At 43.8% G+C, this 576,716-nt stretch overlaps 7 protein-coding genes, 1 long non-coding RNA gene and 4 pseudogenes across 13 annotated transcripts; 7 read left to right on the plus strand and 5 right to left on the minus strand.

The window, feature by feature from the left end:
- The first annotated feature begins 30,408 nt into the window (after nucleotides 1–30,408).
- On the plus strand, nucleotides 30,409–76,826 carry ST8SIA6 (ST8 alpha-N-acetyl-neuraminide alpha-2,8-sialyltransferase 6). Its single transcript, XM_066628752.1, has 9 exons — nucleotides 30,409–30,532; nucleotides 30,826–30,945; nucleotides 45,982–46,080; nucleotides 57,706–57,792; nucleotides 68,364–68,508; nucleotides 69,583–69,692; nucleotides 71,191–71,283; nucleotides 73,468–73,942; nucleotides 75,515–76,826. The coding sequence occupies exons 1-8, from the start codon at nucleotides 30,456–30,458 to the stop codon at nucleotides 73,934–73,936; spliced, it is 1,200 nt and encodes a 399-aa protein (XP_066484849.1). The 5' UTR covers nucleotides 30,409–30,455; the 3' UTR covers nucleotides 73,937–73,942; nucleotides 75,515–76,826.
- On the minus strand, nucleotides 50,456–50,574 carry LOC136655113 (5S ribosomal RNA; annotated as a pseudogene).
- A 20,313-nt stretch (nucleotides 76,827–97,139) lies between the features above and the next one.
- Nucleotides 97,140–110,985, minus strand: VIM (vimentin). Its single transcript, XM_066631019.1, has 9 exons — nucleotides 110,333–110,985; nucleotides 108,789–108,849; nucleotides 103,231–103,326; nucleotides 102,425–102,586; nucleotides 100,474–100,599; nucleotides 99,712–99,932; nucleotides 99,474–99,517; nucleotides 98,954–99,039; nucleotides 97,140–97,483 (listed from the first exon to the last, which is right to left on the minus strand). Exons 1-9 carry the CDS (start codon nucleotides 110,884–110,886, stop codon nucleotides 97,445–97,447), a joined length of 1,389 nt encoding a protein of 462 aa, XP_066487116.1. The 5' UTR covers nucleotides 110,887–110,985; the 3' UTR covers nucleotides 97,140–97,444.
- A 29,154-nt stretch (nucleotides 110,986–140,139) lies between these two features.
- On the plus strand, nucleotides 140,140–167,733 carry TRDMT1 (tRNA aspartic acid methyltransferase 1). 2 transcript variants are annotated; one of them, XM_066628154.1, is made up of 11 exons: nucleotides 140,140–140,208; nucleotides 150,031–150,140; nucleotides 151,244–151,320; nucleotides 152,954–153,025; nucleotides 156,155–156,220; nucleotides 158,408–158,477; nucleotides 159,837–159,920; nucleotides 161,718–162,076; nucleotides 164,929–164,986; nucleotides 165,587–165,716; nucleotides 167,338–167,733. In XM_066628154.1, exons 1-11 carry the CDS (start codon nucleotides 140,145–140,147, stop codon nucleotides 167,436–167,438), a joined length of 1,191 nt encoding a protein of 396 aa, XP_066484251.1. In that variant the 5' UTR covers nucleotides 140,140–140,144; the 3' UTR covers nucleotides 167,439–167,733. The 2 variants fall into 2 exon arrangements, with proteins under 2 accessions (XP_066484251.1, XP_066484252.1); XM_066628155.1 differs by lacking the exon at nucleotides 140,140–140,208 and adding an exon at nucleotides 144,624–144,683.
- An 11,725-nt stretch (nucleotides 167,734–179,458) lies between these two features.
- On the plus strand, nucleotides 179,459–344,659 carry CUBN (cubilin). Its single transcript, XM_066629121.1, has 67 exons — nucleotides 179,459–179,577; nucleotides 179,731–179,860; nucleotides 183,014–183,106; nucleotides 185,092–185,130; nucleotides 186,730–186,831; nucleotides 188,153–188,256; nucleotides 190,428–190,554; nucleotides 193,413–193,581; nucleotides 194,573–194,704; nucleotides 195,409–195,504; nucleotides 195,589–195,710; nucleotides 196,987–197,173; nucleotides 198,253–198,368; nucleotides 200,940–201,174; nucleotides 202,908–203,089; nucleotides 205,764–205,926; nucleotides 206,037–206,227; nucleotides 209,503–209,659; nucleotides 211,117–211,295; nucleotides 211,945–212,107; nucleotides 213,072–213,288; nucleotides 213,914–214,044; nucleotides 221,823–222,006; nucleotides 222,931–223,091; nucleotides 224,369–224,550; nucleotides 227,863–228,019; nucleotides 229,530–229,717; nucleotides 243,644–243,803; nucleotides 254,440–254,621; nucleotides 264,888–265,056; nucleotides 267,554–267,735; nucleotides 272,422–272,578; nucleotides 274,327–274,443; nucleotides 277,506–277,619; nucleotides 278,748–278,876; nucleotides 279,249–279,381; nucleotides 282,574–282,779; nucleotides 284,549–284,730; nucleotides 288,095–288,287; nucleotides 289,035–289,232; nucleotides 290,207–290,353; nucleotides 292,389–292,579; nucleotides 294,415–294,598; nucleotides 296,012–296,186; nucleotides 299,023–299,201; nucleotides 300,120–300,329; nucleotides 301,069–301,209; nucleotides 301,886–302,067; nucleotides 302,607–302,778; nucleotides 304,220–304,426; nucleotides 307,946–308,095; nucleotides 309,437–309,558; nucleotides 311,135–311,360; nucleotides 312,609–312,796; nucleotides 317,206–317,365; nucleotides 318,053–318,202; nucleotides 321,588–321,788; nucleotides 324,393–324,522; nucleotides 325,733–325,950; nucleotides 334,968–335,173; nucleotides 335,626–335,788; nucleotides 337,371–337,579; nucleotides 339,525–339,681; nucleotides 339,797–339,975; nucleotides 340,194–340,359; nucleotides 342,006–342,241; nucleotides 344,552–344,659. Exons 1-67 carry the CDS (start codon nucleotides 179,459–179,461, stop codon nucleotides 344,657–344,659), a joined length of 10,905 nt encoding a protein of 3,634 aa, XP_066485218.1.
- Nucleotides 184,530–184,649, plus strand: LOC136654594 (5S ribosomal RNA; annotated as a pseudogene).
- On the minus strand, nucleotides 200,327–200,443 carry LOC136654736 (5S ribosomal RNA; annotated as a pseudogene).
- Nucleotides 344,660–347,382: 2,723 nt separating the features above from the next.
- On the plus strand, nucleotides 347,383–435,736 carry RSU1 (Ras suppressor protein 1). Its single transcript, XM_066628262.1, has 9 exons — nucleotides 347,383–347,487; nucleotides 349,469–349,585; nucleotides 361,082–361,132; nucleotides 377,233–377,353; nucleotides 378,726–378,844; nucleotides 379,719–379,801; nucleotides 380,167–380,281; nucleotides 392,801–392,933; nucleotides 434,945–435,736. Exons 2-9 carry the CDS (start codon nucleotides 349,477–349,479, stop codon nucleotides 435,045–435,047), a joined length of 834 nt encoding a protein of 277 aa, XP_066484359.1. The 5' UTR covers nucleotides 347,383–347,487; nucleotides 349,469–349,476; the 3' UTR covers nucleotides 435,048–435,736.
- On the minus strand, nucleotides 428,734–428,853 carry LOC136654588 (5S ribosomal RNA; annotated as a pseudogene).
- A 205-nt stretch (nucleotides 435,737–435,941) lies between the features above and the next one.
- On the plus strand, nucleotides 435,942–456,007 carry LOC136654358 (uncharacterized). Of its 2 annotated transcripts, none has more exons than XR_010794599.1 (4): nucleotides 435,942–436,065; nucleotides 451,838–451,929; nucleotides 452,443–452,686; nucleotides 455,887–456,007. It is a non-coding gene; the product is annotated as an uncharacterized lncRNA (long non-coding RNA). The 2 variants fall into 2 exon arrangements; XR_010794600.1 differs by having other exon boundaries at nucleotides 455,891–456,007.
- A 15,093-nt stretch (nucleotides 456,008–471,100) lies between these two features.
- On the plus strand, nucleotides 471,101–480,563 carry C1QL3 (complement C1q like 3). Its single transcript, XM_066631254.1, has 2 exons — nucleotides 471,101–471,709; nucleotides 479,927–480,563. Exons 1-2 carry the CDS (start codon nucleotides 471,122–471,124, stop codon nucleotides 480,104–480,106), a joined length of 768 nt encoding a protein of 255 aa, XP_066487351.1. The 5' UTR covers nucleotides 471,101–471,121; the 3' UTR covers nucleotides 480,107–480,563.
- Nucleotides 480,564–487,044: 6,481 nt separating this feature from the next.
- PTER (phosphotriesterase related) lies at nucleotides 487,045–519,014 on the minus strand. Of its 4 annotated transcripts, none has more exons than XM_066628599.1 (5): nucleotides 518,939–519,014; nucleotides 498,847–499,309; nucleotides 497,044–497,309; nucleotides 492,440–492,580; nucleotides 487,045–488,285 (listed from the first exon to the last, which is right to left on the minus strand). In XM_066628599.1, exons 2-5 carry the CDS (start codon nucleotides 499,276–499,278, stop codon nucleotides 488,075–488,077), a joined length of 1,050 nt encoding a protein of 349 aa, XP_066484696.1. In that variant the 5' UTR covers nucleotides 499,279–499,309; nucleotides 518,939–519,014; the 3' UTR covers nucleotides 487,045–488,074. The 4 variants fall into 4 exon arrangements, with proteins under 4 accessions (XP_066484696.1, XP_066484698.1, XP_066484697.1 ...); XM_066628601.1 differs by lacking the exon at nucleotides 518,939–519,014 and adding an exon at nucleotides 518,131–518,189; XM_066628600.1 differs by lacking the exon at nucleotides 518,939–519,014 and adding an exon at nucleotides 502,321–502,405.
- Between the last annotated feature and the right edge of the window lie 57,702 nt (nucleotides 519,015–576,716).

Consider the following 576,716-nt stretch of genomic DNA (forward strand, 5'->3'; position numbering starts at 1 on the left):
TTTTTTATTTTGGGAGGAGCAAGGCAACGTGGGAAATCTGAAAAAGGAGAGAATTTTCTCAAAATCTTCCCCCTCCCAAAAAAGAAGAAAATAAAAGGCAGGATAAAAACATCATCAGTTCTAAAGCTATTTCCCCCCCCCCCCAAGGTGAAATGTGCCTATTTAGATGAGCCATAGTATAATCTGACCACACAAAATCAGCATCACTTTATTGCCTTCCATGTTCTGAATGGCCACAGCAAATGCATTGCTCTGACACACATCTGCCCTAAAAGTAATGGGTTTAATCCGCTGGCTGGAAATGCCAAGAAGCTCAATTAAATTAATTTCTTTACATCCTAAAGACGTATATTCAGTTGATGTTACCTGCAAGCAAATGATGGCATTCCTAGAGAGGTCAATGATCTGCACTCATTTCCAGGCTCAGAGAAGTAGTAGCCATCACAAGCCATATATAATCCTTGCTAAAAGGGAAAGGGAGCTTTGAAAAGGGATACTTGATCATTCTCTTTTCACAAGTGCACCCATTACTGCTGGAGTCCATCAAGGAAGGAGACACTGAACTATTGTTTTGGACTGCAGGGCACAATGTTGAGATCAAGAAGTGGTGCAACCAGCCCATGAAACAGTAGCTTACCAGTAATTTCATTCAGTCTTTCGACTACAGGCAACCCAATCCTTTCCTTCCCAACAGCGCTGGGTGCTGTGGCGCCAAAATGGTATCCAGTGGGGTCAGGGAGGCCACCAAGGTCTCTTTGGGGGAAGTAGTTACTTTCCCCAATTACTTTCAATGTAAGTTAAGTGTAAAGTCAAGCACATTGGGGCAAAGAATCAAAGCTTTATGTATAGGGTAATGGGTTCTGAGCTGTCTGTGACAGATCAGGAGAGAGATCTTTGGGTGGTGGTGGACAGCTCGACGAAAGTGTCGACCCAATGAGCAGCGACAGTAAAGAAGGTCAGTTCTATGCTTGGGTTCATTAGAAAAGGTATTGAGAACAAAACAGCTAATATTATAATGCCATTGTACAAATCGATGGTAAGGCCACACCTGGAGTATTGCGTCCAGTTCTGGTTGCCACATCTCAAAAAGGACATAGTGGAAATGGAAAAGGTGCAAAAGAGAGCGACTGAGGGCACAATCCTAACCAGGCATATTCAGAAGTAAGTCCTATTTTGTTCAATGCGGCTTACTCTCAGGAAAGCGTGCTTAGGATTGCAGCCTAAGATGATTGCAGGGCTGGGGCACCTTCCTTATGAGGAAAAGCTACAGTGTTTGGGCCTCTTTTCAGCCTAGAAAAGAGGCGCCTGAGGGGAGACATGATTGAGAAATACAAAATTATGCACGGGAAGGATAGAGTGGATAGAGAGAAGCTCTTTACACTCTCTCATAACACCAGAACCAGGGGACATCAACTGAACGTGAGTGTTGGGAGAGTTAGGACAGACAAAAGAAAATATTTCTTTACTCATTGTGTGGTTGGTCTGTGGAACTCCTTGCCACAGGATGTGGGTGATGGCATCTGGCCTTTGTATTATTGTATTGGCAACCTTCAGTCTCAAAAGACTATGGTATCGCGCTCTGAAAGGTGGTTCTGGAACAGCGTCTAGTGTGGCTGAAAAGGCCAATCCGGGAGTGACAATCCCTTCCACACCGGGAGCAAGTGCAGTCTGTCCTGGTCTATGGGCCTTCCTTCTTTGCCTCTTTGCCTCAGACTGTTGGCAAAATGTCTCTTCAAACTGGGAAAGGCCATGCTGTACAGCCTGCCTCCAAGCGGGCCGCTCAGAGGCCAGGGTTTCCCACTTGTTGAGGTCCATTCCTAAGGCCTTCAGATCCCTCTTGCAGATGTCCTTGTATCGCAGCTGTGGTCTACCTGTAGGGCGCTTTCCTTGCACGAGTTCTCCATAGAGGAGATCCTTTGGGATCCAGCCATCATCCATTCTCACGACATGACCGAGCCAACGCAGGCATCTGTTTCAGCAGTGCATACATGCTAGGGATTCCAGCACGTTCCAGGACTGCGTTAGGATCTTTGTCCTGCCAGGTGATGCCGAGAATGCATCGGAGGCAGCGCATGTGGAAAGCGTTTAGTTTCCTCTCCTGTTGTGAGCGGAGAGTCCATGACTCGCTGCAGTACAGAAGTGTACTCAGGACACAAGCTCTGTAGACCTAGATCTTGGTATGTTCCGTCAGCTTCTTGTTGGACCAGACTCTCTTTGTGAGTCTGGAAAACGTGGTAGCTGCTTTACCGATGCGTTTGTTTAGCTCGGTATCGAGAGAAAGAGTGTCGGAGATCGTTGAGCCAAGGTACACAAAGTCATGGACAACCTCCAGTTCATGCGCAGAGATTGTGGGGAGGTGAGTCCACATCCTGAACCATGACCTGTGTTTTCTTTAGGCTGATCGTCAGTCCAAAATCTTGGCAGGCCTTGCTAAAACAATCCATGAGCTGCTGGAGATCTTTGGCAGAGTAGGTAGTGACAGCTGTATCGTCGGCAAAGAGGAAGTCACACAGACATTTCAGCTGGACTTTGGACTTTGCTCTCAGTCTGGAGAAGATGAAGAGCTTTCCGTCTGATCTGGTCCAGAGATAGATGCCTTCTGTATGGAAGAAAAATCCATTACGGGTTACAAGCCATGAAGTGTATGGGCAACCTCCTGATTTTAGAAATGGGCTATGTCAGAATGCCACTGCAAAGAAGGGTACCAGGATGCAGGTCTTGTGTTATCTGGTGTGCTCCCTGGGGCATTTGGTGGGCTGCTGTGAGATACAGGAAGCTGGACTAGATGGGCCTATGGCCTGATCCAGCAGGGCTGTTCTTTTATTCTTTTGAGGGAACTCTCCTCCCTTTATGCCAAATAACACCCCGAACCACAAAATGGGGCTATTCAGTCCTGTGCCAGCTATTTTGATGGCCAGCTATTTTCAGGTTTTGCAGCCCGATGCAGGGCACAGCATCAAGTGGAGGAGGTCTCTGCCTGTCCCACTCCCTTCTCCCACCCTCCGTTCTACCCTTCCTCACTCCAAAAAGCTGCACCACCACCCAGCAGTGCTGCTTGCAGTCTGTGGCGCTGGCCCAGCACTGGTGCTCTCTCCCTGCCGGATGTGCTTTACTACATATCTGTGACACCTTCACTTTGAAGTGATACAGTCTGAGGTACCTAAGGAGTCTACCCCTTTATTCTCATGCATGTGTAGTTCCACCTCCACTTACCTTAAGCCTGAAATTTAAGTCAGTGAAAATCTGAATTTGCCATCTATTGAAAAATATCTGAGGGCGATTAAAGGTCATCTACAAAAAAGGCCTGCTTTTCTCCATCTTCTTTAAAATATATTTCTTCATAATTGTACGAGTCAACTCTCTCCTTTTAACACAGCTAGGAGCACATCAGTGCCCAAAGCAGTTTAAAAGGAACCCAATAATTCAAGTGGAGGGACCTAAGGACCACTCAAAGAACACTCACAACAGCAAATCGTTAATTTAAAAACCTTGCTGCCACTTTAATTTATCACACTGCAAACTCCAAGTGATGATCTCATCCTTTGGCAAGTCAGCATCAAGCCGAAAAGTGGGAAAGGCAGCAATACTTATAAGATGATAGACGGAAGATTTGGGACCATTTAACAACATGAGCAAAGCCTGCAGCAATCTGCCAATGTCAGAAAGAAGCTGGATATATGTAATATTAATGCCCATCGAAAATGGAGTCGTCTTCCTAGATTAAGTCATGATGTAATTCTCTTTGAAAAAGTCACCCGGCCCTTTTAAGCTTCCTTCAGGTAGAGTTTCAAAGTACAGTTGCTTTGCCAGCAGCCTGTGACTTAGAGCAAACAGGCAAGTGGAGAGGAAATTAAAACAAAGTGCAATTAAAACAGCAGCTTTTCAAACATCTTTGTCCGTCTGTATTCCTTCTGAAAGAAACCTGCCCTTGCTTTATGTTTCTCTTGGTGGCTGGAATTAAGCTTACATTTGGACTGAGTTTTTAATTCTGTTTCAATTTTGGGGACAATGTACCTTCAGAGTCAGAAGAGCTCTTATTTCAGATGTATGCTGTCCTATTTTCTGCATGAAGAATATATGTTTCCTCAGCATACTGAGTATACACTGACAGGCCAATGCCTGGGCGCTGATGAGTCTACTGATTGTATTAACTATCAGAGCAGCGGTTCTCAAACATTTTATCACCTGACTGCACTTTTGAGAATGACAATCTGTCAGGACCCACCGAAAGTGATGTAATTAATCTGGAAGTGATGTCATGGCTGGAAGTGAAACCATCAATTTAGGCTTCATACCTAAGCTGCGATCAACCAAAGGTCTCATTGCACAGCGTGCTTGTGCTCTTATTTTGCATAGCTCAGAATCCAAACATTCCAGATCAGAAGTCAAAGCAGACTTGGATCCTTTTCTAAACACACAAGCCCACCCCCCTTTCCAAGCATCCCATCTTCCCACCTATTCAGGGGGCCTCTGTCCCACAGGGAGCCTGTCCTGCACAGCAGCGCTATACCCTGTATTTTCAGCACTGTATTTTCAATGGTGGCTGAGCTAGGTGCTATGAGATCCACCTGAAATTAGCTCACAGCCCACCTTCTGGGTCTTGACCCCCAGTTTGAGAGATGCTATCTTAGAATATCTGAAATACACTCCTAAAAGGCACAATGCACAAAATGGCTTTTGGATGACTGATCACAACTTTAATTGAGATATACAGGTCCAGCCTTTTTATACACGGATTTTTTATACACCGGATTTGACTCAACAGAATGGCCCCTGCAAATGAGAAGGAATGTGCTGATCCCTGGAGAAGGGGGAAAATGCATCCCTTTAAAATCAGTTTAAAAAACTGAACAGTCCTTTAACAATAGCCTCCTTAATGAGAGAGAGAGAGAGAGGGCAGCTGGCTGATAATCCATCAGTCCTCTTCTCTCCAGTGGGGGCCCCTCCCTTCCCCCTGAGCACCTGGAAAAAAGGTGATCACTTTGCATTGGTGAAGGGAGGGGTTGAGTGAAGTGCCTTTGTAAGCACTTGTAGGAGGACTGATGGATGGATTGTCTTCTTAATGATTCTTATCTAACATCACAAAGGTCAGCAAGGCTGTTTTAAATCATCGGAGCAAAGCAACTTTGTTTTTTAAATTGATTTGCTATAGTGCAGTTTTTTTGCCATCTAGGTGAGTGCTTGGTACAGAACCAATGTGAATAATGAGGCTCAACCTGTATATTAATAGGGTCAAACCTCATCGGCATAGGGAGGTTATGCTTCAGTTATTCATGCACATGTCTTGTTCACATTAAAGGAAGAGAGTTTGGCCTTTTTAATGTTAATGTGTGATCTCAGCCAATCAGATCACAGTCACCATGATGACAATGACATAACAAATCAGATTTGATCATATGATTGATAGGAGGTGGCAGAATGACCATGGTGACATGCCATTTGAGCCAATAGCTTAATAGCCACACTGCTAAAGCATAGCAACACAGAAATGGTAAAAAGCTGCTTGGCTTTATTAAAGAGCAATATTGCTAGTCTAACTGAAGCTACTTGGGCCTCATAGTGTAAACACTTTGGAATGTAGCTTAGATAACATGTAGCTTAGAGGTACCAGGCAACTGTTGGAAAGGACTTGGCACAGGTTATTAACACACACTGATTTATGCCTGTATCCACCAGAGAGACCCTGCAGCCTTTATACTCTTATACTTTTAGAGTAAAAGACACACATAGGCAGAATTAAGACAAAGCAGTCCTTGCCCCAGATTGTAACCCGCATATAGGGGACATAGTAGTCACTAGAAGCAGGCCATAGGGAACCAAAGTTGCTTGATTTTAGAAAAACTTCTAAGACACTTAATAAAGACACAAACCTTAGCTGTAGAGAAGGCCTCTCAATGTTTATATTAGCACATGGGAAAGGAATGCAGATAAGATAAGGATGTGTTAGGAACAGACGGGCTGAATCTGCTGTACTATTCTAAACCCTGTCAAAACAATCGTATAATTGGCTTGCATAATGATCAGGTTATTGAGTACTGGATAAATGGTATTATAGCGCACTCTGCTGTTTTTGAAAACTTTGTAATTTAATATGTTTTAATGCTTAATTTTACCTTTTATGGAAACCTGTAGCCTGAAGCACACCTATCAGATACAAACTCACTTTATCTGTAACCTATTAGGTGTTTGCCCCATCTCTGATGAAAAATTTCAGCCAATGAGATATCTAGATCAGGAAACAAAGAACCAGGAATTGTATAAAAATTGAAATTACTATTGGAAAATGTGCTTATTTGCTTTGGACTGAAGCCCCGTGAGTACCCATTGCTTGCAATGAAATAAAATCCTGCAAACCTAAATTGTTTTCTTTCAACAATGCAACATGACGACATCAGAAACTCAATTCAGAGAGGAAGAAATGTTTTCATCTACACTCTAAATGAGATACTATGCACTACATCAGGGGCGTCCAAACATTTTGGCAGGAGGGCCACATCATCTCTCTGACACTGTGTTGGGGACTGGGGGGGGAAAATTAATTTACATTTAAAATTTGAATAAATTTACATAAATGAATATATTAGAGATGGAACTTATATGAATGAATGAAGGTCTTGCAGTAGCTCAAGGCCTATAAAAGGCCTTGCACAAAGAAAGGCCAGCCTTTTCTTCACTGCCACTGCTGCATCACAAATGTGAAACACCAAGTAGTGGAGGGAGCCCTTGTCCCACACCTCAGGTGAGAGGTTGAACAGTTGTCCTAACACTGAGAGCAGTTGCGTTGGGCCAGCATGTCTCTGGAGGGCCAGAGGCTCATTGGAGACTGGGGACTCCCCACAGGCCGGATTGGGAGCCCCCAAGGGCCTCAAGTGGCCCCTGGGCCAGGGCTTGGGCACCCCTGCACTACTTGATAATCCTGACACTATTTTCTTTCTTTTCACTGAAGTATTTTCATGTGTTTGGCTCAATGGTTTCGAATGCAATCATCTGCATTGCCTCTTGGTTTGGAACAGTAACCATGCCATCTAGTGTTTACTTGATCTTATTTATCAATGATCTGCAAGGCAGCAAAGTCATCATATAGCTATGGTTTGATCTGGTGACACATTCAGAGTCGTGTAGTATTCTTTGGAAAACAGTTCAACATGGCTAGAGAAGGAGATAGTGGAAAACATCTGCTTTGGTTGCAGAAGGTTCCAGAAGGTTCCAGATTCAATCCCCACCATTAACAAGTAGGGTACAGAAAGAATTCCTCTCTGAACCTGGGACAACTAGCCACTGTTAGCAACCAATGGCCCAATTTGGTTTAAGGCAGCTTCCTATGCTACTAGATAGGTCGGGCAAGGAGGGCTGAGATAAAAATTGTGGAACCCTAAAGAGAATAGATCAGTGGTTCTCACACTTTTAGCACCAGGACCCACTCTTTGAATGAGAATCTGTCAGAACCTACCAAAAGTGATGTCACGACCAGAAGTGACATGATCAAACAAGAAAATTTCTAACAATCCTAGGCTGCAATCCTACCCACACTTACGCAGAAGTAAGTCCCATTGACTGTTATTGTAAAAAGCATATACTGTACATAGTAGCCTGTTAAAAGTACTGATCTGTAACATTTCCCCAAATGCAGTCACATCCCATGGTAGCATCAAGTCTAATATGTTAAAAATAAAAAAATTAAAATGAATGGGGACCAACCCGAAGTTGGCTTACAACCCACCTAGTGGATCCTGACCCACAGTTTGAGAAACACTGGAATAGCTTATCAAATCTGAGTTCAGCTATAAACTGAAGCAGTTATCTCCTACTTAGTTTTTTTTCTACAGAGGCTATGCTAAAAAAATGAATGTTATGGATGTACAAATAGTTAAACCATTTTCCACCATGAGTACCAAGAACTTCCTAATCTATGTATGCGTCTATGGCAGAAATCACATTTCCTTCATCTTTTACCTATTATTAAATGCATGGTTTTTGTCTTACAATTAAAATTAATCTCTAGTGAGAAAGTCTAGCCATTAAGTCAATGGTCACATTGGTTTATCATTGATTCAAAAAGGACACAGCAAAAAGATAACATACAAAGAGTCTCTTGCTTCAGTATTTGGTCCAGTTCAGCTTTTCTCAACTAGTGGTACTTGTACCACCAATGGTACTTGAGGTGGTATATGCAGGACCCCCAAACACCCACCACCTGGCAGCAAGACCAGCAATGCAAGGTGACAAGCAGCAGTAGAAGGCTCAGTTTGGCAGGCAGAGCTCTAGAACGCGCTTTTCGCTCTCAAGAAAGTGAGAGTGTCCACCCTGAGCCTCTTACTGGTGCTTGTCACATTGAGTCTGGTCTCCCAATCCAGAAGGAACTGGTGATGTCATCATTGCCAGTTACTTCCAGTGGTACTTCCAATTGGTGGACCATGTGAAGTGGTATGGGGGGGGGACAAATGTTGAGAAATGCTGGCCTAGTTACTCACTTTCAGTTGTCACTTGGGTATCCAGGGACCAGTAGTATGCCAAGTTGCAGATATGGTCATCAAGATTTGCAAACCCCATCCAAAACAGGATAACACACCATTATTGTATCAGCAAGTTTTCTAAACAGGAGAAAATGTTGCTCTTCGCCACCACTGCCAGTGAGCTGTGTTGTAGGTAACTATAATCTCAGAACCCTGCTGAAGTCTACCAGCCAAATCTCACCTCAGCTATATATTCACTAGATGGCCTTAAGTAAAGCTCAGCCTCTCTCAGCTGCAACATGGGCATATTAATGCTTCCCTTACAGGGCTTTTATTCTGACTAACAAGATACCAACGTGAACTGGTTTTAGCACTCCAAGGTGCTATACAAATGTTAACAAATTATCACATCATCAGCTCAGCAAGGGGCAGGTCTCTCAAGAAGCCAGGAAGGCTCTACCCAGTTCTGAAATGCTTCTAGCCCAGTTCCCCATCTCGCTTACAACGCTCAGTGAAAAATGAATCTCTCCCTTTCAAAAAGATTGATAGGTGCTGCAATGATAGGTGCTTCCCTCTCTATGAATTAACTGTTGCAACTGAATGCACATTCATTCAAGATTCAGTCATACAGTCAGCCTGTGTGATGTACAGCTGCCAGCTTCCTAAGTAGCCCTGTCCTGGTGTTTGCCCTGCAGCAATTAGCAGGTGATTATATTTAGCTCTAAACCCTAATAAGCCTCACCTGCTAATTTCTACTAATTGAAATCATGTTAAAGCAAGCTTGGCCAGTTTTCTTCTGGCTAACAGCATACTGAGTATAGCTGTAGTCCAGATAACAAGCTGTACTGGCTGAAATTCCCTCCTCTGCACAATTGTTAAAGGTCCAGGAGCCCTAAAGGTGAAAGGCTGGCTGACCCCTGCTATAGCCCAGAGCTCCTAAGGAGAGTTGCCAAATGCCATCCCTTTATCCTTTCCTTCCATCTTCTTCCTACAGCTTGCCTTTCATTTCTCTCCTTAACTTTTCAACTTCATGCACTCCATGTAGACACTTCTACAGTTCCTCTTTTTCACTCACCTCCTCCTTCTAGTGAAGGAGTTCCTTAGAGCTAGGGTTCTCAACCTGTGGTCCGTGGACCACTGGTGGTCCACAGCACCCCCCCAGGTGGTCTGTGATCTCTGGTGGAAAAAAAAGTCTTTCCAGGAAGAAAAAGAGTCTCTGCAGCACCTGCAGCTGCTCAGAGCAGATCAGAGCATAGCCTCTCCATCTCCTGCCTCCACCTCCTTTCCCTCCTTGTCTGTGAGTGCCCAGACAAGTAAAAAAGTGAAGCACAGGTGCCTTGTAAGGTACGCATGCGTTTGTGCAGCCTTGTGGCTCAGCTGCATGCAGAGGAGAGGTGCCGTGCCACCCACTGCCTCCAGCCTACTGCTTCCATTCCTTGACCCTGTGCCTTCAGGTGAGCCCTGGCACCCTGGTTTCTCAGGAGTCAGATCAGGACTCCAGCCAGCCTGGGAAGTCCCTTTGGGGGGGGGGGTAGCCTATAGGTAGGCTGCAGCCACAAAACTTTCACAGCTAGTGAAGCTAATGCAAGCACAACCATCACATTAATTATTAAATAATCTTCTTATGTATTACAAATTTAATTGTATTTTTTGTGCACGAGTGTGGGGGGGGGGTTGCATGTGGCCCCCACTGTCTCCAAATTTTGCCTTAGTGGTCCCTGAGCTCCTAAAGGTTGGGAACCACTGCCTTAGAGTATCAGGGCCAAATCCTATCCAACTTTTCAGCCCTCGTATAGTCATGTCAATGGGGTGTGCGCTGCATCTTGTAGTGGGAGGGTAGTTATGGAGGCCTCTACAAGGTAAGAGGACATTTGTTCCCTTGTCTCAGGGCTGCATTGCAGCTGCACCAGTGCTGGAAAGTTGGATAGAATTGAGCCCTCAGTCACTTCTCCACTACTTTATATTTTGGAAGGAGAGTGAAGAACCACAGTAGGGGCAGCTACAGTGGGGGCGGAAAACACTTGGATCAGATCATGCCCCGAGGGAAGAGAGGGAGAGGTCTGATATGGGGGGGAGGCTTTAGTAGCCATGGTGATGGTGGGCAGATAAATGAGTGATGGCCCAATCCTATCCAATTTTCCAGTGCTGGTGCTGCTGTATTAATAGGGTGTACGCTGTGTCCTGTGGTGAGGAGGCAGTCACAGGGGCCTCTTGGAGGTAGGGGAACATTTGTTCCTTTACCTTGGGGCTGCACTAGTGCTGGAAAGTTAGATAGGATTGCCCCCCCCCCCAGCAAGTTGGAGTAGACAAGGGTGAGGAGTGGTAGAGACTGCTATCCCTCTTGGCTAGCTTTAAATCTGACCATGCAGAGATTGTTCCAATGGGGGGGGGGGGGAATCATTTCTCTGAAATCTCAGTGATGTGGTGTTGAGGACTGGAGCTTTATTGCAAGTGATCCAAAATAGATGACACCTGACAAAGAGCTCTTTCCAGGCTAGTATTGCCACCTCATTACTTGGGTCCTGCACTTTAACAGCAACCTGACGGACTGAGATATAGCAGCTGAAGCCTGAAGTTGCATGGAGATACCCCATGGGGAAAATCGTTCACCTGTTTTGTTTCTTCATGTCAGGTTACAGTTAAAGACACAGAGACAGAGAAGGAGGAAGGGAAGCCGCAAACCTACTGAACAGGGCTGAATTGAAAGCTTCCTTTTGTTCGGAATGATGGGAAGGACTCAAAAAGAGCAGAAAAGGGCTGTAATCCATTTGTTGGGCAATAGGTAATATGGCTGTCCTGAATGCACTGCAACCAGCTTTATGCAGAATAAATTCTCTCCTGTCAGCTTCATCTGTGTAATGATTCATGGCATTTCACCCTTCTCTCCGTTTGGATGATTTGCAATACTCTTGGCTTTCATCATAAGTCTTTCTATGCCCCTTTCTTCTTCTTGTATCTTTGTGAAAGCTAGAATGTTCCTTCATATGGCAGTGGGGGAGGGTAAGCCAAATGAACAGAAACTGCTGGACCTATAAATAATTCTTCTCTTATGAGGGCTTCTTTGTGCGAGTGTTGCTAGTACTTTTGAAAGCACAGTTGTTACTCGGTGCACCTTTAAGATGCACGTAATGTGCGCAAGGGGGAAATCTTTTTGCATGCGCAGGCAATAAGTGGCTCACGGCACAGCTCAGTGGAAAGGCAGGAAAAGAGGAGGAAGGTAGTTAGTTGGCAACCGTCAGTCTCGAAAGACTATGGTATCACGCTCTGAATGGTGGTTCTAGAACAGTGTCTAGTGTGGCTGAAAAGGCCAATTCGGGAGTGACAATCCCTTCCACACTGGGAGCAAGTGCAGTCTGTCCCTGGTCTGTCTGCCTGGCTATGGGCCTTCCTTCTTTGCCTCTTTGCCTCAGACTGTTGGCCAAGTGTCTCTTCAAACTGGGAAAGGCCATGCTGCACAGCCTGCTTCCAAGCGGGCCGCTCAGAGGCCAAGGTTTCCCACCTGTTGAGGTCCACTCCTAATGCCTTCAGATCCCTCTTGCAGATGTCCTTGTATAGCAAGGTAAAGTTACAGGTGCCACAACAGGCAACTTTTATTGTGTCCATAAAAATACAATAAGGGTGGGGGGATGTATCTAGCAATCACTCACACAACGAGGCCCTAAAAGTTCATGGTTTCTAAGTAGAAAGAAGAAATCCTTAAAGGTCGTTGAGTAGGCTCAAAGGAAAGATAGGAGAAAGGAGGGGGAGGAGAATCCAGGGAAATCAAGAGAGTTACCCAAGAGGAACAGGTAACTGAGGGCTGAAAAACTCAGAAAAACTTCAGGTAACTGAAGGCTGAAAAACTGAGGCTACGGGCAAGGAGCGAACCCTTTGGCAGGCCCTGAAACCACATCACTCCCTTGTGGTGGGCTACACGGTTCCTGATCGCCAGCACTATAGGTGCTCAAAGGGAACTTACCACAGTGTCCCAGTTGCTTTAAGTAGCTGCAGTGATGGGCAGGGGGATCTGCCTGAGAAGGAGGCCAGCAGCTGATTTTCAGGCCCCCTTCTAAATGCTTGTACAGTGAGGAAGCCTACAGCCCAGTCCTACCTAAATCCCCACACTGCAGTGCTGCTGCATTCTGTGGGGGACTTTTGGCTGCTGGAGTTCTCCTTGGGGTAAAGGGATATTTGTCTTCTTGCCTCAGGGTAAGCCTCAGCAACTTAGTCACCTCGAACTTGTGCCTGCAATATTGTTCCATCTATTTTAAAGCACCACACACACTGATGGCATCATATTATCCTATTAGTTATTATTATCAATAACAGTTGATGACTGTTAATACATTCTGCTGTTCTTGTTGGTATCCCACTCCACCCCTCCTATATTTCCCTATGGATTCTCCTCCAATTCTTTCATGTTTATGAGCCCATCTTGTTTTTACTCCCCATGTGATTGAGCCAGTTAAAAGAAAGCAAGAAAGATGTTTCCATTTTAAGAAGAATATCGTACTATTCTTTCCAGAGCACCTCTTAGGGCTAGACTTCCTAGCACTGCCTCCAAGACCAGGGGTAGGCAAACCTCTGGCCCGTCAGAGACAAAGCCCATGCTGGCCCGTGACTGCCAGTCGCGACCACCAGACGTGAGCTGCGGGCCCAGTTAGAGTAAGTCCTTTTACATGTGTTTTCTCTTTTCCCTGGGCATTATTTTAAACCCCCCCCCCCCATTGGCTCTGAATTGTTTCCATGTGTTTCTGGCTTGGTCTGTATGTTTTCACTGTGCAAGAGGTGTGTGGCAAACAGTTCACAGTTCTCATGTGTATTATAAATAAGCTTAGTAAAATTCATTCATTCGTATAAGTTCCATCTCCAATGTATTCATTTATGTAAATGTATTCACATTTGAAATGTAAATTATTTTTTTCCAATCAGCTGGGTAATGTGGGTACCCAACTGATTGAACGATACCGAGAGTACAAGATGCCGCTTATACTGACGTTCGTGGACTACAAAAAGGCCTTCGACTCGGTAGAAGTCAACGCCGTCCTCAACTCTCTCCTGCATGCCGGAACGAACCCGTTGTACATCAACATCCTAGAACAATGCAACAGCGGGACATCAACAACCATCCAATTGTTTGACCGAAAGCTGTGCATCCCCATTGAAAAAGGAGTCCGACAGGGTGACACCATCGAAGCTCTTCACCTCAGCCCTCCAGTATGCCATGAACCAACTTGATTGGGACCATAAGGGTCTGTAGATCAATGGAAAGAACTTGCGGTTCTCTCAGACTTGCGGTTCGCAGACAACATTGTGCTTATCAGCAACAATGCAACAGAGATAAATGAGATGCTGAATGAGCTGAGTAAAGTAGGCAAAGCTATCGGCTTGGAGATGAATATGAAGAAAACACAGACGATGACCAACCAATGGTGTGACAATGGCAACGTGCAGCTCTGTGGTGCTGTATTGGAATCGTGGAAGATCTGGCGAGGAGGTAGATGTGGTGTCAACAGTGGCCCCTTTAAGGGTAAGGCTTGGGCATCCAGCAGAGTGTGCTGCACAGCTGCAGCCACTCAAAGGCAATAGGGCCCTCAGGGATATAAGGAGCACCTGAGGCAGGAAGGGTTTGTGGGTTGTAGAAGGAGTGCAGGTTGGAGGTAGGAGAGGAGTCTGACTGGCTTGGCTTGTTGACTTTGGAATCTGATCTCGGACTGTGACTTGGCTTATTGACTTTGGACTTTGCCCTGGATACTCTGACTGACTTTGTGACTAATGGACTGACTAACGGGCTACTCGATTAGGCTGCGGAGAGCTGAGGTGTGCTGCTATACTGGGAAGGACTGCTGCCTTAGGAACTGGGTCCCTGCAGTTTAACAGGCAAGCTATCCTGGTGGTGGAGTCTAGCAGTGCTGCTGTAGAGAACTGAGGCCATTGTTGGGAAACGAAAGGGGAGCTAATTAGCTTAGAGTGGGCATAAGTTCCCTAAGTGAGGCTTGGAGTGGGAATCTGGCAGAACAGGTGCCACCCTGGATAAAGTGGACAGCTACAGCTACTTGGGGTGTGAAATGAACATGGCCAATGATCTAACAATTGAGATCAGGAGACAAAGGAAAGCTCAATGGGCCGCCATGGGATCAATCCGAGAAGTCACCAGTCAGATCCAGGATCTGCAGCTGAGAGCCCACCTGTTTGACTCTGTAGTACTTCCGGCTTTCTGCTATGCCACAGAAACATGGGTCGATAACAAGACCATAGTTACTGCCGTGTGAACCACCCACCAGGCACTTGAAAGATGCCTCCTTGGGATGAACCGTTGAAAGCAATGGCAACATGGTCTCAGAAGTCAAGATCTCCGGCAAGAATCCAAGATCCGCGACCTGCTCAAGTACATGGCTTCTGCAAAGCACAGATGGGCAGGACATGTCATCTGCCGAACAGACGACCAATGGAGCACCAGAATCATGTACTGGATCCCATACCATGTCAAAAGAACCTGCGGCCAACCAGCTACTCGCTGGTCAGATACCTTTACCATGTCATTTAAACAACAGGGACTGCCGCACTGGACAACAGTCGCACTAGACCAAAAAACATGAAGCGAGTGTGGGCCACATTGGAAAGATTGCCAATGAGGATGGACCATCAATGTATGTAATTTTTTTTTCCCCGGCCCCCAACACTATGTCAGAGACATGATGTGGCCCTTCTGCCAAAATGTTTGCCTACCCCTGTCCAAGACCAACAACATCTACCTTATTTGGTCAATAGATCAAACACCATCTTCCTTATCTGGTTAGTAGATGTGAAGAGTGCTGAAAATCTGCTGCAGCAAGAGACTTCTTTGTGGATAGGCTGGTGCTGCTTGCACAGCACTGAATCTCCTTCTGCATCCCACAGCTTAAATACATGAATTCCTTTCCCCCTTGACCCACTGCAGTTTTGCTTAGTAAACTGCTTCACCAGCCACCACAACAATTAAGGTGACGGTACTGTCTCCTCTTGGGCCTCTTGTCTCTTGTTCCAGCATCAACTTCAGGGCAACTATTAGACCTTGCCTGGGAATGCCAGCTTTTCAGGACATGTCCTCTTTGCTTCATCCTTTTCCTGCATAGAAGATGATCAGCATTATCCATCTGATGTTCAAGAAGAAACCAGAGGAAGCCAACAGAGGCAAATGGTTCACACTTCTTCACACATTCTTATACACCACAGCACTTCAGTGATGTCCTTTTATTCATGAAGCAGTTGTTGAACATGGGAAGTTATAAATTGTACAGCAGTTTTAACATCGGAGTCTAATTAATTCAGATGAGTAGAGCTGTCCATGTGATGAGCGGATGGGACACAGGCAATTAAGCTCTAGTTGTATGATGCAGGCTACAGCATAGTGAAGAATAAAATTTATTCGCTTCAGCTGAATCTTCAGTTCACAGTTAGGGCTAACATGGGAAGCCCCTCAAATGCACTTGTTAGCATAAGTATTTCAGCTCTAAGCATTGTAGGGAATATCCTAATCAATGTACAGGTCCAGCCTATTTATACACAGATTTTTTATACACAGATTTGACTCAACACGAATGGCCACTGCAAATGAGAGAATGTGCTGATCCCTGGAGAAAGGGAAAAATGCATCCCTTTAAAATCAGTTTAAAAAACTGAACAGTCCTTTAACAGTAGCCTCCTTAATGAGAGAGAGAGAGAGAGAGAGAGAGAGGGCAGCTGGCTGACAATCCATCAATCCTCCTCTCTCCAGGTGACCCCTCCCTTCCGCCTGAGCACAAGGTGATCACTTTGCATTGGTGAAGGGAGGGGCTGAGTGGAGCACCTTTGTAAGCGCTTGGAGGAGGGCTGATTGATGGATTGTCTTCTTAATGACTCTTATCTTACATCACAAAGGTCAGCAAGGCTGTTTTCAAATCACCAGAGCAAAGAAACTTTGTTTTTTAAATTGATTTGCTAAAGTGATTTTTTGCCATCAGGGTGAGTGCTTGGAGTGCTGGGGGGGGGGGATTGTTCCAGGCACCAGAAGCCCCAGGAACACCTCTGTATACGGTGATGTTTATGATCTTATTTAAAACACCTTGAATGACCCCATCAAGAAAGAAGGGAGATAAATGTTTTCAAATATATATATGAAAAATCAAAGTATATCCTTTTAAACACGAGTCATTTATGACAGGGAAGGCAGTTGCACAAAATGGTATTTTGGGTGGTGCTTATGCTGTTCATGAATATGTTTATGGAGCTGAATTAAATGAATCACATTCGGACAGTAGCATAGCTAGAGGGGGTGCAAAGCACTAAGTTTTGCAAGGAGCCTCACCATGCCATGCAAGCGACCCCTCCCCTTCAGAGTCATTCTGGGCTACTAGAGCAAAAAGGAGGCATAGGACTCTGAAGAGGAGGGGAAGGGTTTGCTTGCATGGCGTGGTGAGGCTCCCTGCAAAACTTAGTGCTTTGCACCCCCTCTAGCTACACTATTGCATTTGGAGTAAACAAATAACCCCCCTCCCCTCTAATAAATGCTTAACTGCTATAGGAGCAACTTCCCCTAGAAGTTGTGGTTGATTGAAATAGTAGTTAAGTGGACCGCACTAGCTGAGACCCATTCATAGGCATTTAAGCTTCAGTGCTGATACGTTGAAAACATTTCCAGCTACAGGCAGACAATGTTCTCCCAATGACAGGGAGGATCTGCATGTAGGGAACTTTTCCAGCTGTAGAGGCTCTATGCAGCACCTGCTTGCCTTTGAGTAGGCTGGCTTTTTATACTCCTCTTTGTTGGGCAGGAGTTATCTGTCGAAATCACCTTGCGTATTCACAGCTTGGTGCAAATCCTAATAGCAGTCCTCCCTTTGCATTGACTGGCATGTTCCCAGTTAGATAACTTGCACCTGGAATAAATCATAGTGGGAGGTCCGCTGCTGCTTGGATGTGCTGTGGCAGTCTGGTGAAGAAACTGTCTGTCAAGCACTTGCGCCCAAGAATTAGCAAACACCCGGTGCTGGCAGACCCGATAGATAGCCTGCTGGCCTCTTGCAGAAGCAAGTTATCTAGATCAGTGGTTCTCACGCTTTTAGCACTGGGACCCACTTCTTTAGAATGAGAATTTGTCAGGACCCACCGGAAGTGATGTCATGACCAGAAGTGACAACATCAAGCAGGAAAATTTTTTTAACAGTCCTAGGCCAAGCAACAGTGACAGGGAGCTGGCTTTCTGGGATCACCTGATTCCCAGGACCAGTAAGTGGTGTGCCAGCTGAAATTCTTTGCAGTTGCTCTCTCTGATCAGTCCTTCAGGGAGTGGAGAAATGGACTCTAGGGCTCCTGGTTGGAGTTGAGCAGCACTGGACACAGTCTTGGACTGGATTGACAAGGCCCTTCCCGCAGAAAGGAAGATAAACAGGCTCGAATAAGCAGTGCCGGACTTGCCACACAGAAACATGAAACAGTTGTGTGGAGTGGCAGCCTTGGGGGAGAGCTGCAAAGGGAAAGCCCCTACTCCATCTGTGCCCTCTCTAGCCTGCCACTCCACCTGGGCAAGTCAAAAGAGGATTGCAGCAACTGCAGCAGCCTCCTTACTGCTGGAGGTAAAAAGAAAACTGTCACAGCTCCAGATCACTTCTCCCACAAGGGAGGAGGAGTCAAGGAAAAGCAATTGCAGCCCAACCCTTTGCTTTCTTGCAGCAAGTGCAGTTCATTCCCAGCATCCCCTGCTCCTATGCCTTCCAAATAGAAGCAAAGTAGAGAGACTGTACACCACGGTTATTGTTAAGCGAAGGAGATGGGGACATGGCCACGTGTTTGCCTGTCCATTCTCCTCTCTTTCTGTGGGGGGCTTGCGCACATGCTCAGAAGCAACATTTAGGGTGAGATTTAGGTAGCATGAGTGCATTCACTGCCCTGCAAGTGGGGTACCCTAATGCTTACCATGTGGAGGGGGGGATTCAGTGCCACCATGGTTGTGTGAAATAGCTCTTTTCTGTGCAAGCTCTTTGCTGAACATACATTTGCGATCACCTTGGCTCAAACAAGGGTAACCATAATCATGACACAATTGAAGTGTCTGCGCAGACATTGTGCTCTGAAGCTGACCAGATGCCAGGGATGAGTCACTGAGAGGCTGAAATGCTACAATCTGTCCATTACATGCTGAGGTTTTCCAGGTGGGGAAAGGATCACATGGTGGAGAGAGTAAAGCACCTAGTTTGCTTGTCTCAGTTGCCAGCTAAAACTGCAACTCTATCTCTCAGAGTGATCGTGTTGACTTGGCAAGCTGGAGTTCTATACATTCTGCTTGACCATGTATAGAACTGCATAATTAAGCAGGGAAGGCCTGTTTTTGACAGTTCTCTTCAATTTGAGTTTTGCCTTATCTAAACTATACTGTGATAAATTGTGTCAGACTCAGCTCTGTGTTTACAGATAAAAGTTATGGGCTTGCAGCTCAGGGCTTGCTACACCAGCAGGCAGTCAGTCAGGACAAATTGTCAAATTGACCCAAACGCTTGGAAATGACAGTAGTCTTCTGATATCCAACCACTCACTATACCAGGGGTCTCTAAACTTTTTGACCGAAGGGCCGCGTCAAATATCTGGCACAGTGTTGAGGACCAGAAAAAAAAAAATTAAATATAAAATTTAAATACATTAGAGATGGAACTTAGATGAATGAATGAATGGGCTCAAATGTCCAGGATTTCTCCAAACACCAACACAGCCCAAGAAACAAAGAACACTTTTAACTGGACCCCCATCCCCCCACCCCACAAGCACAACTCTGATTGTGTTTGGTCAACTGGGCCAGAGGCTCTCAGGGGGTCAGAGGCTGGCTGCGGGCCAGATAGAGGCTCTCTGTGGGAGAGAGCATCAGATAGAGGCATCTGGCCCCTGGGCCAGGGTTTGGAGACCCCTGCACTATACAGACTGGGATTTCCCCCTTTTAGATTGGCTAATCTAGAAGCAAAAACCTGGGGTCAGCCCTTTAACCCTCCCCTTGGTCATTGTCAGGTGGATGGCTTAGTCCCATGGACAGATGTGATTAAAATCCAGCAAAATATGCTTTGCATGGCTTATTGTTTCAACTGGGCTAGAATCACACACTCTGGCGTGCCTGATACACCTTCAAGGTTAAAACTGGATGTACAAGTTATTGAGATCAAAGTAGAGAAGTTGGCCAAGTTTATGCAACCAACCCAGCACCATGTTACACATGTAGGTGTAACAGGACCAGGACCAGGACCAGCAGAACCCAATGTGAGGTCGTTGTGTGGAGTCCCCCACTCGCCAGGCAGCCATGCCAACTGCAGCCACTATGAGCCAGATCCTTGTGGCACTATGAACAACGTATGGCACCCAGAAATAGTTGATAGTGATATAACGTCACCATCAATGTAACATCACTGCCAACTACTTCTGGGAGGCCCATATCAGACCAAACAGTCCCAGGGGAGGGCAAGCAAGCCACACTTCGCTCGTCGTGTGCCCTCCGAGGCTGCCAGATGCTGGCCGCAGCAGTGGGAGAACTGCCTGCCACCCCAGTGTGGGTACGCTAGAGAGCAGGACCCAAAGTCATGACTTCGGCCACATTGCCGTAAGGCTGGCCCTGCACATAGTGGTTTGTCGTAGATCCTCATTGCAACTGCCCCAAATGTTAACTGATAATTACACTCTATCCTCTCCACTGGAAAAAAGTGTAGAATGAATATTGCTTCATTTTTGATCATTAGGCTGTTGGATTGACTGCAATTAAATGTTATTTTTATTTCCCCCAATAAGCATAGAGAGGAGTAATACAGCCTACTTCACCTATGCACAACTCCTGAAATTTGGGTGCCCTTCTACGCCTTATAATAAAATTGGTATGTTGAAAAGAATTAATAAGACAGTCCTATGCATGCCTGCTCAGAATTAAGCACCACTGAGTTTAATGGGACTTACTCCCACGTTAGCGTTTCTAGGATTGCAGCCTAATTTGAATTGTCTTGTTTCAAAATGGATTTTATCACGTCGATTTAAGTTTGTACTCGAGCAGCAGCGTTCAGACTAATTGCTCTGCCTGCGATCGCCGTCATGTCACTGGCCTGCTAGGAGCAGTTGGGAGTGTTAGGCGGTTTCAGCTTCATTTGCATTCACCGTAGGCCTCATAATAATTCCTTGAGAATTCACACTGCGAGCATGTATGAACAGAAGAACAGATTGGGAGGCTGTGTTGTAAATGCTCACATGCAAATCAATGCTTTACTACCCAGGCGAGTTTAGAATTTCCAGATAATAAATTGTACCTGCTCCGTGAAGATTATTGTACTGTACTGTAATGTAATATCCGTAGATGGAGTGAAATGGCCCATTAGAACAAGGAGGAATGTTGTGTTCAGAGCCAGCCTAAGACCTATTATCATCTGTGGCAGGGGTGTCCAAAGTTTTTGGCAGGAGGCCACATCATCTCTCTGAAACTGCGTCTGGGGCTGGGGAAAGAAAGAATTAATTTACATTTAAAATTTGAATAGATTTACATAAGTTTACATAAATGTATTAGATGAACTTATATGAATGAATGAAGGTCTTGCAATAGCTCAAGGCCTATAAAAGGCCTTGCACAAAGCAAGGCTGGCCTTTCCTTTGCTGCCACTACTGCATCACAGACATGAAACAGCAAGCAGTGGAGGAAGCCCTCATCCCACAGCTCACGCAAAGAGATCAAACAGTTGCCTTCACGCTGAGAGCAGTTGTGTCAGGCCAGTGCGGGCTGCAACAAATCTCTGGAGGGCCAGAGGCTCATTGGAGACTGGGGGCTCCCTGAAGGCCTCATTGAGAGGCCTCGAGGGCTGCATGTGGCCCCAGGGCCGGGGTTTGGGCACCCCTGATCTATGGCGACATGTCAAATGTTGCTTCCCTTACCCAATGTCATGCCAGCCTCTTTTCCTCCCACTGCCCAATGTTCTAGCTCAGCACTCTTCACCCCTCCCTGTTTTCCCTTCCTCTTCTCCCCTCCTCTTACTTTTCCAGTCCAGGAACTGAAAGGAGAAGGAGGAGCAGCGGAGGGAGAAGTAGGAAGACAGAGATGGGAGCACCCACCGATCTGCTTCATGTTTGGTAGCTCTACACTTCTGTCCTCCATTAGAATTCCCCTCCATGCTTTCATAGGTCTCCATATGTTAACTGATTGGATGTTGGCTTTAAAGGCTGACCTCTAGGCGCTAAGCGTGATGGGGTAGGACTGGCGTGGCTTGCAAGGAGCTGGGTCAAACAGTACAAATTGTTGGGCCAGCAACTGCCCAACAGTTCAGGATTGACTTAGGAAACCCTCTTCCTGTTGGCCTCCTGTCTCATTTCCAATGGTAAGAGTACCCTGAAAAGACAAAGAACACAATCCTATGTTTGTCTACTCAGAAGTAAGTACAATTGTTGTCAATGGGGCTTACTCTCTGGAAAGTATACATAGGATTGCAGCCAAAGATCTTAATATCTGGGCAGTTTCATATGGACAACACTTCTGGTCCCAACACTTTAAAGGTTAAAACCAGCACTATCAATTAATTAAAATATTATTAAAATATTATTGTGGCCAGAAACAAACAGAAAGCCAGTATACCTCTTTCTGCTCTTTATGGATGGGACATAAGGCATGGCAAAAACTTTCCAAAGACCACAGAAGTAGTAAACATATAATTTGTGTCAAATTTCCTGTTCTCCTAAACATGTGCTTAAGAGATGTGCTTAATATAGAAATGTTCTCTTCTTTGATCAGTGCTAGTTGCTCACATGAATGGAGAGAAGAATCAACAAACGCCTCAGGTCCTCAGACTGCACAATCTTCCTATTTACATAGTGCCATCTCTCAGAGCATCTCTGAGACAATGTTCTGTAGATCACTGATGGCCCATTGAGCCTAGTCTGTGGAAAAATGAATGGCAACTGTGATGCAGTGTTCTCTCTTGTTCCCCCCCCCCCCGTCAAATGACAGCTTATGCTGCCCTGAATGTTTTCCAAACAGTTCCTCAGAGGGTGAGCAATTTGGCTGTCAAGGAGATGAAAGGAAGCAACAGTGGTCCAAACAACTGAAAACAGGAAAGTGGTTTATTCAGTCTGTTCCATCAGAGTAGAGAATCCACTGGCCTGCTGATCCTGTGATCCCACTTTTGCGGCCATTGTGAAAGCAGTCAGTGCAGCTAAATTGCCACTCAATGTTAGGCAATGAAGGGTACTTCCAGTTTAAGGGAGGGCAAGGTTGCACATGGAGTATACAGTCAATAGTTATACAGATTCCACTCTATTAGCCAAGCTAGTGTACCTACAAGGCAAAATCACTTATTCTGGAACTTAAACCTCAGCAAGAGATAGGGTTGTCACAATTTTTGTTTGTATTCTTGGGAGCTGTTTTATATTTGTTGGAAGCAATCCAAGGCAGTAAATGCACCAGAGAAGAAATTCGTCTCTGTTTTGCAAAGAGAGAATTGTGCTTCTGATCAAAGTCTGATCCAGAAGTGGCCCAAGGACTTTGGGTGCTTGAGATAAAGTGCCTAAGGTCATCCCACACCCTGCCTCCTCTTCCTCACCTACAGCATGCTGCTGCCACCCTCATGAACTTCTTCCTTCTCCTCCACCACCTGGCTTGGTAACAGTGAAGAACTGTTCTTCTCAATGAATTGTCTATATTTAAAAAAAAAGAAAAGAAAAGAAAAGAAAGGAGGACGATAGAGAAGAGGGAGGAAAAGGGAGGAGATGCTGGAGCCCACCATTCTCTTTTTCTCTACTTTTGCACCTGCTCTGTTCTCTTCCTTTCCAGATTCCTGTACCACTATAGGGGGTGTGGGAGTGTCAAAGAGAAATGGCAACAAATTTGGATGGATGAAATCTCTGCCCTCTTCTCCCCCGTGGATTCACTGCTTGGGACAACCGCCTGGCTTCAGTCAGTCATGTCTTCAGTGTCATGATATGTGTAGGAAGAGGAAAATGAGCTTCTTAGCAGCACGCAGGCTATTAAATAGATGTGGCATTTGTTGGGAAAGCACTGTGGTGTTTAATCTGTACACTATACCCTGTTTAAAAATAGAAACTGCTGTGTCATTTAATAAGCGGCTATAATGAGCATAATGCATTAATGATCTGTTTTCTAAGTCCATTTGTAATAAGTAAAATAATTAAAACTATGTGACCAGATAAACATTATGATAGTTATGGTTTCTCCCTCACTGGAGATCATCAAGCAGAGTTTGATAAGCACCTGCTGGAGATTTTCTAGGGGGATTTTCTGCTATAGGCAGGGGGTTGGACTAGATGACCTTGTGAGGTCCTTCCAACTCTATGATTCTGTGATTCTATGATGATGTCAGGACGCTTCTTTCTGTTCTGCTTGTTTTTCACTGACACAACGAAGGGTGAGATTGTCTATAATTTTCTAGATGGCATTCGTTGTGGGAAAATGTGATTCCCAAATGTTAATGTCGTGTGAAGCCTTGTCTGTGCCCGCAGGCCTGCTCTTGTTTACAATCTCTGCAATGAACACTTTGGTCTGTTTCAGCAAGGAGGTTTTTTTTTTTTTTAATGTTCTTACATTCTTATTCTCACCCTGGCTTCATTTTTTCTTTTGGTGACTGCGATATGACTATTTCAAAGTTACAGTGCAATAGCTTTAATATTCCAGCACAGTATCTGCATTACAAACAGCCTGGTCTTAAAGAAATCCCAGTGAGTTGATGCAGGTGCGCTGGTGCAAGCTGTGCTAAATCCCACAGGGGGTTTTCAGCTGCTAGAGGTCTCTCTGGGGTAAGGGACTGCAACTGACCAACTCGAACCTGCACCAGCAACATTCCTGTCACAAGTCAGCATTAATCCATGTAGGTGCATCAGGCCTGCGAGGAGGACTGGGATTTGATGCGTACCACCGCCGCCGAACCCACCTCCTCCCATGCCCAATCCACCCACTCCCCCACATTCATCTTCTCCCTGTTCTGTCCTTTCCCTGCCTCATTCCGCACCCCCTTGTCAGGCTTACCTACCTCAGCAGCCCACCGTTGTTCTGCCGGGGAAGCCTCCAGGCCAGCGTCCGGCTCCCTGCGCTGCTGCACATGCTTTGCGATGCTTTTGCAGCAGCCTTCGCCTGCAGAACACACGTTCCACTGGCTCAGGACTTGGTTGGGATTGCGCCGTAAGTTATGTCCAGGTTTAATTTGAAATATTACTAAGGGCACAATCCTAACCAACTTTCCAGCACTGACCTAAGGGCAATGCAGCTCCAAAGTAAGGGAACAAACATTACCTTACCTTGAGGAGGCCTCTGTGACTGCTATACATCCAACTATGGGATGCAGCATTGGCACGGCTCTGTCATTGTGGGAAAGTTGGTTAGGATTTGGACCAAAGCCTTCCATCTTTCAGTGCTGCAAACCCTTGCTGTCTGCTACTCCAAATTCACACGCATGCATGCAAAAATGTCTTCTTGGTAGATTCTGCCTAGGAGGAGGACTTGTGTGTGTGTGTGTGTGTGTGTGTGTGTGTGTGTGAGAGAGAGAGAGAGAGAGAGAGAGAGAGAGAGAGACTTCCTTGTCAAGAGATTCCTAATTTATGACAGGCTAAAAATAGATGTTCACTGGAGCATCAGACCTTAGGGTTTTCACATATTGTACCAGCACCTCTGAAGGACAGAAATAAAACAAAGATTACTGGACTATCTTTATGGATATCTATTGTGCAATGACAGCACTTTATTGCAAAGAATGTTAAAATATTGTCACTAATAGAAGTGGACTAGTACATTGCTTACATACCAAATGTATGCATTACTTCAACCCACCCACAGGCCGTACAGCAATCATGGCTTCCGTGTGAGGAACTCTGGGAACTGGAGATAGGTTAGTGAAGATGCTCAGTGTGTTCATCAGAATGCTATCGTGAACACTTCACCCAACTCCAGTTTTCAGGACGTTCTGGGGAAGCCCTGACAGAGGCATGTTTTCACACATGTGGTTTAAATCACCTTTGAGTCTCTCTTGTGCTTTTTAAATGAATGCCCCCAGTCCAAAGCAAGAGTGATTCTTTAAGCTGGCATCACCGTGGTCCTAAATTATCAACTTTTGATGACTTTATGCAGGATCAACCATGATCTTAAATGAAGCATTAGCCTAGTATGCATTGTGGATTTTTTCTTCTCGGGGGACCAACAGAGCCACCTATGAATAACAATAATCTGGCATAAGTAGGAAGCAGAAGGGAAGCATTTGTAAAAGTGAATTAGCATTCTGACCTAGGTATAAGTGAACAAAAAATAAAACTGCTCTAATCGTCCTGTAATGCTTTGCAGTCATGCCTGCCAGATACAAGATAGTTGGCCTGTTAACTTAATTCTGATTGCTTCAAGGCAGCTTTCTCGTTCATGCCTTGCTTTCTTCTTCCAGACTCTGATGTTCAGGGCATTGATGGCTAGCCAACCATCCGACAAGCCAAATTTTATTCCAGAAACTGCAAGTAGAAAAAACTGGATGGAAGGGTGAGAAATTGGATGTCTCTATCTTTACACATTTTGCCTTTCCTCCTCAAATATTAGATCTGCAGAAAGGCAGGCAGGTTGCCATGAAAGGTTTCAGAATGAGATAGGGAAGATTTCAGTGAGATTCAGATGCTGATGAAAATGGATGGAGGCACCTTAGAGCATGCCAGAACCACCCAGGCTGTTGGAGGGCTGTTTGAGATCAGGAGAGGGAGTATCTTGGATCCTATACCCCTTTCCTTGCTCCAATCTGACCCCTTCCTATTTTCAAACATAGGGCAGCAAAATAGTTGGTGACGGTCCAGGGAGATCCATTGGCGATCATGCTGCCTACCAAAAAAAGAGATATCTTTAATTACCTCTCACTGGCCATCTGCTTACCGTACCCACAATAGCATGCAGCATGCACTCCGTTGGTGAAGCTTCACTCTCTTGACTGGCAGGGGATAGGACTGGGCTGTTTGTCCATTGCTGCCAAAACAACAAAGGCTCAAGTTTATTCTAATGTGCAGCTGGACACATTTTCTGTTTATTTCAGAGTTCAGTGTGAGGTAATAAACAGTGGGAAATACAGGGTTTAATAAGGAACAAAGTTGTTTCTTAAAAAGAAATAAATGAGGAAAAAACTTAAATAGAAAATTAGGATGATTACTGCTTCTTTTCAATATTCATACTAGCAGTATATTATTGGACCAACCACTTGAATAATTCAAGAACATTTATTAACTCACATTGAAGTCTCTTATAAGCCAGTATATTCAGGTATAGAACAGTGACACAGAAATACAAACACAGGAATGAAGACCACAAGGATGATGATGATGATGATGATGAATACTTATACACTGCTTTTCCACAAAAGTAGTTCACAAAGTGGTTTATGTATTGAAATAAATCAGTAAATAATTCCCTGTTCCCAAAGGGCTCACAATTAAAAAAAAAAATACAGGAGAGACACCAGCAGTAGCCGCTGGAAAAGACACCTTGCTGGGGTGAATAGGGTCAGCTAAATATCAGAGGACACCAATTTAAAAGGTGCCTCTTTGCCCAGTTAGCAGGGGTTGGTGTCATGCCATATATCATACCTGCTCCCACATTGTACCAATCACATCAAACAGTATTTTGTTTCAGGATGGTCTGATCATTACCATCTTAGACTGGGTGACATGAGCAGTGCTGCAAGTCTCTGTGAATATCCCTTTAAACCACACCTGCTCTCTTGTCCTCTTGCTTCTCTGTTGGTGCTCTTGTTTAGTCATCCATAGCAGCACTGATGCCCTGGGTGTGAGGATCTCCCTCAATGTGTGGCAGAATATTATAATACAGATGCATTTTCTGACTGAGTCTGTTTCTGTTTCTGGCTTCATCTTGATCTCGTGCTGATGAGATGTTCAACATCAACATGATGAGGCTTAGCTGTTAGAAGATGTGTCGTGGGTGTTATTCCATTTCTGTATGCTTTGAATAACGCATACCCAAAAGATGGACCTAATGGGAAGAATCTCATCTTGCAAACATCACTGGTGTTATCATGCTGACATATCTCCTAATATTCTATTAGATCGAGGTCTGGACCGAGCATCTTAAGAACCACTTCCAGATTTACTGAAGGGTACAATGGGGCACAAGGCTCCATAGCCAACAAGTTCAGTGTTGATTTAAGAACTCTAAAAGAGAGTCATCTACTTACTGCAGACAGCACCAACATCTCTCCCATGTATCTCCTGTCAGATACATATTTGTATGTTCCTTGCATCATGTGCTCTGTTGCCAGTTGAATTTCTTTCACTATCATTGTTCCATTTAGCTGCATCATAGCTTTATCCTTGAAAGCCTTGACCCAGCTACCAAGCAAATATTATTCTTTCAGTGCCAGCAGGTTTGAGTTGAACCACACTGTCAGCTTCTGTGTATGGAGGATGGTGACCCCATCTCCTTGTGGCTACTTCTGTAGCGAATGAACAGTTAAGTAATGTACTGTAAGTACTGTACTGTAAGTACAGTACATTAGTCAGAAAGAAAGGACGTTAGAGCTCATTTTCATCAAGGAGGAATATAAGAAACCCACATGCAAACCAGACTTCTCACCTATGTTGACAGATGTTCTGACTGTGACCAGGATTCATACAGGAAGATATGCCTAGCTGCGTTGTGTCTACTGTTTAACTGTGTCTAGAACTCTGTCTGCATTGCAGTTGCAGGATTTGAGTCCTAGTAGAGAGTACCACTTTTCATGAACAGATTTGGTCAGTTCTAGTTTAGTCCACAGTGCTGTCACACTTCAGAGACAATGCCAATGTATCTAAAGAAATTATTAATATTAATATAAAGAAAGTATTACTTTAGCCAGCATGTAATTTAGCCAGCATGTGGAACCTCTTGCCACAGGATGTGGTGATGGCACCTGACTTAGAAGACTTTTAAAGGGTTTTGGATAGATTTCTGGAGGAAAAGTCCATCACAGGTTACAAGCCACAATGGGTATATGCAGCCTCCTGATTCTAGAAGGAAGTTACATCTCAATGCCAAGGCAAGGGAGTGGCAACAGAATGCAGCTATCTTGTTGTCTTAAGTGCTCCCTGAGGCATCTGGTAGGCCACAGTGAGATGTAGGAAGCTGGGCTAAATGGGCCTTTGGCCTGATCCAGCTGGGCTCTTCCTATGTTTTTATGCATGTGGGTAACAGTAAACAAAATGTCTTGTGGGCCACATGTAGAACTCTGAAAGGCTGCATATGGTCCTCAGGCTGCACATTGCACCCCAATACTCTGTTCTGTGACAGATGAACCTTTTATCCCTGGTATACCAAACAGAATCTTCAACATATTTTGGAGGAAAACCACCATCTTGTCACATTGTTGTCAACTACAATTATAATCAGTTGAGGGGCTTCACTCAGTTATATTTTTTGTGGGGAAGGGTCTGACTCCTCAGCTGTAATTTAGGGAAGGAAGATGCCCCTCACCCATTCTTTGCAAGAAATCTTCATTTCTTAATTCATTCTAATTTTCCCTCCTCTCTTTCATTGTTTTCTTCTTTTTTTCAGTTTTTAAAAGTTTGGGAGGGATTCATAGATTGAAGTGGGGTGCATAGATTGAAGTGCTTATTTTGCAGGGGGGGGGGGCTTACCTGGGATCTTATAACACCTTAAAGCAGGGGTGTCAAACTCGTTTCATACAGAGGGCCGAAGTTAGCATTCAGGGCTCCAGCTGAGAGCCGGAAGTGATGTCATTAAGCAGAAAGTGACATCATTAAGCAGCTAATGGCCAGAAATCAGATGCTGTTCTCATATAGAAACTCATTAACTGCAAATGACAGAAAAGAAAGTACACAAATCTTGATCATATTTCAAGATTTGGGAACGCCCAGTTTTCATGTGGGCTGCCATTTCAGCTGTAACACCTCAGCAGCTGAAAGCCTGAGGACCAGAAAAAAAGCTTCTGGGGACTGCATCTGGCCCCGGGCCTTATGTTTGACACCCCTGTCTTAGAGACCAACTAATAGTCAGGGAAGTGGCACAGAGGGAAAGGATTAAAACTCCTCTCCCAGTGCTAAGAGAGAATCAAATCCTCCCTGCAAGAAGATGCCAGCAACTCAGATCACGGATCTGTCACCTCAAATCTAGTCTGGCCTTCCAAGGAAGGCTAAAACCCTGTTGCTTCAGGGTCATCAAACCCTGGCAGTCTAAGGGCCCAATCCTATCCAGCTTTCCAGCACTGATGCAGCCATGCCAATGGGGGTGTGCTGCATCCTGCAAGGGGGGGGGGCGGTCATGGAGGCCTCTTCAAGGTAAGGGAATGTTTGTTCCCTTATCTTAGGGGTGCATTGCGGCCGCATTGGTGCTGGAAAGTTGGGCCCTAAGGCTGCAAATCCTATCCACACTTTCCTCATTGAACACAGTGAGACTTACTTCGGAGTAGGCATGCATAGGCTTGTGCTGTTACTCTGCTCTCCCCTTCACACACCCCCTCCCCATTACCAAATCTGGCAATTTCTGGAGCAGATTCAAGCCTGGCTGCTAGTTGCCAACTCCTGCTCCATCTTCCCAAGCCTCCCTCCCTCCCTCCCCGCCTTAACCTTTCCCACTTCCCCCTTCTCTCCGGCTGCCATGCATCTCCACTGCCTGCGGGGAAAGCAGAAAGCAGCATCCTGCTTCCCAGGGGAGAGAAAGCTGCCGCCTGCCCAGGGGGTGCTCTGGCAGGGGGCTGGGCTGCAGCGGGGGGATGGGCGTTGCGCTCCCCATCTGCCTTGGTGGAGCCAGCAGAGGGGGGAAGGAGGGGGATCTTGGGGGGGATGCGAGCCTGATGTCAGTAGCCAGGGGGTGGCGGCAGCAGAAGCAGCGGCTGGGGGGCGGAGAGAGAAAGCGGGGAGGGGACGAGCCCCCGTGCTGGCTCCTCCGCCTCGCCGCGGCTGCCGTGGGGCGGGGGCAGCAGAGGGGCGCTGCTTCCATTGAGACGCCGGCCAGCCAGCCAGCCAGCCAGCCAGGCAGCAGCTGCTCCCGGTTCGCCGGGCAGGCAGGCAGGCAGGCGCGCCATGCGGGCGATCCTCGCCCTCCTGGCCGCGCTGGGCAGCCTGCTGCTCTTGCTGTGCCTCGCGTCTCGGAGCGCCAGGTAGCGCAGCCCGGGCAGCGAGGGAGGGGCAGGTGGCAGGGCGGCTGGCACCCTCCCCCCCCTCGGGGGACTCCAGCTCCCACCGCCTGGAGGATGCTCTGCCGGAGTGATGAGCCTCCAGACCCAGCCGGTCTGCTGCCCTCGAGGAGGAAGAGGGGCAGCCCTCCGGGGCAGGCTGCGGTGCTGCTCTTGGTCCTGGGGGGTTGGATGTGCCTGGTGGTGGGGGCTCTCTGGTCCCTCCCGGAACAGCGCTCCTTGACTGTCTTCTTGGACAACTTTCCTTTGCTTGCCAGGGGCTGGGAGAAGGAGGTCCCGAGGACAACCGACGGGACCCCCAGGGGGATGATGACGACGAGGAGGACCCTCCGCTCTTCAGCATCAGTCCAGCTCGCCCCCCAGGTGGCCACCAACAGGTAAAGGCTGTGCGTTTCTTGACCCCTTGGAAACATGGTGCCCACAGTAGGGCGATGCTCTCTTGCAGTTCCAACCATCTATATACTGTATCACTTTTGAACACAAAGTTAACAAAGGGTTAATCAAGGACCAGCCCCAAAGCATCACCTATTTTGAACTGTGTACCTGCCTCCTAACAGACCAGTTATTTTCAACCAATGAGCCATGGCACATTGGTGTGCCGCGCATGGTCTGCAGGTGTGCCGCAGGAGTTTGGGGGAGGGCTATTTATTAGTGTGAGCCCCCCCCCACCAGCACCATGATGTGCCTTGTCAATTGTCAAAAAAAGATGATGCGCCTTGACAATTGTAGCGCCTTGCCAGTGTGCCCTGAGACGTAAAAGGTTGAAATCGCTGTAACAGATCAATGCTTCTAATGAACCTTCCAGTGTTGTGACTGGAAGCACAATCTGCTCTCTATTGCGTTTGGCCAGAAGAGATAGTTTGGCTGATCTTGCTCGTTCATGAGGACCACTGGAGATCAGCAACCAGAACATATACAGTGTGGGTTATTGGTGGCTGACCGACCAGTGCTGGGTTCACAAGCTGTCAGTGCCTCTTAGCTTCACAAACTGTCAGGCAAAGGTGTTTTATTGCTGCTAGGTGTTTTTGTGACTCTGTTTTTAAAAACATGCATTGGGGATTTTGGAGGATAAATGATTTGGTAGTGTACAATAACAACAGGAGACTAGCAGCCATGCATTTGTTTTTGATTTTTAAATTGTATTTTTTAGTAACGATTGTACACTGCTTTGGGACTCTTTTAAGGTGATAAGTAGCATATAAAATGTTGGTATAACTAAATAAATGTAGTTCCACATGTGTTACTATGGACAAGTTATAGTCAAGAAAAATAAAACCAGGGTTGTGTTGAGGCTAGGAGCTGGGAATTGATCTGCTCAGATTTTTTGCGTTCATTCTTGTTTTCTTGTTATCTCAGCCTTCCTTGGGCTTTCCCACACTCTTTTCAACTGTATGCCACCATCCTGAAGTTTAGGTACTTCTCTTTCTTCTGCAAACACTTTAGATGTGTTTGCAAATCACGTTTTAGGTGATTACCAAGAGCCACCAATTTTTTTGCTCCAACAAAACCGGTTGCTGAACTCCCCCCCCCCGACTTAAAAACAAACAAACAAAAAACCATCAGTTTTGGGATTGGCATGAGAACTTTTTGCAAGGAAATGTCAGCAGAGGACCTTTCAGTTTCCCAATTTCCCTTTTGAAACACTTTCCCTTCCTGCTTTTTGGGTATTGTGAGAATGAAGAGTTGTTTATCGGTTCAGATTTGTGTGTGTTGAGGTGAGATGGGGATGGCAGTTGGCAGTTGGCATCCTTCAGTCTCAGAAGACTATGGTATCACATTCTGAATGGTGGTTCTGGAACAGAGTGTCCTCTCCAGTGCGCGAAGCCTGGGTAAAGTAGGTATGGAGGATAGGCTGTTACCCATGCAGCAAATCCCCCCTCTCCACGTTGCTGAAATGGTCCAATAGAAAGGCAGAGGCCAATATGGTTGGTTGGATGGGGATGGTGTACTCAAAAAATCAGGGGAGGGGGAATCAGGCACACATTTTTTGATGTGCACCTACATCTCTTTGGAGCACAGGTTTTGAGTTTGTTTTTTTCTGGTTATTCTTTTCACATGTTGTTGTTGTTATTAATAAGAATATTTGAATACCCCTTTTCAACAAAAGTAGTTCACAAAGCACTTCACACAGCAAAATAAATCAATGTCAGATATTACTTAGCTGCTGCTTCTCTTACTTTGTGATATTCTCTTGCCTCTCAAGCTTTGTGTGTTAAACTTTGGAGCTAAACTAAATTTAAATATTGCCAGGCCACAAAAGAAAATCGAGTCTCATTCACACAGCCTTCGATCAGCAAGTATTGGATCACTGTCACTAAAGAGGACAGATTTGCCTCCCGTTCTGTCCCAGCCCAGCAGGGTTCCCAGAGGGCACAAGGCAAGGCCCAGAGGAGAGTGGGTCAGATAACAGGGTCATACCAACAGATAACATACTATACCAGGCAGGGACAAGGATTTATCTGCTTGGAAAAGGCATGGTGAGCTCTTACATCTTAGTTTAGGCCTGAGAACAGCTGAAGCTCTATTCCTGTACTGATAGCTGGAGGGAATTTAAGGACCAATCTCACAGTCAGTGGGCTGTAGTTGTGCATTCTGTAGTTTCAAACAGGGGCTTAGAAAGGAGTGAATAGCCTTGGATGGTTGATGTGTTAATGTGCTACAACAACACATTTTGGTACAAACAGCTATCTCAATGTGTGTGTGTTTGGTGGGAAGACGGAGCAGGGGAAAAAGTCAGGATTCCCCTCCCTTCCTTCGTAGCTTAGACTTGAGCCAGATTCTTACCCCTACAATTATTTTTTAAGGAAAAAAAAAACTGCAAGAGCTTTTTGTGCTTTGATGCATGGGTTGGCTCTCAGCCTCCCCACTAGAAAGTTCTGAAGCCAGCAACATGCCCTCTTCCTGAGGGAACTCTGGAAATTGTCCTCCCTCAGACTTTCGGGATGTTCACACATTATGCTTTCCCTAGGCAGAGAATGTCTGTCTCGGGGGACAGCGGTCTGACACCTTTGCTATGAATGTAACTGGGTTCATTTGCAAAGTGATCATAGAAACAGGGACCCTCAAAAGCAGACAGAATCTGGGGACAGCTTTCTCCAAAGAGACTGTATCCAGGGATGAGCATCTGCATCATTCTAAACCCCATCTGTACTCTCCCCACAGACAAGTGGTGGCAGAGGCCATTTGGGGCACTTGCCCTAACCTCACCTGAGCAGGCACAAATGTCTGTCAGCCATCTGCCTGCTCTTTCTCTTCAGGGAATGGCTAATGCAGTGGTTCCCAAACTTTCTGGACTGGCAACAACCTTGACCTCCTGGGCCATTTGCCACGGCTCCCCATTAGGGCTGCAATCCTATACATTGTATAGGGTGGTGGGTTTTTTGCGAGGATTCCTTGGCTCTTTCCATGCCAACCTCTCTGAAGCATAAAGTGAGAGAGGGAAGGGCAGAATGACCAGTTTTCTAAATACCCATACTAGGTATTTGTAAGCTACTCAGCATTAGCTTGCTATATTAACACTGGACCACATTGCAGGGTTGTTGTAAGCAATATTCTCAGCCTCTGCCTGATCCTCAATTGGCAATATTAGCACAGGACTACATTGCAGGATTGTCATAAGTACTCCCTCAGTTTTTGTCTGACATGCAGTATTACACTGCCTGGACTACATCACAGAGCCCTTACAAGGACTAATTTTAAAGGTTTAGAAGTTCAAAGCTCTTCACATTTTCATATGAAATAAGACTGGTGTTGGAAAGACCAGAGGCTCATCTCTTGGTTAGCACAGTTTGTTTCCCAGAGGGATACATAGCTGAAATCACAACTATGATGAAACCATTGATTTCTATGGGCACTTCTCCCTTCTAGCCCACGGGACCCTTTACAATGGCTGCTTTAATTTGGACAAGGAATTGGCCTATTCGAATATTGGAATCCTACTCTCTGATGCTTTCCTATCTCTGTGCGAGCCAATGAGAGAATATTGAGAAGGGCAAAAGGATGCTGGGATATGATCTGAAAATGCCCTGTAATGACACACTCCATTATGAGTGAATAACTGTACCTGGACACAGAGATTGTACTTGCATTGAATAGAATGTGTGAATAACTGTCCCCTTGTACCGATTGTACCTAGTGATGCAGATGGGCTAAGGGGCAGCTTGTGTGTTGAACAGTTCTTATGTTTTCAGGAGGCTTAGGGATTGTCTTATAGGTGTATAAGACATAATTCTTTCTAGCCCAACATTTTGTGTTGCTCTGCAGGATTTTGAGTTTCAAATGAAGGAGAGCTGCTTTTCATATATAGGTATTTTCTAAGCTAATGTATGCCTTTGGAGAATACTTTTCTCAGCGCTCCGCTGACGTTTTCCAATTACTAATGTCATTGCATTACAGAACTGCCAAAACACCATCTCAAAAGGGCCTTCCTACCTAGAATTTGATACAGATTAAAGGCACAACCAAAGACTTGAAGACTGTCATTTTGTGGCAATGAATACAGGATTTTCTGGGTTGGGCGGAAAGTGGTTTTCCTTTAAGAAAACACTGGATAAGAGAATATATCATTTTGACCGTTTTGTTTTATTTGAGCAGCTTCATGGTCAAGATGAATTTCTTTATGTCTCTCTAGCCTTCTGCCATTTTGTGTTTTTTCTAGAAAATTGATTTCGTTCTAGAATGCAGTTCTTCAAAAAATCGGAATGGTTTGCTGTGAGCTACTCCTTTGGGGATAATTGCCAATCAATTTAGAAAGCCTGCTTTTAAAGTTATTTTAGTTTGCTTACATTTACTGTAACTTCAAATTGTGTGTTAGCAATGATAAGAAAGTGCTCTGCACAACACACACACACACACACACACCCTTCCTGGAGAGCATTCTCCTGTCACGATACCAAGCACAGAAGTTGTAGACACATAAATAGATGCAGAGCTGCTTACTTGTTACTCAGACAAGTTGTTGGCTTCGCCATAGTTTTTCATAAATGTCTGTAACACACATATAGAAACTGCTGTCCAAATGTGGGTAAAGAGATTAGATGAGCCATAAGGAGGGAAATGAATGGTCTGTAGTGATGACAACAGTACATCAGTATATTGTATAAGAGAATCCAGGTTCATTCTGGAGGTGTGGGTAGGCTGATTGGGCCTGGGAAGGGTGCAGGATCAGTAGTGCCACTGTGTGCCATATACTGTACTATTCCCTTTCCCAGGCCTGATCTGCCTACATGGATTCACTTGGACTTACGCCAGCGTTTTTGCCTGCATGGGTCTTACATCCACTGCGCTGGCTAGGGCTTTCCCCAGAGCAAGGGAACGAATATCCGCTTACCTTGAGGAGACCTCCAGCATGCAAAATTCACCTGCAGGATGCAGCCCAAGCTGTGCTGGCACCACTACATCAGTGCAGGGGAATTTAGTTGGAACTGGGCTGTAAGTATATCTATGGGCGCAATCCTAACCCCTTATGTCAGTGCTTTCCAGCACTAACATAAGGGCAATGCAGCTCTGGGGGAAGGAAAGAAACATTCCCTTACTTTGAGGAGGACTCCGTGAGTGACTACAGGATGCAACACACGTCCCATTGGCACTTCTATGCTAGTGCTGCAAAGTACTGACATAAGGGGATAGGATTGCCCCCTATGTGAAATAGTATATTTTTCTGCCATTTACCCAGGCACCATTTCTATGGTCTGTTAGTGTCTATTTCAAGGTTTGGATCTCCTTCTGGCAGGGACTTGTCTTCTCTTCTGTTGTAAAGAGCCATTCACACTGATGGCGTTCTACAGATATAGCAGTGGCAATGTAAAACCTGTATCACAGCTAAAGATTAACATTATTATCACTATTTTGCAATCTCATTTTGGGTAAAGGAGCTGTATCAGTTCTAAATACATTTACAGGGAAGTAATTCCCAGTGAGTTCACAAAGGACTTACAACCAAGTAAACATGTTTATGACTGGACTGGAACAATGGCTTCTGTTTGGTTTGAAGTTCACTGTATTTGGGCAGCAGCTTGCATGAAAGATCATTTCCTTCAGACATATCAGATCTATCATGGACACCCCAGAAAGGTCCTTTCACAACATTTCTTCAAGAAAGACTCTGGAAAGAAATAACAATATTAATGACAACTGTCAGTGTAGCACAGCTGCCATGCTGGCTGAATAATTGTAAACTGCAGTCTGTTACTTATGTGTTAAGTAACTTCCTATTCTTTGGAATAAGAATTTCACCCTCAGTGATGTAATAGTCTGACAAAAAACAACAACACAGAGGTCTTTGTAATATCACTGATAATTAATTAGAAACAGTTAATTATTCCACAGCTTTGCTTTGCAAAAAGATCTATTGCTGTAGACAGGAGCAATGAAGACAATAACAATTTCATCATTATATGCTGAAATAACCCTATCCCATTCCTTGTCTCCCACACACATTCATAATCCGAGCTGACACTTGTGGAGCTGCTGTGATGTCATAGAATGTCCATGCGCATTATGTAATCTTGAAAAACTGAGGGCAACTACTTTGAAGGAGCCACAATATCAGACTGGAAGGAAAACTTCACATGGGGCCTGATGATTGGAGGGGTGATGTTGTGTTTGCCTCACAAACCTTTTAAAATTCTTTGAAAGGGTCAACAGGCATGTGGATGTGAAAGAACCCGTGGACATTATATATCTGGACTTTCAGAAGGCGTTCAATACGGTCCTTCACCAAAGGCTACTGAGAAAACTGCATAGTCAGGGAATTAGAGGGCAGGTCCTCTCATGGATTGGGAACTGGTTGAAGACCAGGAAACAGAGAGTGGGTGTCAATGGACAATTTTCACAATGGAGAGGTGAAAAGCGGTGTGCCCCAAGGATCTGTCCTGGGATTGGTGCTTTTCAACCTCTTCATAAATGACCTGGAAGCAGGGTTGAGCAGTGAGGTGGCTAAGTTTGCAGATGACACCAAGCTTTTCCGAGTGGTGAAGCCCAGAAGCAATTGTGAGGAGCTCCAGAAGGATCTCTCCAAACTGGCAGAATGGACAGCAAAATGGCAGCTGCATTTCAATGTAAGCAAGTGTAAAGTCATGCACATTGGGGCAAAAAATCAAAACTTCACTTATAGGCTAATAGGTTCTGAGCTGTCTGTGACAGAACAGGAGAGGGATCTTGGGGTGGTGGTGGACAGGTCTATGAAAGTGTCAACCCAATTTGCGGCGTCAGTAAAGAAGGCCAATTCTATGCTTGGGATCATTAGAAAAGGACCTGAAACCTGTGCTTATGTGCCACACCACATTTATGACAGTTTGCACTGGCAGAATGCATATTCCGCCAGTAGGGGGATAGGATTGTCCCATTAGATTGTGGTTCAACTCTTCCTAATGGCTAATTGGGTAGAACCTACCCATCTAACCCCTAGAACCGAGGCTTATTTGGAAGCAGCACTTAGCCACAATCCAGTGTTATATCTTACTCTTAGAATTTGTAAGCACATCATCAAGTGCATTTAACTATGTGCAGTCTGTTTAACCCACCACAACCTGGTCCTGCACAGCTGGGTAAGGGCTTTCATAGCTGGGCTCATCACGGACTTGCTGTCTGATGAACACAGAGCTATCATCAATGCACTCAGGAATCAGTATTGTTATCACCCCTCCAGCCAAAGTGCTTGCACTTGATTTGATGTGGCTTCTTATTTGCTGAGCCAGCTCACATCAGATTGCGCCACCTGAATTGTACATAAAAAGAACAGTGCAATATTGGTGTTTGGTTTGAAGAGCTGAACTCATAGACCTGGAGCTTCTCTGCTCTGTTTCACAGTACCCCTGAATGAACATAGCCTTTTACTGAGATTCCCAGGCACAGGCTACTTGTTGGTCACTTCTCTCTTGAAGAATAGGCTCTTGTTTGTTGTTCCAAATTCTGATTTCTTCTAAGAGATGAACTCTGCTCCTTGACCTGTACGGGTGTGGTAGGGAAACTGCTTTATTAACAAAGTTATATTCAACATCTTTTACTTGACCAAAACATTAGTGGCAATTCCCTTTCCATGAAAAAGAGTGTTAGACCATCTCCCACACATTTACCGTGATTAATGTTATAAGACAAATTGTTACTCCTGCAGTTAAAGGTTTTACAGTCCATTTCACCAGGCATTTAGATTGCATATTACTGTATTAATCAAAGTGTCATGAACCCTAAAACTGCAATCTGTCTCATTATCTAATTCAACCAAATTGGTGGCAGGATGCTTAAGTTAAGAGCTTGTATCCTACTTGGTTTCATCTAATGGCAATAGAGTAGAGCCAACTTAATAAAGAGTGAGAGAATGAAACATGAACAAAGTGATACAATGACATAGAAGGTCATTGTCAAATGCAATGCATTATGCCCCTTTTATGGCATGTCCAAAATCTGAGTAGCTGATGAGTCTTGATATGGGGGAGGAGCTTTGGAGCATCTGCGTGATGGGCTCTCCAATTCTACACTCTATTCTGTATTAGTCAGACTTTACCTGGAACACTGCCCCAGTTTTGGGCACCAGATATTAAACACCTCAACTAGCCAAAGTGGGGTCAGAGGAGGGCCTTAAGGATGACGAGGGGTCTGGAAAACTATGGGAAACTGTTGAAGAAGCTTGATATATTTAACCTGGAGAAGAAGAGAGGGACAGCCTGATCCTAGGCTGCCCTATTGCTGGTGCTGCAGCCCCAGTGCTGGCGGTGGGTACAGCAAAAGTGCTGTAAGACACATTTGTGCCACCCTGGCAGGAAGCAGCACTGGCAAGGAAGCCTATGCCATCCCATCAATGCTGCAGAGCAACTCCAGCCGCCAGTGGCGAGGATGTAAATACTGAATGGCATGGGGACGTGGGGAGGCATTTCTGGGTAAGGGAAGATGGAAAAGGGCAAACAGGCCCAAGAGGGGGTGGGACTGGTGAAGACTTCCTCCACTGAATTTTATCCCCTGTGTTGCACTTGGAAGCCTGACACAGAGCTTCTTGAATCTGCACCAGCAATTCAGCTGATGCACACTCGAAAAGCCCCATTGAATAGGCTCAGAAGCATAGCTAGGTCATTTGACACCCCGGGGCCCATAAATTTTTGTCACCCCATGTGACTTAATTAATTAATACAATACAATATACTACAATATGATTAATAATTAATTATTAATAAATTATTAATAATTAATTAATATTAATTATATTGTTTAATTAATTAATTAATTATATTGTTTAATTAATTAATTCACTTTTTATACCACCCTTCCTCTAAGCAGCTCAGGGTGGTGTACATGGTTCCTCCCCTTATTTTGTTCTCACAACAACCCTGTGAGGTAGGTGAGACTGAGAGATAGTAATAGTCATGACTTGAAATGAATAATAATAATGGCCAGAAAATAAATGCAGTGAATGTTTCCCCACAAGCAATGGATGAAATTCTGCATCAAATGGTATATAACATGGTGGTATTATTCCTAAAAGCCACAATTTCCAGAATTTTGTCCACCCCCCACCCCCCAAGCTTCATTGGCCTGTTTTGAGTTAAGGCAGTGGTTGTCAAACTGGGACACTGGGACCCACTTTTTAGAATGACAATCTGTCCAGGACCCACCAGAAGTGATGTCATGGCTGGAAGTGACATCATCAAGCAAAATAAAATAATTATAAATCAATTAAAGAAAAACAGATAAATGAGGGGAAGCCAGCCCTGTTTCACCAAGTGAATTTTCTCTGTACCCTGCCTGCAATAACACCCCCCCCACACACACACAGATAAAGCAGTGAGATTTTAAACCCTCCCCAGTGCCCACCTTACCAGCTCAAGCCTCTGGTTTATTCTTTTGGGAGGGGGTTGCTGCCTGCAATAACACCCCCCCACAAATAAAGCAGTGAGATTTTCAGCCCTCCCCAGTGCCCACCTTACCAGCTCAAGCCTCTGGTTTATACTTGGGGGGGGGGCTAACTTCTGGAGCATTTGTTGAGCTCAACTTTCATTAGATGGGGACTGTGCAGCCAGCCTTGCATTCCTCTTTGCCTGACTTGACCAGGAGCCAAGGCACATTTGCCTACTCGTGAGTAAACGCAACCGTGTGGCTTACTTTCGCTTTCCATAGGGCTCAATACATTCATCTGCTTGGAGGGAGGGACTTCTTTCTTGCGTGTTTTTTGGGGGGGCTGCTTTCATTGGATAGGAACCATTCTGGTGTCATTGGATTCCTCTCGGCCTGTCCTTTCCGACGAACTATGGCAAGTTCGCCTACTCACGAGTAAACACGCGATATGGCTCGGTTTCATTTTCCATAGGGTTCCATGCATTTTTTTTTGTTTCTGGTTTTTTGGCCTTAACTTTTGATGGTAAGGTGATATTTCAATCTGGTGTGTTTGCATTGCATTCCGCTGGAAATTCCGCACCCAATGGTATGTGGCATGATGGGGTTACTCCTAATCTTCGTGATGTTAGCAATGTTGGGGCATTTGCGGTGTTACACCCCCCAAGGGTGGTACCTGGGGTGGACCGCCCCCGCCCCCCACTAGCTATACCACTGAATAGGCTGGGGTTTTACTTGGGTTAAAGGTCCAACACAGGATCCATCGGTGGCCATTTGGAGCCGGTGTTCCTGTGCTGGATAGGATTGGGCCCTAAGGGAGATACGATAGCCTTCTTCAAATATCTTCTTCAAATATCTGAAGGGCTGTCATGTAGAAGAAGGCGAGGACTTACTCTCTGTGGCTCCTGAAGGCAGGACTAGAACCAATGTATCAAGAACTTCTCAACTAATTTTAAGAGCTTTCCAGCTCTGGAACAGTCTGTTCCTTGCAGTTGTGGGCGCTCCTTTATGGGAGGTTTTCAGGTAGTGGCTGGACATCCAGCCATTAAGGATGCTGTAGCAGTTGCCTGCACAGAGAAGGGGATTGGACTAGATAACTTCCAAGATCCCTTCCGACTCTGTGATTGTATGATTCTGTGTGCCTAGAACCGGATGGGGAAGAAACATTGGTGTCATGTGAGCAAAAGCAGCAGGCACTTGGTGAGACAATGTCAGGGATGGAGAGGCAACCATAACATGATCAGGGAACCTGTCATCTTTTTCTGATGGTTTTTGAAAAAGGAGGGGGGAAAAGAGTATTTGTTGTGTATTTGTTGTGTGGAGCTGTTCTTAGTTTCCTAGTTAAAAACTGCTTAGCAAGACTAGATATTATGAACTCCAGAATTCTGGCAGCTCTGGGAAAAATGGAAAGTTATCATACAGAAAAGTTTAAAAGTTATTCAAATATCTGAAAGCTGGAAATCATATTTTAAGTGGCCAAAAAGGCAGGAAGTAAGTTCAAAAAATCTAGTACACTAGTTGCCAAGTTTTTGTCACTCAGTGTTGAATCAGTGACTGCTGTAGAGGAATTTGAATTGCAACACAAAGGTCTGGTCCACCTTTGTGTGTGTGTTGGGGGGGGGGTTTGCGGCAATGGAAGTCACTTGCACCTCCATAAACCAACATATAAAGGTAAAAGCTGTATAACTTTTACTCTACATGATTTCCAAACATACAGTAGCAGGAATGACTTCTGGATCTCAAAAAGCCGTAATGCAACCCAACATCAGTTGGCTCAGAGACTAGAGTAGAGCTGAGTTGTGTTACTCTAAGCTATTTGCTCTTGAACTATAAATAATCACTGATTTTATTAAAAACATGCAGCTGTTATTGGGATGCAATACAGCCTGTGGCTGTGGTAGCTGGAATTGCTTGCTTTAGTACTATTTACTGTGTTGCATCATCATCCAAAAATATTTGAGCTGATGTGAGCTAAGGGTAAATAAGTTTGGGGAGGAATAAATCCTCATGTGAAACAATAGACAGTTGTCTTCTTGCATATGTGGAAGAACTAGGGGAGATTGATGGAAGCTTATCCTTTGCTCCATCCGTCCGTATGTCCTGTCTCATTTGTCTCTGAGGAAATCCAATTGCTTAAAGGGAGGGCAGGGGAGAGTACTGCCACTGTGTGTCGTTCATTTGAGTGACTCATGCCACTGCTGCTTGCCAGCTGCCAGAGGGCTCCAGAGGTCAGCTCCTGGGCCTGTGGGTAGTCTTAGGCCCTTGGCCAGCACCCAGCCTGGCTCCCTAGAAGAGGGAATTTTGGCAGGTGAAGCTCAACATGAAAGGGTTTAAAAAACTGCACCTGCCAAAATTCCCTCTTCTAGAAAATGGATAAAGGTAGAGCCACCCTGTTCCCCTTTGTATCTGGTAACCCTAAATATCTACAACAAGGACTGGAAGGGATGCTGTGTTGGAATGACGATGGACATTTGCTCTTCCTCTGCTAAACATAAAAGTGATACCCCTTTAAAGCAGTGGTGTACCTGAGGGAGGGCAAGGGGGACAAATGCCCTGGGCGCCAGGCTGGGCGGCAACGCAGCACAACCATTCACACACCCCCAATAGCACCCCCGTGCCATCCAGAGCCTTTCACCCAGAGGTGTTCTGAGGGTTGGGGAAGCAGGACGCTGCCTCCCAACCCTCTGAAGGCCTTCTAAAGGCCTCAGAGAGCCAAAAAACACAGAGGGAAGAGACCCTCTGAAGGCCCTCAGAATGCCATGTAAGGGCTTAAAAAAGTCACTTCCCGTTTCCTTTGTGAAACCGGAAATGATGTTTTTCAGCCCTCCGAAGCTTTTAGAAGGCCCTTGGAGGGTCAGGGAGGGTGTGTGCTGCCTCCCTGGGCCTCTGGAAGGGAGGCAGGGGGTTGCAGCCTACAAGGGGGATCAGCAACTTGGTGGGGGGGCAGCAGCCTGAGGTCTTGGTCCTGGGTGTTACCGGGGCCAGGATCACCACTGCTTTTGCCTAGTTGGTGGCACACAAATTACCCTGTTCATACGATTTAATATGGCAACAGTCACTGTATACAGAGAGGCTTATGTTGGCATCTGATAGAATGTGACAATAGAACCTGTTCCCAGTTAGCATTTGCCCTCAGAGAGGAGTTGTGAGCACAACTTTAACAGGAAGCAGACAGTGAGAGAAAGTCAGGAAACAGCAACAGGAGTCCTGCAAACAAGGGAGATGAGTCCTGAGCATTGGTGAGCCGCGCCCCAGAATGCTTTACGGTGCTACCGTAAGTACTGTGTAGGGTTTGCTGCTGTCCGCAGATTTGGCAGTAGGATATGGGTTGGGGGGTGGACTACCGTATTTCCTTTTTATATTCTATCTTACTCTCCTAACATTCAATTGTGCTTTAGTGTGACCAACAAACAGGACCCTGTGTGGTGCTATACAGATAGGAGCAAGCTGAATCCTTAAGGCAGAGGTTCCCAAACTGGGGCATCACAATGCCCAGCTAGGGCAGCCCTGTCTCTGCCCCTTTAAGGGGTGGGGGAGGGCAAAGGCAAGAACATGATTCCCAGGATCCCTGCTGAGCCCTTTGTGAGGCTCCCCAAGCCTTTGAAAGTCTAAAAATAAAAATTGGAACCCACTTCTGGTTTTCAATTGTGAAACTGGAAGTGAGTTCCAATCTCTATTTTTAGACTTCCCAAGGCTTGGGGCTCCCTATACCCCCAGAGGCCAACACCATGAAAACCCCCCCTTTCATCCCCAGCAGTGGCATGATCCTGGGGATCGTTCCTGCCTTTGCTCCTCCCCTCAAAGACTTAACCTGGTTCCCAAACTTCCAGGTTTGGGTGCAACCATTTATGTCATCTAAGTAACACAGCATGGAGCCGCATCTCAGACCTCAGGATCAGGCTGTAAGTCATTCACTGCTAGGGAAAAAGTTAAATTGTACTTGGAGACACAGTTGCAGTTGGTTAAATCTTGCCCATCACTATAAAAACCAAGTGAACTAGCCTCCACCGATAGGGACAGTTTGAGGAACCACTATCTCTGCTTCTCTCTTGGGTTGCAGGAGAGGAGAAACTGTTTTCAAAGCCTTACCCCAGAAAGTCAAGAAGTGGTTCATAGGAAAGGAGGGTTAGAAGGAAGACAATGTGTGGTCAATTGAGGGTATTAGGAGGTAGGACCATGGGGCAAGGCCCATGCCAATCATTTCCGTGATAATTGTGAGGCCAAAAGATTAGTGGAAAAAGAACTTGTTACTCCTCACTACTCCATTTTCCACTACAGCTGTTGCCATTGTAACGGTTGGCGCAAAAATTGAGGTTTAGTTAGCTTCTTTGCTTGGGGGTGTGTGTGTAATGAGGGATTTAAATCAGCTGAGGAAAAGACTGGGAAGGAACACACACAAACCCCATCACCAACATAGTTGTGGATCTTTAGCTAGTAAGTAGTAAGTATCTGTTTCATAACTTGGTCTTACAGTGTGTTGTGCATGCATCAGAAGTTCAGTGTAGGGTGTATAGAGACCCAGGGTGCAATCCAAAGTTCTGATTGGGCCAGTGCAAATCACTTGAGCAGTCCCAGAAGTGTCACAAAAGTGCCATTTTGTGCCACCATGGGAAGAGGCAGGCCAACACACAGGTGTGCACTGGGATCTGGAGGCCAAATATGGCCTCCTGTGTGCCAGCACCAGGTAAGTTTGCGCTGGCCTGCCTCGGTTGGTGCAGGCATCTGGGGAAGGTGGGGAGTGGTGGTCTGGGGGCATTCCAGAGATGGAACATGGGTGGCAAGTGTATCCGTGGGTGGACCGGGCCCAGGATGGGGTGGAACCAGGATACGGCATTTAGGCCAGATCCTAACCCCTCTCCTGGGCAACCCAGCCTAGTGTCAGGCTGCTTGAATCTGTGCCACCTCTTTAGGTGGCACAGATCTGGCTAGTTCAATTTGGGCCCCTGCCGTGTTACCCAGGGTAAGGGGAATCGATTCCCCTTGCTCCGGTTGCGTCGCAGCCAGCCCCAGCCCTGTGCTAGATATAGTCAGCCTGCTTCTTCCAGCACAGGATAGGATTGGGCTGCCAGTGTCTCTTCTCTGCCCTACAGGCCTCTTCATTTTTCACTCATTCTCACCAGCCCACAGCAGACTGGAGGCCACCTACTCACAGCCGAATGTATCAGTGCCTGAGGCATGATATGGCTCAGGGGCTTCCTTTTCAATGCGTAGGAGGAGCAGTGGCGAGTGGAGCTACTTAGAAACAGTTCTGTAAATACCATTTTTGTTCAAATGTTCAAATCTAGTTTTGAAATGTATTTTTGTTGAATCTAGCTGCAAATCCCCCTCCCATTTCAAAAATTACATTTCTGATTTCCATCAGAATCGACACATTGCACCAAACGAGACACGCTAAGCTTGTCTGGTGGCAACCTCAAGCACTCATGCTCAAACCTGGAACCACTTCATAAAAAGTGAAACAAATGTCACTAGCATTCTTTCCTCTCCCCAACTCTAGCTGTTGCTTATCTTAGCCTCACAGCAATCCATTGTGCTGCTGCCAAGACCATTTTTATTCTCTCAAAGATGGATTTTCCTTTGTATTTAAACAGAACGATGCCTAATCAAACTGGAATTCAGAAGTCTGAACAACCCTCAAAGTGTAAAGAGTTGTGGAACAACAATTGGTCTTCCTCTATCAAGAAGAAAAGGTAGATGTCTCTGCTTTTGCTTAAAATGATTGCTTTACCTTAATGCAAGTGACCACAATCTAGAAAGGCTACAGGTGTGTGCATGCAATGATGTCATCGTCAGTTACTTCTGGTGGTACTTCGAATTGGTGGTCCATGTGTAGTGGTACAGCAGATGACAAATGTTGAAAAACACTAGCCTATCTGATTGAGAATGATGCTTTGGTTCACAGTCTGAATTGTATTATACATACAACTTGGCTTACTGTGTGGCACTCTACTAGGATTTTATCTTCCTAGGTTGAATTTCAGTCTTTTTTCTCTATTGTGTGTGTGTGTTGTTTTTTTTTTTTACAATGACCTTTAGTTTCAGCAAATAATGTTCTGATGGACTTAACACATAATCCTTCTTCCCCTGCCATGCTGCTTTGGTGCCAGATAGCTTTGTTTTTGCCAGACTAAAGCAGAGCTCTTCTAACCATCCCATTCAGAGGTTTTATGCTGAGCCCTAGAACAACTGGCTTTGTATACTCTTTGTGCACATAATGCTCATGAATGTTAATGCAGCCATGTACAGTGACAATCCACAAGCAAACCACCTCCATTTTGTCAAATTTTCTGCTGTCTGTATTGATTTTTATATTACAGGTTTAAGCAAGCAAAAATTACCATAACCTATTTCAGTAAGAGGGTTAAAAAAAAAAATTGCAGCTGAAAATGCTTATGATAACTCTTGTTTTCTTCAGCCCTCAGGCTTTTCTAAAGGCATCATTATGACAAAAATGCCAAGGAAAGCATATTTTCATTTTCATTCAGCCAATTTCATGTCTCGGTCCACCTGCATTCTTCAAAGGCAAGCAAATCATTAAAATGAGAGGCTGCCAGTTCAGGTCACACATTCAAAATGCTTACATGACTCTCCATGCAATGAGATGCCACAAACACCATTTGTAGAAGCAGTTGGCCAGGCCACAGTGTGTGCCACAATTTCTCGCTACCATGGTGAGGGAGGGGGAGGGGCTGTAGCTTTCTATGGAAGCTTGTGATAGCCATACAAACAAACCCTAGCTCCACCCCAGGTATTTCCAGGTAGGACTGGGAGAGAGATCAGGTGAGTCGCTGCCTGCAAGTCAGTGGCGTAGCTAAGGAGGGCAGGGGTTACATTGCCCTGGGTACCACACCTTGAGGGAGTGCCAACCCACTTACCCAATTGCAGTCCTGAGGTGAAAAAAGTGGTTGGCCATTCAGAGTGGCTTCACATAGTCTCCCTCGTCCTCAGAAGGCCTCCTGGAGGTCTTAGAAAGGCACTTCTGGTTTTCACAAAAACCAGAAGTGCCTTTTTAAGGCCCCCAGGAGGCCTTCTGAGGCTCATGGAGTTTGCGCAACTCAGACCACCTCCCAGACTCGACAAGGGGATTGTTAAATCTGATTTTGATGTATGGATAAGTGTTAAAAAATTTTGTACCCCTGGGCGACCGATGTTTTAGCTATGCCACTGCTGCAAGTGTAGGCAATGCCTACAGGCCAATAATCTGAGTGAAAGGCATCTTCATATGAGACTGGAGGCTGATTAATATAATTAGGCAAGGTGGAGCCCCTAGGGTAACTACTGAAGAGGTTCGTTAGTTGGAAGCACTGGAAGCACCTCATAATGGGGTGATTGGAGAAATGAATTCCCACCTGTGTGCAAAAGTGCTGAACAGTGGCAAGGGTCTCTCACTAACTGCATGTGGTTGTTGACTGGATAGGTGATCCTAACAGTCAGCAAGGACACCTGTTTGCAGATGCATGGTTTCTGGTGCTGAGAGAGGTGTTCCCTGCCTCCACTACCATCTTCTGTCACTTACAGGTATCAGTGAAAATCCTCCTTCATCCTGGATCTCCCTGCAGCGGTTACCACTGGTATAATCTAAAAGGATGCAAAAATTTTTTTAAAAAAAAAAATAAATAGCTAACATGGGAAAAGACACCATACTGGAGTGCAAAGGGGCAGTTCCTTCCCCTCCTCGAAATATAAGAGGGCTCCACTTTAAATGGTCCCTTTTAGCCCAGGTAGCAAGTAATTCATCCCTTTATCCTGTTTATCCTCTTGTGTGCTTCCCCTTCTTGACAGCAGTCAGGCATGATGTGGAATGGTGTTGTGAAAACAGCTTGATGACATTGGGTCGTGGGTATGTTGTACTCTATAACAGAGTGGTTGAGGAGAACACAACACCAGGCCACCATTTTTTTTTTTTTTTTTACAACCAGCCCATGTTTCTGGTAAAGGTTTGTTCCTCCCTAAGCTATACCTGTTCAGAGTCCCCTGGCAGTCAGCATCATCACTCTGCAGTCAGTACTGGAAGATGGGGATTGAATTGCCCACCACTACGAATTTCTCATAATTACCCTGCATGGCTTTCATATAGAGAATAGTTACCTCTACCTATGATGCAATCCCTGGAGTATGTCCCACTGAACTCAGTGAGACATACTTCTGAGTAGGGCTGTCAAGAAGAGGCAATGGTCTTTGGTGACCAATGGTAACAGTTTCCCACCTTTAGATTATCATGATGATGGCTTATCATATGGAATAAGCACAGATGTGTTAATGCTCAGTGTGAGGCTTAGAAATATGCACTTGTAGTGTTGTTGCTTTACTTCTTTCAAGGGCTGACATGCTGTCACTTTAAAACATACTGATCAAAAAAATATACCAGACTGGGAATGTTTGCCTTGCTGTTGGTGCACAGCTGTTGCTGCACTCCATGGACTGAGCTAGGACCCTAGACTAGACTGTAAATTGCCTGTAGGTGAAAGCCTGACTCAATAAATGGGAAAGCTCTAGTAATTAGAATTCTGGCTGCCAAAATTTCCTTCCCCATAGGCTAGTCTCAGTTCCTAGAGTTGTAACCCATCTGGTTTATCTGGTAGTGGTCAGGTAGTGAGGGCTGGTTTTTATAAAAATACGTTATAGGCTGCACAATGTAGCATTCACTAAAGTGGTGCTCCTTTGTGCACGGCAGGTCTCTCTATTGTAAAGAATATTTGGATGATGAGGATGGGACATATATGCTGCAGAGACACCATGAAAACTGCCTACTTTCTTCCAGACTATTCATTTTTCCCTTGTTGCATAAGGTACTTGAGGTGTGCTTCATAATGCAAGTGAAGCACAGACTAAATTGAGAGTGTAATGGAAAGCTCTGTCCCATTTAACTGGACTAACAGAATCAAGGAATCAATGCTGCGGTTTGGTTTCCATCGTTGGGAGAGAGACACAATCAATGCTTCTTTGCTGTTGTCTCCACTTGTGATTAACTGGCAAGGCAACCAACATCTTAATCAACATCACCACATATGTAGCACTGCCACTGCGCAAAAGTACGATTTCAATTGCATATGAATTTCTCAGCACCCTTGTCTGGTAGGCCATTAGTGTTCCCATTTCATTTTGCAGAGAGGGACACTGAAGCTACAATTTAGTTTCCCATTGTGCTACCTGTAGCTTTGTGGCTGAAGCACAATTAGAACGCAAGTCTCTGTTTAATATCTGTCCACTATTCGCATTAGGAATGGACCACAATTCAGGGCTAAGTCACATGAAGAAGGTCCCCAGTTTCAATACCTCGTATCTCCAGTGAAGGCTAGTCCTTAAAATTGAGAGTTCACTAAATATAAGGAAATTACTTTTATGGAATCAGATCCCAAATCATCTACCCCATCACTGCATACTTTCATTGGCATTGTATCCTGGACCTCTGACAGAAGTCTTTACCAGCCCTCTTCCTAAAGATTCTTTTAGCTAGAGCAGCAATTTTCAACCAGTGTGCCGCAGTACATTGTTGTGCCATGAGAAGTCCGCAGATGTGCCGTGGGAATTTGGGGCACAGTGGTTGAGAATAACTGAAAAATGATCTTCAGGGTTCTGTGGCTCTATTTCTAGGGCAATTGGTAATAAATTGTCTTTCCCTCTTCCTCCACTGACTCACTGGTAGAGGAAGAGGTACAGACAATTTGTTACTATAGACCAGTGATTTTCAATCTTTTCCATCTCATGGCGCACTGACAAGGTACTAAAATGGTCAAGTCACACCATCAGTTTTTTGACCATTGTTAAGCCACACCATGCTGCTGGTAGGGGGCTCACACACCCCAATTTCCCTGCTAATAAATGACCCTCCCCAAACTCCAGTGGCACACCTGCAGACCATCTGTGGCACACCAGTGTGCCATGGCACCGTGGTTAAAAATCACTGCTATAGACAGTTGCCCTAGAAACAGAGTTGCCGAACCCTGAAGAGTCTCCCAGAAGTGACATCACAAAAGGCGAAGACCATAGAGAAGATCATAGAATTTTGTGTGCCATGAGAAGAGTAATGGTTGGCAACCTTCGGTCTTGAAAGACTATGGTATAAACCTACGGCACCCAGTATTCCCATGCGGTCTCCCATCCAAGTACTAACCAGGTCTGACCCTGCTTAGCTTCCGAGATCAGACGAGATCAGGCATGTGCAGAGAAAACTGGCCCTGATAAGAATAATACTGAAAATGCTGACCTAGAGATTTCAGGGATTGAATGTGGGGCTTGCAAAACATATGCTTTGAGTTATGTCCTCTTCACTTAATTTGGATTACTTTTGTATATTCAAAATTCCTTATCTGGATTCATTATAAGTTCTTCATGTGGGCCTAGTCAGTGTAGATGGAATTCACATCAGTTAAAATCTATGGTTATCCAGTAAACTGTGCTGTCTTCTAAGCTATATAAACTATATAATTATATGGGCGCATGTTGTAATCTGTTATTGCCTTGAGGTATTCTCCATCTTCCCTTGTGTAGCATTTGGTGGGGGCTACAGATGGAGACAGGATACTGGTCCAGCCACGTTGTATTTCTTGTTCATGTTATTGTAACTAGGCTGGCATGTCTCTGAGGTGCTTAGGAGTTAGGCAATGAACAATTCGTGGGCAGAACAAAAGTCTATAAATGTGATAACTGTTCTGCGTCCAGGCTGTGCAATTTACCCAGATTAAAGCACAACACATAACGTAGTCTGTCCAATTAGCACGGGGCTGGATATTGAATATATTTGTAATCTCTTGAGCACTAAAAGAATTGAGTGAATGTCATCTTGTAAAAAAATAAGCTGCCCCGGGGGGCCCTTATGAAAGGCCAAATGACAGGAAATAAATGCAAAAATATTAAATTTTTTAAAGGAAAGAAAGTCGAGACAGCAAAAAAATCAGTGGGGAACAGAATGACAAATGAAATGCCATCCGCCATCTTGGATTCATTCCATCTAAACAGAGCGGCCCCAGGGCCTCTTTGGGAAGCAGACAGGCATTTAAAGTTAAAAAGGAAACTATTTTGCAATCCAAAACTAAAAGTAGCAAATGGAAGTTTCATTAAACTGTGGTCGGGTCTGGACGTCATGCAGCGCAGCACGTTATTAAGGCTTTGTTCCAACCCCGCCTCAATAAACTCTGGCTCAAACAAACCCCCTCCCAACTCTGCCCTATTTGGAGGTTTCCTATATTCCAAGGAAGTTTGTGGCTTGACAACAAGGCTCTCAAAGCAACGCAGTGCTTAAAGGTGTCTGCTTCATAGCACCGCACTGTCTGCTGGTGTCTGTCTAACCACCCCCTAGAGACAAATAGACACTTGTTTGGATCAAAAGGTGTGTAAAAATAAGGAGCTAGCCATGCATCTGTTGTTGCAAATAGCTTGGATCTGGAGCTTGGCCATTTGTTTCATCCCTCTTTTATGGCACAAGGAAAAGACAAAGCAGCTAAAAGTTTCCATGAGAATGTTGCTGGAACTGGAAACTGTATGTGGAGATGGAATTAAATGGGGCACATGTTGATTGGGATACAACATGTCAAGAGGAGAGCCCTAAGCAATATCACTTCCAATTCCATACATGCTGTATTAAGGCCCTGATCCTAACCTTTCTCACCCCTGCCAATGTGACTGTGCCTCCAGCATGTCTGTTGCATCCTGTGGGGAGGGGGGCAGTCCTGGAGGTCTCCTCTGGGTAAGAGAACATTCGTTCCCTTGCATGCGGAAAGTCTCTAGTGCTGGAATGGGTCTACTCAGACCTGTGCCAGTGATTTCCTTGGTGCAAGTCCAAGTGCAAGACCTGGGAAGACAGATTGAGGCCCAGAAGGGGGATATCGGTGGCACTGCTCCTGCTGATACTGCCTCCTCCCAGCCCCTGTTCTGCCCCATTCCACTGTAGCTCCTCCCCTCCTCCCTGCCTCCTCTCCACCTCCCTCCTGCCCCCTGCACTGGCATACCAGCACTGAGAGCCTTGGAGGTTCTACTGGCAGGGTGCCACCACCACTCACCGACTGCAGTGGCAGCCCAGCTGTTCCCAACAGTGTGCCACATTTGTGATAGCCATAAAGTGCCTTACGCCACCTGAACACTAGTTCTGGCAGCATAATGGCAGCTTAGGCATGGGCTATGAGAGAGAGAGAGAGTTGCAGCATAGTCCTATGCATGTCTACTCAAAAGTAAGTGTCATTGAGTAAAATGGAACCTACTCTTGGTTAGGTTTGTACAGGGTTGCAGCCTTGCTGCCCAAGGAAAACTGTTCCAAAACCCTTCAAGATGAAGACTGCAATCCTATGCGCACTTTTCTGGGAGTAAGCTCCATAGTGGGAGTGCCTAGTCCCTCTCCTGTGCTTCAGTGCTCAGAATGTATCTATTATGGTTGCTGGGCTGTGTGCAAGTATCGTACACAACACCCTCATACAGCCATGAGAACGAGTGCTTTGATGTTCCTTGAAGCCTAAGTCATTTCCCTGTGGCTTTCAACTATGTTGCCAATCCAGTGACATCTCTTCCAGCGTTTGACAGTCGTTCTCATTTTCCGGTGTCCAACTAGTGCATGTCCTTAGGCAGCTGATTGCTTTTAGATCTTCACAGGAGTTTTCCCCAGACAACAGAATTGCCCCAAGTCACTTTTCTCGTTCTGTGCTCTCAACTTTATAGTCTTCCCATTAATTTATAGATTTTCCCCCCTCAGGCTTCAGAGGAAAATCATTTTGTGGTGTATGATGATATTCTGCACCAAAGAATGGAACTGGTGGGTGCTTTTCCCCACAGCCACCTAATGTTTTTTGTCCACTTGGCTGAACTATAATCTCTAAAACTAACATTACCATATTTTTATGGAAGTGTTAGCCTAGTAACTTCATAATTTAGTTAGCTTTCAGTCCTCATATAAAGAGCATCTATCCACTGCACTTTGTCAAGGCTCATTACATGGGTATACTTATGTCAAGGCCAAAGGTGATCTGCTTCCCTCATTCCAGCTTTGGTGCAAGGATAAACTGAAAAGTGCAAGTGTAAACGGGGAGTTCCAAGAATGGAAAAAGACCATTACAAACATGAGGCTCCCCTCTTGATGTGGAACACAGGCAAAGACCCACTGAAAATGAATTTGAACAGGGCAGGAATTTAAATTTGATCAAATTAAAATTTGATCCTGAAGCATTGCATGTTTTTCATTTTGAAATGGATAGTAATGTTACTGTCACAAAGCAAAGATGACAGTGGGACCACAGGGGATCACAACCGTTCCTAACTTTATCATATTCCGGGCTTGATTTATACTGTATTCAGTGCAGAATTCAGGTCCCTGAGAACCTGAGCTCCCTTTTTAAAAACGGAGCAAGGTTCTAGTCCTTATAGATGCAAAGATGCATTTGGAAGTAGGTGGGCAATGTCTGATGAAATCTCAAGTGCCAAAGGGGGAAATGAGTGAAAAGACTCAGAAAAACAGCCAGCCAAGTCTCTTCCCCTTTGACTACCAGAAGCAGACTAAGGGCACAATCCTAACCAGGTCTACTCAGAAGTAAGTGTACAATGGGACTTACTCCCAGGAAAGTGAGGTTAGGATTGCAGCCCAAGAGTCCAATCCTATGCCTGTCTACTCAGAAGTAAGTTCCATTATAGCCAATGGAGCTTACTCCCAGGATAGGATAGGATTGCAGCCTAAAAGTCCAATCCTCTCCCCCACCTTTGCCAATGATACAACCATGCTGATGGAGAATGCGCTGCATCCAATGGTAGGGAAATGATCAGGATGCCTGCCAGAGATAAGTCTATTTTTCACAAACCTCTGGATAGCCCTCCTGGTGGCCAAATGGATCCATGTCAGCTATGTAGCTTGTACACAACTGGGGAGAGAAAGGGTATGAGGCAGCCTGGGAAAGAGGGAATAAGGTCCTACACAAGTTGCTGTTCCACCGCTCCCTCCCCCTCCCCACCCAGAACATGTCCCCACCACTAATCTACCGACACAGATGGACACTCCAGGAGCCGCTACTGCACGTGCCATGCTGCTAGCCATTTGTGGCAATGGCCCAGAGGTGCGTTCTGGCAGCACAAGGCCCAGATAGGATTGGGTTAACAATTGCCCAAAAGAAGCCATAGGTCACAGGTTCTTCTTGGCAGAAAATATTGATTTCATAGTAAGCAGTATAAGTTAGGCAGAACTCTGTGCTTCAGTATGATAGATAGACATCTATCTGCTAATGAACATAGTTTATACTCCCTTTTAAAAGCAACCTTTACTCAAGGCAGTGATGAAGAATGACACCAAAGTAAGAAATTACCTTTTATAGGCTGCCAGGAGTACTAGTCAAAACACTTGCAAACAGCACACACAGAATTCCCATCAAAACTAGCATTGTGTGTCAGTCAGTTGAAAGCCAAGCACAATAAAAACATTTTAAAGCCTGGAGTGTTGGCCTGATGGCTTTCCCTTGGGAAGAAATACCACAGTTGCAGTGATGTCACTGCTTCCTGCCAACTGAATCTAAACAGATGACCAGATAACATGGCCTAAGGGGATGTGTGTGTGTTTGCTTTGTGTATGTGCAGCTTCCTGCAGGATTCCCATGACTTCGGAGTGCAAGGACAGTACTGTTGCAAAAAAGAAGTGCAAAAGCTCAATACGTGCAGGTGACCTATTGTTCCGTACCATGTTCGGTCAGATGTACAATCATCTACCTGTACTGATTAGGAGATGCAACGAAGATTAGTTAGCATGTTGTCTCGGGTCTCTAGCATGATTTCTTGGACCTAGGATACTTGGAGAACAATCTAGGCTGCACAAATGAAGATCCCCACTAGGCTCTGCCCTGTCTGCCACTTTGGGATCATGTAACCCACCCCCATCTGCATTGCAGCCCAACTGTACCTTCCAAGCCAGCAACCAAACATGCCAATACAACGAGTCAAGAAAGAGCTTGTGTGCTTCACATCAAGAACCATATTTCCTCTGAAAGCCTTAACCTGTTCTCCAACGATTATGGAACTATTGTATCTTTTTCCAGAAAAGGACAATATTCCGACTGCTGTGAGCTAACAAAGTAGCAAACATACAGAGAATGTGGAGCATTCTAGTTATGGAATGTTTATAATGAAATGTTTATAATGAAAGAAGGATCCTCAGTTATGGTGTAGGAAGGTCTATTTTCAACCTTGGGCTTGGCAAGGTATTATAAACATCCCACACCAGTGGCATCACTGGGGGGGGGTACGGAGGTGCAGGTTGCACCAGGTGATGAGCATGGGGAGGTGACACCATTACTGGCCAAAATGTTGAAAATTTTTGCATTTTCAAATATACCATCACGTTATATATTGAATTGTGTGTAATTCAATGTGTATTTTCATGCAGAATGTAATGGAACAAACAGCTTTGAAATATCTCTCTTCTATAAATATCCTAGCGGAGGGTGGGACTATGGAGCTTCACCATACCAGGGCATTGCCCTGCCTACTGCATGGGAAGAGGTCCATCATGAAGGTGATGGGCTGGTTTCCCACATCGGGTGTCACAAACCGTAGTGACACCACTGTCCCACACTGTAATTTTTTCCCCCCTGCCTTGTGCTGAGACATTTCACCTTGCCTCCGAAGTAAGATTCTAAATTTCAAAGCAAAATAGAGAATATAACCATCGCTGTTTCAGTCTAGGAATCCAGCACCCAGGTTGAAATGACCATTAATGGCTTGAGAAAGCCTTGAGGTTACTGCAGGCAAGGTTGAGCTGTGACAGTGAAGGCAACTTGGTGGGCTAAGTCCTGGTCAATGACTTTTGCAAGCCTGGCCAATCTTCATTTTGAGTTTTGTTATCACATATGAAGAACAGCACTTATGTTACCACTTCCAGTCTGGCAAGCTTTATGTGCTTATGTTTATTTGAAGCTTAGGAAACATGCTATTAAAGAACCACAAATGTGATGTGGAAAGGGGGCAGAAGATTGTTATATGACGTTTGAAGTTATTTAGAAGGCAGAAATGGGATTAGTAGTGCCAGCAAACACTATCGTATTTATGTGTTTTTTTTCAAATCTGGATTAAATCCCTTTGAAAGACTCTTTATCGAAAGGCGGGGGGGGGGGGAATTGGTTTTCCTCTTTGTAACCTTTGCTGTTGTAGCTTATTGCATATGAATGTGACATTCTGCTTAAATGCTTCTCTCTCCAGACAAATGTTCATTTGAAAAATATTGAACAACAACCTTGAAACTGAACGTGAAGCTTTAGAAAGAGCCCAAGAAATAAATAAATGAGAATTCATGGTGGTGCACCAGTGCTGTAGGTTGCTTTGCAAAGGTTGTCTCTCAAAACATCATTAATGTTTAAAAACTTGATTCAACAAGAGAGATGATCCTCGGTACAAATTCTGGGAGAGATCTGTATGTCATAATCCTTTTCAAGGACTCTCAGATTCTTCTTCAGATGAGTATCCCCATGGGATCAGTGGTAGGGAGACACTTCTGCCCCACTCCATAGGAAATGCCTCCCATATGGGAAAGGCTTTTGTTACTTGCCACCTTGTAAACTCTTTACTGAGGTTCCAAACCACAGAGATGTGGATTACGGCATTCAGAAAACTGCGTAGGCAGGTAGAGACAAGAGCTTTGGAAGGGGAGGGGGATCGAGGGACCTCCCACTCTAGGTAAGAGTGTTCATAACCACAGCCTGACCCAGAAGGAGCATCTGCAGAAAAGGAAGATGAGTCAACATGGCCTTTGTAGCTGCAATAAGAATTGCAGTTTCAGCTGTGGAAACGAACTAAACCCTGGCCCCAGTAGCAATGGAGGCTGGGGGAATTGAACACCCTAATGGAACTCTCGCTTATTAGTACTAGGAGAGACCACACTCGGGGAGTCTGCAGAGTTAAATGATTTGAATCACCTTGACCCTCTTTCTTGGGACTTCAGGATCAGAAGTAGCTATGAAACTGACAACCTAATCCTAACTTGCGCTGATACAGGCAGGCCATGTGGCCTGCACTGGTTCCAGTGCAAGGTAGGTGCCAGCTGGAAGGCGATTCGGAGTAAGGGGATATTTTCCCCCTTACCCTGAGTAACACCCGAGCCACCCATGTGGGGCTACTTGGATCTGTGCCAGCGAAATCACTGGCACAAATCCAAGCAGCCCACGTCAGGCTGTTTGGGCCAGGGATGGGTGTTAGGATTTGGCCTGTGCTGTCGTGGACAGTCCCTTACCCCTCCTGGGCCTTAGCCACCTCCCAGTCTGCCCTCCTCCACCCTAAGAAAACTAGAAGGAAAAAAATGGTTGATAACCCACATGTTAATGCATGCTGATGCCTTTCCTCTGTTATGCGAATCCTTTCAGGTATTCTGAAGACTACTATTTGCAAATAGTTGGAAAACTGCAGAACTGCACATGGAAGAAGAGGCCACAGGAATATGCCAAATTTAAGTAAGTTTGTTGCCTGAATTCTATAAAGCCATCTGCACAGAAGCTATGACAACGTGATAGACTGAAATAATCAAACTATTAGAAAAGAAGCCTTTTTCCTACAAAGCAGGCTGCTGCTTGTTTCTGACTTCTTTGGGAATACAGTGCTGTTTTAAGGCAATTTTCAGTGATATGAAAGCTAAAGAAGTTATCAGCAATACAGCTTTATCGGCATTCGCTCCACATTTATTGACAAATAGTGGAATTCGCCAGAAATAGCTCAGCAGGTTCAATGTTTGAAGTAGAAAAATTGGCACCTCAGTCGCAGCATCGAAAATGCTGTCTGTGTGCAAGGCATTTCCTAATACATATGTTCTGGTTACAGGATGCTCAAACTGTAGATTGTGACCCCACTGGATTGGGACCCAATGTGTTGTTGGTACATGCTGCGCCACAAACAGGGGCGGACCTCCCATGCCCTGCGCCCTGGGGCAAAGGTCCATGATGGCGCCCAACCGCAGGATGCTGCCAGCCCCCCAAGCAAATCTGCACCCCCCACTTACCTGGAGTGCATGGAGCCTCGTGTGACTCCAGGACGCATTGGGGAAGCCTACTGAAGCTTCCCCAGGCTGTTAAACTGTGTTTCTGGGAAACCAGTATAATAATAATAATAATAATAATAGCAACAACCATAAGCACAGTTTTCAACCGTTTCGGGAGTCTCTAAAGGCTTCCCGCACAGTACTAGAGTATTAGAGGATTTCTCAGAAATCCTAATTAAGATTGTTTATATACACATGGACATTATAGTTCCCATCCTTTGTACCTATAGCATCAGAAATGCTATGTTCTGATTTAAGGCACAGTGTCACTGGGACAATGTACTGAGTTTTATGAGCTTTGGATCTTGTCCCTACACTCTGAAATGCAACTGTGCAACAAGAACAAACATTAAACAAAACCAGATATATAGGTTTCAGTCTCATTCCATCATAACTCCTTTGAGTGGGAATGGCGTTTTCCTTGCAGTAGAGTCATAAACCACAGGTATGTGCTGCATAGTAATGTTCTGGAGAATGAATGACTGCATAACTGATGGTGGCCCCACTGAACTCACTGGGCTAGCTTCTCATTGGCCTATTTAGGGTATGGCGTGGCAGAGCATTAGCCCTGGGCTCCACTTGGGTTGCCAGGCACAGACTTACAGTGCAGATGAGCAGGCACGGCAGCACAGCCCCCTGTCCATGTTTCTCGCAGTGTTGCACAGCATCTAAATTGGGCCTGCCCTTCCTCCCGAGGGTCCGTAAGCACAGGGGCAACATGATGACATAGAAAGGTCACATTGCCATGTGCTCCCACAGCTGTAGCTTCTTTCCCTCCTTCTTTGCCAGCTCAAACAACTAACCTGCTCTTTTCTAACTGTGCACACTTTTGCCAGCTAGCTATCTTCTTCCTGCTTTCCCACCCACAGAAGGAATTCTGGGACATTACAGAGCTGCCTCAAGGCATTCTGGAGCATGACCCAGCTGCCTTTAGTGGTTGTTTGGGCAACAATCGATATTCTCAATTAAGGGGTTTGCAGAACATATCCCCGTCGTTAAGTGGCACTTACCTGTATTATTTTATTTTATTTTTTGCAAAAACAACCAACAGATCTAAAAATTTTCTCTTTAAAATAAACTTGGGTTCTGGATTCTGTAACTGGAGTAAAATATGAAAATTAGGCAGAATTGCATGTTAGAAATGTCATCTTTATCCAGATCCAAGGTTTTGGTTTATGCTCTGTGACAAAATTAATGAAATATCTGCATATTTTGCCAGAAGCTCTGAAGGAATAATGTATCTTTAACAAGTTCATGTTTTTCATGTAACTTTTTCTTCAGTATCGCTCTTTTTTTTGCAATTTTCAGAAACAGGATATTAAATTTTTACAGAGATCCTGCTGTCACAACATATCAGAGGCTGGCAAGATCTCTGATCTTTTAGGGCATCTAAGAAAACAGACTTTTTTCTGTTAGCTTGACTACACTGCCTGCTTTTTTTTTTTTGTTTAAATATGAGGGCACATCATGTATTGCTGCACATGTTCCCATGCATGGGGCCAGATATATCATAGAGGCAAACCAAGCTACTTCCTCTGGTGCCAGAATTCCAAGGGAGTATATTTCAACTATGTGACAGCTTCTAACCACACTTTTGGAGAAAGCCCATAGAGACGAAGGGGCAACACCAGGACAAATATGGGGGCACAGGAGGGGCAAAATGCATTTTGCAGTGAGATGCAAGTATCCTATTGTCTTGTCTACTCCCCGAGGCATCTGATGGGCCGCTATGAGATACAGAAAGCTGGATTAGTTGAGCCTTTGGCTTGATCCAACAGGGCTTTTCTTATGTTCATTTCAGGGATGGAGCTTTATTCTGGGTTTCTAAAATAGAAATACATCAACACCTTGACTTTCATCCACTTGACTTTCATAGCTTTGCTCTTTCAACCATTTTCAATTATAAACACATTTTAGATTTAATCCACATGCTTTCCTCTTCCATCCTATCTCACCCAACCATCCATGACATTTGTTGATGTTCTTATCCTCCTCTTCCTCCCTCTCCTAAATTCAGAGAATACACTTGCCTTCTCCTTCTCTTCCTCCCTCTTCTCGCACAGATGCTAAACTCAATCTGTCTTACCTTGGCATTTTGTTCCAGGAGGCACTTCGTTCCAGGAGGCCAAGCGTGCTTCATGTGCACCAGGAAGTGGTGATGGCATCAGGCCTAGATGCCTTTAAAGGGGGATTGGACAAATTTCTGGAGAAAAAAAACCCATCACAGGTTATAAGCCATGATGTGTATGTGCAACCTCCTGATTTTAGAAATGGGCTATGTCAGAATGCCAGATGCAAGGGAGGGCACCAGGATGCAGGTCTCTTGTTGTCTGGTGTGCTCCCTGATGCATTTGGTGGGCAGCTGTGAGATACAGGAAGCTGGACTAGATGGGCCTATGGCCTGATCCAGTGGGGCTGTTCTTATGTTTATTTTTCTTTTTGTTTATTTTTGTTTTACTGGCTAAAATAAATCTACAAGCTAAATAAAGCTATGCTTTGACATTTATCCAATTTGGACTTTCATCAGTGCTCTGCAGTCTGGTCCCTAAGCATAAGAAAGTGTAAGGTTTTGCTATACAGGTGTGCGCCACTTAACAACCGTTCACTTAATGATGGACCGCATATATGACGGTGGTCAAAGCACAATAAAGATGCTCTTAATGAGGAAATCACATCTCCCATAGCCTGCAGCAGAGTGTCTGTTTACACAACAGAGAGCCTCTTAATTCAAAGAAGAGGCAATCTATCTCCAGGAGCCTGTGCAGCCAGCTAGTGTCTGGCAGGGAGTGTTTGTTTACACAACAAAGGCAATAGATTGGACTGGATGTTCACTTATTGACCTAATCACATAACAACAAGGATAGGCGAACATATCCCCATTGTTAAGTGGCACACACTTGCAATTGCATACTTCACATTACCATTCCCATCCTAAGTGGAACTGAGCCTATAGGGAACTGCTCTGTATACAGTGACTGATGATGAACTTTCAGTTTGTGAAAAGTGCCTTTCCTTGAAGTAATCACCAAGCAATGGGGGGGGGGCAGAATGAGCTACTTTTCAAGGGATACTTACCCCCCCAACTGTAAAGACAGTTTAGCAGCATGTTGGCTCATTGTATCTGGGGTCATAATGGAGACGTTTCTGGTTTCTGTTGGCCAGTAAGAGCATGTACATAATCAAGAAGGGAAGAAAATAGAGAAGTGACTATCACTAAAATTGAAAAACAGGATGGAATGTGCCGGTCAACTCACAATCACTGAAAATGCTGTTGCAACACTGCTTAGTATATAAGACAGCAGGTTCAAGGCAGCAAAGAAATCTTTGGGCCAGAGTTTCTGGTACATGAAGTCAGGTGCCAGTAAAGCTACCAGAAAGGAGTTACATCTTTGTTTCCTAATTGTTTGTCCTTGGCATTTGACAACAGGTATTGACACATACAGTTATGAACATCAGTGTAGGGTTTGTGCTTTCATATATAGTAAAAAAAACAAACAAAAAACTACCTCAAGACCTAAAAGGAATAAGAATATGATATATCTTATTAGATAGATCCAGGTCTACAGAGCTTGCGTCCTGAGTACACTTCTGTACTGCAGCGAGTCATGGACTCTCCGCTCACAACAGAAGAGGAAACTGAACGCTTTCCACATGCGCTGCCTCCGGCGCATTCTCAGCATCACCTGGCAGGACAAGGTTCCTAACAACACAGTCCTGGAACCTGCTGGACTCCCTAGCATGTATGCACTGCTGAAACAGAGACGCCTGCGTTGGCTCGGTCATGTTGTGAGAATGGATGATGGCCGAATCCCAAAGGATCTCCTCTATGGAGAACTCGTGCAAGGAAAGCGCCCTACAGGTAGACCACAGCTGCGATTCAAGGACATCTGCAAGAGGGATCTGAAGGCCTCAGGGATGGACCTCAACAAGTGGGAAACCCTGGCCTCTGAGCGGCCCGCTTGGAGGAAGGCTGTGCAGCATGGCCTTTCCCAGTTTGAAGAGACACTTTGCCAGCAGTCTGAGGCAAAGAGGCAAAGAAGGAAGGCCCATAGCCAGGGAGACAGACCAGGGACAGACTGCACTTGCTCCCGATGTGGAAGGGATTGTCACTCCCGGATTGGCCTTTTCAGCCACACTAGACGCTGTGCCAGAACCACCTTTCAGAGCGCGATACCATAGTCTTTCGAGACTGAAGGTTGCCAATACAATGATATATCTATACTAGAGCAGATTTCAAAGGACCAATAAGAATAGTCAAGATAGTAGACAACTGTAATAATTTCATCAATATCTACATAAAGATTAAACTAAACTTGAAACTAGGAATCAACCCTATTTATTGTTCCTTCTAAATATTAATAGGGGTAATGGTAATTATTGATGAATAATTTCATCAACATCTATATAAAGATTAAACTGAACTTGAAACTAGAAATCAACCCCATTTATTGTTCCTTCTAAATATTAATAGGGGGTAACTGGACTGAAAAGCTTTTATCTCTATGTTATTGATTTGGTTTGTTAAGTTCTTTCTGTCACTCATTTTGGTCTATTATTTGACTCCACATCTAAGATTCAAGATGACCGATATTAATTAATGAACAGCTTGAAGTGGTAAGCACTCAGAGAGTGCTTGACATCCATCACCAGCCAATGTTCGCTGACACATCATTTAAAGCTAAAAGTTTGAAATGAGGGGGAAATGTCAATCACAGACCGCAGCCACAAATCAATTCTCTTTGGCTGCTCAGTGAACCACACAGAAATACTAATTAGCCTACATTTTAGTGCAAACTGCTGCCTTTGCAATTCTAGGCTGAACCCACTGCTGAAAGGAAAAGAAGAGCATCTCAAAGCAGAGATACATGTTACAGGCAAACACATAAGGAAAAAGCAGCAAGGGAGTAAGCAACTGTGAGAGACGTGGCAGGGAGAGGGGTAATTCTCTCCAGTCTCACATCTCTTTAAAACTGTGCCCAGTTGTCTCTCCCACCTCCCCTCTGACCTTAGGAGTTCCAGAAGCATTTAGCACATTTTTTTTTAATTATGGGATGGAGTTGATTGAGCTGGTTAGGGAGAAAGGGATTAAGCACTTTCTCTGCCAGTGGAGGAAGAAGGACAGACAATGTGTCACAGGCCATAGTAGCAGATTCTAGAGCCGGTGCCCTAGAAACAGAGCCACTGAACCTGTATGAGTTTCTGGAAGCAAAAAGTGACATCACATAGTGGTCAGTGAGAAGAACAACATTGAAAATGGCTGGTGTACAGATTTCAATAAGGTCTTCTAAGCTAAGTAAGGTCAAGAGCTACTCCCCCTTTTTACATAGGTCAGTTTGGACCCAGTATTCCCAGTGTCTGTGCTTCAAAGGAGGCCAGGAGTACTTTCAAATATGTCATTAGCACAAATAAATGGTGTGGCTGAGATGGAGAAAGTAGCTGGAATGGAGAAATGAAAGTTAGTGGAGGTAAACTAATGAAACTTCATCCGACCATGAATTTGTTCTAGTGGGAAATCCAGTTCATTTCTGGAGTAATGTTCAAGGTGTTTAATATTACCATGCTCACAGTGCACTTCTTTCACAGTGGGGCACGGGGCCCCATTGCAGAAGCAAATGCATGACATCTTGCATAATCTTGGCCCGGCCAAGATGGCAGCACCTGGGAGAGCTGGAAAGAAAAAGCTGCCAGGGACACACCCCTGTGAGTTTGCCATGGCACTGTGGGGTGCCACAGTGCGCATTTTGGAAGCCACTGCCTTAAACCAGATCGGTGTGTCTTTGGGATGCACCTTTAATCACAATTATAATGAAATCTGAGAATTTCCCTAGTAGCAAATCTATAACACAGCACTGGCATGGAAAGCCTTTGGCATTAATGTCCACAAAGAGAAATAACAAAAGTTTCCGTATAATAAACCAAGTTATTTAGGTCTTCATCAGAAACTTAAGGAATATGAATACGCAGAATTTGCAAAAAAAAAAATCAATCATGACATTTGAATACAACTTTTAGAGAGAGTAATATGAAAAAGAGAGTATTAAATGTCAAGACACATAAATGTGTGTACCTTCTCTTAGTGATGGATGGACCGGCTTTGGCTTGCTTTGAAAAATATCTGTGAATACTTGGAGAAACAACTCTTGCCTGGGCTTTTTTAATATTCTCAAGGCAACTTGGAAAAAAAATAAGTGGGTGACACACAGCCGACAAAGATTCACCCTCTGAAAAATCCATCTCTTCTTTCTCAAAGCTTACCTTTGAGAGAATACTGTAAGTAATCATGCTTCATAGCCGGCAATGCCCGGGAGCATCATTTCTGATACAGGATTGGCTTGGAGAACAAGCCATCTCTACGGCCAATTATTCCCCCTACCCCAACACCATTTTCTCAGAGGTAAGCAGGGTCTTTGTTTGTTTGGAAAGCACTGGAGAACTGTAAGAGAGGGTAGGCTAGCAGCAAACTTTATTTTTACCTGAATTCCACAGGATCAGGGCCCATCCCAGGAATGGTGTGAGGCTTTTAAATCTAGATGAGTTCATATTACAGACTCTGCCAACTGTTCTATCATTTCTTTTCCCACTAGTTTTATATTTTTACAAAATGCAGGCATGGAAACTGCAAGTTGCTTTGTGAGATCCATGTGGAGAGGAGGGGCATCTTAATCTCCCCCCACCTGAATGTTTTCTTTTACAATCCCCCTGCTGCTTCCTCTCCCCCCAGCCCAGCCAGAACAGATGGAGGAAGTGCAGCCCAGTGCCAGTCAAAAGATATTAACTGGTGATGTCAGCCTAGCCGAGCTGAACCAGTTAGCTGTCCCCTATCTGTCCAGAACAGAATTACACTTCATTTGCTCTGGCACCAAGCATAACTTGCACTGTTGCATCCAAAGCTAAAAAATCAGCCCATCATCCTCAGTCTGAGTCTATGAAAGAAGAGCCAGGAAAGCAGTATTAGGATATCACAAAAGACATTTGCTCGTTAGATAATGCTGATGTTTTGTAAGCCTAAAGCTGTATCATGCAGCCTGGGTAGTCCAGACAGCTTGTCATTGGGCAGAAATGTTTCTGTTTAATAAGCCATCTCAGAAAAGGTAATGTTATGAGTTTGAGCCTATTTTAAGGAAATCTCACTGTGGCTGGCTTTATGTGCTCTGTGTGCATTTGCTCTAAATAGGTATGTTGTTTTTATGATGTTTGATTGCACGTTGCACTGAGAGTTTAATTAGTAGAAAAACCATGCGTAAGTTTTGTGAAGTTTATAAATAATAATCTCTGACAGGATCTATGGTATAAGGTACATGGGTGTTTCTTGTTGGATGATGGGGACCTGGATTGGAAGACCTGATCACTGGATGTAATGTCAATATAATTAAACCTGAATCTGAAGACCCTGAAACATACCATCAATTTGTCATTTAAAACTAAATTCAGCAATGTTTCTGGGAGAAAAAAGAGATCATTTCAAAGAACTATTTTGTTGTGTCCCTTCTTTCACGGGGGCACTGCATTAATAGTACTGTGTCTGGTTGTTTTTTTTATCACATTAGCTGAACCATAACATTAATTAGAAACTATTCTATTCTCCTGAGTTGCAAAATCCTTCTTTTTCTTCTTTTTTAATGCCAGGCCATTTCTGGTTATATTGAAGCATTCCTTTTTATGCCGGGAGTAATAAAAAGGAAGTGTACACTATCTCTACTAATGAATGTTATCCATCACAAAGGCATTTCATTTCGGATCTTTGTAGAAATCATGGACTTGTGCCGTAAAGCCCTGTAGTTCTCTCCCAACTAGAAGCAAATACTCTAGATTTTTGTTTTTAATGGAAGCAAGCCAAAAATGATTTTAACAACAAGGGTTTGTGTTAAGGGTGTATCCAAAGTGGTCCACTTCCTAGGTCCAGCTTCATGGCCACTACCACATCTCCATAATGGAGAGCCTGGTGGTCAGCGTCAATTTCAACATAAGGCACAATTTTATCCTCTCTGGGAGCTCAGCAAAAGCTTTTCAATGGCGCCATTTTATTATTAATTATTAACAGTATTTATATACCGCTTTTCAACAAAAATCGGTATATTTTGCTTGCATAATTTATGCTGCAATTGGGCACACACCTGGATAGACACACATCCTTCTGGATAATATCAAAGGTCCTTCTTATCAGCATTCCGTTTCTCACCAGGACCAGCCAGATACTTCTGGAAAGTTCAGAAGCCAGACATGAGGGTAATCCCTGGGCATCTTGGCAATGGGATGCCATTATTGCAGGAAAAGAAAAGCTGAAGCAGTATTGCTGTTCAAAGTTGGGTTATTTATTGACTTAGGAACTATGGCTTTGTGTTTGGAAGTATCATTGAAAGAAGAATTCCTCCTACGGGCTTTAAGACCACGTTCGTTAAGTTTGGCTCTTTCTAACATTTCGCTTTAATTTTGTAGGGCATTGTCAAAGGACTAAAATATCACCTAAGATTCTGAAATCACTAAGAGCAAAGATGAAAAAACTCCACCAAAACTCTCTCTTGTTTGCATTTTAGTGAAGTTTTTAAAAATCTTTACTCCTTGGGATTTCAGTGTGTTAGGTCAGTGGTTCTCAAACTGTGGGTCGAGACCCACTACGTGGGTCACGAGCAAATTTCAGGTGGGTCCCCATTCATTTCAATATTTTATTTTTAATATGTTAGACTTGATGCTACCATGGTTTGTGACTGCATTTGGGGAAATGTTACGGACCTGTACTTTGAACAAGCTACAATGTATATTCTTTTCACAATGATAGTCAATGGGACTTACTCCTGGGTAAGTGTGGGTAGGAAAGCAGCCTAGGATTGTTAAAAATTTTCCTGCTTGATGATGTCACTTCCAGTCTTGACATCACTTCTGGTGGGTACTGACAGATTCTCATTCTAAAAAGTGGGTCCCAGGGCTAAATGTTTGAGAACCACTGTCTTAAGTGATATTTTAGTCCTTTCACAATCCTCTACAAAGTTAAGACAAAACATTAGGAAGAGCTAAACTTGATGAATGTGGTCTTAAAACCCATAGAAGGAATTCTTTATTCTGTGATATTTATTGACTGTTTGAATTCATCATCATCTCACCATCTGGCCTTCCATTTTCCTGCTCTTCCCTTTCCTCTCTCTCCCATGTATTTCCTTCTCTCTTTTCTCTGTTCTCCTTCTTTCCTCCTCTCTAGCCTTTCCTCCCTTGTCTTCTCCACCCCCCTTTAGTGCCTCACCAGGCTGTGTTTAAAGGCTGACTCCAGGCCCACCTCTGTGCTCCAACTTACCATTGTCAGCAGGATTTGACTGCAGCCAGGAGTGGGTGGTGACCAGTGATGTCACTGGCTGCCATTCCACTTTCCAGCTGATTGTGGCACTTCTCCAACCCAGCAGGGTGTCTCAGTCAACCATGTACATCACAGTCCCTCTAAACATGGAAGTTCCATTTACTACCATGGCTAATAGGCATTGGCAGACCCATCTTCCATGACATTCTTTTTCTGTGTTAAGAATACACACCTAGACATAAGAATCCCAAATCTTGGGATTGCTAGGAAGTCTGAAGACTTTTGAACAAGCCCAAACTGGATGAAGAGTGTGACCCAAGGAAGCATAATCACACAGAGCATTTGTATTGTGCTTCCAAAGGTTCAAAGCACTGCACATGAATTATTTTGTTGCAAGCCTCACAACAACCCTGTTGCAAACCTCAGGTAAGTATTATTCCTGTATCGTAGCTCAATCTGAGAGAGAGACTTGCCTAAGGCCACCTAGTGAGTTTATGACTGTGGTGAAATAAGTAAGATTTACACTGGGGACACATTAATTCATAGCTCTGTTTCTTTGCCATTGCGCTACACTGGCTCCCAACAAGGAGTTCACATTGTTCTCTTATTACCAACGTTAATAAAAAACAGATTCCGTTTTCCATTTCCTTGCCACCTCCACTGCCTTCATTATCTCAATCTTATTTCTCTCTGTAATTTTGCAGGTCAGAGCTTGCCTCCTGCTGTGATGCGGTTCACAACTTTATCGCTTCTCAAAACAACACCCCGCTGGGAATCAACATGAGTTATGAAGTGGACAATAAAAAGACCATCCACATTACAGAGGAAATATTCAGAATGCTGCCTGAGGTCAGGAGAGCTCCTTAATTGCCATAGATATATCTTTGTTTTTGTTTAATTGTAGTGCTTGAAACCCTTTGGTGTTCCAAATTTGTACTTTCTTAGACCAAGCTTTGTAATCTTTTTCAAACTGGTTCTCAAAAAATGGTTTCTTTGGCATCTGTCTCTCTGTAGCCCTTAGGTAAGATGATGTGGACCAGCATTTCTAAATGTTTGTCCTCCACCACAGCAGTCAGCCTTTAAACATTTTGCATGTTGTTTCCACCTATTGGAAAGACCACCAGAAGTAACTGGCGGTGATGTAATTGCCAATAACTTCTGAGCTGGGAAGCCAGATGCAATGCAGCAAACATTAGTAAGAGACTCAGGGCAGATGGGAGGAATTTTTTTTTTTTTTGAGTGTGTGAAAAGCACACACTGGAGCTCTGCCGGCCAAGCCAAGCCTCCTATGACTGCTTGTCATTTTGCATTGCTGGTCTTGCTATCCTGTGTGTACCACCAGACACCACTTCAAGTAACATCAGTGGTACAAATACCACTAGCTAAGGCAGCACCCAAGCCCTTGTGCTGATGATATTACTGCCTCTGCAGTAAAAGAAATCCTGGAACCACTCTCCCCTCTCCAACATTCCCCCTCGATTATACCCCTGCTTCTGGGGAAAATAGCAATTCTGGGAGCTCTGATCTCAATTAGAACCATTGCAGAGAGAAGGGGTTAAGCATCCCTCCATCCCAGCCATACCCCCGGGTTGGATCTCTCCCCCTCCGCAGCTGATTTTAACAAAAGACATAAAAGGGAACAAATTATGTGTTTGATGCAATGTGTAGTTTAGTCCTGCGATATCCAGGGAGGCGTATTCAACATTCAACAGCTGGTATGTGCAGACAACACTACCTCATGAATTTCACTTAATAGGTATACTTTTCAAAACAAATAATAAAAAGGAATTCATTTCTAATGAATAGAAATATTGTTTTACTTACATTTCACATCTACTACCCCAGCAATAACATCAATTAATATGTTAACTGATAATATTAATATTAACAGCAGTAACATCTATTAACTGGTTTTCTTTTCAGTCGCAACCTTTGGAGTATCCCTTCAAGCACTGTGCCGTGGTTGGAAACGGAGGGATTCTGAAGAACTCCAGTTGTGGAGCAGAAATCGATAAATCTGACTTTGTATTTCGGTGAGAAATTTTAAACCATAATGCAATTAAAATGCATGAGAGAGAGAGAGAGAAAGAGAGAGAATATCGTAAGGTATTATGTCCCTTTATTATCCAGCCCTTCCTCTCTCTCACACATACACACACACACCATGCCCTTTTGCCTGTTTTTCATTGATCATGCCAACAAAATATTCAACATTTCTCCTTAAAGACAGGTGCCTGCTTTGAAGGATTGCACTACCTACTTAGAAATACGGATTTTGTTTGTACAAGTAGGCTCATAGGGCAAGTTTCAAAATAGCATTTCTTTTTTTCTTAGATTTGCTTTCTTAGTGTTCCCTTGAGTCAGGATCATTCATATGGATATCCCCAATCACATCATATTGGAGAGATGTGCAGAGAAAGATGTGCAGGTGTGCAGAGAAAGATGAGTCTACCTTTAGTAGTTTCCAGGAGAGATAATTTGTTATGTGTAGATTTTTCCACCTTTGCAGAATATACCACTCCTGCCAAAATTTCTTCTTCCGCAAAACAAGGAGTTCCATCACCAGATGTCAGCCTGGTCACTCAGGAATTGACCTCTGTCCCCTTTGCATTTGGTCACCCTAAAGGTCTGTTATATGGGAATTGTTACTTTTCCTAAACATACCTTCAAGTACAAAGGGTTGAATCCAAATAATCCCTTATTCCAGCGGGAGTTCTTTTTCCTCAGAGGAAGTGAACCTTTGGATCCAATATTTGGATTAATGCTTTGGATTCAAAGTATTAATTCTAATTCTTCATGAGTTGTGTGAATCTTCAGCCTCCTTGTGAAAGGTGCTTAGGGCTGAAATTAAGAACATAAGAACAGCCCTGCTGGAGTAGATGAAAGGTCCACCTAGTTAACAGTAGGGTATAACATGAGTAGCCCTGCCCTACTATTCTGCCCCAGCAACTGGTATTTAGTAGCATTCAGATTTTGAACCTGGAGGTTGTCATGCCCAATAGCCATTGATACTCCTATCTCATATGAATGTAATTAATTCTCTTTTAAAGTCCCCTTGGAAAGCAACCATCCTGTGAAATTCCAGTTTTGTGGATTGTAACTTAATTATGAGGCATACCTTTGAAGCTTAATTATGTGTGTATGGTATTTAGACGCCACACTAAACTTGCAATCCAATGTAGACTTACACTTATTGATTCCCGTTAAATACAGCAGCACTTATTTCTCTGCACAAATCTTTCAGATTGTGCCCTAAGTGATAATACTGTAATTGCCAGGGACAGTTTTAATTGCTCTTTTATTTTAGTGCTTATTTAGTGTGCTTATTTTTAAACTTGATTTATTGGTGGTGTGTTTTTATCCATTTTATTGTTCTTGTTCGTATTTATAGATTTTTTTTAAAATAAACCACTTTGCAGATCTCGATTTAAATGCAGGTTAGACGGGATTTAAATAATACAGTCAATCTGAATGTTATGTCAACAGAATATTTGGAGTGGACCTTAAATATAGGTTCTTGCAAAATTCCAGGTGCAACCTTCCCCCAACCATAGGAAGTGTCAGTCAAGATGTTGGCAACAAAACAAATCTTGTGACCATTAACCCGAGTATTATAGCACAGAAGTGAGTATGACTGCAAGCTTGTTGTGACTCATGTTAAATTGCTGAATTATCCATTTATGAAACTGATTGCCATGTCACCACAATGGCCAGTGAATTCCAATTGCTTCATTAGAGATCCCAAGCTCCTTCTTAACCCATTTTTGCCCAACCAACAGGTGTACACATTTGGTCCCTGTTGCATATATGCAACGTTGGGCAAAAATGACTTGGGGCCCAATCCTATCCAACTTTCCAGCAGCGGTGTAGCTGCAATGCAGTCCCAAGGTAAGGAAACAAATATTCCCTTACCTTGAGGAGGCCTCTGTGATTGCCTCCCCACCACAGGATGCAGCACACACCCCATTGGCACGGCATCACTGGCACTGGAAAACTGGATAGGATTTGGCCCTTAAAGGGCAACCTAAGGCACATCAAAAGCCCTATTTGTACTTTTGGAAAGAGCTGAACTTTCAGTGAAATAAGTAGAATAGCCTCGTGTTGTTTGGTTCCACCAGTATTCAGTTACAAGACAAGGGCAGTACAGGTCCAGCCTATTTATACACAGATTTTTTTATACACGAATTTGACTCAACACGAATGGCCCCTGCAAATGAGAAAGAATGTGCTGATCCCTGGAGAAGGGAGAAAATGCATCCCTTTAAAATCAGTTTTAAAAACTGTTTTAAAAACTGAACAGTCCTTTAACAACAGCCTCCTTAATGAGACAGAGAGAGAGAGAGAGAGGGCAGCAGGCTAAAAATCCATCAATCCTTCCCTCTCCTAAGGACCCCTCCCTTCCCCCAGCAGAAAGAAAGGCGATCATTTTGCATTGCTGAGTGAAGTGCTGATGGGTTGTCTTCTTAATTACTCTTATCCTAGATTCAAAAGGTCAGCAAGGCTGTTTTTCAATCACTGGAGCAAAGGAACTTAGTTTTTTTTAATTGATTTGCTATAGTGCGTTTTTTTAAATCCAAGTGAGTGCTTGGAATGGAACCCATAATTAGTCTCAACCTGTATTTCTAAAATTATAGCCCCTGCCTAAACAGCAGGGTTCATTACTGGGCTTCCAACATCTCAAGGTTTTGCATCATGTTCAGCCTGCTTTCAAGATCCTGCCATGGCTCCGTACTGTCTCTGGAGCTATTTTTATGCTATGGGCATTTACTAAATATATGCCAAACAAGCAGAAAAGGAGCAATTGTCTTCTTAGCAATCTCCATTTGCCTGGTCATTGCCTTACAAAAGTGTGTTGCAAGCTTGCAGAACTGGAAAGCAATTCCATGTATATCTATTAGTATGCCAGTTCTGCGCATGTCAAAATGTTTCCCTTAAAACAAAAATTCCTTGCACCACTTCTTGTAATTACAGAACATTAATTGATTAGTTCTTTCATTATTATAGTCTCAACTCCAGTAACCGATACTAAAAGAAGTCCATTTTGTTTAAAGAGCCACATTTATACATTGTCCTTTTCTTTTTCTTACAATGCCCAATAATTTGTTCAAATGTTCTTATCCAGGACTGGGCAACCCAATCCTGAGCTGCCTGGAGTGTGGGGCGGCTGTGGCACCAAAATGGCTACCATGGCATCCTGAATGCAACCGGGCAGCCCACAGCAGCTCCTCGGGGGAAGGGGACTTTGGTCCCCTTCCCCTGGGTAAGGGAAGTAGCCCCACAATGGGGCTGCTTGATTCTGCGGAGGTTCTTCAGCTGGTACAGAATTGGAGAGTCCTGTGTCAGGCTGCGCAGCCCCACTTGGGGCTCAGGATATGATGGAGCTGAGCTGCACTGGTCCTGCCCTCTTCCTGCCCCGCTCCATCCCCATCACACTTTCCCTCACCCTCCCCTGGCTTCCCCACCCCAGAAAGTCTCCTCCGTGCCAAACCCCACACACCCACTCACCTCTCTGCCGCCCAGTGTTCTGGGCATCCGCTGGGCGGTGGACTGCCAGCCTCTCACCAGCACTGGCCCACCACAGGCTCAGTGCTCTGGTGCTCAGCCACCGCTAACCCTCACAAACATACTTTATGGCACGTTTGTGATGGTGTGCACCAGCAGTAAGCCAGCACGCTGAGCTCAGGATTGGGCTCTCAAGAGTGGCGTAGCTAAGGGGGTGCAGGGGGTAGCAGTTGCACCAGGCATAAAGCTTTAGGGGGGTAACAAGCTGAGCTTGACACTACTGACCAAAATTTTGCATGTTTACAGATATAACAAGCTGAATGAAAAGAAGGCCACTTTCCTGGAAAACATTGCCAGCTACGGAGATGCTTTTCTCCTGCTACCAGCCTTTTCCTTCAGGGGCAACACTGCCACTTCTTTCAAAGTCCACCACACTCTGAGAGAATTCCATGCCAAGCAGAAGGCCATCTTCTTCTACCCCAAATACCTCAAAAGTCTTGCCCAGTACTGGAGGACTAAGGGCGTCAAAGCCTACCGGTTGTCTTCTGGCTTTATGATCACTAGTGCTGCTGTGGAACTGTGTGAGAATGTGAAGCTGTACGGCTTCTGGCCCTTCTCAAAAAACATAGACGGCACCCCAATCAGCCACCATTATTATGACAACCAGCTCCCCAAACCCGGCTTCCATGCAATGCCCAAAGAGTATAATCAGATCCTTCAGCTTCATGGAAGAGGTATCCTCAAGCTGCAGTTGGGCAAATGTCTGACTGACTAGTCCAAGGTAAGTCTACTGATTTGAATGCCCAGCATTGATTAAGCAAGGACAGCCCTAAACTTTATACAAATGCTTCAGTACTACACATGAATTGTTAAGTGAAGTTGGCATATCTACATCTCAGTCAATTGCAAATCCAGGAGCAATATAAACAAGGGAAACAACTTAACCCTGAAGGCCCATCTGAATAAGGACTTCACCAAGGCTAACACAGAAAGGATCAGATGGGCTTTCCAAGGGAGGGGGTCTAGTTGTTGCTATTGAAAGGGCTCACACCAACCATATGTGAGTGGGAAGTGGGGCAAAGCCTCACCTAAGGAATTTAATAGGTGGGCAGGATCATGTGGGAACAGGTGACCTTTTAAATACCCTGGTTCAGAACAGTTGAGGGCTTTAAATGTGATGACCAACACTTTCAATGGGGTCAGAATCAAACCAGGAGCCAGTACTCATCATATAATAATGGGGGGGGGGATGTTATCATCAGTACCACAATGGCAACATTTTACCCCAGCTGCTGTTCCTGAGCGGTCTTCACAGGCAATCTCACATCTTGCAGAAGTTCAGCCCAGCTATGACCATGGCCAGATCTGTGTTCTTCAGAAAGTGTTTCAACTGGCACAGGAAGCAAGCAAGGCTGTGTAAAAGCATTCTTGGCCACAGCCACACCCTGGACATCTAGGAATAATACTGAGTTCAGAAGCACTCGCAAGCTGCAAATTCCATTCTTCAGAAGAAGGGCAACCACATCCCCTACCGGCTGAATACCCAGTTCCAGACAGATTATCCCACTGACCAAAAGCACTTTGATCTCTTCTGGATTAGGGCCCCAATCCTATCCAAACCCACCATGACCAATGCACAAATACCAAGGAGGCACACTGCTATGGTGGTGGTGAGTTGCAGAGGTCTCAGGGTAAGGGAGTGTTCACACCGTTACCATGGGATAGCCTCTGCTTTCCCTATGGATCTGTTTTGCTGGCACAGAACCAAGGAGAGTAAGGGAGAAGGGCAGGGGATATAACCTCTCATGGGAGTGCTGCCAAACCAGGCACCTCCTCCTGGATCCTGACGCTTCAATGGCAGAGTACACATGCCACCAGCATGGCCTTTTGAATAGGATTGGTCAGTAAGTGCCTGGTTAGCCTGCTCCAAGGCCATCATAGCCTCTAGGCACTAATTTCAAAACCTCTACAACCTCACTGGAATCTGGTGATAAGGAAACATTTCCAGTAATTATATCTGCTACATTTACATACGTGACCCTATAAGGGGAAAATGGAGCATTTTCCCGGAGGGCAAAAAAAGAGAAGGCGTTTCAATTAAAGTGGTCAAAATGAATGACATTAAATTATATCTGATTAGTTACCGAATGTCAAGGAAGCAATAATGGGTTTTAAATTGAGACAAAGCTGAAGTGACATGGCCAATTTTTCTTTCATCAGTAAGCTGATGCCAACTGATCTATTAATTTGCACTTTTTAAGCTGCCCCCGCCCCCTTTAACCCAAATGCCATGGGTTATTTTGTGTATTGGCTGATTTGCTTGCAGATAAATAACGACACTGTCTTGTTTCAGTTTCAGAGCAAGGGTTGCCAAGCAGAGAAAAGTTGTGCACCTGTCCAGTTCAGTGTTGGATTTGATCAAAAGTCAACTTGTGCGATTAAACTGTGTTATTATAATTCAAAAGTATTTTGCATTTAAGGATGGCAGTCTTTTTGTTTTAACGTAGTGATGTGTGTGATTCTAGATTCTTGTAATCTGCCTTTTTACATAAACAAGATTTTCAAAACCCAGAATATTCACTCTAGTTAACAAAGCACAATCTCAGGGTGAGAGCAGTCGATGTTTGTAAGGTTCTAGCTTTCCAAAATTGTTATATTTTCTAGGTACGTCTTATTTTATTACTGCCGTCTAAGAGGATCAACAGCTATCTACCTTAGTAACTTGGTATTATATGACTGCCCCCCCCTTTTTTGCTAACCTGGAAACAAGTCTACACGGTTGTACATATTTAGCTATGTGATCCTTCTCTAGCAGGCTAAAGTAGTCCAGCGGTACAGTTTTACCACCCTGTTTATTATTGTGTGAACTAGACTGTGTTCTAAATAATGAGTTTTTTGTTTTAAAACACGTTGTCCAAAGATTAATTTAAAAGTAGAGAAGTGGGTTGATTAGGCAGCTGGTCCACCTGCCCATAAATTCTAGTATCTAGTATTACTTGACAGTATTTGGTCTGTTCGTTTAACCCGTTTTTTCCCAGCCCACAGGTGTACACATTTTATTAGTGTTGCGTATATGCAACATTGAGCAGAAATGGCTTTTAAAGCTAGATCTGCTCCAATTGCAGAAAGCAAAGGGTTGGAGATCTTTAAGCAGAGGCTAAACAGGGATGTTGTAGTTGAGTACTGCCTGCAGTGGCAAGGGGTTGAGCTAAATGATCTTGTAGGTCCCTTCAAACTCTGTGATTATACAACCTAATTCAAAGGTCAAAGCAGGCGTGTGGGTAAGGATGGCATTACCCTCCCCTTCGCTCACCACTCTGAAGCTTAGCTTTGGTGTGATCTGTTCCCAAGGCAAATTTTTCTCAACTTGGGCTCTGACACTGAAAGTGAGCCCAGTGCGGAGAAAATTTCCTTGGAGGAGAGATAGCAGCAAGGTAAACCATAAACTAGGGGAGGATCCTGCTTTCCTTTCTGCTTGAGGAATTTACGCACATTCTTTACACACAAGACAAGCAAAAATTAATTTCTTAAGGTACATGAGTGACTACAATTGTCTAAGCAACAAATGTACTGCAAAGGTCTTTAAACCATAAGGTCCCATGGTCTCAGGCCCCATCTTGTATTCCTGTGAACTGAGACATGTTTAAGAAGATATATCTATATCTAGTTTATACATATTTTATAGATCTTCAAATCTGGCCTTCTAAGTTTAAATTCTTAATGTTCATTTCATCAAAATACCTATTAGAATTAAATTATTTAAACGCCTTGATTAAATTTTTTCCTATTAACGCGAGGCAAGGGAAAATAAGTTACGTATCATTATCTAATAAAAACGGTGCTAAGGCCCTTGGGCGGCAGTTTTAGACCATTTGCAAAATTCTATTAATCTAGGAAGGAACACCTCCCCAGCAACCAAGGAAATCACTTTCCAGATTGACTTTCTCTAAAAAAGAATGACTGAGGTGGCCCTTGTTTATATTGTCATCAGTATGGATATAAGAATTTCAGAAGTGGAGGTTAGTTATACAGTATTGATCTACAGTAGTTATTTGATTTTTCTCTGTAAACCGCTTTGTGAACTTTTAGTTGAAAAGCGGTATATAAATACTGTTAATAAATAATAATACAGTATGTGACTTCAGCCACCAAATGGAATATTGTACCAACCATATATGGCAACCAACCAGGAACTCAATAAACTAATTTTATTTGGAGGGATTATCAGATTGGGATTGCAAGAACAGGTGGATTGTTATACATCCCAAAGCATTGAGTTCAACCTCAGAGGCCCTTCTTCTGGTCTCATCTTGAGGTGAAATTTCTTTGGCAGACACAGTGGTGGCATTCTGGAATGCTCTGTAGCAGGGGTGTCCAAACTTTTTGGCAGGAGGGCCACATCATCTCTCTGAAACTGTGTTGGGGGCCGAATTAATTTACATTTCAAATTTGAATAAATTTCCATAAATGAATATATTAGAGATGGAACTTGTATGAGTGATTGAAGGTCTTGCAATAATAGCTCAAGGCCTATAAAAGTTCTTGCACAAAGCAAAGCCAGCCTTTCCTTCACTGCCACTGCTGTATCACAAATGTGAAACAGCAAGCAGTGGAGGAACCCTTGTCCCACAGCTCATGCGGGAGGTCAAACAGCCATCTTTACACTGAGAGCAATTGCGTCGGGCCAGCGCAGGCTCCAGCAAGTCTGCAGAGGGCCGGGTGCTCATTGAAGACTGGGAGCTCCCCACGGGCCGAATTGTGAGTCCCTGAGGGCCGCAAGTGGCCCCCGGGCCAAGGTTTGGGCACCCCTGCTCTGTAGGGAAAGGTTTGGATTTGGGCACTAGGGAAAGACCTGCTTTTCACTGCTGACACTGGACGGTCTGTACCCCATTGACAAAAATCCCACATGCAAAGTGTGTTTCTGTGGGGTGGGGGAAGGGGCAAACACACATATGCACAACATGGTAGGAGGTCCTTTTCCAGGCTATTCTGCGCAAATCCCACCTGTCATAGTGGCAGGTACGTTGCAGTTACATATAGTTGTGTTATTTTAAAAATCATCCTATATACCACAATGAGCAGTTTCACACAGCTTGGTTTGCCTTTCCTTTTGGTATAAGTGTCTGCTGAAAGGGGTTTGTGTGTGTGAATGTACACGCATGCATCATATGTCACTGAACCCTCAATCCAGCAGCAAATGGCCCTCTTTACCCAGCAATGCATCAGCTACTACCTCCCCTTCTCCATCAGCCCCAAAGCATCAGCCCCTTCTCCTCCCACTGCCTGCATTAGGAAAGGAAATGGAGTAGAAGAGGAAGTGTAAAGGAGGGGAGTAGGCCAGAGTGGGTTTGAATCCAGGAAGTGGGATGAGGAGGAATGGATGGATACAGGCAGCCCCTGCCTAGCTAGCCCTTGGGATGACCCACTTCATCAGCCTTTTGGAAGGGACAGCCCTACAGAGGCTGTGATGAATTCATCACAGCCCCTGAATTCCTACAGCCGAACAGAACCTGTACTGAATACAAAATTCAGTAGCAGTTACTTCTGAAAAAAGTCTCTCTTAAATGAATTGCCACTCAGCATTTGATGCTTTAAAAGCTCATTGTTGTCCATTTTCAAATATGTGTCTGACTATAATCCTGTAGGAATAACCTCTCTTTCGGTGTGACGTATTGGGAGGGGTACAGTACCACTTTTTGGTTTCCAGTTTTTGCTTTACTAGGAGGACAAGTGTCGGTCATCAGCCTGACAAAGTCACTGATGCTTTGCACTGAAGTGCCTCTGTGTCAAAGGCTGTTTTGCTTTTCATGGTTCTGATGTATCTGTTGGATGTTGCACCAATTAGATGTGAACTGAAATATTTTTGCAATTTTTATTTGGAAATAAAAAAACTTGTGATATTCATTATTTCTACTGGATAGTTCACATACCAACACCCCCTATACCTCTTGAATCATCAACCCTTGTCTAAAGGTTGTCTGCCCTGATCCTGAACACTTGTAATGCCAAATGTTGCTGTCCCCCAGTGTGGCGCTTTGCCTTACCCAATGCCACCTCTCTACCTGGAGGGACAGGCTGCCTCCATTTGTCCTCCTGTTCTTCTGACACTCTAGCCCAGTGCTCTCTTCTTCTCCATATATCCTTTCTTTTCAAATCCAGGGAGTGGATGGAGGAGAAGTGGGGGATACAAATGAGCAGGAGGATGGAGGCAGATGGTAGTGTCCCTGCTGCACAAGGCAATGATATCAGTTGGCCTCATAGACAGGCCAGCCCTGATTAACAGTGAGTATTTTTGATTCCTGCCCATAGGGGAGCACTTGTAAGATGGAACTGGAAAGAACAGTGTTTTCAATACTGAATGCGTATTTGTTGGATATGCTAATTGAGCCACTGGTCCATTAATCATCCTGCCTTTATATAATTAACTGAAGAATTAGGAAGCTAAAACAAACTTTACACCAACTCTGTGCAGGAGGCCATCTAAAAAAACTGATTTCATAAAAATGTTTCTCTTGTTCAAACAGCACAGAGATGTTAAACCGTTCTTGAGAAAATTCTCCTAAGCGCATCCTGAATCTTGAGATGCAAATCAATTGTTTACCATGCCATCAGCACTGAATACCCTTTTCACAGGAGATGTCGCTGATTAAAATCTGCGGGAAAATATTCATTTGCATGGCTTAATTAATTAATGCTTGCTCTCAGTAATAGTGGGGGGGAAATTGATAAGAGCATCTGCTTTGATGGTTTTAAAAAAATATGTTCTCTATGCATTAGTAGTCTCAGTTTGGTATTAAAATAGTTTGGGGTGATACAGAAACCTGGGCCCACAATCCAGAGGACCCAGAAGAAGTTTGATGTGGTGTTTTGGCTTGAGCACCAGCCACTCACTCCCTTGCGCTGCACGGCAAATTACATCTAAGTTAATAAATTATAAGCTTTCTTTCCATGCTGTGCTTGATTGCAATCAACTTCCAAAAGAGACTGGCTGTGACATTAGATCAATCAAATGGAGTGCATTCATGGGGTAAACTTCAGAAGATGAGACCGGCTGAATCAGACCAAAAGTCAACAATTTCCAGCAGTAGCCTGACAGATGCAGCATTGAGCCTCTGAACCTGGAGATTCCATTGAGCTGTTATGGCAGAGCCATTGGTAATCATTTCCTTCTCCTTTCAAAGATGTCTAAGCAGAAGCCATCACACCTTGAGTCACTGAGGATGCAATCCTAACCAACTCTCCAGCACTGGCATAGCTGTGCCAGTGGGGCATGTGCTGCATCCTGCTGTATCTTCTAAACAAAGAACTGAACTTGCCCAGGTCTGTTTCAACCAGGACAGTGGATTAGGGGTGAAATGCCTGATGATCCTGATTCAGGAGTTTACCGTGGATTTGAATGTACCGATGCACATTCAGAGCACTCCCACAAGGTCAGCCCCATTAATTTCAATAGAAGAGGCAATTTTCCATGTGCATCAATACACATGAACTGTGCAACGGTCCCTTCATTTCGAGCTAATGTGGAAACTCAGACCTCAGTGATAAATTCTGAATCAAGACATAATTGGTTCTTCTTGTTGAGAACTAATGACCCCATTACATTATTATGGAACAGCCTTCAGTAGAGTGGAAAAGACACTCAACTTCAACTCCACGCATAGCTAATGAAACGTCTTTCTCATGTACATGGAACATCTAGCTATGGGAGTCTGCCAGTCGCTAGGAAAGCAAAATTATACTAGTACTCTTTTCATCAAAAGACACTATTTGGAATAATTGCAATTATCAAAAATGTTTATTTGATGAGGTGCAGTTTGACTCAGGGTCTATTGCACTGTTACTAATATAAGAATACTGCAAGGAATTTGCCACTAACTGTGTTAATATGAAATAATTGCCAAATATTCAGAAGTGCAGGTGTTGTATTTCATGCGATTGATGAGTCAGACCTGCATTAAAGCAGTTGCTTGGAACAGAAGCAAAAGGCTCAGAGGACAAGGAGAAGCCTTGTGGCAGACAAGGGAAGCCTTCTTTTTCACAGATTATGCGGGAGGATTTGAGAAAGGACGTGGTCTTGGTTCCTCCAATTGCAGCACCCATCACCAGTAATTATTTTTACAGCCCAGTCCTATCCAACGCTAGTGCAGTGGGGCCACTGGACCCATGCTGTATCCAGTGCTGGAATTGAGCAGGCTGGAGGTAAAGGAACATTTGTTCCCTTACCCCATGTCGAGCTTGAGCCTGCTCAGTGAAGCTACTCAGATCTCTGCTAGCTATTTAGCCCCATTGGGTTTCTGGGTCTGCAACAGGTGTTAGGAAATGGGGAAATCCTCCTCCACCATACCTGCCACCTGGGCCTAAACCACCCCCTCCCTCGCTTCATTTTACCTCTTCCCTGCCTTTGTTCTGCCCTCCTCCTGCACCTCTGCTGCCTAGTGAGCACTTACCTGCCCCAGCAACTGTTGGGTGGGATGCAGTGACCGCAGGACAGCGCAGTGCCACTTTACAGGAGTCAAAAAGTACTTTAAGGCCATTTTATGATAGCCAGCACGTGTGCCGCAGTGCTGGTGCTCACAGGGCATTCAGGAGCCTCCAAAACTTAGTGCTCTGCACCCCCTCTAGCTACACCACTGGTGCACAGAGTGAGAAAATAGAGACAATAGCAGATAGAGACAGTAGGATGGTATACTCAGGAGTAACAGATTTCAGGTATGCAACCATGCCCTATATTTCCGAATGCCGGCTGGATGTGAGACTACATCATGAAGAGTGAACAGGATACAGTACATGAAACAGCTGAAATCAGTCTTCCATTCAAATGCTCAAGCAACCCTGCACAGTTTAAGCATCTTTAAATTTTTTTAAAGATTTGTAAATTATTTTACAAATATTGTTTTTAAAATATATTTGTCCTCAATTTGTGCTCAAGGCAGCTTAAAAGATTAAATGTAAAACAAAAATAATTATTAAAAATAATCAGTACAATTAATCATCTAAGTGAAAATTATAAAAAATAATCAGTTCAATTAACCAGCTAATTGAAAATAGCAGTTGAGCAGCAAAAGAAGGTCAAAAGGGAACACAGTGATGCATCAAAAGGCAATTACAACATAATCCTATGCAGGGCTACTCAGAAGGAAGCCCCATTGTGTTCAATAGGGTGGACAGCCCAATTCTGAGCTGCTTGGAGTGCAGGTAGCCCAAATGGCTATCGTGGAATCCTGAGCGCAACCAGGCAGCCCACCGTGGCTCTTCAGGGGAAGGGGACTTTTGTCTCCTTTTCCCAGGTAAGGGAAGTAGCCCCGCAATGGGGCTACTTGATTCTGCGCGGCTCTGGAACCGCATGGCCCAAGCTCCACCAGTCCCACCCTCCTCCCACCCCACCTTCCTAATCCCTGAAATTGGAAGCATCCAGAATAGGGCCTCAGGGGTCTCCAAACCTTTCAGCAGGAGGGTCACATCATATATTTTACACAGCTTTGTGGGTCGAAAAAAAAAAAATCACTTTTAGATAGGAGGAGGCGAGCGATGTGTAGCAATTCTCTCCATCGAATCCATTGTGAAACACCGTTAGTTATGATTGTCTATGCATGCACATAAATGATGCTGTTCCTCACTGCTTTGTTCTATGGTGGTGTTGAAAAGTCAACATGTGGAAACCTGATTTGTTTTATTGGCGGGGCGGGTGGGGAGGTTAACATTGAATAATTATGGTTCAAGGGTCTTCAAGTATATGGCTCAGGTGAGTGAAATGAGGGTTAACCAGGCTGACAGCACTATGGCCGTATGGAAAGGAGTACAGTGGACAGAACTGCATGTGTTAACTGTCTGACTGTGTGGTTAGGGAAAAACATTTAAGGCCCAAATCCTAACCAACTTTCTAGCACTGGCACAGTGGTGCCAATGGGACGTGTGCTGCATCCTGCAGTTGGGCAGCAGAGATGGAGGCCTTCTCATAGTAAGGGAATGCTTGTTCCCTTACCTTGGAGTTGTATTGCCCTTATGTCAGTGCTAGAAAGTGGGTTAGGATTACACCCTAAGTTGCTGAGGGTCTGATAAAATCTTGTGATGGGCCACATCGGGCTATAGTTTGGAGACCCCTGATCTAAATGAACAGCCAGTTTTGTATTGGAGAAAATGGTCCTTCAGGTACTCTGGTCCCACATGCATCAGATATGTCATTCCTAGATGTGTTATACAATGTGCAAGCAAATCCACATGTGCATTCACAGCTAGTCTGCACACAGAGTCCCCATCCAGCGAGATGACCTTCCTCTGGAAGCTGCTTCTTTGCACAGATCTTTGGGCAGAAAGCTGCACAGCAACAAACTAAAGGCATGAAGTGAAAAACTACATGGACATTAGAGAATTGCACATGGAATTGCTATATTCTGGATCTGGGTTCTGGTCTCATCTTGCATGTAAAAAACACATTATTTGGAGTTTGAGGGTGCAATCCTAACCAACTTTCCAGCACTGACTTAGCCACAGTGCAGACCCAAGGAAGGTAACAAATATGCCCTTACATTGACTGCCTCCCCACTTCAGGATGCAGTGCACGCCACATTGGCACAGCTTTGTCAGTGCTGGAAAGTTGATTAGGATTATGCCCTGACTTGTTTATTGATTTTACTTAACATTTTGCTCTTCCTTTTTCAGTAAGCTCAGAGCACTTTACATTATGTTTAATCTCTGCTTTCCATTTAAAAAAAATTCCCAAGGTGATTCACAAAATAAAATCAAAATGCAATAAAATACATTGCAAAACTACAAAGCAAAAGCAAATGGAAAGTCTAATCAATGCAAAACAATCTCAGCTAAAACAAAAAGGTGCCATGGAAACATAGCTTCTAGAGAGGGGTGGTTCTAGAGAGCACATGATTTGCATGCAGAAGACCCAGGTTCAAGTTCCGGCAACTCCATAAAGATCCATGCCTGAAACCCTGGAGAGTTTCTGATGCCACTCAGGGTTCACAATACTGAGCTAAATGGATCAATGGGAAGGCTTGATACAAGGTCACTTCTCCCTGTCTTCTAACCTTAACCTTACCTTTAAAGCAACCTTAAATCAAAATTGAAAGTTAGCACCTAAGGGAGGTACATAGGGCTACTTTGAGCAGGAGCAGAGTCCTACTCGTGAGTAAGAGCAGAGTCCTACTCGTGAGTAAGTGCCCAAGGGTCAGGCATTTAAATCAAAATTGAAAGTTAGCTGCACCTAAGGTAGCACTTAATCGAAGAAAGGGAGGAGGATAAAGTGAAAAGCAGGTTTTCTACTTGCTTAAATTAAACCTATACTTAACCCAGGTTAAACCTAATCTAAGTTAGAACATAACCTAAACAGGTCAGTAAATTGGGACACAGGATCTAGAGAGCAATAAATAATTAAACAAACCCAAATAAAAACTAGCTTGAGGTTACAAAAACAGTCCAGCCTAAGAGAACAGAACTAGGAGGGAAAGGACCTAGGAAGGGCCAATTCCCAACCCATTAAGAGCCCCAGTAGGCTAATCCAAGCAGTCCATTCAGGAGCCTGCAGAGTAGGTCACGCCCATCAGCAGCCATTTGCCTTCCTGAGCTTTTGTAAACTCACCTGGGAAGGCCAGCCCCCTTTCAATCAGGAAGGAAGGAGGGAGGAGGAGCCAGCCAGGAGTATAAAGCTAGGCAGGCCATCGAGTGAGGCTCTCTGCAGACGCGTGTGGCCTCTGGGACACCAAGTGCCTCTGGGAACTAAGTGCCAGGTAAGGCACAAGAGTTTAGCATCTGGGCGAGTTCAGCAGCAGGGCGAGGAGGCCAGGGCCCCAGACGCTGCCCTTCCTCTTCCCTAGAGAAAAGGGCTGCTATCCAGTGTACGGTTTTTAAAAGGACCCCTAAATAAAACAACAACAACAACAAAAAAGCTATGCAGTCAGACAGCCAGCAGCAGGGTGGGGGCTATCCAGTGTTCTGCATCGAGTGCCACATGTATGATTATATGCCTCTTGGGCATAAGTCATGGGTGTGTCCTCGGTGCAAGGAGCTCCAGGCTCTCAGGGAACGCGTCCGCTCCCTTGAAGCCTTGGTGGCCGACCTGGAGAAGCGCAGGCAGCCAGAGGAGGACCGTGGGGAGACTTCCGGGGACGATCAGGCTTCGTCCCAACCTCAGGCGTGCAGCTCCTCGGCTGCCCGGGTGGGAAGTCTCGGGACTGGAGGACGTCATCCTGGAGAGGAGGGAAACAATCCCCTAGGGGGGATCCCTTCTCCAGGGGATGGGCCCGTATCCGAGCGCACTCGGGATACTCCTCGGTGGGAGGGGGGTCGGGGGCTTCTTGTAGTGGGGGATTCGATTATTAGAAACATAGAGAGGGGGGTTTGCGACGGATGTGAGGACCGCATGGTGACTTGCCTGCCTGGTGCGAAGGTTGCGGACATCACTTCTCGTCTAGACAGGCTAGTAGACAGTGCTGGGGGAGAGGTAGCGGCTGTGGTGCATGTCGGCACCAACGACGTGGGCAAGTGTAGCTGGGAGGTCCTGGAGGCCAAATTTAGGCTTTTAGGCAGGAAGCTGAAAGCCAGGACCTCAAAGGTAGCGTTCTCTGAAGTGCTACCTGTTCCACGCGCAGGGCCAGCTAGGCAGGCGGAGATCAGGGGTCTCAATGCGTGGATGAGACGGTGGTGTAGGGAGGAGGGGTTTAGATTCGTTAGGCACTGGGGAACGTTTTGGGACAAGCGGGGCCTGTACAAGACGGACGGGCTCCATTTGAACCAGAATGGAACCAGACTGCTGGCGCATAACATTAAAAAGGTGGCAGAGCAGCTTTTAAACTGATCCCTGGGGGAAGGCCGACAGGAGCCGAGGGGCATCCGGTTCGGGACTCCTCATCCCTATGGGATGAGGATGGGGAGGTTAGAGAACAACAAGACAAAGGCAGGGTAGGAGAAGAAATTGGGAAAGGTAGGGTGATGGGATGTGATAAACGGTTTGGCACAATGAGAGGATGCAGGGACAAAGGAGCGAATAAGCAGCCCATCCTGGGGCATTCCGTGTATAAATGCTTTTATGCGAATGCCCGAAGTCTACGAGCAAAGGTGGGAGAACTGGAATGTCTGGTGACAAGGGAAAACATTGACATAGTGGGCATAACGGAAACCTGGTGGAATGCGGAGAATCAGTGGGATACCGCAATCCCGGGCTATAAACTCTACAGGAGGGACAGGCAGGGGCGTGTTGGAGGTGGGGTGGCCCTTTATGTTAAGGAAGGGATAGAATCCAGCAAAGTAGAGATTGAAGGTGGGTCCGACTCCACCGTAGAATCTCTGTGGGTTAAATTACCAGGCTTGTGCAGCGATGTAATACTGGGGGTGTGCTATCGTCCTCCAGACCAGAAATCTGATGGGGACCTTGAAATAAGGAAACAGATCAGGGAGGTGACAAGGAAGGACAGGGTTGTAATCATGGGGGACTTCAATTATCCTCATATTGACTGGGTCAATTTGTGTTCTGGTCACGATAAGGAAACCGGATTTCTTGACGTGCTAAATGACTGTGGCTTAGATCAGCTAGTCAAGGAGCCCACCAGAGGACAGGTGACTCTGGATTTAATTTTGTGCGGTACGCAGGACCTGGTTAGAGATGTAAACGTTACTGAGCCGTTGGGGAACAGTGATCATGCTGCGATCCGTTTTGACGTGCACGTTGGGGGAAGAATACCAGGCAAATCTCTAACAAAAACCCTTGACTTCCGACGGGCGGACTTCCCTCAAATGAGGAGGCTGGTTAGAAGGAGGTTGAAAGGGAGGGTAAAAAGAGTCCAGTCTCTCCAGAGTGCATGGAGGCTGCTTAAAACAACAGTAATAGAGGCCCAGCAGAGGTGTATACCGCAAAGAAAGAAGGGTTCCACTAAAACCAGGAGAGTGCCCGCATGGCTAACCAGCCAAGTTAGAGAGGCTGTGAAGGGCAAGGAAGCTTCCTTCCGTAAATGGAAGTCTTGCCCTAATGAAGAGAATAAAAAGGAACATAAACTGTGGCAAAAGAAATGTAAGAAGGTGATAGGGGAGGCCAAGCGAGACTATGAGGAACGCATGGCCAGCAACATTAAGGGGAATAATAAAAGCTTCTTCAAATATGTTAGAAGCAGGAAACCCGCCAGAGCAGCGGTTGGCCCTCTGGATGGTGAGGGAGGGAAAGGGGAGATAAAAGGAGACTTAGAGATGGCAGAGAAATTAAATGAGTTCTTTGCATCTGTCTTCACGGCAGAAGACCTCGGGCAGATACCGCTGCCCAAACGGCCCCTCCTGACCGAGGAGTTAAGTCAGATAGAGGTTAAAAGAGAAGATGTTTCAGACCTCATTGATAAATTAAAGATCAATAAGTCACCGGGCCCTGATGGCATACACCCAAGGGTTATTAAGGAATTGAAGAATGAAGTTGCAGATCTCTTGACTAAGGTATGCAACTTGTCCCTCAAAACGGCCACGGTACCAGAAGATTGGAGGATAGCAAATGTCACGCCTATTTTTAAAAAGGGAAAGAGGGGGGACCCGGGAAACTATAGGCCGGTCAGCCTAACATCCATACCGGGTAAGATGGTGGAATGCCTCATCAAAGATAGGATCTCAAAACACATAGACGAACAGGCCTTGCTGAGGGAGAGTCAGCATGGCTTCTGTAAGGGTAAGTCTTGCCTCACGAACCTTATAGAATTCTTTGAAAAGGTCAACAGGCATGTGGATGCGGGAGAACCCGTGGACATTATATATCTGGACTTTCAGAAGGCATTTGACACGGTCCCTCACCAAAGGCTACTGAAAAAACTCCACAGTCAGGGAATTAGAGGACAGGTCCTCTCATGGATTGAGAACTGGTTGGAGGCCAGGAAGCAGAGAGTGGGTGTCAATGGGCAATTTTCACAATGGAGAGAGGTGAAAAGCGGTGTGCCCCAAGGATCTGTCCTGGGACCGGTGCTTTTCAACCTCTTCATAAATGACCTGGAGACAGGGTTGAGCAGTGAAGTGGCAAAGTTTGCAGACGACACCAAACTTTTCCGAGTGGTAAAGACCAGAAGTGATTGTGAGGAGCTCCAGAAGGATCTCTCCAGACTGGCAGAATGGGCAGCAAAATGGCAGATGCGCTTCAATGTCAGTAAGTGTAAAGTCATGCACATTGGGGCAAAAAATCAAAACTTTAGATATAGGCTGATGGGTTCTGAGCTGTCTGTGACAGATCAGGAGAGAGATCTTGGGGTGGTGGTGGACAGGTCGATGAAAGTGTCGACCCAATGTGCGGCGGCAGTGAAGAAGGCCAATTCTATGCTTGGGATCATTAGGAAGGGTATTGAGAACAAAACGGCTAATATTATAATGCCGTTGTACAAATCGATGGTAAGGCCACACCTGGAGTATTGTGTCCAGTTCTGGTCGCCGCATCTCAAAAAAGACATAGTGGAAATGGAAAAGGTGCAAAAGAGAGCGACTAAGCTGATTACGGGGCTGGGGCACCTTCCTTATGAGGAAAGGCTACGGCGTTTGGGCCTCTTCAGCCTAGAAAAGAGACGCTTGAGGGGGGACATGATTGAGACATACAAAATTATGCAGGGGATGGACAGAGTGGATAGGGAGATGCTCTTTACACTCTCACATAATACCAGAACCAGGGGACATCCACTAAAATTGAGTGTTGGGCGGGTTAGGACAGACAAAAGAAAATATTTCTTTACTCAGCGCGTGGTCGGTCTGTGGAACTCCTTGCCACAGGATGTGGTGCTGGCGTCTAGCCTAGACGCCTTTAAAAGGGGATTGGACGAGTTTCTGGAGGAAAAATCCATTATGGGGTACAAGCCATGATGTGTATGCGCAACCTCCTGATTTTAGGAATGGGTTAAGTCAGAATGCCAGATGTAGGGGAGAGCACCAGGACGAGGTATCTTGTTATCTGGTGTGCTCCCTGGGGCATTTGGTGGGCCGCTGTGAGATACAGGAAGCTGGACTAGATGGGCCTATGGCCTGATCCAGTGGGGCTGTTCTTATGTTCTTATGTTCTTATGCTACAAATGGAAAGCTTAGCAGCAAAGCAAGTCTCCTGAGCTTGATGGGATGGATGGTTCACTGGATGCAGGCATGGAAAAGATCCATGGGGCTGTCAGTAGTCTCCCATTCAGCTCCATAGATCCAATAATGCATTGTTGGGTGCTCACCACACCACCCACATTCATTTGTCAGTTTTGTCATTTCTCCTGTGCCGAGGGAGGAAAAAATACATTTAATTGACTTCACTTGGTTTCTCGGCTTTGGCAGTAAGAATGACAGTAACCCTTTCCACAACTTATTTGCTAATCCCCTTTCTTGATGCAAGCCTAGAATCAGCGTGGTTGGAAGCACAGCTGTGGGCGGACTGGAAAATACAAAAATATCCGTGCTTGGAATTTGGAAAACCAGGCAAAGAACGAAGGAAGGTCTTCTCTATAATCGATGAAGGTGCATGGAATGATTAAGCACCACCATAAATAGGGATAAGGCAGTTACAGTCTTGTTTTAGGCACCACACCCATAATGCTGTTTAAACAAATTACATTTTTCTATACATTTGCACCACTATTATCAAACCATTTTCTACAAATGGATGATTAATGCATGACATTAAAGTTAATGTTATTAAGTCCAAACATATGGTTCTGGAAATTTTGAAACAAAATTCCGAAATGTATGGTTTGGAAAAAGAATTGCTTGATAAGAGATGAAATGCTAATGATAAAGAAAACAAACTGTGTCTTTATAGAGATTGTGAGATGTGTCACTTTCAACAAACAGAAAATGGAATAACTAGGTGGACTAAGCAATTATGAAGTCTCAGTTATTAGGTTCCACTCATTTTGATTTGTGAAATTAATGGATTATCATAATTGTGATGCATTCTGGGGTGAACCTGGGAGAAGAAAGGAACTTCTGTGTGTCCCGGAAGTGGATCTTTCAGGGCTAAAAACAGCTCTACAAGTTTGGAAACGCTGCAGTTTGGCGGGGAAAAGGTAACAACCCTGGTTTTGTGCTTTTTTTTTGTTTTCAAAGGGATTTAAATTTGGACCCTGGTACCTGCAGGGAGTGGGGTGGCTTCTAGAACAAATGTATTGATCTGCCATAAATGGCTTTGTAACAGCACAAACACCATGCCACTGTCACTCATGATGGAACCACTGGTGGATATGACCAGTTGCTCCATGCACCAGACTGACCTGGACGCTCTGCTGGCCCAGGTAAAGTGGCAAAGGGAGCTGTTTGTGGGTGGTTTGTGGTGGGGCAGGGAGCAGAAACCCAGCTGGAGGGGGTGGATCTTGGCATCAAAGGTGCACACCAGATCCTATCCCCGATTTTTCAAACTTCCCAAACCCTTTCCTCTTCTCGAACTTACACCAACAAAATAGGCATGGGTCCAAGGAAACCCATAGCCATCAGACAGTCTACTGGGAGGTAAACAAAAAAGATGTTTACTTACCTCCTCCACCATACAGCACACACTCCATCAGTGCGGCTGCATGTTGGGAAATGGTGGGGCAAGGCTCAGGCTGTTAGTCAATACATAGTTTTGTTGCCTTTTGGAGGCTGGAAAGGCTGTGTGATTGTCTGCACTGTAAGATCATACATAAGTGTCTTGCAGCCCAATCCTATGCATGTCTACTCAGAAGTAAATCCCATTAGATTCAGTGGGGCTTACTCCCAGGAAAGTGTGGCTAGGATTGGGCTGTTGGTTGGCTGGCTGGCTGGTGTTATATCATGGGGAATATCTGTTGTGGACAATTGTGCATTCAGAAATGTTCTCTTCTGAATTGTATAGCTATTCTGGAATAACACCTCAGAGGTAAAACAGCAGTTTTAAATTGGTTTCACTCTCCCTCCTCTTTCCCCTGTTACTAGTGATGTCCAAGCAGGAGTAAGGAGAGGCCTTGCTTTGATTATACAGTAATAAATTTTCTGGAACTTCTTAAACTGAGTGCTTGCAGACTCATCACAGCTTGTGCAGTTGTGTAACCTGTGCCTACCCCAAAGCAACCAGGGATGGGGTCCCTATGTTAAAAAAACATAAAGATGGCCAATTCAAACAGAGCAGGCAACACATTGCACATTAGCCGTCTTCATTACCACTCCATCCCTTCCCATCAGTAGCCAAATTGAGTAATGTCTAACAGCACTTGCAAATGATACCATAGCAGACTTCTGGGCTCCGCTGGTAAAAGGAATAATGATCTCCAGTTATTTTTTCTGAAAGAGTTAAGAGCTGCTAGGGATCAACGAGTTCTCCGACTGAAGCTATGAGAACGCCAATCTGTCATTCTGCCCGATTTCAGCTGAGCTGCCGTCCGTCCGCAGAACTGAACAAGACAGACCTGTGGTGGGAACTGAAGTGTAACCAAAAGTGATGATTAAACTGCCACTGCTAGTGGTGATTCACTGTTGGAATGGAGCAGAAAGAATTTCACAGGTGATCACAGATAGCATTTTCAAAGCCAGCTGAAAAGTGTGCAAGGCACCAGGGTAGCAGTGGGGTGAAGAAAGATGACCGCATTCCCCAAATAAGCAGAAAGGAGGAAGCTTCAAACACTGCGGTTGAGCTACTAAAGAGGTACTTGGAGGCAAAGAAAGTATGAGGTGAGATTGCAAAGTCTTCTAAGCCAATGTCAGGTGGCCAGGGATGCTGGCTGCCCCCTGATGGCACACGGGGTGCCACCACTACTGCTAAGGTTTCAGAGGTCAGTTCAGCTAGGCAGGCCCTCTGATGGGTGCAGAATCTCAGCCTGTGCCCAAAATGGCCAACCCCTGATGCCACCATGGTCCAAATGTTCTGGGGCAGGGGGAGGTAAAGGGCAGGTGGGGGGGAGGAACCAGGGTGGGAGGGGGACAAGACCAGTGGAGCTCTGCTGGATCCTAGACTCTGTGTTGAGCTAGAAGGTCCAATATGGAGTCTCTCAAGTCTGTGCTAGTAAAATAGCCAGCACAGGCTTGAGGAACCTCATTGTGGGGTCTTAAGGGCTTTCCCTGCAGGAAGGGGTGAAAGTCTCCTCCTCCTGAGAAGACCTCTGGTGACTGCTGTGGGCCTGCATGACTTAGCTGCTTTGGTGCCACTTGACCTGGCAGCGATGATGGCACCTTTAGCATTGGGGTGCCCAAATGGTACTTCTGGTTTTTGCAAAACCTAGGAGTGCCTTTCTAAGACCTCCAGGCGGCCTTCTGAGGTGCAAGGAGGCCATATATTGCCTCCCCATGCCTCAGACCACTCCCTGACAAGTTCCAGAAATGACCAGCGGGGTGTTAAATTTGATTTTGTTCAGACTGGGGGTTGTTAAAAGAGAAGTATTAAAAACTTTTGTACTCCAAGGTGTCAGATGCCTTAGCGACATCACTGCCTGGTGGTATGCTCCTCCCTTGCACTCCTTGTATTGGAAAAAGAAGAGGTGGCGCACTCACTTCTGTTTCTTCTGTCCTGCTATCTCTTTTCCAAAATCAGGAGTGGGAGAAGAAAAAAGATGTGAAGGCAAGTGGATAGAGGGAGGTTGATGCCCTTCCCCCCATGCTTGAGTGACTGCTTCAGTTGGTCTCATGGATAGGCCAACCCTAGGGCCAAAGAAGTGCATTGCTGGTTTAGGCTAAGGTGCCACATTCTCTGCATGGATGCTGGCAATCAGCAGTCAGCAAGTGGTCCCCCTATTGATTGCCCCTCTGTCAGGAATATAAGTACATTACACCCAGCTATTGCATCCACTCCTGCAAGCACAGTTATCACTTTCCATCACCAGATGACTACATCTCAGGTCATCTACTTCCTGATTTATGCTTGCTCTTCTAAAACAGGCCACTTCTCCATATACGGAATCTCAACCTTGTGTAGTCAATACTTTCTCGGATCAAAAATCTAAGCGTGTTTGCACTAAACGAACAGCAAATGTCTGCAATGTGCTTGCAAACTTAGTTCTGTCTAGGAAAACATAAGAAGTTGATTCAGAGTAATTTACTTTGGCCTTGTAAAGGGCTGTTCCACCCTACTGTAATTGTAGGAATAGCGACACCTTGTGGCACATTCAGCTAATTACACGCTGAAAAAAATTTGAGCTGTGCAACTAGGGTTGGACTTCTATGGAACTCACAGAGGTCTCCCCAAAAACCTCACTCTTGTAACTCTCAGCTGTCAGCAAACTACAGCTACATGCTGGAAGAAGACACATGCTGTAGAGCTAATGACCACAATGTTAAGACAGGAGCCATATTCTCTACCTTCAGAGTGACCAGCTACAAGAGGACAGAGTGCCTATACCTTTAACCATTGAATAGAAGAGGGAATTTCCAGCTCAGCAGGGAAAGGTTTAAAAAGCTACACATGCCAAAATTCCCTCTTCTGTCCAATGGTTAAAGGTATAGGCATTCTGTCCTCCATTGGATCTGGTCAACTTGTCTACCTTACATAGGGTATCCAAAAACCAGCAATGCTATCTATATATATGAACTTAAATACAAATTCCCATGCTTATTTACTTGCGCGGCTCATTCCACATAGCAATTGCCTTCTCTTTCTTGCTAGTTCCCCTTAGCACCATCTCTGTATCAAAATGTAGCTGTTAAATTTCTGCCAACTATTACACTTTTAAAGGCACACTGTTTGCTCAAAAAGTAAAATCTGTGCAGTTAGCTGTTTGCAACAGCAAGACAAACAGGAATTAATATTGTTCTTGCACTGTTCAAATATTGTAATAATATCTTGTAATAATTAAAATGTTTTAATATTTTGTGTATAGAACATGAGGGCTTCTTAAGAGGTAGAAAGAGAGTATACCAAAACACCAACAGAGTAGGCCCTCCTTATCTGTCAGACTGGCATCTGCAGATGCCGAGCCTGTAGCTGGAAGGCCTGAGAGGACTCCCCTGAAGTGGCTTCCAGTTATATCCAAAGCCACTTCCAGTTGCATCCGGAAGGTCCTCTGAGGGGCCCCTTGGATTTAATTATTTACAGAATTCAATATCTGTGTGGGGTTCTAGAATGGATCACCCACTGATACCAAGGGCCCACTGTGTGTCATTCTGCTAGACAAGTGGTTCCCAAACTGTGGGTTGGGATTCACTGGTGAATTGCAACCTCATTTTGGGTGGGTCACCAAAGGGTGCCGGAAAGATCAGATAACTACATGCTTACATTTGAGGATGGCATCACTGCATTCCTTCCTCCCCTGCAAAGACTTATAGTGCCTCCCAAACTCCCAGAGAGTTTGGGAACTACTGCCTTATATTTACACATGCTTACAAACTGCAAGAGCTCGGCTCCTTTCAGGGCAGTTAGCAGCTACAGTATGTGATTTTTGAACAGCTTCAGGGCTTGAGGCAAGTAATTATCTGATGACACCACTGTAGGTTTAACTTCCAGGAGAAAAACTAGGAATTGACTGCATGGTGCCACAGTACCAAAGTCTGCAGGGAGGGCATGACTTTCATCTCCAGTCATCCAGGCACCACTGCCGCTGGGGAACAACCTGTGTTTCACAGACAAAGCCGCTGTAAGAAAAACAAGAGCTCAGCTGCAGGAACAAATTAACAGAAGCCAAATCAACCATGGAGACTGTCGCACACATGCTGGGCTAGCTAATTTATAGTTTTTTTTCCCTGTTAAATTAGGACCCACCAGCAGCTATGGTAGCATATATGATTATTTTTTATCTGTTCACGTGTCACATTTGAAGTTGCACATAATCTATGGATGGATGGATGGATGGAAATATGCTAACCTTAGATGCCCTCTCAAACTGTAGGTCACATAGGTAAGTATCCAAGTACCAAAATAATCATGACTATTAGGATTGCAATTAAGGATGCAGATGCAGCAATTGACAACCCATCAGAAACTTTTTTTAATCAACTAAGGAAGTGCTCCCATTTGATAACATACCAGATCCTCTCCCTCATATGCTCAAACAGCATATAAACATGTCTTTAGAAGGCATTGTTGTCCAACACACACACAAAACAAGTGTGGTAGAAAATATGCATGCATCACACAAAGTGGTCTTTTTGTTACATGTCTATTAAGTCTTACTCATATTCAAGTTTAAATAATTCAACTAGGATGTCCTTTCATCAAGCAACAACCCACATTATATTGCTCTCATTTCTCCTTTTCTAGACATTTTAGAACCCTTTTGCATTCCAGGTGGGTGCTGAAGAATCATACTTCAAAAGGCCAAGTGCAAGGAAGTGGCACCAGGATGCTGGTCTCTTGTCTTGTGTGCTCCCTAAAGCATCTGGTAGGCCACTGAGAGATACAGGAAACTGGACTCGATGGGCCATCAGAGAGTTCTTCTTATGTTCTTATAGACAGGGCAGCTAACAAGCAGGTGACTTGAGCAATTAAAGTCAGTCTAGGGAGGCAGTCAAGTTACAGTAGTATTGTAGAGACAGAGGGCAAATACCCACTCAGCAACCAAAATGCCAGGCCAAACAGGTACCTTTTGAACCTTCGCTGAAAAGCCTTGAGAGAAGTAGTTCTCAATTCCCCTAGGAGGGAATTCCATAGTTGTGGTGCCACTACAGAGAAGCCTTGCCCCCAAGATGCCACCCCTCTCACTTGGGACAAATTTGGCTCTTGTAGAAGAGCCCCATCAGTCAACCTCAGAGGGTGGGCTGGAATGTATGGCAGGACACGGTCTTTCAGATGGTCTGGACCCCGATCATGGAGGGCCTTAAAACTAACACCATGAATTTAGATTCTGAATAGTCTAAATTTAGACTATTTTAAATATTCTACTATTTAGATACAACCTAAGAAACAGAAAAATATACAGCTTTAGAAGAGTTGTTAATGGTAATTATAAAAGGGCAGGAACAGCCATAAAGAGACAGGATTGCCTTTCTGATTTTTACTTCTTACTAAGAGCATTGCCCACCACCACCACCAAGTCAAGCTCCCTACATTAAGGGTTCTTGAAGGATATCAAATGCATTCCATGTTGACATCACTACTGAAGCTAGGAACATTGCCAGGGTTCAAGAGGGATAAGTGCGTAAATACCCCACCAACTCACATACACGCTCATCGCAAGACATTCCTAAGCTTCACTGACATTTATGAAGTCTTTGAGAACTTTCAGCGAGGCCTGAAGACCCTTCTGTTTAAACAAGCCTTCTGAGTTCTCTGCCTTTTTAACATCTTTTAATATTTTTTACAAGCCTGATTCTTTTATGATTTGCTGCTGCTTTGTGCTCTTTTTACCTATTTTTTATCTGACTGCTGTTTTTATGATATGTGTTAATATGTTTTTATTTGTTTTAAATTATGTTTTTTAATCTGTTGTAAGCCACCTTGAGTCCCTTCGGGGAGAAAGGCGGGGTAAAAATAAAGTTATTATTATTATTATTATCATAAGGTGTCGATACTTCCTTGATGTTGATTATTGCAAGAGCAGCATCCCAAGAACGCAGTTTAAAGGCCAGTTGGTACCACACCAAGAATTCCAGATTCAGCTAGTATTATGCAGAGTGCTTGGGTGTCTTGTATTCTAGTTAGGAGAGGCATGGCATCCTCCATACTTACTACCAGTAGGTATTTTTGGGGCTGAAAGAAGATGTGACAGAGCCTCAATGGGGAAAGCAGTAGTATCAGATTTCAGAATGTGCTTGTGAAAAATTCATCCCATTTCGAGAAACAATAGCCAAGTTCATCCCAGGTTGAGCTGATTCAAGTTTACCAATTGCAAGAGATGCTCAACCCATTTAGGATGAAGGAACCAATTTCCTCCCAGTAATAGCCTATTGCTTCAAGTGCTAAAAAGCTTTGATGATATTTTGCCTAAAAGAGGAATGATTTTCGCCTCATCCCTTGAATATACTTATTGCATAAGAGCCAAGCTGACCAGGTACTGATTTTATGGAGCCAGACGTGTGTATGTGCAATTTTCACAAAGGAAGCCTTTGCCAAGTCACAATGAAAATAGGTTCAATGTGTTTTAAAACTTGCCACAAATCAGAACACATTAGAATGCCATTTCCCAAATGTTTATTGAAGCATTGAGAGGTTGCTCATATTGTGCTGAAAAAAAGCAGTTTTATTCAATTCAGAAACTTAAAAAAAACAGTACTGAGGCAAAAGATATTGCTATCTGAACTAGACTCCTCTAAGCTCTAACCCAAGGAGAGAGTCAGTCTGCAAGATCTAAGACCTATTCTCTTCTAGCATAACCACCTTGCGCTCTTGGAAAAAACTGCAGAAAGGCACTTGAAAGCTGTTTTCTTTTAAGTCTTGCTGGTAAGAATTCATTTCTGCACGAGAAGTGTGCCCTTCTCTTCACTCCAGATCATCATGGTGGGAAGTTTCATTGATAACCTATGAAACAATTGGAAAGGAAGCATTAGAATGTTAGTCAAATGACACTCATCTTCTTACAACTTCACTAGTAAGGAAACCACTATCTTACAATATCTTCTTCCTTTGGACTGATAACTAGAGAACTATATGAACTATTTAACTTGCAACAAATATGCTGCTCTGCAACAGAAGAGGACGACAATTGTTCCTCTCCTCAGAAGAGGTCGACAATTATTGCTCTTCTTCCTAGCCTCATCTCTGCTGGACCCAAAGCACACCAAGCACACACCAATGTCTCCTCTAGACTTTCCGCTTTGAGCCAGACTGTCAAGAGTGGGTGGGGCAGTGGTTCACAAACTTTTTAGCACCATGACCCACTTTTTCAAATGTGAATCTGTTGAGATCCACTGAAAGTGATGTCATGGCCAGAAATGACTCATCGAGAAAAGTTTCTAACACCCCCATATGTCAAAATCAACTGACTAAGTAAGTAAATTAAAAGTGTAAGTTTATTTTAAATAAAATTTTAGAACTCTCCTAAGCAGTTGCTGTTCAATCCCCAAAATGCAATCACATACCATGGTAGCCTCTTTGAAATGGAGACTTACGAGGAATGGGCTTGTGACCCCACCTAGTGGGTCCTGACCCGCAGTTTGAGAAATAGTTTCTCAACATAAAACAACTCTACAGTTCAGTCAGTTCACCTGCACTCCATTCAACCTGCCAACACTCTTTACCAGCTGTTGCATCAGAGCAATCTTTTAAACTGCTCTAACACATACATGAAGCATCTAGTATGAAATACTTTCATACTGGAAAAATGTCTGGACTCAGCAGTTTGACAAGGGCTAAGAAAAGCAAGCTTAAATGACTCTACCATGGTAGCACATTGGATTTCTACACAACCCCAGGTTGTCCTTCCTAGAGCTTTACCAACTACCAGCATACTACTACTATGGCCTCCATTACCTCATCATCCACTCTTTCCCTTCTCTCTGTTACCTAAACCACTGCAACACCTCCATGGAGGTTCTTAATAAACTTCCATTCTGAAGGAGACATTTGACAATATTGATTCACCTATATGCATCCTGTTATAGACAGAATTATAACCGATTGCCAAATACACACCTCAAAACAACCTTCAAAAAGTTAGAGGCCAACTAGAGCAGTACGACAACACTAAACTCCAGTACCTCCTGATCCCCAACCCAGTCCATATAGATGGTAGTTAGCAAATTCAAACCTTGACTAGCTTCTACTCTACTAGTACTTCACTCTACTGTCCCCAGCCAATGGTCTGTGTCAATGAGCGGGGAAACCTGCTGAGACTCTACTTGAGGCACAAGCAACTAGAAGGGCCAAGTGCTCAAGGAAGTTTGACCCTCTTCCCCTCACCAAGTTGCATAAACCCAGCCCTCGTGTCAGCAGAAAGACAAAAAGGTAAAGCTTCTTCTCAACATCTGTAAGAAACATTGCTTCACTTACTTGTCCATCTCTAGTTTCAACAGTCTTGATTAGGAGTGTTCTCTTTGAGTGGGTATCCGTGATTGGAATTGACTCAAGGTTTGTTTCTGCAGATGGAATACCATGGTTAACATCACTGAATGTGTGGCTCACTTGTGTTCAAAACATTTTTTTAATGACAGTAACATTGGTGCTAGGCTCAAACAAGTCACAATACAGCTCCCCAAAACTTATTACGTCTACAGATCTTGAAAGAAGTCAACTACCTACAGGCAGGACTGCAATCACCCACAAAGTATGCTAGAGAAGGTATAACATAGAAGAACTTCTTCCATATCAGTGCCATAGATTACACATTTGATACAAGGCAGGTAGGACTACCATATATAAGTGATCGATTCTAGGGTAGTGCAACCATCAGGGCCAACACTAAGATCCTCTAGTACGAAATTAAAATTCAGAGGCACATAATAAAGTGAAAATTGCTAGTATAAATGATACAGTTGCCTTACACTATTGGCAAGCTAATGCAGCTACTTACCTCTCAGATTCAGGGAAGCAAAAGTATGGACAGGCACAGTAATTCTGTAAAAAAAGAAAAGATGAAAACCCATATTTAGGCAATAGTAATTGTGACTGTTGACTGCTATATTTTCCTTACCTATTGTTTATGAATTCTGTTATTGTAATATTTCATGATTGCTGCTTTGGGCAGTTTTCAACCAGCCAGAAACAGCAAAAGTATTTCATAAAACAAATAAGCTGGACGTTTCCAATACCTGCTTTCCTCTCCCTCCAGCAGTTTCCTGTAGGTGGCAATCTCAATATCAAGAGCCATCTTTACATTCAGCAGTTCTTGGTACTCGCGAAGATGGCGAGACATTTCATCCTTCATGTTGTGGATCTCCTCCTGGAGACGGTTAATAGTGTCTTGGTAATTAGCAGCTTCAAGAGCAAAGTTCTCTTCCATCTCCCGCATCTGGCGTTCCAGGGATTCATTCTGTGGGGTTTTTCAAAAGAATACATTGAGATATTAAGCAGTACATCTCTTGTGCAATGCTTAGCTAATACTGCATGCAGTAAAAAAAAAATCAACTCTATGGCTTGTACTATTCATGATAAAGTTGCCATTTCTACTTCAGCTGAAATATCCTAAGTTTCAGGATTAGATTTTTTATACATGTAAACAGAAGTCACTGTTTTGCATGTGCAGCTAAGAGTCCCAGTGCAGTGCCCAGCATTTCCAGTTAAAGGTGATGTATCTCAGTTGCACAGCTGAGATATTGCTCTGCCCAAAACATTGGGAAATTGCTATTAGTCACAGTAGTAATACATGATTGATTGACTACATAAAATCTGTTTATTCATTACATTACACTCCTCTTTCAGAAGGACTTCTGTACTACTTCACAATACTTATGTTACTGCTTTGCTTCTGAGAACGTCAATATAATTGCTGTCCACATAGCACAATGCAGTCCTATAATGTAACTATAAGAGAAATGACCAGGTATAGCCCCCAAGTGACAGCTTTCACTTACAGTTCCTTTAAGAGCATCCACTTCACAGGTGAGAGACTGGATTTGCCTGCGGTACTCAGTAACTTCTTGTTTGGCCTGGCGCAAGGCATCATTGTTCCTGTTAGCGGCCTCAGAGAGATCTGCAAACTATCAGAACAACATGTTAAGTGTACAAGATCCATCACTACATGATTCCAAAATGTTTTAAGGACCAAAAAGCTTCATTCTTGGACTTCATCAATAGAACTCAATTGTCGATTCAAACCATTACAAACTACTTAAATACTTGCACAATATTATCTGTCCTTCCATCTTATGCAAGGGTTATGTTCTAGTGTCAGTGCCTAAAGCAAAAATTGCATATATTCAAGACTACCTTGAAAATCCCTTACAGCTAAAAAAATACATAAAATCTCTAGCAGAACTATGAGAGGCAAGTGGAAACGGGGAGAGACTTAACAGCAGCTTCACTCTGAGCTCACACTCACTCTGGACATTGTATTTAGCAAGTGGAATCACCTGCAAAACTGTTGCTTTTGTTCTTTTTAACTGAGCACATGTGGTTGCATTTGCAGAAGTAACGTGCACTAAGATATGGGCCAACTACACTAATTCAATTCAGTTTTCATTGAAGGCTGCTGTGTTTTAACAAGTTGTTTTCATTCCTAAGTACAGCCTGGAACCTGCTTTCTTGATATTTGTCTGGTAGGGCACTTGTTTACTGTGCAGACATCTCCCAATAGAATTTCAACTGCCAACAGAAGAATCTACTATTTCAAATGAGTACCGGTGATGTAGTTTTGTGGTATTAAAGCCTACTCTAGATTCATAAATTTCCCCACATACCTTAGAACCTAGTGCAATACCTCAACTTTTATTTCTTGCTTTGACTCTAGCAAAATCACATCGCTCTGTTCCCCTATTCTCGATCTATGCCTTGAAAGAAAGGTATACGTTTCCAGCAAAGACTGGATTGTGTTAACTTTATAAACTAAATTTCCAAAATGGAACCTTTTTTAGCTTCTTTTGCTTAAGCAGCCCTTTGTGTGCCAAAAAGCATCTTACACTTTTTGGAACCCAATTCCAATCTGCAGAAAATCCTCCTTAAGGAGGTGTGGTCTGATGGTTGAGCTGCTGGTACTGCCTGAAGAGCTAAGCAAGAGAACCAGTGGTCATGTTTCTGGGTGGGAGATTGAATGTCAGGCTGTGACAACCTGTTGTGGCAGGACGGAGTCCCTAATGAACTGATTACCACAATGAGTGTAGGGACACGCGTAAAGGCCAGCTGGCAAGAACAGAAAAAACCTTGAGGACCTGTCCAGACTTGTGATTTATGATTTCTGCTGAAGCTCAGGGGCATGCAGCCAGAAAAGATCACCACACTGTGAAGACAACTTCTGGTGACTGAGGGGACTGAATCTTCACAGAACATATTGTAAACACTCAGTTGAAAAATGGTGGTTTAGACTAGCCTGCCCATATAAACCACCTTGAAAGCCATCTAAAAACAGAGAAAAGTGGTATATAAATACACACACACACACACACACACACACACACACACACACACACACACACACACACGTCAACAGATTGCTTGGGAACCATCAATATATTCCTACTATTCCCCCCTACCCCCTTCTCTTGTCTTATCATATAGCATGATTAAGTATTTCTATAGCATTCAAAATCTTGTTTGATGCTTTTACCATTGGGAAGGTCTAAATAAAAAAATTTGAATTTAACACTCTTCACTAGAGTTATGAAATTGTAATAAACTGCTGAATTATGAGTTATGTCCTATTAAAAACATATTGAGGAATTGTGGGATATAATGCTTTCTAATACACATAGTGAGTCACAACCAAGTCCCACGAAAATTCATGGAAGTTAATCAGCACTAACTTCCTTAGTTACAAATAACTAAGCTAAAGATGCAACTCATGGGAGCTCAGGCAAACCATTCACTTACTTTGGATTTGTACCACTCTTCAGCTTCTTGAAGGTTCTTGGAAGCAACACTTTCATATTGCTGGCGTACATCACGAAGGGCAGCAGTGAGATCAGGTTTAGCAACATCCATATCGATCTGGATGTGTTGGTCCTGGATTTGGGCTTGCAGCTCACGAATTTCCTTCAAGACAAAAAAAAAAAATTACAGATCCAGCCTATTTATACACAGTTTTTTTATACACTGATTTGACTCAACAGGAATGGCCACTGCAAATGAGAAGGAATGTGCTGATTCCTGAAGAAGGGGGAAAATGCATCCCTTTAAAATCAGTTTAAAAAACTGAACAGTCCTTTAACAATAGCCTCCTTAATGAGAATGAGAGAGAGAGAGAGAGAGAGAGAGAGAGAGAGAGAGAAGAGAGAGAGAGAGAGAGAGAGAGAGAGAGAGAGCGAACGCACGCAGGCAGCTGGTTGACAATCCATCAATCCTTTTCTCTCCAGCAGCCTCTCCCTTCCCCCCCAGCAGTTTGCATTGGTGAATGGAGGGGCTGAGAGAAGGTTGGAGGAGGACTGATTGATGGATTGTCTTCTTAATGACTCTTATCTTAGAGTCAAAAGGTCAGCAAGGCTATTTTTCATCACCAGAGCAAAGAAACTTTGTTTTTTAAATTTATTTGCTATAGTGCAGTTCTTAGCCATCCACATGAGTGCTTGGAAAGGAACCCACAAATAATTAGTCTCAACCTGTATATCCAGGAGTTCCATCATTCAGCAGCATTATTCATGCCCAAATACTGGCACACAAAGACACAAACCCCCACTCACTTCCTCGTGAAGCTTCTTCAAGAATACAATCTCTTCTTGCAAGGACTCAACTTTGCGTTCTAGATCCAGGCGTGCCAGAGAAGCATTGTCGACATCCTACAAAACAAAACACACACACAGCTTAGTCTGTGACATGTCAAGCTTCTGCCCATTTGCTTACAGACAGCACAACTGTACCTGCTGTATACTTTTCCCTACCAATGTAAACACCATGGTGGGGAGAGCTGCACCTGCAGTAGCCATGAGGAATGAAGGTGTGTCACCTCAGAAGGCAAGTGGTAACACTTCAAGTCCCACTGCTCATATAGGTCAAACATTCACACAAGAAACAAACTCAAAGCAGGTAGATATGAAAGGACGGAAGATTAGCACATAATACAATTGAAGCAGTTGATTGCTGGAAGATGGTCGGAAATAAGTACTGGAGTTCTAAGAAACTAAGTTTTATGCCTCAAGCAGGAGTGTTCCAAGGTTCTTTGCCCATCTGGACCTTCCCAAAAACTAAGAACAGATCTAGAAAAGGCCTACTCTCAGGCATGTCTCCATTTGAAATACAAAGGGCACTATCAGGGGCCAGCCAGGTTGGGTACATGCCAAAAGGGTCCATGCCCATTGTAAAGCCCACACAGCCAACCTCAAATCATCTTTTGCCCAACTCCAGGCAATAAACCTCTTCATCAAGCCCCAGTTTGCCAAGGCCTAGTGGGCAGCCACAGCACCTGCTGCCACTACCCACCATTATTCAGAAAGCCAGGCCTAATGGGGAGGCTGACCTGGCAACAAAGTTTGTTCAGTACCACTATGGTGAAGGAGAAAGATCATCTTTCCATTCCCCTTTAGCAATCCTAGGCAGCCAGTCACCAGTGTGGAACAGTACACATTTCAGGGGGGCAGGGAGCCAACCCTGGACTTTTCCCAGAACCTGCTGGAACATGGTACAGACACTGGAAGATACAGCTGGCAGCCACCAAGGGCAGGGGCTCTCCTGTTTGTAACACCCTATATGGGATGGTTCAATAGATCCCTGTTTTTAGGCTGTGGGTAACCTGTTGGTTTATCTTATAATTGTTGCTTTTATGCTCTTGGCTTTTCTGTTTTATTGGTTGCACTGTTTGTAAATGCTGGCATTGCTCTTAATATTTGCGTATGTTCACATTTTATGTAGAAGAGCAAGATGGTAATCACAGTCGACTAGATTGAGGGAGTGCAATCCCCCACCCCCATTTGTAGGAATTCCTACTAACTGGGCAAAGAGGCACTTTTTCAAGCAGCGTTACTCTTATATTAAGCAGGGAGAAAAACAGTTCACCCCACCACGGTGTCTTTTCTAGCAGTTGTTTAGTGTTCTGCATCTTTTTAGATTATAAGCCCTTTTGAGACAGGGAGCCATAGTTCTTTGATTTTTTTTTTTCTTGTAAACAGCTTTGTGAAGTTTGTTGAAAAGCAGTATATAAATATTCTTAATTCTATACACCTGTTGCAGATTTAAATCAGAGTTTCAGCTACAGATATCCAGATGAAAAAAAACAAACTTAGACCTTTCTAAAAAGCAACAGTTCAGCTATTCCTTTCAAGCATCATTTCAGACTTCAAAGAACACAGCAGTTCACAATGGGGATTTCCGTTTGAAACATTCCAATCAGAAACAAGCTTTGCGCACAGCCACATCAGAGACATTTTAATTCTGTTAATTGCAACCTTAAAATCCTGCTTGGGAAGACACAATCAAGTGATAGGCTAAGTCAAAACCAGCAGAGCTCTTGGCAACATCACTGATGCATGGAGGAGCTGCAGTTGAGTTAATTAGATCTAGGCAGTGATTTCCCCATTCCCTCATTTGCCAGTCTTACCTAGGCCAACTGGAAGGAAAATCTTGCTGGTAGCTATTTAAAGATCTGCTACAGTTAAACCATTTCTTAACTATAGTTCTGCAGTCGTTCTGCTACAGTTAAGCCATTTCATATTGCAACAGGGACCAAACGTGTACACTTGTGGGCCAGGCAAAAATGGGTTAAGCACATCAGCCTTAACCTGGCTCAACTTTGAGTAACCATGGAGCAGGAATGAATCTGGAGGAGTCATTTAATGACCATTTCCATAGGGCAGCTTGATCATATGGAAATCTTTTTTTACAAATCAACTCACCTATGCCACTATTGTGACTGGCAACTGCTCTAGGGCTGAGAACTTTCCCAGCCTTGCAACCAAGCAGCCTTTCAACTGTAGGTACTAGAAACAGTACCCAGAGCTTTCCAAATGCAAGGTTCATAGTCATGAGCGCAACCCACTCCCACAATAGATTAATATCTCCTCCAGAATGTATGAGCCAGAACTTGAATTCCACACTTTCCTACAATATTTGTGCCTCTCCTTTCTTGAAGGGTACCTAAAGCATAAACAGGAATGAGAGCGGGCTGGTAGCTAAGAAGTGGGAGACTGGGAGTCAGCTCAAAGCATTTTAGGTAAAGACCTCTTTCCTTGTGCAATTTGCATATGGGGGCATCCCAATATGACTACCCTGGACTAAAATCCTCTTCATGTCAGAAACCTTACTATTAAAGCACCAAAGGCTTGCCAATTCGAAAATGTATTCTCTCTCTCTCTCTCTCTCTCTCTCTCTCACACACACACACACACACACACACACACACACACACTTAAAAACTTAACTTTTCATTACAAGTGTTAAGACTTGCAACAAAGTAACCACCATAAAGAATCCTGCTTTTCATCTGCCAATGTCAACATTGTTTTGCAGCTACAACCCCTAAGAAGGCTCCATTAACTAGGCTCCCTACATGGTAATGCAGTGATTTTCAACCTTCCGTCTCATGGCACACTGAGAAAAGACACTAAAATTGTCAAGGCACACCACCTGCTGGTGGGGGGCTCACATTCCCTAATGGCCCAACTAATAAAGGACCTTAGCCCAAACTCCTGCAGCACACTTGTGGACCATTTGCAGCACACTGGTTGAAAATTATTACGATATTGGTTTTAATTTTACCAGATCAGGCAGTCTATTAAAATTTCGTGGCCTACTGTGGCCTTCACCCATATCAGACCAATGGTATTAAATTCAACATGTCTTCAAGGAATCTACTACCAAATCTACTTCAAGTTATTGGTATCACACAGATAAAATCAAGGATTATCTATTCTTATAGTGTTCATCCACACCATGCTCTGGTTTAAACAATCCCTGAACATAGCACATTGGCAGATGGGCCAAGCTAGACTTATGGAGCATCCATGTGCACCACATCCATGGTAAAGCAGAAATGGAAGTGATCTACATAACCTTTAACCTGCTGCATTCAAAGCTTTAAGCAATTTTTACCCGCACTTGTAATGCACCAGTTTGAGAGAAACAGCTTTAAAAATAGACGAGAGCAGTAAGGCAAGGCAGAGTTTGTGGCCCTCTTCCATGTGCTCCTTTTTCTATAAAAGCAGACTGTCCACTGAGCCACATGGCGCACACACACTCCTCATTTGGCCCCAATACAACCGAAGGCCAGTTTGATAGTTCCTTCAGTCATATGGCTCAGGACTTGAACCTTGTTTTGTTGCAAGTGCCCACTGGCATGGCAGCATGCATCAGGCAGGGAGTTTGCCTCACGGTTGGTGCTTTGTATACTCTTTCCACAAATTATGGCACTTCTGAAGGGCATGCCTCTACCCATCTTCCCCACTAGTGCACCACTGCCCCAACAGGGTTGGGTGAGGCGCTGAGGCCCCCAAGTATCATATGCCATACTGTGAAGTATTTACAGTAGTACTACTATCACTGCTGCAAGAGTACTGATCTATGTCATTCAAAACCAGCCAAGGCAGTACGTGTACCAACAAGGCCCAGACAGTTCTACATCCTTGGTTGGCAGACACAGAATATTGCAGCACACCATCTGGACCACATTAAGCATCTTGGGTAAAGACCTCTTTCCTTGGGATGTCCCCATATGCAAGAGGTCATGGAAATTGCACAACATGACCACCCAGGACTGAAAACCCTCTTCATGTCAGAAACCTTACTATTAAAGCACAAAAACAGCATGCTGATCCTCAAATTTAGAGTCATCTGGATACCACCTTGGGAGTTCACTGCCAGAAAGTGAGCAGATACACAAGCCACAAGTTTTACTCCTGCTGCACATCCAATTATCTCCTCTACAGCCACCCGCTTCCTCTGTTCCACGAGAGGCTCAAACCAAAGGTATTTCTTCCATATCAATTGTGGAATCTTCAAGATTAAGTTTCTATGCCATGTTCTTCTTCAAAGCAAAAAATTGAGAACTGGTTACTGAAAATGATGTTGCCCAAAACCAAGTTTAACCCAAACCAAAAGTTCAATTTTTCTAAACCAGCAAATTGGGTAACTATTTTAAATTGAGGAAGAGCCAAGTTGCTTCATAAAAACAAAAGCTGTTGCTCCAAGTGACTTATACATGCATTAAAAATGCAGAGGTGCTACACTTGTTTGTGCTCCATGCTAAAAAAGTTAGTTTCAGTTGACTGACATCTTTCACTCATTGACCGGTGGTAGTAAGGAAAACAGTATCTTAACTATAAGCCCTAAATATAATATTTTGCCAGAGAAGAATGCTAAAAAGTTAGTTGTTGCATCAGAAATATAATCAGCTAAAAACCTGGCTCAAGACCCGCTTTAAGGAGACTGGACCAGCCGGAGCGGCCAATGCTTGAATGCAGAAGTTTCTCAAATATGCCTGCAACATTACGCATTCACTAAGAATGCAGACTGCTATAAGCGCCCCCAGAACACAAAGGCTTCTATTATTTCAATCTGCTGCCACCAAACTAGCCGTAATGCGGCAACTACATTCCATAGTGAATCCCATAGAAACCATTCATACCTTTCAGCCAAGCTAACAGATGGCTCCCTTTCACCCTTAACAATCAGAAAAACCAATTCCACAGAACTTCTCTGTTTAACAGGCTAGACTTGGATAAAACAGAAACAATACTTGGCCTCTGGAGAGTCTGAGAACACAGATTTAAGATTTAAGTGTTCCACATGCTTACGAGTGCTGCTGCTAAATCTAGGCACAGATCAGAATGTTGCTTCACAATTGGTGCCATGTTTGAATGCCTGAGCTGTAAGATTCATGTACAAGTCTTTCCTAGCCATCAACTCTAGAGATCCATTGGATTCACTACCATGTCTAGTATAACAATAATGGTCTGCCTTACAGGGCTAAAGAAATATGTGAAACACAAGAAGCTATATAAATGCTAAATACTAATGACTGCTACCCTACAAGTAGTACTAGAACTGCCATTACAAGGCACTTAAGATGTATACAAATACAAGTTTTGCTCAGCACTTTTGAACAGCTTCAGAACAAAGTGCAATTATGTTAGCTACAAAATCAAAGAAATGTAAGGCCTCTTCATTCATTTGTGGAAAACCCATTCATACCAAAGAACATCCATTTTCAGCCACTAGGTGGCCTTTGCACTTCAATAAGCCCTTGACCTAAATTTAAAAAGTTTAGCACACACTTCTCAAAACTTTTTAGCAGCAAAAGACTATTACAAACCTGTCTGAAAGACTGCAAAGTGTTTTCAGCTTCTTCTCTCTGAAGCATCTCATCTTGAAGTCTACAAAAAAAGGATATGTTCAGAAGGGAGGAACAGTCAAGCCAAGAGACGGCCATGCTGAAGCAGCCACACCCATGAAATCCATAGAGAAGATGGTGGAGAAGCTCTCCAGACAAGCAGCACCCCAATTCCCCCTTTGGACAATAGCATTACATCCAGGTACAACCCCTATAAAATTCTGCACCAAGAATTTTACCCCTTTAACCAAGTAATGAGTCCTTAACCTGCACAGTGGATGGTTTGCTTAGCTCTGCAAACTCACATTGCATTAAATCTGAAAGTTCTACCAGTCAACCAAGGCAGTTAATTCAGAGTATGTCAGTTCTGACATATCATTTAGCTTAAATCTGCCTCAAACTTTCCCAGCAAGACACCCAGAAAAAGAAACACAGAATCGTTACCAAAGGAAATACCAAAATAAGGAAAGTTGTAACTTCATCACGTGTTTTGTGCAACAGAGGTTAGAAAGAATTACAGAAGTATGTAAGGGGGGGGAGGAGATTCTTTTGAATAGAGCTTCTGCTACATTGGGGCTGCCACATTTTCTCACAAGCTCTTCTATGGAAAAGTTTTATGAACTTTTTTACAATGAACTTCTAGAGTCACAGTTCCATGTGAGAGGATTAGTCTGAAATCAGCCCATGTGACAAAACTCATCTGGGCTTTTGAATTAAATGAATGACCCCCTGGAATTTTGTTTTTGTCTAGGACAGTGGTTCCCAAACTGTGGGTCGGGACCCACTAGTGGGTGGCAACCCAATTTTTGGCAAGTTGCCAAAGGGTGATGGAAACATCAAATAGTAATTGCCTTAAGCCCTGAGGCTACTGAAACATCAGATACCATTGCTGCTAACTGCCCTGCAAGGAGTTGAGCACCTGCAGTTTTGAAGCATATGTAAATATAGGGAAATAAATGTTTGAGGGTCTATCTTTATGGTTATTATTACTTATAAAGAAATAAAATATTGCTTCTTTCTATATCTCCTTTTCTTGCAGTGGCCCAGATCACCAAAAAGTAGCTTCCAAAAAGTTTGACTTGTGGGGCAAAGTTTGAAGCCCCACTTGGGTGCACACCTCACCTCTCCCCTTCCCTCCCCCCCATGCTACTTAGAGCAGGGGTGGACAACTCAACTTTAGGGTTCCTGAACATTTAACAATTGTCACAGATGACAAGTTGCACCTGCTGAAATTCTCTCTCCTACACAATTGTCAAAGGTTCAGGTGCCCTTAAGTTGAAAGTTTGCCCACTGCGACTTAGAGGTTCAGGAGCCCAATCCTAGGCATATCTACTCAGAAGTAAATCCCATTACAGTCAATGGGGCTTACTCCCAGGGAAGTGTGGATAGGATTGCAGCCTCAGAGCCCAAGCCTAGCCACGTCTACTCAGTAGTAAACGCCATTAAAGTCAATGAGACTTACTCCCAGGAAAATGTGGCTAGGACAGGAAAGTGCGCAGCCTAAGCCCAGCGCCCCAGCCCCTTACTTCTCTCGGAGGCGCAGGATGTCGTCGGCCAGGTTGTCGCGCTCCACCTCCACGTGCGCCTTCTCGTTGGTGAGCTGGTCCACCTGCCTGCGGAGCTCGCGCATCTCCTCCTCGTAGAGGTCGCCCAGGCGGGAGGTGCCCTTGCCCTTCAGCTGCTCCAGCTCGGCCAGCAGGATCTTGTTCTGCTGCTCGAGGAAGCGCACCTTGTCGATGTAGTTGGCGAAGCGGTCGTTCAGCTCCTGCAGCTCCGCCTTCTCGTTGGTGCGGTTCGCCTTGAACTCGGTGTTGATGGCATCGGCCAGGGAGAAGTCCACGCCGGCGTCGGACAGGAGGCGCATGGACGGCATGCTGCTGCGCAGCCGGACCGAGGAGGCCCGGGTGACATAGCCTCCCCCGGGCGAGGAGGACACCAGGCGCACGCTGCTGGGCCGGATGGCGCTGCCCAGAGAGTAGCGGCTGGAAGAGGTGACATAGCGGGTGCCAGAGGTGCTGGGCCGACTGGCGCCCCCGAACATTCGGCGGTAGGAGGAGGTGCGGGTGCTGGTGGTGCTCATCTCTGCGTAATCCAAAGGGGGGCGCGCAGTCCCAGCCGCGACTCGGAGAGCTCGGAGCGGTGCGCTGCGGGAGCGAAAGGGCGCTGGAGAGAGGCGTGGGGCGCCCCGCGCTCCCCTTTATATGCCAGCCACGCCCTCCGCCCCCCGCCCCTCCAATCGCCAGCCGGACTCAGAGGCGGGGCTGCTCCGGGGTGGAGCGCAGTGAGCAGAGATGGAGGGGACCTGGAGGGGAACGCAGAGGCTCGCTATCGACGGTCCCAGGCAGTGCGCGCTGGCTGGGCTGGCACAGGAAAGGAGTCCGGGCGCCTGGCCAAGGGGTGGGCAGCGTGCCCGCCCGCCCGCTGGAGTCCTCCCATCCTCTTCCAACCAGCCCCAAACTTCTCGCTGCGCTGCTGGAGGAGTCGGTGGGCAGGGGAACAAACACCCCCTCCTCTGGCTTCGAGCCCTGTCCTCAGAAGTAAGTGCCATTATAGCCAACGGGGCTTACTCCCAGGAAAGTGTGGCTAGGACTGCAGGCTTAGGCGCTTGCACTGTGGGGTGACCGAGTGCCAGGAACTTCCTCAGCCCCAGCTCAGTCCTTCCTAGTCCAGCTCCGGGGGTTGAGGCTGCAATCCTAGCCACACTTTCCCAAGAGTAAGCCCCGCTGACTATAATGGGGCTTACTTCTGAGTAGACATGGCTAGGCTTGGGCTCTAAGCAAGCAGACGCCGCTTTCGCCTGGCTACGCTTGCGAGGAGGCGCAAGCCGGCATGGAGCGAGCTGCCTTTGGGCAAGCAGCCACCGGGGGGGGGGGGGGGACTGGGCGGAAACCGCAGGGGGGCGAGCTGGCCCTCTCTGCCCGGGCAGTACCGCATTCACCACAGCAAGAGGTCCCAGAGAGGGGAGCAGAAGTAGCTGCTTCCTCATCCTCCTCCTGCGCTCCCCGAGAGACCCCCGTACCTTACAAGGCCGCTCACTTAATCCAGTTTTGTGGGCAAGCAAACAACCACTGCCTTGTTCTACCTGTCCTCGGAGCCGGATGGGGGCACAGGGGCCACACCTGAGACGTTGGCCTCAGCAGCAGCAGCTGCAGCTGCACAGTCCTTGGCACCCCGTGAGCTCTCCTGAGGCTCTGGGGCCCCTGCAGCTGCTCTGCTATGGTGCTGCCCCCTCTGACCCTGCAGGGAGTAGAAGGGATGATGATGGTGGAGTACTGCTGTTCAACAAAAGGTCGCTCACACTTTTACACAACATCTGGACACACACTGACAGAACAGCCCAACAGGATCCACGAACAGCCCACGCCTATGCATGCTTACTCAGAAGTAAGCTCCGTTATAGTCAATAGGGCTTACTCCCAGGTAAATGTGCCTGGGATAGTAACCTAAGGAAGCTAAACACCCCGACAGATAAGTAGCATGCTCTCTCCATCGCTGGACCTTTGTGGCTACCTGTAGGAAAGGCATTTTTCACATGCTCAGAAACCCTTCGCCTCACTGTCGTCTGTCGGGGACAGAACTAGGGCGGGGAGGAGAACTTTGGACTATCAGAACCACCCATACCCAGAAATGATTTTATGCTGTATTTACTTTATATTAACTTTATTTTTTGTGTGTGTTTCTGATTGGTGTCGCCCCCCCCTTTTTTTTGTGGTGTCGCCACTGGCTCAACTTCTGTGGCAACGAGGAGGAGAATGGAAACAGATGGGGAGGGGAGGGGAGGGGCAGGCCCGGAGGAGATGCAACTGGCTTTGGCTGCAGGAGGAGAGGAAGAGCGGGGAAGCCCAATTGAAAGCAGATGGGAAACAGCCTTGGAAGTTAGGGGTGGGAGGCTGCAGGAAGCGGGAGAGGAGGGGTGCGGGGGGAGATCAACTAACGATGCAATGGGAAGGGAAAGCGCGCGGGTTTCCAAGCTAGCAGCAGTGGCGTAGCTAGAGGGGGGGCAAGGCACCAAGTCTCGCAGGGAGCCTCCCCTTCAGAGTGTACAGCTCCGTTTTGCTTCCCCCGCCGGGAGTGGCTCCTAGGGGGAGGGGTCCCTTGCACGCGGTGAGGCTCCCTGCAAGACTTACAGCCCAATCCTATCCACACTTTCCTGGGAGTAAGCCCCACTGACACTAATGGGACTTACTTCTGAGTAGACAAGTATAGGATTGGGCTCTTAGTGCTTTGCTCCTCGCCTGGAGTGGCTCCGAAGGGGAGGGGCCCCTTGCACCCTGCGATGAGGCTCCCTACAAGACTAAGTGTTTTGCACCCCCTCTGGCTACGCCACTGGCTAGCAGTGAATGAGAAGCGCCCCGTCCTGTCGCCCTTGTTCAGTGTGGGGGAGGTGGCTGCAGAGGTACGTCCTCCTCCTGCTGTGGGGAGCCCCCGCCTGCCGGAGGGGAGAGTCGCCTTGGGCCACGTCCTCTGTTGGGTCTTTCCAGGCATGCAGCTGCCCCTGCTGCGACGCCAGCGAGAGAGCGCGCGGTTATCGGCCTCCTCCAGATGGCCGCTTGGCTGGAACTGGGCTGGTCTGCCTCGTGCGCGCGGCTCAGCAGGGCTCTTGCCGGGGAAAGGGGAAGGAAAGCGCTGAGGAAACCAGGCCAGCCTGGCGCGGAACGACTGGAACCTCCCAGCCTGCGACCCACCCACATGCCTGCGTCTGGGGAAGCAGCCCCAGTCACTCAGCAGGGACCTGCCCTGGGTGGGGAGGCAGGTGAGGCAGAGCCTCCTGGCCATAGCCCTTCGAAAAGTGCCACTGCTGTCCTGTGAAGTGTACAGGCACTCACAACCCACGCGCAGAGTGCAGGGCACATGGGTTGTGAAGTGCTTGCACACCTCACAGGGTGTGGTGGTGGCACTTCTTGAAGGTCTAGGAAGGGGAGGCTCTTCAAAGGTGAGGCTCTGCCTCACCTGCCTCCCCATCCACCTCACATCCCTATTACTCAGTGGCAAATCACAGCCCGACCCTAGGCACGCTTTCTCACCAGCAAATCCTGCCAAGTGGCTTTCTTTCACATCAGCGTGCACTGCACAGGATTGCAGCCCAAGGGCAGTGCCCAACGCACTTCACCAGGCAAGCAGGGAAAGGCCCCTACCCTTGATCCTCTAGGCTTTGGCAGGAATGATCTGCAGAGACCACTCCTTCTATGGAAGCTTAAGGCACTGTTTCCCAAACTGTGGTTCTGGACCCACCAGTGGGCCGCAAGCCGATTTTTGGTGCATCAAGAAAAGTTTTTGAAATTTTTCTGAAAAAAATCTTTGCAAGCACACTTGCCTAGTTTGCAGAAGAAAATCCTGTTGGAATGCTAATCTGTGGTATGAGGTACATAAGAAGAGCTGAGCTGGATCAGGCCAAGGGCCCATCTAGTCCAGCTTCCTGTATCTCACAGTGGCCCACCAAATGCTTCCGGGAGCGCACAGGATGGCAAGACACAACCTACTTGCTGGTGCTCTCCCCTGCACCTGGCATTCTGAGATATCCCACTTCTAAAATCAGGAGCTTGCACATATCTATCATGACTTGTAACCCATGATGGACTTTTCCTCCAGAAAATCTTCATGTTCCCAAATTGATACCTACACATCTTGCTCTAACTGCACATCTTGCTCTCCAGTTCAGTCTTCTAAGTACCCCTGGAATGACTGTAAAGTTTTGGGGGAACAGCTCTTATGGAGTTCCTTGGGGTTCCATTTGTAGGAAGAGTCTAGCAAATGTCTAGAGCATACACACACACACACACACACACACACACACACAAAATAAGGTTTCTAGCAGCCTCAGAAGCACAGGACCCCAATTATTCTTAATTAATAATTTATTTATTATTTATTAATAACATTTTTCTTTCTATATTTTTTTTTTTTGTCTAGTAGGTCACAATAGGCTGTTGTTTTAAAAAGTGGGTCTGGGTACTAAAAATTTTGGGAAGCGCTGGCTTAGGGCATGATAGATTTAGGCCTGAATCCTAACCAACTTCCCAGTTCTGACATAGCAGCACCCATTGGCACAGCTGCAGTTGGGGGGGCAGTCGCAGAGGCCTCCTCAAAGTAAGGGAATGTTTGTTCCTTTGCCTCGGAGCTGCATTGCCTTTACCTCAGTGCTGGAAAGCTGGTTAATTTTACACCCTTTTTAAAAAAAAAAAAGATTTCTGTACTGCTTTTCCTATGCTCAAAGAAGCGTACAACAATAAAAATTCAAATTATTAACCTTTAAGGTCCAGAACTGCCTTATAGTTTTTGCTGTCTCTTTTTTTTTACATCGTACAATTCAAACTTCTTTATTATTATTAATGCTAATAATTAAAACTGTGTAATGTCTTCTATAAGTAATGTCTTATATTCTTAATTATGCTACAAATATTTAACATATTACAATTATAACAGCTCCCTCTTCCTTTAAAGCCTTCAAAGCAGCATTTCTTGTTGTTCAGTCCTTAAGTCATGTCCAACTCTTTTTGACCCTATGGACCACAGCATGCCAGGCCCCCCTGTCTACCACTAACTACTGGAGTGTGTCCAAATTCATGTTGATTACCTCTGTGACACTATCTAACCATCTCACCCCCAGACATCCCTTTCTCCTTTTGCCTTCAATTTTTCCCAGGATCAGGGTCTTTTCTAAAGAGTCCTCTCTTCTCATTAGATGACCAAAGTATTTAAGCTTCAGCTTTATCATCTGTCCTTCCAATGAACAGTCAGGGTTGATTTCCTGTAGGATTGACTGATTTGATCTCCTTGCAGTCCAGGGGACTCTCAAAAGTCTTCTCCAACACCATAATTCAAAAGCATCTGTTCTTTGGAGCTCAGCCCTCCTTATGGTACAGCTCTCACAGCTTGCATGGTTAATTTTTCTCCTTGGTACAGACTCTGTATAGAGACATAGGTGCTGCCAGAATGGGGTGGCAGGTACCCCAGACAAATATCTTACCCTGTCCCATTTCCCTATTGCTGAACTCCGTGTGATAACTGGAAGGAAGGAAATGATAGGTGGCACACATACACAGCATCACTACCTCATTTAGGGCAGCATTAATGTGTTACCAGGCATACTTTATTGTATGCAACATGTAAAGCATGTAATGTGCTTATGGAGAAGTCTAATTTATGTCAGTATAGTGGCCAGTGTCACCTATTTGGGACAGCACAGAAGGACAAGGGAGACGAGGGTGAAAGGTGCAACAAAACAAATTTATTGGAAGGGGGTAATTAAGAAGGAAAACTTACTGGGCAGCATATGTGAAATATGCCTTTTTTTTTTCTTTGCGAAATCGAACATGTGAGACAAAGCTCATCACCCTTGAAATGTACTTGCCGGCCTTCAGTGTCTTCCAATATTTCTTTTTTTCCAGTGCCACCACTGATGACCTCTGAAGTCAAAGCTAAATTATAACTACCATTGTTGCCTGGGGTTAAATATAGTTTTTAGTGGATGCTGCTGCTGCTGCTTTAGCTACAGTACTTGCCAGAATCCTCCTGGATCAGCTTTTGTCATCCCCCAGCAGCTGTAGCTTGTGACTGTATCCAGAAAAATGAGCCAATAGATACATAAAGGAAATAAAAAACAGGAATATTTGCAAAAACAGGAATATTTGAAAACCTTTTTCAGTCACAGGAAATGATTGTGTGTAGCTGTTCTGCTGGGAGGAGCAAAATCAAATTTGGTCTAGAAATCTAGAAATGGAATTGGTCATAATTCCTTGCTAATTTCAATTCAAATTACTCTCATTAGTAAGAGACTAGTACTATTAATTTAAATTCCTTGTGTTTACAACTGAAGGCAGGTAAAGGTTTCAGATCCCAGTTTAGCACACCACCACAATGCACAAGAAAAAGAGATGTGTTTCCTGTGACAACACATACTGTTAGGATGCAGGCCTCCGTAGAGGAATAGATCACATGTCATCTCTTTCATATGATGACCGACCACCATATAGTCAAAGTGAATCCCAGTGTTATGGTCACAGAGGGATCACTGGCCATCAGGCAATCATTTTCAGAAGCACATTCATGGTAATGTGTGATCTTCCCAACAGGGTCTTAAAACAAAGGTCAGTCATTTATTTAAAGATAATGGCCTGTTGGGCAGCGCAGACTTGAGAGATTGTGTCGGGCCCTCCAGCCTGACACGGAGATCAGGATCCCACCTGGTTCCTCCCTCTACCCCGCTTTCCTCCACTCTTGTTCCAACTTCCACCCTCCCCCCCACACTGCCACCTGGCTGTTGTACTTACCCCCAGCGGTGCCACATCCTCTTCCTACTGGTGCTGAACCAGGTGCCTGACTGGTGCTTTATGGCACATTTATAGTACCAGTAGTAGTAGCACTGGGTAGTAGAAGTAGTAGTAGCACTGGGTAGTGCTGGGACTAGAGCTCAGCGCTGGTGCTGGGTCAGTTTAGGATTAGGCCCTTTCTGTTTTCTTTTCTGACTCCATTCTGCAACATAGTTAACTTGTTCCCAAACAATTGCTCAGACATCCTTGAGAGACAATCTCAGGCTAGATAGAAGCCAGTGCCCCTTGTGAATGGGGGCAATCTGGAATTCCAGCTCCACTTGATTATTTAACAAACAGTAGGCAAATTTCTCCCAGTCCAGGATCTCACATTTCTCACTGTTCGCCAATTTTGTCTTCCCTTGTTGATTACAACACTCGCCCCAGCCTAAAACAGGTGGAGCTGGGGGCAGAGATTGAACGACCTTGTGCAGTACTTCCAGCTGGGCGAGAATAATATTAAGTTGCTTACAAACATAGAGGATTGTATGTCCTATGATGATGTTATGGTCTCCCGTCATAAATAAGAAACAATTGTCTTTCTCCAAGGAAAGCAACGGCTTATCTTGTGGGGAGGCAGCTGGGGAGGAAAGGGATGAAGAAGGATATACTGAAGCCGCGTCCTTAAGACCGAAACAGACCAGCTATGCTCTTCCTTGTTCAGGGTCATGAATATCAGAAACATGGGGAGCTACAGGGCCGTTAGGGGAAGTAAGATTTATAAGCTCACCTACAGAGTCCTACCAGGCTGGTAAGTCCTGTTGTTCTGCAGCCTTGGTAGGCGAGTTGCCTAGACCTGGGGAGTGTCTATGCCTTCTCTTCTTCCCCATGTAGCTGCTGGAGAATCCTTCTTAATCCACAATTGGGAGTAGAAAATAAATACAACTAAGGTATTACTATACTCCCCAAAGACTCATAGAATATCCAATGAAGAAATAAATCCAGAAATCCCAGAGGGGCAAATATATTAAGATTTGTATCTGGAGCTCAACAGCAACAGGTAATCACTCTGGTGGCCATCTTGTGTCTTGTTTCCATATTGAAATCGACAAGGAAATGTATTGAGACCTATTGAAACTGAAATGGAGCAGCAGGTGCACCTTTATTCAAGAGTAGGCAACCATGCCTCAGTTCATTTCAAAGGGCAGGCCAAGGGGGTGTGCCTTGTTAATTGCCCAAAAAACGATTGTGTGCCATTTTAGGGTCTGAGTCCCTGTGTGTGTGTGTTCTTGTTTACTTTTCTTAAAATCTCAGCCGATCAGCTGGGTGACAAGGAGCAGGTACCCAGATATGCCTGCTCCAAGGTGACTGGCCCAGCTGATCAGTGGCAATTCAAGGCACCACAGGCAGACTCCGAATTTGTCTCAGAGACTTGACACTCAGAAGACTAGAGACTCAAGAGACTTGGACTCGAGACTCAACACAAGAATTTGAGCAAGGACCTGAGACTTGAGGGTACAGACTTGACTCGAGACTTGGGGTTAGGGACATCACTGGGGATGGGAGCATTGGACCATCATAGCTATATAATAGCATAAATGCAGTGCAGTGGTTAGAGTATTAGGGCGTAATCCTAATCCCTTATGGCAGTGCTTTCCAGCACTGGCATAGTGATGCCAATGGGACATGTGCTGTATCTTGCAGTTGTGTGTCACTCACGGAGGCCTCCTCAAAGTAAGGGAATGTTTGTTCCCTTTCCTCAGAGCTGCATTGCCCTTATGTCAGTGCTGGAAAGGGGTTAGGATTGCACCCTTAGGCTAGAAACAGGGAGGTACAGGCTTGCTCTACTGCATAGGGTTCTTTAGATGATATATTGGGGTGAGATCCAAGAAGAATATGATAAATATGTAATAAATGAACACGTTGGGCCATATTATCTTGCTTTATCCCTTTCTAGGGTAGTTCTGAACTGAAAGAACCTCAGGCTAGCAAATAGTGCCTCCACAGCCCTGAAGTGCCATCCAAAATGCTCTCAGTTGCATTAGGACCATAAGCAGAGGCTTCTGTGGTCCAAAGCTGTGACCACAGGGGGAATTTTGTAGGAGAGGAGCTGCCAGATTTTCACTTCAGAAGGCAGTAAAGTGAGAGCTGCTTCTGTCTTCTGTAGAAGAAAATATTAGTAGAGAACTGCTTTGGCAATGGGAAGTGCTATCATTTAATTCTAGATGGGACACTGAAATTAAATACTGTAATGCCAGTTGGAGCTAAATAAAGGGATTTGCTTTAGACTTCTGGACTAACTTATTCTAAGCCTTATTTTGCTTTATTCATGCAGAATATTCAGGAAAATGACATGGATGTGCCAGAATTGCATGTCTTGAAAATACAAGTTTGGGATGTGCAGTCCATTTTGTTCACTTATTCAGTGGGGGTGAGAGGTTGCACAAACAGAGAACTGTACTGGCATCCAGGGCTTCTGGATTTTGTTGAGCTATCCAGTTTTTTGAGAGCTCTTTAGTTAAGCTATTGAGTTTGAGCTATAATCCTTTGTGAGTCTTCCAAAAATCCTGGCGCAGACAAAATAACTACTCCTGCCCTCATATTGGAGCACAAAATGAACAAAGTCTTGGATTAGATATGTTGTACTTGGTAATTGCTTATAATTTGGCACTATTTTTTATTGTTAAGATTGCTTACAGTACCTAGCCAAGGTTTACCATTACAGACAGAAGACCATTTATGCATTGTGAGTTTCAACACCCTATGGATCCTCAGTGTTCTTCCAGCTTTGAGCGGTTGTTTTTCCAAACATCCACAAAGTTTTAGCTTAAGCCAATATGATGTTTGTTTTTTCCCCCCAAATGATTTGGGCCACTTTGTAGGTCAGCTGTCACAATGCAATTTCATCTTGCAGAACTTCCTAGGTGTGTATTTTCAACATGCAATATTTCAGAAGTGTGTATTTTTTTAAGGTGATAGCACAAACGTTGCACATGGGAACCACAATTTCACATGAAGGACAAGTACCCAAATGTTTGCACTATGTGATACTGATGAATTGGATGTGCCGGGTGATTCACTTGCAACGGGATGGAAGTTGTGGGTAGATTCATTTGTAGGCATGGTGAAAAACCTATAGTTGGAAAACTCTCTTACTTGGCATGAAATCCTGCCCTCACCAGCCCAAAAATAACTCCCAACTATTATTGGTGCTACAATTCATAGGGATAAGATTGAGTCTGGAGTGCAAAGTACCAGATAGTTAAAATTTTGCCCAATCGTTCACCTCCAATTGTTCCCTTATTGATACTTTTCCCCTCTCTCCATGGGATTTCCAAAGTGTGTTGATGAAAGGGTTAAGCACCCTTTCCTCCTCACCTCCTCCTCTGCTTCCCCAAGCACCCCTCTTCTGAAGTAGTTCTTGATTTTATAAAGGACGTCAGAGTTGATGCTACATGCATTTGCCTGTAATGTCTAGTTTGGTCCTGAAGAAAGGCAGAATGAATGGTGTGGCTGTGAGTTCTTGAATCCAAGAGCAGTAGTAGGGATTGCTACCTAGTAACAGGCTTGTTAGTTTCTTCTATTCAAGAACATTCCTAGGGCTGAAGGCCTATGTAAATGGTGATGAGGCATGGTGACCCTTGACCCTAGACTGTAAAGTCACTGGATGGATAGCCCAGTATAAGCATAGCAACATAAGATAGTGAAAAAAAACTGCTTGGTGTTTAGAATCATTTTGCAAGACTGAAGCACAGAGAATAGTTAAAGCTGTTTGACTTCATTTAAAGAGCAAAATTGCTAGTCTGACCGAAAGAAGCTGGCTGAAGCCTTAGCCCAGGGAATTTACACTTTGTAGCTCAAGAGATAGCAGGTGCTAGGCAACTTCTGAAGAGGAATGAGGTCACTCCTTAGCAAAGCAAGGGATAAAGACAAGAGTTAAAAAGCTTTCATAGTTTATGCTTTTAGGGCAAAAGACACATGGAAACCAAGTGACCCTTGATACCAAACCAAAGTATGTACTCAAGGTAACTGGTCACAATAGTTATATAGAATTAAGACATAGAAGTCAACTTGCTTGATTTTAGTGAAACTGTTAAAAGAAGTTTAAAAGTCTTTGCTTTGCAGAGGTTTGCAGAACACATAGAAAAGAAATGTAGAAGAGATAAGACAGGTCGCTCAAACAAGGCCATCTAATTAGGATGAGTCTGAAGGGGATGTATGCCAAGAAACGGGTCTGAAGTTCTGCCAAAGATGAGGTCTTCACACCTGTGTTTAAGTATTTTTGTACCCTCTTTAATGAGGATAGTACGGAGACCTGTCAAGGAAGTCCTAACTGAATCGATGGATGTGAATAAGGTTCAATACTAGGTCAAAACTGAGTAAATGGTAATATAGCGTACCCTGCTGGTTTCTGAAAACTTTTGGAAATTGTGTAATTTTGGCTAAGTTTTAAGGTGAAACCCCACCTGTATGTAAATCAGAGCCAATCAATGGTTTTGCCCACTTATTGCCCACCTATTTTCTATCTTTAATGCAAATGGTATCCTATTTATATCCTATTAGGAATTAGCCCCATTTATGATGTCAAATTTCAGCCAATGGGAAATCTAGATTTTCAAACAAAGAGGTGAGAAATTTATAAAAACTCTGGATTTATAACTCTCGCCACAGGATGTGGTGATGGCGTCTAGCCTGGATGCCTTTAAAAGGGGATTGGACAAGTTTCTGGAGGAAAAATCCATTATGGGGTACAAGCCATGATGTGTATGCGCAACCTCCTGATTTTAGAAATGGGTTATGTCAGAATGCCAGATGCAAGGGAGGGCACCAGGATGAGGTCTCTTGTTATCTGGTGTGCTCCCTGGGGCATTTGGTGGGCCACTGTGAGATACAGGAAGCTGGACTAGATGGGCCTATGGCCTGATCCAGTGGGGCTGTTCTTATGTTCTTATGGACATCATTGGGTTGATGTCCATGCTTTGGACATGAGTCTCGTGGACAAATTGTATACAATTCAAATAAATGCTGAGAACCTTCATCCCTGTGTACCGAGTTGTTCTTGAGTTGCTTTTCAGCCTTGCAACATTTGGGCCATAGCAGTTTGTCTATGTATGTGTGTCTAGGAGACGCTAAAGCAGCCTCAACTTAAATGTGAAAATCTAGAAAACGACACCTAGCATTCCTTTCATTTGAGCTTTTTTGATGCTTAATCATGGCCACCAAACTCTTCTGGAAAGAGTGCCTTGCTTAAAAAAAAATGCAAAACTCCATACCAAACTATTTTTTTCCAGTTGCCATGTGAACTCACCAAAACACACAAAACTAAAATGAACAGAAACTAGTGATTTAGAAAGGAAATGACTGTGGTTTTTTGAAATCCTACCGCTAGTGTCATGGGTTTTTTTTTTGCTCTAATACGTGAAGGATTTTTTTTAGTGTTGTTCAGATGATTCATACTATGCAAACCAGATGAGTTCTGCTTCCAAAGTGAATGTACTTAGTTTTCTTGCATTCAGTGTCTCTGTTCTTTTGAAAGTTTTTTTCCCTAGTTTAAAGAGGTACAGAAAACATTGCAGGTTGGCATCCACTCTCTTTTTATTTTACTCCTCATTTTTTTTCCTGATCAACAGCTCTTAAAAAAAAAGTAGGCACAAGAAGTTTCAGAGCTGCGTGATCGAAGATTCTGATCCATACTTCAGATGAGTCCAGTCATCTTGCATAGTCTTACTCAAGAGTCCAGTGGCCCAATTTTGTGAGTCACTTATGTCGGATAAAGAGCAAAGTTTCACCACAATTGCAATGTTGTACACTGAGATGTTGCACAAGTTGACTCAGGCCGTTATGCCAATACAGAGCATATGTTCATATTGATCTGCCTAAAACTGCTATTATTATTGATCACTTTTATTATTGATTCCATGCCATCAATGTAAATGTTGTTTTATAAAGTAATATGAGCAAAAAACTGTACCCCCTGTTCCAAAGGGCTTTAAAATCTATAGATGGACAGTGGGGAGAGAGGATAAACAATACAAAGGAGAAGGCAAGAGGAAGAAAATAATCTAGGGCAGCGATTTTCAACCAGTGTGTCACGGCACATTGGTGTGTTGTAAATGGTCCTTAGGAGTTTGGGGGAAGGTAATTTTTTAGGAGGGCCTTTGGGAATGTGAGTCCTTCACCAGTAGCTGGGTGTACCTTGTCAATTGTCTAATAGGTTATGGTGTGCCCTGAAAATTTTTGCACTTGTCAGTGTACTGTGCAATGAAAAAGGTCGAAAATCTCCGATATAAGAAGATGGCAGAGAGGCAAGAGTAACTAGGAACACATATGAGCAAGTGCAGTTATACAAACTTCAACTTGGTTTCAGTTGGGAAAGAGGATTTGAGGTTAAGGAAGGGTTTCACAGAAGAGTTTTAGTAGAGATTTGAAGGAAAAGTGAGAGATATGAATAAAATGTGACATGTCGTGTTCAAGAAGGGAAATAGGCAGAAGGGTAGCAAGGGAGTCATTTATCTTTGCCAAGCAACTATTGCTAGAGATGCATTATAATTGCAGGACACTGACTAGGCTGTTGATGACTCAGCTACAAGATATCCTGAGATCTTTTAGCTGCTATAGAACAGGATGTGGTAGTTTGCAACTAACTGCATATATGGATTTGGAACAGAACTACTCATTGAATGTCAATCCGTTATGTTTTTTTCAATTTTTTATAACAGTTCTGTACTGTGAAGCAGAAAATCAATATGAGTAGAAAGGATGATCCTTGAACGCTCACCCCCTTCAGGGCTGGCCCAAGCTCCCTCCACCTAGAGATTAGGAAAGACACCACTGCCACCTCCACTTGGTTTCATGTGCAAACATGCAATCCTTGCTGCCACTAAGGTAATTTTAAAAGCAGTAACAGGAAAACTGCTTGTGTGTGGGGAGAACATGTGGCGACCTAGTGTGGTTCCAAAGAGGTACTCTAGGCAAGCAGTTCTCAAACTTTTTGGTCTCCAGAGCTCTTTAAACCTCTAAGCAGAGTCTCAGATAATCTTGCTGGCACAAGAACCCCAGAGAACCAGTGCATGCACAGAGTGGTGCAGTGCCAAGTGGAAAGTGGCTACTTATGGTGTGCTTGTGGAGTCCTGATGGGGTCTGAGGGACCCACACGGCTTCTTAGAGCATGCTTTGAGAAATACTGCTCTAGGCCTGCTCTGCTCTGACTCACTTATCCCACACACTTCTGCTTTCTTCTTCCTCCTTAGTAGCAGGAAATGGAGAAAGCAGTGGAGGCTGTATGGGAGACATGCAGGAGACTAGCAGCTGTCCTGTATAACTCCCATGCAGCAATTCAGTGGTGCTAATGTGGCCTCTGCTGTATCTTGCAGGGGAGTTTTGGCCTCTGGAGGTCTCATCAGGCTAAGGGAACATTAGTTCCCTTCCCCCAGCAGCTGCCATGAGTCAATTTGGACCTGTGCCAGCTATATAACTGGTCCATGTTGATCCAGGATCAGTGGATCAGGCCCTGGAAGAGGGCGTAAAAGAGGTGCTGCTGCAACCATCCCCTTCCTGGAATTAATCCACTCTCCTCCCCGCCCCATTGCCTCCCTGTTCCGTCCACCACTGTCCCATTCCACCCCCTCCCACCTCCCTTCCCTGCGTGTGCTTGCCTGCTTGGGCAGGTGTACACTACCTGCTGTCGCGTGGACCTGTTTCTCATTGCTTGTGGCAACGTCCAGGCCACATGTGCTGGTACTCTCACATTTGTGACAGCTGTAAAGGGGTTTACACTGCAGGCACGCTCATTCTGGCAGCATAAGGTCCCTCTAAGTTTGGGCTGTAGCTGATACAGCAGGTGGGCTCAGCAAGTTCAGGGCACCCCCCGCCCCACACTAATTCACCACTTCACCAGGCCCTGTGGTAGGCTACCTCTGATCCCTTTTGTGCCATTTTTCCCCCTCTGAAAATCACTCCTGTAGCTGTTTTTACCCCACCAAGGAAAAGTTATGGGTTCTTGCAAGCCCCAAGCACATTATAATGTGGGTTCTCTTCTCTCCCAGACACATACCATGATTCACATTCCATACATACAATCTCAGAAGTCATGAAAGATTCATTTCTATTTTAATTCTGAAATTACATTTCCTACATTTCTGAAATTACACCACAGCACACACTGGGGATTTATCGCAGTGCCCCCAACCCCTTTTGCTGTTTTTGCTTAGCAGATCCTCCAGCCCACAGATGACTGAGGCTTGCGGACTATTTTGTAACTTTTTGGTTGGTCCTCGTAAGTTATTATACACATCAGTGTTTAATTTTTTTTTTAATTATGATGGACTAAAGCGGCTGCAAACATTGTTAATAAATAAATTCACTTTAAAGCTTCATCTTTCTGGCCCTTTCATTACCAAATTTTAAATCTTTGTATTTCTAGTCACCAGATAATGCAGCATGGTGCACATACAGATGTAAACTAAACATTTGCATGCACATATTTTTTACCTATAACTTCTACCAAAAGCATTAGCTTCCATTGTCCCTGGGCTAAATAACTTTAGTTATTATAGTGCCTATGAACAAGGAATTATCGGACTGGTAGTTCATTTTTAGAGCATGTTGCATGAGAAAGTACACATCTCTCTGCCCCTCAAGACCTACATGACCTCATTTCTATGCTGCACAAATAGACATCTCTGTATACTAGAGAAAAATGAGCCCTAACACTGCTTCTGAGTGGCTCTAGCAAATCTCACAAGATCTGGACAACAGCTACATAGTACAGGGAATAAGTTTCCATAAATATTCCCCTTTTCCCCATGGTAATAAGGTTGAAGCCAGGCCAGGCTTCCTTTGATCTCTGGACCCTAGAAAGTGTACTCTTCCCTTCCACACCCCCTTTATGCTTTGGGTGCTTTGTAGCTGTCCTTAGCCTGCTCCTGTGGCAACAGTGGTTCAAGATAGTGCCACAGCTATGTGCCCCTATAGGATTAAAATCTGAGACCTGCTGCTGGATACTCGGCCCATAGCGCTTCTGTTTCTATGGCTACAACCCCCAGGAGACTTGCATCATCCTATTGCAATCAATAGGACCTCAAAGTAAATGATTTTAAAGTGTGCAACTGAATGTGTCCCCAGTGGAGTACACCTGATTCTTTAGGTCTTTCATGAAGTTAAAATTGTAGCCTTCAGCTTTTTGGGATAATTGCTAAGGGCCATGTCACCAGCACACGCATGTAAGATTTCCCCAATGTTTGTTGTGTTTTAAATGAGAAGCATTTCATTCGATTACATGCACCTGAAAAACAGGCTTGAAAGGCTGTGATTGCAAGTGGAAGCAGAACGGGGGAGTCCTTCACTCTTTCCCTGTCTACAACTTTCTGTTCAAAAACTTGTTTGTTTCAGTTGTCTGCTAGTGCATGTGTGTGGCTGCTTGTAGCTTTTGACCCGCAAAGGGGAAAGCAGCTGCAGGTTTGTTTGTTTTTAAACCAAAAAACCCCCCAAATCCTGTTTGTGGGGCAAGGATTAGGGATTCTCTCCCATGCTCTTCTGAACACAACCTCTTAAGGATACTTTTCATTTTAAAAAGACATTCAGGGAATGATACACACATTTGCACATAATGTTTAGTTTGCCTTCCAACTGCTTCTAGATTGTTGGGAGGGTTTCCAACTCTCCAGGGTTGCAGAATGTGTCACCAGCCATACCTGGAGATGACAAAGATTTAATCTGGACCTTCTGTACAGAAGGCATTTGCTCCCAGTCAGTTATAGTCCTATCCCATGCGTGCAAACAACTTTTCTGAATGAGTAGGAACTAGAGCTGGCGCTAGGAAATCCAGAGCTGGAGTTGGGAACTGAGTAGGAACTAGGATCAGTTCTTGATGGAACCTTGCTCTAATTCCTACTCATTCAGAAAAGGTGTTTGCACAAATGGGATGGCACTGTAGCTCAGTGGGAGCAAATGCTCTCTGTCTAGAACAGGGGTGCCCAAACCCCGGTCCTGGGGCCACTTGCGGCCCTCCCAATCAGACCCTTGGGGAGCCCCCAGTCTCCAATGAGCCTCTGGCCCTCCGGAGACTTGCTGGAGCCCATTCTGGCCTGACACAACTGCTCTCAGTGTGACAGTCAACTGTTCGACCTCTTATGTGAGCTGTGGGATGAGGGCTCCCTCCACTGCTTGCTGTTTCACATCTGTAATGCAGCAACGGCAGCAAAGGAAAGGCCTTTTATAGACCTTGAGCTATTGCAAGACCTTTGTTCATTTGTAAAAGTTCCATCTCTAATATATTCATTTATGTAAATTTATTCAAATTTGAAATGTAAATTAATTCTTTTTTTTCCTAGCCCCCAACGTAGTGTCAGAGAGATGTTGTGGCCCTCCTGCCAAAAAGTTGGGACACCCCTGGTCTAGAAGATCCAGGTTAAATCTTGACATCACCAGGTATGGCTGGATAATGATCCTCATCTGAAACCCTGGAGAATTGGAACTAAGCTAGACAGATACTGAGCTTGATGGATCAATGGACTGAACACAATAGTGGTCAATCTCTCTCCTCCAGGATCTTTCCCACAGACAGTAGCAGGTTTAGAGCCAGCAGAGAAGGTAGACGGTTCTTTTCCAAAGTGTTCCCTGAAAGGAGAATGTCTAGGAAAGGGATTCACCATAGTGGTGACTTTCTCCAGCCTTGCTTCAGCTCAGGAATGTCAAACTCATGTTTCATACAGTGGACCAAAGTTAGTATTCATGGTGCCTGCTGAGGGCTAGAAGTGACATCATTAAGCAGAAAGTGATGTCATTAAGCAGATGATGACCAGAAATAAGCACTTTTATTCTCGCATAGAAACTCATTAGATGCAAATGACAGAAAAGAAAAATGTGCAAATCTTGTTTATATTTTCAAGATATGAGAGAGCTCAATTATCAAGCTGGATGAGTCCAATTATAACAGGGGCTGGATAAATTGCATCTGGGGCTGCATTCAGCCCATGGAAATTATGTTTGACAGCACTGCTTTAGCTGGGGACACTAGAGAAGGAGAGAAGCCTCCTTTTCTATTCCCTGCAAGTAGAAGATGGGCAGTGCCTGGGCAGGCAATGGGCATTTCAATTGGCATCATTGCTGGGCTGCTCCAGGCATGTTTCAATACAATCTTCTTAAAACAACAGTCCTTTAGTCGTCTGGAGATGGACTTTGGTGATAGGTGCTCACACTGGTCATGTGTCTCCCAAGGGATGCATTTCATCTTTGCTCCTCCATGTTTTCTAAGAGTAGAGAAAAAAAACATCCTTCCACCCATAGCTGTTTAAATTCTAAGGCGGGCAGTCCTTTCAAAGAGACTTGGAATGGGACCGTGTTAGTTTTTTCTCTTGGCAAACTGTTTTTAACAGTGCCGCGCACAGCAATTGTAGAAACCATATGCCTCATTCATGAGTACTGGCAGTCATTTGCTGGTTCGTTCCATTTTGGATGGGTAACAGAAAACTGCTTCAAGGGGGTGGTTATGCCATGATCCAATACGTATCTTAGAAAAGGTTTTTAGACCTGTCCCTCCCTCCATTACCTATATTAAACATTATAGCTGGCTGTTTTTGTTAGGTGGTAGGAAATCATGATGCAATTCCTGAGTCTGAGGCATGGAATGGCTTATCTGGCAAACATGACTGTCTCTTCCTGTGAGATGCCCAAGGCAGCCAGAACAGCGTTAACCACTGGCCAGCTCTGGAGGTGCCAATTTAGGATGCCAAGTTTTCAAGCCAAATCCTCTATGCTAAGAGGACTAGGAAACTGGCTGCAAGCTGAGTTGGTTATTTTTGGGTTGTTTGGCTCAGTAAACAAAGGGAGGTGGGGAGGCATATACGCCCCACTGTGGAGGCATGCCAATATTGCTGGCCAACAAACCACGAGCTGAACTGCTGCAGCTCCATTTCATCCTTTTTTGCTAGTGGTAGACTTTCAACGTTTGAGTATGGAAGTCCATGCAAAGCAGCAATTTTTATGCAGATTCCTACTGTACAATAATTCTAACAGCGGAAAGTGAACAGGTCCAAGTTTAGTCACTATCATCAGCCCCAATTGTTTGGGTTTTTGTTTTTTTTTTAAAGCAAAACTTTCACTAAGGTGCCAATCAACAGAGTGGGACTTCTGTCCAAACCTGAATAGGGTTGTGCTATACCAGTGTTTCTCAAGCAGTGGTATGGGTGCCACCAGTGGTACTTGAGGAGGTGTCTGGTGGTACTTATGGGACCCCCAGACATGTGCTGCCCTGCAGCAAGGCAAGTGACATGACATGACATGACAAACATCAGTAGGAGGCATGGCTCGGCGGCAGAGCTCCAAATCATGTTTTTCATGCACTCTAAAGAGTCCTCCTGTCCACTTTGAGCCTCTTACTGGTGTTTGTCATGCTACATCTGGCCTCTCAACCCAGAAGTAGCTGGTGATGATGTCATCACCAATTACTTCCGGTGGTACTTCCAATAGGTGGACTATGTGAAGTGGCACTGCAAGGGATAAATGTTGAGAAATGCTGTGCTACACTGTTGTCTGATTTGCTAAGCAATAAAAGAAGGAGATATCAGCTAGGAAGAGATGGAGTGGGGAAGATAAATCCTTTTTTAAAGCTCCCAACAGTTCAGTTCACAAAGGGTGAATCAATTTACTTGCTGTATTTGACTGTGCAGATTTCTGATATTTATTTAGTATATAACCCATGTCTGGAGCACAGAGTTCAATGACATGGATAGAAGTTTCCATAAACATAGATCCTCAAGCAGCTGCATGTGAGTAGGATCCTGATTTTATGAAATGACTGGAAACCTCATCCAAGGCCTGATGCATACCTGAACTAACTTGTTTGAAAAGAATCCTCAGAATGGGAAAGAAACATGTTCAAAACCCCAGTTTTTCAGGAGATGTGCCCACAGATTAATGGCCAGAAGTTTTAAAACGATCACATAAAGTAACCGGTTGTTCCATTCCACACTCCATGACAGCCTGGTTAGAGTCACTGAGATGTAGTGCAGTGTAATGAAGCCCCTGCTACCTAGGCAAAGAGGCACCTTCAGTGGTAGTTTTCCTTTTATGTACTGGGGGAGATCAACTGTTTTTCAATGGCTGTTTGCTGGCACATCTTATGTCTGTAGATTGTGAGCCTGTTTGAGACAAGAACCATCTTTTCACCCATGGAATGATATTGGGCCTGTCATTCTCTCCCAGCCTAGCCTACCCCACAGGTTCAGGTGAGGATAAAAGTGGGTATTTGACTGACCGCACTCATGAATAGGGCATATGGTTCTACAATTGCAGTGCATGGCACCATTAACCACAGTTTACCAAGAGAAAAATTAGCATAGTGCAATTCCGGTTTCTAAGCTCTTTTGGAGAAAGGGTGGGATAGAAATGTAATACAAACATACCAGATATCCAACTTGGAATACACAAATGATTCTCCCTACCATTCTGTGCCCCCAACCCATATAATTATTGTAACGATTACCTCCTGGTCCAAATCTACCAAAATACACATTACCCCCATGCCTGTTAAGTGAAGGCAGCTGAACTAAGCAATGTAGCTTCATCAGCTATGTTTGTTGCTACTCTACTAGAAGGATGGTGTCTGTTCTGTACTGTTGTGCTTCTTGTCTAATTACTGGCAGAGAGCTCTAATTACTGATATTCTTCCAAACTGCATGTTGCATATGTATGAAAAAAGACCTTTTTCTTTTTAGAGCTTAAAAAACAAGAATCCAGGAGCTATGATTTATATTTCTGCTGCTTGCTTTTTGCATTCATCTCCGACCTTTCTTTTAAGCAAGGCTTATGTTTGCTTGCTATGGCACATATAACTGCCAGGCGCGTTTTAAAAATAAGTCAGACATTGCACAGCAAAGAGCACAATTCTGCCTTTTAGGGAGTGTGGCTTCCAAGCTCCCCTTGGAACCCCACTGCTACAGCAAACAAATATTTGGTTTAGTGAGGAAAGCAACTTTGAAGTATTTCTTTGAGATCGGTGTGTTGCTCTCACTGACATTCCTGGAAGTGTTTGGGAAACGGCTTCACAGCAAATAGTGTGGATCTAGGTTTTGTGAAGGAGAGGCTCCAGAAAAAAAAAAAAAGATACTTGCAATAGCCCGTCTTCCATGGCAAGAGCATCCTGTTCACCCTTTTGTGTGATCCTTATCCACTCTTTCCCATCAGAGTGTCACAAGGCTTACAGGGATAGTAGATTTTTAATTGGGCCAAGCTCAATGCTGAGTTTGGTGGGCCCTTCAAACATCAGAGAAGACCACTACCTAAACTATCTGACCATATCTAATACTGGTGCCAGTTGTATGTTCAAGTTACTATCTGCCTACAAGGTGAATTGCTTTAGTCACCCATTAATAAGAGGATCCAGTTAATTCTGGATTAATTCAGCAATTAAATCTGGATTATTGTCACAGAGACTGGAAACTGCAATTGTTTGGTCTGGTTTCTTGCAAAGAGCTGATTTGTTTAAACTTTATAACAGAACTGTATTTTTGTAAGGCAATGTCACATTTTGCAGTGTTGCAAATGCATTAGCGAAAAAGAGTAAGATAAATGAACACCGGGCCTATGCAGGCCTTTGGTACAATCAAAAATGGCATCTTTTAATATGGTTGTGACGGGATCACAGATAAGCTGCTCACCTAATAAGCCAGGGTTGTCTTTTTAAGCAGCTCTGCCTTTTGGGAAAGCAGCAATTCGAAGAATGGCTGAAAAAGTGTCTCCTAGAGGAGTTTCAGCTCAGCCTTTACATCCTGTAATGGGACATGAGAATGTCCTTGGAAAAAGCACATTCTGATTCTTGGGGGAAGGGAGAGGCATCAGATGCACAGAAAAGGAACAAAGTAGAAGCCAAATAGGGTTGAGGCCAAGAGGAATGATCTTATAGTGAGAGGTCTAAATGTGTTCATTGCCGAAAAGCCTTTTTCTCCAGTATCCAGCATGGGGTTGGGGCTGGCCTGCCCTGTATCCAGCGTGGGGTTGGGGCTGACTCAACCCAGGGCAAGGAAAATTGATGCCCCTTACCCTGGGTAATGTGGCAGCAGTCCCAATGGGGCTACTCGGATCTGTGCAATCTAAAGAGGTGGTACAGATCTGAGCAGCCCAGTGCTGCACTGGGTCGCCCTGGAGTGGGACTGGGATCTGGCCCAAGTGCCAGATCCTGGCTCCACCCCCTCCCAGGCATGGTCCCTCCACTGCCCACCCTCCCCAGACTCCTACGCCGGCCTGACTCGGTTGGCACATATTTACGGTCCACTGGCACAATGGCACTGAGCTCTGGAGGCCGGCACATGTCCATGTTCTGGCCACCAAACTCCTGAGGTGGTGCAAAAGTGCCTTACAGCACTTTTGCAACACCTCCGGGCCCAGGCTTGTGCCAGTCCAATGGTGAATATGGATTGTTTCCTGCAGCTTAAGGAAGCACATTCTGAGGAACTGGCCTTCTAATTGTCAGATTGTATAGCTCAGTATTGTCAACACTGACTTGCTGTGGCTCTCCAGGGCTCCAGACAGGACTTTTTCTCTGCCCTACCTGGAGACACCAGGAGTTCAACCTGGGGCCTTCTGCATGCAAAGCAGTGGCTCCACCACTGAACTACAGCCCGGAGTGGATCAGGCCCAGGAAGGAGGCCAGGATTTGGCATGCACTGCTGCCAACCATGCCCTTTTCCCAGGCCTGTTTCACCTTCCTCCTCACCCCTATTTCAGCCCACTTCCACCCCATTCAATCCCCTTCCCACCTCCCTCCAACCCCCTGCACAGGCTTACCTGCCTTGGTGGGTTTTTGTGGGTCCACCGGTGTGCAGGAGAATGCTCTGGCCTCCCCGACTGTGGGCCTGCAGAATATGCCAGTAAAGTTGCTTTGTATATGCTGTAAAGCAGCCTCCATCAGTGCAACATTAAATACACCAGCAGGAGAGGGGGATAGGATCGAGCTGTCAGTGTGCTGTTGCACAGGTAAACCCTATAAGTACGAATTCTAGAGAGAAGGATGAACTGGGATCTATCACTAAAGAAAGTGGAATAGAGAAGAGGTTACTGAGGCTACATAAAGCCTGGGAATACAGAGACTGCACAAATAGAAGAGTGGTGGCTAAAGAGGTAAGACTCGTTCCCATTTAAGCTAGGTTTAAAGGTCTCTGCTACCAGATGGCCTAATAACTAGTCAAATGATATGGTATGTTTTCTAACCCACTGATTTCTAAGCCCATACAATGATATTAAGGTTGCAACTATGATCTTTAGAATTTTCAGTTACCATCTGCAGGATTCTAAATTACTGGTTGAGAGTGGGACAGTCTGCTAAAGAGTTGTAATATAGATACACTTCCCCACCAACACACTCCCAGAAATCTGTTTCAATTTATCAGGCCCCTGTACTTCCCAACAAACTTATGACTTCAGATCAGTAGCCTCAATCCAATATGCTCATACAAAATACTATGCAAATCATGCCAGACATAAGCAAAATACAACATAAATGAACTGCAGCCTTCTAGCTAAAGACTTGTTGTCGAAGTGGCACTTGGTGATAAGGAAGCTGCCTAGTTGTTAACATTTCTGCCCCATGTTGCATATATGCAACAGGGATCAAATGTGTACACCAATGAGTTGGGCAGAAATGGGTTAAACTGTTTTTTCCTTGCCTCTAAGCATGTGTGATTTGCATTGCTCCTCATTTCAATCTTCAATTACAGAACTTCCCTTTTACAGAATTCTTAGAAGAAGTGGGCAACTCTTAATGACAGCTCCGGATGTGAAAGCACCTAGCCTAATTTTAAAAACATGTGTTTATCTCAGTTAACCTTGAAAGCTGCAAGATGGTTCCTCTTTGAATTGTGAAAAAGATAACATTTTAATTGCATGGCCAATTGTAGAGTTGACAGTGGCAATTCTCCCTTTTTTCTCCACCCCCACCAAAGTCCTTTCTTAGATTACTTTATGTCTCTGCAGCTGTTGAAAGAAAGCTTTTTTACCCCCAAAACAAGAAGTCTCCAGTTTCTAGTTCAGAGTTCCATTCTTAAAATATCATAGACTTGTCTTAGTTACATGCTATGACGGGAACCCATTTCAGAAACTTCAGCTAGTAGGAAGATTGCAGAAATTATTTTTCATGCTAGGTGCTGATCATCTATGGAATCTTTAACCCATTTCTTCTCAGCCCACCAGGTGTACACATTTGATCACTGTTTTGCATATGCAACATTGGGCAGAAATGGCTTAAAATGTATTAGGGATGGGGTGGTGCTATGCCCCTAGATAAACCTCTGTAAGATATATGGCTTTTTGCAGGATTGGAGACTTCTGGGGAGGACCTAGAATTTCTGATGCATTTCCAAACCTGTCCCAGAGACATGTGGTAAGTGGGTAAGTTGACTCCTCCTTGCTCCTCCTATGTCCCTCATGTGTCATAGTCCAATCTCCCTGTTTTGGCTACTGGCAGAGTTGTGGAGGTGTCCAAGTGACTTATGAACTATCTCAGCATGGCTTTTTTTTTTTTTTGGTGCTGCACCTGTATTCATGGTGAATCCAGTGGCAAGCAGGCTTTGACATTGTTGTGATGTTGGTGCACGTGGAGTTACCCTGGTGTGGAGTTACCCTGGTGTATCTTGAGGATAGGGGTTGGGTCTTTAGTGACGTGGACAGGAGGGGACAAGCACAGCATAGGTGAAAGCTGCTTGTGCTCCTGGGCTGCACATATTGGTAGGGCCATGATTACTTTGCACTAAAAATATAAGTCAAAATTCCATGCCAAAGTATTGCAAATTCTGCACCAGGACATTAATTTCTACAACCTGTAACAACTACACAAATGTCCACACATTTGCTCATTTTGCATTACAGTGCTTTGTTTCTTCTAGTTCTACTAGTTATCAATCTTGCTCAGACCCTCTTCAAAGATTTGATATGAATCAAAGGATTCATATCCTTTCAAGCCTGATTTTACAACTTTAAGGACTAGACACATATATGCCTAATTTTTGTATGATGCCTAATTTGTGCATGCACATATGACTGTAGTATTGCAGAACATACACTGACCTGGGTCACTGAAACAGTTCCTGATCTCTGAAATTGCAATCATCCAGCTGCAACATTAGGAATAATGTCAGAAACCTAATAAGCATCATACCATCTAGCCTCTGCCCTTTCTGCTCAGCTGATCAAATAATGTAATTTTATCCTCAGCATCATCACTTCCACTATGCATGTGTAATCAAATGGGGGACTGTGTAATGTCAATATTCTGTGTTAACGAAAATGACAGGTGAACAAGAGCAGGTGCAAACAGAGGGGCCAGCTAGAATAACAGAGATGCTCCAGATTAATAGACACCAGATGCGGAAAGAGAAAGGGTTGGGAGAATTCAAAAGCAGCCCACAGGGAATAGGAGGCCCCCTCTGCAAATAGATGGATGTGTATGTACTTGGATACCATAATTATTTCACCCTCCCAAGGTAAAGAAGGAATATACTGTATGAAAAAAGCATATTACTTTAATACTGCAGTAAAATGCAGTTCACCTATCATGGTTTATTGATGCATGAGGTATTCCCATGGCTGGGCGCTTAAGGAAGCATAATTTGTGAATTTATAACATGACTCACAAACAGATCTATAAAATCTGGGACTGTAAAACAGGCTCCGGGTTTGCTTCCAATGCCACTGAAGCAGTGGTTTGCAAACTCTCTGGGAGAGTTTGGGCCGCTGCAAATGCTTGCAGGGGTGGGGTGATGATGGTGGCAATCACACCACCGTTGGGGACAGAAAGGTGGTTTTTTTTTTTTTTAGAATCACCTGGGGATCAGTATGGCTTTCCAGAGGGTCCAGGCAGCCCATGACTCCCAATGCAGGGTTCCCTGTACCTCAGAACCGCTAAATAGCAGGTGCAAGTCTAAGCAGCCCCATGTAATGCCAGGCCAGGACAGGGGTTAGGATGCGGTGAAGGCCTGCTCCATCGGTTCTGCAAACTCCTGAGCCCAATCTGCCCGTTCCACCCTCTGCCCTGCCCAAAAACGACCCCTTCCCAACCCTGCCCAGTGCATCTTATCTCTGCCAGCCACTGTTGTTGTGGAAGCAGTGTCAGCCATGTGGCACAGGCCTCTCTGCTGGCATTGCTTGCTCTCTGGGTGGTCTGAATGTGCTTTATGGAATGTTTATGACACCCTCAGCTGGTAGAATGGCTGCTGCGCTAGCAGAAAGGTAAGTTAGGATTGCATTCTGTTAATCAGTAGAGATAAAATTCTAGTATGGATTTGGGACAACAGCCAATTCTTTTAAGAAAACATTACTTGTCTATGTCTAGACCCCGGGTAGATGGGACTAGTCAGCCTGGGAAGGCAGCTCATCTGAGAGAAGGAAAACTCTGATCCCATAACTCCACTGCCTTGTGGCTACATCCAGTTATGGAAAAGGCTTCAGGAGTCAACCTCGAGGCAAAATCAGGAGCCAGAGTCCCTGAGGCAGTTCATGGCTGAACACAGTCACGTTCTGGCAACTCCTGCCACGCCGCTGGAACCAACCGTATTGGCCTCTGCCTTTCCATTGGACCATTTCAGCGACGTGGAGAGGGGGCATTTGCTACATGGGTAACAGCCTATCCTCCATACCTACTTTACCCAGGTTTCGTGCACTGGAGAGGACACTCTGTTCCAGAACCACCATTCAGAGCGTGACACCATAGTCTTCCGAGACTGAAGGATGCCAACAAACTTGTCTGTGACAATATTTAGCAGGGTAAGAATGAAACCATATTCTTACATTGGTTGTACTGCAAATAATAATCAGTTATAAGCAAACTGATCATAGTGAACACAAGTGGACAAAATGCACTAGATTGAAAGTAAATGAACAGTTCTTGTGCAGTTTGCAGGCTGCAAACAGTTTGCAGGATTGGATAAAGGTGTTTCAGTACATGTGATGTATCTACCTTGATTTGCAATGAAAATCCATTTTCAAGTCTCACCTCTTTAGTAGACTTTGGTAATCCTTGTATCAAATCACAGGAAACAAACACAGTTTCACCACTTCCTCCCCTACTTCACAATACATTTACATTCTTTATTTAAAACCATACTTCAAAATGTTACTCAGTAAAACCATTGCTATAAAAAGATGTTGATTGCAACATTGTTTCCAATAATCAGAGGAGGGGCAGACTGTTTCCAATAATCAGAGGAGGGGCCTACATTTTCCAATCATGCTAATGTGGGAACAGCTGTGCTTGGATAATTCAATTGTTTTCAGAGCTACAAATGCATGCAATTTACCAGGAGCAGGCTCCCTTGAATAAAATTGGGCTTACTTGAGTGTAAACATGCATAGGACTTGGTAGTACAATTCAATACAGCTGTTTTCAAGTTTAGTGTATGCTAATTAAGGACCCAGTCCTATCCAATTTTCCAGTGCCAGTGCAACCATGCCAATAGGACATGCACTGCCTCCTACGGTGGGCAGGTGGTCACAGAGGCCTCTTCTAGGCATGGGAACATTTGTTCCCTTGCCTTGAGACTGCATTGTGGGTGCACTGGTGCTGGAAATTTGGATAGGATTGGGTCCTAAGCCATTTCTGCCCAGTGTTGCTTATATGTAACATGGATAAAACATGTACACCTGTGGGCTGGGCAGAAATGGGTTCAGCTGAGACAGTTAATAATAATAATAATAATAACTTTATTTCTACCCCGCCTTTATCCCCGAAGGGACTCAAGGCGGCTTACAACATATTAAAAACAATTTAAAAACAAATAAAAACATATTAACACATACTAAAAACAGCAGTCAGAGTAAAAAAAAAATAGGTAAAAAGAGCATAGAGCAGCAGCAAGTTATAAAAGAATCAGGCCTGTAAAAAAATATTAAAAGATGTTAAAAAGATGTTAAAAAGCCAAGAACTCAGAAGGCCTGTTTAAACAGAAGGGTCTTCAGGCCTTGCCGAAAGGTCTCAAGAGAGGGAGTTCCCACTATTCTTAGCACTTCTGATTGAGGAGCTCTGTGTTATGTCTTGGACACTGATTTTTTGTTTTTTGCAATGTTTTGCTTTCCCAGTTACTAGTCCTTGAGTTTTCTAGACTCATCCCATTGTTTGTCTTTCTTTTGCCCAGACCAAGGACAAAAGTGAGCACTTCCACCAGAGCCTGTCATCATAATCTCATCATAACTATATTTTATTAAAAACGAATAAAAAGAAAAATTAAAAAATGAAGATACTGCAAGTTGTGTGCCAAGTGCAGAGATCTTAATCTACATTTTTGTTCTACTAAATCCTACAAAATATATTACCAAATCTTAAACAGTCTACTACTTACTGAAAAATACGTTTTCAACACTAAAGAAAAATGAGGAAAAAATAAAAATTAAGTCGCTTATCTACTCATTGAATCCATAGGTTATTTGGCCCATTTTCCTCTCAAAGTGCAGGAAGTCCATGAATCATTTCCAAATGTCCATAAAAGTTTTTACTGACTGGTCTTTAAGAAGAATTATAAGTTTATCCATTTCTGCCTCTTAGAAATAAATTTCAATGAATTCAATGCTCAGCTGAATTTAAATTGGTTGCAATCTTATACATGCTTACCTGGGCATAAAACCCTGATGAGCTCAGTGGGCTTTACTCCTTGGTAAACATGTATAAGATTGGGATGTATGAATTTAGGAATAGTACTATCTTATGTATATTCCACTGGATTATAACAGATCTACCCATTTTAATTTTTAAATAATTAGCTCTATTCCTGACCTTTTAACAGTTGCTCCACACACAGAAATTGAGCAGGTGAAGCCACTGTGAATGCATTTTATTCAGAAAGGCAGGAAATTAACAAACCAAACTTTCCCACCACTTTTGTTTGTTAGATCACTTTCCCTCCACTTATCTCCACATTAGAAAAAAAAGTTTCATTTGTTTGATTTCCTGTCTGCCAGGCAGCTTCTAAACACAGCCACTAAGCACAGAAGCAGGGCCAGTCAAGAAAAGCGTTGGCAGTCATCACTGCATTTGTTGCCACCACATTGCTTTTTTTGGTGTGTGACCTTGGTGCCTCCATTAACAGGCAGAAACTTCTGGTGAAGTTTCATCCCCCAGTATGGAGCTTCAGAGAAACAGTCTGATTGCACTTTTGTCCACTTGCCTGCAGGGACCATGAGAGGGGAGTAAAGGGGGTAATTTGTACTGGGGCCCAGGATCAAAAAGGGGGCCCAGGAGCCAAAGGAGGGGGCCCAGAAATTTCCTGGCATCTTATATTTTCTAATCTCACCCAGACTCGCTTCCCATGTGGGAGGCTGGGGGCTGCCACAAACTGGAAGCACTGGGCCAAGGAATGCATGCATGAGACTTTCTAACACAGTGTCAGATCTGGGAAGAAACTGACCTGCTACAAGTAGCTCTTTGACTTGTGGATCCACTTACCAGGGAGGAGGCTACAGCTGCTGCAGAAGTCAGTTTTGGGATACTTTCCATTCTAGTGTCAGCCTAAATATGATGATGCTAATTTTCTGCAATGATTTTCTATATTTCAAAGATTTTAGAGAGGCTTGAGGCTGTCCATACTTACCTGGGAGTAAGCCCCATTGACTAGAATGTGATTTACTTCTGAGTAGACATGCATAGGCTGGGGCTCTGAGTGGGTTTGGTTTTCTGTACTCCCACTTCTAGCTGCTGATGCTGCCTGGGTGGGTAGATCTGGGCTCTGCAGCAGGAAGCCTGGCAGACTTGGGCTCCAGAGACTGCTGGCTGTTGCCGCCCCCACCCCCTGCCCTGCTTTGACCCCTCAACCAGCCCCATAACCACCCTCCTCCCACACTGCTTGAGCCCTGCCCTCTCCCCTCCCTTGGAAGGGGGCCCCTGAGAAACTTTGCACCCCCTGATAAGATGCCTCTCCGAGGCCCTGCGTGCCCCTGTTGCAGGGCCAGGGGGTTTGCAGCGGGTGCATCTGAACCACCGAGGAGGGCAGCTTCAATGCATCTGGGCGAGGCAGTGGGAACCGAAGAGCACCGGAACAAATGGGTGCCTGCAGAGGGAGGCTGTCGGTGGAGAAGCCGCCTCGGCACCAGTGCCTGCTGCTGCAGGAGGGACATGGAGCGCGTGCGGGTACTGGAGCTCTACAGCGGCATCGGAGGGATGCACCAGGCGCTGCGAGGTACGTGGCGCGCGCCCCTTTCCGCTGCTGCGCCTCGCGCCGCCCCTGCGCCCTGGGAAAGCCGGGGGGGGGCAAGGAGGAGGCTGTGCGCGCAGCTGCTCCAGCCAGCCAAGGGGCGAGGCGCGCGCCGCCCCAGAGCTGCTGCAGGAGCCAGAGCCAGCCAGCCACAGTGGAGGCTGCAGCCAGGGCTGATGTCCCTCGGCGTGGCAGGCTCTGGGAAGAAGCTCTCCACCTCCTCCTTCCCCCGCAGGGACTGTTGCTGAGAGGCCCAAAGCCGAGCTGGGAACTGGGCATTCAGCTGACTGACAGCCCAGTCCTCTGCATGTCTACTCAGAAGTCAGTCCCCTTTGAGTCTATGGGGCTTACTCCCAGGAAAGTGTGGAGAGGACTGGGCTGTGAGACTGCTGGCCTAGCCACGCTTCCCTGGGAGCAAGCCCTGTGGACCAAGGCCTCTGAGAGGAATTTTCTCAGGGGTTGCAAAGTTTCTTTTAGGCCCCTTTGCAAAGGGGGAGGGTGGTGATGGGGGGCACAATAGGGGCAGGTGGGTGAAGCAGGTTGAGGGGAGGGTAGAGACAGCTGGAAAAGTCTTTGGAGCCCACATCACCCACCCATGTGGCATCCGTAGTGTCCCCAGCATCCCCAGTCATGGTAGTGTCCCCAGTCTGAGTAGATAGGAAAATGTCAGATCCCAGGAAATTTCTGGGCCCCCTCCTTTGGCTCCTGGGCCTCCCTTTTGACCCTGGGTCCGGGAACAATCCATTACGGGGTACAAGCCATGATGTGTATGCGTTACCTCCTGATTTTAGAAATGGGCTATGTCAGAATGCCAGATGCGAGGGAGGGCACCAGGATGAGGTCTCTTGTTATCTGGTGTGCTCCCTGGGGCATTTGGTGGGCCGCTGTGAGATACAGGAAGCTGGACTAGATGGGCCTATGGCCTGATCCAGTGGGGCTGTTCTTATGTTCTTATGAACAATTACCCCCTTTACCCCCCCTCTCCTAGGCCCTGCTGTTGACTATAATGGGGCTTGCTTGCCTCTGAGTAGGCTTGCAGGGTTGGGCTCTGAGGCACTCTGCACACCTTTCTCAGTGCTTGTTCCAAACCTAGCAGTGGGGGGGGGGAAGGGAGGCTCAAGCCCCTTACCCCTCATCATGGGTGCAGCCCCCCAATAAACAATACAAGTGAAGCCAAGTCCAAGTGTGCCAAGTCCAATCCTAAGCCTCCCCAGGGCCCAGGGATGCAGCAGCACTGAAGTGGCGAATGCTGCATCCAATGGGTCATGGAAGCGCCACCAGGGCTCCTCAGGGTAAGGGAATTGTGCAAGACCCAGGCAGCACCAATGGGGGCTACTGAGCGGGCGCAGATTCGAGGAGACCCATGTCCCAGCCTGCCCGCTCATCACCTCCCCTGCCCTGTTCTGACCCCTGCCCCAGAACACCCTGTTGCTGGCCAGCAGCAAAACTTACCACTGGGAGCCCTCACCATCTATCCTCCAGCACTGTGGTCCCGCACTGACTGCCACTGGGCCTGCACCAGATGTGTGCTTCTACCTCCAGCATGAAAGTGCCTTATGGCACTTTTCATAAGGTACTGGTGGAGCACTGGTGCCAGGCCCAATAGGATCAGTCCCAGAATCAGCTGGTGGGTGTTAGACCTGGCTTTGTGCTTGGATGGTCATGTGGCATTCTTTACCCAAAGTCCCTTTGGTTCCTCAGAAGCCCTCATTTCGCCACGCACATCTGTGCTTTGACAATGTCCCTGTTTGGTGACTAGATCTAGAGATTTGTTGCTGGATTGCCAGCTCTGGCTGATGTTGTTCCTGAAAACATTCCCCCTCAACATAGTGTGTAATATCATCAAGCTTGTAGAAATCCTGTTAAAACCTTCAAAATTGCTTTTAGTAGTCACAGAGATCACTGTTGATTCTGGAAGACTCCACGTTGGTCCGGGAAGGTTGGCAACTGTAATTCGATAAATCTGAGCTTAAAACTGGAGACAAAGCCTTTTTTGTTGTTGTTGCAGTACAAAGTCTTTCAAACTTGCTGCATTCAACAGGCATCTACGGTATGAACATCTCAGTCCCAGTTAAATACTTTTATGGCTGCCCTGTTCTTTGTTGATAAGTATCTGAAAACATATACTGTAGTTTTTCTTTGGGTGAACTAGGCATTTGTGGAATTTGGTTAGGTTGATTCATCTGAGCAATTCTGCACAGGTAGTTTGCTTATTTTTTAACTATTTTTATTAATTTTTTAAACTATTTACAGGTGCAGCCTATTTATCCATGGATTTTTTATCTGCTGATTTGTCTCAACCCGAATGGGGTGGGGGTACTGAAAGTCACACACACTTTTGCCTCCTTTGCCCTGCACTGGTGTCTTGATTCATTTCCAGGCAGCCCAAAACACTGCAAAAAGGCTCTGCCTCATCCAGGCAGGGAAATAGCCCTGGAAGAGGTTCCCCTTGCAAAGGAAGAGTAACACTCCTGAAGCCCCTGAGACAGCAAAGAGGCTGAAGAGGGGAAGGGAGGACCAAAAATCTATGTAGCCAGAACATGTGCAGTGCTCGCTCGCTCGCGCCTCCCATTGAGATGGTGCAGGTAATCACCGACACAAGCAACCCCCCTCCCCCCATGGTGCAGGCTATCACTGACACAAGCAAGCCTTCCCACCAAGCAAAGCATGAGATATAGCCTACAATCCTTTCCACACTTTCCTGGGAGTAAGCCTCATTGACTACAATGGGGCTTACTTCTGAGTAGAAACGCATAGGGCTGGATTCTTAAAAGATCATCTTCCCAACTGTGAAAGAAGCCGGGCAGCTGGCAACGGGGAGGGCTGAGAACAGAGCAGAGGAGAGGGGATTGATAACAGCTGCCTTAGTTTCCTTCCATCCGGAAGTGTCAGGCTGCAGTGTATTTGCGTAACTCTATGGCATTTAGCACAACATGTTTTTGTTAATCACGCTGAGTCACTAACATGGATAAATAGGCTCCACCTGTATACTGGTTTTTAAAAAATTCTATGCTGTGAGCTGCCTTGGAGAAGCTGGTAGGGCCAAAAGGCAGACTAGAAATCTTTAAATAAACAAATTTGGTATATCCCACTGATTGATTGGTTGCAGGGTGTAGAGAGAGATGAGCTGCTTCTTTTTGTGATTCTTGCCAAATCTGCAGAGCTTGGGCAATTGGCTTGTGAGGATTATGCAATAAGCATGGCTGATTCCTTGAATCCCTGTAATTAGGGGAACCATGCCCTAGTGGGAAAAGGGGCTGCCTTTTCTTAATATGTATATTTCTGCATAGTTGGGTACTATGGCATCCAGCTGGAGAGGCATACATGATCCAGGGCCCAATCCTATTGAACTTAACACTGCTGATGCAGCCCCAAAGTAAGGGAGCACACATTCCCTTGCTTTGAGGAGATCTCCATGACACCCCCCCCCCCCAAGATGCAGCGCACATACTATTGTCGTGGCTGCATCAGCACTGGAAAGTTGGACAGGACTGGGCCCCCAAGTCAAGAACATACTATGCCTGGAAGCTGATGAAAGTGAATCTACTTAGCAGGATGGGGGGGGGGGGAGGCTTACTCTAAGTCACTAATTAAGAATAACATTTTAAAATGTTGGCTATAATTAACTTTAATTAGTAATCTGCTTTATCAACAAATTCAATAATAAAAACCCCTTTCTAATATGTTTTCTGACATTCTGATTTGATTGGATACACAATCTACTTACCTGATTGTTCTCATTTTTGGCTCCAGATACTGATTTTTTTTTTTTAATGGAGAATGAACCAAATGAAAAAAAAAAAAGATCCACTGGATATCTTTCCTTCTCTTTTTGTGTTTGAGTGAAATCATTTCATCTTATTCTAATACAGTGATGTATTTTACATTGCATCTAACTTCTCTCGGATCATAACAAATGTTTTCTGTGAGTGATATACAATTCTCAAGAGCCTGATTTTTCAATGCCTGCCATATGTTTACAGAGCATTGATGGGGCAATCCACATCTCATATAATTATCCAGATTTCATTTATATGAATTTTTAAAGTGATAATATAACTATTTTTAGCCCATTTACAAAAATGATCTAAATTCAAATCTGATGTGCTAAACATTGATTTGTGTCCACCTTGAGCATAGTAAAAGGAAATCCCAGCTGAGTATGTTATCACTTGTAAACTGACATGTCAATGCAGTATAAAAACATGACTTGAGATATTTCTGTAGATAAGAGAATCAGTTCCTGAATTTGAATATTGTGCAGTAAAATGAAAATGTCCACTTACTACCTGTTTAATGTATGGTGTGAAAATACATGCAGGCAATGATGAGATCATCCCAAATAATCCAAAAAGTGAAACTTTGCTTTTTGCTTTTGGGTTCCTGTGAAAATGATTAACAACCTGATCTTATACAAGTTTACTTGGAAGCTGGAGCCATGGACTTACTTCTAGGTAAAAGTAGGTACATTTTTGTTACCTAGAGGTACATTGGATTACTGCCTTAATATGCTGAATATATGCCTAATGTACTGAACCAGTTGCCCTCAAATGAAATGGTAAATTTGGCAGTAAGAGTTCATTATTAGCTGTTCACGTCTATGAATGTGCAACTACACCATCTAAATAACTGTTGGTATCCGAGAATGCAGGAGTACAATGTTATTCATGTCTAAAATGTTCATTTTTTCAGTTCATTAGTGGAGATAATGAACAATTGCTGCCCTGGCTGCAAACACTATAATTTACATTTCTCTTCTTGCAGATTAGCATCAAATGAACCAGCTGCAATAAATTCTAGCATTAAGGCTGAGATCTTTTTGTAGTTGTACTAACTGCAGCAGATACATAGATCTGTGTCTTTAAAGAAATTTGCTGTCTTATGTTCTTGGTTGACTCCAGAGATGCTCAGAGAGTTCAGTGACTCTTTAAATTTACATATCGAATGGCTACAGCATAATAATTTGAACCAGATTTGTATTCTGGTCTCTGTGGGAAATGTATGGTAAACTGAAAAAAGGAGCATGAAGGTACTGGATGTTTTTAAAACTTTATAATGTGTAGATATTAAACATACAGTTCAAGTTTCTTTTGAACATCTAAAAGGTGGAAAGTGTGCGAAAAGTAAAAAACTTGTGAGCCTGAGCAATATGTATGAATCTGTCAAGAAACAGATCTTTCTGACTCGATTATTGTGATTGTTTTCATAACCATCTGGCTCTGGTTTCTTTCCTTTCGTCTTATAATCAAGAAAACTAAGACATAAGTAAGTGTTTACATTTTTACTTTGTGGGAAAGGGGGGGAGGGTGGATCCTTGTAATTTCTCATAAGAAGAGCAAAGTTCCAGATCATTTACTCTGAACAAGTCTCAATAAAGTTGATGGGACATGAGTGTACCAGGATTAGGAACTCACAACTTGACTGAATCTTGAAAGTCTGGGCCTGGCCTAGTTTGACATACAAACTGTCTCTCTCACAGCCTTGTTCCAATATTAAATGCAAAGCTAGGGGGTCAACTAGATTCTCTATTGTTGAGAAGACAGCAATCCACCTCTCTGCTGATCGGCTGCCTGCTGCCTGTCCCTTGATGACGTGGCAATGAGGTTAATGGGATTTCTTCACAGTACAGTGTGCTTTTGGAGAATGAGCTAGCCTCATTTGAGTACCACCCAGGCAGGGCTAATGCTGCTTCTCCTGCCTTAAGAGTAAAGCAGTCTTAACTGTATTTATGTTAAAAGTAAAGCTTACTGTAATGTGCCAAACCAAGAAGTTTGGCAAGAGTTTGGTTTGTTTGTTTTTGAACTTTTGCCATGACCAGTCTTTGGGAAAGCTAAAACAGCTACAAGCGTTTCTTTGTACTCCAAAATTATATGGCATCATTTTTTCCGCTAATGGCATTTTTAAAAACTGTTTGGCTCTTAAAAATGTTTTCCACCCAAGCAAAAATGGCTAAATTTCTATCTTGGAGTATGATAGATGTACTCCATAAATGTATTTAGATGTAAATAAATAAATGTATTTATTGCTTTAGAAACCATAAGAGAAAATGTAGTAGGATGTATAGCACATGAAATGTTATCTCATGCTTGTGTCTTGTTAACTATCAACTTTACCACATGGGCTTTGTATATGATGGCGTTTAGATTTGAATTTGCATGCCTCACCAGCCTTTAATGTGAATTGAAGTCTAGATGCCAACTGTAGATGCCACAAATATGTGATCCATTTGCACATTTTTCATTGATAACATGAATAGTTGATAACAGGAAGCTACACCTACTGGCAAAGTCTCTTCAGGGTTCAAGACAAGTGTGTTTCAATACAAGATATTGAACTTGAGACTTTTGCATGCAAAGTGCGCAATCTACCACTGAGCTATGACCCCTCCCCAAATAAGTCACAGCAGTTGATGTGGCAGATTCTACATCAAGGAGGTGCTTCCGTACCCCATTGCTTGTAAAACGTACAAGCCAAGGCTGTGTTGAATTGGACCAACATGAACTTCCTTGCAGGGGAAAAAATGTGTGTCCACAAATGTGCACAAGTTGCACAAGTAACTCTTTATCATTTTATAAAAAATATTTATTATTATTATTATTAACAACAACAACAACAGTATTTATATACCACTTTTCAACAAAAAAGTTCACAAAGCAGTTTACAGAGAAAAAACAAATGGCTCCCTGACCCAAAAGGGCTCACAATCTAAGAAGATGCAAAAGAACACCAGCAGATAGTCATTAGAAAAGACACTGCTGGGATTAGGCAGGCCAGTTAATCTCCCCCTTCTAAAAAGAGGCGCGAACACTTGAAAAAGTGCCTCTTACCCAATTAGCAGGGGTATAATGCAAGATATTTTCATGTTAACAGTGCTACCCATTCAATAAAGTGTTCTATTTTACCCTCCAAAAAGGACAAAGGAATTGACAGAATCTGCTAGTTGGGTCTTCATGACTTCATTGGAATTTGCCAGCTCATGGTCCTTGATTAAAACACCCTAGCTGAGAAGCATGATCACATTGTAGTTCCTGCTATTGAAAAATCACATGGTTATGTACATTACAAGTAGCAACATACTCCATGCAATTAAAAATAATCCTATGATTAATTTTGTAGATAACTCTTATCGTTCATTTTCCTCCTTTATAGAACTATTTTCTGGCTTGTTAAAGGTTTGTCACCCTTTCCCCCTAATTGTGTTCTTAAAAGCATATATAGGAAAATGCCCATAGATGTGGCTTTGTTGTGTATGATTGTACATTGGGTTACAAAGCATCTGGACTAGATAAATAAAACAGATAAAAGAAAATATACTTTCCTGTGTACTGTAATTGAACTATTACTGTTGTAACAGTGTTGGATATCAGATTTTAGATTTTTGCAGTTGGTTTTATATTGGGAATTGGTCTGTTGAAGCGGCTTTATTACCCTACACTAGATGTCAGTGTTAACTTACCTGATTAGTAATCTCAGGTATTGGTTATCCCCACAGCAAACAAGGTGTATACATGTGATTAATACAAGTACAAAGTACTGTTATTGCCATTTATTTGGAAAGTTAAGGAAATCAGTATGATGCATTTATTTTAGAAATGTTTATTCAAGTGGAGCCTTTATATTAGGTCGTATACAGTGTCTTACCCATTTGATTTATATCATGTTTGCTACTGAATATTATAAGCAAAACTTTTCATGCTTTCAAAGGTAACTCTGTTTGAGTTGAGAACTTCTTTCAGAGTCCTCAGATACATTTTATATTTGCCTCTGTGCAAATATAGCTATGGCTACTGGAGAACAGATGAACCAGTGGCATCGCTAGGTGGCGCGGAGGGTGCAGACTGCAGTGGCTGATGTGCATGGGGGGGGGGTGACACCACTACTGGCCAAAATTTTTAAAATCTTGGTATTTTTGAAAAATGCCATCATGTTATATATCAATCAATGCACAATTTCCTGCAGAACGCAATGAATGAAACTGCATTGAAATATCTACATTCTGTCAAAATTTATAGCCAAAGAACTACCAGGGGAGGGGCAATCAACGTGCTCACCACCTGTTGCCCCACCCACTGCATGGGAGGAGGGCCATCAGCAGTGATGTGCTGGCCTCCCGTACTGGGTGACAAACCCTAGTGATGCCACTGAGAAGGACTGATATGTGTGAGGGTGCAGTGGCAACTTTTTTCTCCTTTCCCTCTCCTTTTCTGAGTAAGTGTGAGGCAGGCAGGCAAAGTTTATAAAATGATGCACAATTAAAGGGTAGTAGATCTTGCTGAACTTGGTGGGAACAGGCTGTAACTAACATCATGATTCAGCTGGGACTAGGCTGCCCTTTGCAATAGCAGAACACAGTTCTACTGTTGTAAATGGTCACACGCATACACAGCATGCTGGTGACCATTTTGGGTCTTCCACCACAATCAGAAGCAGCAGAGGTAAGCTGGCGGCAAAGGCAGGGAGTGGCCAGGGAGGTGGGCAGAACAGGGTGGGAAGAGAGAAGAATAGGGGTGTTTGGGGGCAGAACAGACAAGGGGAGCAGATCTCAGTGGCAGTGGTGTGTGCCAGATCTTTTCTTGAACCCTTTTCTTGTCCCCCTCCCTCTTCCTTACTCTCCTTGGACTTGTGCCATCAATAGACAAAGTCTTTAAATGCATCTTTAAAAGCAGGAACAAATTAAACATTAACAAATCACTGGAGCTGGATGGTACTCATCCAAAAGTCCTTAAGGAACTCAAAGATATAAAATTCCTGATCTTCTAACAAAAATATGTATGTAACTTGTCTTTTAAATCAGCCTCCATGCCAGATGACTGGCAGCTAGCCAAAGCAACACTGATATTTTAAAAAGGATGGGGGGGGGGATTTAAATAATTACAGGCCAGTCAGCTTCACATCTGTTTCCACAACTGGTGGAAATCATAATTAAAGATAACATTATTAAGTATCATGATGAAAGGGAATCAACATGGTTTCTGCATAGATACATCCTGCCTCACTAACCTTCTAGAGCTCTTTGAGAGAGTTCACAGGCATGTGGACAGAGCCAGTCCAGTTGTGCACTTGACCTTTCAAAAATGTTTTCACAAAGTCCTTTGTAGGGTATTGAGTAAATGTAGTAGTTATGGAATAAGAGGACTGGTCCTTTTTCTTAATTGCTAACTGGTTAATGACCAGAAAGCTGTGGATAGGAATTGGAGGGGAGCAAGATGTAGGGTTCTCCATAAGTACTGGGACCAGTGCTTTTTAATTTGTTTGCACATGAGGAGTTAGGGGTGATCAAGTTTGTAAATCACATCAGCTGTTCAGGACAGTTTAAAAAAAAAAAACATCAACCCAGATTAGATTCATCCCAACTGTAAATAAAAGCTCTGCTGTTCTTTGAGTGAATACAGCAGTGCAGAAAGTGCCAATCGGTTCTTTGCAAACCCCAGCAACGAACCTACCCAGTCCCATTCACATTGCAACTTCTGATTCCGCCCTCAGAAAGAGCGCCAAGCAAGGACAGACCTACAGGGAGGGTGTCCCAGTTCAGAAAGGCAGGAGGGGACAGGCAGCGCAAGCAAGGGGAAAGAAGCGGTGAGCAAATTTCCAAGTCTCCGCTTGTTCCCAAGAAAAACTCCCGAGTCACTTCTGGTTTCAAAACACACATGACTCAAGTCCGGGAAAACTTGTGTTTAGCAACTTGAGTCCAATTCTTATGAGTCGAGTCGCCAATCCCTGCTCTAAAGTAAATAGCTTTTAAGCAACAAAGATGGTTCCGTCTGATTCTCTTCCCCCATCTCTACATTGTCTCCTTTGCAATTCTAGCAAGTGGGATCCCTTCAGAAGTTGTTGTAGCTGTTGATGTGAATACAGTGGCCAATGACGTTTACATGCAAAACTTCCCCACCACGCCATTGTGGCCCAAGACCATTGAGGTGAGTGATACTGCTGTAGACCACTGCTGTTTGGGGATCTTATCTCTGGCGATGTATAGACTTATCTCTCCTTGTTTAGTCAGTTCCTTAATTCTGCTTGCTTTTTGGTGACTGTATAATTTGTGGAGGGGGGGCATTTCTGTCACAACCAAAGGCAATGAATGACTTTGGGGACTGTGGAAGCTGAAGGACTTTTGACCTAGCCTGTTAGAACAAGAGGCACTACAGAATCATTTCTGAAGCCTTCTAGAGTTTGCAAAGCACTTGCCATGTGGACCCTGGAGAGGGGGTGGGTGAGGAGAGGAGAGTTGAGCAATGGGAGGTTCATGGGTGAGTGATAGGGCCCATACTTTGCATGAATAAGGCCTCCTATTTCATCTCTGCTATCTTCAGCTCAAGGATTTCTGATAAAAAGCCTGAGAAAGTCCTCTGCCCGAGGTATTGGGAAGCTAACCCCACACTAATAATACTGGGCCAAGTATGAGGCATCTTCATATATTGTAATCATATGCTTGGGTTGGGATTGGAGAAGAATCAAAAGTCCTGCTGGCTGGGTGCCTGCAGTCCTATAGTTCTCTGCATTGTGGCTGTTCTGTTTTGAAGAAGGAAAAAAATTCTGGATAATTAGCAAAGGTGGCTCACTTGTAAGTCAAGCATTGCTGCTTAAACATCACTAGCAATTCTAAAAGTACCATATATTTTGAAGGGGTTGGTGTATTGAAATATTACTCTGTTAATTCAACACTTTTGTCAGGGTTTGTCCTGTGAAATTCATTGAAAGAACTGGGAGCTGGTCCTGCTGCGCTGTTAAAGCGATTAGCTAATAAAACCCTGGGCTGTGCTCATTCTTGTTGACATCACTGTGGTGGCTGGCCCTTTGACAAGACTGAGGCATAAGGCTTTGAAAGACCTGCAAAAAACACTGTGTGTGTCTTAGAGAGAGAGAGAGAGAGACTGTTATGTCCATCATCTGGAATGGGTAGTATTCATTTTTCAAGCTAAGATTATATGTGCTGGAATATGACCAAAATGATTTATAACTCAAAAACAAGGACTGACAACCAGTTTGAAATGGAAAATGTCTCGTTAATCTTTTCATTCAGGGCATATCACTGAAGGAGTTTGACAGATTATCTTTTGATATGATTTTGATGAGTCCTCCTTGTCAACCCTTTACAAGGTAGGCATTTTAAATGTCCTGTTTAAAAAGAAAGGGAAAATTACAGTGGTTGTACACAATTATAGTTGATTAAACATTTTTTATGGCCATTTCCATTTTATCTAATTTAGGCTTGTCTGGGCATAAGCGCCGTTGAACACAAACGGGAATTACTTCTGAGTAGACATGCACAGAATTGAGCTGTTAAAGTGTGCGCATGCATATATTTGTAAAATTGAACTACAGGTGTGCGCCACTTAACAACTGGGGATATGTTATCCGATTCCTGTTGTTATGCAATTAGGTCATTAAGTGAACATTCAGCCTAATTTATTGCCTTTGTATAGACAGAAACTCCCTGCCAGACACTAGCTGGTTGCACAGACTAATGGAGTTAGATTGCCCCTTCTTTGCATTAAGAGCCTCTTTGTTGTGTAAACAGACTCTGCAGGCTATGGGAGACCTGATTGCCTCATTAAGACAGCCTCTTTGTTGTACTTTGATCACCATCATATATGCAATCCATTGGAGCATGCCTGTATTTGAAGATATTAAATAAAACAGTTCATTACTGATGTGTGTGTAAACAGTGCAGACTGTCTATTAGGATGGGAGGAGGAAGGCAGAATGGACACCATATTCAGCCTGGATTCCTTGCTAGCTAGCAGCTGATTGGTGTTGATCACCTGAATTTACAGCTGCTGAGTCTTTATAATGTTAATGCCTGACTAGTTTTATTATACTGTTTTTCTATTTCAGGTCAATGGCAGGCAGTAAATGGAAAATAGTAAGAGGCAGGTGAAAAGGGAACATCAGCCTGTAGTAGCTGCCTCTTGTTTGCTAAATTGTACAAGATGGAAGAAACAAATTTCCAGAACTCTTCAACTCTAAACAAAACCTTACAAATACAAAAACGCTTCAGATTTGCTTGTAGGTGCACTCATGAGAATGAAGGTCATAATATGTGGAAACCATATAGTACAACAGTTCCCAAAGTAGTGGGTCACAGCCCACCACGGAAACCAGAAATGGGTACCCCATGGAGCCACAGCGGTTATGGTGCCATGGGGACCCAGAGGCTTGTATCCTTACCTGGGGAGGTTGTGGTGGCTTTGGGGATGGTCTGGGAGGCTTGCAGCCCCCTTTGCACATCTCCTTACTGCTTGTAATCTCGCTGATCAATGATCAGAGTGCACTTCCGGTTTTTGCATGAAAACCAGAAATGGGCTCTGATTACAGATCAGGGCGATTAGGAGTAGCATGCTATGGCCCTCCTGGACCCTTCCCAAAGCCAGAGTGACCCCCTCTCCAGGTAAGGATACAAACCCCTGGGTTTCTGCGGTGCTGCAATCACTGTGGCACCACGGGGCACCCCCCACCCCAGTCCTCACCCTCACTTTGTGAACCACTGATGTAATAGATGGCTCATATGAATGAAACTACAAGCTTGGGGGTAAGTACTACTGAACCCAGTTAGACTTGTTTCCGAGGAAACCTGCTTAGGATTGTGCTATATTTGCATAACTCTTGCCAGGCTTAGAATTTGAGGGAAACTTCTTGTAGCTCTAGTCTAAATCAAGAGTTTATATGTTAATAAAAGTTACACTTATTACGCTCTCTACCTTTCAATCTGAACTCCTTCCCTCCCTCACAGAATTGGCCGACAGGGTGATATTTCTGATCCTAGGACCAGGAGTTTTCTCTACATTCTTGATATTCTTCCAAGGTAATCATTTTAACTTCTAGAGTAATTCTTATCCGCCATCAGATAACAGCAAGGTATTGTTATTAAATCAAAGCAGAGATAGCTGTCATCTGTGTGGGGGAAAATTTTTAAAAGTCTGTTCGCACTCTTTGGTATCTGATTTCTTGTTTTACACTTTGTCTCTTATTCTGTGTGCTTGTATATTTGTATCTTGGGAGGTTTTGTTTTATATTTTCATGTAAATGCCTTTGTCAAAAGCGGTGAAGGACTGATGAAGATGATGATGAACTTGGCATGGGTTGGAAATTAATATGCATAGCCTTTTGTCCTAATTACCACACTCCTAAATACTAAGCCTTTATTCAGCAGCACAACCACATAAATGACGGCACCATTTATCCCATTGAGCAATTCTGTCTGGATTTGCCTTTTTTTTTTTACTTACTTACAGGAAGATCATCACAAGTTGGAGAAAAAGGTTGCATATTACCACTGATTGCTTTCCGGCATAGTGTGTGTGGAGCAATCAATGGGAAGAATGCATGAGACACAGTTCTGTCAGCGACCTTGTTTCCCTGTGAGAAGGCTCACCAACATGTCGAATGGATTGCTCAATTTCTGGATTAAAAAAGAAAACTTTTTTTGTTGGTTCTCATGCATTTTGGCATTGTCATGGGGCCTGCAGCTCAGATGACCACTCTTGTCACATGTAGTCACACTTTGTGACTGATAGTGTAGCACAATCTGCTCTGACCCACTGTAACCCCACACGCAACTTCTCTTTGAAGAGAAATACTTTTTTCTGGGTTTTGGATTTCCCTTTCTATGACTAAGAGATAACTCCCTATTATCCCTTACAATAAACCATGAAAGCTGGAGATCAAATCTGGTATGAGTTGCATGCCTTGAGAGTTAGAATTACTTTGCATCCTTTAGCTGCTTAGACTGTAAAATGTAAAACATTAGTACAGTTGTCAATGAAGCAATAATGCCTGGCTTATGTGTTTTAGCCACAGATGCCAAAATCAACAATGTATTTTGGAGATCTTCTATCCAGATTATCCCTTTCAGGAGTGGAAGAACTTCTCATGGTGCACAGAAAATGATTTTAGTCAATTCCCTCTTTTCAGCTTGTTGCCCATTAAAATCCCCCCAAGGGTTGGGGACTTTGAGAGCAAATTAGTATGCCATCATAAAGGAAAGGGGCAAAACTTTCCATCCTTTCCATAGTCATACATTCTTCTGCTTCTGGTGAAGGTTTGGATACAATTTGTTGTCATCAAGGATTTTCCTTATCCCTTGAATAATGCAGAAGCAAGTTCCTGAACTCAGACTATTTGTAATCTAAAGAGAAAGAGAGAGAGCAGCAGCAGTAGCAAAAGTAATCCATTACTTCAGTAAGGCTGATGTACTGTATTCAGGGGCAGATCCAGTGTTTGGGGGGGAACATGAGCACTACCTTAGCTCCAGAACCCAGGACAACCAGGTGGGTAGACCTGGGCTCCCAGTTGAACTTTGTGGCCAAGGTTTGCTGGGTGGGTAGACCTGGGCTCCCATCCAGACTTGAAGCCCAGATCTGCCTGTTGGGTAGACCTGGGCTCCCATTCTGACTGCCATCTGGAGCTGCCTTTTCCAGCCAGTGTTGATCAGTATGATTTTGCTGAGACATCTCTGCCAACTGGACGTTCCCTGGTGCCCAGCTTCACTCCCAGTCCCAGAGGATGCCCTTCCCTGCTGACATGACAGTTTTTTGGGAGGGGCACGCACCCCTTGTCCCCCCCTTGGGACCACCCCTGTATATTTTGACCTGGAATTTACCTGCTTGCTTGCTTGTTTCCTGCTTTTCCATACTGAAGCCAAAACTTGGCACCGTATTTCAGAGAATGTTAAATACTTGAGTTAGTAGTCTTATTATTTCTTCATAATCAATTAATAAGAATGAATTCCAAGTGACAGATATAGGATGTGTAACCAATGAACTCCCAAAGCAAGTGTGTGTAAGTTTGGAGCATGAGCCAATTTCCGTATCATTTTCTGCTTTGTAAATTTTTAAGAAAATGTAATTGAAAGATTGTTGTTTATTTAAAGAAGAAGAAGCAGGGACATATGTAACTTTAATGCCACTACATGTAGAACAAATGTATCCAGAAAAGTGACTGAAAATTGTGACTATAACAAGAACTGCTTCCAGCTGCTTGATGCTGGACACTACCTTGTTATAAATAATCTTAGAACCAACTCCTAACCAACTTTATAGAGCAAATGTTCCCTTGCTTTGAGGAAGCCTCCATGACTGCCGCCCCAGCGAAGAATGCATTGCACACCCCATTGCCATGCACCCCATGGCTGCATCAGCACTGCAACATTAGGTAGGATTGCGCCCTCAGAAGCATAGCCCAAGCCACTGCAAGGTATTTATTTTTCTTCTTGAGAAGAGTCTGGGATGGAAAACGTTATCTTAAACTCCAGAAGACACACATGTGCCTGAGTGAATCAGTCCTGAGTCTTTCTACGGTCTTCCCCCCCCACCTCCACCACTTCAGTAGATTTGTGTTTTGCTGAGATAGTACTCACATGCTGTTGGGAATAACATGTGTTTAAAGAGGCAAGCCTTGATGGGGAAACTTTCTCAGAACACATTACCAACACACACACGATAAAATCAACTTGTGCATGACCCAGTGTGACTGCAGGAATTGGCAACAACAACAGAAATCATCCTTCCTGCAATAATATTATCATCGCTATCAAGGATAATTTGTTTACATTGTACTTGGCACTTCAGCTTATCTACATACCACGGAGTCCTCTGCAAAGTTCAGGAGTTCTGCAGAGCATGGATTCATGTGGCAAGGTTTCCTTGAGGTTAGGAAGTTTGAAGTCCACTGATGCAAAAGGACCTTGCATGCACAAGGACAGTAATTACAGGGCACTGGTTCTCTGTGCCTACTGCAAGGTAAATTTTCCGCAGTAGCCAAGTTGGGTCTCCTGACTCTAGGCACATTGAAAGGTTTTTCACGTTTTCTAATGGGAGGGAATGACACTGAGGTACTGTTTGGATGACTAATGTAGAATGCAACTAAGCTTGGTAATTATTTTGATCCAGCAGTACCTGGTTTATGACAATAATCCAAACAAATTGTTTTGCAGGCTTACAAAGCTACCAAAATATATCCTTTTAGAAAATGTCAAAGGCTTTGAAACATCCACTGCCAGGTATGGTGCAATCCATGTGTAATTTTGTTCTTATTCTTTTGGCAGGAACATTACAGAAATAAGGCAAGAAGGCATTGTAAGGCTGGAAAATATGCCATTTTTAAAGGAAGGATTTGACAACAGCTTGGTTTTGAACCATGTGTGTGTTTTGGTGTTAGGATAGAAAGATAAAGTCAATATTCAAGTAATTCAGGTTACATTATCAAAAATTCCTTGAGTTGGTTTTTTTTAGTGATGAATAGATGCCAGAGGAAGCCTCTCTGATTTGAGACTTATAGATTGTATCCAAAGAAAGTGAATTCTGATCAACCATAATTGAAATCAGTGATACAAGTTAGTCGTGACTAAATCTAACCCCATTGATTTTGATGGAACTGAGCTAGGAATTGCTTTCTTAGGGTACAGCCCATGATTACTATTAAGAATATTTAGGTAAGCAATTTTTCAACCAGAGTGCTGCAGCACATTGGTGTGCCATGAATGGTCTGCAGGTGTGCCGTGGAAGTTTTGGTGGTGGTCATTTAGGGCTGTTGGGGGATGTGAGACCTCCTATCAGCAGTGCAATGTGCCTTGTCAATTGTAAAAAATAACAAACAAAACGGTGTGCCTTGACAATTTTAGTACTTTGTCAGTGCACCATGAGATGAGCAAGGTTGGAAATTGCTTTTAAATTCCGAAACTTGTATTTTTTACCCCTGCTAACTGGGTAAGAGGCACTTTTTAAGTGGGTGTTTGTTGTAAACTTAGGGGGGTTTGGGGTGCTCAGAATTCTTGGTTCTCGAACCCTAAAGCCCTCAAGACCCCTCTGTTTAGTAGTACTGCCACCACCCTGTATGTGCCAGTGCCTCAGTCCAGGGACACTGAAACCCTCTAGGCTTAACTCTATCCCTTGCAGGCACTGAGCTCTTTCTCCAATTAAAGCTTCAGTTCTCAGGTTACTAGACCTCAATGAGCACTTGGTAGCTTGCTGAACGGCTAGGCAGGATTCTGAACCTTTGTCCCCAACAGACAATGAAACAACTTCATAAAAGAGATTTTAGTTTATTAAGTACAGAAGGTTACATAAGGCAGCAAATGCTAGAGGCATGAACATCTAGGAAACATATCAGCAATAAAATAATAAAGCTAGCTGGCTATCTCTATTAATACCTATCTCTCACCTGGGTCAGTTACTCCTGTAGATCTGTTAGCCCCAAGGCTACCTATGAGGCCAGATGCCCATGGTAGACAATGGAGCTTGCAGCGTGCAGGATGTTGCACCCAAAAACTCTGTTCAAGAAGAACCGGACACACCCCTTGGGGCACTCATTATTATACTTCTTATGCTAATAGTACTGAGGTGACTTCATACTTATTTAGACTGTCCAGTCAGAAACTTTTGAGGACAGAACCTTCTCGGAGTGGGTCTGGTTGCTAGCCCTCCTAGTTCTTACCCCTCCCAACTGGAGATCCACAGCTGTACTTCATCATTTTGATAAAGCTCCTTTCTGTCTGCAGAGGTGCTAACATTCCAATGGGTTGTAATTCTTGTTGTCTGTCCTTTCTGGCCAGCAAAGGAGAGACAACAATCCTTTTGTTTGTTTACTCACATTCTTGCAGCTAGGAGCTGCTAGCCACTTCTCTGTTACTGACTTAGTTTGGTTCAGGCTTCACACGCTAACCTAGGCCTAAACTGTACATATTCATGACAGTGCTCTTCTTTTATTTAGCGGGGGGGGGGGGGGAGTAACTGGCCCTCCTCACCCCAGCACTGTCTTTTCTAGTGGCTGTCTGCTGGTGTGCTTTTGCATCCTTTTAGATTGTGAGCTCTTTTGGGACAGGGAGCCATTAGTTGTTTGGTTTTCTCTGTAAACCACTCTGTGAACTTTCCGTTGAAAAGCAGTATATAAATACTGATAATAGTAATAATAATAATAATATTTTAAGAAATAGCCTCAACAATTCTCTCACTCACATGCACCTTTGAGGAAGATGCTGCAGGGATGTCACCTATGCACTCTCTCCCATCCTCCACAAGCACTGGCAGCTAGGGATGTAATTGGTGAATCAGTTATCTTGATGAGCATAATTTACCAATGCCTAGTGACTCAGTGTAACTGTTGTATAGCAGAATTAGGAGGAGAGCTTGCACACGCACTTACCACGATGAAACTCATGGTTTTCTTGTATTTTTTTTTGTGCTGTCAGAGATGAATTAATTCGAACACTAGAAAAATGTGAATATACATATCAAGAATTCCTCTTGTCTCCAACTTGTGTGAGTAATGGCACTGTTAGAAATGAATCAAAATTGTAAGTGTGCTGAGAATCAAGCCAGTTTGTCATTTATTTACTTGCTTATTTAATTAATAGATTTTTATACCTCCTTACCAAAAAAAAATTTCCAGGGTGGCTTACAAAAAAAGGAAAAAGGCAACATAAAGTTTCCAATCAAATACCAGATAAAACACCAACAGTGTTGTAATTGAGATTTAATAGGCCTAGAAAAATAATAAGATCAGCTAGCACTGAAACGATCTCCATATAGCTCCAGACAAGCTTTCTTGGGGAATGAATGCTTCATGTGCTGCTACAGCTGAGAAGTCCCCCTTCACAGTGATGAGTAGCCTCACTCCTGACAGCGCAGGCACTTTGCTTCAGTGATCAGACCAGTTAATGTGGAAATGCCATTGGTTTTTACATCTGGTATCCAGAACTCACTCCAAATTTAATGCCCAGCATCAGGACTTTGAATTGTGCTTGGAAATGGACTGGGAACCAGTGCAGCATCACTGATGTCCCACTGCCAGTGCAGCATCTCTCCCACCCCAATCACTACTGAAAACCTTGGAAATTGCAGTTTTCTGATGTTGTGGAGAGTTTTCTCTCTAAGATGCAGACCCCATCCCTAACCTCCCCAATTTGAATCTGTAGCATTGGTTGGCAACCTTCAGTCTCGAAAGACTATGGTATAAGCCTACAGCAGCCAGTATTCCCAGGCGGTCTCCCATCCAAGTACTAACCAGGCCTGACCCTACTTAGCTTCCAAGATCAGACGAGATCGGGCATGTGCAGGGTAACAGTTGCTGTCATTAATTGTTATTAAATAATATAGATAGAGGTGGGTGAAAACAGTTTTATTTTTTCGTGGATTTTGGTGATTTCCAAAGTTAGAAGTGAAGTCAGTGGTGTTACGTGTTTTTATTCCTAGGGCACATTTTTATAAATTATAATTATAAATTACTCATTTTAAAAGTGTACTAGGTAGGTGATATAGGTGGTATAGTGTCAGCAGATGCAGTCACATGCATGTAGAGGTGTTAGAGAATATGCAGAGGTTTTTTTGTATGTTTGTGTGTTTGTTTAAAAAATGAGAAGTACAGAAAATGGTGTTATGTGTTTTTAATTTTGTTATCACTGAAAAACTCACCTCTCAGTATGGCATTTCCATCTGAGCATGGCTATTATTCAAGTTACACTGAAACATACCATGGTAGCATGAGAGCAGTGCTTGGAGGGTCACGCCCTGGTCAGCCTGACAATGTTATTGATTACTTGCATCATTTGTTTTTATTATAACCTGTTCATTTTTCTGCATGCAGCGTACATTGACTTTTCATTGGGGTTTTGCTTACAGCTTGGCATTCCAAACTCAAGGCTGAGATATTTCCTTATTGCACGACTCCAATCAGAGCCTTTTACCTTTCAAGTTCCTGGCAGGGTGAGTTTGTCTTGTTAATCATGGCATCTTCTGGTTAGAATGCCTGAAACATCAAGTTTATACATAAAAACAACTAATGTGTTGCTTAGTTAATGCTAAAGGATTTGGGCAGGTGAAATAACATTTAGCAGCAGTACCCAACCCAGTCAATGTGTGACATAAAGCAAATATCCCATTCATTATACTGAACTGGCTTAAATGACTTGCTATATGAGATCCAGTCTAAAAGAGCAACTACTTTTTTGGCTTAACGTATACAACATATGTAAACAGCACTCTTTGCAGTGGACTGTCCTCTTGGAAGATGCTTTGGAAGATCACTTTTCAGCATGTAGATCAGCCTGCAGGCATGAAAGAAAACTGCAAATTATCTAGTGCCTGCTCAAGATTGCAGCAAAAGTGTAATCTGTGTGTGAAAAAGAAAATGTGAAAATAGTTGTGGCTGATGAGTACCAAAGCAAACATTGTCTTTTAGAGCAGCGTTTTTCAAACTGTGGGTCAGGACCCACTAGGTAGGTCGCAGTCCAATTTCAGGTGGGTCCCCATTCATTTCAATGTGTATTTTATTTCTAATATATTAGGGATTTGGGCCCTATTTACTTAATTCAGTCATAGGGGTCTACTAAAAATTTTCCTGCTTGATGATGTCACTTCTGGCCATGACATCTCTTCTAGGTTAATGACATCACTTCTGGTGGGTCCTGACAGATTGTCATTCTAAAAAGTGGGTCCTGCTGCTAAAAAGTTTGAAATGTGCCCACCACAGGAGTGGCTCCAATTGCATGAACTCTTCAAGACCGTGGTGTCCAGCAGCAAACATCAAATCTCCAAATGATGAAGTGCACCTCAGTAGATTTCAAATATGATGTGCCTCCTCCAAATGTGGAATGCTGCTCCATAGAAGTGTGTTTGTGCAATTCATAGATGGGAGTGCATGTGTGCCTAACATTTGAATAAGCTCTCTGGTCCAGTCCAAGTTCTGCAGGGCTTCAGAAGCTATTGGAAAACGTTCCCAGGAAAGCAGAGCAATTCTGTTGTGTTAGGAGGCATTGATGCCTCACACATTCCTCCCTTGTATTGGCTCTGGAACGGTACTTTTTCTTGGTTCTAATTTGCATGTGCCTTTAATTACTTAGTACACTGTTTCTCAAGCTCTCTGGGAGTTGGAGAACCAGGGTAAGTCTTCGAGGGGGTGGGGTTGAAAGCAGCAACATGATCCCCAGAATTGCACTGCTGCAGGGGAAGGGGGGGCTGTTTTTAACTTGACTTACTTGCTGCTGGGGTCTGGGGGGGTGGTGCAGGGAGCCCTGTGGAGTCCTCTGCAGGGCTCCCCGCAGCTTGTAGAAAGTAAAAAAAGATCACAACCCACTTCTGGTTTTGCTATCACAATCCAGAAGTGGGTCACAATCTTTTTTTTTTATGTTCCTCAAGCCACGGGGAGCCCTTCAGAGACCCCAGCAGCAGGTATGTTAAGTTAAAAACACCCCCCTTCCCCCTGCAGCAGCCTGATCCTGGGAACTGCGTTGCTGCTTGCTCCCGCCCCTTAAAGGGATAGGGGCAGTGGTTCTTCAGCTGGTTGGTCGTGACCCACCAGTTTGAGAACCGCTGACTTGGGGGTTAATTATTCAAGAACAGAACCCTAACCAAATTTTTACATGAATATTGATGCAGTTAATTTTGCACGAAATGACATTAATCACATAGAGCAGCTCTGCATGGCAGTCATCAAAAGTGTAGTTTTATCTGAATCCTGGAGTTTGTAATCTGCTTTAATCATTTGCATATTTTTTTTGTTAGATATTGACTGATTTCCCAAGCCTGGACCCTGCAAATTCAAGGAAGTTTGAAGGCTCTATTTGCTTGAAAGAATTCCACTCCTTGGTATCTTCCAAAGATTCAGCCTCTGGCTCCAACGATAATGGCAGACAATGCCCTCAGAAGGAAGACTTCCTTTATAAGCTTGAAACTGCAGAAGAATTGGAAAGGAAGCAGCAGCAAGACAATGATCTCTCTTTGCAAATGCTAAAAGATTTTCTCCAAGATGATGGAGAAGAACTAAGCCAGTTCTTTCTACCCCCGAAATCCTTACTGCGTTATGCTTTCCTTCTGGACATTGTTACACCCTCTTGCAGGAGATCGACATGCTTCACAAAAGGGTAAGGCTCAAGAATAAATGTGTTAATGAATGTTATCCAGTCATCGGAATACAAGCTTTCCTTTGTCGCTTTCTTAAAAGGGTGAAAAGATCCAAGAGTTAGTCAATACGCCAGACTGTTCTGGAACATATTTCTCCTAATTGCATTCTTCCTGGTCTAATAAAATACTAGCCTGCAAGAACATCCAGCCCAAAGCAGCACTCACAAAAGACAATACTGTTTGTTGAACAACTTTCAAAGAAGTTGTGTTGGAACAAGGGAAGCCATGTTGGCACACTACATTTGTTAATGCAGTCCATATAGCTCATTCAGGACTAGAACACTTTGTGCAGGGATGTGCATCAAGTCTTCATTACAACAGCCACTTTTATTCAGCTAAGTCATCAGGTTGCAGAAATCAAAACCACATTGTGAATTTCTTTGTAGTCATCTATATTTTACAGCTGAAGATCAGGATGGTTCCAAAATTGAGCTCCCCTCCAATGATAGCAGCTGCATACTTAGAAGCAAAACAAAAATTACAAGCACAATCCAATGCTTGTCTACTCAGAAAGAAGTCCCATTGTCTTCAATAGGGCATACTCTCAGGAAAGTGTGTACAAATGTGCAGCCTACCTCTTATAGAAAGGGGTGCTTATTCAGAGCCTTCACTTATCTTGCTGGATAAGATCAAATTCTAAGTAGTCCAGTATTTTGTCTTTAACAGTGACACAATGGCACAGTGTATAATGGCTTCACTCACACCACTCTTTTGGTATGTTTGGACTAGCCATGGTCAGCACCGAGATTGGCACAGTTGATGTCCAGCTTCTGCATTTCCTGACATATAGATAAAATGGTGGGAAGAGCTTTCCCTGCTAAATTTCTGTATCAGATCAGAGTGATCTGTATCAGGATTCACAGCCAGGAAGTAGGAGGTAAGCTTATTGGGAATGATTTACTGGTATGGCAGTATGAATTGATTTTGTGACAGAGGCAGCAGTCATTATTGTCATGTATGATATAGGGCCAGCATGCCTATTATAGAGAAAAATGTACTGGAAGGGATATAGTGGTGGTAGCGCAGGGATTAATGATTTGGATGATTTGTACACCATGCAAAATGACTTTTAGCCATTAGAAAGCCAAGTAAATAGGCTCACTCTAGCTTACTTAGGATACTGTAGGAAGGCTGCAATCCTAACCACACTTTCCTGAGAGTAAGCCCCATTGAACAAAAGTAAGTCTACTTACTTCTGAGTAGACCTGGTTAGGATTGTGCCTGAAGTCATAAAGCAGAATGGTTCTTATTAAAAAATTTTATGGCTGTATATGTAACTAAGGGCACAATCCTAACCAGGTCTACTCAGAAGTAAGTCCTGTTTTGTTCAGTGGGGCTTGTTCTCCGGAAAGAGTCGTTAGGATTGCAGCCTAAGTTTGTGCACATCACGGTATGTCCAAAGGATCAGGTAGTTAATCTTGGGACTCTTTTATTTTGAAAGGAAATAAATTTGAGAAGAGTCTAATTTTTGTCTTAAAGGAACTTCTCTTTTGAAGAAAAGTTCCACCACATATGTCATCCAGAATTAATCCACCTTCTTCATAGATTTTAGACTCTGGTTCCCATTTTAGCAGAGATTCTTAATGAGTTCAGCTACCCTACCAGTCTTCATACTCTTGCTGGGCATTTTCTAACTTCAGGTTACTAAGGCATCCATATGCTGTCTGATCACAGTGGAGAGGGATTTTCGGATTGAAATCCGAAATATTTCCAATGCTCTTGCAGCTGTGCCAATGGGGTGTGTGCTGCATCCTGTGGTGGTGGTGGGGCAGTCACAGAGGCTTCCTCAAGGTAAAGGGATGTTTGTTCTTGCTTCAGGGCTGCATTGCGGCTGCGTCAACACTGGAAAGTTGGATAGCATTGAGCCCTAAAACCATTGCCTTACATTTGTCTCCCCCCACTCCCACTTTTGAAATATTAAGTTGCAAGTTTTGACTGTACAAGAGTGCACTTTCTAAAGCTTCTTTATTTGGCCTCTGCTCGCACAACAGTAATCAAGCAAACCGAACTTAGATTTTGGTTCTGTTATAATTAACATTAAATGATAGCCTGCAAGAGACTGCTGAGTAAATGTGTTTACATAGTAAACCACATTGGCTCCACTGAAAAGATACTGTCTCAAAAAAAAAAAAAATAAACTCTTGCAATTAATGGTGGGCATATTTTTTTTACTTGTCATTTTAAAATGAACACATTCAGTATATACAAACTTTAGATTTTTTTTAAAAAAACTTTCTGTTTATTGGAATGAAAATGTGTCTTTGCTTATGCTAATATTTCTAAATAATATTAGCTCAGTTTTCTTTAGTAGCCCCTCTCTCTATGCATAGGATGAGAAATCCATTTTGTATGTTGGTAAACTCATACAGAAGATGAGGAATTGCCAGGGTGCAGTTTAGAAGAGCAAATCACAACATGCACACAAGAGCTACATCTTCATTTTAGAAGTCTCCTATCAAACCATTTTTGGTGGTTTGGTTGACAAGCAGTCTAAAGAAGAGGGAATGCTGCATTATGTTTTTGGCTTAGTGCATGTTTGCACCATCTCACTTGCAAATTCCTGCTTAGGCCTCAAGAGTAATGTCCTCCATAATGTAATTATGGCTATGGGAATGTAACCCTTTTGTCTACTTCAGATCTTTTCAGTCACAGTGGCTAATCTTGCAATCCCCAAATTGAGTGTATTGAATAAAAATGGGTTGTGTAGAGCCTTTTAGGAGGCCATTTGTAAGCCCTGCCACCTTAACCTCTGCACTCATCAATACTGGAAATCTCAAAGGAATCTTAATGTTTGGCTCTTAATTGATTTAAGGTATGGGCACTATGTAGAAGGGACAGGCTCCGTGCTGCAGATGGCGGAGGATATTCAGGTACAGTGATCTCCTTTATATGTTTCTTGGTTGTTTTTTAAGATGCATTTTCTTTGTTTCTTTTATATAAAAAACAAAAGTTTCTCCAGAAATAATAACAGCAACAGCAATTTATTATTATTTAATAATACTTATATAATGCTTTTTAACTGAAAAGTTCACAAAGCAGGTCATATATCTGAATAAATAAGAGATTCCCTGTCCATTAAGGGCTCATTATCTTCAAAAAATGCAAACACAATCAGTGTAAAAGACCTCATGCTGCAGTGGATAAGGGGTAGTTAGACAGTAACTACCCCTGCTAAAAGATGCCTCTTTTAAAAGATGTCTGCTAAAAGATGCCTCTTTGCCCACCTAGCCAAGATTCCAGACCTAGCCGAATGCAAGGCTGGACAGCCTTTATATATCTTGTTTACGTGTCCTTCTACAGTCTATGTGACTGCCGTAGTCCACCCCAGCCATAGTCAGATCTGTACAGTTTCAGCACAGTTGTACTGAAGATGCTTTCCATAGGTCTCGGGATATGCACTTGCATAAGAAGTAATGCATTTAGAGAAAGATATTCTGAAGCAATTCTTAATCTTTGTCTATTATCCGCAGCTTGAATCTGTTTTTAAATTCTTTGAAGCACTGTCTGAAGAAGAGAAGCTTCTGAAGCTGTCAACCCTGAAACTGCGATACTTCACTCCAAGAGAAATAGCAAATCTGCATGGGTTCCCTCCTGAATTTGGTATGTGCCTGGTTTTAGGAGGCAGAATTGAAAAAGCAAAAGGGTTTTCTGCCCTCTGTGAAAAGAGATCTCATGTAGCTTTCCTCAAAAGTCTCCCATGATTATGCAGATGACTGGTATTCCACTCGTGTTTCAGCTCAACAAGTTCTGATGCTTTTTCTTAACTCAAAATGGTAAAGATAGTTGTAGCAGTTACAGATTACTGCTTATGTTGCAATAAATTTTAAAACGCATAAAGTGGTCTGCAATTGCAATTTGTATTCTCTTTAGGTTCTGGGGATGAATTATTAGTGCTCCTTCCTTTTTGAATGTGGGAGAAGCAGTTAGGATATGGAGCCATAAACTCTCCTAATTGTTTTGATTGTCGTCAATATAATAGGTCTCTTAAGATTGCTGAAACGTTGTTATGATTGATCAGGACATTCTTGCACCTGCGACTTGCTTTCAAAGAAATGACATCAGATTATTCAGAAGCCTTTTCTCCTCTTAATTTTTCAGCCAGCCCAAGAGCTAGGAAGGGGAGGGAAGCTCAAAAGGGACATTACTTCATTTTTCCATTTTACAATCTAGAGATATTTCAGAGCATAACTGTAAGGACTGGAATCACGTGAATTTTTCCTCTGCAGTCACTGAATGACTATAGCAGGGAGAAAAAAACGACTCCAGGCAGCCATAGGTGGTGTTTGCCAAACAGCAACACAAGCTTTTTCTCTGAAATAGGAACATTATTGAGAGAACCTCTTTAGCAAAGACCAGCATTGGATAGTAGATAGGCTAGTCGATAGGATAGCAAATGAAAAATCATAACGTAAATACTGTAAGCCTAATCAGAGTGCTCACAGGGTTTCCATTCTTTGTAGGTCAGATCATGCATAGTTAATGTACATTAATCATAAAGCACCAGGAATGCAAAACTCATAACAATTGTGCATTCAGCAGGGCCAGCTTAAGGTCTACCCAATTAAAGAATGTTTTTTCCCCTAATAAATGTGGTAGCTTATGGAGCAGACCAAGAAAATGGAATGGATATGATCTGTAGTTACCAGTAACTGCATTCAGAATTTTTAGCAAATTCTTTTGATGGGGAGTGTAAAGCAGGGGTGTCCAAAGTTTTTGGCAGGAGGACCACATAATCTCTCTGACACTGTGTTGGGGGCTGGGGGGGGGGAAAAGAATTAATTTACATTTACAATTTGAATAAATTTGAATAAATTTACATAAATGAACATATTACAGATGAACTTATATGAATGAATGAAGGTCTTGCAATAGCTCAAGGTCTATAAAAGGCCTTGTACAAAGCAAGGCTGGCCTTTCCTTTGCTGCCACTGCTGCATCACAGACATGAAACAACAAGCAGTGGAGGGAGCCCTCATCCCACAACTCACACAAGAAGTCAAACAGTTGCCCTCAAGTTGACAGCAGTTGCGTCGGACCAGTGCGGGCTTCAACAAATCTCCAAAGGGCCAGAGGCTCATTGAAGACTGGGGGCTCCCTGAGGGCCGCATTGAGAGGGCTCGAGGGCCGCATGTGGCCCCAGGGCCGGGGTTTGGGCACCCCGGTGTAAAGTACTGTATAGACCGCCTTTTTGTGTTTTCTCATGGATTGTGCTTGTTTTTAGGCTTTCCTGACAAAGTAACCATAAAACAGCGTTATCGGCTTCTGGGAAACAGTCTCAATGTGCAAGTAGTCGCTAAATTAATCTTGCTTCTGGTTGGATAATACTGGATTACAACCTGATCAAGACGATCTACATCTTGTTACACCTAGTGATGGATTTCTTCTTCAGAAACAGAGTAAAACTGACCACTCTGGTGTATTTGTATAGCTGCTAAGGTTTAACGTCCATTACAGATGGAAGTTAAGAATAATCTCTTTCAATTCATGTGGTTATCTTGTGGGTTTTGGAGATAGAGATTATTATTAAAAATCGAAGTTGAATTTTATTTTGTAGTTGGCAAACAGTGAAACGTGTTTGTCAATAAAAAAGGAAATTGATTGAATTTCTGTGTTTTATTACTAATCAATTAAAATATAATTTCTGAATAATTTATATTGGTTTTGATAATACTGTACTTATTATTATGCTACTTTAATAAACTATTTTATAAGAAAAGCCAGACCTATTTGCAATGACTTGGTTCAACTTCATAAATATGTGTTGGTTTTATACTGCTTTATACTGTGGCCCTCCCCAGAATCTTGGGAATTGTAGTTTGCTGCAATGCAATGCTTTGATAGAGATGCCTAGCTGCCACCACCCCAGCTCCAAACTACAGTAGTTAGGCTTCCATGGAAAGAGTTAATGCCTGTAAACCCAATTTCAATTTGTATTGTAAGTCTATGCCAAGTCCTTATCGAAGAGGGGTGGCCAAACTTAGTTAACATAAGAACCACATACAATAAACTTCAGATGTTTGGCAGCTGCAGCAGAGATGTTTGAGAGCCACAATATTTAAATTCTTAAATATATTTACTCATTGTGAACATTAACCTTATGTTTTAATCCAGCGGACTCTCAATTTATAGCCGGCAAATAATTGTAAACCTTGAAATTCTTTTTATCTTTTATATTAATTGTGATACAAAAAGGAGCTCAGTCAACATATTTCTGCAAGCCACATATTATATATCAAAGCGTGGCATGTCACTTGTGAGCTGTGGTTTGGCCACCCATGTTACAGACTTTACTATTCAAGTGAGAGATACAAGAACTGGACCTTAATTAGTGCAGTGATTTTCAACCAGTGTGCCGTGGCGCATTGGTGTGCTGCAAATGGTCTGCAGGTGTGCTGTAGGAGTTTGGGGGAAGGTCATATTATTAGGGCTGTTGGGGTATGTGAGCCCCCTACCAGCAGTGCAGTGTGCCTTGCCAATTGTCAAAAAACTGATGGTGTGCCTTGATAATTTTAGCACCTTGTCAGTGTGCCATGAGATGGAAAAGGTTGAAAATCACTATCTAGTGTATATTAGATTTGGTTCAAGGCTAAATCATCTTGTGTTCATATATTCAGGGCAGTAGCCAGGGCAGAGTCAGTGGGTACACCACCCCACCTATGATTTTTTTCTGGGAAAAAGTTCAAGGCCTCCATTTGCCTTGTCCATGCATTTTCTCATCTGCTTCTCGCCCCCCCCCCCAATCTTTTTAAAATCATGGAAGTGGGAACAGGAAGAAGTGCAGCTGCAGCAGTTGTGACTGTGCTGGTGCAATTCAGATCTGGACAAAGGGGGCATCCCCACCAATCCATCGCATCCCACCAATCTACTGCCAAATCGCCACATTATAGTAGCGGGCTGCTTGTGGTCCATCTGGCAAGGACAGCTGGCTATTGCCTTGCATGTGTGTCATCTTTTTGCAGACTAGAATTCCTGACAATTAGTTACAGCTTTCCTGGCTGCTTTCCGCTTTGCTTCTATTACTTTCCCTAACATTAGATTTTTCATCCTGTAGGAGTCTAGCCTCTGGATATTGAGTTCAGCTCAGTTTCCTGTGTCAGTTTGTTTAAACTCAAAACCCATTAGATTTCCAATATATCTTACTTCCCAGATACATGAAACCACCTAAGTGCTCTTGTGGTTTCTCTGCTTTATATGCTCTGATTCAATAAAGATTCTATCTTCTGTCATTGGTGGGGTGTGCCATGCCCTAGGGCCTAGTAGGTATTCTTAGACAAAGAGTATTTTAGTAACAGTATTTTATTTTTGAGTTTAGTATGCAAAGAACTTGTCAACAAGATAAATGGTAATTGAATGCAACTCTTAGATAAAGAGCTGATGGCACCACATTGTGTCCTTTGTCTCACCCATATAAGTGATGGATTTGGCACACATGCTCTGATATGGATTCACTAGATAACATCTTTCTGGGAGGGAGAGAGGGAACAACAGGAAGTATCTAATAGGAAATGGTGAAATGCTGGTTTAAATATTGCTACTTTCCCAGACAAATATGCCTTCATAGCATCTCTGAGTTATGAACATTTACCTTTGTAGGTTTTGTTTTTTTAAGGTTTCCCTGTAACCTATGTGAAGTTCAGTACAATCTTATTTATTCAAACAGTCCAGAGAACATTACAAATCTTAGAACAATAATAAAGTTTAAACGTTTAAAAGCCTGCTGGCTACAACTATGTCCTGCACATACCCGATCTTGTCTGATTTCGGAAGCTAAGCAGGGTCAGGCCTGGTTATTACTTGGATGGGAGACCGCTTGGGAATACTGAGTGCTGTAGGCTTATACCATAGTCTTTCGAGACTGAAGGTTGCCAACCAACCATATTGGTTGGGATAGGCATCTGTGCCTGGATAAGGCCTGCACCTTCCACTGATGCTCCTTGGATATGGATAATACAAGAGGAGAAGCTATCACACACTTCTGATAGCAGGAAGAATGTAGAGTGTTGTGGGAAGAGTCCACCATGGACCCATTTCTGCTGAGTGTCATTATGAAAGAAATAAATACATATCCTACTTTATCTACATTCTAACCTACACTGCCTGTCTGGTTAAGTCAGGGGTCTCTAAACTTTTTGGCTGAAGGTGCACATCAAATATCTGGCACAGTGTCGAGGGCCAGAAATAAAATTAAATATAAAATTTAAATAAATACATTAGAGATGGAACTTAGATGAATGAATAAATGAATGGGCTCAAATGTCCAGGACTTCTCCAAGCACTAATACAGCCCAAGAAATAAAGCACATACTTAAAAGGATCCCCGTTCCCCCACCCCACAAGCACTACTCTGGTTGTGTTTGGTCAACTGGGCCAGAGCTCTCAGGGGATCAGAGGCTGGCTGTGGGCCACATCTGGCCCCTGGGCCAGGGTTTGGAGACCCCTGGGTTAAGTGAATACATGACCATAGGTGATGATTATTATTCACATTTTTAATACCACCCTTAGTGCAAGATGCTCAGGGCGGTATATGTCGTTCCTCCCTTCCTTTGGTCCTCACAACAACCCTGCAAGATAGATACAGAGAGATAATGGCTGAAACTTCATGGCTGCGCTGGAATTTGAACCTGGATCTTCTAGGTCTAAGTCCAACTCCCAAATCATGATTGGGTTTTCCACAACGTTTTCATGGTTGTGATATATTTATGACATGTCTTAGGGGAAAAACAGAATATTTAGTTTTAAAGAACAATATCAGTTCAAGTATCAGAACTAGTGGGTTTTGTGTAGTTCTGCAACTCTGTACATGCATTTGCTGCAGGAATATTTGCAAATATCCTGAATTTAGTCCTGGTATAACAATGTAAAAAGAGGAAATATTGCTAGAGAAAATTCAGAGAGGAGTTACTCAAGTGATTAAAAAATATCCCTGCAAAGTGTGACTCCCCAGAAGTTGCTGAAGGAAGTAAACATTTACTTTAATGAAGAATAAACAAAAAGAAGATGGAATCTGTTATTCTTAGGCTGCAATCTTAACCACACTTTCCTGAGAGTAAGCCCCATTGAACAAAATAGGACTTACTTCTGAGTAGACCTGGTTAGGATTGTGCCCTTAGTGAATCTTCTGCTTAGCATTTCTTTAGCAGCAGCCATAAATAAGGTAAAGAAAAACATATGACCCAGTGTAATGGTGTGTTGAGGCAAAGAGGGAAGGGAACTATCAGAAGCTTAAATATCAGATAAATATGAGATTAGTGATATTTTTATAAGTTATTTTCAGTTAATTTGGCACTTGTGCATGAAGCTCTGCTGCATGATGGGATGAAATTCTGCATCTTTCAGCATCGAGAGGACTTTTTAATCCAGTGCTCATGAAAATGTTGGCATGAGATTCATCTGCTTTTTGTGTGGGTTATTAATGCTTCACTGTTTTACTGGATCAGGAGTTGAACAGGGGAGCAAGACTGGTAGCGGTATCTTGACCAGTGGTGTAGCTAAGGTGGTGTAGGGGGCAGCAATTGCATTGGGCAACAAGCTTAAGGGGCAACAAGTTGGGTCTAAGTTGGCATTTTGACAGCAGGCCTCTTGTACACAGTAGCACAGAATTGGCAAGTTGATTCTGGCCTCCAATTCCTCCCAGTCGAGGGTGGAGGCATCTCCCAGAACTGTGGGCCTTTCTCAGACGTAGAGAGACTAAAAATACTTATTTATTGTGCTTATGCATTCCTGAGCAATTGCTTCACATTCGTATTTGCACAAATCAGAAAGCAAGTTTGGAATAACCCAAAAGGGAATTGGTACACCAACAGTTTTGTGTTATTTTTATATAGAGCCACCTCAAATTTTTAATTGTATGGTTAGACACACTTTTGTTGCATTTCTTCCATTCCAAAGAGTACTGAGACCCACAGTATATCAATGCAGTTAGAACAGTGTTCTGTTAATTTGACTTAAATGATGATTGATCTATTTGTGGCTCTCCAAGTTGGCATCAGCACTGTTTGCTAATATTGTAAGAGGTTTGGGTAAGAAAAAAAGGGGCGGAAATTCTGTTGCATATTTAGTTAAAAGCAACTAAAAATAAACCCACCCAAGACAATTAAAAATTGACTGGCGGCAGCCCTGGATTTAACATTTTATCTATCATATTTGCAGCCCAGCTTTCCACTGAAGAGGTCAGGGTGGCATATATATAGTTTGCTTGTTTCAGCTTCTCAAAGCCCATACGAAATAGACTGAAAGATAACTTGATGGCAAGAGTTGAGCTTCGCTTCCTCTGGTCCTTTAGTTCCATACACTGTATGCTATGTTGTCTCTCATTTAATGCCTAGAGACCAACTTTCTCTCAATTAGGAGGTTTCTCTCCAGGTTTCTCTCTCCAGACGCATGTGGCCTCTGGGAACCAAGTGCCTCGGGAACTAAGTGCCAGGTAAGGCATGAGAGTTTAGCATCTGGGCGAGTTCAGCAGCAGGGCGAGGAAGCCAGGGCCCCATACACTGCCATTCCTCTTCCCTTGAGAAGAGGGCTGCTATCCAGTGTAGGGTTTATAAAAGGACCCCTAAATAAAACAACAACAACAACAAAAAGCTATGCAGTCAGACAGCCAGCAGCAGGGTGGGGGCTATCCAGTGTTCTGCATCGAGTGCCACATATATGATTATATGCCTCTGGGGCATAAGTCATGGGTGTGTCCTCAGTGCAAGGAGCTCCAGGGTCTCAGGGAACGTGTCCGCTCCCTTGAAGCCTTGGTGGCTGACCTGGAGAAGCACAGGCAGGCAGAGGAGGACCGTGGGGAGACTTCTGGGGACGATCTGGCTTCGTCCCAACCTCAGGCGTGCAGCTCCTCGGCTGCCCGGTTGGGAAGTCTCGGGACTGGAGGATGTCATCCTGGAGAGGAGGGAAACAATCCCCTAGGGGGGACCCCTTCTCCAGGGGATGGGCCCGTATCCGAACGCACTCGGGATACTCCTCGGCGGGAGGGGGTTGGGGGCTTCTTGTAGTGGGGGATTCGATTATTAGAAACATAGAGAGGGGGGTTTGCGACGGATGTGAGGACTGCATGGTGACTTGCCTGCCTGGTGCGAAGGTTGCGGACATCACTTCTCGTCTAGACAGGCTAGTAGACAGTGCTGGGGGAGAGGTAGCGGCTGTGGTGCATGTCGGCACCAACGACATGGGCAAGTGTAGCTGGGAGGTCCTGGAGGCCAAATTTAGGCTTTTAGGCAGGAAGCTGAAAGCCAGGACCTCAAAGGTAGCGTTCTCTGAAGTGCTACCTGTTCCACGCGCAGGGCCAGCTAGGCAAGCGGAGATCAGGGGTCTCAATGCGTGGATGAGACGGTGGTGTAGGGAGGAGGGGTTAGATTCGTAAGGCACTGGGGAACGTTTTGGGACAAGTGGGGCCTGTACAAGAGGGATGGGCTCCACTTGAACCAGAATGGAACCAGACTGCTGGCGCATAGCATTAAAAAGGTGGCAGAGCAGCTTTTAAACTGATCCCTGGGGGAAGGCCGACAGGAGCCGAGGGGCATCCGGTTCGGGACTCCTCATCCCTATGGGATGAGGATGGGGAGGTTAGAGAACAACAAGACAAAGGCAGAGTAGGAGAAGAAATTGGGAAAGGTAGGGTGATGGGATGTGATAGACGGTTTGGCACAATGAGAAGATGCGGGGACAAAGGAGCGAATAAGCAGCGCATCCTGGGGCATTCTGTGTACAAATGCTTTTATGCGAATGCCCGAAGTCTACGAGCAAAGGTGGGAGAACTGGAATGTCTGGTGACAAGGGAAAATATTGACATAGTGGGCATAACGGAAACCTGGTGGAATGCGGAGAATCAGTGGGATACCGCAATCCCGGGCTATAAGCTCTACAGGAGGGACAGGCAGGGGCGTGTTGGAGGTGGGGTGGCCGTTTATGTTAAGGAAGGGATAGAATCCAGCAAAGTAGAGATTGAAAGTGGGTCCGACTCCACCGTAGAATCTCTGTGGGTTAAATTACCAGGCTTGTGCAGCGATGTAATACTGGGGGCGTGCTATCATCCTCCAGACCAGAAATCGGATGGGGACCTTGAAATGAGGAAACAGATCAGGGAAGTGACAAGGAGGGACAGGGTTGTAATCATGGGGGACTTAAATTATCCTCATATTGACTGGGTCAATTTGTGTTCTGGTCACGATAAGGAAACCGGATTTCTTGACGTGCTAAATGACTGTGGCTTAGATCAGCTAGTCACGGAGCCCACCAGAGGACAGGTGACTCTGGATTTAATATTGTGCGGTACGCAGGACCTGGTTAGAGATGTAAACGTTACTGAGCCATTGGGGAACAGTGATCATGCTGCGATCCGTTTTGACGTACACGTTGGGGGAAGAATACCAGGCAAATCTCTAACAAAAACCCTTGACTTCCGGCGGGCGGACTTCCCTCAAATGAGGAGGCTGGTTAGAAGGAGGTTGAAAGGGAGGGTAAAAAGAGTCCAGTCTCTCCAGAGTGCATGGAGGCTGCTTAAAACAACAGTAATAGAGGCCCAGCAGAGGTGTATACCGCAAAGAAAGAAGGGTTCCACTAAATCCAGGAGGGTGCCCGCATGGCTAACCAGCCAAGTTAGAGAGGCTGTGAAGGGCAAGGAAGCTTCCTTCCATAAATGGAAGTCTTGCCCTAATGAGGAGAATAAAAAGGAACATAAACTGTGGCAAAAGAAATGTAAGAAGGTGATACTGGAGGCCAAGCGAGACTATGAGGAACGCATGGCCAGCAACATTAAGGGGAATAATAAAAGCTTCTTCAAATATGTTAGAAGCAGGAAACCCACGAGAGAAGCAGTTGGCCCTCTGGATGGTGAGGGAGGGAAAGGGGAGATAAAAGGAGACTTAGAGATGGCAGAGAAATTAAATGAGTTCTTTGCATCTGTCTTCACGGCAGAAGACCTCGGGCAGATACCGCTGCCCAAACGGCCCCACCTGACCAAGGAATTAAGTCAGATAGAGGTTAAAAGAGAAGATGTTTCAGACCTCATTGATAAATTAAAGATCAATAAGTCACCGGGCCCTGATGGCATCCACCCAAGAGTTATTAAGGAATTGAAGAATGAAGTTGCAGACCTCTTGACTAAGGTATGCAACTTGTCCCTCAAAACGGCCATGGTGCCAGAAGATTGGAGGATAGCAAATGTCACGCCTATTTTTAAAAAGGGAAAGAGGGGGGACCCGGGAAACTATAGGCCGGTCAGCCTAACATCCATACCGGGTAAGATGGTGGAATGCCTCATCAAAGATAGGATCTCAAGACACATAGACGAACAGGTCTTGCTGAGGGAGAGTCAGCATGGCTTCTGTAAGGGTAAGTCTTGCCTCACGAACCTTATAGAATTCTTTGAAAAGCTCTACAGGCATGTGGATGCGGGAGAACCCGTGGACATTATATATCTGGACTTTCAGAAGGCGTTTGACACGGTCCCTCACCAAAGGCTACTGAAAAACTCCACAGGGAATTAGAGGACAGGTCCTCTCATGGATTGAGAACTGGTTGGAGGCCAGGAAGCAGAGAGTGGGTGTCAATGGGCAATTTTCACAATGGAGAGAGGTGAAAAGCAGTGTGCCCCAAGGATCTGTCCTGGGACCGGTGCTTTTCAACCTCTTCATAAATGACCTGGAGACAGGGTTGAGCAGTGAAGTGGCTAAGTTTGCAGACGACACCAAACATTTCCGAGTGGTGAAGACCAGAAGTGATTGTGAGGAGCTCCAGAAGGATCTCTCCAGACTGGCAGAATGGGCAGCAAAATGGCAGATGCGCTTCAATGTCAGTAAGTGTAAAGTCATGCACATTGGGGCAAAAAATCAAAACTTTAGATATAGGCTGATGGGTTCTGAGCTGTCTGTGACAGATCAGGAGAGAGATCTTGGGGTGGTGGTGGACAGGTCGATGAAAGTGTCGACCCAATGTGCGGCGGCAGTGAAGAAGGCCAATTCTATGCTTGGGATCATTAGGAAGGGTATTGAGAACAAAATGGCTAGTATTATAATGCCGTTGTACAAATCGATGGTAAGGCCACACCTGGAGTATTGTGTCCAGTTCTGGTCGCCGCATCTCAAAAAAGACATAGTGGAAATGGAAAAGGTGCAAAAGAGAGCGACTAAGATGATTACGGGGCTGGGGCACCTTCCTTATGAGGAAAGGCTACGGCGTTTGGGCCTCTTCAGCCTAGAAAAGAGACGCCTGAGGGGGGACATGATTGAGACATACAAAATTATGCAGGGGATGGACAGAGTGGATAGGGAGATGCTCTTTACACTCTCACATAATACCAGAACCAGGGGACATCCACTAAAATTGAGTGTTGGGCGGGTTAGGACAGACAAAAGAAAATATTTCTTTACTCAGCGTGTGGCTGGTCTGTGGAACTCCTTGCCACAGGATGTGGTGATGGCGTCTAGCCTAGACCCCTTTAAAAGGGGATTGGACAAGTTTCTGGAGGAAAAATCCATTATGGGGTACAAGCCATGATGTGTATGCGCAATCTCCTGATTTTAGAAATGGGTTATGTCAGAATGCCAGATGCAAGGGAGGGCACCAGGATGAGGTCTCTTGTTATCTGGTGTGCTCCCTGGGGCATTTGGTGGGCCGCTGTGAGATACAGGAAGCTGGACTAGATGGGCCTATGGCCTGATCCAGTGGGGCTGTTCTTATGTTCTTATGAGGTTTTGGGTTGGTTCACACAAGTATGCTCATTATTTGATCATTGTAACATGCAAACCAATTGTCACAGATCTGATGCCTAGAACACGTGTGCATATAGAGACTTAATAGCTAGCCGAACCTCTCTGGCTTCTTTTGTGTTTGTGCTGTTTTTGCTTCTACTCATGGTTTGTTTGAAATTAAGTGGATTGTATCGCATTTTATTATTGTTGCATAAGCCTTCTTGTGGAAACCGATCTCTGAAAAGCAGGGTATAAATAAATAGAAATAGATTAAAAATATTGGCCAGGACTTGGTTCATTTAACATGCAAACCACATGGAAAAATAGTGCTATTTTCCCCATTGATCTCAATGGTTGTCAATACATGTTTGCCTCTGCAGTTATTCAGGGCTACTATATAGAGTAGATCTGTAGCCTGATTCATGCAAAGATTTGTTTCAGGGACTTCTGGGGATTCCAACGCCCAAATTTCTGGCCTCCCCCAAAACGGTCATTTACTATGTAAGATGGTCAATGGCTAGCAGACTTGGCAAAGTTCAGATCTCTGAACCGATGCCAGCAATCTTTCTTGTGGGTGAAGCAGCAATTTAGTGCAGCATAGTTCTGGTTCATCTGTCGAGTCAGCGGCATTCATGGAGATGCTTTGGCATGCCACAGTGTTTCATTGTTGCAAAGGTCAAAGAGGGAATGCAGAAACAATGGAATGTTCAGTGGCAGGGCCTTTCTGCACTTGAAAAATGTTCCTTAAATCTGTTTATCTAGGGCTATATAGGCACACAGTTGTCCCCCCTGACCCCCCCAGCTCTTTTGACTGTTCAACTCTCTTCCCACTAACAATGTATTGTCCTTCATCTAATTAGACTGAGTAAGGCAGACTCAGGTTTTTGTTCTTGGCGCCTTCTTCCCTCAAATCTACAGCAGTGCCAAATGTTTGCAACGTGAATGTTTTGACACAAAGGGGATGTGAAATGTTTTCCCCAACCACAAGATATATATTTCTTCAATGCTGTTTGCACTCTGTCTCGGCTGGCAAGATTTCCCTACCCCATCCCTTTCAAACACTTGTGTTCTTTTTCTTGCTTGCTATGTGGTCCACCCAATAAGGAATGGTGAACGCAGCATTATGGTTTCGTGATATCATGTTATCAATCAGATTCAGCTACATGACAGTGTCATGAAGCTAAACCAGAGTTAAGGCAATGCTCCATCCTCTCACTCCAAATAGCTGTTGGGGAGGGTGGAACACTTTGCCCTTCTTCAATTTCCTTCTGCAGTTGCTGAAATGAGAACACTTGTCAAAGCAGGCAAAAATGTTTGTGAAAGTATGTCCATCATCATGGCTGATCTTCACTCAAAGCAATCTCTGTACTATGTGAGGGCCACTTTGCCTATACAGTTGAACCCCCTTATCTGTGGATTCAGTTTCCACGGTTTCAGTCACCTGTAGTTTTTGGAAAACTGAAAATATTAAATGAAAAATTCCAAAAATAAACTATTCATGAGTTTCAGACTGTGCACATGATGAAACCATCATGAGGAACATGGTGAAACCATCCTGCCCTTTTGGGTTCATGACTCATCTCTCTTTGTCCTCCACATTGGCCTGCTTTACTCATGACCAGTGAGCCTCTAGCATTCTTGCTGTCTGCATTCATTGCCACATTATTGCAGTGTTGTGAAAATAACTGTATCATAGGTCTGTGTGTCAATGAAAAATGTCTTATATATAGGATTTGCTACTATCCACAGTTTTGGGCATTCACAGTAGGTCTTGGAACATATCACCCATAGATACGGGGGGACTACTGAATTTTCAGTATTTATTGCTCATCCTTCTACCTGGAACTCATGATCCTGTGACTCTTGGACACTCTTTCCACTCATTTTTCAATTTATCTTCATTGCTTTCCCAGCCCTTCTACTCTTTCTGCTAACAGCACACACTCATTCCTGTTCCTGGGCTCTGTTTTTTAGTATTCCCAGTACAATTGGTCATAAGCTCAGGACTGTTTCCTATGCAATACGTATTTCTAGTCATGGGATAACAAGACAGAGAAGCAGCTACTCTTCCAAGCCAATTTCTCTTCACAGAATCATCAGAGGTCAATTCTCTCATGTGGACTAGTCACACAACATGTATGTGATTGCATGGGAGTTCAATTATGGGGAAGTCACAGAATTATCTTGCAACTGGAAAACCATGTTGCATTGATGAGTCTTCACTTAATGTCTAATTAGATTGAATGTCATGTATGCACCAAAACATGCATGTATGCACCAGCTGGGGAAAACAAGAACTCTTGGAAAAAGAACTTTTTCAAAAGAATTCTTCAAGAAAATTTTGAAAATATTAAGCAGAATCTGAATCAAGGGGATTTTCTGCCCTGATCTTACAAAATGCCTTTTGATAAGCCCTGAGAATTTCTCTTTCAAAATCTCAGTGGCAGGCAAATTGTCTTTTCTGGCAAATAAATTCTCTCTTGCTCTGCTGATTGAGTGATAGGACACAGGCCAGAAAGCTGAATAGGCACCTCTGTGGCTATGCAAAGACTCCTCCAAGAGCAAAGTACACCTGACACTGGGTTAATCCTTGAAGACAGTGGGGATTTCACTTTAACTCATTGCACAGTCCAGGAAGATTGGCAATGAGCAATGGTGTGTCCAGCTTTTCTTCTTGGGATTTTGCTGGCATTCCTTATTAATTCTGGGTCAAACTATGGAGCTGCATCTCCTGAGAAAAATAGACAGAAAAGGGACATCTATCTGGATCAGTAAGTATCACTCTTGGATATGTATGTGTGTATACATGTTAACTAGGACCTAGGTATGCTCATTTTTGTAGACACCTGATATAGATTCAGAATAGACTGTCGTCTTTGGAAGGTTTGTCATTGTGTGCCATCTTCTTCCCTTTGACACACTAGGCCTCGCATGACCTCCGAGAGTGGCAATTTAGTCTTCCACACTGGCTCAGCCAAAAATATTGAATTCAGAACAGGATCACAGGGCAGAATAAGAGTCAATGAAGAAGATCTCGCTGAGGCCTTTAGCCAGGTAACACTTTTGGTTTTGCAATTATGTTTTCATATCTGAAGCCCGTCCTCAAAATAGCTCTTGAAGTGGATTTGGAAAGTTGCATCTATGTGAAATAAGAGCAGGTTCCCTCTCCAATAGTCATTGGTATCATTAGGATGTTAATAGTGTTGTGACACTACAGTTAATAGTCATGAGTTAGACCTTTTCAGGAACCCTCTTATAGGCTGGACTTCCCTACATACCTCCCTACGACACTTGCAAAAGTCATTAGCTAACAGAGAAGAGGTGCCTGTTGTATTAAGGGCACTTATGAGTTGTCATGTTACCAAGGAAACTGTCCAGTTCAAGCCATGAGTGCTTCTCTGGTCCTGTAGCCCAACTGTGCTTCAGTTCATATCAATTTATCATAGTTTCCCCCTTTTCATACCTCTAACCCTACCAGGAAATATGTTAGAACAGCCACATCACACTTTTGAGAAGCTGCCTTCTCTTACTGCAACTGCTATGTGAATCTCAAGCTACACCCACAAGGAGGGAAGGAAGTGCTGGTGGATTGCTAGGTTTCTGGGGTAAGGCCCTACACAGGATCCCCATGGCATTCCCTGCCTGCTCCCCCAATGGCAGATTGGGTACTACCACTGCCTCTGGTACTTTCAGTTCAAAGGTTGGCCCAATCAAATAGGTCCACTGATGGACATGAGCTCTTCTTCTTTTTTTCCCCCCTCCAATCCCAAGGAACCAGCCCTGGTCTGCTTCCCACTCTTGTCCCTGTGTGGAGGTGCAAAACTACCTTTGGTGAAAAAAGCAGCATTATTTCCTCGGGGTTTAAAGGGGAAGCAACTAGAGTTCTCTCATTAGTACTCCCCAAACTCCTAAAGAGGAGAAAACAGGAAATGAGCATACTCCACTGTTTTCTTTCCTACACATTGAAGTTCAGGAGGCAGCTGAAGTGAGAAGAAGGGAGAGCCTTCTTTTTTTTTCCCCCTCTAAGACACTTAATTGCAAATGAGAGCAGTAGGTACCACTTAGATCAGAGTGAAGTGGTCTCAGAGCACTTGAAAACATAGATGTATGTTCAGGCTCTTCTATTTTGAATCTCTTCCCACCATTTCCCCCCCCCCCCCCACTTAAGAGCTGCTGTCTGTCTCAGGAGGAGATGAATAGGACTGATTACAGGGCCATAAATTGCAAGTTGATGTAAAAATTAAAAGATAAGTCCTTTATAGTATGTAATTAGTCATGAGCTCCTTGAACTTTCATTACCTCATGAACAGTTCAGTTCCGTAAGACCTTTATTGGCATAAAATACAGAGAAGAACAAAACAAAACAAAAATATACAAAGAAAACACAACATAAACATCAGTCTTTTCCTCACACACTGCCCAGAGTCCCAGGGCTCTGCCTGGCTATTACCCCAGATAAGAAGGAAGCGACATTATCCAGGGCCTCAGGTGTGGAAAGGAGAGACTGAAGCATGATTGAGTCCTCCCAGCCCTGCATCCTAGCTAACAATGGGCCTAGATATTTCCTGCGTGAAGCATCATGTAGCGGGCAGTAGAAAAAGGTATGTATTAGAGTCTCAATGCAATCCCTACCACACTTGCATTTCCTCTCTTAGGGAATGCCACTGAACCTGCCCGTTAACAAGGCTAATGGAAGAGCATTACATCTCGCAAGTGTGAATGCTCTCTGAGCCTGTGGGCACTCCAGGTGGTAAAAGAAGGAGTCCAGTTTCCCGAAACTGACCATCTCATGAACAGAACATGCTTTAGATGAGATGCCAAGGCAGGCTGTGGCAGCAAAACCATGGGAATGCTGCAGCTCTTTGCAAACTTTCTGTGTGATCAAGGTTGGGCACACTGGTTATTCATTCATTTGTTGGTTAACGCATGTTCCCCGGAGGTGACACTTCTGTCGCGGGGATATCCCAGCACTGCAAATATCCAGTATTCACACTGAAATGTTTTGTATATTGGGAAATGCCCTTCTCCCAGGCAGTAGCATAGCTATGGCTGGGTAGAGTCAGTAAGTATTGCAGGTGCTGCAATGCGCTGTGTAAACGGCCCCTCCCACTTGCCATTGGAGCCATTCTGGGAGGGGCAGCTTACATGGTGCACTGCGGCACCTTCAGTACTTACTGTGCCACCCCACTCTGGCTACGCTACTGCTCCCAGGTAACCTCTTTATTGCAAAAGTACAAGTCTGAGAGTGGACAAGTTTTGCTTCAATATCACTTGAGATGCTTATGACAACTCTTTTCACCATGGCCAAGAATTCAAACAATGATTTTTTTAAAAATATCCTTCGCTGTGCCAAGCTGTGCTGGTGTACTCACCCGGCTTGTTGAAGTGTGGGAGAACACTGCAGCTGTGCCCCCAAACTCATTAGATTTGAACAAAACATGTATTGAAAACGCCACTGAGAAAGGCAGGACAAGAGAAAAAACTTCATTGCACGGGTATACAAATATAGCCCTTTGGAGAGGTAGTGTAGCCAGGGCTGCTTCTGACTTGCAGGGGCCCTTGGCAAGCTTCTCTTCATGGGCTCATACTTACTTGGGTGTGCCAACCACTGTGCAAAGACAATGAATGCAGGGACTGTCTCAAGGATCGGCAGTGGAGAGGGGCTCTGGGCCATCAGCAGCTTCCCAATGATGCTGTCCCCTGACAACAGCCTAGGCTGTAACTCAGTGGTAAAGCATCTGATTTGCTTGCAGGAGGCTCCAAATTCAGTCCCTGCTATCCCCAGGTAGGGCTGGGAAAGACCTCAGTCTTAAACCCTGCTCCCAGCCGAGTGTTCACATGGCATTGCGCAGGAAATTCTACTGAAGGTCCCAAGAAGCTGTACATGCCCAAAGATATCTCATAAGGGCCAAACTTCATACATCCTTGGGAGCTATCTCCTCCTCACCTGGGGACAGGACATTGTGTGCTGACTCTGTTACAGAAATGTAGCATAAAGCAATAAATGCAGTGGTATTCATAATGTTATAATATAGACGCTAAAACTTCTTATGGGCAAACTGCTTTACTTGATATAAAGGTTTTGTGGCCTTCGGTGCAGGCTTGTTTTGTGTTTACTGTTCTGCTTATATCTCCCTTAAATATCTGCAAAACTGTGTTTATTTCCTGTTTAAGAACAAGAGAACAATCCTTTTCTTTAAACTTTAGGTAAGAAAGAATAAGGCTGAGATTCTAGAACTGAAAAGGCTCACAAGCGTCCCTCAAAATGTTTCCAGTCAAATCACACAGCTTCATTCCAAGGTAAATCTTAATTCAATGTTATAAACGTATTAATAGTGATGATGGTTCCTTCCTTCCTACTTTATTCACATGTTCAAATGTGCTGCGCAAGCAAGGTACAGCCAGTCATAAAATTTTCCTAAAAGAAGCTAAAGAAAGACAAGGCTTCTCTTAAGGCAGCCAGCAACAGTCTGGGGATATTTGCTCTGACAAAATTTGGCCTTCTTTAAGACCCGTGAGATCTGAAGCCTCTTGCCATCAGCCCAGCTTAAATGTCACTAGATTGGCCTGGGTCATGCTCTCCAGGCAAGCAGCCAACACCATGTATGTGTGTAAACCAACATCATGCATCGCAAATACATGAAAACTTGTCAGGCAACAGTCATGCTATTTTTAATGGAAAACAAGTTCCATTGACTTTGATGGTTCTCTTTGAAATGGGGAGGTGCTTGGGCAGCTTGAAAAGTCCAAGTCCTTTAAATTTTAACTAAGTCCTGTGAACTATTGTGTGAGTGTAGCTCATAGAGGAGCCAATTCTAAGAGATTTAAGTGCAAAAATTCAACCTGATTGTATTGTTACAGCTGCCGGCCTGCCTATTCTTTTACTTACATTAATGTCCGAAAATGGTTGGCTGGTATCTCTTAATGAGAGCAAATTGTTAGGAGCTCATCTTCTGATACTTATAGATTTCTTGATTCTTTTGAAGGAGACTGTAGCCAACAGAGCTTGGAGGAGGTGATACCACTCCAGCTCAGGGAATGCAGCAGATAAAGAGGGTACGAAAATCAATCTCTTTCCAGGTTAGGAAGTGGCAAGTGGGTCAAATTAGACCATGTGGAAGTTCCATGATTGGAAATTTCAACCTCTTTTTTGATTTCAAAAATCAGATGTGGTGATGTCCATGATATCCAAAATTTGGATTCCAAATTATTATTATTAAGAATATTAATATATTGCTTTTCAACAATAAACAAAAAAGTTCTCAAAACATTTTACAGACAACATCAAATATTCAAATGGGCTAAGAGTCCGAAAAAGATACAAAAGAACACCAGCGAACAGCCACTAGAAAAGACACAGTGCTGGGGTGAAGAGGGACAGTTACTCTCCCTCTTCTTGTACGTTTTTTTCTTTTTTTAAAGAACAAGATGTCAGAAGCTGGCCCATCCATGAGGCCAACTGAGGTGGTTGCTTCAGGTGGAAGATGAGTGGGCGTGGGGGGGCCCTAATGCCATTCATCAATCCTCCACCACCACATCCCCTCCTCCTTCTACTCTCTGGATTTGATCATCCTCATCTAGGATGCTCCATCCTACCATTGTCCTCTTCTCCACAATTCCTCTTCTGTTTTTCTCTCCTTTTTTGAATCCAGGGAGTGGGAGGAAGAGGAAAAGGAGAGGTTGTGTTGGTGGTGACTGGTGTGACATCAGGTATGGAGAGGTGGCATGTAGCAACTGTTATCCTGCACATGCCTGATCTTGTCTGATCTTGGAAGCTAAGCAGGGTCAGGCCTGGTTAGTACTTGGATGGGAGACCGCCTGGGAATGCCGGGTGCTGTAGGCTTATACCATAGTCTTTCCAGACTGAAGGTTGCCAACCAAATATTTGGTGCAGTTCCTCTGGCACTGATGCTTCTCCTAGCTCATAGCTAGTTTGCCTTGCAGAGAGTTGACTGAGGTTTCCTTGATAGTGTGGAGGCTCTCTCTGGGGATCTGATGGGGGCTACTGATTCCGTGGTCTTGCGGTAGCACTTCGCATCCCATTGGCTGTATTTGTAAATCAAGCAAATATTGCAAAAATATAACAGCCTCCACTGTTTTCTTTCCCAAACAAACCATACTAGCACTGTCCCTGGAATTCTCACTGCTTAAGGAAGTGAGCAGTGACAATATTGATAATATTTTCTATTTGAAAATCCACCCATTATTCTTAGCCTGTTTTATGTGCCCAAATACAATATGCATCTATTATTCTAATTCCCACAATGTTTGCCTTTCTGTTGCAGATTGTGAATATTGAAGGCAGACTTCAAGGCCTTGAGCAGGTGAGTCATTTTATGGAACAAGACAGAACGTTATGCATTTAGATTTACATTTTTAAAAAAACCTAGATAATATGGCAGGATAGAATGCATTTTGCCTTTGAGAACAGCATCCATGCTTGTATCTTCAAAAAGACAGCTTTTTTGTCAGAATAAAGGTTGTGCAGATGAAATGAAATGTTCTGTCATTTTGAGAATTGTGGCGTCAACTATCAGGGTAATAGGAGAACTTCATTATTCAGTCTAGGGCCAGCCCAAGAAATCCTAGCACCTGGGGCGGCCCGCCAAATGCTACCAAATCCAAGAGGGATGCAGCAAATGAGATTTCTCTCCTCCATAAGTGGCGGGCCTGGAGGATGGCAGGGACAGGGAAAAAACCCCAGAAGCCGCACAGCCCCGCTTACCCATTGGAGCCATTCCGCCATTAGTTTTTAAAGTGCCAACTTTAAAAGGGGAAGCCCTGCACGGTGCTCCAAAGCCCACGAAAACCCTTCTGAGGCTTCCAGCACAATCTTAATGGGTATTTAAGATTTCGTTGGGAAATCAGAAGAACCCTTTACAGCCACACCAGAAGCTTCAGAAGTCTTCTTGAGCTCATCAGAGCATCACATGAGGGTCCATGCAGTCCAGTGAGTATCCCCAGTGGGGGGGGGGGTGGTGGCGACATGAGCAGACCTGGCTCCAAGGCGCCATAGGACCAGGTCCACTACTGCCTCCATACTTCCTCTTCTACTTCATCTTCCTTTTCCAATCCAGATTGTGAAAGGAAAAGCAGTGGAGGCAAGTGGATGCAAAGCGGTGGACACCTCTCACCAGTCTGCTGCTTGAGGCAACTACCTCCGTTGGCCTCATGGATGGGCTAGTCCTACATTCCTATATTTCAGGAGTGTCCAAACTTTTAGGCAGGAGGGCCACCTCACTTCTCTGACACTGTGTTGGGGGCTGGGAAAAAATAATTAATTGACATTTAAAATTTGAATAAATTTTAATATATTAGAGCTGGAAATTATATGAATGAATGGAGGTCTCGTGATAGATAAAAGACCTTGATAAAAGATCTTGTGCAAAGCAAGGTGAGGCTTTCCTTTGCTGCCGCTTCACAAATGTGAAACAGCAAGCAGTGGAGGGAGCCCTCGGCCTGCAGCTCACGCAAGAGGTCAAACAGTTTGCCTTTGCGCTGAGAGTAGTTGCGTTGGGCCAGTGTGGGCTCCAGCAAGTCTCTGGAGGGCCAGAGGTTCAATGAAGACTGGGGGCTCCCGCGGGCTGGATTGGGGGTCCCCAAGGGCCACAAATTGCCCCCGGGCCGGGATTTGGGCACCCCTGCTATATTTGAACATATGAAGCTGTTTTATTGTGTCAGGCAGTTGGTCTGACGGGCAGCAGGTCCCCAGAGTTTCAGACAAAGGTCTTTCTCAGTCCTACTCGCAGGTAAAACACCGGCTTTTCCAGGGAGCTACAGCTTCTCCCTAATCTAGTCTCTGTTGCAGTTACTCAGGCAGAGCCAAGACCTTTATGTATTTTGGATGGTATCGAACAATTATCACCCCACAGAAGCGATAACTGCAAGCTGATCATCATGATTTCTCGTTGCCCTTGTTTCAGACCTTCTTACGCAAAGCCTGCAACAGCAACCCCTGCCAGAATTCCGGAACCTGCATCAATTTGCTGGATGCTTTCTTTTGTCTATGTCCCAACAACTGGCAGGTAAAAAAAAGGTGTTTTAGCACCTTCCAATGTATGCAATCTGTACAGGGCTGCACCCACCACCATAGTCTACAAAGGAGTGAGTTCTAGCACTCTGACTTCCATACCAGCGTCATCAGTGTTGTGACTAACAGAAAAGAATAGCCAGTTTACCAACTTCTGTAAATGTCTCCTTCACTGAGAAGTGGGGGGTGCTGCAGCTGCCACTGTACAAGCACATGGTTGCTCAGTGGATGGTTGTCTGCTCTGCTTGTGCTGGGGCTGCTATCCACTCAGCAGAGGCAACTGTCCTCTCAACAACCAAATAGCACCCCCGCCTTCTCTGCTATCTTTTGGTGTGAGAAGGCAAGGGCAGGAATTGTCCTCTCTCCTCACTCGCTACCCCACAGCAGTGGGGTGTCTCAACCATCTCGCCAATCACGGCTCCTCCTTTAAACTACTAAAACAACCTCTCCAGCTCAGATTCAGTCACAATCTCTCTCTCTTCCAGAAAGTCCAGCTCCCACTATCAAGGAAGGGGGAGGTTCACTTTACACCTTAGCCCTTGCTCTCAGGTAGCTATGCTTGAGGGTCCTTAGAGCCCCAATGGAGACTCCCATTCAGGGAGTTGTGAAGAACCATTAACTAGCATCCTGGTTTATTCATTTATGAAAAGTGCTGGCTGCCTAGTATTCCTGACTGCTGTTATACAGTATTTATTAAGGGAAGCGTTGTTGCAAGCTAACCAAATAAGAAGAACCTTGCTGGATTGGGCCAAGGGCTCATCTAATCTAGTTTTCTGTATCTCACCAGGGCCCACCAAATGCCTCAGGGAGCACACTCCCTTGCACCTGGCATTCTGAGGTAGCCTACTTCTAAAACTAGGAGTTTGCACATACCCATCATGGCTTGTAACCTGTGATGGACTTTTCCCCCACAACCTGTCCAATCTCCTTTTAAAGGCCTCTAGGACAGGTGCCATCAAAACATCCTGTGGCAAGGGGTTCCACAGATTACATACACTCTATGTAAAGAAATATTTCCCTTTGTCTGTTCTAACTCTCCTGATAATTTTAGTGAATGTTCCCTGATTCTGGTGTGATGCCCGAGGGAAAAGAACGTCCCTCTACCAACTCTGTCCATCCCATGCATAATTTTGTATGTCTCAGTTGAGTTGTTCCCGGCTCCTTCTTTCTAGACTGACGAGTCCCAAATATAGTAAACTTTCCTTATAATGGTGGTGTCCCAGCCCTCTAATCATTTTGATTCTTCTGCACAGATGCAGACGCCATTTTGTTCCTGTTTTATTTGCAAACTAAACCATGTCTCTCTGTCTTCGTAGGGACCATTGTGTTCTGACGATGTTAATGAGTGCCAGATTTATGCCGGGACACCGCTAGGCTGCCAGAATGGAGCAACCTGTGTAAATACCCCTGGAAGTTACAGGTAATGTTCTTTACATGGATGGCTTTTCTAGTGTCACTGAGAGCAGCACACAAGTTATAACAATATTATTAAGAATATTTAAATGTGTGCCCTTGCACATGCCACAATGTGTGAGGTGGGCACATCAGAGGCCTGTATACAACAGATCTACACAGTCTTTTGCATGAATCAGCCCTCCATGCAAACAGCTCTCCACACTACCTCATATACCCTGCGCATGCCCGATCTTGTCTGATCTCAGAAGCTAAGCAGGGTCAGGCCTGGTTAGTACTTGGATAGGAGACCACCAGGGAATACCGGCTGCTGTAGGCTTATACCATAGTCTTTTGAGACTGAAGGTTGCCAACCATCTGTGTGGTGAATAGGAAAGATGCATGCATCCTATACCACATAAAGAAATCACCAGCCCAGGACATGTATGTATCAGGCCAAAGTCTCTCCTTTTCTAGCCTGTCACTCTCATACCACTCCAGAGTCCTTTTTGGAGAGCCCTCTTCGCTCCAAGCAAGAGATCTTATTTGAAAATCCTGGTTCTTGTTTTTCTTAAAGGAGGCTAGCTGGTAAAAATAATAATAATTTCCTGACCAAGCTCTCCCAGTGAGATAAGATCATGTGCCAGAATCCTTTGCCAACCATTTTGGTTTGGGAATTTAAAAAACCATTCCTCTGCAAATATTTTATTTGGCATTCTTCTGGCATTGACCTGCTCTGTTTTTGCCTGCAAGCTTATACAGTATATATGAATTGCTTGTATGTAATTCAGAGCGACTCAGTTTCTTCTCAGTTCCTGCAGTATAGTCTAGAGGCCCTTTTCTGAATAACTCTGAGGCTCGAATTGGATGCTACATTGCTGTGTTATTGGCCCTGATCCAGTTGTTTTCTCTTGCTTAAACAAGAGCTGGAGGAGAAGATATCTGGATCAAGACTGTCACATAGGGCGGCTCATTGCCCCTGCTACAGTTCAGAGCCCGATCAGGAGCTCCTGTAATCACCATCTCCTCTGGAGGGAAGCAGTTGAAAAACTGTTGCCAAGAAACTATATATTTATTGCCCAGCTGGGACTCTTATGACACTGGTTCTGTTGCATCTCCTGCTTTGCATCAAAAGTCCTGATCTGAACAATTACAAGCAGCAACAGGGTAATATTTGACTAGAATACATACAATTCAATAGCATCTTTTCCTTTCCAGAGAGTTTTAGCCCTGCAGGGGTCTCAGGTACTTAACTAGCTGCTTGAGCCACTTGGTTTGTTTTTAAAGTGCCAACTCACGTCCTCTTTTGAACTGGGCAATTTTACTTTATTTGATCTGCCTGAGGTTGAAGGATGGGAGGAAGGCATTTGGGAGATACCATATGTTTACAGAAACTACTGCTCTAATCCTAAACACATTTAAGAGGTAATCAGTCCTGCTATCTTAAATCAACTATCTGTTAGGAGACATGCTGTTATTTTTATTACACTGGGATCAGCCAAGCATTAAAGCTTTGAAATCTGAGTTAATGAGTACCACTTCACTGGAGGCAGTGCTCCGTAACCCAAGTTAGCTTGCATTTAATTTACCAAGTCAACCAGCTAATGGAATATGGAACACACAGAAAAGGTAATAATCCAGCATTCTGCCAACTGGTGGAAACTGGGCTCTGCAAATGAACAATTCAAGCAAAAAATTGTCTAGTACTTTATGCATTTTGGTTTCTCCTTATGCTAAGAGTTCACAACTGTTTGGTGTCTATCTTGATACAAATATATAGGCCCCCATGAGTCAGGAACCAGATACCCCAATGCTGGGCTGTACCTTGGTGAGCTGGACCCTAGGAAGTCTCAGAACTTTCTTCTGAAGGAATAGGGGTAGGCAACATCAACCTCTGCTTTTGGTCAACAGTAGGAGATATCTAAATTGAATTGCCTATGCTGATCTAGATACTGAGAGTATGACCTTCTTACCTTTTCCTGGTATGGTACATTCTCTTCAGGTTCTAGCTTCTCCACACTTCTTGTAGATTGTAAGCACCTTGGTCAGAGACCTTTTTCACAGGGTAAAGTGCCTTGTACATTGAAGGCACAACAGCAACATATACAGCATGAAGCCGGCTTATGTTGGATAAATCAAGGGCAGATGGCAGACAAATGAAAAGACAAGTCACACGGTTGCTTTGCTTTTTCTTCCAAGCTGCCGCTGTACACCAGAAACCTATGGACCTCACTGTGCATCGAAATTTGATGACTGCCAAAGAGGATCTCCTGCTCTATGCGAACACGGCCTTTGCATTGATGGCACAAGACAGCAACCTAACCAGGTAAGCAGGAGGAGCCTCATAGCATAGACCAGCAATTTTCTACTTCTTTCATCTCATGGCACACTGACAAGATGCTAAAATTATCAAGGCATACATACCATCAGTGTTTTGACAATTGACAAAGCACGCCATACCGATGGGAGGGGGCTCACATCCGCCAATGGTCCTACTGATAAATGACCTTCCCCCAAACTCCTGCAGCACAAATGCAGACTCTTCATGGCACATCAGTGTGTCGTGGTGGGGTGTGCCGGGGGAAGGAGCAGGGTGAGAGGGAGATGGGACTGGTGGAACTTTGCTCCACCAGATCCTAAGCCTCCTGAGCCCTTAGGTCACCACAGAATCAAGTAGCCACATTGTGAGGCTACTAGCCTTACCCAGAGGAAGGGTATGAAAGTCCCCTTCTCCCGAGGAGCTGCCGGCGCTGCCTGGGTTGCACTCAGGATGCAGTGGCAGCCATTTTCAGCTACAGCCCCTTGCACTGGGCAGCTGAGGATTGGACTGCCTGTCTTTTATGTGCATAGGCACTCCTTCCCATTTGGGAGCACTGCAAAAAAAGGTACAAATGTATACGCGTATGCCTGTTGCCGACATGCAACAGAATGCATGTAGAGCAGAGGGCGGAGACTGTCATTCTATAACCCAAAGGGCACTGTTGATGTAAAGAAAAAATTTTGCAAAATTATCTGAGAATAAAGAGTTTGAAATTAAAATGTTTTCTCCAAAAGCTAATTGAAAGACTCTGGTCTTGACCTGCTTATGCAAGGCCATCAGTGTTCTGAGCCTGTGGATTTCATAGATGGAGCAGAGTATTCCATAAATGAGGTGCTACTACTGAAAAGGGTCTGCTGCAAGTAGATGCCAACAGTAGATATAAACACAGGCAGAACACCTAGCATGGTCCCATGGTACACTTTCACTGCCCTTGTAAATTGCCCTTGTACTCTCTGAGCAAGGGTGAGATCAGGGAGTAGCCAGGTCAGCTCCTGAACCATCAGTACCAATAGCAGGGGTAGCACCTGATGCACTATCAAGAGACAGTGGGGGCACCATGGGGAGGTGGGTTCCATGCAGGGCTATGCCCCAGCAGCTTGCACCTACACCAGCCTTGTTTCAGGCATTTTGTAAACTTAGGCACTGTCCACTCTTACAGAACTGCTGAGAACGTGTTGATAAGCTACAATCCATTGCCGTATTCCATAACCCCATCCCCACTGCTGCCGTGGTCTGTAGCCCCATTCAACCCCCCCCCCACACACTCACACACATGCACTTTCTTCTTTTTTTGTGTGTGCATGGTCAAATGCTTTTTCCAGGGGGAATTTATCCCCATGTTTGTGAACTGCTAATTTTCGCCTGTGCATAAAAATACTGCCCAATGGGAGAATGGGGAGGTTGGGCTACAGTGGAGGGGGTGGAGCTTGCCAGCATGCACATACTGCCCACGAACACATATTCCAGCTCTATGGAGAAGGAAATATATGATGAGAGCTACTGTCTCTGACATATCCTTAACTCAGACTATTCATGGCTTCTCTCAGTCCAAACAAGCATCCTGAATTCATGTGGTGACAGCATCTGGCCTAGATGCCTTTAAAAGGGGATTGGACAAGTTTCTGGAGGCAAAATCCATTACAGGTTACAAGCCACGATATGTATGTGCAACCTTCTGATTTTAGAAATGGACTGTGTCGGAGTGCCAGATGCAAGAGAGGGCACCAGGATGAGGTCTCTTGTTATCTGGTGTGCTCCCTGGGGCATTTGGTGGGCCGCTGTGGGATATAGGAAGCTGGACTCGATGGGCCTATGGCCTGATCCATTGGGGCTGTTCTTATGTTCTTATTCTGCATGTGTGTGTATGTGAACCTTTTCTGTATACAGATTCAGGGCTTCAAGTCTGTGATATTCATCATCCTTTATTTACGGTTACAGACCCAACATAAGTCTGTGATATTGCCCAGAGCAACACATACAGCCTTATGTATGTCTTCCCACTCCTCTCCCTTTCCCACAGCTTCTATTGTGTGTTCCACTCTGCCCTCTTGCCTGCTTATCTCCAAGCTCAGTTCTGCTCCATTTTAGTTCACTGGCACCCTCGCCCTTGTCAAAGAAAAATATCAAACGATTTGACAGCCTCAGCTTTGGAAGCAATGAAATGCAGGCAAAAATAATGGAATTCAGAGAGAAACATTCTTATTAGGCATGATGTATGGTATTCCAAGAAGACAATGTTGATGGCCTAACTGCAGAATTTAAATTATTTTGGTGCAGAGCACACATGTCTCTGAATGCATTTTCATATTTGAACAGGTTATCTTTCTGATTATACTTTCCCAGCCTATAACACAGTTTGCCAAAGGGGGGACGGGACATCCCAAGTTTATTTACAGATGGCTTGCAAAAAAAGAAGAAAAAAACCCAGTTTTTTCTCTTAAACACAGAGCAGGCTGTGCTAATAGCTTTTACTGTATTTAGGCTTATTTCATGATTACTGGTCATTCTTTAACTATTCTGAGTAAATTGCAGGTTTCCCTTGCTTAATATGCTAACAGTACCTCCAGCTGCTAATGCACATTACATCTCTATTTGCTTGTGAAGGAAAAACTTACATCTCTATTTGCTTGGGAAAGAAGCAAATCTATTTGCTAATGCACATTGCATCTCTATTTGCTTGTGAAGGAACAACTGGGGAAATGATTCCAGTAATAATGGTAATGGGACTGTGTAAAGGCAAATCACTGCGTATTGGGTCTGGCTGGAAGTTAGTAGTTCAAGAGGCTTACTAAGAAGAGCTGCTTTTGTGGCATTCCCAGTCATCCTCACAATTGTCCTAATTCCCTGTGCTTTTAACCTGGCAGCCAAAGTACAGCTGTATCTGTGAAGCTGGCTGGATGTCTCCACCTGGGAGCCCTGTCTGCAGTGCTGATATTGATGAGTGTAGCCTCCCCAAACCTCCCTGCTCGCTGAATCCACCAGTACAGTGCTACAACACACCAGGCTCTTATTTATGTGGCCCTTGTCCTACAGGTGAGTAGTTCTTCAGGCATATCCATTGAACAATTCTGAGAGCTCTAGGTGCATCCCTCTCATTCATTCATTCATTCATTCATTCATTCATTCAAGGAGTACAGGTAGCATGTACAAAGTCATTACTAGATTCAAGAGTACAGGGTCTTCCCCTGGGAAGTTTACAGTCTAAAATTCAGCACAAGACAATGGAGGAAAGGGAGGGAGATGTAGGTGGAGCAGGGATGTACGATGGGTGGGGAGGCAGGTGAGGCAGAGCCTCCCCACCAGCGTCCTTCAAAAAGCACCATCACTGTGGAAGGCGTCCCACGGTGGCAGTGCTTTTCAAAGGACTCCAGTGAGGAGGTTCTGCCTCACCTGCCTCACCTCCCATGGTGGTGGTGCTTTTTGTCCCTGAGATGGAGTGTCAGGAGATGAGTGTGCTTTTGTCACTAGGTGGACTATGTCGCCTCAGAGACTGAATAGGTTATAGCCTACATCACTTTGACCTGGCAGGAGGATTCAGTCACTTAAATAATCCTATGCTTGGGGGGGGGGGGGAGCCATTGATAGACCCATCCTCTTTGAAGGTGTCCAATGTGGCTCCATCTTGAAGTAATGAAGTCCATAGGATTAAGATATCATTAAGTTAATGGAACCTCATTAGGCTAGCACAGTGCTCTTTCCTTGCAACATTTCTCATCTCTTTGAAGCTGGATAAACTCACAGTGATTTTTGCATCCTGCAGAAATAGCTGCTATAGTATTGTTACCTGCACACACCTCTCCAATCCGGAATGTGTTAGGAGAAGCAGCACATGCCAGTGAAGTAGTGTACATATCATACCACCCTCCAACATACCCATGGGCCATTGAGAATTGATCTTGCTAAGCAGTCAGGTGGCATATTGTAGCTGGGGCTGTTTGTTAACTGAGGATAGAAGGTGGCATCTTACAGGTCACCTCTCCTCTTTCTCCTTTTCTTGTAATGTTTGTTGTGCATTTTTCCACAGGTTGGCAAGGCAATGGCTACAGTTGCCAAGATGTGAATGAATGTGAGACAGATAATGGAGGTTGTTCAGTGGCCCCAATGGTGCCATGCATCAACACAATGGGATCCTTCTACTGCGGTCATTGCCCACCAGGTAAAACAATAGGCTGACTCTGCATTGCCTGATCACTTGGCACACAAAAAGGGGCAATCATTTTTCCCCTAGTTGTAATAATTTCCTTCACTATGAAACAAGACTGGGCAAACGCAAAGTTTGCCGGGTCACAAGACAGAGAATCTTCCTCTCCTGTGTTACCAGGTCCCAAGATAAAGAATGTGCCCATACCTTTAAACATTCAGCTCCATGGTTGTTGCAGAGGCAGGAATTGATAGGGAGTGACAATAGAACAGGGAAGGAAGAAGGACAATTTTTTATCAAGTGCTTTGTTACTGGTTCAGCTGTTCAGATCTTGAACATTATGAATGCCAGTAGGCTACTGTAGTGGTGCTGTGAAACCTTTTGTATCTTGGGGTGCCTCCAGGCTTGCAGTCCCATGGCATAGAACCAGCAAAATCACATATGTATAAAGTGCAACCGTAAATACAGCTGAGGTTATAAGACTTGGTTCTGACCAACCAAATTATCATAAATAGTTTGTGCTGATGTCACTGAATTTGAAATATGCTTCCTAGATAAAACTGAACAAGAATTTGTCTCTGGCAAAGGATGGCTTCTTTCATTGCTGCTCTCTCTCCCTTCCTCTCCTCAATCACACGCAATACAATGGAGTGTTTCACACTTCACTGTCATATGAGCCCCCCCCCCCCGCCTGAAATCCGTTTTCTTTTTATAACCAGGCTATGAAGGAGATGGGAAAGTGTGCACCCAGGTTAACATCTGCTCAGTAAACAATGGAGGCTGCCACCCCCTGGCCACATGTGCCAGTGAATCAGGTAAAGCTGTTTCTAAAAACAAACTAGAAACTTGGTTCATGGGAGAGCTGGAGTTTGACCTGCTTGATCTGTCTTCTCCTGCAGGTCCTATACCTAGTTGTGTCTGCCCAGTTGGATACACGGGGGATGGCTACGGGCCAAATGGATGTCTTGCTTTGAGCACCATCTGCCAAAATCAAAACCCATGTGTGCACGGCCAGTGTCTTGTAAGTGTTTGATGTTGTGTTTGCAGTGGTGACCTTTGCTTGGTTGTTAGAAAAATATGGAACTGCAATCGGTGGCGTTCCCAGAGGGCGAGCAAAATAGTAAGTTTCGCAGGCACCTCAACATGCCATGTACATGACCCCTTCCCCTTGCCTCCAAAGGCATTTCAGGAGTTGAGAGCAACATAGAGGAGACGCCTCTGCATTGCTCTCACCACCCAGAATGGTCCTGAAAGCAAGGGACAGGGGCCGCTTACATGGTGCATTGAGGCTCCTGCTTACCCATTTTGCCCCCCACCCACTCTGGAAATGCTACTGACTGCAAAAGAACCAAATTATGGGTTGACTCATCCCTTCTAAGACTTTACTGTCAACTTTTAAATGAATGTCTATGAATAATTATGGATTGGATGCAACAGTTCTCTTCCTCCAGAGGAAGAAGTCCTTCCGCGGAGAAAGGCTTTCCATCGGAAGAAAGGAACATTTGCATCGAACCCCTTGTTAATTTTTCTTCTGGAGAGTTGGCTGGACCCGAGAAGCCTTTCATATGAGAATAGAAGATATTCACTGGTTCATGACTGAAATTTTTTCATACTGAATACTTCCTAGAAAAGCCAATTTAAAGTTACTGATAGTTACTGACTATTATGTGAGGCATGATGACCAACTCGGGTGTTATGCCACACCTGACTGCATTCCTGAAAGTGGATGGTTTAATTCTTTTTAAGGGATAACTAACATGCCGTGTGCAGTGATGTAGCCAGGCACCGTGGCACCCAGGGTGGCAACATCATGACGTCATAACATCATGGAATGTTGGGATATCATGTGATGCCACTTCTGGGTTCTCCCAGAGGAGGCAGCCTCCTCTTCTTCATGTTTGGCAAATGCAAAGAGGAGAAGCCTGTTTAAAATAGCTGCTACTGCCGCTCTGAGTGCGCACGTGCTTCAGCTGCTTCCTAACTGAGGCAGTGACTGCAGTACATGCACACCAATAGCAGCAGCTGGGGTAATACATCTGACCCCTCCAAGCTTTCCCATGTCCCTGCTTCCTGTTCTCACAAGTGCACACGGGAACAGGTGACTCGATTGGGAACAGGTGGCTCAGTGACTCAATTGGTTGCTTCTCCGAGCTGCTCAGTGGCACCCCCCTTCAAGTGGTGTCCCAAAAGCCTGGTCAAAGGTGACTTTAGCCATAGGTATAAGAAGATATCACAGGCTGGGTTATGTGGGTAGTTGATTAGTGTTTGCTTCTGTTTTGTCTTACGATGGCCTGCAGGCGACACCTTCCGATTACAACTGTGTGTGTGATCCTGGCTGGACTGGCAGAAATTGCACAGAAAATATTGATGAGTGCTCCAGCAATCCTTGTCTCCATGGGGGAAGTTGCACTGATGGGGTGAATGGCTACTCTTGTGAATGTACAAGCGCTTGGACTGGGCCTCAGTGTCAGAGACCACAACAAGGTAAATGATGGTAACATCATAGGGGCTGTGGCCTCATAGTGGAGATTGTAGAAGCAGGGCCCAAGTAGTACCTTACTCTCTGCACCATTTTAACAGTCTGGAGATGGAAGTAGAAGCTGCTAACTCTACAGTACCCCTATTTCAGGTGAACAGAGAGTAGCATTGCAGCCATCAGCAGGAACCTTGTGACACACAAGCCAACAGGAGTTGATCTGCTGGACTCACAAAGTTGCTCACCATCAGTCTCAACATATTGTTACTTGTATATAACTGAAGCTCCTTTGGGGCTCAGCCCTAACATGCACAAGACAGAAAGCGAGAGCAACTTTCTCTGGGTGTGCCCTTTTGCTCTGTTGGTTCACTCCAAATGCTATCCTTCACACACATGGAGGTAGGATAAATAGTTAGATGGAGTTTTCATTGGCAGTGTTCCCTTCCAGTGTGATGGTAACATATTTTTTCCCCACATACATTGCTATTGCCATTGTTTCCCATGCCTTAGATACCTCACATATAGACTATTGTGAGGTGCTGTACATGGGGCTGCCCATGAAAACCATCTAGGAACTTCAGATGGTGCAAAAATGCAGCTACTTAGGTACTAATGGGCACCCAACTTTATTATCATGTGACACCATTGTTGAGGTTACCAGTGTGTTTTCATGTACCATTCAAGGTATTAGGCATTATTTTTAAAGCCCTAAGTGGCTTAGGACCACAGTATCTCAAGGACCAGTTCCTCCATGCTTTAAGTTCTTTTAGATAACCCTTTGCTACACCTTCTTTGTCTGAAGTGTGTTAGGCAAAGACCCACAAAAGGGCCTTCTCTGTGATGGCCCCTATTCTGTGGCATTCCCTGACCAGTTAGGTGCACCAGTTCTCTTCATTTCAATTTTACAGCTGTTGCTGAAGGCTCACCTCTCTCTGCAGACCTTTATTGGTCTGCTATAATGCTTCATGGGTTTATGGTTTAAGCTGTCTCTTGTTCCTTTGTTTTTGCTACTGGTTGTTGTTTCTGTGATTTCTATGTTAATAAAAATTAATTAATTAAATTTTTCATTCTCTTCCACACATGACAGTTTGTGGAGGACAACTTTCAGGCCTCTCTGGGTCATTCAGTTACCCTAACAATCCAGGAACTCAGCAGTACAATCGGGTTAGCTGTGCTTGGATTATCCGGACCCACTACGACAAGGTAAAAGGAAATTGAAATTGCAATGAAAGCAGATGACTGCAGGCCTACAAATATTAGTAAATCATTATGGGAAGTTTAAAGAACAAGCTTCTTTAAGGGTGGTGATGTGTGAGCACAAACAGAATAATTTGAGTGGTCATAAGTAGAAGCAAACAGAAAAGCCACCCAGGATTAACTTCAATGGTGTAGTGCAGTGGTTCTCAAACTTTTAGTACCAGGACCCACTTTTTAGAACAAGAATCTGTCAGGGCCCACCTGCCATGACTGGAAGTGATGTCATGACCGGAAGTGATACTATCAAACAGAAATTTTTTTAGCAAGCAACTATTACCCTGCACATGCCCAATCTTGTCTGATCTCGGAAGCTAAGCAGGGTCAGGCCTGGTTAGTACTTGTATGGGAGACCGCTTGGGAATACTGGATGCTGTAGGCTTATACCATAGTCTTTTGAGACTGAAGGTTGCCAACCTAGGCTACAATCCTACCCACATCAAGTATGATATATTAAAAATAAAATATTGAAATTAATGGGGACCCATCTGAAAGTGGTTTGTGTGGGTCCTGACCCACAGTTTGAGAAAGATTGGGTCATGCTTCTGCCGTTGGACTTAGACCTGTAAGATCTAGGTTCAAATCCCTGCTCAGCCGTGAAGCTTTCTGGGTGTCCTTGGATCAGTCACTATCACTCAGCCTCACCTACCTCACAAGGCTGTTGTAAGAACAAAAGGAGAGAAGGAACCATGTACACCACACCGAGCTCCTTGGAGGGAGGGCGGTATAAACATGTGAAAAATAAATAAATAAATCTCATGCACATCTAAACCGTTACTGATAGACTGCTAGCATTCTACTGACTACTTCAGAAATGTGAATCGCATCCGCTGTGCTGAATATTAAGCACATTCTGGGGTACATGCTCCAAAGGACTTAGCCACAAAGGACTGACACATATCTAGAGAAAGTAAATTGACATGACAGGGTTCAAATTCCTTTGGTGATGCAACAAAATTGTCAAATGATGTCCGCTCATACTCCCAGATAGTGATGGTGCGAATATTTGGGAGAGGGAAGCTCAAAAAGCAAATTGTCTCCCTCTTGAATGGGTCGGCCCAAATGGGTCCAGACATTCCACCATGTGTTGCTCCTCACCCAAAAATTCTTATCTTGGTGAGTGTGGAGATTAGGTAAGAGGTAGTGGAGGTCTCCCCACAGACAAGAGAGGCCCTCCACTGCAAAGTATGATTAGTGTGTCCTTGGTTGCAGTTTATGCTTGGTTGCAGTTGGTATCAATTCAGTCTAGGGGAGGTCCTCTGGGGCATATTATGCCTGGAAGTAACCCTCTGTGCCACCTGTTACTCTTTTCCGCAAGATAAGCTTTTTTGTTTTGGCTTGAGTGAGGAGGCATCTAGCAGGGTAGTGATAGCAGCAGCTCCACTGCTATTCTGGAGTGTTTCAGTAACACATTCAAGAAAACCCCTTGGGGCTTTTTAAAGAGTTCAGTTAGACAACTCAAAAAGTCCAACCCGTTTTCATGATGAGCCAGCAGGAGCATTTGTTTCCCTCCAAACAGATTCCAATTTGTTTATTCTGTGTAGTCAGTTTGCCTTGATACAAGCCAGTTCACATTCTAGTGCTCTGCAGCAGTATGGTAAATTAAAATCGTGCTCCACTTTGGGCACAATCGCTCCGCATTCACTTTCCCTGCTGTGGGGCTCCCCGCACCCCAGGGAGGCTGCAGGAGGCTTGGGTAAGTGCACCCAAGCCCCTGCAGCCCCTTGAGTGGCACGATCCTGGGGATCGCGCCGTTTCCTTCCCCCTGTCCCCGCTGCCTCCTCCCCCCACCCCTGCAAAGACTTACTGGCTCTCAAACTCTCCCAGAGAGTTTGAGAACCACTGCCAGAGGGTATAGTGCCTGAACTAATGGTTGGCAACCTTCAGTCTTGAAAGACTGTGGTATAAGCCTACAGCACCAGGTATTCCCAGGTGGTCTCCCATCCAGGTACTAACCAGGCCTGACCCTGCTTAGCTTCCAAGATCAGATGAGATCGGGCATGTGCAGGGTAACAGTTGCTAGTGCCTGAACTAGATGTGAGAGATTATTACTTGCCCCAAACCATGAAAGAACCCAACATAAGACTCCCGGGTTCCCCAAAGCTGATGCTTTGACCATTAGACTATACTCTCTGCAGGTATTTCTCAAGTCTTCAGTGGGATATCAACACATTCCTACTGAGGATATTTGAAATGGAATAACATCTAATCCTGAATAGGTATCTGGTTACTGAAATAATTAGGAGGATTTGGGATTAGGTCTCTCTGCTCAGCTGTTCATCTAGGATTCTCTCTCTTTATCTCTTTTCCCTTCCTTTGACCTTTAGTATTAGCTAATCCCCCTGCCTGCTCTGTGATTTCTCAGGAAATTATAGCGCACCTCCACATTTCTGGCAAGCATATGGCAGTGTGGATAGGTGTTATCTGATCTGCACAGAGCAAGTGTATAAACAATACCTAATCATCTCTAGCCGAGGTTTTCTCAAGTAAATTAAATGAATCTCTGCTCTTTCCTATTAGATCCTGCGAATTACTTTTCCATTCTTCCGACTGGTGGAAAGTAGCAGCTGCAGGGCTGGCTTTCTTCAGATCCATGATGGAGAATCACCATCGGCACACTTGTTGGGGAAATACTGTGGGTCCTCTCACCCTGAGGAGCTTCTCAGCAGCCATAACTCTTTGTATTTCTGGTTCTACTCGAGCAGCAGGAATAATGAAGGAGGGTTTACAGTTCATTGGGAGTCTCGGCAGCCTGGTAAGGCTTTGTTGTATGCAAAAAAGAAGGGCAGTAATTTGCTCCTTAAAAGCCTTTGGCTGAGTTCAGACATGGAACCATGGTTTGTGTTGACCCTTGGTTATTAATTCACACCATGATTTGAGCTTCTAGGTGGGCAGACCGTGTGCAACAGGCAAACCAGCCACGCTTGTCTGCTTTTGTTTTGTACCTGCTCAGGATTCAGCTTTGTAAATTCTTTCCCAGTTTCATGGTGCAGCTTGAAGCAGACCAGTGGCTACAACTGTGGTTTCTCAGTGATTTGCGAATTCAGGAAAACCACAGTTAGCACAAATTGTGGTTTGCAAATCAACTTAAAACTGTTGTTTCAGATCTTCGTCTGCGAGCCTCAAACAAACCACAGTTTGTGGGCAGGCTCATGTTCAGATATAATGTGAAGCCATGGTTTAGCTAAACTATGGCTTTGCATTATGTCTGAACCCAGCCACTGAGTTTGAAAGCTTTGTTTGAAAGCTTCAAAAGCTTAAGTGTGCCCGTGTGCAAGTATTCGTAAGTAGAAATTCACAACAGTTTTAGCTACAGTTTTAAACAAATAATATAATCTTGTAGATAAAGAAGCTAATAGTTCAAAGCTCAAACCATGCTTTCTAATAACACTCCCTTATAGAAGCTTTACACATGGCATTTCCTATGTGGGAAGTACTTCTGTGTAGGAAAGCGCATAACATTCATCTGATGTTTGTCATATACGATAAGCATGAATTTTATTGCATGTCCAAACGTCTACATATATAGCGTTGGTAAAACTCCTTTCATGTACTTTTGGAGCTGGCAGCCGCTAATACAAGTTATTTTCCTAAAACTTCAAAACAACCAGAAAATACAACATAAATTCTAACATTCTGTCATGCTTCCATTGACACCATTGGGAATGCAGCAGGGCTTGAGCACCTCCCCTACCCCTTGTAAGATCCACAAGTAATCCTTCACCTTGATTTTCTTTCTTCTTCAAGCCCTCTTAACATTTTTAAGAGTTGAACATTGCTTTGAAGATTAAATTGTTTCAATGGGCACACTTCACAGGCAGATCTTCTTTACTCAAGCTATGCTGTGTTGAAAATCTGCGCAACTGTTTTTTTAAAAACTCACTTTAGAGCAGCAGTGCACCTGTTTACAAAGCTGCTCAATGGCCTTTGCCGCTGATCTACATTTGTACACACAGTGAGCTCTCCTTATTCATAGACATGGCATCTGGGGATTTGCAGTCTCCTTATGCCTTAGAACACCTCCCAGATGTGACTGGAAGTTGTTGGCGAGAATCAAAAGTGACTTCTGGTCACATCTGAGGGGACTTCTGCAGAGGCTGGGAGGCCAGCACAACCTCTGGAGTGGTGGGCATGGCATCTAGGTGAGTAATTGCAGTGCCACACCGCTGCCAAACCCCCCCCCCCCCATGGATTCAAATTTCTGTGTATTTCAGTATTTGCAGAGGGTCCTGGAACAGATCCTCTGTGGATAAATGCTGCCCTTTTAGTTGTGATTAACTTCAATCCTGTAGGATTCAATTAGATTTAGTCATGACAGACTACTGCTGGATTATGGCCATGTTCTCCACCCATTCCAATTTTCCATATCTTTTCCATGTCAAAACATGGGTGAAAGAAAAGTTGTGTTTTCTTATCAAATCAAGCAGCAGCACACAGTGCATACTGGAGGAAAAATACACATTTGTTACAGTTCATTTCTCTTTTTAGAGTGTGGTGGTGACCTGAATACCACTTATGGCTCAATTAACTCGCCTGGCTACCCTGGTAATTACCCTCCCAACAGAGATTGTTACTGGACCATCACAACCAAACCCGGACTTCTCGTCACATTTGCCTTTGGCACCCTGAGTCTTGAACACCACGATAATTGCAGCCAGGACTATTTGGAGGTAAAAATCTACTAAAGAAATGTCTTATGGTTCTTATTGCAATGTATACTCCATATTGAAATGTATTATCCATTGGATGGACAAAGGATGAAGGGGGGAGGATGTGTTCAGTTCTCCGAACCACCAAAGAGGTGATTGATACTCTCAAAGCTGCCAGTGCAGGCCATCCATTTTATGCTGCGGAGGCAGCCCCAATTCATCAACACAACCCTTGTGTGTAGTTTCACTGGGAGATGCAGGATCCTGCCACCTTCGCGACTGTAGGTATATACACAACTTTTCTGTGTGCAGTTCTTGACTTAATGCATATATCATCCTTGCTGGGTCAGGACAAAACTCTAAAAAATATACTACAGTAAATAACACAAATAATTTAGTGCATATCAAGTGGATTAAATGTTTGTCATCTGCTTCCCCTCTGTTTCCCCACCACCACCACTGTTCAAACCATTTAGTTTGAACTCCTTTTTTTCCTACTTCATCCTGTTGCTCAATTTTTTTTTTTCCACTAAAGCAATGTTATTCAAACTGTGGGTTGGGACCTACTAGGTGAGTCGCAAGCCAATTTCAGGTGGGTTCCCATTCATTTCAATATTTTATTTTTAATAGGTTAGACTTGATGCTACCTTGGTAGGATTGCAGCCTAGGATGGTTAAAATTTTTCCTGCTTAAACCAAAATTATTTAGTTAAATAATTTTAACTAAAAAAGAGCTAGCTCAAACAAAAACAAGTCTTGCAAAGCTTCAGGAAGTTTTTTCACTTGGCACTCTTTTTCCTCACATATATTCACAGATTGTGTTTCCTGCCACAAGATTCCTCCTGCAAATATTTCCCAGTCCTAGATAAACATGTGGATATACTGTGTAAATACGTTAGACAAATGAACCACTTCCTCATAAACCTGTCAATTTGAGAGACTTATAGGATACAAGCTCAAAAAGACACTATTTTGTGTGGGTGCGTTCACATTATATTTTCATTGAGTTCACAGGACTGATTCCTTAGCAGGAAAATGTAATAAAATAATTGGATTTAAGAGCCAGCTGCACTGAACAGGGAAACATGCTACACAGATAAGCTATTGAACAAAGACATTACTCAGACACTATAGTGAGGACTAACCTTGGTCTCTAGCGTACCAGAACCTTGAGGGGATACTCAGTGATATTGCCAGTGTTAACAGAACTCTATAGACAAGTGATTCCTGTTATTTCAACTAAAAATATAAAATAAAACCTGAGGTATGATATATGCACATTTCTTGAAAATGTTGACTAATTTGGGAGCTTCCATCCTGAATAGGAACAACTATGTCAGGCCAGATAGAAATATTTTAGAAAAAAATAATCTAGACAATAAGTACTTATCTTTGTCTGCAGGGGAAAAAAACCCATCAAGTTGTGTCTGGAAAACTTCCTATGAGATTAACTTTAGTGTGTGAAAGTTCTGTTAAGAGCTGTAACACATGACACTTGCTGTTTAACAAGAAAGGACTAAACAGGCCCTCTGTTTGTGAGAAGAGTATCTAGAGAAGAGTTAAAAGCAACACATCCTTTTAAATAACCTATTTTTATCCAAGATTTTGTAATCAAGACAGTTACTCTGTTCTTTCATAGTTGCCCGTTGCAGAAATTCTTTGGTATTTGTCATTAGAAGTACAGTACTTTTAATATACTAGTAGTAGCTGCCTAAGGTAAATGGATTGGCATTAACAACTCTTGCTGCGATCTAGCAAGGTGATAACACACTTGTACCAACAAAACACGCACACCAGTTTTCTTTTCAGCAGCTCTTGCATCCAACTCTTACAGCTCCTTGTAAAGTAATTAAAATAGGAAGATTAAAAAGCAGCATGGGAAATGGGCAGCCCAATCTTACCAAAATTCTCTGCTGGCAGAATGCATGTTCTGCCAGTGGAGCTGGCAGAATCCCTGCAGAAGTGACTTGATCCTGCTGGAAGTCACATGATGGTGTCACGTGCTCCAGCGCCACCAGCCAGCACAGCAAGGTCACCCGTGCTGTTGCTGGTGGTCACAAATGGAGGCCAGGTCATTGTCCACTAGTGAAGGGTAAGATGGCAGTGGAGGCAGGTGGAATGGGGCAGGTAGGGGGAGGATTAGGGGAGTTTCTAGGTGGGGAGGGAGGTGTTGAAAAGGAGGGAGAAGGTGAGTTTGGCAGCATGAGCATGTGGCAGAATCCCCTTCCTCTTTCTCTTTACCTTATCTTGGTCCAGCAGTAGCAAAATAGCTCACACAGAACTGAAAAGTCCCATAGGGGTCCCATGGAGACTATGAGAGCTTTCCCCAGGGCAAGTAACAAAAGTTCACTTACCCTAAGGAGACCTCTCCAACTGCCCCTCATCATAGGATTGGGCTGTTAGTGTGTGACTGTCTATTTTAGAGTTGCTAGAAATGACCCTGTTCCTCCAATGTTTTTGCTTCTTGCTCAAGTGGACAGATGCCAAAGGTTAATCTCTGGCCATTTTCTCGCTGTCATTCTGTTGGGCCTCCCTTTGGTACCAGATTTGCTTCCCATTTTTCATGCAGTCTTGTGATACCACCAGGCTCCACTGTAGACATCTCAGGTCTTTTGGATGCATTGAACCTGGCAACCCTAATGTCTTTGTATATATAATATATTATGGATACGAATATGAATTATTTTTTTTTTAAGATTCGAGATGGTCTGCTCACTGAAGATCCTCTCCTTGGGAAATATTGCAGCACAGGGTCACCACCTCCTCTTCAAACCAGTGGCCCCTATGCCTTGGTTCACTTTCATTCCAACTCTGTCGGTAGTGATAAAGGCTTCCATATCACATACATCACATCACCTGGTAAGTGCATTTGCACATGTCTTGTCTACAATCATAGCCATATACAGAGTGATCCAAGTAGATATGCAGCATTGACACTACAAGCACCAATTTCTTTTTCTTTCATGTAGCACATCCCAATTGTGGAGGAAACTATACAGACAGCCAGGGAGTTATCATGTCCCCTTACTGGCCTAATCCTTACCTTAATGACAGACAATGCATCTACATCATTCGACAGCCACCCGGTGAAAAAATCTACCTCAATTTTGTACAACTGGAGACAGAAAGTCAACCTGGCTGCTCTCGGAACTATATTGAGGTGATGTTTTGTTTAAGTTACTTTGCTATTGTGAAATATCTACAGGTCAAGCTAGGTGACACACTGGACATAATCATCCAGTCTTTCATCTCTTCATATTTCTTCTAAAAACAGCCACAAAAGAATTTGATTTGAATTTGGATTGTGACACTGGGGGAATGGGGCTTAACTCCCCCCTCCCCCGCCTTATTCCTGATGTTGGACACACACACACACCCCAAACTGCTATTTGCCCTGGTAGGAAAAACATCCTGGAACTTGTATGTAATGTGGCACAGAATATCTTGGGGACCCGACTGACACTAGGAAAATGGTTGGAGGAAGGTTTAACACCCTCTCCTCCAGCACCACCATTCTGATTCAATTCAGAGGGGCCCATAGCTGCTTTTTTAAAAAGACATTCACAGAGTCAGAGGACCTGATCACAGATGTACAACCTCTCATCTTGTTTTGCTCTACTGCTCTGTGTTCAAAATTTATGGAAGAAAATGCCTACCCAAAGATATACACAGGAATAGATATTCCATTTGATTAGTGTCATAATCAAAAGTCATAGAGGACAATGAACAGTAGCTGTGTAATCAACCACAGGCAATAAGTAAGTAAGGCCCAAATCCTAACCCACTTTCCGGTACTGGCATAGCGGTGCCAATGGGATGTGTGCTGCATTCTGGAGTTGGGGTGCACTCATGGAGGCCTCCTCAAGGTAAGGGAATGTTTCGTTACCTAGAAGCTGCATTGCCCTTATGTCAGTGCTGGAAAGTGGGTTAGGATTGCACCCTAAGTGTTTTTACTTATCTCTGGCTGGCCTCCTGATAGCTCCCCCCACCCTCCCCACATTCTGTCAGTGCAGCTGCATCATTGATAACGGTGGGGGATAGGACTGGGCAGTAAGTAACTTTTTGGATCTCAGCTATTGTCTAGGAGTCACATGACTAGTTTGTTTAGTTTGAAACTTGTTTTCTGAGAATGGAGAAAGGTTCTTTTGCTACAGAAGGTTTGTCATGGTAATAACATAGCTCCTTCCTTCCTTTGGGAATGAAGTGTAATTAATTTCCAAAATCAGAAGGAAGCCTGGTGTGTAATGAAACAAGACAGCTTTGTTTGCATGGGCTCATAATTCCCTTCTCTAATTGCTGGCAAAACAGCAATGAAATTCACAGCGGCAAAAAGAACAGAACCATGTGCGTTGGGTACAATCAGTTCATGTTAGTTCAGTAGGTATTTGTGGAGGGGAGGGTTAGTTCTAGGAAGTAAAGTTTTGCTCTGATCTGTCTGTATTCTTCAGTCCCACTTTGTCCACTCTTCCCTGCCCCCCAACAGCTAATCTACGTACATTCACTCAGATGGGGAATGGAAACACAGAATGTCTTGCAGAAATGAGCAACCTCATATTGTTACATTATAGTTTCCTTGCAAGGGTATTGGGAGGCTATTAAATAATCATTTAAATCCTCAAACATCTTTAAAAAAAAAAAAAAAGGATTACCTGCAGGATTGCAGGATTACTTTCTATGGTTAACTCAAAAGTTATTGAGAGAGAGAGAGAGAGAGAGATTGTATTTTTAATTACACACTGAAAAGACACAGAGTACTTGCATGTATTGCAGTTACACAGGATACTGTTGCCATAGCATCCGGATATACAGTTTACCACATTAACAGTAGAAGGGCGTAGGAGATACTTAGTGTTTAAATAAGAAAGTAAAAGCCTGGAACCTCTGACAGCAGCAGAGTTGGTGACAGACTTGATAGCAGCAGGCTGCTAGACTGCCAAGGTGATCATGGTGGTGGACCTTTTCTTGGTGACCATGAATGGGGTGGTAGAGGACTTTATGGGGAACTTGGTGAGTGCAAGTTCTGTAGAGGCAGCTCTGATACTGAACACTCCACATTAGTGGGCAGCCTGGAAAAACAGGATCTCATTCACAAGGAATACATAGGCAGGGCCCATTTCTCATAAAAGCCAAACATAAGTCTGCAGGGGGACATAGCTTGAAAGTGTGTTAACTTTAAAGTATGTGGCTAAGAAAAATAGTCTGTCCATCCCCCTTCATTCAGTAACTGCAGAAGAGAGAAGAGAGCTTGACTTCTCCTGGTAACATTTATGCATCTGTCATTTTTATATATGTCCCTCTACCTGGCACCGAGTCTCACACAGAAGTCCACATGTTATGGGTAGTATGGTACGCTGCTTGCACATGATGTACACCTGCCATTTTCAACCACCCTGCCATGGCACATTGGTGTGTTGTGAATGGTCTGCAGGTGTGCCATGGGAGTTTGAAGTAGAGCCATTAGGGGGAAGTGAGCTTCTGGGCAGCAATGCGATCTGCCTTGTCAATTGCCAAAAAGCTGATGGTGTGCCTTGACAATTGTAGCATCTTCTCAGTGTGTCGTGAGATGAAAGAGGTTGAAAACAGCCTGTGCGCACCAACACACATGAAATATACACTATCAGGGACATATCTTGTATACAGTCCCAACTGCCGAGGCTAATTGCATTTCCATACTGCATACACACTCAGTGAAATGGATGCATGCGGGTGTTTCAGTAATGCGTCAGTGCACATTTTTAGTTGACAGCACATGAAACAAACCTTAATGCCTTGAATCCAGCTAAGACGGCCCTGTTCAGACCTCTTTCCACGACAGCAGTATATTATATGAGGACAGATAAGTGCATAGGTAGATTAATCCCTGGCCATGCAGGGGTTTATAGGTCACTAAAATAGCATTAAAAAAATCAGAAGCCAACTGGCAATTGGAGCACACTGTGAAATGAGATTAAGGTCATCTAATACATCCGCTGCTCTCGAGCAAGATGTATTGCCTAAGGCAGAGGTTTAGTACACTTACAGTGTTATGGTGTCAGGTAGAGCTTTTAACCTCTACAGCACTCAATCAAGTGTCATCATTTTTTTTTTTTTTGGTCTACTTTTAGGAACAGGTGGATTTGCATCATCTGGGCTACAGCAATTCTTACAGGATGTAGGAGCCAGATTAGGGACTAAGGAAGTAAGTATGGGAGTGTCTAGAGTCTGCAAATAGTTCATATGAAAAGAGCAAAAGAGAGCATCTTCTTGCCCTCTTCAGAAACCAAGTTGTCAGGACCATTTTAGGTGGAGAGTAAACTCTTAGATCTTTGCATGTTCACCATGCATACCACATGTGTCTTTCCAGGTCAAACCCAGGCATTCAACATAAGCCATGGTTCTGAAAAGTTTCCAATTGTGATCTGATAATCAGATTTTATCATTTCATTTGTGGGTTAGGTCCGAGACGGAGACACTGAGCTGGCTCCCTTAATCAACAAGTTCTGTGGGAATTTGCTTCCTTCCGCCATCACTTCCAACAGCAACAGCCTCTGGGTCAGGTTTAAGTCTGACATCTCAGCAAGCAAGTCTAGCTTCAAGGCTCTTTTTGAAGTTGGTAAGAGAAACTTGGTAATTAGTTTTCTGACTTCTTACTTGGAGACAACTGACCAATGCACTGCCCATCTCTGGGGTACACTGTACTTGTTTAATCTCATAGAAGTCAATGATGTCGACACATGATCTATAGTAGGTGACACAGCTGAGGTGGGCTTTCCTCACTGCCTCAGGCACAGGTGAACCCAGTTTGGGGGGAGATTTCCCCCTCCCACTTCAACAGCTTCCTGACTGCAACTCTAAAGTAACTGTCAGAAATCAGTTTGGTCCCGCAGAGACTCCACTCTATCATATCTTACAATACATGGAAGTGCTCCTGGTCACTATATTTAGGCTGCAATTCTAATCACACTTTCCTGAGAGTAAGCCCCATTAAACAAAATGGGACATACTTCTGAGTAGACCTGGTTAGGATTGTGCCCTTGGTCATTCCCTGCTATTTTCAGCCCTTGGGGGGTCATGCCATCAACATATAACTTGGCAGTGACATTGAAACAAAACTGATACTTCTCCAATACTTACGTCTTAATCCTAACTAAAACCCTCCTGTAAATGCAGCCATGCCAACGGAGTGTGCACAGTTTCCTGCAGTGAGGGTGGTTGCAGAGGTCTCCTTGAAGTAAGGGAGCCTTTATCCTGGAGCAAATCTCTGCTGCCTCAATGTGTCACCTTGGAACTGCACCAACCATTCTTTGCAGAACTGAGGAGACTAAGGGAGAGGGAACAGGGGAAGGGACAGGAATAGGAACCTGGTGTATACCAGTGCTGCTGGGATCCACCCCCTCCCTGCCCCATTCCACCTGCTGCATGCCCCCTCCCCACCCAGACACTTCCCCATTCCTTCCCCCACTCTTCCTCCCCAACCTGCCCCTGTTGCCAACTTACTGGAAGTCAGTGGCTCTTTTGTTGGCATGTGCATGCATCTGGCAGCCATGTGTGTTGGTGGTCTTGTCACGTGCACCACTGCAGTGGCACGTCTGCTGGTGGAACACACATTCTGCAGATGGAATGCTTAGTTAGGATCAGTCCCTTAGAGACTCTATTCTTAAGATCAATCAATTCAAAAGTGAGCACTGAAGTGACCCTTGGACTTTTGTTGTCATGTACTGCAGCAACCCTTTTCTTCTTCCTTCTCGTTTCTATGTTCTCTCAGCTAGATATGCATCAGCTCCCTAATCCCTTCTTCCCCAGCCTACACAGCAAAGGCAAGGATAGCAGGTTTTCCCTCCCCAATGAATCATTCATGGTACTGGATTTGTTTATACATTTACAACTGTAAACTGAACTGACAATTTTTGGAAACAATAAAAAACTTGCCATCTACGTATTTGCTTCTGCAGTTTGCTTTTTATGGATAGGACACATTTCTTAGCAAGAACAGTCTCCTTACACTAAAGGAGAACATTAAGCACCACCTGAGATGCATCTTCATTACTATTTCTCAATTTCTTTTGGCAGCCTGTGGGGGTGTCTTGTCTGGTGACGGTGTGATCCGATCTCCCTATTACCCCAGGGCATTGTCTCAGGACAAGATTTGTGAATGGACCATCTCCCAGCCGGAAGGCCATGTGGTCATTCTTAATTTCACTGACTTTCGGATCTTTAATATCACAACCTGTAACTCGGATTTTGTTGAGGTAAAATATTTATCACACATTAAAGTTTATGCATGTAACAGAGAGCTTTGAGACGCAATGAATGCCATTAATTATTATTTATTTCAGTAGTTATGGGGTCAAACTAGATGAGTGCCTAATTTTGCATGGTGGTAGGGGGTTAGTTTTATTTAGAAATAGCAAGTGGGGATCTGTGGAACATGGCAAAACCAAGGGGCAAGTGGAGGCGGAGTGCTTGAGTACTTTTCCCCCAACATCATGCTCCACCTACATGCTATTTTTAATTGAAGAACAAGAAAAACTTCAGTTGAAAGTCATGTTGCTGAATTAGACACACGTTTAGTTTGACCTTAGGCCACATCCCTAAGCATACTTACTTGGATGAAAGTCCTTTTGAAATTGATGGAACTTTAAAAATAAGAAATCATATTTAAGATTGAAAAGTGTGTGTCTGTGTGCATGCAAAAGTTCAGTAGTGGACAGCTGGGCTTAATTTTTTTGTATGGTGGCTCTTTGTGAAAACACATCTCTTTTGAGATGCTACAGGAGGAAGGCTTCAAATTTGTATACTGGAATCTGTATCTCTAGCGCCTTATAGCTAAATTGCAACTTTGGACATATTATTGAAACACATACATGTTCATGGAATTTGTGCATTTTCCCCCATCAGATCAGAAATGGTAACAATGGAAATTCTCCTTCTTTGGGGAAATATTGTGGCACGAATGTACCATCAATAGTTCAGTCTACACAGAACTATCTCTATGTGAAATTTAGTGCTTCATCTGTAACCAACCTTGGTTTCATGGCTGTGTACAAGTCTTTGGATGCAGGTACTGTAAATGTTCTTTGAGTTCTCTTTGGTCACCAAAACTTCAAACATGATTTAAATTAATAATATTTCTACTGGAATTCATATCTTTTATAAAATACTATAATAGGCACTACCATCTCTCTTGTATATATCTTGACAAGTTTAAGAAGAAAAAAGGTATGTATTTATTTGCCCTGGAACGTAGTATCTAGACAAATGGGAGCCATTTAGTTATTCGATTTTTCTCTGTAAACCGCTTTGTGAACATTTAGTTGAAAAGTGGTATATAAATACTGTTATTATTATTATTATTATTATTATTATTATTATTATTATTATTATTATTATTAAATTGCAACAAGGGAATTTCAATAAAACATCAAGAAAACTTCTTGATGGTGGGAATTGTTCAGTTGTGGCCTAAGGGGGTAGACTTTCCAATGTTGGAAGTCTTTCAGTGAAGGCTGGATAGCCATTTATTAGGGATATTGTAATGGCGGAGTGCCTGCATTGGTAGGGGATTGACTCGATGATCTTATAGGTTCCCTCCACTCTGTGATTCCATGATTTTATTTTTATTTTTTTTAAATCATACCTGATACTTCCATTGTACAACATTGTATTTTTATGTATAAAAATGACATAAAATATTATAAAAGCTGCAACATAGCATAATCAGCAGTGTTTTGATTAAAAAAACATCAAAGTCCTGGGAAAATTATAAGGTTTTTGCTGGGTGTCTGAAAGGTTTGGGATTCAGCCTCAGGAGAGCCTACCAGTAGAAGCCCATTATACAAGGGAAGTCATCGCAGCTGAGAAGTCTGGTGGCCTTCTGAAGGCAGGGGACATCCAGAGAAGGCTCTTAGAAGATGACCTTAGCATTCATGCAGGTTCCTGTGGAAGCAGGCAGTTCTTCACTATAATTGAAAATATCACTTTAAGGGCTTATGCACCAGTTAATGTGCTATTTCCATGTGTTGTAGCATGTGGAGGGACTCTCACAGAACCAGGTGGAAGCATCGCCAGTCCCAGCTATCTAACCACATATCCACATGGTGTCAAATGTATATGGACCATCTTAGTCCAGCCTGGTTATCTGATCCGTCTGACCTTCACATCTTTTAACTTGGAATTTGACTACAACTGCAATAAAGATTATCTTGAAATCTATGACAACATCACTATGACAAGACTGGGGAGGTATGTGTATATTTTATTGTATGCTTGCTATATCGGTATGATCACTTTTACCTGGATCAGATCTTTTAAAGCCTCTTATTGCATGTTGCTCCATTTTATTTTCCATTTTTCACATTCCTTCCTCCATGGAGCTCCATAGTCTCTTCCCTTCTTTTGTCCTCACAGCAATGCTATGAAGTAGGTATGGCTGAGAGGTAATGACTAGCCCAAGTTCACCCAGGAGGCTTCATGGTTGAATGGGCATTTGAACCTGGATCTTCCAGGTCTAAGTCCAACTCCAAAACTACTGCACCGTCATGGCTCTCATTTTAATCAATATACAACCTCTCATATATCACATATCCGGCACTCCTCTCCACTTGATACATGATTCAATTTATGAACAGTCCCATTGCTTAATTCCTTATTATTTTAAAGGCTAGGAAATTAGTTAAATTTTAGTTAAATTAGTTAAATGTTAAATGTATTGTGGTATCCTTGCTTACATTCTGCAGATTTTTGATTTATACATTTGTTCACCTCACTCTTACAAATTCTGTATTCTATAAAGTTGGAAGTTGAAATGTATATATAAAATGAGGGTTATGTGACATATAAGCAAATTTGTATCATTGATTTGGTACAGATACTGTGGAAGGTCAGTTCCACCGTCCATGACCAGCAGTGGGAACACATTGATGTTGTATTTTGTGACAAATCACAATATTGCCTCAGAGGGATTCTCGGTTGATTACACTTCACTGAATGCATCCACAGGTATAAATTTATATTCATTATGTCCCATATTTTTTTTTTCTTCAGTCAAATGATTTAAAGTCCTGAATGGTGGAATCTTCACTTCTCCCACTGCCCTATTGTGAGTCAATAGCTCTGAGTAACATACTATATTAGATTGAGACAATTTCCCCAATTGTCTGTTTAGAAATGAATGAGAAATAATATAGCAGTGCTTAAGAATTCATTCCTTTGGGCAGTGTATAGGTCAGTTTTTGTTAATGTCCTTAAGGCTTTTATGTCATCTTAGCAGTTTCAGGACATCTTGACACTTCACTTACCAATTGTGTTGCTTGCTTCCAGTATGGTGGTGTTATACCAGTTTCCCCATGACAAATACATATATCGTAGACAGCTTACAATGTTTTGTAACTCAGACTGGGTTGTTGTATTCTTGTTCATAACTCTCAAATTTCCTAACTGTGTCTCTCTCCTCCAGTCTGTTCTTGTAAACTAACTTCCTGACTTTGTTTTAATTTCTCTGCAAAACATTCCCTCTTGTCGTCAACAGCCAAAAACTATTCTATGGTCAGAGCTGCTTTTTCATCATTGGAAAAAGTATGTGGGTGGACGTGGCAGACATTTTTCCTTTTGCCATTGCTTTCTCTTCACCCCAGCCAGCTTCTGCAACCAAATTATTCATTTTTAGAGCAGACTTTCAGCAATAGAATACAGAACTGGCAAGATGACTAACAAACAGATTTTTTATGGGAAACAGTCCTGCCTAGGCCAAAAGACCAGCCTGAGAGTAAGATATTATCATTGCCTAACAAAATGTGTACACTGACTTTGCTTTGAATAAATTGACACATTTGCATGGGTTTGCATAGCTAAGTGTATTTAAAGTAACATGTATTTTGATTTGTTCAGAATACACGTATAACAAATTGTGAAGCCTTGAAATATTTATTTATTTTTGTTCTAAGAATCTGTCTTATATCTCAAGGAGGCTTGCAGGCCCATCCTGTCTTCTTCTCCTTCCACTGATGCAGCTGCACCAAATATAGGTGCGCTATATACAGCGGAGGTGGGGGGGTAGGATTGGGAGGCTTCAGATATGAAAGGGGCATTCTTTCCCCTTAGCCCTCCATAAATCTCCGGCTCTGCAGTGGGTCTGCAGCCCTGTATCTGGCCCAAGTCTGAGGAGAAAGGACAGGGAGGCTGCCATCACTACTGGATACACCCCCTCTTGCAGCCTCCTCACCCTTTGTTTCTCCTACCTCCCCATTCAGTCCTCCCACTCCAGAGATATTTTGGGTGGCTGCTGCAGAGGTATGAACTTGGAACCATTTCCTGTAGACCAGTGGTTCCCAACCTGTGGTTCGGGGAACACAGGTGGTCCGTGAGACCCTGAGAAGTAGTCCCCGAGGTCTCAGGAAAAAAAGATAATCACCACTGATCACTTTTAGTGTCTCGCCAAGTGAGAGCTCCCTCACAGATCACTGAAGTGTCAGCGATGGCTGTGTGTAGTCCATTCTCTACCCTCTCTGATGGTCCAATGCTTGCTGAAGTGCCAGCTGTGGGAGGGTCCATTCTCCACCCTTTCTGGTAGTCTGTGGAGGAGCACTCACTTGGTAAAATGCTTCCCCATGGACCATTACAGAGGGTGAAGAATGGACTCCCCACATTCAGTGTCTCACTGAGTGTTCCCCAAGGACTACCAAATTGAATTGTATTTTTTTGGTGTTGTGGGGATGGAAGGGTTTCACGTGGTCCATGACAATTTCAATGTTTGCCTCAGTGGTCCATGGGCTTCTAAAGGTTGAGAACCAAGACTGTAGACCAAGGCCCAAGCATACTGCAAGCCCTCTCATTTCGACTTGGATTTCATGCAAGAGTTTTCTGTCTTTACTATGTGGTTACACACAGCAAGATTTAAATGAGTTACTTTTAAATGAGTCAATCTGACAACTCAAACTTGAAAATAAGAATCTGCCCTACTGAGTCAGACCATTGGTCCACCTAGCTCCATACCCTGATTGCAGTGGCTCTTCAGGGTTTCAGTTTGGGGTCTTTCCCATACATGCATTCAGAGATGCCAGGATTGAGACATCTTGCATACAAGTCATGTGTTCTACTACTAAGCTACTATCCCTCCTTTGGTAAGCATGGACTCTGACATCTTTTTTTCTTAAGGGATTAAGCATCACATCTCTGTTCCATGCAAAGCAAAAATATCCCTGTGACTTTTTCTCCCTACTGTTGTCTTGAATCTTCCATTCTTTCCATTCTGTAGAAGTGTCTTGGTTCATTACACTTCTCATTGTTAATCCACCAGTGATGAAAGTTCTCTTGGATACCATTTGATATTTTGCCATCCAAGCTGTCTTTGCCAGTTCCTGTTCAACTTAGCTTTGAGGGATAGATCACACTGTACTTAAGTCTGTACTGGATTGTTATGTGCACATTCATAGTATTTAATGAAGCTGAACGCCACAAAAAAGCATTATTCACTACTTTGGGGTATTCCAGGAAACAAGGGTCTAGCCCTTGACACAGCCGAGAGTTTGGCTGAGGAATAAGGTGAAAAGAATGGGACATAGATTCAGGACACGGCACTCCACATTATGATTCCCTTCTGTGCATAGAGGATATATATACAGCATGTGAATCACATTTAATCACCCCATGGCTGTTTACTTGGGCTTGCCCCCTTGGTCTTTTCTCTGCATATGCCACCTCTGAGTGATCTTGTCAAATCTCATGGACCACATGTATGCTGAGAATAGCAGACTATGGGCGCAATCCTAACCAACTTTCCAGCACTGGCATAGCTATGCCTGTGGGGCATGTGCTGCAATCAGGGGACAGTCATGGAGGCCTCCTCAAGGTAAGGAAATGTTTGCTCTCTTAACTCGGAGCTGCACTGCCCTTATGTCAGTGCTGGAAAGTTGGTTAGGACTGTGGCCTACATGCACAAATGTAGGAATGTCCATGCATAATTAATATTAGAGCTTGGTGGTGCAGGAACCAATTGAATTTGTTTTGTGATTTAAGTAGTGTTTGTCGCACACGATATCTTTCTCCCTTCTCCACAAAGAGTTAAATTTATTTGTTGTTTGTGGAAAAAGGTGAGGCTCAAGAAAACCAGGACCCACTTAGCTCTAAACAGAGACATCTTCAGTCGTGGCAGGGAATTGCCACACAGCTCCATGCAACTGGTAATCCTGTGTCAGGCAGCAGCAGAAGGTTAAGCTTCAACGAGCCTCTTTCTGGGTAATAAAATCACAGCTGAAACTCACTGTAAGCACAGTTGCCTATTCCACTTTTAAACAGTCTTTGACATGTAGGATTTAACACTTCCTTTCTCCTGTGGAGCACCCAAAGTTCCTACAGCACGGCCCCAGTCCCTGTGATCTTCATCTGTTGTTGGGCCTTGCAACAGTGTTGACTGACTGACTATATGACAGTTATGAATGAGTTAGGAAGTGCAAGCAAAGAAATTGAAACATAACTGAGCAGCTTCAACACATTGCACATAATTTTTTTAAAAATGATTTTTACCTGTGTTTATAACAAGAAAACTAGATGGCAGTTTCTGTTGGAACATGTACATTTTAAAACATTTTTTCCAAAGATCTCAGTGACTTTCTCTGCTCTTTTTTTAAATCTTTTTATTCTTGTTGAATTTGGAACAGAGTTTCAAAGCGTTATCTGTGTATCGTGTCCAGACTTCCTTTAAGAAGCATGGGGTGACTTGCACAGTTTTCTGTCAGACATCTGTGCAGTGTGAAACCACCCCATCTCATAGTTCTTACTACTTTAGATTTCTATGTTTGGGATTTTTTAAGGTGTATGTACATTTATTGAAGTATTTATTTATTTTATTTTTTAAATGTGTACTACCCTTCTACTCATATGGGGCACTCAGGCAGTTAACAACAAAAAGAAAAAAGAAAACCACAATATCAAAAATCAATTAAACAATAACTAGACAAGCCAACAGAATAAATAAAACTCCAGTTCCAAACTGAACCACACAGAGAAATTATTATAATATGAAGAATTCCCTCAATCACTTTTATACTAGGCTATCCATGTTGGCATCCTTCAGTCTTGGAAGACTATGGTATCGCGCTCTGAATGGTGGGTCTGAAACAGAGTGTCCTCTCCAGTGCGCGAAGCCTGGGTAAAGTAGGTATGGAGGTATGGAGGATAGACTGTTACCCATGCAGCAAATCCCCCCTCTCCACGTCACTGAAATGGTCCAATGGAAAGGCAGAAGCCAATACAGTTGGTTCCAGCAGCATCGCAGGAGTTGCCAGAACGTGACTGTGTTCAGCCATGAACTGCCTCAGGGACTCCGGCTCCGGATTTTGCCTCGAGGTTGACTCCTGAACATTTGTTCCCTTACCTTGGGACTACATTTTGGTGCATCAGTGCTGGAAAGTTGAACTGGGCCCTTAGTGATCATGTAGCAGGAAACAGTAGGGGAGGTCAGGAGGACCCCACAGGGAAGGAAATTCCACAGTGTTGGTACCACCACAGAGAAGACCTTGTCCTGGATTCCAGCCAGCATTACACCTGCTTGTACTGGAACCTGGAGCTGGGCATTCCCAGCTTACTTTAGTGAGTCGGAAGTCTTATATGGTGTCAGCTGTTCTCTCAGATTCAATGAATTAACATTAATCCCCACAACTTTCATTGGGCTTATATAGAAAGCTGTGTTACAGATAACTCCTAAGGATGGAATATCACGAATAATGCCAAACTTAGACCTCCCTGGGCTGTATCAGTAATAACTTCAAGAGAAATGATGACCTGTCTTAGTCCCTGGGGTTTTGAGTGAGTAAAGTTTGGAATTTAATGTCACCTTTGGACAATCCAGGCACCTCAGGCTGGAGACAGGCTCAAGATGCCATTTGAATGGCTGGAGCTAAATGTTTCTAAACAAGCTTGCCTTTGAACTTCTTCACAAAAGATCATTGTTTAAGCCCTTTCTCTTCTCCAAGTTTGGTAGAATTAAGTCAGTTAATTATGTCGCTCTGTGCCAGCAGCAGCAGGACTTCAAGTGCAGATATTTTCTTCCACTGCCTGCAAAAAAGAATAGATTCTGAATGGGGTGCGGGGTGAGTTGGAGGTTGCAAATACAGCTACAAAAGGAACAAGCTTCCTCTCAGGGAAACTGCAAATCTCTTCTGACAGCAAGTGATCAAATTTAAAGGCAAAATCATACATGAGGCAAGGCTCTTCATTTGGCTTTTAAAAATAAGAATCTTGGCGAATGTTGAATCTTACTCTTTTGAGAAAATGTCCTGCATTTCATTTTGTTGTTTTGTGCAGCGGTGCATGACCAAGAGACATTTTCATTAAAGACATATTTTAATCTTCTGTTGACTGGAAGCTGGACAGTCCAGCTTCCAGCAGTTTATACTGTCCTTTCCATCAGAACAACACTGACTGCTGGGGCTGGCTGGAGTCTGAACCAGATCGTTCTTGCAGCCGTAACACACCAGCAAATAGTCATGCGTAATTGAAAATAGATAGAAAGGAACATACGTTTCACCACATTTTCATTCATTAACAGCAGAACACTCAGCCACTTCTTGGTTTTGACAAAATAGAACTTTTGTGTGTACTTGCACAGCATTTTGCTGATAAAGATGCTGGTGTCTGTTCTGACTTGGGACTATAGGTTATTTGCAATGGCAGAAGTGATGCCCCAGGCTTGTTCTGTTGTCTTATAAGTTACATAATATACACAAGGTGTTTACTACCAAAGCTGCAACTGAGTTACAAAATGATACACCAGTATTAACTAATTAGCATGAGTACAGGTGGGAACTACGGCAATGAAGTGTTCCCACCCAGCTGTGACTTGGACACAGCTGGACCATACTTCTGATATGACTAAGGTTGATTACATACTTTGCAGGGGCTATCTCTATAATTGCATACACCGGAATGTGGGCTCATTAGTTCATAAGCTAAAACAATCAACAATTGAGCTGCGTGCATGTCTTTTGACCCATTTTACCCTCTGAGTCCTGATTCTGCTTAAAGGCACAGAGGCCACGGAAATAAGATGGAGGAAGCCCCCAGGGCAGGGCAATACAATTACCCTGTCAGTCTTTGAGTACTTGAGAGAATCATGCCAAACAGATAATTGTTGAATCTATAGTTAATTGATTCCTTCCAGAAAAGCAGAGAGGAAACCTGAACCATATTTTTCCTTAATTATATGCACATGTTACTGAAAGGGATTTTTAGATTACAAGAAAAAGTGTTTTCACACTATAATCTTTATTTTACATTTGTAATTATCAGCGAGCTGGAGCACCTTCCTTAAGGCTATAGCACTTGGAAGCTATTAACACAGAAAAAAGGTGACTAAGAGGGAATATGATTGAGACTTCTATGCAGAGAGAGTGGTTTGAGAGAAGTGAGGTTTTTCTCACACACAGGAGTCATCCAACGAAACTAATTGGTTGGAGATTTAGGATTGACAGAAGAATGTACTTCTCACAAAGCACATCATTGTTCTGTGGAATTTTTTTGCTACAGAATGTGGTGTTGTCGACTTGGTTGGATGGCTTTAAAAGATGAATGAACAAATTCATGGAGGACTATCACTATCACTGGCTACTAATAATGATTATGTACTACCTCCTGGTTTAGTGGCTGTGTGCTTCTGGATGCCTGTTGCAGAGAACTAATCACGGGATAGAGTCTACTCACAGTACTCTAAACCAGTGGTTCTCATTTAGCACCGGGACCCACTTTTTAGAATGCGACTCTGTCAGGGCCCGCCGGAAGTGATGTCATGACCGGAAGTGACATCTTCAAGCAGGAAAAATTTTAACTGTCCTAGGCTGCAATCCTACCCACACTTTCCTAGGAGTAAGTCCCATTATTTATTTATTTATTGGATTTGTATGCCGCCTTTCTCCCCGAAGGGCACCCAAGGTGTGCCCAAGTATCATAGTTAAAAGAATATACATAGCAGCTTATTACCAGGTCTGTAACATTTCCCCAAATACAATCACATACCATGGTAGCATCAAGTCTAATATATTAAAAATAAAATATTGAAATGAATGGGGACCCACCTGAAATTGGCGCATGACCCACCTAGTGGGTCCTGGTCCATGGTTTGAGAAACACTGCTCTAAACCAAAGCTCACTGTGTACAGGAAATAGCATATCCTATCATCATTACAGTGTGCTATACGTGATATTTCCCATGTCCAATAGCAAGACACATCACAGACTTCATGCCTCCCTCAAGGTAACCTGTATCAGTAAATCCAGCATTTTTATCCAATATGGAAAGAAATTATTTTAAATTTTATTTTAGGTATTTATACCCTGCTCTTCAACCTACTACATTCACATTGCTCAGTTAACCCAGTCAAAACTGTTTCCATATAAGAGTTGGGCTTTTGTTTTGTTTTTTAAATAATGGAGGAATTTGAAGTTGTCCCTCTGATAGCAGGAGCTCTGTGGCATGAGAAAGCCACGTACCATGTAGTTCCTGCCGCTTGAATTGCTGAGATTGCTTGTTAAGTCCTTTTCTCTTTGCTCCCTACCTGTGAACCTCTGAGGTTTCCTACCTGAGTACCTTCTCCAAATAGAAAACCTAAACAGAACTTGGTTGGAGATGGGATGGAAGAGTTTGCAATACCCTGTTTTCTTTTTGTTTGTTAGTAATAATTAAGGTAGGAGAAAAGGCATACTCATTTGTTGAGCTACTGCTTTATCATAGGTCTCACCATTGAATTCCATCCAGCCCAGAATAATTGGTTTTCTTTCTTCTCCAGTATGTTCACATGACTACACAGAGGCTTCTGGTGTGTTGACGTCTCCAAACTACCCCAACCACTATCCTAACAGGATGTCATGCATTTACCGGATCACTGTGGGGAATAACAAACAGATTGCTCTTCATTTCACCAACTTCTCTCTGGAGGGTGGAGTTTGTTCAAGTGATTATGTAGAAATCAGGCAAGTGTGTTTGTTTTTCTTACCTTTGCAATAGTAACTGCAAAGTTCAAACATCTACTTTGTAGAACTGCAGAACAGGGAGGTACATGTGAATGCATGAGAAGCTGCCCCATACTGTCAGATTATTTCTTCTCTCCCCATATTAGCCCAGTATTGTCTCCACTGACAGTAGCTTGCAAGGGATTAATTCTAATCCTTCTACCTGAGATTGTTTTAGTTGGAGATGCCTGGAATTATAGCTGGGATCTGGTCCATTCAGATCACATGTTGATGTTTGGTCCAGTGAGGCCCTGTTTTTCAGCCCTGTGTTCTAGCCCCCTATTCCCCAATAATCTTTACATAAATATATGAGGATAGATAATCTTTATCCTAAATAAGGACAATCTTTACCTAAATGTATGAGCAAGTGTGTTAGCAAAAGTAGAGATGATCCTGCCTTCAGACACATTAGGGAAGCCTGGAGCGGACATGGAAGAAATAGTGTCTAGTGTTTACAGCATCCCAAAGGGGCTCTGGAGGTCTAGAACAGTGATTTTCAATTTTTTTCATCTCATGGCACACTGTCAAGGCACTAAAATGGTCAAGGCACACCACCAGGTTTTTGACAATTGACAAGGCACACCATGCTGCCTGTGGGCGCTCACATCTCCCATTGGCCCTATTAATAAATGACCTTCCCCCAAATTCCTGTGGCACACCTGTGGACCACTCACGGCACACCAGTGTGCCATGGCACAGTGGTTGAAAATGGCTGATCTAAGGAAAAGAAGAAAGAAGGTATTTATCACAATGTAATAAGTTGGAAGGCTCAGAGCAGAGGGCATCTCAGCTACTCTTAGAACACAGGATTTCGTGTTATATATTGAAGCATCTGTGATGTACCATTGCAGTTTTAACCATTAATATGTGTGATTCCAATTGTAGAGATGGTGGTTATGAGACCTCACCAGTTCTTGGGAAATATTGTGGCTCATCATTGCCTCCAGTTACCATTTCCCATAGTAACAAACTGTGGATAAAGTTTGTAAGCGATGTGTATATTACAAGTACTGGATTTTCAGCTTCCTGGGATGGAACATCAACAGGTAAAATCAGAATGCCAACATAGGGCCCAATCCTATCCAACTTTCCAGCACCGGTGCAGCCGGAATGCAGCTCCGAGGGAACAAATGTTTCCATACCTTGAGGAGGCTTCTGTGACTCTCTGCCCACCACAGGATGCAGTGCACGCCCCATGGGCACAGCTGCACTGGCACTGGAAAATTGGATAGGATTGGACCCATAGCCATTTCTCTACTAATCAGATCAGAAGGAAGGCTATTTATTTCCCCGTAAAGATTGCTTGTGGAGCTCTTGTGGCATAAGCATTTGCACATTTCATTAGATACCCTAAATGTTATCCTCAGTTGGAAGACAGAGATATCCACATTGGTACAGAGGAGGAAAAAGTTATAAATGGTGTGGCAAAAAGATCCCCAAATGCTAGTAGCAACAGAAGGTTTATGTGACATTTCTATGCCGAGCCAAAAATAAGAACAGTGATGCAGCGAAGAACCAATCTGAGCTAATCCAGGAGAGAACAGTAAAACCACCAGAGAACAAATCAATTCTTATTAAGCATTTTTTGAACAGAATTTTAAGGGCTATCTGAAAGCCTATGAGTGGGGGCTTGGCAGATCTCTCTAGTAGAGAGAGTTTCATAGCTGTTGTATCACCACAGAAAAGTCTCTGTCTGTGTTATCTGCCCATTGAAACTGAATTGATGGCAGGCCATAAAGCAGCATCTGTGATTTTAAAGTTCTAAAAGGCTGATATCGGCAAAGGTGATTCTTAAGATAACTTGGTCTTGGGCCTTTTAGGTCTTTAAAAGCTAATGCCTGCACTTCCAGTTGGTTCCAGAAACAAATTGTTAACTGTGTAAGTAGTATAAAATTTAAATGTAAAATATAAGATATCCAACCAGCAGGGGGATGGACTGGATGACATCCAAGACTCCTTGCCACTCTAAAATTCTTAGGGCGCAATCCTAACCCACTTTGCAGCACCGATATGAGGGCAATGCAGCTCCGAGGTAAGGGAACAAACATTCCCTTACTTTGAGGAGGCCTCCATGAGTACCACCCAACTGCAGGATGCAGCACATGTCCCATTGGCACTGCTATGCCAATGCTTGAAAGTTGGTTAGGATTTGGGCCTTAGTTTTGATTCTGTTCAGATTGGAGTTAAACAGAATAGTGGGTTTCTTTCCTGCTTTACTGTTAGACAGCATAATATAGAAAAGAAGACATCATCACTGGGCATGCATTAGGGAACAGAACAGATGTTGCCCAGTGCAATTGAAATCTCCTTTTTATGTTTTCAGGCTGTGGTGGAACCCTCACTACTTCTTCTGGAATCTTCATGTCTCCCAACTATCCTATGCCCTACTACCACAATGCAGAATGCTACTGGCTGCTCAGAGCTAGTCGTGGAAGCCCATTTGAAATCCGGTTTGATCAGTTCCACCTCGAGTCACATTCAAGATGTCAATATGATTACATTGCTGTATGTAGAGTGGTTTATTTTTCCTCAATGAGGGCCCAATCATATCCAGCTTTCCAGCACTAATGTAGTTGCAATGCAGCCAAATGTTCTCTTACCTCAAGGGTTCCCAAACTGTGATCTGTGGCTCCCCAGGAAGTTGCAGAAACCAGCCAGGGGAGCAGCAGAATCATTGTGAAGAACTAGCCACCCTATACAATGTATAGGGATTGTAGGAGCCATGGCCCATGGCCCAGCAGATCAAGGGAGCTGCTAGTTGAAAAGTTTGGGAACCACTTTCTTACCTTGAGGAGGCTTCCGTGACTGTCCCCCACCACAGAATGCAGCTCACGCCATGCTGGCACAGTTGCATCCATTTTCAAAAGTTGGATAGGATTGGGCCCATACGTTAATTATTATACAGATAAGATGAAGGTGTAAACAGAGAGGCCTAGAAGCATGTCAACAATCCTTGATGAAGGATTAGGCCAGTTCATGCAATATCTTTTCTACCCAGTAGTGATTCAAACCACCCCAGGCCTGGCATTCCTGAAACACAGATATAGCAGCTAGAAATTCCCATTATTCCTTAGGAATCATGCTGCTGTCCAATGCCCATTTGTTTGGCCCCAGAAGCTACCACTTTGCATTTGTAATGGCTGCAAGCAACCAAATACCCAAATAGTTAAAGAGTGTTTCTATAGCGTCAGGCAAGCTAGCATTCCATACATAGGCCTCTAGCTGTATTTTAACTTTTCTGGGAAAGGAGGAGTCAAATGGAGTCTCCCTCTAGTTGCTTCCAAACTCTTAGCTGCTTCTCATGGTCCAGCTGAGCCCCTGGCAGAGATGATCTATAGAAGAAGCTAGAGCTTCAGTCACCCTATCTGTAACTGCTCCCTCATATAAGAATACAAGAATTGCCTTTCTGGATCAGGCCAAGGACTCATCCCATCTAGCACCTATGGGCCAGATGCTTCTGGAAACACGCAAGACAAGAATCCTGTTGCCACTTCCTTTCTTCTGGCAACTGCTTCTGGCACGGCCAGGCCCAAGTTGGGATGGCTACTAGGGCAGTTGCTGAGATAGGGGATAGGGAAAAGGCTGCCCCACTCTTGCACTGGGGAACAACCTGCTGGAACTGTGACCTGCCTCTTCCTCTCCACACACCATCAACTGTTGTTTTCCCTTAGTCCTTCTTAACCTCTTTCCTAGAACTGGAACAAACTGCAGGAGCTGCCATTATGGACTGCTACCAGTAATGTAGCTGACCAGGGGCTGGAGGGCAATGCGCCCCTCACAGTGGAGAGGCAGTTTTCTGCCATTTCCACCGGCAGAGTGGGGGTGACACCTCCTACCTTTTGGCACACGGACGCACTGCAAAATTGGCCCACCTATCCGCCCTGGCTCCGGTGCAGCTTCAAATGGGCCATTTCTGGGGTCAGGGCCACACATGTGTGGAAGAGGGGAGGTGTCTGCACAGGCGAGAGGGTGTGATGCGATGACACGGGGGAATGTCACAGGCTCAGAGTTCCCACTTCCACCCCAGTTACACTACTGACTACTAGTGTACCTCTAGAAATTCCAGCTGGGCCAGTTGGAGTGGGAAATAGTGGTTGTGGTTCCCTGCACCGTGACTTCTCAGTTGACATGACGCTTTTCTCCATGTGAGTCCAGGGCCCCAAGGTCAGGAATGGACCTGTTTTAAATTACACCAGAGGGTTTTGTGGCCCCCACCCGAAGGCTCTCTAGAATATATTCTGCCTTTTATGTTTTGATTCCACAGAGAATATCTTTGTATAAGAATGATCATGTTGCAGCCTGAGCCCAAATGAAGAGAAGTCAATGGGAGTCTTGCACATCAGGCTATTAGGAAAATGTTTTCTTGAATCAGAAGAACAAAGGCAGGGCAGTGAGTTGCCTGACAAGATCTCCATTGTCTGTCCAGATATCCATATTCAAAAGTGTTGTATAAATGACCTGAATATATTTTTTTAATAATCAGAGCTTCAATGAATACCCATTTAAACACTCAAAGTTATTAAAATGCAGAACACTGCAGCTGTTTCTGTTGTTCCTGAAAAAGCAGACCAGGCTACTGGATATCTGAACCATTAACATGATCCTGAATGTGCTTCAGGGTAGCACCATGTCATGTTTTTACAGTTTTCTAAAATTGCTATTTCAAAATGCTCCATCTTGAAAAGTATCACTGCTTGCCTATGCAGTGTGGCAAGAAAGGAAGCATAAGCGCATTTCTTCTGTGCTGTTTTCTGACTTTTGGCAGCCATTGTTTCTCCAGTCCTTTGGCATTTGGGTACTTAAAAAAAAAAAAAAAATCCAAAAGGTCATTTTGACTATGTATCCCTGTCAACCAGATAGTAATGACATCATGGACCAAACAGCCAATCAAATTTGACTATAAGATGGTATCACAGAGGGCAAAAAATAATGTCTTTCTGTAGCATTCACTCTGAATTGGTGGGGACATATCCCTGTTGCCCAGACAATTTGGCTTATGCTCCCTGTCTTGAGGAATAGCACTTGAAATTTCATTGTCTACCAGTGCGGCAAGACAGGAAGCAGAAGCTCAGTTGCCTGAGAAACAGGATCCCTCTCCAGCCAAACAGTGTGGGGAGTGCCCAATTTTAGTTGCATAGTGACACATTATTTATTGTTATTATTATTAAGACTATTTATATGCCACTTTTCAACAAATAGTAGTTCACAAAGCAGATAAATAAATAAAAAAAAGACTAGGTTGGAGCAACATGTGGATGAGGTTCAAGTGCACACCCCAAATTGTTTCTCATTGAAAGTAATGCAGTTGGAATGCACATTCAGATGCACAATGTTCATCTATCTGCCCCGTATTACTTTTGGTGAGATATCAACTGAATGGACATCTCTGTACCTGCTCCAAGTAGCTCACTATTTGTGACTGAAATGAAACAAGGAAGTATTGGCCTTGTTGCTTCAGCACCCGGGACTCATTTCCTCTGCCAATATCCTTCCTCTCCAGATCAGTTTCACATTCTTTTACAAAGGCATGCAAAAAATCATTGGGCAAACTATTACCCCCCCCCCCCCCCCAATTTCAGTTCAGTATTTCTTCTGAGACTTAAGTAACAATTTAATGTCAGGTGTACGTCAGGGAGAGTTTCACTTGTTTCAGATATGGTAGCACCAGTCGCTGAAGTGTGGAGGTATTATCAGGTACTCATTTTGATAAATGCTTCATGAAATACCAGGTTTACTCCCATTGCACACTGTTCCCATACAAGAATGACAGAGATGTGATCAATTGAATGTTCGCTGTAATATTTTATTTCCCTACAGGTTTATGATGGCAACTCTACCAATGCTAAAATGCTGGGTAAATTTTGTGGTAACGAGATACCACCCTCAGTCCGCTCTACTGGAGACAGTTTATATGTCAAGCTAAGGACAGATTACTCTTTGGGAGGTGGAGGTTTCCTTGCTAGTTATGAGCAGAGTAAGTACTAACAATGACATGAATAACATACTCAAGTTCAAATAGTTCTGTATACATAGATTGTGAAAAAGGAAGATTTCTGGCTGAGATAATGATCAAGCTGGGTTGACAAAGGCTGGAACATTTTTGCAAGCAATTGTTGTATCCCTTCTTGTAAAAGGTGCAAATGTTAAACTCATCCTGTGCCTTTGGCTGCAGAGGTTGTTATAAGTGTAGCTTTCCTTCCTAGATTTAGGGTCCAATCCTGTCCAACTTTCCAATGCCAATGCATCCACCATGCAACCCTGAGGTAAGAGAACAAGTTTCCTTACCATAAGGAGAACTCACCCCCTCCACTGCAGGATGCAGTGCATGTCCTATTGGCACAGCTGCATCAGTGCTAGACAGTTGGATAAGATGGGACCCGGGCAGCCCAATTCTATCCTTTCCTGGTGCCCAGGGCTACAGCAGCACAAAATGACAACTGCTATATCCTATGGGCAGCACCAGGTCTCCTCAGGAGCTCCTCAGGAGATCAAATATTCTCTTACCCCGTGTAACACCCAGGCAGCCCCAATGGATATCCTTGGATCTGCACCCTCTATTGAATGGGCACAAATCAAGGAGACCCATGTCAGGTTTCCCGACCAGGGAAGGGGGGTTAGGATATAGTGGCAGAGCCTGCCGCCATTTCCACCCCCCTCCCAGGCCTGCTCTTCCCTCCACCCTCCCCCTGCTCAGTTCTGTCCCGTTGCCTCCCTCCCCCTGCTCCCAAAAGCAATGCTGCCAGCTGTACTCATCACTGAGAGCTCTCCATGTCTGTCTTCAGGACCTGAGGTCCCGCACCAACTGGTTGTTAACCTTACAGCACTTTTGTGGCAGCCCAGATAGGTAGCTCTGGCAGAGTGCCAGCACTGTGGCTTATAGGATTGGGCCCTTAATCTCCAGCCTCCACTTAATAACACTCCAGCATTCAACTTTTTAATTCCTGTCAATTTTTAACTGTTCTCCAGTCACACACACTTGGTGACACATTTATATCCCTCTGAAATCCACTGGGTTAACATGTAAATGAGAATTGTTCACATATTCTCTTCATTTCTCATGGCATGACAATTAGCATTGATGAATTGCAGTTGAATGTGTGAATCTACTCCTGATAGTGTATGTTCTAGGTCAACTCTGTCCGGTGTTTCATGCAGACCTGCTGCTGTCATCCAGTGATGAACGTGCATGTGTAAATCAGCCATATGTGCTGAATTCTGCTATTGTATGATGCTCCTTTTTCAATGGCAGGCTCATTTCCCTTTCAAGCATTTCTTTGAAACCTTGGTCTATTTTTTATCATGTACTTTGGGGCTACAAAATGTTCTTTTAGCTGGCTGCAGGACAAGGTCACAGGTTCACTGAGGCATTTATTCAGCCCCCGACAGCACTTGTTTCAGTTATTAGTGCTGGCTGATGCTTTGAACAATAGACAACAGTGTAAAATTATGTCTAACTTTTCTTTTTTTTATGCTTTCCACCCAAGTTTGCCAGGGGGTTGTAATTGCCAACCGTAGCCAAGGCATCCTGGAGAGCTTAAACTACCCAAATAATTATCCTCGAAATGCATATTGCAACTGGACCATTCAGACCACAGCCGGCAACACCCTCAACTACAGCTTTACAGATTTTAGCACGAGAGGAGGAGCAAACTGTGAACGTGACAGTTTAAAGGTATGGAGGAAAGATGTTCTGATTTGTGACAGTTTAAGGGTATGGAAAAATTGTCCTGATTTTGCAGTATGATGTATAAGCAGTTTACCCAAAAGGGAACAAGGGCTAATCAGCAAGGAACTTCTTAAACCATTTCTGCTCAACCCACAGGTGTCTACATTTGGTTCCTGTGGCAAAATACTGTAATGTTGGTCATTCATAGAATTATGGTGGAAGAAGGGAGAGATTGTCACTTGATACAAGCTCACTAAGATTTGCTTCACACTTTATGTGGCAACCCATGATGGCTTGGTGTTTTTGTGTACAAAGCATATAAGTTGAACATATGAAGTTGCTATATGCCAAGTCAGCCCATTGGACCATCTGTATACCAGATTGTATACCAATCTGTATACCAATCAGTTTTCTACACTGATTGGTATAATGTGGTTTACTATTGAACTAAAGCTCTTCCCCTTTGGAAGATTCATAATATTTACCCCTTCACTTCATAACATGGTACACAAATAATGAATGAAGAAAAAATGTGTACCTCAAATGATGGCCAATCAGAGATATCACCAGAACAGGCCCAATACCTCCTGCTGCCTCATGTAGAATGTCAAATGCTACCCCCCTTACCTGGTGATACCCGAGCTTCTGTCCCTCCTAGCTGCTGGATTGGAAAAGGAAAAAGAGAATGATGAGGAAGTATGGTCTAGAGCAGTGTTTCTCAAACTGTGGGTCGGGACCCACTAGGTGGGTCACGAACCAATTTCAAGTGGGTCCCTATTCATTACAATTTTTTTATTTTTAATATATTAGACTTGATGCTCCTATGATTTGTGACTGCATTTGGGGAAATGTTACAGACCTGTACTTTTAACAGGCTACTCTGTATATGCTTCAAACAATGACAGTCAATGGGGCTTACTCCTGGGTGAGTGTGGGTAGGATTGCAGCTTAGGATTGTTAAAAATGTTCCTGCTTGATGATGTAACTTCCGGTCATGACATCACTTCTGGCGGGTCCTGACAAATTCTTATTCTGAAAAGTGGGTCCTGGTACTAAAAGTGTGAGAACCACTGGTCTAGAGCCCTGTGGCATTACTGATGTGCTAGTCTAGACTAGCACTCTCCTCTCCTTGACACTTCCTCTTCCACTCCATCCTTCTCTTCCTTTTCAAATCCAGGATTGGGAGAAGGAGGAGCAGAGGTAAATGGGTGGATGGACCTATTTGCTGCCTGAGGTGACTGCCTAAGTTGGCTGCATGGATGGGCCAGCCCTGTCCCACTCTCTAGATTAGAAAAGGAAGAGGAGGATGGAACAGAAGAGGAGAGGACAACTAGAGTTCCCGATGCTCTAGCCCAGTACTCTCCTCTCCTCTCCTCTCCTCTGTTCCAATCAGTGGAAGTGAATGGGCGTCAGTGGTATGAGCGAATGGGAGATGGCCAGTCTACTACTAGAGACAATCACTTCATTCAGTCTCCTGATTGGCCATCTCTGGATATCACAAAGTAACTGGAAACGTGTTTCCCTTCATATTTTACATACTTATCACAGTAAATATTCAGGCTGCTTTGTAAAATGTGTAGCAGGGTGAAAAGCTACACAATATTGAAATGGTGTGATGAAATTAGTGTGTCACTGTACCGTTCTGTGTATACTATAATACTCTTTTATCACCTTAAACCTTGAAGTTATGGAATAAAACTGTTCTGAATTTGCAATGAAAGCAAAATGTCCATTAGTATAATGTCCTGTAATAACACAGATGGAACAGAAGGTACAGCATTGCCAGAAGCTACTCTTATCACTATCCTCTTGCAAGGAGTCCTTGAAAGTGAGATGCCCAGGCACACCAAGATGAAATACAATCCAATGCATTTTAAAAATCAGGTTTATAGTTCCACTTGTAAAGGTGGGCCTTGTAATTATTTGAAGTGACTGAGGGACATTCTGTGAAGTGACAAAGACAGGGAAAAAAGGGTCTATCAATACTGATGTTTCTTTGGTCACAGGCTCCATTGAGATGCACCACTATCCCTGGAAACCCAGATATACTCCATCTTGTGAAACATTTGCAGCCTCTTTGGTCATATTCAGATCAAACAGACATAGTTCACACCTGCAAGCTAAGTCTGAACCAAAAGTTATCTCTTGAGGACTTGAATTTAGGCAAGATGGGTGATGAAACACACTTTCCTCTTTGACCTGTGTTTGCCACCATTACCTGGAGAGTCCTCTCAGCAGCCACCATTCCCCCCCCCCCCAAAAAAAACAACAACTTTGGGATGATACTACATCATGATGTAGGATTATTCCAGGGTTTCTTGGGGGAAAAATAGGAAGTTTCCTTGGACCATTGGTCCATCTAGGTTAGTATTGTCTATGCTGACTAGCAGTGACTCCCAACAGTTCCAGACAAAGTTTTTTTCCAGAGCCAGAGATTGAACCCAGGACCTTCGGCATTCAAAACATGTGCATTCCCACTGTACTACAGCTCTTCCCAGCTGATAGCTGCCAGAAAAAATACTACTGCTAAGACTGCTATTGGTCTCTTTTCATGTTCTGTGAAATAGCTGAAATTGCCTCTGCAATTTCACTGCCTGCAACTTGGGTGGTGGAATATGGAAAGCCATTTCAAGTCTGCCATACTTCAAGCATGAATTACCATAGTGCACTCTTTACCAGGCTGCCCTTGAGAATTATTCAGAAAATGGCAGAGATGAATCACAGGAACTGACTGCATGCTGCCTCTACCAAGGCAAACTGCCACTACACTCCTGCTTTCACTCTGTGCAGATTTTCTGCGACAGAAGAATAAAACTCTGAGATAGTCAATTGATTTAGAGCTTGACTTTGGAAATTCCTGAGGCCATCCTTCCCCTAGAAGTAGGCTTCTGATCTTTAAATGATTAAGGAGTTTGATTTCATGCCACCCGAAAGCAGAACTCAAACCACAGTAGTAACGTAAATGGCGCAAGAAAAAGATGGCTTCTAATTATAATAAACCTCAGATGACTAGCTGCGCCAAATGCTTCAAGATGCCCACCATAGGATGACTTAGTCATAGACATGCGAAGCCCACAATGAATGAGTAATCGTTATTTTTAGTTGTATATTTCCCTCAGCAGTTGCCACACCCTGTCAGCTCAGAGCAATGTGACTTCTTTTGTGCCTCAGGAAAGCAACTACACACAACTGAACAACTGTGAAATATTGGCATATCTAATTCAGTTGCGCTCATTTTTGTTTTTTACAAATGGGACCCTTTATGTCCCGTGAGCCTTAGCCATAAGAGGCTCAGTGTTTATAAGACCAAAGACATTGCAGCATGCAATGTCTCCAAACGTGTCACTAAGGCTGCAATCCTATCCACACTTATCTGAGAGTAAGTCCCATTGATTATAATGAGACTTACTTCTGAGTAGAGATGCATAGGATTGGGCTCTAAATCCTTGAATGCTCCTGCAGAGAAATTGGGTCCACTGTTACTCCAGTCTTTCTCACCTCTGGTCTTTTCCTGCAGGAGCCTTCAGCCAGCTATACTTACAGGAAGATTTTCATTTTTAAGGTCTTTTTAGGAATATTTATGAAACATGTTCAACTGACATTCCTTAACATTGACTCACAGACTTCTTTCACAGTGGGTAGCAAAACAGAACTGTTAAATTCGGCCAATCTTTAAAAGATAACAGAGCTGATACTGATCTGCTAGCAAGCACTGAACTCAATACAAATCAAAGTCAAATGTTTCTGCCTTTTGGGCTGGCAAAACTCTGTGCCCAGTTGGAGTCTTGTTGCAGGAAATACCACAGATAGCCATCTCATAGTTTCAAAAGGAAACTGCATTTTTAGGTGATGCTTTCATCCTTGGATGGGTAAAGGCATGGATGAATAATAAGCAGTCCATTCGCTTTGGCTGTCTAGTTTTTCTCCTCATATTTTGTTTTAAAACACACTTCATATCTCAGCGGGAAGGAATAATATCAGTGGCTTGTTGCCATTCAGTCATAGTCTATGTGAAAAGTGTTTCATCTACCGCTCCAAAACTGTATGTGACTTTTAAGTTGTTCCAAGGGTACCTCCTAAACAAAGATGTTGTTGCTGGTTTCCATTACGGATCATCGAAGGCCCTAGAAAAGTTCCCAGCACAGGTTCTTGCTGGTTGTGCAGAAGTGCTCTCTTATTTGAGAACAAACATGTGCACGTCCTGCGTCGTGAAACTTCTGTGTCTAATCCCCTTTACTGTCAGAGTATAAGATGGACAACAGTGCATCAATTAGAAAATAGCAAATGTATCAGTCACTGTGCCAGTAATGCTCATTTATGCACCATGGAGAGTCATACTTGAAGCAGAGAAACCACCTGCTCCTAATGTTTCCGTGAGTGCAACACAACAGGTTGCTCTGGATTTGGAAAGAGATCAAGGGCACACATGGTAGCAGAGGTTACCATAATACGGGCTAAATATCCCTTATCTGGACTGCTTAAGACGGGAAGGTGACTGGATTTCGGATTTGTCTGGACTTCAGTTTAACTGCATTAATATAATGAGAAATTCTTACCCTTACTCTTTTCATTTTTACCCATACCTGCTGGTCTCTGTGAGAGTTTTCAGCACTTTCTGTACAGGTATATACCACAGAGTAGAGAACAGAACTTGCAGCCTGTGCCTGCGCTGTACATGGGAATGAGCCCAAGACCTTCTAATGTTCACACTACAGAAAGTTTTTTGGGTTTTTTTTAAACTTGGACAAAAATGTCTGGATTTTGGAACAGTCTGGATTTTGAATGTCTGGATAAGGGGTAATCTACCTATACCAGTAGAATGGGCTACCACCTTTAGATGCAGTGAAACAGGCCTGCTGACATATTGTCAGTGCTGGATGACAAGCAGCCGAATATGCAGAAGCTGAAATATCAATCCCAACAGGATCGCTACCAGCTCCAGATTGGGACTCAGGGTAGATGCATATTGCACAGAGACAGAAGCAGCTGCAACCCAAACCTCAACCAAAAAATGTATCTGGAAAAGACTGCATCCTTTCACAGACTGGGAAAGGATACATAGACAGGGAGATGGTGCAGGAACAGCTAAGCCAGGTGGTAGAAATCCTTGTGAAGTAGCTGGCATAAGCTCTGAAATAAGATCATACTCTGTTTTCCAGACCTGAAACTATTTATAAGGACAAAGAAACAATGGGCTGCTTAAAGGAAGTGAAAACACGTTGGGATCTAGGAGAGGAAGTGTCCTCTCTTTCTCCACTTGGTAACCCTGATTAGCTTATCACAACAGACCCCAGTGCACAGACCAGGAGGATTCCAGTCTGAATATTGGCATGCAGGGAAATGGCAGGACTGGACACTGGAAAGACACAAGTAGTATTTCTACACTTTGAGCAGTCACAAGGCTACTTACATTGCTAAAGCCCATATATTTTAAGTTAGCACCCAGTTTGCAATTGAGCAGTCTTGTGCCATGTGCTTTATGCTGGATAGTGAGGTCAGCAAATGATAATTTTACATTGTTATAGTTGCACCAGTCTATAGGGTCAGGGTGCTAGTGCAACAAACCTTCAGGTGGTTCAAGATGCAACCTTCAGCCCACCTATTTTGGAGTACCAAAGCAATTGGTCTACTGTACTGCAACTGTTTTAACAACCAGAAGATGGAGGTGATGGCTCTTGTGCACTGTGCTTTTGAATGAATGGTGTCCTCTTTATCTATGATATCATGTTTCTCCACTTGGGGAAGCCCTTCTATATGAAAGTTCCTGTTAGGCAGCAAGCCATCCCATTGAATTCCTCTGCTCAAGTTTTTCCCTGAACTGGGAATTGTCTATCGAAAGGAGAAAGGAGCTGAAGTATAGTGTTTTTTTTAGTTAATCCCAAGAGTTAATCCATGTTGCCATCTGGAGCAAGTTCAGAAAGCTCGGGGACCTCACTTGGAAGCATAGCACCCATCAAATGTAGCCAGAACACTTACAACTGAAGCTGCCACTGAAATCATGCTTAGGACAAAACTTCAAGCGAGTTTGGTGACTCTTCTTCAAGGCAAATAACTGAAGAATCTCAGAGGAAGCCAAAGAAGTTTCAATGAGGCTAGCAAAATGTGTTGGCTGAGTGGAGGGTGGGAGGGGAAAGGGGGCAACTGCACATCCCTAGGTTGTCAATGCATTTCACTTAAAGTGGATTTCAAAGCAAACTGGGGAGTTCCTTTTCAGTCGAAACTTCTGAGTCATTTAAAGGGAAATTTTTTTGGATGATGTCTCGATTTTGTTGTCTGTCATCATGTCAGTGCTTTTCATTATCAGTTTTAACTCAGCTTTGGGGGAGGAAAGCAGCAGCAGCAGGAATACTGCTGGAAAGGCAGGCATATGGATGTTTTAAGTGTATTTAAAAATGCAGGATCTAGCAAAGCTTGCCATGACACACACACATTCATGGGACTGTTAAAACAAGTCCCTAGACCCACGTAAACTTGATGTGCCTCATGCAGTCACTGACTGTACTTTTGGTGGATGGTGAATCTACAGTGTGTTTGGATTGCACCCATAGAGAGTTTGTACTGATGGCAGGATCTGGCATCAGATCGGGTTGCAGCCAACACTGAGGCACAGGCTGGATCTGGGTCCTTTCATGCAGTTGCAAAACATACACACATACACAAGGGCCCACAATGCATGTGTGCCCTCCCTGTTTGCTTCTCCTTCCCTTTTCCCTTGGCTTCTCTCCTCTTTCCCCACTATCCCAGCTTACTTCTCCCTGGAGGTTGCCAATGGCCCCAGTTGCAGGGATTATGCCTGTGAAAGTAATGCTTATGAAACTCTTTGAACATTCAGAAGTACTGAATGGAAAAAAAGTATTTCATCAAACACAGGCTCACTAACTCCTCAGATCAGACTCTGCAGAATCCCTCTCTGCCATTAACATGAATGCACAGGCGACCGCTAAACTCCACCCCCTCCATTCTTTGTTGTACTCTCTGCTACAGCTAACCAGTCAGCCACTACCCTTGTGCAGCCTGTGTGCCTCCCTGGTCTCTTCCTTTCCTTCTTCCTCCTCGTGCTCATGCCCTACCCAACTGCCAGTCAATCAATCAGCCAGCCAGCTGCTGCCCCCTCTCTTTCGTTCACATACAAGGCTGTTGCAGGCTTGATCTGCGGGCTGGGGAAGTGCGCACACGCAGTCTCAACTGAGCAGTGAGAACCAGAAGTGGCAGAGTCAGAGCCCTGCTATTATAATCTGAATGTTGTTCCTGGTGTTGGGATAGAGTTAGGGTGGGTGGCAGCTGTGGTAGCAAGTCAGAGAGGATTGTCACTGGTTTTGGCCAAACTGGCTGGGCTCTCGGGTGTATAAGGTCTTGGCCAGTCCTGACCTTTCTGACTTCTGATACTGCCCAAGACTGACAGTCCAATGAACATGCATAAGTCAGGGAATGGGCTTGCCACTGTGATCCCATTCCACCCAGGCATGATCAGCACACAGACTTTGTAAAAGCTGTAAACTAGTTTCTACAGCAAGCAAGAAGAAAAGACTCTATTTCGCATAAACAGTCTACCTTTTACAGTGAATATGTGGACCTCTGTCTCTTTCTACTTTTAAGCAGAAAATGAGCTTCCTCTCTTTGAGTAGTCTTCTATTGCTGTACTTTTTTATGGAACATTACTATAGGTCTGAATTATCCCATGCAAAATTCCCACTAATGTGATATGTGTTATGGAAATAGGGTTGCTAACCAACCTGAAAAAAGCATCCTGGTTGTGTTTTTTGTTTTCAAGAAATTGCAAGAACAACATGGGTGAGGCTTTTCCCCTTTCATGTTTTGGTTTCAGCTGTACCCCTTCAGCTGTAGACAGACAACTGTTGCACTGGGCTCTGCCCCATTTGCACTGAAATTACTGGGCTCTATTCAGTACAGAAAAAAAATTAGAGGGAACATTGGTGGCAGGTATGGCAGCAGCACAGGAAAAATATAGAAGCCCACACAGTCACAACCACCACTAAGATAAGGAAAGGAGTGCCTACTAAAGAAAGAGAGGGCCCTCTCAAACTGGGATCTAGCTCTGCCTTGTAACATCTGAACTAGGCAACTAAATTGTTGGCATCCTTCAGTCTCGGAAGACTATGGTATCGCGCTCTGAATGGTGGTTCTGGAACAGAGTGTCCTCTCCAGTGCACGAAGCCTGGGTAAATAGATATGGAGGATAGGCTGCTACCCATGCAGCAAATCCCCCCTCTCCACGTCACTGAAATGGTCCAATGGAAAGGCAGAGGCCAATACAGTTGGTTCCAGCGGCGTCTCAGGAGTTGCCAAAACGTGACTGTGTTCAGCCATTAACTGCCTCAGGGACTCCGGCTCCGGATTTTGCCTCGAGGTTGACTCCTGAAGCCTTTTTCATAACTGGATGTAGCCACAAGGCAGTGGAGGTTTGGGAACAGAGTTTTCCTTCTCTCAGATGAGCTGCCTTCCCAGGCTGACGAGTCCCATCTACCTGGTGGCTGTTTAGTTGCCTCTTACGACAAGTACAGCCAAACCGAGGGCCTATTCTTATCCCCCAGCCCCCAAGGGGAAGGCAACTAAATTAGGGGCAAAATAATTGTAAAGGTCTGAGGTTCATTGAACCTAATAGAAGGGGACCAGATGCAAAGAAGGGAAGGACTCCAGTACCATTAATAGTCTTGGAGGTGAAGGAATTTCAGCAGGTGTGAAACTTCTGTAGCGCTATGATCTGTGACCTGCTGAATTCCCCCCTTCTACCCATGTCTCCTGCTCTTGTCTCCCCAAGAAGTAGCTGACTCAGGCAAATGATTTAGAATGGCTGGAAAGGGCATTAGATGGTCAATTATGCAACATATGATTCTATTTTACCAGAGTCATTTGGATTTTGCCTTCAAGGTGCTAAAACCATTTGCACCAGCCTGAAAGGCCCTTAGGAAAAAGGGAAGATAAACTAATATTTACTTTCCCTTTCTTCAGGGCAGTTCCAGTCTGTGGGTAGGGCTGATATAGAGAACCTGACACTTTATAGATAAATTTTAAACAACATTGTTGTGCTGTTGTTGGTCAAGCCAACCTGATGCTGGCTAATGTTTTTGAAATATCAAGTCCTTCCCAAGGAAGGACCTAGAATTTTTAGAGATATTTGCCTGAAATGTGTGTACGAGTTCCAACTCCTCGTAGTTCCAAGGAGAGCTGCTTTTTGCCGTTCCTATTTTGCAGTTTATTATTATATCAATTTATTATTATTATTAAAAATTACTTGCTTTCACAAGAAGGATAATTATTTATCCTACTTCATGTTGTACAACATAAATCAATCAGAGGCTCACCAGTGAACCAAGAAAGATGTAAAAATTGCATGGATTTTTATATGAATAACATTCCATTAGATCTAAACTTGGTTGTTCATTCTTGGCCGGGATCTTCTAAGGCTGTGCTCCTCTAACCGCCCGAGATGTTCAAAATTCTTGAAGGAAACACACAGCTGCTCTTTTCTTTATAAGAGTCAGACAGCTTTCCAAATGCCTGTAACTTTAGCTGTAGCCTTGCTTTCGAACACTTCCAGCTGTTGCACTGCTTTGAATTTCCTGTGAATAATTTCTTTTCTGAGAACCAATCTGTGAGCAGTACCACATGGAGTGGTTTCTATGGCAACCATTATTTGTGTATGTGAAAAAAAAAATGGCCAGAAATGTGAAGTTACTTGCAGTCTGCTGAGTAAAAAAGAAAAAAAAAATAGCAAAAAACCTCCCACTTGACAAAATCAAGTTTAGGAAAGAATCATGCAGGAGGGCTTTCCCCCGAAAACAAAATGAGTAGTTTTGATACTATGACTGAGAATGTTTGTTGTCTTGGCAACTGTTTAATATCTACCCACAGTGATCAATTTATTCATTTATTACGATTTGGATTCGTACCCTGCTTTTCTGTAGGCGAGAGTTCAAGGTTGCTTACAACAGTAATCCAGGGGGAAAAAATGCCAACTAAGAAACTCCAAACACTCACTAATCTCTGCTATCAAGATAAAATAATGCTTAACAGTAGTTGGTAAGAGGCAGGAAAATAAAGCATAACCCCTGGTTATGCAGCACGTGTGCCATTTTCATTCACACAGGGCAGGTGGAGTGGTGCAAACGGTGGGACGCACTTTTGAAGATAAATCTGAATACACATTTCCATCCTGCTTGTGGGCTCTAGTGGGTGTACCCACTGCCCCCTTCCAGGAGGAAGTTTACGTCACAGTGGCATGGGAAGACTTATAGGACAATGGCACACAGACAGGTGCTTCAGGGAAGGATTTATGATTGAGTTGACTAATACATAGATGCCTCAAAGTGAAGTAGAGGCGGTTTGTCTGATGGTCTGGATCTCAGGTCGTGGTTCTCTTGGCCTTGACCCACACTGATCGCCACCTGGGGCTGGGAGCCCAGGGTTGGATGTCCCTCCCATCTAAGGGATGCCTCTGGCCTTGTGGGATTGTAAGCCAACTGGGGGCTGGGACAGGCTCTGCATTGGCTGAGCCCACTTGGATTACCCGTGTCTCTTCTCCTCTTTCCAGTGTTCACCACTTGATTGTCCTCCCCCTCCAGCCATCTCCACCTTCCCCTCACTTCTTGCACTCCTTTGCCCTTCTGTCTCTGTTGTTTCTCTCCCATTTCCACCACTGCTTTCTTCCTTTCTTTGCCCCATTCCTTCTTCTTGCGCCATTCCCTCTCATAACCCCTGCTGTGCTTCTCCTGCCCAACTTGACCACCCTTGTTGACTCACTCCCTGCCTCCCTCTTTATCCTTTCATCTTGTTCTCCACATCTGTTTTGTTTTTGTCCTCTTCATCAACACTCCACTCATGCCTTCTGTACCTGCTTGCTTCCCTTTTGTTGGTCCCATCCGGACCCTGCCATCTCCATCAGTGAAGGCCATGCTGGCTGCATTGCAGGCTGTATTGCTCTCACGATACCTCACTGCCAAGCAATGTCATCATTACCAAGTGAGACACCCAGAAGCCCAGCCCTGCCACAGTCACTCATGGTGTTCTGGCAGGTGACAGCTCATACTACTGGAACAAGGCAAAAATGAACAGACTAAGCAGGCTTGCCTCAGCCAAGGAGCCACCTGCCCCTCCTTCCACAAATGTCTGCCCTTTGAGATCACCATTGTAATCTTTTAGAAAGGGATGCAAACATCAGAAAAAAAGGAGTGGAGAGAAAGCATATTTAACAGTGGGGAGAAAAGCTTTGCATGTGTCTGTCTTGGCTTACCACTATTCTAAACTGACAGGCACAAAGCAGGAGAGGCATCTGTTGAAATTTGCAAAAGGAACATGCCAGTATCTTGGTGATGGAGATGTTCACTTATGATTTCCATGCCAAGTGTTTGCAAGACAGAAAGAAATGTTCTGCATGATTCAGATAATCAGATGAGTACCACACTAGGGGCAAATTTACAACAGTTAGTGAAGTTTTCTCCAAAACTCAAGTACAAATATTAACTAATCTAGAACTATATTCTACCAGTATTTAACAATACAAAAGTGTATGCATAAAATAGAATTTGGAGAGTTGTGAATGCACCAGATAAAAATATTGTATATTTTGATGGGTGGGGAGCACAAAATATGCAACATGCATTTAATGGGGAGCTCACATCCCACACAGTAGATCTATGTCCTTTGCCCCCCTCCCCCCCATCACTAGGTTGGATGTACTGAACTGCTTCATTTGTTATCAAACTAGTTGTCAAAGTTTATTTCCCCCCTGTATTTATAATAGCAGCACTCCTGTATGCAGGAGAGACTGTGCTGTACAGCAATGGAATGATGTGTTTGTGTTGCGAGTTTCCCAGAGACACAGGACTCTTGCAGACAGAATTCTGAGTGAGATGGGCCCTTGGTCTGACCCAGCACGGCAATCCTTATGGTTCTCAAATGGAAGACTTCCAAAAGTACTTCTTTGCCAAATGCTTAACTGACATAATGAACTCATTCCTGTTGTCTATCATGATAACCACCAGCACAGCTGACTATACAGCAGATAAGATACATGTATGGAGCATACAGTCAGTTGGTGGCAAAAAGCTACAAAAGCCGAAAGGGAAGCCTCTGTGTTCAGAGACTGCTAAGGACTGGGCATAAACAGGGGGTGGATGTTATATAGTGGGTCCATGCGAATAAAGCAGGGGTGTCCAAAGTTTTTGGCAGGAGGGCCACATCGTATCTCAGACACTGTGTCGGGGGCCGGGGGGGGGGAAAGAATTAATTTATATTTAAAATTTGAATAAATTTACATTACATAAATGAATATATTAAAGATGAACTTATATGAATGAATGAAGGTCTTGCAATAGCTCAAGGCCTATAAAAGGCCTTGCACATAGTAAGGCCAGCCTTTCCTTTGCTGCCACTGTTGCATCACAGACGTGAAACAGCAAGCAGTGGAAGGAGCCCTCATTCCACAGCTCACGTGAGAGGTCAAACAGTCTCCCTCAAGCTGAGAGCAGTTGTGTCGGGCCAGTGTGGGCTCAAACAAATCTCCGGAGGGCCAGAGGCTCATTGTAGACTGGGGGCTCCCTGAGGGCCGCATTGAGAGGCCTCGAGGGCCGCAAGTGGCCCCAGGGCCGGGGTTTGGGCACCCCTGGAATAAAGGAAGGCATAGAGATAACAGCTCAATACGTTTATTCCATCTTCAGAACAGAACCTGGCAATGAAACAGAAGGCAAACACCCCTGGCTTTTATACCCTTTAGCTCCGCCCAGACTCCCCATGATTGGTGCAGTTGAAACATTAACTAGGGGGCCAATCGGACGGTAGGATTTCGATCCATCACCTAATTGGCCAACTATAAGTCTGGGCCAATCAGTTATGCAGGATTTTGATCCTGCATAACTTACATACATAACAGTGGATATCACCATTATGCCATACTTGTGAGCTTCTCAAAGGCACTTGCATGGCCATCTTTCATATGCAGAATACTGAACTAGATGTATACTAGATTAGTGTGTTGTTAAAATCAACTGTGTTCAGTGTAACACTTTTGTAGAATGTGAGTTTGTAGAGTCACATCTTACGCATTTGTAGAGTCACATCTTACACAGCAGTTACGTTCAGTCAGTACGCAAAACAAAAAATGGGTATGGTCAAAATCACTGTAGTCTATTTCAGTGGTGTCCAAAGTTTTGAGAAGGAGGGCCACATCATATCTCTGACACTGTGTCGGGGGCGGGGGGGGAAATAAGTAATTTACATTTAAAATTTGAATAGATTTACATAAATTAATATACCAGAGGTGGAACTTATATGAATGAATGAAGGTCTTGCAATAGCTGAAGGCCTTGAACAAAGCAAGGCTGGTTTTTCCTTCACTGCTGCTGCATCTCAGATGTGAAACAGCAAGCACTGGAGGGAGCCCTCATCCCACAGCTCACGTGAGAGTTCAAACAGTCGCCCTCACGCTGAGAGCAGTTGTGTCGGGCCAGTGTGGGCTCCAGCAAGTTTCCGGAGGGCCAGAGTCCCATTGGAGACTGGGTTCTCCCTGAGGGCCACATTGGGAGTCCTCTAGGGCTGCAATTGGCCCCAGGGCCAGGGTTTGGGCACCCCTAGTCTATACAGTACTATCTTTAGACATGATGAAAGGCACAGGAGAACAGAGCCTGACTGAGGCTACAGCAGATGCACATCTCATGCTCATTCTAGGGCATAGTGGAATGGCATGCAGAATCAGCCACACTATTTAAATTGTTGTTTTTATCTTGTTTGTTCATTTTGCCAAGTGTGTATAGTTGAATCCATGTATGTTAAATGCATGTACGATGTGACTCTGATATAATTCCTGAGAGAGACCAAGCAGAAAATCATTGCTCCCTTTAAATGTCTCAGTCAAAAGTGTCAATGTCTAGTAGTTAATGCTGTCTTTCCATTACATTTCCTTCTGCTTCATTTCAGCTTTATGATGGGCCGAATGCCCAGTCCACCCTGATAGGCACTTTCTGTGGTAACACTGAGCTGCCATCTGGAGGTACTAGTGGTTCCAGTCTTCATGTGGTGTTTTTCTCTGATGGAGTAGATGAATCTACTGGATTCCAGATGCTCTGGCTAATGAATGGTAAGTCACCTAGAATGTCCCTCATTTGTTGTTAATACAAGTGTACTTTCTGTATGGTTTTGTGCCACAATAGAGCAATCTCATAAAGCTTGAATTATGGCTGCAATCCTAGACATACTTTCCTGGGAGTAAACCCCACATCATAATGAGATTTACTTCTGAGTAGACATGTTTAGGATTGTAGTGTGTGTGTTAGTAAGAAGCTGAGATTTGACAAATCTCTCAAAACCATGGTTGCAAACTATGGTAATAAAATATCTTCTGTGGCATTGGACAATCGCACATTCTTCACCTTAACTAATCTCACATGGTTGTAGCGTGAGGTTGGGTTACTAGTTGGGTTCCTCCTATATATATTTAAGAGCAATAGAAGACAGGGTGAATCCTACCTGTTTCCTTCAGATTGGGTGGAAGACAACTATAAAATAATAAAATTTAAGAAGCATTTTCCCTGTTTGAGGGCCCAATCCTGTCCAACGTTCCAGCACTAGTGCAGCCATAATGGAGCCCTACAGTAAGGGAACAATATTCCCATACCTGGAGGATGCCTCTATGACTGCCTCCCCACCACAGGATGCAGTGTGTGCCCCATTGGCACAACTGCACCGGCACTGGAAAATTGGATAGGATTGGGCCCTCAATCTCTAGCGGTCTCATATCTTCCCTATCTGAAATAGAAATATCCGCGTCAGTACTATTAGCACTTTTGTAAAGAAAGTCCTGAATGTCTAATTCTTCCTGCCATAGTAATACTACTCTGTTCCTTATCCAATTCCGAAGCAAGGCTTGGTGCCTCTGTTGGCGCGGAGACTTGTTCCAGCCTCCACAAGCTGGTGTGCCTCTGTGCGTCGGCCTAGCCAACTCCTGAGGAGGCACAAACGTGCCTTATGTCATGTTTGCGACCCTCCTGGGCCAGCGCAAGGGACTTGCACTGGCCCAAGTGAAGGGCAGGATTGTGCCCTTATTTTACCTGGCACCGCACACTTTTGGCTGTGTCCATATGAGCACAAAGTTCATGCCACACACACACACTGATTGATGAAGCAAACATGTTTGCTGCTCACTAACTCAATGTGTAGATAACCATGTTAAGATAAATAGCGTTTGCCTTTTTTTGCATCTTGGAAAAAATGGCTTGCAAATGTGGCTTTGTTGTGTGACCTATTTAACAACAACATTGCAAGCAAGGAGATTAAAACCTGGTGCATTGCACATCACTTCAGAAAGAATAAGGGCCTGGAAAAATAATTAAATAGCCACAGTGGCCTTGTCTGCCTAATCAGTTCACACTATTCAGTTTCTGACAGCACAGTGAGGCAGCTGAAATCCGCTCCTGGGGCCCTGGCTTGGGTTGCTTAGTTGTATGGCTTGATATGCATTGTTTGAATGGGAATTCCTCCGCACAGGTTTACAAACTGCAGTCATTTCCCAAAGGACTCTCTCTTTGGCTAGACTTTTGAGGAGTCGAGAGTACAATGGGAGAGGGGGGCCATGCAACATTACCAAGAAGAAGAGAGTGACTTATGTAAAGGAAGAGAGAGCTCTTCAGCTGAAAACCCCCACAGGGGAAGTGTAACTGAACAACAGGAGTAAGATCTCAGGACTACGAGGTGATGTCATCGCAGAGCTAGACAAAGGAAGGAGAAAAGTGCCTTTTCTGTGGAGACCGATGACATCACCCTCCTCCTTGAAGCTGATCTTTCTTTTCTGCACTTCTAAATAGTTTCTAAAGTCTCTCTGGTCAGAGAACACCATTCCCTATTCTTCCTGCAGCCCTTGCTGAATTCTTTAAACTCAAGGGTAGATTTTCCCCTCTTCTTCATTTCTTCTTCCTTCACCCACCTTTAACATTCACTCTTTCTGAATTGTACCTGCAAAAATACCCCCCCCCCCAAAAAAAAAAAACCAGGGCCATCAACTAACCTGATTTCCTTGCCCTGTGCTTACTGTTTTGGTGACAAAGTATAGATGATCTTTAGTCTTTTCAGAAGCAGGTTTGGAAGTGTTATAAAGGAGCTAGAAATAGGCCTAAACCTCCAGACAGTAGCCAAGCTGTACATAAAATTCAAATAAAGACCTGCATAAAGTGCTAATACACCACTTAACTCCTTGTTAAGTGGTATTGTCACTCCAAGTTAAGTATTGTCACTCCTTCAAGCCCTAGCCTTGTACCTTTCCACATGCAAAATGCATACCAGTTGCAAAATCTCCCAGCTTTCCTAGCCTAAGTTGCCATGTGCTATTCTTTTTGACTGCCACTACTGAGCAGCATTTGTGTGAGGGTGGTTGGGGCCAGGGGGAGAATTCTAAACACCTGAAGCAAATTGCTTTTCATATTCCATCTTGGCTTGTTGCCAGTTTTTATTTGCTTTGTCGTGGTCTATTTTGGGTAAGAGTAATCTTTACTTTGGTCATTTCCATTATGAACTAGTTCAAAGCAGGGGCGGTCTCAGTAGATCTGCTTCCTGAATTTGTGCAGATCTGCGGACACACATACGCACACCCTGTAACCCCCACCCTATTTTTTTAAAAACTGGCACGCCCTCTAGTGGACATGCATCTTACCACTGCTGCCTCCTCATCTGCTCAGGGAAGGAGCCCGGCAGGAAAGAGGGGAGAGGAACAGTGCACAGAGAAGTGTCGGTGCTCCCCTCTCCTTCCTTTATCTTTTGGGGCTGTCTGTCCACCTCTGCCGCCACCTCGTTCTGGGGCTGGGTGAGAGGCGAGCAGAGGGGAGGAGGTGTTGCTGCCACCTCCTGTTCTCTCTCAGGGATGAAGTGGCAGGCAGCCAGCCATGGGAGGAGGCTTTGCTGCTTCGAGGACTCAGATGCAGGGTGTTTTCCAGGAGAAGGAAGTAACAGCAGCAGTCATGAGGGAGTCGTCACTCACTCCTGCTTCTGGCTGAGAATGAAATGCCTGCAGCCAGGCACCGGAAGGAACACAGACTCTTCCTGGTGTCTGATGCTTCATTCCCCAACAGGCAGTGGCACCTGTGGCAGGTTAATCAGTGGTTGTAGCACACTGCATTACTCAGTTTGCCAATATGCTACAACCATATATTCATGGCCCTTGGCCCTTTGACAACCACAGATACAGAATCTGTTCATGTTCAGCTTAATTCAGCTCAGCAGCTAATTCCTGTAATAGGTCAAAGGTCTTTCTAAATCGTAATCTGCAATGATCAAGACTCCAGCCAAAGCATGACCACTGAATCATAGGTTTCTTGATATTTCTATTTATTGTACAGTATCCAAGCAACTAGAACTAAGGGTAGGCAGACACGCTACGTACTTTCTAGGGGAACTCCAAACCTCTACGAGCTATTAAAAAAAAAACAAAAAACTGATCTCCCCCCTCCTTTTTTCTCATGATTTTTAAAATATATGGTAGACATTTCCAAAAATGACTACAAGGAACTTTGACCAAACTGGGTATGTAATTCAATCCCTGGAGACACATCCTGAGTGCAGCTGTTTATTTGTGCAGCCACCCAAGGATTTCAGGCCTAAATATTCCTTAGTCTTAAAAGCCCCTTGCAACATTTTTTGCTATAAACCCAAGCTCCTGAAACATGTGAAAGTTCACTGGGTGATCCCTGTATGTCTTCAAATAATTTGTGTCTTTATTTGTGCTTGCTGTCTAAAGACCAGACCTTTCTTCTGTGACAGCAAATGGCAAATTCCCTTCTATTTTTAATGACAGAAAAATCAGATCTTTCTGTCTGTCTGTCTGTAGTCCAAATGCAAAACTGATTTAAGGGGACAGTGCCCCCCACAAAAGTAGACTCTCAACCAATGCAACAGTCTGTTGACAGGGGCTTTTCAGTAAATGTTTGGGCATTGTCACCCAGAGAGTGGATTAAGGCAAATGGCATTTTAAAACTGACAGATTTCAAAACTCCAATTTTGCAGATAAGTAGAGAAATATATTTTAAAATCATTTGTATACAGTATTTAGTGTTTTTCATCATTTCCTTCCCCAAGGGAAATGCAGTCAGTGTGCAAAAATAAGATTACCTTAACATCTGGCTGCAGTTTCCTGTCTCGATAAGCTGGGTGCAAGCATTAAGTGGCTCTTTAAGAAATGAAGGAAGAAATTCTGTGGGCAGTTGAGCACATGCTAGGGAGTAATTAATGTAAGCTGCGCCTAGCTTACATATGTAATGCAGAGCACATACCTGGTGCACCCTTCCAGAGAAAAAAATATTTTAATACATAAACCCCCACCCCCAGCAACTTGGCTGCACCACCTGAATGAGAAGCGGTTTGAATCAGGGAAATCCTGTCTTTGTAGCTCAGTTTCTTACAGCACAATCCTCAGCATATTTAATCAGAAGTGTCTCACTGAGTTGAGTGGGCCTTACTCCCTAGGTAGGTGTGTATAAGATTGCAGTTTTTGTCACAATGCTACTCCAGTTTACAGATGCTCGCAATTACAGTAAAATGCTTTTTGCCCCCAAAAAGCACCAGTTGTCCTATGGATTTTGATGGTAAGTCAGGAATGCAGTATAATCTCCTATGTGATGAATCCAGAAAGAGTCATGCAACAGAGTGTAGTAGTAGTAGTAGTAGTAGTAGTAGTAATAAACTTTATTTATATCCCAGGGCAGCTTACAACATATTAAAAACAGATTAAAAACATAATTTAACCGCAAATTAAAACATATTAAAACACATTAACAAATACCCATAAAAACAGTAGTAGTGGTACAACAGGAAAAATCTGCAGGGGAGTATTAGGCAGAATCTGTTTTCCACCAGTCTGCCCATTCCACGCTTCAGTAAAACATGTTTTTGTGGCTGGTAGGAAGGAGTCAGCAGGAGAAGTTTAGTCATAAGTGCCTGTTTATGTTGAAATGTTCCCAGTTTCTTCAGCCCCAGACATGAAGCATATTTGCTGCCAGTGTCGTTTGCAAAGTCCCGAAGAGTAAGGCCAAATAAAAGCTGCATCCATTTCCAAACGCCATCGCATTTGTTTCGCTACTGTAAAAAATGTCTCCTGTGTGCCCATTTTTGTTCTGCAGAGCTCAGGCTGAGGGTTTGCCAAACCTGAGAACATGGATGGGAGACCCAGAGAAACTGTGTTTGGTAAAAGACCATCAGGGTGTAGTTCAAATACCCACCCTTTGTTCAAGAGAGCTTGGAGGCATCGCAGACTATCTACATAGGCAATCCAGACCTTTACCATAGGGAAACTGGGGCAAGGTGCAGACATAAATTTTTGAATAGTTCACTTAGCATTTGAGCTAACTTTGTACATTTAGGCTAAGATTGTCACAGTGAAATTATTTAGGGTTCTGGATGGATTTTTTTTTAAATTTTGCATCTCTTTACACAAGAGATCTATTTCTAGTCAAATGCAAGGCGTAAACACTTTTGTAATGATTTTTATGAGAAGGCCAAGCTAACAATTGGCTTTATAATCTTTGTGTATAAGCATGTCCACTGCATCTACTGTGTTTCCTTTTGATAAGGAACTAGGGACCCAATCCTATCCAACTTTCCAGCACCAGTGCAGCCACAATGAGTCCCAAAATGTTCCCATACCTTAATGAAGCATCCATGACTGCCTTCCTACCACAGGATGCAATGCATGCCCCATTGGCACAGCTGCACCAGCACTGCAAAATTGGATAGGATTTGGCCCTAGATCCATAACATGATCAACAGAAACCAGAAGGAAAATAAAATTATATATCTACATATAGATAGCCATTGTGGAACCTTGATACATTTTGCAAGGGATGAATCTATGAAAACAGGAAATGTAGGATGGGACATAGTGTAAAAGAACATTCTTAAAAGTACTAGCACTAAGCCACTGTTTGGACAGTAGCCCTATGATATTATTATAAGTTTATAGATGCCTGGACCTGCTGATTCTTATCATGTGGTGATAGCAGATCTTGAGAAAAGTTTTGTCACTGACTTTTTCCCTGCTTGTTGCTGGCTGTCACCAAGATGTAGGCACTGACTATTTTCTAAGGTTTACTTCTTAATGGTCAGCCAATCTCATCAAGGAGAGAGGTCATATTTAGGAAGATTGTAGAACTCCAAATGATGCGGAAAAGGACGATAGTCCAAAACCAGCTGGACTATCAGCTGGTTTGAACATAGCGATAGATGAGAGATAAGGATGAAGAATATAAATGGAATACTGAGAGGTTTGACGCATGGCCATGATCAAGCATGTTGTTGCTGATTTGATTTTCCCACTGTCTTAGATTGTACTTGCGCATTCTTTGACATGTATTCACATCATAATGCAGTTCAGCAAGCCCTGAAAAGCATTGAAAAGTTGATTGGATTAAGATTCCATTTTCATGTTCTAGACCAGGGGTGCCCAAACCCCGGCCCTGGGGCCACTTGCGGCCCTCGAGGCCTCTCAATGCGGCCGCAGGGAGCTCCCAGTCTCCAATGAGCCTCTGGCCCTCCGGAGATTTGTTGGAGCCTGCACTGGCCCGATGCAACTGCTCTCAGCTTGAGGGCAACTGTTTGACCTCTTGCATGAGCTGTGGGATGAGGGCTTCCTCCACTGCTTACCATTTCACGTCTGTGAAGCAGTAGCAGCAGCAAAGGAAAGGCCAGCCTTGCTTTGTGCAAGGCCTTTTATAGGCCTTGAGCTATTTCAAGACCTTCATTCACTCATATAAGTTCATCTTTAATATATTCATTCATGTAAACTTATGTAAATTTATTCAAATTTAAAATGTAAATTAATTCTTTTTTCCCCGGCCCCTGACACAGTGTCAGAGAGATGATGTGGCCCTCCTGCCAAAAACTTTGGACACCCCTGTTCTAGACACAGAGTGGCTCGCTTCTATATACTTAGGGGCCAAGAACTCAGCCTTTGAAGGGATTGAGAGACACACATTATAAGGCTCAGTCAGAATGTTTGCTGTTTTTAGCTTATCAGTTATTAGTCATGATTGGCATATTACCAGTATATTGTATGCGTTTTGTCATTTTATTGCTTTTTAAGAAAAAGACAAAATGATAACTTTTGACTTCTGAATACTCACTGTGCATGTACATGGTAGACACAGCCACCTGTTGCTACCCATTTTTGTGTTTTTCATGAGCACATGTGCATGTACGGGAGTGGGGAAGGGCATTGGGTAGTTGTTCACTGTGGCTCTCACTCAGTTTACAACTCAGTTAAGTTACCATTAAGAAGCAAATATTTTGCACAATATTCATTTTGTCAATCACCTAGAGATATTGCTTTTCCCCAAGAAAACACAGGATGAGAGGGAGAGGCAAGAACCACATGTAGCCCAAGGGGCACCAGTTGGCCATCACTGCTCTAAATAAATATCAAAATCTTGCACTTATGTCTGCATGGTTGCTAGTTAGTCTTAAGAACTGGAGCCAACAAGCAAAGCCTAACAAAGGTCTGCTGAAAATCTGGATCACTGTACAAAAGGCTGGTTGCAATAAATCTCAAAGAAGGTAAAATTGTCAAGTGGTGTACACTCAAGAACGGCCCAAACCTAAATGTCATATACGAGGTCTGATTAATGAAGTTACAGACCACCATGATCCTGTCAGGGACATTCTGAAAGAGTCAGGGCGCAATCCTGACTGCACCCTAGGCCGGCGCAAGTCTCTTGCACTGGCCCTGGAGGGTCGCAAATGTGCCGTAAAGCACGTTTGTGCCTCCTTGACAGTTGGCTAGGCTGGTGCAGGGGCGCACACTGGCCTGCAAAGGCTGAATCCAGCCTCCACGACAACTTGGGAAGGGAGGGTTGCGCTGACCGAGCTTGGCTGTTGCAGGGGTCTGGGGAGGGCAGGGAGGAGGCGGGAGGGAGGTGTTCTGGGGTGGGGGAGGGCAGGCAGAGAGTAGTCTCAGGGATAGGTGGGGAGCAAGAGGCAGGGCTGGGACCTGGCTGATATGCCAGATTCCAACCCTGTTCCCTGACCAATGCAGAGCAGCTGCAAGCCACTCCATTCTCTTCAGACTTATGTTACCTCCTGAGGTAATGCAAGTCCAAGGGGACCCAATGGGGCCATGGTGGCTTATGCAGGGGTAAGGGGAAGAGTTTCCCCTTGTCTCTGGCTGAGCCCCTTCTGGCCCCAATCTTGTGCTGGATACAGCACAGGCCTCCTGGCCTGCCTGTTCCAGTGCAAGACAGGATTGTGCTGTCAGTAGTTCTCTTCCTTCAAATTCCTCTGCATTCAATCAACACTTGGAAAGGCACTGGATTGCATTGACTATCCCTGCTGACATGCATATAGTTGCAGGTGTGTAGTACAAATTCTTACCTTTGGCCCAATGCACAAATGTGATGCCAACCACCACTAGCAAATCAGGAGCACTCCGTATATTGATTATGTGTATGGCAGGGAGTGTGAGAATAGGTCTGTTCTTATCAAACTTCAATGAGAATCTGTATTCTGCTGTTCAATGGTTGATCTGAGTAGTGTTAAAGTTGAGCTTCTACAATTTTCTTGGAAGGATGTAAAAATCAGTAAGGCTTTTCATTCCAAATAAATGTATTTAGGATCAGAGTACCAATTGGGTGAATCAGCAGACATTGGCATAAACTCTGCTATCACTGATGTAGTGCAAGTGCTTCTTATCAGTTCTGTTTTGCAGGGGGGAAAATGTGATCCAGAGAAAATAATAATAATGTCAGATGAACTGGGGAATACAGAAATGAGCTGCAGGAGATTTTCTGTGTGATTGGTCTTGCTGGCAGCAATAGTGATGCAGGCATAGATGATTTCACAAAAATATCCTTCTTGTGTGGATAGAACATTAATTGGATTTTCTAAATGCACTAACTGAAGTAAATGAAAACCATAAGAATTTTTAGCAGAGCAGATGTGCAGTGTGAAAATACATCAGCTGAAAAAGAACTTGGCTGTCATGAGGGACTAGCAGTTGGCACCCGATTCCCCCCCCCACCCACAAAGAATGGAGTAGAAGCCACAATATCCTAGGAACACCTATTAGTGGCTTCCTTGACCATTATCTTTCCTGCCTTTAGCTATGTGTGTTTAATGAATCAGGATGGATGGGTCATCTGTTGTTTTTCGGGAGCATGGATCTCAGCCAACCCTATTAAATCCTTGCAGAGATAAGAGTAATAGTAAAAGATTAAATTAAAAACTTTTGTCTCCCAAGTTGACCATATGTGAAATAAATACAGTGAAATAAAGGAAATGATTCATTTTTTTTTTCCTTATGAGAAGACCAGCTGCAATTGTTATGCAGAAGTCTGGCATTTCTGCATTCATGATGACTCACTGCAAAATCTAAAGGAAGAAATTTTGTGGCATTTCCAGGGGGATCTTTTGCATGCTTTCCCAAGAAAGTGCTTTGTTTCATATGTTTCCCTCATGATGGTTGTGATGGTCTATATCTGAATGCAGGGTAGATTATCTGGGTGTTGTTGAAGAAAGCATCCATTTTTACTAGACGAACAGGCAGCATGGGAAAAATAGAGGAAGTGGAACTAGGGTTTCAGAAGAAGTGATGCCATATCCTAAAACTATTACAAATTCATCTAGTAAGACATTGGTCAATCTGTTGTTAAATGATTGATTCAGGAAGAATTTGCATACTGATGTCTATTGACCAAGTTAGTAAGAGATGCAAGAGCAGTTCGTAAGAGCATCTTTATGCATGTTCCAAAACTGAAATCAAATGAAAATACACTGTGAACACAAGGAGTGTTTACCATTCTCTGCAAACTTTTTAGCACAGTGTTTCTCAAACTGTGGGTTGGGACCCACCAGATGGGTCGCAGGCCAATTTCAGATGGGTACCCATTCATTTCAATATTTTACTTTTAATGTATTAGACTTGATGCTCCCATGGTGTGCGACTGCATTTGGGGAAATGCTACAGGCCTGTAATTTTTACAAGCTACTATGTATATTCTTTTAACAATGGTAGTAAATGGAACTTACTCCTGAATAAGTGTGGGTGGGATTGCAGCCTAGGATTGTTAAAAATGTTCCTACTTGATGATGTCATTTCTGGTCATGACATCACTTCCAGTGGGTCCTGACAGATTCTCATTCTAAAAAGTGGGTCCTGGTGCTAAATGTGTGAGAACCACTTCCTCAAAGGCATTGTCAGAAGAGCAAGTTTCACTGAGCCAAGGAACTTGCAGTTCCTTGTAAGTTTTACCAGGGAGAAGTTTTATCAGAGGGGAGTTTTATTTCAGAGCATGGATCAGTAGTGACAGACAAGCTTCCCCAAAAGACGGCTTACTGAGCATTACTGATTATTTTTTCTTATAATGTGCAGCCAGATGCCAGTTTTAGTAGGTTCTAGGGTGCATCACATGGAGTGGTAGAGAGGTAAACCAAACTAGAAAACCACTTTGAACCATGGTTTCCAATTCTGGTTGGGATGACAAAACAAACCACAGTATGCCAGTGCAGATGTAAAAATAAACTATGGTTTACCTGAACAAAGATGTCAGGGAGAGAATTGAATTGTGTGAGCCCGAGGACAATCACACTATAATTTGGCAATTACCTGTAACCTGACCCATTATTATCCTCTAGGAAAGGTAAATGAAGCTGTCCTAACTCTCATATACTATTAGTGTAAGCTTCTCCTGCATTCAAATGGTTTTTTCCCCCTCTACGATTCTTAATTGGGTTTCCTACTTTTTCAGGATGTGGTGGAGAGCTGTCTGGGACTTCTGGATCATTCCATAGCCCTGGATACCCAGCAAGGTACCCACACAATAGGGAATGTCACTGGTTTATTCATACAACCCCAGGGAGCAGCATTCAACTCACCATTGTGGAATTTGATGTTGAATACCATTCAAGTTGCAACTATGACGTTTTGGAGGTAGGTGTTTTTCTTTTGCTATTTGCAGGTTGTGTATGCTGGATGCACCAAGATTCACATTGTTTTCAATAACTAGAGAAAAATAACTCCATCTAACTCAAAACCATTCATTCATTCATTCATCTGGAGACTTATGTTCTGCCTTTCCCTCTATATCAAAACTTGGCACTCAAGGTGGTTTATCGCATAAAAGATAAAAACGCGCATAATGATACATCCAGGGAATTCTCCATATCCACAAATTTACTTGCCTCCCCTTGCCTCTCCTCTGGAGAGTATTCTGAGCGCCGCAGAGTCTACACACACCTGCCTGCGGCCTCTGTGGGCCTCAGAATGACTATTTAAAGAAAAAAAAAACATGACTTCTGATTTTTCGTCAAAACCAGAAGTGACTTTTTCAATGTCGTTCTGAGGCCCGCTGAGGCCTCAGACAGACTCACAATGGCCTCTGCGGTGTTCGGAATACTCTCTGAAGGCAAGGGTAGCACAACTTCCCTTCCTTTGGAGGGCAGGGGTGGGGTGTCCCCAGTATCCACAATTTCGTGTAACCGTGGGGGGGGGGTTCCAGAATGGAACCCCCCCCCCAAGGTAAAATGTCTCTTGTTATCCATACCAAGTGGAGCTGCTTGAGGCCTTACTCTATAAGAGTTTTGGTAGGAGGATGGAGGACACAGAGAACATGCAAAGCCAAGGTTGGAAGGCATACCAGGCTCTGGCTGTGGGCAAGTACACTTTTGGGCAGTACAGTAACTAGAGGTGAGTCTATGCAGCACTTACAGGAGCCAGGAAAATGCTTTTCTGCTGGTGTACAAAACAGCTGTGGAAACTAATGGGGACAGGGATAGGCTGGAACAGGGGCAACTCATCACATACATGTACCTGTTGCACATTTGTCAGTCTGAACATGATGCGTAATTACACAGAAGGTTTGTTTTTCTTGGCTGAAGGGAATTCACCGTAGGCATTTGAAAACCAGTTCTTATCTGTAAGAGTTTATGTCATGTTCTTGTGGCTTTCTTGATTAGAAATCACATGTGTCTAAAGTGGTCCATGAAATCTGATTGAGCTACAAGATGTGACTATCTTAGATGAAACAGAACATGTCAATTAACTATTATCTGAGGTTGAACTGAAAGAAGCAGTTGTGGTTTTATTTTCCTGCTGTGCCTTATGGAAGTGTTCTAGTACATCATAGCACAATGAAGCTTTTGTTTTGGGGAACATAAGAGTTCAGTCATATATTATTGTAGCAGTTTGTGGTATAACAAAGACTGGGATCTACAATATTTATACTGAAATATTGTTTGTAAGCCGCCTTGAGGGCCTTTAAGTGGGGTGGAAAGGCAGGGTATAAATCACTTTAAATAAATAAATAAACAGTGCAGAGTTGGAGATTCCTGCTGTTATATGCTCACCTGCCCTCTTTTGTATAGCAAATGTGCCCACCTCTCATCAGATTGGTATTCCCTGCCCCTTTGAGTGTTGGGCGCTATTAAATAGCACCCATCCTCAAAGTGCTGTACTCTCACAAGTGAAATTAAAGCCAATAGGATCTGCATTGACTGGTTGGCAACCTTCAGTCTCGAAAGACTATGTTATAAGCCTACAGCACCCGGTATTCTCAGGTGGTCTCACATCCAAATACTAACCATGCCTGACCCTCCTTAGCTTCCGAGATCAGGCGAGATCGGGCATGTGCAGGGTAACAGTTGCTGCACAGTGAATGAGAATTTTGGTACCAAGATTGCAAATCTGAGAACCAGGATGGTGTAGAGAAGCATTTCTACATTTGTCACCCATGGTACCACTTTGCATAGTCCACCTATTGGAAATACCACCAGAAGTAATTGGTGATGATGTCCTCACCAGTTACTTCTGGATTGGGAGACTAGATACAATACAGTAAACTCCGGTATAAACACAGGGCAGATAGAAAGGCTTTTTTTAGCTCGTGAAAAGTGTGTACTGGAGCCCTGCCTGCCGAACCTAGTCTCCTACTGGTGCTTGTCACATTGCGTTGCTGGTCTTGCTACCAGGCAGTGGGGATCTGAGGGTCCTCCAGTACCAATGGATACCACCTCATGTATCACCGGTGGTACAAGTACCTCTGGTTGAGAAACACTAGTGTAGTGGTTTGGGAGTTGGACTTATACCTGGAAGATCCAGGATCAAATCCCTGCTGTGCCTTGGAGCTTCTTGGTTGACTTTGGGCCCGTCACTCTCTGCTGGCAATCCTGGCTTGTGCCACCTGGGGCCAGGGCCACAGAACACCTCCCCTCACTGGCAGCCTTCTCTAAACATCACTTCAGGTTTTTGGGCTGATGTTGTAAGCCGTATTTTTATGTGCAACAGGGGTTTTATTTTATTTATCTAATACAGGGGTGCTCACACTTTTTTGGCTCGAGAGCTACTTTGAAACCCAGCAAGGCCCAGAGATCTACCAGAGTTTTTTTTTACAATGTTCGCGCCATCATAACATATAACATTTATGTGTAGAATGTATGTTGGTGTACCTTGAGCCCCACTGAGTATAACAGGACTTATTCCTGAGTAGACATGCCTAGGATTAGGCTGTGAGGCTGCAATCCTAGCCACACTTACCTGGGAGTAAGCCCCATTGAGTACAATGGGCCTTACCCCCGGCGTTTCCTCCCAGAGGCACCTGAAGGGGGGGGGTCGGCACTCCGCAATCTACTCATTTTGCCTCGCGATCTACCGGTAGATCGCGATCCACCTATTGAGCACCCCTGATCTAATACTTTGGGAGATGTGATGACCACCTTGGTGGGAAGGAGAGAAAGGTCTGCCAGCTACTACCAGAGAAGAAGGAGAAGCAGATTCTAGTTCCTACATTTTGAAAGGGGTTTCAAGAAGTGGGGTGACTCTATGTGTGTGTGTGTGTGTGTGTGTGTGTGTGTGTGTGTGTGTGTGTGTGTGTGTGTTCAAAGAAATACACATCCTGTAACAATCACTAAACCAGTTGTAATTCTGACAAATTAAGCAATTACCACAATGTCTTACAGGGCTTAGGAGCCTGTGGCCAATTTCCCCACATACAAGTTACGGACCTTGCTGATCCTGGGCTGATGTAATACATTTGAACAGTTCATTCCCCTGCAACTCGCTTTTCACAAGATGTGCATTGGGAGCTCAACCTGCAACAGTCAGGATTCTCATCCACAGTCACTGACTCTTCCCCTGCTTCTAGTAACCCCAGTGCCAGGGCAAAATCACCCATATCTGTCACAATTACGACGCTGTAATACTTGAGATAACATTTGCAAATAGTTGAGCATTTCCCAATCTTCCAGGCTGCAATATCGTGATGACAGCACAGTTTGGAAATGGAAGACCTTTACTGCATTGTTCAGCCTCTCTCTTCCTCCTCCCTTCTATAAATCACATTCTTTTGCCCCTTCCACACATGTTGATTAGCTTGTAATGCCCTTAATTCGCAAAGCAAGGCAGCCTGATAGTCATTTCTCCGGCTAAATGCCTCCTTTTCTCTCAGCAAGTGGTCACATCTCAACAGGGGCCAGATTTTTTTTTTTTCACTGAAATCTGTGCCATGAGGATGGGCAGCCACATAAAACAGCCTTTCTGTTACTCATAACTTTGGAATGCCGATTTGATTGTTCCCAATAAACGGAGCTAACAGAGCAGAAGCAAATGGCCAAAACAGATTAAGACTACGGGGCTTATTGGAGCTGCACTGCATCTGTCGGGAGGGCACCCTCTTCCTCAGTTGTGTGTTCCAATTGAGTGCTGTTTTTCATTTCAGGCTTCCAGTACTTCTGTATGAACCACACCCTGACTTTTGTTCCACTCCGCTCTGCTTAAAGTTCTTTCTTTTCTTTTTTTTTAATTTCAAAGCGGATTCATGTGGTAATAATTGGCTTTTTTCTTTATAGCCAAAAGTAACCTTTCCCCCCCTTAAATTTCTGTCATGGAAAGTTTGCTTCTTTCTGCTCCAACCTTTGTGAAAGCGTCTGATTAGCTAAACCAAGGAAAGGAAAAACCACTCCTCCCTTGCTTGGTTTTGGAACGGCCCTTTGATTTTGAAACTCTACAAAAGGCCATTGTGGAACTGGCTGGCAATAGAAAAGGGCACTGAACAAATGAAGTGTTGGCTCCGTAATGTGGGCCCAATCCTATCCAGCTTTCCAGGCCTGAAGCAGCTGTGCCAATGGGGCATGGGCTGCATCCTGTGGTGGGGACCAGTCAGGGAGGCCTCTTCAAGGTAAGGGAACAGTTGTTCCCTTGCCTCGGAGCCAGGGCCTATGAGATGAATTTTATCAGGGGGTACAAAGTTTCTTCAGGGCCCCTTCCCAAAGGGGATGGGGCAATGGGGGGCAGAACAGGGGGCAAAATAAGGCAGGGGAAGGGTACTGACAGCCACAATAGTCTTTGGAGCCCGGGTCTACTAGGCTTCTTGATGCAGAGCCCAGGTCTACCTGATCATGTGGCATTGGCAAACGCACTCCTAAGTCTCTCTAAAATCTTTGAAATATAGAAAATCGATTGCAAAAAATTAGCATCATTGTATTTAGGCTCACACTGGAATGGACCAAAATGAACCTCTGCAGCAGCAGTAGCCCTGCACCTGGGTCCCTGAGCTTCTACGAGAAGCTTCTACAAGCTTCTACACTCCTTCATGGTTATGGGATCCACAAGCCAAAGAGCTACTGTAACAAGCTGGTTTCCTCCCAGATTTGACTCTGTGTTCAGAAGGGTCATGGATGCATTCCTGAGCCCGGTGTGTATGGCTTGCAGCAGCAGTTGACACTGCATGCACGTGGTTGCACCTGAGCATCATGCGCAGGCAACGAGCTCAGGTGAGATAGGAAAATGTCAGATCCCAGGAACTTTCTGGGCCCCCTCCTTTGGGTCCTGGGTCCCCTTTCTGACCCCGGGCCCGTGTACAAATTACCCCCTTTACCCCCCTCTCCTAGGCCCTGCTCAGAACCACATTGTGGCTTCATCAACACTGGGAAGTTGGGTAGGATTTGACCCTGTGTTTCTTGCCTGTCTTTTTGGGCTTGCAAACATACTGAGATTGCTTTAGCACCCCTCTCTTCAAAGGACCTTAGGGCTGAAAACCCATGCCATTTTGAGGGCGGGGGCTTGAATCCAAAGAAGGAAATGCAGATTTCTGCTTGTGTCATGAATGTTCCACACCTCCTCCTTCTGGTTACATCCTTGTTTACAGCCCAGAAAGCTGCTCCTGGGTCTGGAGAACCCTACTGATTGCTGTGGAATATGGTGAAGGAGCAGTAAGTGGAGGGGGGAGAATCAACAGATATTTTGTGTTTGAAGAACTCGGCAACTGTTTCAGGCTGCCATACAGGTGCTAGTAACTTACCGGATTTATTTGCTAGATGTAATTCCTAGCCAAAGGAAGAGAGGAAGCAAGAGTCTACAGGTAGGTTTCTACTCACAAGGACAGTGTACATTTAATTCACTGTGACTTAATACACAGAGATTCATTGCATGAGTGGATGTGCCACACTCAGGGCCAGCCTTGCCATGAAGTGACCTGAAACCTTCATGTGGAGCTGCATCCTCAGAGGGATGGTGAACAGAAGAGCCGTCCAGTCCATCTGTCTGCTGCCCTCTCAGCCTGTTGTTCCACTGGGGGCTCTGATATTCTTCCAATTTTCTCCCTCCAGCAGTGCTGGAGGGAGAAGAAAAAGCTGTAGCAGCACCAGATCGCTTCTCTCTGTCCATCTGGTGCTTATGAAGCACCAAGTAGACAGGGAGAAGTGATATGGGGCCCACCTCCTTCCCCTCCCTTTAATTACCAGAGTGAAGAATGCAGCCTCTCTCCCTCCTCCATTCCGCTTCTGATATGAATGGGAGCAACTTATGCTTCAAAGCACATGCTGCTTCTATTCATTTCAGATAGAAGTGGTGCAGAGGAGGGAGCAAAGTTGTGGTAAGTGGGACGAGGGTGCTTCTCTCATCCCTCCCTAAGCCATGGGTGCTTACTGGCCTCCCTCCTTGCTTGTTTGCTGGTCTGCCCATCTTCCTCATTGCAGGGGATATGTGTGCAAGTGAGAGTGGGGGCAGCAAAATAGGGGAGGGAATTCAGGCGGCACTGGGGCACAGGTAGCCACTGAACAAACTCTTTGCATTTCAACCAGGATTTGTGGCTGTGACAGACCCAAGATGACGTCTCTGCTCAGCCTTCAGCCAGCCATTATCTTTCGGTCTCAGTTTAGCCAGGGTTGGAATTCTGAAGCATTTTGTTTTTATTAACAATAGTTTAAACCTGTGTCTTTCAAACTTTACACTCCCGGAAGGAGTCTTGGGAAGCTCTCCATGCAGTCTTGGGGAGCTCCAGAGTGCTAGCGCACATTGAGCGGGGGGGGGGGCAGATGGCAACCATTTATGGTGTGCTGATGGAGACCCTGAAGGGGTCTCAGAGAGCACATTTTGAGAAGGCTAGTTGAGAGAGTGGTGTGCACCACTTAACAACATTCCACTTAATGATGGACCATTAAGTGGTCAACCATTAAGCAGTTTGTTGTGGTCAAAGCACAACAAAGAGGCTCTTAATGAGGCAGTCAGTTCTCCCATAGCCTGCTATGGAGTGTCTGTTTACACAACAAAGAGGATCTTAATGCAAAGAAGAGGCAATCTGTTTCCAGTACACAGCTAGTTTTGGCAGGGAGTGTCTGTTTGCACAACAAAGACACTAGATTGGGCTGAATGTTCACTTAAAGAGCTAATTTCATAATGAGGGATTAGAGGACATGTCCTCCTTGTTAAGTGCACATATTTCTACATTCATTTGACACCCAGTACGGAAAGGTGGTTCATACAGCCATGCTCTTGCTGTTTAGAAACTTGAGTGGTGAACAGGGGAGCCCAATCTCTTAATGACTCATCCTTTAGCCACCATATGAACAGACAACCTTTCCTCTTTATCCTGATTGGCTGAAAAGCAAGGGTGGGAATGAAAGCCCTGGCTTTGATCATTAGAGGGGAGCTCCAACCAGGAAGACTGAAACCAGAAATTCTTGGAATGGGTCTCTGGCTAGCTCAACTGTGTGTATAAAGCTTAACCATTGGTACAGGAAAGAAATGTCATGTATGAAACAACCTTGGGCTTCAAGCACAGAGACTCACTTTCTGTTTCCTAAACAGGCATTTCATTTTAACAGCAAATCCATTCATTTTAATATATCCAGAACATCTTTTAAGCATGAATAGGACAGAAGAGCAATTGGAATCACATGTCTTTCCTTCTGAAGCCAAAAATGCTTGTACTCTCTCAAATGAAAGCAAAGATTCAGGCCTTTGAGTCTAGAAAATCAGCCACGAAACCACAGAAAAATACCCTCAATTTTCTGTATATATGAGAAAAAAAAATTAAAACTATGGTTCAGTGCATGCGCAGTTTTATTTCCTGCCATGAATCAAAGCCATGGAGGGGTTGTATTGTTCTTTCCACTGCATATTTTCCTTGGGAAAATATGGGAATACTATTTTCTCTAATCCATAGAGGAAGGGTATGGCAGGGTGGAGCACTTCGATGTGACAAACAGGGTGAATCACAGCATATATTGCTGATTCTTGATAACTGCATAAGAACAGCTCCACTGGATCAGGCCATAGGCCCATCTAGTCCAGCTTCCTGTATCTCACAGCGGCCCACCAAATGACTCAGGGAGCACACCAGATAACAAGAGACCTCATTCTGGTGGGATTTATTTTGATTTAAACATATCTGACTCTAATTCTCTGCATAGGGATCTCAAAGGAAACACCATCTGGGATTAAATTAAGCCGCTAAAAGTGGTATGGACCCTCTATGAATTGGCATCAGTCTTCAGATAATTATTGAAAGAAATCCTGGAGATTTTGATAAAACCTCCAGGAATCTCAAATTACAGAATTTTGGAGGTGCAATCTTTGGGAATGGCTTCAGTCAGAGTTGACAACCATATATTAAAATGGCCCTATTATGTGTTTATTTTAAAAGTTCTTGCCTTTCTCACAAAAACTCAAGGTGACTTGCACCTTAAAATATAAATAATACCATGATTACAACAGCAAAATATCCATTAAACTAACAGCCCAGAAGTAAAAGCAATAACCATGCTAAAACACTTATCAGGTTTAAAGGGAATTGCAGTAACCCCAATCAGAGAAGACAGGAGGACAGACGATAGGGAAAACTAGAAGCTATCAACCTCATGCAAGTTTATGAGGCAATGGAAAAAATGCAAGATAGGGCCAGGGGGACTTCCCCGGGGAAGGCATTTTACAATCTCAGTGCCACAATAAAGAAGGCTCTGTCACATGTATTCATCCGTTTAACTTCAATCAGTGGGGGAGCTTCGAACAGGACCTCAGATCTTGTTTGGGATGTCTTTACGTAGAAAATTCCAAATAAGAGTCTATACCAGTGATTTTCAACCTTTTTCGTCTCACAGCACACTGACAATGTACTAAAATTGTCAAGGCATGCCATTGGTTTTTTGACAGTTGACACCGTGCTGTTGGTGGGAATGTTACCAAAAAGGGCTGTTTTGTATAGGGGAATGATTACACTGCCCTTATTGAAAACTTCAGGACCATAGGCTGGATAACAAGATGGCGTAATGCAAAGAAATTCCCTTTTAGCTTAAGGAGGAGACTGAAAGAAAGATAACTTTTAATAAAAGATTATATTTTTATTACAAAAACACACAGGTAAACATAATGCACATGAAAAATGGTAAGTATATGTTTCTTGGTTCCTAGTACTTGCAACTAGTGTACCTAGCTTTATGGTGATTGCATGTGAAAAGTATTTGGTGCATCCGAGGAAATTAGAAAGGGAACGGTTGTAGGGAAGGATTTTAGGGGTCCCTGGTCTGCCAAACTCAGTTGCTCACTAAAGATGGGGAAAGAAGGGGAGAAAAGGGGGGGGGAGAAGGGAAAGAGTTTCAGGCGCCAGATATTTACCTGTCCTGCAGAGCAGTTGGGGGGGGGGGTCCTGTGAAGGAGACCCTCTGCCTTGGAGGGCAAGACAGAGAGAGTGAGAATATGGGGCAGCCCTCTCTTAAAAAGGGTTTTTGCTGACCTGGAGCTGACCTGGATGTGACCTAGAGCTGACCTGGATGTGCTTGCTTACTACCACACAACAGGGTAAACATTGAAAAGATCAGGATGTTCCTTATCAGCAAAATTCAAATGGGGTCTAATGGCTGGCTTCCTAGCTGGGGGAACTTGGGCAACCCAGGAAGGCAGTTCAATTTTGCATACGGTACTTAAGCAGTGATTGAGTTAGGAGACACTTTTGCAAACAGTGATTGGGTTAAAACAATTCAATGAATAGGAGACATTTAAGCAATGATTTACTATGCCAGACTCCTTGACCCTAGAGAGGTGGACGTTGTCACCATGAGCTTGTGACTTTACCAGGGTTTTTGGAAAAGTGTGCTGGGAGAAGGGTGGCCTGCATGATGTTTTACTAACATAACCAGATATAAAATCACAACTAAGGAAAAAAGGGCTGTTCACGTAACAGGAAGCTCACATCCCATTGGCCCTGTTAACAAATGACCCTTCCCCCAAACTCTCATGGCACACCTGCAGACCATTCGCAGCACAGCAGTGTGCCACGGCACAGTGGTTGAAAATGGCTGGTCTATATTAATGAAAAGTGTGTTCGGATTTATTTTTGCAAACTTGCATGTGTTCTTGGAGCTGCTGCATTGATTCCCAATGGCAAAACAGGCAAAAAATGGCCTTTGCATCTGATTCTAGAATATTTACCTTACAGTTTTTGAGAAGTTCAGTACCAAATACCACACTCTCAATAATCTAAGACATGACCCTCAGTGTTTGAAAGTTGCCAACATGTTACGATAACAATTAACAACTAACTAAATCAGCATACTCTTAATTATTGATCACTGGTGTGCCATTGATGTGCACAACATAAGGCCTGCAGCTATGTTTGGCGATTATGGTTCTTTTCCACATCTTTGTGAGAATACCAGTGTCTAAGGCCTGCATCACATTACAACTGGCATTTTCCTATTCCTGAATTCAGGAGGTACTTGAGCAGATGGTATATCAGAGAGCATGAATGTGTGTGAGGAAGTTAGGATTGTGCCCACTGATCCTGATCCTGACTTTGTGCATCCACTCTGTACATAACTTTAGAATTCAAAGAAGTTGCAGTTAATATCTTCAGTTGGTTCTTTAATTGTTTCTCACTCACTTTCTCCTTAAATGTACTTTCTTCTACTGTTTCTTCTCTCTTTCCAGATCTATGGTGGGTTTGACTTTTCTTCTCCTAGGCTGGCCCAGCTATGCATCTCAAGGCCAAATCCGCTGCAAGTCTCTAGTACTGGTAATGCCATTGCGGTTCGATTCAAAACAGACAGAGGTGTGAATGGCAAAGGGTTCAAGGCTATGTGGCAAGAGATCCCTGGAGGTAAGGGTGACTTTCTGTGTGTGATGGTGTGGTGATTCTGCATTTAGGCAATGCAGTGATGGTGATGGATTTGGGATGCCCTGTAAACTGCAAGTCAGAAAAAGAAATCTCTGAAATTGTTATGAACGTCAAACATTGTTATATACTTCTGTAATCAGTATAACCTTGACCTCTAGGGCAGTGTTTCTCAAACTGTGGGTTGGGACCCACTAGGTGGGTCGTGAGCCAATTTCAGGAGGGTCCCCATTCATTTCAATATTTTATTTTTAATATATTAAATTTTTAATATATTGATGCTACCATAGCATGTGACTGCATTTGGGGAAATGTTATAGACCTGTACTTTTAACAGACTACTATGTATATGCTTTTAACAATGATAGTAAATAGGACTTATTCCTGGGTAAGAGTAGGTAGGATTGCAGCCTAGGATTGTTAAAAATTTCCCTGCTCGATGATGTCACTTCCGGTCATGACATCACTTCTGGTGAGTAACGACAAGATTCTTTTTCTAAAAAGTGGGTCCTGTTGCTAAATGTGTGAGAACCATTGCTCTAGGGAATTAGCCCATTCTTCTGTGATGATTTGTTCAAAGCCTCCCCCACGACCAGGGAAACTGGAGATGGGTTAAAATGACAGTAGACAAAATGCCATTGGATAATACTGAAATGTGTAGTGCTAGACACAGTTTTCAGAGAAACTTTTTCTTTAGCTTTGAGAATTGCTTTAAATTTGATCCCTGAATTCAAACAAGCATGCTGCTTTATTGATCAGCATTAAGGTTAAACTGCTGTAGGAGGGTACCTTATCAAAAGCAGAAAATGAAACTTAATTGCTTGACATAGAAAAGTAGTGGGAACTAGAAATAGTATTCCATCTATTTAGCCTTCCTTCCTTTTGGAGGCACACATATGCTTAATCTTGCTATGGTTAATTATTCCTTTGTAAGCAGAAGGATTTAAGCAGGATCTAAATACTGACATATACGTTTTGCCCTTTCCTAAAAGGTTCTGCTACTGCAGGGGTGCTCACACTTTTTTGGCTCGAGAGCTACTTTGAAACCCAGCAAGGCCCGGAGATCTACCAGAGTTTTTTTTACAATGTTCGCACCATCATAACATATAACATTTATGTGTACAATGTATGTTGGTGTACCTTGAGCCCCACTGAGTATAACAGGACTTACTCCTGAGTAGACATGCCTAGGATTAGGCTGTGAGGCTGCAATCCTAGCCCCACTTATCTGGGAGTAAGCCCCATTGAGTACAATGGGCCTTACTCCCGGCATTTCCTCCCAGAGGCACCTGAAAGGGGGGGGGTCGGCACTCCGTGATCTACTCATTTTGCCTCGCGATCTACTGGTAGATCACGATCCACCTATTGAGCACCCCTGTGCTACTGGATTTGTGTATGATTGTAATTTCTTTAAGGTTATTTTTAATGTTCAAGATTCTTTGTAACGACTGTTTTATGGCTTTATATATTTTTTTTCTGGTAAGCTGCTTTGGGTACCCATTGGGGGAAAAGCAGTATAAAAATTGGGTCAATAAATAAAATGTTTTAGGGCTTGCCTAGTGCTTTTGTTAGTGGAGTCTCAAATGAGTTGCTTGTCCTCTGGAAATTCACCAAGGGGTTCCTAGAACATACAGCCAAATGCATAGACATTAATGCATGCCCAGTAGGACTGTGTTGGGTAGGTCCAACACTGCTCCCTGTTCCAGGCATTCAGTGAATGTGTGGAGAGATTGAGCTCTAGATTCAGGTCAAATCAAGCAGATCTCCACAGTTCCATGAAGTTTCACATTTCAGTTGACATCTCATAGAGAGATGTTCATGTGAGCATCTCAGATCACATCTCATAAACCACCATTTTACATTAATGGCATGTTTGGCCCTGGTGTGTTTTTCTTTACACAATGGCAGCCATGGAGGGACCCAATCTGAATCAGGACTGTGACAAATGCATTGGGAAGGGGGAAAGAAGAGGGCTTTAGCCCAAATGGTTCCCAAACGTATTCGACTGGCGGCTCCCTTGACCTACTGGGCTATTGGTCACAGCTATAATCCATTACATATAATCCAAACTGTCAGGGCTATAACCCTATACATTGTGTAGGGCGGCAGGTTTTTCATGAGGATTCCATGGCTCCCAGGGCTGGTTTTCAAGGCTTTCCGAGGACCCACTGCTCACAGTTTGTGGACCACTGGCTTTAACCTTTGCTGCTCACATGTTCTTAGTTCAGTTTGTATTCATTCAGCTACTACTGAGTAAAGAAGAGCTAAGCACGTCAGGGCAAGTGCATAACTAATGTAATATTTGGTTGGGCCCCAAAAAGAGAAGAGAGTGTTCTAAAAAACAAGCAAAGGTTCATGAAAATGCAAACTTTATAGCATTCATCTCTGATTTGCAGGTACATATTTCAGTTTGTTGGAAAGAGTACATTCTGTATTCATAAAGATCTACCTACTGAACAGATACTCATTTCCTAATTTCCAGGTTGCGGAGGAGTTTTCCAAGCTCCAAATGGTGAGATCCATTCTCCCAACTACCCACAGCCGTACAACAGCAACACTGACTGCTCTTGGATCATCCAGGTTGATGCTGGCCACCGAGTTCTTCTGAACTTCACAGATTTTGAAATGGAATTTCACCACACATGCAGCTATGACTATGTTGCAGTGAGTAACAGCAGATATTGCAGCGAACTTGTAATGTATAATTCAGATGGTCTCCTCATATCCTTGTGAATATCCCTCCATGAATTGAGTGCTGCGTTGTGGTGCAATCACCATGTAAATGAATGAAATGACTGTATCATGTATTTCTTTCTGTGCATGTCTCTCCTAACGTACAATTACTCTCAATGATACACCAGTTCCTCTGTAATGAGGGATTGGTGGGGCACAGCTCCTGTTTAGTCAGGAGACGTTATGTGGTCCTGCTTTTCAAAGGTATGGTTGGATTGGTAGTACCAATGGGTCATGCTTAGTGTATGATGGGGAAAAATGTATTACAAGGGATCTGTGACCACACTTTTTATAGAGAAATTCACCATAGAACAACATAGAGTGTTTCGTGGAGTGAGTTTATCCCAGAGTATTCTTTTGTTCCTTAATAGTCATTGATTGCCCATCCCTCAGCATTCTGTGTAGCTGGGGACCTATTAGTTGCTGAGAAGACTTGTGTTCTGATTACCAACAAAACTGTAGGTTCTTTTGTAGGTATACTTTATCCTACTCTTTAAAAAAAAAAGCAAAGAAAACATGGAATCTGATGTCAATGCATCCTTTCATATGCTATCCTCAGTTTCATGGTTCTGTAAACATGGTGAAGAAGTACAGCAGTGTTGCTTGAAAACAGGTCTCAGAGAAACAGGTTTTTTTTGCTTAAAGGTGTATGTGTCACTCAAACCCACATATCACAAAGTCCTTTTGTAGCAAGGCTTTGGGCATTAAGTTGTTTTGCAGGATTGAGCTTTGCAATTATTTCTGATTTAATGTTTGGTTCAGTTTGGGGGATCATTCTCATGGGATGCATAAGACATCTATTTCTTTTTAGTGGAAAGTGCTATGTTAGAGTTGAAAGATCCTCATGGATTTTCAAGAGAGGTGTGTAAGCATGAGCTTGTAGAAACATGGCGTTTTATTTATGTGATCTCTGAAAAAATCTGCAGAAATTATTCCAAAAGAAAAAGGATGGAGTTTGCCTACATGGAAAAACAAAAGTTTTAAGGCAAGTGCCATGCACCTCACAATCCAATCCAAATCCCCCTGTGCTGATGCAGTGGGGCCAGCTGGTGCATCCCATGGGGGAATTCAGGCAGGCTGGAGATCTTCTCAGGGGGAAGGGAACATTTGCCTCCTTTCCCCGGAAAAAGCCCCAACCCACACAGTGGATCTGTTCATACCAGTGTGAGCCATATAGCTGGTGGAAGTCTGCATGCACCTGTGTTGGCAGGTCAGGGCCAGGAAGGGTGATAGGATGTGGTGCGTGCCCGTAGTGCCAATCCCATCCCCCTACTGGACCCAATCCACTCACCCCTCCCTGCCCTTCTCTCTCTGTGACATTAATGCCAGAAAAACAAAGAGAGCAAGAGAGAGCTCACATGGTTACCAAAGCACTATGCTCTGTGTCCCATGGGTGAGGAAGTGCAGCCGTGGGCTGTGATTCTCCCTCTTTCTTTCCTGCCTCCCTTGCCCCCCTCCTGGCTTGATAAAGAATCCTTGCCAGTCCCTTTTTTATTCCATCAATACGTAAGTTTTAAAAAAGTTTTTATGGTAAACTAAGCTTTTCATTCTTTCAAAGAAAGCAGCGTTATAAAGGCAACCAATTAAATTTCACCAATCCCTGCATCTTTCATTCGTGTAATTTTGCAGTTTGTCCAGCCTGAAGCTTCATCTTTAGTCATCCTTAGTCAGATTTCCCAGCATTTGGAGATGATTAGTGCATGAATTCAGGACAATGAGGCACTTTCAGGGGAAGCAACCAGATCTGCTCACTGTCAAAAAGTGTAGCATGTGTTTTTCTAATTTTTCCTGCCTGAATCCTTGCAAGAAACAGGAGATGAAGGATTAGAGTTGCACATTTATGACAGTTTGAAAATCGTAGTGACGTTTTATGATGATCTGCGACCTGAGTCAAGCTCCTCTTGAGACTCACCAGAGTGTAGCTTTTCACGTGTGGGGAGAATTGGAATGGACTAAACTGAATGAACACAGGCAACACAATCCTAACTGGAGCAGGGGCCTGCCTCACATTCAGAACAGGGTTGGGTCCCAAAGCAAGGGGCAAGGGGAATTGCTTCTGCTTACCTTGGGTAAAGTCGCAGCAACCCCAATGGGGCTACGGATCTGTGCCACCTCAAGAAGTGGCACAGATTCGAGCAGCCTGGAGCTGCTCCAGGCTGCCTGGTACCAGATTTAGGATCCAGCATAAGTACTGGATCCTGGCCCCATTCCCCACTCATCCCACGTCCACCCTCCCCCGTCCTGAATCACCTCCCTCCTGCCCTCCCCATGTCCCCCCAGACCGCTGTGCCGGCCTAGCTCACCCAGTGCCGGCTTACCTTTTCTGCTGGCTGAGCAGAGCTCACGTTGGCCTCTGGAGGCCGGCGCACATCCATGCACTCCTTATCAGCTCGTCATCACTTCAGGATTGTGCCCTGAGACTCCAGGATGTGGTACAACTTTCATCTTACCACACAGGGCTTGTTCAGATTAAATGTTCATCACAGAAAATGATGGAGTCTTTTTATTGTGATGTTTTCTATACAGGGACTTTTCCATAACATAAATATAGGAGTCAGTCAGCACAGGGAGTAGATAGCTCCTTCTAGCTACTTATAAGAGGATTTTTGCAATGGTCCTGGTGCCAGTAGAAAAGATTCCACCTGCCCCCCCTTGGGTCACATGCTTTTGCATTTGCTGTGACTGCTTTCATTTCAGCAGGCTGCTACTGAGTCATTTACTCGTGATTGCTATTTAACTGAGAAAAAGTTCACCATGCTGCTATGCATATTGCTACAGACATTCGGATCGATTTAAAATATTTGCAGAAAAATATTATGGTTATCTTTTGCCAGCTTGACTAATAAAAGGTTAATGGTGCCAGGAAAGTCTGCTTACATCTCTTAAAGTCCAATCCAACGCACCTCCCCATGTGGTGATGCAGGTGCGCCAACCTTTTGCCCGTTGCGCCCTGCAGAGGAGTTTTGGCCTCTGGAGTCTCATCAGGGTAAGGGAACCTTTATTCCCTTGCCCTGGTGTAAGCCCTTGCCAGCCTGCTGGATCTACTCATGCCTGCACCAACTATATCGCTGGCACAAGTTCATGTGAACCTAGGTTTGGAGACTGAGACCAGGAAAGGGGTTAGGATTTTGGCATGTGGCACAGCCGCTGATACCACTCTCCCTGCCGTTCCCACCCTCTGCCTCCCTCCCACTCCCTGCAGTGGCACTGGTGTCGGTGGACATCCGCCAGCCACTTGAGGCAGTGGCCAAGCCAGGCAGTGCCCAGGCATGCTGTGAAAGCTGGAAAGCGTTTTATGCTACCAGAACACTTGCTCTGGTGACATAAGGCCAGAACAGGAACAGGCTGTTAATCTGAACATTGTTATTGATAACACTCACTTATAAGGAAAAATGAAATTGATTTCCGCATTTATCAACAGAGCCCATTAAGCTAGCCCAGGGGTGCCCAAACCCTGGCCCTGGGGCCACTTGTGGCCCTTGAGGACTCCCAATGCGGCCCTCATGGAGCCCCCACTCTCCAATGAGCCTCTGGCCCTCCAGAGATTTGCTGGAGCCCACACTGGCCCGACGCAACTGCTTTCAGTGTGAGGGCAACTGTTTGACCTCTCACATGACCTGTGGGATGAGAGCTCCCTCCACCGCTTGCTATTTCACGTCTGTGATGCAGTAGCGGCAGCAAAGGAAAGGCCAGCCTTGCTTTGTGCAAGGCCTTTTATAGGCCTTGAGCTATTGCAAGACCTTCATTCATTCATATAAGTTCATCTTTAATATATTCATTTGTGTAAACTTATGTAAATTTATTCAAATTTTAAATGTGAATTAATTATTTTTCCCCTGTGGGCCCCCCCCCCCCGGCACAGTGTCAGAGAGATGATGTGGCCCTTCTGCCAAAAACTTTGGACACCCCTGAGCTAAGCTGACTAATGATGTGCTGTATGAAGAAGTAGCCTTTTTTATCAATCCTAAATCTCCTCTCAATCAGTTTAACCGAATGACCCCTGGTTTTAGTAGTATAAGTGTGAAAGAAAAACTTCTTTCTGTCAATGGCACTCATAATTTTGTACATCTCAATCATGGCCGCCCTTAATCACCTTGTTTCCAAGCTAAAAACTTCCCAACCATTGTAACCTTTTCTCCTAAGTAAAGTGCTCCAGCAATCTGATCATTTTTGTTGCCATCTTTTGCACCTTTTCAGTATTCTAAATGTGGCAACACATAAATGTGTACTGAGGCAATGAATATTAAGAGTCCTGTTCTCAATCCATTTCCTAATGTCCCTAGTTTTCCTTATTCTTACCACAAATTAGTAAATTGAAGGAAATGAAAAGCACTATGGGTTGTACCCTAAGAAAGTAAATCCTGATCAAGCCCCATTGACATCAGTGTGACAAGTTGGTTGAGACTAACTTAAATCCAATTCATTTTAATTTGAATTGAATTGCTTAATCCAGATTTTGTTTTCTTTAGATATAATCTTAAGTATGTCACAAATAATTGGAAATGCTTGAAAACCTGTTGCAGATATTGTCAAAAATGTCATTTTTGGTGGGTGGAGGATAACCTATGACTTTCAGAAATTCTTAATCTTGATTACTCTTACTCTTCTGTTGCATAGGTGTTTGATGGTCCAAATAATGCAGCTCCACGTCTTGGAAAATTCTGTGGTGGACAGCGACCCCCTCCTATAACTTCTCGTCAAAATACCATGTTTGTAAGGCTTCGCTCTGACAGTAGCATCCATCATAAAGGCTTCAGTGCTCGTTTCACAGAAGGCAAGTTTCTGGGCTTAGCTAGTTCTTTCACTAGGCCTTTGATTCTTGGACATGATCCAGAGAACCATGAAGAATGTCCACTCCACTCTGCCCCCCTCCCCATGTTTGCCATTCTCACTATTTGTGGACACTTCTGGCTGCCCAGAGGACTTCAGGAGGCTGTAACTTCCCAAAAAGCCTGCCTGGCATTCTAGATGAAGCCATTACCCTGGGATGCTCTTCTGAAGTTCCTTGTTTGAAATGTCATTCCCAAACATCTACATGTGCAGAATGTGAATTGATCAGTCTGGGAATTGCTGAAGACAATAGCTCCAAGTCAACCATCTTGCTAAGATTGGCATGTACATGCCAATTGGACAAACAAGTTCATTTGTTTAAGTAAGAGGGCAGGATGGAGTTGTCAGGTGGCTGCCCTACATCCAATCAGGAAACCCCATGACATTATCAACCCTAAGTTTCTTAAGATCAAGCCCAGGGTTGCTCAGGGGTGTTTTGCCAGGTGTACTCCTGGAACTAGCTACTGCTTCACAGAAGGCACACCCACTTATTCCCCAGTAAAAGCAAAAGGTCAGCATTCCTGGGATAACATAAGTTGCTAGCCATGTTTAGGAAATTAATTGTGTGTTGCTTATCTTTTCCACTTCAAGGCAGTTTATCAAATCTCTAAATTTTAGCAAAGGTCTTGGAATTTTGTGTGTTTTTCTCTTATATAGCTACTCAGTTCCCCCTGCTGGGCACTACCCATTACTACATCCAGATTTGTCAAGTTATTTCTTTGTGGCCATCCAAACATTTTTCATCTAAAACTCATTCCACCATTTTTTGCCTGCACGTTTTTTTTTCCTTCATCCTTTCCCCATTTTGTTTAATTCTGTTTTATTTTAGGTTTGTATCAAACTGGTTGCATTTTGACTCCTTGCCTAATTGTGTTCAGTGGTAATTCAATAGGTTGTCCCAGATTCATCACTCCACTTTGGTTTTAATCAGGAAACACTGGGTTCTGTGCTCTCCTGAGAGGGGAGATTTTTTCCAGATGGTCCACCGTCTGCCTGCATTTCTCAGGCTCAGGTGGTAGAAGCAGATATCTACCTACCTATTTCCTCTATTCGGCCACTAAACCAGTAAATCAGTGAAGAGCTGGAAGGGGTATGATGGTGCTAACCACTAGACATTACTCCCTCTGGTCAGCCTCCAAGTTCTCTAACACATGACCATTTGATGTTTTTAAGCCCCACACTATACTGTATGAGTAGTTGCTTTTACAACTGTAAATGCATCAGAAGCTGCTTTTGATGTAGTATAAGAGACCACAGTTTAAGTGTACGACTGCAACTAAAGGGACTCTCTAGCTTGCTAGCTAGCGTTTCCACCTAATTTTCCTCCTCCCATGTTGTTTTATACAAGAAAAATAAGTCCACAGTTACATAGCAGTTGCTTAAAAGAACATCTAGTTTGTCCCCAACTTGGGTGACAGTAGCTTGGCATATTTTTGAGCCAAACCATCCCAAGCTATGAGAACACACTTCAGCCACCACTACTTTGCATGCAGAAAGTCCCATATTTAATCTTTGTTATCTACAATTAAAACTTTTAATTGGCACAGCCAACAGAGTTGGTTCTGGCCGCAACCTTATTTTCAGTGCCTGCTTATTTTCAGTGCCTATATATGGTAGGTAATGTTGAATTTCATCACACTTCACCCACAGTGGTACCTTAACTGTAATGCCTTTGTATCTTTTGCTTCAAAGCATGTGGAAGTGTCTTAGAAGCTGATTCAGCTGGGGCAGCAATTTCCTCTCCTTTGTACCCAGCCAAGTACCCAAACAATCAGAACTGCAGCTGGATTATTCGAGCCCAGGAGCCATGTAAGTGCACACACAGAGAGACACCTCCTCTCTTGGGGGAATGTTAGCAGAATGACTAACATCCTCCTCTCATCTGAGATAACAATGCAGAATTCCTCCTTTTCTTCTCTTTAGGAAGTCCTGCATCCTGATAGATGGACCAAACCATGGGTCTCTTTATCTGTTCTGGAGTGGGGTTTAATGTGAAAAGATTTAGGGTTTAGTGCAAGATGAGATAATGTACAGTCTTGCCATTCTGTCAATTAGAGCTTTGCTTGAAGGTCATATTGAAGAGCTTAAACTCAAATTCCCACAGAGAGAGGGGGAGAGAGAGAGAGAGAGAGAGAGAGAGAGAGAACCCCTTGTGTTTGCATAGTATCCCTGGCCATTTAAATGGAAGGTATTTGTGTATAGCATGTACATAAAAAGGGAAATCAACAATGTGTATGCAAACCACTCCATACTCTTAAGCAGCGGTGTCCAAACCCCGGCCCGGGGGCCACTTGTGGCCCTCAGGGACTCCCAATCTGGCCCTCAGGGAGCCCCCAGTCTCCAATGAGCCTCTGGCCCTCTGAAGACTTGCTGGAGCCTGCGCTGGCCCAACACAATGTTCGACCTCTCGTGTGAGCTATGGGACAAGGGCTCCTTCCACTGCTTGCTGTGATGCAGCAGTGACAGTGAACAAAAGGCCAGCCTTGCTTTGAGGAAGACCTTTTATAGTCCTTGAGCTATTGCAAGACCTTCATTCATTCATTCATATAAGTTCCATCTCAAATACACTCATTTATGTAAATTTATTCAAATTTGAAATGCAAATTAATTCTTTTTTTTCCCTGGCCCCCTGACACAATGATGTGGCCCTCCTGCCAAAAACTTTGGACACCCCTGCTCTTAAGTGAATGAATAAGCAGCTATGCTATGGTGGTTAGAATATCTGTCTTCCAAGCAGTTGACTCAGGCCCAAGTGAAGGGCGTACTCCAGCCCTTCACTTGGGCCAGAGCAAGGAACTTGCGCTGGCGCAGGAGGGTTGCAAACGTTTGCACCACCTCAGGACTAAACCAGGGAGGTGCTCATAGGAGTGCCGGCCTGCGGAGGCTGACGTAAGCCTCCACGCTGTCTTCCTCCGTGAGTCTTGCATTGGCCCGGCGGCAGGGAGGCGTTCCTGGGCGGGAGGAGGACAGGCAATGGGTGGTCCCGGGGTGGGTGGGGAGTGGGAGGCGGGGCTGTTCCCAGGGAGAACGGAACGACTTCAAGGAGGAGAGGTGGCGTAAGTCTGAGGAGACCCATTGGCCAAAGGCGCTTTACACGGGAGTAAGGGAAAAAGTTTCCCCTTGCCTCTGGCTGAGCTGCCTTGGGCCCCTATCCTGCGCTGGATACAGTGCAAGCCTCTTGGCTTGCCTGTTCCAGTGCAGGATAGGATTGCGCCCTCAGTTACAGTTCATTTGCATTTTGGGAAGGCTGTAGCTCAATGATGGAACATATGCTTTGCATGCAGAAGTCCCACATTCAATTCCTGGTATCTCCAAGTAAGGCTGTTTGAAATTCTGGGAAATGCTACCAGTCAGTGTAGATAATACTGAGCTAGATTGACTAGCAGTCAGACTCAGTATAAGGCGGCTTTCTATGAGAAAGCTGTCCTAGTTGGGGAGCTGATTGGAGAGCTGTCCCAGTTGGGGAGTTGCTTGCATGTGGAATAGCTCCATTGCCCAGAACAGACTGTTGCCTCTGAAAAACTAGTGCTTAATTTTTTAAGAGGTCAGATTCATAGATGATAAAAAGTAAGATTCATAGTATTAGTATTCTTAGATAGGATTTTCAGTTTCTTATAATTAGGTTTCTAGTCCTATCTGGGAAAATAAGACTTGCCCAAGACCATGTAACAAATCTGCTGTGAATGAGTCCAGGGAGTGATGCAACTGGGACTTGCCCCGCCTTGGTCACATCCCCAGGTGTTGCTCCCTATCTGGCTGCTCTGGCAGTAATTGTGGTGATGTGATGATGTCATCACAATAATTTCCAAAACAATTCATGTACAGAACTGGGGTGAGGTCAGCTGCTTCTTCTAAAGTGGCAGGCTTCACTCTGAGCATGACTGCGGGGTTGAAGGGCAGGAGAACCTGCCTGTCAATTCTGCAGCCAGTTGTCTTGGCACACTCATGAGAGGCAAAGGCGGCCATTTCAGAAGAAGCGGCTGCCTTCACTCTCAAAGACTGTGCTTTGGAGTGATGCCGCCTGCTTCAGAAGAAGCAGGCAGCATTGCTTCAAGGGTGATTGCGCAGAGAGTGGCTGCTGTGGAGGAAGAGGCCAAAGCCAGTCTCAGGGTGATCGTGCACCTTGGGTCTATGTCACCCACTTTCTCTGAAGTGGGCAGCATAGCTCCAAATGTCTGACCGCTGTGGAGGCAGTGAGCACGTCCTACTGCCCGTTGCTCCTGCAGCCAGTGGCCAAAGGCCCCATGGGCCGAATTGCTGGGGGGATGATGAGCAGGAGGACCTGCCACCCCCCTGAGAGAGACCTGAAGTGTCACCCGATACTATGTGGTACTGTGCAGCTCTATGGAGCTATGCCACTGAGCCCAGGTTCAAGTCCAGCTCCTTTATCAGATCACCCAAAAGGATCAAAAGTTCTAGAAGTCATGTACTGAATCTTGCAGCAATAGCTAAATGTACAAGGACCCAAAGGAGTTTTAGCAGTTGGGAATGGTCAGAATATATTTTTTAATTTTATTTAAAAAAACCTTTAAAAAGTTGCCCACCTTAAGAACATAAGAAGAGACCCAAGGCAATCTAATCCAGCTTCCTCTACTCAGATGCTTCAGGGAGCCCACAAGACAATGATACCTATATAGGTGGAACCTCGGTATCCTCAGGGGATCCATTTCCAGACCCCCTTTGGTTATCAAAATCTGCAAAATCTATGTTTCAGGATGTGAAGTTAGTACAGTATGTTGATGTCACCCCATCTTGATGCAAAACATAAAGATCAAATAAAATATTTGACTATGTTTACTATGAAAACATATCAATTCACTGTGTGTGACATGCAAAACCTTCCCTGAGCTTCAATTTTCCTTTTTCCACAGTCAATCATGTTACACTGTCATTCACTCACTTTGAGATTGAAAATAGCAGGCAAAACTGCAGTGCGGACTATGTAGAGATCCGGGAAGGAGATAACGATGATGCACCTCTGCAAGGTATAGTAGCATTTATTTGTTTGCAGTCTTTTAAAAGCAAATTGATTTGTTCACAGCCAAAATTATAGACTTGAGTGGCTTTCTGGGGTGTGAAGTATACTTATTAGTTTCAGAAATTGCTACCCAGTATAGACCACAGTGAAATTTAGTGGAGATGTTGGGAGTTTATCTTTACTGTAGGTTGGTTTCGTAGCTTCATTGGTCTTGTTTAGACATCTCAATGGCTTTATTGCTAATTGAATCGATTTTTCTTTTGCCTGCCCTAGCAAATAGGTCCTCTGGTTTGTTCACCATGAGCAGAAATGGAAACATTGCATGCAACACTCAGTTCATCTTGAGGAAGTTTGCAAGGTGCAATTTGAGTCTTTGCTGAATTGTCCCAACAAGTCAACCAGGGGCTGGTAGGGTAGGTTGAGAAAGAGAACCTCACTTAGAGCCCAGTCCTGAGCTCCTCAGTACCTGCAGTATGAGCATACCACCAGCATTAAGTGTCGCAAATGTGCTGTCGTATCCTGAACATTGTGTTCGGCCAGAAGGCCCGTCATGGAATATCTCAAGTTGCACTGGCAAAATAACCAATGCAGACTTGAGAAGCCCCGTTGCAGGGGTTGGAGCTTTCCCCAGGGGAAGGGGACAAAAGTCCTTTTCCTCCGAGGAGACCTCCAACGTTTGCCGGGGTCCACTGAATGCAGTGGTAGCTGCTTGGGTACCGTTGCACCCTTTGACGCACCCACCTTTAGGATTGGGCTGCCCAGCCATTCAAGTGAAGGCTGAGTGTTGACCTTTGCTTATAATAGAAATTGTCTATGAGTGAAAGATCTGAACCATTAGTTTTTAGGTGCTCAGTTAGGACAGGTAGTCTTGATAGATTCTAACATCTTTCTAAGAATGATTTAACCCAGTTCTCAGTAGTCATTGTAGATACAGGCAAAGACTAGTGTTAGCCAACCAGGCATCCAGAGATAGGGCTGGTGATGTTCCATGACTTCATGAGTATTGTATTTCCACAGTTTACAGAGAACGTTCCTACTATAACTTTCAAAGAAACCTAGGTCAAGGGTGGACGATGACAAGTGAACATGACAGAGACATCATGGGAAAGAAACGATCTCCTTTTGCTTTTTCCAGGGCGTTACTGTGGCACCACTATGCCATATCCTGTGACTTCTTTTGGCAACGCTTTGTCTGTCAACTTTGTCTCTAATAATGTCATCACCGCCGAGGGGTTTCGTGCTACCTTTGCTGCATCAACTTCGGGTAAGCTTGTCTCTGAATGCTTCCAAAACAGTATCTTCAGTCTGTGAAGTGCCCACGCTTTGCAGTGTCCTTTGCTTCTAGAATAGTCTGGCTTGCATTTCTGGTTTGATGCAGAAATGCTAATCTAGGAAGGCAGACATTCCCTGAGTCAGGCCCACGACTTCCACCACTTGAGAAACAGAGCCACACATTTCCTATAACCAGGATGTTATGTCTTAAAATGGAGATGGAAGAGTTTTGCTAGTGCCAAGAAGTTGTACAGAAGGGAAATCCCCTCTTTCCCCAGCGATCAAAATATCCAGTCTGCTGGAGGTATTCACCCCCTTTGTACATTTTCTCTGGCTCACTTTTTTTTTCTTCCTCTCATTTTAGCCTGCGGAGGTACCTTCCATATGGAGAGAGGATCCTTCAACAGCCCAGAGTTTCCTGAGCCTTACCCTCTGAATGTTGAATGTGTCTGGAACATTCGAAGCTCCCCAGGCAACCGGCTCCAGCTGTCTTTCACGTAAATCAAATTTCCAAAGGGTTATTGTTCAGTCTTTTAATGGAACTGCAGGAAGGAAACACTGTGTTTGGTAGGAAATGTAATTACCAGCATGTAAAACTGTAGCAGTGCTCACAACTTGGACAGAGAACACAGCAGCAGCCATAATGGGCTTGCCGTCGGTTTCTTCCGCTGTGTGTTAATGAGCATATAACATGTTAGATTTTCAGACAAAGGCATTCTATCCTGTAAATGCCACCCTGCCATAAACAACTACTCCTTTTAGTTGTTTAGTTTAGCGAGAACATGGGTACTACCCCTTTTGCCTCTCTGCACTTCCTTGCAAAATAAGTAACGGCTTCCTTGGTTGCTATGTTGCAGGCCCTGCAGACAAATAATAGGAGATTTTATGGAATATAGCAAACCTCATTGCACCCATATATGGTGCAAGGTGCACATGGAATTGGTGCACATGTGTGTACTGTTTTCTCCAATTTTTTTTTTCAGCGGAGGCACCATGAATGCAACACAGTATCTGTGAAGGACTGAGCATTCGTTAGAGAGAATGGGGAAGCTCATGCATCAGACCACTGTGCATGCAGTAGGTTTCTGGATAGGATGGAGCCATTGTGTCTGATTCATATATTACTGGAGTGGTGTGGGCATAGGCAGTAAAGATACACTAATGTCAGTGTTCATGTACTGTGTATTCTTGGGTTGGGGCTGCCACTGGGGCTGCTTTTCCAGGATTTTTGTTAATAATTGAAAGGAAAAAAATCAAGTAATAGTGGGAGTTCTTTGAACAGTCAATGAGCATCACTTATGTCTTATATCAACATTGGTTATCAGTTTTGTGTCTAATTATTTGGTAAGAGCCATTCATCTTGCAAATAACAGTCTTGCTCAGTTATTCTTTTTTCATGTTCCAACAGTTATTAATTAGTATGTAATGTATCCAGATGGTATTTGGGTTCTGTTTCATAGTACCCTGGAGGCATATGGATTCACTCAAGCTGGAAGGAAATCTGAGAGCAGAAGTATTTTATACATTAATTCTTGAAAACTCTTTCTGGTTTTATTTATTTTTCTTTTCATGGCTGGCTTTTGAAAAAAATATGAATATATAATATTTGCAGGGGAAAAAATGATTTTCAGTTAGCATCTCATATTCAGATTAGTTCCTGATGTACAGAAATGACAGAAATAACTACTTTATTTTATTTAAGCACATCACTACAGTAGCTGCCAGTGACATTTTGAGTTGATGGGGCTGCGTTTTTTCCCAATGCAAAAGCAAAACAAAACAACAAGCAACCAGAACAACCAAACACATCAAAGCTTTCTAATTGATTCTGGTTTTTGAATTTGAATCTAATTGTATGGAGTATTTGTGTATCTTTTTTAAAAAAAGCACACAAACTACTGAACATCTAAAAATCACCAAACTGATTCTTTTCACTAATATGGAAAGAAGTTTTTCAGCAAGATGGACAAAGAAAAGCATTTTACTTGCACTGTAGCCCACCTGAGTTAAACATTAGGATTGATTTTCAGTTCCATGGCTCAGACCAGGAAATGTGACATGGTGTTTTCTTGGGACCTCTCACCCCTGAAAAAAATAAGTTTTGGATAAGGGATTATATCCAGCATTGATTACCCTGCACAAGTCTGATCTCGGAAGCTAAGCAGGGTCAGGCCTGGTTAGTACTTGGATGGGAGACTGCCTGGGAATATCGGGTGCTGTAGGCTTATACCATAGTCTTTCGAGACTGAAGATTGCCAACCAGCTGATCTAGGGAAATTAGATGGTAAGTCAGTGCAACATGTAGGTGGACTTGAGACCACATGCTTTTCAAATTAGAAATTCACTGACATGAACTACCCTCAGGCTGACGCACAACAAAAAAGAAAAAATCAGAGGAGCTGCAAAGTCAGTAACTACATTGTCACTATTGAGACACTATAATTGTTGTGTCCATTTCCCAGAATGGTGGAGAGTTTTGACATGCTAATCTTGTCTAATAATAATAATAATAATAATAATAATAATAATAATAATAATGTTGGGGTTCCCCTCCTCCCCCGAGTCCCCAGCTTACCCAGGGAGGAGGCTTCTGGACCAGAGTAGAGGCAGCAGCCTTCCCAGCCCTCTCAGGAACAAGCCTGGCAACTCCAGGTGAGAAGAGGTGGGAGGGAAACAGAGAAAGGAAGGGGAGGAGTTGTGGTAAGCCTAGGGAAGGGCAGGCCTAGAGACAGGCCCTATTTGTACCCTCCCTGTGAGGGAAGGGGAGGGGCCAAAGGGGAGGGGTCTGCCCTACATAAACCTGGAGGCCAGGGATGACAAGGCAGTTGGGAGTTGGAAGAGCAGGCAGGAGGATCTGCTGCTAGCAGCCCCTGCTCCTGACTAATGAATGCTGCCAACCCAAAGAAGGGGAACCGGGTGACGCAACCCCCCCTTCTTGTGGGGAACGAGTCTGAGGCCTCCACAAGGGGTCCCCCTCGGAAAGGCCAGGCGGGCCCTCCCCTCCCCCACAGGGAGGCCCCACAAATAATAATAATAATGCAATTTTTAAAGTTATTGGAAGACACTATTCTCCTTCTATACACAAAATAAGTAAAAATCAGCTCCCCAGGACCAAATAGCATGTTCCTTATATTCGTTGTTTGATCCAGTGGTTGCCAAACTTAATGGGATCACTGTGCCCCCCCCCCCCAACTTCTTCTTCCCAGCTCATCCCAACACTGCCGTCTTGGCTCTCACAAAATCTCACAAGATCCTAGTTGCCAGCGCCCAAATCTCATGAGATCCAAGATGGCAATTCCTGGGAAAGCCAGTAGGATGGGTGACCAAGGACTTTACACAGTGCCCTTGTGAGTGTGCTATGGCACCCTAAGGCATAGCGGCACACAGTTTGGGAACAACTAATTTGATCCTTACCTGCCTGTTTTTTAAATGGAAATAGAATGCCCAGGAGGCCCAATCCAGATTGGAACCAAAGCATAGAAATACTTTAACCTTTTGTCCTCCCCTTGATGCCAATGTGGATCATTCTCCTACAGGAGCTATTTACCCCAGAGGATTAACAAGCTCTTATCAGAGATTAAGAAGCTCTTATTAGTTTCACTAGAAGCAAGATGCATGATTTTTTTTTTCATTTTAAACCATGTATACAGTTATATTAATTATAGCATCCATATTGCTGTTGAAAATAGAGAATTTCAGATGGAAGACAGCGCAAACTGTGCCAAGGACTACCTAGAAGTTTGGGAAGGCAGTTTCCATGACCAATTATTGGGGCGATACTGTGGAAACTCCTTGCCTTTAAATCTTACATCAATCACTGGACACATCCTGTGGGTTAAATTCGTCTCAGATGGCTCAAAAAGTGGAATAGGATTCCGGGCTACATTTGCTCATTGTAAGTAAATACCATTGAACTCAATAAATATCATCTTGCAGATCCTTTGAAAGCAAGGAAAGATACATGTAGAAATATACTATGGTAAAATAGTTTTGCTTGCCCTTTGGGGGCCCACACCTGCAGTATAAAGGCATGAAGAATATCTGTACTGAATTATTAATTAACTGAGAGCATGCTATTTGTCACTGGATATATTTCTCATTCAACAAAAGGCAATTTGTCTTTGTCCAGAACAAAGAACCCTTAGGATAAAAGATTTTCTCCCTTTGACACTGTATGATTTATTTTTCACATTTTTATACTGCCCTTCCTCCAAGAAGCTCAGGATGGTCTTCATGGTTCCTTCCCTCCTTTTGTCCTCACAACAGTCCTGTGAGGTAGGTTAGACAGAGGCGATAGTGACTGGCCCAAGGTCATCCAGGAAGCTTCATGGCCAAGCAGGAATTTGAACCTGGAACTTCTGCGCAGGGGTTTATGACAGAGTTATGCTATTGTAAAGTGGGTGTAGGCTTATACCATAGTCTTTCGAGACTGAAGGTTGCCAACCAAGATGGCAGTGTACGCAGCATGCTGCTGGCAGCCATTTTGAGTGGGTTGCCGCAACCAGCAGCTGTGCAGGAGGCCCGTGGCTGAACCCAGACAGGTTAGTCTGACAGCAGCAGGGAGATCATAGCAGGGCGAGAAACAGGGGTGATCCCGAGCAGGGTGGAGTTGGGGAAGAAGGTGGACCAGGACTGTGGTATTGGCAATGTTTGCATGTGTGGCTATTTTATCCCCATCTGTTCCCCGTACTGCCACACATCAGACTTATGCCTGCTGAACAAGGAGTCCCATGGCAGTGGTGGAGGCTTTCCTTGGTGGAGGGTTAGTTCACTTATCCCAAGGAGACCTAACTGCCCCACCCCCCTGATGCAGTGTGCGTTCTTTTGGCACAGTTACTTCAGGGTAGGAGATTTCAGTAGGATTAGGCTGCCCGTTTGACACCAGAACCATTACACCAACCTGGCTTTCTATAGTTAAGTTACAGGTAAGTTTACGCAATCTGTAGATATCTATGCATATAACATTTTTTTAAAGTGAAGATAACAAAGTCCACAGTCTTGAGAGAGGAAAGATGTTGTTGGCATCCTTCAGTCTCGAAGACTATGGTGTCACGCTCTGAATGGTGGTTCTGGAACAGAGTGTCCTCTCCAGTGCATGAAGCCTGGGTAAAGTAGGTATGGAGGATAGGCTGTTACCCATGCAGCAAATCCCCCCCCTCTCCACGTCGCTGAAATGGTCCAATGGAAAGGCAGAAGCCAATACAGTTGGTTCCAGCGGCGTCACAGGAGTTGCCAGAACGTGACTGTGTTCAGCCATGAACTGCCTCAGGGACTCCAGCTCCAGATTTTGCCTCGAGGTTGACTCCTGAAGCCTTTTCCATAACTGGATGTAGCCACAAGGCAGTGGAGGTTTGGGATCAGATGAGCTGCCTTCCCAGGCTGACGAGTCCCATCTACCCGGTGGCTGTTTAGTCGCCTCTTACAACAAGTACAGCCAAACTGAGGGCCTATTCTTATCCCCAGCCCCCAGGGGAGAAAGAGGAAAGAAAACTTATCATAGATGTGAGAAGCATGGCATTGAGCAACTATGAGGGGCAAAACCCAAGTCTCAAAGCAATTTGAGAAAACCATTTTCTTGCACTTTGAATCTGCCCCCTAAGCTACCATTTATACAACAAATTGATATGAATAACACGTTGTCACCATAAATCTCTTTTGTTTCAGTGTTTGGAAATAATATTGTGGGGAATATGGGACAAATTGCTTCTCCACTGTGGCCTAGAAATTACCCTCACAACTCCAACTACAAGTGGATGATATCTGTGAATGCAACACAAGTTATCCATGGCCGGATCCTGGAGATGGATATCGAAGACTTGTTCTTCTGCTTTTTTGACAAACTGAAGGTGGGCATGAAGCTGTGTGTCCCTTTTTGGTAAACTGCAGTGAAAAAAATGTTGAGACATAGTGCAAGAGTTGCTTATATCCAAGGAGCAATCTGCAGACCTACATGTCCACATGGACACGCTCTCTCTGACTTCACTGTTCATACAAAATAATTTTGAAAAATAAACAGAAAAGGACAATATGGACAAAACATCCTTATGGATGATGGCTGCTCTCAAAGGTATACCTAGAAGCCCCAGCTTCCGGGGCAGTGACATCCAGTGACATTGTGATGTCACTTCCAGGTTCTCTCCAGAAGAGGAGACTTTGTAGGCTCTGCACCCCCTGTTCCTTGAAGGAGCCTCCACAGGAGAAGGAATGGGAAGTGCAAAGCCACCAGCACCTCCTAGCCTGGGAAGAACTGCCTTGTGCCACTAGGGTTCTCCCAGAGGAGGGGTCCTTCCCACAATGGCTTAAGCCCCCTGTTCCTTCTCCTGTTGATGCTCCCCCTTGAAGGGGGTGAACAGAAGGAACGGGGCCATGAAGCTGCCACAACAAGCACCCCTCCTTTAGAAGAATTGTAAGCAGTGCAAGGCGGTCAGGGACACCCTTTGGCATAGTGTCCGGGATAGTTGCCCCTCAGGTTCCGGCCTTGTTGCACCTTGTTGCTTCATCATTTATTTAATGCCACCAATGTGCACAATGTGTTTCTATAAAGTGAAAAGTCAGGTCCCTGTCCCAAGGAGCTTCCAATATAGATACTAACACAAGGGAAACAACAGGGTAGGGGGGGCAGGAGGAGCAGATGTTGCTGTTTCTGTTATATCTATCAACTTCTGCACAATTCCTAGACTTCCCATTGCCTTCTATAGTCAACTGCTTCTCCCTATGTCTCCAACATCTTTCCTGCCCAAGGTCTGCATTCTTTCTTAGATCCTGACAATGTTCTTCCCATTGTCTTTCCTGTCCTGTATTACTAGTGTTTCTCTTCTATTCCTGCTATATTTCGCCCCTTCTACTTCCCTCTGTCAGTGTTGCCCATGGCAACTTCTCTGCTACAGTGCAACCCCTTTCCTGCTTTCCTGTCTTCCCTTCCCTAGGTCACAAGAAGTCAGTGCTTGATGAGTAAATTATTGTTTTGATATGAGCAGCATCTGGTGGTTTTGCCAATCACAGCCGCTTAATTCCAAGCACACACACTGCAGGCATTGATTCTGTATTTTCTCTGGAACCACAAACTTTCAAAATACTCTTAAAAATAATGGATGCCAAGGCTTTAAGGATTTTATTAAAAAGTTGTCCCAAAGAAGCTAATGGAAGCTCTTTGGGACTGAGACAGCATCTGTCTGGACATCCCTGCTACTTCACCTCCATCACCATGCACAGAAATTTCTTCCTTGATCACACTAACAGCCCAATACTACCTAAATCCCCTTGTGGTAATGCAGCAGCACCAGAGCAGCTTCTGCTGTACCCTGTGGGGGATTTTTGGAGGCTGGAGTTCTCCACAGGGTGAGAGGACATTTGTCCCTTTCCCTAGGATAAGCTCCAGTAACTATAAGGAGTCAATTTGAACCTCTGCCAGTGATATCGCTGGTGCAGTTCTGTGTTGATCCATGCAGGTGGATCAAGCCCAGGAAGGGAGTTTGGATACATTGTGTGCCAGCACTGCTGATCCCACCTCCTCCTGTTCAAACCCCTTTCCTACCCTTCCCTGCCCCTACACTGGACTTATCTGCTCTGGGAGGCCTCCTGACGACTACTGGTATGAGCAGGAAGTCTCCAGCTTGGGCCTTGTGCTGTTGCAAAGAGTTTTATGGTGCTTTTGAAACACTGCATGCTAACAGAATACACATTCTGTTGGCACAGGCCTGCAGTAGGATTGGGCCATAAGTGGGCATCTGTAGTGTGCTGTAATCCAGAAACTGGCTTTTATATCTAAACCACATTAAACAATCAACTAATGTTTGCACATATTTATACTTTCTTTTCTTTTAGTTTAATACTTTTCTTTTGTCAGGCCATAGACTATTTTCTTTTTTCTATTGCAGCTAAACGAGCCGCTTTTGTTTCAAAACTACAGGACCAAACTGTCATGTAACACACGTCAGTATAAACTGAAAATGTGCTAGGGCAAGTCCCAAAAGCTCAGGGTCACTCAGCTGATAGACTTCCCTTTTATTTGCCATTGTCTGTCTTGAGTTTAGTTTTGTATCACACAGTCTTTTCTGAAACCTATTAGGAAAGTCCTCCACCTCTTTAGCAAATACTTTGAGTCATTGCCACTGGGTAACAATCTCACTGGATTTAGAAAAAAATTCAGTGATATTTTGCTGGTTTTCCCCTCTAATTAAAAAAGGTTTTCCCTCTCATGGCATTTTGTTAGCTAAAAAGATACTGCACTTACAGAAAAGTCTTTGTGGGTTTGTTTGTTTAATTTGTGGACTGGTTTTTGACAAATACTTTCAAAGCAGCATACAATCACAACCAAAATGCATTCATTCTAAGGGGATGCCTGTGTAAGGGCTTTTTGTGTTCATTGGTCAGAGTTGTTCTGCAGAACTGAAATATATGAGAAATGTACAAGAGAAAAGAAGAAATATATATGAGAAAAATATCAGAGAAAAAGGTATTTCTCAGAATAACTCTGAAAAAGGCCTGTCTGTCTGTCTGTCTGTCTGTCTGTCTGTCTGTCTGTCTGTCTGTCATTAATTTGGAAATGCATTATTTTCTCCATGGAAAACTAGTCAGAATTGAGGAAAGCAGGATAATCCTGCTGTAGCTTGGGGGCCCAATCCTATCCAATTTTCCAAAGCCAGTGCAGTCATGCCAATGGGGCATGCACTGCATCCTGTGGTGGAGAGGCAATCACAGAGGCCTCCTTAAGGTATGGGAACATTTGTTTCCTTATCTTGGGGCTGCATTGCAGCTGCACTGGTGCTGGAAAATTGGATAGGTAATGTAATGAATCAGTAGTGTAACTAGAGGGAGTGCAAAAACAGTAAGTACGAAGCGCACTGTTAAGCGCACTGTTTAAGCGGCCCCTCCCACTTGCCGTCAGAGCTATTCCAGACATTGACAGTAACATGCATGAAACACCATTGGTTCAGTGAGCACCTGCACATTGCTATTGCTGACTAGAATGGCTGTGACAGTGAGTGGGAAGGACCGCTTATGTGGCACATTGCAGCACCTGCAGTTCTTATCATTTCCCCCCCCAGCTACACTACTGGCTTTAATTTGTGTTACTCTTGGAGACTCTACATAGTCTCAATACTCACTCTGAAGTTACCCAGTAACTTCATACCAATAATGTACTTTTCATTTTTCTTTGTTAAGTTTTTAAAAAAGAAACCCTGCTCATCTATTTTCTCTCTGTACCAGGTCTATGATGGACCCAGCACCCACTCTCGTCTTATTGCAACTTACTGTGGAACCACCTCTTCTTCTTTCACCTCCTCTGGAAATTCTGTTACCCTCCAGTTCACCTCTGATTCTTCTGCAAGTAGAAAGGGCTTCCTTTTGGACTGGCATGCAGTAGAAACTTCTACAGATGCTGAACATGGCATTCCTATAGGTTTGTCTTCCATCCATGTGGTTGTAAAATCCCATTTGTTACAACTCATAGAAATTCAAACTCACACAGCCTTGCTCAAGTGACCTGCACTCAAGGAACAGAGCAGAAAAAAATTCAGTGGAGGCAGGCATATTAGTTTCCCGTACAGTTTCAAATGAGAAATCAATATGATGGGGGGAAAATCAGGCCAAAGGCTTTAGCCTCATGAATTTCTCCTGCCAATGATGCCGAAGCTGTTCTGTTAAACACATAAAGAGCACACTGAAATACCAGAAGTGCCACTATAGATGTGCCCCCATGTGGCTGAAACTGATGGATAATGATCATGACTCAAACCCTACTTTCAATGAGACGGAATGAATCATTTTATAATTGGTAGAAGTGTTTGTTTCCCATGAATAAGACAGGATTACAGCCCAAGCCTTACTGAACATGATGAGTTTACTTCTGAGTAAAATAAATAACATCATTTTCAAACACTTCCAATCATAAATGGATCAGGCCCCTTATAACCTTTTGGCAAAACAGCATTTGGTAAAGTTTGTTATGGCATAAGAGAAAAAGTGAGTGGAGTGGAATGGAATGAAGGGGAATGTGAATATTGCTGGGCCCTACGCATGGATGCACATGTTGTATGTATTATGAACATATATTCCGAACACACACATGAGAAAGAGGGATGAACAATATATCTGTTCAACAGAAGGAATGTAACTTTTCTACAAACTATTTTCTCTTCTCTGACAGGTGCCTGTGGAGGTTTCTCAACACTCAGTGAAGTGCCTCTGCTCCTGTACTCACCAGGCTGGCCCTCAAACTATGGAAATTTTGCAAATTGCACATGGGTTATCAGAGCACTAGATTCAACAGTGGACTTCAATATCCTGGCTCTGGACATTGAATCTCACAGCTCATGCAACTATGATAAACTTGTCTTCCGGGATGGTGAGAAACATCTGTAGTGTAAGATACAAGCAGAATCCTCAGCTTTTAAAACCCCAATGATTGTCACAACAATTTAAAATCACATTTGCTCATTTACTGTTTATCTGTCTCTTGCAGCTGCAAATCCACCTTCTCCTGCCTTATCATAGGCTGCAGTCTTATGCATACTTTCCTGGGAGTAAGTCCCAAATGGGACTTACTTCTGAGTAGACATGCATAGGATTGGGCTTAATGAAATGTGGATGATCCATGTGATACATGGCTCCCATTCAGTGTTGCTTTTGTATGAAGCCACTACCACACAAAAGTGTTTTCAATGGTAACCAATGGTTCTAAAGGTCATTAACTGGCCTTCTAAAGTTATGAACCAACCCTCAAACAACTCTGATTTTTGGAAAGCAAACATATTGTAATGTTTCAGCTCTCTTAATCCCTGTAGTCCAAATGTATGAGTGTTTCAAAATCCTTCTGCCCCTACCCTATTCTTTCAACAAGATGGATGTTCAGCCAACATAGGTTTGTGGCCAGCTTCCTGCATTCAGCTGGAGGGGCACATCCCAATTTACAGAGTAAGATGCATGTAATTCATCAAGACATGAACCATTTCTTTCACAGTATAATTAAAAGCAGATGTTCTGGTCTTTAGAGTGATCTGCTGAAGTAAGCCCTTTCTCTTCAAATTATTTTCATGCACACAGAAGACTGGATATTGATTTTTAAAAAGCATAGTTTGAAATATTTGGAATAGGTTTTTGAGGTAGGGTAGGTCTGGCTACTGTTATTAAGTAATGAACTAAGTGAGAGCTTCTTGTTATAATGTTGCATCACTTAAAAACTGGCTCCTTGAAAGGGGTGAAATGGAAAAATGGGTGAAATGGAAAAGGGGTGAAATGTGGAAAAAATAAATCAAGTGGTGTGCAAATTCAAACTGTAGGTACATATCAATGTAACTTTATCCCATTTTTTTCCCCTAGGGGACAGCAGTGTTGCCCCAGTTCTCTCTACTGTATGTGGCCGTGAAGTTCCTGGACCAATCAGATCAACTGGGGATGCAATGTTCATTCAGTTCACTTCAGATGCAAGCATTGTTGGTGCTGGTTTCAATGCTTCTATCCACAAAAGTAAATTGCTTCCTAAGATTAATCTTTAATATCCTTTGCAGAGTTTAAAAAAGAGGAAATGATGATAGATGAACAGTGTGTGACTACCCAGAAGTAAGCCCTATGGCATTCAATGTGATTTACTCCCAGGAAAGTGTGTACAGGATTGCAGCCTAATTTTATTTTGTGTCATTTTCTATCCTAGTTAGCAAGAATCTTCTCACTTAAGATCTACTGATGCATTTTTTAAAGATATATGCTTAAATGAGTTTAATTTCTCTAATGGAAGTTCTAAATCTCTGCAAAATTAAATTGTCTGGAAGTGCACAGTTTAAAAAAGCATATATCTTGTGTCAGATGTACAAGTTGCAAGTTCTAAAGTTGTTGGGGGTTATTTAAAAAAACAACCTTGGAAGGTGCTTTACCTATGATGAAATAGTACAACAGTTTTATGTGCTTAATTATTTCATAAGAAACTAAAAATGTAAAAAGAAAAAATAATAAGCACCCTCATGTGTAAAAGACCAAGGGCACAATCCTAACCCCTTATGTCAGTGCTTTCCAGCACTGGCATAGCGGTGCCAATGGGACGTGTGCTGCATCTTGCAGTTGGGTGTCACTCACAGAGGCCTCCTCAAAGTAAGGGAATGTTTGTTCCCTTACCTCAGAGCTGCATTGCCCTTATGTCAGTTCTGGAAAGCACTGACATAAGGGGTTAGGATTGCACCCCAAATTACTTGGTCTTTACTAAGACCAGTCTAATATAAGATGCATGCCTCTATCTTGGAGAAAGAGAATAATCTTACCAAACTGGTTAATTGTTAAAAAGATAAAAGGGTAGATTCATAGTCTTTTGTACATTTTCAAATGCTTAGCATAGCTTCAGGAGAAGCAGCTGTGGTTTCCTTTATCAAGGAAATAGTTCCACAATTATTGTTATTTATGCCATCTAGCATACAAATAAATAAGGAGAAGGAAGGGAAGGAGAAGGAGGCATTTTGTTTGCAAATAGCCAACAGAACAACACAAGGCAAAGGGCACATGAGAAACATCCCGTGTTGCACCAAATACAGCACTTTACGCATTTATCTGACATTTCAAAGAGTTCGTTCTCAGATGTTTGTGTCACAGCATACTTTGGAGTCAGTTCACATGATCATAGATGAAAAACTCAGATAGGAGATTATGTTCCCCTTCCCCAAAGGCATCATACACCATAGTGATTTGTTGAAAACGTCTTGATGTGGGAAACCTTCAAAATAACATTTCATCTACAACAAAGTTTAAAAGTCATAAAATGACTAATTTTCAGGGCACAGTAGCCTGCATTTCTGACATATGAGATAACTGTCACCTTACCGTTTCAAGCTCCTGAAAATGGAAGTTAATTAACTGGAGGAAGAATGCAAGGAAAATTAGGACATGGTGACTTGCAAAGCGTACTGTCCTGGACTATGTACTTGGTGTTATCATCCAGAGGCATCTCATGTAGATTGGAAGACCTCAACATTTATTTTAACATTGTCATGACCAAGTTCTCATGACCAGAAGAGAAGGCAGCCAGTGCTCATCTTACCGCATTGTTCTACCAGATGCTTTTCCCACCCTCACCTCCTGCTTAGCAAAGTTAGACTTCTGTGAAGAGAAAAGTAGGTGAAGGGACTGGTGGCAGTTGCATCTTGTTTTGGAGCTTTAGTGTTTGTGGAGTGACTGGCATAATCTCTGGGGGGAGGCATGTTTATGTAAGGAAATTCAGCACAAATGGATTAATTGATGCTGAAAACAGTTTTGAGGTACACCCAAAGGCATATGGTGGGCCACTGTGAGATACAGGAAGCTAGGCTAGATGGGCCCTTGGCCTGATCCAACAGGGCTATTCTTAGGATGGGTATGAATCTTCGCTCAAAGTAAGGCCTGGTTTTGTGGCGATAACTATAAAATGACTTGAATGGTTGAAAGATTACATTGGAAAAGCTCGGTTTTATACAATTGGGTGATATATGAATTAAGTAATGTTTTTAAAGTGTTTTCTTAAATAATTCTCCCTTTTATTTAGGTTGTGGTGGCTATTTGCATGCAGACAGAGGTGTAATTGCTTCTCCCAACTATCCACAAATGTATCCTGAGAATCTTAATTGTACCTGGCATGTTTTGGTTACTGCTGGTTTCATCATGAGTGTCCATTTTGAACAACCCTTCCAGGTCCTGAATGACGATGCTTCTTGTAACCGTGGAGATTACGTTGAGGTGAAGCACACTTGACTAAGTCACAGTCTTTCTAAAAAATTTGAGGATAGACAGCGTGGAAGCCATGGAGAGTGAAGAAACACATTTTCTAGTTCTTTTCCATCTTTTAACGCACATACGATACTGCAATTATTATGATTGGTGTTCCAATTAAAACACATTTAGGGTGCAATCCTAACCTTGTGTTAGGCTGGAGCAAGTCCCTTGTGCCAGTCTAGGAGGGTCACAAACTTGTTGTAAAGCATGTTCGCACCTCTTTGGGAGCAAGCCACACCAGCGCACAGAGGTGCACTGGAGCACAGAGGCTGCATCCAGTGTCTGTGGTGGCTTGTGCCTAGAAGGTTGTGTCAGCTGAGCTCGGCTGATACAGGGGTGTGGGGAGGGCAAGGAGGAAGCGGGAGGGAGGTGTTCCAGGTCAGGGGGAGGGTGGGCAGAAGGCATTCCAGGGGGCGGAAGGGTGCAGAGTGGGATGCGGGAGGCGGGACTAGGACCTGGCAGTTATGCCAGATTCCAACCCCGTTCCTCAAGCAGCACAGAGTGGCTCCAAGCTGCTCTGTTCCCCTCGGACTTGTGCCACCTCCTGAGGTGGTGCAGATCCAAGGAAACCCATTGGGGTTGTGGTGACTTACCCAGGGGTAAGGGGAAGAGTTTCCCCTTGCCTCCAGTTGAGCTGATTCTGCCCCCAGTCTTGTGCTGGATACAGTACAGGCCTCCTGGCCTGTCTGTTCCAGGGCAAGATAGGATTGTGTTGTTAGATGCACAGATTGTTTCATAGAACTTGAAACAGAGTACTGGTATCAAATACTTACGTAAATTATAGTGCTGATATGAAAGCCAGTGTAGAAAGTGAAGGCTTCATTTCGGTGAACTTAGTGTGTGTGATTTTCGTGGTAAACTCCCTTATGTGCAAGAAGAAAACCAACCTTTATTTTTATGATGTATATAGGGTACCATAATTGCCCTGAGACCTTCTCAGTAAAAGCAGGTGACATTTTGTTTCCCACATTAGTGGGTAGACTACAACACACACATAGCTCAATGCTACTTACAACCTGATCCTATGCCTGGTGGCTCCACGGGGTGCAGCAGTGCCTGCTACCGCTACATCTAGCTGCACTACTGGGGCCACCAGAGGTCTCCTCAGGGAGAGGGGAATTTCATCCCCTTGCCCCAGGGAAAACCCTAGGCCCTGCAATGGGGCTTCTCAAGTCTGCACCGGCTATTTTGCCAGCACAGACTTGAGAGCCTCTGTGTTGGGCTAAGGATACAGCAGAGCAGAGCTCCACTCCCCCTCCTGAGCTGGTTCCTCCCCCCTGCCCTATCTGGCCCCTTTCCTCCCACACCCTGCCTCCCCCCACCCCAAAATACTGCCAGCCAGTGCTGCAGGAACACCGTGGCCCTCCATGCGGCGCTGAGGCTCAGCATTGACTGACTCTGGCCCCGTGCCGGCAGGCCCTCCTCTCTGGGTGCTGCAGACATGCCTTACAACATGTTTGCAACACCCACCACCAGTGCTTGACCCTCCCCTAAACTCCCATGGCACACCTGCAGACCATTCACAGCACACCAGTGTGTCATGGCACAGTGGTTGAAAATGGCTGCCCTAGATATACTGAGTGACTTTAGAAAAGTGACTGTATATCAGTTTCCGTTCCACATCTTCATAGTGGAAATTTCAGTTTGACCACACACATTTAGCAAAGCAAAGGCTGATGGCCCTTGCACATTTAAAAGCGATGTATAAATGACTGTCAGTAACATGATTTCTATGAGATTGCTCTCGATTATTTCGTGACCGCTATACTCACCGGCTTTGCTCACCATTTATTTTTTAGCTTAGAAATGGACCTGATCTTTCTGCCCCACCGTTAGGACCCAGTGGAGGAAACGGGAAATTTTGTGGCAGTAGTCCTTTTTCTACTATGCACACCACAGATAATCAGTTGCTAGTCCACTTCAGCTCCGATAGCAGTAATGGAGGGCAAGGTTTCCAACTGAAGTTTGAGGCAAAGAGTCTGGGTGAGTGTTTTAGTAGGCAACCCAACTGACTTTTAAATAACATGATTTTTTGAACAACAACAAAAAAAAGTCATAAGCAGTAGTGTAGCAAGAAGGGTATGCAGCACTGCCCCCTCCCGCTTGCTGTTGGAGCCATTCTGGGCAGAGACAGCAATCTCAGGGTTGAGCAGTGAAGTGGCTAAGTTTGCAGACGACACCAAACTTTTCCGAGTGGTAAAGACCAGAAGTGATTGTGAGGAGCTCCAGAAGGATCTCTCCAGACTGGCAGAATGGGCAGCAAAATGGCAGATGCGCTTCAATGTCAGTAAGTGTAAAGTCATGCACATTGGGGCAAAAAATCAAAACTTTAGATATAGGCTGATGGGTTCTGAGCTGTCTGTGACAGATCAGGAGAGAGATCTTGGGGTGGTGGTGGACAGGTCGATGAAAGTGTCGACCCAATGTGCGGCAGCAGTGAAGAAGGCCAATTCTATGCTTGGGATCATTAGGAAGGGTATTGAGAACAAAACGGTTAGTATTATAATGCCGTTGTACAAATCTATGGTAAGGCCACACCTGGAGTATTGTGTCCAGTTCTGGTCGCCGCATCTCAAAAAAGACATAGTGGAAATGGAAAAGGTGCAAAAGAGAGCAACTAAGATGATTACGGGGCTGGGGCACCTTCCTTATGAGGAAAGGCTACGGCGTTTGGGCCTCTTCAGCCTAGAAAAGAGACGCTTGAGGGGGGACATGATTGAGACATACAAAATTATGCAGGGGATGGACAGAGTGGATAGGGAGATGCTCTTTACACTCTCACATAATACCAGAACCAGGGGACATCCACTAAAATTGAGTGTTGGGCGGGTTAGGACAGACAAAAGAAAATATTTCTTTACTCAGCGTGTGGTCGGTCTGTGGAACTCCTTGCCACAGAATGTGGTGCTGGCGTCTAGCCTAGACGCCTTTAAAAGGGGATTGGACGAGTTTCTGGAGGAAAAATCCATTATGGGGTACAAGCCATGATGTGTATGCGCAACCTCCTGATTTTAGGAATGGGTTAAGTCAGAATGCCAGATGTAGGGGAGAGCACCAGGATGAGGTCTCTTGTTATCTGGTGTGCTCCCTGGGGCATTTGGTGGGCCGCTGTGAGATACAGGAAGCTGGACTAGATGGGCCTATGGCCTGATCCAGTGGGGCTGTTCTTATGTTCTTATGTTATGTTCAGGCAAGTGCCTCTGGGTTACGGTTACTGGGTTACTGGGTTACTCTGGGTTACTGTTGCTGCCCCAAACAGTAAGCAGGAGGGGCTGCTTAACATTGGCGCATTGCAATGCCTGCTGTACTTACCATGCTGGTCACCCCTGGCTACACTACTGGTCACACATATTCATTGTATTGTTTAACATGTTCATAATGTTCTTCTGTTTCCAGCTTGTGGAGGCAACATCTACATCAGTTCGTCTAACCCCTCTGGATTTGTCTCGTCACCCAACTATCCTGGCAATTATCCTTCACATGCTGATTGCGTCTGGACCATAATTGCGCCCTACGGGGAGGCAGTGCGGCTGCAGTTTGAAGACCAGTTTGATATCGAGCCTTCTCAGAAGTATTTACACATTATTACATACCCTCCTTTTACATGTTATAAAGCCACCATTGAAGGGTTTTAATGTTATGAAATTTCCTGATGCCATTTGATTTTTTTTTCTTCTGAACTGTGTTCCATCTACATTTTTCTTATGCTGCAGTCAAGCAATTCATTTATAATATGCTCTTAGAGCAGCCATTTTCAACCTTTTTCAGCTCACAGCACACTGACAAGGCACTAAAATTGTCAAGGCACACTACCAGTTTTTTACTTACGTTAAATTACTACATTACAGTTAATCTTGAATTAATAAAATTAATACAATTAAATCATTACATGACAAAAAAAATTGACAAGAAGCATGGAGAGGGAAGTATATGTGGTTTCTGAAAAGGAGGAAAAAATCCTATGTTCAAATTCTTATCAAAAGTGCCAGAAAGTGTTGGCAAAGACAGGGCAGGTTGATCACATAGTGGGTGAGGGGCAGTGAGGGGAAGTGATTGAAACTAGTGCAGGATTAAACTCCTGCACTAGTGGGGGGGGGAGAGAGAGAGAATGTGAGGCAGTGATAGTGCATCTTTGGAAGGAGTGGACAAGTGAGGGGAGGGACAGTAAGAGAGTTACTAACTGTGATTGTGAGATTTTTTTTTGGGGGGGGGGAATATGCCTGGGGAAGGGGGTGGGTGAGAAGAGGAGAGAGAAGTGCCTGCTTGTGTATTTGAGGAAAAAGATTGCAACCAAAAGCCCAATCCTATGCATGCCTGCTCAGAAGTAAGCCCCATTATAGTCAATGGGGCTTACTCCCAGGAAAGTGTGGATAGGATTGTGGCCCAGCGCCCTTCCTCTAAAAGCCCCAAAGTGCAAGGAGGGTTGTTTTGGGAAATTGCAGGCAAACTGGCAAGGAAAAGGGACTTTCAGGAACCCTTTTCACTGCCAGTCTAAGGCAGCCTGACTGCCAGCCAGTCCTTAGGTTGGGAGCCTCAGCAGACTTGTTCACTATGTACCTGCCTGCCCACTTCTGGCTCTGTCTTCTCACTCACTCCACAGCTCCCACCTCCTGGCTCCCCCAGGCTTCTCTGGTTGGGCAATCAGCACGTAGGCAGGAAACAACCGCCTTCGTGCCCAACCCTATGCATGTCTACTCAGAAGTAAGCTCCATAGTAGCCAGTGGGGCTTACTCCCAGGAAAGTGAGGATCAAGTTGCAGCTTGAGTTGTGCTCAGTAGCAGGAGCAAGCTCCAAGCGGACTCTTCAGCTGCTGTGTGGGATGCAAAGCAGCCGAGACCAGCACTTTCCCTGGCTGCTCTCTTGCTTGTTCTCCCTGCCGAGAGAGGCTCAAAGCAGCCACTTCTCCCACACGCAGGCATGCAGCTGCTGCCTGCCTGCTCTGATCCTGCGGCACACCTGAGACAACCTCATGGCACAGCAGTGTGTCGCGTCACAATGGTTGAAAACAGAGGTTTATTTGCTGGTAAAAACCAGTATGGCAGCTCCTCTAAATGTTCAATATTTTCTTTTAAACCACAAGTGCTGGATATAGTTGTCAGATTATCTTGCTAGGCAAGGCCCTGGAGCTGTTATGAGATCCATGATGGGGAGAAGCTACTTCTCTGGCTGCCAGGTCCTGGCTGCTGCAAATAAATCCCAGGTTAGAAAGGAGAAGGGCCTGGATAAGCCAGTGGAAGTACAGTGGGGTCACATCTTATGTGGGGGTTAGATACTGAAGTCAGCATGTAAGGCGTACATCTCCTGTAGTCAAAATTACTTTTGAAAATCCCTTAAATTGCTTGTGTTTACGGGCCATGTTGTATAAAAAATGTGTACTGTATCTTTGATGGCTAGAATCTTTAACTAGAGTCTTATAGGAACTAGAATCTTTTGGAAAATGATAAGAAATAAAACAACATTCCACTCTTCTCCTCCACTTCCTGCCTTACCTGCCAGCTTACCTCCATCGTCAGTGTCTTCTCACTGTTCTGGAGCACACAGGAAGGCTCTGGCCTTTTTGCTGGTACTCCAGCAGCACATGCTTTCATGCACTGCCAGAGCACTGACTGCTTTATGGAAGTCAGCACCGGTGGAAGAAGGGCTGTGATGATGGCTGGCACATTTAGGATGAGGTAGCTTTTAAGGATGTCATTAAGTATGAGTTAGCTTTTATGTGTACTTTTAAATTATAAATCAAATGTAAAGAACTGTCAGACAGACTGAGATGGTTTGCCTTTAAACTTCCAGTTTGGTATGCAGGGTAAACATCATTAAGAGAATACATACCAGGAGTGAGATTTCTCTTTTTACCTTTGCACTCCCTGCCATCATAGTTTTGTTCTCTCTCACCATGCACTGATAACTCTGAAATTATATGAAGAAAAATCATCCTTATCATGTGACTGATTTCATAATTATATGCATTTGAAGATAGGTCTAATCATTTCCCTTACAGTGGTTTTAATTAAATGGCATCAGAGATGCTTGACTAAACTCACTGCTTTAATAACTGGCACTTAAATGAGACAGAATTAAACATTCTAAATTCATGGAGCTTTTTAACCCAATTTCCAAAGATTTTTCCCCCCTCATACTTCAAGCCAGAGGTTAAAGATTTGTCCGTGTACTTCTCACATTGCTGTGACCTACTTAGATATTCCTTTTCCCCATAATTGATTTAGATCTCAGATGAAGCTAGGTGTTATTGATTGCTAACCTCTCTGTCTTCGTGTTCTCTTCTCTCTGAAACTGAGCAAACATGTCATTGATGACAGTTGGTTTTTTTTAGTCTGTTTCAGATACTTCCTGAAATATTAGCAAGTTTTTTTTCCCCTGTTGAACTGTATATATCTGTTGTCTCTATTTAGCTGCGAATTAAGTTACCTTGAATTACGAGATGGCGCTGACTTCAATTCACCAGTGATTGCCAAACTGTGTGGGAATTCTCTGCCAAGTATGCAAAGATCTTCTGGTGCTGTCTTGTACATGAGATTTCGGTCAGACAGTACAGGCACAAGAGCTGGATTCAATGCCAAATATTCAAGAGGTATTTATGTATTTAATAAAATATTTATATCCTGCTTTTTCAAAAACATTCAAAGGGCACAATCCTAACCTTGTGTTAGGCTGGCGCAATCCCTTGTGCTGTAAAGCACATTTGTGCCTCATTGGGAACAAGCCACGCCAGCGCACAGAGGTGCGCTGGAGCACAGAGGCTGCATTCAGCTTCCGTTGTGGCCTGCGCCAGGAAGGTTACGTTGGCCGAGCTTCAACGCAGGGATCTGGGAAGAGCAGGGAGGAGGTGGGAGGGAAACCATCCGGGGCAGGGGGAGGGTGGGAGGAGGGCGTTTTTAAGTGGGCATGCAGGGAGCAGGAGGTGGGGCCGGGGCCTGGCAGTTATGCCGGATCCCAACCCCATTCCCCAAGCAGCACAGAGTGACTCAAAGCCGCTCCGTTCTCCTTGGACTTGTGCTGCCTCCTGAGGTTATGCAGGTCCGAGGAGACCCATTGGGGCAGTGGTGGCTTACCCAAGGTTAACAGGAAGAGTTTCCCCTTGCTTCTGTCTGAACCAATTCTGGGTCCAATCTTGTGCTGGATACAGCGCAGGTCTCCTTCCTGTCGGTTCCAGCGCAAGATAGGATTGCCCTGAAAGTGACTTATGACAACAAAACAATACAATCTAAAAACTAGCATCGTAACTTTACTGCAACAACAGACATAATAGAAAGCCACAGAAACCAACAAAATCCTGAAAGAAAAGGTTTGCTTTAGACCAGTTCTACAAAAACTAGCGCCTGACAGGACCTGCACTCCAGTTTCCACATGCCATTAAGCTGAATGATCACACTTTGAAGTTCAAAGCACATTTTCACTTTGAGAACTTGCTCTCTGCTAATCTTGTTGATGGAAAACAACACAGACTTCCAGTGACAACACTGGTGAATGCCACTGTGTTTCTTTGCAGCTGTATGTGGTGGAACACTGACTGGACAAAACGGGGTCATCGAAAGCATTGGATTTCCTGATCTTCACTATCCAGACAACTTGTTGTGTGAATGGTTTCTCCACGGGCCTATGGATCATTCTCTCACCCTTAGCTTTGAAGCACTAGATATTCAGAACTCATCAGATTGTATCAATGATTACATAGAAATTCGAGAACCTGATGCTGCAGGTCTGTGAAACAAATGTTTAGCTGCTTCTCTTATGCCTTGCCTGGAAAACTCACAGCCTGATGCTACCTCCTGCTAGAGTAATTGCATTTGAAACCTAAGGTAGTGCCTCAACAGGTACACCAGTACACTGTGTGACACAAGCAGGGCACATATGTCCTTGTTTGGTCTACTTGCCGAACTTTCCCAACCCTCTCTCCTGTATCTTTTTTACTGGGGAAACTATCCATCAGTATTAAGCAGATAGAGCATTCTTATGGCCCATATGATGTTGCACAAGGCCATTGCTGGTCCTACTTTAAAAAAAAAAAATTCTCCCATGCAAGACATCACTACCAAGTTCCTGGCAACAAAGTAAGAGGATTGAACCTTGCATCCCCTCCTATGCATGGCTGTCCCTGCATGGCACAACGTAAAGTTTGAACTTCAGATATTAGGAGTAAGAAAGAAATTTGGTCATTCAGTTGATGCACAGATTGAAGAAATACATTGCAAGCTCAGACAAAGGGAAATAATACAGATATTTCCAAAGCTTTTCCTTTACTGTATGAAAAAAATCAAAGCAGATTATTTCAAATCAGTGTTGCAATTCTTAACCTGGAACCTGGCAGACAGGATTAAGTTGGCATAAAGTTGTTCTGGCTCAATAACTGATCAATCTATTTGTGTCTAGATAAATCATGATATACATTATCAGCCAGTTACTACATCGTCCTTGTTACTTTCTGTTTCCTTGCCCAGGAGAGTTATTAGGAAAATACTGTGGTGTTACCCGACCCAGTGCCTTGTACACCTCTGGGAACCTGGCTTATGTCAAGTTTGTTTCTGATGGATCTATCAATGCTCCAGGTTTCAGACTGCATTTTGAGGCTGGTGCTGAAGGTGAGGTGCAAAGTTTTCATTTATAAGATGAGAATTTTAACAGGGTGACCTGCTTTCCATACTTTTGCATTTGACTGTGGCTTATTTCAGATTGGTAGACTTGTGTTCTGGAAAGGTTATTGATGGTCCAATGATGTGCATTGATTATACAATATAGCATATGATATCTTGATATTAGTTTTCAGCTTAATTATAGCATTAGGGGAATCAATGAAAAGTGACAACCATTACAGAGATCTTAGTCTTCCCTATTGTTTTTTGTTTGATGTTTCCTGAGAATCTCCATACATGATGGGTTGCATCTACAGGTCTCCATCTTCTGGAAGAAGGATCCTTTCCTTAGGAATATGCTCATTCCTCTGGAGCAGTGATTTTCAACCTTTTCTTCTCATGGCACACTGAGAAGGTGCTAAAATTGTCAAGGCACACCATTGGTTTTTTGACAATTGACAAGGCAGACTTTGCTGCTGGCCAGGGGCTCACATCCCTTAATTGCCCTACTAATATATGAACCTCTCCCAAACTCCCACAGCACACCTGCAGACCATTTGCAACACTCGAGTGTGTCACAGCGCAGTGGTTGAAAATCTCTGGTCTGGAGGAAGGAGGCCCTTAACTCCATTCTAAAAAGAAGCACCAATTTACTGTGAAGGGCTAACTACTCTTTGCATTCCAGAGTGTGGAGGTGAACTCCGTGGCACTGCAGGGACATTTACTTCCCCTAACTATCCAAACTCCTATCCTCATAAAAGAAAATGTGAATGGAGAATCATGGTGGCATTGGGACGCCGGGTCACCCTTACCATCAGCGACATGAATTTTGGATCGAACCAAAATTGCAGTTCAAATTACGTGGCTGTAAGTGTGAAAAAAAAATGTATTCAGAAATGTACCAAGGTTGCAGTTCATGTGCACATACAGAAACATACTAGGATCTGGTCTACGTGTTATAGGCATTAGACTTATGAAACTGCCTTATACTAAGTCAGGCCACTGATCAATCTAGCTCAGTAATGTCAGCACACACTGACTATTGCTATCCAGGGTCTCAGAGAGTGGTCTATGCTGGCTACTACCTGCAGATTGATTCAACTTGGATTCAATCTGCAAATGGATTCAACCTGTAGGAATTCAACCTAGGACTTTCTGCACGTAAAGTATATGCTCTACCAATGAGTACAGTCCCTCCTAATAGGCTGAAGAAGTGCCTCCGTGGTGGAGAAATGCAGGTGGGATGGTGGGGAGGGATACCTTATCCTGAATACAATGGCTCGTCCATGCCACAAAGGGACCCCGTTTAATTTGATCAGCTTAACTGATAGGTCTGAATGGACTGAAATGAAGCTGCACAGTATACTACTGGTCCTTGATTAAAGCTTTGTGTTGTTGGCAAACAGATTTATAATGGCTTTGGAGAAAATATTCCCAGGCTGTCCAAACTGTGTGGTGTGGTGACCCCAGGAACTCAGGTGAAGTCCTCTGGAAACAAGATAACAGTTGTTATGGTAACAAGCCATGATAATGTAGAAGGAAGCTTCAGGATCACCTACTCTTCTGATGAAGATGCAGGTAATAAAATATCCTTCTTCATTAGATGTTTTGGCAACTATAGATGGCAAAAAGAATGCAGATAAACATCCAGTTCTGATTTCTTTTCCCATATTCTTCCTCTTTAAACTGACTTATTTAAGAGGACATTTCCATATTACAGAGTATTTCTTGGCTTGCACCTTTAACACACAATTAGAAAAACGGGGAGTGAATGGCCAGAGGGACAAGTCTTCGGAATGTTAGGACAATCAAATGAGTAACTCATGGCCCAATCCTACTCTTTGATTATGACAGTGGAAGCTGTAAATGGCACTGCGCCACTACAAATGGTGCACCTCTGCCGGGCATAAGGAAGCCAGCAGTGGAAACAGCTGGCAGCTCCCCACACATGCCAACAACCGCCCATCCAGGCCACACAGGAGGAAGTAAGGTGATGGCAGGGTAGCCATGGGTGGGCTAGTAGGAAGTTTGGGGCAGGGAGGGGGAAAAGCAGGGGGCAGGAATGGGCTGGACAGGGTGGATCTCAGTGGCAAAGGAACATGCCGAATCCTATCCTCCATTTTTCAACCTGCCCTGCCCCACCCCCTGCCTCTCAGACTTACCCCAGTCAGAGAGCTGGTGTGGTGTGGGTGTTTAGGTGGACAGAATGCCTGCTGAGAGGTAAGTAAAATACATACCTCTCAGTAGGCATTCTGACCACCTAAACATAACTTTTTACTTTCCTCTTGTTGGCCTTTTGGTGGCTTCCCCCCCCCATAGCATGCAGTGCACACTCCATTAGCACAATGGCATGCTATAACGTGGCAGGGGATAGGATTGGGCTCTAATAAACGCAGCTGACAGAATGCTCCTTAGGGGCACTATTTCTTTGTTGCAAAGTAGACTAATCTGATAGCGCCAATGTTATAATAATAATAATAATAATAATAATAATAATAATAATAATAATAATAATAATAATAATAATAATAATAAAACTTTATTTTTATCCCGTCCTTCTCCCAAAAAGGGACCCAGGGAGAAGATTGACATCTTAAGCTATTTTTCTTTTGCTTCATTTATTCAACTTTTAATGGGGCAAAATAATGTCCGAACCAGCAACAACTCTGTGGCAAGGCTGGGCAGTGATCTTCTGGGCATTTTAGGAGACAGGAGAAAGCTAATGTTTTTCCATGTGTGCTGCTTGATTGGAGAGTTTTGGAGTAATAGAAGTGAGAATATTGAGTAGAAGTGGAAGAGTGGAGAATATTGTGTGGGTGGAAGAATATGGTGATTGCTTGTTGAGTATCATCTGCTTATAGAGTTCTATGGGTTCTATGGTTCTATGGGAAAATGGGTCCTATGCTTGATTATGTCTATATGAACTTCTTAGTGTCAAAATAATCATCTTGGAGTTACAGCATAATTATTTGTGACCCCAAACTATCCATGACCTCCAAATGGTATTTTGTTCCTCCAGTGTGCGGTAGACATCTGCTCAGCTCCAGTAGTGGGAATCTAACTTCTCCTGGTTATGATGGCATCAACAATTATACAAACAACTTGAACTGTGAATGGGTCATCCAAAATCCACACCCGTCAACCACAACTGTTTACCTCTTCTTTCAAGATATGCAGTTGGAACAGGACATTAATTGCCAGAACGACTACATAGAGATTCGACTGGGTAGGTTACAGCCATCTGGAATCAAGTAAATAAATAAGTAACATCAATAGCTTTCTTCCTCTAATGGCTGGTTTGTGTTGGGATGTCCCTGAGAAATGTTTTGATACTCAGTGGCACGCATATAGATAGGCACAGCTCATCACATCCTACAGTTTATGGCTACCGGAAATGACCTTGGGATAAGGAGACATTTGTCCCCTTGTCCCCGGGGTAAGCCTCAGCAACTGCTATGGGTTGATATCACTGGCACAAGTCTGAGTTGATCAATGCAGGCAGATTGGGCCTGGGAAGGGCATTAGGATTTGGCATGTTCCGCTGCTACCAAATGCGCCCCCCTCCTGGGCCTAATCTGCCCATCCTGCCCCATCTTTTCCCTTTTCTGCCTTCTCCCCATCCCATTCAACCCACATCCTTCCCTCACCCTGTTCCATTTCCTTACCTACTCTGTCAGGCCTCTGTCACTCCACCAACATGCATAGGAGCCTTCCCACCAGCATGTCAGCTGCTTGCGCTACCACAATATGCTTTATGCCACTTTTGCAGTAGCAAGTGCCAACGGAACATGTGTACTGCCAGTACTACCAATAAATTGTATTGTGCTGTAACACCAAGCCGTGCCTGTCATTCTTGAGCCACTTCCATTGCCTTTGGCTGTGGCACCATGGCTGAGCCTGGCATAAGGGAGCCTGTGTTGGGACTGGCATGTCCAGAGCTCTGTTCCCAATCTAGGAGTGCTCTGAGTCAGCCACAAATACTTAATGTAGTTTCATCCTTACTTTACATGCACACCAAGGTAGTGCTTGGATCAGAAAATCCTTCCCCTTTGTTTCTGAAGTGAAAATGCTTAGTGCTAGATACACAAAAAACTATTTTGTGGGAAGGCTGCCCTGTCCTTAGACACAATGTTCAATTTCCATAATCATGGTCAACACAGTTTTGTGTGTTCTATAGTTTATGTATTTTATTGTGTGTGTGTGTGTGTGTGTGTGTGTGTGTGTGTGTGTGTGTGTATGTATGTATATATATATATATATATATATATATATATATATATATATATATATATATATATATATATATATATATATATTGAATTTGTTGTGAGCTGCTTTGGGTGCCCTTTGGGGAGAAAGGTGAGGTAAAAATAGAATGAATGAATGAATGAATGAAATAAACATTTAGAGCCTGTAAAACTGCATGAAGTCTGTTTCAATGTCATGATTGATACCAGGAGCATGTTTATACCAGTAAGTGTAAAACATAAAACATCCCACTAAAGCAGGCATATTTACCCAAAATACGGGAGTCAACAGTTTGTTTAAAAAATAAAAACGTGGTTTAAATTTGTTTAAACAGAGCATAGTGCCAACTTACAAAGTATCTAAGGGTGCAATCCTAACCAACTTTCCATCACTGGCATAGCTGTGCCAGTGGGGCATGTACTGCATCCTGCAGTTGGGTGGCGGTCACAGAGCTCTCCTCAAGGTAAGGCAATGTTTGTTCCCTTACCTCGGAGTTGCATTGACCTTACCTCAGTGATGGAAAGTTGATTAGGACTGAGCCCTAAGAGTTCAACATTCATAATTCAGTATAGCTTTTCTAGAAATCACCTCCTTAAAGCCTTATGTGCATATTCTTTTTTTTTCTTTTTTATCTCTACTATTAATTTGTTATAATATTAGCTTTATCTTTAGACTTCTTGCAATCGTTTTATCTGTAAGCCTTATATTTGCATTTAAAAAAAGGGGGATTAAGCTGGGTCTGGTTGTAATTGTTTTTAAATGTTGTGGGTGCAGGAAGTTCTCAGAGAAACAGCTTGTCAAATGATAGTAGATGAAGGATGTGGTGGGAACTATATGAGAGCCGATATGTTTACAAGAGAACTAAGCCAGTGAAGTCTCAGATATTGTGTGTAGCAGCATTTTAGAAATGGGAGGTGTTTACTAAAAAAGTAAAACTTGATTCATTGATCCAGGCATTCACAGCTAGTGGAACTAATTATACTGTACAGACCAGAGTCAATCACTGATGTACTGTATTGTGTTTTCTTTTACATGACTTGATGATTTCTGTCAGGGTTCCCCTCCTCCCACAGGTTCCCAACTTACAAAGGGAGAAGGTTTCTGGGCCAGCAGATCAGGGAGGAAGCCGGTGGACCATGGGGCCACTTCCCCATATGCTACCTGGGCACTCCTGTGGGCGGCAAAGCGTAGCAGAGGAACACTGCGCGCCGAATGCCCCGTTTCTCCCTCCGCCTTGGAGGAGGGAGGGGGGAGACAGGACACAGGCCATTCGGCTGCTGGGCAGCTGCCCCACCCCCGCCTCGGGGGCAGGGAACCTGGCTATGACATCGGGAGCCCACAGCTGGACCTCCTGACGTTGTCTGCAGAGCTACAGGACCCAGGTGGGCAGGGCCAGCCCACCCCCCCAAAGGCAGAGACCAGAGCAGAGGCAGCAGCTTTCCCAGCCATCTCAGGAACAACCCTGGCAGCTCCAATTGAGAGGAGGTGGGAGGGAAACAGAGAGAGGAAGGGGAGGCGTTGTGGTAATCCCAGGGGAAGGCAGTCCCAGAGTCACGCCCTTTTTGTACCATCCCAGTGAGGGAAGGGGAGGGGCCAAAGGGGAGGGGCCTGCCCTACGTAAACCTGGAGTCCAGGGATGACAAGGCAGTTGGGAGTTAGAAGAGCAGGCAGAAGGATCTGCTGACAGCAGCCCCAGCTCCTGACTCTGGCAAATGCTGCCAACCCAAAGAGGGGGAGCCAGGTGACCCAACCCCCCCTGGTGAACTAGTCTGAGGCCTCCACCAGGAGGACCCCTCGGAAAGGCTGGGCGGACCAGACTGGACCCCTCCCCTCCCCCCACAGGGAGGCCTCACAATTTCATTTGCCTTAAAATATTTATATTTTGCTTTTCAGCCAAAACATTCACAAAACAGTTTAAAAAGCAAAATAAATGCTATTCATGAGTTCACTGCTGACAGTAGACCACCGTTATGCCAAAATAGAACTCACAGCTCAATGTCATTTGTGCGAGAGAGAACTGAGACAAGATTTCGGGGTTCGGAAAGAACCGCTCCCCCCCATTGTGACTCAGTGGTAGAGCCTCTGCTTTGCATGCAGGTTCAATCCTGGGTTAAATCCTTGGCAACTCCAGCTGGGTCAGAGAAAAATTTTCTCCTTGAACCCTCGGGACTACCTAAGGACTGGCTACTACTATCAGTTTTTGTTTACAGAAATGACCAGGATCTCATTCAGTATAAGGCAGCTTCATCAGATTCAAGAGTAGATTATTTCTTTGTGCTGTTTTTTTCACAAACTATAACTAAACATCAACATTCTTTTGCTACGAAAGGCCAGGTTTTACCACTAAACTCACAAAGTACAACAAAACCGCCTTTGTTATCTATTAATAATGGGGGGATTAGCTTGAGAAACCAAGGAATTTCTACATATTTGTTTGGTTTTAGGGAGGCTGATTTAACTTGCTTTCACTGTTTCATAGTATAATATTTTTACTTAGGGGATTCTAATGGACAACTCTTGGACAGACTATGTGGCCAAGAGGCGCCATCAATGCCACTGGTCATAGCAGCTCCGCAGATCTGGATACAGTTTTTGAGTAATGACAAAAACACAGACAAAGGATTCTCTATCTACTACTCATCTATGGGTAACCTGAATTTTTTTATTGTGCGCATGGGAATTCAAACTAGTTTTACTGGTTCACTGTACTAGAATTACTGAAGTTACAATCAGGTAACATAACCGTGACTAATGGAATGGACAGATTTGGGGCTTTCTTTTGCGCAAATGTAATACTGAAAGTTCAGCATTTTTGTGGTTATTTAACTGTTCAGATTTAAACTGTGCATTTCTTCCATGTTTGGAAAGTGACTGATTTTCCCTGGCTCCTTTTTGTTTGTTTCGTTTCATTCTTGTTTCTAATATTAGAGACAATTACTTTTGCCAACCACATATTATTACAATCATGCTTGTAGAAACCCTGGTGCTCATAGGCATCGCATATGGGACTCCTGTTATATACTGTATACTGTACTGCAATAGCCCGCTTGTGGTTTCAGTGCTCCTTAAAAGATAGGTGCATTATCCGTGCAGCTCCCCCAATAAGCATGTTTGGGTTAACTGGGCCACTTTATTGAAACATTATACAAATACCAGCGGCAGGGAAACTTAACTCCAAGCCCCAAGCATGCAGGTCACTACGTCAGGGAATGGTGGTTACCATCTGGGTTCACCAAGTAATCAATGGGCATCACCAGCCTGACTCAAAGATGCCTCCATTAGTTGTAGAGAGAGTTTATCACGATCAACCCTGAAGGTTCATGGTAACTGGGCTGCACTGCTTTCCACACACCTGCAAGCCTTGTGGTTGTCTTTACATTCAGCCAGAGGGCTTGCCAGCCAGCTTCTGTGAGCTGGGCAAGCAACGTGTGAGCAGTCTTGGCTCACCCACTGATCTTGCTGACTTCAGATTGGATGCCAAGCTGTCGACTCCTGCCTACCTGGCCCACACAACACCTGCCTAAAGTGACCAAAAGATAATGATATAAAAGAAGATGAAGTAAATCTAACCACACCACCCCATGGCAGTCTGGGGTAGGTGGAAAAAAAACTTTCAGCCTCGGACAACGAAACTGACAGCAAAAATTTCCGTCCATCTTCCATGAAGGGTGGCCAGCTAATTTCAGGTTGTAGAAAGGGAGAGTAGGTGGGGGTTGTCCAGCAGAGTTGAACTATGAGTTAGGTAACCTGCTAGACTACAACAGGCAGTGTGATCCACCCCCAAGGTAGCCTACCCAATGGCAAGCGAGCTTCTGGCACCTCTGGGGTAGGGGTAGGGCAAAGAGTGGCAACTTATGATCACGTTCCCCCAGCAATGTTTTACTGGGCTAGAAACATGTATAGAGTAAAACTGTAAGAATTAGCAAGCCTGTGTTCCTCTTGGCAAGGCCCTGAAACGTCTTCAAAAACATCTCAACTTTCATTTCAGCATGTGGTGGTGTACAGGAAGCTGTAAGTGGGGTTATCTCAAGCCCTAACTACCCACAACCTTACAACAGTTCTAATCATTGTTCTTGGCATTTGGTGGCACCAGAGGGACATACCATCACTGTAAGTAACGCTTCTCTGAACATGATACCATCAATGGACCAATGCGGTCAGTGAGTAGGCAACAAAAAGTACAGACATGCATGTCTGCTCAGAAGTAAATTCCATTGTGTTCAGTGGGGCTTACTGTCAGGAAAGAGTGCTTAGGACTGCAGCCAAAGTAACATGTATATTCTTTGCAATGTGGACTATTGAAATTGAGGAGATTATGATTTTAGACGCAAAGCACAGATATAAAGCACAATTTTATTCCAGGATTCCACACCTTGTGACTCACCAAGCTGAATGCGGACCAGCCATAATGGCTCATCTGATAGTTACATCCCAGTCCTTCCCTTGCATTCTAGCATTCCACAAGGTCCACTGGTGCAGCAGCCTTTCTCCTGGTCCACACAGTGCTCCCATCAGTGCAAAGGCTAGATGACTGTGCACTTCTGGTAGCACCGTCCAAATCGACTGCCAGCAGGGTTCTGCTGGTGGGAATCTGGGTGTATCATGGGCAGGACAGGATCTTGGTGACAGTGACAGTCACTATACCTGTGGTCCCGGGCCTCACATGCCCTCAGCAGGCTCCTCAGAGCTACACCAGCCAAGGAGGAGGTAGAGATCTTCAGAGTCCCTTTAGGGACCATGCAGCAATGCATGCAGTAAAGTTTTTCTCTTCTTCCCTCTCCTAGCTGACCTTGTCCCTGATTGGTGCACAGGATGCAGTGGAGGCTGCACCAGAGGCCGTGAATCATGTACCCCGATAGGGGATAGGATCAGGTTGTCAATAAGTGTCTTGATTTTGCTGCTACCTCAGCTTGCAAGAACAGGGAAGTTGTCAAACTTCTGGGAGGCTGCAATGCTTGTTTGATGAACTGCATTTGGCTTGGTGAGCCACTGGTTGTTCAAGATTCAGGGCCTGCCCATCCTTGAGACCAACTGCAGTTGTTGCCTAAGATGGTGGTTGCTTGTGGTGGCAGATTGGCAGGTGCCGTTTTCCTCTATCATTTTGACTGCTTATCCTCATCTGCCTCTCGTTCTCTGGTCTTGATAAGGAAGAGAGAAATATGGAGGAGGAAGAAAAAGTATAGAGGAAGAGGAAGAATAGATGAGGAAGCTGTAGCCCCCAACTCTTCTCCACACTTCCTATTTCATGCCATTTCCCTCTCCTTTCTGAAACCAGGGAGTGGGAGGAAGGAGGAGCAGTGGCTGGTGTACCACCGGGGTGGGGGTTGGGGAGGCCAGTGGCATTTAGCACACTGCTTCGGGAAGTCCTGGGCTGACCCCATCAGGCCTGTATTGTTCTCACAGTTTCTGTTGGAGAATGCATATGCAACTTTTTGAGTTACATAGAACTCTTAGTCATAAAACTGGAACAAACCAGATTTTAAAAATGAAATCTCTGCCTGTTACACCAGCAGAATCAAATACCAAACTACCAGGGTTCCCAGGATCTTTCAGATTGCTGAGGATGTTACCTGTTTGTTTAATTACTGGGATTTTTCGTAGAGTTATATCGTGCTTTTTTTTCTGATGTGTTTTTCCAAATGCAGCTTCATGCTCATGGTGTTCTTTCCTTTTTGCCTGCCTGTAGCTTAATTTTGTGGCCTTTGCAGTAGAATCGCACAGGAACTGTCAATTGGACTCAGTCACCATTCTGAATGGTGGATCTCCTAGCTCTCCTGTCATAGGACGGTACTGTGGAAGTATGTCACCTGGCACCATTCAGTCGGGCTCCAATCAATTATTAATATATTTTATGTCGGACCACACTGTGCAGGGAGACGGTTTCTATGCAACCTGGACTGCAGACACTTTAGGTAAGTGGGAAATGGATACAAATCCCTTCCTCTGCATGTATAGAAAGAGATGTGTGCTGTATGCCATTTCTGGGTATCTTAATGTTCAGGGGGGAAAAAGACTGCATTTCCAGATTAAGATATATTTTTATTCATTAAATTTTTTAATTCTGTCTTCACCACCTTTTTGTATACACTGTCAGAGTAAGTGCACTGTAAACAACATACCAGTAGAACCATTAATCAAATCCTTCTTTACAGTGCCTGGTGTGTTAAGCCAGAGGCTCTACATATAACATACAACATACTACACATAACTGGGGGCATGCAATTCAATTCGCATTAGAGAGACAAGCAACATGGACTGAGCATGAGCAAGCAGAGCTACACATAGTTGCAACCTGATTTACTCAGAAGTGGACCCATTGCTTTCCATGGGTGTTCATCTTAAGTAATAGGGCACTGAATTGTAGCCTTGGAATTTGTTGGAAATGAGGATTACATGCTGGTGTTTTAAAAACCAGACCTCTGCCAAACATTTGCAAAATGGTGCAAAATGTTTTACAAAATGGTGCAGAAGGGTTGGGTATGATCCTGTCAAAGATAAGAGGCTTGCTTGATTTATGTGGAAGCCTTGAGCCCCCCAGGCTTACATTTGTCTCAGGAGGAAGGAGTGAAAGGGTTAACTTTGACTGCACTTTGCAGAGAGTAATGCTCTGGTTGCCCTGGAGACTAATAGACCATAATTATCTCTGCACTGCCTCTTGCTCTCCTCTGGGCTTCTCCTGCCTGCCAGAATAGCCCTGACCCCGAGTGACCCACAGATAAGAGGATTTGCACTTGATTTATTGGCAGAGATTTCTTGACTTATAGTCTCCTTTCTAATCTATGGTATCTGATTGTGCAGGTACTTGAGCTGATACTTGATTGTATTGTTCATGGGAAGGTACAATTACCATAAAGGTTTGCCAGGAAGTTGTGTGTTGTTGTTTTTTTTAAATGTGTGTGTGTGTGGCCACATGCACTAGCAGCATTTATGCTTAGGTTCTTAGGTGGCCTAGAAATAATTGTGTGTGGTGGGATATGGCTGGATCTATTTCCAGGACCAACAGCTAATTGTCAGCAAAATAAGTATTTGCCACTCCAGAATGTAACATGGAAGTGGGCCCTGATTCCCCTTAGGAATATGGATATCGTGAGAAAAGGAGTATACCATTCACACACATTTCTGAAAATGTCAACTGAATGATTTGTTCACCACATTTGCAGGATGCGGTGGGATTCTTCATTCAGAAAATGGGACCATACGTTCTCCACATTGGCCACAGAACTTCCCTAGTAACACCAGATGTACATGGACAATGATTTCTCATGAAGGCAAACATTTGGAAATGACTTTTGATGAGAACTTCCAGATTCCAGATAGCACTGGGCAGTGTCAGGGCAGTTATGTTAAGGTACGTAAATGTCATGTTTGGGTTTCCATAGCCATTAGTGCACTTTATTGTCCAAACACTTTTGGACTTGCTGTTGAAGTAAGCATTGAGAAGAGGCTGTAGGTCAGTTGGGTTTCAATCTGATACACCCACGTTTCTCAAGCTGTGGATCAGGGTACACTAGGTGAGTTGCGAGTCAATTTCGGGTAGGTCCCCATTCATTTAAATTGTATTTGATTTTTAATATGTCAATGCTACCATGGTATATGACTGCATTTGGGGAAATGTTACAGACCTGTACTTTCAACAGGCTACTTTGTATATGCTTTTAACAATGATAGTAAATGTGGCTTACGTCTGGGTAAGTGTAGATGTTTGGGAATGTTTGGGAATTTTTTTTTTTTTAAAGTTCAATAACTGCTTGACATTGACATTTGATCTAGTCTAACTGATATATAAGTCCATGTATTATATGCCATACACTAAATAAATAAATAAAACTGCTTGACAGCCCAGTGCTAAGCTGCCCGGGGTGCCCAGGCTCGGCAGCACTGAGAAGGGCTGCTGCCCAATCCTGGGCCTTCCGAGCTACCTTGGTAAGGTAAGCAGCCCTGCAAATAGGACGCGCAGCCCTACACGAGTGCCCTGGATCCTGTGGAGCAGAGCGGACCCGCCTCCCATCCCTCCCCCAGATGCGCCTCCAGCCCGCCCCCCTCCCCGCGTCACACCTCCTCCCTGCCCTCTCTCCACCCCCTGCCGGCCTCCCCCCTCCACGGAATGCCTCCTCCCCACCCCCGCCCCTGCCCCCACCTACTGTTCCACAGCTCAGCGGTCCAGGAGACCGCCGAGCTGCAGAAGCTGGGTGACCGCCCCGTGCTAGCCCAGCACTGGCCGGCAGTGGGCTAGCACTGGCGGGAGCCCGGTGGTGAGGCTGGCAAACGTGCCTTACAGCATGTTTGCAACAGTGCTCAGTGGCACGGAGACGTGCCGCCGAGCACAGGATTGGGTCCTGAGAGGGTTAGAAGGGTTCTTCTTTATTTTAAATAAATTTTACTTATTGTAAACTTCTTAAATAATTGATTTGATTTGATTTTGTCATATGGGGGTGTTAAAAATGTTCCTGCTTGATGATGTCACCCATCAATGACATCACTTCCAGATTAATGACATCACTTCTGGTGGGTTCTGGCAGATTGTCATTCTAAAAAGCGGGTTCTGGTGCTAAAAAGTTTGAAAACCACTGTGAAAAGTTTGAAAACCACTGAAAGTAAATCCCATTGAATTCAATTGGGCTTACTTATGAATAGATATGCCTAAATTTGCACTAAGAGTGGGGCTTACTCTCAGGTAAGTGTACATAGGATTGCAGCCTTAAAAGATTTTTTAAATTAATTGGCAGCCCTAATTACAATGTCACATTGGCAATTTTAAAGGACTTTGGGCCAGGAGGAAGAAGTAAATACAGACTTAGCTTTCCTGTGTCAGTATGTTTAATCTTTTAATTAGGGATTAATTGTATTATTATTTTTACTTAGCCCCGAATCATTTTTGTTTTCATTGCTGCAGGTCAGTTATTGTTTAGCTGATTCAATAATGAAATGGCTAAATAAAGTAGCAAGGCATTTGGCTTTTCCCTTGTAATTACATAGCCACAAATACCTCACCCACAACTGGAGATGGGGAACATCAAAATAAGAGCTCTGCTGGATCAAGCCAAAGACCCATCTAGTCCAGCTTCCTGTATCTCACAATGGCCTACCAGATGCCTCAAGAGAACAAACAAGACAACAAGATACCTGCATCCTGTTGCACCCACTCCCTTGCATCTGGCTTTCATAGATAGCCAACTTCTAAAACCAGGAGGCTGTGTGTACCCATCAGGGCTTGTAACCTGTAATGGACATTTCCTCCATCAATCTGTCCAATCACCTTCTAAACGCCAGGTGTCATCACCACATCCTGTGGCAAGGAGTTCCACGGATTACAGAGGTCAGGGCTTCCACATCAGGGGTTGTGCCTTCAAAAGCAAACAGACTAAAGCATGACTACCATTGAATATTTTAGACCTAGCTTATTTACATACAGAGCCTTTTTGTTATAAAAAGTATTGAAAGGAACAAGCCAAAATCCACAGCTACCATTGCATAAATGATGCCTGCTTCTTTGTTGCTACTCTAATTAAATACCCAAAAATATTCAGAAGACAAATTAATATATATTTCCTTGACTATGGAAGATGTATTTGTCTGGAAAACACTTGAACAGAAGGGAGGGAGATGTTTGCCATTCCTTACAGTTTAACTGGCTTCTCAAGAATTTGACAGATGGTGTATGTTGTTATACTACAACTGCTGCAAAGCCATACAACTCCCACTTAAAGTAAAGGGCAAGCATAATTTATCATCTTATAGGAAGACCAGGCCAACTGAGTAGCTGCCCTTTGCTCAGAAGGTGAAAGGACCAAAATGGAATTTGTTTTTCAAAACTATGAAAATATAGTAAGGCAATTTTAGTGTTCTCATTTTGCCCTGTTGAGCTGTAGATGAATGGATGTAAACAAACATTTCTGTTTGTGCATAAAAGACCCTGGAGATTAGTAAAGTTTTCTCAGCAGTGGTTCTGTGGATTAAACATTACATGTGCTATTAAAGAGGGTGACTGTAAGCCATTTCAATTGAAAAAGAAAGCTGTCATCAGTACATAACAGCTTGATTAATACTTTTGGGAATATGAACGCAGGTTCCCCAGATGTCTCAAGCAGCTATTTAATAACTCGTACACTAAGCAAGTTTAAAAAAAAAAAATTTAAACAACACACAGTGTCAGCATTTTGGTCTTGTTGACCTCAGTAGAATTTAATATGTTTATGCCTTGCTTTTCCAAACAAAGATAGATTCAAGCATGAATTAAAGCTAACTATGCCGTAATAATATCTTCCTCCCCCCCCTTTTTCACAAGTGTGAGGCTATAACTTGCCTCAGAATAACTATTAGTGCTCTTGATAGTGAAAGAACATTCCAAAAGTTTCCTTCTTTAAATTGCAAATAGTCCTAATACTAGATGGTGTCCTTATTGGACTTTTGGCTATCAGGAGGTCACTTCACAAATGGAAGCTTTCGCCATGAAAGGAAGGAGTGAGCTACTCTTGGAAGAGTTCACAGTTTTCTTCACTGCACTTTATATTTCTGTCCACCTCTCCAATCTTCTTGGATTGAACAGAAGAACTGCAACAACATCAGTGCAGTAGTGTCACTAGGGTTTATTTCACCCGGAGGCTAGAGGGTCGCCCCCATGATGGACCTCCTCCCATGCAGTGGGTGGGGCAATGCTCCAGGCAGTGGGCGTAGTGATGTATCATTGCCCAGCTCTGGTAGTTTTCAAGCTATAACTTTTGATAGAATAATTTCAAGGCAGTTTGTTTCATTGCATTCTGTATGAAATTACACATCGAGTGATTTATTTATTTATTTATTTATTTTATCAATCACATTTTTATACCTCCCTTCCTCCAAAGAGCTCAGGACAGTGTACAAGGCTGCTCCCCTCCTTTTTTCCTCACAACAACCCTGTGAGGTAGGTGAAGCTGAGAGAAAGTGACTGACCCAAGGTCACCCAGGAAGCTTTGTGGCTGAGGGGGGATTTGAACCTGAATCTTCCAGGTCTGAGCCCACCTCCCAAACCACTACAGCACTAACATAAGAACATAAGAACAGCCCCACTGGATCAGGCCATAGGCCCATCTAGTCCAGCTTCCTGTATCTCACAGTGGCCCACCAAATGCCCCAGGGAGCACACCAGATAACAAGAGACCTCATCCTGGTGCCCTCCCTTGCATCTGGCATTCTGACATAACCCATTTCTAAAATCAGGAATGCTCATGAGTATGAGCATACTCATGATGCTATTATTCAAAAATGCAAGATTTTAAGGAATTTATTTATTTTTTGGTTTGTACCCCCCCTTTCTCCCTGAAGGTCACCCAAGGCAATTAGCAATTAGCCAGGCTAGTTGGCTTCTCAGATTGCTCCTGCATTCTCTGTTGAGGGAACCCCAGTAATTGGATTCTGCCCTTAGATGGGAGGTGCAGTGAAGAAGGGCACCCCATTTTCTCTTCCTTGTGGCAGCACCTACTCCTTTTTGGACAGCTCATGGTCGCTCAGGAGTTTCTTGAGCAAGTGCAGGCTGTCTTCTTCCTTTCCACCTTCTGGCACGGTGAGCTGCTGCAACCTCATCTTGATTACTGTACCTAGTGACAATTGAGGTCTATGTATGTTTTTATTTGCCTATTATTATTGCATTATACCAATTTCCTGTTTATGGAGACAGTTAAAACCAGTATTGTGGCAGATGGGTTTTATTTGGAGTTGGTATCAGTGAACATAATCACGCAGCCTTAATTAATGCTCAGAATAGTAACACTTTCCCCATAGGTGTTGAAAGGAAGTGATAACGAACAGGAAGATGCAGTATTAGTCACGGGGTGTGGACATTCAGCTCCGGGATCTATTATTGCTCCAGGCAATGTGATGACAACCATATTCCAGTCACAGGATGCACCAGGACATGGTTTTTCTGCAACTTTTATAAGCAGTAAGTGGTTATGAATCCAAAGATTGCTATGAAGATGTATAGGTATAGAGTATCTGATGGCTGGATAGATTGATGCTGTGGCTTGAAGTTGGCAGAATGATTATATGTCTCTAACGATTGCTGTCCTCCAGTTGGCATTCAGAGGTGTCTGTACTGCCACTAAACGGGAGGCAGCATGTAACCATCATGGCTAATAGCCATTGATAGACCTTTTCTCGATGAATGTATCTAATTTCCTTTTAAAGCAATCAAATCTAGTAGCCATCTCCACATCTTGTGATAGCAAATTTCAGCGATGAATTATGCACTATGTCAGCGTTTTTCAAACTGTGGGTCAGGACCCAGTTTGTGGGTTTGTGGGACCACCAATGTCTGGTGGGTCCTGGTTTGAGCCCTCCCACCCACGCTTGCATGCTGTTGGCTCCAAATTGCCTAAATAAGTGAACTAAGCCTTTGATGCTTATTTTCTTATACTTGAATTTAACATCTTCTCTTAAAAAAAAAAAAGCTAGCATTGATCTCGGCCACTTAATAGATTGCAAAAGTAGAATGCAGCTTTTGCAAGTCCTCACAATATCATCCTTATAGCAAAACATCACATTCTAGCCGTTGGCAGCTTATTGGTTCTGTGCTTTTGAACTTTTTCGCTAGAAGCTAACTACATTTTTTTTCCTATTTTACATTCAGGATGTGGAGCAAATTTCACTGCTCCATCAGGTCGTATCACCTCTCCTAACTTTCCAAGCCAGTATGAGAATAACTTGAATTGCAATTATATCATAGAAGCAGAACCCACGTCCATTGTGATCATACGTTTTGAAGCTTTTGACTTGCAGTGTAAGTGGCAAAGGTTTTATTCCTAAAATTCAATACTTATGAAAGCAGGAAATGGTTTCAACCTGGTTGGCAACCTTCAGTCTCGAAAGACTATGGTATAAGCCTACAGCACCCGGTATTCCCAAGCGGTCTCCCATCCAAGTACTAACCAGGCCTGACCCTGCTTAGCTTCCGAGATCAGACAACCTGATGATATGATAAATTCATATCTAGACCATTAAGAAGTGTCTAAGAGCATACTTAGAATGGAAAGCACAGTCAATTCTATCGTGCTCTCTTAATGAAGGAAGCCTTGCAACCCAATCCTAACTTTCCAGTACTTATGCAGCTGTGCATATACTTTGCAAGATCTGATTGTTTTGAACCCTATTGCTACTAAGCTTCATATCCTTTTGGTTTGAGGTAACTTTTCATAGAACACCGAGTACTACAAATATGTATATGAAATGAGCACAAGGAGTAGGAGAGTAGTCCTAAGAGATGATTCATTCTTTTTGGCACATGTCTCTATTTTGGAAGTCAGAAACAACTGCACTATTGTGTTGCATGCCTCCCCAAATTATTGGTTGGCTTCCTTCTTGTTTGTCCCAAAGCAAGAAATAAAGCTGCAGTTTTGCAGCTTCCCAGAATGTCACCCACCTGTTAACAGATTCATCTTTATTACATTAGTAAAGGCAACAAAATAGTTTGGGAAAGAAACCTGTTTTGCCATACTGTATATTGTTCTGAGAGGGGGAAAGGACCTTTAAAGTAATTATGTGATTTCTGTTCTGAATAATCATCTCCTTGCTTAAATTGAAGGAGGAGATTTATGAATAAAGTACTGAATACAACCAGTAGGTGTTCAGATACGTTAACCTGGGAATCTCAAGACTATGGGCACAATCGAAAACAGTTAGTATACTGTGCACAATTTCCTGGGAGTAAGCCCAGTTGATCACAGTAAGACTTACTTCTGAGAAGGCATGCATAGGATTATGCCCTAAGTCACCCACAGCTAATTTCCATTGAACTCAAGAGCATTTAAGTTAGCTGTGACCATGGCTGCAATCATGTGAACTATCTGGGATTTAGGTCTGAGTATGTAGCTATAGGGCCAGGCTATAAATAATTGTTTCTTTAAAGGAGCTTGCTGGATTGTGCTTCATATCCCTAGCTCTGGATATTTGAGTTAGCACCCTTTTCAACCACTCCACGTGTAAATGGAAGTCCAGCATGTAGCCTCATGCCTTGGTTATAAAAAAAAACTTCAGTGTTTCCAAACTCAGTTTCATCCCAATGTTTCCAAACTAGCTCTTCTGAAAAAAGTATTTCAGACAACCTAATAGGAGCTTTCCTCCCAATTAGGGGCAGTGATTCAGACTGGGACCACTGTATGGACAAAGAGTCAAAGCAGTAGTATAGCTAGGGCAGGGGTGCATTGCCCCCCTATGGCAGAGTGGCGGTTTTCTGCTGTCTCCCCTGGGGGAAAGGGGGTGACCACACTTATTGTTACTGTGTGGCAAATGCTACAAATGGGCCCTTCTGCCCACCCTTGGCCTTGTACGGCTCCAAATGGGGCTGTTTCTGGGGCTGGGGCTGTACTTGCACAAGGGAGGGGGATGACTGCGCAGGCGTGGAGATGGCACAATGACACAGGGGGCATCATTGTGTCACCCGGCCTTGGTACCACCCCCAACTAGGCTAACTAGATCAAAGCCTCCCTCTCCTCACACCGCAGTCCTGATGTGAGTTACCCTGAAGAAAAAGCAAGCACCTCAATCTTAATAACAAGCTTAGGGCCCAGTTGCAAACCAGCCCAGCACTGGCTTTTAGTCCTAGTGCAGCACTGGGTGCTGTAAACATGCAGTGAAGCACGTTTATGGCAGCTTCAGAGTAGGTGCTGGGTCTGTGCCAGTCAGGCCCTGGGCCCAGCACTGGCAGAGGATGCACCACCGCCAGGGATGAGTGCAACAGCTGGGTGGTGATGTGGCCTGTGGGGGGTGGGGAGGGCAGGGAGAGAGGGGAGGAACTAGGGTAGGAGAGTGGCAGGAACCTCAACTTTGTATTGGACCAGAAAACCCAACACAAAGTTTCTCAAGTCTCTGCAGGCAAAATAGCCAGCACAGACTTAAGAAGCCCCATTGTAGGGTTTGGGGCTTTCCCGAGGGGAAGGGGAGGAAAGTCCCCTTGCCTCAAGGAGACATTTGGCTGCTTCCCAGCTCCTGATGGATACAGCAGTAGCTACTTTGGCACCAGATTGGACTGTTATTGTGCCATGTAAACTCTAATTCCTTTTGTTGGTTGCGTGCTCTCCTATTAGGATTTACCTTTAGGCTAGGACCGCTTATTTTAAATATATTATTAAGTATGTTGTAAGAATATTTAGGATGCAGACTTAATCATGATTAACTTTAGCTGTATCAGAGTTATTACATATACTGGAAACCTTGGAATTCCAAAGTGCTTTGGAGTTTTAAACCTCCTGCAAAAATATACATGTAAAAGATTGTTGTTTCTTTGGGTCACTATACATGTCTACATGTGTATGTGTGTCCATATGCATCTGGTCAGTATATTTGAAGAGATAAATTGGGTTTGCTGGATTCATAGGTTTCCAATTAAAAGGATAACTTGGAAATAGGAATACCAATTTCAGACCACTGTTTTTTCATGGGAAAATCAGGTTTCAGCTCCTGTTGCTCGTAACTAAAATTGTGGATAGGAATGTGGATAGGCCACATGGATGGCCATGTGGTTAATTTGAGAGTAGAAACCTCTACAATATGAGAGTGTCCAAGCCCAGTTCTTGGTGGAAAAAAAAGGGGTCTGACTGTGTGCACAATCCTGAAAGTGCCCTGGGCTGATGCAAGTCCCTTTACAGCACTTTCATGCCTTCGCTGGAGGAGGGGGGTTGGCGTGAGCCCTGCTTGGCTGGCCTAGAAGGTGAATCCACACCAGCTAAGCTTGGCTGGCGTGGGGGTGTGTGGGGATGGTGTCGTTTAAGAGTAGGGGAGAGCAGGCGGGTCTGTGGGCAGGAGGGGGGGAGGAAGCAGAGACCAGGGCCAGGATCTGGTACTTATGCTGGATCCTAACCACATTCCTGGGGAGCCCGGAGCAGCTCTGGGCTGCTCGGATCTACACCAACTCTTTAGGTGGCACAATCCGAGTAGCCCAACTGGGGCTGCTGCGGTGTGTGACACAGGGTAAGGGGAAGTGATTCCCCTTGCCCCAGACTGTGATGATTTCAGCCCCAACCTTGCCTTGGATGCAGGCAGGCCCGCTGGCCTGCCTGCTCCAGGGCAGGTTAGGATTGGGCTGCCCAATGTGTAAAGTACTTGAAGAATGGGTGAATTAACAGTTCTACAAAAAGTTGATGAGCAGTTTTGAATTTCTTGCCATGCAGCTCATAGTGCCTTAGGAATTTGTGGTTCTGGTGATAAGGTGAAGATCTTCAAAGGGAACCGAGTAGATTTATTCCCTGAGAAAACATTTTGTGGAAATGAAGTCCCTGTGCCTGTCAGCATCATTGGAACCACACTGCTGAACTTCTACACAGACTCTCAGTCTGCAGGCACTGGATTTTTGGCCACATATACAGTCATCGGTGAGTAGCAAATTGTTGGGTGGGGGAGGGAGAACATGTATTTCTACAGAAGTACCAGGCAAGAGGCAATGAAATGCTGCTCTCAAGAGTAAATAATGAGCCTTTATCCTTGTGCGTCCCTCCAAATCCTCAAAGAGAGAAGTTTTTCAGAGCCAGTGTGCTAGAGGGTAGTTCCAGCTAGAGCCAACCAATAATGAGGTTGCCCCATGGTTGCTGCACAGTGTTATACATGTTTGATCCCCAGTGTACAAATTCTTCCCTATACATATTCATTTACATTGCAGATATCTCATGCTGTAGCATTTCAAAAGAAAATGTGTACACTGAGAGCAATTATGACAGCATCTTTCATACTCAACAAGTGTAGCATAAGGCAGTGTTACTCAAAGTGATGGTCTGCAGACTGGGACCAGTCTGTGAGCCATCAGCTGCTAGATCATAGAGTATTTCCAGGAACAAAACAATTGTAATAATATGGCACAGATATGTTACCAGTCCCTGGCACATTTGGGGGGATAAAATTGCCAGCCCCTGGCAAGCTGAGGGAAAAACATTGCTAGTCTGCCACATCAGATAGTTTTGAGAAACTCTAGCATAAGTGTGGGAAACCTCTGTTTGTTAATATCTGTTGTGATGTCATTAAGCAGGAAGTGATGTCACTAAGCAGATGATGACCAGAAAGTTTTCTCACTTTGGAACTCCTTAGCTGCAAATGACAAAAGAGAAAACATGCAAATTTTGATCATATTTTCAAGATATGGGAGAGCTCAATTATCATGCAGGCTGCCCTTTCAGCAGTGACACTGACCTCAGCACAGCTCAGCAGCTGTGAACAGCTGATGGTGGTGATGGGAGAGCCCGAGGACCAGATCAAGAGCTTCTGTGAGCCGCATCTAGCCGCAGGTCTTATGTTTGACACCCTGATCTAGGTTAAAAGAAACAAAAATGAAGAACTACCCTGGAACAAGAAGTAGGCTAGATGCAGGACAGGAAGCTGATACTTGTAACACAAGGCCAGAGTAATAGTAATTCACTAGAAAACTAGTTGCACTGACAAAGCTCCTGCAGGCAGCCATGTTTGAATGCAATTGAACCATTGAAGATGACTAATCTGCTAGTGAATATTCCAGGTTGGCAGGACTGAAAGGGGCCTGAGGAAGTCTCATCCTTTACACTTGAGGATGGCTTCTCAGTCAATGCACTGAGTTAGGCTTCAGCTACACCACAGTCCTTGATATTGGCAAATATTTGTGGTTTCAGCTAGCTTTATAACAGTGGGTATGTGATGCACATTTCTCTAATTTAATAAGCACCGGCATTAGGTAGAAAATGCTAGTGTTTCCATCCTTGCTGTCCCCTTGACACACAGTCTAAAAGCATGAAATCTTTTAGAAACCTTTGCAGTCTAAAAGCATGAAATCAAATATCTTTGTTTAAAAGAAGTCACCCCAATAGCCACTGGCTAGACAGAACAGCAGTGAAGGATGACAATGTTCATTTAGTCATGAAAGCGACTTTCATAACTCACTCAGCTTGGCGGCTGCCGCCTGACCTTTGACTCCTGACATTTGTGAAGAATGACTAGAGCTTTTTATAAGCTCGTTGGCCCACCCAAAGCAGATTCTAGCAATCAACATTCAGTTTCCTTCTAGCTTTATCATTTTCAAAAGACAAATAAAAGGGGGATTTTTCTCTCCTTTCCTAGCATGAATGCTACTTTAAAAAAAAAAATCTTCTGGGCTTTTATTTCTTATTTGTCAACATTCCAAAGTACAGTTCTTGATAGATCCCGCTATCTGAGCTGCAAAGGAAGAATGAGAGCCTGGGCATTCATCACCATTTAGAGAATATTCTTTGCAATCTTGGTGGTTAATGTGATGACTAGTACTTCAGGATTTTGGCTGCAGTGGGTTTGGGTCATTTGTGAACAGGGCCAAAAGTAGCCAGTTGCCAAGATGAGACTATAAAACGGAGCACAAGGGTGGTTTCAGATGACTTTGCAAAGGAGCTGTGAACCAGAGAACAAAGACTGGGCCACCTGTCAGACTCAACTGCATCAATTATGGGAAATCAAAAGGGAGCTTGGATGTACTGTGGGCTCCACAGCTTCAAATTGCTGAGTCAATCTTGAACAGGCCATTAATTCTCACCCCACAGCAGTCATGCAGGAACTACAAAACCACTCGGTCACGCCCCCTCCCAAGACTTGGGAATCTCTGACTGCATCCAAGTTAGGGGAAATTTAAGTGCAAGGCACTGCACTTTCTCACACACCAGGGCAGTGAATGGAGCCACAGGAAACAGTCATCACAGCAGAGCAAGTAAAGAAATAGTGTGATGGTCTATTTTGTCTTCTCCATAGATTTAGAGGAGAAAGGCCTCTTTTTTCTCATACTTTCAATATTCAGACAAAATGCATACCAACATTTTTTTGTTATTAAACAGATGAACAACCATTACCAACAGAACAGACCTGTGCTCACAGATTTTAAGTTCAGTATGGACAAAATATGCTATGTACTGATAACTCTGCATGTTCTGGCAAAGGCATTTCTTGGAAGGTCACGACAATCTTACCTCTTAACTGTTTTGCTTTCGCTGCAGCTTGTGGTGGTGTTTTCCGTAGCACTTCAGGCACAATCAGCAGTCCTACCTACTCATTTACCGACTATCATCACAATATGAACTGTTCCTACAACATCACAGTTGGAAGCAACAAGATTGTGGCACTCAAGTACGTAAGCCAAGTTTGTTGAATTGCAAAAAAGCGGCAGTCTCTGATTTTAAGCTTTTATACAACGTTTGAACCAAGAGCAAGTAAATACATATTTTCATTTTCCAATGAATAACTATACTGGAAACATATAGATCCCTATATTTTTGCTGTGTTTTGCAATGGCAGTTGTTACCATATGAGCTTGCCAACATGTGTTTCAACATGCACATTCTATGACAAAGTTACATGTGCGGATCATGACTGTACACAGGTACTGCCTGCGGCATATCTTTTACCACCCAAAAGTGAGGCTTAGACCAAAATACGGTGCAAAAGGAATACTTTTATTGAAGGAATTAATTTACAAGGATTGGAAGGAGGCAAGAAAGTGTGTCAAAATGGTACTGGTGCAATATTTATGATTACAGGTAGGCCCTCCATATCTATGGATTCACTTATCCACGGATTCACTTATCCATGGAATGGGTCTGCAGTCGTCGCCCCCCCCCCCGCACACACACACCCATGGGCCCCCACCGGAACCAAGGGGAACTCTGCTCCCTTCGCCTCCAGAGGGTTGTCAGAGCCCAGCAGAGGCTGCGGAGAGCAGATTGAGACTGAGAGCAAAGGACACATGACTCTATAAGAGGGAGAGGGAACTTGCCAACCCTTCTCCTCCAGAGAACCCCTTCTCCCTCTCAACCCCTCTCCTCCAGAGCGAGGCTCATGCCAACCCCCCTCCTCCAGAAAAGGCGTGAAAGTGAAACTTTACAGCACTCTCACGACCATTTTTGGCCATGAAAGGAACTTGCATCAGCCCAGGGCACTTTCAGGATTGTGCACACAGTCAAACCCCTTTTTTCTCCACCAGGAACTGGGCTTCTCAGCTTTGCTGTGAGCAAGTTGGACACAGATCACAGTAGTGATCCAATGAACCGCTACTTCCGAGTAGCAGCTCCTAGCATCCAAGGATGGAACAATAAATGGCATGTAGTTGCATGACGCTTTAAAAAAATTTTTTTTTCTTTTTCATATAATGCAGCCACTGAGACTGCAGTTGAAAGGGAACTCTGGCAGGGGGTAGCTTCTTAACCCTTTTACTTTTTACTGAAAATTGCTCCCCCAGCTGCTCTTCTCCGAACTTATGCTTCTTGCTCTTGTCTTCACGCCAATGTGCATGAAGACAAAACTGAAATGCTCCAGCTTACCCATGAACCATATTTTACAGATTCAACGACTTCCACCTTGAAGCCTCTTCATCTTGCTTCTATGACTATGTTGCTGTGTATGATGGCCCAAACACTGTGGCTCCACTTCTTGGCAAATTCTGTGGTGCAGTACTTCCTCCCAGTGTCAAGAGTTCTACAAACAACTTACTCCTGGTGTTCAAGACTGATGGCTTTGGAGCAGCAGGTGGATGGAAAGCATCCTACAGAGAGACAATAGGTAAAAGTGATATCCAAACAAATAGCTCCCAGCATCTTAAACTCAAGCCAGTTCATAGGAGATAGCATGAGTCATCATAGAGAAATACTCTCAGGCATGTGACAGAGATACCACTACACACAGGGTAGGGAAATCCAGGATTTTGCTGTATCTTCTATGTCCTAGGTGTCCTATAGACTTCTAGGTAGTATATCAAAGATAGCTATTCATACCATAAGACTAATCTTTGTACAGCTCAACTGTGGCATCCACGGGGGTGCCGTTCCTGGAACCCCCATGGATGCTGAAACCCGTGGATAAACATCTGTGAGTTGGGGGCTTATCTGACCTCCAGACTTGCATTCTGGTCTTGTCTGGAGGATTTCCAATGCCTGAAGAGGTCATTCATGGCTTCTCTGAGCCTCAGGAAGCCCCCCAGAGGTGCTGGAGTGGCACTTCCGGTTTTTGGCATTCTGACACTTCCAGGAAGCTTCCTGTGGCTTGCAAAGGCTGCACACAACCTCTCCAGACCTCAGAAAGCCTCATGACTTTATAGAAACATACTTCCAGTTTTGTCCGAAGGTCAGGTTGGTCTTACACCACAGGTTCAGAACCCGCAGTTAGTTAAATCAGTGGGTTCCAAATCCACTGATAAATAGGACCAACCTGTACTTACAATAAAGTTAGTCAAAGAATCAAAGTTTAGAGGTTAACTATATATAGGCATGTAGAGTTTTGGCCATGCTGCCTGCAAAAGTAGTGTAGGTAAAGGTGAGTAACAGCACTAAGTTTTGCAGGCGTCTAAACACTCTGTGAAAGCAGCTCCTCTCCTTTGGAGCCATTCTGGGCAATGAGAGCAAAACGGAAGCTCCATTTTGCTCTCATTGCCCGGAATGGCTCTAAAGGGGAAGGGCAGCTTGCACAGCGCATTCAGGAGCCTGAAAATCTCCCCCCCCCCCTTACTACTGGTCTGCCACCTGCAGTCTGGAATGACCTGATCAAGAAAGATAGTACACATTCTATTTCTCTGCACAAGAATGACACTTTTAGTGCCTACGTATTGGGAAGTGGTAGCTATATGGAAGTGAAAAGGAGAAAGTTAAGTAAGTTAATACATTTAACAGTCGTTCTGTCTAACGAAGAATTCAGACTCTAATACATCCTTCTTATAGATCTGAATGTATCTGTGGTAAGATGGTTGGTAATAAATCCCCTCCTTTTAAAAAAAATAACTGCCCTGATATATTCTCCACAATCTTCTTGTATTTACTCAACATTTTGGGAAGATGTAATTCATATGGGTTTGCATTCCAGATCTTTTTGGACATAAAAAGCCTTTGTGGTGTAGCAGACGCATTTTCTTAGGCTGAGTCATTGAACTCTCCCCTTCCCCCACTGCCAGTAGCTGTTTTTCATTTGTTACGGACTGAAAGGAATATAAGGATGAGTATATCTGGCCATAGTGTTCTTTGCCAAGCATCATATTCCCAGAGACCTCCACTGCAGACACTGCTGATTAACTCCTTTTTAGTTTGGTAGTTTACAAATGTAAAAGATGGCTCTAGTACTGTCTTATTTAATGTCAGATGCACTCCAGCAGCCATTTCCTGCTAGTTTACAAGCCTGTTAGGGTATTGTGGTACCCATGGCATGGCATTCCTGGGTATTGAGCGCAATTCTCATCCTCAGGATTCAGCATGTCTTTCAGCTGCAGGATACTAATAGACTGGAATAGCACAAACTGTCCAATCCTATCCCTGCCAGGCTATAGCATGCAAGCGCACAATGGAGGCAGGCAATGCATGCTATGGTGGTGGTGGTGGTGGTGGGGTGATCAGGAGATCTGTGAAAGATAAGGGAAAATCCTTTTCCCTTACCTCTGCATAGGCCCCTGATGGCCTATGAGTCTCTTCAAACCTATGCCAGCTACATATCTTGCATAAGTCCAAGGAGAGCTAGGGGGTGGGAAGGGACAAAAAATGGAGGATAGGACCCAGTGTGCAAAACTGCTGCTAGATCCACCTCCTCCCTCCCCCAACACGGCCTCCAGTTCCAAATGCTCCATGACTCTCCTCTCTACCCATTAGCTATCCCCGCTGCTAACACACCTTCTCCAGCAGTGGCTGGGCACTCCAGTAGCACACACATGTTCACCAGCCATTCACATTAACTGCCCTGTTGCACATGTCACTGTGTCTGCAGTACTGTCAGAAAGAGTCTTCTGCTAACAAAACACTAGTTCCACCAGCAGAAAGTGCCCATAGGATTGGTCCCTAATTTCACAGTTTCTTGGGGGTATTTGAGACCACATTTTTCACTCCATGGGTCTTCCCTTTCCATTGCCCATATAAGTATATAAAGAAAAATATTATTATTTATTATTATTATTTTATTAATTTGTACCCCGCCTTTTTGCCCAACGGGCACACAAGGCGGCTAACAAACAATTTAAAAATACAACATGAAAAACAGTTAAAAACAATTTACAATGATTAAAAAACTAAAAACAAAACAAACCCTGTGGATTTTCATATAAAAAGCAAGAACGCCAGCCAGCCTGTCAACAATTAAAAGCTTTTTGAAATAAAAAGGTCTTCAGTCCACGCCGAAACATTAGCAACGAGGGAGCAGTTCTCAGTTCTAAGGGGAGGGTATTCCACAGTTCGGGGGCCACCACTGAGAAGGCCCTCTTCCTGGCCGCCACCCCTCTCACATCTCTTAGTGGCGGCACAGTCAAAAGGGCCCCCCCAGAAGATCTAAGAGCACGGGCCGGATTGTAGGGAAGGAGGCGGTCCCTCAAATACCCTGGACTCGAGCCGTAAAGGGCTTTAAAAGTCAAAACTAGCACCTTGAATTGGGCCCGGAACAGAACTGGCAACCAGTGTAGCCGCCGGAGCAACGGCTCGACAGAGTCAAACCAACGTGCCCCGACAACCACACGAGCAGCCGCGTTCTGTACAAGTTGTAATTTCCGGACCGTCTTCAAAGGCAGCCCCACGTAGAGCACATTGCAATAATCTAATCTAGATGTCACTAGGGCATGGGTTACTGTGGCCAGGTCCGTGCAGCTCAGGTACGGTCGCAGCTGGCGAATCAGCCGAAGCTGAGCAAAGGCTCCCCTGGCCACCGCTGCCACCTGGGCCTCCAGGAGCAGCTGTGGATCCAGGAGAACCCCCAAGCTGCGGACCTGCTCCTTCAGAGGGAGTGCAACCCCATTCAGAGCAGGACGATAGTCCAGCACCCGAGCTGTGGATTTCCGAACCAAGAGCACCTCTGTCTTATCCGGATTTAATTTCAGCTTGTTCGCCCACATCCAGTCCCTAACCGCCTCCAGACAGCGATCCAGGACCCCAGCCGCCTCCTCAGAATCAGGGGGAAAGGAGAGATAAAGCTGGGTGTCATCAGCGTACTGGTGGCAACCCACTCCAAAATATAGTAGCAAATGTCAAAATCCTGTTGTTAATCGCAAACTGACAATTGTTGAAAAAGCCATTTAACAAACTTTGTATTTCTATAAGCAAGGATAAATAACTTGGCTTTAGCAAGCAAGTAGTGATACAGAATCCAGAAAGTCTGTTTAAAATTAGTCTTTAAAAGAACTCCATGATCTTCTCTATGAGAAGGAAAATCCCAGTATTCTAGGTAATGACATTATGTACTGTTGTATGTATGGAATCTAAGGGCCAAATTACACAAGACATTAAACACATCATTGTCTAATTATTGGTTTGCTTTTAGTCTTCTGTAACAACCACACAAGGGGCCCAATCTGCACTGGTTGCGCACAGAAGTAGAGGGTGTTTAATCCTTTACTTCTATTCCAGTGGTTCCCAAACTGGTAGGTGGCGAACCACTGGGGGAACTGGAAGCAGGGCATTCCCCTTTACACGAGTGGCCCTGCTCCAATAGCAGGCACCACAGGATCACAGTGCTGCTACTTACATGGAGCTTTTTTACTTACCTGGTGGACAGCACTGGCCTTCCCCGCAAAAACCAGTAGTACCTTTAGATCGGACATAAGGACTGTTTATAGCAGCCATGGAGGAGATCAGAGGGGGCTGCAAGCCTCCAGGACCCTGCAGCGCTGCTCCCCAGGTAAGTATAAATACTTCTTGGAAGTGGCAGCACTGTGATCCCTGTGGCACTGTTGCTGCCCCCTTTCCATCCATGCAAACAGGGCCTCTAGAATGGGAGCATCAAGGTCTTAGACTGGGACTTAGAGCCCAAGCCTATCCTTCCCCCTCCCCTGCCAATGCAGCTGTGCCAGAAAGGCATGTGCTGTGTGTCCAGTGAAGGGAGCGGATCAAGAGGCTTGGGGAGGGCAAAGATTGAGCCATTGTTATCCAGGATCACTGCTACCCCTGCTATAAGCAAAAAATATGTTTGGCTTTGTGACTGGCAGTCAACATTAAAACTGACCTTATGGTCCATTTTTAGATTGTGCACTCCTTTGGGACAGGGAATCATTGTCTCATTTTGCTGAAAAATAGAATAGAAATATCTTCATAACCTTAAGAATATATGAAGAGCCCTGCTGGATCAGGCTAAAGGCCCATCTTGTCCAAATTCCTGTATTATTATTATTAGTGTTTCTCACAGTGGCCCACCAGATACTATAATAATAATGTACTTCAGCAGAGGAACTTTCCAAGGGAGGGGAAAAGAAAAAGATGTTCTTTCCCTCTTTTGCAACTCACACCCCTCCAGATCAAGGCCTGAATAGTACTACAAGTCTCCAAGCTGGCTGGAACCCTGTACAAGAATGCTCCTTTTCAGAGCTAGGGATATGCAGCTAGGGATATGCTGCAACATTTTTTTTTTGCTGGTCCTACTTAGTATATTCCTATTTCCATTCTATTCACAGTAGAACTATATTTTGGTGACTATCTTTATAGCTTCTAAAGCAGTGGTTCCCAACCATTAGGAGACCACAGACTACTGAGGCAAAAATTAGAATCATTTGACATCCGAAGCGGCGTGAAGCAGGGCTGTGTTCTTGCACCAACCTTGTTTGGTATTTTCTTTGCTGTCCTGCTGAAGCAGGCCTTTGGAACTGCAACAGAAGGCATCTATCTCTGGACCAGATCAGATGGAAAGCTCTTCAACCTCTCCAGACTGAGAGCAAAATCCAAAGTCCAGCTGAAATGTCTGCGTGATTTCCTCTTTGCCGACAATACCCACTCTGCCAAAGATCTCCAGCAGCTCATGGATCGTTTTAGCAAGTCCTGCCAAGATTTTGGACTGACAATCAGCCTAAAGAAAACACAGGTCATGTTCAGGATGTGGACTCACCTCCCTGCATTACAATCTCTGCGCGTGAACTGGAGGTTGTCCATGACTTTGTGTACCTTGGCTCAACGATCTCCGACACTCTTTCTCTCAATACTGAGCTAAACAAACGCATCGGTAAAGCAGCTACCACGTTTTCCAGACTCACAAAGAGAGTCTGGTCCAACAAGAAGCTGACGGAACATACCAAGATCCAGGTTTACAGAGCTTGCGTCCTGAGTACACTTCTGTACTGCAGCGAGTCATGGACTCTCCGCTCACAACAGGAGAGGAAACTGAACGCTTTCCACATGTGCTGCCTCCGACGCATTCTCGGCATCACCTGGCAGGACAAAGTTCCTAACAACACAGTCCTGGAACATGCTGGAATCCCTAGCATGTATGCACTGCTGAAACAGAGACGCCTGTGTTGGCTCGGTCATGTCGTGAGAATGGATGATGGCCGGATCCCAAAGGATCTCCTCTATGGAGAACTCGTGCAAGGAAAGCGCCCTCAGGTAGACCACAGCTGCGATACAAGGACATCTGCAAGAGGGATCTGAAGGCCTTAGGGATGGACCTCAACAAGAAACCCTGGCCTCTGAGCGGTCCGCTTGGAGGCAGGCTGTGCAGCATGGCCTTTCCCAGTTTGAAGAGACACTTTGCCAGCAGTCTGAGGCAAAGAGGCAAAGAAGGAAGGCCCATAGCCAGGGAGACAGACCAGGGACAGACTGCACTTGCTCCCAGTGTGGAAGGGATTGTCACTCCCGGATTGGCCTTTTCAGCCACACTAGACGCTGTGCCAGAACCACCTTTCAGAGCGCGATACCATAGTCTTCCGAGACTGAAGGTTGCCAATACAATACACGGACCATGTGCAGCACCCATTTCTGCAAACAAAAAATACAATTAAATGTCTAATAATTAGAGAAGATTTATTAGATTTATTATTTGTAGAGAAGATCTGTAAGTTGCTGCTTTTGTTGCCAGCTGCAGGTGGTCCAATCTCCACCCTCTCCACCTCCTGTAGTGGTCCATGGGAAAGGGTCTTCTGAACGGGAGCTCCCTGCTGGACTACCAGAGAGAGTGGAGAATAAACCAACTGCAGTCGCAGCCAACACTACATGAGGGAGAGCTTGCTCAAAGAGATGCTGGAAGCAATCAAAAGCTGACTTTTTTTTTTCCTGAGACCACATGAACCACTTCTCAGGGTCTCATGAACCACAGGTTGGGAACTAGTGATCAAAAGGAAGAAGGGAAAACAACACAAACAAATTCTGGCTGTACGATGGCATGTTCCTAATATCACATGAAGGGTTTATTTCTGCTCACTCCAGACTTTTTCACATACTCTTGCAGAACTGTCATGCCCCAAACATATGCTTGCTGTGATGCAACTCAGAGGCCTGGAGGCTAGTTTTCTACCAAATGGCCTTTTGTAACACTTGAACTCTAATTATAAAAATGTACCGAAGTATCAAGGTTACGTCATCTGAAGTTAACCAACAGAGACGTAATTCTGAAATTATAGTACTTAATCACTTGTTCAACATAGTATTTCTGAAAAACACATTGTTACTATCTATGTAGGGTTGGCGGACATCCCTTATGCTCTCAGACTGTTTTTCTATAGAGCAAGGGTGGCCAACTTGCTTAGAGCCACATACAATAAGCTTAAGATGTTTGAGAGCTGCACTATTTAAGAAGCATTTAAATTCTTAAATATATTTACTCACCATAAACATTAAACTTACATTTTAATCCTGTGTGCTCTCAGTTTGGATCTGGTAATTATAAAGCTTAAATATGTTTTATTTACCTTTTCATATTAAATGTGATGCAAAAAGGAGCTCAGCCAGCATATTTCCACAAGCAGCACATTATATGTCAAAGAGCCACATACTTACATAGAGTCAGTGGCGTAGCTAATGATCCTGTAGCCCGGTGCCAAGCTCAAAATGTTGCCCAGGAAGTGATATCACAACCAGAAGTGACATCATGCCCGGGCTTTTTAAAAAGTAAAAATTGGAAGGAAACCACCTCCTCCCCCCAGCAGCTCACCACCCATTTGCTCTACTGCCTCTCCCCAGTCAGTGGTGTAGCTAAAGCATCTATCTGCTACTTGGGGTCAAAGACGATTTTGTAGAGCCCCTGCATGATAAAACCAAATTTAATTAAGTAAATAAATAAAAAGTTATTAATTCCATGCTGTATCATAATAACATCTCACTGGCACTCAGAACAATCAGTCTCATAGGTCAATTTGGAGTTAAGCAAATCCACTTTTTGTTCCACAAGACAGTTGTTTTCATTTTCTGGTTAATTGGCCATAACATTTGATAGAATAAAGATATTCCAATGCGGTTTATTTCTTTGCATTCTGCATTAAATTACCTTTCCAATGATATATAACATGATGATATTATTCATACATACCAAGATTTTCACAATTTTGGTCACTGGTGTCCAGCTCAGCTTGTTGCCCCCCTAAAGCTTGATGCCCGGTGCAACTGCTACCCCCTGCACCCCCTTAGCTATGCCACTGCATAGAGTATATTGGAAGCACTTGTTTCCACACCCCCATAGAATATCAGGAAGAAATAAAATTATCATCAAGCAATCCAGTGTAATCTAGTGTGTGTGAGAGAGAGAAATTTAACCTTATTATTTTGCTAATATATGCTGAGAGTCTTGAAATGAACTCTGTTTATTTAGTTATGTGACCATATATGGAACAGATGCAGATATACTATGCCTATGCATGAAAAGGAAAAAAACAGAATAACTAGTTCTGTACAGCCAAGGCAGTTTTGGGCTTGTGTCTGTTGAAAAACTATGCCATGTCACATGACAAACCCCTTCAGAAAGTTAGGTGACTTTCAACAGAAGTGTTTGGCGGTGACTTTACTAGGGTTTGTGTCACCCAGTGCAGGAGGCCAGGGTGTTACCCCTATGGTGGACTTCCTCCCATGCAGTGGGTGGGGCAGTGCCCTGGGCAGTGGGCATGGTGATGCATCATTGCTCCACCCCATTGGTTGTTTGGCTACAACTTTTGATAGAATAGAGATATTTCAACATGATTTGTTTCATTGTATTCTGCATGAACCCTCACATCGAATGATATAATATGATGGTATTATTCAAAACTACTAAGATATTAAACATTTTGTCCAGTAATGGTTTCACACACACCCCATGCGCACCCCGCACCCCCTAGCAATGCCACTGGTTTGTGGTACAGCACAGGGAATCTGTTGTTTAAAGAGCAAAAAGTCCCCGGCCACATTTAGAGAAGCCCTTTGAGACTCAGGCATCCGTTGAATATGAAGAGAAATGTACTTTTTCTAGAGTTCTTTAGTGGGGCCTGCCAGACACTGAAGCTAATCATGGTGGAGTCTTCACTTTCATTGTTCAACACCCCAGCCCATTACAGAATATCCTTTCACATAACGAACAACAAGGAATGTACTGATTTTAATGTGATTGATGTAAAGCATCTGCTACTTAAGAATATGCATATTCTGTTTAATCTCAGATCAACAAGCCATATTTAAATTGGTTTCTGCACAGAAATCGGAGTACCTTGCTTGGAAATCCCACAAAGATGGTGTAGAGTTAATGGATTTGGAATTGTTGAAATGCAAAGAGACAACTCCCCCTGCTGTTCGAAAGAAAGAACGAAAGGGATATTAACAAACAGAAAAATATATAACTGTTAAAATACCAGTATCAAATCTGCGACAGATGGCTGTATCTCTGCTTTTTAACAGGTCCTCATCAAGGTTGTGGGGGTTTTCTGACCATCTCAGATTACACCTTTGCGTCTCCTGACTCCAACAAGGATGGCAAATATGATAAAGATCTAGAATGTGTGTGGATCATAACTGCATCCACAAACCAGCTGATCAATCTCACCTTCAACACTTTTCAACTGGAGGCAACAGCTTTTCAAGACTGCAGATATGACTATGTCAATGTAAGATCAGTGTGTGTGGATGTTGAAATACAACATGTATTGGTTGGTGTTTTTTGACCTTAGAATACAAAATAATGCTCTGTATGTTTCTCTTTTCATTCAAAGGCCACCTTATCTTAAGAGCGAAGGGGTTAGAATTGCAGGATATGTTCTCAAGGTTCACTAATAGAAAGCTGAATTCAGTGGGAAAGTTCCATCGCGTAGGAAACATATACTAAGCGCTTCGTTAAAAAAGAAAGTCAAAGTCAAAAAAGACTGTCAAAAAGAAAGAAAGTCAGCAAAACTCCAGAAATGTTGTTGGTTTTGAACTCTTGAACTACAGACATTGCTCTTGACCTTTGACCTATGCCCTTGACCTATGACCTTGACCCAGCAGCCATTCACCTAGCTTTCCATTGTGCAAGTCAAATGTGTGAGACCATACTGAGGTCATTTTTTCTGTTTGTTTCTAGTTGTATGATGGCAGTAATGAAAAGGCTGCTCTAGTTGGCTCATTTTGCGGCTCCAGAATTCCAGCTCCATTCATTTCTACAAGCAACACCTTGACTGTCAAGTTTGTCACTGACAGAAGTATAGAAAGAGCAGGTTTCAACGCCACCTTCGCTAGTGTGGACAGTAAGTATAATGTTCTGTTTCTTCCCAGAAGGTGCATGAAATCAATCCCAGCTCCTTTATAAATTGATTTTATGGCATCTGCCCCTTTCATCTTAGCATGGCATCTTTTCCAGTGGCTGTTGCTGGTATCTCTCTGCATCTCTTTTTAGATTGCGAGCGCTTTGCGGACAGGGACCATTTATTGATTCATTTAGCTATGTAAACAGCTTTGTGAATAACTTTTTGTTGAAAAGTGATGTATAAATATTCTTAAAAAACACAAGCCAACACACATTTTGCTGTCTTAAAGGTTAGACCCATTCCTGGGCATATTGGGGCACTGATTCCAAAGATGGCATCAGTTTTGCCCTATCACATCCAGTTTTGGAGATACAGCATAGCCCTGTTAGTGAATGGTTAAAGCAGCTCCCTTGTGAGGAAGCTTACCATGGCTTCCTCATGAGGAAGCTGCTCAAGCCATTCACAAACAAGGCTATGCCGTATCTCTGAAACTAGACACAACAGGGCAAAACCGATGCCATTTTTGGAATTGGGACCCCTAAATTTTCAAATTTTCATTTAAAAAAATTGAATTTTTTCACTACAAATTTTCAGGCCTGTGTAATTATATATAAAGTTATGAAGCTAAACATTGTCCCTTGAGAATCTAGGGAAGAAAATGAAAAGACTTTGTTTTAAAGAATCCACCTACCCAGATCATACTTCTGATAAAAAGTGATGGGTGAGGGTCTGAGTGGAAAGGGGGGGAACTTTAATGTATCTGTGGAGATGGTTTGGGGAGGTCAGGGACAAAACGTGGGGCAATCAGATGATGAGTCTCCATTGAATTAGGGATGTTGAGCTGCTTCTCTAGCATACCATGAATTTGTTGCTTCAAGTTTATTTAATGAAGTGATGCTAATATTTTACAAATAAATAACTTTGACAATTATTTATTTTCTATTTGCATGCCTAGTTCCTTAACCATAAACACTTTAATTCAGTGGTTCTCAAACAGTTGGGTCGTGACCCAACAGGGAACTGGAAGAAGGCCGTTCCCCCTTAAGGGGAGTGGCCAAGAAATCGGCAGCAACGCGATCACCACAATCACATTGCTGCTGGATAGGAAAGAGGTTTTTTAAGAGGTTCGCTATGGCTCTCTGGAGGGTCTGGGGAGCCTGCAATCCCCTCTGCAGCCCTCCTTGTGCCGCCAAAGTCCTGTAAAAAGCAGGGGGGGGGGAAACTTCCAGTTTTGCTAAAAAGGAAGTGGGGTTTTTTCTTTTTACAGCACTTTGGTGACACAGGGAGGCTTGCAGAGGGGTTGTAGCCTCCCCTGACCCTCCAGAGAGCCAAAGTGACCCACAGGCAAGTTAATTAAAAACCCTTTCCTAATTAAAACACCCTGGCAGCAGTGCAATGGTGGCGATTGTGTGGCTGCCCCCTCCTCTCCCCCGCAAACACTTACCAGTTCTCAAAGTCTCCCTGAGAACCGCTGCTTTAACCGAAAATCTCATTGATTTGAATGGAATGTACTTTCAAGTGATTCTTGATTTACGGCCACAACTAATTGAAGTAAATTGGCTTAAGTTGTCGTCTCTTACAGGATTATGTGGAGGGGTATATAACGCAACTTCTGCCTCTCAGACTGCAACATCACCCTTCTTTCCAAATGCATACCCTCCATTCACAGTCTGTAGATGGGTCATTGATGCCCCTCCTGAGGAGCAGGTCAGGCTAGTCATACAGAAATTCCACCTCCAGCCCAGCCAAGACTGCTCTCAGAATTATCTAGAGTTCCAAGACTCACCACTGGTAAGTCAGTCACCTACTCCTAGTTGTGAGAAAATGTTTTTTCTTTCTTGAGGATGTTTGAAGCCTAAGGTTGATTGTGATTATGGCAATTCCCAGTTTCGGTTTTAGTTGTTTATGAGATTTTCCTGCAAGAGTCCCATTTCTTACCCAGCCTGCTCAGTCTTCATTGTCTGACACTGAAATAACAAAGTTGTGGTGCAAGATTCATAGTTGTGGGTGCAGGGGTTGCAGTTGTCAAAAGACAGCCACCATCCCTGAAGAGCAACCCTAGAACCTTATTCTTTTAATATGCACTCAAACTCATTATTGAAAAGGCCTTTGGCTGAATTTTGCAGAGGTAGCAATTAGGCAGGAATGCATAGGAGAATGAATGGTCAGGGCTTGACCAAATAGTGGGAGAAATTTGAAACCATAAGAAAACAAAAGAAAGATACCTTTTCTGCACCCATAAACAACATTAGCAGAAGCAAGGCCCCTCGGATATAACAAACATAGAAGAACAGACTGTTCTCACAAAACCAATGTTGTCTGTAAACCAATGATCAGCGAGAGAACAGCAGAAATAATAATAATAATAATAATAATAATAATAATAATAATAATAATAATAATAATAATAATAATAATACAGGTATTTCTATACCATACCGCCTTTCTTGGTCCTCAGATTTCTCCTCGGACTTTTAAATCGGCAGGCTAATTAAATCCCCGTAGGGATTTTTACAATTTGAAAGAAGGTTCTATCTTTCAAGAAACCACAACATTCAGATGTTTCTTTCTGATCTGGTTGCAACATTCTGGCCTCCATCCTCCCACGCTCAGAGCAGATGGAATAACTTGGCTCAGCTTGTCAGCTGCTTCAAGGTCGCATGGTGCCGGTGGCCTCGAACTGGTGACTTGCGGATGTTATCTTCAGGCAAACGGAGGCTCTACCCTCTAGACCAGACCGCCTGTGCTCTCCATCTGAACTTTTGATGAGGAGGTGCTTTATCAAGATCAAGATTGTATATCTTGATACCATCCAGACCCAGACATTGGTGGTGAAGTTGAAAATTCCAGTTCAAAACAATCAGTTGAAGGTGAGATCAGGACCCTGAGGGCAGAGCCTGATCCATGGGAAGACCAAACAGCCTTGCCAAGGAGATAAAAGATGAATGAAGGGGAGCTTGTCCTGGATCTTCTGCTTTTGCATCATCTCTTTTCTTCTACCTGCATCTAGACTGAGCAACAGACTTCATGAATTGCCCCGGGGGGGGGGGAGGGAGGGACAGGGGGATCAGAAAGCAGTATAGAGCTACTATACTAAGAATGTTAGAACTTTCTTTGATTGGATTTCATTGTCTGGAGGATTGGAGATCCCCTCTCTTGGTCCTTCCTTCTTGCACAGTAGACCCTTTGGCCTGGGTCTACCTTTTGGTCTCTGACACACTTTCACTATGGTCCTGACTGGTAGCAATCTTATCCAGGCATGTGGGATACCAGGGCAGGGGAATCCCATGTATACCACCCTGAGTTCCATAATGAAAGATAGCTAGAATAAACATGGACTTGTAGTAATAAATAAATAAAAATATTGACTTGCCCTCAAGATGGACTACTGGTAGGTAGTCCCAACATACCTTTATTGCTTCCTTTTTTTAAAAGGATTTATTGGGACTTACAATTTTTTGTTTTCTTTATTCCCCCTTTTTTTTTTCCTTAAGTGGCAGGAATAGGAAGTACAATGACTAGAACTAAAGGAAAAATTCATGATAGGAGATTGGTGCAAGATTGGGAGAGGGTCTTGCTGGAGGTGCCAATAATTTGGCCTTGTTTCAGGGTCATCCTGTCATCGTTTCTTGTCACAGTGTAGAACAACCTGTTAGAAAAGTGTCCTTGGATTCCTTATACAGTAGTAATCTCACAGTACATTGTTATCCATTGACATGTGCTTGTCACCTTTCAGGCCAACCAAGAACATGCTGATCGTGTGCACCGATTCTGTGGGTCTGAAAACTTGGCAGTTCCTGAGTTTTACTCTTACAGACGAACTGCCATTGTAATTTTTAAATCTGAAGCCTATGTGACTAACAATGGGCTCAGTTTCTCCTATCAAGCTTCAGGTATGTTTAATACAGTTTCTTCTAGTATGCATTAAATTTTACTTAGTGAGGCATTAAATTTTACTTAGTGACATGCAAAGGCTTAGAAATCTTGTGTTTTTTCCTCTGCCAATAGGCTGCAACAGAGAATACAATCAGTCATTTGGCTATCTGAAAAGCCCAGGCTGGCCTGATCCTTACCCTCATAATTTGGACTGTACTGTTATTCTACGATCCCTGGAAAATCACACCATCTCTCTCTTTTTCAGTTCTTTTAATCTAGAGGGCAATGGATGTCAGCATGATTTCCTGGAGGTATGACAGCCACATCATTTTACTGTGTAAACTGCTTTGTGAACTACTCTTGTTGAAAAGGGGTATACAGGTATTCTTAATACTAAAACTAATACTAATACTTACTTGTATAGTATGGCAGCTTCACTTAGGTTATCTGGACATGTGGCAAAACATTGTCAAGGATGAAGCAGTACATCTCCCTGTTCTTAATAAAGCCTCTGTATATTCCTTTAAAGGTCAGAAATGGCAGTGATGCAAGCTCTCCCCTGCTTGGAAAATATTGTGGAACTGCTATACCCGACCCGATCTTCCCTAAAAACCATGTTGTATACCTACGTTTCAAAAGCGATATCCTAATTCATGGTGAAGGATATGAGATTACCTGGACTTCATCACCAACTGGTACTGGCCATGTTTTTAATCTTTTTTTGTTTACTGTATTTTTTTTAATCACCATTGTATCCTGCTGCTGAGAGCAGCTTAGAAATGAATATGCAAACGATAATGAATAACAAAAAAATGAAGTTAAAATAGACTTAAGAGTATAAGGAACAATAGGGGTGCTGAAACAGGTTGAGCATCCCTAATTAGAAATCCAGAATACTCAAAAGTCCAAAACTTTTTGAGTACTGACATGATGCCTCAAGAAATGTTTCCCTGGTCCTGAGTATTGAATTGGATCTGTCTTTGAAGAACATATCACCAGGAATTAAGAGATAAAAGGCTGCACTTTCCAAAAATCCAATGCTCTGCTAAGCAGTGATATTCAACCTTTTTTTGTCTCTCAGCATACTGACAAGGTACTAAAATAGCCAAGGCACACTATCAGTTTTTTGACAGTTGACAAGGCACACTGTCGGGGTTCCCCTCCTCCCACAGGTCCCCAACTTACCCAGGGAGAGGACTTCTGGGTCAGAGGATCAGGGAGGAAGCCGGTGGACCATGGGGCCACCTCCCCATATGCTACCTGGGCACTCCTGTGGGTGGCAAAGCACATCAGAGGAACACTGCGTGCCGAATGCCCCGTTTCTCCCTCCGCCTTGGAGGAGGGAGGGAGGGGGGAGACAGGACGCAGGCCATTCAGCTGCTGGGCAGCTGCCCCACCCCCGCCTCAGGGGAGAAGGGGAGCACTCCCCCGCCCAGCCAGCCAGAGCCTGCCTTGTTGGGCAGGGCACCTGGCTGTGACATCAGGAGCCCACAGCTGGACCTCCTGGCATCATCTGCAGAGCTACTAGACCCAGGTGGGCAGGGCCAGCCCACCCCCCAAAGGCAGAGACCAGAGCAGAGGCAGCAGCCTTCCCAGGAGTAACCCTGGTAGCTCCAGGTGAGAGGAGGTGGGAGGGAGAGAGAGGAAGGGGAGGAGTTGTGGTAATCCCAGGGGAGGGCAGTCCCAGAGTCACGCCCTTTTTGTACCATCCCAGTGAGGGAAGGGGAGGGGCCAAAGGGGAGGGGTCTGCCCTACATAAACCTGAAGCCCAGGGATGACAAGGCAGTTGGGAGTTAGAAGAGCAAGCAGGAGGATCTGCTGCTAGCAGCCCCTGCTCCTGACTGGCAAATGCTGCTAACCCAAAGAAGGGGAACTGGGTGACACAACTCCCCCTTCTTCTGGTGAACTGTTCTGAGGCCTCCACAAGGGGGTCACCCTCAGATAGGCCAAGCGGGCCCTCCCCTCCCCCCACAGGGGGGCCTCACACATACCATGCTGTTGGTGGTGTGCTCACATCCCCCAATGGCCCTACTAATAAATGACCTTCCCCCAAACTTCTGTGGCACACCTGTGTGCCATGGCACAGTGGTTGAAAATGGCTGCTTTGAAGTCTGCATTGCTACGAACAAAGGCCGGTGCAATTAAATAAACACGTGCTTTGCGTGCCTGTTTACCAGTGTAAGGTCAAATGAAGTATATTTGAGAAATGACACATTGTGATTCCTAGAAGTTCCTCTGTTCCTGGTAGCTTTATTTCTGCCATGAGGTGTGAGGTTGTGCTATCACAAAATGCACCATTTTAACTAAATAGTTAATGTTAACTAACCTTTTCTGTTTCTAGGATGTGGTGGTACCTTATATGGTGAATCCGGTTCATTGGCCAGCCCAGAATATCCAGCATCTTACAATAATCAGACAGACTGTGAATGGATGGTTAAAGCCCCTAAAGGACGAGTTGTGACCATTAATTTTGCTTTTATCAGCATTGATGACCCAGGTGATTGTATTGCCAATTACCTGATACTCTATAATGGACCAAACAGCACCTTTGCTCCCACTGGACCATATTGTGGAATGGTAGGTTTTAATTTCCTTTCTAGACTCTTGTCAGTGTATAGGATTATGCAAATAACAATGGAAAAAAACTGAGTATGTTCAGGTCAATAGCAACTAGTGTTCTTTTAAACTGGTGAAGCTACAATTTTTAAACCCTCCTCCCTTCTCTGCACCAGAACCGGTACTAAACTTTTAAAGGAAAGAGAGCCTTTAAAAATGTGCAGAGTGCCATGGCTTTTCTACTGAGAAATATCACTCTACAGGCTCCCTTCACTCCTGCTTGACTTTATTTGCTTTGGTTTTCCAAATTAATCTCAAGTTTGAATTGAAGATTAATTTGCCAAACCAAAGCAAATAAAGTTACACAACTGTCTTTAATTGTATTCCTCCATCCCTCACTTTCATAGGGAAAGGGGGCTTCACCTTTCAGTCCATCATGGTAGACATGTTCTTGTTGGGACTCTGTTGCTAGTTGTTACATAGACAATCTATGCAGAGTTGTTCCAACCGAGTGCTTGTAGTGACATCTAGTGGGGTTTCTCCTAAAGTGTTCCTTTTCGAACTCCTTTTTGACGGGTGCTCCAAATAGTCTTTGCTTATTTCTGGGTTATCTCGTCCTTTCCTGGCTCAACACACAGAGCAGTACTTCAGAAAACTGTCAGACTCTCCACATAAAACTAACCTCTTGCTCAAACTATACACTTAGAATTAGGCCAGTCCGATTAGTATGTCAGGGTCTGTTTCTTCTATAGCATCCCCATGCAAAATACCTGCATGTATCTACATGTCTGCATGTATCCCAGCAGCACTTGCTAGTCATAAAGTTGGGAGTTTCCTCTGAGGGTTTGCCCTTTTGAGGATAGTAAACTTCTTGGGCCTGCAAGTGATGTTGCAGGTCAGGGCATCACAGTGGGATTTGTATGCTTTTTGTTTGTTCTGTTTGTTTGCTGTGCCAGCATGCATCATGCATTCAAGCTGTAAGAATGCTCGCAGCCATGCAAGTCCCTTGAGATTACTTTGATTTACATGCCCATAAGTGTGCTCTGGATTGCAGCATAATTTCTGGTTCACCTCCACAGCTTCATGGAGCCCGCAAAAGGGCTGACCTGCTTGTGTGGGAGCAAACCCCTGGCCACTCCTTGGGGAATCCAAGCAAGCACAGGATTATGCTCCAAAGCAGTCATGTAGGGGCACTCACCCCTATAGATGCCCCACACCCGATCATACCCTTTTTCATCCAGAAAAGCAAAGAGATTTCAATTCCAAAAAATATTTATGTAACATGAATGTCAAAAGAAATTAAATTGACTCCACAAGGTGCTGGATGGACATATTAGCAGTCAAGTGACCCATGACTACCCATATTAGCAGTCAGAGCCACCTACAGTGTCAGAGCCACCCATGACTACTGATTATGCAACTTGGGCTGCAGTCCTATACACATGTGCGCTTTGCATCCAAATATATAATATATCCTTGGGAAATGCTGATTCCCATGTGCGGTTTTATAAGTTTCTTCTGGGCCTATCAGCACCATGAAGCAATTCTAAATGAAGCTGTTCTTCACCTTACTGATCAGCTGTTAGGCAAGAGGAGAGCAAGGAAAGGCCCTCCATACTCATTTTTGTTGAGAATGAAACATTTGACTGAGCCAATCTGAAACTGGCTAGTAGAGAACAGAAGGAGCCCCAGATCTGTCCTTTCTCCAGCTCCCATCTTACTTATGAGCTGATTGTAGCACTGAGAGGCTTTTGCTGTGCACCATACATTCATCTATGAGAACCAGAAGAGCAACTGGGGCTGAGATACTTGGTTCTGCTCATGGTTCTCTAGATTGGGGCCATGGTGTTTCCTAACTTACCTGGTTCCGGCAGAAGGAGGATGCACCATTGTTGGGGGTGAAGCCAATGGGCAGTGGTACAGCCTCAGCGGGGCAGGGGGGGAGGGAGAACAAGGGCAGAATGAGGGTGGGGTGGGGGAGGAACCAGGGCAGGAGGGAGGTAGGACAGAGCTCCACTAGATCCTGAACTCCATGTTGGGCTGGAAGGCCCGGAGTCTCTTGCTTCTGCAGCAGCAAAATATCTGGTGCAGATGCGAGGAGACCCATTGCTGGGCCAGGGCTTTCCTCAGGGGAAGGGGATGAAAGTTCCCTTCACTTAAGGAGACACCTAGAGCCTGCTGGATACATCAATAACCACTCTGGCACCGCTACTCCAGCTGGTGCCAGGAAGCATAGGATTTGGGCTACTAATTAGGTAGTATTATCCTTGAAAGGAATTTGTTTTTAAATGTGAAATGTCCTGTCTTCTAAAAAATAATCCTTCTTTTCAGGACACGAACATTGCTCCATTTAGAGCTGCATCCCATGAAGTGTTCATAAAATTCCATTCTGAGTACGTAACTCTGCCATCAGGATTTCTGCTCACTTGGAGCACGTAAGACTAAGTATCCTATGGAAAATCCTTTTACTCAGCACTTTACTAAGATACTTCAGAGAATGTGATTGTCTTCATGATGATATAAATAAAATTGTTTTAAGCAATCAAGTGTTTTGTATTGTTTCTGAGACATTTGAACTCCTTGTTCTTGTTTATAATTTTTTTTTTTTTTTTGCAATGGAAAATTGTTTCTTGGAAATTGCACCTAGATGAGAGGTTTAGGCTCCAAAAGAATTTGTTCTTCTAAACCAGTGTTGCTCAACCAGTGGTAGGGGTGCCACCAATGGTACTTAAGGTGGTGTCTGGTGGTACTTGTGGACACCTCTGGGCACCTGCCACCCAGCAGTGAGACCAGAAACACAACGAACAAACAGTGGTTTGTTGGCTTGGCAGGCAGAACTCCAAAGCATGCTTCGTCTGTGCTTGAAAAATCCCTCCCATCCACCCTGAGCCTCTTACTGGTGTTTGTTGTGTTGCATCTGCCTCCCAACGCAGAAGTAAGTGGCAATGATGTCAGTGGTGCTTCAAATTGGTGGACCATATGAAGTGGTATGGCGGAGAAACACTGTTCTAAACTTTTTAGATATACCTATGATCAGCAAACAGTAAAACCCCTTGTTCATGTTTTGAAAACATGTTCCATTGACTATGGAAAATCATACTCTCTACAGAGTTGGCAAGAACTATCCATGTGATTCAGACCTTAAAGCTGCCCATAGAGCAATTATTTTTAAAAAATCTCATTTGTACTGCACTATGGAGCTTTGTAAGCTGCTTAGGATCCAGCCTAAGTGCCAGAGGCTGGTCCCACCCCCCTCCTGGGCCACGGCTGCTCTCCCTTCCCCTGCCCCCAAATGTCCCAGTTCTGCTCTCCCCCTGCCCTCCCCAACCCCATGCACCAGCTGTCCTCAGCCGGCACAATCTTTCCGACCACAGAGGCTGGATGTGGGCAGGCGCATGTCCTGTCACCAGCCCAGCTGACCCCTGAGGAGATGCAAACATGCCTTATGACACATTTTCGACTCTCCCAGGCCAGTGCAAGGGACTTGCACCAGCCCAGTGTTGGCTCTGGATTGCGCCCTCAGATTTGTTTGTAATCTCAGGCAGAGATAGGAGAGTGAAATGGGGAGGAAAAGAAAGTGAGAACACTTTCATATGGAAAGAGACATTAACGCATCTTCAAATCAACATTTCAACTCTTTCAAAAAAAAAAAAGGAATGTGGAAAAGAGAAGTAATGATAAAATACACTGTCAAAGAATATAGCACTGTCAAAAACTATTACCTTCGTGTAAGATAATGGCCTTGGTGTAAGATAATATGACAATTATGTATATACTGACCACTGTTAAAGCTGAACTGATTAACAAGCTTGTGATCTTTGTGTAGTTTCCTAATCATATCCAGGGCCCATAAGCGGGGTGAGGGGTGCAGGGTAATTTGGACTTTGGGCCCAGGGTCAAAAAGGGGGCCCAGGGAGGGAGGAAACCCAGAAATTTCCTAGGATTTACATTTTCCTATATCACCCAGACGCACTGCCTGTGCAGGATGCTGGAGGTGCTACCATGGGCACACAGTGGTGACTGCTGCCACAAGCCTTATGTGCTGGGTCAAGGAACGCATCCATGACACGCCTAGTGTCAAATCTGGAAAGAAACTGGCCTGCTGCAGTAGCTCTTTGGCTTGTGGATCTGCTTACCATGAAGGAGGTATAGGAAGCTCAGGAACACAGCTGTGAGACCAGCTGTTGAAGAATGAGATTTAGGAACGCACAAGACACTTGCCATTCTAGTCAGTCTAGGCTTGGGCAGAGTGACCAGAGGACATAACTGCAAAAGAGGATGAGGCACCTGCTAATATTTCTCAAATGGTGTTTCTCAAATGGTGGGTTGGGACCCACTAGGTGGGTCATGAGCCAATTTCAGGTGTGTCCCCATTCATTTCAATATTTTATTTTTAATATATCAGACTTGGTGATTCCATGGTATGTGACCGCATCTGGAGGAATGTGACAGACCTGTACTTTTAACAAGCTGCTGTGCATAATCTTTTAGCAATGACAGTCAATGGGACTTACTCTTGGGTAAGCGTGGGTAGGATTTCCACCTAGGATTGTTTCAAATGTTCCTGCTTGATGATGTCACTTCCGGTCATGACACCACTTCTGGTGGTTCCTGACAGATTCTTCTTCTAGAAAGTGGGTCCCACTGATGTGGGACATCCAAGAAAAAAGTAGGAGGTGACAAAATAAAAGCTCAAAACACTCATAGGTGGATTTCACATGGCTAATTTAAACACTAGATGGCTTCCTATTAAATTCAAAACATATCCATCTGATTTCTTCTGGTGCTGCCTGCAGGGGCCTCTGATAAGGAGAAGCAGGACCCAGGAGCTCTTTGCCAGGAAAGAGAACGGGTCCGGAAAAAGGAGGGCGCCCGGGCCACCCCTGGGTGAAGTCGGCGCTCCACCCTTCGCGCTGTGCTGCGGAGAGCAGGACTCTCCTAAGCTACCGGCTGCCCTCCCCGCAGCCGCTTGCAGGCTACCCTGTTTCACCGCCTTCCGACCAGCCGCGATTGGCTCCCCTTCCAGCCTCTCCAGCCCAATGGCAGCCGGGCGAGGGTGGCGGCTCTTTCTCGGATTGGGCGGCCGCCGGCTGCGCATTCCCAGCTGCGGGTGGAGCCGCCGTGCCGCGCCCCGCAGCGCTTCGCCTTACTTGGAGCGGAGCGCGCCCGGCTCGCCTCCCTGCCCAGCTCCGCGCCTGCGCCCTGGGCTGGAAGCGCCTCCTGGGAGCCTGCAGAAGTGGGGACCCTGCGCCCGGCTGCCGCGCACGGTGAGTGGCTGCGCCGCCCCGGCGTCCCTTCAGCGAGGCCAGCTCTCCTCCTCCCCAGTGGCCGGGGAGGTGGCAGCACCCGGGGGGAGAAGTGACAGCTCTCCCCAGGAAGGAGGCGCCTTGAGGCTCTCGCCCCCCCTCCCTGGCCGAGAAGGGCTCGGGGCTCTGCGCAGCGACCGGCTGAAGGTTCCCCCTCCCTGCAGGGGAAAAGGCTTGACCTGGGGACTTCTGCTTGCATCCCCTCGGTAGGAAGCACAGAGCGCCAGCCCCTCCCTCTCCGTCCCTGCAGCTGTGCTTCCCAGACTTTTCAGCACCAGGGCCCACTTTTTGAAACGACACTCTATCAGGACCCACCTGGGTTGACCAGGCTTAAAAAAAGAGATCGAGGAAGAAATATAAATTTATTTGTAAGTAAATAACCAGGAAAAAAACCTCCTCAAACGTTAATCTCTCTGTATTGACACAAGCTTGCAAACTGTAGGAGCTGAGCTCTTTGCAGGGTAATTAGCAGCTACAGTATCCAATTTTTGAATAGCCTCAGGGCTTTGGGCAATTAGTTTATATGATCTTTTCATCACCCTTTGGCGACCCACCAAAAATCAGGTCACATCCCACCAGTGGGTTCCAACCCACAGATCAGGAAGCATAGAGGTTGCTATAAACTGACACCTCCTCCTCCTTCCACAGTTCTTAGGCAATCATTACTTAAGTTACTTTTTACCAAACAAAAGTTGATCAAGCTGTTCTTTCCATCTGATCTCAGAGCTAGACATCTAATGGGCTAGGATGTCCATCTTGAGTTAATGGCATGCTTTGCTTGCATGTGTCAACACAGTGGCTGACATGACAGCCTTGCTTCTTATATTATAAATAATATTTATACTTATATCTCACTTTTGCTTGAGGCTTTTGGTACTCTCCTCTCCAGGGCTTGATCAGATGTGCTTAGGTTTAGCTATGCTCCAGCTGCTTCAAGACATTACTTCTAAGAATGCAGAAATCATTTGAGCATGGGATAGCTTGTGCTGACCTCCTTAAGGAGGTGTGAACAAGAGAGGTCCCAGTCCCTTGTGACTCAAGAGTCTATTATTCTGAGTGCAAAGGCACTCTCTGGCTCAGTCAGGATCATTCAAGTTCCTAAAATATTCCCGTTAATTAAAAGCAACCTAATTTAGGTTGTGTACATGACCTGTGTTTTGATTTTGCTCCAGAGATATTTACGTATTTGGTATTCATATAACCTCTCATTTAAAAGAAATAATGGGAGAGAAGTTACAGTAAAGAGTCAGTACCCATGGGATGTTAGAGGTTGTCTTGAGGAAAAAATCTTCTCATGTAAGCAGTGTGTTTTGTGCAAGTTGGTCTCCAATGACTCACTTGGTACTGAACAAATGAAAATTAACATGACACATGGAAGATCACAGCAGTGACTACCAAGATTAGAAAAAAAAACAAGATTTTTTTTTTAAAGCAAGGATGGTGGTTGCTATTATGATCTTCTATGAATTCCCAACTTCAGAAGTTACATTGCTCCTTTGAGTAGAATGGCTGAGTGAACGATAATTTACAGTGGTTAGACAGAGTTTTAAGCTAAGAGCCATGAACTTTTATGAGTGGAAAAGTTCACGTTGTAAATTTTCTTTGTGCAGGCGCCATGATCTTGCATGAGTTTATAATTCCATTACATTGTAACATTATAAAAAATGTTACATTGAACATAAGAAGAGCCCTGCTGGACCAGGCCAAAGGCCCATCTAGTCCAGCTTCCTCTGTCTCACAAGAGGCCTACCAGAGGCCTCACTTGGTCATCTCATGTCAGGCCTCTTGTATAAAGGGTTTTTTTCCCCCCTTCAATTGGGCGTTGGATTCATCATTGGATATGATTGATACAACAAAGGGTCTGTTTCCTGTTGACTTTATAATCTCTCTTGAGTTTTCCATTTATTCTTATTTTGATATGTGACTGTGTGTGTTGTTTCAGCTGAAACCATGTCAAAGTCCTTGAAGAAAATCGTGGAGGAGAGCAGGGAGAAGAACATCTTGGAGGTAGACATGTGTGATCGAGGCATCTCTAATATGCTGGATATACCTGGCTTGTGTAAGTACTTTGCTTCTTGCCCACCCCCATGATGCCACTCATGATGGTTTTGTCTTTCACCAGTGGTAAAATTGCTTCTGTGGGGTGTTGTCTGTTAAAGTTGCAGATCCTTCATTGTAATAATCCTGGAAATAAATAGTACTGTGACTCAACATTTTCTGGAAACCCACGTGTCTTTGATTCTGCTTGACACTTGTTCCTGTTCTTTTTGTGATATGAAGTTGCCAGGACTAACATTACATAAGAACATAAGAACAGCCCCACTGGATCAGGCCATAGGCCCATCTAGTCCAGCTTCCTACCACCACTAACATTAGATGACTCCTAGCAATAAGGCTAAAGATCTAAAGATCTTCAGTTGCAATTCTCTCTCCTCTGTAGAAGAGTTATGTGCATAGTAACTTCTGTATCTGTATGTTACTAAAAGTAAGATTTCACTAAGATTGTATTTTGATTAGTTAAAAGAAATTGTGCTAACTTCTCAGTGAGTTACACAGTAGTGAAAACCAGCACATATCCGGATGCCAAATCCTTTGTTACATGGAATGCATGTGTTGGCCCCTTTTTCCTTAAAAAAAAAAATAGTGTGATTGGGGAGCATGTCAAATGGGTCAAAACTGTGGCGGAGTTTTGTGGTAGCACTTTGCCTCTGCCACAGTTCCAGTCTGGATTCTGTGCACCTCCCTATACAATTCTGTGCACCCCCATAATACAGGCCTTTTATCTGTAGGGAATCAGGTCCTGGACCCCCTATAATTGAAGATAAACAAACCCATGTTTTTCAGACTACGAAACCTTGCTCTGGTCGTGTTTAGAGCCCTCCTGAGCCACATAGTGGCTGCATGCCACCATTTCTTTTAATTAGCAAGGGATAGTTCCAATGTTACAGTTTTGGACATGCGTCTGTACAACCTTGCCAAGATAAATCTTGTTTCCTTGAGTATTACACGTTAATGACAATTACACGAGTTGGTTTGCAAGTAAATGTATACTGCTCTTCTATGTACTGTTCACGTGTATCTTAAGAATTGTGCTTACACCTCTGTCTTCAACAGTAATGTGTAATAGAATTTGATTTTACAGGGCAATGTACAACTTCTGGGGAAAAAATACATTTTGCTTAAATCAGCTTGTTGCCTTGTATGACCACACCCAGGTGCCTCACTTGCTTTTAGTCATATGTGCCCTGATCCAGGTCTAGTTTGCAGTTACATGTGACCGTCTGAGCCAGAATGTGAATGTGCACAATTTAAAATAATACTGTGCACATTGATGCTTTCCCAATTCAGATGCAGATTTAATTTATGCGCATGTCCAACAAGTGATCTGTGTGGAAATCGGCTTTTGCGCACAGATCACCTTGTCTGGATCAGTGTGAAAGATTTCCTTATGTTTTTACTTGTCTGTACTGTGCTGTGAAACAATACGGTATGTGTTGTGACACACCACAAGATATTATAGAGCGCTACTAGAATTCATTTTTTTCAGACCCTTAATGCTCCCGAGTATGTATGCTGCCTTTTCTAAAGGTCTAGTACAGCATTTCTCAAATGGTGGGTCGGGACCCACCAGATGGGTTGCGAGCCAGTTTCAGGTGGGTCATGTGGCATCTAGCTCAGCCACCTATGAAAATGCAGAACTGAAAGTACAGGGTACAGAGTTGCTGGGCAGGGTAGGCTCCTGGTGTAAGAGAGGCATGGTGCTTTGTCCTGAATAGATAGGGAGGAGGGATGCTGGAAAGAAAGGAGGGCTGTGTTGTTAGAGAAGGCTCCAAGTCTGCATTCTGCTTTGACATCCAAGCTGGAATGTTTGAATTCCAAGCTATGCAAAATAACAGCATGTAGTACTTGGCAACCTTCAGTCTCGAAAGACTATGGTATCGCGCTCTGAAAGGTGGTTCTGGAACAGGGTCTAGTGTGGCTGAAAAGGCCGATTCGGGAGTGACAGTCCCTTCCACACTGGGAGCAGGTGCAGTCTGTCCCTGGTCTGTCTCCCTGGCTATGGGCCTTCCTTCTTTGCCTCTTTGCCTCAGACTGCTGGCAAAGTGTCTCTTCAAACTGGGAAAGGCCATGCTGCACAGCCTGCCTCCAAGCGGACCGCTCAGAGGCCAGGGTTTCCCACTTGTTGAGGTCCACTCCTATGGCCTTCAGATCCCTCTTGCAGATGTCCTTGTATCGCAGCTATGGTCTACCTGTAGGGCGCTTTCCTTGCACGAGTTCTCCAGCACACTGTGTAATGGGACCTTTGGCTGATTGTGGCTTAGGTTTGAAACCTGAATTGATGATGTCACTTCTGGCCATCACATCACTTCCACATTAATGATATCACTTCCGGTGGGTCCCAACAGATTGGTTGGCAACCTTCAGTCTCAAAAGACTATGGTATAAGCCTACAGCACCCGGTATTCCCAGGCAGTCTCCCATCCAAATACTAACCAGGCCTGTCCTTCTGAAAAGTGGGTCCCGCTGCTAAAAAATTTGAGGACCACTGCTCTCGTAGCTGTAATTTCTGTCTCTTGCAAGAGTGATTTAATAGGCAGTCTTGTTATTCCATTGTCAAAGGAGTGGAAAAATAGAGGCCAACCTTATATTGATGTTGGATGGAGAATTTATTTTAACACATTTCAGCAGAATGTCTCCTTCAAGGGAAACAACTGCATGTTCCTCCATTTCAAAAAGATACTATCTTAAGCTAGAACTGCAAGTTACACTAAACATACCGCTGCTTCTGAAAATAGCAGCCATCCATTCCTCCTGGCCTCCGTGATGGTTAGGACAATTGGATGTCCTCTTCTGTGCATTTCCCTGCTCTCCCCTTTCCAGTGATTGCTTGTTTATGATGGGTGTTGAGTAGGGGTGCGCTGTACTATGACATTGGGACACTTGTAAGTAAGTCTTGATATGACGGATTAGCGTTGTTGAAATTACACAGTTGCTGTTTTCCGTTGGCATGTTTAGCGTCAAGTGTTCATCAAAGTTTTAATTGACATAGAATTGGAATCTAGAGCTTTGTTTTTCAACTGACTTAACTTTAAACCAACTTTTCAGTGGCTTAAAAGGTTGGGATGGTGTACTGGTTCTTGTGTTGAACTTAATACCTGGAAGGTTCAGGTTTAAATCCCTGCTCTGTCATGATGTTTCCTGTGTGACCTTCGGTCAGTCACTGTTAGCATAACCTACCCCACAGGGTGGTTGTGAGGACAAAAGGAACTATGTGAACATGAACTCCTTAGAGGAAGGGTGGTATAAAAGCGTGAAAATAAAAGCTAGAACAGCGTTTCTCAACATTTCTCCCCTTTGCATGGTCCACCTATTGGAAATACCTCTGGTACTAACTGGCAGTGGTGTCATCACTACATACTTCCAGAATGGGAGGCCAGATGCAATGCAACAAACACCAGTAAGAGGCTCAGTAGGGTAGAGACGGCTCTTTCGAGCACGAGAGAAGCACATGCTGGATCTGTGCCCATCAAGTTGAGCTTCCTATTGTTGCTTGTTGGGTTGCATTGCTGGTCTCGCGGTGGAGATCTGGGGATCCCGAGTGAACCACTAAATACCACCTCAAGTACCACCTGTGGTATGGGTAGCACTGGTTGAGAAACACTGAGCTAGAATAAAGAAAAGCATTCTTAATTTCACTTGTAAAAGTGGCTGAAGAATTCTGGAGTTATCTAAGTACTGCAAATCATTCGAGGACTCCAAAGCCAAAGAATTTAAGGAATACTTTAATTCAACTTCAGACACAGCTTTCAGCTCCCTGATTTGTCCCATTTGCCATCCTTTACCAGTTGCTTCCTTCTGAACCAGCCAGTAGCAGAACCTAATAATGGGGGTGGGGGGATGATGACAGGAGCTTTCGTAAAACTGGTTTTGTTTTTTTGTGTGTGTTTTCAGTGGTCCTTCCAAGGGCAGGACTCTGCCATGTTGTGTTCTGGAAAACTCCACTTTTAAGCACCAAGGAGGAAGGGATTGGAAAAGATCACATCAGCTGAGACCTTCCTTAATCTTGTTTTATAATACGTTCTCTGAATGGAGCATAAATTAGTAATGGTTTTGCCAGCAGTAAAGAGATCTGGAGCGGCGCAGCCTGTCTTTTGTGGATTAGCGACCTATCATCCGAATCTTCAGAGACAGTCAGACTTTAAGCCTATGCTAATTAGCTCATAATTAATTCAGATCTGCTGTTAACAGGCTTTCTTTTTTCAAGAGGTGACATTAGTTAAGTAGCAGCACCTGTCTCAAGAGCTCCGTTTGTCTGCAACATTAAATTATCCAATCAGAAATTATCATATTGCTTAATAATGTCAAAGATATTCAAGTTATTTATTGGTTTATAGCGAGGCAGCTTATTAGGCAGATGCTGCTTTGCAGTTCCCATTGTGGCATTTGGTTAATTAGGTAGTAGTACTCACTAATGTCTCGGCCACATGGGGAAAGAATAGTTAACTCTTGTTGGCCGGAAGAAAATAAATGTCTGAAAGTATCCTGCCTGTCCTAACTTCTACATGCCAGCAGAGGACTCTTCTTTAAATAATGATGAATTGAAATGTATGCTGAGAGTGTGCCTGGTTCCCAAGGAGCACTGGCGTTACTAGGGGGATGCAGGGGGTGTGGGCCACACCGGGTGATGCGCCCGGGGGAGGACGTGCTAACATTGCGGCATTAGGAGCCACACCATCATGCCATACACCATTGGATGCGGGATTCCCAGTGAAGTGCAATGCAAAAAACAGAATTGGAATAACGCCTTTCCTTCAAACGTTATGGCCAAAAAGCTGAAAAGAAAAAATGCATGAACCCTATGGAAAGTGAAAGTGAGCCGTAACGCGCATTTACTCGCGGATAAGTGTACTTACCATTCATGACACCCAGTGCGGGAGGCCTGTGCGTCACCCCATGTAGTGGGTGGGGCAACGCCCCAGGTGGGTGTGGTGATGTGCCATCGCCCCGCCCCCACTGGTTTTTTGGCTGTACTTTTTGTTAGAACACAGATATTTCAGTGTGGTTTGTTTCATTGCATTCTGCATGAAAGTACACATTGATTGATATAACATGATGGGATTATTCCTCCAAACTCTGATTTTAGTGATTTTGAAAACTTGTAGAATCTCTCACACACACACCCGTGTCATCTTACTTATTGCAGCAGTTCTCAAACTTTTAGCACTGGGACCCACTTTTTAGAATGACAATCTGTCCAGGACCCATTGGAAGTGATGTCATTCCCAGAAGTAACATCATCAAGTCTGCCTGCCATAACAACCCCCAAAAAGAATCAGTGAGCTCTTCAGCCCTCCCAGTGCCCAGTTTAAAGTTCTCCTATTTCAGGCACGTCAGAATAAAGACCCACCTGGCTTCACAAGTGCAAAATAGAAACTTTCCCCTTACCATTCAAGCCTCTTTTTTGTTCTTTTTAGGGGAGGAGACTGCCTTCTGGAGCAGCTCCATCGGATCAGGACCCTTCTGGTGTCCTCACATTCCCCTTTGCCATTCCGCATCCAACGGTGTAAGACGCGGTAGCTCCTAACCCCGCGATGTTAGCGCGTCCTCCCCCCAGGGTGCGTCACCTGTCAGCGCATCACCCGGTGCGGCCCGCACCCCCCCTAGCGTCGCCAGTGGTTGAACATGAAATTTGTAGTGAAACAAGTATAGTCTTACTATGAAAAGAGTAATCCCCTGCTGCAAAGGTATTTGGGATGAACTCGAAAAGGTTTTTTAATTGAGGATAGCATCGTGCAGAATAGCAACCAGGGTCATGATTTTGGCTGGGCAATTTGTGGAGAGGTTTGAAAGTGCTTCTTTATGTGAGAACCAGGAAGGAGAGCACCAAGCAAACTGCAGAGGGCTACAGACTGTGGGATGTGTTATATGCTGTACCATCACCTCAGTTTTCTGTGCAGCATGAGAAACTGTGCATTGTAGACACCTTATCTGATAGTCATAGTTTTCATGTGTATGAGCAAAACTACAGACTGTACAGAAAACTACAGAAAACTACAACTGTACCTGGACAGGTTTTCAACTCTGAACTAGAGAGATACAGGAGTACATTGTTAATTTAATCCCGTCTTTTGGCATTAAGGGCGCAATCCTAACCGTGTGTCCCTTGCGCCAGCCTAGGAGGGTTGCAAACATGTCATAAAGCACGTTTATGCCTCCTTGGGAGCAAGCCGAGCTAGCGCATTGAGGTGCACTAGAGCACGGAGACTGCAACCAGCTGCATGTAGCTGGAGGCTGCATCCAGCCTCCTTGGTGGTTTGTGCCTGGAAGGTTGCGTTGGCTGAGCTTGGCTGACACAGTCGTCTGGGGAGGGTGGGGAGCAGGCAGGAGGAAGGTGTTCTGGGGCAGAGGGAGGGCGTTCCAGGGGGCGGCGGGAAGCAGGAGGTGGGGCTGGGCCCTGGATCCCAACCCATTCCCCAAGCAGCATTCTCCTCTGACTTGTGCCGCCCGCTGAGGTGGTGCAGGTCCGAGGAGACCCATTGAGGGTGTGGTGGCTTACTTGGAGGAAAGGGGAAGCATTTCCCCTTGCCTCCAGCTGAGCCAATTTTGGTCCCAATCTTGCACTGGATACAGTGCAGGCCTCCTGGCCTGCCTGTGCCAGCACAAGATACGATTGCGCTACACGTTGCCTAGAGTTCTCTTTTTATAATTTTCTTCGTATTAAACCATATCTTTCTATAGGACTGTACGTTTCTATGATATAATGCAGGCAGAACTTCTTTTGTGAAAGTCCTGCTGACCAAGCTGAATGGAAGCGTAGGTGATCTTGCATAGTTTTGTTTCTTCATTGCGGCCTGGACAGGAGAAGTTTAGGAAAAATTGTTACCTTTAATTCTAGTGAGTCCTTAAAAACAACCAAACACACACAAGCAAAAACACATCCAGTAGCAGAATATTGTATTAACACATTTATCAGCATTAAAAGAAAAAAAAAAATCCCTTCAAATTGATGTCCTCATCTTCCACCATACCCTCAATTGTCAAAGCCTCCAGGAACTACATTAGTATAAAAGCCACATAATTGAGAGACAGAATGATGTAGTTGTTCTTGTGCTGGGTTTAGATCTAGAAGATTCCGGTTCAAATCCCTGCTGAGCTATGATGCTTCCTGGGCCTTCCATGAGTTTGGACCAGTCACTATCTCTTAACCTAACCTACCTCGCAGGGTTGTTGTGAGTACAAAAAGAGGGGAGAAACCACGTACAACAGCCTGAACTCATTGGAGGAAGGAAGGTATAAAAATTTGAAAAATAAATTACCCAGGTAGGGCTAAAAAGGGACATTCTATGGCTTAGTGCTGACATTTTCCTCTTCCAAGTTCTTTGTGATTACAACCCAATTTTGTATAGGTTCACTCATAAGTAAGTCTCGCTATTTTCAATGGGATTTACTCTTATGTATGTGTGCAGAGGATTGCTTCCTTAGAACACAGGATGTAGCTTCATTTAAACTTCTTTTTAATCTTCACATTGTTTACCCTTCCAGTGGATGTCACTGAACATCTCTTGTGCATGTCTTCCTAAGCTCATCTTGCTGGTTTAATTTTAGTCTGACTTAGGATGGCATGAATAAATTGCCATTTCAGGTATCTGCAGTAGCAGCAGCACATCCCTCGTCGATACAGGTGGATGCCTGTACTTATACTTTGCATGTGTGCATGTAAAAAAATAGGTGCAGAGAAAAAGCTTCATCCATTTTTTATTGGTTGAACGAGCCGTTCTTCAGTGGAACTGTGTCCACGGGATCAAGTTGTAATTTTTAAGTAACTTATCTAGAAAGTTTGAAAACATTGCCATCTTTACATTATGACAAGTTGGCACACCTTTTAAAAAGTGTATGAGTGTTTCTTTTTCCATGAGCCTTGCAGTGGCAGTATAAAAGAATCTTTGAAATGATCTTTCCTTTTGAAAAGCCAGGCACTGCGTTAAAAATGAAGCGAGGATGCCATCTTGTGGATCTGGTGACACAGTTTAGCACCATTCTGCCTTTAAGGGTTTTGCTGTCAGAGTTTCAATGACATTTTTTCCTTAACTCTCAAAGCTGCCTGTCATTATTCTATGTTTAGTTACAGCAATTAATCATGAAGTTAATTGTCAGTTACTAAGAGAGGAAGTTTCCCCCAGGATATAAATTGTGACAATGTGAGAATCATTCCTGTCTTCAGAATTCTGTTGAGTTGCCAGGAGTGCAATTTAATTCTGTTCTCGTGTAATCCGTTGTCCAAAGGACCATAATTCATTCATTTGTAGAACTTGCTACACACTGCAAATGTAAGTTATTGGGAGCAGGCAATGCCAGTTCTGTAAGATGGGCACAGGCCATCTTGCCTTCTAGGTTAAAAACTCTTCTAATTTTTAGAACTACAAAGTTCATGCCTCCCCTGCACCAATTAAGCAGTTAATAGACTATGATCCAAAGAGCTGCTTTAAACCTGCTTATGGATTTATGCATGTCCCAGGGAATTTCTTTTTCTTTCAATAAAATGCACACACACACCTCTCTCAACATGTCGCAAACTTCTTTTGATAGTGGGTTTTGAAAGTAGTCTGTGATCCTTCATGGGAGGCTGCTGTTTGAGGAGTGTGAGTCCAAACCCTGTTGGGTGCATGGAAGTAGTTGTGTGTATCTTGAACCTTGACTATGAAATTGGCAAAAGGTATTCTCCTGATTTTAGTATCTAGTTTGGACAGCAGGAGAGTTGGTTGGCTGCTCTGTGAATGTGGAACTTACAATAACCCAAGACTGAATAGTCATCCCTGCCAAAAAAAGTGAACGTTATTATTTACCCTTGTGGTTAGGTGTTCTGTTACGAGAAGCAGTACAGGTATGCATCATTTAATGGTGGGGATACGTTCTGTGAACGTATAGAATACATGCTTAGCTTGATCAGTTAAGAACATAGGAACAGCCCCGCTGGATCAGGCCATAGGCCCATCTAGTCCAGCTTCCTGTATCTCACAGTGGCCCACCAAATGCCTCAGGGAGCACACAAGACAACAAGAGACCTGCATCCTGGTGCTCTCCCTTGCATCTAGCATTCTGACATAACCCATTTCCAAAATCAGGAGGTTGCACATACACATCATGGCTTGTAACCCATGATGGATTTTTCCTCCAGAAATTTGTGCAATCCCCTTTTAAATGCATGTAGGCCTGATGCCATCACCACATACTGTGGCAAAGAGTTCCCCAGATTAACTACACACTGAGTAAAGAAATATTTTCTTTTGTCTGTCCTAACTCTCCCAACACTCAATGTTAGTGGATGTTCCCTGGTTCTGGTGTTGTGTGAGAGGGAAAAGAGCATCTCTCTATCCATTCTACGAGTATCTTTCCCGTGCATAACTTTGTCTTGGATTACATGTCTCTATCATGTCCCCCCTTAGGCATCTCTTTTCTAGGCTGAAGAGCTAGCCTTTCCTCATAAGGAAAGTGCCCCAGCCCAGTAATCATTTTAGTTGCTATCTTTTGCACCTTTTCCATTTCCACTATGTCCTTTTTGAGATGAGGTGACCAGAACTGGACATGATACTCCGGGTGTGGCCTTACCATCAGTTTGTTGCTAGGTTCTATCTCTGGCATCTCTAGCTAAAAGAATGTTGAGTAACTGAGCTGGGAAAGACCCTGCCTGAGACCCTGGGAAGCTAACATCAGTGTGAGTAGGTGGGCTACTGTTTGAATTCACTCTAAAGTTGCTTTGTATGTTCCTTGGTTTGAGAAACATTATTATTATTATTTATTAACAGTATTTATATACCGCTTTTCAACTAAAAGTTCACAAAGCGGTTTACAGAGAAAAATCAAATAACTAATGACTTCCTGTCCCAAAAGGGCTCACAATCTAAAAAGATGCAAAAGAATACCAGCAGACAGCAACTAGAACAGACACTGCTGGGGTGAGGTGGGCCAGTTACTCTCCCCCTGCTAAAAAAAGAGGAGCACCCGCTTGAAAAAGTGCCTCTTACCCAACTAGCAGGGGTAAACATGCAGCAAATGTTGGCCTTGCTTATGTTTTGTGTGGCCTGTCAAAGCACTTGCCCTATGCTTTATTCATATAGCCCAAAGAACATTTGTAGCCGAGTCTGTTTACATCAAGGAGTCGCAATAGAGAACTGAGGGAAATCTCTATATCCAGCAGGCTATAGAGACAGAAAAGCCTATCTTACAAAGTGAGCCTAGCTCTGTGAAAAGGATCGTGCATTTATGCTAGTTTGGGGGGGGGAAAACGTTGCCGCACAGTGCGTCATTCACTATTCAAAATTCACTATTGCTGTTGGTTGAATAAATGGTGTTCATCCAAGTTCACGCACGCTTCTGCTTATGGAAAAATCTCTACCATGAGCACAACTCTCCTTTAGTTCATGGAAGGAACTTCCAGAAGTTCCTCATATAGCAGCAACTTAGTTTGGATCCAGTCCCATTGTTTGGGTTTCATCTTGATTCATCCCCTACCCCAGTGGTTTCCAAACGGTGAGTTGTGGCTCCTCTGGAAACCACCTAGGGAGAGCCATAGAATCATCATGAGAAACCTGCCACCCTATACAATGTATAGCAGTGGTTCTCATACATTTAGTACCAGGATCCACTTTTTAGAATGAGAATCTGTCAGGATCCACTGGAAGTGATGTCATGACCAGAAGTGACATCATCAAGCAGGAACATTTTTAACAATCCTAGGCTGTAATCCTAACCACACTTACCTAGGAGTAAGTCCCATTGACTTACCATTGTTAAAAGAATATACATAGTAGCTTGTTAAAAGTACAGGTCTGTAAAGTTTTCCCAAATGCAGTCACATACCATGGGAGAATCAAGTCTAATATATTAAAAATAAAATATTGAAATGAATGGGGAGCAACCTGAAATTGGCTCATGACCCACCTAGTGGGTCCTGACCCTCTGTTTGAGAAACCCTGATGTGTAGGATTGTAGCCCTGATGGGGAGCCACAGCCAATGGCCTAGTACAGGGGTGCTCAATAGGTGGATCGCGATCTACCGGTAGATCGCAAAGCAAAATGAGTAGATCGCGGAGTGCCGACCCCCTCCCTTCAGGTGTCTCTGGGAGGAAACGCCGGGGGTAAGGCCCACTGTACTCAATGGGGCTTACTCCCAGGTAAGTGTGGCTAGGATTGCAGCCTCACAGCCTAATCCTAGGCATGTCTACTCAGGAGTAAGTCCTGTTATACTCGGTGGGGCTCAAGGTACACCAACATACATTGTACACATAAATGTTATGTTATGATGGCGCGAACATTGTAAAAAAAACTCTGGTAGATCTCTGGGCCTTGCTGGGTTTCAAAGTAGCTCTCGAGCCAAAAAAGTGTGAGCACCCCTGGCCTAGTAGGTCAAGGGAGCTGCCAGTCGAAAAACTCTGGGAACCACTGCCCTACCCAATTAAGAAGGATCTCTTTTAAAATGTAGCTTTATTTACCTTATTTTCTGCCTAATGGAACTTTGCCCTGCTTGTTCACATCATGTCTTTCTGTTCATTTTCAGTCACCCTATCGAACATCACACAGCTGGTTCTCAGCCACAACAAGCTGACAAGTAAGTATGCTTCTAAATATTTTATTTCTTCCTAAATATGAATGAAGTTCTCTGCTGATACTCTGGTTGCAAGCTCAGCTTATGGCTGGTGTGCATTTTGTGTGTGGGCTCCTGAATGGTCAAATGGTGATTTGGTGCCTTTTAAAACAAGCAGCCTAGTTTCCAGTCAAACTTATCCAAGTTTGTGGTGTATTACTGAGTAACAGTTCTTATGTAAAATGTTTTTTAAAAAAAAATAATTATACTGGAAATAACAGTTGAAGATATTATCATGACAAAACTTCAGGTAATTGTTTTTCCTTTCTGTGGCTCTTTATCTTTCAAATTTACTCACCTGCTTGTGTGTGGCATTGTATTTTTCTTATTAAATGTGGATTGTTTGAGATGCAGTTTACATTGGGCCAACACAAACTGAATAACATTGATCTGGCTTGATAATTTTTCTGGTTCTAAACTGAAACCACACTGACAGACTTCTTCCCTCATGCGAAATCACCTAGAGTAGAAAATGACATTTTAGCTGGTTTTATGATGTTTGGTTTGTTTGTGTTTTAGTTTTAAATTGAACTCTTGAAACATCTACAGTTTTGTGAGTCATTTTGATGTTAATGTTGGGAAGTTGGCTAGAAATTGAATAAATAATAAATAAAAATAACCTGGTGTCCCTCCCTTCAGGAATACTGAATTTCAGTTTTATTATTTGTCACATTGGACAGTCTTGACCTAATCCCTTTAAAAGATACAATTAATTGTCTGAGTAGATTGTCCTCAAAAGGACTTGGGGAAAACAGTGTCAATGACACTTGATGTGCCCCACTAAGGTCATATTAGCATCTTTTACTAGTTTTCCAGCATTTAATTGAGGGCGCCTGCTTTGCTGTTCTCCTGTTTAGAGTAAATATGTCCATTTTTTTAAGGAGATAAATATGGATGAGTGGTAAGCAGACATCTAGTGTTTTTCACACTTAGTATTCACAATTCCACCCTGCCAAAGTCAGGCAAAGCTGTGTCACTACAGTAAGTCTTGTTGTCCTGCTTTCTCCTTTTGCAATTGTATATTACAATTTTATATAATATTATTCTTAGTGTGCTTTTTACGTTCTGATCAATAAATCTGTTGCACATAGATGCACCGTTTCTAACTTCTTTCCTGGTGGTGAACTGAGGGCTCACAGTCTTGTGCATCTGTGATTGGAAATTACTTTTCCATGACTTTAAAATGTGTGCTACTGCTTTTTAACGCCTTAAACTTTGACACCAACTCTCCATATGAGAGCTTTTTGTCTTTGAAAAAACTTTACTGTTTGGCAGTTCGTGTTACTACCAACCAAGGTTCAAAGACTTTAGGAGCTGTTGCACACTGAATTGCATTGCTGTCTGGAGAAAAATGTGATCAGATCAACTTTTTACAAATATAATAGCTGGTTTCCATTTGACCGGAAATCATCTTGACAGAAAAAGGGAGAAAATCCCCTGTGCCTAAATTGTGTTGGAACCCATTTAACCCCTGTGAACACCTAGAGCGGGATTGTTGGTGAGATTCCAATATACAGGTGGTAAAATGTCCCACTGTGACTTTGTAATGAGAGGGTAGGGCAGGGAAGGAATAGGAAAAACATCCTGTGATTGTTGTTTCATTTTATGGAGAACTCCTAGGAAACTGGAAAATGGGCTAAAGCAGTATTTCCCAAACTGTGGGTTGCAATCTGATTGTGGGTGGGTCATGAAACCGACAAGCTGATAGCTGCAAAGGAAAATGCATGGAGTCCTATGGAAAGTGAAACTGAGAGCTTGCTTGAGAGTAGGAAAGCGTGCCTTAGTTTGTTTCAAAGGGCAGACTGAGAGGAATGCAACACCACCAGCATGGTGCCAATCCAATGAGCTCAGGCCCCCAAAAAACTCAAGAAGGAAGTTATCTCTGTCAAACTGACAAATGTATTGTGTCCCATGGGAAGTGAAACTGAGCCACATGTGCACATTTACCCACAAGTAGGCAAATGTGCTTTGGCATCCATCAAAGTTCAGGTGAAGGGCAATGCAAGGCCACCAGAGTGGCCCTGATCAGCCAAATTTCAACAATCAGGACCTATGTTGTTTCTTGTTCCACTCAGAAACCATAGCATTTCCTATCTGAATCCTTGCTACACTGGATGCAGGAAGGAGCTTTTTGTTAACATTCAGTGTGGGATGTTTTCTTTCATCCTCGAGTTCTTGTTGTGTCTATGCATCTTTTTCTGTTAAATTGCTGCACTTCCAAAGACTTTTCAACCCTTACTTGAGACTGCTCAAGAAAAGACCGATGATGTTTGTTTTTACTGTTCAGCAACTTGCCAGTTAATCCACAGCAATGTATCCTTAATTGGAAGTGGTTTAGGAGTAGATAGTCTTGTTTCTGAAGGTATGCTGTTCTAATGAGGTCTGTGCTTTTGCCTTCATCTTTCTACCACACAGTTTCATGATAAATATATCTGTAACTTTATTACTTGGATTGTGTGTCCGTACCTTGTTAGCGACTTGGGGTGGTTCCACGTTGCTTAAACCAAGTTGCATATTAATTTCAACCTTATTGAAACTCTTTGAGTAGGTCACATTTCGGACCTAATTCATGTGAAGAATTGCTGCTGTTGTTGCACGTAACATTTTCAGAAGGTCAGTTATATTTGTTTCTCTCGTATTCTCTCTCCCCCCCCCCCCCCCACACACATACTACTGTATATTTTTTTATGGAGACATTGTCTTACTTGTCCAGTGGAGGTCACTGTTGAGATGTCTTCTCAGGAAAGCTTTTTGTGAACCATGGGAAACTTTGGATTGGCCAGCAGGAGTTTGTTAAAGAGTGTTTGCTCAGGGGTAATAAGAAAAACTTCCACTTGTTGCCAGCTTTCCTGTCTTCTCTTCTTATTGTCATAACTGGTTCAGGATTTTGCTAACTTGTCTCCACTCTGAGCATCTACAGATGTTGCGAGCAGGTGCCACTGACCTGTTGTGCAGCTGCCCTGTGACTGTTTGTAGTGTCTGAAGGGGAGCTAGTATAGGAGAGTTGCAAAAAACTGTACTTGCATTGATACAATCTCTCCTTTCAGCACTTGTGTGTGCACATTTGTATGTGACTGTGGAAGAGATTGCAGGTAGCTTAAGCCTGAAGTTGCTCTCTTCAAGTATCCCCTACTTTTCCTAGAATCTGGCTTTACTTAATAGTTGTGCCATCCATAGATACTCTTCATCATTTAAAGTGTGTGTGTGTGTGTGTGTGTGTGTGTGTGTGTGTGTGTGTGTGTGTGTGTGTGTAATTTTTCCCCATCTCCCTGGAGAAGGGGAAAAATGCATCCCTTTAAAATCAATTTAACAAACTGAACAGTCCTTTAACGATAGCCTCCTTAATGAGAGGGAGAGGGGGAGAGAGAGGGCAGCTGGCTGACAGTCCATCAATCCTTCTCTGAGAGCGACCCCTCCCTTCCCCCTGAGTGAAAGAAAGGTGATCACTTTGCATTGGTGAAGGGAGGGGCTGAGTGAAGCTCTTTTCTAAGCTCTTGGAGGAGGACTGATTGATGGATTGTCTTCTTAATGACTCTTATCTAACTTCACAAAGGTCAGCAAGGCTGTTTTAAATCACCAGAGCAAAGAAATTGATTTGCTATAGTGTGTTTTTTGCCTTCTAGGTGAGTGCTTGGAAGGGAACCCACACGAATAATGAGGCTCAACCTGTGTGTGTGTATATACACAGCAGCAGCTGTGCGTATAGTTTCCTTTTGAAGTGTCTGTTACATGCCATAATTTGCAGGTCAGGAGTACTTCTGGATCCACTTTGACCTTAGATATGTAGGTGGTGATTGTGGCCTGGGGTGCTTTTACTTGGCTTCAGCTAGGACTGTCTCAGGAAGACCTAGCCTTGGCTTCCCATGCTTTAGCAGTGTCACATATAAGATAATTGCTATGCGCTTTAAATGGAACTGCCCATGTAAACCTTCCAGAAATGTCAGCGGGTGCAATGGAGCTGCTCAGGTGCTCAACTTTGCAGGTTAACCACTATTGTCACCTCAGCAGGTCTCCTAACCAAGATAATTTCTGTCTTGTTCTTATTTAATTTCAGCTTGTTAGCCCTCATCCACTCTTTTCACTGACTCCAGGCTCTGGTTTGGAACCTCCACAGCCTTATTAGTTGGGATAGGTAGAGTTGGGTGTTATCTGCATTCTGATGATGCCCTGCACCAAGCTAATCTCCGCCAGCAGGTTAAACAGCATGGGGGACCACATAGAACCTTGTGGAACACCATCTGTGCTTGGACTCATCCATGCCAGGCAGTCCTGAAGGATACTGAGGTCGATGGTATCAAAAGCCACTGAGCAGTCCAGTAGGACCACCAAAAACACACTCCCATCCGGTTCCTGGTATAGGTTATCCATTGGATTGACCAAGCCTGCCTCAGTGTCAAAACTGGGCTAGAAGTCAGTCTTATCCAGGAATCCCTGGAGCTGTTGCCACTACAATCTCAAGGACCTTGCTCCAAAATGGCAAGTTGGAGACACGCACTTGTGCCTTAAAATTGTGAAAGCATAATTGGGAAAGAATAATGCCAATTACTTTTCCCAGGACACACAAATACACCCAGCAAACCTCTGTAGCTGGTCCTAAGTGGTATATCATTTCTCTTGAGAAAAGACACATGAATTGCTCTTTCCACATGTTTGTTTTAAGACAATGCAGATTTGTATCTTCTAAAAAGTTATTAGAAAGCAGCTTTTTCTCAATGCATTTGGATATTGTGGAGAACTTGGGAGATGAATTGGAAAACAGTCCCAGCTGAAATTCCCATCTGGACCTGCTTAGCTCAAGTCATGCTGCCCTGGTCCTGTGCATTCCCCTGCCCTTTTCCATATACAGGTGTGCCCCCATATGTGTTCCATTCCATGGACCCTCCACAGATACGGGGACCCACCCGTAATTGACTGCTCTTGAGTGGGGCAGGGACTTTGCAAAACAGTGTGAATTGTGAACTAGACATTATAGAGTGGAAGGATTTCATTTATTGGATGTGTGTGTTTCTTTAACACAATCCTTACTTTGAATTCATAATTTGAAGGATGCTAAACTTTAAATATAGGCGAGAACAGTGATATGCTTCTCTTAGTAATTTGCTTTGACTTTGAAGCTGTGGTTTAGCAAGGAGATAAACTAGCGCATATGATAACACTTTTGTTGGCAAAAGAATTAATATTGTCATGCTTGAGGGGGGAAATGGTGACGGTTTTTTGGTATGATAGCTTGTGATTATTTCATTTAAATGTGCAGGCTCTTAAATGAATGTTGTAATCAAATAACTTTTGCATGTAAAGAGTCTGTAGTTGTAAATTCTGCAGTGAAAGGGCTAAACCAGAACTTAGAAGATCTTATTTTTTTAAAAAAACATATTTTTGATACGTTTAAGATTGGCTGATGTGTTTAAGATCTATAATAATAATGTAATTAGGGGCATTGCAGTGTTCCTAAAAATTGTCTTTAATTATTGCCCTATGACAGACGTAGTTAGTTGGTAAGTGTGTGTGTTTAATTTTGAGAGATTTGAGAAAAAACCATCTTTGTAACAATACCAGCTGCTTCACAACCCATAAATATTTTACATGCCCCTACTCTTGCCTTGCTGAATACCAACTGATCATGCAACTGCCAATAGTTTCAGTGAGGCTTGGAGAATATATAGCTGTGCCATTTCAGTACCTTGAAGTGATGTCTGTTGGAGGGTGCCCAAGATTTCTTCATAGAAGACCAAGAGCTTTATCAATCTGTATTAAATGCATTTTACTTTTGTACTTAAAAATATCTTAATACAGGCAGCGTGGCTATGCATAGATATATACATAATCACAAAGGAGAATTACTAAATCCATGTTTATTGTAGGTCAGCTGCAGAAAGATTGAGTTTTAATATTCTATCATTAATAATAGATTAATTATCATCATAATCATCTTGTTGTCTGACATTTCTTTAGTATACGAGTGAAGGGAAAAGTAATTCACTAAGTTCTGGGTTGCAAAACAATAATATTAACCTAAGTCTTGACATAATAGTGTGCAAATGTTCTTGGTATTTGCTGTGCAATGTTGTAACAAAACAGCCTCTCAAGAACCAGGGAGAATAGTAATCAGTTCCTTCACTGGTTTTTGTTCTGGTTGTTCATAAATAACTGCAGTTTTTGCAGATGAAAATGGATGCTTATTTTCTACTAAGAAAGGCAAGATGATATAGTGGTTCTGGAGTTGAAAGATCCAAGTTCAAATCCCTGCTTCCTGGGTGACCTTGGACCAGGCACTATCTCTTAGCCTCACCTACCTTTCAGGATTGTTGTGAGGACAAAAGGAGGAAAGGAACTGTGCATGCCACTCTGAGCCATGAGGAAGAGTGATATAAAAATGTGAAGAATACTGATGCTACCCAAAGCAGCCATACAGAGCTATCCTCACCCCATTTCTAATGCTTGCAGGTGCTCAATACTTGACCATGGAGGAACCACAGCAGAGCACTTGCTTTGCATGGAGAAGACCCCAGGTTCAACCCCTGGTATCTTGGGTATCACTGGGACAAGCAGTAGTCTGAAACCAGGAGAACTGCTGCCAGTTTGAATTCTGAGCTTGGTGGACTAAGAGCCCAATCCTATACAGTGCGTGCTGGCTTACCGCTGGCGCGCACTGACACAAACGTGCCGTAAGGCACGTCTGTGGCCCTCAGCGCTGGTCCAGCACTGGTGTTAGTGGTTCCCAAACTGTGTGCCACAGCGCCTGTGGGTGCCACACTCACAGGGGTGACACCAGGAATGTGTGGTGCAGGGACAGCAGGTGAGGCAGAACTACCGCATCATTGTCCATGGAAAAGCACCGCATCTGCCCTGCCTCCTTTCATCTGAGGAGGCTCTCCTCACATTCACTTTCTCAGGTGTAAGGAGAGCCTTCTCAGGTATAAGTGGGTGGGCTCACTGTAGTGCTCTTCCATGGACTGCAATGGCGGGGTTCTGCCTCACCTGCTGCCCCCACACCACACGTCCCTGGGCAACATAGGATGTCCCCAGCAGCCTCTTGGCCCTGGCTCTCCTGGGTGGCCTCTTATTCCCCCATCTTCTATGTGCTGCCAAGTTGGCAGTGGCTGGGAGAGCTCAGAACAAGAGGCCACTGTGAAAGAAGGGTGCTGTGACCCTGGTAAATTTGGGAACCGCTGTTTAAAAGCCTCTTCACTATCTATTTGCATCTTGAATATCTTTGTGCTATAATCTTCCCTTTCCCTTTAACCTGTCCATTACTACTGGCTGTATGCATTAACATCCAGATAATAATTTAAATCAATACGTCCAAATTCTCTTAATTCGTTTTCACTTAGTTCAGTGTGTTTGAATGGGAACACGTTGAACTTTTGAGTGACGACAAGGCAACATCTGTAGATTAACCTGGAGTGTCAAAATGCAATTCATATTATCCGTTTCTCAGTTTACATAGTAGTGTGTTGCATAATTCTTTTTTCTTTTCCTGAGAAGATTTTGTATTTGCTAAATCCTTTCATCATGCAGCCTATCTTAGATAATATTCATTTTACTCTGTTCCTGCGAAAAGACACTTTTCAGTTAAACTAAAAAGTGTCTTTCATTTGTTAAACAAATGAAAGATGAGTTGATGCAAGTATTGTACCAGGAGATTGTCTGACTCCATGTTCATATAAGTCAGAACTGATTTGATTGAAATTTCAACAAAATTAACATCTTACTTGTGATTTTTTACAAGAGGGAAAAATATTATTAATGTAGCAGACTTAATTTTTACACATACATAGTATTTAAATCTGGCTGTCCTTTGGACTTCTGTTTCATTGCAGAAAATCTAGATTAACCACAGTTTAAATGATTATATGAAACTGTCTCAGGTATCCAAGGCTATTTGGTTGGTTAAAGCTAAGATAAACTTGAACCAGAGGCTCTTCCCACTTCTTTTACCCCCAAATGTTGTGATGGGCTTGATGAATTATTGCTTGACTCCTTTCTTACCAGAATTAACAACTTTGCTAATATGTTCTGAGTTTGGACATTACTTCTCTTGTTTTGAACAACAGCACTCTAAAATAAAACAAGTATCTGGGGCCTGCTCCATAGCCTCTTTTTTCTACTTTTGAGAGCTCTCTTTCCCCAGGAGGATTCACTCGGTCAGCCCTTTGCCACCACAACCCCTGCAATTCAGTGATCTCAAGCCTGCAGAAACAGGTTAGGTAACTATGGTCTGTGGTGCAGCTTTGCAAAGACCAATCAACTTCCTACTATTTTCTACGCCTTTGAGCCAAGTCCTTTCCATTCCCCTGCTACCGACACAGCAGTGCCAAAAAGGCTACTGTTGCATCCTGTGGGGTGGCAGTCAAGGAGTTCTCCTCGGGGTAAAGGAACATTCAGTTCTGTGGCATGGGGGGATCTACTTGATCCTGCACCAGCAGAATCTCTGGTGGAAATCCAGGTTGACCTGGGATGGTGGATCAGGCCTGGGAAGGGGGCTAGCATTCAGTGACTGCTACTGCTGCTCAGTTGCAGACCTACCATTAGGTCCGACAGGGCAAATGCCCCAGGCGCAAGTCTCTAGGACCCCAAGGAAGCCTCTCTGAGGCTCCTGATTGGGTTGGAAACTGTGCTTCTGATTTTCTGGAAGCACAGCTTAGAGCATCTGGGAACCTCAAGAGAGGCCTCCCTGACGTGGGCTAAGGTTGCGCAAGGCTCTGTGAGCCTCAGGTGAGTAGGGGGGGCTGACTTTTTGGGGGGGCAGCGACAGCTTGCGGGGATCAACATTGTGGACCTTTACCCCAGGCGCGGGGCTGGAGAGGTCTGCTGCTGCTGAACCCACCCCCTTTACCGCTCTGTTTCAGCCTCCCCTTGTCACCACCCTGGGTGTAGCATTGCTTTAATTAATACTTTATATCATTTTTCCCTTTAAGTTGGACTTTATTTCAATTTAGATCCTGTTCTATCACATGGACTCATGGTATCTTTACCCCTACATGTTCACAGTCTTGTCCTCAAGGAGGAGATAATCTCTCATTCTGTCAGAAAGGTCAATACCTACAGAACAGTGTTTAATTGAAGAGTGTAACTTCAGGAAGGCTACTTCCTGTTTGCTTGCGTGTCATCTTGTGCTGTAGAGGCTGTAGAGGAATATTTTTTCAAGCCATATCACTTGTCCTTCCTGTATCCATAGGGCTAATTGCCGGCAGCACATCGTGTGAGAGATCCATTGAAATCTTATAGTGAGAGGATCTTATCAGACTTTGGGTGACTAAAACGCACAAAGCAATAAGGAATGCTACTAAAGTGTGATGTTTTGAAATTCTGTTCATAAAAATACATACTGTAGGTTGGTTCAGATAAGATCAACCTGCTGAACAATGGTGTAGCTAGGTGGCTGGGGGCAAACTGCAGTGGGTTACACCTTCGGGGGGGGGTGACACCACTAGTTGCAACAATTGTGAAAACCTTGGTGTTTATGAATTGTACCATTAAATTATATATCATTCAGTAGGTAATTTAATACAGAATGCAATGAAACAAACCATGTTGAGTTGTCTGTGTTCTAAAAGTTATAGCCAAATAACCAGAAAAGGAAAACACAACTGCCTTATGTAACAAAAAGTGGATTTTCATAAGTCAAGACTGACCAGTGAGACTGATTGTTCCAAGAGCCAATGAGGAGGTGTTATGATACAGCAGGGAACCAATAAGATATTAGTATGAGTCAGGTCTCATTTCCATATACCTGAGCTATTACTGCAACTCCTCTTTAGTTATGTGTGCCATCTAGTTGGCCACTGGTTTTTATGGGGTGACCCAAACTGTTATATAGTAAAATAAATAAAGTCAATGGGTGACGCCAGTGAAGCTGTTGGGTGGTGTGATCACCGGCTTAAATTACTTTTGAAGTGGACCCCACAACCTGGTGTGGGAGGTGGGATCATGGAGATAGCGACATGTGGGGTCTGCTAAATAGGGGTGGTGGTGGGAAACATTGAGTTGGAAGGAGGGAGATGAATAGGGAGCAATGGGTGGAAGGATTACTATTGGGGACTTAGTGCCCAATCCTGTCCAGTTTTCCAATGCTGGTGCTGCTGTGCCAATGGGGTATGCACTGCATCCTGTGGTGGGGAGGCAGTCACAGAGGCCTCCTCAAGGTATGGGAACATTTGTTCCCTTCGGAGCTGCATTGAGGTTGCACCGGTGCTGGAAAGTTGGGTAGGATTGGGCCCTTAGTGAGTTGTGAATTCTGGTGGGAAAGGGGACAGAGAATAGGGGGTTAGAATAACTCTGACAGTCTATCCAAGATTTATAAGCATTGCAAAAAAAAAATGTCATGGATTTTGCCTGTATGCAAAGTGTTTCAGGTCACACAGAGTTTCTGCAACTTGTTGAATAGGAGGAGCAGGTTGGAATGTGGGGGGGGGGGGAGTGTGAAGTTTGGGTGTTGGTCTCAGGCTTAGATGACTTCAAAAGTGAATTCTAAACATTCATGATGATCTTTAGATCTCTCAGTGGTTATTAACCGTGATGGTTACGTTGAATCTCTAGTTGCAGGGGCAATATGTCACTGAGCACTGTGTGCAGGGGAGCAGCAGTAGGGGAGGGCACTGATTTTCATCCCCTGCTTGTGGGAAAATGTTCACTGAATTTCGTGTCATTATTACTGAAAATTTTGTTGTATGGGGGGGGGGGTGTTGTAAAAATTGTATGGACCCCAGAAGTCAAATGACCTAGGTACGTATGCCTGTGCTGCTGAGCAATGTGGTGTGGAGGTTTTTATGTGTGCATGTGCCTTCCCCCCCTCTTCTGGTCTAGAGGGTAGAGCCTCCGTTTGCCTGAAGATAACATCCGCAGGTCGCCAGTTCGAGGTCACCTTGAAGCAGCTGACAAGCTGAGCCGAGTTATTCCATCTGCTCTGAGCGTGGGAGGATGGAGGCCAGAATGTGAAGCCAGATCAGAAAGAAACATCCGAAATGTTGTGGTTCTTGAAAGATAGAACCTTCTTTCAATTGTAAAAATCCCTACGGGGGTTTAGAACAGCCTGCCTATGTAAACCACCTTGGATTAAAGTCTGAGGAGAAATCAAGAAAGGCGGTATATAAATATCTGTATTATTATTACTATCATTATTATTATTACTGATGCAGGCTAAAGAAAGCCATAAGCCAAACACAAACAAATATTTACTTATGCTAACAGACCAAATGTTTAATGAAGCCAATGTTATGCTATGTTATGAGTGAATTAGTTTAAAACAAATTATTGGTTTATATGATTGAAAATGAATGCTTGGATCAAATCAGATGTTCATATGCTTAAGCATGCCCACATGCCCATATGCTTAAGCATGCCCACATATGCTTAAGCATGCGCACATTCAGAACCAAGAAACATTTTCTGTCTCTGTCAGATTTAGAAAGTGCAGGCTAGCCGATAGGTCGTAAATCAGTGTTTCTTAACAAGCTGACGAGATAAGATTATGAGCTTCAAAGGACTAAAGAGGCTGGAATGTCCAGCTGTCAAGTATAATTGGGAAAATGATGGATGAAGACTCTGTTCAGTCAACAGAGAATAAATACCCTTGGAAAAGGCTTTTTAGACACTAGAGCAGGGGTGCTCACACTTTTTTGGCTCGAGAGCTACTTTGAAAACCAGCAAGGCCCGGAGATCTACCAGAGTTTTTTTTACAATGTTCGTGCCATCATAACATATAACATTTATGTGTACAATGTATGTTGGTGTACCTTGAGCCCCACTGAGTATAACAGGACTTACTCCTGAGTAGACATGCCTAGGATTAGGCTGTAAGGCTGCAATCCTAGCCACACTTACCTGGGAGTAAGCCCCATTGAGTACAATGGGCCTTACTCCCGGCGTTTCCTCCCAGAGGCACCTGAAGGGGGGCTCGGCACTCCGCGATCTACTCATTTTGCCTCGCGATCTACCGGTAGATCGCGATCCACCTATTGAGCACCCCTGCACTAGAGCATCACAGAAATGCCAATAGTTCTTTAATGCATTAATAATTATAGAGATTGTTTTTTAAATGTAAACTAATGTTAGTAGCATCAGAAGTGAATTTTAGCTGTTAAAAATAGTTTGATCAAAGCATGGAATACACAGAATAATAAAAGCAGTTAAAATTTGAACTTTGGGGCTGCTCAAGCCATGTAATTAAGTTTGGATGCAACCTTGGGGAGGCCGAAGTAATATGTCTTGCAGATATGGAATATGGGAGCTGTATCACTGTAAGAGGCAGATGTGGCAAAGTTAATTAAGAGAATCTAACAAGGAGATTCTAAGGAATGTGGTATGAAGTTACAGTTTACAGATAAGAACTCTCTGTAAAGTCCAGCTTGTTAATTTTAATTGAAACTAGGGAGGTACACTCAAAGACAGATTAAAACTCAAAAGGAAAGACAAAGATAAGTAGCCAAGATGTACTTGCACCAATTAATCAGGAAAGCCATATCTCTTGACATTTGCAATGATAAATTATTGCAAGAAGCGAGAAAGCTAGGGGTGGTACATAGGCTAAAGAGATAGCACTAACATTTTAATGAGGAACAAAGACAGTAAATCTGTTGCAAATTAAATTGGAGTTTGGCAGATACAGACATCAGCAGAAACTAGCCAGACAGGAACAGATAAGCAGCTGGACAAGATAATATGAAAAAGCCCTAATTAGCAAACATTCCTAAGAATCTTTGTCAAGAGGTAAACACTGGCAGAAGGGGCTAGAATTGATTAAAATAAAGAGGAAAGTCTCTTGAAATCCTTGTTTGCAGTAGGAATTTGGTTTGTTTTGTATTAAAAATAAGTTTATATACATATTAAGAATTACAGAAAACTAGAGGTTTAAGTTAAACAGAAGTTGAAAGGCCACAAATAAGACCAAAAAGAATTTAGACTAGCTCTGTAATAAATGAGTAAACAGCGCCATCTAGTGGTTGTTAGACAGTGTAAATTATTGCCTTATAAGGAATCTATAACTTGAAACTGACCAATCAGATGCTTGTAAATCTGTAACCAATCCTAAGAAAGCCTCCATTTCTGATGTCATGAACCCAGCCAATGACAGTGTGAGATTTTTGCACAAAGAAGCCAAAATGCTATATAAGCAAAAGGTTCACACTGAAACATTGCTTTTCTCTGGAGACACTGAGAGTTCCCACATAGCTCTCATTGCTCTCCACTTTGGACAAAGAGTACCTGAGAGGCCCGTTGCTGGCAATGAAATAAAGCTTGCAGACAATCACCACTCTTGCCTACTGAGTTTGCTTTTGAATTTTGCTGTGACCTTGCAACAGTACCATCCCAATACCAAGTGTGCATGGAAGTGTTTTCCAGTTGCATACAAGGAAACTTGGATTGTGGCCTTTGTGAAAAGCTCCACGACTGAACAATGTAATGAGAAAAATCTAGCAAATGAAAGATCATTATTGTACCTTGTAAATAGTTCTTGCATTTGTTTGAAGGGTGTGGGAAGATACCCTCTGGTACCAGGTTTTTTTTTCACAAGTGCATATTGCTTCATTTGCAAATATGTAATTGTAATCTGTGATCTACATTCATGTTAAGCAGACTGATCCATAATCCAGTTAAACTGCAATACTTGGGTGCAAGCCAGTTTGGTATATCTAAGTGGCTTTATGTTTTTGGAATTCAATTTTACTGGTTTATGCATCAAGGCTGGGGTATTGCGGTAACAATATAGTGGAAAGCAGGAATGGATGATGTTTTCTTTCCCTCCCCATTCTGTAAATATTATCTGCTTGCTTAGACTTTGCTTTAGCAACCGAAAGGGAAAATTAAATTCATACCACTTCTTGGTCTTTATCTGAATAGTAGTATTCATATCATGCAGCTGGGCTTTTTTCATAATTCTAGATAATAGTAACACATTGATCGGGTGCTAATCTGATGTAACCTTTTTTTGTGTGTATTGATGTACAGCACTTTCCTCTTGGGACGTGAATCAAAACTAGTCTGCCTGAACAGTTCATTATTTAAAGTTGAGCATAAATGGTTGTGATTTAGTTGAATTTTTCAATTAATATTAATTTGTACATTAGGCAACTCTGTTTCTTTATTTAAACTGCAGTCCAAAACAGGCCATCATTTAGGATGGATTTTTGTTTGTTCATACCTTTGCTAAATAAAATTAAGGGCACCCATGTGCTCCTGTTATAGTGCAGGGGTCTCCAAACCCTGGCCTGGGGGCCAGGTGTGGCCTGCAGCAAGCCTCTATCTGGCCCACAGCCAGGCTCTTGTCCCCTTAAAGCCTCTGGTCCACTCAACTGAACACAACCAGAGCTATGCTCTGGTTGTGTCTGGAGGGTGTTCTGAGGGCCAGAGAGGTTGAATGAATGAACCCATTCATTCATTTATTCACTCTCTAAGTTCCATCTCTTATTTATTTAAATTTTATGTTTAAACTTTTTTCCCGGCCCTCAACACCATGCCAGATATTTGATGCAACCCTCTGGCCAAAAAGATTGGAGACCCCTGTTATAGTGCAACAAAGATGCAGTTGTTGCTAGCTGTATGAATCCAGATATTTGTATTTTGAAGGTTCAGTTCTATTGTAAGACTACTATGTTTTCCCAATGTTCAGAATTGTAGTATTCAATGACTTTTTCCACAGTATCCCATGAATTGCAGTTGTTATGAAATCTGGCTTCACAATAGTTACGGTCACCCACTCCCTAGTATCTATGTTACTGCTGGAAACAAGTAACAAAATGAAGTTCTGAATTTTTGATATTTTCAAACTTCACTTTTAAAAAAGCAAGCTCTAGTTCTTGTGTGGTTGCTAACAGGTGCTACAGAACACTTGGATGCCATGGTGATGAAATCTCAGAAGCCAGAGAGCTTCTGCACAAGGCTGTTGCATTGTCAACGGAAGACGCAGAAAAGTCTGAAAGCAAAATGTGTCCCTGTAGAAGACTGTGGTCTGCAAGACCCTGAGAAGTGATCTGGGAGGGCGGAAAAGTTTGCCTTTGTTCACTTGCAGCATCTTGCTGAGCAAGTGCTCCTCCTTGGAGCACCAGAGAGAGTGGAGAACAGATCACCCGCAACCGGCACTGAAGTGCTGGCTATGGGTGTGGGCAGTCAGTTCTCCATCCTCTCTGGTAGTCTATAGGGGAGTGCTTGCTCAGGAGCTGCTTCCCCATTGACCACCGGAGAGGGCAGAGAACAGGCCACCCACAGCCAGCACTTCCAGGGTCTCTGGCACTCCCCACCAGAGAAAGTGGAGACGGATCCCCTGTGGTTGGCACTGAAGTGTCGATTGTGGCTTTGGGTGGTCTGTTCTCTGCCTTCTCTGGTAGGGGAGCTCTTGCTTAGGAGACACTTCCCCATAGGCCATTAGAGAGGGAGGAAAATGAACCATCTGCAGCTGGCAACAAAAGCAGCAACCCACAAATCTTCTCTATCAATAATAATCTCTAATAAATCTTCTCTACTCATTACAAATAATAATAAAACTTTATTTTTATCCCGCCCTTCTCCCTAACGGGACCCAGGGCGGCTAACAACATATTAAAAACAACAGATTTTAAATTAAAAACAGATTTTAAAATTTAATTGTGTTTTTTGTGTGCAGGGGGTTGGGGGGTTGCATGTGGTCCATAACGACTCCAATTTTTGCCTTGGTGGTCTGCAGGCTCCTAAAGGTTAGGAACCACTGCTATAGAAGCCCCAAGTCCTAAAACCAGCAAGTGTTCTCCCGCATATGTCATGGAGCAAGTTCATTTGATTCTCTGTCCAACATGCAATGAAGCAGAGTTTCCATTTTAATGCAGTACTGGAACCATGCATTTAGACATAAGTATGTGAGTAGAGGACAGTGTGCTGAGTGGGTGGGGAGCCATGCATAGGCTCTTAATTGTGTGCTGGTTACCAGTTGGTGGTCAGTCATCCAAACTGACACAAGCTGTTCTAGGATGTGCCTACTAGAACACAGTAAGCATGATTATCATATAAAACACAGTGAAGTGAGACTGAACAAAACTTGTATTGGTTTTCTTAAGTGGGTTTTCAGTTTTTTCAACTCTGCTTCTTCTTTACAGCTGTTCCTGCAAACATTGCAGACCTAAGAAATTTGGAAGTGCTCAATTTTTTCAATAATCAGATTGAGGAGCTGCCTACTCAGATCAGCAGCCTCCAGAAGCTGAAACACTTGAACCTCGGGTGTGTAATACTTTTGATCATTTACTTATGCTCTTGGCAGGATGTAGTCCTTGAAAAATTCCTTTGCTTTTCTTCTCTTTTAATGAGTACTTTCCTACTCTTTAGGCATCTACTAACCCTTGCCTCTGAAATGTGTTAGGGATAATAAGCAAACACTCACTCTGTTTCGCTTGAGTGACAAAGCATCTGACCTTCTGTGCCAGAAAGAAAACTGCAGTGCATTATCTGCCTTTTAACACTATCAGTGCACTGCAGTTTGCCCAAACAGAAAAAATAACAAAAAATATATAATGTCTCAGGCTTTTTCCTTTAATTTTGCCCATACCCCTTAAATTTCTGCCCTCTTCAGGAATGGCAACAGGTAACTTCCTCTATCTGAGCACCAGTGCATGTGCAGTGTCACAGTGCCAAGCCCAACATCAAATATGCCAGAACAGGAGGGGAATGAGAAAGGAGAGCATTCTACGTTCCCCTCCTTTTAAGAGTGTAAGGGGCTCCAGAGACTGAAAAGTTTGAGAACTTCTGCATTAACTCTTCTAACTGGTCATAGAAACACCTTTTAAATTTGCTGCTCTTATTTTTAGCAGGAAGAAAACAACTGTCCCTATTCAAAGCTTCTCTTCTAGTGACTGGTGCCTTCCTTATGTTTCTTTGATTTGAGCTGGTTGGGAGAGGGAACACTTTAATGTTACTTTTTGCTATGTAAACTGTTTTGTGAACTTGGTTGTTAAAACTGCTGTCTGAATATTCTTGGTTCTAATAATTGCTGCAACAGTGCAGAGAGCTCTGATCTGATCATGCTGTTCTGGTAACTTCCATGGAAAGCAGCATGTGGGTTGGCCAAATTACCCAATACCATCCTCTGTCTGTACACCTGCATGCTCTTATACTCTGTAATCCATCATCGGTTGCTTTGGATGCTTTTGGTCCATTGAGAATATAGTCTGTATGCAGGTATATGCAGCTTAATGACACGGTTCTGTTCTGCAAACCCTGTTCTTAGGTGTATCGGTCATTGCCCAGACAACCACTAAACGGCTGTCAGGTTGCGCCCCCCAGAATGTGGCAGCCCTTTAGCACCCCAGAATGCTTTGCAGGAACAGGGAAGCTGCTGGAAGTGCAACGGAACGCGCACAAAGCTCTAGTTAGCCAACTTATGGAGGGAAAGAAGCTAGCCTGGTGAATTCAGCGGGTCTACTGTCATATATTGGTTGGTAGTTTGCGGGAATGTTCCTCTGTGGCCTATACCTGTATATTAAAATAGTTTTAAAAAATAGAGATGTTGCACTGTCATCTATGAAATATTAAAATATCTTTGCTAGCTTTGTGCCCCAAACAAATGCATTCTTACAGTTTTATTTTTTATCATTAGGATGAACAGGCTCAACTCCTTGCCCCGAGGATTTGGCTCCTTACCAGCTCTAGAGGTTCTTGACTTGACTTACAATAACTTAAATGAAAATTCCCTGCCAGGAAACTTCTTCTATCTAAGTAAGAAGCTATTTTTAAAAATATTTTAAATCATCCTGAAACGTTGCTTTGCTTTCCGCAGGTAAAATTGATTTGAGAGGGACTGAACTCTAAAATTTTATTTTAGGTAATATACGTATCTTATGATCTTTTACTATGTTTTTAATAAATTAGAGACTGTACAGTACTTAGGTAACAATTACTGGTAGGTTATTTTTCAGGATCTGGCCTCGGGTAAAATCAGACAAAACTATAGTCAGACACCCCCCTAAGTTTAACCTCTGACTTATCATAGAAAATTCCATGATCGCTGGTTCAAAACCTGCCCTTGACTAATCTGTGGGGTCGACTTATAGGCGAGTATCTGCGGTATATGTATGTGCTTCCTGCCATGAACTGTCTTGAATATTTCTACATAGGTCAGCAATCTCTATCTTATTGATCTACAATCAGTTCATATTGGTTGAAGTAAGTGGACTTTGCTAGGAGTGTTGCATGAGCTGCTTTCAACCATAATATATCTTGAGTTTTATTTAGTTTCATACTTGACTAAGGGCCCAATCCTATCCAAGTTTCCAGCTCCAGTGTAGCCACAGTGCAGTCCTGGTGGTTCAGTGCTGAAACTAGGTGCTGCAGCCTACCCGAGCCTAATGTTGCAGGTCGTGTTAATTGTGTCAGTCCTTTTGGATATAGATGTTTTCCTGGGCAGACCAACACTACAATAAGCCAGTAAATCTAAGTTTGACCTGCTTGTTACTATTGTGAGCCTTGGGTATGTCAGAGTCTTTTCACCGAGTCAGGGTTATTAATCAAAGCTGACACGTTTTTATTGATCGGGCCTCAAACGGTTGGGTTGCATGCCACCCTTGTTTATATATTGCTGTTTAATTTGCAGCCACCTTGCGTGCACTCTATCTAAGTGACAACGATTTTGAAATCCTGCCACCAGATATTGGGAAGCTCACAAAGTTGCAGATAGTAAGTAATTTATCTAAATTCTTGGGGGGAAAATCGATTCACTTTTGCGCCCCTTGTAAGAGTACAATCAAGTCAATTTGCGAGAAGTCGGGGGGGGGGGGAGGGAGGTGAAGGAAAAAGGAAGGAAAAAGCCTCTACACCTGGTATGGCTTATTCTTAATCAGCAGACCCTTGTAACTAAATTGGAAGAATGCTGTGTTTGAGGTGGCAGAAAGAAAGAGGTCTGTATCAGTCTGCTTTGTGTGATATCTATTTATGACATATTTTGACCCACAGGTCTGCTTTTGCCCATCTGGGAATTGTTGTGACAACTCTATCTGTCTCTCTCCCTCCCCCGCCCCCCCCTCCACTCTTTCTTTTTAAAGCTTAGCCTTCGGGATAATGACCTGATATCACTCCCCAAGGAAATTGGTGAGCTCACTCAGCTAAAGGAACTTCACATCCAGGGGAATCGCCTAACTGTCTTGCCTCCGGAACTAGGTAAGATTTGTAGATTTGTTGGGGTGAAGATGAAACGCACATTTTCGTTCGGATAACCTAATGTTGGCCATCTGATGTCAGAGTTTGTGTTTCGTTTCTAATTAAGACTACAACCTTATGCATGTTTACCTAGCAGTAAAGCCCATTGAATGTGTGCACCTAGCAGTAAACCCCATTAAACTTCTTCCAAGTAAATGTCCATCAGATCACGCCATGAGTGCTGGCTGCTTCTGCTTCTGTTGCAACCTAGCCAAATGGCACTGATTTTCATGATGAATTCCAAGTTTGGGGGACAGTGGTTCTAGTGCTAGACTTAGATTTCACATCTGGACATAAAAGCAGTTTTGGTAATATGTATGATACATTATGTTCTACAATACTCAAATGTACCTTTGTGTTACACAGCTTTTTATACCTGTTATGATGATCTATATTTGGCAAATACGATTTTGTACTTTATTGTTAGTAGTAATTTGAGGCATTTATGTGCATGGTGCTTTATAATACAAGAGAGGATCCCTGTCCAAAGAGGCTTGCAAGCAAAAAACAGACATAACAGAGACAACAGAGAAGGGGAGGTGCCTGGGTAAATGTGATGCATACCTAGGCTTAGTTACAGGAAAGATACTAGGGGGGTAGTACCAAAAGAAAATATAGTACTGTATTTTTTTTTTTTTTTGCCTCTGAAACAAAAGAAATTGCTATGTGGCTTTTAAAATTTAACTTTTATACACTCTCTTTTCACGTATTGTTGCAGGCAGGCATGAATAGTGAGAACTGGCCCTCATCAGGATGTTTGTATGTGTGTAAGCACAGTATGTTAATGAATGCATTAAAGGGGCTGGAATTAGATAGGTGCTTTCCTAGGGTGTCTGTTTTATATGTTTCTTAAAATGTAGTTCAGGAGAATAATAATAAATACATAATAAGTTCAGTAGGGTTTTTTTTAAGGTTATGTGCTACAGTGAGGCAAATCATGATTCAATGCAACAACCAAGTTGCAACCAGTTACATAAAGTGCCAACTGCTAAATTTGTTGTATACAAATTTACGACTTAACAACTGGGGTAGAATTTTTTTTTTCAAAGGAAACTTGATAGGAAAAAAGTGGAGATGGAACAGCAGCTGTAATTGGCAAGATCAGTGATGCATGTTCTGAGGTTCATTGTTTGGTCTGCCGGTGTGCTATTTTAAAATATTTCTGTATGAATAGCCCTTAGGAAAGGCTTGTTAGTAGCTTGACATTGATTCAGAGTCATTGGGAAGGCCATCATTGTTGACCAAATAATGAAAAGAGGTTACATTTAATCTGCTTTGCAGATGTGCAGAGGTACATATGCTGTATGTGAGTCTTGTAATGTTTTTTGTGTTTTATAAATAAACATGACCTCTAAGAAAGGGATAACAGTAGAACAACGAAAGGAGGAGTGTTAAAGTAGTGGGAGACAAGAAGGGTGTGCCTTCCTATTCATTCATATATTGCATTAGTCATGTGGCTTTGGTACTTCAGGACATTTTCCCAGAATTTGGAAACGAACAAGGGACACATAAGGGGACAAAGCAAAGCAGCATTCATCACTTAAACTATTGTTACACAGTTGGAAAAGAAATTGTGTTCCTTAATTAGTATTGTTGATAGATGAGGAGTGTGGTGTCTTGAAAAAACAAAACAATGCTATGATTGGAATGGCTAATATTTCAAAATAGTGAATCAAAACAGAGTAACATGGAATGTTCCTTAATTTTAAGTACCTGTTTAACCTACCCACATACAAGCCTGTTTGCTAAATGAGATCTTCACCAGAGGGTCTTTGCCACATTGCACCAACATATGATGATGATTGGTTGGATGCAGGAAAAGGTCGCCTTGGCTTCCACACCACAATTGTGGAATGCACTGCCAAAGGAAACTCCCCTTTCGCCCTCTCCGCTGTCTTCTGTTGCTAGTTCTTTTTAAGCAGATCTGTAACCTACAGTATTCAATTTTCTTTGACTTAAGGTGTTTTATGGCCCAATCCTAACTAAACGCCTGGTGTGCACTGTCGCAAAAGTGTGATGAAGCACTTTGCAACCACGCACAGAGCTGGTGCACCAGCGGGAAGGTTGGAACCTTCCCACGCGCATCAGTGGTTACCTAGAAGCCAACTGGAGCAGATAAGGGCAGTGCAGGGGTGGGAGAGGGGATTGCTTTTCACAGTGGAAAGAGCTGGGAAGTCTCCACACTCCTTGGGGCAGTGTGGATTTATAACCTGACTGAGGATGGACCAATAGCCTATTTTTTAAAAAAAATATGGCTTTAATTGGTTTTACTATTGCTTTATGGAATAAAGCTACCTTGATGACTACCTTGATGAATTTAAACTAACTTGATGACCCCTTCAATGGGACCAAAAGGCAACCTAGAACATTTTAAATCAGGGTTGTAAAACCTAAGTCCCATGGGCAGGATATGACCTGTGGGAGCTCTTTTTCTGGTCTGTGTGATAACTGGACTCTCCTGTATCTTGAAAATAGGATCAAGATTTACATATTTTCTCTACTGACATTTGTAGCTAATGAGTTATTAGGTGAGAACAAATTGCTTATTTCTGGTCATCACCTGTTTAATGACAACCCTCAGTAGGCACCATGAATGCTATTTGACCCTCTATATGAAGTGAGTTTGACACCCATTTTAAATAAATTGAGCGACTCTTCCAGAGAACCCTCATCCTGTCCTCTGTGCATGCCCTCCCCTCCCCCATTTCAGCAGAGTACATACTCTCCTACCCAGAAGCCTAATAAGGGTGAAATCTTTGTTATAGAAATAGTCATGCTTTATGTTGTCACATGCATGTGCATGTACACACACCCTACTCCCCTCTCCAACTGGTAAGTTATCCTGGTTAAACTCCCATTGATGTGAATGAGAGTTGCACAAGAACATTACCATGCTCTTGTGCATCTCCCTTTCATTTTAGTTGAGCTTGCCTGAAAAGAACGTCCCCGGTGAATGGTGTCCTTAGGCCACATCATCCTTCTCTTTGGGAAGCAAGGCACGTGGTGTCGAAGTAATAAAAATGTAAGCCCTAAAGTGTAAAGCAAAGCTGGAGAAGATCGTGGCAGGCATGTTTTTACATATATCCTAACTCGACATTCTGTTCAGTGGGCTTATCCCTTGCTTAGCCTTTAATAAAACTGAATCCAGAGGTATTTATATCTAAATAAGAAAATAAAATTAGCTTCTTTCCTTGCAGTATTGGAAAGATAGTGTGTCCTCTGAACTGGAATAGAAAAGGACACTTCAACTTCAGCCTTCGTACCTATCTGTGTGAGAAAAGGATGATAATAGATAGGGCCTTTTTTTTTTTTTAAGGATGGTGAAAGACGATGGAGTATGGGCCATTGCGAAGAGAAAGCAAAAGAACATGGGTTCAGGCAGTGGCATAGCTAATGATCGCGTAGCCCGCTGCCAAGTTCAAAGTGTTGCCCTGGAAGTGATGTCACAGCAGGAAGTGACATCATGCCCAGGCTTTTAAAAAAGTAAAAATTGGGAGGAGCCCATCTCCTCCCCCTAGCAGCTCACCACCCACTTGCTCTGCTGTCTCCCTCCAGTTAGTGGCATAGCTAAGGCATATACTGCTACCTGGGGTCAAAGAAGATTTTGTATGACAAAATCAAATTTATTAAGTAAATAAATAAAAAGTTATTGGTTCCATGCTGCATCATAATAACATCGCATTGGCATTCAGAACAATCAGTCTCATAGGTCAGTTTGGAGTTAAGCAAATTCAGTTTTTGTTCCACAAGGCAGTTTTGTTTTCATTTTCTGGTTAATTGGCCATAACTTTTGATAGAATACAGATATTCCAGTGCGGTTTGTTGCATTGCATTCTGCATTAAATTACCTTTCCAATGATATATAATATGATGGTATAAGATTTTCACAATTTTGGTCACTAGTGTCAAGCTCAGCTTGTTGCCCCCCTAAAGCATGATGCCCGGTGCAACTGCTACCCCCTGCACCTCTTTAGCTATGTCACTGGGTTCAGGTCAATGAGAGAGAGCAGAACATGGTCCCAGGCTAGCTCTCCTTTGATTGTGCTTATACAGTATAGCTAAGGGAGGGGGAATCAAAATGCTAAGATGGCCTAAAATCAGCTTCCTCTTTTGAAGATGCTTTACTATGGCAATGAAACAGATTGCTGAAGGAGGTGCTCTCTCTCTCTCTCTCACTGGAGGTGGTTCACCAGGCACCTGATGGAGATGCTGTAGGAAAATTTCCTGCTACAGGCAAGGGCTTGGACTAGATGACCTTGTGGGGCTCTTCCAACTCTGATTCTATGATACTTAACTTTTTAAAAAAATTATTTCAGCATAAGTCTCAAACAGTGTAAATGACTCTTGAGACATAAGATTCGTTTTAGCTTTTGGACCAATATCATTATGTGGTCATCCTGCTCTTGGGAGATGCAGAAATATCTACTTTGATATGTTGTTAACTCTTTGAATTGTTCTTTAAATACAGTGTTAACTAATTAATGTTGGAAGGATCTCTCTCTCTCGCTCACTCTCTTGCTCTCTCAATCTCTGGATGCCTTTCTTTCTGCAATAATGCACTGATCATTTCGGAGATGACATTTGGATTAGTGAAGATTTCTACTTACTATGTGAGGTCCAGCAATGAATATGTTTGCTCAAGAAAGTACTTAGTGGTGGGGGGGACATGCATGAGCAATTGTCATCTTCCAAGTCCCCTGTTAACTTTTCTCTTGCTTATATGACCAGATCACATTATGGATCTGCTTCAAGGCATTTGCTTTCTCTCCTGCCACCTTCTCCTCCAAGCTAACCCATATTGCAGTGGCAGCAGGACTGACCATAAGAGAGATAAATAAAAATAAATAAAATAAAATGTATTATCAACTTCTTATCCCTATGGTAGAATGGAAGGCAATTCAAGTATGTGCTTTAAAAGTGCATGTGCATAAATGGACTGAAGCGTGTTTTAATATAACATTGTGTACATGTAAGCCTGCAAGTAAACACACAAAATATGTGGATTATCTTTGAAAAAGGAAATAGTTACAAAACCACTTGTTTGAATGACTATGGAATGATTTAATAAAAATATTAGTGATGTTTATTCTTACCCTAGCATGAGAGGGCCCTTAGGCAAAGGGCTCAGTTGGGAGTGTTTGGTTCAATTGGCTTAAAGTCAGCCCTGGATGGAAGGTTCCTTTCCATGTTTGCCAAAAGCACAGACTGTAGTTTGCAGTAGCAGGCAGGTTTGCAGCATGTGATCACAGCAGGGCTTTAGATGGTCGCAAGTGTTGTCGTATCCTGTCTGGAGAGAAAAAGGAGCCAACATCAATATTTTCAGGGTGCTGACACAGACCTCCAGTCTATGGAATTCTAACTGGAATTATCTGCTGATGATTTCCTGGACCTCATCCATACTAATAGCGGGTAGGGCTTGTGTTAGACTTAGAGCAGTGGCGTAACTAGAGGAGGTTCAAGGCACTAACTTTTGGAGAGGACCTCTCTGCTGTGTGCAAGCGCCTCTCCCCCTCCCCTTTGGAGCCATTCCAGGCAGTGGGAGCAAAACAAATGGCTCTGAAGGGGAAGGGGAGGGACTGCGTGCACACCACACTGAGGCTCCCTGAAAAACTTAGTACTTTGCATCCCCTCTAGCTATGCCACTGGCTCTAAGCTGTGGGTTTTTATGCATCTTAAAAAACCCTGTTTGTGTGCTGGAGGCAGAAAATAAAAATGTTGCCCCCTCACCACATCTCAGAAAGGGCATAGTGGAAATGGAAAAGGTGCAAAAGAGAGCGACTAAGATGATTACTGGGCTGGGGCATTTTCCTTATGAGGAAAGGCTACGGCGTTTGGGCCTCTTCAGCCTAGAAAAGAGGCACCTGAGGGGGGTACACATGATTGAGACATACAAAATTATGCATGGGAAGGATAAAGTGGATAGAGGGATTCTCTTTACCCTCTCACACAACACCAGAACCAGGGGATAACCACTAAAATTGAGTGTTGGGAGAGTTAGGACAGACAAAAGAAAATATTTCTTTACTCAGCGTGTGGCTGGTCTGTGGAACTCCTTGCCACAGGATGTGGTGACGGCATCTGGCCTGGATGCCTTTAAAAGGGGATTGGACAAGTTTCTGGAGGAAAAATCCATTATGGGTTACAAGCCATGATGTGTATGCGCAACCTCCTGATTTTAGAAATGGGCTGTGTCAGATGCAAGGGAGGGCACCAGGTTGCAGGTCTCTTGTTATCAGGTGTGCTCCCTGGGGCATTTGGTGGGCGGCTGTGAGATACAGAAGCTGGACTGACTAGATGGGCCTATGGCCTGATCCAGTGGGCCTGTTCTTATGTTTTTATGGTAAACATGTAATAAACTGCCATTGTGTTGTCTTGTCATGGTGCTGCTTCATTCTGGCACATGGCAAGGACAGCTGCTCAGCCCTTTGCTTTTCCCTGAAAGCCTCACTCAGGTTTTAAACCTCCAAATACACTGTCGTTTCCTTTTAAATTATTTTATGGTGTGTGGTATTTACATTGGAAATATTATGCTTGCTGCAGTACAGAAGTGTACTCAGGACGCAAGCTCTGTAGACCTGGATCTTGGTATGTTCCGTCAGCTTCTTGTTGGACCAGACTCTCTTTGTGAGTCTGGAAAACGTGGTAGCTGCCTTACCGATGCGTTTGTTTAGCTCGGTATCGAGAGAAAGAGTGTCGGAGATCGTTGAGCCAAGGTGCACAAAGTCATGGACAACCTCCAGTTCATGTGCAGAGATTGTAATGCAGGGAGGTGAGTCCACATCCTGAACCATGACCTGTGTTTTCTTCAGGCTGACTGTCAGTCCAAAATCTTGGCAGGCCTTGCTAAAATGATCCATGAGCTGCTGGAGATCTTTGGCAGAGTGGGTAGTGACAGCTGCATCGTCGGCAAAGAGGAAGTCACGCGGACATTTCAGCTGGACTTTGGACTTTGCTCTCAGTCTAGAGAGGTTGAAGAGCTTTCCATCTGATCTGGTCCGGAGATAGATGCCTTCTGTTGTAGTTCCAAAGGCCTGCTTCAGCAGGACAGCGAAGAAGATCCCAAACAAGGTTGGTGCAAGAACACAGCCCTGCTTCATGCCGCTTCGGATGTCAAAGGGGTCTGATGTGGAGCCATCAAAGACAACAGTGCCCTTCTGTACACTTCTGTGTACAGTGCCCTTCTGAGTACACTTCTGTACTGCAGCGAGTCATGGACTCTTCACTCACAACAGGAGAGGAAACGGAATGCTTTCCACATGCTCTGCCTCCGACGTATTCTCGGCATCACCTGGCAGGACAAAGTTCCAAACAACACAGTCCTGGAACGTGCTGGAATCCCTAGCATGTATGCACTACTGAAACAGACGCCTGCGTTGGCTCGGTCATGTCGTGAGAATGGATGATGGCCGGATCCCAAAGGATCTCCTCTATGGAGAACTCGTGCAAGGAAAGCGCCCTACAGGTAGACCACAGCTGCGATACAAGGACATCTGCAAGAGGGATCTGAAGGCCTTAGGAGTGGACCTCAACAAGTGGGAAACTCTGGCCTCTGAGCGGCCCGCTTGGAGGCAGGCTGTGCAGCATGGCCTTTCCCAGTTTGAAGAGATACTTGGCCAACAGTCTGAGGCTAAGAGGCAAGGAAGGAAGGCCCATAGCCAGGGAGACAGACCAGGGACAGACTGCACTCGCTCCCAGTGTGGAAGGGATTGTCACTCCCGAATCGGCCTTTTCAGCCACACTAGACCCTGTTCCAGAACCACCTTTCAGAGCGCGATACCATAGTCTTTCGAGACTGAAGGTTGCCAACTAGAACTAGAATTATGCTTGAGAGGTAAGCAAGCCAAGGCCGCCTTCTGAATGTGATTTAGGGCAGGCAGTAAACTGCTCAAGCAATTCAAGATTGGAGCGCTCAGCGCCTCACTCTCTCTGAGTAAGATTTGGGATATGTCAATGCATTGTGAGCAAAGGGGGAGCACCAATACACATGGTGAAATTTTGCTGTTTCTGTGACTTGTAGCAGAGGGATCTTCTCACCCTCTCTCTTATTGGTGCTGCTTGGAGAATTACATGCATAAACAAGTGTTGGTGGTGTGAGATGCCACTGTCTCTCCTATCTCCCACCCCCCTTTTTTTGCAGGTAATAAAATGGAAGCTCCAATTTACAATTGCAGGATAAGCCTCTGAATGAAATACGATCGTCGTAGCAGTGCTGGTCAGGGGGTTACTGATAATCACAGTGCTGGCTTGCTTCCCCCCCAGCGGCTTCTGCCTTAAAACGGCATGTTGAACAGTGAGACTCTCTTGTTTGAGCCAGCCAGCGCAGATTTAGACACTCCGACTGCCTTGAGCTTAGGTCTTCTTTGTCACAGTGCTTAATCCTGCTGCCTGATCCTTGTTAGAACAGGAGCGCTGCTGAGGTCTCTAATAAAGGAAGTGGGTGAGAGCCTCCAAACCAGGAGCACTCAAGTGTAAGGCACTTAGGGCAATTGCTTCCTGACTGACAGAAGAAAGAAAATGCTTCCTGCATGTTATTACTGAAGAGGAGAAGAGACCTCCAGATCGTTGACAGAGGAGCACTTGTTGATAGGCCTGTATAAAATTATCAGCATCCATCTTTTTTTTTTCCTGTTCTCTTTCTGCTAGCTTTGGGATCGAGCTTTGCTCTAATTACGCCAACCTCTTCTTTGTAGCAAACTGCATTAAGAATTCAGTGTTGTACAGAACATGTGGCCAGGGAAAGAGAGACATTGCTGCAGCTTTAAGAATCTCACCCACCTAGGCAATTTGGTCCTCTGGTGCTGCTTGGCTGCTGTGGGTGACTTGCACAGATAGCATTACTAACTTCCTTTACTATTACACATTTTTGACTCTATATTGAGCCAACATTAGAGAAGTGAGGCTGCTTTGGTGGCATTTTGCAGTTATCTCCCCTCCCCACTTGCCTTCAATGGCACAGCTCAGCAGGACATAGAATCGTCTCAGTCCTGTTTAGATTTACACTGATTGAGAAAATTATGTGATGTTTACAGAAAAAATGGTTCAGATTAGTTGTTCAGAAGTTTGAAAGCATGGCATGACAGATCTTTTATACGTACAATTACTTTTGCTGTTGTTACAGTGGCATTTAACAAAATGAGCGTAAAGTTTCTCTTTTTGCCTTTTGTGATCATGAACACAGTGGTTATTGCTTTGTGAACCTAGGTAGATTCTGGATTTTAAAAACACTTTTTATGTTAAGGCAGCAACAGCAAAGAGATAATGCATTTAGAAAAATAGAACAGTTTTGTTCCTGAAGTACAACACAAGACATATTAGATCATCTTCTGATAAAACAGAGTATGTCTAAAAACATGAGACTGGGGGTCAGAAAGGAGATATGTTGTACCATAGCTGACTTAAATGAAGTTCCACCCCAGAAGCCCATACAAAGATTTGCGTATGAGTGACAGAAAAATAGAAAACACTGAGGAAGTCCCTAATATGTGTGTGCTCTACAAAGCAACAGGATATTTCCTTTCATTGAGTTCTGTCACTTAAGTTATTTATGTAAAGTTACAGTGGTGACACAGTGAAGAACATTGAAGGTGAAGGTGTCTTGGCAGCTCTTAAACTTCGGGGTCCTGGGAATCTTGAGCTATCGTTGCAGTTGTATATTCCTAGCTAGTGGAATTTGAGCTTTGAAAGATGTCTTATGTACATCCCTTTGCTTTCTTAGTTCAGGGCTGCAAAATGCAAGGAATCCTAAACCTTTTATTAGTGCTTCTCAAACTTTTTAGAGGGCCTAGAGGTTGCTGCCTGATTGATAAATGCCAAGGGGTGTGGCTATAATGATGATTGGGCAGCAGTGCTCTCCCCCCTAAGTAGCAGCTTGTTCATCCTTGATGCACATAGCCTGATCTGCCCTGTTAGTTTCTCAAACTATTAAAAATTGGGTTGCAATCTACTGGTGGGTCCTGGACCCACAGTTTAAGAACCACTGCCTTAGATATTGGATCCTGAGAATCCGAACTATTGCTCCAGTTCTGAAATCAGATTCTGGTGTCTAAGAGCTGGAAATACTTTCTAACCCTGCCTGGGTATATGTTAGTTGTGTGAGTCAATTTGGGTTTGTGGGAGGGTTTAGGAAGATTTGACTGAAGTATACTAATAGCACACTCCTATGCATATTTACTTGGAAGGAAGTCCCATTGTGTTCAATGGAATTTGCCCCCAGGAAAATGTGCTTAGGATTTCAGCCTAAGACTGCAACCATATGCACATTTATTTGGCATTACTTACAGAAGTATGAGAATATATAGGACTGGGCTGCAGAGCTGTTGTCCTGGGTATACTTGCTAAGAAATTAGTTCATTTGAATTCAGTGAGACTTGTACTTTGGAACACACCAGTAACAGATCCAGTGTTTGTGTTTTTGGGGGAGAAGGAAAATGAGCACTACTTTAACTACAGAGCCAGGTCAACCAGGCAGGTAGATGTGGACTCCTGGTTGAACTTTGGTCACTGGAACAAAGTTCCAGGGGGTGCGGGCCGCACTGGGTGATGCGCTAAAATCATGGCTTTAGGAGCTACCCCATCATGCCATAGACCGTCGGATGCGGGATTCCCAGCAGAGTGCAATGCAAAAAACAGAATTAAAATAGCTCCTTTCCTTCAAAAGTTATGACCAAAAAACTGGAAGGAAAAAAATGCATGGAGCCCTATAGAAAGTGAAAGTGAGCTGTATTTCGCGTTTACTCATGAGTAGGTGTACTTGCATTGTCCATCAGAAAGGGCAGGCTGAGAGGAACCCAACAACACCTGTATGGTCCCAATCCAATGAGTGCAGTCCCCAAAAACACAAAAGGGAGAAGGAGATCCCTGCCTCCCTCCCAGCTGCATCTATTGAGCAGGAAACAAAGCCAAGTGGCCACGTTTACTTGTGAATAGGCGAACTTGCCTTAGTCCCTCAGAAAGGGCAGGTTGAGAGAACTCCAGGGACTTCAGAATGGTCCTGATCCAATGAATGCAGCCCCCAAAAACACCCGAGAAGGAGGTCCCCCCTTCCAGCTGTGAGTCTGTTGAGCCCTATGGAAAGTGAAGCAGCGTCATGGTCGTGTTTACTCGCGAGTGGGCAGATGTGCTTTGGCTGGTGGTCAGGCCAGGCAAAGGGGAATGTGAGGACACCAGAATGGTCCCAATCCGATGGAGCTGGAGTGCAATAAATGCTCCAGAAGGCAACCACCCCTCCCCCACTAAAAAGGACAAGGAAAGAGGCTTGAATGGTAAGGGGAAAGTTTTCTGTTTTGCACTTGTAAAGCCAGGTGGGTCTTTGTATTGATATGCCTGAAATAGAAGAACTTTGAACTGGGCACTGGGAGGGCTGGAAATCTCACAGATTCTTTTTTTTTTTTGGGGGGGGGGGTTATTGCAGGCAGGCTACAGAGTAAGCTCCATTGACCACTGTGGGACTTACTTCAGAGTAGACATGCATAGGATTGGGCTCACAGGCTGCAATCCTACCCACACTTTCCTGAGAGTAAGCCCCATTGACCAAAATAGGACTTACTTCAGAGTAGATTCACTTGGTGGAGCAGGACTGGCTCCCCCTTATTTAATTATTTATTTTATTTTAAATTAATTATTTATAATTATTTATTTTAATTTGCTTGATGATGTCACTTCTGGCCATGACACCACTTCCAATGGGTCCTGGACAGATTGTCATTCTAAAAAGTGGGTCCCAGTGCTAAAAGTTTTAGAACTGCTGCAATAAGGTGTTAGTAAGTTGGCATGGGGTGTGTGTGAGAGAGACTCTACAAGTTTTCAAAATCACTAAAGTCAGAGTTTGGAGGAATAAGACCATCATGTTATATATCAATCAATGCATAATTTCATGCAGAATGCAATGAAATAAACCACATTGAAATATCTGTGTTCTAACAAAAGGTACAGCCAAAAAACTGGTGGGGGTGGGGTGATGGCACATCACCACGCCCACCACCTGGGGCATTGCCCCGCCCACTGCATGGGGTGACATGCAGGCCTCTTGCACTGGGTGACGCGAATGCTAGTGACGCCACTGACTTTGGTCTCTGTGGGCAAGGTTTGCTGGGTGGGTGGACTTAGGCTCCCTTCCAGACTAGGAGCCAAGGTATACCAGCCAAATAGACCTGGTTCCCATTCTGTCTCTGCCCTCTGGAACCACCTCTTCTGATCAGAGTCTTGGCCAGGTGGGTCTCACTGTCGGCTCCCCACCCAATGGATGTTCCTCTGGTTACCAACTTTGCTCCCCATCCCTGCTGGTGCCCTTCTCCACTGGCATGATAATTTGGGGGAGGGGCATGCACCAGTGCTCCCTGTTGAATCTGCCCCTGGATCACCCTGCACCTTTGCGATGCTTTGTCTTGTACTTAAGTCTTTTAAATGCTAGCCTTATTTATATCAAGCGGTATCTACTCTTAAATTGCCCTAGAAGTCTAAACTCTTGTTTGTTCCTTTCAGGTAACTTGGATTTGACTGGTCAGAAGCAAGTCTTCAAAGCAGAGAATAATCCCTGGGTCACCCCTATTGCAGATCAGTTTCAGCTGGGCATTTCTCATGTGTTCGAATATATTCGTTCAGAAACATACAAATAGTGAGTACGGTGGTGCTTCTTTGTGCGTGTGCGTGTTCGTGTGTGTGTGTGCGTGCGTGCGTGTGTGCGTGTGTGTGCGCGCGCGCTGTAGTATGCCTTGAACATCATGTTGAAGGGGGAAGGTGGGTTAATAAAATTATCTCTTGGTGCACTTCATCAGTTTAATCCCTTCTGCCTCCATCTTGGCTTGTGCACTGGAGTGAACAATTGAGGCTGCAACCCTATCTTCACTTACATGGAAGTAAGCCCAGCGCCTAGGAAAGGGGGTAATCTGTGCCTGAGCCCAGGGTCAAAAAGGGGGCCCAGGAGTCAAAGGAGGGGGCCCAGAAATTTCTCAGGATCTAACATTTTCCAATCTGTTCAGACTTGTTGCCAGCATGGGATGCTGGGAACACTATCACAAGCATGTAACTGCAGCTACTGGCAAGCCATATATGCTTAGGAGTGTGTTTGGTTTTCCATATTACTGTATCTAGCTGCTGATGCCACATGAGTGGGTAGATCTGGGCTCCAAAGTCTTTTCCAGCTATCTCCACTCTCCCCTTCCACCCTGTTTCGCTACTTCCTGCCCCATTCTGCTCACCTGTTACCACTCTCCCCTGCTCTGTTTCACCCCTCGCCCTATGCAAAGGGGTCCCAAAGAAACTTTGCATCCCCTGATAAAATTCCTCTCAGAGGCCCTGAGTAAGCCCCATTGACTATGGTGGGACCTGCTTCTGAGGACATTGAGTTGCATAAGATTAGAGACATTGGCACACTTATTTGTTGCTGTTCATGTAGAAGGCATCTGAAAAGCTCTGTGTTTTGTCTTGACTTAGGAGAAAGAACCTGAAACATGTCATCACGTATACATGTGATGCCTCATATATAGAACACCCTCGTTAGAGACACTTACCTGATCAGGGCACCAGGCCAAGAAATTCTTGTTTTTCTTAGGTTTTATAGTGCTCCTCAATGTATGTTTTACTGTTGCTTTTTAATGCGGCAGCCCTTGAATCTCACTGGTTTTCTACTAGGTTATTTTACTGCTTTTTGATTATATTTTGGGCTTTATTGTGACTTTGTACACCAACTTGATACCAATCAATGGCAGTATGGATATTCACTAAATACATAGCAACTGTGAGGTGGGGAACATTTGCCCTGGGATCAGGGCAGTACTAGAACCCAAATGTTCCTGGGAGCTGGATGAGTTGACTATCATTCCTTTACATCTTATATTTTCTTGTGACCCTGCTCAATAATGCATGATGCTCAGCCTGCATTGATTGCCACAGTATTTTGAATAGCAATATATAAGATCTGGGATGTAGTACAACTGAGGTAGTCTTTCTTTCATCAGTTCTTTCTTTCAGAGCGCAATCCTAACACTCTTTGGCCAGTGCAAGTCTCTTGGGAGTGTTGCAGACATACTGTAAGGCACATTCACAGCTACTTTAGAGTTGGCTGAACTAGCACAATGACACGTTCCAGCCTGTGGAGGCCACATCCAGCCTCCACACTGCCCTGAGATGGTAGGGTTGCACTGGCCAAGGGCAACTGGCACAAGGGTTGAAGAGGACGATGGGAGGGTGTAACAGGAGCATTTGGGGGCAGGGAAGAGTGGAATGGTGGGCGAACCAGGGCCAGAAGGAGGGTGGGACTGGCCTCTGGCACTTAGGCCAAATCCTAACCCCCACCCCCACCCCAGCAACCCAGTGTCACACTGAGCTGCTTGGATCTGCACCAACAATTTCATTGGTGCAGATCCAAGTAGCCCCATTGAGGTGGCTGGGGCATTACTTGGGATAGGGGGATAAATATCCCTTTCTTTGAGTGGCATTCCAGCTGTGCTGGATATGGTGCAGGCCAGTTGGCCTGCCTATTCTAATGCAGGTTAGGATTGGTCTACCTGTTGCTTATTGGGCAGTTGTAATGAGGGTCACTTCCTGCCTTAATGTTTACAAAGGTTGTTATACACTTGACTGCTTCCCCAAAATTCTCTAATTCAGTGGTTTCCAAACTGCGCTTTGTGGTGCCTGAGGGTACTGGGGTAATTGATGTCTGTCTGCACATCAATATAATGTTTCATATTTGTCTTAGTGTGTTTCTACACAACTATCTTTTCTTCCAGAAGCACTTGAAGAAAGGTGGTGGAAGAAGCAGTAGACATTGCTTTGTGCCTTAAGCATTCCTTTCTTTACCACCCCAACTCCAAATGAGAAACAACGGGGCGAAAAGTTGAGGCTGGCATTTGCTTGGACAAGTGAATTTTATTTGGAGAAATTTGGTGTGCATTTCACTGTTTAATTAATGGTAGATATGTACTACAGAATTTCCATTGTGCTAGACTTCTGGTTATTTGCCCCACATGCTGAAAATGTCCAAGGTATATCACAGTAGAACAACAGCTGTAGGTTAGAAAGTATAGTGGCCAGGAAGGGTTTGTGCAAAAGGAATTAGAGGTGCATAAATTATTGAAATAAGCTTCTACCTTCTGCCTCCGGATGCATTTTCAACAAGGTCTTCAGTGCTGAATGAATTACCCACCCATGGATTAGAGGAGAGATGTCAAATTGCAACTGCCATATGCTAGGAATTACGATGAAATCATAAAGAAATGCCTGACTACGTTGAAGGAGATGGGACTGTAGTAATTTTTCAAGAGACCTAATGTTTTATCATTGAGAAGGATGTAATTATACATAGAGTGTGATAGATCCTCAGGTGATCAAATCTCTCTGATGGGAAGTTGGTTTGAAAGATGGTCTTGCAAGCCATTTCCCTCCTCCCCCAGCCCAAGTTCTATGCTTATAACTAACACCAGTGTTTAGCAGAGAAAAATAATCCCCATCTTGACAGTCCCCCTGTCAGAATGCAGTCAGTGAATCATGTGCTTGAATGCCCTTTCACGTGGATGTTTCTTACAAGTCAAAAGAGAGCATGTCAAGGATAGGAATTGGCTAGAACCCTCATCTCCATCTTGTGGGGTTGTTTTTTTAATGCGAAACAATACTCAAATAATTAGTTAATTAGCTGGTATGTGTTGGGGATCCCTTAACCAGAATTTCAAAATATGGAATATTCCAAAATACCTAACTTTTTTGAGCATCAACATTACATTTTTTTACTTTTTTTCCTAAAAAATAAAATCACAAACTGTGTTTCATTCACAAACCTTGTTTCATGCACAAAATTATTTAAAATATTGTATAAAATTACCTTCAGGCTATGTGTATAAGAAGTACTGTATATTAAATGTAAATGAATTTTATGTTTAGACTTGGGCCCCATCCCCAAGATTTCCAAGCACTTTGGATAAGGGGTGCCCAACTTGTATATTATTTTAAGGGAGGACTCTGAAACAATCTTTTCCTTGTTTATTGTTTTAACAATGCTTGAAGCTGAAAAACATTCCTGAAACTTTGGATGCAGTGCTCAACTAATACATGCTATCCTTTGGACAGTGTGGGTGTTTAAATATTTAGTTTGCTTCCCTGTGCATTAGAAACTTCCAGAACAACTTTTAAAGGAACAGTTTTATTGTGAAGAGAGACTCCAGATGATGTGTAGTGTGATTATCTAGGAATGTAATGGTAGAAAGCAAGCACACGGGTAGTGCTTATTTAGCAGCAGAACCAGTCTTATCAAAAGCAACATAACATCCTTAGAGCTGGCAAAGGCTACCAGCTAAATATGGACACTCCTTATAGCCCAGTTCTGTCTTAACGCTGGTGCAGTGGGACTGCTTGACCCATGCTGTATCCTGACCTGGAATTGAACAGGCTGGAGGTCTTCTTGGAGTAAGGGAACATTTGTTCGCTTTACCCAGCCTGCTCAATGGGGCTACTCAGGTCTGCATGAGCTAAGTTATTGGTACGGAACCGGGAAACCCTGTTTAGGGTTTTCAGGCTTGAGATGGGATTAGGATATGGCGGAGTAAGGAAGCACTAACAGGAAGCAGGTTGGGGGCTGAAAATAACGTGAAACTTAGCACATCCTGCTTCCTGTTAGCATTTGCAGACAGCGCAGAGACCGTGAGAGACAGAGGATGGCGACATGGGACTACAATCAGAGACAGATAAGTCATTTGTGCAATGGGGGGAATTTGTGAATTCCTTTTTGGAGAGTTTGCTGCTATCTGCGGTTTCAGGATATAACCTATCCCCCACAAGTATGGGGGAGCTTGGTATTCCACTTGTCAACAAAAAGTAGCTCACAAAGCCATTTCCGTAACTCAGCAACTAAATAAATGGTTTACCCAAAGTACCTGTTTACGTACTTTTGTGTACCAGATCGGTGGGCTTCATGAATATGTTGTCATGGGCTACATGAATATGTTGAACATGGCAGAAATTGTAATACAGTTCAGGATCAACCATGGAAATGTTGGTCATCATGTCAACCCAGTTATGTACAAAAGTGAAACATAAAGGTAATCCTGGCATTCTTAAGCATTGTTAACCGTTCTTTACTCTTGAGTCAGAATGCCAGGTTCCAAAGGAGGGGGGCAGGAGATCAACTTTAAGAAAATAAGTTGGTGGGTTTTTTTAAGGAGAAGTGGGTAACATTGAAAGTAAGTGAATTGTTGGGTCTTTAAGGCTTTAGCTCTTTGGTAGATCAGTAGTTAATAAGGAACAAAGAGCAGTGCCTGATCAGGGGGTATAAAGCCCAGGAACACAAGCTGGTCAGGGAAGTGAGGTACAGTTCAGTGGGTTATATTGGCTTCTGAGACTGAAGGATGCCAATGATGATTGGCTTCTGAATAAACCTGCAAAAAAAGGTAGTGGGCAAAATGCAAAAGTAATTCTTGTTTTTAATTTGACCTTTGCTTTTTAACCCAATAAATGTTGATTTAATTATGGAATTTGGCTGGGAAAGCCTCAGTAAATAATATCTTCTGTCTTTGCTTCCAAGTAATGACCAAAGACGTTTTTGTCAAATAAGGTGAAATCTACCAAGCCTTACAGAGCAGAAGAGGGGGCAAATTTGTTTAGATGTGAAATTAACCTCTCTGTTAACTTCCTGGGGTGCCTGTTCTGTATGTTAAAACTTGTTCCTTCTAAAGAGAAACACCAGAGCTTTTAACAGTGTAATGGCAGCATCTTCCCTTGAAAGGCAATGATGACTTTTTTTTACTGAAGCCCCTAGTCAACTTTCAAAGTGACCTTTGTCTGAGAAGTGGATTCTCTGAAGATCTTGTACATCCAGGATAGTGATAAAGACATGATAGATAGGATGATTTATCGACTATAATATACTCGGCAAGTACAGACAGACATGAATGCTTAAAACAAAACAGCAAATTAAACTCCCATGAAGAATTGCAATCTTGAAATGTTACTCAGAATTAGTGGAAGATAATTAGTGACTTGATGATGTGGTAAAGCCCTAACGAGCCAGAGTGGCAATTGGGGTTGGTCTCTGCATTCAAGAAAGCAGGAGGCAGTTTTCCAAGTACATTTCAAGCATTAATCACACTCTCCTCATCATTTCTCCATGTACAAATTGCTCATCGTCCACTCCTTTCTTTCATCCCCCTTCCAAAAAAGGCAAATTATTTTGGTGCTCTCATTTGAAATGCTGATTGAAGTTGCTACCTGATGATCCAATCTTTGTTACAGCTATAGTATTTCCTAGGCTGCTTAGAGGAATATTTGGCAGTCTTTGTTTCAAGTACCTGCTAAACCAAACAGATACTTTAAAAAGGAGCCATTTATTTTCAAACTTATAGTTGCCTAGTTGCTACCTTTTGATTTCAGCAAAATGGTTATGGAGAATAGTACCCACTTATTACTCTTTGGCAATTGTCTTTCTCTTCCCCATGGGGCAATCAGTTTGGAATGCAGACCTCAGGCAATGTGTCTAAGGCTTACTTTAGATTCACATCTAAAGTAAGCCTTATTTCTCTTTCCAACAGGCAATGGCATCACAATGGGAGTCTGGCAGGTGCAGGCCACTCAGGGCCACCCACAGGGCCACTCAGGGCCACTCAGGCCACCCACAGAAGGGGCAGCACCACACCACCCAAGCCTCTGTTCAGCAATCTTCAGCCCACTCCGGGCCCAGCTGCCTCACACATTCACTGACAATTGTGTTTTTGCCACTCATTGGCAAGAACATGAAGTGACTAGGACCAGAGCAGGCTGAAGATCGCCGAACAGAGGTGGGCTTTTCACATTTAGAGCACAAGCCTAACCAGGTCTACTCAGAAGTAAGTCCTATATTGTTCAATGGGGCTTACTCTCAGGAACGTGTGTTTAGGATTACAAACTTAATGCAATTGCCCAGAAGGCTGGGGATGATATGATTACATCACCTCTGAACTTCCAGAGCACTGAGCTTCACAAGATAAGCACTGCAACAGGTGCCACCTACCCCAGGAGCACGTCTGCCACTATGGATAGTGCCTAGGTAGCAATCCATTAAAAAATCTGCCATGATTTAAAGACCCATTGAGAACCTGAGATTAGCCCGCCCTATAGTAGTGTTTTAGCAAAAAGAAGGGAAAACAAGTAACCTCTCTGAATTGACCCTAGAATTCCAAACCTGTGTTTGAAGTAAATTCATGCCAGCTCCTTTCAGGAGTGTTGCCACTTGATAACACCATGCCTATACAATAGAGCAGTGGTTCTCACAGTTTTAGCACCGGGACCCACTTTTTAGAATGAGAATCTGTTGGGACCCACTGGAAGTGATATCATGACAGGAAGTGGCATCATCAAGCAGGGAAATTTTTAACAATTCTAGACTGCAATCCTGCCCACACTTACCCAGGAGTAAAAAGCATAAACATAGTAGCCTGTTCAAAGTACAGATCTGTCACATTTCCCCAAATGCAGTCACATACCATGGTAGCATCAAATCTAATATATTAAAAATAAAATATTGAAAGGAATGGGGATCCACCTGAAATTGGCTGGCGACCCACCTAGTGGGTCTCGACCCACAGTTTGAGAAACACTGGAATAGAGGATCCCATGATGTGTCGGAGATTCCTCTTTTAATCACATGGGAAATGTGTGTGCTCGCATCTTCCTCATCCCTCTCCTGCTACACCATTGTTTTTCTGCATAATTGTGTGGGAGGTGGTTCATCTGAACAGCAGTTGAGAAAAAAAACACACACACACACACCCGCCACAGTTACACAGAGGAATAATATGCTGAGAGAGCAGTGATAATGTGCGTGCAGGTGATCTTCTCTCAAGTGATTTGCAGGGAGCTGAAGGATGCATCAGGCAACAGATGACTTGGGAAGATGCAATAGGCACCATTGTGCTGTTCACTGTTGTTTTGTTCTGTGCATCATTTCTGTCCTTGCATGTCCAGTCTAGCAAGGGGACAGCAACTGTCCCTATTCACCCTAGCGTAGGGTCATTTTCAGCAGCTGTTTGCTGGTGTCTTTGGGCAATCCAAGTTGTTGCTTATATAATGCCATCAAAGAACATAGCACTGTATACGAAATTCAAACAGACAGGTCCCTGTCCTGGGACATGTACAGTCTAAGGCTACAATCCTGTCCACATTTTCCTGGGAATTAGTCCCATTGACTATAATGGGACTTACATCTGAGTATAGGATTGGACTCTAAATTAGATTCAGAGAGGATGGAAGTGAGGCAAAAATATGTGTTTATTTCAGTTCCATATACTTAGGCTTAGTTACTGTAGCATAGGGATGTTTCATACAGTGGTCTGAAGTTAGCATTCATGATGCCTGCTGAGGGGCAGAAGTGACATCATTAAGTAGAAAGTGACATGATTAAGCAGATGATGCCAGAAATAAGTACTTTGTTCTCACATAAAAACTCATTACCTGCAAATGACAGAAGAGAAAATGTGCAAATCTTGTTCATATTTTCAAGGTATGAGCGAACCCAATTATGGAGCTGGGAGAGCCCAGTTACAACAGAGAGGTGGATAAATTGCATCCAGGCATCATATTTGATCCATGGACCTTTACTCCCCAACTGTAGTGTATGGTGCCTAAGGGGTTATGCAGTCATTTGAGGTTGCTGTGCATAAACCAAGTTATTGTGATAATGGCAACTGGTTGTATGATGATCTGGTTGAAAACTTTTATCATAGGCTGACTTGCCATAAATCCTGATAGTTGTCAGTTGGGGGGGAGCACTCCTCCATGAGGTCTGCATCCCCATGGAAATGACTTGATTATCTGAATCCCCCATTCAATCTTCAGGTAAATTTCTTCCCAGGTAACAGAACGTTCATCTCCTATGTACCTGTTGTCATGTCTGACCCAAGTGTTGACTTGTTAGTGTGAATATGGTGTCAGCAAGGGAAGTTTCTGGTACCAAAATAGAATGAGGTCACAGTAGTACTGCATGATAGCACAAAGCAAACTGAGGCAGAAGAGCTAATGGTGAAAAAACATTAACCTTTAGAGATTCAACTTAGTCCTCTGCTGTTTAGTAAGACCAGCAGTAAATCTTGGAAGAGTCTTAACCCCTTCATAACTCCAAAAATGCTTGGGCTGCTCATTCTGAATAGGTTATTTACAACTAGTCAAGATGAGTTACTATGTACATTGCTGTTTTTATTTGAGACATAAATTAAAAAGCGGCATTTTTATAATAAAACAGAATGGTCTGCAATTTCTATTCTCTACACAGTAATATCTTGTTTTATTACATGCTGGCTTTTTATTGAGCTCCAGTTTCTTATTTCAAGCTGATATTAGTTGAGGCTTTTGTGTTTCTAGGGCAGTTTTTTTACTCTGCTGTTGAGGGCTATCAGGTATCAAGTTGCTCTTTCTTTAAGGGGAGATTTTATCAACTTTTTATCCAGCGAAAAGCTTAAGTGGAAATGACTTCAGTGGAATTTGGACAACTTGCTGTTCAGTTTGGCCCTTTTATTTTTATCCCTCGGACAAGGTATCGTTCCCCCTCCAGTTTACCTCAGGTAAAACACAGAGTGTTGGAAATATTTGTGACTAGAGATATTTCCCTGAAATCTTCACAGAATTCTCATTTTTCTCTTGCATTGAGCTTTTTATTTTTTGAAATGGGGAGACATGTGGCTTTCTTGACAGGATGTCACAACACAATTGTTTGTTGCCTCCTCAGTAATATCACTCTGGGCAAAACTGCATGTTACGCCAGAGCACCATGATTGGAACTTGCAGTGTATTTTTTTTTTCTTGTAGAAGCAGCCATGGGAGAGGGGACTGGTTTTGGACTGGGGCTATAATGCAAGGGGAAAGGCTGACAGGCTTCTCCCCTTGTGTCCATACCATGACTTCAGTCCTCCTTGAAGTTACCATGTCATGTGGAGGCAAGAAAACATACACCCATGATTTTTCTACCTGTAAGTTTTCCTTCTATGGCTCATAACTTCAGTGAGACTATTTCAGCTTCCTGCCACTTCATGGCTGAGGGCCCAATCCTATCCAACTTTCCACTGCTGATGCAGTCCTGAGGTAAGTGAGCAAATATTCTCTTACCCTGAGGAGGCCTCCATGACTGCCCCCCTACCACTGCAGGATGTAGCGCATGCCCTGTTGGCACAGCTGCATCAGCACTGGAAAGTTGGATAGGATTGGGCCCTTACATGCACAAGAAGATTTTGGTTTGGTGATGCATAACCAACAGCCCACTGTGTCATACATCTAACTGCTCTTTGTACCTGAACAGACTTCCAGAAGCAGTTTGCAATATGGCATAGTGAGAGGTTACTCTTCAAAGCTGTTTGTGCGCTTTCCTATCTTAAAGGAAAGTCTCAAGTCCATGGCCATGCCTAATTAGACCTTTGGATCCTAGCTGCTGTTGTAATTTTTTTCCCTACCTAAAAACAATCATGTGAATTGTCCCTAAGTGTTTCGAACTTGGGTGTCTGGATTCATTCGTGCCAAAATGGTTTGGACCATACCACAGATGGTCAAAGTTTATTGTGAGCTTAATTATTTATTTTATAATTATAAATCAGTGGTGGGAAAGATTAAATAAAACCTGAGTAAATTATGGAAATTATGCTAGTTGTGTATAGGCTTCTTTATTTTGCAATCCTCTGTTTTTGAAGTTCTGTTCAGACCCCCCACCCCCAATAACTTGGGAGAGTTTGCTAGATGGCATTCACACGTTTTCAACCTGGTCTCCACATCCGCAAAGACTCAGAACTTGCTCCTAGCAACCTGTTCAAGCAGGGATTCCCAGGGTGCCAAATTCTGTAGTGTTATTGCATATGCTGTGAAATGCCAAAAGCATTCCTATGCTGTTTTAGAAGGGGAGATACGTAGTCATAAGAACAGTTGTGGATTTGCCCAATTGACTTCTGGAGTGCGTTAAGCATTAATGTGACATTGTTGCAAGTCAGAAGCCACCATCCAAAGAACTCCGTCAGCTGCATGTAAGTGATTTTGTGCGTGTGCTAGGGTATTTTTTCCCCTCCCTCCTTTCTTTTTCTTCCACCTGGTACATTGAAGGCCTGTGCCAGGAGTTGAATTTCAGGAGCAGCTTGGCTGGGCAGCCACGTGGGAGGCTGCTTTCAGCGGGGGAGCATCAGATGCTCCATTGAGTAAGCAGACCTCTCCACGTAACCCTTCAGATTGCAAACACATGCTGCAATTCCTCTTCAGGAAAGAACCTTGATGTGATTCGTTTTTCAGCAATGAACTGCGTGGTCTAAAAATAACCCCCTCCTCCCAAACCCTCAGCTTGATTTCTAACTAGTTTCTGAATGTCATTTTCATTAGAGCATTTCCTTACGGTCCCAGAACAGGATTTAGCTCAATGTTGGCTTTAAGCAGAAAAAAGAAAGTATATGAGCCTTAACAGTGATGAGGTTGCATATAAAATGGATTGAGCAAATGGATGCAAAATAATATTACCAAATGAACCTTCTTTTTGATTCTGTGTTTTATGGAAGATCTAATAACATGTTTGACAGTAATTTTACCCTGAACACATGAGTTCTTGACAGTTTCAATTCCTAGGGCTTATTAATCAATGGAGTCGGCACCAGAGCAATTTTATGGGACTTACCTAGTCATCAAAAATGTATTATCAGATAAATCACAGAAACAAGTAGCGTCTTAATAGGGAAACAAAGTGGTCTGCAAAGGATCATTTAGGATTATGTTACTCTTATATTGTATTTATGGTTGCCGTTAGATGTTTTATTTATAAATTCTTGAAAATAATCATAGTGACACAACATGTTTGTATAGCAAGTTCTGTGTAACATAATGCAGTGGTTCTAACACTGGTAAGGGCTGTGATGTGCACGTGGAGCTCCTCGGGAGTAGAGGCTTCACTGTTTAGTGATGGGAGAATCATCTGCGCACACAATGTGACTGTCTGGGCCAGCAATTTTCAACCAGTGTGCCGTGGCACATTGGTGTGCCATGGGAATTTGGAGCATAGTGGTTGAAAATTGCTGAAAAACTCTTGCTTGCTGTGCAGCTACAAGTAATAAACCAGAGGCTTTCAAAGTTTAGAAGGCTAGCAGATAGAACAGCCAGGCAAAAGATTTTCTGGGAGAAGGGTCCATCAGTGTATAAGGTGTGCTCATAACAGTGCACCCATGTGCATTGCTTGAAGGGAAGGGAGCCTCATGGACAAAGAAAAAGCACTATCAACACCATGAACTTCCTAATAGTTCCATGGAGAAGGGCAAAGCAATGGAAAATACGGGTTTGAATCTCACTTCTGGAAGATGTTGAGTTGAAAGGGAAAGACAACAGAACTAGAACCCAGGGCTCTTATTCCATAGAGCATCACAATTAACCACACAGCCACAGAGACATGGTGAGTCTTCATATTCTTTAAGGAAACATCATACGTCTCTCTCCACTTCCAGTCACTGTACGCATAACTAGCAGCAGTTTACCGGTTATAAGTCTTTGCTCGATTGGCGTAGAGCATGACGCCAGGGGCTGCTTCCGGCCAACAGTCTGAGGCTAAGAGGCAAAGAAGGAAGGCCCATAGCCAGGGAGACAGACCAGGGACAGACTGCACTTGCTCCCGGTGTGGAAGGGATTGTCACTCCCGGATTGGCCTTTTCAGCCACACTAGACGCTGTGCCAGAACCACCTTTCAGAGCGCGATACCATAGTCTTTCGAGACTGAAGGTTGCCAATACCAATACGCATAACTAGATATCCCAGCTATATAGCCCATGACTGAAAGAACCCCAAGTGGAAGTCACTGATCAATAGAACAGCTACAGGTTTTATTAGACAAGTGATCTCAGGTTTGTTACCTGGCTCAGGGATCCTAGAAGAAGAGTCATGGAGAACTAGAGCAGTCTGATACCCAATCAGATTGGCTGGTACGTAGGTCAGTGGCTTTACATAAAACAGCTAGTCAATGGCAGCAAAAGATAGTCTCAATTGCCTGACAGGTCCATGTCCCAGGATTTCTTTTATTTTATCAACTTCATCTTATCCAGTCATGTCTCATCATCCTTTGGTCAATCAGCAGTATCTGCTGGTTGTTTAATCAATATCCCTTATTATACGTTTTCCTCCTTCCATGCCTGCCCTTCCATTTCATAATAGAACACTGATACATTTGCTGCACCAACAAAAGTCATGCACATTGGGGCAAAAAATCAAAACTTTAGATATAGGCTGATGGGTTCTGAGCTCTCTGTGACAGATCAGGAGAGAGATCTTGGGGTGGTGGTGGACAGGTCGATGAAAGTGTCGACCCAATGTGCGGCAGAAGTGAAGAAGGCCAATTCTATGCTTGGGATCATTAGGAAGGGTATTGAGAACAAAACGGCTAATATTATAATGCCGTTGTACAAATCGATGGTAAGGCCACACCTGGAGTATTGTGTCCAGTCCTGGTCGCCGCATCTCAAAAAAGATATAGTGGAAATGGAAAAGGTGCAAAAGAGAGCGACTACGATGATTACGGGGCTGGGGCACCTTCCTTATGAGGAAAGGCTACGGCGTTTGGGCCTCTTCAGCCTAGAAACGAGATGCCTGAGGGGGGACATGATTGAGACATACAAAATTATGCAGAGGATGGACAGAGTGGATAGGGAGATGCTCTTTACACTCTCACATAACACCAGAACCAGGGGACATCCACTAAAATTGAGTGTTGGGAGAGTTAGAACAGACAAAAGAAAATATTTCTTTACTCAGCGTGTGGCTGGTCTGTGGAACTCCTTGCCACAGGATGTGGTGATGGCGTCTAGCCTGGATGCCTTTAAAAGGGGATTGGACAAGTTTCTGGAGGAAAAATCCATTATGGGTTACAAGCCATGATTTGTATGCGCAACCTCCTGATTTTAGAAATGGGCTATGTCAGAATGCCAGATGCAAGGGAGGGCACCAGGATGAGGTCTCTTGTTATCTGGTGTGCTCCCTGGGGCATTTGGTGGGCCGCTGTGAGATACAGGAAGCTGGACTAGATGGGCCTATGGCCTGATCCAGTGGGGCTGTTCTTATGTTCTTATGGAGAGGGAAGTGGGATTAACAGTATTATTAAACACTGTTAATAATAATAATAATAATTCTAGTCTAGCCTTCTCTCCTGACATGTTGGTTTTCTGAGGGGACATGTTTCAGTGAGAGTGTTTGGCTTCTCTTGCAATAATCAGACATAATGGAAAAATGTACTACCAGCCCCCATTTCTATCTGCATGTGTTCAGTGAGCACTGCACATTTTGTAATATACCGTAAAGGGACTGTATTTGCCTGAACTGTAGTTAACCCTTCAGTAATGCATACAAACAGCTGTTTATACACATTTTTGCATAGTCTTGAATGCAGTTTTGTTCACCTGCTGAACAATCTAGCAATTCCATGCTGTTCTCTTTGGGGAATAAGAGGAATTTAGATATCAGTAGGTGATGCATTTTCTTGTTATTGAATGAAACTGAAATTAAAAAAAATTACAAATAGGTATTATAGATACATCTGTAAAACATATAAATTAGTAGGTATTCATGGATAGAAAATTGTGGTGATCTAAATCACTCCTTGAAAGAACTAATGTAAAATGCAGATACTGAAGACCCAAAGTTTTATATATATTCATAGAGATGATAATTATGGGCATGGGCCTGTTAACAAGCGAAGATGCATTGCAAGGTTTACCATTGACTAGCTATTTTATGGGACAAGATATCATCTTTGCATATTTATTAAAAATATTCATAACTGGCTGCTGCCTGGATGAACTGCTCAGTTCACGTATCTTGATCCCATATATTACCTTGACCACTTTATCATTGTAATGGAAATCGTGTAAATTTTCAGCTGATCCTTGGAAAATTTTCCAGTGGCATTTTCAGTGTCTCATAAAACACTTGCTGATTCCTGTTTGTGTTTTCCTTTATGTTCTAAGGAATTGGGAGCAATAAATGGGTGTGTGTTTTTATAAAAAAGATAAATATATACTGTAGAATGATCTTAAAAGAATGATTATTACATGGGGAATGTTAAACTCTAGTGGTGCTAACTGCATTCTTAGGAGTGACTTTATTCTCTAGAATATAGAGCAGAAGGGAATTCTGGGATATTCTCCCACACTGTCAGCAGATATAATCTCCCTTATGAGAAAAATGTGAGGAAACTGTTTCCGCTGCATAAAGAATGCATGGAAAATGCAGAAGTAAAACGTGCCCCCAACTTAGGTCTACAGGGTTACCTAATGCAGCTTGCCTTTGTGAATGTGAACAGAATTGTAATGTACACATTTTAAACTGAGCCCAATGGATTTTGAAATGGCACATTGTTATGGACAGAGATGGCGTTTTCGGTGATGACAGAATAAAAACACATAACACCGCTTTCTGCACTTCTCATTTTTGTCAAAAAAACAAAATAATGAAAAATTAAGACCAAAAAAAGCACACCTCCAGTTATGGAGCTTGGTCCTAGCATGTAGTGATATTCAGATAGCAGACCAACTGCTGTATTATTTTCCTAATTGCCACTCACCATACAGATCCCATAAGAGTATGCACATGTGCCAAAGCCTGCTGTATCCCAATCCATTATTGCTTGACCCAGTCCCCTCCTCCAATACCAGTTCCCTTCACTCTCCCCGCTCTCTACATCATCATTCCCATCCAGAATACTATAGAGTGAATTACTCTATTATCTCCTCCTTATCTGCAGACCCAGCATTTGCAGATTCCACCATCTGTGGATGCCTCCCCACATCTCAGGGGATCTCCAAGTCACTTCTGGTTCATGCCTTCAACTCACAGTCACATCTGGGAGGTGTTCTGAGGCATAGGGAGGTCTGCAGTTCACTCCATAGACCATGTCATGGATTGCAAGCTCAGCACAACCTCTGGAGGGTCCAGCACAACCTCCAAGAAAGTGATTGTGGTGTCATGATCCTGCCCTGCTGGGACTCCAACATCCACAGAGTTTGTTATCCTTGGAGGTTTCATTCTGGAAACCCTCTTGGAAAACGAGGGCCCACTGTACTCTATAATTACACTTCCTTTTGATTGTTGAGTGACTGAGAAATAGTTGGCCTCAGTATTTGTTTCTACAAAGAATCTGAAACCCTTTACTGTCAGAGGTAGCATCTACTTTGTTCTATAATAGTTAAAATTGACTGTATGAAATCTATCATGTTTGAGGTAATTTGGTTCAGTCTTGTGCATCCTCCCAATCTGGAAGCAAAATGTTGATGAGCTACAACTTAGGACCCTGACCAAGATAGATGAAGAAGGAAGGAGACAAAACCTGTCATTTGGAACAGCATTCTCCAACTTATATTTGGAACACTGATTATCGGTCCCCACTGCTGAAGATTTGGTCAGGATCAATATTTCTGCCTGGATGTCGTACAGTCTCCAGGAGAAAAGAGATTAATATGGTTACTTTTGACTCTGTGTTCTCAATCAGCTAAGTATGTGCACTTGTCATTCATATTTTGTTTTTCAGCTTGTTATACTGACAGAAAAGTCTCTGAGGGCTGAAAGGCAAGCCAGTTCAGAGTTGGAGCTGTATAGCATTAACATATCTTTGCACTGAATGGGAGCCAAGCCTCTAGTCTCAGAAAATGTTTTTGCAGAAAAGATGCATCTGTCAAAGAAATTAAAGAGTAACTAGTTTACACTTTTTCACTACTGCCAAAGAAATTAAAGTAATTCAGAAGCTCTGGAGGAGGAGGAGCCAAAGGAAATTGAGTCAAGGCAAAACCTGGCAAGTTAAGGATGAAGCTGGGATGTAAAACCCCTGCTGACTGGGTAAGAGGCACTTTTTAAGTGGGTGCTTTTCTTTTATTTAGCGGGGAGGAGAGTAACTGGCCCTCCTCACCCAGCACAGTCTTTTCTAGTGGCTGTCTGCTGGTGTGCTTTTGCATCCTTCTAGATTGTGAGCCCTTTCAGGACAGGGAGCCATTAGTTGTTCATTTGATTTTCTCTATAAACCGCTTTGTGAACTTTCCGTTGAAAAGCAGTATATAAATACTGTTAATAAATAATAATAATAATAAACTGCTGGCTCAAGAAGCAGAGCCTTGTTGGAACCTTGTGGGTTAGGTGTAGGACCAAACACTGTGGTTCTCAAACTTTTTAGCATCAGGACCCACTTTTAAAAATGACATTCTGCCTGGACCCACCTAGCTTTATAAGATTTTGATCTAGAAAGAGATATTTTTGTTTATTTACAAGTAATTTTATTTATTTACTTAAAAAAAAAAAAGTTGGCCCATTTCTCATAATGAGGCAGCCCTAAGGCTTGACGGGCTGAGTTATGTGATTTAGCCTTCACCTGCTCCTACTGTCAAAAAAGACACTCAAGCATTTATCTCCCTATATTTACACAAGCTTGCAAACTGCAAGAGCTCAGCTCTTTGGAGGATAGTTAGCAGCTATCTGATTTCTGAATAGATTCAGGGCTTGAGGCAATTAATTATCTGATCTTTCCCATCACCTTGTTTTCATTGGAGGCTCTGTGGGACCCACCAGAAATCTGGTCCCAATGCACAGTTTGAGAAATGCTGGCCTAACAGAATCTGATGGGTTCCTCCCCCAGCTGACCAGCAATGGAAGGCAGCTCTTCCCACCCTCCCTGTCAGTAACTGGGAATCTGCAGTGTGGGGTTGGCCTGGCCATTTGGGCCCTGTGCCAGCACCAGTCTGGGCTAACCCTCCCTGCCTGGCACCGTCCCTGCCTGGCAGAATCCGGTTTGCGTTCAGCATGCTTGTTGCCTTTGTGAGAGCTGAGCATTGTCAGACATCTCTCAGGTGTGACTGTATGTTAATTGCCCGTATTTTGTGTGATCGCTCACTAGTGTTCGCATGCCCGCTTTATTATGCCAGCACCTTGTCCTTTGTTTGAGAGCTGCAAATAAACATGAAATACGGTCAATCCACAAAAGGTCTTGCTGAATTATTTTCTTGACAAGTTTAAAATACCAACCAATTTATTACCTTGTTTGTTAGGAAATGTAGTTTAGTCTTTATAGATTAGAGAAATAGTGCTCTGGGTGAAGAACTTTGCCGTCTGCTCATCAGGGGAAAGTTCACTCTCTACTGTGAGAACTTTTTCCACCTGTTGATTTAAATCTAGCCTTCTGTCCCCACTTGTGCTTTTTCTTTCACACTTTTATCAGTTATAAATGATTGGGTTTATTCACTTTACACATTGCTGACTTAGGTCCTGTCTGCTGAAGAATTTAAAAATGTAGATGTTGTGTAAGGCCAGCAACTGGCAGAGTTGGGCAAATCCAGCACGGCTTGAGTCATGAGTCTCCACCCCCTTTAACTGGACTCAGAAATGAGTCCTAACAGGCTCATATCCAACTCACTCAGAGTGTTTTGGGGACTCTAAAAGACTCAAGTCCTGAGTCTTTTCTGTTAAAAACTCAACTGTGGGGGAAAAAATGAAGCTGCTGCTGGGGTTTGTGTGTCAGAGTTGTCATTTAATACTCCCCTGATGTCCCCATCCCATCTGTAAACAAGGCGGGAGGGGGTGGGACAGACTGAGAGTGGAGAAAGAAGTGGCAAGAGGGAGGAGGTTCACACACAGTAGCTGGAAGGATTACCAGTATGACCCAGTCCTTTGCAGCTCTACTCAGAAGAAGTCCCATTGTGGCCAGTCATTCAGTGAGCCTGCTGGAGCCATTCCATGCCATGAGTCTCTCTGGATGGTTAGGAACCACCTTCTCCCCTGTTTGTGCAGGGAAAAAACTTCATCCAAAGATCATTGATTCCTTCAGAGATGCACCAGAGAGCCTGCTCCTGCCTCTTCCCTGCCTCCTACTCGATACAAAAGCAAAACATTAACCCTTCTCTGCCTCCTGGCTGGAACTTCCCTGATGGCCCCATGAGGTCTTTCACATCACAAAAAAAGGAAACAAGCACACCCAGACACAGACAGACTGAAGTCTGCATGTGTGGGGACTCATTTCCAAATCAGTGGCCTCAGACTTGAATCAGTGCCGGAGTCATTGACGTGTCTGACTCAAGTGTACACAAGTCCACAAGAAACACCTTTTTGTGACTTGGACTTGAGTCACATGACTCAAGTTTCTGTCCATGGCAACTGAGAACGCTATATTATGGATGCATGTGTTCTAAATACTTATATTAAGTCCTACCCAGTTCCCATCTAGAGATGCACCATGGAATTCTTAGATAGCTACTAAAAAGAGCAAGTTAGTTGAATACAACTGTATCCCAAATGCCCTTTTGCTTTTCGATAATGTAGTTTCCTTTCTCAGACATTTTAGTGCCAGGACCCACTTCTTCAAATGACACTCTATCAGGAGCCACCTAGCTTAATGAGACTTTAAAAAGTGATCTAGAAAGAAATATTTTTATTTATTTACAAGTAATTTATTATTTGCAGAAAAACCTGATCCGTTTCTCATAATGAGGTGGTACTAATGAATAGCCCCAAAGGGGCTCAGTTATGTGACTCAGCTTTCGCTTGCCTCCACTACCTGTCATTGATGGTCATGGAGAAAAAAATACACCAGAAAAAAGATGCTCAGACTTCTATCTATTTCCCTATATTTACACAAGTTTGCAAACAGCAGGAGCCCAGTTCTTTACAGGGCAGTTAGCAGCTGTCTAATTTAATTAGCCCTGTACTGTACATTAAATTACCTTGGCTTTGGGGCTAATTAAATACACTAGTGTTCGGGCCAATACAACAGCCGGTCCAATCCAGTGCAAATTCCCTGCACTGATGCAGCAGCACCACTGTGGCTAGCGCTGCATCCTGCAGGGAATTTAGTAGACAGAAAGTCACCATGAGATAAGGGGACATTTTTTCCCCTTGTCTCGGAGAAAACCCCAGCCTGTGCAATGGATCTACTCAGACCTACGCCAGCTAAATTGCTGGCACAAGTTCAAATTGATCTGTGTCAGCAGATCAGGCCTGGGAAAGGAGATAGGATAGGGCACACACCAATGCTTCCAATCCCATACCCCTCCTGAGCCCAATCTGCCCACCCCGTGTCCCATTCAGTCTTCCCCCCTGCCCTACCCCAGTGCTGTTCAACAAGGGACTTATCTCGTCCAGCGTGTGCTGCTTCTTGCACTAGTGCCAGTGGGGAGGCTTCAGTTTTCTTGCTAGTGGGTCTAGATGGGGCATGGCTATAACATGCTTCATGGCACATTTGTCTTGGTGCTTGTCGGCAGAGCACTCACTCTGCTGGCACAAACCTCTGGTAGGATTGTGCCATAAGAGACCCCTATTTGGCATCAAATCTGCAAATGAGGTGTTTCAGCAGGAAAAAAGCTCACCAGTACTTTTGTGACCTTTTAGGAGAATGGTGATTCTGGACCTGGGGGTCACAACCCCCTGAGAAACTGGAACCACTTCATTCCCCTTTAGTGGCTAAATCAGCAGCAATAGCACTGCAGGAATTGCACCACTACTACGATAAAGGCTTTTTAAAAGCACCTTAGGGTACTACTGGACTTCTGGAGGGTCAGGGCCTGCAGCCCCCTCTGTGGGCCTCCCCACTGCTCGAAATAGCTCCCTGCTGCCATTGTGACCCACTTCCATGATCACAGACCGGAGGTGGGTTTGCAATCGCAGCTGGAAGACATTTTGAACATTAGGAAGGCCCACAGAGGGAGTTCCATATCCTCCAGGTGGTTGGCTTTACCCCCAGGTACTTAAAAAAAAAAATGCTTTTTTTACAGCAGTGATCACTGATGTTCCCACAAATACTTACCGTGTTCTAAACCTTAGTGTAAAGGTTGGGAATTGCTGAAGTAGAAGCTACACACCACAGTAGATACGAAGGTTATGGTGTTCAGAAGCAGGAAACATGTTTGTCTTTATGTGAGTCTTTTTTGAAACTAATTTTAAGGTCTCTACACCCAAAAAGGAAAAGGTAGACACTTCTCAGAGTAGCAAGATCTGTATTATTGTGTAGGCAATGCTGCTAAACCCGTGAAAAGAGCTTCGTTTTATTCTGGCAGAGCGATTGTTAAAATAATGTCTTCAGTGTACGTATACTTGATCACCTTTCCTTTCGATGTACTCTTAAAAACGTAAAGCCTTGAATTAAGGTCCATAATATTTTATATTGCTAGGTATGACTAGAAAGAGGTTTGAAAATACGTATACATTTGCAGTACTTCGTAAAACCGTTTCAAGAAGTACCAAAGTCTGCTGCTACCTTGTCTGTGTATTTACACCTCCAAGCTTTTTGGTTTATGAGGAGCAAAAGCAAACTGTCACTATTTGCTGTAAATTGAAGCTTTTAATAATTTTGTCTGTTCTACCACATTTATCAGCTTTGAATATTCTGTCACTTTGAAAATAAAAATAGCAGCAAAATTTCAGCAACGGTGACACTGAGAATTTATCTGCACATAGGAAGCATCAAATGCCAACTTGAAGAATGAGTATCTACAGGCTTTTCCACCCCATCCCACTCCCCTCGGAATCGTGTAAACTTTCAGTTGCTGCTGCCAGGAATCAGTTGAACGCAATTTTATCTTGCATCTATATATGTACAAGTTTTGTTGTGTTTATGGGGCATACACTCACTGTGCCCTGATGTGGGAGTAGCTACTTGTTAGGAGGAGAACCTCTGTTCTGTGTGTCTATAGAAACGACAGTAACTAAGAGGCATCTTGAAGACAGTGTCTTTTTGCATAAACAGTCAGTGGCAGGGCTATCAGATCATTCTCATTTCCCCATGTGCTATATAAAATCCACCACCAACATGCTCATGCTGGCTGCCTTAAGTGACACGCACATTGCAGTCCTATGCTTACTTGAGCATAAGGCCAGTTGAACTGGGGCTTATTTCTGAGCAGGCATGTATAGAATTGGGCTGCAAGTGGACCATAGGGGTTTGTTGCTTCTAGGTTATTGGCCTGAGCTATTTTTGGACTGGAATCCAAAATGAAGTCACCAAGCTGCATACTTGCTTGAGGGTGTTGAGCAAGTCACACCCCATTAAAACATCTTTGCTGGCTGCCTGTGCATTTTCAAGCCCAATTCAAAGTGCTGCTGATCACGATAAAGCCCTTTGGTTTGGAATCTTGAGACAGTCCCCTCCCCTCCCAGTGTGAGTCTGCTGTGAGATCATCACAGTTGACCCCATTGTGGGCACCATCACCACTCCATATATGGTTGGCAGTGACCTGTGCCTAGGCCTTTTCTGTTGTGTCTGGTCTGAGTAAGTCTCTCCTTCTGGAGATCAGAGCTACCCTCTCCACAAGGGTGTTTGTTTGTTTTGTTTGGGGTCTGCAAAGCTTTAAACTTTGGGTAATTGATTTTGATTGAACTGTTTTTGCTTCTGGGTTGCTTTTTGAATTATTTTTTGTATTTGGTTCTGCTAATGGTTGCATTATTTTTTGTTAAAATTGGTTTTTTACTAATTTTGAGCCATCTTGAGCTCTGTTTCATGATCTGAAAGGTGGGATACACATTTTAAAAAAAAAGTAAGTTGTCTATTAAAAAGTAAGTTTCAATGAACTAGCAGGACTAGCGGTGTTTCTCCCTCCCCCCCCCCCCCGCTTAGAATTGGGATGTCGATGTGACAGGTGTCTGAATATTAGTGCCAGTTGGAAAAATGGACACTTGTGTGAGCAGATGAGGATGAGCCAGACTTTTGTTCCACATCAAAAAATCTGTGGTGTGTTCATGCATGTGCTGTGTAAGAAATTAGTCTGAGTGCCCTTGTACTATTCCAGCTTTCCGCTTGTGTACATACAATATCTTGCTTCCAAGCATCCATAAATCAGGACAAGAAATGTGTCTCGTGTACATAAAATCAGTCTCTTTTCAGCCTGTCATGGGGTCTGTCTGTCTGTGTGTTTAAGCCATTTCTGCCCAACATTGCATATACACAGCAGGGACCAAATGTGTACACCTGTGGGCCAGGCAAAAAATGGGTTAATGTATACATTCCTAGCCTTTATTTATGTGAATTTTTGGTGTATTATGTCCCAAGATAGTATTTTTATAAAGTTAGGGGGAAATGCATTTATACTATTAGAAGCATTACATGATTAATGCTGGTGATTTTGTGTGTGCATGTAGTGAGGAAACTGCCATGTGGGCTTTCTTGATAAAGAGCGTGGAAGAACATAATTTCCCTTGAAGCACAGTTTTATGAAAAGGTGGGTGTGTAAATTTAAGTTGAACATTATTTGTAGGGCCCTAAACCATGCAGTCTTTTGCCTCCCTAGTCTTGATTTCCCAGGTGATGTAAATGCCCTCTTCAGTTCTTCCTCCATTGCAATTCATCAGATCAGTGTTGTAGAGAATCTCAGGGACAACCCATAGGTGCAAACCCTTTATTTTTTTATTTATGTTTGCTACATGATCAGGAACTCACCTGTGTAAAGAAAGGTTTATGTGAGCTGGTGAAAGAGCAGTAACATAGCCTATTGCCGATCACAGAAATGACTGACTTCTTGTATTCTCTGGTTCTAGCTAATGTTTCCTCATACAGTTAGTCTTGTGGAGAAAACTATTTATGAATTTTTCAAGGCTCTAGTTACTGCCTTTCTAGACCTGAGTCTAAATACCTGAAAGATTGTCTCGCCACCATCTGCCAGTCTCCCAGGCGGTGTTTCTCAAGGTCTATCTTCCACTGTACCACTTCACATGGTTCACCTATTCGAAGTACCACCGGAAGTAACTGGCACTGATATCAGTGTCAATTACTTCTGGGTTGGGAGGCCAGATGTGACATGATAAACCACTAGTAAGAGGCTCAGGGTGGACAGGAGGGCTTTTTTAAGAGCTAAAAAAGCATGCCTTGGAGCTCTGCCTGCCAAGCTGCCCCTCCTACTGCTGTTTATTGCATGTTCCCGGTCTTGCTGCCAGGCTGCAGGTGTCCAAGGGTCCCACAAGTACCACCCGACACCACCTGAAGTATCACAGTGGTACTCATACCACTGGTTGAGAAACACTGTCCTAAGGCCATCAGGAAAGGCTCTCCTATGTGTTTCATCATTCATGGAAGCACATTTAGCAGCACCATTTCAGAGGGCCTTCTCCATGGCAGCACCAGCCTTGTGGAACTCCTGCCAGAGAATATCACAGCCCCCATGCTTGCTTATTGCAGGAGCATAAAAGCACTCCTGTTTAGCTTATGGTGCAATGTGTCCTGCTGGTTCATGTCTGAGCTGATTGCTGATGTTTGATTTTGAGTTGTTTTATCGTCTTAATGTCTTGTGTTGTATGTTGGCAATTGTGACTATCCTCCTTTCAGATGAAAAGAGAAACATGGCATATATATATATATATATTGAATATATATTCAAAGGGTCATCTGGCTCACATGCACCCATAGGCAAAGGGGTATCACATATTATACCCCTTATTCACAAATATGCATTTGTGCAGATACCAAGATGAAGTTTCACTTTAGTTCTTAACGCATCTGCACAAACGCGTGTTCGGGAATATGCATGCATTGAATGTCTAGAATAATCCACCCTTTTGCTACTACATAATCACTACAATTGTAAAGATTGGGTGTCTTAGGAGTAATTAATCCACTTTACATTACCTTCAGTGTGTGCTCTTATTGTGTAGGCTGGCCAAAGACTACCACTTGAGATTTGTTATTTTTCACATTTTTATACTGCCCTTCCTCTAAGGAGCTCAGGGTGGTGTACATAGTTCCTACCCTCCTTTTGTCCTCACAATAACCCTCTGAAGTGAGGCTGAGAGTGACTGGCCCAAGGCCACCCAGGAAGCTTTGTGACTAAGCGGGGATTTGAACCTTGATCTTCCAAGTCTAACTCAAGAACCACTGCAGCTACACCGTCCCCTCATTTCGTGTTCACATTGTGATTTTGTTTTGCAGAAGCAGCAGGTTAAAATGCCTGTTACCTTTCTTGACTTAAGCAGTTTAATAAATGTGTTTGCCATAATACAGTATTAGATTTTCATCTGAAGGCTGTAAACATGTTTCAGTTCCGTTTCAGATATCCATGCATCTAGTTGAAATTTTCGCTTTCATTGAAGCATATCCATCATTCTTAAGGGTATCTAATATTCTCCCTTTTCTATTCAATGAGATGATATCTTATTAGCCTTTCAGTGAGTCACCATATTTTATGTGTTCAGTTTACATTGTCCGGATGTATCTCCTTCAATTCAGACAGCTGGGTATTTTGGGATATATAATTCCCCAAACCTAAGATTATGGCATAAGATTACAGCACCATGGGATACTTCAGTGTACATGATCATCCTTAGCTTTGAATGCTATTGTTAGTTATCAGTTGGGGCAGGAGGTTTGTTACTCTAAGAGGCATGTATGTGCATGCTAAAATATATCAGCCTCATTTAAATGAAGACAACTTCCTGCATAATAATTTTTGACATAGATATCAAACTGTTATGTTTTGGAAGAAGCTGCGTCGGCCATTAATACAGTAGGCCCTTGGTTCCACAACCCCCTGTGGAAACTGGAATTGGGGGGGGGGGGCAGGGCACCGCTGCTGCAAAAATTTACCTGGAGGTCACACCGACCTCTGAGCTCCTCTGAAGGCCTCCTGGACGTGACCGGAAATCACTGCTGGTTTGTGTCAGCAACTACTGGTTGAGTCCAGGAAGTGTTCTGAGGCATCTGCGGATTCTCAAATCTATGAATGCTGAGCTTGTGGCTAAGGAGGGCCCACTGTACATTTTTAGACATGATTTGTTTTGAATGTTTATTTCCATAGCGCTGGCAATGCTTTTGTCAAGGGCTCAAACGCAGCATCTTGGCTGATGCACTGATTGGAGCGCATGAGCCTTAAAATGTGTAAGAGTAATCCAGCCCCAGTTGCCACAGCTCCTGGTTGGCTCACTGCCACAGCTCCACAGCCCACTTTTGTCAGCTATACTTTAGCCAAGTGAGGATGAGCAACAAGAACACGGGTTGCTGTGAGACAGCAACGTCTGAAGATCTTGACACTGACTTGAGTAGTTCACCTGCCTCCATATAGCGCATGTCCTGGTTGATTCTCTTGCAGCTTCATGTCTCCATACCAAGTTGACTGAGAGCAGGAGGAGTTCAGTTTTTCCTTTGCAATTATGGCATTTTAAGCCACTTAAATTGCTCAGAAGTAAGACCTGTTGAGTTCAGCAGTATTTAGTTCAGTAAAGAACAGTATAGGATTATGGCCTTAATTCATTCAGGTTTCCTGCTAGTTTGGGACTGGATATGTATGATGTATGTATGTACATACATGTACTGTATGTGTTGTATGTGCAAAAAGAGGGAGAGAGAGAAAGGGAGAATAGCTATGTAAATAATGTGGGCAGTTCCACCCACCTTTCTGTTCAGTGAGTGTATGCCCTGAAGTGAGTATGAAATGGGAATCTGCTATACTCTCAGTTGATCCCATGTGCCAGCTGATCCCATAGTCCCAGTTGATCCCATAGCGTGAGCATCTTGCCATGCTGTGTGATTCTCATTTTTAAAGATATGTAGTTTTCATACAACATGGCCCTTAAACATAAGCCAAACACGGTGATCAGTTGAAGAAACAGTGATCTGTTCCAACTCTGGAGGAAAAACTGGCTGTGTTGGACTTATAGTGTGACAGTCTGCTGGTCTCCAATGTAGCAGTAAAATATAGCCATGACTATAGACAATTTTCAGCTTTTTTCATCTCATGGCACCCTAACAAGGTGCTAAAATGCACGCCATCAGCTTTTTGACAATTGACAAGGCTCACCATGCTGCTCACATCCTCCAATGGTCCTACTGATAATTGACCCTCCCCTAAACTCCTGTGGTACACCTGCAGACCATTTGTGGCACACCAATGTTCCATGGCACAGTGGTTGAAAATCACTGCCAGGGCTTTTTTTGTAATGGAACGCACCGGAACGGCGTTCCGGCACCTTTTTTCCCCCTCCTCCTGGCCCCCACCTTTTTTTCCCTCCTCCTGGCCCCCACCTTTTTTCCCTCCTCCTGGCCCCCACCTTTTTTTCCCTCCCTGCGCTGCCCAGCACTGCTGGCTAGGGAGGGATTCGAACCTCTAACCCTCCTCCTGGCCCCCACCTTTTTTCCCTCCCTGCGCTGCCCAGCACTGCTGGCTAAGGAGGGATTCGAACCTCCAACCTTGTGCTCCACAGCCCAGCACTCTCTCCATTGGGCTATAGGAAAGCCTAGAGTTACAGTGTTCAGAACTAATATATAAGGTCCTGAGCCCAGCTGGTGGCCATCAGCGCCTCAAGTATTAGTTCCAAACACTTTGAGCCTAAGACTTCCAATGGCTCAGTTACTAAAGTGCTGGTCTGTGGAGCCAGAGGTTGGGGGTTCAAATCCCCGTAAGGAATAATTTTTTTTCTTTTCTTTTTTTTAGGTGGGGAGGTAAATAAATAAAAGATTACACTTGTTAATCTTAAACTTGTTCCTGTAAGTGGGTTCCTGCACATTTTATTTTTTTTACAAAAAAAGCACTGCCCCTGCCTCACCGCACTCAGCTCTCGCCTGAGCCCAGCCCGCCTTTCCTCTCCCTGCGCTCTGCTTCCCCACGCTCAGCTACCAAGCCGCTGAGGGCGTGGAGACATGTGCTGAGGAGGAGGAGGAGGAGGACGATGAGGGACAGCCAGCCAGGGAGACGGGTTGCAGCACCCAGGTACTGGCTTGGCAAAAGGAAGGGGGAAAAGGAAGCTGGCTGGTGCAGCCCCTGCACCTGAGACAGCCTAGGCATGTCTACTGAGAAGTAAGTCCCCTTGTAAGAACATAAGAACATAAGAACAGCCCCACTGGATCAGGCCATAGGCCCATCTAGTCCAGCTTCCTGTATCTCACAGCGGCCCACCAAATGCCCCAGGGAGCACACCAGATAACAAGAGACCTCATCCTGGTGCTCTCCCCTACATCTGGCATTCTGACTTAACCCATTCCTAAAATCAGGAGGTTGCGCATACACATCATGGCTTGTACCCCATAATGGATTTTTCCTCCAGAAACTCGTCCAATCCCCTTTTAAAGGCGTCTAGGCTAGACGCCAGCACCACATCCTGTGGCAAGGAGTTCCACAGACCGACCACACGCTGAGTAAAGAAATATTTTCTTTTGTCTGTCCTAACCCGCCCAACACTCAATTTTAGTGGATGTCCCCTGGTTCTGGTATTATGTGAGAGTGTAAAGAGCATCTCCCTATCCACTCTGTCCATCCCCTGCATAATTTTGTATGTCTCAATCATGTCCCCCCTCAAGCGTCTCTTTTCTAGGCTGAAGAGGCCCAAACGCCGTAGCCTTTCCTCATAAGGAAGGTGCCCCAGCCCCGTAATCATCTTAGTCGCTCTCTTTTGCACCTTTTCCATTTCCACTATGTCTTTTTTGAGATGCGGCGACCAGAACTGGACACAATACTCCAGGTGTGGCCTTACCATCGATTTGTACAACGGCATTATAATACTAACCGTTTTGTTCTCAATACCCTTCCTAATGATCCCAAGCATAGAATTGGCCTTCTTCACTGCCGCCGCACATTGGGTCGACACTTTCATCGACCTGTCCACCACCACCCCAAGATCTCTCTCCTGATCTGTCACAGACAGCTCAGAACCCATCAGCCTATATCTAAAGTTTTGATTTTTTGCCCCAATGTGCATGACTTTACACTTACTGACATTGAAGCGCATCTGCCATTTTGCTGCCCATTCTGCCAGTCTGGAGAGATCCTTCTGGAGCTCCTCACAATCACTTCTGGTCTTTACCACTCGGAAAAGTTTGGTGTCGTCTGCAAACTTAGCCACTTCACTGCTCAACCCTGTCTCCAGGTCATTGATGAAGAGGTTGAAAAGCACCGGTCCCAGGACAGATCCTTGGGGCACACCGCTTTTCACTTCTCTCCATTGTGAAAATTGCCCATTGACACCCACTCTCTGCTTCCTGGCCTCCAACCAGTTCTCAATCCACGAGAGGACCTGTCCTCTAATTCCCTGACTGTGGAGTTTTTTCAGTAGCCTTTGGTGAGGGACCGTGTCAAACGCCTTCTGAAAGTCCAGATATATAATGTCTACGGGTTCTCCCGCATCCACATGCCTGTTGACCTTTTCAAAGAATTCTATAAGGTTTGTGAGGCAAGACTTACCCTTACAGAAGCCATGCTGACTCTCCCTCAGCAAGGCCTGTTCGTCTATGTGTTTTGAGATCCTATCTTTGATGAGGCATTCCACCATCTTACCCGGTATGGATGTTAGGCTGACCGGCCTCTAGTTTCCCGGGTCCCCCCTCTTTCCCTTTTTAAAAATAGGCGTGACATTTGCTATCCTCCAATCTTCTGGTACCGTGGCCGTTTTGAGGGACAAGTTGCATACCTTAGTCAAGAGATCTGCAACTTCATTCTTCAATTCCTTAATAACCCTTGGGTGTATGCCATCAGGGCCCGGTGACTTATTGATCTTTAATTTATCAATGAGGTCTGAAACATCTTCTCTTTTAACCTCTATCTGACTTAACTCCTCGGTTAGGAGGGGCCGTTCGGGCAGCGGTATCTGCCCGAGGTCTTCTGCCGTGAAGACAGATGCAAAGAACTCATTTAATTTCTCTGCCATCTCTAAGTCTCCTTTTATCTCCCCTTTCCCTCCCTCACCATCCAGAGGGCCAACCGCTTCTCTGGCGGGTTTCCTGCTTCTAACATATTTGAAGAAGCTCAAATATTTGAAGAAGCTTGTGTTCAGTGGGGCTTATTCCCAGGAAAATGTGGATGGGATTGCAGCCCAAGCCTATGCAGGTCTACTCAGAAGCAAGTAATTCATTCATTTTTATAGTTATTAATATAAGGCTTGGCTGATCTAAATTAATTAAGCAAAAATTATTACTAATAATTTAGTAGCTTTGTAATGTCATCAACAGGAGATTTAGGTTTTTAACTATAAATGGGGAAGCTTAAATGTCCTTTCTGCATTATAACAACACTTAGGAAATATGTATTCCTCTGTGCAGTAGGTCAGATCATTGTTGTCTATTAATTTTTGGTTTTTTTAGACTATATTTAATAATCACTATTATTATAATGGGGAATGGGGACATAGTACACAGGGGAAAGGGGGGAACCACAAAAGATGGGTTAATGAATTGATTAAGTTATGAAGTTATGAATCAAAAATCATGTGGTCACACACCCTCTATTGGTTCAAGATGAGTTGTAAAATAGATTATATTCCGGTATTATATAATTTATCTATTTTACAATTCATATTTTGTGTTTATTCTTCTGCTCCCCCCCCCCTTGTGTGCTTATATTGCGCATTCATTGTTATCTGATCACATATTTCTCTTTTTTTTTTTGCACCAATCATGTTTCAATGTCTTGAGCCAATAGAGGGTATGTGACCACATGATTTTTGATCCATAACTTGTTTATTAATCAATTAATTAACCCATCTTTTGTGCCCCCTCTCCCCTGTGTGCCAATTGATTTGGGTTCAAACAAATCTGTAGAGTGATGTAATGTAATCATTTTTTATGTTTTGCCTTCATCAATTGTTTTAACCAATATTTATTAAATGTTTTAAAAGTTTTAATTAATTTTTTTGGTTGTTACATATTTGCAAATACATGCAACAAGCCGTGATATAATCCTTGGTGTGTGATCCAGAGGTGGTCCGTCTCTTTTTGTTCTTCTCTCTTGAAGATCTCCCCTCATTTTCTAGTTCTTAAGTAGTTGGGGAATGGGGATTTAAAGAGAGAGAAATGAGATGAATAAATAAATAAATAAAAGATTTATTTTATTTTAAATAAAAAAATATTATATATATATATATATATATATATATATATATATAATAAATTTAAAAATAAATAAATAAATAAATAAATAAAAGATTAACAAGTCGTGAGTTCCTGCACCTTTTTTTTTTTTTACAAAAAAAGCACTGATCACTGCTATAGGCAATATTTGCCTTATGCGCACAATTTAGAACCTAACCCCTGCATAAGATGCAACTCAGCTCCCCAATCCAAAATACTAATTTCTGGAATTCTGGAAATTAATGTCATGGATTTCATTGAAACTTGCTTCCAAATAAGCATATTTAAAATACATTGCAGTCCCTGTATTGCTTTTTCTCAAAGCTGGAAGACACCATTTAAAAAAACAACAACCAAAGACTTTGTAAACTTTAGGTAGTGGTTTTGTAGCCTTGTGCACATTCAGGATAAAATGATTTGATACCTCACTAGCAGATGGTTTGGTGCTCAACTCTCTTGGGATGAAAAATATATTGCACATGTTTCTTAGAATTACAGTCTGCAAGAATTCACATTTTAATCCAAGTTGAGATAATGCATGAACTGATTTTGTGGATGTCTGTGTGAACTGCAACAGTAGTAAAAATTTGGGCATTGACAGGTAGATAAACCAGGAAAAACCAGGCCCAGTTCAGAAGTTGACAACATTGTCACAAACTTTGCAGGATGGAGTGTTTGACTGAGTCTTTCCCTGGTGATTTGGCTGCAGATGAAAATGTCTACAGCATTAAGATTTCATGCTTGGGTCTCCACTCTCTATGATCATCAATCAGCAGATGGATGCATCAAGGATTTTTTTTAAAGGATTGGTTAATATGCTGGCAGAAATATGAGGAACATTTGCTATTCCTATGTTATTTTTGTACACACACACACACACACACACACACACACACACACACACACACACACTTAAAAAATCACAAGTATACATTCTTTTTTTTTACCTTGAATATATGTGGCAACTTCGAGTTATATTACTAATCAATAGCACTGTGTTAGAGGACCAGGTGTAAAACTCTTTTATATACAAAAGTGCTCAGGGTTAATAGTAAACCATAGTAAGTGGTACTCAAGCATCCAACCAAGGGGATTGACTAGTAATCATTTTCAGTGACAGTGTGAATGGCCAAGTAACATAACTAGGTAAGGAAGCACTTTGCATTATGGATTAACACCGTTTTCAGAAATTTTGCATACACCTTACATTTTGGCCCATCCAGGTTTATATGAACTATAGAATCTCTTCCATCAGAGCTGAAACCATGCTGCATTCCCAAGCATGTGTTCAGAAGTAAATCCCATTTAGTTTAGTGTGGCTTACTTTGCATAGGATTGCATTCTTAAAGTAAATCATATATAAGATCAGTGGCATCGCTGGGGGTGCAGGCCACACTGGGTGACGCACATGGGGGGGCATGACACCGCTACTGGCCAAAAAATTTTAAATCTTTGTATTTTTAAATAATACCATAATGCTATATATCATTCAGTGTGCATTTTCATGCCAGATGCAATGAAGCAAACCATGTTTAAATATCTGTTTTCTATCAAAAGTTATAGCCAAAGAACCAGCAGTGGTGGGGTGATGGAGCTTTACCCACATGCACTACCCAGGGCATTGCGCCAGCCACTGCGTGGGAGGAGGTCCATCATGGGGATGACACGCTGGCCTCCCACAATAGGTGACATAAACCTTCGTGACGCTACCATATAGGATGGTGAGCGGGTTTGGTCTTACCTGCAATTTCTATATGTGTTCTGAAAAGTCTGCACAAGTTATGTTCTCTTTCATTAGCACATTGGTTGTTTTAAAGGCCTATGGCCATAGCAGCCTATTTCTCTGATACTTAATACAGAACCCGGTAGCCAAAGGTATCTAGCTGCCTATTCTGCATCTCCAAATGCACTTAGAGAAATGCTCATTTCTATCAATTGTATAGATTTGGTTTCCCTCTATTCACGTCTCCGGAATACATTTGCCAAAACAAATGTTTTAAAGAACTGTAACAGCTAGAGGTTTATACTTTGGGGCCTTGAACTTGAGATATAAGATTGTAGCCTTTTTCTCATCACTTTTAACATGGCTTTTGTGACATCACTATTATACCCAGAAGTCCTGAGTAACAGAAGTGAATTTTTTTTTCGCATTCCGATGCTTGGCAAAATTTAGACTCTGTGCAAATGCCTAAGGGGGAGGCTAACATCATAATTGCATTTTCTAACAGATGTAGTTGTTTATAGTAATGGCTATTAAAAATAAAATCTGTTCTATTTTTGTTTCACATTTGCTCTTCCATGTACACTTATCAAAGCCCTTCTCTTCTGGATATTTGTATTCTTAAAACAGTTTGCAAAGACAGCACAAACTTTTGTATGCTTTCTCTCATTGGGTGTCTTGTTGGGCTAGAACAGGGGTCTCCAAACTTTTTGGCCAGAGGGCCGCATAAAATATCTGGTGTGGTGTGGAGGGCCGGAAAAAAAATTTAAATATAAAATTTAAATAAATAAATTAGAGATGGAACTTAGATGAGTGAATAAATGAATGAATGGGTTCATTCATTCCACCTCTCTGGCCCTCAGAACAACCCTCCAGACACGATCGGAGCACAGTTCTGGTCATGTTCAGTTGAGTGGGCCAGAGGCTTTCAAGGGACAAGAGGTTGGCCGCGGGTCGGAAAGAGGCTTGCTGTGGGCCGCATCTGGCCCCCGGGCCGGGGTTTAGAGACCCTTGGGCTAGAAGACAGAATACCAAATTACTTACACCCTGTTGGGTTCAGTGAAAAACATGAGGCCACATGTCATTTAGTATTTAAGAGGCTGTTTCTTTCCGCAAAATCTCTGTCCTGTGATGTCTACCCCCCGCCTTTGACCGCCTTTTCTTAAATACAAAGAAGTAAGCGCTGATCTATGAATGGTCTTTGCTTTTGCCTTGGGTACAGTCAAGGGATCTTGAACAATAACTTTCTTCATCTTGGGACCCTTGCTGTGAATGACAGTTTCAGAGCTCAGATTTAGGGCACTTCTGATGCCTGTTCTTAATCCTCAGGCTGCCTTCCATTTTAAAGGTGCCACCACATGGGAGTTCCCTTTGCTACCAATTTACTTTTAACTGTACAAATCTGGGAGTACAGGAAACCGTCTTGTGAAGAATAAAATCCATTCCACAAATTTCTTGCAGAAGCATCTTGTCTCTTCTTCTGCCTTCCCTGCAATTTACAATATGTTGCAGCACCAATGCACAGTTTGGGGTCTCATGGAAAATTAGGATGGGCTAGGCACTGTGAGGAGGGGGCAAGTACCTTAGCTCAGTAGTGGAGCACATGCTTTCCTTGCAGACTGGCAAGGAAATCCCTGGCATTTCCACAGAGGACAGAAGAAATAAATTTGTCTGAAACACTGGGCCCCCACTACAGCATATACAGCACGGCACTAGAGAGACTTAGGGGTGTGAGTTAGTATAAAGCAGCTTTCTAGATCCTGGGTATGCTTATTCATCCTGGGTATGCTAGGGCTTAAGCTATATAAAAAAATTTCTAAGTGGCTTATCCTGCTATAGTCATCTGTGCACCATTTCCAACTAATTTTGATATGTGCCAGTTTGTTATTCTCTCATTAAATTTTAAGATGCAGCCTGTGGTGGTACAAGACAATCTAAAAAGCTAAATACCAGACACTGGCAGCCCAATCCCAATGAGGGCCCACGCCAATGGAACATATGTTCCACTGGCATGTAATGTCGCAAAAGCGCTCTCAAGTCAGGCTGGCAGGAAGGCCAAGGCTTTCCTGCTGGTGCCAGCAGTTAGGAGGCAGACCAGGTAAGTCCAGCACAGGGCAGAGGGGAGGGGGTTGAAGGAGGCAAGTGAGGGGGGAAGGTGGAACAGGGAAGCAACAAGGGTAGAGGTGGGCAGATTGGGCCAGGGAGGGGGCAGGGTCACGGCCACGGAATGAGTCATATCCAACGCCCTTCCCAGACCTGACCTGCCTGCATGAATCAACACAGCGATATCACTGGCACAGTTCCAAATTGACCTGTTGAAGCTGCAGGGGTTTACCTTGCAGTTTGCGGCTGCAGGGGTTTACCTCTGGCTTCCAGCAGCCAGAAATCCCCCACATGATGCCGTATAGCTTGTGCCCACAGCACAGCATCACCATGCGGGGATTTACGTTAGATTGGGTTGCCCTCATCACTGTCACTTCTAGCACTGGCTTGGTTTGCTTATTCCTCAGTTACACGTTAACATTGTGACCTAAAGGAAGTAAGAGCTGATTAGTTTGGTGGTTATTCCCCAAAGACCGCTGAAAATATAGCAAACGGAAAAAAAACTGTAATGAAAAATAATTGGGAAATAAATGCAGGGCTTCACGTATGATCTGTGTTCATTACAGTGACATATGCACTGTAGTTCTACCTTAAAGATGATTGGGTGGCACAGAGTGAGGGTCACATCTGAGGTGACTCTCAATCAGTCTTGCCTCCATGGTGATGGCTATGAAAAATCACTAAGGCCTTCTGTAATATCTGTATTATTCCGTAATTAATGGTGTGCTGTTTTGTTTTGAAAGTACTGATGATTAAAGTGAGAGATGCATCCCATGCTGTTTTGACACAGGTTTGAATAATATGCACGCACACACTTCTGATGTGCCATATTTGTGGATAAACACTGAGAACTTCTGCTAGTTGGCAAACTCTTCCCCACAAGGAAGGTCTTGATAGTGATTCCAAACTTAAAAATTTATGCGTGTGTATTCTTTATGTATATATGGTGACATGATTGGGAGATGAGAATTACTAAGGGACTGGAAATGAATCTAATTACACTTAACTTCTTAATTTTCAGTCTTGTTAGGAAGACTCCCCCACCCCACAGACTCTCTGGCATCATTTAAGCAGACTCTGGCAGTGGGAAAACAGTACTGATAGCCAAATCCTACCCTATTTGGCAATACCAAAATGGCCACCGCTGTATCCTGTGGGGGCCAGGGCAGTCGCGGAGGTTTCCTCTGGGTAATGGAACATTTGTTCCCTTACCCAGGGGTATGCCTGCATGGCACGGTCATGTCTACTTGGACCTGCCCCAGCAAAATCACTCAAGCAGATCCATGTAGACCATTCTGCGGGATTGGGTCTGGGAAGGGCATTTGGATTCAGTAGCTGCTGCTGCCTTTGAGCCCACCCCCTCCCCAGACCTGAACTGCCCATCCCCATTGCCAGCTTTATTCCTTTGTTCTTCCTTTGTTCCACCCTCCTCCTTCCTACTGTCTAGCTACAGTAAGAGGAACACCCGGCCAGCTTTTTAAAATTTTAGGGTTGTTTTTTTTTTAAACAGGATGCACTAGTACCACATGGACCGGGCATCTGTAAGCACCAATGTGGCACAAGAACTACAGTGTGGAATTTGGGTCCGGTTTCAATCCTTGCTTAACTATGAAACTTTTAAGATATCTTAAGATAAGGCTGGTGTCTGGTTAAACCAATTGCAGTGAAATCCTTGAAAGAACAGGGTGCTGCAAATATAAGAGACATGTATAAGGGCTTTAAGTTCACATTTCTTGATAGGCTGGTGGATGGTCTATTTAAAATAGAGCAAAGTTAGGATAACCTAACTTTTCCTTAGTGAAATGGTCATAGTGGATCTGTGGTGGGCAACCTTCAGTCTCGAAAGACTATGGTATAAGCCTACAGCACCCAGTAGTCCCAGGCAGTCTCCCATCCAAGTACTAACCAGGCCTGACCCTGCTTAGCTTCCGAGATCAGACGAGATCGGGCATGTGCAGGGTAACAGTTGCTGCAGTGGATCTGTATCACTTTAATAAAAAGGGGAATGTAAAAAAATGAACAGCCACTTTCAGAGGAGCTATTTGAAACTGTTAAATAATGAGTGAGGAAAGAGTTAAGCACCCTCTCCTGTCACTTCTTCAGTTCTACTAACCTTTCCAGAAGCAGCTTGATAGTGGCTGTTTGGGCAGTACTACATGAGTCTGTATGTAGAGTCTTCATGAATGTTGCTAAGGTAAGATGAGGATCTTTTGCAACAAATTTCTTGTATATATTTGGCTTGAATAAGCCATTTCCATAATGAGATGAGCCACCTACTCTACTCTTAAGCAATTCCTTGATCTGTGTAACTAACAAACGCAGTCTAAACTGTGGATATTCATATGGGAATAATTCCACCATTTATTGTGGAAGACGTTGAAGGCCCAAAGTTCTTGTGAAAGGGATGTGAAAACAATTTCAGAGAATGAATGCATTCTGGCACTTTTGCCATTTGTTGCAGTGCCATTTCTTAGCAGGATAAAAAGCTAAACGGAACAGAATAAATGATTTATTATTAATTACTTGGGCTGCCTTGTACAAGAACCAGGAATATAACTCAAATTTAAATCATAAATAAATTTTTATAGCCTCTGGGATTTAAATGACTTATGTGACCTACGAATACTAGGATTAAAGCAGAGCCACAATCTAGATCCACTTATTCACGCAAGGATCCCATCATTTTCTTTATTTTCTCGCTATAAAGAAAAGTCTGTGACATACACTGCTCTACTATACTTCAACCCCTCACTGAAACCAGTGGCATCTATTCTTTGTGGAAAAGTGGTAAATAAATAAATAAAAATAATAATCTATTCCACTGTCATGCTGTGCCCTAAGGGCTCAATCCTATCCAACTTTTCAGCACCAGTGCAGCCCTGAGATAAAGGAACAAATGTTCCCTTACCTTGAGGAGGCTTCTGTGATTCCCCTCTACCTCAAGATGCAGCACAGACCCTATTGGCACAGCTGCATTGGTACTGGAAAGTTTGATGGGATTGGGCCCTAAAGTTACACATGTGCTTAATGCTGATGTAATTATTTCCCTTCAACTAATTAGCAGCTAGATATTCCACCCACCCCAGTAGATCGAGATCCCAGCATGGAAGGAGCGGGGCTTTAACCCTATTCCCCTCTCCACTGTGTTCCAGATTGGGGGCCTAGCTGCTTTTCGCTGTGAAATTGTGTCATTGAGAGCTTTTTTCTATGACAAATAGGTGCAGTGGATGCTGTGGGGGGCAGGATTAAAGCCCTCCTGCCCCCACCTCGTGGCCGCAACCTGCAGGAGACTGATTCGCTCATCTTTTAGTTTTAAATGAAATGAACATATCAGCATTAAACATCCAGTTATGTAGTTTGACCTTTATTTGCATCACATTTATGGAACTTGAAAATATTGCTGGGGAAAAAAATAGATATATTGACATGTATATTCAACTGTCAGAAAACGCTGAATGCATCCTAAGGAGCTTCAGACAAGTAGCTTTCATACTAAGGGAGCTCAAACTGTTTACTTGGTAGCACATTTAGGGCCAAATCCTATCCAGCTTTCCAGTGCCGCTGCAGCTGTGCCAATGGGACATACACTACAAAGGCCACAAAGGGCTCCTCCAGGTAAGGGGATGTTTGTTCCCTTTCTTCGGGCAGCTGCACCAGCACTGGAAAATTGAATAGGGTTGGGCCCTTAGTCATCTGCCCAGAATGGCTCTGATGAGTGAGGGGCTGCTTACGTGGCGCATTGCAGCACCTGCAGTACTTATCATGCCACCCCCTGAGCTACACTATTGCCTCCTGCCATCTCTCTCTTGATAGCCTCTCATTCAAGAAGTTCATTTTTTTCCCTTGGCATTGCTCCCTGCCCCTCCACTACCAGTGATTGCATCATCCTAGCTGAGAATCAGCTTCTCACTTGTGAAGCTCTGATTCCCAGTTCATGCTAGTTTTATTACAGGGCATGAGATAAATCCAGTACAGATCCAGCCTTGTTATACATGGATTTTTTATGCACGGATTTGACTCCACATGAATGGCGACTGCAAATGAGAAGGAATGTGCTGTTCCCTGGAGAAGAGGAAAAATGCATCCCTTTGAAATCAGTTTAAAAAACTGAACAGTCCTTTAACAATAGCTTCCTTAATGAGGGGGGGGCAGCTGGCTGACAATCCATCAATCTTTCTCTCTCCAGGTGACCCCTCCCTTCCCCATGAGCACCTGAAAGAAATGTGATCACTTTGCATTGGTGAAGGGAGGGGCTGAATGAAGTGCCTTTCTAAGCTCTTGGAGGATTGATGGATTGTCTTCTTAATGACTCTTATCTTACATCACAAAGGTCAGCAAGGCTGTTTTTAAATCACCAGAGCAAAGAAACTTTGTTTTTTAAATTGATTTGCTATCATGCATTTTTTTGCCATCCAGGTGCATGCTTGGAACTGAACCCGAATAATGAGGCTCAACCTGTAGTTGTGGGCCTAAACCAGGATCTGGAGAACAGAGTGGCTTCAAAAATGTAGAAGTTTGGTAATCCCTGCTATGTAGGAAACATATCCTATATAACCAAATAACTTGTAAGGTTATTTCCATTGTGGTCACATGGGCATTACTTGTGCCTGATCTTAGACAAATGCTTGGAGATTCAGAATTAAATCTCTGAATATTTATGCAGAAGTCTCACTCATTTACAAGTAAATGCAGATAGAATTATAGTCTCAGTGACAGCATCTTCGGTCCCTCCCCCCCCAAAATTTTTTTTTCCTTTTTAGGGGGTGTGGATTCTTAGTATAGTATATAATCACAATACAGTAGAGAAAGTTTCATTATTTTGAAATACATGGTCAGCTTTTTTAGAAAGGTCAAAAATATAGGTGCACATCCCACAGTAGACAGAACTTACACGGCATGGCATGAAACTAGTGTGAGGGGAGAGATGTACTGACAGTACTATGCGCAAGAATGTTTTCATTTTGTGAAAGTTGCTTTTGTGCGTTGCTTCTCTTGGGACTAAATCAGTGTTTCTCAACCAGTGGAACTTGTACCACCGGTGGTACTTGAGATAGTATCTGGTGGGACCCCAAGTCTGGGGGACTTGGGACCCCCAGACCCTCACCATCTGGCAGCAAGACTGGCAACGCAATGTGGCAAGAGGCTCAGCTTGGTGGGCAGAGATCCAGCATGCACTTTTCTCGTGGTCAAAAAAACCCTCCACCTTCTACACTAAGTGTCAGTATTTCTTGCCTCACATCTGGTGATATCACTGCTTGTGGTATTTCCAATAAGTGGGCCATGCAAAGTGGTACAGCGGGGGACAAGTGTTAAGAAACACTGGTCTAAATACTTTTCTCCAAGGGCCGAGTCTGCAGCTTAGACATACTGTGAGAAAGCAATGCAATTCCCCATAGATTTAATATTGAAATCTGGCTATGAATACTAAGAGCTAAACTGTCTTATTCCTGATGTAGAAGCCTGCACTGCCACATATTAATTACCTAAAGAACAGGTTTCATTAGCCAGTTATATGTTGTTTTATCCAACACTAGCTGAGTCTATCACACATACATGTAGGATATTGTCTTATTTCCTGTGTGCCCCAAATCTGTAGGTACAAATTTTGTGCTTGTTCACTGTCAGCTCCCTCCCCCCCCCCCAAAAAAAAAATTCAGAACCCATAACATTGGCTTATCGACTTTAGCAATGCTTAGCAAATGGACTTAGCTGGGAGAAAAAAAAATTGCTTCAAAAATATTTTCACATTTTCCAGCCTCTGTAATAAGCTTGTTAAAGTTATAACCCTTAATAACAGGATTTATAGTTTCAGCATCTGAGGTTCAAGACTCTTGATTTATGCCTTAAATTGCAGCATTTAGCACTTTGTACTTTAATTTAGACAGATCACCTATTTTCTTAAATGCTTAAGTAATGTAGCAAGCTGCGGTTATTGATTCCCTCTGCATTTATTACAAAGTAGGCTGTATTTGCTGGGTCCTCTGGAGACTGCCCCTCCTGAACTGCGTACTTGCTAGTGACAGCTCAGGCCCCTGATACATAACCAAAGACCTTGCCTAATATCTTTGCAATTGCTCAGGGAATTTTTATTAAGTAAAGGCATCATTAAAGTGGACAGAATGATGAAGTTTAATGAGCATCTTTCTCCCTTATTGTTAGTTTTGCTATTGCAACTGTGGTGCCCTCATTTGTTACCTCCAGTGGGGCAGGGTAGAGAATGCAGCTGGTTCAGATTTGGCCCTGTACCTGGTAAAGATTTGCATATTTACAGGTGCTTTTCTTTTCCTGGAGAGGCTCAAAAGTGTGCATTTATAAAGAGATACACACAAAGCAAAGAGAAAAAAAAACCCTGGAAAATCTGATTACTGAGGTTTTTAATGCATTTTCAGACTGACATTAAATCCCCTAGAAAACTATTTGCCCTTTTCCTTAATGAGGAAGCTGCATACAGCACAGTGGCTCTGGCTACACTGTTGTTTAGAAAGACTGTGCCATTTATCAGTTACTATTATAACGCCAACATCTTTTTAGTTGCCACACAGGGTAATTACAGGTGTCTGAATGATGTGAAACTTCGGTTTTATGCTCTGGTCTCATTATTGTTCTGGGGGGATTTGTGTGGAGTTTCCCATTTAAAAATTAACATCCCTGGACCAATTGGCTCTTCTGGAGAGAGTAAATCTGCAAACTAATATTTTAACCTGGCCTTTTCCCTTCTTTCGTAATCAACTGCTAATGTGTGAGCATGTAAACAGGTTACAAGGAAAATATGTTAAATCCTGTTAGGATCAGCTAATGTTTGACTTTTTAAAAAAATACTCAATTTCACTGCATTTTGATTCTTTCATGTATATAAGCCAGAGCAAAGGAGTCAGAATTGTTTGTCGTGCCTAGTTCAGTGTTCATTCTTTTGGCCCTGGCTGGTCCACGCAGTTGATATTCTAGTCAGACAGGGCAACCCATCAAATTGTGTCCACGCACAGCGATAAGCGATGGTCTACTCATCATAATTTATTTTATCATCTCTAACTGTCTTACCATCTCATCACTGTAAATCACTAATGAATTATTTTCATCTCTGCATCCACATTAGATCTATGAATCTTTCCATTTCCAGCGTATTCACTGGAAAGGTGCCATATTCTATATGGCAGTGTTGACTGGGCAGACTAGATGTTTGGGGTTCCTTTGCCACTGCTAGGCCTTCTCTGTTGGGAGGCTTTGAGCCATTGAGAAGTGCTGTGAAGTTGGGAGCTTGGGGGCTCAAGCAGAAATGCAAAGAGAGCTTTGCACATGTAGTTAGACCCTTTAGCAACTCAAAATTTGCAATCAGGCTTGATTGAGTGAATGTATCAAGCTGCTTTTCCTGCTTCTTGTCTCTTCAAGAAAGGAGAATTTGAGGTTGCAGTACTTTGAGCAGCCTCTGAAGAAGAAAAAAATACTGTATCAACAAAACAAGCTCCCATTTGCATCACGTTTGTCTTGAAGGCTTTTAACTGTGGCTTAAGTAGAAATTACTCATAAATTATCCATTAATTGCTCTCGGGTGTTTGGTGTAAATCCTCTCAGCCTTATAGACTATTTAGCTTTCCTGTGAGTGCCAGCAATCTTAATTGTAGGATACTTTGTCAACATTTAATCAGGGGTCTGTATTAATGTGGCATTGATGTGTTGGTAGCTCTCTCGCGACAATCCATCACGCGGGAGCAGCCAGAGAAGATTCTGACACCATTGCTCTGTGTCACTTCACCAACCCCTGGAGTATTCCAACTAGGCAGCAGGCTCACTTTCCTTTACATTGACACTCTATCTCACCAGTTCAACCCAATTTTTGTCAATGTCTCCACAGGTTTAGAATTTAAGGAGCCTGCATTTTTTTTTTAATCTGCTGTGTAAAACTGAGATGCCTTGGTTTGTAAGTAGCAGGAACTGGAAAACACACAGAAGTGATCGATTTTAATAAGTTGACACTCTCTGCCTTCTTAAAGGAATTGTTGTGTTCTGAATTTGGAAGCCTCACATTTCCACGGTGGTGTCAAAAAATGTTCTTTGTGTTGTTTCTTTGCAGCCTTTATGGCCGACACATGCAGGCAAACCCTGAACCTCCAAAGAAGAACAATGACAAGTCCAAGAAGATCAGTCGTAAGCCTCTTGCTGCAAAGAACAAGTAAAAGAACTACCGTGTGCCATTCTGCTAAAACAGTGGTTCCCGACCTGGGAGGGTCACAACCTCCCAGGGCAGGCGTGTGTGTCTTTGGTTGGGACGCTGCGCCCTTAAGGAGGGTACCTACCTGACCAAGGACCCACAGTGCCATTACTGTGGCACTTCTGGGTTTCACTGTCACTGCCGCCAAACACAGGTAAAATATATTCGTAACATATATCCATTAACATATTCATGTCTGGTGATGGAGGCAGTGAATCCCGGAAGTGCTGTAGTAATGGCACTGTGGGTTCCCCAATTGCTATTCTCCTTAGGAGGGTAGTGTCCCAACAAAGATTGGGAACCACTGTGCTAAACTCTTTGTTTTGCATGTGTTTCGTTTTTTTAAAGGATTTACTAAATAAATCATTATTTTATAACATAAAAGCTAGGAAACTGTTTTTATATCCACAGGTGTTCACATAGCAAACTGCTTTTGTTTATTAATTCATTATTATAATTATTAGCTGTTACCACTTAAATCATGTAGTCATTTACTCGACCACAAACCACTTTATCTTCTCTCAAAACTTGTGTGCAATGTCTTTGACTTGACTAATCCACACAGCTGGCTACACTTTATTGCCACACCAGCCCATGTATCACTCTTATGTAATACTCCTAAAATTTCTTAATAAAACAATTTTTTGTACCATACGTTGCTTTCTTCTCTCCCTGCCTTTCCTGGGTGTTGGATTCTTGTCTTCTTTTCATGAGAATTTTCAATTATGTGTGGTCCATTATTTATAATAGTGCATGATTGAAGATAAATCTGGTTTTGAGCAAAAGGAAGCATTCTGGGGGACATATGACAGCTACCTTATACTGAGTCAGCCCTTTACTCCATCTTGCTTAGTACTACCTACGGTGACTGACGGTTGATCTCCAAGATCTTGGGGAATGGTCTTATCCAGCATTGCTCCCTAGGACAGTGTTTCTCAAACTGTGGGTCGGGACTCACTCGGTGGGTCATGAATCAATTTCAGGTTGGTCCCCAGTCATTTCAATGTATATTTTAATAGACTTGATGCTACCATATTATGTGACTGCATTTGGGGAAATGTTACAAGTCTATACTTTTAACAGGCTACTATGTATATACTTTTAACAATGATAGTCAATGAAGTCTACTCTTGAGTCTGTGTAGATAGGATTGCAGCCTTTGGGATATTTGGATAATTTTTCTAAACAGATCAGCAACCGCTTCAAAGGGTTAGGAGGGTTCTTCTTTATTTTAAATACATTTTAAAACTTATGCTTATTGTGAACTTTTAATTTAAATTTAATTTGTCTTATGGGGTTATGTTATATATGTTATGGGGTTTAACATATGTCTTATGTTAAAAATTTTCCTGCTTGATGATGTCACTTTCAACCATGACATTACTTTCAGGTTAATGACATCACTTTCAGTGTGCCCCTACAGATTGTCATTCTGAAAAGTGGGTCCTGGAGCTAAAAAGTTTGAGAACCACTGCCCTAGGATCTTTCAAAAAGGAGATACTAGGTGTTACTCATGCAAAAGCATGTTTTTAACCGTTTGCTGTCACAGAATCACAGCCATGTTCACTGGTAGAGTTCTACGATGACCTTGTGTGCTCTTGGAGCACACAAAATAATCAACTTTGTATATTCTGGATGCAGGAAGTATCCAGGGGAGTGCCCAAATACCTTTTCCAAATGGGTGCCCTAGCAGTGGAGGGACTAAAATATCATGCATAGATTCATATTTGTCTGTTCCCACTGTGTGGACCCACAGATCAGGCACCTTGCACATTGGGACATCGGGATTACTTTTCAACGCTCCCAGTTTCCAAAATGAGAACTGATGGTGCAAAAGTCTACTTCCCATCTTAGTAGTACTACAGTATCTTATTTTCAGTGTGAGTCAGTTAAAACAGAGCTTTCTCTGTGTAAGATGTGATAAATTTTAATCAGCTTCCATTCTTTCTTGTTGGTGTGTCATAATTCTTTCCTTGAGATTTTTTCCCCCTTTTTTCTAAATTTAGGTGAAAAGCAGAAAAACATTATCTCTGAGGAGGGCTGCCAGCTGCCAAATGCAATTTTTGGAAGAAACTTTTCTCATTTGAAGAAATAGTTTCTGCCAATGCTTAATTGTCTTTTAATGTAGCAAACAAGAGAGGAGCCTAAATAGCATTTAATCTCCTCTGTAAAATGTGTTGGTTTGAAGGGTTGTGCTCAATTAGTGAGTGAATTTTGCCAAAGGAGGTATTTTTATCTACGTAACGCCTGCTCCACATCTAAACCCAGAAACCATGGTTGGGAGGTGATCAAGCAGCCTACTTTTGCATCTGAAATAATGTCTCTTGCTTTCATCATAGCGCAAAAAATACTCCATTAAATAGCTAGTTGAACATCTAGCTTGTAGTAGTACAGCAGAAGATGTATAGCTACAAATATATTAATAAAATGAACGCTGATGAACCTTTTGACCACACTTTTCCCATCTGAATTCATAAGAACACAAGAACAGTCCCACTGGATCAGGCCATAGGCCCATCTAGTCCAGCATCCTGTATCTCACAGCGGCCCACCAAATGCCCCAGGGAGCACATCAGATAACAAGAGACCTCATCCTGGGTGCCCTCCCTTGCATCTGGCATTCTGACAGAGCCCATTTCTAAAATCAGGAGGTTGCACTTACACATCATGGCTTGTACCCTGTAATGGATTTTTCCTCCAGAAACGTGTCCAATCCCCTTTTAAAGGCGTCCAGGCCAGATGCCGTCACCACATCCTGTGGCAAGGAGTTCCACAGACCAACCACACGCTGAGTAAATAAATATTTTCTATTGTCTGTTCTAACTCTCCCAACACTCAATTTTAGTGGATGTCCCCTGGTTCTGGTGTCAAAATCTCAGCAATCGGTTCAAGACTTTCTTGTATCACTCAGTGAGCAAGCCAAAAATGTGAACCCAGGATGGTGTTTCATTAAAAACATGAACAGTCCAACTTTCTCATGCTTTCTAATTTGTGATTCTGAATGAAAAGCTCCAGCTTAGAATTTTTTTAAATTTATCCATTTACTGAGTTACTTTCATTTTCCTTCAATGTTTTCCTTTGCCCTGTTTATGTTCAACTGCATATAAGAGGCAAATAACAAAATTCCCCCTCACCATTTTCCTCTCTCCTATATTGCAGTGAATAAATCAGCCCGCCCACCCCTCCAATGCTATCCTCCTTGCTGGAGGAGGACAGGAATTGAAATAGAGATGAATAATAATTTCAACTAGCAGATTTATAAATAATAAACAAAATAAAATGAAAAGCGACACATTGAAGAATGGAGATGAGGCTTTAGTTCGGTGGAAGTACATGTGTTTTTCATGTTCAAGGTCTAAGGACATGTTTCCAGTATCCCAGTTCTTATTCCACAGAATAGATTACTATTGAGTTCTGGATTCTCTGGTTACACAACAAGCAGCTGCAGACCCATAAATGAACTTAGTTAAATGAAATGCAGAGTTAAAGACAGCCAACAAGGCAAGCAGCTGAAGATGCTCTGGAAAGATGAGGAAGAAGTGAACTCCTCTGTTGTAATTATGCACAGGCGCTGGACTTAGCTTTAGTATGTGGCAACACGACAGCGGGCACACCTGTGTCTGCGCAAGAGCACACTCTGCTAGCCTTGAAATATGATGAGTCTCTGAGCCCAGTGCCTGTAAACAACAAGATGTTATAGAGAAGCAGTCATATCTATGGAATGTGTTGTGGTTAAGTTAGTTGTAGCTAGAAGCATATCAGTATTGCTTCATGTGTTTTGAGAGTCAATAAAGGCTTGAGGAGGTTGGCCAGAGGGCGGACTCTCTCACTCACACACTCTCTCTCGATCTCACTCCGTGCTGCTTCCGGCTTCTTCCCCGGCATCTATACTTTGAATCCATGACTGCTGTCTGATTCATTTGCTCTGACTCCTTGCTGCTTCAGTTCCTTCTCCCAACGTCCCTTCAGTGTGCCTGCTTTCTGCACTCCCTCAAGCAACAAGGCCTAAGCCTTGGGTGCTTCCCATAGCAGCTTAAAACTGCGACACTCCTCATTCTGTTCCATATACATTGTGATAGCTATGATCAACATATGAGGCTGGCTTATACTGTCAGGCAATTTGTTCTGTCTAATATTGTCTAACTGGCAACAGCTTTCCAAAATTTCAGGCAGTCTTTCTCAGCAATTCTACCTGTGGTGTTTGCAGCTGGAGATGCAGGAAAACTCCTTCAACCACCAAGTGAAGAGCTCTTCTTAGTCCACTTATAAAAACCTTCAGGTTTATACAATGGATTCCTGACAACCGAGGCATAGCCTATCATGTTGACTTATATGAGGGGTATCCAATCTGCATAGACAAGACAATACCAGGAGTTCCTGGTGGCCCTTCCTACTGGTCCTCTGAGAGCCGCCATCTTGGATCTCATGAACGTGTGCAAGATTTTGGCGCTGCCATCTTGGATCTTGCAAAATTTTGCAATTTCTAAGATGGTGGAAACTGGCTGAACTGGGAAGAGGCTGCAAGGTGCCATGACCCTGGTAAGTTTGAAAACCACTGGATTACACTTCTCCACAAGTCTTTCTGTGGATGTGGAGCAACTCCACAGGTTCCTTTCCTCCACCACACAGGAACAGTATAGATACAAAAATCAAATCTTTAGTTTAAAATCAGGACCCATGCAACTGTTTGACCAGGGTGGAAAATTAATTGTCCAAAGGTATCTATATTATGTCTTATTCAAATGACAAACTGGGGAGATGCCCAAGATGCAGTATTCATTTGTAACTTGCCCAGGATGTGACACTGCTGCTATGACAGAAAGCAAAATGGCTGAGATGAAGAAGCCCTAAAAAGATATTTTTTTTATTCCTTCTATTGCTTGCAACACAAAGCTGTTTCCAGAGTTCACTTGTAGCACAAATGTATTCCAAAGACTTGACAAGCTCACCCCTTGGAAGTTCAATGGGGATTTTTTTGGCCTCACTCTTACATCTGCTCCAATTAAGACTCCAAGTAATTCAGGGGCAGCCATGCAACACCAATTGCTGGAGGAAGGACTAAAAATATGATTAAACCCTTAAAAACTGGAGCTCTGTTTCAGCAATGAGCAGACAAGCCTTGCCTTGTAAACACCACAGGAATTAAAGAATCAGTTTACTACTCCACTGTCTGATATGTCACTGCTCCCCTGGCAACACCACTGCTTTTGCTCTCCTGCAAAACTGATTGGTCCACGTGACCACATGACTACGCCGTAATGCTCACTGCGTGGATCGGCTTCCATGGTTTGCATTTCAAGTGACCATCATGTGGCTGCTGTTTCAATTATGTCCCAACCTGTGGGATCAATTTGCACATGCATGTTCCCAACCTGTTGACTTGTGTACCATTGACTTGCACTTACCTGACACTGGTGAATTCCACATGCCACTGATAGAACTTGATGTCAACTCAAGCACAGTACTTTTCAGAGGAAACAATCCAGAAATTCCTCACCAGTGATGAATATACATGTGTGTCTGTCCTAATTCTTCTACCTGCCTGATTATGCATTTCTCTAATTACTGAAGTGCTCGTTGATGGTCCGGAGACAAGGCTTCAAATGCTGGAAGAGAGACAATTGACTGAAGCATGAAAACTGGAGCAGAACACAGCAGTGCACTTTTTCTTCCAAAGTGCTCACCTTTTACACAGGCATTCATAAACTAACATGCTTTCATTCCAGATGAATAGTCTGGAATAATTAATAAATAATGTCCACAGTTTATGGTGCAAATCTATCCTGCCTAGCATTGGGGGGCCAAGCACATGTGCTGTCACAAATGTGTCGTAAGGCACATTGCAGCAGCACAGAGGCCCATGGCACTGACAAAAAGGCCTGCACTGATCTCCCAGTGCCAGTCAAAGGCCTTCATCTGCTGGAGAAGGTCTCAGTGGGCCATTGGAGGTGTGAAGAGAGGGCAGAATGGGGATTAGGAAGGGGTTAACTGGGTGGGGTGGGGAAGGGCAGGGAAGGGGGTGGATCAGTCCCAGGAGGAGGACAAGAACGCTGTCAGAGGCCTCTACTGTATTCCAGTCCCCTTTCCCAAGCCTGATTTACCCACACACAGCTGTTCGGATTTGCATTTTGCTAGCACAAGCCCAAGTAGCCTCATTGTAAGAGTTGGGGCTTACTCTGGAGGAAGGAGACAAATGACCCCTTCACTTGGGGAGACCTCCAGCAGCCTCCTTTCCAGCTAGGATGCAGCAGAGGCCATTGTGCTGCCACTACATTGCTCTGCAGGGTGGGGATAGGATTGGGCTGTTAATTTCTAAACTGAAAGGGACTGGGACTCAGGTCTGCCTGAGTCACATATGGGGCTGCTTTATAGTAAATCTAACCTGGTCAACCCAGCCAACTACATGCAGCAGCCAAGTCAGATCATACCACGTGGAATACTCTCCCCAGGGCGGTGTGGCAGAATCCATCTTTCTCCGTTTTTAAGCAATCTCTGAAGATGGTTTTGTTCTGAACAGCATCTTAAATCTGTTTTTTTTCCAGTGTAGATTTATTTCTGTCACTTTAATTACTATTTATAGCAGTTGTTCCCAAACTTTTAAGCACTAGGATCTACTTTTTAGAACGACACTCTGTCCGGACCCACCTAGGTTTACCAGACTTTTTAAAAAGGAGATCTGGAATGAATATTGTATTTATTTAAAAGTAATAATAACCAGAAAAAAAGACCCTCAAACTATATCTCTCTATATTTACACATGCAGTTTGTAAATTTACACATTTACAAACTGCAGGAGCTCAACACCTTGCAGGACAGGAGCTCAGCTCTTTGCAGGGTAACTAGTAGCTAAAGTGTGTGATTTTTCAATAATCTAAGGCAGTGGTTATCAAACTCTCTGGGAGAATTTGAGAGCCACTAAGTTATTGCGTGGGCGGGAGGGGGGAGGCAGGAGGGGCGGGGGAAGGCAGCGGCGCAATCCCCAGGATCGTGCCGCTCAGGGGGGCTGCAGGGGCTTGGGTACACAAACCCAAGCCCCTATAGCCTCCTGAGTGTGCAGGGAGCTTTAGCGGAGGCGGGGCGCGATCGCTCTGCATCTACTTTCACTGCTGCAGGGAGCCCTGCCAAAGGTTGCACCGGGCTCCCCGCACACCGGGGAGGCTGCAGGGGCTTGGGTTCGTGTACCCAAGCCCTTGCAGCCCCCTGAGCAGCACGATCCTGGGAATTGCGCCACTGCCTCCTCCCTGCCTCCAGGCTGCCCCCGCCCCTTAAGGGGATGGGGGCCAGGGCCCGCACGCTGGGGCGTCGCAACACCCAGTTTGAAAAGCCCTAGTCTAAGGCATCTTGACATTTGATCTTTCCATCACCCTTTGGCGACCCACCAAAAATCAGGTCACAACCCACCAGTGGGTCCCAACCCACAGTTGGGAACCACTGGTTTATACGTTTTTACTTGGTGCTTTATCTTGTATACTTAAGATTATTTTTAAATCTGTTGTTGGATACACTGTGCTGATCTTTAGCTGGGAAAGCTATGTAAATTAACGTATACTCTGATGATCTCTTCACTACTTTGGTTAGAGACCTTTCCTGGCCTTGCTACTGATAGAGAGATTTCTGGGACTTGGTCTCTGGGTCAAATGCTAAGCAGATATAGACTCACTTAAAAGCATATAGAAAATTTATTTACATGCTATTTACAGATTAAGAATAGATTAGGATGGATACAGGTTCGAAGTTACCCTATGGTGGATCTTTGATTTCTCCCTGAACCACACTCAAAACTCCTTTACTTGTACTCTATGAAAAACAAGTGACCCATGTGATATACATGTCATTTCCCTCTCCTTATTTGGCATACTGGTGCATGGTTCCAGCCCTAACTGGGAAGTCTGTTAGCCATGTATGGAGAAGTTCTGGCCTGCAACTTTGATTTCACAAGACCCTGGAATGTTCCTTTTGGGAAAGCTATGACGCACATGTTTTTCTCTCTCTCCAGGTCATCTTGACATACTGACTTTTCCTATCTTGGTGTTAACAAAAAACCAGTCACAATTTTGGCTCTTAATTTCAAGTGTTTTTCTTAACTGTGGAGAAGTTAGGTTAACCCTTAAAATCTATATCACTACCTTTAAAAAAAAAAGAAAATCAAAAACTGAAGATGCTGCTTGCATTTGGAGTCTTCCACATGCAAAGCATGTTATGACCTCTCCGCACTAGATACTTGCTTACCTTTAGAAGCAAGTAACTATAACTCCACTGGAATAGATTTTGCTGCTGTTAGACCTACACTGCCCCCAGGATGTCCTGTGTGTAAGTTGGACCCTCCTTCCCCACTTTATAGGTGTGTAGGTTGACAAAGCATATGGGAAAGACCATTTGCACACATTTTCCACGTTTGAACATTAGTATTAAAAAGTTTCTGGGGTTGAGCCCTTACTCAAATTAAGCTCTGCGTGGCTGACAGTGTCATGCATCAACACCCGTACTTGTGTGACAATTAATCAACCAAGCCTTTCAAGAGCATGGCAGGTGCACCATTCAAGAGTCGTTTGATATGCTGTCAGACGACAGTGGCCTAATGCTGAAGAACATCCAGCCACATCATCTGCCTGCATAATTATATTGTCTGTTTATATATATAAAATGGACTAAACTTAAAAAGACAATGTTGAACAATCCTAGTACAAGAGTACGTCAGCCTTGCATGAGTTCAAAAAAAAGGCACTAAAATGCAGTCCTAACCACAATTTCCTGAGAGGAAGCCCCATTGAACAAAATAGGACTTACTTCTGAGTAGACCTGGTTAGGATTGTACCCTAAATGACTCTTCAAGGATCACAACATAAGTTTGATAGGAACTCAGTGTGTTTAAGGTTCATTATGTTTCTGTTGAGAAATTCAAGGGTTTGGCAGCTTAGTGAGAAAGCATAGATAAAAAATGAGCCAATGATGGAATCCCACTGGGATGTTTCTGGGTCAATACTGAAATTTTATGGAGAGAGCCAAATCATGCTCCATAGTTGCCTGCCCTGTCATCTGGGTATTGATCAGGCGGGAATGGTCGATGTGAATGGCTTCATGCTCATGGTTCCAGTATTCAGATGCTTACAGCAGCCATGTGGGATCATGCCATGCAGAAGCAACTCTCACACCGGGTGTGACTGGCGACTGGCTGGGTGCGACAAAGGCCTTGGACATGCAATGCACTTGGGCTGGCAGTTAGCCCCTATATTCAGGCAGAACATTTTTAGTATTTGTATGTGAGCATTATGAGCAGCATGCAACATTGCACATTAACTGGAGGTCTTTAGAAGACTTCTCTGTGCAGAACTGCTACTCATGGTATCTAGCTCTTCTAGAAAAATCAACATGAGCGGAGTTATGTTTTCTAGGGTTACAGTTATTATATTATTGTTCTGAGGAGCGGCCCGCTTGAAGGCAGGCTATGCAGCATGGCCTTTCCCAGTTTGAAGAGACACTTGGCCAACAGTCTGAGGCTAAGAGGCAAAGAAGGAAGGCCCATAGCCAGGGAGACAGACCAGGGACAGACTGCACTTGCTCCCAGTGTGGAAGGGATTGTCACTCCCGAATTGGCCTTTTCAGCCACACTAGACACTGTTCCAGAACCACCTTTCAGAGCGCGATACCATAGTCTTTCGAGACTGAAGGTTGCCAACAACAATTATTGTTCTGATAAACTCCATCTTCCTTCCTTGGTATGGATCCATTTTACAACTGCAATTTGGTAAGGAGAAGGAGGAAAACGGAAAATAAACTTTGGGTGTCTAACATTATAAAGCTATCCTGAACTGTTCAAATGCCTCAATCTGATTTGGACTAGATTGCTAAATAAGATGCCTTTTTAGCTCTATTGATAGCATTTAAAAGTACTGTTTTTATAACTTGGAAAAATTAGTAATATCAGGTCCAGTATTAGCATAGTGCAAGGATAGCTGAATTCATATTGCCGTATTCATATCTGGGACAGGAGCGCATCAACTATATTATGAACAAGCTACAGTCAGTTAGCAAGATGTGAGACCACCCTCTCTCTTTAAGGTTATATTTCCCAGTTTGAATCTGTCATCATTAGACTGTGATCTCTAAAATTTTCTTCTTAATCATGTGTTTTTTTTTCCTCAGTATGTTTGAATCAAACATGATTTCATCAATATTTCAGCAATTTTCTGTCTTGTCTTTATCTGAGAAGCCAAGTGTGATCAAGAGGTTAGGAAAGTGAGATTGGGACATGAGTGATGATGTTGATAGCTTGAAATAGGTTTTTGCACAAGTCAGATTTTAATATTCAGAATGAAGTCATGGATCAAACCTCAGTCTCAATACGTTATCAGTTTTCCCTGTACAATGGGCCCTCGTTATCCATGGGTTCACTCAACATGGGGGCCGAGCTCATGCCTGGAGGGCTTCAAGAATGTCCCAGATGCAACCAGTTGTGCCTTCTGGGTGTGTCTGGAAGGCTTTCTGAGGCGTGGGGAAGTCACAAAACAGCTTCCCTGCACCTCAGAAGACTTCTCAGACATTTTGGAGAGGCACATCCAGTTGTCATCATGGCCTCCCCCATTTAATTATCCATAAAATTTAGTATCCATAGGGGGTCTGGGAACAGATCCCCTGCAGATACTGAGGGCCCACTGTATATAATTTTTGGCCTACTGTATATAATTATAATACAAATTCATGCCACCAACTGCGCAAACATCAGGAACAAATAGGTTCGGTTTCCCCCATAATCCTTTTCACGAACTCTTCACATTTGTTTCTCTCTCCTTCTACAGATAAACACTAAGACCTTTCCGTATTAGTTTTTGATTAATTAAATTGTTGTTTCCCCTTGACTTTAATACAGTCGGCACAATTCTTCATTCATATAGTTTAGTGGGCATGCACCATTATTTAGTCAATGCTGTGATAAGTGTCTCTCTAGCCTGTACAAAGGGACAAGTTACACTATGTTTATATAGTCCAGTTTCTGGGAGATATTGTGAAACTGGATTTTTGCATGTTTGGTGGGGTTGGAAAACTATATTTAAAAATAACTAAGGCCCAAATCCTAACTAACTTTCCAGCATTGGCATAGCAGTGCCAATGGGGCATGTGCTGCATCCTGCAGTTGGGCGGCAGTCGCAGAGGCCTCCCCAAGGTAAGGGAATGTTTGTTCCCTTACCTCGGAGCTGCATTGCCCTTATGTTGGTGCTGCAAAGTGGGTTAGGATTGCACCCTAAATGTATTATAAATAATAAAAGATACTACTGGAGATCCTTTATGGTTTGCATCCTAAGTAATACCAGAGGCTGCCCATATCCATGGATCCTGTATCTACAGATTCAGTTATCCACGGATTGGCCCGCAGGCTCCCCACATGCGCCTTTTGAACTCTGAACACCTCTGAACTCAGCACAGATGTCCATCCATGGCCTCTGCTGGGTTCAGACTGAGCTCAGAGGGTGAAAAAATGCAACTTTCCATTTCACAGAGAAACTGACTTTTTAGTGCCTTATAAGGCATTGGAAGTCCTGGGAAAATCCAGTAGGGAAATCCTGGCAGACTTGGAGAAAAATATATTTTATATGTTTTACTATAACAGATCACAAAATAGTAAATGGAAGAGTTAAAAGGACAATGCATCGAGAAAGATCACATGAAATAGAAACCAATGTTCACCTTAAAAGGAGTTCATTCCAAATTGCTACCATAAAAGATGATGTAACTTAAGAACCTAAGAACAGCCCCACTGGATCAGGCCATAGGCCCATCTAGTCTAGCTTTCTGTATCTCACAGTGGCTCCACCAAATGCCCAGGGAGCACACCTGATAACAAGAGACCTGTATCCTGGTGCCCTCCCTTGCATTTGGCATTCTGACATAGCCCATTTCTAAAATCAGGAAGTTGCACATACACATCATGGCTTGTAATCCGTAATGGATTTTTCCTCCAGAAACTTGTCCAATTGCCTTTCAAAGGCATCCAGGCCAGATGCTGTCACCACATCCTGTGGCAAGGAGTTTCACAGACCAACCACACACTGAGTAAAGAAATATTTTCTTTTGTCCATCCTAACTCTCCCAATACTCAATTTTAGTGGATATCCCCTGGTTCTGGTGTTTTGTGAGAGTGTAAAGAGCATCTCTCTATCCACTCTATCCTTTCCATGCTTAATTTTGTATGTCTCAATCATGTCCCTCCTCAGGCGCCTCTTTTCTAGGCTGAAGAGGCCCAAATGCCATAGCCTTTCCTCATAAGGAAGGTGCCCCAGCCCCGTAATCATCTTAGTTGCTCTCTTTTGCACCTTCTCCATTTCCACTATGTCCTTTTTGAGATGCGGCGACCAGAACTGGACACAATACTCCAGGTGTGGCCTTACCATCGATTTGTACAACGGCATTATAATATTGGCCATTTTGTTCTCAATACCTTTTCTAATGATCCCAAGCATAGAATTGGCCTTCTTTACTGCCGCCACACATTGAGTCGACACTTTCATCGACCTGTCCACCACCACCCCAAGATCTCTCTCCTGATCTGTTACAGACAGCTCAGAACCCATTAGCCTATATGTGAAGTTTTGATTTTTTGCCCCAATGTGCATGACTTTACACTTACTGACATTGAAGCGCATCTGCCATTTTGCCGCCCATTCTGCCAGTTTGGAGAGATCCTTCTGGAGCTCCTCACAATCACTTCTGGTCTTCACCACTCAGAAAAACTTGATCTTTGTGGAAGAATTATTATTAATTAGTGAATTTTTAAAAGGACCTGAACTTTTCTTGTCTCTTATGTGTGGATTTTGAAGATTCGGCGAACAGACTTAAAGCTATAAATAAATTTTGGAAAGTCTAAGGGGGAAAAATGGGATTTTTGGAAGAAGAAATATATGCAAGAACATGCATATTTAGATTATGTAAATGTTACCTATCTTATTCAGGATTTCAGGTTTTTAGAAAAATTATGTTGCTATAGTGTTTTTGATTGATTTTGCTAATATAAAAACTGAATGAGCAAGTTTATAAAATGAATGGACATGTCAGGCTAGCATAGCAGGAAAAAAAAAGAGAGATCCCAGTTCAGAGATTTGTGCTTGCAATGGGCTTGGGCTTGACAGCAGTGGACCTAGCGCTTTGGAAACAGGGCAAATGCCCCAGGTACTGAGTCCACTTGCCTGCAGAACCACTCGGGAAGCCTCACGGAAACTTCTGACATGGTCAGAAACTGTACTTCCGGTTTTCTGGAAATATAGTTTAAGACCACAGGGAAGACTCCGAATGCTTCCCCAGTGGGTCATGGAATCGTGTTAGGCTCTGTTTTGCTGAGATGAGCGAGGGAACAGCATCTCACAGGAGACGGCATCTCGTGCTTGCTGGTGGCAGTAATACAAAAAGCTGCTAGTGCAGCATAGATTGCACCCTACAGTACTTCAGAATCTAGAAGACCTAGGAATCTACATTTCCCGGGCATCTTGGCACTCACAATGCTGCTCTGGGCCCTAATGAAGACCACAGCAGTGGTCCTTCTTATCTCAGCCACCATCTGGCAAAAGTGCCAGCAGACAGAGCGAAGAAGGCGGTTGTGATGGCATAGAGGGCTAGTTTTGAGGCTGGGGTAATTGTGAGCTAAGCCCAAGTTTGCTGGGGTTAATTATGAGCTAAACCTACGTGTCTGAAAAGGTTAGCTCAGAAGGGCTTAAGAGGGGAATTTCATACTTGAACTCTGAGACTTTGGCTGCATCACTACTTTGCCCAGGCTGTTCTGTTTGCAACAGGAGTGCAGCTGAATATACGATCTATAGAATCTCCTGACAAGGAAGAAGCACTAAATCAGTGGACAAGCTGCAGAGAGACGATTCTGTAAAGGTTAATTGTCAACCAGAACAGACATTAGCAAGAGTATGTTGGCTCAACCTTTACTGAACAGGAAGCAGAGCCTATATCAGAGGCCAGGTAAGGAGCTGCTTGCAACCATGCACAGTGTAACAGAAGCCCACCCCTCTTGTTCTGAATGCAAAGGAAAGAGGGAGCGTCCTTTTAAAGACACTTCATGGGATGAATTAGTTGTCTTGTTTAGTGTGGTCCAGTCTTGCAGGTGAGATAATTTGTTTAATCCAGTTAATAGGGGGGATAGCCAGTGGGCACTCCATGAATGGGATCTGATCCGCTAAGCATGTTTCCTTGACATTTTGCAGACACTCTGAAAGGAGACTGTAGCTCAGTGGTAGTGTCTGCTTTGTAGGCAGAAGGTTCCAGATTCAATCCTTGGAATATCTAGGTCAATAGATGGATCAATAGGTGCTCAATAGGTGCTCAATAGGTGGATCGCGATCTACCGGTAGATCGCGAGGCAAAATGAGTAGATCGCGGAGTGCCAACCCCCCCTTCAGGTGCCTCTGGGAGGAAACACTGCCCCCATTGTACTCAATGGGGCTTACTCCCAGGTAAGTGTGGCTAGGATTGCAGCCTCACAGCCTAATCCTAGGCATGTCTACTCAGGAGTAAGTCCTGTTATACTCAGTGGGGCTCAAGGTACACCAACATACATTGTACACATAAATGTTATATGTTATGATGGCGCGAACATTGTAAAAAAAACTCTGGTAGATCTCCGGGCCTTGCTGGGTTTCAAAGTAGCTCTCGAGCCAAAAAAGTGTGAGCACCCCTGATCTAGGTAAAGGTAGAAAACACGCCTCTAGCAGCTGTCAATCAGTGCAGGCAAAACTGAGCTAGAAAGACCGGTGAAGTTCTTCAGTAGAAGGTAGCTTCCTCTGACTAAAAGGTGATGTAGACAGACAAACTGTGGTGAAAAGTTTGGTCATAGTTTCACTTAGGGCAATTGCTACCATTAGGCAGGGTGAGTCAGTAGATCTGGCGGATACCATTAAAAGGCAGCAAATTGTTAATTATTTCATGTATTATAATTTTACTGCCATGGGGGCACCATATGGTTTTTTGTTTGTTTGTTTGTTTTTTTGTCTCATGCACCAACATTTTGGGGTGCTGACAGTTTCACTCATAAGCAAGAGAAGAAGTTTTCAAAAGCCATTAGAGGGGAATGCCTGTAATATATAATTACTATCAATAACAACACCAACAACAACTAGCAATAATAAGTTGCCTATGGACAGGATAGGATCTCCTTCCTTGTGGACCTGAAAGCAAGACATCTGACTCTTTTTTGTAACGCAGGGTTCAAGTCCATGACTTCATGCACATCTACAACTCAGACAGAGGACCTGCCATCACTTCATCCCAAATTGGCTCGTAAATTGCGGTCCAGTCTTTTAACTGCATTCCAAACACAGTTAACCCTGTGAGGATTAGCGCCATGGTGCTCCACAGGAAAGACAATCCTTCTCAGACGTTTCAACTTTGCATTATAATTTCGAAACCAACTCTCATCTACACTGGCTAAATGCTTCTTAATCCCCACAGAGAAACGTTATCTTGTATTTGTCAGGAAAACAGAATGGCAAGAAATTCCACACAAGAGCGAGTGCCAGTAATTGGAGGTAATTTCAGCAAAGCAGACAGATCAAAAAAGAAAAAGAAAGGATGGAAAAGAAAAGTTCACAACTCCCTAGTAGTCTTTAAGGTGATTCAACATGATTGTAAATTAGCTAATCCAACGGTTCTCAAACTCAGGGAGTTTGTGAACCGAGGTAAGTTGTTTTGGGGGAAGGGGAAAGCAGCGCCGGGATACCCAGGACTGCACTGCTGCCAGGGGCAAGGGGGATTTTACACTTACCTACAGCCAGCGCCTTCCTAGGGGGTCTGGTGAGCTTGCAAACCTCTGCAGGGCCCCCCAAGCCTCCAAACATCTGGAAAAAGTTTTTTTTTTAAACACACTTCCTGTTTTTGTTGTGAAACTGGGAGTGGGTGTTTTTTGTTTTAGTTTTACTTTTTCCAGACATTTGGAGGCTTGGAGGGCCCTGGGGAGGGGTCCGTAGCTCCCTGGACCCCCAGGAGGCTGGCGCTAGCTGAGGGTAAGTGAAAAATCCCCCCTTGTCTTTTAAGTGATCAGAGACAGGGCTTCTCAGACCTGTGAGTTATGACCCACCAGTTTGAGAACCCCTGAGCTAATCTGTTCTTATTAAAAAGAAAAAAAGAAAAAAAAAAGAACACCAACTACCATTAGGATTGCAGTTTGCAGCAGTAGTGTAGCTATGGTGGGGCAGTGCAGTAAATATTGCTGCCCAGAATGGCTGCAACAGTGAGCGAGAAAGGCCAGTTACACAGCATGTTACAGCACTGTGATACTTACCGCGCTGTCCCCTGTAGCTACACTACTGAGTTGTAGGCCAAAGCAATCACTTTCTTTAGGATTATGAAAGACTCTGGGTTGGTTCTGAAAATGGAAGGAAAATGGTTGCTGGTGCCACTCCACAAATAGGTGTGCAAGACCAGACATGAGAATTCTCACAGGGCTAAGACAGGCAGGTTCAAAAGCTACTCACATGAGTCCACTTGCACATAAACCGTGACCTGCATTCCTGCAGCTGGAACACGTTTTTGAATTTAATTTCACTTTTCTCATGCACCTCCCTACCACCAGGCATAATACAGTCCTTTCATGCCCAGAAGACACCTTCTGTATACAGAGAGGCACCGTGGTATCCAAATTGGTGATATGCACTATTTCCAGTATTGTAGTAATGGGGGGGGGCGTTCTGCCCCAGGTGCCAGCCATAATGGGGTGCTAATGTCCTCTCCTTGGTGACTGCCAGGATCTATTCTATTCATATACAGGGCTGCCTGCATTAGTCATTGAAAGAAGGACCAACAGGCAAGTGACATGGACAGCCCTGTCTATTTTACTGCAATGAAGGAAGGACTAACAGGCAAGTGATGTGGGCAGCCCTCTCCCAGTAAAATATACAATAGTAGCCCAGTCCTGCCTCCCCCATCTGGGGGGAGGGTGCCATATAGAAGAGAGGGGTGTTAAAGAATTTTTGTCATATGGGGGGATGACACCCACCCCAGGTGTCAAAGGCACTAGCTACATCACTATTTCCTTCATAATAGATAATGTTTCCTCATCTAAGAACAGGGCTCCTACCTCACAGCAAGTATTTTTCAAATGCTTTCTATGAAGCAAGAGCAGCAGCAACAACAAAAATCTGAGGAGATGGGAGGTTATTTTCAAGGCTACAAAGTAGTGCAGCTCAGGCCTATGCAGGTTTACTCAGAAGTAAGTTCCACGGAGAAGGCAATTGGGTGGGGAAGGGGCTTTGAACTCAGTAGAAAAATACCTTTGAGTAGTTCCATAAATAAGTGTAATGTTAACTGTGCATATTAGGCTGGTGCTCCTTCTTCTCCTAATAGGTGTCTCTCCTTTCCATTAACACTAACAGGATAATAGGAGTCATGCATCTTCATTAGGACACCGACCCTTGCAATCACAGCAGTTCTGAAGACACGGCAACTTTCTGGACATGGACTAAGGCTACAACCTCTGCTGTTGGTCAAGGAACCGGAAGCTGCATGACTGGGCATATATTGAGTTGCTGGCACCAATCTATGAACAACTGGCATTGCCTTCTTTTCTGACCTCAAGGCTGCAATTTGAATACTTGGGAGGAAGTCCCATTGAACTCGGTGGGTTTTACATTTGAGTAACTGTGCATAGGATGGGCCTGTGTGTCAGTTAATCCATGGCATCTGCTCTGGGGCAAGCAGTGACTTGCACTAGCTGATCCTTTATAACCAGAGCCATACTGCTGGGTGGTGCATACTTGATACTAAAGAAATGAAAAACTTGACATTAAAGCAACCCAAATTCTGCATGAAAAGCAGAATAGAATTGAAGAATTTAATTTTTGTTTTATTTATTTTATTAACTAATTTGTACCCCGCTTTCTCTCCCCGGAGGGCATTCAAAGCAGCTAGAATTTGGACCTTAGCAGAGCTTATGTCAGGCAGGGATTTGCAGTGTGGGAGCGGCAGCTGAGGCAGAACCACCACCACCCCATTGTAGTCTATGTAAAAGCACCTCAGCTGCCCCACCTACTACACCTGAGGAGGCCCTTCTTACACCTGAGAAAGTGGGTGTAAGGAGACCCTCCTCAGGTGTAAGCAGGCAGGGCAGCTGCTGTGCTTTTCCATGGACAATGACAGGCCAGTTCTGCTTCACCTGCTGCCCCTGCACTGCATCTCCCTATCTATCTGGGCAGGAGGTCTGGTCTAGAGGGTAGAGCCTCCATTTGCCTGAAGATTAACATCCACAAGGTCGCCAGTTCGAGGCCACTGGCACCGTGCGACCTTGAAGCAGCTGACAAGCTGCAGCTGAGCTGTTCCATCTGCTCGGAGCGTGGGAGGATGGAGGCCAGAATGTTAAACCAGATCGGAGTGTAACAGCTTGAATGTGGTGGTTCTTGAAAGAGAGAACCTTCTTTCAATTTGTAAAAATCCCTGCGTGGATTTAATAAGCCTGCCTGTGTAAACCGCCTTGAATAAAGTCTTGAATAAAGACCAAGAAAGGCGGTATATAAATACTGTATATTATATTATTATATTATTATCTTACCCCTGTGGGAGGGAGGGCTTGCTGGAGACAGAAAAAACTTGGCCATGAACATAGGCAAAGAAGCTGCAGTTTTCTGTGTCTCCTGATGCAACAGGCTCCCATTATGAGCCAAGTTCAAATGCAGAAGGGTTTGGGCTCAGCTCATAATGGGGGTATGGCTTTCCAAGCCAAAGGAAGCCTGTATTTCACACCCTCAATTTTAAAATTTTCTCTCAGTGTTCATGTGAATGCTTCAGGCTGCACTATCTCTTGGGTATCAACGTTCCTAGGATACTATGCAAGTATACTGGGTTTGGTCTTGTTATCAGAAGCTGTCAATAAGCATGTTGAACGGAGATGGTGATGAATCTTGTTGAGTTTTTACTTTAAAAATGATGTATTATCACCTTTCCTCAGTGCAGAAATCCTTCGGAGATAGCAGAACACATGAAAACGGCCTATAAAATAAAAAGGTTGTTCCTCTTCCTATGGTGCGATTATAATTTATGTGTCTCACTAGTTGTTATTGCTTGCAGCTTACAGCCTGTGTAAGCTACAACTAAAAGGAGGTTCTATTTCTTAAACTGTGGAATCCAGATGAACGTGCAAGCAAGAGAAACTAGGGGGATTCGACCCGAAAAGAGCTGCTGTTAATGATCATGCCACAAATGGAAAAGGGGTTAATTATAATGAAATCGTTCTGTTGCTGCCTTGGTTATTTTTAAGAACCCATTGAGAGAGCATTTTCTTCAGGAGCCAAACCTGAACAGAATGAATCAATCTATCACTCTCTCTAAGGGTCTTTTGCAGGACAGTGTTTGATGGAAGCCCTTTCACAATTGTTCTCTTGAACTCATTCACATGGAAAATGGTATGGGTTATATAGGAATTGTTCACTGGCAAAACTTTTCTTGGAATAAAAGTACAGATAGTAAATTAAGAACTTGGTCATGAGATCATTACAGTTTTCAATAAGGCTGCAATCCTATCCATACTTACCAATGAGTAAACTCCATTGATGATAATAGGACTTTATTCTGAGTAGACATGCATAGGATTGGGCTCTAAATGTCTATCTCATCCTGCCTCCAAGGAGCTGAAGGGGTGAAGAAGTTTTTCCTCCCCTCAATTTATCATCACAAAAACCCTGTGAGGAAGGTGAGACTGAGAGATAGTAACTCACCCAAGGTCACAAGTAAGCCTCATGACTGAGTGGGGGTTTGAATCTGAGACTCTCTGGTTTTTGTCTAACTGCAATCACTAAGCACACAGGCAATAGCTGAAGTCATATAAATGAGTTTTAACCAACTCATTTAAAAGTTTGAGTTTAAAAACCAACAGAGTTTTTCTTTGACATATATTTGTGGCATCACTCTTAGAAATCCTACAATGAGGTTGAAATGTGAGGCCAGGAACTGCCTTCATATCATATCAAAATAGTATTGGAGCAAACCTTACAGATAGAGGTGTTTGTTTCCGGTGGGTAAGATAGGATTACAGCCTACGTTTTACTGAACTCAATGGGCTTTCTTCTGGGTGAAATAAACAACACTGTTTTCAAACACCTCTACTTATGAGTCTTGAGATTTCTAATGTGTCAGACTCCAGTTTCACAAAGCACACCACAGACGCACAGTCTATGCTGATCAGTCATTGCTCACAGTCACTGCTCATGGCAAAGGCAAAGAAAAGAGATGACCCTAGACATTTTCGTGCCTAAGGCAGACAATCCAAATGACCCCCCCATCATTAAATAATTAAATCATTGACAGTTTGCTGTCCTTTAACACTCTCCCCAAATCTGTCCCATGAAACAAGTGGCCTTAACTTGCCCAGTATTAAGGGCTGACCAACATGTTGTGAACATTTACTTCAGTCCCTATTGCGGGTGGGGGGAGTTTGTCAGCACTCTCATAGTCCAATTCTAGGCACGTCTACTCCGAACTAAGTTCCACTGAATTCAATTGGACTTACTTCAAGGCAACTGTATATAAGATTGCAACCTAGGTCACTGTAGCTTTTCTCTAGCTATAGCTTCCTCTGCTTCTGGCTTAGTGCTGACGTTTGAGGAGCTCTCACAAGGAAGTAGAGAAACAGCAATTGGTTATTCAGACAGACCAATTTGGAATAGCAGGAAATCCATTCCATGATTGCCATGTGTTACATCAGCACCAATCTTTAGGTACATACCAGAACTTTCAATAGATTTCCAAGATGTGCAGACTTCTTTTTGTCAGGCCCGATCAACTTACACAGTATGTGACAGACTGACATTTTCTTCTTCTTTTCCTAGAAAGATGGGTGAGAGGATTTGCCTTCTGAGTTTCCCAGCTGTTTGCATTCCAGTCTCAGCATGCACTCCATCTTTCTAATAAACCTAATAAAGCAAGACAAACTCTATGAAAATGTTCTAAATCATGGCTCACTGGCCAACCTGTCAAATGCAACATCTTTGACTTGCAGCAAAAGTCAGGAACTGAACTGAATAAACTTTTCTTCCCCTGAGGTACTTTTTTGTATTCTGTTGCTGCTTCAAAAATGTCTCATCATGTCTCCACTTGCTGGAGCATCCAACTTGGGTAATGGTTAAAATCGCACCCACACGTTGTGGAAGAGGCAGATATTCAGTGCCCTCTGCCATCAGTGATTCAGGAGGGTGTTTCAGTCCAGTAACTAACACAGTAATATTGTGATTTCTGGGTTTACTAGAGACATCCACTTGACTATGTGTTCCACCTGCATGTTCTTTTCTAGTGGGTTAGTAATGGTTGAATCTGAAGAAGTCTTCATAAGGTACTTGCCATTGTGCAATGTCAGACTGCACAGTTATGACACTGTGGTGTGTGTTTTTAAAAGAACTATGCAGCAACAAGAATATGTTGTTGAACAGTACAGGTTGAAGGCCAAGCTGCAAATTACTTTAAATGTGCCACTCAGAGGCATATTTAATTCTGGGAACTTGTTGTTTCAACAAAACAGAGTCTGGGGCATGGAAAGAGTTTATCAGATTGCAAGACAGTGATGGGGCAGCTGGACTAACCATTTTCCCCTGTAACTTTTTCCTCAAGGATAGCCTCTTCAAATAAACATAACTGCTCTTTGCATCTGAAGCAGCTGTTTGCTGCAAATAGCAACTTAGAGGGAGGTTCTGATGGGGAAATAACACAGATCTAAAGATCGCTTGCACACTGTAGGACTGAGCCCCCCCCCCCCATCCTATCCTATGGTGGTGGTGGTGTGGAGGTCCCTACCTCCCTACAACATGCCCCCACCACCAACTTACCAAGAGCAATCGAGTCTCCAGAAGCTACTGATATATGCACTGTACTTGTGCTCATTTGTGGTAGCAGTCACAAAATGTGCAATGGTAGCCAAGTTTTCACATCACCCTAAAGACCTTCCAATGCTGACATGCTGTTGGTATTTCCAGCAAATGGGACTTTGCATATGTTGGCCAGATTCAGATATAATGTGGAACTGCAGTTGCCAGTTGTGAGAAACAGACTTAGAGACCCATGGACTCTCTCTTCCTGTTCCACCTTCACCATGTTTGAGAGGAGGAGAGGAGGAAACCGTCCACTTTCACATTAGGGGCAAACTGCTGTTCCCCATCGTATACTAATGCAAGGAACCTGTGTTGTTTGTGAACTAACTGGAGTTAGAACAAAGCAGGATATCCGATTGTGGTTTGCTGCTCTGGCCTTCTCTAATTGTAGTTATGTCACAATTCGTACTTCCTTTTGTTGATACGTCTGAGAAGAAATGTGCAAACCTGTGGCACTCTGGGACTTGTTTCTATAGCAGGTTTCCCCGTTACATCAGCACCCAGTCATTGTCAAACTCATCCAGTTTGCAGGAGAGGCTGCTGAAGATCCCTGAACATTTTAACCATTTACTAGTATGCAAAGCCTTTATCAGATGTCTGCTGAAGTTCAAAAGTTTGGAGGGCTACACTGTCCACCACCTACCACTGAAAATTGGATAAGGCAGAATTCTGTTATAATAATAATAATAATAATAATAATAATAATAATAATAATAATAATAATAATAAAACTTTATTTTTATCCCGCCCTTCTCCCAAAAAGGGACCCAGGGCGGCTAACAGCATATAAAACAAATTAAAACATAATTTCACAAACAGATAAAAACACACATTAGCAGAACCCATAAAAACAGTAGTCAGAAGAGTCAGAATAAAAGGGCATAAAACAGCAGTTCTTGGAGGAATCGGGCCTGTAAAAAAGCAACTAAAAGATATATAAAAGATGTTAAAAAGGCCATAACGTCAGAAGGCTTGGTTAACCAACAAGGTCTTCAGGCCTCGCCGAAAGGACTCAAGAGAGGGAGCCATTCTCAAGTCAAGGGGAAGGGAGTTCCATAACGTTGGTGCCACTACTGAGAAGGCCCTATTTCTTGCCGCCGCCCCACGTACCTCCTTAGGCGGCGGCACTTGTAAAAAGGCCTTCTCTGATGACCTGAGAGGACGAGCCTGATTGTACGGGAGTAGGCGATCTCTAAGATAACCTGGCCCAGAGCAGTATAGGGCTTTAAAGGTCAAAACCAGCACCTTGAATTGGGCCCGGAAACGAATGGGCAGCCAATGTAGCCCCCGGAGAAGCGGGCTGACAGAGTCAAACCGCCTAGCTCCAGTGACCACACGGGCCGCCGCATTCTGCACTAATTGCAGTTTCCGAACCGTCTTCAGGGGCAGCCCCACATAAAGCGCGTTACAATAATCTAACCTCAATGTCACCGTAGCATGGATCACCGCGGCCAGGTCTGCACGATCCAAGTACGGACGCAGCTGGCGCACCAGCTGAAGCTGAGCAAAGGCCCTGCTAGGCACAGCCGCCACCTGGGAATCCAGGAGCAGTTGCGAGTCCAGGTGGACCCCCAAGCTGCGGACTTGCTCCTTCAGAGGGAGTGCACTGAGGGAGTGTTTTGTAGGGATATTATTAATTTGTCACAGGGCTATAATTTTAATCATAATGCACACACACAACCCCTGGAGAACTCTTGCCAAAGACGCAACTGTCATTTTCACAACTAAGAAAACAGGCGTTTATCAGGGTGCATGCATGGATGTTTACATGCATGTGTGTGTGTTTATTTATTTATTTAAGAGATTTATACCCTACCTTTTCAGAGCAGAGTCATCCCATGGATAACCCTATTGCCATTACACCAGCTATTACACTGACGTATGTCCTAGAGCAGCACACCATCCCCTACATAAGTGGGCTGCATTCTGTTAAGTGTTGAGAGTTTGCAAAAACGAAAAAAACCAAACCAAAAAAATCCACCCCCAAAGCGGAATGCTAATTATCTTGGGTAGAGGTCCCTGCCAGTTTTTTTTTTAATCAAGGCATAAAAAACCAATTATTAAAATTAATGCATCTTACCATGTGTTCTACTTCTTGAAAAGCTATTTTTGGCTGGAGTTGCCATCTGTCCCATTCAGAACGATCGGCTTCTGAGTTTTTGCTCTCTGTTCTACCTCCTACGATTCCCACGTGTAGGTCTGCAAACATACTCATTCGAAAAGAAAGCGCAAGAAGTTTGGGCACAAGCACAAATCAAGTTGACTTCACTGAAACTGACAACGGTTAAACTAAGAGAGATCAGGGAAGTAGCCAATGTGACTATGTTAAGCCATTTCTGCCCAACGTTGCATATACACAAAAGGGACCAAATATGTTCACTTGTGGGTTGGGCAAAAATGGGTTAAAGAACACTGAATGGTTTGTAAGGTGGAACTCTGTTCCCTCAGGATCTTGTCACATGTTATAAATATTTCTAGAGGTACACTAGAGTTTCAACGACTACACCTAAATACGTGAATGCACCATATGGGTGTTTGAAAACATGTGATTCATATATCTACAGGTGTCAGAGGTGTGATTGGATGTAATTCACTGGTAAATGTTTGCTACGTGGGCAAACTTTTAAAGTGGTGATACATATTTAGCAGTCCCTATTCAAGAAATGCAGCTGACTGACTGCATCTATAACCCTAAGCTACACCCGTGGTGTCACTAGGCTTGGTGTCAGCCAGTGCACCAATGATATCACCCCATGGCCCCAAATCTTCTGGTGTTACACGCACCCTAGTCTATCAGGAGAATGGTGCCAGCTTTGTAGACCAGCCGCACATCACAGCGCTCCTGGACCAACCACCTGCTGTGGTGCTTCCAGACTGGCCAGCTTGCCACGAACCAGTTGCTCACTACCATGCTCCTGGGCCAGTTTCCCACCTCGTCACCCCTCCCAGTGGTGTTGCCTGGAGTGATCTGTACCCCCTTCACTGGACTAGTGATGCCACTGACTTGCACAGCAATGTATTTGCTTGCACTGTGAGGAGTTGCACTGGTGCAGATCATTTGGAGAAGGTGGTTAATTCCATGCAATTACTCCCACAAAGACTTTGCAAATACTTGAGATATTCTTGGCACATATTGGAATCAGATGGGAAAGGGTATTGCAAATAAGACGGCTAATATAATAATGCCATTGTACAAATCAATAGTAAGGCCACTCCTGGAGTACTGCGTCCAGTTCTGGTTGCCACATATCAAAAAAGATATAGTGGAAATGGAACAAGTGCAGAAGAGAGCAACCAAAATGATTTCCTCCTTTATGAGGAAAGGCTACAGTGTTTGGGGCTCTTCAGTCTAGAAAAGAGGCACCTGAGCAGGGACATGACTGAGACATACAACATTATTCAGGGAATTGAGTGGCTAGAGAAATGCTCCTTTCCATCTCACATAACATCAGAACCAGAGGACATCCACTAAAGTGAGTGTTGGGAGAGTTAGAACAGATGAAAGAAAATATTTATTTACCCAACATGTGATTAGTCTGTGGAACTCCTTGCCACAGGAAGTGGTGATGGCATCTTGCCTTGCTTGTTGGCAACCTTCAGTCTCGAAAGACTATGGTATCGCGCTCTGAATGGTGGTTCTAGAACAGCGTCTAGTGTGGCTGAAAAGGCCAATTCGGGAGTGACAATCCCTTCCACACTGGGAGCAAGTGCAGTCTGTCTCCCTGGCTATGGGCCTTTCTTCTTTGCCTCTTAGCCTCAGACTGTTGGCCAAGTGTCTCTTCAAACTGGGAAAGGCCATGCTGCACAGCCTGCCTCCAAGCGGGCCGCTCAGAGGCCAGGGTTTCCCACCTGTTGAAGTCCACTCCTAAGGCCTTCAGATCCCTCTTGCAGATGTCCTTGTATCGCAACTGTGGTCTACCTGTAGGTGCTTTCCTTGCACGAGTTCTCCATAGAGGAGATCCTTTGGGATCCGGCCATCATCCATTCTCACGACATGACCGAGCCAACACAGACGTCTGTTTCAGCAGTGCATACATGCTACGGATTCCAGCTCGTTCCAGGACTGTGTTGTTTGGAACTTTGTCCTGCCAGGTGATGCCGAGGATGCATTGGAGGCAGCGCATGTGGAAAGCGTTCAGTTTCCTCTCCTGTTGTGAGTGAAGAGTCCATGACTCGCTGCAGTACAGAAGTGTACTCAGGACGCAAGCTCTGTAGACCTGGATCTTGGTATGTTCCGTCAGCTTCTTGTTGGACCAGACTCTCTTTGTGAGAGAATTGCTGGAGGAAAAATCCATCATGAGTTACAAGTCATGATAGATATGTGTAAGCTCCTGATTTTAGAAGTGGGCTACCGCAGAATGCCAGATACAGGGGAGGGCACCAGGATGCAAGTTGTATCTTGCTGTCTTGTGTGCTTCCTGAAGCATTTGGTGGGCCGCTGTGAGATACAGGAAGCTGGACTAGATGGGCCTATGGCCTGATCCAGAGGGTCTTAGATGTTCAGCCATTTCCAGACGCGGGCTAAGTGGCCACTGCCTGAATTAGCCATTCGTGCTCTATCTTGAAAGAGGATTCCCTGGCTTGAAACACTCCCTGCTTTATTATCATTTTTGTTCTACACATGAATTAAAATGATTGCAATTTGCAAAGTAAATTATGCCATTAGTGACTCAAGAATTAATAAGCAGGGAACAAAGAGAATAGTATATAGAGTGGCTGACAAGGAAAAAAAAAATCTCCTGCCAATTCACTACTCTTAGAATTTTAATTTTGAGTTCTCCACTCCCAGTTATCTATTGCACATCTATCATACTCATGATGAATATGAAAAACCACAGTATATCACATCACAACATTTCAAGTTGGGAGGGAAAATGGCAGGAGAGTCCCACAGGTTCTGAGGAAGAGAGCCAGAGGTGACACTCTAGAGAGGAACTTTCTTCCTCTGCTACTTTGCAACATCATCTCTCTCTTAAGTGTGCAGTGTCCCAATCACCATTTCGAAGACACCCACCAAATTCTTCCTCATGGCCAACTGTTCGGATGATGCCCGCTGCGTCATTGCATTACTCCCTGAACCTGCACAGACACCCCTGCCTCTGCACATGAACCGTCCCGGCCCTGGAAATGGCTCCATTTGGAGCCATACGAGCCATACAAGAACCAGGGCAGGTGGAAGGGCCCATTTTTTGGTGCATCCAAAAGGTAGGAGCTATCACCCCCCACCCAGCCCCTATGGAGACAACTGGAAACTGCCACTCCACCACAGGAGGGGGGAAATTGACCTTTCCGGCCTTGGCTTAACTATACTACTGCTGTGCCCTATGATTGTCTTATGTGCATCACATTTAATAAAAGTGCCACATGATTAATACCACCATTTATTTGTATATTTCAGGTTAATTTAAAATGCTTTCAGAGTCTATTAAGAAGCATTTGTCGTCTTGTCTTCATTTGTCCTTAGGATTTACTGTTTACTCTTATGGCCCAATCCTATCCCCCAGTAGCACCAACAAAGCGGGTGCCCCACTAGTGTGCCTTGTCAGAAAAGCACCATAATGTGCTTTGCAACAGTGAGAAGGATAGGAGTGCCAGCAGGAAGGCTGGGAGTACCAATACATCTGGGGACACCTATTATATAAGTTCGGTGCAGGTGCAGGGAAAGGGTGGCAAATCAGGCCAGGGGGATGAGATCTACACCACTGACATGTGTTGTATCCTATCCCCCTTCCCAAGCCTGATCCACCAACATGGATCAACTCAGACTTGCGCCAGTGATATTGCTGCAGCTGCTAGGGCTTATCCCAGAGCAAGGAAACAACTGTTCCCTTAACTGAGGAAATCTTCTGCAGCCAACATTCCCTCTCGGGTTGCAGTGGAGACTGCACTAGTGCAGTTGCATCGCTGCATGGGAATTTAATTAGGATTGGGCTGTTAGTAACAAACAAGAAAATGGTTCCCCCCACCGATCCCCCCCCCCCAGTAGCAATATATGTTGGCACCTGAGTTAATCTCAGGTCAACTTCCTCAAGTACAGAATGCAACAAACATGTTGTGGTCTTCACTGGAGTGAAACATGACAGCTCAACCATGACCCGAAGAAAATGGCTCCATAGTTTTATGTATACTTGGAAGCACATGATAGGACTCAAAACAGGGATTGAAAATACGTTTACATGTTTTTAAACATGTGTGGAATTTTCTTAAACTAGAAGTCACTAGTATTACAGCATTACAGGGTAAAAAATATTAGTGTCTCTATGTAAATCTATGCTAGCCCTTTTTTTGCCTGCAGTCAGCCAATAGGCTGATTCTAGATAAATAATAACTTTACATTCTTAAATGTGACCCATTAAATATGCACTCTTTTGACCCTCTGATTGCTTAAACCTGGTCTTAGATGTGCACGGTTAAAGAACTGTATATCCTCAGTAATTCATCAGTCAAAGCCACTACACCCAGGTCTCGAGTGCAGATGTTTGAGTTTCAGAAAATCTTTTCTCATAACTGAGTAACAGTCACCTCGAGTCATCTTTTTTCCTGTCAGAAATGCAAAACAAACCAAATATGGCTAGCTTGCTTGCAGATAAATCCTGGCTAATGCTGCTAATTTGGTAACAGCTTTCTTTAAGCTACATCAGAAAGTACTGTGAAACTATAGATGTTTTCTTTAACTGTTTCACGCTTGGAATATTTTTCCGTAACTTAGGGCACAATCCTAACCAGGTCTACTCAGAAGTAAGTCCTATTTTGTTCAATGGGGCTAACTCTCAGGAAAGTGTGGTTAGGATTGCAGCCTAATTGTTACACATGTTTTATAGTAGTGGTTCTCACACATTTAGCACGGGGACCCACTTTTTAGAATGAGAATCTGTCAGGACCCACCGGAAGTGATGTCATGACCAGAAGTAACATCATCAAGCAGGAAAATTTTTCGCAATCCTAGCGCAATCCTACCCACACTTACCCAGGAGTAAGTCACATTTACTAACATAGTTAAAATAATATACATAGTAGCCTGTTCAAAGTACAGGTCTGCAACATTTCCCCAAATACAGTCATATCCCATGGTAGCATCAAGTCTAATATATTAAAAATAAAATATTGAAATGAATGGGAACCCACCTGAAATTGGCTCCCAACCTACAGTCTAAGAAACACTATTTTACAGGAAAAGCTGAAGCAACCATTATGCCAGGTACATCTTAGTAGAACTCACCCAAACGTCACAGAAATGCCCACTACCTGTATATTTATTTATTCAATAGCAGAATGAATAAGAATTTGTGTCAAGTCTGTCCTAACAAAAATAGGGCACAATTCTAACCAGGTCTACTCAGAAGTAAGTCCTATTTTGTTCAATGGGGCTTACTCTCAGGAAAGTGTGGTTAGGATTGCAGCCATAGTAGCACAGAGATTTGACTTGCAATGGTAGGAACCACCCTGGTCCTCTATCATCTTCAGACACGTATGCTTATGGCACAATCCTATCTGGCCTCTGAGCCAGAGGAGTGCAGACTTGCACCAGTGATTTCACAGGTCCAAGTCTACCCACTGCACAGACTGGAACGGCATCGGGGAATTTGCACTGGAATTGGGCTGCCCATCATATAAATATTGCTTAACTGTGGGGGAGAAGGGAAAAGTGTGCTGTGGGGATACATGTTCAGATAGGTGTCAGGGAGTGGAGAAGAAAGGAAGTCCTGCCTCTGTTGATCTGACTTGTGTACTCTCCAAAAATCTCATGAGAGTATGTTGGGGTACAGAAACCCTGTCTGTTAGCTAAATTTCCACCTTCATTCTATACTGTTCAAAGATGCATTTCATCAGCTGGTCAATCAATCGTGCCCCCCTCAGTATAGCTCCCAGGGCAGGTGCCCCTCAGGCTCCACCATAGTTATGGCTGGCTCTACTTCTACCCACTGGAGCGCAGGCAAGACAGCACAGGGGGTGGGCAGTGGGAGGATGGGGGTGCAGAGGGAAGGATGGGGGTGCATCCTAGCAGCTCTGGCATGAGCCAGGATCCTATCCCCATTACTCTCCTCTTACCTCTTCCTTACACTCCTCAGTCCAGTGCCAGCAAAATGGCTGCCATAGTTCTAAGGAGACCCACTGGGGCAGCAGAAGTTCAAGTAGGTTTCCAGGACTGCTCCCCCAGCGGGATGCTGCACACATTCTATTGATGCAGCTGCATTCTGGCCATGGGAGGGGGGGTGGCTAGTTAGGATAGGGCTGTTAAAAAAGAAGGTAGAAAATCATTGCAAATATGAAAGAAAGGATAGAGGATCAATGAGGCAGTAGACCAGTAGTAAAACAGGAAGAAGGAAGACAAAAGGAGGGGAACACTGGTGATCTGAAAGAAGAAAAATACCCCTACAACGATGATTTGTAGTCATTTCCTCTTGGTCACTTTAAAGCATGTCTGCCAAGAGACCCTAGTTATGTATGCTGACTTCTTTTGAATATTGATGGTTAGTGCTGATAAGACAAAGACATTTAAAAAGGGAACTACACAAGAAACTTCTGAACTGACATGCCATGTAAATTATTTCTTAGTACGTGAAATATTTTATTAAAGAACAGGAAATAAAGCTTATGGTCACCCATAGTGGAGAAGACTGTAGAGATAAGAGGATAAAAGCAAAAAGGGGTTGCAAAAAGAGTAATAGTAACCCTTCAAAGGGGATGCTGAATTTACAATGGATAAAGTATAAGTTGCAGAACCATTTTATGGGTACCCATTGTCATCTATACTCTGGGGGAAAGCACTGGAACAGAGCTTGTTCTGCTGGTGGGGTGAAGGTGTTCATTTGGGGGTGCCACCTGTTCGAATATTCTTTGAATAAGGTAACAGTAGGGCAGTGCTGGCTTCCTACATGATGTAGAAGCAATGACAGAGGTACACATGACTTGTACATCTTCCAGAATTTTGTGCACAATGAAAACTCATGCATCTCCTCTACCAGAGTGGAGAGTTAGCTGCTTCTGCTCTGGGAAAATTGACAGGGCAGCAAAGCAGTTCATGGTGTGCACAGTTCATGGTGTCCTCAAATTTTTCTGTTTATCCTGGAATCCCAAGAGAATGCCCGAGAACACAATACACAGTCTTTTGGGACCAGGTTGAAGTCTGTCCTCCACCTCTTGACCTCAAGCCCAGTTTTCTCCCATCCCCATTGTGATACCTCAACTGGCATCATTTGTGTGCCCCTTCCACATTTACTGCTTCCTACATTCAGTTCTCCACTCTCATCCTATTTCAACTCCTATTCCATACTTAATTCAAACCCATTCTCAAGATCTTCTGGGCACCAACACTAGCCCTCTGCTCCAGGCATCTGAAAGGCACTTAGCCTCCTCCTCTTGCCACTATTGACCTGGACAACAACCACCCATCTCTGCTAATTGGCTGTTACCAGGAGCTAGAAGCAAATGTGAACAAAACCTGCAGACATTTTGAAAATCTTTACTGTAATTTATCACGTTAGCAGAACTGTGGCAGTCCTGGGTAGACATCAAAGGATGCATACAAATGTACACTAAAACAGCTGCTGCTGCAGTCTAGAAGTACACTTGCCTGGTCAGGTGTACATATCCCTAGCCAAGGTCAAGTTGGCTGGTTCTACAGTTTGCACCAGAAGCTGATTAGCTGGTGTCTGTGATGTCATGAGTCCATCTCCTATAGCCCTATTCCTGGGGCAGCTTTGCAACTGAGGATTTAAGAGTTGATAACCCTTTTGTATATAAAATATATTTTTAATTTTATACTATATATAAAATAAAGACCAACTGAATTTTTGATTGTATGAATGTACAAATAGTAACCCAAGGCAACTGCTCCTTTGATGTATGTTTGTACTTACCCAGATTTAGCTTGTAGACTTATCTTGTGGTTCTCCAACACTCATTCCTCAAACCATGGACATGCTGAAATTATAGAAGTGTAGTTAAAACTAATAATCAGCGAGGTTACAAGCCTAAAAAACTTACTAGAGAGTAAATCCCATTGGAGACATCTGATATGTAAATCCCATTACATCTGAGGAAACATGCATAGCAGCCATTTTCAACCACTGTACCATGGCGCACTAGTGTGTTGCAAATGGTCTGCAGGTGTGCAGCAAGAGTTTAGGGGAAGGGCCATTTGTTAATAGGGCCAATGGGGATGTGAGCTCCCCACAAACAGCACAGTGTGCCTTGCCAATTGTCAAAAAACTGATTTTGCCTTGACAATTTTGCCTTGACAAAATTTTGCCTTGACAAAATTGCCTTGACAATTTTAATATCTTGTCAGTATGCCATGAGATGAAAAAGATTGAAAATCACTGATGCATAAGACTGCACTATAAATACATTAGGCAGGAGTAAGGAGGCCAAGATCAGTTGTCTTGTTTATTTCAGGTTCTTCCAGGTTTGAACCCTGTGCAGAGATATTGTTATGCATCTCTGTGTGTGTGTGTGCGCGCGCGCGTGTGTAAATAGATGTATTTGCCAACCTGTCAAGTTTAATGTTTCCTGACATCTATAACACAGATGTGGAGGCATTTTAACATTTGCAGACTGATGCTATGAGTAGAATAAGCAGAGTTTTATAGTCATGGTTGGCCATTCCATAAGGTTGCCTGAGGTCATCACCTCCAAAAGCAGCTTGGCCGGGATACCCATCTTCACCTGTTCGCAGAGTCACTTCACCTATGTTCACTAGGGCATAGTCGGAGGGACAGCTGCCCTTTGTACTTTGCCAAGTGGGGTAACATGACAGCCCTCCAAGCTTTGCCTAGTTAAAGAGGAGGAGCTGGCAGCTTGAAGCAGAGTCTCTGCAGGAGATGGAAGGGGGGCTCAAAGTCACAGCAGTGAGTGCCCTTCCTCTGGGGAGAACCCAGAACTGACTGCCTTCTGATGTAAGCAAGGCAGTGTGATCTGCCCAGAGGAGGAGGTGCTGGCTGCTTTGTGCCCATTGTGGTGGCATTGCAAACACCCCCTCCGCTAGGGAGAACCTGGAAGTGATGTCACTGGACCTGATGTCCTGATGTTCTTGCCCCAGGTACTGGGCAGTGTGTTACACCCCTGCCTGCCCAGGCTCCTCCTGGCTGTTCTTCTTCCTGCCTCCTTGATTGGAAGAACGGGGCAGAGCCCTCCTCCAGCTCTCTCTTTCTTTTCCATCCCAGGGAGTTGGTGTATCACCTGGTTCACCCAGCTGCTTTGAGTGCCCAGCAGGGAAAGTGCAGTATGTATGTATGTATGTATGTATGTATGTATGTATGTATAAATAAATAAATAAATAAATAAATAAATAAGGGGTGGGGCAGCATAGGACACCCCACAGGTGCCAGGCTTTGTGCCAACCCTGATTTTGGCCAGCATGAGGCTCTGAAAGCTGAATGTCTAAACTGAATGCAGTTTGGACTTTTCGTTGGGTTTTCTGCCCCCCCCCCCCAGCCCAAGAAGTATTTAAGACTCCTTCCCTTTGGGAAAAGCCAGTGTGGCACAAACAAGCCCCCCCCCCCCCCGTCATTCAAGGGCTGGCATGGGAGCCAGGCTGAAGCCCAGGGACCTGGCTGCGGGCTGGTGTCTTTGCGAGATAAGGACTTTATTAAAGGTTGGACCCCGACAAAAATCAACCCGGGGGGGCGCAAGAAGCCGGGACTGTTCTTATCAGCGGAGTGCGAGGGAGATAAGGGGCTGGGGGCGCCCCTCTCCGCGGCCACTCTCTGCCTGGGATGCGCTGGGGAGGGAAGGCGAGGCGCCGCTGACATTTCGGCTTCAAAGGAAGGATCGATGGGTCTTTGTTCCCGCCGCCGGCCTCCTTGACCTTCTGGGGCGGCGGAGCAGAAGGGGGGAGTCCGGGGGGGCTCCAAAGAAGCGCTTCGTTGTGTTAATCACCCCCCCCCAGGCGAGATCTCCGCTTTCTGAGCCACACTCACTGGGCAGGGGGGCGTGCCTCGGCCCCCTCTCCTGATCCGCCGCTCCGCCTCATCGCTGCCCCCAGACCCCCTTCTTTCCAGCCGTCAGTCCCTGTATTGACAGGTAAATGTCACCCGGGCTTGATTGACGCCCCAGTGGCTCCGGAAGGAGGGTGACTGAGGAATCAGGCTACAATCCTAACTACACTTTCCTGGGAGTAAGCTCTACTGACTATAATGGAACTTACTTCTAAGTAGTCATGCGTAGGATTGGGCTCTGAGGCTGCAATCCTATCCAGTTTCCTGGGAGTAAGCCCCATTGACTATAAAGGGACTTGCTTCTGAGCAGGCAGGCATAGGATTGGGCTCTGCAATCCCATCCAGTTTCCTGGGAGTAAGCCTTATTGACTATAATGGGTTATAATGGGTCAATTATTATTGACTGTAATGGGTCATTGACTATGACTACTTCTGAGTAGACATGCCTAGGCTTGGCTCTGCTGTAACCCTCCCCACACTTTCCTGGGAGTAAGCCCTATTGACTACAATGGGAGTTACTTCTGAGTAGACACGCATAGGCTTGGGCTCGCTCTCAATTCCCTCTCATGCCGCCTGGCTGGTCCTCCTACTTGGTGCCTGGAAGGTGGGCTGGGCTGCTTCCTGCCCGCGTCCCAGAAGAAGTCCCATTCCAAGTCGGGTTGCCCACGCACCTTGCCCAGGGATGACAGCCCTTCCCCTCCGCCACCGAGGGGAGGGAAGGGAAGGGGGCGAGGCTGTGGAAGGGGGGGAGAGTCAAGCAAGCCCTCCTCCTCTTGGCAAAGACGCACGCTGAAGAGTTCCTTGGCATTTTACCAGTGGCGTAGCCGAAGGGGGGCAAAGTGCTAAGATTCGCCTCCGTTTTGTTCCCTCCGCCCAGAAAGGGGAGGGGCCGCTTGCACGGTGCGCTCAGGCGCCTGCTAAACTTAGCGCTTCGCCCCCCTCTGGCTACGCCACTGCACTGCATAGAAACTTCTGCCCCGCTACTGAGAGAGAGAGAGAGAGAGAGAGAGAGAGAGAGAGATCTGGCCTGTGCTTCAGCCCGGTGCCATTCCGATTGCAAACCGGAGAGACAATCAACTCCAGTCCTCATCATCATCCCAGGGCTGGCCGGCTGGAGGCTGCTGTTTCAAGGAGCTCCGGTTGGGCTGTGGGGTGAATTGCAACTCTGCCCCCCCCTCCAGCCCTTGTGTTAAAAAGTGATATTTCACATGACAGACGGAGGCCGCTGGGGGAACCATTAAACCAGGAGTAGTGGGGGGGGGGGGGTGTTGACCTTTACCTTCTGGATCAGTGATCTGAAGGTTATCCAAAAGGTGTTAAGTGGATCTCTCTCTCTCTCTCTCTCCAGCAAGAAAGCTGTCATCGCTGGGGGGGGGGGCTCAGCAAGGGGGATGCTCACGGTTTCCAAGCTCGGTGAGAAAGTGGGGGGGGGGAGGAGAAAGAGAGGAGGGGGGAGGAAGCAAGAGGGGAGGAAAACATCCCCCCCCCCACTTGTCAGCGAGATGCCAAACTCTCTGAGTGGGCTGCAGGAGCAGCTGCCGGGCTGCGGTGCCAAGGCAGCTCCCCTTTCCCCTGCGCTTTTGGGTGCTTATAAAGGACTCCGGCGCTTTTCCCAGCCTCCTCTTGTCGCGGCAGGTGGCCGTGTGCGCGCTCTGCTCCGGGGAGCTCCAGCTCGAGCGGTGCCTGGCCGGCCGCCCCATCCCCTCCGGCAGCCCATCGCAGCAGAAGCCGCCCGAGGCCGGGAGGGAGGGAGCCTCTCTGCGCGCAGGACTTCCCCAGGAGCCCCCCCGAGGGAGGTCGCGCTCCTTCTCCCGGCGCGGCTGCGGACAGGCGGGAGTGCGAGGAGTGGGGAGGGGGGAGCGCAGCCCCAGCCCCAGAGCCGCGGGCAGCGAGCGGGCAAGTTGATTCGAGCTGGCGCAGGCGGAGAAAAAAAGTCGATCGCCAGCAGCCGCATAAAAGTCTGAGCGGCTCCTCTCCGGGGGAGCAGCGCAGCCACAGGTGCCCCGCACGGGGACGCAGCCGCAGCCGGCTGGGACCTGGCCCAGGACAGCTTCCCAGGCGCGCCTCCCCGCCTGCGGGAGGCAGAGGGCGCGAAGAAGCCCCCGGGGACGCGGGGAGGCCGCCCCGCGGCGATTTCTGCTCCACGAGGTCCCTGCCCCGCCAGCAAGATTCTCTCCAAAAGCAGGCAGGAGGACCGCCCTGCGCTGAGCCGCCTGGTGGGCAGCAGGCGCCGGCTGATCGCGGCCGGGGCGCTGGGGGTGGTGATGGTGCTGCTGCTGGTCATCCTGATCCCGGTGCTGGTCAGCTCGGCGGGCACGTCGGCCCACTACGAGATGCTGGGCACCTGCCGCATGGTCTGCGACCCCTACGGGGGCACCAAGGCGCCCAGCACGGCCGCCACCCCGGACCGGGGCCTGATGCAGTCGCTGCCCACCTTCATCCAGGGGCCCAAGGGAGAGGCGGGCCGGCCGGGGAAGGCTGGCCCGCGCGGGCCCCCCGGGGAGCCCGGGCCGCCGGGGCCGGTGGGACCCCCGGGGGAAAAGGGCGAGCCGGGGCGCCAGGGCCTGCCCGGCCCGCCGGGGGCGCCGGGGCTCAACGCGGCGGGGGCCATCAGCGCGGCCACCTACAGCACCGTGCCCAAGATCGCCTTCTACGCCGGGCTCAAGCGGCAGCACGAGGGCTACGAGGTGCTCAAGTTCGACGACGTGGTCACCAACCTGGGCAACCACTACGACCCCACCACGGGCAAGTTCACCTGCTCCATCCCGGGCATCTACTTCTTCACCTACCACGTGCTCATGCGCGGGGGCGACGGCACCAGCATGTGGGCCGATCTCTGCAAGAACAACCAGGTGGGGGCCGCGGAAGGGTCCGGGAGAGGGCTGGGGTGGGTCGCACGGCTCCAGACCCGGGAGATCGGGAGCTCCCAGAAGGGTTGCCACGTCCCCCCGTACACCCCTGGTGCCCTCATCCCCTCCGCGGCTGCGCCACAGGCTGGCACCCAACAGGTGAAGCACTTGCTCCCGCGTGGGTCCCTGCCAAAAAAGAGATTCACCGGCTGAAATTCTGCCAGCCGGGCAGCGCTGCCAGAACCAGATGGCGACCCGAGCTCTACGGGCGGAACTGAGAGGGGCGCAGCCCTTCCAGGAAGGGATGGGGGCCGAGTAAAAAGGGGTCAGGGCAGAGAGAACTGGGGGAGTCGGAGAGGGTGCCCATTACTGGGGGTTCGTTCCCAAGTCCCAGGCGGCCTCAGCCTTGCCTGGAAGACTGGAGAGCTATTAACGTTAGCGGCGGGGGACGGGTACTCTGCACATGCTCGAGATCCCTGTCTCTTCGTTACTCGGCACGAGATGAGGGCTGACACAGCCTAAGCCTAGCCACGCTTTCCTGGGAGTAAGCTCAATTGCCTCCAATGGAACTTACTTCTGAGTAGACGTGCATAGGATTGGGCTCTCAGGTTGCACTCCTTTCCACACTTTCCTGGGAGTAAGCCCTATTGACTCTTATGGGACTTACTTCATAGTAGACATGCATAGGATTGGGCTCTGAATCTGCACGTAGTTTGGATGCCCGTCAACGGGACTGTAAATAGGTACGGGGCGGATGAGTTGAGGGTTCCTCAACCACCAGGTAGGAATAGAGTGGAAGGAGGGAAGGGCGGGTGAGGGCCAAGGACCTGGGAAACGCAAAGGCAGAGCCAAGAGGTTGCTGTCTACTCAGAAGTAAGCCCCGCTGAGTTCCGTGGGACTTACTCCCAGACACGTGCAGGATGGCAGCCTTACAGCCCAATCCTAGGCACGTCTACTCAGAAGTAAGTCCCACTGTGGTCAATGAGGCTTACTCCCAGGGAAGTATGGCTAGGATCGCAGCCTGAGTTCCTCTCCAACCGACTCGTGCTGCCAAAGCGGGGCCTCTTCCCCGCCTCTCACTACAGGCCGGCGGGGCCAGAGGCGATCCTATTATTGGGGTCCCTAATAGTCCAGCTCCCTGCACAGGCGGAGTGTCCTTCTGCGAGGGTTCCACGGGGCGCGCGGGGAGCAGCGCGGCTGAGTCGCGGCACTCCGGTCTCCAAGTGGAAGCTGAGCTGGTGCCTGCCTGGTTGGGAACGAGGCCTCCGCGAGGGCCCGGGGGAAGCAGCAACCCCGTGCCCCAGAACGGAAGCGCCCTCCGCACGTTCCCAGAAGTCAGGGCGGGGGCAGAAGAAGAAGGGGGGGGGTCTGGCCCACAGTATGGTGGCTTCCCCGGGGAACTCAAGAGCCCGACCCTAGGCATGTCTACTCAGAAGTCAGACCCATTAGAGTCCATGGGGCTTCCTCCCAGGTAAGTGTGGGCAGGATCGCAGTCGGAGAGCCCAACCCTATGCACGTCTCCCCAGAAGTCAATCTCATTAGTCCATGGGGCTTACTCCCAGGTAATTGTGGGAGATCGGAAGCTAAGCAGGGTCAGGCCTGGTTAGTACTTGGATGGGAGACCGCCTGGGAATACTGGGTGCTGTAGTCTTTCGAGACTGAAGGTTGCCGACCATTACCATGCAGCCTAAGAGCCCAGTCTGTCTACTCAGAAGTCAGTCCCATTAGAGTCCGTGGGGCTTACTCCCAGGTAAGTGTGGGTAGGATTTTTGCAGCCTCGGGTGCGATCCTACCCACACCGATCTGGGAGTCAGCTCCATGGACGAGAATGGGACTGACTTCTGAGTAGACAGGCCTAGGGCTGGGCTCAGTCCCCTGCTCCGAAAGCGCTTGCAACAAGCGGGCGTTCCTTCGGGGTCATCACCTCCCAAGGCAACCCCTCCGCCCGGCTTGGGGGTGTCGCTGCTCAGCTGGAGGGCACGGCGGGCAGCACCGCTGCAGCTCGCAGGCAGGATCAGCGGGTCAGGCAAGGGGGGCAGCCCAGGGCAGACCTGCGCGCCCCGCCTGGAAGCAGCCACAGTCCCCCCCTGGTGGCGGAACTGCTTGCAACTTCGGGAGGAAAGGGAGGGACAGTGAGACTGGAATGGCTTCCTGGTGGCCAGGCACTTCCCAAGCCTCCAGCTGCCTTGGGTGACCAGATCCACTGGAGGGCAGAGCGCCTGTGCCTGAGGGAATGTGGGCAGGTGCAGCTTTTTCAACCCTTCCATGTTGGGCTGCACCAGCCCACATTCCCTCTTCTATACAGTGGTTAAAGGTATAGGTACTCTGTCCTCCACTGGATCTGGCCACCCTGCCTTGGAAGACAAGTGCAGTCGAAGCCATTGCTGCCCAGCGTTGCATATACGCAACAGGGGTCAAATGTGTAGGCTGGACAAAAATGGGTTAAGGAGGGGGATGGGGGTCACAGGACATCTTGCTGCTCAGTGACTATGTTGAGGGATGGAGCAGGCCTGGAGCAGCTGAAGAATCCACTCTTGAATAGGTTGACCAGGTACCAATGGGGACAAAGTGCCCACACCTTTAACCATGTTATAGAAGAGGGAATGTGGGCAGGTGCAGCTTTTTCAACCCTTCCATGCTGAGCTGCACCTGCCCACATTCCCTCTTCTGTAACATGGTTAAAGGTGTGGGCACTTTCTCCCCATTGGTACCTGGTCACCCTACTCAAGAGTGGATTCTTCAGCTTCTTTGAATCTGTTCAGCCTACTCATAAGTAATCACACAAGAGAGAAAATGGCCAGGGAAGGGAAGCAGCCCAGGGTGTCAGGGCTTCTTCAGACCTTTCCCCTCATCAGGCACCCTTTGGTGATCACGCCTGCTGAACATGGCTTCTTGGGCTTTTACACTGAACAATACCCTTGCATTTAATGCAACAGATATATGGAATGTAATGAATATGGCGGAAGTCGAGAGGAATGGCAAGCGAAATATTGTCCCCAGAATGAAACAGTTTAGCTAGTGATACTTTGAGAGGATGGGATATTATGAGTATGACTATGCACAGGTCGATGCACTGAAAACGGATTCTTGCAGTGTCCTACTATGCATATTTGCCCAGAAGTAAGCCCCACTGAGACTTACTCCTTGGTAAGTGTTTATAGTATTTCAGGCTGCAATCCTATACATGCTTTCTGGGAGTAAGGCCCACTGAAGACACTGAGACTTACTTCTTAGTTGATGTGCATAGGATTGAATTGTTAATCTGTTGCAAAATGCACTGGTTTAAGGAGATGCCATCCTACTTTTGGGGCTGACGTTTTGACTGCAGGAGAGGGGTAATTAACCATGTTTCCATACACTTACCACACTACTTAAAAAAAAAGTGCTTTTGTGCTCCTTCCAAATTGTGGGCAGAGAAAAACAAAGGGAGGCAGCCTTTCCCCATCCCCATTTTTTTTACTAGGCCAATCATTAAAAGACCACTAGAATCTATAGAGTGAAAGACATAGAAGTCATCCATTTTAATTAGTCTAAATGGTGTTACAACTGCCTGCTGGCTCTGGCTCCAAAATAGCCTCCAGAGATCTGGCCTCCATAAATCTGGCCCTCTTTAGATATAGTTAGCACATCTGTATAAATGTTTGCACTCATTATTGTCTGAGTAAGCAAGATTGATAATTGCATTGGGTAAGAAAAATTAGTCAGAATTTAGCCTAGAAGGGCTTTCTTGCTTCAAAACTCCTGTTGAATGTTATGGATGAAAATAGAGAACAAAGAACATTTATGCACACATAATCAAATATAAACATTTAATTCCATATAAATGGAAGTCAACAAGTGATTTGACCAAGGGTGTCACATGTTGTAAGATCAGAAAATTAAATAAAAGAAGTTTGCAATACAAATCTTTACCATGAACCATTACAGAGTTACTCATTTATTTGCAAATATTTATTTTGTACAAATAGTGTGCTAGGTGCTGTGCAGAAAACAGAAAACACACACACACGCAGAGAGAGAAGGCTTGCTGGTGTTTGCTTTAACGCTTCTAGGAACTGCCCTAAATATCAGAGAGCTACTTTTTAATACGTAGTTGCTTTTTAATTTATGAATGTACACTGTGATGTTAAGTAGGACAGTGAGGGTGGTTTGCTGTAGTCCGATCAAGATTGCACAAAGCTGAAATATGGGATTCCATGTTGGTATAAAATATTTGCAATTGAAGGGATTTTTTTTCTGAAAGGCAGAATAATGAAGCTGAAATTGCTGAACACTGGGTACTGGGGAATACCAGTGTACCGTAACCAGATGAGAGCCCTTTCAGTCACATCAGCTTTGTGTTGAACGCAGGATCACAGATGGGAGCGTCAAAGGCTGGTAAATTAATCTGATATGCCACTTAACCTTTTGTTTATGGTTTCTCACAAGTACTGTAAAAATGAAATTATGGGGACATCAGTAGTAATTAATCAAATTAGCAAATGCCTAGCATAAATAGTGCCTCTAAAAATGAGTCCACGTTGTGAAGCATTAAATACAGCATAGGCAATTGTCATGTCTCACACGTTTATGTATCTGATTTCCAAAGAAAACCCAACAACTTTAATTTTGGTTATTAAAAAGCATTATTTCTCTTTTTAACACTTGATGGAAGTAAAAATAGAACACACTTCAGTGCATGGCATATTTTGATGATCATAAATATTAAAATAGGCCTGAAGATAAAGTACATAATCCCAGACATTTATAAATTGCTTAATTTAGTCACTATACAAACAGAACAGACAAATATTGATCATGCAGTACTGAACTCAGTTTATATTTATGCAGCCATAAGAAATCCTTAAGCCTATTTTTTTATATTAGTGAGTAGTTTTAATTCATTGATATTTTCCAATGTGATTTGATCTTAGAAGGTTGACAGCTAATGAACTGTTTCATTTGTATGAAAAGTATTGTGGTGGGCATTACATTGTAAAAGAAAGCAAAATGTACATATTTCTTCTAATGTAGGAAAACATTACTATGCTGGAAGTATATATGACCTGGTTGGTGTGGTGGTGGTAGAATCATTCAAAGCAATGTACAGTACATTGAATATCTCAAGGGCTCCCATGTAACACATTGTCTTCCGTAATAGTTAGACTGCTTAAATATAGAAGTGCTGAGACTATAACATAGTTGATTTGTTTGCAATTTCAATGTCCCTGTATACCTCTATAACCAGATGAAGTGAACAATCATGAAACTTATGTAATGTGTACCACATTCATTGCTTAATTTTGAGATACCTTTAACACATGGACAACAATACACTTAGAATCCTTCTGAGACTATTCTCATAGGCTTTAAAAAGAAATTACATTGTCTTCTACGAACAACAAAAGAGGCAGAGACCATAAAGGTAGCATATTGGTATGGGATCGAGGTTAATGCATTCAGAAGGCACTGTAGCCGTACACAAAATGACTGCAATCCGCAAAGTATTTTTAGGAGCCCAATCGATAAATCATTCTTTTAGTGCAGACAATGTCCATTGCTCTGGAGTGTGTCCACTATCTTTTATAGTGTTCCTAATGATATATGAAGCACATTTAATGCTAAAGCCAATAGCACCAACAGAGTTCATGCTACTATGTGCCAGGAAAAAAATTCATAGCAGCTGTAACATAAAATTTGGTATAAATTCAATATACAGCACAAATGGAATCTGAGTAATAATTTAAGCAATCACATTTAATAAAATGCTGGTGTCAGTTCCGCTCATTCTGTGATACAGTCAAACAAACCCAAGTAAATCTTGTTTCTCTTTACTATCTGTAACATGAGAACCAGGTAATTTCTAAGAATGACTATTTCTGGGATTAATGGTCTGAAGTCACCAGCTCCTCCCAGTTTGTTGTTAATCCTTAGGAAATACAATGTTCTTTGATAACTTATTGCTTTAAGTGGTAAAGACAGATACTTCAATAAACTGTGTCATATATTTGATACAATGAATCCAAGGCAAGACTGCCTAGGATATTATTATACAGTGTGTCAGCTTAAATTAGAACATTTGTTAAGCAATTACAAATCTTTTAAGCCTTTCTGAACCTTGCTATATAATGCAGAAGAGGTTTTTTTCCTGCTTCTGTGGTTTCTAAGCTTTCTAATACCCTATGAGATCCAGCATGGTAAAAAACCTTATCCATTGTTAACATTTCTGTATTAATGTGGGATCATATCACATGAAAATTTAATTTGAAAACCCATCATTTATACTTTTGAAAGGCATGCATGGAAATTTTCTGACTTATTGTGCATTTCTTCAATTCCAAAAAGACAAAACATCCAGCATCTTGTATGCCAAGTCATGCATTATTTCTCAGTTCAAGTTTGCAAAACCACTAAATCTCCAACAACTCCGTATAACTGTTGAGATAGGAACAGGCAACAAAGCAGATGATATGTTGTCCTAACATAAATCCTGAACAAATAAAGTTTAAATATTTTACCAGGGGAACCAAATTTTATATAATGGTTTGAAGGATTGCATTCTATTGGACTGGACAGTGTGCAGTTCTGAATTAATTACCAACATCCATCAATGTGTTAATTATATCCAATTCAATGAGAAGGCATATTTTAAAAGGCAAACAAATTTTTGAGTTTAATGACTTCTAAAGCATTGTCGAGTAAGAACTCAAGATTATATATAATAATCATAAATCAGAAAATACAGATATGATATACGTGTTCCTAGCATTAATTTAATAGATGGCTTTTAAACCTCATACATTAACTGAGATTAATAGAGATAGCTGGTTTTGTGAAGATCACCCTGTTAATGTAGCATCCTCTTCATTTAAATTCTATTTTTAGAAGGATGTAAAGTTCGTAGATTCAAAGGCATCAACTTGTACTGTCCACATTTCCATTTAAATCATTTCATATCCATTTTCTTGTAACAGGTCCAATGCTGATCTTGAACTAGTAGAACTCAAATGAAATGCTAGACTGATATGAATCCAGATTCTGATCAGGATCATGGCCAGGTTCCAAAGAGCTGTTCAGTTTAGTTCATGCAGTGGCTGGTTCTAAGTGGAATATTTTGCCTCTTTTTTCCCCTTTTGCACTTCCATACATCAAGCTACTTTTGAATCTCCTCTTTGTTTCCAAAGTAGTTTGTCAAGGGGATCCAACAGTTCAAGAAATACAGGTCTGGAGCCACCTTGGGCTCATAGAAATGCGCACACAGTTTTATATAGCCTGGCCTAAGTCTATCATACCAGTGTGGTATAGTAACTACAGTGTGTGGATGGGCAATTCTGATTTTTAGTCCCTGCCCATCTTTAAATCTCATCATGGAATTCTCTCCCTAAAAAGTCTTGCTTGGCACCTAGTCTTCTGTGTTTTCAGCATCATACAAAGACCTTTTCTTTTCCCAAGCCTTTTAACATGTCAGTTGAGTTGGTTTTGTTACCTGCTTTATCTTACTTGCTGTTGTACTTCTTTTTTAACTGTGTTGTTTCTACTTTTATTTACTGTTTGTGTTTATGATTTCTAGACACCCTAAAAGCTATGCTGATAGATAGGGTGGGGCATACATTCTGTTTAAAAAGAAAATAATCAAATAAAGTTATGTCCCTATGTATGCTACCTAGAGCTTCTTAGAGAGAGGGTTGGACATAAAAGTGAAAAATAAATGCATGAAACCATAGTGTGATAAATAAGTAGAAGGATTAATTCACTTTAAGGCCCAATCTTGTCCAACTGTCCAGCACTGATGCAGCCACAATGCAGCCCCAAGGTAAGGGAACAAATCTTCCCTTATCTTGAGAAGGGACTCAAGGTAAGGACTCTGTGATTGCCCCCCCACCACTAGTTGCAGTGCATGCCACAATGGCACAGCTGCATTAGTGCTGGAAATCTGGATAGGATTGGGCCTTCAGACAGGTTAGGGGCATGTGGTAGAGGAAGGGGAAAATAGTTTTTGATTAGATTACTCAGGCAAACAAACAAATTATGGTGTTTGAGTTTAGATGTTAACTATGGCTTAGTCTACTGCAATTCTGTGATATGTTGATGACTGCAATGATAAGAAAAAAATATTTTCACGTGGGATTTAGTCATAAGAGGGTATTGGAACACACCACGCATTGCTGTTTCATCCCCCAATGCTGCTGGAAAATATCAAAGTTGTTAATCAAGTTTCTTGGTGTGTTTTATTTCACTTAGGTTCGAGCTAGCGCAATTGCTCAGGATGCAGATCAAAACTACGATTATGCCAGCAACAGCGTAGTTCTACATTTGGAGCCGGGAGATGAGGTCTACATAAAGTTAGATGGTGGAAAAGCACATGGAGGAAACAACAACAAATACAGCACATTTTCTGGATTTATAATTTATGCTGACTGATAATGAATCAAAAACTAAATCACATTCTTCTGAGCCTAAGTGATGGATTCACGTGGCGAAAGTCAATGAATCAAGAATCCCGGAGGATACTGGCCGTGGGACACCTCAGTAATGGGGCAAAATGCTACCTGACTCACATCTGCACAACCTTGAGAAAGAGTGTGTTAAAAAAAAATATAGAGCAAGTTAAACAGATGTGTGATCCACTATCGCCAAAGCAAAATACTCCTTGTTGTTAGTGTCCATGTGAATGAAATCCTATATAGATCACAATTTTTATAGAGAAAAAAAAAACTTTAAGGCCCTGAATATATGATACACAGCGTATATGATACTTTTGGTGTGCTATGATCTTGCTGCTTTTATCCATCCATCAGCTTTGGTGCTTGTGACTTACCTGCTAACTATGATGCGTGTGGAGCCAACTCATAGTATGTGGTGAGGAATGATTTTACAATAAAAGGAAGATGTAACTGATTTCTGCGTATTCCCTCCAAAGGAATCATTTGCTTCATACTTGCATTCCCTTCCTACCTAGACATGTTTTAAGTTCTGCTTTTACTGTACAAGTCAGGGTTTTAATAAGACTTCAAAACCACTGTGTCTAGTCCCTGATTTTGTTCTCTTGCTGCCATCCAACTCCCTTAAGAGTTCCTTTCAGGTGTACGCAAACAGCTCCAAGGGTTTTCCCATTCATTTCAACCCTGGGAGAAAATTCATATGTAAGTTCCTTTTGTGCATGCAGAATTGTTGCTTCTGTTGAAATGAATGGTTGGCCTGCATAAATAAGACTCCCATAGACCCACTGAAGCCAGTGCTCTGAAGCCAGAGGCAGTGCTCTGATTTGGTATGGTTATCATAAAATAAAGGCAAGAGAGAGAATCTGCTCTGTGAAAATAATACGTAGCAACATACCATTAGAGTTGCTAGATATACTTGTAGTATTTTGTGGTGTTTGTTATGATCTAATTTATTAGAACTTAATTTTTACCTAACTTTGTGGTCAGAGTAATTCCCCCCCCCCCCATGATGTTGCTCCTTGAGCAAGGCCAGACTCCCTCCTCCATTACCATGTGCATGTCCTCATCTTACCATGAAAGCTCAAGTTTCTTAGTGGTGGTAGGGAAGCTCCTTCCTCAAAATGTTACCAATTGCAGTCTGTTTACTTTTCCCCATACCTTTTCATCCCAGCACATAATGGGAGCAATTGGTAATTGAGGTCAATTCCATTTGTGTTCCATTTCTTATGCCTCCTCCAAACTTTTTTCCCCATGGTGCCCTTGGGTGCCCTTCGGGGAGAAAGGCGGAATACAAATCCAATCAATCAATCAATAAACGGTGCTCTCCAAAGCAGCTTCAGTATGTAAATACTGTACAACCAAATAGCAAGAGTTGAGCTACATGGGTTATCTTGCCCAGTTACCACCTAGTAGGGTGGGGAATGCATAGGAAAGACCCACCCAGTCAACTCCACCCATGTGGTTGTAGTATTCTCACACTCACAGAAGTTTAGCATTACAGGAAAGCGGCTCCTTTCATGTGTACATTCATGCATGCTTGAAGGGGGCCCTGGTCAAGCTAGACTGTGACAGAAGCAATGTTGAGTTTCCAGCCTTTGTTTGGGATGGGATCTTTGGATAAGTAGTGGCACCACTGTAAAGTCAGCAAAACATGTTGTTATACCAACTCTCAGGTATATAATTAAGTTTAGGATTGTATTTTCATGTGCAGAGTGCTTTTTCAATCCTCACCTCATTACCTCTATAATAATCTAGTAATTTAGGCCAGTCTTACACCTGTGAAATTAAAGATTATTTGCCCAAAGCTACCTATAGTAGGAACAGGCAGAAGTTAGACAAGGATCTCCTGGTAAAGGTTTTGCTGGACTTGCAGTAGATCCTCACATACATTTTCTGACCCCCGACAGTTTAACAGCAACAAGGAAAAGGTTTTCTTCCCAACTTCTAAATTAGACTGCTGAAATGGGGGGAAAAAAGCTGTGGGGGTGAAAAACAGGAGTGGATTTTTGCATAAAAGGACTGTAAACTCAGCGGTTTATATCCTAGCATGCAGAAATAAGATAGTTTTTGTGTGTGACACATTGTGCAATGTATTGAGCACATACAAAGTTGGAATTTCATCTGGATTTCAGTACAGTATGACATTCTTGTGCATAATCATCTTTGTGTGTAAAAGTCCCTTTATCCTAGCTGAAGCCTAACTTAGGATATTACCCAATTCCACTACTGAAAACAAATTCCCGGGTTTATAGCATGTGCTTTAGGGCGCTGTGTTCTTAATTTTAAGTCTACCAATATAAACCACTATTTTGCACCTGGCTGAAATTGGTAGACTTCTGGGCTATAGTAAAACCAGTGTAGAGCTTGCAAGCCTGAAACCTATTCACCTCTAACTTACAAAATCCATAAGTGAGTCCCTGAATAATCAGAGCGGCTAATTTTAAGCCCAAGTCCAATACTTCATTCATCACACCATTTACTACCAGCTCTTTTTTCTTTAAAATATATTTATATATCTAGGCAATTTAAAACACCTCATCTTGATGGATTATATAGGCTGCAGTCCCATACACAGTTCCCTGAGTGTAAGCCCCATTGAAATCAGTGGGACTTACTTCTGAGTAGACATGCATAGGATTGCATGGTAAGTCCAGCTAGAATGAGTGCTTTAAGCCATCTCTGCCCAACCTTGCATATATGCAACAGGGACCAAACAGTTATAACCTGTGGGCCACACAAAAATTAGTTAAAGCATACTTGTATATATATTTTTGGTTAGTTTTTATTTTAACATAAATGTTTAGAATTTGTAAATTAAAATGTTTTTCTGGAACTTTTACTTAGGAGGGTATGAGAATACGAGGGTGCTAAATTGGTGTACATGTGATCAGTCTCACCACTACTCTGGTTCAAGTCCACTTCGTTTTGTCCTGTGAAGGAAGCCTTTACAGAGTGCCAGATGGTGGAGTAAATTGTGGAACTGTGAGATATATGCAGATTATTAAAGATAAAAAATTATGCAAAGAACACATTTGCACAAGTGAAAGATCATACTTGTTTAAGCATTCTTTATATCAAATGAGGCTCACAGAAGATCATAAAAATATCCACTGGCACAATTACTATTTATATAAATAAGATTCTTTGAAACAAATTATAATGTATAGAAGAGATTTTAGTATATCGTTAACTGTATGGGGGCAAGCCTAGTAATGCCTGTTGCTTTCTGCTCCTAAGTGTATTTAAATGGCACAATACCCCCTAAAACCAAACCACTTTTAAGCTACAGTTCTATACTCACTTACCTGAGAGCCATTTCTATTACATTGACTGGGACATTTCTGGGATATGCATAGAATTACACTGTTAGTATCTTCGTGTTAGTGGGTATCCAAAGTGAAATGAACCTCACTTGTGGAAACCTGTAGAGTAAGCCTATGCATATCTATTCAAAGCGCCACTGAGTTTAGTGCTTACTTACTCAGCCTTATTTATGTTTATCAGGTTAAAGCATAGCAGGTCATGCATTTAGTTTGATCAATAGAATCTGCCACGAACAAATCAACCTGTTTGAAAAATACAGTAGGCTTATCCTATATGTTTAAGTAGTCAAAGTTTTCCTTCTTTCATAATCCAGGTTTTTATTTTAAATGTTTGAAAATCAACTGTTAAAATGGTTTTTTAAAAATCCACTCTCTAAAGCAACCATTAAATTATTTCCTTCTCTTTCTCTTTTTGAAAGGCATTCAGCTCATGAATGCTGTTCCACCATTTATATGGTATGAGTGTCTCCCACAGCATATCAATATAGCTCAAAAGATGAAAGCCTTTCATTTGATCAATCAATTCTGGCTAAATTCTCTTATTACTGATTGTAATGACACCGCTTTATAAATTGGAAGTGAATATTTTGTTAGTTCAGTATAAGCATACAGTATCTTTTGGATGGAAGTATCTGGCTTGGAGTGCAATCCTACGCATGTCTATTCAGAAGTAAGTCCCATTGTGTTCAATGGGGCTTACCACCAGAAAAATGCAGAAGGGTTGCACCCTTAAACGATTTGTATCACAATTGTGTTTTGTGGAAGAGGATCCTACATTGGATTGATAGCCAAACTTTGGAGATGTCCTCAAGTGTCCTTGAGGAGATGTCCTCAATAGCATGTTTTAGGCACAAGAGAAGAGTCATGTTCCAGAGAAGCAGAGCTGTGCAAGCAGAGGGTAGGAACTCTCTTTGCTTTTGAAATTCAGGGAAGCTTTGGTTGTAATTTGTGACGCTACCTAGAACAAGTGTATAGTGTTCAATTGGTTGTACATGCACCATGGAGCTGACTTATTTGTGGGCACTACCTAGACAAAGGTAGTCAATATGAAATAATAATTCAAGGGACTTTATTGCCACAGGATATGTTACCCTGCACATGCCCAATATCGGAAGCTAAGCAGGGTCAGGACTGGTTAGTACTTGGATGGGGACCGTCTGGGAACACCGGGTGCTGTAGGCTTATACCATAGTCTTTTGAGACTGAAAGTTGCCAACCAACCATCTAAAGCTGGACAAATTTATTTCAAATTCTTGATATCAGACTGTCATTTTAAAACATTACATTTTCTTTCAATAAATGAGCTTCTTTCTCTGCTTAGGACCACAGAAAAGAACAAGAAAAAAAAAGAACAGGCTCTCCCCCCTTTTTAAAAAAATTATATCTTAACAATGATTTGTAAATCATAGGCTTTATTATAATATAGCTCACTGCGGGCACAATCCTAACCCCTTATGTCAGTGCTTTCCAATGGCAGTACAGCTCTGAGGTAAGGGAACAAACATTCCCTTACTTTGAGGAGGCCTCTGTGAGTGACACCCAACTGCAGGATGCAGCACACGTCCCATTGGCACCGCTACACCAGCGCTGGAAAGCACTGACATAAGGGATTAGGATTGCACCCTAAACTCCATTACTTTTATTTTTTTTACTTTTGGTATGCTCTCTTTACAATAATTTGTGATATGAACATTTATGAAAGCGTAAGAATGAATCCAGCTCCATTGTTTTAGTCATAAAAATGTTTTGTTCACCATTCCCTGATAATATGTTCAAGTTCTGACTTGCCTTTGGTTTATACAGAGGTCATTAAAAAAATCTATCCAGCTATTCCTTATTTAATGCATAGTTGTTGTTTTTTTTTTAAAAAAAGCATCACAATTGCTGGATAATTAGTCAGAGCATCAGTATTACAATGAATATGATTTCAGAAGATGACAATTTTAGATGGAAATATTAACAGTCAAACCAGCGGTGTTCCTGGTCACTGTGACACCCGGGGGCACACCTCCAGGGACAGCACACCCCCTTGAAGTGCCAACCCAATGCCTGTTGCCTCCCCCAGAGGCACTCTGAGGGTGCAGCCTCACCAGTCCTCAGAATGCTTCCGGGGGTAGTCAGTGGGCTCAGGTGGCTTGGCTGAGCCGCCTGGAGTCACTTTTATCCATGGGACCCCCCCCCCCAAGCCAGGAATGCCACTGAGTCAAACCAAACATTTAATGCAATTGTAACATGGCCCTGTTGTTGTTTGGCATGTGTGACATTCCAGTGTGCCTGGAATGCCAAAACAGGGCAAAACCTCAATGGGTTTAGCACTTTGTCCCTACCGTCGCTGTATCATGTGTCGCTGTTCATGTGTTGCTATTATTGGAAAAAATTCCTTCCATTGGTTTTCAGTTGAAGACTTTTTCCAATAAAAGCAGCACACACAGAGTGCTAATGCCCCTCTACCCCCTTGCTGTGTTTTCACCCTGTTTTGGTCCAGTTCACAATACTATTTACAAAAAAAACCTCAAACATCTTCAAGACATTTTTATATATCTGTAGGATGAAGTTCACTAAAAAGTGCCGCCTCAACATTTACTTGCAACTCCAGCCCTGTGAGCATCTGTTCATTCTCAGAACTGAATGCAGACTTCTGTGCATGTACGCTGGACTTTTCAGCCCCTTTCCTGCTTTCCCCAGCAGCTCCTCATAAAGATCAAGGGACACTCTAGAGCAGTGATTCCTAAATTTTATTATTATTATTATTATTATTATTATTATTTTGGCTCAAAGACCCCTTTGAGAATCTGATAAAATGTATGGACTCCTTCCCCAGAAAAATACAAACACATACTTTTTTTGCATGCAATTCACAGCCCCCTGAAGCCCATCAATTGACCCCATTAGGGACTATGGACTTCAGGTTAAATAACCCATGCTCTAACTAGAGCAAGGATAGGCAGAAAGTAGATCAGGATATCCTAATAGGTTGCTGGGAGATCTGCAGTAAATCAATAAAGATTCTGATTCCCACTTAAAAAAAACAACACAAAACCAACAAAAGGCTCCCCCCCCCCCCATTAAGCTACACTGGTAGCAACAAAGATAGAAAGAAAACAATAGAAAGGCGGTATATAAATACCTGTTATTATTATTAATTCTAGTATAAGGTTCATGAAGTGCAGTAGATAGTTGCCACTACAGGTGGAGCCTATTTTTCCTCCTTAGTTCCGTTCCTCTAATGCCTTGTGCTAAATTCCATAGTTAGCCTGCAGCCTGACACTTCCAGATGGAAGGAAACTAAGGCAGCTGTTATCAATCCCCTCCCCTCCACCGTACTCAGCCCTCCCTTTGCCAGCTGTCCGGCTTCTTTCACAGGTGGGATGCTGAGATTTTATGAGTCCAGTCCTATGCCTGCCTACTCAGAAGTAAGCCCCATTATAGTCAATGGGGCTTACTCCCAGGAAAGTGTGGATCGTTTTGTTTGTGTTGGCTGGAGCAGGAGAGCCTGCACCATGGGGGGGGGGATTGGGCAAACACTCCCTGGTTTTTTTAAAAGCAATTCCCTCTCTTGCTACCGCTCCTGCTCCTGCTCCTGCTCCTGCTGTGTGTGTGTGTGTGTGAGTGAGAGAGTGCTCCATTTTGCTGCACTGTGCTCTGGTGCAGAGATTTTCCACCTGCCCCCTTCCCCTCTTCAGCTTCTTTGCTGGCTCAGGCACTCCAGGAGTCTTATTGTTCCTTCGAAAGGGGAACCTGTTCCATGGCTCCAGGGCTATTTTCCTGCCTGTGCCAGGTGGAGCCTTTTTGCAGTGTTTTGGGCTGCCTGGAAAAGGACTGAGATGCCAGCAAAGGAGGCAAAGGTGTGTGTGACTTTCGGTTCCTCCCACCCCATTGCTTGAGACAAATCCAAAGATAAAAAATCCGTGGATAAATAGGCTGCACCTGTATTTTGCTCCTCTCCAAATGATGGACTTTGCAGTTCTAGGAAGGGAAAAAAACAGTAGATCCTACAAGCCTCAAGTCTGCTCAATGTCTGTTCTAGAGCAGTACTTGACACAAGGGGCAGTTGTTGAATGTTTAAAAAGGAAAAGCTCATGTGCATGCACAAAAATGTTTTAAGTATGCTCATGAAGTCAATGAGATTCCCAAATCTTGGGTGTATGGCTTTCAACAATGATGCTGGAACTCAAGTCTGGGTGTCGGCATCCATCATCACAATTGCTATACAGACCCTGGCCTTGCACAGCGTGAAGCTGTTATGAAGACTGACTGGAGAGTCCTCAGGAGCTCTGTATGAATTCATATTTTCGAGCAGCTATGATGATTTCAGACATAGTTACTAGTATGTAGAGCAGAGCTACCCATCTACCCTGATTGCTAAACAAAGACTGCCATGGTTACAATTAACTCTTTTAGAAATGAACTGTTTTAAATTGTCTCCTTGATCAGAATGTCTGGAGATGGACATGGAAAGAATACATGCTATTGCCTGTTCTACTCTAAAAGAGAGCTACTTGCTGGATTTGTAGGAGCCTGATTAATATTCCAGTTTTCTTCCAAGGACTTAAGTGTCAAATTATCACTTTTGCAAAAGCAAGTCTGATCTCATAAAGCTTCAAATGCCAATACTTAACATTTTCTTACTTAAAAGTAAGCCACTGCTTGGGATTCGCTATTAACAATTTATCAATTTTGTTTTGGGATATGCCTCGAACTAGCATTTTGGGGACGATGTTTTCCAGAATATGAGAATATCCATGACCCCCATATTTCTTCAATCTATTCTTTGTGTGTACGTCATGAGCAACTACAACTCTGTCTTCATAACCTTCGTCAATCAGCATCCGAACTCTGAAAAATACAGACAAGGCATATCTGTCAACGTACAATTCAGATTGTGGTGGTAATGTAGAATATAACCCTTGGATACAGATTTAAACTGTAGAATTAATGAGTTGACCAACTCTGATGTGTTTAAAAGAGATACAAATTATATCTATAAACAGATTAAAAAAGCAAACCAACCCTTGGTTATTATCTGCCTGAGTGATAACTATTGGCTGGGCTGCTGTGATATAATACAATACGCATGAGCATTCTACATGTTCACAGGGGAAACTGCTCAATCAGTGATAGAGCGATATAGTATCAATGAGGAAAATGTCACTTTGTGAAATGCAATGTCACTTTGGCTGGGAAAAACTTGGGTACAAGAGGAGCTGTATGCAATTGAGAGCTGATAGCTGAATAGAAAGGTGAGCAGGAGGCAGGAAATCTAATACAACCTTGCTGCATGAATCTGGCACATGGATGGTTAATCCAAGAGCATACTGGTAAACATCCTGCAAAGCAAATGCACAGATGTGGAGAAGAGATAGTCTCTGATGTATCTAACCTCTATTCATATGAGAAATTTTGCTCCTTGAACCTCAGTGTATGCGATGAAAGATATGGTTTGGCTATGATTGCTACGGCCAGCAAATCCTATTAACTCAAATGCCTAGTTCAGAAAAAACTGGAGTGCCATGGACAGATCACTATCGCTAAACATGAGGGATCTGAATTCAAATTCCTGTTGAGTCAGAGACTCACTGGGTGGTTTTGGGCAATCCAGTTTCTGTCACATCAGCATGAAAACAACCACATGGTAGGAAGCACCCAGATTATGTGGTCAAGAACAAGACAGATTTGACCATGTTGCATCAAGGCCACTGAGTTCCATATGATCACTGTAACCACAAGTGAGTTAATGAGAATAAAAAATGTATGTAATATTATTTGAGGGCAGTGGTTTGAATCACATTCAATTTCCTTGGAAGAGATTGCATATAAAGGAAATTGATAAATAAATAGGCCAACAAGCTCCAACAACTTTTCACATAATCTCATCATAATAGAATCCTAAAATGAATTTGTACATGTTTGTAGAATCTTATGCTATCTTGAGAGCCAAATTAAAAAATGTGTGTGCATTCAGATATTTACAAATCTTTAACTCTACATTGGTGGAGATGAGCATGAACACGTCTGAAAAATATTGCCTGTCTCCAAATGCTTATGTAATAGACACAGGGGTCAATTTGATTTATATGACTATGATGAATACAAGTCAAACATGAGCCGACGAGGAATTAGTGCCAGCTTGCCAATTGTCACAGTACGTTCAAGCAACAAAAAGCTGAAAGCATGAGAAGTGGTGTAATGGCATTTCCAGCATAAATGCACTTGCAATTCAAGGGGAAAGATAATCTTGTATCCCAATAAAAACCTGCTGGCACTTTTGTTCAATGCCAGGTTGAGGAAGGAATTATGGAGGAATTGTTGTAGCTGGGTAAGAGAAACACTGCATTGTGAATTGGACAGGGCTACTGCCACAATCAACAATAGAAGCATTACTGATAATAGCCCTTCTCCCAGCATAACTTCCAATCACATCTGTCTAAAGAGGACTTTCAGTTGTTCCCAAACTGAATCTAGATCAGCCAAGCAGTAAGAGGTTCTATGAATGATTTTGTCATGTGTTAATCAGAGGAACTCTGTGACAGGTTGACAAGGGGAAGCTGAAAAATGGTTTGCCCCTTCACTTGTATCTAGTTAAAAAGTCACATTTGATTAGAATTAAGAAAGATCTTATTGCCCTGGGTTCGACAATTGTGACCAAACTACCTTGCTTTGAAAGTGCCCACACACATGTAGAATTAAATAGGATGCTTCTGTAAACAGTCAGGTAACAGGTGTTATGTACCAATAACTGTGCTACTATTTTGTTGCTTAACAGGACAGTTTATTTTTGGATAATATGTAAAACGAATATAATATGTACTCTTGTCTCTTTACATTGCATAATGTTGGGAATAAGGGTTTGGTAGGATTTGATGAGGCATCAGCTTTCTAAAATAAGAAGAGGAGATGTAATTTGATGAGGGTGGGTTGCAGAATCACATACTCCTTCAACTATTCCCTTCCTCCTGTGTTCAAATGCCCCCACCATTTACCTAATAGCATTAAACAGAGTTAAGGATTATGTCTTTAACATCCTTGTCCATGATTTATGCCAGCAGTCTCCAAAGTTGGAACCATTGCACACTGGAAAAACGTTCCCCTGCACAACCAGAGCTTACTGTTCCATGGGGAAGCCTGCTATCATCACCTCCAATCTCCTCCAAAGTTTGTGCCATCCAGCCGCATCTGCCCAGAAATCTGGACACACAGCCGGTTTGGGGGGGGGGCAGAATGTGGAAGTGGATGGGTTGTGCAAACTTTGGGGGAGAGCAGAGGCAATGATAGCAGGCTCCCCCTCAGAATGGTAAGCTCCATGCATGTGGGGAAGAGGTTTGCACAGGCACCAGATCTGGCCCGTGGCCCGAGGTTTGGCACCCACTGATTTATGCCAACAAGGGTTCCACTGTAATCAGGATTTGAAATGAAAAGCCTGAGGCTGGTTTAAGAGGGAACCTGGTTAGTATTATAATTTTAGTCATGCAATCAAATTAGATATTATAGAGCTGTATTATTCAGCCAGTAGTACTTATAGCATTGGTGGTACTTGAGATGGTGTCTGGTGGTACTGCAAGACCCCCAGAGTCCCATGGCTTAGCAGCAAGACCGGCAATGCAACATGACAAGCAGCAGTACTACTTCCAGTGGTAATTCCAACAGGCAGACCATGCGAAGTTATACAGCAGGAGACAAACAATGAGAACTTCTGTTATAGTTATGATCCAAAAGGCACCTTCCAAAGTGATGTTCTCTTACATTTATCATGGGGAGAGCAATTTCCCCTCCCCACTGGGCGTCTTTCCCAGTGTCTGTTGCTGGTGTCACTTTTGCATCATTTTCAGATGGAGCCATTTGGGGACAGGGAATCATTTATTTATTGGTTAATCTATGTCTGTATCATCCTTAGCAGTTTACTCGTGAACTACTTTTTGCTGAAAAACAGTACAGCAGTACCTGGACTTTCATAGCTTTGCTCTTTCAGCCATTTTCAATTATAACTACATTTCAAATTTTGTCCACCTGATTTCCTCTTTCATTCAATTTCATCCAACCTTCCACAATGTTCATCAAAGTTCTTATGTTTATTTTATGTGTATTTAATTTTTGCACACAATGACATGTGTGACATAGTTATTTACATTTGTTTGGTTGGCAACCTTCAGTCTCGAAAGACTATGGTATAAGCCTACAGCACCCAGTATTCCCAGGCGGTCTCCCATCCAAGTACTAACCAGGCCTGACCCTGCTTAGCTTCTAAGATCAGACGATATCAGGCATGTGCAGGATAACAGTTGCTGCACGCATTTGTCGCCAGCAAAATTTGCAAGCTAAATAAAGCTATGCTTTGTCATTCATCCATTTTTGACTTTCATCCATGCTCTTGTCCCTACAAAATGCAAGATACTGCTATATATAAATTTTCTTAGCAACAACAGAGCATGGAGAAGAGCGAGTAGAAACGGTGTTGAGTCTTTCCTTGTCCACTCTTTCCTCCCAAACTTCTTCCCTAGTGGAGGTTACTTCTGGTCTTGGAACCCCATTAGGGAGAAGCTGTCTCAGGAGGGGGAATTTTAGTTAGCAGAGAGGTTCAGCCCCCACTTTCCGTCAGGGTTGCATAAATACTCACATAAATACATAGGAAATTAGCACAACACTTATTGTAACAGAGGGACAATGCCACCATAATGTCTGACTTGCCTCATAGTTAAGATTGTTAGGGAAAGGGCAGGGGGAGTTCACTCATGAAAGGGGAGGGTCTCCCTGTTTCCTTCATCTTAACCATGATAAGAGACTGAGTATACGACATCAGCACTGAACCTTTGTTATTAAAGGATAAGACGTCAAGCAAACATGTTGCATCAACCACAGAAAGCCAGCATAGTACAGCATCCTAATGATTCAGGTGAAAAGCAGGTTCAGTCTGGGCACTTTTTAAACTTTGCTGCCAGCAACACTATTAGTTTCAGCATAAGTTTCTACATATGTAACCATGTTGCAATGTGTACCTTAAAATTCTTTCATTGTCACTTGGCATGTCAATGTCAGGATTCATCTGGTAGATAATGAATTCTGTCCCGAAGAGGTCATACTCTAAGTAGCATCCAAGCTGAGCAAATTCCAGCAGCTTCTTCTCATCAAATATAGTTCTGTGAAGATCACAAAATACAGAGTTAACATGCTTAAAGCAGCGTTGCCTCCTAGTTGATGAATGAAGCATTTCCACCTCGTTTGATGCCAAATTTAACCAATACTCTTTTGTGATGGATTCATTCATCAGAAATGAGCTCAGATTAAACTACAGAGATTCTGACCCAACCATGTTTAGAGATTTTGCTATTTTCTGTAAATCAACAGATTGCCCGGCCATCATAGTTTAAATTCTTTTTAAATTCCTTCTGCCCTTCAGATACACGGGGTTCTGTCAATGAACAAAGAACTTTTAAATAATCCATCTTTTAAATAATCCTGATGCACCCACTCTTCTCACTCTCTCCACCCCTCCCTCCCCTCAATTTTAAAGTATATTTAGAATATTGGCACTACCTGGCATCGGGGTAAGAATAATTAGTACAGAGGTGCTAAATAAACAAACTTCTGTACGCAGGTGGTAGGTCTGAAGGTAAACTGCAACTATCAACTATCATCCAGACTTTGTGAACATAAATGTACTATCCAATTACTGAATGACTGTTATTACTTCAGGTTCTGTTACTAGTAGTAGTAGTACTACTACTTGGTTTTGAAGCTGTGTGCTAGCCATTGAGGGCAGATTCAAGCTGGTATTGTTCTTGCTTTTTGCCTATGATAAAGTGTTGGACTTATTCCAGTGCATCTTGGCCAAGAAATCAGAGATAGATTTCTCCACCAAGGAAAATCTATTTGAATAATGGAGCATAATTTTGCTATATGGCAGTAATATGTTCCTCTGGTAGATGAAACCTATTTAGAACACTAATACCTTTCAACCACTTTCTTTTAATTAACTTTTAGAACAAACTTGCATTACTGATAAATTGAGTGATGGTTTTTTAACAATCACAAATATATTGTACTAACCACTTAGGATGCAATCCTATCCATACTTACCTGGAAGTAAGCCCCATTGACTATAACTTACTTCTGAGTAGACATGCATAGGATTCGGCTGTTATTCAGTATATTTTACATTAATTGGTATAATTCAGTATACTAAACGTACTGGTATTTGAAATAACTCTAACCCAAGACATAAAGGGTGCACTCACAAAAAAAAAAACAACTTTGACTCCCATGAAATCCCCTCACCAGTTTGGTAATTGTTCTGAAAACCCTTCTGAATGGAACCAAAACATTCATTCACAGCAAGGGCAGGAAGAATTGCTTTTGCTTTGATTTGACTTGTCACATGCCATCATGGGGTGAAACATGATTGCCTTATGATATGATGTCAACACGCTGCTTATGTGAGCCATGAATGGCTGGGTTCACCTCATAAAGAAACCAAAGGTGGTTGTTTTTTAAATGGTGTCAGGGAAAAAAGCACCTGTAGACGTGTCAAAACAGCATACGAAAAACGTAAACAAGAAGAGAAGGATTGTTAAACTTTTTGCCACCAGATTCTCCCCCCCCTCCCAATAAATGTATGGGTGATAACTGGGTGCAGTCCAGTGGGTAAAATAATTTTCACCCACACTACTTAGGAGTTCCTTCTGGTTAATGCCACAAAGGCATTAGAGTTCATTAAATTGCATCATAGTCTGTTACCACGGAAATGACTGATGTCACAAACTCAATATTATGACTTAACAGCAGGATCAAGTAGGAGGAACAGATGGGATGAGTGAGAGAAAACCCTTGTTCAAACACAACTGTCATCAGCAGGAGTCTCATTATTGCCAACTGTAATTAATAAAATCCTTATTTTTATATAATCTTCACAGTTTACACAGGATGAGAGACTTCTAATAAATGTGCTTTCAAAATGCTTTGCAAAAATGGGTGTGGCTTTCACTTACAATGTACAAATATACTTTCATTTACAAGTACAGCTTTAACACAATCTATAAGAACTAGGTTTTATGCATATGGATACCCATGCTTCAATAAAATAGATTTAAAAAATGGATCACAACTCATAGGACTTTATATCATAGCTCATCTAGGTTTCTAACAAAAGGAATTTATTTAACTCAAACTTGTCAATAATCACGATACTGGTCACCTATAGGAACCAAGAATAATTTCTAGTCAACCAGACAGAGAAGCCTTTGCAATTTGGAAGAACATTGTTTTGTTGTTGTTTCAGGATTCCAATGTGACACCAAGGATCAAATGTGAATGAATATGTGTGCTAGTAACATTTGTAGACTCGCAAGCAAGGCCAATTTATCTTGTACATGTTTGAAAAAGAGAGTATATTGGGTTTTGTTTTTTTAGAAAGAGCGTATATATCACACATACAGAGGCCAACTGTATATACAGATTTTTTCTGTGAAAAATCAGTACCACATAGACTATACAGAAACCCCCAACAATTCAATTGATGGCAGTCATATGACCACAAATGGCCTCCAGCATTCAACAGAGTTGCTAATCAACATTTGGCCATTTGCCAAGTACTCCTAACCACACAAGGTCATATCAAGCCTAGCCAAACTGATCATGTCTCTCAACTAATGTGATATAAAGCATTCATTTTTCTGCTCTCTATGGGTGTGTTGTGGCTTTTGTTTTCAGAGGGATCAACGCCTTGGTTTTGTAGCAGCCGATGATCCATCTAAAGCAGCTTATTTAAAACTTACTGTTTTTATTTAGCCTTCCAAATTTAGTTTGGAAGACTACAATCCAGCATTTTCCTACAACATACTGTTTGGCATTCTCATCCTTGAGTTATTTCAAGCCATTCACTTTGGCTCTATACTTCTGTAATGCACCTGTTCTTTTCTTGCAGAAAATATAGCCAGAGCTGTTTGGGTCACACATTGGGGACAGGGAAGGTGGTTAGTTAGATGGACCTCCCACTGTGCACGCAGGCTGGGCAAGCTGATCTGTAATATCTACCAATTCCAGGAATCTTTACAGGAACATAGGCCTGTGTTTCCACCAAGTGTTTCAGGTAAACTGTATGCAGACAGTGGCATCTCCCATAGCCCTCTGCATGTTTATCAGAGCATACCTCACTGAACTCAAAAGGCCTTGCTTCCAAATGACCACACATAGGATTAGTCTGACTCAAGATCTGCATTTCAGCATCCCAGTGCAAAATTGCCCATTCATCCAGTGTCTCATAAAATGTATTATTTTTGCCATACAAGATCATTACAAAGCCTAAGAAGTTAAATATTTAGACAAGCACGAAGGAACCAAATATATTTACATGCTGTAGATGTGACTGAATGCGACTATAGTATATGCCCAATGAAAAGCATTGTTAATGTCTTTCTGGCAATAAGCATGCACACTGTCAAGGTTTGTGAACTTCCAGCACATTTGTTGTGCCTTCACTGGACCACTGGAGAAGAAAATGGAGTCTCTATTCTCTAACTCAGGGGTGTCAGACATAAGGCCTGGGGGCCGGATGCGCCCTGTGAAAGCTTTTTATCCACCCCTCGGGCTCTCAGCTGCTGAGTAGTACTGCAAGGACAACCCACGTGAAAATTGGGATCTCTTATATCTTGAAATATGATCAAGATTTGTGTATTTTCTCTTCTGTCATTTGCAGCTAATGAGTTCCTAAGTGAGAAAAAGTGCTTATTTTTTGTTATGACATGTTTAATGTCATCACTTCCTGTCTAATGACATCACTTCTGGCCCTCAGCAGGCATCATGAATGCTGTTCCCTCTGTATGAAACAAGTTTGACACCCCTGCTCGAACTGCTATGGTCCAAGCAAGTTGGAGAGGACTCATCACAGAGATACAAGATGCAGGAGTCAAGGAGTGCCACAGCGTTTGTTTAAGGACTTGATGGGGTGGGGGGAATTGGAGACAAGGGAAGCAGCAGCAAAAAAAGTGTGCAAGAGCCTAACGGGCACAATCAATAAGGTTTTGGGGGATGATGGGTGGCATACATGATCCAATAAGTTTAGAAGGGGTATATGTAGCTTTATAGGGTTTGAAAGATATTGATGGTAGTTGCTGTGTCTCAGTGAAGTGATCCATTTGAGTTATGGTGCTCAGCAGTTTCTTGACATAAATGGGGCTTGATAAATGCAAAGCAGACATGAAAAACGTGATCATTTATTTAGGTGCCCAGGCAGGAACCGGGAAGCATAAACAGACGTTTGTATTTTAATGAGCAGTGTGGTGCACAAACTATTTTGGCTGGTATGTTTGCACTTAAGCTTTCTTGACTTCAGGAGGACTAAACAGTCTTGCGCAAGTATGGCTGCTTGAGTGATTTGAGGATTGTTGGTGACTTAGCTGAAAATTTGATCACACAGTACATAAGCATTATAGTATCTCTAGAGTACCACAGTTTAATTAAGCACTTCAGTTAGCTCAATGTAATGACATACCAGCACAATGGATTAAACTTGGTTGAGCACAAACTGCTGTGAGATTGCTAGAATGTCCACTCCAAGATGGAAAGTTTTTCAAAAACCCCAACAACGTCAAAGTAGCCTGTTTACCTGTCCATGTGAGACATGACGGTTTTTGAGACATCTGCTCCAGCTTCCTGCATAATTCGAATGATTTGGAAAGGTGAGTCACTACTTCTGCCAGGATGGATGATGACAGGGCAGCCGAGCTGTGACTGTGCATGAGCTGTCGCCTGAAGTACTTTGTTTTCACTCTCTGTCAGAGGCCAAGAGCAGCCAATTTCTCCTATTACACCACACTTGATGTTGGTTCCATCGGCTCCTTGGAGAACTTCATTAACAATAACCTCTGTCAGCTAGAGAGAATAAACGTTCTTTTGGTAACGGCCCTTTTTTGTGAGTATCAGAGTTTAAGTGAATCAGTATCATTTGGGAAGAGAAGGAACAAAAATGATATTCCCCGCCACCACTAGTCCCATGAATTTTCAAAACCAAAGGCAAAGGTACTGAGCTCGAATCTACTACAACTACAGGTAAATGGGCCATCCATTAATATGTCATGCTTCAAGGGATATGAAGGAACAGCAATTCTTAAAAAGAGGGATATATTTATTTAAATACCCTCTAACTGGCTCTCATATTTAGCAGGGGGAGAGCAATTGTCCCTATTCATCTCAGTGAAGCATTTTTCTCAGTGACTGTGGCTCATGTCTCCCTTGTGAGAGTCCTTTTGAAATATGGAACCATCTTCCTGTTTCTTTTGCTATATCAAATCCTTTGAGAATTTTTTATTTTTTGCTGAAAAGTGAGGCAAACAATAATGAGTGATTGGTGGAAGTGCTGTTAAAAAGTTTATTGTTGTGATAATGTTTAGGGACAGTCCCAAAGTAGTTCGATAATATTTATCTTGGAATATATTTAGTCAATTTGCTTAAAAGCAATTTCCCCTCTGAAATTTGTAGTTTTTTTCCCTTTTTTCCCTGGGTCCCTTTAGGGAGAAGGGCGGGATATAAATAAAGTTTATTATTATTATTTTCCCCTGAAATTGCATGTCTATCTCTAGATACAAGTAAGCACCCAAAATATGTGGATGCCAATTTTAATTTTTTTCTTTCATTACTGTTTCCTCAAAAAACAAGACAAGTAACCTACTATAAGTTGAACTATACAGCAAGTCCTCAAACTTGTTGATAGGTTCTTGGACACTGCAACCTTAAGCAAAATGACATATAACAAATTTTACGTAGGCTAATACAACCAATTTTACTGTAGGCTAACTGATATATGTAAACAAGAGTTACATTCATACAGCATAGTTCTGGTCATAAAAACATCACCAAACTTCTAAATAAAGATCCCAAATACTTCTAATATTAAACACTGAAATAAATGTGAACTTTCTGGGCTGTTTCTTCTCACAATTTGGCAGGATAATAAGGACAACTAAGTGGTTAAACCTACAGTCTGGTGAATTACCATTTGGAAAATGGCCACCTATATTTATCCAATGCTCTAACCGTTTTTCCAAAAGGGAACAGGCTACTTGAAATGATTTTCCAATCTGACTGATTTAGGGCAAGATAAGTTCTGAATAATTGGGCTTAATGGTTGGCTATTGTACAAATTGTTGTGTCTGTGTGACCTCAACCCTCTTTTGTGGTACCAGATCCTGACTTTTTCCACTGCCATATAGCCATCAGCATTTTTTCCCCATTAAATTTTGTTTTAGAAACTACAGAAGGATCCTAATGACTGGGTATAATAAAATACAATCTACCCACTTGGTCAGAGTAATTTATTCTTAAGTACTTCACTTTCAAACTATGTTGATCACTACATCACAGGACCGTCAACTGATTCTGTATTCAGTTGTCAATTTATTTTGATACCCACCTGCTCCACAGTCATAGCTCGTGTCTCAGCAGAATGAGTGGCATCCACATAAAAACCAGCTCCTGCGACAATATGGACCCCAGTTTCTTCTGCAAGTCGCTTTAGGGTCTTCACATCTCGTTTGATCCCTGTGGTTGTATTTTCTACTATGGTTCTACCGCCTGAAGCCTTGTAATGCAATAGCTCTTCCTTCACAGCCTCGATCTCTTGACACAGAAGAAGATTCTCTTTGTGGCTGTAAGGATTCTGCTTAAGCCAAAACAAGTTCTTCATCTCAATGGGCTGAGTAGATAGTGCTTCTTGACCTGAAGGAGGTGGGTAGTAGCAGCAACTATAGTTCATTGTCAAGTGCTCATGGGTCATGGTGCAACCAAGCTGGCTAGGCTCTATAAGACCCAATACAGTCTGAACTTTACCCTTCAGCGAAGACATTTTCCTTATCTTTATCCTTAGAAGATATATGCTGGGAAAAAAAGCATGCAAAAAGTTTTGTTCCTCTTATTAAAAAGCAAACTGCCAAAAGACTCAACAGAGATCACTTCAGAGGGAAATAAAAATCTGGGGGCACAGATTCCTTTTCCTTCCATACACTGGTGTTTAACACCATACAAAACACATTGGATGACTCTTTCAAAAGTAAAGAGATTTAGGGCCAAATCCTGTCAGGCATCAGGCCCAGCACTGCAGCCCAGCGCTGGTGCTGGGTGTCGCAGACCAGCTGTAAGGCATGTTTACACCACTTGGAGAGGGAATAGCACCAGTGGGTAGGCACCGGTGGGTAGGCATGCGCTGCCCCATCAACTCCACTGCTGGAGCCCTGGTCACAGGCAGTGAGAAGGTGAGCATGGGGGAGTGGGGAGGAGTGGGGAGGTTGGAGAGAGGATGTGGGGCAAGTGTTCTTGGGACGGGGAGGGCCAGCCCAGGAGGGAGGTGCAAACATGTCTTATGGCACGTTTGCAATACTCAGCACTGGTCCTGGGCTGCAGTGCTGGGTATTGCAAACGTGCCATAAGACATGTTTGACACGATTGGGCTGCAGCCACACAGACTTGAGAAGCCCGATTGCGGAGGCTGGGGCTTTACTCAGGGTAAGGGGATGAATGTCCCTTTTCCCCAAGGAGACCTCTGGAGGCTTCTCTAGCCCTGCAGGATACAGTGGAAATAGGAAATAATAACTGAAATAAAACGCACATACATATATATACTTGTGGGGCATGAATAGTTTGAAATTCTCTTGGGGGCACACAAGGCGCAAAGCTTAAGAACCTGGTTCAGAATATTTTGCAACAGCCCTTGGAGTACGTGGAAAAGTAAAAAGCAAACAATATTAGAAAAAGGACAAGATTAGTTGCTAATAAATGAAACCTAGGTAAACTGAACACTTCTTTCACCAGTATGGCTTCTCTTTCATGCTGATACACAAAGTGTTTGCTGGCTGTTTCTGTTGTATAAATGGACGAATAACAAGGATAACCAAAGCCATTTTTCGCTTTCTCTGTAGCATGCAAACAATGAGAGTTTAATTCTGCTGAAGAGCAGCAGAAATAGCAATGGTAAAATATTTGCTTTCTTAATTGCTGTGCTGCTTGCTTCAAATTCAAAGCCTTTGGGAATGCGCATTGGACTACAGTTGTACAATCAAGAAAACTGTGGGTCGTTAAAGATTCAGGAAGGCCTAAGTGGTTGCTTTGTAACGGCAGGAGTGCCAAAGTGGGGAGGGGAGAGAACCACAGGAGAGAGAAACTGGGGGAAAAAAGTATGGATGCCAGACCATTAGAAACCCTCAGTCCTGAACAAAGAAAGGAATACACTAGAAGTATCATTACGTTAAACCAGCTGCCACAAAGGATGAGGAGGGAAGAACTGTGGACAGTGGAAAACAAAATGGACAATAACGACCAAGGGGAGGACGAACTCGTAGAACATTCAGCAAGAGAAAGCCAAATGCTCTGCATTTTCCTCCATGCAGCTCTTGCAAGCCAGATGTTGCTGGTTTTAGGACACAACTCAGCTACATACATAGATACAAAGCGAATCTTGGAAGCACAATAAATTATAGAAAAGAAGGGACGATATGCAGATTTGTTTAACTTGCCTAAACCATTCTGACAGCCGAGTACAGAACTCCCTTAGCATGTGGATCGCCTTTCATTAGAATCGCCTCAGAAGATTAATACACATTCTTAGAAAATATTAATACTAAACATTGCTCTTTACCCCAGACCTTTATAAAGACAAATGCTTTTTTTTTTTTTTAATAAACAGCACTAATTCTATATTTCTCTTCAGCTGTTAATTAAATTATCTTTCAAAGCTATAAACTGAAAAAGTTGAATTCTTTCCTATTGCCTATTAACAGCCTCCACCACAGTCTGATTCTATGTATGTTTACTGGGAAGTAAGTTCCACTGACTTCCATGAAAAGTACTCCCACTTTAGTGCGCCTAAGATTGCAGCCTAAACATCCCCTTTTGTCATCCGCTATTGTCAGACCATGTTCAAAGGCACGAGGTCAGCTTCTGTAAGTCCCAAATATCCACCATTTATAATTAACTCCAACTCTCACTTATTTTTAAGTTTACTTCTCATATTAACACTAAACATAGCTGACTGCCTTGTTCAATCTGGATCTGCTTGATGGTCGACGCAAAGGCTCGGGGATATGTAGTTATAATCTTCAGTCAGCCAAAATCATCAGTTATGAAACAAAATACATGTTTAATGATGTCCAGAGGATAGGACTAACTGGAGCATACATTATTGATTAAACAGAAGCCCTTCTATGTCTGCCTTTTAGCGCTTAATCCCATAAACATTGGTTTGTTACTGGTAAAAAGCCCTCAAAGCAGATTTTCTGTGTTTCCTTCCCCCCCCCCCCCCATTAATGCAACAGATAAGCTAGAGTCAAGAGGGCAAAGCGCCCAAGAGGTTCATTCTTCCACTGGTCCATTTTTAGAGCTGAAGAGGGTAACAAAATATCAAGCTGGCACCCTTTCATAGTGCCAGAGGATGACCTACCCACAACATGCTGTAATAAAAATAAAAGCACCAGGAAAGAATCAAAGACAGTTGGTGTCATGGAGTGGTCAATGACTCACTAATCTGCTTTGTGAAGCTAATGACACAAAAGAAATAAAGAACACTTTCTGATTTGTCACCAACAGTGGTATCTTTCCTAGAACCATATAATAATGTATGGAAATCAAAGCTGGAAAAGACTGCTTTGTTGTGGAATGAAAGGGCAACTCTAGGCAGATGTGGCTAACCTCCTCCAAAGAGAAACATCACTAGAGGGTAGCAACAATAATGGGATTACAGTATGTGGGTCAAAGTGTTGACTTGTTTACTGAAAGTAAAGTCATATTCATTTTGCTAGAGCAGACTCTATTAACACTGGTGAAGTCACTCAACAATGCTACAGTACATAAGGTTTCTGAAGGGATTTATCTAGAGCAGATCATTAAAAGCAAATACCTTTCTTTTGCAGCCACAGTTCATTTTGATTAAATTCAAGTTGTCCGACTCTGTTATTAATTGACTATTTTTGATGGGCTCTAATGTTGTCAGATCACTGAAGCTTTCCTAGAACTGTAGGTTGCTCTGACTCATACTTCTAGTCAAGGCAAAGGAGAGAGACACTAATATGACTGCATAAAATGGACTGGGTTTTTTTCATTTTAAAAAGATGTGCTTATATTCAAACAAGTGCTGAGCAGATCACTCCTGATATTTAACAGCCCAATCCAGCGCAGGATTGGGGCTGGCAGCAGTGCAACCATGGACAAGAGGAATCAACCCCCCTTCCCCCGGGGTAACATGGCAGTGGCCCGAATGGGCTACTCAGATCTGCGCCACTAAAGAGGGGGTGCAGATCCAAGGAGCCTGGCACTAGGCTGGGCCACCTGAAGTGGGGTTAGGATCCAGTGTAAGTGCTGGATCCTGGCTCCACTCATGGCCCATCTGCACCCACCTCAGTATACACAGACCCAGCACTTTTGGTTTTCGTAAAAATCATGCATGGCCTCTATGGGGCTCAGAAAGGCTCCCCAATGAAACTGGAGAACATTTCCGGTTGCATCCAGGAACTCAGGTTCCAGCTTTGGGTTTGGAACCCACAAATGGGATAGTTAAAACTACTTGTCCCAAATCTGTGTATACTGAGGTGTATACTGCTTGGCAAACACAACAGGAAAAAAAAACAATTTAAACAGTGCAGGCGATTCTGCCTGCCTACCACTTACTTAATACATGCCCTAGGGCACTATTTCTCAAACTGTGGGTCAGGACCCACTAGGTGGGTTGTGAGCCAATTTCAGGTGGGTTCCCATTCATTTCAATATTTTTTTTAATCTATTAGATTTGATGCTACCATGGTATGTGACTGCTTTTGGAAATGTGACAGATCTGTACTTTTAACAGGTTACTATGAGTACACTTTTAACAATGATAGTAAATGGGAATTACTCACACTGGGTAAGTGTGGGCAGGATTGTTAAAAAATTTCCTGCTTGAAGATGTTACTTCCAGTCACGACATCACTTCTGGTGGATCCTGACCATTTGGCATTATAAAAAGGGGGTCCCAGTGCTAAAAGTTTGAGAACCACTACCCTAGAGTAAATCTGAGGTTGGAGAATGAAACCAGTGTTCAGGCTTAATTCCTACATGCGTCTCTTTAAAGAGACAACATGCATTTTTCAGATGATAGGGATTTTCAGGCTAATTTTGAGTACAGGTCCAACTTTGTTATACACGGATTTTTTATACACGGATTTGATTCAACACAAATGCCCCCTTGCAAATGAGAAGAAATGTGCTGATCTTTGGAGAAGGGGAAAAAATGCACCCCTTTAAAATCACAGTTTAAAAAACTGCTTTTTACTGTTGCAGAGAGACAGTCATGCAAGTGATTACAAGTATAACCTAATTATCCACAGATTCCACAGACTTTTGTATCTCAAAGCTGATGAAAAGAGCCCCTTAAATTAAAGGAAAACAGTTCTTTAATAATGCCAGAGAGGGCAGCCCGCTGACAATCCATCAATCATTCTCTCTGCAGGCTTCACTCCTCCCTTTCCCCTGAGCACATGAAAGAAGGCATCGATTATCACCTTCTCCATTCCTTCCCCCTTGCTGGGGCTCCTGGTAAAGGGAGGGATTGCTTCCTCCTAGTGAAGCCTAAGCACCCGGAGAGAGACTGATTGCCTCTGTGTGCATTTTAAAAGGTCAGCAAGGCTGTTTTTAAATCACCAGAGCAGAGAGACTTTGTTTTTTAAATTGCTTTAGTGCGTTTTTTGCCATTCACGTGAGTTCTTGGAACAGAACCCTCACAAATAATGAGTCTCAACCTGTTAATGTGATTTTAGCTTTACATGCTACCTGGGAATGTAACCCTCACATAAGAGCAGGCCAACAGTACATGCGTTTGGATGTGTGGCCAGAGCTTATATGAGTACAGCAGAAAGCATAAAATGTCTTTCTCTTGCTAAAGGTGAGTAGCATTTTCCAAATGTTACCATGTTTCCAATAACTAGTAACAACATGCCAGTACAGCAAACACAAATTAAGGCAAATCTAACCTGGAGAAACATTAAAAACTAGTTAAATGCTTGGAAATGCATTCTGATGGAAGAACTATTACTTACTACTGTGAAATAATCACTACAGTTTTCCCCAAGGGCTTGGTGCTGCTACACTGTAAATATATTCTTTACAACAGATGAACTCTGTAAAATACTTGTGTAATTTACTGGTTTCTGTGATGCCAACATCTACCCTAAGCAGTTTCAATTTGGGACAATTTGCCTTTGGCTATTGGTGTGTGCATTTAACAGCTCATGCTCCTTGAATAAACAGTGTAACACATGAGGACATATTGAGCGCTGATTTCTGGCTTTGGATTGCACCTTAATCTATTGTGCAATTGAACGTGTTCCCTTCTCACATGTTATGCCAATCATGTGAGTAGATCATTTGTACAAGCTGTTAAATGAACATATCCAAGCATATACCAACATAATAAAATGTGAACCAGTCTAAGTAAGAAACAAAATGCATCTAAATTCTACATTCCTGATTTAGGTAAAGTATCCTTCTAATTCTATGAATTTTTTAAATTGAAAAATTATGTTCCCAGAAAAAAAGGTACTTCTGCAGTGACTCAGGAGCAGGCTGGTTCAGTTGAAGGATGTATGCCAGCCTGCTTCCACCAGATCCTGTGGCAGAGGGGGTAAGGAAGCACCAGCTTGGAGAGGCTGGCGCAGGTATTGGAGAGGGTGTTTCAGGGCGGGGGAGGGTGGAATGGGCCTGGATGTGGAAGTGAGACTGGCCTCCAGCACTTAGGCCACATCTTAACCTCCCTTGCAAGCAACTCGGTGTTAAACTAGGCTGCTCGGATTTGCGACAGTGATTTCACTGGTGCAGATCCAAGTAGCCCCATTGAGGTGGCTGTGGCAAAAACATAGTTATACTGAATCAGATTTATGCCAGTAAAACAGTTCGGATATCAAATCCAGAGTCATTAAAATGCTTTTCGTAAGGAGTACTCTCCCTAGGCTTGCTTCCGATGGCAATCTCTTATTGCTACACAATATAATAATTGCATAGCCTCTGTGTGCTTGCACTGCAGTCATTTTGATTTGGTAAGCACATTTTAATGCTATTAGCACAGACTCTCTATAGATGTGCATTTAAAAAATGCAATTTTTGTTCTCAACACAACACAGAATTATAACAATGCTAAATCCAGATTGCCATGACCCAAAATGTTGAGTTGCAGGCATTTCTCAATAGCTATTTGTCACATTTTAGAAAAAAAAATGTGTATTATCCCTTCTTGCTCTTTGGAAAAATGTGTTGCCCTCTATTCACTATGCAGTACATTCACAGAGTTATTTATACAGTTATACAAAAAGTAGCATGTACAAAATATTGCATTTTGGTTAAGAGTTTTTATTCTGAGACATAGTGGTAAATACCTCAATGGCAAAGCACTCCCTCACTAACATTAAAATAAGACCTACAAAAACTGAACTGTCTGCAGATATAGCACCATACAGACTGAAACAGGAGGAAAAGTGTGAAAAGCAGGCTGCAGACTGAAAAGTGGTATTGCGAGAAGTCACTTTTAATCACATAATGTGCCTCTCTTTAGGTTTTTTTAAAACACATACAAATTTGAGGACTTGTAGAGAAGTCAGTCTTTAGAACCATTGGCAGAGGCTTCAATGGTTGCCTGACAAATCTCAGTAGCCCAAGTTCTGCAGAAACTGCACAATAATTTAAGAGCTCAAGCCAAGTCTTTGCTCTCGTGCATAAAATAATGGTTGGTTAATCTTACAAACATTGTGGCATCTCCAAAATTGCCAGTCTTACAATAGCATTTAAGGGTCACAGTCCTTAAGCAACCCCCTTTTATACCAGGCCGGCCCTTCCTTGAGGCCAGCTGAGGTAGCTGCCTCAGGCAGCAGATTGGTGAAGGGGGGAGGGCGCCCATCTCTGCCTGCCTGCTTGCCTTCACTGCTCCTCCTCCTCCTTCCACTTTCTGGATTGGAAAAGAGCAGCACAGAGAGAAAGAGAAGAATGCTGACCTAGGAGAATGAGAAGAGCAGAAGCTAGCACATCATTGGGTAAGGTGGGAGGAAGCATTTGCCATGACACCTCAGGCATCAAGAGGACCTGGGCCACCCCTGCTTTTATATTAACCAGAAAAAGTGATGACGCCAGTGACATTTTGTAGGAAACATTTTCCTGCACCATAAAATTCCATATTGAGCAAAACAAATTATTTTTACACACACACACACACACACACACACACACACACACTTATACAAAGTTGAAAAATTTAACTTGAAGTAAGTCACCTTGCAATGATGCAAACGTCACACAGCCATTGTACTCTATGGAGCAGCCGGCCCAGCAGAAATGGCCATAGGCTCCGCACGCACACCAGAACTACCCAAAAAATCTGCCGGTAAGATGGTGCAGGTAAGGTGATGGAGGGGGTGAGGTGGGGTGACAGGCTGAACCAGGAGAGGTGGCTCAAAGGGGAGAAAGGCAGGATCAAGGCAGTCATGTGTGACAGATCTTATCCCCCTTTTCCAGCCCAGACCCATCCCTTCCTCTCCTTGGATTTACATCAGCAAAACAGCTGGTGTATATCAGAGGAGATCCATTGGCAATTAGGCAGTCTATCGGCAAATAGGCAGTCTCTGGCTGGCAGTCTGATCACCCCCTTCCATAGCATGCAGGACATGCTCTGTCAGTGGCTGCTGCATGCTATGGACTGCCGAGGGATAGAATTGTGCTGTTAAATATTTTGGTTGTCAATACGCCTGACACCATCAACACATAGTATAGAAATTACGAAAACTAACATTTTAACACCTCACAATTTTATGAATATACAACAGTTTTTGTTTAGACTGGGAAGGCAAAACTCCAGACGTTTCAGTGCATTTTTGATAGATTCTAAATGTGGAAATGGAAAAAGTGGAGGGATAGGTGGGGGGGACTTGAGCAGGTAAAAGCATAACTTCAAAGGAAAGTAGTTAAAATGCTGTCAATCAGTTATTTCTTACCTTGTCTTTTGAAATGCGTCCATCTTATACCTCTCACCACATAGACGCTCGGTTCAAAATTGGGACAAATTAGTTTGATTTTACATTCCCATTTTTAGTAGGACTGTAACACCCAAAGCTGTGGAGTAGCTAAGGAAGAGCAGAGGGGTTCATGCCCCAGGTGTCTCGCCTTTGAGAGGGAGCAACCCATACCCCTGATGGCAGGCCCAAGGCCTTCGAAAGACACTTTCTGAGAAGTATCTGGCACCTGGGGGTAGTCTTAAAATGAAGAGGGTGTTAAAAATTTTGTGCCCCTGGGTGTCAGGTGCCTTAGCTCCACAAGGTATCCAAGTATCCAAGTCTAAATGGATTGTGGTTTTCCAGCAGAAACAGCAAAGGAGAAAATGGTAATCTCTTCACAGTTTCAGTTAATACCCAGTTGTCAAGAGTGAAAAGAAAGCAAAGCAACCATCAAAGCGACTAGGTTTTTTTGAGACACAACTTAGAAATATCCCCTTTTCTCTAAATTCTCAGTACAACAAGGACTTTGGAGCACAGTTGACCCACCCAGGCAGCAACCTGGTGTAGGCTGCAAGGGGTCCAAGGATGTGACGTATTTTGGGGTGCTTTCACTCCAATTCTGCCACCGTATCCTTATAACCTGCCACCATTGCAAGCTGCAATAATTCACTTCCTACTCACTCAAGTGAGAAGCAAATTGTTCTCTTCCTTTCCACACTCCTCATGCGCTGCTGTCAAACCCAGAAGTCCTGCAATTTCAGATTTGATGGCAGCACACGAGGGGCACAATAAGGGTTTGGGGCTCCCCCCCCTCCCCAAAGCACAGATCCAAGACAGCACCAGGCAGCGTTCTGGGTCATGCCGCCCCTGCCTAGCTGTTCTGTTTGAGTGAATTACACCTGCCTTTTTAGCTTCCAAAAGGGCTTCCAAGGTGGTTTACGCTTATCAATAACATCATAATCCAAAAATAATAAAAACAGTATCTATGTAAACAAAAACAAGAATTTTAAACATTACTAACATCAGTGGGAATAACTAATACAGGGTTGTATCATTCTGGGACTTTGTCATAACTGCCTTCCTTAGTCACGACTAACAACATATAAGCAACGACATTAGAATTATGTGCTTGTCAGCCTTGGTTCTTTGGCCTGGGCACGGCTGGAGGTTTGGCTCCTGCGCAGAACTACCTACCCCACCCTGGATGGCTTTCTTCACTGTTGGCCAGCTTCCTCTTCAAGGAGGCCCTGCTGCCGCTGCCAACCCTCAGCTACACTCTCCACCTCCTTGGCACTTTGAGACTCTCTTGAGACCTGTCTCTCTTATCAGGCCGCACCATCCCAGTCAGCTGGGGCAGGGCTTGCTGCCAAAATCCTGCCAGCTTGCTGGGTGTTGCTATAGGCTAGGCAGAGGCAGTCCTGGGCTTTTCCCCACCTGGAGCCACCTCTGTCTTTGCCGTCCCCCGTCCCTGACTCAGAAGTAATTGCGGTGACATCACTGTCACCGTAACTACTTCTGTGCGGCTGCCTCCTCTGCTCTCCCTTTTAAACAAAGGGGAAGGAAGGAGGCAGCCCAAACTCCGATGGAGAATTTCGCGCAGCTTCTAAGTGTCGCAAAAGGCTCCATTCCAGTGTTTTGGTGTCGCCGGAAGCGGCGCCCAGGAGTCGTGCACCTCCCATCTCCTGGAAGCGGCACTTGCCTCCGTGGGTACTTCTGAAAGTGAAGGAATATAGGAATGAACAATTCTTTGATCAGGTTTACAGAACTAAGTATCAAAACATTTTGCCTGACTTACAGTAACTGCTCACTATTTAGGGCACCCAATCAGTTTTCCAAAGAATTAGCATGGAATTCTCATAAACATAAACTAGAGATAACATGACTATGGAGTAATCTCAAAGAGTTTCAAAGGAATCAGATCATTCAACACAGGGGAAAGAAACAGATTTTTAATTCATTCCCCTTTTAGCACAGATGTGCCCAAAGTTTTTGCATTTCTAATAGTTGTTGGCATCCTTCAGTCTCGGAAGACTATGGTATCGCGCTCTGAATGGTGGTTCTGGAACCGAGTGTCCTCTCCAGTGTGCGAAGCCTGGGTAAAGTAGATATGGAGGATAGACTGTTTCCCATGCAGCAAATCCCCCCTCTCCACGTCGCTGAAATGGTCCAATGGAAAGGTAGATGCCAATACAGTTGGTTTCAGCGGCGTCGCAGGAGTTGCCAGAATGTGACTGTGTTCAGCCACGAACTGCCTTAGGGACTCTGGCTCCGGATTGTGCCTTGAGGTTGACTCTTGAAGCCTTTTCCATAACTGGATGTAGCCACAAGGCAGTGGAGGTTTGGGATCAGAGTTTTCCTTCTCTCAGATGAGCTGCCTTCCCAGGCTAATGTCCCATCTACCTGGTGGGCTATTTCTAATAGCCTTTGTGAATTCCCCTAATTTGGTTTCCAACTATGATCAGGAGCAATCCTCTTTGTCTACGCTGTATTAGCCTCTAATTTTATCAGTAACTTCTGGTCACCTTTACCAAATGTAATTAAACATCTGAATGTCACTGTTGCCATCTCCAATTATAACAGCTGAAGTGATTGTGACAACAGTGACACAACGGAGAACATTATGTCCGTTAAACCTCCTAATGAAGGAAAGGCGTTAGTAACAATAACTGACATTTATATAGTGTTTTTTAATACAACAGTCCCAAAATACCTGACAGGAAAATGCAAATGCACATATTACAGGGATCACTTCACCCAGCCACCCAAAACACGTCCACCTAATCAGTGGGGGAGAAAAAGCAACCTTTAAAGAATGATAGACAATGAAAAAGATGAGGCAATGTCTGGGACTTTTTCAGGTGAAGGGAAAGGAACCGCACAGCAGAATTTCAGTTATGTCTATCATGGTTTCTAAGATGCCAACGCTACAGGAGGACAGCCAGCCTCACAGCTTCTACCAGAGCTGACTAACCAGACCAGCAGACATCAGAACCCTGTTGGCCAGTGTCCAGGAACCCCGACAGCACAGCCTCATAAAGGACAACCAGAGCCACCTGGTATTGCTGTTTCTATGCTCCCCCTTCCCTTAGTGAGTGAGGTAACCAGGGAAGGGGATGCACATTAAATAAATAGTAGTTTGCCTCTGTTTGCTACCTGTGGCTGTGGTCTTTGGGTCCTGGGTGATGTCTACCAGCGACCCATTCGACTCTCCTTCCCCCATGGGGAGAAGCAGCAACCCAGGTAGAGGACATGATGCACACACACACATAAATGATAGTATAATAAGAGTTAAAGCCTTCAATGCAAATGAAAAATCCCGACCTTAAATTATAGAATTTAGAAGCATTATATACCACTACTTTGGCTATACAACAGTGTTTCTCAACCAGTGGTACAGGTACCACCTGTGGTACTCAACATGGTGCCTTGTGGCACTCACAGGATGCCGAGAGACCTCCCATCCACCCTGAGCCTCTCACTGGTGTTTGTTGTGTTGCATCTGGCTTCCCAACCCAGAAGTAACTGGCGATGATGTCATTGCAAGGTACTTCTGGTGGTACTTGAAATAGGTGGACCATGTGAAGTGGTACAGCAGAGGATAAACGCTGAGAAACACTGCTATAGATTACTGCTATGTGGACATCTCCAAGTATCATATAAACCAGGAGCGACCAAACTTGCTTAACTTAAGAGCTACATAAGATCATCTTCAGATGTTTGAGAACTGCAATATTTAAGCAGCATTTAAATTCTTAAATAAATTTATTCACCATGAAGATTAAACTTATGTTTTAATTCAGTGGACTCTCAGTTTATACCCAGTAAATAATTAAAAAACTTGAACGTTTACCTTTTATACTAATTGTGATGCAATAAGGAGTTCAGCCAACATATTTCCGAGAGGCACACATCACATGTCAAAGAGCTGCATGTGGCTTGTGCGCCACAGTTTGGACATCCCTGAGATAAACAATAAATGCCTCAGGTCAAACTATTGCAGCAGGAGGAGGTAGCTATGAGTTTTACTACCTACTATAACTTTAGGCACAATGATAAATTATAATGATTTATCATTGTTAGTTGTCAGTGGCAGTGAAGAAGGCCAATTCTACGCTTGGGATCATTAGAAAAGGTATTGAGAACAAAACGGCTAATATTATAATGCCATTGTACAAATCGATGGTAAGGCCACACTTGGAATACTGTGTCCAGTTATGGTCGCCGCATCTCAAAAAGGATGGAGTGGAAAAGGAAAAGGTGCAAAAGCGCACAACTAAGATGATTGCTGGGCTGGGGCACCTTCCTTATGAAGAAAGGCTACGGCGTTTGGGCCACTTCAGCCTAGAAAAGAGGCGTCTGAGGGGGGACATGATTGAGACATACAAAATTATGCATGGGAAGCATAAAGTGGGTAGAGAGATGCTCTTTACACTCTCACATAACACCAGAACCAGGGGACATCCACTCAAATTGAGTGTTGGGAGAGTTAGGGCAGACAAAAGAAAACATTTCTTTACTCAGCGTGCGGTCGGTCTGTGGAACTCCTTTACACAGGATGTGGTGACGGCATCTGGCCTGGATGCCTTTAAAAGGGGATTGGACAAGTTTCTGGAGGAAAAATCCATTACGGGTTACAAGCCATGATGTGTATGTGCAACCTCCTGATTTTAGAAATGGGCTATGTCAGATGCAAGGGAGGGCACCAGGATGCAGGTCTCTTGTTATCAGGTGTGCTCCCTGGGGCATTTGGTAGGACCGCTGTGAGATACAGGAAGCTGGACTAGATGGACCTATGGCCTAATCCAGTGGGGTGTTCTTATGTTCTTATGTATATTTTAATCTGAGACTGTCCAATAAGCCCAGGGTAGTTGGTTTCTATTCCTTGATTTTGGTTGGCCTATATGGTTTTCAAATAGAGCTACTGCATTAATATGAGCTGCGCTGGGCACTCCAGTCAACAAGATGCAGGTCTGCCTACTTACTTACTTACTGTGGGTCGTGATCTGATTTTTGGTGGGTCCCCAAAGGGTGATGGAAACATCAGTTAATGCCTTAAAACCAGAGGCTATTCAAAAACCAGATACTGTAGCAGCTAATTATCCTGCAGAGAGCTCAGCTCCTGCAATTTGCATGTTATAAATAGAGGAAGATAAATTTTTGAGGGTCTTTTTCTGGTTATTATTACTTATAAACCAATAGTTCTTTCTAGATAAGAACATAAGAACAGCCCTGCTGGATCAGGCCATAGGCCCATCTAGTCCAGCTTCCTGTATCTCACAGCCGCCCACCAAATGCCCCAGGGAGCACACCAGATAACAAGAGACCTCATCCTGGTGCTCTCCCTTGCATCTGGCCTTCTAACATAGCCCATTTCTAAAATCAGGAGGTTGCACATACACATCATGGCTTGTAACCCGTAATGGATTTTTCCTCCAGAAACTTGTCCAATCCCCTTTTAAAGGCATCCAGGCCAGAAAATACCTTTTCTAATGATCCCAAGCATAGAATTGGCCTTCTTTACTGCCGCCGCACATTGGGTCGACACTTTTTTTAGAGTGTCTCCTTTAAAGTTTAAAAGATCTCCTTTTTTTAAAGTCTGGAAAACCTAGGTGGGTCCTGATAGAATTTCATTTTAAAGAGTGGGTCCCGGTGCTAAAAAGTTTGGGAACCACTGCTCTAGAAAGTTCTCACAACCTTTACTGACTTTTTTTCCAGAATGACTCACATGGATTATATACGAAGAACACGACTACGGCAATACATGGATTTTCAATTTCAACATTTTTCTACAACATTTTTCTAGGGGAATCATACCAAAAGCACTCTTATAGAAGAAAATGTGGCATCAGATCAGTTCTTAATCTTAAAGCAAAAGATTGATATTGACATATTGGTGCTATAGTTATAGCCCTTATGTATTTATAAATAACAATGCCAGATATCTAGTCCACTCAGAGCACCTGTTTTCCCAAAGTTATCTGCAAGGGCAGAATTCAATCAAGAAGTCAATGCTGCAGCTTTTCAATTTATTTGCATCTCTAACTCTCATGGTGCCTAAAAGTGAAGAAGAGCTAGCTAGAATGGAAGCATTTGGTCTTGGCACATAACCCGTTGTTGACATATGAGTATGTACTTACTAAGTCATTAATAACGGTAAGCAGCTTTGTTCATTTTGCTGCCATCCATCTTCAACTGACTCAAGTTCAACCATAATTCAGCTACCAGATCTTGCATTTGGTGACAATGCCGCTTATCATGCCAACGTCATCGCTTCCCAGGGCAAAAAAAGTTGTCATCTATTCTAAGCCAACCATGATGCTAAAGTTAATGATGTCTACAGCTTGTCAAATCCCATCTGTTTTGTTGGACTATGAAGTTATTCCAGTACATCATGTCCAGTGAATGTTCTGCTTCTCTAGACAATCCCAAAGCCTACATGCATATATGTAAATAACAGCAACACCATATAGTGCCAGCTGTGCCCATCTTCGACTTGGGCAGATCTGGGCTATGGTGGTTCATGCCTGAAAGCCCAATTCACTCAGTGTCTACTCAGAAGTAAGGACAATTATAGTCAATGGGGCTTATTCCCAGGTAAGTGTGGCTAGGATTGCAGCCTCAGGGCCCAATCCTATCCAACATTTCAGTGCCAGTTCAGCTGCAATGCAGCCCTGAGGTACGGGAACAAACATTCCCTTACCTTGTGGAGGCTTCTGTAACTACCCTCCCATCACTGGCTATAGCACACACCCCATTGACACTGCTACACCAGGGCTGGAAAAGTGGTTAGGATTTGGCCCTAGGTCAGCTCACATTTGGATTACCACAACATACTCTATGTGGGGCTGCCCTTAAAGATCATCTAGCAGTGGTTCTCAAACTTTTTAGAGGCCCTAGAGCAGGGGTGGGCCGAATAGCATTCATGATGCCTGATGAGGGTCAAAAGAGATGTCATTAGTGACATCATTAAGCAGGAAGTGATATTAAGCAGGTTATGATCAGAAGTAAGCGGTTCTTCTCACTTAGGAGCTCATTAGCTGACAAAAAATAAAATATGCAAATCTTGATCATATTTTCAAGGTATGAAAGAGCCCAATTAATCATACAGGCTGCCCTTTCAGCAGTGACACCTCAGCACAGTTCAGCAGCTGAGAGCAGCTGTTAGTGATGCTGGCAGAGCCTGAGGGCCATATAAAGAGCTTCTGTGGGCTGCATCTGGCCTTGCCAGTCTTATGCTTGACACCGCTACCCTAGAGGCTGCTACCTGATTTATAAATGCCAAAGGGTATGGCTATATTGGGCAGCAGTGCCTCTGAAGTGGCAGCTAGTTTAATCCTTTATGCACATAGCCTAGTCTACCTTGTCAGTTTCACAAGCCACCAAAAATTGGGTCACAACCCACTGGTGGGTCCTGGACCCACAGTTTGAGAACCTCTCAGCTAGAGGCTACATTTGGTATAAAATTAAGCTCCAAGATTGTTAACAGGACCACAATATTCCACTCATGTTACACTTTTGCTGTTCCACTGCTTGTTAGTTTGCTTCTGGGCATAATGCAAGATGCTGGTTATGACCTTTTAAGTCCTAAACAGCTAGGGAGCAGTTGTACATGAAGGCTCCTTCCAACATATAAATCGCTACGGTCTGCTCATTTTTGAACATGCCACCTTTGTCCAAGATGAGATCAGAAGGGGTTCATAAAAGTGCTTTTTCAGTGGTGTCCCTCTTTGTATTAAATTCCCTCTTCCTGGATGCTAATTGTTCTCCCTCCCTTTTTTGTTTTGTTACTCTCTGAAAGAGTATCTATTCATTCAGGTTTTCCTAGATTATGTTTAAGTTCAAGTTTTGCTCTTGCTCCTCTGCTGTGTTGTTTTGTTTCATTTTTGTTTCATGTTTGTGTTAATGCTTTATTTAAAATATGCTGTTAGCTGCCTTCAGCTTCTTTGAGAATCTTTCAAAATACATACAGTACGTACATACAGCAGCTATTCAAACTACAATCACTGTCCTGCTGAACATAAGAAGAGCAAAATATGATGATAGAATCATAGAGCAGGAAGAAATCCAATGGATCATGGTAGAGGTGTTTGTTTCCAGTGAGTAAGATAGGATTACAGACTACGTTTTACTAAATACAATGGGTTTACTTCTGAGTAAAATAAAACAATACCTCAAACACCTCTAATCATGAGAGATTATTCAACCTGCCCAGTCAATTTAGGGTCCAATCTATTCAATTTTTCAGCACTGATGCAGTCGTCCCAGCTGAGTATGCACTGCATCCTGTGGTGGAAGGGCAGTCACTGGAGCCTTCTTAAGGTATGGAAACATGTGTTCCCTTACCATGGGGTTGCATTGTGGCTACACCAGAGCTGGAAAGTTAGATATGATCAGGCCCTTAGTCACCTATTGATAACAGTACTGTAATCATCTACACAGTACTGTAGCTTCATTTAGAGAGAATACATTTTTCAGAAAACTTAGAAAAGTGAAAAAAGTATCATAGTCCAGTCCTCCACCTGAGAATCCTGCAAGAATGTATGGTGTGGTACAAGCCAAGAAGATAAAGTTGCATCATTTATATAATGCAATATTACTACTGATGACTCAATACCATTGGGCCTCACCACCAGCAGAACCTGTGTTCCACTGCTGATGACTGCTGTAAAGCAAGCTTTGGCAGTATAAGAACATAAGAACATAAGAACATCCCCACTGGATCAGGCCATAGGCCCATCTAGTCCAGCTTCCTGTATCTCACAGCGGCCCACCAAATGCCCCAGGGAGCACACCAGATAACAAGAGACCTCATCCTGGTGCCCTCCCTTGCATCTGGCATTCTGACATAACCCATTTCTAAAATCAGGAGGTTGCGCATACACATCATGGCTTGTACCCCATAATGGATTTTTCCTCCAGAAACTTGTCCAATCCCCTTTTAAAGGCGTCTAGGCTAGACGCCAGCACCACATCCTGTGGCAAGGAGTTCCACAGACCGACCACAAGCTGAGTAAAGAAATGTTTTCTTTTGTCTGTTCTAACCCGCCCAACACTCAATTTTAGTGGATGTCCCCTGGTTCTGGTATTATGTGAGAGTGTAAAGAGCATCTCCCTATCCACTGTCCATCCCCTGCATAATTTTGTATGTCTCAATCATGTCCCCCCTCAGGCGTCTCTTTTCTAGGCTGAAGAGGCCCAAACGCCGTAGCCTTTCCTCATAAGGAAGGTGCCCCAGCCCTGTAATCATCTTAGTCGCTCTCTTTTGCACCTTTTCCATTTCCACTATGTCTTTTTTGTATGCTGAATATGCTGAGTAGTGTGTTGCTGAAGTGCCAGCAAGAAGGCTAAAGCCTTTCCATGCATATCAATGGAGTGCCAGCTGCCCACTGAGAAAGGTAAGTTGGTGAGGGTTGGGGGTGAGCGGGTTGGGGATGGGGGTGAGCGGGTTGAGGATGGGGGTGATGACACACACTGGATCCTGTCCCCTCCAGTAGCAGTCACTTCAGCCCCTTTCTTTCCTTGGACCCAAGCCAGCAACTTTGCTGGTGTAGATCCAAGGTGATCCATTTTGAGGCTGGAGATTTACAGAACGGAAAAGGGATACAGCATATGCCTTTTTGGAGCAGCTACACGGGGGGGGGGGGAATAGAACTGGGCTGCAAGTAACAGAGAAAAGATAAGCACTCAATAGAAGCATCTGCATTAATATTGTGTGTATTACAATGGGGGAATAACAGGGATCAAAAATAATCTGTATGTGTCACTGGGTAAGTACAGGTGATAGTTTGCCAAGCACAACATGCCTTTAATAGCCATTTAGTAAACTGTTTATCCATATGGACTTGCCAGCTGGAGAATCCTAAGAAATCAAGAGAATCAGTGGGGTTGTAAAGTAGTTTCATCACTTGAAAGTATGCTAGACAATATGGTGGTAACGTTTGGCATATGGTCATATATGTATATTTACCTGCTGTACTGTTCTAATCCTAGTGCAGATGAACTATCTATGCAATACACACACAAGTAAACTTCAACCACTTTTGTGGGCCAGACAGTGAGGATGATAAAAAAAAAGTTGGTGCCTCCCCCACAGTACTTCAAAATAACCAACATGTTTAATGCAGATTCTAACAACCACCTTCCAAATTATTCCCAAAGCATTAAGTTATTTAATTTCTTAAACCAGAGCACATAATAAGGTGTGATGATATGGGACTTTTTTTTTTTAAAGTTATGTGGAAAACTTTAAATTGTGAGTGCATAGGATACCAGCTTAAATATTACACCAGTGGTTCTCAGACCTTTAGCACTGGGAGCCAGTTTTTAGAATGACAATCTGTAAGAGCCACCAGAAAAGATTGGAAGGGACATCATCAAGCAGGAACATTTTTAACAATCCTAGGCTGTAATCCTACTCACGCTTACCCAGGAGTAAGTTCCATTTACTATCATTGTTAAAAGATGATGATGATGATGATTAATTTATATCCCACCTTTATGCCCAAAGGGCACACAAGGCGGCTTTCAGCAATTAAAAATACAACATTAAAAACAATAATTAAAACAATTTACAAATAATTAAAAATACATAGGAGCTTGTTAAAAGTACAGGTCTGTTACATTTCCCCCAATGCAGTCATGTTCCATGGGAGCATCAAGTCTAATAGATTAAAAATAAAATATTGAAATGAATGGGGACCCACCTGAAATTAGCTTGTGACCCACCTAGTGGGTCCTGACCCACGGTTTGAGAAACACTGTTAATTAAGATTTTGTTTCTTGGAAAGCATAACTTAACTCAGTGGCATCACCAGAGGAGGTACAAAGAGACAGTGCATAGCTAGAAGGGGGGGGGCAAAGCACTAAGTTTTGCAGGGAGTCTCACAGCAGCATGCAAGTGCCTCGTCCCCCTCAGGGCCAGTCCAGACAGGAGGGAGCAAGACGGAGGCTTAGGCCACTTGGAAGAGCTCCAAAGGGGAGGGGCCGCCTAGACCCTACAAAACTTAGGCTGCGATCCTAACCACTTTCCTGAGAGTAAGCCCCATTGAACAAAATAGGACTTACTTCTGAGTAGACCCAGTTAGGATTGTGCCCTTAGTGGTTTGCCCCCCCCGCTAGCTATGCCACGGACTGCGCTCTGGGCAAGGCACCCTGTGCTGAAGCGTCCCTGTGCCCGCGCTCCAGGCCCTTCAGGGGCGCTTGCAATCTGGCAACAGTTGCAGGCCTGAACTTTGTATCCTCCCCCGCAGTCACGGGGCAGAGGCGCCGCAGAGCCGTCCTGCTGCTGCTGCTCCCTCCAGGGATTCCCCGGGGTTCCCCACACTGCGCGCGCGCGCGGGAACCCCAGCAAGAGTGGCGGGAGCGCAACTGGCCGAGCTCTCCGCTCTGCGCCTCAGCGCGCGGGAAGGGGCGCTCCTGGCCCTGAGCGCAACGTGGGGCTCTGCCTGCCCTCCCCTGGCCCGTGGGGTCGCTCACCCTTCAGGGGAGGCCTCACGTTGCTCCCTTCCCTACCTGGACTGCAGACCCTCGCAGGAGGCGCTCAGCTAGCCCCACTGTTGCTTTCCATTTATAAACTCCTCCCCCCCTCTTTATTAACTGCGTCTCCACCTCCCAGGGCAGGTCGCAGCCTGGCCTTGGAAGTGGAGAGGCCCCGCCTTCCAGCTTGGCCAATAGCAGTCAGGCGGTGTGAAGGAGAGGGGGCAAAAGGGGGGGAGGTGCCTGACTGACTGACTGCCTGCCTGCAGTCTACCAGGGCTTATCCTCAAATAAACCAGTTTGCCTTCCAGGTGCTGCAGGCTTAGGGTAACCAGGCAGACAAAAGAAAATATTTTTCTACCCAAGGTGTCATTAGTCTGTAGAACTCCTTGCCACAGGATATGGTGATGGCATCTGGCCTAGATGCTTTTAAAAGGACACATTTCTGGAGGCAAAGTCCATCACGGGTGACAGGCCGTGATGGGTATGTACAACCTCCTGATTTTAGAAGTGGGCTGCCTCAGAATGCCAGATGCAGGGGAGGCCACCAGGATGTAGGTCTATTGATAACACTATAAAATTTGCAGATGATGCTACAGTGGTGGGGCTTGTTAGCGGGAATGATGAGTCTGCTTATAGGAAGGAGGTACAGGAGTTGTTATTGGGGTGCAAAGAAAATAATCTCTCACTTAACATCAAAAAAACTAAAGAACTTATAATTGACTTCCGGAAAAAGAGGGATGTACACACACCATTATACATAAATGGTGAGGAGGTGGAGAGGGTCGCCAGTTTCAAATTCCTAGGTATTTACATCACAGAGGATCTCTCATGGACTATTAACACCAGCATGTTGATAAAAAAGGCACAAAAGTGGTTATATTTTCTGAGGAAGCTTGGGAGGTTAAATTTGTCACAGCAGCTGCTTGTGTCTTACTGTTGTTGCACCATTGAGAGTGCCCTAACCTATGATATCTTGGTGTGGTATGGAAATTGCTCTGCAGGGGACAAAAAAGCTCTGCAGAGAATTATTGAGATCGTGCAGCACATCATCAACCTTCATCTACCAGCTTTGGAGGACATCTATACATCTCGCTGTCTGCAGAAGTTACATAGTATTCTGAGAGACCCCTTCCATCCCGCTCATAAGTTCATTGAACTGTTGCCTTTGGGTAGACGAGACAGAACTATTAAAGCAGCACCACACGATTCCTGAACAGTTTTTATCCCACAGCCATAATTACATTGAATAAGGTGATATAGTTGTTACCATGCTCCTGGGCATTATGGTCTGTTATAATGTTTTTATATTATGCATGTTGTATAGAATGTGTGGGTGAGTGTGTAGAGTGTGATTGTTGGAATTGTAGTATATATTTATGCTTGTATCTCAAAGGTGCATAAATTTTGTTGTATTATAGCACTAGGACAATAAAGTTACTACTACTACTACTACTACTTGATGTCTTGTGTGCTCCCTGAGGCATGTGGTGGGCCACTGTGAGATAAGCAAAGCTGGACTAGATGGGCCTTTGGCCTGATCCAGTAGGGCTCTTCCTATGTTCTTATGACATGTCCTCATGTGCTGGAAAAGAACTTAAATGTTCTCCTTTTCCCTGTGAGCGGGCCCCTGAAAGCAGTGCAGAGCCTTCTGGTAATTAATAAATAATATGTAATAAATATGTAAAAGTTTTTGAATTTAATAATAAGTAACATAGTGTTTAAATTAACCAAATGAAATCAATAGATGAGTGTTTTCAGCTTTTATTTTGTAGTGTCCTACATTTTTCTTGGATGTCCTACATTTGGGGTGCCTTGTCCTCTTTTGTGGTTATGACATCTGGTCACCCTGGGCAGATTGCAGGAGTCTTTGTTGACCGCAGGGTGGGTGAAGAACATAAGAACAGCCCCACTATGGCCCAATCCAGTGGGGCTGTTCTTATGTTCGCTGCATTTGCTTCCATAAAGCCAGAGTGGTGGCACATTCATTTTGAAGTCTGGCTGCTCAGTAAGGATTTCCAGGCCAATCCTCTCCATGTTTATTCCAAAGTAAGCCCCGCTGATTTCAGTGGAGCTTACTTTCAGAGCAAGCATGCACAAGATTGCAGCCTTCAGGCCCAATCCTATCCAGCTTTCCAACACTGAGGCAACTGTGCCAATGGGGTATGTGCTACATCTTGGGGGGTTGGCAGTGGTGTCACTAGGCTTTGTGTCACACAGTGTGGGAAGCCACACCCATTACCTCTATGATGGACCTCTTCCCAATGCCCTGGGTGGCGGGTATGGTGCTATAGCATTGCCCCACCCCTGCTGGTTTTTTTGCTTAACTTATTATTGAAAAGAGATATTTCAACGCGGTTTGTTTCATTACATTCTGTATGAAATTACACATTGAATGATATATGATGTTGTTATTTGAAAATACCAAGATTTAAAAAATTTTGGGAAGTAGTGGTGTCACCCACTGTGCGCATGACCCTGTGTGGCCTGCACCCCCAGCATCTCCCTAGCAATGCCACTGGGGGGGGGGAGGGTAACGGAGACCTCCTCAAGGTAAAGGAATGTTTGTTCCCTTATCTCAGGGCTGCATTGCAGCTGCAATAGGGGCTGGAAAGTTGGATAGGATTGGGTCCTTTCCTCCTAATAAGCACGCATAGGAGTGTAGCCTTAAGGCCTGACTTTTTTATTTCTTGCTGTTTCTCCCAGGGATGAGCTCAAACTCACAGCCTACAGCCGTAGCTGCTAGATTATAATGCATGTATCCTAAACTCAGTGGAATCTCTGTAATTTAGGTGGGAGAAGAGTACCTAAATTACCCTTCTGCTGCCTAAAAATGCATTGCAGTTTGCAAGACATCGGCTGCAATCCTATCCACCTTTTCCTGGGGGTAAGCCCTATGGAACACAACAGAATTTACTTTTGACTAGACATGCATAGGATTGTGCCCATCATGCACCTGGAAAATCTGAGAAAGAGGAGGAAGAAGCTACGATAAACTGCTCTTAGAGACCAGTTTTTATGGAGCTGTGTTGAAGAATCCAATTCTTGTGGAGTTCTTCAGTTACAGCCTATAACGTGCTCCTGTCAGAGATTAAAACAGGGATAACAACCCACAGCAAATGTGTTGCTAGTGGCATATGGACACTTTCTAAGTGGCACATGCCAAATCACCACATATATAATTTTTTTTTTTAATTGAGTAAAGATATGGGTAAAGGAACCAAATATACATGGGTTAAAGGTAATACAAAGGGGGAAACATTGGGAATTCACAGAACTGCAGTTATTACCATTTTAAATCACCATCAAAAAAAATTAATTACTGCTTTCCTCCATTCTATAATGTCAATACAAATTTAACAAAAATTTAACAAAAATTCAATCTAATCTTGTCTATAATTGTCATAAACATTAATACGTTTACTTTTGTCAATTTCAATTTTACTTAATTGACTCTTAAATCATTTGTCTATCCATCTATAAAGCAGGTTCCATAATTGCTGTATTGTTTCTATTTTGCCATCCTTCAATCTTTCAGTTACAACATCCATTTCAATAATCTCATATAATTTCTTAATCCACATATCTATAATGGGAATTTCTGAGCTCTTCCACATCTGAGCATAGATTAATCTTGCTGCAATAGTTGTATACAACAAAATATGTCTTGTATCATTATTACAGCTTTCGGGGAAAATATTCAGTAAGAATATCTCTGGTTCAAAAGGTATAACACATCTGAAAATATTTTGAATATTTATATGTACTTTTCTCCAGAATTCTTTTGCCTTAGGACAGAGCCACCACATATGGTAAAAAGATCCTTTCACCTCCTTACATTTCCAGCATTTTTTGCATATGCCAGGGTACATTTTTGCAAGTCTATCCGGAGATAGATACCATATATATAATTTTAATGTCAGGGAGCTGGCATAGGGGAGTCACTCTTGTGGGATGCTGCCAAGTCAGCAGGGCCACTTTCAGTAGTCCTTGTGCAAGGCCTGCTGGAGTGTTACCAAGCGGCACACCAGCTGTACTTCTGGGTGCACCAAGTCACAGTGAACTGGCACCCCACCACTGGTGTGTGGCACATTCAAGATTTTTTACATAAAAACTGACATGTGGTGTGCTGCGGGTTGATCACCCCTGGATTAGAAGCTAAACAAAGCTGTGGCATGTACTTTATTGATATCTGTAAATAATATACTGTCTTGTCCATGGTGGAAAAAGTGGTCTAATATTAAACCAACTGAAATTTACTCAGCCTTCAAGCTAGTACCTTTAATTATTCCAGGGCACTTGTGTGAGTCCTTTATAACACTGTACTTTGTCCTTACGTAACCTAATCTAAGGGGACAGGCAAAGTTAAAATTTCATTAACAGAAGGTTTGCTTGGGGATCAGGTAGGGTAGGTTGGGAAATAGCATGACTAAGCACAGCTTGGGATGTTCATTTAACAGAATGAAGTTTGATGTTTTGAGTATGTATAGTAGGGAGAAGCAGTTACTTCAAAATGTTCTGTTTAAAAGAGCATAACCTCAAAAATGAGGAGCCCACCTGCCTGCTCCCTCCGTGAACATGAAGTCATCGTTCATCAGTGTTGGATTTCAAGGAGTTATGGGAAAGCAGTGAAGGAGTATCCTGAAATGCCTCCGGTTTCACTAAACATGATCAAACTTTGGGGGGAAATGTTGCAGATGTACTCCTGTATGTAGAAGTGTGCAAACTGCACAGAAGTAAAGAACAACTGAATGTAACCCTAACCAGTTAATACTTGCTGAAACATACTACAGCGGGCCCTCTGTATGCAGTGGGCCCTCGGTTCCATGACCCCGCCGCAGATATAAAAATCTGCTGATGCTGAAATCTGGAGGGAAGGCAGGGTCACGGTGCTGCAATATCTTACCTGGAGGTTGTGCCAGGCCGTCTGGAGGTTGCACTGGCCTCCCAGCCTCCTCAGAAGGCCTCATGGACATGACCAGAAGTAGCTTCTGGTTCACATCAGCTACTTCCAGCTGTGTACAGGATGTGTTCTGAGGTGCAGGGAGGCTAATGCATGAGCCCCCTGTGCCTAAGAACACCGCTCAGGTACAACCGGAAGTCATTATTGCAAATCAGAAGTGGCTTCCCGGTTGCGTCCAAGAGGCCATCTGCAGGTGCAGGCTCAGCATCCGCAGATGCCAAGCTGGTAGATAACAAGGGCCCACCATAATTTTTAAGAGGATTGCCTTGTGCATAGCAAACTCCCAGTATCACACACTGGCAGAAAATGAAGTAGGAGGAGGAAGATAGAAATGAAAAGGGCATTGTAGTACATGTCTTTGATGTTTCCATGAAGCTTACACTATGAAAATCAAAAATTTATCGGGGGGGGGGGGGAATGAGATGCATAATGACAATATTTGGTAGGGACCTCAACAACATATGGATAACTCAGAGTCAGTTAAAAAAAATAGATTTAATGTACAGTATTAGCATTTCAAGTTGATGATGTCATTTCTACACATGCTTGCTTGAGAGTAAATCCCATAGAATTTAACGTGGCTTCTGAGTGTATATTTCTAGGACTGGGCTTACATTTTGGTCATGAATATCTCAGAGCAAATACACGGATACTGTCAATATATGCTAATCAATTTGACAGCAAAAAGAAGTTGTTATACGTATGATGCTTTATCCTTCAATTGTTTTTAATTAATTGAGAGTTTTTGTTTGTTTGTTTTTCCTGTGTGTGGAAATAGAAGTTCTAACCTGATTATTTAGTCAGTTCTTAGGTTCCTGTCGTGACAAGGAAAGCAAGGTCTATTTTCTTTTAATTGAAAACAATCACCCATTTTGGCTGCTGCATTTCTTTGATTTATTGCCTACTGAGGTCCCTTGGGCAACAAAGAGAGTCAGATTTTGCATTGTTTTCATCCTCATTGTGATGCTGTTTCTTCTTTCTTGATAATGGATAAATAAAATCTATTACGTTTTAAGGGTGAAATCTGTACTGTGCTGCTCTACATATTAGATTATTTCAGTCAGACAAACTATGTTAGGGAGCAGGTGGCTGAATCTTCACAAGGAAACTGGCAGCTTGATCAGAATAGAGAAGTATGTATCCTCTAGGGCTCAGCTACCAGTCTGGAATAAACTTTGCACAGCACTATGCGAGAAAGATACCAGAAGAAGGAACATGCTGTGTTTTTGCTGTGAACCTTATGTAGCAAATACCAGCCAATAAGGAGTGAGCTAGGTGAAGCTTATCAGAAAGGCTTTATGCAACATGTTGACCAATAGGAAGTTGGACTTTGAAAATAATAGATGGATAATATACATTTCTAATCAGCAATCCATTTTTAAGAAGGGCCAAGTTTTCAACTCAGCAAGGACCGAGTATCAGTAATATACCAGCTGAAATCCTAACCACACTTTCCTGAGAGCAAGCCCCATTTAATGAAATATGACTTACTTCTGATTAGACCTGGTTAGGATTGTGCCCTCAGCAGCCACTGAGCTGGTGGAGAGGCTAATTTGGATTGCGTTCTGAAATGCATAAGGTCTAGAAAGGTCTTTCCAGAGACTCTGTTCCCCTCATTCTACAGAAGGGGCCGGGGAGAAGAATCCTTTTCCTATGTCTCAGCTTGGGAAACTGAGACCAGGAGTATCAAAACGCTTGTGTATGTGATAGGACCCTGAAGTCAAGGGCCATTTTACAGGCCAAGTGGGAAACCTTTGGAAATAGATTTGACTTCAGGCCTCCAGCATGCTTGTCTGTAGTTCAGACAGTAGTCCTAGTTCTAGTTCATGGTGGAAAACAGGGAACTATGGTGCCAATAGGTGCCAACCTTGCTTTTTTTAAAAAAGCAATAGCCCTAAGGTGGAGATCTTGAAAAATAAGCTGGTAGGGCATAATGTTTCCTGGTTAGAAGCTGCTGCCTGTCTCAACAGCGCTGGAAGTTGTTGCAAGGCAGCAGTAGTGAGTAAGCGGGTGGTCTACCAACATCAGGTTTACCTGAGGTTCACTAGAACTTGGCAGCTGATGCTGACATGAGAAAGGGCAGGGACAGTCATGCCATCACAACAGGAAGCATTTGTTGATTGCAGCCAAAGCATTTAAATCACAGTTGACATCCAAGCAGGATATGTCATTTATTTCATCAGCATGCAGTACTGTGTGTCATTAATACTTTTGGGGAAGTTCACTCAGACAAAAATTGCTGCTCAGCAACTGCCTCTGGTATGTCCAATTTTTCAAAACCAAAAGAACGCTATTAATCTGTGAGCATAACACACCATGATATCTGCAAATAGATGTGGATGCCAAGGGAGTTCATAGATCCTCAAAGGCAAATATCTACTACAAAAATTGGAGGAACCTTATAATTAACCGGATTATAGTAAGATGAATAACAGAGGGAAGAGAACAATCTGGAAACACTTAAATAAAATGAAAACCAGGATAGCAGTATAAAGAAGACTGACACGTTCCTAGTGAGTTAAAAACTGTATAATCAGTAATATGAAAGCAGCAGGACAATCTATCAAAACCGAAATGGGAATGCATTGTACAACTCTCATACTCCTATCCAGTGTTTTTTTTGTAAATAAAAAGGTGCAGGAACTCACAACTTGTTAATCTTTTATTTATTTATTTATTTATAAACCATTTTTTATTGGAGAAATGAAATATTTTTTATGTGTTTCCCCCTAAAGATGAACTTACTTCTGAGTAGACATGCATAAGATTGGGCTGTAAATCTCCACATTCCCTTCCCCCTAGCTACTTTTTCTACACATGGGGGAAAAATACTGTACAGGTGCACTTGTAGCGTGTAGTATGTAGTGTGGCACTACTTCGAGGAGAGCAAGCAGTGAATGGATTCCGAAAAATGGCTTACATGAGTTCCATGTAGTAAAATTACTCTAAGCAACTGTGGGAGTAAGAACAAAAAAGGAATTCTTACATGAGAGGGGTCCTTAGGTGCACATAGAAACAGCTACGTTTGCAAACAAGCGATTAAATACGGTTTAATTCAGGTATCAGAATACTCTGTGTCTTTGGGAAGGCGCTTGGCATGCAATTGCATGTTCTCTGCTGTCCTGAGCAGCTGCTGTGCATTGCTGGAGAGGAGCTGCAAACGCTGGCTGGCGGAGGTCATGCTTGTGGGGGAAGGATGAGGAGGATCTCTGGCAAGGCAGGACAGCACGTTGTACACACATAGAATCCCTTTTCACCTGCCCTTAGCATGTGAAAACTCCGTCCTCCTCCTCGGTGTCGGCGCGTGTCACCCGCGCCCTCCACTGGCTTGGAAGCTGCGCTGGGAGGTAGAGTGCAGGAGGGGGAGGGGAGGCGGGCTGGGCTCAGGCGAGAGCTTGGAGATGGGGGCAGGAGGGGGTCGTTGTGTGGTCAGGCAGGGGCCAGGGGTCCGCCCACCCTGCTCCCCCCAGCACCCACCCAGCAAATGCCTCTATTTTGCTACCCCCCTCCTGGAATGCCTCCAAAGGGGAGGGGCCCCTGCAAAAAGGTGCCGGAACTCCGTCCCCCGCGTTCCATTAGAAAAAAAGCCCTGCTCCTATCCACACTCTCTTAGAAAGGCCCTATTATGTCAAGGTAAATTGTACCAAGTGTCTTAAAGTAGTGCCTGTCTCTTCTAATTTTATTGATCGAGCAAGCAGAAGCCCTGTGTAATAGTGATTGTACCGGCCTATTAAGGATGCAACTGATACCAAAATGCAATTATAATGTGCACACACAGAGAGGACTTATTATTTCGATACCAGTGCCACAGAAATATGTATATATTTCATATCTTTACTGTTATCTGCAAAAATAGCGCCAGCACCATTGTTTTCCAATAACACAAAGCCCAGGCAAGCTTATCGCTAAATTTAAATGGGGTTCCTTTCAGAATGCCTTTGTCCATCTGCAAACACTACCAGAATAAATTAGTTTTGTTTAGTGCACCACTCTGACAACCACTTTTCAATGGTGCTGAAAATAGAGTCACTTCCCCGGTTTTATTAGTTTATTACAGCTCTGTACAACTCGACATCATTTCATGAAAGCAGGCTAGGTATTTTTCCTTTTTGCTTCTTTATGGTGTGAATTTAGTTTTCATGAAAAGTGTCAGATTAACAGCCCCAGAGATTTAACTCTATTTATCTCCAGAGCAGCTACAGTATGACCAGTGGCAGGCCAGTGTTCAGCAGTTTGCAGGAGCAATTGCATGTAACATTGATGCGAACAAATGAACTGCCATTGTGTGTCACATCAAAGGGCCATCTAGCATTGTCTCACATAATGGCCGGTAATGGATGCATCGGAAGAAGAGTACAAACTTCCATTGTGCAATAACAGCACCACCAGATGTTTGCTCCTCTCACCTAGCAAATGGAAGGGTTGGGATTATTTGACCACTGCTTTTTGAGCCATTGGTGACTGATGGGCTGAACCTCTCAAAATCTGCAGCATAATCATAGGCATATCTAGAATCATAGAATCTTAGAGTTGGAAATGACCTAAAAGGTCATCTAGTCCAACCCCCTGCCTAAGCAGGAAACCTTCCAAAAAGTGCTTGTCAAACCTCTGCTTGAAGATCTCCAGTGAGGGAGAGTCCACCACTTCTCCCCTCGGCAATTTGTTCCACTGCCGAACCACTCTTACCATCAGGAATTGTTTCCTGATGTCCAATTGGAATCTCTTGCAGTTTGTACCATTGGCTCTGGTTCTACTTTGACAGCCCATACGGCAGCCCTTCAGGTTGAGCGCTATCATATCCCCTTTCAGCCTTCTCTTCTCCCAGCTGAACATACCAAGTTTCCTCACCCTTCCCTCGTAGGTCTTGTTCTCCAGCCCTCTGATCATCCTTGTTGCTCTCCTCTGAACCTGCTGCAGTTTGGCTGCATCTTTCTTAAAGTGAGGTGCCCAGGACACAGTACTCCAGGTGAGGTCTAACCAATGCAGAGTAAAGTGGAACCATGACTTCTCATGACTTGGAAGCCAGGGTTCTATTAGTGCAGGCTAAAACTGCATATGCCTTCTTTGCAGCCGCTCCTACTCAGAAGCAAGTTCCAATGTATTCAGTAGGGTTTCAAAATTATTATTTCAAAAGGAAGAGTTGAATGGTGACTCTTAAAAGAGACAACTAATTTTCCTTCCACTTATTTTTGTCCTCTGATTTTCCAGAACTACATTTCTTTTACTTCCCTTTTTTAAGTTTTAAGCCCAGAATCATTTTTCAGTGTCACTCCATAATCAATTTTTTAAAGGCTTTGAATGTCCTTTTTTAAGGTTAAAATTAGATTTTTATTATATCTCGAGCAGTACTATTTAAATGTTGAACAGGTTCTTTGTGAAGTAGTTGTTTATGCTTGTTACTTTTAATAACAATCTGAGTTTCTGCTCCTGAGTGTCTTTCATGGAATTCCAACTCTGTTACTCCTCCCATAACAAAAAAAAAAAAAAATTGACAGTCTTTTTGGTGAAATCTGTGATCAGACTTCAACCTTTCAAATAGGTTTAGAATGTACTTAGAAACAGTTTTATAATATTTTAGAGTTGCATGTTATTAACTGTGCAGCTTAAAAATTTAAAAACACTGCCTTTGAGGGGATTCGGTGAAGACACTGCCGGTCCATCTACAAGGCCACCTGATGCATTAGTGGCAGATTACAAGGTGTCCAAGGGGTGGCAAATTAGAGGTGTCTTTCACTTCAAGTCTACCTCTACCTCTACCACCTCTACCAACCTCTACCACCTCAAGTCTACCTCTACCACCTTAATCCAACCTACCACCAATGCAAGCCTTGAGGTTTCTCACTTTTTGGACGAGAAGCAGATCATTCCTATCCTTACCGCTCTCTTCACATGCTCTTTCCACATTTCCAGATTTCATGACAGCACGTGAGGAGCACATAAGGGGAGGGTTGCGCAGAGTAGTGGACCTGAAATGGCATCAGGCACCATTGAGTTACATAAGCCCAAGTGAAGATCTTGTGGGGCTGGAACTGCAAGCAGTCAGTTGAACATGTGACCAGAGACGAGTATGCAGTCCTGGTCAGGGTGAAATCAAAGTCCAGTGAATGAAGGTCAGAGGCAGGTACATAATGTCATACAGCTGCTCACGTTCCAGGAGAGGACAGCAGATGAAATGAGTTGCTAAGAATGAGAAACCAAGCCTGAACCAACAGATATACAAAGTCAGGCAGGCCTTGATTGTCTGGTCTTCTGGCTATAGTACCCTCTTGGACTATTATCTGGGTGATGCTGCAGTGTAGCAGAGACCAAATAGACAGATCCATTTGCCTGAAATCAACTTGGTAACAGATTGCCTGGATTTTTGAACCCCTTGATCATATAATGTACAGGTTGAATATCCCTTATCCAGATTGCTTAGAACAGGAAGGTCTCTGGATTTTGGAAAAATTGCATAAATATAATGAAAAATGCTTCCTGCTCTTCTCATTGTGACCCATACGGTGTCTCAGTGGCATCAAGTGGGGAGGGGGCGTGCGGGCCACAATGGGTGACGCGCACGGGGTGGGGTGACACTGCTAGTGACCAAAATCGCTAAAATAGCAGTTTGTAGGAATACCATCATGCTATATACCATTCGATGTGTAATTTACAGCAGAGTGCAATGAAAAAACCAAAGTGAAATATCTCCATTCTGTCAAAAGTTACGGCCAAAAACCAAGAAAACAAAAATGCAATTGTCTCATGTAACAAAAAAGTACATTTCCTTAATTTAGAACGGATCAGTGAGACTGACTGTTTGAAGAGCCAATGAGATATTATTATGACACAGCATGGAACCAATCAGGTGTTAGTAAAGTGACACCCTGGGGGGGGAGAAGAGAGTGACACCACTAGTGACCAAAATCACTAAAATCATGGTTAGTAGGAATAATACAATCATGTTGTATTCCATCCAATGCGTAATTTGCAGCAGAATGCAATGAAACAAACCATGTTGAACTATCTATGTTCCATCAAAAAGTATAGCCAAAAAATAATGGGGGTGGGGCAATGGTACATCACCACTCCCACCACCCAGGGCGTTGCGCACTAAACCAAAAGAGGTCCATCATGGGGTAATGCGCTGGCCTCCCGCACCAGGTGACGCAAAGCCTAGTTGACATCACTGGAGTGTCTGCTGGCCTCTTTCACATTTATCAGCAATGTCTGTACAGATACATGCCACAGAGTAGAGAATGGAACGCACAGCCTGTACCTGCTCTGTACATGGGAATAAGCACAATACCTAGCATTCAAACTACAGAAAGTTTTTTTTAAAAAAATGTCTGGATTTCTGAATAGTCTGGATTAGGGGTAATTTACCTGTATTGGATTTCCATACTTCAGTAGCAAAAATCTAAGATTTTGGATTTAACATCTTTCTCAGAATCATAACTTAGCTTCAGCTGGTGCAACTGGTATTAACAGAGGCAACTCACTGGGAGCACATAATACCTGTTCTCCATAGGGGTTGCACTGGCATTCTGTACACCTCCGGGCTCAAATCAAGGTGCTGGTTCTGACCTTTAGAGCCTCCACAACTTGGGACTAAGTACTTGAAGGACCATTTCTTCTTGTATGTGTCTCCTCTTATATTCAGATCATCATTTAAGAGCCTGCGTCAGGTGCCCTGGTTTTCCAAGCAGGGCCTTCTTAGTAACAGTACCGTCTCTTTGGATGGTCACACCACATAGGCACCAACATGATACACCTTTAGGTGTTTGAGCAAGACATGACTCTTTGATGCTGATTGCTGTCCGTTATATTGGATTCTCTTGTCTACTCTCACCTGATTTTCTTCTTGTCAGTTGGTTGCTGCCTAGAATTTGGTTGTTTTATAGTGATTTTTCTTACAGTTCTTGTTTGCATCTTTTGTTGTAAATTGTCCCAGATCCTATGAATAAAAGGTGAAAAATAAATGTTTTAAAATACAGTATAAATAATGTAGGGTTTCTCTCCTAGAATTCCAAGTACAAGTCTAAACCGTAAACTTTACCAGTGCAACTCGTGTTGCCTATCAATATTCAAGTTGTGTTTTTTTCAACCTAAATAATAATCACAGACGTTTGAAGGTGTTTCTGATTTACATTTCAGTTTCATTTCCACACTCAGGTTAAAGTAGTCATGGATTTTGTTTAAAAAAAAAAAAATTATGCATCTCTGAATGCATCACTAGGACCAGAGGATTCAGTTTGCTTTGCCATCAACTCTGATTGGGTATCTGCCTCAGCAGTCTGCTGTTTCAGTGAAATGATGCCTTCCATTCAGATGAGCTAATTATTATTGTTCCTGTGAATACCAAAGCAATTAATAATGATTAATTGCTTAAGTTAAATGTCACCATCTATATTTGATTTCTGAAAGGATCTCTGATGGCAACTCTGCTTGGAGACTATAGCCATGCCTTTGGGAAAATATATCAAATGAATACTTAACATATTTAGGAAATTGGGGGGGGGGGAGTGTCAAAAGGCCAGGAACAAAAAAGTGAGCTCTAGCATTTGCCAATGTGTTTGTGGAGAGCACTGAAGGTGTGTGCTTTCCCAGAATGCTTCTTGCTCAAAGATTATGAACAGAGGGCAACAGATTTCAGATTAGGAAACTGACATGCATTCAATTCTATTAAAAAATATATATATAACACAAAGACTTAGGTTTGCTACATCAGACACATCCAAAGTGCTGAAATGTTTGAAATTGGAACAGGTGATGTTACAAGACTACAACCCCTGAAAAATAGTGTGTGTGTGGTGGGCAAAGTTGGGAATCAGTAACCTTATCCCTGAGGAAACCTTTGGCTCAGTTCCCTTATCCTGTGTTGAAGCTGGCAGCTGGGTATATACCTGGCAGCTAATATACGGATATATACAGAGGTGCATCAGCTATTTAGCTGACACAGAAACAAGGGGACCTGTGTTGGGCTCTGAGGCCTGAGGGGTGTGGGGGGATAGGATTCAGCAGCAGTCGAGGTTGCTGTTCCTGCCCTCCTCCCAGACCTCAACCATTCCCGCTCTCCCCCAACCCAGTTTCACTCCCTCCCTGCCTTCTTTTCACCCTCCCCACCCTCCTTATTATACATATTAAAGGTTGTTTTTAATGTTCAAGGGTATTTTAATGGTATATTGTAAAATTATTTGTATTTTAATGGTATTTTGTAAAGATTATTTTAAATAAGGTGTGTGTATGTCTTTCGCCTTCTCTTTTTCTGTAAGTGGCTTTGGGTGCTCTATGGGGGGAAAAACAGGATAAAAAATTGGGTGGGTAAATAAATAAATTATGTAAATTACACACAAACGTCAAACCTTTATAAGAACATAAGAACAGCCCCACTGGATCAGGCCATAGGCCCATCTAGTCCAGCTTCCTGTATCTCACAGCGGCCCACCAAATGCCCCAGGGAGCACACCAGATAACAAAAGACCTGCAAGGCTTCCTGGGAATTGTAGTTAAGAACATGAGAACAGCCCCACTGGCTCAGGCCACAGGCCCGTCTAGTCCAGCTTCCTGTATCTCACAGCGGCCCACCAAATGCCCCAGGGAGCACACCAGATAACAAGAGACCTCATCCTGGTGCCCTCCCTCCCTATAACACTAGCATTCTAGAGAGACTGCTAAGCTAGACCTAGATGCAGCCAGGAGCTACGTGGAGTGATTCCTGTGGTCATGACAGCAGGAAATAACAGTCTACACTTGAAAAAAAAAATTGCCATTGGTTACTACAGATTGTATGTATTTACAGTATGATTTAAAGTCTTGATTTTCCCCATCGTTTAATGCACTGGGGTACTTAGGAAGGCTCTCATGAGATAGGACAGTGGCGCTGCCTATGTGAAACATACTTTTGAGTAACTGTCCTCTAGACCAGCGGAACTCAAACTTTTCCGGCCAGTGGCTCCCTTGACCCCCGTGGCTGTTGGCCATGACTCCCCATCATGTTCCTGAGGGCTGGAAGTGACATCATGAAACAGGAAGTGATCAGAAATATTAACTATATTAACTATAATATTATAATATTATATTTATTATAATATAATATTAAATATTAAATATATATTAACTATATTAATATTAATTATACTAATCATATCATTAATTAAATGCAGATCTTAAAAATATATGCTCAGTGTTTCTGGATCACAGACAGCCGCTCCATGAGAATATCTATGTTTGGGACCCATGAATTCTGGTATATTAAACAGAGTGACCATGCAATACTAACTGTCAGATAGGCTGGCAGCCCAAGAGTGTTGCAAACATGCCATAAAGCACATTTGTGCCTCCTTATGAGCAGGCCGGAGCAATGACATGCACCATTTACCCCACACCAGATCTGGACCAGAAGAGGGCACGTTTGTGCCAGCCAAGGGAGGCCAGCGGGGAGGAGGGGTAGGAGAGGATGGTGGGAGGTTGGATCTCAGGCAGGGAGGGGGTTTTTTGGATGGGAGGAGGGTGGAATACTGGGCAGATTGGTCCTGGGAGGGGGTGGGACCAGCTGTAGCAACACAGGCTATATCCTAAACCCCTCCCGACCAGCCCTCTGTTACACTGAGCTGCTTGGATTTATGCCAGCAATTTCACTGGTGCAAGTAGCCATGGGGTGGCTGGGGCATGGGGTGGCTGGGGCATGACATAAGCCATGGGGTGGCTGGGGCATGGGGTGGCTGGGGCATGACATAAGGTAAGGCAAGAAATATCCCCTTAATCCAAGTTGCAGTTTGTCTGGCAACTGTCTTGTACTGGATACAGCACAGGTCACATAGCCTGCCTGTTCCAGAGCAAATTAGAAGTGGGCTGCCTGACACTTATAAAGCTAGATCAGGACCAAAGTCTTCACTTCTGTCACCAGGTTTGTGTCACCTTGTGCGAGAGCTCACAGCATGATGATGATGAGCTCACCCCCATGATGAACCTCCTCCCATAACAGACCATATAGAATAAATTACAATATCATATGCACAATCTAAACACAGTGAGGTTGGTGTCATCCACTCACCCCATTAACTTTATAAATAAAAGGAAGATCTTAGGCTCACCGTGCAAACATTACAAAGACCTTTCAGTAGCATGGTTTTTTTCATGTAGAAATTGCTAACAGAATCCTAACTGGCTTCGCAAGGAAAAGTCCAGAGTAGGACTTGAGAAGTAGGCTACCTCAGCAGGTCAGATGCAAGGGAGTAGAAACAGGATGCAAGAATCTTGTTGTCTTGTGTGCTTCCTGAGGCATCTGGGGGGCCACTGTGAGATACAGGAAGCTGGACTAAGCAGGCCTTTGGCCTGATCCAGCAGGGCTCTTCTTATGTCCAACAATTCTGCTGTATAAAGTATCACTAAAGGTGCAACATGCTGCAATTGGGTCTAGCACAAAATTCTTGAAGCTGCGCAGTTACTTAGCAATAAGACTACATATTACTGGAGGAACAAGGTAATCACCAAAATGGCATCCTCTCTTCCTGTAACATCAAATAAAACTCATTCTCTGGCATGATATCATCATGAAAAAATTAAACCAAAGGAGAACAAGCCTTGCAGGCTTTCTTTCAATCCTACTCCTGCACTGTGGCAAAAAGAATCATACATCCAGACTGGTTTCATTTTGATCACTTTCCCAGCAACCTCAAGCAACAATTCAAAATTGTTATCTGCGGAATGAATCTCTCTTCAGTATTGTACTTCAAAACACAGGAAGGCCCTCACACCAGCGCTTGAATTCTGAGGGGAAAGGCCAGAACCCTTAATGAAATCCAAAAACCCCTATCCCCACCACTCAGTTCCAAACCCAATTCATGCCGCCTCCTTCAGCTTTCAAAGGACAGTTGCTAAAGGCCCAGATCCAATCTGGTGGAGGGGAGAGGCACTCAGATTCCAGCACTGCCAAACTCTCTCCCCAAAGAGAATATTCAAGAAAGATAAATATCCCATAAGAATGGGCCACTGAGAGATACAGGAAGCTGGACTAGATGGGCGTATGGCCTGATCCAGGGGCTCAGAGCCTCTGAGAGAAATTTTATCAGGGGGTACAAAGTTCCTCCCCCTCCGAAAGGGGAGGGGGAAATGGGGCAGGCAGAATGGGGAGTAAAATAGGGCAGGGGGAAGGTTCTGACAGCCAGATGGTCTTTGGAGCCCAGGTCTATGAGGCTTCTTGATGTGGAGCCCAGGTCTACCTGACCAAGTGGCACTGGCATATAGATAAAGTAATATGGAAAATGAAACACATTCAAGCGGTCCATCTTTGTCTTCCTAGATCTTTAATTTGTGAGCCTTGCTCGGTAATTTTAGCTATTAATGGTGAATGAGAGCTTTGAATGGAAGAGGGAGCACTGACACTTTCTCCTCACTGTGGTACGCAAATTGTTAAAAACCAATCAGGTCGCATTTAAGCTTCGTGCAAGTGGGAAATAAGCTTCAGGCATTTATTTCCCTCCAATGTGATGCCCTGCTCTGCAGTCGTTACTCAAAGGTGTGTTACTATGGCACTGCAACATGGCTTGGATTTATTTGTTGTTAAATCCATATTATTAACTTTCCTTTCTTGAGAGGAACCCTGACATGAGCGCACATGAATTTTTAACAGGTACATTGGCAGCAATTCCATCCCAGTAGAGAAGACACGCTCTGTTTTCATATAGTTTTGTACAAATTATATCAGTCGGCTGAATGAGCACCATTCCCTCTACCTTTTCTGCAATTTGTTTTCTGAAAAGTGATGCATATATTCCAGCAGCAGTCCACAGTGGGGCCTCAAGATGTTTATAGCTGGCAAGTAACAAAGTATCTGCCTTCAGGCTAAACACAAGCATATGTGGCTGGGATACTGAAACATCACCTCTGTTTAGATGTCCTCCTGCCCCTTTCCACCCTGTGGAGCACATTCATATTCCCAGTGCAGGAGCCACCCCCACAGGTGACTTGAGTCTGTGGGTGCTTGTGAAAATGTAAATGACACTTCAGTAATAAAGGCAAATTGCTTGCTTGGGTGCTTTGTAGTCTGGAGCCTGTTTCCAGAAATCCGGACTGCGTGGTTCATAAGGATGCAGGTTGGGTGATTCGTAGAAACAAATAAATACATAGCGAGTGATCTCTTGTGTATCCAGACCTGAGACTTAGTATGATTTAATATTTATGGGGCAATCAATGTACATGGTACTTTGCAGAGGAACAGAAGCACAAAAAAAAGAGGTCCTTGCCTTTGTGGAGTTTTCCATTTAAATCTTGAGGCAGTACCTGGAGGGAGGGAGGGGCAAGAGTAACAGGAGCTGAATACTAAGTAGCATATGGTTGGCCTTGTTTAATTGGGAGGCAGACTAAGCCAAGGCTTCGCAGCAACGATGATGGTTTTAAGGAGGTTTTTAAAGGAAGAGATCACATTTCAGGGGTGTTCTACATAGGAATTTTAGTCATACTTTCTAGACCTAATAGTCTCCTTATCAGGAGTGTCAAATATAAGGCCTGCAAGCTGGATGCAGCCCCCAGAATCAATTTATTCCCCCCCCATTATAATTGAGCTTTTCCAACACGATAATTGGGCTCACATCTTGAAATTATGAACAAGATTTGCACATTTTCTCTTCTGTCTTTTGCAGCTAATGAGTTTCAGTGTGAGAACAAAGTGCTTAATGATGTCAGTTCCTGCTTAATGATGTCACTTCTGGCCCTCAGCAGCAGGGCCTCTGAGAGGAATTTTATCAGGGGGTACAATGTTTCTTTTGGGCCCCTTCCCAAAGAGGGAGGGGGTGTAACAGAGTGGGGGGTGGCAATGGGGGTGGGCAGAATGGGGGCAAAACAGTCAGGGGGAAAATGGCAACAGCCGGAATAATCTTTGGAGCCTAGGTCTACCTCTCTTCCCAATGCAGACCTCAGGTCTAGCTGCCTTCCTGGCACTGGCAGCTGGATACATAAAATGGAAAACCAAACACACCCCTGAGTCTCCCTAAAATCTTTCAAATATAGAACATCATTGCAAATACATATCATTGTATTTAGGCTCACACTAGAATGGAAAACGTCCAGTGTACACCAAAACTGACTTCTGTAGCAGCCACAGTCCTGCAGCTGTGTTGCTGAGCTCCTCTACACTCTTTCATGGTTAGTGGATCCACAAGCCAAAGAGCTTCTTTAGCAGGTCAGTTTCCTCCCAGATGTGACACTGTTAAGAAATGTGTGCATTAATGAACCTGGTGTGAATAGTTTGTGACAGTAGTCACCGCCATGTGCCCAAAGTAATGCCCCCAGCATCCTGCATGGGCAGTGAGTCTGGGTGAGATTGGAAAATGTAGCATCCTAGGAAATTTCTGGGGCCCCTCCTTTGGCTTCTGGGCCCCCTTTCTGACCCTGGGCCCGGGTACAAATTACCCGCTTTACCCCCCTCTCCTAGGCCCTGCTCAGCAGGCACTGTGAATACAATTCGGCTAAATATATAAAATGAGTTTGACACCCCTGCTCTATATCATGCATTGCACTGGCTTTTCAAAGGTCTGTCCATCACAGTTATGCCGTTGCCATTCATGGACTGGAGGAGGGGGGAATCATAGGCTCACTTCCATAGTGGCCACCCCTTATGGTGCATTGGGTAGTACTGTTGGCTTCAAAGATTGGCTTACAGAGGTGGAGCCTCTGATGGACATGGGGCCCACCATCTGTGCCCCATCTGACCCCTGCCTACACCACCATGTTCCAGTCCCTAACACTCCTGCAGATGCTGAAGGAGACCTTATCTGTGCAGGTTTCTTTTTCTGAAACAGAAGCATGGGAGGAAGCAAAGATAAGAAAGTTCATTTGTATCTCACATCATTTTATGGACCCAATAAAGTTTTGTCATCAGTGTCTCAGATGAGAGGTCAGGAGATAAATGTCTGTCCACAAGAGAGCTCTCTACTTATTAGTAAATCTCTCAGATCACTGCTAAAATGTATTGCCTGGCTTTTTGAAGGCCTGACCATCACAGTAATTCCAGTATCATTCACAGAAGTCGAAGGAAATGGATGGTGAAATCACTGTTGAGTGGTCCCCTCCGTTATATCTAGGCACAAGCTTCCTGAAATCCTGTTCTTTTCTTCCCACATGATGAAAGCTGAGGAAGGGCCATGCAATCGGTGAACTTATAATAAGATTCAGTAGTTCTGGTCAATGTAAATTATTTATCATTCGCTGCCTGTTTTATGGGGTAGACGGTATTAAGAATTCTATTACCAAGCATTACAGCCTGTTGCCAGCTGAAGATGCAAGGACGCAAAATGTAGCAGATGACTGAGAGGGTGCTGAACAAATAGACAGATGAAACAATTGCATAATTAAATCTTGCCACTTGCTGCCAAGTGACCTGCTTGCATCTGAGGGATGTAAGCTAAGTGATGCTAATCCTTCATGAATGAGATAGCAGCGTGATTGGTTAGCCATAATGAAATGATGCAAGCCAAAAGGGCAATCTGACTCAAGATTTGCTTGTCTTCCACAGCAACCTAATGGAGCCTTGAAGTGGCTCGAATTAGAGGCTGTTTGCTAAATGGACTTCAGAGTGAGTCATTTTACAGTGGTTTCTGCTTGGGATTAACTGATTGGCAGCTAGAAAACCAAAGTTCAGTCTGAACGCTTTAATAAAAAGCTAGATATTTCTGATGCATCTCCTGCTGTATGACAACCGTGTTTCACTTGGAGCCAATGGATCTTGGTTCTCTTTACCTGGATAGCATTGCACGGAGAACGTATCCCTGCATCCATGGACACTTTTTGAAGGATCCACTGTGAAATGGTGACATGCACATATGAATGAGCTTCGAAGATCAAATTCCTTGGATGGCACTTTCAGATCACTTCACAGCCTCAGGGCTTCTCAAGGAAGTTGATTCAACTCATCAAACTGACAGTCACCAAGTGCTGCATAATTGTACGCATATATCTGTGGTCCTCCTGCTTCCTCATCCTATCTCCACTGTGTTGTCTCTCAGTTTTCTACTGCCATTTGACCAGTGCAAGGGCCCTGTGCAGCACAGCTGTACCAATTAATACATTTCAATAGTCATAGTAAATTGCAATATGATTGTGATTGGGGCCTAATAGTAGAGGCTTGGGGGGACTAATCATAATTAACACTTGCCTAGCACTTTGAGTGTGCAGAGCACTTCACATATAGCCTCTTATAGTAGTCCTTACAACAACTCTGCAAGGTAAGGAAGTCTTATTACAGACATCCCCTGTTTATTCAATGGGTTAGGGCAGTGGTTTTCAATCTTTTTCATCTCACGGCACACTGACAAGGTACTAAAATGGTCAAGGCACACCATGCTGTCAATGGGGGGCTCACATCCCCCATTGACCCTACTAATAAATGACCCTCTCCCAAATTCCCATGGCACACCTGGGAACCATTCATGGCACACCAGTGTGCCACAGCACAGTGGTTGAAAATGGTTGGGTTAGGGACTGGAGCACTGTTGAAAACCCAAAATCGTCAAAAAGCAGAAACTGTTGGGTTGCATGTATCATAGAATGGAGGCAGGGGTTGCGCTACTTCTCTGGGGGGCATTTGCCTCCCTCTGGCACTACCCCTCCCAGTCCCAAATGCACATGATTTCTCAGTCAATTGCTAATGAGCCGCGCGACTGAGAAATGAAGTGTTGTGGTTGCTGTGCACCATGGGAAAAAGAGTTATCTCCAGAGCATCATCCTGTGGTAAAAAGTGAAGAGCATGACAGTGATTTGTGCAACCCAAAAGTATAAATGTAATAAATGACACTACATCTCCCATGAGCAGAGATGGGAGAAAACTGTGATAACAGAATAAAAACACAAAACACTGCTTTCTGCAAGTCTCATTTTTGTAAAACAAACAAAAACCCCAAAACAAAACCTGTGAAAAATGAAACCATTTTATTTGGTTTGTATTGATTATTTAATGGGGGAGGCAGAGTAAATGAGTAGACCGTGGCTCATTCGCTGACACTGTACTACATATATCACCTACTTAGTACACTTTTAAAGCAATTATAATTTATAATTACAATATAAATTTTGAATTATAAAGTATAACGCCGCTTTCTGCACTTCTAACTTTGGAAAACACTGAAATCTGTGAAAAAATAAAACCATTTTCTTCCACCTCTACCCATGAGGCACTGCAGTGGCACATCAACCAAACTGCCCTTTGGCATGATGGGCGATTGAGTAGGCTTGTACTGTAATGGTTGCAGTGAGTACCCCGTCCTTTTTATATAAAGGACTTGAGTATCTGCGGCATTGAAAGAGCAGATTACCAAAAAGCAGACCATCAAAAAGTGGGGGTACCTGTTTCCCCATTTTGCAGCAATGAAGTTAACAAACCAAGAGGAAGTGATTTGCCTAAGGCTACCTACTGAGTTTTTGACTAAGGTCTGGCTCCAATTGGTGAAGTCTGGATTCACTGCTAAGTCTCTTAACCGCTACATGACACCAGCTCTGTACCACTTCTGATCATGCCTACTTTCTGCCTTGATCTCCTTAGCGCAAGGCAGGGCGAACAGAGGACTAAAAGATGAACAGAGGATTTAAAGATGAACAATCACTAGCATGACTGCGACATCCTGCCTTGGACTCCACTGACATTGGTCTGCCTTTCATTTGTCTAGTAGAGGCTTTTGACTCTTTGCTTCCCAGAAGCAGTCCCTGCTGCGCAATGAAATGTCACTCAATAGTGTGCCATTTATTGTACTCATTTGCACTGTCAGCCCTAGAATTTGCACACACAAATGGCCATTTCTCCACATGAATCATCCAGCTGGCTGACTGCACTGCGCCTTCATTTATACCCTTGCTAGCAAGTAGTGATTGGGAAATGGAATGAATCATTTTGGAGGCTGATTGGTTCTCTTTGTTGGTGTTGTGAGGGGTTCCTGAACAATGTCTACACACAAGCCTATAAGTGGAGCATGGAACACTCTAGTTCCTCCGTGTGAATTGGACTCATGATACTTTTGGCCTACAAGACTGTAAATGGTTGGCAACACAGTCCTGGAACGTGCTGGAATCCCTAGCATGTATGCACTGCTGAAACAGAGACGCCTGCATTGGCTTGGTCATGTCGTGAGAATGGATGATGGCCGGATCCCAAAGGATCTCCTATAAGGAGAACTCGTGCAAGGAAAGCCCCCTACAGGTAGACCACAGCTGCGATACAAGGACATCTGCAAGAGGGATCTAAAGGCCTTAGGAGTGGACCTCAACAAGTGGGAAACCCTGGCCTCTGAGCGGCCCGCTTGGAGTCAGGCTGTGCAGCATGGCCTTTCCCAGTTTGAAGAGACACTTGGCCAACAGACTGAGGCAAAGAGGCAAAGAAGGAAGGCCCATAGCAGGGACAGACTGCACTTGCTCCCAGTGTGGAAGGGATTGTCACTCCCGAATTGGCCTTTTCAGCCACACCAGACGCTGTTCCAGAACCACATAAGAACATAAGAACAGCCCCACTGGATCAGGCCATAGGCCCATCTAGTCCAGCTTCCTGTATCTCACAGCAGCCCACCAAATGCCCCAGGGAGCACACCAGATAACAAGAGACCTCATCCTGGTACCTTCCCTTGCATCTGGCATTCTGACATAACCCATTTCTAAAATCAGGAGGTTGCGCATACAAATCATGGCTTGTACCCCATAATGGATTTTTCCTCCAGAAACTTGTCCAATCCCCTTTTAAAGGCGTCTAGGCTAGACGCCAGCACCACATCCTGTGGCAAGGAGTTCCACAGACAGACCACACGCTGAGTAAAGAAATATTTTCTTTTGTCTGTCCTAACCCGCCCAACACTCAATTTTAGTGGATGTCCCCTGGTTCTGGTATTATGTGAGAGTGTAAAGAGCATCTCCCTATCCACTCTGTCCATCCCCTGCATAATTTTGTATGTCTCAATCATGTCCCCCCTGAGGCGTCTCTTTTCTAGGCTGAAGAGGCCCAAACGCCGTAGCCTTTCCTCATAAGGAAGGTGCCCCAGCCCAGCAATCATCTTAGTCATGTGCTTTTGCACCTTTTCCTTTTCCACTCCATCCTTTTTGAGATGTGGCAACCATAACTGGACACAGTATTCCAGGTTTGGCCTTACCATCGATTTGTACAATGGCATTATAATACTAGCCGTTTTGTTCTCAATACCCTTCCTAATGATCCCAAGCATAGAATTGGCCTTCTTCACTTCTGCCACAGATTGGGTCGACACTTTCATCGACCTGTCCACCACCACCCCAAGATCTCTCTCCTGATCTGTCACAGACAGCTCAGAACCCATCAGCCTATATCTAAAGTTTTGATTTTTTGCCCCAATGTGCATGACTTTACACTTACTGACATTGAAGCGCATCTGCCATTTTGCTGCCCATTCTGCCAGTCTGGAGAGATCCTTCTAGAGCTCCTCACAATCACTTCTGGTCTTCACCACTCGGAAAAGTTTGGTGTCGTCTGCAAAGTTAGCCACTTCACTGCTCAACCCTGTCTCCAGGTCATTTATGAAGAGGTTGAAAAGCACTGGTCCCAGGACAGATCCTTGGGGCACACCGCTTTTCACCTCTCTCCATTGTGAAAATTGCCCATTGACACCCACTGTCTGCTTCCTGGCCTCCAACCAGTTCTCAATCCACGAGAGGACCTGTCCTCTAATTCCCTGACTGTGGAGTTTTTTCAGTAGCCTTTGGTGAGGGACCGTGTCAAACGCCTTCTGAAAGTCCAGATATATAATGTCCACGGTTCTCCCGCATCCACATGCCTGTTGACCTTTTCAAAGAATTCTATAAGGTTCGTGAGGCAAGACTTACCCTTACAGAATCTTCTGGCACCATGGCCGTTTTGAGGGCCAAGTTGCATACCTTAGTCAAGAGGTCTGCAACTTCATTCTTCAATTCCTTAATAACCTTTCAGAGCGCGATACCATAGTCTTTCAAGACTGAAGGTTGCCAACTGAACAAGACTGTATGACTTGGATAGGGCCCAATCCTATCCAACTTTCCAGCCTGATGCACCCATGCCAATGTAGCATGTGCTGCATCCTGAGGTGGGGAGAAAGTCATGGAAACTTCTTCAGGATTGCATTGTGGTGCTGGAATAGGATTGGGCCCTTAGACTGCAATCTGAATTGCTTTTAATTCAAAGTAAATACTCTATGGCAGTGTTTCTCAAACCGTGGGTCGGGACCCACTAGGTGGGTCGTGAGCCAATTTCAGGTGGGTCCCCGTTCTTTTCAATATTTTATTTTTAATATTTTAGACTTGATGCTACCATGGTATGTGACTGCATTTGGGGAGATGTTATAGACTTGTACTTTTAACAAACTACTATAAATATTGTTTTAACAATGATAGTAAATGGGACTTACTCTTGGGTAAGTGTGAGAAGGATTGCAGCCTAGGATTGTCAAAAATTTTCCTGCTTGATGATGTCACTTCCAGTCATGACATCACTTCCGGTGGGTCCTGACAGATTCTGACAGATAAAAAATGGGTCCCGGTGCTAAATGTGTGAGAACCACTACCCTATGGAGTTAAATGAACTTGCACATGAGTTAACTTGCTTAAGAAGGGGAAAAATTTCCTCTCTTGCTATGTTTTCTACTGTTGGGGCAGAGTAGAGCATGTCCGACAACAGACCAGACCAGGGAAGGTCAAATATTGTCTTCTTAACTGTTCAGCAGTGGCTCAAAAGGCAATGAAGGTGCCTGTGCATTCTGGGGCTCCTGACATCTTTCCCAAGGCTCCAAGGGACAAGGCAAGAACTGCTGTTGGCAGCCATTCATATTGCAGGTGCCGCAAAGAGCAGAGAAAGCATCTGGCAATCCAGAAACAATGGAGGTAGTGACTGAAGAGATGTGGATGGCACACAGGCAAGAGGAGGAGGAGGAGGACCTGAAGAAACATGGAAGGAGACTAGACAGAAGCAGCTGTCTAAGAGGCATGGAAGAGACAGTTGGCTGGCAGCCAAAGTCTGAACAGTATGGAGAGAAAAGAGAGAGCACACACACACAAACGCAAGCCAAGGACAGAGAAAAACGAGGAGGCTACCAACACAAAGAGAAGGGGAAGTCAGTCTTACGTTGCCCCCTTCTGTGTCCATCTGGCAGGAATTAGAGCCTGAATATGGAGCTTTCTCCTCCTTTCTTTTCCACCCATGCTTTACAGACCTCACCAAAGAAGGGGGTGCCCTGAATCTGGCCCCTGCAAGCCTTTTCTTTTTTCACAAAGCATCATACCAGGAGGGGAGGATTAATCATTACACATTCCTCACACCTTTCCCTCTCTACCTAGGCTCTGCAGGTTTCACCTAAGAACCAGGGGGAAGAAGATCCTTCATTTGCCCCCATCAAGGCAGAATTGTCTAGTAACACTTGTTCATGATGCTCAACAAGGACTGCGTGTGATAAACTTGTGGAAGCGACATCTCAGACATCTCACCACCCTGCAGTGCAACCTCTCCAACCCATGCTGGAGCTTTCAGTAACATCCAGTTCCAGATCTAGAGCCCTGATGGATTAGGCCAAAGGTCCATCTAGTCCAGCTTCCTACATCTCACAGGAAGTATCTTTGGGAGTACACAAGACAACAAGATATCTGTATCTTGTTGCCACTCCCTTGGTGTTCAGAGATAGGATACCTCGAAAATTCAGAGGTTGCATACAGACATCAAAATTCTTTCTAATGCTAAATGCCCAGTCTAAGTGTCCTGCTGCACCATCAGAACTCATGTTCCGGCAGCACAGTGTGCTTTACGTTGGTTGCAAAAGGTAACCCACCATTCTGTGCAGTCAGGCCATGGCCGCAAGCAGTGCGTGGGTGCAGCTGTGCGCCAGCGCCCTGTAAATAAGTTCCAGCACCAATAAGTCAGCGCAGGTGGTGGGCAGGGGTAGTCTTAATGATTATTAAAGGACGTTTTCTATTATGTCTGTCTCCCTTATTATTCTGGGCTTTGTAGTTGATGGGGAGGGCCTTTACACCACAGCACTTCTTTCAGCTAGATTTTGTTAACCATAAGTATAGCAAGCACATTAATTAATGCTCAATTATAGCTGCCATCTGGGGACTTTTGTGTTAGATCCATAATTAGGCCAAATTAATGCATGATGTGCTTAGGAAATTATGCAACACCAAATTAATTAATAATGATTAGAGGCTTTTTAAGACGTGTACCTGTCAATTAATTATTATTTCCTCTGACCCCCCCATAAATAAATAAATAAATAAATAAATAAATAAAGCAAATTAGTGCATATACCGCCAAAAAGGAGAATTAAGGAGGTCCTATGAATACTAAAAATAAAACGTGTGACAATATGCAAGAGAACCTGACATTTCCAGCTCCTAATTGTGGAATTGCTGCAGGTTTGAATTTTGCGAGCTTCACAGTAAGCTCATTACGGCTGTGTAAAGGACTGTCTCTCCAAGCAAAACTGATTGTGTGAACTTCCCAAGAGAGGCAATCTGACTGCCAGCCCGTGTCCTGACTGTCATACAGGTCCATCAGTCATCTATTGACCTTACCAAGGGGTAGACTCTCAATGAGAATGACGAAATGATTTTTCTCTCTTGATTGTCTTTGGAGGTTAAAAAAAAAAAATTTTTTTTTGCTAGATTGCTTTCTTATGCATGCAGATCAGTCATTAGAGAGGGATCAGGAGGGAAAGCCTAGCAAGCCCAAAAGGGGCCATTTGAAACTGTATGTAGTGGGTCTTTTAGCATGGCAATATCCTATATATTAAGGGTTTCAAACTATGTTTTTTTTTATTTTATACAGGTATTTATATACCGCCTTTCCTTGGTCGTCAGATTTCTCCTTAGACTTTTAATCCAAGGCAGTTTACACAGGCAGGCTGTTCTAAACCCCCGTATGGATTTTTACAATGGAATAGTTCTAGTCTTTCATAGAACTCCTCGTTCCAACCTGGATTCCTTCCCAGTCTGGCCTCTCTCTGGCCCTTTGCCTCTCATGCTCCACTTGACGGCAACTCCTCTCTGCCACCGAGGGTCAGCTCATCAGTACATCAGCGTGTCGTCAGTTCTTGGATACTTCCAGCTGGGTAAGAGTGAGCAGGGCAGATGCCAGGAGTGGTGACCAGATACAAGGGAGGGCACCAGGATGCAAGTCTGTTGTTATCTTGAGTGTTCCCTGAGGCATCTGGTGGGCCACTGTGGGATACAAGGAGTTGGACTAGATGAGTCTTTGGCCTGATCCAGCAGGCCTCTTCTTATGTTCTTACAACCACTCAGGACCCTGACGCCACCAGGTCCTATTAAATAGGACCTGTAAATAAACTTTGGAAGACATTCTGCTTTCTCATGAACAAGTGCAATTTGTCTAGCTTCAGGCAGACACAGTAGTGTAGCTAGAGGGGTGCAAAATCGACCACAGGCTCCCAAGCGCAAGTGTAAGCAGCCCCTCCCACTTGCTCTCGGTCCCATTCAGGCAGCAAAAGCTTTGCCTTGCTTGTTGCTACCTGAATGGTTCCACAGGTGAGTGGGAGGGGCTGCTTATACTTATGGTTAGGGGCCCACACATATGATTTTTCACCCCTCTAGCTATGCTACTGGAAGACAGGACTAATATAGATGCCAGCTCATGCGATCTCATTGCTTATTATTCTTAAAGAATAACCCAAAGTTGATGATGTCACTTCTGGCAATGACATCACTTCCAGGTTAATGACATCACTTCCAGTGGATCCCAATAGACTGTCATTCTAAAAAGTGGGTGTCAGTGCTAAAAAGTTTGAGAACCACTAATTGACACCATTTGTGATCCTGACGTGCACTTTGGAAATAGACAAGTGTATTCATGCTCATTTGCACCTACAAGTTTCATTCTTGCATACAGTTAGTCAATTAGAATGAAGTAGGATGGTTCTGTTTGTTGTTGTTTTGTGAATAGACCTGTGCTTTGGTGAAGAACTATTTAGTATGTGAAGCGTTCTCTGGCTAAAGTGATATGAAAAGCATCATGTGCTGAAGCCAAACTGCTGTGCCTGAAAAAACAGTTGGCCACTCACAACTCTCAAGGATATACAGTAGATAGACTTGCATAATTTTTCATATAGGATCCTGGCTGAAGATATTGTGTACCACAATTGTGTGCATGTTTACTCAGAGGTAGGTTCAACTGAATTCAATGGGGCTTACTCCCAAGTAAGGGAGCAATCCTATCCAACTTTCCAGCACTGATGCAGCCATGCCAGTAGGGCGTGTGCTGCATTATAAGAATGGGAGGCAGTCACGGAGGCCTTCTCAAGGTAAGGGAAAGTTTGTTCTCTTAACTTGGTGCTGGATTGTAGCTGCATCAGAGCTGAAAAGTTGGATAGGATTGGGCTCTAAGTGTGCATAAGATTGCTTCCTTAATTGTAGCCCAGATTTCTTTGTTTTATTCTTCTTGTTCAGGCGCTTCCCCACCAACTTTTCTCAGTGCCACCTCCTGTTACCTCATTCTGCCTCTTCATGCCTATTCTGATTCACCTCCTCTGTATTTCCTGCTGAAAGCTTTTGAGGGGGAAAAAAAATGATCTAAGCAACAACCTCCAATCCTTTCTGTTCATCCTGTTTGCCACAGCAAACAAAAGGCTCCTGAGCCAAAGAATTCTGACTCCTTTCCAGCTGGACAAACCAGAGGGGTTAATTTTCATTCATACTTCTCTCCAGCAAGTGCTGGCAATTTTTTCCTCCTGCCCCCCCCCCCCCCACATGACAAGAGGGATCATTTCACAGAACCATGCAACCAAAAATAACAGTGACAGTCCTGATGCTGCATGAGGAATGTGCCCATGAATATAAACAGAATTTTCAGGATCAGCCTGGCATTTGTTTTTTGCTTTGCTTTTGTCTATAAGGATTATGCTCATCATAAGATTGCCGGCAATTTTCCTGCAGAAGTCCCCGAGCGTTTAAAGTCTCGGGTCACTTTGACTTGGAAATAAGTCAGGTCTGTGCTCCCAAATTGGGAAATAATTCAGCTTACTTCTGAGCCCATCCAGATTTGATTTGCCTGCCCATCTTCCTACCAAACTAGCTACAATTCCCTGATGTTGAGAGCTGGCTTCTCTTTGCTGTAGGGTCATTGTCTCCATGTCAGTGGGGGGCAGGGCAGAGAGGAAGTGGGAAGGAAGGGAATTCTTCTCTGGCTGAGATAAAAACTAGTACTAGGGAAATAGTAAAAGGTTGTAATGCTTACACTGTTTTTGTGTAATCTCCATGTTTAGGGGCAGCATACCTCTAAATACAGTAGGTGTTGGACAGCAGCAGTCAGGGAGGGCTGTTCCTTTCATACTCACCTTGGGTCACTATGAGAAAAAGGGTGCTGCATTTGGTGAATCCAGGGCCCATGAGAGTGGGGTGCAGAAGGTAAATTGTACCCATAAGAGGGAGGTGCAGGGACAGGGGCATATCTGCCCTTGAGGCAAGACAAAGCAAGTATCCTGGGAACCAGTTGAAGGGGGCACCAGCACATGCGCTCTGATCACTCCCCCAGTCACTTCCCCATGGTGCCACAACCTTGCAGCTCTGGCCACCAATTGGAGGGGATGCCAGCGCATGCACTTCAGTTAACTTCCCCATGATGTCACAACGTTGCTGCCATGGGTGCCAATCGAAGGGGATACAAGCACATGCACTCCAGTTGCTTCCCCAGTCGTTCCCCATGATGTCATGATGTTGTTACTCTGGGCGCCACAGGCCCTCAGTACCCCTTTGTGCTGGGGATGTACGGTACCTAAGCCTGAGGCCAAAAAGGGGGCCTGGGAGCCAAAGGATGGGAGCCAGAAATTTTTGGGATCTCCTGGAGCTGGAAATGTCTGCAATTGCTATCAATATTTCTCATGCTTTCAGGGAATTTGGAACATGCAAAGCCATACCTCTTTGAATGCCTGTGGTGTGCTCCATAGATTTTGTGGCCTCATGGGGGGGGGGGGAGGGCAGTCACAGAGGTGAATTCCAAGTAAGGGCACTTTTGTAAGCATTCACTGCCCTGCTTCATCTACTCAGACCTGGGCCAGTGATTTTGCTGGTGAGAATCCAAGTGGACCCAGGAAGGCAGATCAAGGCCAGGAAGCGGGACAGGATATTGGCAGTGCTGCTGCCACTGATACCATCCCCTTCCTGGCGTTGAACTCTCCCCATCCCTGCTCCAGTATCTGCCCCATTCCTCCCCTTCCCAGAGGTCATTGGTTAGTTGCTGGTGCACAACCATGGCTTACACTCTAATAAGCATGTTTAGGATTGTAGCTCTAGCATATGTGTGTGTCAGGGCAGCTGCACCCATGAGGCGAAGCACTTTGGGGTGCAGTTTCCAACAGGAAAATGTCATAGAGGCCAAAGTTAAAGCCCCTCCCACCTGAGCTGGATCCAGATTCTGCTCTACCACCCCCCACAGCTACTTTTTTAAAAGAAACACACACACACACACACACACACACACACACACACGCACGCACGCACGCACACGCGCGCGCGCAGGAGACAGTGACTTCTTCAACATTTTGCCTAGTTTGGTCCTCAAGAGCACAGGTGCTTGCACAGGAGAGTTTCCCTGCCGAATCTGTCTCTGCATACTCATATTGTTTAATAGCCAAATTAAACCTTAACACAGTTTATAAATAAACATATTTGGTACAGATTGCGAGTTACCTTGTTTGCCAACTTTATCAACCAATAAAATTTGCTACTGCTGGTCTATGTGAGCTGCTTGTGCAACACCTACCCAATAAACAAGCTGTCCAAAAAGACAGCTGCCTTGGCTGTTTGCTTTTGTCTTCTACTGGCCTCACACACAGAAGCTGCCCCGAGAGATGAATGTGCCAGGATAAGTTATCTGGGGCTCATAAAATCTTTTTTAGAAGATTGAAATAAAGTCAGTGCTTGCAGAAGACAAATCAATTGTGACATTTCTGAATAGAGTGCGATGCATTTAATTAGCACAAGACATACTGGCAAATGCTGAATTACCCAATAAATCACTGGATGTTGGAACCCATACAGAGCTGGGAATCAGCTGTCTTGTGAGATGTACAGCAAGTGCTAGTAGGGCGATCTGGCCGCTTCTCCCCCATTTTCTGCTAAATTTCTTTCATTTTGACATTTGCACACCAGGTCTGTATAATTATTTCAAAGCATCAAGCACTGAAGCTTCTCCAGGTGTAATTTAGGATGGGAGTGGGGTGTGTGCGTACTTGCTATATATATGTGCACGTGTATGTGTGTTTAAATCATAGCATCAAAAGCCTGCTTTTGCTTTTAAGATTCTCAGGTCTGCAATTTGGTTTGCCCTTGTTTGAGGTGGACTCTTGGGGACTTGGCTGGAATCCTAACAGCATGGACAATTTATAGGCTTGGGAAGCTTAATAGGTATACTCCCTAGTGGAAGATTGAAAACATTGGCACTTAGGACAGCAGCTGATATTGGCCTTGACTCTGCCGTTTTTTCCACAGTGTACTATACCAAGCAGAAGTTTGTTGTGCTCAGGTGGGCATGTACAAGAAGGAGATTGTGCCATGGTTCATGCTGCAGTAATGCACATGCAGTTAATTCTTAAGCATCTAGATCCTTTTATTTATATAGGGTAGAGCCTCCGTTTGCCTGAAGATAACATCCGCAGGTCGCCAGTTCGAGGCCACCGGCACCATGCAACCTTGAAGCAGCTGACAGGCTGAGCCGGGTTATTCCATCTGCTCTGAGCGTGGGAGGATGGAGGCCAGAATGTGAAGCCAGATCAGAAAGAAACATCTGAAATGTTGTGGTTCTTGAAAGATAGAACCTTCTTTCAATTGTAAAAATCCCAACGGGGATTTAAATAGCTTGCCTATGTAAACCGCCTTGAATAAAGTCTGAGGAGAAATCTGATGACCAAGAAAGGCGGTATATAAATACCTGTACTACTACTACTACTACTACTACTACTACTACTATTATTATTATTATTATTATTATTATTATTATTATTATTATTATTATTATTATTATTATATGGCAGTAGGAATGTTTTAAAAAGCTTATATTGCACCCATGTCCAGATCGGTTGAGGATTGCTTGTGATCTTTAATGTGCATCTAACAATTGACTTACCGTATTTTTCGCTCCATAAGACGCACTTCCCCCCCCCCCCAAAAAAAAGTGGGGGGAAAAGTGTGTGCGTCTTATGGAGCGAATACTGCAAAAAAAACAAAAAAAAAACCTCCGGCCCGTCCCCTGCCCGCTCTGCTCACCTTCCCAGGAAAGTGTGGGTGGGATGGCAGTCTTGCTGAGCAAGCTCTCCTGTCTACTCAGAAGTAAGTCTCAGAGTCACTGGGGCTCACTCCCAGGAAAGCGTGGGTGGGGTGGCAGTCTTGCTGAGCAAGCCCATGTGTCTACTCAGAAGTAAGTCTCAGAGTCACTGGGGCTCACTCCCAGGAAAGCGTGGGTGGGGTGGCAGTCTTGCTGAGCAAGCCCGCGTGTCTACTCAGAAGTAAGTCTCAGTGTCACTGGGGCTCACTCCCAGGAAAGTGTGGGTGGGGTGGCAGTCTTGCTGAGCAAGCCCGCGTGTCTACTCAGAAGTAAGTCTCAGAGTCACTGGGGCTCACTCCCAGGAAAGTGTGGGTGGGGTGGCAGTCTTGCTGAGCAAGCACCTAGAGCAGGGGTGCTCATTATGTCAATTGAGAGCTACCAGTCGATCTCCAGGCGAAATGAGTCAATCGCAGGCTTCTCTCCCGTCCAAGCATCCCTAGGAGTGAGCCCCTGGCAGGCTTGTGAGCCCAGGGAGGGAGCCTAGGGAGTGAGTCCAGGGAGCCCAGGGAGCCCAGGGAGTGAGCATCTGATGGTTCTGTGTGGTTCTGTGTGCAAGGGGTTTTGCACTGGTCTTGCTGTGATGTCTATACAGAGATCTTCCCTTCCCCACACCTTTCCCCTGCTTTTGAAACTGGTATGTATGGAGATCTGCCCCGCCCCCCCACTTCCATCTGTTGGTTCTGTGTGGTTCTGTGTGCAAGGGGTTTTGCACTGGTCTTGCTGTGATGTCTATACAGAGATCTTCCCTTCCCCACACCTTTCCCCTGCTTTTGCACTGGTATGTATGGAGATCTGCCCCGCCCCCCCACTTCCATCTGTTGGTTCTGTGTGCAAGGGGTTTTGCACTGGTCTTGCTGTGATGTCTATACAGAGATCTTCCCTTCCCCACACCTTTCCCCTGCTTTTGAAACTGGTATGTATGGAGATCTGCCCCCCCCCCCACTTCCATCTGTTGGTTCTGTGTGCAAGGGGTTTTGCACTGGTCTTGCTGTGATGTCTATACAGAGATCTTCCCTTCCCCACACCTTTCCCCTGCTTTTGAAACTGGTATGTATGGAGATCTGCCCCCCCCCACTTCCATCTGTTGGTTCTGAGTGCAAGGGGTTTTGCACTGGTCTTGCTGTGATGTCTATACAGAGATCTTCCCTTCCCCACACCTTTCCCCTGCTTTTGCACTGGTATGTATGGAGATCTGCGCCCCCCCCCCTTGTATTGGAATCCAGGAAGATCTGGTGAGGAGGTAGATGTGGTGTCAGCAGTGGCCCCTTTAAGGGTAAGGCCTGGGCATCCAGCAGAGTGTGCTGCACAGCTGCAGCCACTGGAAGGCAATAGGGCCCTCAGGGATATAAGGAGTACCAGAGGCAGAAAGGGTTTGTGGGTTTTGAAGGAGTGCAGGTTGGAGGTAGGAGAGGAGACTGACTGGGTTTATTGAATTTGGAATCTGACTGTGGATTGTGACTGGACTTGGATACCCTGATGGATTTGACTGACCTACCTGGAACCTGACCTTGGACTGTATTTTGGCTTATTGGCTCTGGACTCTGATTTGGTAACTCTGATTGATGGGACTGATTTACTTGGCATCTGTGGACTGGAACTGGACTCACTTTTGCTTGCTGCACTGGTGAGTTGCACAAGGGGGACTGATCAGCCTTAAGCGGGCACGAGGCCCAGTGGTTTGGAATTTGGCAGAACATCATTGTAGCAGAAAGATAATGTGATCCCCTATTTGAGTGCACCTGCTTTTGTGAGCTTCATAAATTCTGACTCTAGCGATGATGAGTTCTTGGGGTTTCCAGAAAACTAGAGTACTCAAACCTTTAAGTCTCTCCATTTGTTAATGACAGTGATAATGGTTCTTAATGCCACTGTTGACTGCTGTTCACTTTACATAGTTCAAATGTTGTTCTGTTATAGTTTATTAAATATTTTATTACACTATTTGGTTCAGAATATTTTTTTCCTTGTTTTCCTCCTCTAAAAACTAGGTGCGTCTTATGGTCAGGTGCGTCTTATGGAGCGAAAAATACGGTACTTCAAGGTGACCAGATTCGAAATATAACAAGTGCTGCTTTTTTCTTATTGCAATTTCAAATTCATCCATGCAAATGCAGTTTGTTTGCAACACAAATATGATTATACTGTTTTTCAGTCTAATATATGTGTTCATTTATGTGTACAAAATGAGAACAAGAGATGAGCATTTGTAACCATCTAGTTATATTTCACTAACATTGTGCTTCCCATGGGGGTTGCCATGTTGGCTTCATCCAGAAACCTCACATTTCTGAGGGAGGGCATGATGATGATGATGATGAATATTTGTCCAGGTCTGCAGTGTCTGGTACCCTCCTGATTCAACTTGATGGAAACAATGACAACGTGAGAACTGTCTCTCAGGCAGCCCAAGAAAATCTGTGAGAACTATGGCAGGCATCAAGGAGCAACCCTGGCCTTCTCACAAAGAGTGACCCTGGCTTAGGGCCCAATCCTATCCAACTTTGCAGCACTAGTGCTGCTGCAATACAGCCCCAAGGTAAGGGAACAAATGTTCCCATATTTTGAGGAGTCCTCTGTGACTGCCTCCCTACTGCAGGATGCAGTGCATGCCCCATTGGCACAGCTGCACCGGCACTGAAAAACTGGATAGGATTGGGCCCTTACTCAAGAGATAGCTTGTTCCCATCTCTCCCTGCTTGCCAGGACAGCTACAAAGCAGGAAGGAGAATCATCAAGACAGGAAGGGTGGGGAACTGAGCACAACCAGCAGTGGGGAGGTATAAAAGACAAGCCATTAACATGACAGGAAGGCTAGCATCTGATTGTGCCTTGGAGTGCATAGGGAATGGAGGTTCTGTGAAGCTGCCTTGCAGAGAGGATGAGGGTGATTCACCTCTCTTGGGGAAGCTGGGACACTAAGGAGGGACTTCACCAGCGACCACAACCAAAGGGTCCAGCAGAAAGTCCCACATTTTCCCCTTCTAGTCCCTTGGTTAAAGAAGCCAACCCTTCTCCCCAAGCTGGGCAGAGACCGAATAAAGGAACTGGCATACAAGGCTTTTCAACAAAAAAAAGTTTACGAATTGGTTTAGTTCACTAAGATCCTATCCCCCCTCCCAGCCGCCCAGGATGCAGTGTGAGCTTCGCTGGCATGCCTGCATTGGGGGGGGGGGAGAGAGAAATTAGGTAGGATAGGGCTCCCTTTAAGTATGTAAATGGCTCCCTATCCTCACAGAGCCTTACAATCTAAAAAAAATGCAGTAGCAAACAGCCATTAGAAAAGATGCCAAGTTGGGGTGAATAGGGACCTGGTGATGTAACAAGACTGCCCACCCTTGAAAAATAGAGGAAGGTAAGGGAAAGCTGAAGCACGGCAGAGCCCCCAAATGACTTGAGAGTAACTTTTGTTGCCTATCCTCCTGAGCAAAAGAGCAAAAATCTGGAGAGCAGGGTGATGTGGGACAAACTAGCAAATCTATGTCCCCACTTGGAGCCACGTCTATTCCAATCACAGGAAGAATCTGAACAACAAGTGATAGTTCTCATTGGGTCACATTCCAGATTCATACAAACTTTGCATTTGGGCAAATTTCACTGGTAGCCTTTACAACTTGAGTACTTGTGAGGTTTTAAAATATTCATGTCTTGTTAGATTTTTTTTTCTCCCAAGAATTCAAGCTGTTTCAAGTGTCGAAACTGATCCAGACAAATTAAACGTTGTTTATGACAATATGCACTGAAAAGATTCATAGAAGTTGGTTTCTTGTCCCAGTATTAATTTTACATTTTTTGATTATAAAATGACATAAACAAGATGATTTTTTTTAAAAAAAATTCTTTCTTCATTAATACTAAAATTGTTGCATAATACATAATGCAATCAATGCACAATTAGTCAGAAATAAATCCCACTGAGTTCAATAGGAGTTCCTCCCAAGTAGGTTTGTGGAGGCTTGCACCCTTACAGTGCAATCCTAAGCGTGTTTATTCAGGATAAGTTTGTCCGAGTTCAACAAAAAAAGGAAAAGATTTTAAAATTGCTTCAAAATCCCTCCAAGAGCAGAGGAGAGGTGAGTATGTGATGATGACGCAAGCACCAACCAATCAGAGCTGTGCTCAACTGGCTTCTCCTGTGAACAGATATGACTGGTTTCCCCTCAACTCAATGCAGAAATGAGGACAAAATTTCTGTAGATGTGGTAAGAGCATTACCACAACAACTCAACCATGCACATCTGTGGTAAATGATAGTGTTAAGAGATTGGTGTGTATGGGAATGAAAGCTAGCCTGTGGCTCACACATCAATTCAGGCCATACCATTATGTGTTTTCCCTGTACAGTTTTGAATATTTGATTTGACATATTCATCTTCAGAATCTCTTGCAGGTGGTTTCATCAAAGTCGTTACAATACAAAAGCATGTTTGTAAAAGATGTACATTTTGCAAAAAGCATGTTTTTTTTGTAAAAAAAAGAAAATGTGTGTGTGAGGAGCAACTAGATGCAGTTGTCTGGTGCACACTTTTGTACTGAAAAAATGTTCTCAAGATTTGGGGAATAATTCCTAATGGCCTTCTATGGTGTTGAGAGCTGCAGTCTTACACCCTGTATGTTACTGGGCCGATAACTTGTCTTTGCAGCGCAGGAGTAAACATGTTGGTCTTTCATCCATTTTGTGTAGAGTATAGGAGGTGACATATATTTGCTTATTCATGAAGTACAGAAGAGCTGCACAATTCAAAAGAGATATCGTCTGTGTTGGTATTCACAATCTGTTCCTGCAGTTTCCAACCAGAAGACTGATAAACCTGGCCGTTTCAAAATACCCATGAGGCCCTTCTTTCAAGTGGGAAGCACTTGAGGATACATTTGAAGAAACAGGGTTTCCAAATAAGAAACGTGCATGTCAATGGTTTACCTGCTACCTGGTGCAGCAGCCTTTGCTGCAGCCATCCACTGTAAACCAAATATTAAACACCTCTTTTGTGAACCAGAATCCACCTCGTTCAGTGGCACTTCCCACACTCTGTGACTCTGATTAGTTGTTTTGCCATATTGGGGCTCTGTGATGTTTATTAATTATGCCTAAGGCTGCAATCCTAACCACACTTTCCTGAGAGTAAGCCCCATTGAATAAAATAGGACTTACTTCTGAGTAGACCTGGTTAGCACTGACCTTTCCAGCACTGACATAAGGGCAATGCAGCTCTGAGGTAAGGGAACAAACATTCCCTGACTTTGAGAAGGCCTCCGTGAGTGACACCCAACTGCAGGATGCAGCACACGTCCCATTGGCACCGCTATGCCAGTGCTGGAAAGCACTGACATAAGAGGTTAGGATTGTGCCCTAAGTGAATCTTCAGTTAGGTTTCACATAGCTGCCTGTTATGCTGAATCTCCTGTTCTGGTGTATCTACTCATTTTACATACTATGTTGTTACTCAGTAGAACATGGTTATGAACCTAGGCTTGCTTGGTTCCTTGTATGCAGTCCTTGGCTATTGGTATGATTTCCAGCAAATATGGTCTCCATTCCTTCAGCTGCTAGCTCAGACCCTCTGCTAACCCTTGAGCACCCACTGCCCATTTTGTCTCTCTTCCTTCCAGGGAGCCCTATGATAATATGAAGCTGACTCAGACCATGTCGCTCAGTCTTGTCCACACAGACTGGCAGTGGCTCTTTAGTTTCTCAGACAGGGCTTTCTCATTCCTACTTGGAAACACGAGGGACTGAACTTGAGGCGATCTATGTGCAAATCATGTGCTCTACTGCTGCTTTAGGGCCCTGCCCTCAGTTTACTTCCCAACAGGGAATACCTTCAATACCCAACCATGCTCACCTACCCCTGTCTCAGCCCTGGCTGACCTTGGACAGCTGACCAAAGCTACCTCAAGGTGGGCCCGGACCTGCATGCATCCCACTTGCCCTGTGACTAACAGTGAAAATCTCATGTCTGCAGAACAGTTCACAAGCCTTCTTCTGTGCTTCAATCTGTATTTGAAATCTGACAATTTATTACAGCCAGGAGAACTGCAAAAGACATTTTTTCCCTTACAAATTCAAGTGAAGTTTGACATTTTTGAGAGTATATATATATATGTGTGTGTGTGTGTATGTATGTTTTGGCAGAGAGGAGAGTATGTTAAGAGGCTGATGGCATTTTAATTATTTTATTGCGCTGGCATGAGTTCAGATCGCTTGTTGAAATTTCCGAATGCACGTTGGACTTAAATCTTACTTTGTAAACTGAGCCCAAGAGGCAGGCTAATTAGAACCATGACTCAAAGCTATAAACGGGTACTTATTGATTCTGCTCATGAAAAGACTAGGAGGATCAAAAGCAAACATCCATCTCTCTTTTCATCTGGGGTTCAGGAGGTTAAGTATGATTTGTTTTGGATCCCTGGCATTAGTTCTATCCTGGTAACATGGAAGGGAACACAATTCACATTCTAGAACCTCTCCACTCTAGTATGCATAAATTATTTGGAAGAATAATTTTCTTGTAACCTTTTTATTTATATTTATATCCTGCACTTCCTCCAAGGAGTTTAAGGCAGTGTGTGTGGTTCTCCTTTCATTTTATATGCACAACAACCCTGTGAGGTTGCTTTGGCAGAGAGACACAGAGTGACTATCCTGAAGTCACCAAGTCAGCTTCATTACTGAGTGGAGATTTGAACCTGGGTCTCCCAAATCCTAACCCAGCATGCAAAACAAGGGTGATGTTGGGGTCTACTAAATTGGGCATTGGTCAAGGGCCCACACTCATCAGAGGCCAACCTGTCTGGGCCAACCCTTGAACACTCAGTTCTGTTGACCGTGGTAGTACCGGTAGTACCACAGGTGACCATAGTAAATGAGCCAGCAGGGGGCAGTGCAGTACCTTGTACCTGGATTTGAAAAGGAAGGAAGAAGAGAACAGAAAGTGCTAGGAGAGGAGAGTAGTGAGCTAGAACAGCTCTAGTATCACCACTCTGCTACGTGCTCCTTCCACTCGATTTGCCACTTTGACTTCAGGAAGTGGAAACAGGAGAAGGAACAGCTGAGGCTCATGTATCGGTGCGTAAGGGGTGGGGAGGACAGCATTTGGCAAGCTGCAGATCATGCTGAATGAGCTTGGGCTGATCCTGGGTCGGCAAACCCTTATCAAATTACAGCCACAGATTAGGATTTTCAGTTATTTTTAGCATAGTAGGGAGTATAACTAGATCCCAGAGTGTATACAGTAGCCCTAAATCTCACTGATCATTGACAAAACAGGCATTTTGAGGTATGCTTATTGTCTCAAATCAAATTCCTTTTCATGATTTAAGCATTGCTCTTTATCATTAATTTCTTTTCCTGTTTTTTAACATTAAGAATGTTACTATTTGGGCCCAGAATATGTGTGAGACAGCCATGTAGACAGACTCTCATGTGTTCGGTTTACATGCGTGTGAACTGAAAATGATATTGGAGTCCAGTAACAAGCTGTGGGAAGCTGATTTTTTTTAGAGTAACATTAAGAAATGCTTCCTACAGTGCTCTGTGCCAAAACATTCATTTCCAAGAGCTGGAAATATTCACACCTTCCCACGCTCAAAAAAGTTCTGCATTCCAGAGTTACTAATTCTGTTAGATGTACAAAAATTGAGTGACTCTCTGCAAATGTCCCCTCTAGATCCTTAATTCAAATGCCTCTTAACTAAAAACCTACTACTAATTTCCATTTCGAAAATCCTCCCTACTTTTGATTAAGCAGTAGAGCTGAGAGCACAGGTCCTTGGGCTTGAGGCTCTTGGAGAGCCCCTGCAGGCCAGGGTGGTGCACTGTGCCTCTTTAGACTGACCTCTGGCTTTACCTCTGGGGAAAAGAGTATGTGATTAAAGTCTGTTACATGCAGTAAGGTTCAGGGACTAGGTGCCAAAGGTTTCATAGAAAAGTAGATTTAAAGTATCATACCAACGGCTGTTTGATGATGATCCGTACGGTGCATAGTCTATTTGTCCATCTTTTCCAGACAAAGCTTTGAATATTGCCCATAAAATCTGTAAGGCATTTAGCCAGGCTGTGTCCCTAAGGCACTTGTGACCCCCAAAATGGGCACTACTTGAAAAATTATGAGCCCGGCAGCGCAATCCTAACTTGCACTGGAACAGGCAGGCTGCTGGGTATCCAGCACAAGTTTGGGGCTGGCTGAGGCCCGGCCCAAGGCAAGGGGAAGAAATTCCCCTTGTCCCTGCGAGAGCCGCAAAGCCCCAATGGGTCTCCTCAGATCTATGCCACCAACTCAGCTGTTACCGCCACCACAGAGGCTGGATCTAGCCTTCGCGGGCTAGTGCACCTCCTTGCGCCAGCGCAGCTTACTCCAAGGGAGATGCAAATGTGATTTATGGCATGTTTGCAACCCTCCAAGGTCAGTGCAAGGGACTCGCGCTGGCCGAGCACATCTTTAGGATTGCACTTTTAGGGCCCAATCCTAAATAACTCAAGGCACAGGCTCCTCTGTATCCTAAGGGCAGTTGGAGACCATGTGGGGATGGAGAGGTAAGTAAAAGATTTATTTACACTACTCCATGCCTGCATGGCCTCTAATGGGTCTGCTTGGATCTGCACCAGCTATTTTGCTGATGCAAGTCCAAGCAGACTCAAAGGAGTGTGTCCAGTAGCGGACCTGTCATTATCTGAACGGGGCAAATGCCCTGAACCTCGTGCGCCTCTAGGACCGCGTGGAAACCTTACTGAGGCTCCCAACTTGGTCGGAAACTATGCTTCCAGTTTGCCAGAAGCACAGTTTAAGACCTCAGGGAAGGCTCAGATAGCTTCTCCGGTTGCTCTTGGAGTTGCGCGGGGCTCCATTTCGCTCCAGGTGAGTGGAGGGGGGGTGGATTCACATGTGGGGGAGCCACAGCATCTCACAGTGGGCACCATCACAGATCTTTGCCCAGGTGCAGGGCTGGGGAAGTCCGCCACTCAGTGTGTCAAGGGCAAAATTGTGAGGATATTGGCGGAGAATGCTACACAAATACCCGCTCATCACCTGCCTATGACATGCTCCTTGAGGCCTCCATTCTTTCCCTCAATCCATCCCCCCATCTCATTCCAACCAGTTCCCCCCCCCATTGGTGCTGTACTGTTTGTAGTGGGCACAATGGGATGCAGTGCCAAAGCTGTGGTGCTGCCACCATTTGCAACAGTGAATACAAAATGGCCACCAATGGAGAGCTGCATGCGCTTCTGGCAGCTATTTTACGACACTGTCTGCTGTTATAGACACCTCTGTGCACCACTTATCTACACATTACACAGAATGAGTTGATAGACTGACAACCAAGCTAGCTGATATACCTATGCATGACTGGTACTGCATGCTTAATTTCTCAAGAGTAAAGAGCAGTCAAGTAGGGCCCCAGTCCAATTGGGACTGTGGGGGGAAGGGTTAAAGGGAGCTTAGTGATTGATCATTTTCAGTCCAGAATTCTATCACCTCCGTCAGCCCTCTCCTTCCACATAGCGTGTCAACTGGGTTCTTGGAAGTTCTGAGCATCCTCCTTTCTGAAGTGCTACATTTTCTCACTTTGCAAAAGAAATTTAGAAATTGACAAACAGATGAACTGCGAACATTACCGGATGACAAACTGAAAGTTAAGCTTGCCGTGGGAATATGGGAAGATATTACTAACTCAAATGGCACAAGTTTTCCAGGGATGAATTGATGCCAAGTGAGTGGGTGACAAATGGAGGTTCAGACGCCTGCAGAAATTATTAATGTTAATATTACTTTGTGTTAATTACCAAAAATTTTATCTTGTGTTCCACATTTAATCTTACACCATTAATTGATTTTTTCCCCCCATTCCAAATACATTTGGCAGTGAGATATGAATGCACTGGGTCGAACCATGTATATGAATCATTGGGCCATATGGACCATTCTCTCCAGCTTCGCCAAGCAGTATTGTATCATCTCCAATTCTATAGTGTATGGCCATTGCAGAAGGAAGACTCTAATGGCCCAATTCTATACTCACCGGTCACTGGTGGTGCTCTTCTTTTGCTGGCATAGACTGCCGTAAAGCAGTCAGTGCCAGTTGTAAAAAGGGCTCTGGGATTGTGTGAAGCAGTGCATTGCTGGAACACTAGCGGGAAGGCCAGGGCCTTCCTGCACACTCAGGAGAAGCATGAAGATTATGATGATGGAGGTAAGTTGGCAGGGAGATGGAAGAGGGGTGGGGGATGGTGGAATGGTGGCATGACAGGGATGGGGAGGGAGGGGACAGCAATGAAGACATGGGATGGGTGGACCCCTATGTGATAGGAAAGGGGCAGGTTTGGCGGCAGTAGCAGCAACAGAAAGCAAATCCTAATCCCCTTCCCAGAAATAATCCCATGGCCTGGGTCCATGCAGACCTGAGCCAGTTATTTAGCTAGCGTAGATCTGAGTAGACACCCTGCACTGCAGAGGCTTACTCCCAGGTAAGGAAACAATTGTTCCCTTACCCAGAGGAGACTTCCTAGACTGCCCTCCCCCCCATCACAAGATGCAGCGGTGCCATTTTAGTGTTGCTGCTTTGGTGGAAAGGGAACAATAGGGTTGGGCTCCTTTCCTATGAAATAGGTTGATTTTCTGCCCAACCCTCTCTGGCTCTTGTACTGAAGGAACTTGGATTCCATCAGCGCAAGGCCTGGGCCACTGATGCAGCAGCTGCAGTGATGGCACTTGGACCATGGTTGCCAGTTTAAATCACTCCCAGCCCCAGGAGCACACCAGTGGAGTGTCCAGTCACCAATGCTGGTAAGTCAGAGGAAGAGGTGTTCTATGGCATACTAGGGAAAGACTGGGATGGGGATTGGGGCTGGCTGAGGATGTGTCAAGGGAGGGCTGGGGGTGGATACTGGCAGCAGCAGATCCACTGATATCCTATGCCCCCCGCCTGGCCTCAACATACTCCCTTAGATCCATGCAGATTTACATCAGCCAAAGAGCTGGCACAGATCCAAGTAAGACCATTGGGGACCATGGCACAGTTGCATAGGTAAATAAAACAAGTTTTTAACTTACCTCTTCATTGTGTCATGGTCTCTGGCCTGTCCATAGCCTGCACTGGAGGTGTTATGGGGTGGGGGGAGGGTGGGGGAAGGACAGTTCCGGGGGTTGGGAGGGCGGGGAGTGGGAGGCGGGACTGGGATCCGGCTGTTATGCCGAATTCCAACCCCAGTTCCTGAGCAGCGCAGAGCGACTTCAAGCTGCTCCGCTTTCCTCTGACTTGTGCCATCTCCTGACATGGCACAAGTCTGAGGAGACCCATAGGGGCTGCAGCGGTTTACCCAGGGGTAAGGGGAAGAGTTTCCCCTTAACTCTGGCTGAGCCACTTTGGTGTCCTATCTTGACCTGAATCCAGCGCAAGCTTTCTGGCTTACTTGTTCCAGCACAAGATAGGATTGCATTGGAAGATGACTAGCTGTGAAAGAAAAGCACAGCAGGATGATAATTAAAAAAAAAAAATGAAAACACGCTGATTATCCTGTGAACAGAAAGCATTTCCAGATACTCTAAACACATCCTCTGATGCTTGGAGGATATGATATTAAAACATCTGATGAGCTCTGAACTTGGCCGCTTGTTTACAGTGAGAAGCAAACCAGGCCCATATTGTATGTGCTAACAGGGGCAATAGAGAGTGTTCCTGGGTGTGCTTCTAATTTCTAGGCCTATTTACCCAACTCCTATTACAAGGGATGACAGAACAGACCTCTTTGAACTGCAAAGAGTATCATCAGTGCCAAAAGGAAACAAATAAAAAACAGGAAAGAACTATAGCAGCTTGATGAGTCACCAGTAAAAATATGTGTGGAATCTGCTTTCTTTTTTGTTCAGGGAAGACAACAGTTCAAAAGCCTGGTCTTCTGCTTAGACAGACAGCGCATTTTCTATGTTGGGCTAAGTTATTAAAAGCACAGCACTCCACCTCCTGGCCATATAAAAGAGGATCATCAGATCAGGTGTCTCTCAAATGATGTGAGCTTTTCACACTCTCACTTTCCCAGCAACATCAGTGCTGAAAGTAATTCAGGGATAGCTCATGTCTTTGTATGCTGAAAATCCAAGCCTGGTTTCTCTAGTAAAAGGATATCAGGGGGGAGAGGTGCCTGAATTGAAAGTAACATCATTTCTTTGTCTATAGAAGAGGAGATGCACCTGTTGAAATTCCCTCCTCCATGTAGCTAGTAAAGTACACAAGCAATGTTTATTACACAGGTCTACACACATTTTGTTGTCTTAAAAGTTAAACGTATTCTCAGGTACATTTAGGTGCTGAATCCAAAATTGGCATTGAGTTTGCCCGATTGGATCTAGTTTTGGGGGTACGGCATAGCCACCTTATATGCTGATTCATGAGGAAGCCATGGTGTTGGCTTCGCGTTGTTCACACCGCCCAGAAAGGCTCTGGTGGCAAGGGAGATCTGGGAAAGCATGTTGCTTAATGTTATTCATGAACGCTTAATGTGTGTATGGTGCTTCTGCTTTGTGAGTGTGCAAAGAGCTCCACCTATGTTGTCCTTACAATGACCCTGTAAGATAATTAAATATTATTTTCTCCATATTGGATCTAGGGAGCTGAGGCTGAGAAAGAGTGGATTGCCAAAAGAATCAGAAGTGGGGCATTCAGGGAAGGTGAACCAATTTTACCATGTTGGGCCCCTTTCTCTTGTAAAAATGCAGGTGCCAAAATAAATCACCCTTGAGCAGAGGAAAATATCCTCTGCGGTCTTACTTTCCCCAGTCTCTTTTCCCAAATGTCCTTCCCCAACTCCTATGATGTGGCCCATATGTGTGAAACAGGACTGACAGCAGGGCAGGAGGGGGGCAGTGCACTCACAACATCACACATCCCTTTTGCTTTTTTGTGCTAAATAGTGCACCAAAAGGGAACGGAAATGGCATGAATCCATGGTGGACAATGGGGGCGGGGATTAACCCCCACCACAATTCCCACTCTGAACATGTCTCCCATTGTAAATAATCACTTCAACTGAAAATCAAATAGTATGTGTGGGAGGGTATGAGAGTGGGGTAGGAACCACAAGGGAAGAGAGTGAAAGTCTCTTTGTTCCCTGCAGTGTCTCACACTATTTCAAACCCACTCAGGTTTGCTATTTAGAAAAATTAAACAAAGGGTCACATTACACACTTGTGGTTATGTTGTTATTGGCCCTTGGCCACTATGCCACTCTTCACCATCATCATGCACATGATGAAGTAAGGAGCCCATTCTTCTTCCCTTAAACATCACAGGGTAACATCTTTGCCCATATGATGCAATTTGATGGAGAGGAATATACTGTACCATCTATGCAGAATTTTTATGGTATTTTCCTAGATTTGAGAAAATATATATTTTCAAGGCTTTGGCTACCTTAGTTCACTACAGTCTTTTGAGGATATTTTTCCAGATCTTTCTCCTGGACAACATGCAGACCATCGGACAACTGCTGCATTACGTAGGTCAGCATGATGATCTCCCTACTGCAAACAGAAGCACTGCCAGTAATCTGTATCAATGGTTTGTAAATCCTGAGTAGATGAGGTGCTACTAGATAAATCTAAAAACGCATGTTTTAAATACTACTGTTATCTTTTGATTCATATACAACACCATCAGTGACTATTCTTGTTGCCCCAGTAAGTATGCATATTTATTCAATTGTATAGTGCATGTCAGCTTATGCGCAGGCATGGCTGAGCCTTGTTTCAAGTGTGCACAGCAATGCTATGCAACAGATTATCATGTTCACACATGCCTGTCAATACAGATTGCCCATTTTGTCAGATCTTTCTTTTTTCCGATTATTGGGTGCATTCATCCAAGCAACCCATAGCTGATTTCAGAAGAGGTTCCAGAAGAAAGTTGCAGGATATATAGGAATTGGCAGGCAGATGCTATGCAGTTTATAATTGGAGTGTTTCAAAGGCAAGGGGAGTTGGGAACAGTTGCCAAGGACTTTAAAAAATCTGTGTACCGCTTGCTAGTGCCTGAAACATCTGGGTGAACTACAAGCAGAAACCAACAACTGAGAATCTGTGGCAAGCTAGAAATATTAGGTGCTAAGATGTTCATGTTGACAATCACTAAGATATGGAAAGTCTGGTTTTGCCATTATTTGGATGGAAGTCTTCACATGCAGTAAGCTATGCCATATCTAGGCCAATAGTAAAGACACAATTCACGACTAAGTGAAGGAGCGGCAGGTACAATTATTCATGATTCTTCATCTCCAGTATCTGTAATTGACAAAAAATGACCTTGCCTATAGAATGTATATCAAAGCAAAGGTACTCATGACATTATATGATTAATATTTTAGAGGTAGAACTGCTGTTGACAGCAGGTTGTAGGTTCAAATGCGACCTTTCCCCAGCATACTTTTTTCTTTCTACAAAAAAGTAGTTAACCCTGGACATGTACATCTTCGGCCCCTATGGTGTCAGCAGCCTGTTGTTCAAGGCACACAGAGTTTACACATGAATGAACATGCACGATTCCTATACTGCATTCCAAATACACATAGGATCACTATTTTTTTAATTGCATCTTATCAGTAAACATAACTGCTGAAATGGGGTTAGCTTACCATCAAAGTGTCAATTATAAGTGAGCATTAATTATACCTGGAGCAAGACACTTCTGTGTAATTAATGACTTGTTTTTCATTTATGTGTCACATTATTTGATTCCTGTTAAGCATATATAATTAAACTGTTGAATGTCCTACAGAATATTTGTGCTAGGAAACTGTTTCCACAATAAGCACAATTCCAGGTCAGGCTCCTACCAGGTCTGAAACATCATGTTGAGCCCTTTATGGCCCAATCCTACATCCCCCCCCCTCCCCACTGCTGGTGGAACTAGCATTCTGACACACTTTCCAGCCATCACAAACAGCCTTCTGAAAGTGTGTGGAAATATGTACTTCCAGAAAGCTGCCAGCAAGGCAAGAGCAGTCCTGTGCATGGCTACTTGGAGGCCACCATCAAAGGTAAGTCAGCAGGGAAGGTGAAATGGGGCAAGGGAGGTGATAAGGGCAGATCAGATCCAGAAAGGGGGTGGGTTTTGACAGCAGAGGTGGCACAACCCCTTTCTGTGGGGGTTGTGAAAGGACCCAGTTCTGTGGTCTGGGTCCATGCAGACCAGTGCCTGCAATTTCACTGGTGCAGATCCCTACACATTGTGGAGGCTTACCCCAGGTAAGGAATCAAATGTTCCCTTTGGGACTGTCCCTCTTGCAGGATGCAGTGTGAGCCATTTTGGTGCAGCTGCATCAATAGGAGGAAGCATGGGATTAGGCTGTTAATCTAATGTAGGTAGGATATCAGTGGGAGACTTGTAGATTCATATTCTGAGCCATTTTCTGCAGCTTTGGGGAATGACTTAAAAGAGAGTTTCCTTGCTGCATTCAGGAAGCGTGCAGAGCAGGGAGCCAGAGAGTGCTGGCTAGTCACATCCCTTAAATCAGTGCACTCCAAGGCTACACTCCCCACTATCTCCCTATTCAATACTATTTGGAGAGGCAAGTTCTGAACACATGGGTGTTCAGGAAATAGGCTGGCACAAGGGTGGGCTGATCCACATGCTGATCCTTCATAGAAAATTAATGCTTGAATAGGGCTTATGACTGAAGTCTACACAAGACTCCTTTGGGAGCATACTGGGGCAGTTATATATTCTAAGGGCCAAAGTACACACTGCATTAAATACATGTTCTGCCCAATTGTTTGTTTTCATTATTTAGCATTTACAGGGATGCCCAAAATGGACTGAACTACCATGGGGACAGGGGCTTCAGCACTTGGATCCCACTGCAGTTCTAATCACCATCATGCATCCCTTTACACACTCTTTATTTAAAAAGCTTCCATCAAAAGCCAATAGAAGCTTTTTATGTAATTTAAACAGCGTGCTTAGATCAGAAGTTTGTTCAAATCCCCCCTCTCATCCCTGGATATTGGTTTCGCCCTTTTCAGGCATCTCCAGTGGTATTTTGGAACAAAGAAGAAGACAAAGCACACATATTGAACATAAATGTTCTCTAGCCCTAACGAAGAATGCAATCTGCAAGTTGGAGAAATGACATCGTGGGATGCCTTGGGTGGCCTTTTGTAAAACGTTTTGGACTGAAGCGTTTTAAAAACAAACAAACAAACATGTACCCAGAAAGGAAGTTGGAGTCAGAAAAATGGTGGCCTAATAAAATCAGATGTCTATGATTACTTCTTCAGATTGGTCTGGTCTGGTTATCCCTGTATCCCAGTCTCTTCTGCTCTCCAGTGCAACTGGGCTATAATTTAACTTTCCTGGTGCCTGATAATTTCACAGGTGTTGATGGATTTTCATTGTTGTGATAGTCACAAGCAGTCAATATTCTTGTTTTCCATGGCATATGGGAAACCGAAACATGATACATCTTTTTCTTGATTTTCAAGGTTTTATCCCAACCATTTCTGCGACAAGAAAAAGGTTAAACCTTTTTTTAAAAAGTACCAGTGCAATTATTTCCTTCCTTTCTGCTCACCTGTTCCCCTCTAAAGTTAATTGATTTAAGTGTCGCAGCCAAAATTCTGTGAAAATCTCACTGCTGTTTTTAACATCTGCATGAGAATTTGTGTCTTCCATTCATTGGGGTTTTAAAAAGGTATCATAGTAAACATTCCCTTATCAAAACAGCAGCTCCACAGCTGGAGTAGCCAGATGCTCAGCCCTCCCCATTCCACCAAGGGTGTTGCTTGCTGCTTTGATGTTTGACAAAGACTCAGTATAGCCATCTGAGAATATTATGAATCCATGCCTGTAGTACAGCTGTACAAACTAATTCTTCCAAATGATTTAAAACATTATTAGGAATGCTGTTATTTATAAGCAATGACACATCGTAAGAGGTGGAGCGGCTATATTCTGAGCCGGGCCATTGGTCCACCAAATTCAGGATTATCCACTGTCAGCCCAGTGCTATCCAGAATTGGGCCATTATGCAAAGAGGGTTTTAAATAACGGAACACAGTTCTGCCGTCATAAAATGACCTTCCTGATGGCTCAGACAGAGATCTTGCATAGGGCTGCTATTGGAGATCTTTTAATTGGAGATATCAATGATTACAACATGATATCTTTAGCACAAAGATCTTGTGAGAATGGATGATGGCCGGATCCCAAAGGATCTCCTCTATGGAGAACTCGTGCAAGGAAAGCGCCCTACAGGTAGACCACAGCTGCGATACATCTGCAAGAGGGATCTGAAGGCCTTAGGAGTGGACCTCAACAGGTGGGAAACCCTGGCCTCTGAGTGGCCTGCTTGGAGGCAGGCTGTGCAGCATGGCCTTTCCCAGTTTGAAGAGACACTTGGTCAACAGTCTGAGGCCAAGAGGCAAAGAAGAAAGGCCCATAGCCAGGGAGACAGACCAGGGACAGACTGCACTTGCTCCCAGTGTGGAAGGGATTGTCACTCCCGAATCGGCCTTTTCAGCCACACTAGACGCTGTTCCAGAACCACCATTCAGAGCGTGATATCATAGTCTTTCGAGACTGAAGGTTGCCAACACAGGAATGATTATCATTGGACCTGAAGCCTCATTCATGCAAAGGGTACATTCTACCACTGAGTGACTGTTCAACCACTATAATGCAATTGAATCTTGTTGCAAAGTTGACAGTGGTTTCCAAACTTCTCTTTCCCAGTAATCATGAAGTAATCATGAAGTAATCATGAATCTTATAACTTGCCCTTTTCCTTCAATACAAGAATATATCTCCTTGAATTTCTGTTTCTTTCTCCCCAGTGGTCCTTATCTCCAGAATGCTGGTATCCGTTGCTGTAATGTAATTGCTGCATGAAATATGCTTACAAGAGTGCTATAAGTGCCACTGCTTTCAAGTACAGCTTGAGTTTCAAGCAGGGATCAAAATAAATGTTCTCCCACATTCCAAGATCTCAGTTCTGTTACTATAATACCTTTTATCTGTCTAGCTGGTTTTAAATGTTGGCAAATACAATAAAATGTGACCCATGGATGACCCAATGAAGGAATCCTTTGCCCATCCAATCTGTCAGAGCATTATCATTTTAATGAAAATGTGCATTATTCACTCTGTCATTAAACTCTGTGGTTTAAAAAGAACCCCTCACACACACTCCATTAGTCCTTCCGTGCACTGAAGATAGCACTATGAGTTTCACTAATATTTAATGGCAGCATTTTTTTGTTCATACACTTTCATCACAGAGCTGTCAAGTAACCATTGATAACCAGGGTTTCATACATCCTGTTGAACTTGAATGTATAGGCTCAGGAAGAATGATTGTCTGGGCAGTAATGGCTGTAGCTCATCTAATTATAGTAATCCATGGGTATAAGTATCAAATTGTTCCTTTTTTCCAATTTGCGTACCTTATAGCCAAAGTTGAAAGCAGGGAAGCTCTCTGTGTCTAGCTGTAACTAGTGGTAATTACTCCACTATTCACAACAGAGGTCTTCAGCAGGTGGGTTGGGACTCAAAAGGGAGTCTTTACTTGACCTCAGGTGGTCAGTGCTGCCACCACCATTTTGTTTTGAGGCTCAGGTCTACAAAGTTTGAACAGCGGCTAGGACTAAGGGTCCTAGATAAGGAAAATCATGCAGATTTTGAATCTGTGAGTGCACCTTGACCAAGCTCCCAATCTTCAGTGGCCCCACTCAATCTCAAGCACCTATTCTACCTCAGTTCTTTGCCTTGCCTTGCTTACTTTCTTTCCTGCATTTCAAAATGGAATGCTTGTGATTGCCATGTCACTCTCTGCCTCTCCTCTACTTCCAATTGGCCTGGAAAAAAAGAAGGGGAAGAGTGACGAAGTAGTACCACATGTTTATTGACTGCCACTGGGTGGGAAAAGAAGAGGAACTGTATCTACTCACTTGCCCACCCCTGGGCTCTTGAGGGTAGATTCCATATTACAGGTTGGGGTATGAGCAGGGTCCATGAGAGAGAGGTGCATGGGATACATTGTACCTGGGCTTAGGGTCAAAAAAGAGGGCCCAGGAGCCAAAGGAGTGGAACTGGAAATTTCCTGGGAACTCAGAAAATGTTATTGCATATATTGTGTGAAGACAAGTGTTTGCTTTCACATTCATTGGCTACAAGCTAAGGACACAAGAGCAGTGGCGTAGCTAATGATCATGTAGCCCGCTGCCAAGCTCAAAATGTTGCCCCGGAAGTGATGTCACAACCAGAAGTGACGTCACACCCAGGCTTTTTAAAAAGTGAAAATTGGGAGGAACCCACCTCCTCCACCCAGCAGCTCACCACCCACTTGCTCTGCAGTGGATGGCATAGCTAAGGCATCTATCTACAACCTGGGGTCAAAGAACATTTTGTAGCCCCCTTTACATGACAAAAATCAAATTTAATTAATTAAATAAATAAAAAGTTATTGGTTCCATGCTGTATCATAATAACATCTCAATGGCACTCAGAACAAACTGTCTCATAGGTCAGTTTGGAGTGCAGCAAATCCACTTTTTGTTCCACAAGGCAGTTGTGTTTTCATTTTCTGGTTAATTGGCCATAACCTTTGATAGAAAACAGATATTCCAGTGCAGTTTGTTTCACTGCATTCTGCATTAAATTACCTTTCCAGTGATTTATAACATGATGGTATTATTTATATATACCAAGATTTTCACAATTTTGGTCGCTATTGTCAAGGTCAGTTTGTTCCCCCCCCCCAAAGCTTGATGCCTGGTGCAACTGCTACCCCCTGCACCCCCTTAGCTACGCCACTGCACAAGAGTACATTCAAAGTGCTGGGGTGGGGGCAGAGCTGTAAGTGCCACATGGCTCAGAAAGTCACCATGTAAGCTGTCCCTCCCACTCACTCTTGGAGCTTGTCTGCGGGCAAAAGCAACGTAGAGGAGATGCCTCCATGTTACTTTTGCTCTTCAGAATGGGGGGGCAGCTTACATGGCAAGTTTCTGAGCCATGTGGCACTTACAACTCTGCCCCCCCTTTGGCTCTGCCACTGTGTGAGATTGCTCAGACTTGCTCCAGCTAAGTAGCTGGCACAGATCTGAATAGCCCCATTGGGCAGGCTGAGGCATTGCTTATATCCCCTTACCCTGAGGAGACCTCCAGCCTGCTCCTAAGCTGCGCTTGATACAGTGGAGGCCATGCAGGCCTGCTGCACCAGCACAGCTTAGGACTGCACTGTGAGTTGGTTAGACTTGTCCCCAACACTTCTTTCTGTATGGAAAGATCCAGCTCCCGTTATTCTTTAGGGGTATTTATTTTAAGCAATGAAATGTATAACATGAATGGGGTTCCAAAAACAAACCCATTTGTACCCATTTGTTGTACATCATATTCATTTTGGAATGCATGGACAAGGGGCCTTATTCAATTTGGTTTCCATTTGTTCTGAAAACTAATAGACACCCCTAGTTCTGCCATGCCACACCTAGCTTTCGCTATAAAATAGTTTTGAATAGCACCATTCCTGCTTATTCCAAATCCATTCTTCTGCGACTCTTTTCATAGCCTTCTGTTTATGCAACCTCTGAGCAATCCCATCCATCCCTTTCTGTTCTACGGTTACGCAACTGTCATTATGCAATCTGAAATGCTGACCTAGTTTGCTTGTGCCCATGATGCAGCAAGCAGATATTGTTCCTTTGAACTGATTATGGTTGCCAGTCTCAAGTCAGAGCCAGACACACTCCCATTTAAGATGGAGCTGAGATTAGTCCTAATTTGTACAGTATCTCCAGAGCAGCTGCTGCCCTGGAAAAAGCCAATTCATCACTAAAGACTCCCAAGTGAATCAACTGCCTTGCAAAGAAGAGGCAAATCCATCACTTGATACTCCAAATGTTCTGAGTGACAGAATGACTTTTCCCAGCAAGACAGGAACGAGTGGCTCTCAGACTATACAGATGAGTGCCTTTGCAAGTCGGCTATCTCACAGGTCATCACAAATGGTGGTTCTCAAGCTCATGTGGATGGAAATTTTTTTAATCCTCCAGTGTTGGCCCCTTTGTTTGTCCTTGATCACATGATATAATTGAACCACACGCAGAATAGATATAGTTTTGGGATATGTAACAGAAAGGGCTCTTGGATAAATTGTGGTGAGAAATGTCCTGCTTGCTGAATGGGAGGATGTGTACACCCAAAGCAATAGAAACTGCAAAACTGTCCAAGATACATCTTCACTGTGCTGCATCCATCTGCAGGTGTCAAAGGCTCTAGTTTTTATAGATATTGGTTTTTAAATGGCCTGCATGGGTCAAGCAAGACATTTTGCTAGAAGTTTCTGTTTATATAATTTTTTTTCTAATAGTAGCCAGGGAGAGAGGGGAAGTCTCAGGCAAGATTGGGACCTGGGCTCACAGATAGAAGATAACCCTTTCCCTTCATGCATGGTCCTGATGAAACCCCCCCTTCTCCAGCTGCTATTAGTCTTGGGAGAGAATTCTCATTGCCACCATGATATGGCATGAAGCTCTGCTCACAAAGGAAAAAAAAACTTGCACATCCCTCATAAGGGAAGGACTGATGCCCTTGGGCATGATTAAATTAGTTCTTTGGATAGCATATTCACTATGTGGATGGCAGGGGGTGGACATGGGAGTGATGTCCTTAGAATAATGGAGAAAGAAGGCATACTAATAAAAATGGGTGGGACCATTAAAGCCATTTCTGCCCAACTTTGCATATATACAACAGGGATCAAATGTATACACCTGTGTGCTGGGCAGAAATCGGGTAAGCAAGAAGAGAGAAAGAGCAAACAAGTTGGCATTACCCAGCCATGTGGTTTAAGGGGGAAAAAAACACCAGAGGGATGAGAAAGCAACTGAGTTTAAGAAGGATTGCAAATATAAATGTTTGAATATAATACAGTTTGCAGAATACTGTTTGCAAAAACAAATCCTTGACCTGGAGCGGCAATGTATTTTTTGAATCCTTGATAGAGAGTGATTCTGGATGAGAGCAAAGGGGACAAAAATAGACCAGATTTAAGAGGATTTGAAAAGACATCAGCTGAAAATACAGCGAGGTTGCATGAAAGGCAAAGGTAGGAGGACAGCTGAGAATGTGCTCAACAAGATAGACTGTTCATTCATTAATAGGAAACACTGATACTTTGAATGGCAGGAAGGGAGAGAGTTACACACACGAAAAGAGATCTAACATAGGGTGTTACTACCCAAGGTAAAAATATGTCTAAACTGATGGCAGGTTAGTGAGCTTATTTTGTTGCTGCTTTTAAAAAACAACAACAAAAAACAGTGTAGATGGCTTAATGTGTACGGCCTAGTCGTGAAATGCAACAGATTGTTTTAAGGAGCGTGTAGCAGGGGGTGCTGAGTAAATGAAGCAAACAATGTGTTACTAAAAGAAGAATGTCTCTTTTGCATAAGCCATATGAAGTCCATATTTATCCATGCTGTAACATTTAAAATCTTCACTTAGATGGTACTGTTAAGTTGCTGAAAATGGGAACATCAGAAAAGTCCTGAGGCATCAAATCAAAAAGGTCTATCTTGGCCAACATACGTTTTCTAACAGGTGCAACCCAGATATTCTCCCTCCCCCCCCCCAAAAAAAAAAATGGTTCAGGTGGTGGGGAGGACATTTCTATCCAACATTTTTCCAAAGTGAAGAGAGATCCAAGGACTTCATTCAGGTGACCCTTGACTTAAAACAGTGACCCTTAATTTGACCCAGCCCAAGATGTAAGTGGCGTTGATTCACTCCAAAACCACGATCGCAATGCAATCAAATTCACAATATATGCATGCAGAAAAGCTCCTCAGAAAGCCCAACATGATTTCATTGCATTCCAAACGAGGAAGTTGTTCCGAAATGAGAGTATTACTTCAAAAGAAGAATCAGAAAAATCAGATTTTTGCTGGAGGTTTGAAGCTTGTTTAGAAACATAATAGGCAACTTCACCTCAGGCAGAAAAGATAAGGCATAGTGCAAAGAAAGTCCAGAACAGGGGTGTCAAACATAAGGCCCATAGGCCAGATACAGCCCCAGGAAGCTTTTTATCCTGCCCTCATGATAATTGGGCTCTCCCAGCACCACCATCAATTACTCTCAGCTGCTGAGCTGCAAAGCAATGCCTTGGAAGAAGCAGCGCTGCTGCCTGCATGATAATTGGGCAATCCCGTATCTTGAAAATATTATCAAGGTTTGCATATTTTCTTTTCCATCATTTGCAACTAATAAGTTCCTAAGTGAGAACAAAATGCTCATCTCTAGTCCAGTGGGTCTCACACTGGTGGGTTGTAACCCACCAGTTTGTGTAAAGGTTCCCCATCCCTTTAAGGGGAGAGGCAGCAGCCGAGAAGGTGCAGGGAGCCTCACGCAGCCCTCCTCAGGCCTCCTCAATGCTCGGAACATTGCAAAATAAGTGGACACAAAGCATTTCCTCTTTGTGTTGCAACCACAAAAGTGCTTTGCGCTTGCTTATTTCTCAATGTTCCAAGTATCCTGGAGCCTCCAGCAGTTTGGAATTAGTGAAAGTATGTGAAAGCACACACCCCCTTGCCCCCCTTAGCGATGTGATCCTGGGGGTCATGTCACTGCCCTTGCCCTTTCCTGTAAAAACTTACTTAGGGAGTGAATCTCCCTAAAAGTTTGAGAACCACTGTTCTAGTCATCATCTATTTAAAGATGTCACTTCCTGCTTAATGACATCACTTCTGGCCCTCAGGAGACACTATGAATGCTGTTCAGCCCACTGTATGAAACAAGTTTGACATCCCTGGTCTAGAACAATGCAAGTGTGGAATGACGCGGAAGAGCAGAGCATGCAAGGAGGCTTCTCCGGAGGCAGCCAAAGTGGAAAGTGGAGAGAAGGATAGGGAGTGGGGGCTCCACTTCTTCTCCTGGCCCACTTGGCTGCTTTTCTAAGCAGGCAGGAAGGAAGGAGGAGAGGTGGTAGCAACTGCAGCAGGCTTATCCCCTCTTCTTCCTTCCAGCTGCTGCTCCTTGAATCCTTTTCCTATTCTCTTTGAGCAAACTGGAGGAGTGTCAGTGTGGACTGGAGAACCTACATTGGCAGTGAACTGGAGAGGGCTGTGTTCTGCCAAATCCCAATCCACTGGGCCTCGTGCCCGCTTAAGGCTGATTAGTTTCCCTTGTGAAATTCACCAGTGCAGCAAGCAAAAGTCAGAGTCCAGTTCCAGTCCACAGGTTCCAAGTAAACCAGTCCAATCAATGAGAGTTGCCAAATCAGAGTCCAGAGCCAATAAGCCAAGTTACAGTCAGAGGTCAGTTTCCAGGTAAGTCAGTCAGATCAGTCAGGGTATCCAAGTCAAAGTCCAAAGTCAATATGCCAAGTCCCAGTCCAAGGTCAGATGCCAAAGTTCATAAACCCAGTCAGTCTCCTCTCCTGCCTCCAACCTGCACTCCATCTACAACACCCCCACCCCAACCTTTCCTGCCTCAGGTGCTCCTTATATCCCTGAGGGCCCTATGGCCTTCAAGTGGCTGCAGCTGTGCAGCATCCTCTGCTGGATGCCCAGGCCTTACCCTTAAAGGGGCCACTGCTG

The sequence above is a fragment of the Tiliqua scincoides genome, chromosome 5 (genome assembly GCF_035046505.1).
Source record: "Tiliqua scincoides isolate rTilSci1 chromosome 5, rTilSci1.hap2, whole genome shotgun sequence".
NCBI classification, from domain to species: domain Eukaryota; kingdom Metazoa; phylum Chordata; class Lepidosauria; order Squamata; family Scincidae; genus Tiliqua; species Tiliqua scincoides.

Excerpts from the sequence above, each read along its gene's own strand:
- ST8SIA6 (XM_066628752.1), top strand. The coding sequence starts at position 30,456 with ATGCGGGCGATCCTCGCCCTCCTGGCCGCGCTGGGCAGCCTGCTGCTC. Across the intron at positions 30,533-30,825 it reads CTCGCGTCTCGGAGCGCCAG|GGGCTGGGAGAAGGAGGTCC; the intron begins GTAGCGCAGCCC and ends TTTGCTTGCCAG. Across the intron at positions 30,946-45,981 it reads CCCCAGGTGGCCACCAACAG|AACGATGCCTAATCAAACTG; the intron begins GTAAAGGCTGTG and ends GTATTTAAACAG.
- VIM (XM_066631019.1), bottom strand. The coding sequence starts at position 110,886 with ATGAGCACCACCAGCACCCGCACCTCCTCCTACCGCCGAATGTTCGGG. Across the intron at positions 100,600-102,424 it reads AAGAGTGGTACAAATCCAAA|TTTGCAGATCTCTCTGAGGC; the intron begins GTAAGTGAATGG and ends TTGTTCTGATAG. Across the intron at positions 99,933-100,473 it reads TGGATGCTCTTAAAGGAACT|AATGAATCCCTGGAACGCCA; the intron begins GTAAGTGAAAGC and ends AAAACCCCACAG.
- TRDMT1 (XM_066628154.1), top strand. The coding sequence starts at position 140,145 with ATGGAGCGCGTGCGGGTACTGGAGCTCTACAGCGGCATCGGAGGGATG. Across the intron at positions 150,141-151,243 it reads TGTGGCCCAAGACCATTGAG|GGCATATCACTGAAGGAGTT; the intron begins GTGAGTGATACT and ends CTTTTCATTCAG. Across the intron at positions 153,026-156,154 it reads ATTCTTGATATTCTTCCAAG|GCTTACAAAGCTACCAAAAT; the intron begins GTAATCATTTTA and ends ATTGTTTTGCAG.
- CUBN (XM_066629121.1), top strand. The coding sequence starts at position 179,459 with ATGGTGTGTCCAGCTTTTCTTCTTGGGATTTTGCTGGCATTCCTTATT. Across the intron at positions 183,107-185,091 it reads TCACACAGCTTCATTCCAAG|ATTGTGAATATTGAAGGCAG; the intron begins GTAAATCTTAAT and ends TTTCTGTTGCAG. Across the intron at positions 267,736-272,421 it reads GCAGCTATGACTATGTTGCA|GTGTTTGATGGTCCAAATAA; the intron begins GTGAGTAACAGC and ends TCTGTTGCATAG.
- RSU1 (XM_066628262.1), top strand. The coding sequence starts at position 349,477 with ATGTCAAAGTCCTTGAAGAAAATCGTGGAGGAGAGCAGGGAGAAGAAC. Across the intron at positions 379,802-380,166 it reads AGCTCACAAAGTTGCAGATA|CTTAGCCTTCGGGATAATGA; the intron begins GTAAGTAATTTA and ends TTCTTTTTAAAG. Across the intron at positions 380,282-392,800 it reads TGTCTTGCCTCCGGAACTAG|GTAACTTGGATTTGACTGGT; the intron begins GTAAGATTTGTA and ends TGTTCCTTTCAG.
- C1QL3 (XM_066631254.1), top strand. The coding sequence starts at position 471,122 with ATGGTGCTGCTGCTGGTCATCCTGATCCCGGTGCTGGTCAGCTCGGCG. Across the intron at positions 471,710-479,926 it reads ATCTCTGCAAGAACAACCAG|GTTCGAGCTAGCGCAATTGC; the intron begins GTGGGGGCCGCG and ends TATTTCACTTAG.
- PTER (XM_066628598.1), bottom strand. The coding sequence starts at position 500,257 with ATGAAAGAGAAGCCATACTG. Across the intron at positions 499,310-500,237 it reads ATGAAAGAGAAGCCATACTG|CATATATCTTCTAAGGATAA; the intron begins GTGAAAGAAGTG and ends TTTTTTTCCCAG. Across the intron at positions 488,286-492,439 it reads GACAATGAAAGAATTTTAAG|AGTTCGGATGCTGATTGACG; the intron begins GTACACATTGCA and ends TGTATTTTTCAG.